The sequence below is a fragment of the Sminthopsis crassicaudata genome, chromosome 2, assembly GCF_048593235.1.
Source record: "Sminthopsis crassicaudata isolate SCR6 chromosome 2, ASM4859323v1, whole genome shotgun sequence".
NCBI lineage: Eukaryota > Metazoa > Chordata > Mammalia > Dasyuromorphia > Dasyuridae > Sminthopsis > Sminthopsis crassicaudata.
In genome coordinates this window covers 552,711,494-553,288,209 of record NC_133618.1, presented here as the reverse complement: position 1 = coordinate 553,288,209, position 576,716 = coordinate 552,711,494, and the positions used below count along the sequence as shown (strand labels likewise).

Sequence of the window (576,716 nt, the reverse complement as noted above, 5' to 3'; positions counted from 1 at the left end):
TGGTTTTAATTATCATAGTAAAGTGAAAAAAGCCCAAAATCCAATTCCAGTTTTGCCAATAACTAGCTCTATGATCTTAGGAAAGTTATTGAACATTTCTGACTATCAGTCTCCTTATGAGCAAAATGAGAAGGTTGTATGAAATCATCTCTCTTAAGGTGGATGCTGGCTCTAGAATTCTATAATTCTGAGGATATACAGACGCTAGCTGTAGTATTCTGGCATTTTACCTCTATCTGCCCTAGTTTCCTCAGCTGTAAAATAGGGATATAGCACATAAGATAATAGCACTTATCAAATGAAATAATATTTGTAAAAAAATAAAAGAAATTAAAAGCACTTGGGGGGGAATAAGCATTTCTACAACACCTACTATGTGCCAGATACTGCTGTGTTTTACAAATGTCTCATTTGATTCTCACACTGACCTGAGAAGTAGATGCTATTATTATCTCCATATTGTAGTTGGGAGAAACGAAGGCAGGGGTTAAATGACTAACTTAAGATCACATAATTAATAAGTGCCTGAGGATGAATTTGACCTCAGGCCAAGCACTCATCTGTTGCATTGCCTTGCTGCTTAATAGGGTACCTGGCACAAAACAGGTGCTTAAAATGTTTTTTTTTCTTTCTTTTTCATTGTTATAAAGATTGTCAAATAGAGACACTTAAATAAATTTCTCTAATAAATAAATTAGTTACAAATAACATAAATTATGAATATATAAGTGCTTGTAAAATGTTTAGATATCAAGAAATAATTGGTTCTCAGATAAAATCATTTTGAAATTTTTTATATTGTTACTTGTTTAAAAAAATTATTTGAATAGTAGAGAATGTAGAAGCACATTTTAGCCCATTTGTTATCTGATTTATCACAGGGAGTCAGAATAAGTTAGGATGCTCATTATTGTATGAGAGCTTACAACTCCTTAGGTAGGTACTTGAGACTTCTCAAACTGAGGAACAGTTGTCCAAACTGCTGAGTTAGCCATCTCCTTCACAATCAACATTGGAAATCTTGGTATTTGGATTCCGGAAAATCTCAGTGAATACTAATAAATATTGCCTCTGGTCCTGAACCCAGAAAAGTCCCTCAGTTCTATTTTCTGGGACTGTCCCTATCATGCCTTAGAGGCCTGGCAGCTAAAAGAGAAGGTATCTGGTGGGGAGACATTTTCAACTGTTTTCCACAGTACAGTGTGAACTTGGTGGTGTTTATATAACTTGTGCCCTTCAAAGAGGATTATCTGATACACTGAATCTTTGACTATATTGGAGGGGGAGTGAGGGATGTCTCCTGGGGGAGAGAGGGAGCATGTGATCTGTCATATGATTGTGTTCTAAGTTTGCACCAGCTCATTTACAGTAATGCTGAGGGCATCTAATCAGAATTGGCTATTACTCATCCCTGAATGACATCTGAGATGAGCAATAGCTCAAATACTAGAAAATAGCAATTGGGATGATGATATAGACAAATAAAAAGATGTCCAACAACACTGATTTCTTTGGTCAGGATTGTGTTGGTTTGGTGGGTGTGTATGTGTTTTGCTGAATCAAGGAAACCTTCGGCAGAAATGACAGGGAGCTTTGTGCCCTGAGCCTCCACTGGGCTAGAGACTGGAGGCAAAGAATCCAGAAGTTGTTTATGTGGTGCTGATGAGCACGTGTTTGGCTACTCAATGGCTATTTGTGGCCTAGTTTCTGTTCAGTGTTCCCCTAACTCCTCTCCTGATTTAACTAGCATATGTAATCAGTATATTAATTATTCTTCACAAATACCCAAGAAAAGTCAGGATCTCTGAGATCCAAATTAATAAATCAGTCAACAATAATACCCCAAGACTATTGCAGTGGAAAGGGACCTACCTTCTGTTATGATTTAGTTTAAGTATCCCTCTAGCATGAAGGCTATCCTGATCCCTCCAGGTTCTAGTGCCCCCAAATTATTTTGTTTTTATTGATATTTGTATATACTGTTGCCTCTCATAGAACAGAAGCTCCATAAAGGCATGGATTGTAAGGTTCATTTTGATCTTCATACTTCTCAAAGTACCTGGTACACAGTAGACCTGATTGCTTTAAAACTGCTTATTGAGAGCAGAACCAGGTCATTATACACAGCAACAGCAATGTTATACGATGATCCTTTCTGGTGGACATGACTCTTTCCAACAGTGAGATGATCCAAGCAAGTTCCAATGATCTTGTGAAGAAGAGAGCCATCTACACCCAGAGAGAAGACTGTGGGAACTGAGTGTGGATCACAACACAGCATTTTCACTCTTTTTGTTGTTGTTCGCTTGCATTTTGTTTTCTTACTCATTTTTCTCCCTTTTTGATTGGACTTTTCTTGTGCAGCAAGATAATTGTATAAATATGTTTATATATATTGGATTTAACATATATTTTAACATGTATAATATAACATATACTGGATTACTTGCCATCTGGGGGAGGAGTTGGGGGAAGGAGGGGAATATTTGGAACACAGGATTTTGCAAGGGTCAGTGTTGAAAATTATCCATGCATACGTTTTGAAAGTAAAAAACTTTAATAAAAAATGCTCATTGATTGTTTGATCTTAAGGATGGATAGTGTCTACAATGTATTTTATAATGTTTTAAGTCTCAGTAGAGGATCAAAACCATGGTCCCTACTCTCAAGGAACTTAGAGACAGAAATAAAACTAATCCATGTGAAATGAAGAACATGCAAGGGGCGGCATGTGGTACAGTAGAATAATATACAACAAGTATAAGTAAAGGACGTGGGGGTTCATATTCTGACTCTATAATCTACTATTATAGATCTTAGCAAGACACTTCATTGCCCTAGGCAGTCTAAAAAATGAGGAGACTGAACAAGATTACCTTATGATCCCTCCTATATCGTTTTATGTTTTATTCTTCCAAGGTAATAGTTCTCAAACTTTTTGGTTTCACAACTCTTTTACACTCTTAAAAATTACTTACAACCCCACTCTCCAGAGAGCTTTTGCTTATGCATATTAGATCTATTGATATTTATCATATTACAAATTTAAATGTTTGGCATTATGAAATAGTATTTTCCACAAGAATTTCTTAAAAGTGTCCCAAGGATACTTTGAAAACCGCTATTCTAAGGAATACTAGAAGATTTCACTTTTTCATCAGTAAAAAAGGTTGGGATGTCAAGGATTTAAGTAGAATCCACGCTTTTTGAGGAAGAGACTGATTTGTTTTTGTCTTTTATGTATATATGGCAAAGTAGATATAATACCAGGTTTGGAATCTGGAATATTCATTCATCTTCCTGAGTTTAAATCTGGCCAGACATTATTGTCTGTGTGACCCTAGGCAAGGCACTTAACCTTTTTTGCCTCAATTTCTTCATCTGTAAAATGAGCTGGAGAAGAAAATGGCAAACCACTGCAGTATTTCTGCCAAGAAAAATCCCAAGTGCGGTCATGAAGAGTCAACTGCACAACATACCTAATACCCAACAGAGAGGTGGTGCTTACTGTGACAATGATAAAAACCCAAAATCACTTAAAGAAACTTGTTTTCTAAGTTCCCAAAACCACATTTGGGCACAGAGACACCACACACGCCCACGAGAAGTCAGAGTATCTCAACAGTAACAAGCACACCCTATAAGTAATTTCCTCAATCAAAGGAAAACAATTGAAAGAAGAAAGGAAGTTGTTGGCCCTTGCAAGTAGGAAAGAGAAAGGTGAGTGGGAACCTTGCTTTGTTTACCTGGTGTAAAGCCTTGTAACATATAGTTGCCTAGAGATAAAAGATTTTCTGCGGGGACTTTCCCAATATGATTTTGCTTGCATCAATTAAGTAAGTCCTAATGAGACAGAATTGCAGTTTAGAGATATATGCATCATCTCACCAGGTGAGTTTTAAATACATTCTGACCAGGTTTAAGAGTAAGACTCTTGAAAATTTAATCTATTTTAAAAATGCATATACTTGCCACAAATTGCTTTGAAGAAGATTGGTGTGCTGATTGCATGCTGAGGTAATTATCCTGTATCACCACTTAGGGAACAAGATTTTTTTGATAAAGAGTACTGTGTCAGTCTTTGTTAATGACTTGGGGAGGGGGAGGGGTGAATTAGATTCAACAGAGGCTGCATTAGTTCTCTTGCCTCCCATTATATGAACTCTTCCCTCCAAGAATCTGAAGGTGAACAAGCTGGTTGAGACTTCTAGCTCTCTCTGGGTGTCAACATTCTCTTGTAAAACTCCAGTTTTATAGATTGAAACGTTCTGGGGTTTTGTTGTTTTTTCTTGTTAAAATCATGCAGTCTAGAAGTCTGGGTCAAACATGAAGAATGACTGATGCTTACACAAAACATCTAGCCTTCTTTGACTTTACTTTCTGTCCCAAAGGTGGGGTGCTGCCATCCACTTAGAAGCTTCGGCTGCACCTTGGCCCAGAGAGGTCAAAGGGTCACACAGGTAATTAGTTCCAGGTCAGAATTTAAACATGTATTCCTGACCCCAAAGCTAGCATGTCCTCTGATGCACCATGTTGTTCCCATGTTCTTTTTCATCCCCTTCATTTCTGACAGCTATTTTTCTTCATTATTTGCTGGGCCAAAGGTTTCAAAGGACTTAGGTAGGGCTCTTTGATTAGTTTCTGTTTTTCTCCCACCTGAATCTGTATTAGAAGCAGAGCTTTATCAGGTATATCTTCCTTTCTTAGAGTCCATTGTAAATAAAACTGCCATAGGTTGGGAACTCACTACCTCTTGGGTCAGAATAATTGCATTCTCCTGCCCTGTAGGTGAAATAAAGACCTTTCCAAGTGAAGCCACAGGCATTTCATCATAGGGAGACCTAGGGCAGAACAGGGTAAAGAACTATCTTTAAGGGCAAACCATTCTGAAAAACTTTCCCACAGAAACTTTTAAAGGATTTTGAAGAAATATTTATGATATTCTATTAGCCGAGGGTTAAGCCAGAGAAAAAGTAAGAGGAAAGGGTGAGAAGACATCTTTATGTTGTTTTTCCTTGTTCTTTCTCCAGCTGAGTGTGCTGTCTCAGAAGACTCCATTTTTAAAAAGATCCAGTCCTAGTTATGTGGTCATCACAGTGTGACAGTGGATTATACCCATAGTCAGTAGACTGGATTCAAATCTCTCCTCAAACACAAATTGTGTGATCCTGGGCAAGACTCCTAGCATCTAGGAATCTCAGTTTACATATTTGTAAAGGAAAAAAATAATAATATGTGCGTGCACTACTTGTCTTGTAGGATTGTTGGGAGAAAACTGCTTAACAAACCTTTAAGTCTTACATACGTGTAAATTATTATTATGTCTTCCTAGAAACCAATCTCTAAGTAGTAGGAATATTGGGAAAGGGACTCAATAGTTGCAACTGTTCTCTGAGAATTCTAATTTCTTGTCCAACTTACTGACAAAATTGGGATATTCAGTGTGACATAGTAGATTGAATGTTGGTTATGGAGTCAAAAAGATCTGTTTGCTTTGTTCTGAGCCTGCTTTCCTCTTCTATAAATGAACAAAAAAAAAAAAAAAAGAGGAAAAAAATAGCTATCTCACAGGGTTGTTGTGTAATTTAAATGAGATTGAGATTATGCATAGAAGGCATTTGCAAACTTTTGAATACCTCAATATGAGAAATTATATTCTCCTGCAAATGAATCTTGACAGAATGGCAGTGGAGGAAAGAAGTATGGGATTCTAGATTTGGAGCCCAGATGCTCTTCTAACATATTGATAAAATTGGGGCTTATGACTCCTTCCCAAAACTGGAAGAATAATATATATTTATTCAATAATTTGAGAACCTTGAAATGTTATATATCTGAGCAAAGAGTTACTAGATCTTGAGAACAAAGTAACAACTTTAGAAGATGACATTTTTGACACCTGTTATTTTTATATATTGACTCAGGGTCATTTTAGGGTGACTTAATGGTGGCTGAGAAGATCCATACAATTTAGGATGTTCTTTCTGGATCTTTTCCCCCTTAACTGTTTCCAACAGACACAATTATTTTTTCTCCCCAACCAAATTGTAATTTCCTGGAAAGCAGGGTTTGTCTTCAACTTCTCTTGTAGTCCCAATGGCATCAAGAATTGTGTTAGGCATGCAGTATGAGCTCAAAAAATACTTTTCAGTTGAATGATTAGAACTCACTTTCAGTAGGTGTTTCCTTAAATTAGAACGGCTCATTTACAGAATATTCTGTGGTCAATCAGTCATAACTCACTTTGAAGTCACCTCCAACAATTTCTGCTCTTAAACAAATACTGAGCAATCAGCAATAAATTAAGTCATGTTTTGGCATGAACTTCAAGATTGGTTTCATATCACCTTCTTCTGGTGGCTTTTTCACCTGTAAAGGAAACTTCAAGCATTCTTTCCCACATATCTCCATGTCTTTCCTCCCACTGAAAGGAAAGAAATTGTTTTAAGAACTTAACTATCTCCCCTGAATCAAACTTAAGTTCTTCCTGGGAGTGGTCACTCAAGGAGTCATCTGCTATCTGCCAAAAAGTGAACTGTACACCTCAGGGGAGGGATATACAAGCCCACAGGAACCCCCAACAGGTGTTTTTCTTCCCTTGTAGAGACATATTGGGAAAATTGGAAAGGAAGTGGTGAGACATTGTAATTATCACCTATAATTTTTATTCCATAATTTTCTGCAAGACTGGGATATTCACATGGATTATTATTTATATCAGTCCTATGTTCTTGGGTCAGCTTGGCAACATCAGTGAACTGGGGTGGAAGTAAAAAGTCCTGGTGTGATAGCCACACGTTGTTCTGTCTTTTGCAGGAGAGAGGATAAAACAGCTGACATCTGTTTAGGGCGTGGGAATCCCACTACACTAAGAGTCTCAGATAAAGTAAACCAAAACATTTCATTAAAATTCATTTCCTTTTCTCACATCTTACTGAAAACAGGAAAATATTTCAACCTTGGCATAGGCACTGAATTATTCATTTTAAAAAATCCAAATCCTAAGTGTATGCCGTTTCTCTCTATTCCCTGTTTTTGTAATCTCTTTCCCCCTAAAACTGATGCTGAGGGCTCTTTCTTACTGCTATCAGTGCCAGTTAGATGTGGGACTCTATTAATTGTGTTAACAGACTAGACTAGCTGGCAAATAATAGAAAACAAAGGATTATGTAAATAATCAGGTAAACAGGAAAAAATAGTCTGGTGATCTTGTCTACCTAGGTAAGAACTGGCTCAGAAATAAATTGAGGAGAAATGGGTGGAAAGCCCTTAAAATTGGCAAGTAATATTAGGAAGCAGCCAAAAAGAACCATGCAGAAGATAGATAGGGAAGGAGTCTATATCGTTTATAAGGTGAATAATTCCTACCCAGAAGTCTGATCATTTCTTCTCATGTCACTTTATATCAGTTTACACAAGTCTTTCCATGTTTCTCTGAGACTATCATTTCTTATGGCAAAATAGTTTCCATTATATTAATATATCATACTTAGTTCAATCATTCCTCAATTGATGGGTGCTGTCTTATTTTTCTGTTCTTTGCTGCTACAAAAAGAGCTGCTATAAATATTGTTCTTCAGTTCTACCTTAATGTTCATTTTAATAAAGCATGATCATCTAAAATAGAAATAGGAATGAACATATAACTTGATTTGCCCCACATCCAGAGCCCTCCTATAGCTGTCTAGATTGTCAAGTATAGTTACTTAGGGTCAGAAAAGCCTTCTTTCTCCAGTTCTCACTGCTATTCATTCAGGGCCATGCTTAGAACCTCCCCTGAAGGTAAATGGCCTATTTGCTTGTGAAGCTTCTTAGTACTGAGTATTCTTCTGGTTGGTTAGGTAAAGCATGTGTTTTCTCTATCTCCTTGATGTTTGCAGATAGGTTTAATTTTTTCCATTTTATTTTTCCTTTATATTCCTCAATCAAGAAATTTATTTTATTTGGTCATCTGGGAAAATGGAGAAGTTAAATGTGAACTATGGTGCTACCACATACTATCTATTGTGATCCAGAGGGAATTGTTTATTTGTTCTGGGTCTGTTGCAAAAGGATGGAGCCAGATGAACTGAAAGCCCCTTTCAGCTCCAGATTCGAGTCTATGATCTCAAAGTACTTCAGCAAGAATTGTTAAGCTTTATTGCTATAGCATACCCAGGACCAGCAAATAAAAACCTAAGAATTGTCCAGTCCATTGGAAAGAAACAATTAATTAGGATATCCAGAGACAAAAATAATATCTACATAAGTGAAGTGAAGTTAAGCATAGAGAACATTTTCTGTTTTACTCAAATACATAAAGAAAATGTATTAGCCCAATTACCTAGTGTAGCTCTATACTGACGGAGTTGTTGGAGAACATTTCTCTAAGATCCAATTTAATTTTGACTGCATGGAGACCAAATTTATTGGGCTTCTTCACTGAGGAAAGGTCACCCACAGCTTCCCAAATACCAACCCCCAAGTCTTATTTTCAGTCTTCATCGCCCTTGATATTTTTAGATGCTCTCGGTTTTTCTGCTATCTTTTCTGACTTTTTCTCCTCAGTTTTGTTCTTCCCATGCCATAAGCATGTCCTCACACCCCCGAGACTGTCTTTAACTGTTTTCTCTTAATGAGTTCTCTGCCTTAGCAAGCTTATGTACTCTCATGGTTTCAACATCTTTATTTAGAGATCTATGTATCCATCTAGATGTCTCAGCCCCATATTTTAAATTGTCAATAGAACATCCATTCTAATCCAAAAAACATTATGAGAGATGACATGGTATAAAGACAAGACATCGACTTTGGAGAAAAGAAAATCTAGGTTTAAATTCCACTTAAGATGCTTACTAGCTTTGTGACTGGGCAAAAATCACCTAACTCCTTTATGCTTCAGTTTCCTTATATGTTAAAGAAAACGTTTTAATTGATGGTCTTCATGATTTGTTCTAGATCTAAATGTACTACATACAAGTCATTGTATATATGGGGATATAAAGAACAAAAAGCAATCCCTGTCCTGGAAGAGTTCACATTCTTCTTGAGAGCAGAGGGAGAGGAGGTAAAATGCATATTAACCAATTTGATTATTGGAGAAAGAAAAATATAACTAAAAAGATAACACCAAGAAAGGCATAGCAAGGGATATGACCCAGAAGATGAGCTTTAAAGGAAGCTGGAGATTCTAAGAAATAGGAGTGAGGAGATAATACATGCTAGATATTGGGGAGACAGCCTATGAAAAAGTATAGAGGCAAAAGAGAGAATGCCAAATTTGGGTAATAGCAAGAGGGCCAGTTGGGCAACTGGGTGCCATAGTAGATAGATGACAGGGCTGGAGTCAGGAAAATTCATCTTGGATAGTGCTGGTTGTGGTTGTAATGGTGACTGTTGTTGTTGTTTTTCTTTTTTCTTTTTTAGTTTTGTTTCCTCTCATTTTAAATTCTATTTTGTATTCTTCTACAAATTCTTTCTGTGCAGGTAGCTATTTAACTTTACAATTTGGGGTAGAAGAGGCTACTGTTCTCCTCTGAAGATAAATCCCAGTTTTTCCCTGTTCCCATTTCAATTTTCTATGGTTGTGTTCACTGTCTGCTGTCTAGAAGGTGAAGGTTCCTGTGATTTGGACTGAGACTCCAGCAGAGCCCAATTAGTCCCCAGGTCCCCTATTTACTGTTTCTACAGAGGTAGCCTGGATGTATTTACACTTCATACCAGTTAAACCCCATTCTGGAATCTTCAGGTCTTCTTGCATTGTCCCAAAAGGACCCCTATTCTGTCCCAAGTCTTATTTGTTTTTTACTGGTCTATGCTCACTCTGAGGTGCAGATTTGTTCTGTTTGTGAAGGAAATCTGGCTAGTTTAAAATTTTCTGGCTTACTCTGTCATCTTCCCAGAATCTATCCTCCAGGAAGACTCATCTTGAGTTCCAATCTGGTCTCAGACACTTACTATCTGAGTGACACAAGGTAAGTCACTTAACCCTGTTTGCCTCAGGTTCCTCATCTATAAAATGAGCTGGAAAAGGAAATGGCAAACTCCTCTAATATATTTGCCAAGGATATCCCTAAAAGAATTACAAAGAGTCAGATGTGACTGAAAAACAACTGAACAACAAACTATAACAAAGTAGAAGAATAATGTAAAATAAGATTAGAAAGGTAAAGGTAAATTGGAGTCATATTAAATCTGAAGATTTTTGCATATAGAAGTTTAATGGATAATGTAGTAAATTTAATTTGAAACAGATTGAATTCAAGAGGCGTATAGGATATAAAGTTGGAAATATTCAAAAGGAGATTAGTGATATGGATCTAAGGTATGGGATATAGTAGGGACAAAAATAGATAAATTATAGATAGATAATTAGATGAATAGATAGATAATTAAATAGATAGATTATCTGCATAGAAATGATAAATGAACTCATGAAAACTGATGAGAAAAAGATTGTAGAGGAAGAAGAGTAGAGAGCCCAGGATAGAATCTTGGGAGAACACCCATAGCTAGGGAGAGGGGATATGGATGTCTATCAAAGAAGGCTAAGAGGGAATAGCACATAGGTAGGAGAAGCAGGAAAAAGGAGTGTCACAACAAACCACAAAAAAGAGAGTGCCTTGTATGAAAATGTGGTCATCAGTGTCAAAGGCTACAGAGAGGTCAAGATGTTTGAAGATGGAAAAAAGACATTTGGATTTTTCTTCCACTATCTTCAAATAAGCATGTTCAAAACTAAACACATTTCTTCCAATACTTCAAATGAAACACATATCATCTCTTCAAAATCTGTCTCTTTTAATTTTCCTCTTTCTGTTGATGGCATCTAGTTACACAGATTTTAAAGTACAGAGTAATCCTCGACTCTTAATATATATATATATATATATATATATATGTTTTATTAATCACTTACTAACCCAAAACAAAGATAAAAATGATAGTCGCTATACTAAAGGAATTTAATATTTATTAAGGACAAGTCTAGTAAATATAAGTATAGGAAAAAACACAATATAGATAATATATTATGTTATGTATATGTAATATAAATTAGTTAATTTATTAGTTAATGTCAGTTTAAGGAAGAAATAGTAAGTGGGAAAATCAGAGAAAATGTCATATAAGATGTGGTGAATAAGCTAAGCTTTGAAGAAAATAAGACTTTTTAAGAGGCAGAGATAAGGAGGGAGTACATTCCAGGAGTAGAGAGACACATGTTCAAAAATATGGAGATGGAAGATGGAATATCATGCATGAAAAAACAGCAAGAAAGGCAGTTCAACTGACCTCTATCACTTGCTAAGTCGAATCAATCCTTTCCTAATAATCTTTGTCACATCTACCTCCTCTTCTCCACTACCATTGTGACCATTTTTTGCCATTCTAGTCTTGATGAATATGCAATATGATTATCAATGATCTGGAATGGATCCCAAATGCATCTCCTCTTTAATATCTTTCTTTTCCTTCAAGGATTAGACCAAGTACTAGTCATTCTATGAAATGTTCTCTGATTTCTCCATCCCACCCTTCAAATAGAAGGGACAGTTTCCTCCTTGAATTTGTTGTGCTATTAATTCTCTTTGGCCACTCATATAAACTTTATCAACACCTAAATTGTAATACAGTTGTTTGTGTAAATATTCTATATCCTTATATATGTGTCATTCCTACTTGTTATGATTACTAAGTGAGAACTGAGGTTTTCTGGACAATTACAAGGTGAGAACTCAGGTTGACTTGATAGAGGGGGCAAGCTCATTGGCTGGGGTGGTTCTTCCCAGAAGCCCTTGCATTATCCCACGCCCATTCTCTGGGAGGATAAAAAGAGACAGCAATGGGCGCAGAGAGCAGATCGGCCTGGAGAAGGATAAGAGCTGGAGGAGATTCAGAGCCAGGATTCAAGAAGGAAGACTCTCTGCATTACATCAGGCCTGACGGGGCTCTCTGCAGGAAGGGAAGTCACTTCTAAGGACAAGAGTTAACAGCAACTGCCTGGAGACAACGGTTCGTTACAGGAAGAAGAATCTGTCTGAGAGATTTGAGTAGACACAGCAGATCTCTTCCCAGAGAGTGATCCGGCAGCTTCTGGAGACGATAGCTCGCTACAATTGGCGTCCCAACGTGGGGCAAGGACTTTTACTTATCCTGACCAGAGGAGCTAGACCAGACCTTTGCAATTTGGCGCCCGAACAGGGACAGACACAGTCCTGATTCCAGTGGAAAAGCTTCCAATCTAGATCTCAGTCTCTCTGACCCAGAACCGTGAGTAACGAGGAAACTTTGTTAAAGATTAAGTGAGCGTGCTAATAGATAAATAAGGAACTTAACTTGTTAAGGGCTAAACCAGCAATCTCTTATAGTGAAATGGGGCAAACACCTTCTGTTCAAGGAAAATGTTTAGAGAGCATCATCAAGGTTATGAAAAGCCAAGGCTTGATTATAATTTTAGAGGAGATTACTGAACTTTTAAGAACTGTGAAGGTCATATGTCCTTCTTTTTCTCTGGAAGAAGAATTGGATCCAGATGAATGGGAATTAGTAGGAAAGCAATTAGGTGAACACTACAATTCCAGGCCAAACTCAATTTCCAAAGATACAATTCATATATACAATGTAATCCAATTGGCTTTAAACAATGTTATTCTAAAGGAAGAGATGAAGGAGCAAAATGGGGAGGTGTCAACTAAACTAGGTGAAAAGGATGAATCAGATAACAATGAAGTTAAGTACAATTCTGAGCAACAGCAACAGGAGCACCTCCCATCTCCTCCCTCAATTAACCCTTCATGGGTGGAGCAAGAAGGAGGAGAGGAAGAGGCAGAAACACAAACAGAATTGCCTGTGAAGCAGCCTAAGCCTATGACAAGATTAGAAAAAGCATTGGTTAAAGCTAAGAGAGAAGGACAGGATATAAGTGATTTTATACATGCATATCCTGTGATTGAAAATATTGATTCTGTAGGTCATAAAATGAGAAGATATGCACCTTTAGATTTGAATAAAATTAAGGATTTGAAAAAAGGTTGTACCCTTTATGGGACTACATCAGCTTATGTCAAAATGTTACTAGATGGTTTGTCTTATGAAGTCCTAACCCCGAATGATTGGAAATCCATAGCAAGGATATGCCTGGAACCTGGAGAAAATTTATTATGGCTTTCAGAATTTCATGAATTATGTAAAATTCAAGTCAGATGCAATTTGGAAATAGGAGTTAACACACAATTCACTTTTGAGCACTTAGCTGGTGAAGGTCAGTATGGAGAGAATTCGGAACAGATTAATTATACCATGACAATATATGAACAAATTGCTAAGGCTGCAATAAAAGCTTGGGGTGTCCTCCCTGGACAGAAAGATCGTGGAGAGGCTTTCACTAAAATACAGCAAGGTCCCAATGAACCTTTTGCAGATTTTGTGGGACGTTTGCAAACTGCTGTCAAAAGAACTATTGGAGAAAATTCAGCTACAGAAATAATGACCAGACATCTGGCTAAGGAAAATGCCAATGAGATTTGCAAAAGAATTATATGGGGATTAGACAAAGATGCTCCTTTAGAGGAGATCATAAGACGCTGTGCTACAGTGGGAACAAATGCTTTTTACACCCGGACAATGATGAATGTGGAAAGACAGGGTCCCTCCTGGCAAGGGCCTTCTAGAGAAACTCGGCGATGTTTTCAATGTGGAAAAATTGGACATCTAAGAGCTCAGTGTAGGTATGGAGATACAGTGAGGAAACAGGGTGAGAGAAGACCTAAAACCCCATGTCCAAAATGCAACAGAGGACTCCATTGGGCATCAGAGTGTAGAATAATTCAGGGAAATGGGATGAGGAGCCCAGGTCCAGGGCCCCAGGCAAAAAAGACTTGGGGCATGATGGCAGCTGATGTTACACCCAAAGAGCCTTTAGAAGGCCAGGACTCTGATTTGATCAACCAGCAGAAAAGCAATCACATGGCAGAAAGGGATTACTTAATAAGTGAACCAAAAGGTAATCAGATTGCAAAAATGGATTACACTTGGGGAGAATACAGGCCTTTTAAACCAACATGGCTGTGTCCAGTGCAAACAATTCCAATGTAATTGCCAGATGATGAGAAGAGATTTAGAAAGTGGTAAATAGAAGGTAATAATTAGATAGGTTAACTGCCTGGGAGAGAGGGTTTGCTTGTATTTCTTCAGCAGGAGAAGGAATCAGATGGGTGCCAACGAGTCATATTCGCCTTGTCCACCAGAGAGAGACAGAAAAAGAGAAAGACCTCAAAATAAAGGAGAAGATCTAAGAAACATCTGACACTGAAAGAGCATGGATAATAAGAAGACTGTTAAAGAACTTTAAAAACCAGCAGGAATCATTGGACTTCCTCACACAAGATGAGAATAATGGACAATGGACTTATGGACATTTATAAATTTTCAATTTATGATTATTTGATTATGTTATATACTTCTAGCATGCGTTATGTTACTATGTTACTATATGCTTATGTAATTTATGTAATTATCTGTAATACTTCCCATATTGATGGATTTATGTTTCAAGGTCATTTATGTAATTATCTGTAATACTTCCCATATTGATGGATTTATGTTTCAAGGTCATGACTGTCCTATGTTCTAAATCAAAAGAAAGGGGGAGATGTTATGATTACTAAGTGAGAACTGAGGTTTTCTGGACAATTACAAGGTGAGAACTCAGGTTGACTTGATAGAGGGGGCAAGCTCATTGGCTGGGGTGGTTCTTCCCAGAAGCCCTTGCATTATCCCACGCCCATTCTCTGGGAGGATAAAAAGAGACAGCAATGGGCGCAGAGAGCAGATCGGCCTGGAGAAGGATAAGAGCTGGAGGAGATTCAGAGCCAGGATTCAAGAAGGAAGACTCTCTGCATTACATCAGGCCTGACGGGGCTCTCTGCAGGAAGGGAAGTCACTTCTAAGGACAAGAGTTAACAGCAACTGCCTGGGGACAACGGTTCATTTACAGGAAGAAGAATCTGTCTGAGAGATTTGAGTAGACACAGCAGATCTCTTCCCAGAGAGCGATCCGGCAGCTTCTAGAGACGACAGCTCGCTACACCTACTCCCTCTCCACTTTGTATCCTGAGGCAAAATGACACTTATAGAGAACTGGTCTCAAAGATAGAAAGACTTGGTAAGGGAATTGAGGCGATTAGGACAGCAAGTGGTTAATTGTGGAAATTGAGTGAACCACATTGACTCCATCTTGTGACTCAGTTCTGGAGCTAGTTCAGTTCCCTTTCTCTTATTCAATTATGGTCTAATCCATAGAAATTCATGTCTTGTGAGAAAACTTTATTCGATTGTGGGAATTAGGAAAAAACCTTATTGCATTATTTGAACCTTGGCTTGTGTGGCTGCAAAATTAGACTACCCCTACGTGCTATTTAGAGATCCTTAACTAAGGATTTAAGTTATGATGACCAAAAACTTAATCAGATCCAAAGGCTGATATGAGGAGTTTTCTCACATTTGTACATTTCAAGCAACCCATATGCCTTATCTGAAAACTGGCTCCATACTGATCAATAAATTATTGTTTCCATGTTCTTTTGCTTACTCACAGACACTTGGGGAAGAGTGGGAAATCTCCTTTTCTGATTTCAAGGAATCATACCTGTTCACTATCTCTTTCCTAAAGTGGAAAGTGTTTCATCTTTCCTCCAATTAGAAATCATAAAAATCTAATGTATTATTTTCTTTTAATTAATTTGTCTTATTTGATTGTTTTTAATCTACAAAATCTGTCCCCCCTGTATTTATAGTTCAGCCTTAAACTAAGAAAAGGGGCTGATCCTTATTTGTTGGGTAAATGCTATGCATTGCTTAATAAATTGATATATACAGAATATTAAACCTTTGTTTCCTCATTTCATCTGTTATCCACCATCTTTTCACCTGCTGAACAAAAGTTCAAGTCACACTGTCGGGTCTGGTTCCAGTTAAGTCACTTAATCTCTCAGTACCAGTGGTGTCAAACTCAAATAGAGACAGGGACCACTAAACCACATATAAGGATCAAAATGACTTAGAAAACCACATTTTGATATTATCTGTGTTCTATTTTGTTTTTGGTAAAATATTTCCTAGTTATACTTTAATCTCATTCAGGCTACTCTTGGAAGTGTTGTGGGCCACGTAGGCTACAAGTTTAACACTTAAACACAAGTGTAAGTTTCACACCAGTGAAATCATAAATTTAATCTCAATCTATGTTCTCTCATATCTTTAATATCTAATAACACCTTGTACATACTAGATTCTTAATAAATATTTGTTGAATGGCATTGAGTAGTTTCCCAGGATTAGGAGTTTTATTTCATTGATCTAACTAGTGATTCAGAAGTTTTTGGAAGAAGCAGACCCCTTCACTTTTTTAGTGTTATTGATCCCTTTTTTAAATGTCAAAGTGATAATCATGTACAAATTCACTTAATTTTCCTTTAAACAAAGAACAGTTTAGTAAAACTCAATGACAAAATGAAGTAAGAAAAGATATATAGCCATCAAGGGTACCAGTGGGAAAAAATGTGAAAAAAGGTTGCATAATAATACCAAATTTCATATTTTTGCAAAATGGTTTTCATAAAAACAATCTGGTACTTGTTAAGAAATAGAGTGGTGGATCAGTAGAATATATACAATACATAGTAATAAGTATCCATAGTATATTATCATAGTAATACTTGGCTTGATAAACCCAAAGATCTAAGATTTGGGGACAAAAGCTAACTATCTGATAAAAATTGCTGCTAGGAAAAGTGGAAAATATTTTGGCAGAAGTTATATATAGATCAATATCTTATACCATATGTCAAGGCAAGACGAAAATGGGTACATGGTTTAGACACCAAGGGTTATATCATAAGAAAAGTACAGGAGCATAAAAATTTTACTTATTAGATCTATGGATAAGGGAAGAATTTATGATCAAATTAAAGATAGAGGATATCAGGAAGGGAAATGGATAATTTTGCTTACATTAAATTAAAAATGTTTTCATGAACTAAACAAATGCAGCCAAGATTAAAAGGAAAACAAGAAACTGGGGGGAGGAAGGGAATTTATAGTAAAAAAATTTTTAAAAGGCATCATTTCTCAAATACATAGGGAACAGTTTTATATATACATATATATATCATTCCTCAATTGATAAATGATTAAATGATATGAACAAGCAATTTCCAGAAGAAATCAAAGCTATCTATAGTCATAAAACCCCTCTAAGTCACTATTGATTAGAGAAATGCAAATTAATAATTCTAAGTACCACTTCATAGCTATCATATTGGCTAACACGACAGAAAAGGAAAATTACATGTTGGTGAGGATGTGGGAAAATTGGGACACTAATGCACTCTTGGTGGAATTGTGAATTGATCCAACCATTCTAGAAGACAATTTGTAACATCTAAAGTGCTATAAAACTGTGCATACTCATTGAACCAGCAATATCACTGTTAGGTCTGTATCCCAAAGAGATTTTTAAAAAGTGGAGGACAACCTATATATACAAAAATATTTATATCTTTTTGTGGTGACAAAGAATTGGAAATCGAGAGGATGCACATCATTTGGGGAATGACTAAACATATATGATTGTGGTAGAATACTACTGTGTTACAAGAAATTGTGCTACAAAAAAACTAGTTTCAGAAAAACCTGGAAAGACTTATATGAATTAATACAAAGTGAAATGAACTGAACCAGAAAATCATTGTACACAGTACAACAATATTGTGCAATAATCATTTGTGCGTGGCTTAGCTATTCTTATCAATAATCTAAGACAGTTCTGAAGGACTCCTGATAGAAAATGCTATTCATCTCCAAAGAAAAAACTGATTAACTGATTGCAGATTGAAATACATTTTTTCTCTTTTCCCTATTTTCCTTGCTTTAAAAAAAACCTGGCTAATGTGTAATTTCATTTTGCCTTATTTCACATGTATTACTGACATCACATTGTTGTGTTTGTTGTTGTTCATCCTTCATTTTCAAAGAGGACCAATGACATCACAGGTGATATCTTGACTTACATGTGAATCAGATCTGTTAGACAAAGTTACACAAAGCCTCCTAGAGTCATCAAAGTCCATTAGCAAGACAAAAGTCAAGATTGCTGGCAATTGCTCAGGATGTAGCAGATGACCTTGGTGTCTTTGATGTCTGACCAAATTCTTAAGCTCTCCAGGGTGCCTGCTTCAGCTGCCTTCCTGGCTTTTGAAACAAATTGTTCTCCCTTGCCCACTCTACAGGTGAAAATCTTCATATGCTGGGGGCAGATATCCCCCTAACCAGGAAGCCAGTTGGTTACCCTCTATCTGGTTTAGCCCGTTTACCAAGATGGTTTTTACCAGGGTGTGACTACTATGCATGCTACAGCTTCTTGGAACCACACATGAGATTTGAATGACAGATGGACACCAAAGATGGATGAGCATCCTTGAGAAGGGTATGACAAGCCCTCATTCCAAAAGTGCTAGTGCTCCTTGAATACCCCCACATACTCCATATCACATTACTTGTCTTCTCAGTATATTAGAAAGGGGTGGAAGAGAGGGACTCAATATTTTTTTTAAAATGAATGTTAAAAAAAAATTTAAAACATATATATGTATATATATATATGTGTGTGTGTATATATAAATATATATATATATGTGTGTGTGTGTGTGTGTGTGTGTGTGTGTGTGTGTGTGTGTATGCAGCCTTCTGCTCACCTAGTTTTCACTTCTGTATATTGAGAATGGAAATAAGCTTTATCATTTCCATCATCAAAAATATTGGTGCTAATGAAATTTTTTGGTCTTTGACCACCTGTCAATTAATCAATCAATGAATATTTATTAAATATCTACTGCATGGCAGCTATTATGTTAGGCAATTGAGCATTTGAAGTAAAAAATGCAATCATTCCTGATCTCAAGGGTCTTAAGATCCATTTCAATGAAGGAAAATAATAGCTACACAAGTAAGTAAATCAACATCCATTATTTCTATACAAAGATGTCTTCCATTTTCCCTGACCATTTAATTTTAATTGACTTTTTTGCTTCACAATTATTTTGTGAAGTTTTACAAATTTTTTGATAATTTATTTGAGAAAATAATGCAAACACATATAAGTAAATAAGAATAGATATCAAAAGAAATACAAATTAATTTGGGTGACAGAAAGAAGCACTAGCTAGAAGCTAGGGAGATTTGAAGAGGCCTAATGTAAGTAGTGATCACTGAGCTGATCAATAAAAGAGACTAAAAGATGAGTAGTATTTCAGGCATGGTGCAAGACCAAGGAGAAGCAAGTAGGGCAATTTGGCTGGACAATGGAGAATGTGAAGGAGAATAATGTGAAATAAACCTGGAAAGGTCAGGTTGCCAAGGATTTTAAAAGCCTAATGAAGGACTTCCTATTTTATTGAGAAGCAATGCTACTTATGCTCTATGATAGGGATTCTTAACCTGGATCTTGTGAATTTGTTTTTATTTTAATAACTATATTGCAATTTCATTAGTGTCCCTTTATAATCTTTTATGTTTCATTTTATGTATGTAAAAACATCCTGAGAAGGGATCTAGCTTTACCACCCTGTCAAAAGAGTCCATGATATTAAAAAGATTAAGAATTCCATTTTAAAGAATATCTCTTTGGACTACAGATCAGAGAAATGAGCATTAAAACAACTCTGAGGTGCCACCTCACACTTATCAGAGTGGCTAATATGACAGGAAAGGAAAATGATAAATGTTGGAAAAGATGTAGGAAAATTGGAATTGTTGCACAACTGCACTGTTGGTGAAATTGTGAACTGATCCAACCATTCTGGGGAGCAATTTGGAACTATGCCTAAAGAATTATAAAACTGTACATACCCTTTGATCCAGCAGTACCACTGCCAAAGAGATCTTCTAAAAGAGAAAAGGATCCACATTTACAATCTGTGATATATGAATGTAATGGAACATTATTGTGTTATAAGAAATGACAAGAAAGATGATTTCAGAAAAACCTAGAAAAAAAATGAAAAAACTTCTAAATATTAGTGATTTGCAAATCACTGATTGCAAATAAGAACAATACTTGAAAGGATTAGGCAGACAATCATATTTTATGAACCCCAATCCCCACATGTGGTCTAACAAAGGAGTATTTTCTGATTCAAGAATGAACGATTGGGGAGTAGTATTGATTATTGGGGGGAGAATCAGGGAACACTTTATGTTAGAAGTGGAATGTGATTGAAATTTTGAAGAAAAGGAAGGATTACAAGAGGGAGAGATGAGGAGGGGAAACATCCCAAGCATGGGAATAACTTATGCCAAATACCAAAGGTGAGAGATGGAAGGTACTTGAAGAACATAAAAGATTAATGGGAAGTAAGTGTGAAAAGATCCAAAGTGGAGCTAGATTATAAAATGCTTTAAATGCCAAACTGAGGAGTCTATATTTTATTCTAGAGGAAACAGGTAGTCACTGACTCTTCTTGAGAGCAGGAGTGACCTGGGCTTTAAGGATATTGATTTGGCAGCCATTTAGATCAGTAGTTCTCAAATTTTTGTTCTCAGTATCTTTATCCTATTAAAAATTATTGAGATCTGTCCAAAGAGTTTTTATGTGAGTAATATGTACAGATATTTACCATATTAGAAACAAAAACTAATTTTGAATTTGTTGGCCCTCTGAAAGAGCTTCAGTATTCTCTGGACCACACTTTGAGAACCGCTGAATTAGATAATGGTCTAGAGAGGAGAGAGACTGGAGTTCAGGGAACACAATTAGGAGGTGAAGAGTATGTAATAAAACAAAAGGAGAAACCAGCAATAACAGATAATAACCTGTGTCCTTTATTTCTTCCCTAAATTGAACATAAAGAATGAATGAAGGTTAAAAAAAAAGAAGTGGAGATAGAGAAGAGGCAAAAGCCTGGTAAACGGACTGAGACAAACTACAGTCTGTGCCAAGGATATTATCATGGCATATGAAAATATGAACCATAACATGCACTTTAGGGGCAGTTACTTACCTTACAAATAATAATAATAGCTGATGCTTATGTCGAAATTTAATGTTTGCAAACATCATGACCCACTTGATCCTTAACCACAGTCTTGAGGGGTTTGTATTCCATTTTACAGAAGACAAAACTGAGGCTCTAGAGAAGCAAAGTGACTTGCCTATATATATTCACACAGCTGGTGAATATCAGAAATAGGATTTCAACTTAGGGGCTTTCTGACTTCAAGTCTGGTTCTTCCAAAATCCATACAGTCCCTTTAAATAGTGAGCTCTCCTACTGTAGAGAGTGTAAAATTCTTTCCATAAAAATTCAGGGCACCACTTTTTCAGAAACAAACACATCTATTGCATAAAATAAGGTACATATGGATTCAACAAAAGTCAGACCAAAGCTTCCACCTGGCTTTAAAAGAAAATCCAGACAAATGCTGAAAGCATTTGTCTGTGGCAACATGACCCTGAAACTTGATTATGGTCATGGGTATTGTTCATATATCCAGATCCAGTCCTTAAAATCTCCCAGTCCCTTTGATTTAGCCACAGAAGGGCTTGGAAAGGACCCCTGGAGTTAACAGCCTGGGATTGAATGAGCATTGCATCCAGGAACAGCCATGTCTGGGTATGTGATGAACATTTTATTCCACACAGGCAACTGCTACAATTTTTTATTCTCTGAGTTGCCTGCACTGAGCAGACATTAAGTCTGGAGAATTCTAACTCTCCTTACCATGTGGGAGTATTCCTGACCCAAGAAAGATGAAAGGAATGGGGGAAATTATTTGATTTCTTCATACTCCCTTGATTCTTTCCCAGAACCATGAATGTGAAGTCTTAGGGAGGGCTAGAGAAGTCACGCCTTCTTTTAAATCACTGCCCAAAGTTTTGCTTCTCCAAAAAACTTTCCCCAGCTTGATTCAAGATACTAATTAAATTTGTAATTCAATTCCTCATTCATCCCACCACATTCAGGGATTTTATTCATTTTTTACATTATGCTGAATATGTTTTGGTCTATATTATTTTTTCCTCTGTCCTGTTTTCCCTTCTCTTTCCACCATCCACTAACTCCTAACTCTTCTTGCACAAGCTCCTAACACCCACAATCTGAGAGTGTTTAAGACATTCTTTGACAGTCAACAAACATTTATTAAATGTGTACTATGAATCATACTCTCTGAATACAAACACAATAGGTGAAACAGTCTATTCTCAAGGGGCTTACCTTCTAAGAAACAAGACAACAAGAATGTGTACAGAGTATCCCAAAAGCTATTCTGCATTAAGGCTTTTGGAATACCCTGAATGAGTGGATACAAAATAAATATGAAGAGAGGAAGTATAAATAAATACAATTCTTTTAGAGAGACTGGCTTTCCTTGGAATAATGAAAAATAAAATTAGATAGTAGGGATCTACTTTTGGACATTGGTAGAAATAATAGACCTGTGAAATGGTATCATTATCATCAGAGGAGCTTTATCCATAGATGGGATGGGGAAGCTAATGATATAGTATAATTTGAGGGATGTCAGATAATCTTTTATACTACTCAGATATTTCCCTTATCTGAAATTTCCATTATTATAGAACTTGCCTGACTTGTATTGCCAATGATATCTTGTGTGGAAGAAGTATCATAAAGCTATTATCTGGAAAACAAATGATTGGATAAGGAGAAAAAAGTAAGTCAGAGAGAGCTAACTCCAATTGAGCACCAATCTGTACCAACCAAACTACAATAACACAAGCTTTTTGTGCCATATTTTAGCAGCTCCAACATTTCTGCCAAAAGAAGGTGATTGAGTAGTTCCAGGTGGAAGGCAAGGGGAACCAAGTGAAGTACCCCCGACTAGAACTTCTTACTTGAAGTGACTCCCTAGCTTAAATGTGATTTTTTTTAAGCCTTGCCTCACATTTTCTTTTGTTTCTGTGTCAGGATAAAAATTCATATTTCTATGTGTAGGATTGTGTGATTTTGCTTCTTTGACTTCTCCCTTTTATGTTCTCTTTTCCTTGATATCTTTTCCCCTTGCAAAAACAAGCCTCCTCTCTTGTCCCATTTATGCTAAATAATATATTTTAGACTTTTCAGGACTTGTCAAATTTGGCTATTGTTTTCCATTAATTCATAGCAATTTCTTGAATTGTCTTTCTTAATGCATTTTAAAGTAATTTTTTTCAATAAACAAAAATCTATTTTCTTTCTCTTCCACCTCCTTTAATTCACTGGGAAAAAAGAAGAAAATCCTATAACAAATTCCTGTATTGACAATATCCAAAAATATGTTTCATTCTATACCCTGAGTATACCGCCTCTCAGTCAGCACAGCCATAAAATTAAAAAACAAACTCTAGAGGAAGGCTTCTAATATATTAAATATCCTCAATGGAGGCATATAGGAAGGTATGCAAGAGAAGGGAATAAGAATTTTATTAAGCATATACAATGTTCCAGTCACTGTGCTAAGGGATTTATAAATGTTACCTCATTTGATCCTCACAACAACACTGGGAGGAAAGTGCTATCAAAACCCCCACTTTAATTGGGCAAAATGATGTAGAAGTTAAGTGATTTGCCCAGGATCATACAGTTAATAAATATCTGAGACTGAATTTGAATTCAGGTCTTCTTGATTCCAGATAATCTGTCCAGTGAGCTACCTTGCTGTCTATGCATAGATAAGAACCCTTCTAATTAGTTTTTTCTCCATCCAGTCTTTCCCCATTATGAGCTACCCTCCATATAGCCGCTAAAATTATGTTCTTAAAATGTAGATCGGCATATCATTACTTGGCTCAGGGTACACCATAGATATGGGGTTTGGCCTTATAGAAATAACTTTGGGCAGTAGTTTACTGTTATCTTAGATCAGAACGGGGAGGAAGGATAACCTGCGTTATCTTCTTATACCTTAGTTTACTCCATGAACTGAACTCTATTATTCAATAATGATGACCTCCTTGCATTTCCTCCAATAGGACACCATCTTTTATCACAATTCCTAGAATGGCATTTTCCTAATGCCTGAAATGCTTTGACCCCTTACCTATACATCTTAATTTTCTTGACTTTCTGCAAAGCTTAGTTCAAAACATGATTTTTATACCAGACTTTTCCTGGTCTCCCAAAGCTGTTAATGTTTTCCATTTTCAGATTACATTCTACTTTCTCTGTATATATATATCAAGTATGCACCTAGTTATTTATATGTCATTTCCCCCATTAGGATGCATGTTCCTTGAGGGCAGAAACTTATATGTTTTGCCTTTTTTTCTATCCATAGTTCTTAGGTCAGTGCCTGGCACTAGCATACACTTAATAAATGTTTGACTGATGTTTAAAGTCAGGTTCCATTGTATTACTTAATACTCCTATCACAAAATGCTGGAGAATGATAGAAAACAAATATAGCTATGAGAGTCAAGGGGAGCCCCAGCCAAGATTGTGAAGTTGACCTTTGAATAATAAATGCATGGCCTTCCATAAAGAGGTATGGGACTTTGGGTGTATAGAAATGCATATACTATCAGCTATGGAGGATGTGCCAGTTGTTGTTTTTTTTTGCTTGTTTGTTTGTTTTTAATTAAACTGTTTAGAGCTCCCTAAGGTGAGGGAACCTTCAGTCATCTCTTTCTGGCTTTCTGACCTCATCTTGGTACTTTGTGTCCTCTTGCCACAGATAATTGGAATTGAGTTCTTACTTCCATGATAGTCTCACGGGAAGGGTTTGGACCCACTTCTGAGACTTATCTGGGGAAGATGAATGGATCAGATCACCTGATCAGTCAGAAATAATGCTGCCTGTACCATCTGGACAGGTGAACCGAGTCTCCCCCCCCCCCCCCCCCCCGCTAGTAACAACAAAAATTAGTCTAGATGGATTATTACAGTCATACCTTGAAGGACTAAAATTCTAACTGATCCCTAGTACACTGTTATGAATGCTAGGTGTGGGAAATACTCTTTCTCACATTTAAAAAAAAAAAACACAAACAAACCAGGATTTGTGGTCAGAAGTGCTAAGGTCAACTTCCAGTTCAGCTCTATCTATGTGACCTTGACCAAGGGCCTTAACCTTTATATATCAATTTCCTTATCTTTCAAAATGAATAAATTAGGCTAGAAGACTTCCAGTTCTAAATCTATGTTCCTAGCCATAGGGAGAACGTTCTCATCCTATAATCAAATATATATTTTTTCAGTTAGTGATGAACAGTAGGTGTTAGGGACATGTTCTCTCCTTGCAAAAATCCAAATTACCCATTACACATAACCATTGCAAGAACAAAGTCACAAGGGGTTAAGAAAGAATGCTAGCAAGAGCAAAGGCATATATCATTAAATAAAAATGTGACCATCCATGATTACAAGTGTTGCTGTCCCTCATGTAACAAGCACAAACACCATACTTTCATTAACCCTGGGCTTACTTGAATAGCCACTTGTCTAACTGAATTCCCAGTGATTTTGTAAAGGCTAGCCTTAATGAAAAAGGCAGGGCCACCTACCTCGAACTTTTCTCTATGACTTATTCTTCAGCAGTGCTCAAGTGTAAATAAACTTGTTTACCACCATCAGAAAGGCGATGTTAATGAAGCCTTATTTGTTTTTTTACCACAATCACTAGTAATTGGTGCGCTGTTGAACTGACTGAGGAGGGAAAAGAGAGAATGCATTTATATTAGAAAGTTTCAGCATTGATGTCACATGCCAAAGTTGGTCCAGTCAATATTCTCTTTTTTCTTTGATTGTGCGTCCTTGGGACAGAAAAACCTTGTTTTTCTGACTGATGTGGTAACCAAAATTACAATGTGCACAAGAAAAAAAAAGCCAACAGAAGACATTGATGAATGTACTAAGGAGCTTAACCTCACTGACCAGTATTTGTCGGTTCTTATAAAGTGAATGAATGAATAAGAAAAACATCTGCCTCCTTAATTATTACTTAGAATCATAGATTTAGGAGTAGAAGGAACTTAAGAAGATATCCAGCTCAATCCTTTTCTTTGACAGATGAAGAAACCGAGTCTCAGAGAGATGAATGGCTTGTTTAGGGTCACATAGAGAAAAAGTGGCAGAACTAATTTTGATGCATATTTAGTCCTTTAAAAATTATACCTCACTGGGTTCTTTTGATTTATGAACGATAACAATTATAGAGAACATTGAAGTTAGAATTGCTGCATCCCAAAGCAGTTCTTAAAATTAAAAATTAACTCATTGTGATTATTGTTTAAAGAAGAAGAAGGAAGAGAGAAAGAGGAAGAGAAAGAAGTAAAGTCCATCATAGTCAAGAAATCTTAGTTCTAATATTGTGGCCTCAGACAAATCTCTTCTCTCAGTGCTTCAATTTTTAGAGAATGAAAATTAGATGCTCTACAGGTTCCCTTTCAGTTCTAAAATTTTAGAATTCTTTCATAATAATAGCTTATATTCATAGGAAAGTGTTTTGCAATTTCAAAGTACTTCCCTATATGTGATTTCATTAGATTATAGACACTATGTTGAAATTGTATCCAGGAAACTATGATTAAGAAAAATGAAGCTTTTTTAAATTTTAAATTTTTTATTAAAGCTTTTTATTTTCAAAACATATGCAAAGATAATTTTTCCACATTAACCCTTACAAAACTTTGTGTTCCAATTTTCCCTCCTTCCCCCAGCCCCTCCCCTAGATGGGCAAGTAATCCAATATATGTTAAACATGGTAAAAATATATGTAAATACAATATAGGTATACATATTTATACAATTATCTTGCTGCACAAGAAAAAATCAAAAAGGAAAAATGAGAAAGAAAATAAAATTCAAGCAAACAACAACAAAAGAAATGAAAATGCTATGTTATGATCCACATTCAGTTCCCTGAGTGAAAGAATGTAAATGGCTCTCATCATCACAAGATTATTGGAATTGCCCTGAATCATCTCATTGTTGAGAAGAATCACATCCATCAGAATACATCCTCGTATAGTATTGATGTTGCTGTGTACAATGATCTACTGGTTCTGCTCATTTCACTCAGCATCAGTTCATGTAAGTCTCTCCAAGCCTCTCTGAAATCATTCTGCTGATCATTTCTTACAGAGCAATAATATTCCATTATATTCACATAGTATAACTTATTCAGTCATTCTCCAATTGATGGGCATTCATTTAGGTTCCAGTTTCTTGCCACTACAAAGAGGGCTGCCACATTTTTTGCACATGTGGGTCCCTTTCCCTTCTTTAAGATCTCTTTGGGATATAATCCCAGTAGTAGCACTGCTGGATCAAAGGGTATGCACAGTTTGATAACTTTTTAAGCATAATTCCAAACTGCTCTCCAGAATGGTTGGATTTGTTCACAGCTCCACCAACAATGTATCAGTGTCCCAATTTTCCCACATCCCCTCCAGCATTTGTCATTATCTATTCCTGTCATCTTAGACAATCTGAGAGGTGTATAGTGGTATCTCAGAGTTGTCTTAATTTTCATTTCTCTTATCAATAGTGATTTAGAGCATCTTTTCATATGACTAGAAATGGCTTTAACTTCTTCATCAGAAAATTATCTGTTCATAGCCTTTGACCATTTATCAATTGGAGAATGGCTTTAATTCTTACAAATTTGAGTTAAATTTCTATATATTTTAGAAATGAGGCCTTTATCAGAGCCCTTGAATGTAATTTTCCCCAATTTATTGATTCCTTTCCACCCTTGTCTTCATTAGTTTATTTTGTACAAAAACTTTTTAACTTAATATAATCAGAATTATCTATTTTGTGTTCAATAATGAGCTTTAGTTCTTCTTTGGTCACAAATTCTTCCTTCTCCACAGATCTGAGAGGCAAACTATTTTATGTTCTTTTAATTTGTTTATCATATAATTCTTTATGTCTAGATCATGAATCCATTTCAACCTTTTCTTGGTATAAGGTGTTATGTGTGGGTCAATGCCTAGTTTCTGCCATACTAGTTTCCAATTTTCCCAGCCTTTTTTGACAAATAGTGAGTTCTTATCCCAAGATTACTATAGTCTTTGACTATTTTGTCCTGTAAACCAAACCTATTCCATTGATCAACTGCTCTATTTCTTAGCCTGTACCATCTCCAGATTTAGCTAAACGAAATCTCAAATGACAATCTGTCACAATTGGGTAAAACCTTTCTGGCATGGTAAGACCTAGCAGAGTTTTCCTATCTTTGGTATAGCCTCTGAGAATCCAAGATCACCTAAACTTTTGGAATGGCATGCCAGTAGAGAGGAAAGCTCAAACACTGTTTAAATGATAACTACAGGGAGTTAGGGAAAATGAAATGGAGCCAAAAGGAAGCCACATGAATATTATTGTTCTATAAGAAATGATGAGCAAGCTGATTTGAGAAAAGCTTGGAAAAACTTACATGAACTGATGCTATGTGGAGTGAGCAGAACCATGAGAACACTGAGTATAGCAATAACAAGATTATGTGCTGATCAGCTCTGCTAGACTTGGCTCTTTTTAGTAATGAAGTAATTCAAGTCAGTTCTACCAGATTTGTGATGGAAAGAGCCATCCCCATCCAGAGGAAAAAAGTATGGAAACTGAAAGTGGATCAAAGCATAATATTTTCACCTTTTGTTATTGTTTGTTTGCTTGTTTTTTTTTCTTTCTAATGTTTTCCCCCTTTTGATCTGAGTTGTGCAGCATGCTGAATATGGAAATATGTCTAGAAAAATTGTATATGCTTAACCTATATCAAATTGTTTGCTATCTATAGGAGAGGGAAAGGAGGAAGGAGAAAAAATTGAAATACAAGGTTTTTGCAAAGGTTAATGTTGAAAACTATCTTTGCATGTATTTGAAAACTTAAAAAACTATTAAAAATAAAATAAAATAGGGGCAGCTAGGTAGCATAGTGGATAGAGCACCAGCCCTGAAGTCAGGAGGACCTAAGTTCAAATGTGGCCTCAGACACGTAACATTTCCTGGCTGTGTGACCCTAGGCAAGTCACTTAACCCCAATTGCCTCAGCAATAAAATAAAATGGACAATAACAGCTGACATTTGGAAATCATGTAACTTCACAATAAACAGAAAACATAACAATAAAATGCTATTTTGTTAGGATACCAAAAACAAAACAAAAGAACAACAAAGGAAGCTACATCTAAACAAAATCAGTGGAAAAGAAGATTAGGGAAAGAGAAAATGACACTAAGAAATTAGTTAAGAAGAAGGGAGACAGGGATAAAGATAAGATTTGTGATTTCAATGTACAGAACTCCCAGATGGAGAAATTCTATCTTTGAAGGTAAACACATTCTTTGCAATTTACAGTATTAGTGAATTGCCTAAGATACTCAGATATAAAGTAACTTACCCATAGTCACAATCAGGATTTGCCCAAGGTAGGATTTGAATTGGGTCTTCTTGATTCTAAAACCAATTCTGTAGATTTTAGGAAGAATATTTTCTTATTGGGATTAATAGGATTTTATTCTTTTATGGAGGACATGCATGATTTAAATCTGAATGAAAGGGTTGAATATTAAGGACATTTGTCAAATTGACTATATTAATTTATCAATCAGTAAGTATCACTATGGTACAACTAGATGGCAAAATACATACAGCACCAAATCTGGAATCAACTTCAGACAACTACTAGCTATGTGACCTTGTATAAGTCACTTAATCCTGTTTGTCTCAATTTTCTCATCTGGTAAAATAAATGGTAAATCACTCCTGTATCTTTGTAAGAAAACCCCAAATGGGGTCATGAAGGTTTGAAAACAGCTGAAAATGACTGAACAAATGTGCCAGGAACCGTGCTAGGTTCTGAGAATAAAAAGCCACATTATCTGACATCATTTTATCCCCTCATGTAGCAACTGATAAATAAATATTACATGTTGACAGTTAAAATTAGGTTAGAGTAAAAGATCACACATTGTTGGCTAGAATATTGGAAAGTGACTTCTTTTCCAGGCTTGTGATGATATTTAGGGCAGTTTGGACTCTTTTGCTTTTCAGGATTCTGTAAGAAATCCATCATTTAAGTACATAGTGTTGAGAGGGAGCAAATGGAATTATTTCACGATTTCCACAGGACAAAGCTACCTATTGCTCAATGAGCACCATTAGGCTCGGCAAGTACAAACCTGTTTAGTGACTCTGTGGATAGGTTCAGTAGCCTAATAGGTTGTAGAGGAGGTACTGGCCATAAATTTTACTGGAGACAGGAATCTTTGAAAACCAAAAGGTGGGTGTGGGATTGCTATGAGGAGACGCTAAATAGCATGTCTATCTTGAATAAATAAGAACTCATTAGCCTGAATGGCCTAATGTCTGGGTCTTCTAAGTCATGAAAGAGGTGACATCCAGTTCAAAAAGCTTTAGTAAAATTTTACTGGCTCTGACCTGTTTCTGTACATTTGGTGAAATTTAAGCCTCCCTACCGTTGTTTAGGTGTGCATATATTCACCATTGCAGATGTCCTGTTTATTGGTGATAATATGTACAGTGGTAACTATGTGACAGCAATCTTATTTTAAGAAAGACTTTGAGCAAGTAAGTTATTTTTGCTATTATAAATATCCAAATAAGTTATGAAAGACATATGAAGACAGACACTATCTGCATTTGTACCTATTTGTGTTTAATGGTAACCATCTCTTGAGAGGGAAGGGGAAAAAAAGAAAATAAATTTACATAACTTTATTGTATATTTAAAAGGAATAGCAATTTATATATTATAGATTTGCATTTCATGTATAATCATTTTAAAAATTATACTGTTATGGAAATACTTGTTTTATTCCATAAATTAAAAATGAAACAAAGTTAAGGTTAAAGAAAAATCCCAAGTATACTATTCTATCATGGAGTCTCTCATGTTTAGGCTAAAAGATCTTAGGAGAAGGGTTTGACATATAAGAACAAAAGCAGATTAAACTGAAGTTTTAGTCTAGTAGTAATGATACACTGATGTTGAGGTATCACCAAGTGTCTCTGCATTGAATATGATTCCCACATAAAGAGATCTGAGCACAATAGGTCCAATTAAGGAAGGCACTAAACTTGCCCTGGGAATTTTATTGCTTTTCATAGTCGTGACCCATGTATACAGTAGGTGTTCAGTAAATATTTGTTGAATGGATGAAACTATGACTATTCTAGAAGACAATAATCAAATCCTTGGGATTATTTGAACATATTTCTCTGTGCATGATTCACCACTATCTCTAGCTTCCATGTCAAGTTAACTTCTTACATTCCCAAGTTGAAAAGCCATTTAACAGATGGTGGCTGACACCTTTCTCAGCAATCCTGGAAACCCACCATGGAATGGAATCAAGAAGGGTGTCAAAAATGCACTTTAGAAAAGAAACTGAGAATGGACTATCAGAGGATGGAAAAGAGAAGAAAACTGCTATATTATGGACTGATGAAATCTAACACAAACCCCAAGACTGAGAAGATACATAGGACTGAGAATATATGTTGAGAAGGGTTACATAGGGTGTAGGGAGGAATAATCTATTTCCTTAATGATGATAGAACCAAACTACTATGAGAAAGTGTACTTCTAAAATTGTAAATACTAACTTTTCATGACAAGCTTATTATCATATATTCACTTAATGAGAGTAAATAAAAGCTAGGGTAGGAGTCAGGAAAACCTGGGTTCATGTTTCATTTACTAGCTTAACTAGGTGATCCTGGGAAAGTCATTTAACCTCAGCACTCTAGGCACCTGTCAAAAACTAAAAAGTTGCAGAGAGGGTGCTGGCTTCCCTTGGTAGAAGGAATTTCAAAATCTTGGTTCAGAATAGAAAAACCAAAGTTTAGTTTTAATGACTCCACAATTTTGCCCAGGGCAAGCCCTAAATGACTGAATTGTAGACAGAAAGCTGAAACCCCTGATTACAGGTATACCTAATGGTGTGGCTCATACTTGGCCCCTAGCAACATTTGTCCAACAACTTTGTTGGACTTGATTACTAAACTATAGTCACATTTCCTGACTCAGAGACTTTAAGTGGTACTGTGGCAAGTACATCATTAAATTTAAAAGAAAAAAAACCACCTAGAATTCACTAAGACAAAGTGGAAGACTGGATCAGTTATTTCAATCAAAATGACATAAGCTATCATTCAGATGACTGTTTGAGTTATGGTTGTCATTCTCTTTGGTAACTACTCAATAATGCTCATTCCCTATAGTTTTTGGAAACACCTTGAACTACAACTATAGATCAGGGTATAGAAAACCAGGGTGTTTACCCTCGGTACTATACTTTCTTATGTTGCTTGTAAAGCTATGGGAACTAATGATGGGAGGCAGGTAGGAATGCTCCAGTAAGAGAGTGGCTATCTAGCTGGTACTTTGACATAGCAGAATTATAATTTGAACTCAGGTGGAAAGAGAAGAAGGAGAGGGAATAAACATTTATTAAATGTGCCCAACACTTCTTTTTGAACTTTGTAAATGTTATCTCATTTGACCTTCACACCCACCCTAGGAGGTGGATGATGCAATTATCCCCTTTTTATACTAGACACTTATGCAGAAAGAGGTTAAGTGACAGGATCATACAACTAGTAAATATTTGAGAATGGCTATGAACTCATGTTTTTCTGATTTCAGGTTCAGTTCTCTGTCTACCCCATCCACCTAGCTGCCTCACTATAGATACAAATCACACAAAATGAGAAACTCTTTTAATTAGTTTTCCTATATCCAATCTTTTCCCTCTATTATTTATTCTCCACACAGTTGCTAAAATTTTATTCCTAAAATGCAATTCTGACCATATCCTTATTTATCTCAAGGTATAGCATAGACACGGCTTGGCCATGTAGACATAACCTTTGGGCAGAAGTTTATTGTTACACTACTTTGGAAAAAAAAAAAAAGAATATAATTTTGCATTATCTTCTTATACCTTAGTCCTCTCCAAGAACTGAACTCTGCAATTCAATAATGATGGCCCACTTGCATTTACTTCAACAAGATATCATCATCCTTATATATCTTTAATATAATGTAGCTCCTTTCTTTGTTCTATCTCAACTTCTGTCATGGGTTACGTGGAGAGCTTGTGTCACTCTTCCTATTTAGGGTGACAAATATCTAACCTCCAAATTTATAGCTCTTTCAAGTTCCTAGAAATATTTGACCATTTATCCCCCCAAATTACTACTTACTTATCTGAAACTGGCAAGGAAGTCTAGGGTGTCCCCCAACTCCTGACTCCTACCTGGTAATTAATTCTCATTGAGCATTAGGAGGGATAGTTAAATAAACACAGATTTACCTATGGTGGGATAGTTGGAACTTTGCCACAGGGTACAAAATTTAGAGGACACTCACAGCACTTATAGTTCTTCATCATAATTAGAAGTGACATAGCATCTAGTCATCAAGAACAATTAATTAAAATAAGGATCTACCAAAATGCTAGTAGGGATGAGCTATTTCCTCCTTTCTTCTCCCTTCCTTTATCCTTACTCATCTGCCTCAACTGAGGGTGTTCTTTAGACTCTTGCTCTAGGTGTGTGGTCTTTACCCCAAACAATAATTCCTAGATAAGGTTCTGTACCCCAAATTGTCAACAATAAGAACTCAAGGGGCAGCTAAGTGGTGCAGTGGATAGACCACCAACCATGAAGTTAAGAAGACCTGAGTTCAAATCAGATCTCAGACACTTAATGCTTTCTGTGCAAGTCACTTAACCCTAATTGCCTCAGCTGAAAAACAAAACAAAACAAAAAAACCAATAATAACTCAATCATGGTTGAAATGTTAAAGAATCCATCTTCTTGTTAAGCCTTCAGTTAGCTTGAGAAGGGAAAAGGAAAGAATTCCAAGTTCTCAACTTTTTTTTCAAGTTAAACAGGGCAACAACAGAAAAGGCAGCTAACCACATTCTATACCTTCATAAAGTCTCTCTGGCATGAAGCATGGGGACCTAGAATTCTGGAATGTAAAAGCAAATAACAGTCAGGGGCAATCCTAACCTCATATTGATAGCCTTGACTTCTCTAGTTAATGTGACACATTTTGAAAGGACTGATACATATTTGAAGGACTTGTGTCAGGAAGTCCTCATTTTTGCATCATACTGAGCAAATCTAAGAACAAGCATAACATGAGAAAACCACAAAGCATCAAGCAAGTCATAAGTCTTGTGCAAGATTCCTTACTATTATGGTTTATTAAATTGTTCCCATTGTAGAGCTGATTATAGCTAATACAACAATGAATGAAAGTAATAATGTAGAAAGATATTCTCATATACATTCCCCATGAAATATATAACAAGATAAATAAATCCTCCACAAGATAAACAAAATACTTTTGGGAAAGGAATTAAATTTATTTTATTTTGTGCTTCCAAAATTTTTTTCTTGGAAGAATAATTTTTTCATTTCTTGGGTTTAATTTTTTTATACAATCATTTTTGGAGGGGGGTGAAATTAGCAACATTAAGTCCAAGGTAAGCATGAATCTCTTAACTCTTTTTTTTAAGTTGGCAATAATTGTGTCACTTGGAAAATGAGTTTCTTTCCAGATGAAGAAACTTGAAACATGTCTTGTGTGTGAAAATTATTGGTACACTTTCAGAGAACAGATGGAACAATGAGAGGGGGTGGAAGAGGATGTTGTATCACTGTGTGGGTTGCACAGTCGAACAAAAAGGCTGCCTTAAACACACTGAAAATAGAAAATAAAAGTTTACCATGGCATTCTGCTTGGGAAGACATTCTTCTGGAACAATTTAGAGTGTAACAGGTATGTTCATAAAATGCTAGAGAGAAGAGCTCTTTGGAAGTATCTCCAATATATCTCTTGGGCAGAGCCAGGGCAAAACACCTATATACCCTGAGCAATACTTGACAATTATGCCCTCATCCTTACCCTCAATGAAAGAATGAACACTGTTTAACCTCTTTGGGGAGCAACTCAATTCAATCTAAAGAAAGAACAATAGTAGCAGGACAACATCACAGTTATATAGATAGACACAATATCAAGTCTTAAAATAAATGTTTATGTGGCCAGAGAGTAGAATTTTCTTTTTTCTTTTTTTTAAAATTAAATTAATTTTTTTATTTTTATTTTTTTTAGAATTTTCTTTTTCAACGCATACATGCATATATAAAGCAATTGTCCTTTACTTTCTCCCCTTGAGGGATGCAGCCCCTAGTCCCAGATTTTGGGACTAATCGTTCACCCCCTACTTGTGATTGTATCTTAGAACTAAAGCCCAAAAGAGCCCCAGAAGTCATCAAGTCAAACGCCTTTGTTTTGTGAACAAGGAAACTGAGATGCAGAAAGATTAAATGGCTTAAGGATACAGAGGTAGTAACCATCGAGCCTCAATCTGAACCCTAGTTTTCTGACTCCTAATCTAGCACAGTATTATATGCCAAAAAAATCTGCCTGGAAGCATCTTAGATCAGAAGAATCTCATGCTATATCTAGGGCGTTTGGCTTCAATTTGTCTGAGAACTTCCAACAATTTTCTACATTAATCCTTTGGGGCCCCTGACCAATGGTTGGGCTATTCATATTATGTGGATAATAGATAGTTATCCTGAACAGATACTCACAGGATGTAACCAAAAAGAAAAAAGAAAAGAAAAAAAAAAGAATTGGCAGATTTGATATAGAGATTTTGTGGGACAATATGGATTAATATCACATGTGATGAAGAGAGGAATAGATTGCTATTCTCCAGTGAAAGGAATATTCACATCAATGATGCCATAAATCCATAGTTGATAAAAATGCAAAAAAAAAAAAAAAAAACATATTTCACCCTAGATCACAAGATTTACTTCGTGTCATCTCAGTGACTCTTCTACCTCCTCCCATCCCCCCAAAAGCAACTATTCTTTACATTTACATTAGTGGCCAGCCCTCATGTTCTGTAAAGAACTAGAATAAACCAGAATTAACTTGACTCACACTTTCATCTTGTCTCCTAGTTTTTAAAATTCATATTAAATCAGCATCTAAAAAGTCACTGGAAGATTTTTTCTAAAAATAATTTTGAAAAGTTTTATTGCTAAAACAATTAACTGGATTATTTCTATCCCCTGCCTTAGTTAGCCCCCCAGACCCCTCTCCAAAACCTGGAATCATTTGTTTACCCATTCTTGCTATATGAACAGGTGCCATTTTCCAAAGATTTAATAAGCATCGCCACCTACTGGTGTGAGACTGAATCCCTAACTTGGTGTTCTGAGGAAACAATTGTACTGCTGTGATGACTAAATGCTGCAGGCATTTGAGGATAACCTTTCCTTCCCCTTTCTTTCCAATACCAAATAAGGGGGCTCTCCCCTCTCTCTTCTGCTGGGCCTCTGGGGGTTAGGCCAAGAGGAGTGGAAAGGAGAGAGCTCAGAAGATGTGTGTATAAATACATATTCAGGGCTCACAGAACTGATGAATAAATAGTAAGAAGCAGGGAAACTGGTTTCCAGGATCCCCCACCTCCTCTCAGCAGTCTCCGGGAGGCACAGGAATCTCTACAGGGGAAAACCTTCCATCAGACTCCTTTTAGCCTGTTGAAAGCTGTGAAAGAGCCAAAACTGAGCCTATAGCCCACCTCTTCTGGGTTGTTTTGGTGCCTTTTTTCCACCAAGGAGAAAAAAAAAAAAAAAAAACTTTTGCAGATCACCACAGCCAGAAAAATCCATCTCTCCTGTGGACTCCTTTGAAACTGATTGTATCAATAATTTGGCAGTTATCCTATAATATATATGGTCACTATTGATGTAGATACCTATCTAGTGGAGAAAGTGCCAAACCTGGAATCAGGAAAATTTGAATTTAAATCCATATTCAGATATTTCCTAGCTATGGGACCTGGACAACTCATCTGAGCTCTCTTTGTCTCAGTTTTCTCATCTTTTAAATAGAGATAATACATAATAGCACCTGCCATCTAGGATTGTTGTGAAGATCAAAAGAGATAATATTTGTAAAGTGTTTTGCAAACTTTAAAGCATTATATAAATGTGAGCTAATATTATTATCCTCAATTAGGCTATCATGTAAGTTCCTAGAAAAGTAGCCACTGAAGTTAGTTGCTGAAAATCATTCATTGGGGTTCAGGAAGAAAAACAGTAGAATGTCTAGTAAAAATACAAGAACAATTTGAGTTTCATTAATATTATATAAACTTACACATATACATATTCACTTTTTTTTACTGTTAATGACCATTTGTCATGTACAGTGTGACATGATTTTAAGAAAAAAGTGAGAATTCTTTAAGGCAGAGAGTTTGACAGTGGTCATTTTCTCATTTACTTTCAGCCTTTTGGAATCTATTACAATTTACTTGTGTTCAGTTAAGTAGATTTATGGATTGTATGATGTAGTTTTAACTAAGCCAAATCTTATGTAATAGAAAAATAGCTCAAGAGATTCCTGCAAAGAAACCATTGATTGAAAGTGGCATTGAAAGGAGAACATAAATGAATAATAAGAAAAAGACAGAATGGGCCCATTTACTCCTAAGGTTTTAACCAAGTTCAAAACAAAGATGTTATCAAAAAATTCAAAATCATCAGATTTACCTTTACTATTATTAATGGTGAACCTCACCCTATCTGCATAATGTTCTTTGATAACATTAGTTTATAGTTGTATAAAGCCGTCACAATAATCAAAACATTTTAAAATGAGGCTATAATTGATTTTTAAAATGACATGTCCTTTATCTGTACACTGAAAAAAGTAGAAGGTCAGGTTTACTAACTTAGAAATCTTCCAAGTGAAGAGTTTAAGACTATTTCTTAAAAAAATAAGCATGTAACCTCTTCCAATTAGATTGCCAGAAAAACTGTTTGAAATTGAGGGTTTGTTGACCCTCAGGATGATTTCAGAAACGCCTGGAGAGACTTACATGAACTGATGCTGAGTGAAATGAGCAGAACCAGGAGATCATTATACACTTCAACAACAATACCATATGATGATCAGTTCTAATGGACGTGGCCCTCTTCAACAATGAGATGAACCAAATCAGTACCATTTGTTCAATGAAGAGAACCAACTACACCTATGGAAAGAACTATGGGAAATGAGTGTGAACCACTACATAGCATTTCCACTCCCTCTGCTTTTGTCTACTTGCATTTTTTATTTCCTTCTCAGGTTATTTTTATCTTATTTCTAAGTTCCATTTTTCTTGTGCAGCAAAATAACTGTATGGATATGCATGCATATATTGTATTTAACATATTTAACATGTGTTGGGCTACCCGCCATCTGGGGGGGTGAGGGTAAGGAGGGGAAAAGTTGGAACAGAAGGTTTTGCAAGGGTCAATGCTGAAAAATTACCCATGCATATATCTTGTAAATAAAAAGCTATAATAAAAAACAGAAATTTAGGATTTGTTAGCTGTATAACACTGGACAAGTCACTTAACCCCTCAATTTTCTTATCTCTAAATTGAGAGATTGGACTACAAAACCTCTGAGGTCCTTTCCACCACTAAATATATGATCCTATAAATATCAAAGAAAATTGATTTTTACTTGGATCTCAAAAAAAAACAAACAAACAAACCTTTTGCCTAATTGATGCAAAGGACTGAAAACTAAGTATCAGGATTTGGTAAGCATAGCAAATGATGCGTTTCTCCCCATTCAGATCCACATTTCTTTGTGAAATACTTTTTAACAATTGTCAGACCCTAAAACCATATACTAAAGTTAGAATAGACCTTCAAATGGCTATGTCACAAAATTTAAACCAAGATTTTAAGAAGTAATGGAGTATATTCATTCATGCACATATATAAATATTATATTTTGATAAGAACAAAACAAGGCTTTTGTATAAATTGATGAATAAAATAAAACTATTTTTAAAATATTACTTCATTTTTAAGCTCATCTTAAATTAAGTAGGTAACAGTAGATGAAGCACTTACCTTGAAGCCTAGAAAACCCAAATTCAAATTCTACCAGAGAAATCTTGATCCTGGAAGTTCATTCAACCTCTGGACTCCTTATTCTAGAAAGGATTTATTACTCCTACAGCCTCTTCCAGTAATTGAGAGGTTCCTACCAAACCTCCATTTTTAAGATCAAAATGGAAAAATCATTTATTTATTTATTTATTTTTAGAATAATGGCTTTTTATTTTTCAAAGTATATGCAAAAATAGTCATCAACATTCATCCTTACAAAACTTTGTGCAGATATCCATTTTTAAAAAGAAGACTTCTTCCTTTCTTCATTCCTTTCTAAGCTATAGCCCTGATTCTTTGATCTACCTTTGACAATGCCAATAACTACCTTCCCTACCAATTCCTCCAATCTTCATATTTCATCTTTTCAGCTTTTCTTTATTATGTTGTCTTCTCTCATTAGCCTGGTATTGCCTTTCTGCTTATATTTGTATTCCCAGAATCTAGCAAAGTGGTGGTATATAAGCTCCTAATAATAAATACTTGTTGGCTTGACCAGCTGTAACACCTGGCAAGTCACAGTTTCTCTTAGCTTTAATATCTCCATCAGCAAATAATACCTATCTCATATAGCTTTTGTGAAGATCATATTAAATAATATATACAAAGCACATTGCAAACCTTACAGTACTACAAAAATCAATATTATTATATAATGTTAGTTATTATTATCCTATAATTCATTAGTATAATAGTACATGTATATAATTTGGAAATAAATATACACAGTATTTGTTGAGGTTATATATTTAAAATTTTTTAATGATGAGGAATTGTGAAGAAAAAAGTTTAAAGACTACTATCCTTGAGGATGAGAACCCTGTGTTATATTTCTTTGAATCTCTTTCAGTACAGATCTTGTACTGAATGTCTGTTGATTGATTGATTGCTTAATCAATTCTACCAATATCTGACCAGGGAATCCAGGCTCTACTCTGAAACTACAAATAATTCAATTCACTTTTCTTTTGCCTCAGTTGTAAAACGAAAAACTAGAACTTTGACATTGCAGAGTTCTAGCCTGTCAATCAAGAAACATATATTAATTACCTACTATGTGCCTGGAACTATGCTAGTCGGTCCATTGATTGGTTGGTTGGTTATTGTCCTTCATTCTGGAAGAGGACCAAAATGACATCACTACATTAGAGTCAAGTTATAGAGTATCCAACTGTGGCTGATCAGAACAATATGAGCTCGGAATGCTTTGCCATAAGTTGGACACAAATAATCCCTATGGACATTTGTGGTAGACTCTCTAACTTTGTGCATCTAACATTTCTTCTGAGCTAATTCAGTTCTGCTTTGCTCATGGAGCACAGCATCTTTTCTAATGAAGGCACACTTTGGTGGGTGGTTCTGTGCCAGTGTCTCCCATGTCACACAATCAATTCTAAAGTGCCTGGCACTGTGCTAGTCACCAGGAATACGATCACTAGCAAATCAATACAGTCAATTCCACTAATACACACCTGTTTTGTCTCCTTATCTTTTCTGAATTGGGCATTCTGCTAGATGATCAAAGAAAGACGTATTGGAGCTTTCTAGAGAAACTTTGTTAGCCATATGAAGTAACAAACCAACACTGAGATAATATGAGCCAAGCATTTTTTAGGTGTCAGAGAATTCTAGATTTCAAAGAGAACTCCAAAGGCCACTAAATTCCAGCGTATGAAGGAATCCCCTCTATAATACACCCAAGAATTGACTCTGTCCTGTGCTGAAGAGAGAGCATGGTATAGTAGATAGACCACTGACATTTAACTCAGGGAGATGGATTCAAATTCTGCCTCTTTAGTTCTATGACACTGGATAAAACAATCTCTCTGGGTCTCAGTTTCTATATGAGAGAGTTGGACCTGTTGATCTCTTAGGTCTCTCCCCCTTCTGAATCTGTGATCTCATGATCTCTAGGGAGGGAGAACTATTACCTCCCAAACTGGTTCAGTCTGTACAAGGGTCATCAGTCCTGTTCAAATCCATAAGAAAACAATGAGAGCTATTTAAAAGAAGTGAGATTGTTGACTTTGGGATAAATTAGGATTGTTGACATGGGATAAATAAAACTCTGTGATCTATATAACCTTAAGAAAATCACTTAATCCTACTGTGAGCCTCAGTCTCTTCAACTGTAAAAGGAGAAAGTTGGACTAGGGTATCTCCAAGGTCCTTTCTGCTTTCAAATCTATGATCCTAAATAATATGAGGTCATGATCTACCAAATACATTGTTTCTCTTATTCTCAAGCTAATGCCATTAAATGTAATCTATTCATTCCAAAGTAATGTATCTACGTAAACTTTATAACTAAGCATCAGAAAGACTTCATTGTGAAAAAAACATTTGCCAGCTTCCTAGCTGTCTTAGTCAGAAAACTTCACCATGCTCTCATTTTTATGTATTTTCTTTTTTCCATTAGAAGGACAGGGACTATTTCTTTTTGTTTGTGTTTATATTCCTGACTCATAGTAAGCACTCCATAAATGTTTCTGGATTCTTAGTCAAATGTTGGAAGAAATTATGATGTTGGATTAAATCATAGATGATACTCTTGAGAGATTTTGGAGATTGTTTGTGTATTTTACAATGATAGTTTCCTCAATCCACCTAGCTCCTCTTAAAGTCAGTGGAGAAGGATGATCTGAAAAGAATGAGGGACTTTGTTTAGAAAATGAACCTTAAAAGAAGTCACTATCCAGAAAGGTCAAGGATCAAGGTGTGTATGCATTGGGTGAGAGGAGTGAGGAGAAGAGAAATGAAACGAGGAGATCAGGGAGAACTGGGAGAAGAAAGAGGATACTTGTACTGATGGTTTCGTTATCATCCTTGTGACTTTACTGGTTTCTTTGTTTGGTTTAACATGTTCCTCTTGGGCCCCCAGCAGCTGGCTCTTATTTGCTGAAGGGCTGACACATTGCTTAGGTATACAGAGAGCAATGTTTACTTACCCACATCAACCCTGCCTCTTTTGTGACTTCACACAATGAGCTCTAGTTCTTTCCTTTCCCTTAGAAAGAATATCTACTGCCATACATTTTCCATCATGTTATTATTGTTGCAGTAATTCATAATACTATTAAAATTTTATAGTTAATTTAACCTTTCATATTGGGCATCTCAATGTGCTTGAAGATTTAAAAGTATAATCCTAGGTAATCAATAGGAGGAAAATGGAAAGGACCATAGCCAAAGAACAAACCATTGGAAAGCAGCAGCAAATAGAAGTCTATGTAGCCTGTGCTTTGTTTCCAGGAGAAATAATAGGCTCACCCTCTCTCTGATTCCCTACTATGCTCCTCCCTTCTACCCCGCCCCTTCATCCTCTAGTTGTCCAGAGCTTTAGTCCAAGTTCCATTCACAATATCCAGGCTCCAGCCCACGCCAGCATTGCCTGCCAGGAGCAGCGGCAGGATTTGCCCAGAGCTACTTCCACCCCCAATCCTTTACACAATCCCCTTCTGCAAGCTCTGGGACTTAATCTTTCCACTTCCTGGGAGATAAGGGGCCAATACAACTTGCTAGCAAGCCAAATAGTACAAGTTGACCCCAGCTCCTTTTCATCCAAGCTGCCATTGAGCCAGCAGGAACCTTGTGGCGGGACTTCAGCTGCAGGTGCATCTAGACTTCTGTTTTTACTCATGCTGTTGGCAGCAGACCCTTAAAGGGGAAGCTGTCATAATTAAAAGCTAAGGCAATGATCATTTAGACTGGAAGCTCATCTTACCTGCTAGCCCAATCAAAACCAAGTGAGTTCTAATGAAATCAAAGAACTATTCTTCTTAGTAGCACTTTGAACTGTAATTTTCAGCCTCTGAAAACCTCTGGTAAGTTCTGTTAGTTTGTTCAAATGGATTGAGCAAAAAGACTGGTGAGGTCAAAGTTATGGCTCATCTAGAGCTTTATTCTATCACAACCACTGACTACATCCTTCACCCCTGACAATTAAGTCTTGACTAGTTTGTAATATATAACAAAAAGAGCTGGACTAAGGGATGTCATCAGGGACACATTAATGTGTGCCCTTGATCACTAGGTGAGTTAGCAAAAAAGATTTTGAATAGAAAGATTGTACCTTGCTGCTGATAGGTCCATAATTTTTGCATATAAAGGATATTCTCTCTCTCTCTCTCTCTCTCTCTCTCTCTCTCTCTCTCTCTCTCTCTCTCTCTCTCTCTCTATCTATCTATCTATTTATCTATCTCCACCATGCCATACTGCATCTCAGCATATGCCAGCTCTGGACAGCTCACCTTCTTAGGGTCTAAGCAACTCTCTAGTGGTAGAATAGTCGTGCACTCATAAAGGGAATTTCCAACACCAATAAAAAGACAAGCCCAGTCAAAACAACACAGGGTAAATGTGTGTAAATCTATCCATATGTGTATATACTGAAATACTCCAATGAAACCAATGTGGATGTAGCTTCCAATGGCTGATGCAGATCATAACCCATCTAGCCTGCCTATCCTATGTGACTCCTATTGTATGTCTTCCTATGAATTCAGCATGGAGGGGTGATGTCCATAAAGCCACTGGAAGACTTCCTTGTTTCTCCTGATATCATGGATAAGAGTGGAATACACTTACAATCCAACCTTACTCTCACTTTCCTGATTAGCCCATCCTTTTTGAGCATGTATGTCTCTGATAATACCCTTTAGTCTGATTCTTCTTAGAAGTTCTTTGTTATATATTATAATCTCACATCTTTTATGTTCTCCATTACTTTCTATGTGATATTCAAGTTAGTTCTCTCTAGATCGACTGTTCTATGGTTCTCAGGCATTCCACATCATCAGTTGAATATTAATATTAAAATGTATAGAATTTTGTTTTTGAAAGAAGTTTGTGATGATTAAATGAGTGTTGTAAACTTCCCAAAGGTAATTCAGCCTGCTATATTCTTTTCTGCATAATTATGGGCCCAATTTGTCCATTTCTGCACATATCAGGTATCTCAAGAGTCTTAGAACACTTTTAAGCTTTAATAGCTTATTGAATAGAATTATTAGGTATTGAAGAATAAATGGTAATTAGGTAGCTTAGTGGCAGTCAGAAAGACTCATCTTCCTGATTTCAAATTTGGCCTCAGACACTAATTAGTTATGTGACCCTAGACAACTGCTTAACTCAGTTTGCCTCAGTATTCTCATCTGTGAAATGAGCTAGAAAAGGAAATGGCAAAATATTCCAATATCTTTAAGGGAAAAAAATAGCCTAGATGAGATCATGAAGAGCCAGACAGAATTAAGTAAGAAAAAGTGATAACTAAAACAGTTTAAAACTGCTAGAAAACTTTTGGGACATCCTTTATACGCAGTGGTCCTCAAACTTTTTAAATAGGGGGCCAGTTCACTGTCCCTCAGACTGTTGGAGGGCCGGATTATAGTAAAAACAAAACCTCACACTCTGTCTCCGTCTCTCAGCCCATTTGCCATAACCCGGTGGGCCGCATAAAGTCCTCAGTGGGCTGCATCTGGCTCGCGGGCCATAGTTTGAGAACCCCTGCTTTATAGATTGTCATTCTAACTGATTTGCTTAATTTAAACAATAAACATTCTTCATGCATTTAATATTTCCTGAGTGAATGTCCCTCCAGGACATTCTATAGCATTCTATAGCATTACTCTTCAAGGTGTAATCTGCAAACACGCATCCAGAGTATCTCACCATACATATGGATTCCCTCTTAGATATAGCTATGAGTCTCCTCCATGACAGTAGTTAGCACTTTTGGGGAGGCTATGCAATCCCCCTACCAGGTTTTATACTTGTCCTGCAAATTATGATAATTGAACAAGACTATCTCGATTGTTACATATTTTACAGTTTTGATGATGAGAGAATCCTTGGCAGAAAAGAACCTGTAAGCTGATATTTTTGCTTTACTGAGTTAAATATTATTGCTGTTTTAATTATATATAATATTCTCTATTATTTAACATACTATATATGTTTGAGTACATATAATATGCTACTTGCATAGTACCTTGCACTTTTTACTTCTTTTAGTCAATTGTGTGATGATCAGGTTGTGATTCACTATGGAATATCCTTTGTAAAATGGATGTGTCCATATGTAATTTCATCAAAAAAAGGAAATCTCTACTGTCGCAACTCAACAAATCACTGGTAATATATAGTGCTATCGAGATACCTGAAGTATTGTACTATTAAATCATCTGTCCCAACTATTGTGTTTCACATATGGCATAGGTTCAAAAATATCTATATCATATATATCTATAGAAATATCTATTATACATAGTATGTATGTAAATATATATATATATATATACACACACACACATATATAGGGCAACTTCCTGAGTTCAAATCTTGCCTCAAACCCTAACTAGCTGTATGATCCTGGATAGTCACTGTTGTCTGTTTCCTCAATTGTAAAATGATTCAGAGAAAAAAAAATGGCATATCATTCCAATATCTTTGCCAAGAAAGCCCTAAATGGGGTCAAACATGACTGAAATGACTGAACAACATAATATACATACATGTATATTTTTGTATTATTATTATTATGTGCATTATTATATATAACAAGTGCACAAATATACAAGTATATGTATGTGTACATATATATTTATAGGAATGTATGCATGTATATTTGTGCATTTGTTATATATAATTCTGAAGGCTGTAGTGTAAAACCATTTTTTCAGTGCTAAAGAGAGATCAGCAAATTTTTCTTGTCACTTCTCTATATAAAATTTTCCCTTCCTCAAGTAATTACATGATTATAAAAACAAGATTATTCTTCTGGTTCTGAATACTAGAATAATAACTCAATTCCATATAGCTTATATAGTTACAAAATATTTGGCATACATTATCTAATTTGTTCTTCATAATAACTCTCCAAGACTGGTAGCAGGGATATTATTATCCCTGTTTTACTGATGAGGAAACTACCTTTCTTACAGAGAGATTGAGACTTAGCCAACATCCCAGTTTGCCTCATCTTCTGATTCTTAAACCTCTGCTCTGGCTGTAGGACCAAATTCATAGGATGAATGAATGGAATGTTTACTATGGAGCAAGCTCTGTGTCAAGCAAGGAGATACAGTTCCTATTTTCAAGAGGCTCACAGTCTCATTAGGGGAGACAACACACATAAGATCTTAGATTTAGATCCAAAAAAGACTTCAGGGATCATCTAATCCACCCTTTTACAGATGAAGAAACTGGGACCCAAAGAATTTAATAATTTGCTCAAGGTCACAAAAATCAGAGGCATTAGTAGTAGAGTTTGAACTTGGGTAATAGATATTCAGATTCCCCCCCCCCCCAGCTTATATGAATTGTTCTGGGGGGAAAATCACCCTTGGGATTCTAATTGAAAGCTTTTACTAGGCAACATATTTTAAAGTTGTACTAAATTCTATATGGATCATAGGATTTGGCGCTGTAGGATACCTTTTTATTGTTATGTAGTTGTTTCAATCTTTTCTGATTCTTTGTGACCCCATTGGGGGTTTTCTTGGCAAAGATACTGGAGTGGTTTGCCATTTCTTTCTCCAACTCATTTAACAGATAAGGAACTAAGGCAAACGTGGTTGAGTGACTTGCCTGGTGTTATATAGTTAATAAATGTCTGAGACTGGATTCGAATTTAGATCTTCCTGACTCCAGGCTCAGAGCTGGAGATCTTCTAATACATCCTCCTCCAGTTTTACAGATAAGGGAACTCACTCAGACTATATGACTTGTCCAGGATCATACAGGCACAGTAAGAGTTAAGGTCCCCCCCGCCCTGGGATTAAGTGACTTGCCCAGGGTCACACAGGTAGGAAGTGTTAAGTGTCTGAGACCAGATTTGAACTCAGGTCCTCCTGAATTTAGGGCTGGTGCTCTATCCACTGTGCCACCTAGCTGCCCCAAGAGTTAAGATTTAAAATCAAGTCTTCATGCTTAAAAGTTAGTGCCCACACTGACGCTATTTTTGGATGCGATTTTGAACAATGGTTTTGAAAAAGGTCCTTTTTCTTAAGGTTTTCATTTATCATTATCTCTTTTTTTTTTCTGCCCCTCCTTTATTGTCAAAAACAAAACAAAGAAAAAAACAAACATGTTATTCCTGTGCTATTTCCTAGGCAATTAGGAAGTACAGTAGATAGAGCACTGGATCTGAAGTCAAAAAGACTCATCTTCCTGAATTCAAATCTGACCTCAGACTCTTACTAGTTGTGTGACCTTGGACAAGTCATTCTACCCTATTTGTCTCAGTTTCCTCATCTGTAAAATGAGCTAGAAAAATAAATGGCAAACCACTCTATTATCTTCACCAAGAAAATCCCAAATATGATCATGAAAAGTTAGACAAAATTGAAATGATGTAACAACTTTTAAAAGGCCCTTTATTCTTTAGATTTTTTAAGTTATCATTATCCTTCTCTTTTTCTGCCCGCTCCTTATTATTAAAAACATATTTTTCAAAGAGGGAGATAATAAATATTAGAGGAACAGAGGATAATCTACCTCTCAGACTTGTGGAGGAGGAAGGAATTTATGACCAGAGGAGAACTAGAGATCATTATTGATCACAAAATAGAAGATTTTGATTACATCTAAAAAGTTTCTGTACAAATAATACTAATGCAAACAAGATTAGAAGGGAAGTAACAAATTGGGAAAATATTTTTAAAAACAAAGGTTCTGACAAAGGTCTCATTTCCAAAATATATAGAGAACTGACCATAGTTTATAAGAAACCAAACCATTCTCCAATTGATAAATGGTCAAAGGATATGAACAGACAATTCTCAGAGGAAGAAATTGAAACTATATCCACTCACATGAAAGAGTGTTCCAAATCACTACTGATCAGAGAAATGCAAATTAAGACCACTCTGAGATACCACTACACACCTGTCAGATTGGCTAAGATGACAGGAACAAATAATGACAAATGTTGGAGGGGATGTGGGGAAACTGGGACACTAATACATTGCTGGTGGAGTTGTGAAAGAATCCAGCCATTCTGGAGAGCAATCTGGAATTGTGCCCAAAAGGTTATCGGACTGTGCATACCCTTTGACCCAGCAGCGCTACTGCTGGGATTATATCCCAAAGAAATACTAAAGAGCGGAAAGAGACATATATGTGCCAAAATGTTTGTGGCAGCTCTTTTTGTTGTAGCTGGAAACTGGAGGATGAGTGGATGTCCATCAGTTGGAGAGTGGTTGGGTAAATTGTGGTATATGAAGGTTATGGAATATTATTGCTCAGTAAGAAATGACCAGCAGGAGGAATACAGAGAGGGTTGGAGAGACTTAAATCAACTGATGCTGAGTGAAATGAGCAGAACCAGAAGATCACTGTATACTTCAACAACAATGCTGTATGAGGATGTATTCTGATGGAAGTGGAAATCTTCAACATAAAGAAGAATCCAACTCACTTCCAGTTGATCAATGATGGACAGAGGTAGATACACCCAGAGAAGAAACACTGGGAGGGGAATGTAAATTGTTAGCACTAATATCTGTCTGCCCAGGTTGCATGTACCTTTGGATTCTAATGTTTATTGTGCAACAAGAAAATGATATTCACACACATGTATTGTACTTAGACTATATTGTAACACATGTAAAATGTATGGTATTGCCTGTCGTCGGGGGGAGGGAATAAGGGAGGGGGGGTAATTTGGAAAAATGAATACAAGGGATAATATTATAAAATATATATATATATATATATAATAAAAAAAATTAAAAAAAAAAAAAAAACATATTTTTCCTGCAATAATTTATGTATTGCACTGTGCTAGGCACCATATAAGAAATTTACACTTTTCAGTTATTAGAATTGAGAAATCAATGAAAGTAAACTAATATTAATCTAGCAATCTTTTGATAAATCCACATAAAAAAGATAAATTGCAGTTGGCAACCTACTTATATGAAGAACCTATTTTAGTAGTGTGCATATCACTGTGAAATATTTGGAGTCACCTTTTCCGAAACTTATTTTCTACATTCAGCTCTTCCCAGAAAATGGAAATATTCCAGCATATGATAATATAGGATAGCGTAAGTGTATTTTGCCTTTCATCTGGAGTAGCTGAAAGAACTTTGGAAATGCTAATGATTTAAGAAACATGTGAAGAAGCTATTATTATACCCGATAGAGATTGAGAGAGTCTAAATCACAAAAAGGGATTTGCCTGGCATTACCTCCTAAGTCCATGGCAGCCGATTTTCAAACTCCACTTTTTCAAATGATCTCTTTCTCTCCTTGCCTAGAATTTCTGTGTGTCCCCCTTCTAGTTCCATATACCTCACCTGGGATGGGTAGTAGTATAAAGAGAGACAGTAATACTGCATGTCATACACAACCTAGAAAGTTTGTACACTAACACCTCAGTGTCCCTGTCTTTATTTAGCTGCAGAGAGGCAGGGAAAGTCAATCATAAAAGTGACAATGGAGAAAGTGATAAGAGACTTTACACAGATATAAGATCAATAAATGTTGTTGACTATTGATAAGAGGAAATTGAAGAGGAAAAGAGATCTGTCCAGAGCTACTGTGTGATAACCCTAATGTACTGCCTTCTGTCTCATAATTACCTCTGTTCTCCCAAGTCCAGCCAGGTTCTCTGGGAACTTCTGAGTCAGGTCCAGACAAATCCCAGGGGAAAGGTCATAATTTCATCCTGGCACTTAACTTTTGAAGTAGCCCTGCCCCAAACTACAGAGTGCACTTGGAGATGATCCCTTAGATTTTACTATCATTGTAACATAGAAAGAAGCCAAGTAACAAATGGAGATTCCATTTCCTCCTTCTCCACCCTCCCCCCCTACTTATATTGGGGATTTTGCTCACTGTAGGTATCTGTAAAGGTGAAGAAGTCAGGACAATTACAAATGCCAGGATATCTCCTGTGTGTGTGTGTGTGTGTGTGTGTGTGTGTTGGGCACATAGTTGTATGGGAGGTTCAGGAAAGCCATATCAATCAGCCAAAGATATTCATTAAACACTTGCTTTGTGCCAAGCACTGCACTAGTCACTGGAGTCGAAGATATTATTATTATTATTATTTATTATTATTTTTTTTTAAGGCTGGGGTTAAGTGACTTGCCCAGGGTCACACAGCTAGGAAGTGTTAAGTGTCTGAGACCAAATTTGAACTCGGGTCTTCCTGAATTCAGGGTTGGTGCTCTATCCACTGCGCCACCTAGCTGCCCTGAGTCATAGATATTAAAATGAAGCAACTATTCTCAAAGAGTTTAAAGTCCATCAGCAGGAGATAACATGGGCATATAATATGGGTATATACTGAATAAGTATATTAAAAAGTACAAAATAAATATAGGGTAGTTAAGTAAAAGGTAATTAGTAAAGGAGAGCTCTGATCTTTTGCCTTTCTAAAGATGCTTTGAAACCCTTATATCTAGTTACTTCTTCTTATGTAATTCTTCATGACCTCAGCGGTTTGCCATTTCCTTCTCCAGATCACTTTATAGATGAGGAAACTGAGGCAAACAGGATAAAATGACTTTCTCAGAGTCACACAGTTAGGAACTGTCTAAGGCCAAATTTTCTTATAAAGCTTTTTACTTTCAAAATATATACAGGGATAATTTGACACCATTGACTCTTGCATAGCCTTGTGATTCAGATTTTCTCCACCTTTCCCCTACCTTCTCCCCTAGATGGCAAACAATTCAATATATGTTAAACATGTTAAAATATATGTTAAATCTAATATATGTAAATATATTTATACAATTCTCTTGCTGCACAAGAGAAATCAGATAAAAAAAAGTAAATGAGTAAGAAAACAAAATGCAAGTGAACAACAACAAAAAGAGTGAGGATATTATGTTGTGATTTCCATTCAGTGCCTACAATTTTCTCTCTGGGTGTAGATGGCTCTCTTCATCACAAGCTCATTGGAACTGGCCTGAATCATCTCATTGTTGTAAAGAGACATGTTCATCAGAATTGATCATCATATAATACTGATGTTGTCATGTACAATGATATCCTGTTCTGCTCATTTCACTTAGCATCAATTCGTAGCCTTTCTAAAATCATCCCTGATCATTTCATATATCATAACTTATTCAGCCATTCTCCAACTGATGGGTATCCCCTCAGGTTCCAGTTTTTTGTCATTACGAAAAGAGCTGTGAGTCCAGATCTGAACTCATGAAACTGCACCTTCTTGATTCCAAGCCCAGTGCTTTAACCCTTGTACCACCTAGCTACCTATGTATCCACTAATTAAAGATTAGTGAGGTTGTGAACCAATGTTGATTTATCCCAACATGCTGTTTCTTTCCTCTCTCCGATCCTCCTTTCTCTTCTCTTATTTTTTGGGGGAGAGAGGGAAGGGGAAACACAGTAAGGTGGGTCATAGTTATTTAGATTTCACTGAAACTGAAATCTGTATCTGCCTCCTAAATTTCTAGATTGCCTCCTAAAACCAAATGAAACTTGTAGAGCCCTATTTGACATGGTTATCAGATTGACCTACGTTATTAATATTTGTAATATGATCATATCTGTATCTTCTTTTTTTTTGTTTCTGGCATGAATAAATGAAATTTTATGCTATTCCATTTAATATCTTAAAATTTCTCCCCAAAGGTCTGCTTTTTCACATAACCTTGGCATAGAGGTGAACCTAGGATCTCGAGAGATATGGCAACAATGATATAAGCCCTAGTAGATCCGAATTCAAGGGCCAGATTGGCTAAGTTGAGAGAGACTCATTACTACAGGCTTACCACCAGGAGATAAATCTTTTTTTTTTTTTTTTTTTCTTTTTGGCTCCAAGTCATAAAACTGTTTCTTGTTGCAATTCAATCTGCTTTTTGGCACAGAGAGTACCCACGGTGATAAAGTTACAGATCCTTGGAATACTGACGTATTTCAAAACAAATCTTTGAAGTTAGAAGACTTAAATGAGTGCTCCCCCTTTTACCTCTTTTGCATTTACATTACATTTACTTTTCTGTATACTGGTTGTTTGATCCACCAATAGAATGAGCTCTTTGAGAAAAGGTTCAGTTTTTGCTTTTGTCTCTGTACCTTCGGGATAGCTATATGGAACAGTGAAGTCTAGAAAATTCATATTCTTGAATTCAAATCTAACCTCAGACATTTACTAGCTGTGTGACCCTGAACAAGTCACTTAACCTGTTTTCCTCAGTTTCCTCATCTATTAAATAAACTGAAGAAGGGGGGAGGAGAAGAGGCAAGGCACTGCAGTATCTTTATCAAGAAAGCCCCAAATGGGGGTCACAAAAAGCTAGATAAGACTAAAAAATACCTGAACAAACAACAACCCTACCTTTAGCTCTTAGCACAGTGCCTGACATGTATGAAGGGGATTCCTAATAAATGTTTGTTGATTTAAATTGAATTTCAATTTGTCAAAAACAAGTCCTGGTTTCTCTACTAAAACGGGTAACCTGGATCAAGCAGGATAGGTGGTCACAGATTGGAAAAAAAAAAGGCTAAGAAAGTCTATTTTGTGGCAAAGGTAACTTCAGTTTCCTTATTTTCAGTTCCCTGCCTTAAGAAATGGACAGTCTTTAAGGAGTCTGCCCATTTCTCTGTGGAGTTGGAGTTCTTTGTTCTATGAAATATAAATAGGTCTTTAAGAGGTCTTTAAGTGATTACAGGAAATCCGCATACGGTTCTTTAATGAATCAATGAATCAACATGGCATGACCAAGGAGTGTGGGGGTTGTCCTTTATTTTGAGTTCAGAGGAGAAAAAAAAATTGCACCAACGTCCTTGTTTTTCTAGAAGAATCACACACTTCTGAAGGCGGTGGGGAAGAAGGAAGAAAAAGCCCTCCTCCTTAAAAAAAAAAATCTAAGACTTTTCTTCTTCATCTCTCTAGTTACTATCCACTATTAAAAGAAAAACAACCAGAGTTTATAAATAGTAAGTGTATAAATATTGTACCCGAGGATTATTTACTACAGCAGCCCCAGACAGTTGGACTGTTAATTAAGAGATTTCCAAAGAGGCTATTTCCATTTTCCCCTTGTAGGTGATACAGTGGAGGGCGGGGCATTTCCACAGTTTTAACTTGATGTAATTTGAATCTAAGAAAAGAAACAAGCATAGGAAGGAACTAACAACAGTCACAACAGTGTGTTGACTTGTGTGTAATCCTATGGATCTGTCGTCTGCAAACTCAAATTAAAAAAAAAAAAAAAAAAAAAGAAAGAAAAAGACAAGAACTTCTCCCTAAATTGATCATGTCTGCAAACTACAGACTGTGACGGGTGGGAACCAAACAAAAGCTCTCTGCTCAGATCTGTTCCGTTCAATTTTGCAAGGTTTTCTACATGCCTCTGTGGTCCAGCTGCCAAAAAGAGTTATGTAAAGAGAGACGGAGGCAGTTGTGTGTGTGTGTAAAACCCTCCATCTAGAGGCCAACAGAGCAATTGCAAAAATATCTCCATCAAACGTGCTCCCTCCTCCCTTCTCTTTTCCTCCCTCCTTTCCTTCCTCTCTCCCTTCAATCCCCTCTTCCTCAGTTTCAAAGCTGTTCTGGAGGATTGCGCCTGAACTCATATGACCAAAACAATCTATTGTATAAAAGCACCAACCATGCTGACAATTACATGGCAGCTATTTACATTCAATTCCTTATCTGATTCCCAAACCAACCCCATGAAGACAGAAACTGTTACATCCCTGTTTTAGAGAGAAGAAAACTGGAATTTAGAATAAGAATAAAGTGACTAGCTCATGGTCACAGAGCTAGTGAGGGTCAAAATCACCTTGACTCAAGTCTAAGACTATTTCTTCTACTCCATTATTTCAGGCATGTCCGACTCTTCTTGATCCCAGTAGGGTTTTCTTGGCAAAGACACTGGAGGGGTTTGCCATTTTCTTCTCCAGCTCATTTTACAGATGAGAAAACGGAAGCAAATAATGCTAAGTGACTTACCCAGAGTTAAACAGCTAGTAAATGTCTAAAGCCACATTTGAACTCAGGTCTTCCTGACTTCAGGCTCTGGTGCTCTATCCATTGTGCCACATAGCAGCCTCTACTACTCCATGCTACCTTTCCAATACATGGTGGAAGACTGGATAGTGAAAAAACTTCCTTCAGCTTGGTGCAAGTTAAACCATAAAAGTTATTATTAATTCTCTCTTTTTTTTTAAAGTAAATGTATTAAATAACTTTCTGCATACATTTAGCCTAAAGGAACATAGTAAAATTGCCTTTTAAATGAACAAGAGAATTTCCCATTAATAATATAACAGAATTTGTTGTTATGATCATTTAGGAAATTAATGTTATACATATCTTTGAGAGTTCAATTAAATAGCTTTGTTGACAGCAAGATTTTTTTTTTTAGTAAGCAAGACACTGTGCTAGGCATAATTGGGTGATTAATGAATCATGGTCTTACCATGTATTTATTTCATTCTCCATTTTTATTTTGTAAAGCTATTTAAATTAGTAAAGTGACAAGATTTTGGATTAATTCTGGATTAATGCAGATAAATGTAACACTGTCCTCCGATATCTAAAGGAGATGACTTTATCAGATTCCAAATATATTAGTTATTCCTTCAGTCACTGTGGAAGAGTAAGAAAAGTGACTCTGCCACTTACTATTCATGTGGGTCTTTGGACAGACAACTTTTGCTATTTCTTTTAGCCTCAGTTTGCTCATCCACAAAATGGGAACAATAATTGTTGTACTATCATCTCCACACTATTGTTTTGAGAATGAACTTAGATGTTTGCAAAGATCTCTATGAATTAAGCTATAGTTATTGTTATCTTGTGTTTTTTTTTTCCTTTTTATTTGGTGGGTTTGTAAACCTGCAATTTGGCATTGGCCTTGTAATATTTACGCTAGTATTTGCAAATTTAGTTTGTTATTGTAATTATAGACTCTATTCTTTCATAGCATAGTTCCCATAATTTCTTTCTCCACATTTAATTGCATGGCACTACCTTCCTTTTTCATTTCCCATTTAACTGTTTCATTGCTATTTCATCACAGCAGCACTAAACAGGAAGACTGAAGCTATCATGATATTTTAAGATTTTAGAGAATTTACAGTAGTAAGCTTTAGACAAATCTTGATTTTGTGACTAAAGAAGTATTTTGTCCCTCACAGTTGGAATATTAGGTATAGCTTATAAATTTTTGATTACTAGAATTGGAAGAAAACAAAGTATTAAACAATAGTCATCATATATGGAAAATCAATTTTGTCTTTCCATCTTTTGTGACTATTTATAGTTTCTACTACTTCCAAAAGAAAAGATGGAATCATTCAGACTATGATTCAAAGTATTTCCTGATATAGTCAAATGTCTACTACTTTCATGGATATATTCATTTTAGGGTGATTCAAAGTATTTCCTGATATAGTCAAATGTCTACTACTTTCATGGATATATTCATTTTAGGGAAGATCTATTTTCCTTTCTTTTGGAGGCTTCTTTTCTATGACTCCGTTTTTCCCTCCCTGTCAGTTGCTATATTCTCTGGAAATACAAAATAATTTTAATACAAGCAAATAAAATACAATGGTCATCACAAATGTTACAAAATGAGGAATTTCAAAACTAAATATATTAATTACTTGTTTTCAATGTAAGAAAAGAATTATTAATGATTAGAGCTGGAAAAAGGGTAAATGGATTCTTTTGGGAAATAGTGGCTTCTTCATTGGAGGATTTCAAGTAAAGGTTGGATGATCACTTATTGGAAATGCTAATAGAGGAATCTATTTTCAGGTGTGTGTTGGACTCTATGATCTACTAACCTGAAAGAGGTCTTTCTGAACTGATATTCTATAAATATAAATTTGTATAGGATAACATTGACTTAGACTTACAAGTTTATTGATTATTTCCAATTCAAATTATATATAGCTGGTTTGTACATAGTAATTTGTATGTTGTCTCTTCCATTATAACGACCAAAAGCTCTCCAAATGCAGAAACAAACTTTTTGTTTGTGCCCCCAGTACTTAGCACAGGGTATAGAACATAGTAGGCACTTAATAAATGCTTGTTGGCTATCTCTATTGATGTTCTCTTCATGAGCTCTCCTCACCTAGACTTGACTGTAGTCTCAATTTTTAACAATGTGCTGGAATGCATGTAAATTTAGGCCTAATTATATTGTCTTTTTTCACAAAATAAGAGAGCCAGAAATAAACCTATTACTTTTCTATAGCTATGATCTTTATTGTGAAGAGTAATGTGGGTTCCACTGGAAAAAGCTCATTACTTAGGATTCAAGAGATCTCATTTGTACTTCCATTACACCCTGACTCATTCTGACTCACTCTGTTACATTGAGCAAGTTGTTCAACCTCTAAATGGTTCAATTTTCCTGCCTGTGACATGTGGATAACATTTGCTTCCTTCCTTCCCGACAGTTATGTTGGAAGGATAAATAAGATGCCATACTACTACCACTATATATTTATATTAAACATCACTTTTCTTCTCTAGAACTCAACATTTTAATTATCATGAATTTATCCAATACAATCCAATAAACATTTACTAAATATCTCTCCTATATACAGGATTTTGTATTAAGTACTGGGATCATAAAGGCAAAACAAAAATATCTGTCCTCAGGGAATTTATATTTCAAATAATTAGTAAACATTTATTAAGTGCCTACAGGCATTGTCCTAAGTTCTGGGGATACAAAAAGAGGTAAAAGACAGTACCTGCCCTCAGAAGCTTACAATCTAATGAGGGAGACAACATGTAAGCAAATATATGCAAAGTAAGATATGTATTGAATAAATAGAGATTAATTAAAAGAGGAATGACACTGGAATTAAGAAGAGCAAAGGAAAACTTCTGGTAGAAGGCAGAATTTTAGTTGGGACCAAAAGGAAACCAGGGAAATCAGTAGTCACAGTGGAAGAGGGAGAGTATTCCAGGCATGGGTAACAGTCAAAGAAAATATCCAGAGCTGAGAAATGGAATGCCTTGTTAGGGGAATAGTAAGGAAGCCTGTGTAACTAAATAGAAGAACACATGAATCAATAAACATGTATAAGTGCCTACTAGATGCCAGAAACTATGTTAAAGAGATATAGCATATAAATAGAAAAGCAAGCTAATTTGAGGAGGGAAAAAGCATAGTTCACTAGTGATAGTACTATTAACTGTTTCCTCCCATAGGAGATAGTCTATGCATTGAGCATTGAAGCACATTTGGGGATTTATAAACCAAAGAAGAAGAGGAGAGAACATTCTAGGAGTATGAGATAGTGGTGCAGAGTGGTGTGGAAAATAGAATAATGTATTGTAGAGGGTCACAGATAGTGGGGGAACTTTTGAATAAACTCCTCTTTTGACCATCTTGGAGAGTTTCATCCCTTCACTCCTCCCCCATGATCAGGATTCAGGGTAGTATCGAAATCCTCCGAGAGCAGGTCCAGACAATAAATCACAAACTGTGAAAAGTAGACTAGAACTAGGTGCTGAAAGAGCCTAAGTGAAAAACATTTATTTATATCAAATTTCTTTTTAGAGGGGAAAATCTCATATATTATTTATATACCACCTGATAGTCAGAAGCCTTACCTAATAAACATGGGGCTAAGAGATGCCAGCCCCATTCTTTTTTCCATAATTCTTGCCTGACATCTGCTCCCTATAGGCAAATTACTTAATCTCTCTTAGCTTCAGTTTCTTCATCTATAAAATGGGAATAATAACAACTGGAGAACCTATCTTGAGGAGTTTTTGTGAGACTCAAAAAGATCATAAAGGAGTGCTTGGCAAAATTTAAAGTGCTATGTGAATAGCAGTTATTATTAAATTAGGCTTACTGCTTTCTGGGCATCCAGAGGCCAGAGTGGATAGAATACTGGTCCTGGAGTCAGAAAGACTCATTTTCCTAATTCAGATCTGGCCTCAGACACTTACTAGCTGTGTGACCCTGGGCAAGTCACTTACCCCAGTTTGCCTCAGTTTCCTCATCTGTAAAATGAACTGGAGAAGGAAATGGCAAACCACTTCAGGGTCTTTGCCTAAAAAATCCCAATTTGGGTCACAAATACTTAGATGTAATTTTGCACAAAAATCACAATAAATTGCTTCAGCCAACCACATGTTCACTTAGAAATCCTATTGATTCTACAAGACTTTCTCTTCAGCTGTCTAGAATGTGAAGCATGTAAATATTTCTCTAGAATTTTCTGTGAGGGATGAGAGGGACTTGCTCCCTCTTCCAACTCAGAATTTATGGCAGCTTGGAATAAATGTGTTGGGATCCTGGATCTCTGCTTGTCTCTTTGTTTCTTTTTCTGAGAAGAGATTCTGAGTATTGATCCTGAGAGATGAATTTTTGAGGAATGGTTAGCTCAGGAATTCAGTTATTTCTGATTTTCTCCAATCAGTGTCATATGAACATTGGAAAAGGTCTCCTAGAGCTATTAAGAGGCACTTTAGAAAGTGACTGTGGACATAAGGAAGAACCCAGTCTCTATCTGGCCAGGTTTGCCAGGAGACATTTACCTTAAGGAAACAGCTCAGAAGATGTAGTGCTAAGGGAGAAGGTGAAATGTTTATTCACCAGTTCCACAAAATCATTTCATATTTTGATGCTTCAGGTATCATTCTCTAACTGTCTGAAGTTGCTAAATCACTACTTCATGTTTCAATCTTTATTAACATACCCATATGAGTTGTTTGTATTTTAAGTATTCTTTAGTGGTTCTGGAGTAGGGGTATAAAAATCTAGAGAATTAGAGAGAAGAGACTGCACTTTTAGGGGTCATTTTCCCCTGGACTGGGTCTGGTCTACCTATATATGGGCCCAGAGAAAAGATCAAATATCATAGTCCTTGTGGACTCAGGAGCACTTTTGTTGTTCAATATTTTAGTCATGTCCACTCTTTGTAACCCCATTTGGGATTTTCTATGTAGAAATGCTGGAGTGATTTGCCATTTCCTTTCCAGTTCATTTGACAGATGAGGGAACTGAAGCAAAGAGGATTGAGTGACTTGGCCTGGATCACATAGCTAATAAGTATTTGAAGTCAGAGTTGAAATCAGGAAGATGAGTCTTCCTGACTTCAGACCCAGCACTCTATCTACTGCACCACCTTGCTTTTCTCAGTAGCACTTTGGATTATTACATTTCCATATTGGAATTTATTACTGATGCCTATAGCAAGGATTCCATGGGCAGCTTTTCCAAATACCTTTTTGACCTTTATTTCTTTCCAACCTATTAATTCATTATTGGAATACTAGCCTTCTTAGTCCATGGCATTCTCATATAGCTCATAAACTTAAGTGGTGATCCATATATTTGTATTTTTTAAAACAGAAAATAATGTCTTATTCTGTAAAATGTCTTCTTTAATCTATACTCACTAGGTCATCCAATCATCTGGTCTATTCTTTAGCATGTTTCAGTATTTCTCTTAAGGTGACTAAGCATATTGCCATCTCTATTTCTTTTATTGCACTGCCTTGTGTTCTGCTGGGATTTCCCTGTGCTGATGGGCTTCCTGCAAGACATGCTCTAAGTATCATTTCACAAAACTCATTTTGTTCATGCGGCAACTTGGGGGGGGGAGGCTATGTGTAGAAGTTTGCTTCTCATTTTTATTTATTACTAAAATAATATATAATGAAAATGAATACGCTTTTGACTATTGTAGTTTTCTAATTTATTTGGCATCCTACAGTTTCATTTTTGAAACTGAGAATGTAGCAATGATTAAATGATTGTTTGAGCTTCTTATTAAAAATGGCATTTTAATTTAAAATTATAGTTGAATTTTTTTTTCATAATAGTGGCTGGAGATATAGGGATAGCTAATTTAGATCCAAAAGGCAGCTATTCAGTCCTGAGTAATGAATGGTTTGAATAGCTTACCTGTAACTATAGGTGACCACCCTTGTTCAAGTAACTCCTTTTCAAATTCCTAAGTTAGTAAGCACTCTACTTTACCTAGCAATTTATAAAAGCTTTGATGTGCCAGATGCAATCACAAAGGTAAAATCCCCATTTTTCAGGGCTCTGTGTTTTCAGTAAAAGAAATATGTTTATACATTTGTATAATTTTTGTTTATTCACCACAATTTCTGACACATCTGCTTCTATATATGGTAAAATTATGTTTCAAGGCCACATAAGCCTAGATTGTATATGAAGGGACTATCTCTAAAGCAAGGCTATGATTATTTTTAAAAACTAAATGACCTCAAACAGAAAATCTGGAACCAGGGAATGGTTAGCTTCTCATCTTTTCACCAATTAAAATGTTAGGAAGTCCAAATCAAAAATGGAGAGACACAAGATTCAGAGATAATGGTTCAGAAGGAAGTATAAAAAGAAAAGTAGGGGAAGGTTCAGCTTGCACTGCTTTTAATTGGTGCCATGTGTGGGCATGCAACTGAAGTGGTATGTCCCTGAGGCATTGAACTAGGACATATTAAAGGACCAAAGTTAGCCTTCTGCTTCACTCTTCATGGGACTAACTGGCAGGAGTGTGTTGGTAAATGTTTTAACAATCAACTCTCTGGGAAAAAAGTATTCAACACAATTTTAACACACATTATTAGTACTTTCTCAAGTGTAGACAACCAAAATAATAATAAATCAAGCCCTAATTTGTAGCATTTTCTGATTTCTGAAAAGCAAATGCTCATGATGAAAATTTAACAATAAGCTTGTGCATCCAGCTGGGCTGATTTCCAACACACCTCTGCTCTGCAAATATCACTAAATAAAAGTAAAGGCTGGGGTATGTGTGTCATCCCTCCACCCTGAGTCCCCAAAGTGGGAGGGACTGATCCCTCTATCTTTGCTGACAGAGTTTAACATAAAGCTTCTCAAGCCCAAGGTGCCATAACCTAGGCTTTCATTACTCCCAAACTTGGCTAGGACAAGGGAAGAGAACAAGAACAAAAAGCTAAACTAGATGAATTATAATGTCACTTCAAATTTCACATCTTATGATTCTATGATGAATTCTAGAGATGAAACCAGAGGATTTAAAGCTACAGACTGAATGAAAATTACTTTTATGGGATTCAAAAACTTTTTTGCTTCAATTTCTTAATTAAGGGATGAAGAATCCCCACATTTACCATGCAAGATACCAGCAAGATAGCATTCCTGAGACCAGGAGTGTTTTGGGAAATGTTTGAAAACCGGTTTACTAAGGGGGGAAAGTATACATGATACACTTTTGAATTTAACCTGCATTATTGACATTTTCTCCATCACTTTCTTAAGCCTAGAAATCAACAAATCAATAAATCAGAGCTTGATTTATAATTTGCTAATTTCTGAGGTACAAATACTCAGAATGAATTGACTCTAACCCCTGCTTAGGGCCCACCTTATGCATGGAGGGGAAGTGATGAGAAATAGTCTTTCTGAATATTACCAGTCCACTATACCAAATAACCTCTCTTATCTTTGATACATTCTAGCTGTTGACAATCAAAATCCAAGATTTTAAGTTCCTACTAGGTATTGCTCCAAATTAGCAAAAAGTTTCCTCATTTGGATTCATGTTGGAAAATGCTATCCACAACAGATAAAGAACAGATGTAAATCAAAACATACTTTTTTCACTCACTTTTGTGTATGTGTATGTTTCCTTTTGGTCTATTTCTTCTTTCACAATGTGACAAATATGGAAATATATTTACATGATTGCACATATATAATCTGTATCAAATTGCTTGCCATTTTAAGAAGAGAGGAAGTGAGAGAGAGAGAGAAAACTTTGGAACTCAAAATGAATGCTAAAAATTATCTTTACATACAATTGCAAAATAAAATAAAATACGATTAGAATTTTTTTTCCTAACTTGGAGTTTGCTTTATCAATAAAATAACAAGACTGGTAAAAGAGAATTTTTAAATTAATTTAATAGCTTAGACAGATAGTATGTGTTCATACAGCTATTTAATGGCCAAATCATAATAAGCACCCGGTTTTCCAGTATCCAGTGCTCATCTGGTTAACTTTGTAGACTCATATAAAATCCTTAGAGAACTGTAAATTTTCTGGCTACCTATATATATGTATATGTATATATATATATATATATATATATATATATATATATATATATCAGGGTTAGGTTTTTCCTTTTTTTGTTGTTTTTCTTTCTTTCTAGGATCATGTTCTACTGGATGAAAAGACATACACAAGATTAATTCTCTTTGCAAGTTTAGAATTCACAAAGTCAAGTAATAATTTATATATAGGTCAGGTTACCAATGGATCAGGAACAAACCTCTTACCCTCTCATCCAAGCTGACTTCATCATAGTCCAATGTCCTCTCTTGATTTCTGAGTAGTGTGTTTTTGCCTATATCAAGATCCTCTCCCCAAACTCTCCCAATTAGTGTCCTGACCAGGAATATTTTCAAAAGTATTTAACAACCATCTCAAACAAATCTAGCTCAAAAGAAAGATTTCCTCACTTTAACCAACAGCTCTCTGAAAAAGTTTACAGTGACATTTTAAGGTTTAATCTGCATTAATATTTCCTTCATCACTTATTTCTAGACAATTAACAAAACAATTAATCAATCCCTGATTTTTTAAAAAGTGTTTTCTTTTTCCAAGGTAAAAATGCTTACATTGAAAATTTAACCATTGACCATCTTGAGTCACTTTGAGCTGGCTGCAACACACCTCTAGTCCTGAGTTTAGCAAACCTCTGGGGAGGAGTTACTCACATTACTGGAGACTGCTTCCTATCACATCCTGGGTAAATGAATAAGCAGAAAAAACCACGTGAGGAGATCAAGTTTGATCTTTCTACCCAGATCCAATAAAGTATTCAGATTTTTTTCAGAGGAAATATTATCTGTCTCCTCTCTTCCCTACCCCCAATCTGTATTTGTAAAAGTTTAATTTTTTCTTCATTCTATTAGATGTGATCAGTCTTTCCAACCTTTGGGGACTTTCATGGTTCAAGACTAAAATCTGTGCTATTTCTTCAGTCTTTGTGTTATCTCCAAATTTTACAATCTGTGATATCTATATAAGAGTCCTGGGGGAAGATAAGTGGGATGTGCCAAGATGGGCCCCCAAAAGTTCTTAGAGCATGTACAATATCTGCCTGCTGCCAAGCCACATGAAGGCCTGGTGAGTCTGTTTTAGGAAATTTGTGACTTCTCCTCCCTAATTCAGAGCTTGAGCAAATATTTTCTAACTTCTCAGTAATAAAAATCCTTCTGGCCTTTGAACTAGAAATACTATATTTTGCATACTAGATTTGATAGAAAAAAGCTGACTCCCTCTTTGCTCTGTTTTGTTTGTTTTGAGGTAGGAGATGGAAGAAATGTTGTGAATTTCTGGGTAAGGGGAAAGGTGGAGGGAAGCTGCCTTATCTCCTCATTTAGGTTGTCCTTAAGCAATCAATCAATTAGAATTTATTAGATACTGTGTCTGCCACTATGTTTAAAAAAAAAAAAAAAGAAGTTGAAAAAACCTCCCTAGATCTCAAGAAGCTCATAGTCTAAAGGGAGCCATTCATCTACATATCATTCCAAAAGGAATATGGAAAGTGAAAATTACTGAACTGAAATAAATCACCCTAAGGCAACATGGAGGGATTTATGGAGAAGGAAGGTTTCAGCAACATTGTTAGAAATTTAGGAAATCATTCTCTTCTTTCCTGTTGAAGGTGATAAGACTATGGTTTGGAGGTAACAGAATTGAGGGTTTGAGGAAACCAAAGAGAAGGAGCTTTTATCGCTCCCTAAACTAAAGGTTTTAAGATCTCTGTAGCATTGTAACCTAAAAGAGCACTGTAACACTCCAAGGGAAGAGAGCCCAGTATCCTCTCGGACTAGTCATTGTTGGTTAAAGGTCATTGTTTTGTTAAAAGAGGAAAAAAAACAAACAAACAAACAACATAACTACTCATTGAAGAGTGAACCTTGGAGACCAGCAGATTAGCCCATCCAGAAGAGACTTTATATCCAATGAAGAAAGAGCCCAAGAGTTGAACAAACTGCCCCACTCCTGTTCAGTCTAGCAGTAGTGAAACATAGAGATGAGTCATCATAGTCCTTAAGTAACTTTCTTGACCCAATTAAGTAGTAGATTGGCCTATCCAGCTGAGACACTGTATCCTAGGCAAATCAGTCAGTTACAAACATTTATTACGTGCTTACTATGTGCCTGGCACTGTACCAAGCATTTTTCAAATAATATCTCATTTGAATTTCACAGCAGCCTTGGGAATTAGGTGCTATCGTTATCCCCATTTTATAGCTGAAACTGAAGCAGAGTTCCCCTGGATTATGTCACTAGTTTCTGAAGATGGCCTTTCTGACTCCGGCCCAGATTTCTATTCACTCTCACTTAGTTGATTTCAGGAGGAACAAGACCCACTGAAGTCGATTCCCTAATTGCAGAGAGCCCTTCAGAGAATCAGCCCACCAGCCCCATCTGAACAGCAGAGTGACTGAGAAAACTTGAAAGGAGAAAGGATATTTATCAGCTATAGTTTCTAAATTGGGAGTCATCCAAACAGTGAATGTCCAGGACCCCTATATATGCTTGGACAACAGTGGCAGGGTGAAAGGAAATTCCAGGTGGGTGAGGATGAGTGTTAGACTTACTCTCAACACCTGCTGACCTTGAGTTCCTGGAATTAGCAATATATGACCATGTCTTGAGGCCCTAAAACTTTGTCTGTCTATTCCATACACTGAAGGGTAAACATGTAGTGGTTCTTAATTTCTTGTCTATCTCTTAGGGAGCCCTTAAGATAGCTGTTGTCACAAGTTATTTTCCCTATACCCTCTTAATTTTGCAATGTGTGACAAAGTCCTGAAAGCCCTCCCCTAGTTATATCTCTGTCAAAATGGCATGTAGTAATATAATAGCATAATATATAACTCTTTACTTTTCATGGACTGTATAGATGTACCAAATAGATCTGTAGCAGATAGGCATTTAATAAAGGCTTGTTTCTTTCTCATTCCTCCTAGGACTGGTCTGTTTATAAATCTATTCTCCACCTAACTTTCCATATTCATGTGTCCTGACAAGTTCAAAGTGTATTACAAATAGGGGAGGGGGGGGGAGATGTTATTGAAATAAAGAGAAGATCAAAACTGTGCATGCATTTTCCCTAGTTTACAAATCTGTGTTGATTCTCTCTCTCTCTCTCTCTCTCTCTCTCTCTCTCTCTCTCTCTCTCTCTCTCTCTCTCTCTCTCTCTCTCTCTCTCTCTCTCTCTCTCTCTCTTTTTTTTTTTTTACCATATGCCCCAGGATCATAGCATGTCTCACACTGGAACTCCTCTGCAACCTCCTTGCCCTGCTCCCAAACCTCTCCCTCTTGAAAAATGTTGCTGTACTACAGCTTGATGAGATGCCATGGATTTCCTTCAACCCTTTGGGAATATGATAAGCAGAAATATTCATAGAATTGGGAGGTGCAGGGCATAGAATTACTATCATTTGAAGCTATCAAAGGTGAAGTTGGGTAGGAATATTTTGCACATAAAACTTTGCCTTATATGTGGAACTCCCAGTACCCCACTTTTCTCTGTTTTCTGCACCTTTTGTGGGAAGGTGAAATTATGTCAAAATTTATCTCTTGGGTTCTTTTCCTAAAATATTCTCTCTCCACAGTTCCTTCCTCCTCTTTAGTGCTCGCTAACAACTTCCCCAATACACAGACATTCTAGCATATAATATCTTCATGTTCTCCTCACCCCAGTTAAATCTTTTTCTCCAGAAAGGAATCAATAAATGTACTTACACTAAGGTGTAAATAACTAATAAGGTTTTAAGTGCTACCCATCCCAAGAGAATTTACATTTTATTTATTTATTTGTTTATTTATTTATTTATTTATTTATTTATTTAATTAATTAATTTTTTGAGGCTGAGGATAAGTGACTTGCCCACGGTCACACAGCTAGGAAGTGCTAAGTGCCTGAGACCAGATTTGAACTCTGGTCTTCCTGAATTCAGGGCTGGTGCTCTATTCACTGTGCCACCTAGCTGCCCCAAAATTTACATTTTAACAGAAGATTAAACCTTCTAACACCCCAAATTCATACTCCCTACTATTAATGGTAGAATGGAATGATTCCAACCCCAGGCAAAATTAAGGCTGGGAGTGAATCCATTAACAATCAAACTTACTTTCTGTAGAGTTAATACATAGTTATGTCTCAAAAAATTCAATGCTAATATTTTTAAAGACATGTAAATACTGTTGTGATTTTTAAAAATTGAATACAGATTCACTTAGAAGCCTGAATTCATAGTAGCTAGTCATTATGATGTATTTTCTCAATCAATGAAACCTAATAGTACAATCAGTTTAATGTGAAGGGCCTAAAAATTTATGGGGAGAGCTTCTAAAAAGGAATACATATAAAAATAAAAAGGAGTGCTTTTTTCAGTCAGATTCCACATTTGAGAAAGGGGAAAAATTCAACCATCCCCTCATATCTACTCTGTTATCAAGTCCTGTTCATTCTACCATAGTAACATTTCTCCCTTATATCTCTTTCTCATCTTAAAACAGCCACTATCCTGGTGCAGCCTCTCATCAACCTTTACCACTTTGAACCTGGACTATTCCAATTACTTTCTTGTCTTTCCCTTTCTCAAATCTCACCATATTTTGGCCCATTCTCCATTCCATTCATCCTCCCAATGTTATTTTCCTAAAGAGCAAGTCTGACCATGTCAATCTTCTCCCGCCTTCTCACTCAAACTCTGGTGATTATTATCTCCATAATCAAAGTATACAATCCTAAGGATTCAGAGCACTTCATAACCTGCTCCTTTCCTCCCAGTCATCTTACAACTTAAACTCCCCTACCACATACTCTGTGATTCAGTGACAATGGTTTCCTGATTATGGAACAAGACATACCGTTTCTGGATCTTGACAGGCATTTTCACTGATTATCCCGTGTCTGGAATTCTCTAGCTCCTCATCGCCCCCTCCTGGCTTCTATAGCTCCTTTCAGTCCTCACTAAAATTACACTTTCCACTAGAATTCTTTCCTTATTCCTCTTAAATCTAGTACTTTCTCTCTATTGATTGTTTTTAATTTATTCTTGATATATCTTGCATAGTTATAGTTGTTTGCATGTTGCCTCCTTAGGAGGTAAACTCCTTGAGCTGTTTTGGTTTTACTTAGCACAATATCAGGAACACAATAAGCATTTAATTAATACTTGTTAACTAGAGTTGATTTGAAACAGGGAATTTATCTAGCTATTATTTATTGATTATTTTTTTTAAAGATAGAGCAATGACATATGCTAATCTGTGACATAGCTACCTAGGAAATTTTTGTCCTGATTTGGGAAATGAAACAGCGCACATGAGCTCCAATCAAGAGCTTATCTAACTGCACAGTAACCTGAGTGGCTTTTGAACATCTGGACTTAATCTATTTTGTACTCAGAAATAAACAAAAACAGCAGGAGTTCTTTATAAATTTGGGAATATAGACTAAACAGATCCTTCCCTATTTAGGTTGTCATCTATATTGCTCCCTTTTTCTCTCTCTGATAACAGAGACCTCATATGACTCTGGCTCTGATTGAAAAACACTGTTACAATAGGAAAAATTCTGGACTTGGAGTCAGAAGCTGGGTTAGAGACCCAGTAAAAGGTTCTTCTGGTTCTTTGACCTGAGGAAAGTAGTTTTATCTCCCAGATCCATTAAAAGGAATAGCACTGCTACCCAAACAGAATTTTGGGGGAACAAATAAGATGATGATTTCCTTAAAATATTTTTAAGTGTTGTCAATTATAAAGTGATCCTAAATTTTATCATTTTTTCCTCTGGCCTTTTCCTTGTCTCTCCTATCTCTTCTGATCCCCTCTTTCCCTTTTTCTTTAAGTATATTTTGGCCTAGAGGTAGACAAGATAGGCAGCCATCTAGAATATAACAATTAGGGGAGCAATGAGGGACATTAGTGTCAAATTGCATCAATATTTATATTATTAATATCAGAAAAATCTCTTGATGTCAGGTAAGTATTCATTTTGTGATGTCAATTGAATATTACAGTGAGGATTCTAATGATTAGTTACACATGAGGAGGACTGGGACAGAGCATTTAAACCTTACCTATTGATATACAAATGCCCTGTCCAAGATTTGTATTTAATATTTATGCACTGGAGAAAAGGATTTAGGACTTCATTGAAAAGATTTCTTGGATCAGTGGACCAAAAAGTAAACAGTATAAAAAGATTCTCTGTTTACTTCCTCCTGGCCAACCCAACAGAAATACATAGGATGATCTTGAGGATGAGAATTTGATGAGGATGTTTCCAGATACTCATAGACCTACTATGGTGCAAAAATATATGTACATATTATACTAACTCCAATTTATTTGTTTAGATATTGAAAATTCTCTGATCTTCAAGAAATACTCATTGAAATTCAGATTAAAAAAGAGGTGATAAAACCTAATGTCATGTTGAATGTAACTAGTACCCACATCTCTCAGTTTTATATTAGTAATAATACAACTCGCACTGATATCGTGTTTTAAGGTTTATAAAGTATTTTACATACTTAATCTCATTTGGGCTTTACAACAACCTTGTAGACTAGGTATTGCTATTCCCATTTTACAGATGCGAGAATTGAGGCTAAAGAGGTTAAAGAAGCTAGTAAACGTCTGAGGCAGGATTTGAATTTGTAACTTCCTCACTTCTAGTCTAGTATTTTATATGCTATACCACAGCTGCCTAATAATGTTGAATTTTTATTATTTTCTCTCAGAGCCAAAAGATAATAGTGACTCAATGGTATCAATTTGGCTCTCTCATTAAGAGTTGGCTTTCTTTGCCAAGAGAGGTGGCAGTTATTGTTCAGTCATTTTCAGTCAGGTCCGAATCTTCATGATTCCATTTGGGGTTTTCTTGGCAAAAATACTGGAATGGTTTGCCATTTCCTTCTCAGCTCATTTTACAGATAAGGAAATTAAGGCAAATGGGGTTAAGTGATTTTCTCAGATTCTTACAGCTAGTTAATGTTTGAGACTAGACTTGAACTCAGGAAGATGAGTCTCTATTCACTGTGCCACTTAGCAGGTGAGAGGGCATATGCCTATAATAAGTCCTGATACTGAGGAAGCTGAAAACTGGTGGAGGGTTTTGAGATCAAGAGTTCTGGGTTGACACAGAGTTGAAGTTGAATGGATGTCAGGACTCAGCACTAATATGATCAACTTCTAAGATAGGATGGAGCTATCAGGTCAGAAATGTAACAGGGAAAAGCTACTGTGTCATATGGCAGTTGTATTAGGCCAGTAAGTGACAACTGAATTCACTTTCAGCCTAGGTAAATTTTGGGAGGCATGGAGTACATAGTATTGAGACACAGGAGTCTGGATGGTGAGTAAGATGGAGCTGTAATACATGAATTGCTCTCCTTCCCTCCTTCATCCAGTTTCTTTGAGTTTCAGCCATACATCTTTGCCATATAGGGAAGTCAAGTTAAACCAAATAACAGACTGCCAAGTAGTCCAGGGGAAACAGATTTCAGGAATTGAGAGAATTGAACTGTGGCATTTTCTACAACCTCTGAGAAAGACTTTCTAGCAGTCATTGGGGACAGAGGCAAGTAAATCTGCAGATAGAGCTCTGGCTCAGAAAGGAAGAGTTCTCTGCCTGAGTTTAAATCTGGCCTAAGAAACTTATAAGCTGTGTGACTTTAGGCAAGTCAATTAACCCCGTTTGCCTCAGTTTCCTCATATGTAAAATGAGCTGGACAAGTTAAATGGCTAGGAGCACCTCATCCTCTAAACATCTGCCAAGAATTGCATTCCTAGCTACAAAAAGCCGAGAATGGCAGCAGGAGAGATGGATTGATCTAGGAGCTAGAGCTGACTCTCAGAAACCAATGAATAGAATCTAGATCTAGTAAAGAGCCAAAGTTTTTGAAAATCTTGGCAGCTACTATAAATGCTGGGAGACAATGATGTCAGCAAAGTTCACTAACAATTCTAGATAGTTAATTTCTCCAATTACTTTGTTCATTAGTCTTTGAAAAGTATCTGGTGCCCTTGACATACTTTGGGGCATTTGCTTAAACTGGCAAGATCTATCTGGACAGATGAAAGCAGTTTTCTTATACCCAAAGCATAATGTACTAGTCCACATTAATACTTTTGCTCAAAATTTGGTAATCAAAATACGTTCATATCTTTCCATTTTCTTGGGTACCACCATGATGGGTGATGTATAAGAATTGCTAGATTCCCTAATGATATTTCTTTGAAATGGTTTCTGAGATCTTTCATCACAAATTGAGGAATCTTCCCAGATCTTTCTCTGAATGGTTGGGAATCAGTGAACTGATTTTTGTGAAACGTACCTCAAGCACATCCGTTATTCAATGTATGCAATGAGAACACATCTGTGCTCTTATTGAGGTGAGCCACAACCTATCATTCTACTTTTTTATTATTGGGGAGTCCCCAAAGTCTAATACCTTGGGATGCAGTGCAGAGGTCTAATAGTTAGAATAACTATAGTATGCCCTGGACTCTCTTGTTTTTATTCTCTTACTATGGTCAAAGTGTACAGGTATTGAATCCTAGCTTGTATCTAATAGTATCTTATTAGAATTTTAAAAAGATTAGAATAAGTTTTAATTAGTGAGGATATGCCAAGGAGTATTAGAGGATTTTGAGATACTGAGCCAAAAGTTTCACTTTTCTTGAAACTAATAACTTTCTTGGGAAATTTCAAGCTTACCTGGATATGTCCAGCATGATTACTCTTTGTCACACAAACTACCAAGTCCAAATCCCAAGTAGACTTTAAAGGTATTTTGTCCAGATATAATAGAAACAGATTGGAAAATTATGGTAACTTGAGATGCATGGTTCATGATAGCATTGTGGTTCAACTTCTCAATGTTACTATAACTTCTGTATGAGATCCTTTAAGTCTAAGTAGAATACATCCATAAAAATTGATTATTAGATCAATTTGACTGTCTGTGGGTCAGAAGTGACCTTCCCTTGACCCACTCCAGTGTTTTTTTAAGAAAATGGAAATTTGAAGATGACTCCAAGTGACAGGTTTTATCAGCACTCCTCCCTATATTTATCCTGTTTTCAAGAGTTTATAGTGTCTGATACCCAGAGGGGGGCCAAACAGAAAACCCTTTTCTTAATTCCTTTCGTAACTTGTGGGAATACATGCTGTGGGGCTGTTTTCAGGCATCCCAAAGAACATGAGGCTAAGGGGAAAGAGATTTGGAGAGGACTGGGTGAACTGAAGCACTACACTTGTGGCATGCTTTATGGGGTTTTGGCAGTTCTATTTTATCATGTTTAATAAACCATGGGCCCAAAAAGAAGTTTATTACTTGTGAATCATCAATACAGAAAGTTGACAGAGAGCAGGAAATTTCCCAGATGTAGGATTGGAGCTAGAGCCATAGAAATTTACATATTTTAATAATCTTAAACCATATTTTATATCATATCCTAGATTCATGAAGGACCTGGGTCAATGAGAGTTTCCCTTTGCCCAGATCTTTGAAGCAGCTGGACTTGTTAGGGTTGGGTTGCTTGCGTGAGGAGAGATTTTGTGTTTGTGATAAATCTGACAAAAACACCAGGCTAACTGATGGAGCTGCTCGCCACCTGGTGGACAAAACTATAAATTACACAACCTTGTTTGTTAATAGTATGGTGAAACCCCATCTGCTTGTAAGCCTTCAGGAAATGAGCCATGTGTGAACTGCAATTGTTCCTGTAGAAATTAAAATATCACCTAGTATTCCCACTAAGTGCACATGCAATTTATCTCAAATGTTATACTTAGCAGGATTAATTTGAAGGGTAACTCACGGATACCTTAATACTTCCATGGATCTATGAACTCATATTTCCTCTCTTGTTGGTAGTCTCTCCATTGGTGCAGACTGCATCAATACAACTTCAGTTCTTTGGAGATTGTGCTATTTTCAAATAATTCAAAAGGCTTATTCAAGAGCATATGTTGTTGACAAAATGATGTTTTGTGTCAGAGATAGCTTAGAATTCCTAAAATCACTATATAATTTACCAGATGAAATTCAATTCATCTTCATCTCTCAAATCAATTTTGGGTCTAGATCATTGTCTATACTTGTCACACATGCAAACACACACACACACACACACACACACACACACACACACACTATCCAACTATGCATAATCTAAAGGAAAAAGTATTTTCCATTTATGAGCTAAATGTCAGTAAAGTACTTGTGAACTGCAATTGCAAACTTAAGCTAGCTTCCGTGTGCGGGACTTCTCTTGAGTAATCATCTCTATAGATTATTTCCCTAACCCAACAAAATTCCCTATGAGCAACAAAATCTTTTTGTCTTTTTGTCTCTCCATTGGTTTTCCAATATCCTACAAGCATCAAAATCCCAAAGCATTAATGCAAAGCAGATTTACTAAAGGTATGGAAGTAACAGGGAAAGGATTCATGTCTAAATACCTTTCCCAAAGTACTATAGTTGTAAACTTGGTTTCTCTTTTTATCTGGGATTCAATCAGTCTTTGTAAAACTTACTTCAACAATGAGTGAAGTTCTGGAAGTAAGAGATGAGTTAAGTGATTTGGTAAAGGGCTGCCCCTAAGAATCACCATTCATTTGACTCCCTTCCAAGATATGTAATGCCTTCCTGAATGTCTCACTCTTGTAGCAATTATTCTTGGCTACCGTCTAACACCATTTTTCCTGGTATGCTGTGTGAGTAAATAGAAATTTCATTTTAGAAGCTGAAGTCAGAAAGAATAACTGGACTAGAACGAGTACACACAGAGGAAATCTGTGCTGGAGGCTACACAATCTTGAAAGGATTAAGTGATCCTTTTACAACATAACTGTATCTCAGGGAGAAAATGATATCAAAGGAATGGAATCACAGATGATATTACTATCCATAAAAGGCCATTGTGGGAACATCAATAATAGCCTATCTATGCCTCCTTTCACATCTTTACAAAACCTTTATGAACAAAGAAATAATTAACAATATATCTGTATATAATAAAATACACGCTATATGGATACAATGAATGTTTGTTGATTGACTGAGAGTTATATTTCTAAATAAGTGATACTTAAAAAAAAGGGAGAGGGTCTTGGCCTGAGATTTTGCTGGCATTCCTGGGTGAAAGAATTTTCTTATCCAGGATAAGTTGACATAGTCTCTGCACTTATATCCAGTGAGAATTATAGAAAGTTTAACTGTTACTGTGTTTAGAACCAAAAAGTCACCATGTTTCAAAGTTGGGACTTGAAGGCAGGTCATCGTAGATCTGAGGCTTGTTCTTTGTTCACTCTATCAGGCCACCTTACATCTATTAGTGCAAAAAAGCAGCAAATTGGAGTTGGGCCAAAATAATAATGTTTGCCTACTTCTCAATTTTGGATTATCAGAAAAGGGATGCATGACTAAAGATAAAAGATTTCTGAAGAAAAGTTCTCAAAATTAAAAAATAAAGAGGATTGTCTCACAAATACGAATAGGAGAGCTATCATAGAGTAGGGGTCAGAAGAATAAATTCCAGTCACAACTCTGCCAATAATTATTTGGATGATCTGGGAAAAATCGTTAACTTATCTGGGCCTCATTTTCTTACCTATAAAATGGGTAAAATATCTTCTCCATTCACAAAATTATTGTGAGAATGCAATGAGATAACATAAAAAGATAGAGTACTTTGTAAATTATAAAGTGTATAAAAATTTAAGTTATTATTATGCAGAATAAAGTTATTATTTAAGTTATTATTATGCAGAATAAAGATATCATCGGATTCTTTGTCCTCTATCAATTCATCTTACTTTGGAAGAGATTGTATTCCATGGATTATGTGTGGGGGTGAGTCTGCAGAGGTCATCCTATCTAGGAAACTTACAGGAAATCTGTGCTCATCTCTGAAGGATTTGTGGCTTTGGGATGGTACAACACATGCTTGAGAAGTTCCTTGGTCCTTCACTCCTGATGGGTGAAGGCAGAGGAGACTTTGTCTAAATTTCATTAGACAGGGCTGGTTACTGAACCAGAAGGAATGGCCCACTTAGTCACTATGTCTTAAAAAGTACTGACTCTATCCTCTCCCATCCTTTGATTCTACAGGACTAGGAACACACTATGACACAAGGATAGGAGGCTGACTATCTTTCCACTCCAGATGTATGTAGAATGATTGTAAAAACATAGTAACCAAGGCATATATCTCGAATGGGTGGATTTGAAACTGGATCTTGGAGCCCCAGCTGCCTCTTTTGTCTTTCTTTGTCTGACTTGGTGACCAAGGAATGATCCTAGATGAACATCTCCAGCTTTGGAGGCCCTCTTGTTAGGTTGAAAGATTGAAAAAATCCTTAGTTTTTGCAGGTATTTTTTCTTCATTTACTATAGCATTTCTAGGAGGAGAAGACAACTAGTTAGAGGATGTGCTCAAAATTTGGGCTGACTTTTCAGAAACGTAAAACTGATAGGAACTGTTTGAATAGGACAGGGCCAAGGTGAAATATAACTGTTTATTTGAAAATCTCCAAAACCTCTTCACATTTGGGTAAGCCCTGACCACTTGGGAGACTATACAGTAATGTTATAATTATAAATTATTGTTTCTTTGTTTTAAATGTTTGTGACTATTGGCCTTGAGTTTGTGTTTTTTAATTATCTTTTCTGTAGATAAAAATTTTTTAAAGTCCTATATCTTTGTATATTGAATATCTTTCTACTCCCTTTCATTTTGGGAGGATCTTATATATCCCTCAAAATCTAAGGTTTAAGTCATTTCTTCCAGAGCTTGAGTGTAGAGATGTATGGAGCCACAAAGTACTGTGTAGGAGAGCCTGAACTACCTTCTATATGATTAGGATTCCAAACTGAATCCAAAACCTGAGAAAGGACCCTTAGAATTAGAGAGGGTGTAATGTTCTGGCTAGTTTTCTGGAAGCCCTTCTGACAGGCCTTGGATAGACACTATGAGAATGGTCAGAAATAGAGTCTAGAGTCTTTATTTTGGCCCAGTCTTGATCTTAGTGGTAGAGTGAAGGAGGCAGGAAAGCCACGAGGAGGATGGTCAAAAAAATTTCCAGTCCCCTCAGCCCTTAAATATCTCAGTATGATTACATCATTATAGCACACTAAATATATGTGAACTAGAGAACCATTATCTCATCAATTCCACTGAATTAACAAAAACACCTTGTTGTAAGTATCCTTGTTTCAAGTATATTTCTCCAGAGTTCAGGTCCTCTACAGGAGGGCAAAGCAACTCAGCTTGGGCTGAGCAATAGTTATTTTTGCATTAGGAGAAACAAGAAGGAACCCAAAGGGAAAGTTTGGACTTTCGATTTTAAAAAGCATTCATTAAACTTTTACTACGTATCAGGCACTGGGAATACAAAATTGTTGTTTGTCTTTCATTTTCAAAGAGGACCAATGACATCACAGGGTGATATCTTGACTTGTGTACAGAATGGATTTAAATGATGCAGGGTTACATGAAGTCATCAACCTCACTCCTACTTCCAGAGTCTTCAAAATCCAGTAGCAAGATAAAGTCTGAACAATTGGCTATGGCCATCTCTATCATGTCTGACCAAACTCAGAATGTTCCATGGTGCCTGTTTAGGCCCATCCTCATAGCTATTGGAACAAATTGTTCTCATTACCCCATTCCTCCAGAAGTCTTCACTACTTAGGACACACATACCCCTAAATCACTAAGAGTTCAATTTTTGTCAGTTATACTCAACCTGTTAGTTCATTTGCCAAAATTGTTTTACTTGAGTGGCTATTGTATGTACTATAGCTTCTTGGAGCCATGGATGAGAATTGGGTGACCAGGTATCAGATAAGCAGCCCTAGAAAGGACTCAGCAAGCTCTCACACCACAAGTGCTAGTCCTTCTTACACACCCCACACACTTCAGGAATACAAAATACAAGCAAAAAGAAAGATCATTCTTTCCCTCAAAGAGTTTACATGTTTATTGGGAAAGAAGGAGGAAGGGAAGCAGAAAAAAGAAAAGGAAGCTGAAAAGTGCAGGCAACATAGAAAAGTCTGGAAAGTCAGAGCTGAGACATGTTAGAAGCAAGGTTGTCATGGGTCTTTCCTTAAATGAAGGTTCCAGGAAAGAACTCACCAATCAGAGGAGATTATAGGGGTAGAAGCATCTCCAACCTGTGAAGACAGTCAGAGTAGAAGTAGAAAATTACTCTGGGGAGTGAGGGACTGGGTTGTCCTAGAAAGAGGCAAGACAAACAAAGAAGTAGGCAAAGGGGGAAAGAACGGGGAAAATGAGAAAAGATGGTAGTTAAAGAGAGGGAAGAGAGATAGCTCAAATGACTGGAATTGCAGATGAATACTATACTACACATGGAAGCTTTAAATATAAGCTTTAAAAGTTAGAGAACTTTCCCCTAAAAATAACTATACAGAGTTAGATAGAATAGAATAGTGTGGTGGGAGGAAAGAGATTGCTGTCAAAAGAGCAACTTGATTTTTACAGAATACTGCTTGAGTATGTAATGTCCATCCACACTTAACCATAGGTAGGACACTTAGTCTCTTATGGAAGGAGGTTGTCAGGTGGTTTAGGTAGGAAAATTTTCTCTACTTTCTAAACTGGGGCTATTTGTTTCATAATAATGTCCTTTGGAAATGAAAATGAAATCTTAAGTATTGTGATGTCACAATGTTTCCAAGAGTTTCTTTGGACCAACTTGGACTGGGATGTAACAAAGTGACACTATCCCATGGATTTTTAGATCAGAAAAGGAGTTCAATAGGAATCAGACATCAGGTATCATAAAATTGGGAAGTAGAAAAGTAGGGCTTTGAGAATAAGTTGGAAACAACTCTTCTTAACAGACGTAAACAAAGGCACAAGACTTTCTCCCACTTTGAGGTTGCCTGTGGGAAGTATATAAAAACCTGGCAAAGTTGGGTATCTAGGCTTGTGTTCTTATAAACACCTACTTCTTACCACCTATACTACCTTCAGCAAGTTTTATGGGCCTCAGTTTCCTCATTTATGAAATAAGAAAGTGATACTTCTAAAATTGTGTCTAGCTCTGAAGCTATCATATAATAAGAACAATTATTATACTGATGATGAGACTTTATGTAGAACTTTAAGGTTTGCATAGTACTTCACAAAAATTATCTCATTTTATCTTTAGAACAATTTTGAGAGGTAGATGCTATTGTTAGATGAGGAAACTAGAACAGACTGATTTAGAGACTTGATCAGGATCATACAGATAGTGATTATCTGAGGTAAGATATGAACTAATGATTTCCTGATTCCATGTCCAGTGTTTAATGCACTTGGCCATCTGATTGCACATAATATTACTCTTAAGTTTAATTTTACCTTAAATATTTTGATCTTATTAAATGGCTCTTATACAATGTAGAAACTGCTTTGCTGAAAGGAGGCAAAGAAAAATAGGTGAGAATTTTTCAGGTCAGACATTGATGCTCTAGGATCTTACCAGAGAGGCTTATCCTGTGCTGTATATGTCCCTAGAAAAATGTGGGTATTGAATAGTGTTATAAACCACCTGAAGTCTTAGAAACAGAAGACACCAAAGGCCAGGATAATAATAATGAACTCTGTATTCAAGATCAACAATAGCTTATATCCTTGATAATACCTTCTGGTCTGGTTCTGTGCAGTCAGGGACTGTAAGACCCTAATGACAAATGTTCATGGGATCTTATGTCAGCTTGTAAAAAGTAATATTAATGGACATGAACTATCATTCTAAGTACTAATCATATCTCATTAAATTCTCATAAATATTCTGGTAAGAAAGACAGTATGTATTAATATTAATATTTTATAGATAAAGAACCTAGGATTCAGAGAAGCTAAATGAGTTTCTTAAGAAAACGTAGTCATTAAATAGCCAAGTAAGAACTCAAATCCAAGCCTGTCTGAGGACAACTCCAGAGTTCTTTCTAATATGTACATTGTATTTTGGGATTAGCCATAAAAAGTATCAGGAAAATAGAAAAGGAAGCTTGGGTAATTGAATGAGAAAGGAAGAAAAGTTGTAGAAAATGATTTAAGTTTATGTCAGATGCCTTCTTCTAGTTTTGGAAGATCCAAAAAACTATGGCTAAGATCAAGTTAAGGTTTTGGAACAACTAAAAAAAATAGTTTAGGAAAAATAGAGGGACCAGGAACAGTCACTTGTACTGGTAGTTTGCTCTGATATGTTCATCTCAAAGTAGAATGCCTATAGTAGGAAAGATAATCAATCCTTACAAATTTAGGTAAAACTGATTCTTTGTAACACTGCAGACATAAAAGCAAAGGAAATAAAAGAAAGGAGTCAAGTGGGATCTTGCAAGAAAAAAAAAAAAAAAAGGACAGCTGTAGTCTAGTCCAGAGGTATTTTTCAATATCTTCAAGTTATTGTGCTTTGCTAGGACTTTACCTATCTAGTAAGGGAATTGGTAAAGCAAGTTTTATATGCCATACCCATGTTGTTAAAAGTGACTTTATGTCTATACCATGAGAATTAATTATAGATCTGTACCATAGGTTCAGTGAAAGCTGCATCTCTAATAGTATGTTTTAGGATTATTACTTCCTTTTTCAGGTATGCTTGTTAAGGAGATTAAGGAATTTCAATGTTGTAGTTTTGTTCACAAAAAGTAGCATAAGTGAAAAGAACCTCTAATGCTACTGAAGCACAATGGTACAATGGTTGGGATAGGAAAAAGATCTGGACTTTTTATTTTGTTGGTAAAGGAAATTCCTAGTTGAGGACATTGCCTCTACTAATTCAGATTGATACTTCTGTAACTAATAGTCTTTTTTTAAAATTCAATTTATTTTAATTTTAGTTCAAAATTCTTTCCATCTTTTAACCTTCCTTTCCATTGAAAAGGCAAGAAAAACAAAATCCAAAATAAATCTGTATAGTCATGCAAAACAAATTCGCTCTTTACCTATATATACCTATATATAAAGAAGGAAAAAAGAGAAGGAAAGGAAGGGAAGGAGGGATCAAGGAAGGAAAGAAGAAAGGAAGAAAGAGAAGGAAAGAAAAAGAAAATAAAAAATAAGGAAAAAGAAAAAAAATTATGCTTCAATCTCCACTTTGCTGTTCCATAAATTATTCTCATAGTTCTACTTCCATCAGTTTGTATCAGTTCATAAAAATCTTTCCATATTTCTTTGAAACCATTACTTTGAAATTTTCTTAGAGCAGAATAGTATCTCATTTCATTCATCATAACTTATAGTTTTAAAGCATCACCTAGAACACTGAAAAGTAAATAGATTAGTCCAGGATTATCTGTCAAGCTTATATTTGAACTCAGACCTTCCTAGATGAGAGTCAATCAACTAACATTTATTAACCACTATTATTATTATATTAATCCACTAGCATGTATTATGTTTATGCCAGACACTATGCTAAACATTGGGCACAAATTTCAAAACAAAAGACAAAAAAAATAATCTTTTCTCTGAAAAGTTTGCAGTCTAATGTTAGAGACAATATGCAAACAACTGGCTGCACCCAAGGTATATATAAAATAAACTGGGGGTAATCTCCGAGAAAAGGAACTAAGATTAAGGAGCACTAGAAATGTTTCTTGCAGAAAGTAAGACTTTATCTGAGACTTAAAAGAAATCAGGTAAGCTAAGTGATGAACCTGAGGGGGATTCTTCTATGAATAGAGGACAGAGTTGAGAAATGTAGTGCCTTGTTTAAGAAACAGCAAAGAAATAATACCACTAGATCACAAAGTACATGGAAGAGATGTAAAGTATAAGAGATTAAAAAGTGGTCAGATTATGAAGGTCTTTGAAAGCCCAGAACAGAATTTAATATTTTATTCTGGAGAGGATAGGGAGCCATTGGAGCTTATTGAGTAGGGGAGTGATATAATCAGATTTGTGTTTTAAGAAGATGGATTTGACAAATGAGTGGAGTATGGATTAAAATAGAAAGAAGCTTGAGGTAGATGTGCAACCAGCAGATTATTGCAGTAATCCAGCATTGAATGAAGAGAGCCTGTTATCAGGAGAGTGGCACTGTTTAAGGCGAATAGGAGGGCATACATGAGAGATACTATAATGGTAACAACAGGACTTGATCACTGACTGGATACAGGGAGTTGTAAGAGAGTGAAGCTTCAAGGCTAATAACTAGGTTGCAAGTCTGGAGCACTAAAAAATGGAGGTTCACTGGACAGTAAAAGAGAATTTAGGAAGAGAGGAAGCTTTAGGGAAAGGTTTTGAACATGTTGAATTTAAGATGTCTATGGGACACCTAATTGGAGAATGTTGAAAAGGCAGTTGGAGAGGTGAGAGAAATCAGAAGTTAGGGCTATAAAAGTAGCTCTGAGAATCAGCAGCATAGAGATGGTGGTTGAAACCCTGGGAGCCTATGAAATTACCAAGTTCAATAAAGTACAAAGGCAGAAGAAGGCCCTGGAGAAACAGAGAGAGAAAACTAGGAGAGCAGTGACATGAAAATCAAGAAAGAAGAGACTATCAAGAAGAAAGGTATGATAGTGTTAGGGGCTGTATAGAGGTCAAGAAAGATAAAGCTTGAGAAAAATCCCTTAGATTTGGCAATTAGATCATTAGTGACTTAAGGGAGAGCAGTGCTTTGGTTGAATGAGGAGGTCAGAAGCTAGACTGAGTAGTTAAGGAAGAGAGGAAAGGAAGGTTCTCTCTGGTCCCTACTCTTCAGATGGTATAGGTACGAGAGCACTAAATCTGTATTCAAGAATCTGTTTGAATCTTGGTTCTGCTACTTGCTCTTCCTGATTCTGAGGTACAGAACTGGAATCATTAAATCTAGCTTTGGAGACAAACTCATTTAGGGAGATGGAATGGTTGTTTTTGGTGTGTTGATGTGTCTCCAACAGAAGGCCAGTTTCCCTGTGCCCCCAAACCCTTTCACTCTCTACTATTTAGTAGAGTTTTGTTCTGGATTGAAACCTGTTCCCTTGTTTACAGATGTTAGAGATAAAAGTTCAGAACTGGGGTTCGTAGTCTCCGAGGTGGGCCATTCCCGCAGAGGGCGCTGTTTGGCTATAGTGGTCCGGGTTCGTCCCAAGCTGCTATTGGATGGAGACCCTGGCCAAGGAGACGGCTCCCTGCCAGCTCCTCGCCGAACCCCACCCAGTCTTCCGTTATGTCATGTTGCTTTGCCAGTCTCTGTCCCAGAGTCGGTAGACTCCGGAGCTGCAGGATCGTCATCTCCGCTGCAGGGGAGAAGTGGAGGGAGAGGTCAAGGCTTGGACAGGAGGGGGACAGTTTTCATCCCGAAATTCTACCACCCCCCAAAAAATAAACGAAGCCACGATGCTGCACTGGAGGCTGTTAGGGGGAGATGAGAAAGCTCAGCTTCAGGAACTCAACGCCCGCCTCTACGAGTATGTGTCCCGGGTGCGGCAGCTGGAGCAGGAAAACCAGCAGCTCCTGGACGAGCTGCATAACCGGAGAGGGGAGGAGGACTGGTGGGAAGCATGGCAGGGTCGCTACCAGGCGGAGGTGAGCAGCTTGAGGCGACAGCTGGAGGAGCTTAGCTGGGACAAGTCCCTAGCCGAGGGGGAACGGGACAGCCTGTGGCACGAGCTGCAGGAGCTGCGCAGGCTGAGCGGGGAAGTGCGTGCGGTCCGAGGCCAGTTGGACGCCGAGCTGGGCGCGCAGCGGCAGCAACTGAAGGAGGCCCTGGGCGCCCGGGCCGCTCTGGAAGCGCTGCTGGGCCGCCTGCAGGATGAGCACCAGCGCCTGCAGGAGGGGCACGCGCGGGACGTGCGGGAGCTGCGGGCGCAGGTGTCCACCTTCTCTCTGCGATTCCGCGCGCGCCAGCCGCCCCGGGAACCCCAGCTCAATCTGCAGGAGGTGCACGACAGCTACGCCCTCCTGATGTCCGAGTCCTGGCAGGAAACTTTCCAATTGTACCAGGACAAGGTGCGCGAGCTGGAGGAGAAGGTGAGGCTGGGGCAGGAGAGTCGGAAGGAGGCAGAGGAGGAGAAGCGGCTTTGCCAGCTAGAAGTGGAGTCCCTGTACCGAGAGGCCCAAGAATTGGACCAGCTGCGCCAGAGGCTGGAGGAAGAGCTCCTGAGGTTGAAGGAAAAATACGACCTGGAGATGGAAGAGAACCAGGTGTGTAATAAAAATTCACAGTGATACGTGCTTCAAGGCGTACAAAGTGTCTTATCCGCAAACACTTTGTGAGGAGGGCATGTAACTCCTTCTTACAGATGAGTAAATAGAGGTGCACAAAGGTTAAGTGATCCCACAACTAGGAAATGTCCATCAGAAATGGGTTTCAGATCGCTTGAAACCCACCTCCTGCATTTTCCACTAAATCACACTACTTGAATTGTGTTTTTTGGGAACGGTTTAGGGATAACATCTCTGTTTTTGAGGTTCTTCTCCATCTCCATTTCAGCATGGAAAACCAAGCCTTCCCCCACAATAGTCCAAGAGTCGGTGACTTTTCCAGCCACCCTGGGGCGGGGTTAATGTACCTAAGGTTCTGTGGAGTGAAGCTTTCCTTTACTTTCCTCAGAGTACTTTGAGGAGTTTTGTGTCAAGGGAAAAGTGTAGTAATCTCCTTATCTGTTATCAAAGGGTATTATTTTAGTGGCAAAACTGCCCATTCACTAGGGAACGTTCGTATCAAGGAAGGATCCCAGAGAAAACCAAATTAGGGGCAAATATTGGGAAGTTGATCCGCCCTTGCACGCATGTCTGTGTTTGGAGGTGGAGAAAGAAGGAAGGTATGAGAAACTGCACTGGGCAATGACCCCAGGCATTTCCATCCAGCAAGTGGGGGTTGGGCTCTCCCTGCTGTGTCAGGGTCGGTTTTTGGAGTCATGAATCCTTTCAGATCTTTGTAAGAAAAAACATTTGGCTCTTCACTTTGGCCATATATAGTGAATAATTCTCTCCTTTGTTCTTGGAAGTGACAGGAATGGCAGGAATAGGTGATAATCAGATATAATATTGGATAATGTTACAAAGTTAAATCAGATTTTACTTCCTCCCCATAATTCTAAAGAATCATGTTAAATAAAGATTCAATGTGACATTTTACTTATTCTACCCCTTGCATTGGATTAATATAAAGTTAATATCTAGAAAAAGCAAAATCCATACTTTCTTAAAAATAAATAATGACTCTTGGAGTTGTGTACTATGTAGCTTAGGTTGTGCAGCTGACTCCATCAGACTTTATTGGAAATAATTCTAATTGTGCAGTGGTTCTCTGAAGTGATAATTTAAAGATTATGTAACTGCATACTTTATGAGGTCAGTTTGCAGTGAACTGTGCTGTTTTGATTGTGGTTTTTTAGGTAAGGCAAAAATAAAACTTTGAATATTTTGAGGAGACAGGAGACCTAGGATCCTTTCCTGAAACATTAGCTTGATACCAGCTTCATCATTTTGGGCAAAGCAGCCAATTTCTTTGTCTTAGTATCTCTCTTTCTAGAGTGGAGAGAACAATACTTTCTTTCCCTACTAATCTCAAAGAACTCTTGTGAATAAATAATAAACATGAAATGCTTCACATGTAAGTATAATCTACATTTTTTCACATACTGAGATTAGCCTCCCTGAAAAACATTTTAGATTTTTTTTTTAACAGTTTTGTCTCTAGTCTGGTGTCAATCAAATAACAGATATTTATTGAGCATCTTTCATGTGCCCAATGATGTGATGTGATCTCTGGGGCATACAGAAGTTTAATAAAGGATACCTCCTCAGTTTGGAATCTAGTTGAGGACCCTATCCCAAACTTTCAATATAATGAATTAGACAACCATTAAGAATCAGATTATGATGCTGTTTTCTAAAACAAATCCTTTGTTGCCTAAGACCTTCTTAGTGAAAACACTTTTGTCATAAAGCTGATATGACAAAACCTTGATTAATAGGAATGCTGACCAGTTGGATTTTCTACTTGTTATTGTTATCCAGAAAATCCTGTATGCATAAAATAGAAAATCTTTCCAAAATGTATTAATCCACTTAGTTGTGTTGAGTAAGTTGGTTGATTAAAGGTATTGAAGTATGTCTGGAAATCTTCCTGATCAGTTTTCTTGAATGTATCAGTATACCTGCATTAGTGAATATGAACACAAATCTCATTTGTGTGCTGTTAGCATTTTTGCAATGCTTATCAACAGCAAAATGCTGAATCAATCAGTACTTTTAAAAGGGAGTTAATTCTTTTTGGATTACCACAACATGATCTGTATAGAATAGACCCAAGATTTTCCACTCTCCCTTTTTGTTTTTCTGGTCTGGCCTTTAAATTTCTGTGAAAAACAAGAGGGGGATGGTGTTTAGAGGATGAGAAAGCATGAAAAATCCCCACAGAGTGTCCTTTCTTTACTCTCATGAATTGGAGTGATGTAATTTGACAAATTGAAGAGAAGATTTTCAGTTAGGAAGGAATCTTAGAAATCTCTAAACCAAAGCCCTAATTTTAAAAAAAATTCCTATCTTCATTCATTTATGGCCTGCTTGACTTGTTAACTAATGATCCTACCCTTATTTGGGGATAATATTTCAATATTGCAATAAAAAGAGAGAAATATATAGAATAAATTTTGAAAAAAGATGTTATTTGAATTCAGAAAAAGGACTGATAAATAGAAGTATGTATAAAATAATTATGTTTATATGTATTTATGCACATCCCAACACTCCTATTTATGTCTAATGAAAGCATTTCTAGGGCAAGAAGGGGCAGAAGGGGAAAAAAAAAGAAATATTCATGATAATTTTGTTGTTGATTTGAAAGGAATAGCAAGTTATGCATAGTAGATCTGCAGTTTCATGTGCAATCATCTTTTTATTATACTGTGTTATGGAAATGCATGTTTTAATCCACAAATTAAAAATACAATATATTTTTTTAAAAAAGAAAGAGGTATATAGAATCATAGAAACTGGACTCAAATCCCAGCTCTGCCCTTTATTAGTTGTATGGCTAGGCAAATCATTTAATCCCTTTGGGTGGGTCTCATTTTCCTCATTGGTAAAATAAAGTGGTTTGATTAGATGAGAGATGTAAGGCTGTGATTAAAATAGATTCTCAGTTAAACAGTATGGTGTTATATGAATTAAGAGACACAAAAACTACTTATCTAATTATCATTATTGAGATTTATTTTTGAATTTGTGATAGTAAATTGTCATTCTGTTTTGAGGATCAATTTAGCAAGCTTCTTTTATTAGTAACTATAGCATCATAGAAAAGCAAACCTAATTCTAATCTTTAACAAGTGTCTGATTTAGTACAAATATAAGTGATTAAAAGAGTAATTTTATGTCATTTAGAATTAAAACAATTATTTTTTTTTAATTTTTAAAGGAAAGTATTGAATGCCAAATGAATTTATTTCTGTTTATGAAATTTTACCCTTGTTATTCTTTTCTGAGTAGAAATTCAATTTAAGATTCTTTAAGAAGCATAATATCATTAAATGCCTAAAATGAAACTATTGTACATTTGCATTAAAAACAACAACTTTGAAAAATTCAAGAGCTGTTTTCAGTTTTCAGGAATATTAACTTGTATAATTAAATCTTTTAAATTTAATTTTAACCACTTACTAAATATATTACCTAGCCTGGGACTTTAAAATGTGATAAGATTTGTAGTATATATATATATATATATATATATATTTTTTTTTTAGTGTTTATAACTGAGGAATAGCATTTTTTTTGTATTTTAAGAAACCAAAAAATATTAATTTAGATTTGGAAGTTTGTTAAAAATTTTAACCTTTTAGAAATATTTTTAAAGGTTTTTAATACTTTCAAAAGTTGATTCTTTAATCTCTAAATTCTCATCTGGACTCTATCCTTTGGGTTTTGATCAACTAATTAAATTCATTTCTTTAGTTTACTAGAAAAAATAATATTAAATAAAAGCATAATATTGACAGAAAATTGCTGCATATTCAATAATATCTAACATTTAATCCAATTGAAATGTACTTTATTTTAGATTTTTATTTCAGCCTTATTAATGTACAAAACACATATTACACATATTAATTCACATAAGCACAAATTTGTATGTGTATATGATGTCATATTCAAAATCAGGCTGGAATGCACCTTTAATAAATTCTACTAGTTTTGTCTCACATAGTGACTTATATTTGTCAGAATGAGTTTTTGATTCAACAAAACTTTTTCCCCCAATGTAAAAGCCCTTCTTTCTGTTTAGAGAGTAATTGACTTCCTGGAAGATGAAAAGCAGAATTTGACCATGACCCTTACAGATCGACTTAAAGACTACCAGGAACTATTACATGTGAAAACAGGCCTAAATCTTGAAGTTGCAACTTACCGGTAAGGAAAAATAGTGTTATATTTTTTTCTTGGAAGATAGAAACATGAAATCCTTCTAAATGTTTTTCTACCTATGAAAATATTATTGTTATTATCATTGCCATATTTTGAAAGGTACAAAACATCTCTTTGAATTTCAAAGCCATAGCTGCAGAGTCAAAATGAAACAATGCCAAGTAAATTATTCAATGGATTTACTATCATTCCTATTGGAAAATTGGTTTGTTAGGTACTCTGCTTTGTTGCAACTCTGAATATTTGACTTAAACTTATCTTTAGAGTGTACACAAGGCAATTATTTTGGAATCCTAAACAGATGTCTTCAATTTAGAATATTAAAAAATGAATGGAAAATTGTGGAATCTTAGTTTTCTTTTCTTCCTGAGAAGTAAATCCTAAGGACACAGAGCGTGGTTAGAAGGAAGAACTCTTTCCTATTTTGTGTGTGTGATTACGAATCAGAGAGAAAAAAAGGAAGAGGCAGGATATGTTGGCTAGGAAGTTGTCCCCAGAGCCTGGAAAACCTGTATTCAAATAGTGGAAATACTGGCTTTGTGAACCTGGGGAAGCTGCTTAATCTCTTAATGTCCTAAACAACTCTCTTAAGACTGCTAATTGCAGCAAGCATGCAAATGTGAATTAGTGGGAATTTCATGAAATCACAAGTCTAATTCTATTCTATTCTTTCCCTTTCTCTCTTTCATTCCCTTTCTCTGTCTTTCTCTTTCTCCTTACCTCCCCCTTCCTATCTTTCCCTCCCCACCCCCCCATAATAATAGGCTTTTTTGTTTGTTTTTTTCCTGAGGCTGGGGTTAAGTGACTTGCCCAGAGTCACACAGCTAAGAAGTGTTAAGTGTCTGAGGTCACATTTGAACTCAAGTCCTTCTGACTTCAAGCCTGGTGCTCTACCCACTGCACTACCTAGTAGCCCCACAATAATAGGTTTTTATTTTTCAACATATATGCAAAGATAGTTTCCAACATTCACCCTTGCAAAATCTTTTGTTCCATATTTTCCCTCCTCGCCCCCACCCTGCCCCAACAGAAAATAATCCAAAATAGGTTAAACATGTGCAATTCCTCTAATCCTATTTCTACATTTTTCATATTGCACAAGAAAAATCAGATCACAAAGGGGAAAAAAGAGAAAGAAAAAAACAAGCAAGCAAACAACAACAAAAAAAGGTGAAAATACTATGTTGTGATCCAAATTCAGTCCCCATAGTCCTTTTTCTGGGTGCGGGTGGTTCTTTCCATCACAAGTCTGTTGGAATTGACCTGAATCACCCCAAGTTCACCACAATTGGTCATTGTACATAATCTTGTTGCTGAGTCTTGACTTTACTCATTTCTCTTAGCATCAATTTATGTAACTTTCTCCAGGTCTTTCTAATATTAGCCTGCTCATCATTTCTTGGAGCAGTAGTATTCCATGATATTCATATATCATAACTTATTCAGCCATTCTCCAACCGATGGGCATCCTCTAAATTTCCAGTTCCTTGCAATTACAAAAAGGGCTGCTACAGACATTTTTGTACATGTGGGTCCTTTCCTTTTTTTTATCATCTCTTTGGGTTATAGACCCAGTAATAAAGGATAAAAGGGTATGCACAGTTTGATAGCCCTTTGGGCATACTTCCTAATTACTTTCCAGAATGGTTGAATCAATTCACAACTCCACCAACAATGTATCAGTGTCCCAGTTTTCCCACATCCCCTTCATCATTTACCATAATCTTTTCCTATCAATTTAGCCAATCTGAAAGGTGTGAAGTTCTAGTTCTCCCCACCCCCACCCCCACTCCCCCATCTCCCACCAATTAAGAGTCAAAAGAGTTGGCTTCTAAATGTATTCAACAATAATAATGATAAATTTGAGAAGTCAGGATGGGACTCTAGACGTATGCACACTATATATGTTGCACACATATTGCACTAATGTATAATGAGCTTGTGCAATGTAGATATGATTAGGTAAATACCTAATGATGAGGTTTGTACCTCAATAAATTAGGATTAATTAATGTCTAGTGGCAGGATTGGGGTACAGGTAGTCAAACGGAGCTCCCCTGCAACCCCTTAGGATTCCGCACAAGGATACACAGTTAAATCAGGTCTAGTGGTAGCGAGAGTCCCCTGTAAGTGAATTTACAGAACCGAAAACCTAGATTGATAAAAAGAGGTTTATTGTAGGGTTTGGAAGTAAGATTAAAGTCTGGTTAGTGAAAGGCATTAGATAGAAAAGGAAATACACCATAAGTGGTGGGACAGAGAGTCTGCAAAGCATGGTTGCCTGGCATGTTTCAACTCTGCCAAGGGATGATTCCACCTTGGCTCTTTTATTTACTTGAAGGAGCCTAGGGCAGTGCCAAATTCTTGGCCGGCTTTTCAGATAAGGAAGAAATTGTTTTTGGGGAAACCTGAACAGATAGTTGGGGGTTGAGAAAATCCAAGCCAGCTCAGATTGGGTGGGGCTGGGTACAAGCCCAAACTGGCTCAGATACTGATCTCTCCCCATGGAACACAAAAGGGTGGTTTTGACCAGATCTTGTAATCAAAGGTCAGTCCCAAAGGAAGTTGTAGATCAGACAAGAATTTTAAAGGGGCTATTGTCCCCATCAAATATACTTTTTTTCTGGATGTTTGAAGGATCATAGGTAGAGCTAGTGTTGAGAGATTTTGATAGAGCTTTCAGGCCTCATAGAGGAAAATCAGAGAATCCTGGGTTCCTTTAACATTAGAAAGTGAGTAGCTATAAGCTTCCATTTGATTGATGTGACAGAGGTTACCCCCCTACTATAAAAAGGCATAGTTATACTCTATGGCTCATTTACCTGACCCAGATGAAACATAAAAATGTCAATATGGCACTCCTCAATGATAGTCCTAATTGTTCTTGTAAGCAACACAAACTTGAAAGGAGTCTTACAGAACAGGTCTTATTTACATGGTAAAGGATATAGGAATCCCATCCAGTCAGAATTTTTTTTTTACCCCTTCTGTGGAGGAAGAAAGGATATACTTAATTCTAAAGATGTGTAAAGTCCCTCTAACTTAGTATGGCCTTCAATAAGGGGGGAGAGGTTGCATTGTTCATTTGTTCACTTCTTAGAGCCAAAGTTTTTTCTGATATTATATTTCTTTTATGTCTCTGGAGCCAAAATGTTATTGGTCTACTTTTTAAAAAAAACCTCTATACACACAGGATTCTTCAAACACTGCTTTCTATTGTCCTCAATTAAGTTTCTGTTTCTCACTGCTACCTTAATTAAGGTGAATCTGCCCTATTTATCTCTTTTCTCCCAGTGTTTAAGTAATATGTCCTACCATCAATACCTTCCATGTAATCTTAGAGAGCTTTGAAGAGGAGTAAGCCAGCTCCCTTTTAATTTTTTTTTCCACTAATCTTCTCCCAGGGCAACTGTTCTGAGTTGTGTAAATTATTCTCAGGACTGCTTTGAGTAAGTACTGGAAAAGGACAGGGCACAAATAGCCCTACTCTTGAGAATTGGTAAAGATTCATTCCCCCACTACATACAGATGATAAAGCCAAAGGTACAGAGGCATGAAGTGACTAGTTCAGGGTCATCTCTATTTACTGATAGAGGCAGCAATGGAATCAAAACCTGTGAAGTACAAATGCTGTTCATTGTTTCCTTCCACACTACTTTATTAATCTTACTTAATATTTTGATTATTGAAGTCTGTTTGGTTGCTAAGATATTTATAAAAGGCAAGATTAATTTTAAAATTTTTATTTAGTTGAGTTGAAAATGTATAGCTTTGGTCTCTTTCCTATTTCCTTCTTTGAGAAAGACTTCCAAGTTAAGCTTTAATCAATTCTTTCCTTTTAGTAAATTGAGATGCTAAGTTGTAATTTTGGTCATCTTTATGAGCTCTTATATAGATGAATCAGGATGGAGAATTGTTCCTTGAGGCATAATAGTCTACATATAAGCCATGGGGTTTTCAAAAAAGGAAATTGTTCAAGATGACCCAGAGTAGAGATGTTGCTATGACTTTATCGAATCTACAACTTCATAGCTTTACTGTGGTTGACTTCTAAAGTGAAATGTTACTAGTGCATAACTCTTTTATTAGAGACTGTAATGCCAGATATCCTTTAGAGGATTTTTTCATTCTCTTTACCTGCAGCTTCTATTCAGGAGATCTGGCAAGATGTATATGTATGGTACTATGCCACTCTCTACCCAGTATACTGAGACTGAATTCTCACTTGCCAATATGCAGTTCACAACATTACAGAACAAAGTTGTTTTTTTTTTTTTAAATAAAACCAAAATCCTTAGTGAAACTTAATCCCAAAGTTATGTGTAAATTTTCTAAATTATTTACAGTCCTAAAGCATGTGTTTCTGCCTTCCTTTAAATTGTCTCTTGGTTTATTCTTTGCTGTTGATTTAGAATGAGGGCTTTGGATATTTTTCTTTCTAATTTTCTGACTTTCCTTATAGTATTTCTATACTTAACATGGTTACTTGTCTGTCCTATTAGTTGATTAATCCAGGAAAATGACAGTTTTGAGTATTCTCCCATCTTTCTGGGCCCTTTCTCTGTACAAAGTGAACACAAAACCCTCCAGAGTCCTCTTCCTCTTCACTATTTGTTTCTATTATCCCTTTTGGTTCTTCTATCCCTCTCTCTTTCACTTCACCAATCTCTCCTAATTACCAGCCCCATCCATTGTCACACACATTTTAGGGCAAACCTCTTTCATGATCTTTATATTAAAAGAGAGAATGAATGGGGAAAATGTGTAGCACTTCCTACAGAGCTTTAAAATAACTTGTGCCTTTTTTGCATCAGGCAGCCCTGGTAGTGAGATGAAAATATGAGAGAAAACAAGAAGTGTAAAACTGTTTTTCCTTTATTTTGAAGCATTGTATTTTCAAAAACTCTTTGGAGTTGAATAGTTAGAACAGAATTGCTCATTTTTAAAGTAAGATAATGAGTTAATTGGTAAAATTTCAAAAGATCGACTACATTTTCACTTGCATTATTTGATGAAGATTTGATGTGACATAATGTTCATTGGGCAAGGCATCTTATTTTACTGATGTATTTCACTACAAATGTCACTACATACAATATATTTCCTAGGTCTTTGGGCTATTTATTTCCTTCTATTGAGACTATTGAGACTATACAGGTAATATTTACAAGGGCTCTAGAGTCTGGAGGCCATCAGCTATGCTATTTTTGAAGTAATTTATCATTAGCCACTGTTGAGAAAACAACAAGCAGCTGACACAGGATGCAGTTTGTTTCTTTTAGTATTGATGATCTTTCATAACTCAATTATTGTTCTAACTGCTCTCTCATAAATAAATTAGGAAGCCATCAGCATTTTCAGGGAAATGAATGATTGATATAATTGGTTGTACATTCTTTTTTTTTCTATGTGGTTTTCAAAAGGGAGATCTAATTTCCATACCTAAGAGCCAGGTACAAACATAAGCCTACTTATCTATATGCCATCACTCTCCTCAGGAGTATTGGCCCTCACTAAGTGTTCCATAGTTACAGCTTAAGATAGAGAACACTGATATAGAACCAGGTAATGACTTTAGACAAATGAACACAAATTAAATAGTAATGGGTTGCTATTATACCTAAGTAAAGGACTAAAGGCATTTAAAATGATTTATGTGTTGATGATAAGTCCCTATTTTCACTCGTGATTACCTGATTTTAGTATATCTTCCCCCACCCCTCCATTTTATATTGCTTTCTGGAATTCAAAATGGTTAAGGAAAAAATAACATCAGCCTAGAAAGTAGATACTGTCCTGATCTGTCATTAAATTGCTCCAGGATCTGGGAGTTTACTAAAACTAAAAAAAAAAAGAATAGATGGATATTTAAGATTTGTGCAAAGTCCATTTAGTATAATTCTAACTGAGGTTTTTAGGTTTTTTTCTCATTTTTCAAGATGGCACTTGTTCTTCAGAAATCTTGATTCACAATCCCTCTGCAATGTGTTTAAAATGTGACATTTCTGGGTTGTTGTTGTTGTTGTTGTTGTTGTTGTTGTTGTTGTTGTTGTTTAGCTCTGCTTCATAAAGAACAGGGTTGATACAGGTAAGATTTAGCTCAGTGAATTCTAAGTCTTGCTATTCCCATAGGCCCAACTCTTTAATATTCTTGACATTTACTGATAATGAGACTACAATCTTTTTTCTTTCATGATTTCATTCTAATTTGCCCATTGTGGCAACTTTACCTAAAATGCCTACTTGAAAGTTCCTCTCCTGCTAAAAATGTCGGTGATAAACAATATCTTCAAGAAAATCTTTTTCACTAATACAGTGTATTTCAGACTTTGTCATAAATCTAAATTCTGGATCTTGTAGCAAAACTTGGCAAAGAGTTGACCCTTCAGTCCACTAGTGCCAGGTTTCTTATTATTTTTCTGGGGGGCACTTTGAAGAAAGAAGAGAGAAAAGATATAAAATCATTCAGTTATGGATCTCCAGTCATTTTTAAGGTTAGGAGTAGCCAGATTTCTCTGCATATCATTCCTGAGGGAGGTTTTGTTGTTGTTAATTAAAAGGATAATTGTGTTCTAATTTCAAACTCACATCTTTTATCTACATTAAACAATTGAGAAAATGATTCAGAATCATATGACTCAGAGGATGGGTGTATCTTTTTATTTGGAGCTTATTCATAAAGACACATACAATACAATTTAATTTATCTAGGAGTCAGCCTTATAGCAAGTTCTAGTATAAAATAATGTAAAAGATATTGTACTTGGAGTTGGCGGACCTAAGTTCAATTTCCATTTCTTCTCTTTATTACTTGGGTGATCTTAGACAAAGCCATTGAATATTCTCTCTTAGTTTCTTTATCTGTAAAATAAGATGGATTAGGCTAGATGATTTTCTTTTCTTTTTTCTTTACCCTGCTTGCTTATCTCCCTTTCCTCTCCCCCTCCCCAACATTATCCCCCACTTAATACTTTACTTTTTCCAACTACACATAAAGATAGTTTTCAAATTCACTTTTATAAGATTTTGAGTTCCAATTTTTTCTCCTTTTTCCCTTTCCATGCCTCCCCAAAACAGCAAGCAATCTGATATAGGTTATACATGTACAATCATATTAAACATACTTCCACATTTGTCATGTTGTGAAAGAATTAGAACAAAAGGGAAAAACCATGAAAAGAAAAAAACAAAAAACAAAAAAATGAAAATCATATGCTTTGATATTTATTAGACTCCAAAGTTCCTTCTCTGGAGGGACAGCATTTTTCCATCATAAGTCTTTTTTGGAATTGCCTTGGATCATAAGTCTATCAAAGCTGATCATTAAACAACATTGCTTTTACTGTGTATAGTTTGCTCTTGGTTCTACTAACTTCACTCAGCATCACTTCATGTAAGTCTTTCCAAATTTTTCTGAAATTAGCCTGGTCATCAATTTTTATTAGTCTGGATGATTTCTAAAGTCCATTCCAGTTCTTCAATTCAGTGGTATTGGCCTATCTTTATGTATATCCTATCAAATATTTTAATTAGAAAAGAGTTTTTAAAATACTCCCTAACATATTTGGGAATATTAGTATGTTTTTTTCTGAATTGTCTTGTTCTTCTGAGATGTATTTTTAAACTTTTATCTATTTTCATTTCCTTTGGAGTTTATTGGTGAAGTATTTATCATTTGGTTTAGTAGACCCTGCCAAATTCCAATTATCTTGGAGGCATTTAACACTTTCCTCAACTTCCATTAAGACCTAAATATAACTGCATTTAATCCTCTTCTCTCTAGGAACTATCTTTTCCCAAGATATCTTGGGATTTATAGGCTACATTTTTTCCTTAACAACCATGTCTTAAACCCAAATCACTCTGGTTCTCATTGACTAACTAATAACAAGTCCCAGTCCAAGGTGCAGTTGTTTGGAATGGTTCAGAGTAAGTGTAAATAGCAATTGTTTCTATTTTGGCCAGAAATTGTGAGAATCTTCCCCTCCCAGGTTGATTTCTTTCTTTTTTTTTTGACCAGGTAAGAGAGACTATTCTTTGCTTTTTTTCTTATCTAGCCCAAATCAATGAATGGGCACTGTCTCAGTGAAATTGAAATCTGAGAAAGATCTTAATTTAAGAATGCCAAAATCTTCTACTACCTTCAGGACCATTTCTAATCATCCTGATAATCTATATCTCTCAACTGACCCAGTTGGCTCCAGAGGAGAGAGTGAGGCTGGTGACTTTGCATAGTCCTCCCTTGCTTAAAATGAATTCATTTGAATGTCATGATTCTCTTTGAGAAGGAAGGACAAATAACAACCATAATCATTTAAATAAAGTGATAATCTGGAGTTTTGTTTTTGTTTTTATTTTTGCTAACCAAACGTTACTTGGTAGAATATATAGAATGACTCAGAAACATTTCTCCTTCTCCTCTTTGAATATAAGATATAAGAACATAAGAGTTTAAACATATTTTTAACCTTGTATAACATTTCATTACACTACTCAGCTGAATGGATTAGCAAATGATACAAGATGGCAAATGGGCAGAAGATACTTAATGTTAAACAGAAGATTATAAAGTGGCTGGTTTTATACTAAAGATAAGGAAATTTCAGAAATAATCTATGCCAATTTTATTTTACAGATTAGGAAATTAAGTTTTAAAGGAAGTTATATAATTTATTCAATATTACTCAGCTAGTTAAGAACAGAAAAAAAGAATATCCAAGTAAACTTTTAGGATAAATTCAATGGAGATGTGGTTAAGAAATAAAGACTGCTAAGATTTATGTGGAAAAATTGAAAAGCCAGAGGCTTTTCACCCACAGGTGAAAACTCACTCATTTTCATCTAAGTATACCTATATTTAAATTATCAGAGGGGTCCTACTTAGGTTCAGTGAGTCTTAGAGAGATGCTGAAGAATTATAATTTTAGAATTAGAAGGAACATCAGATTCTAGTTCAACATTCTCATCTTTTAGGTGAGGAAACTGAGACCAAGAGAGACTGAATGATTTATCAAAGACTACACGATGAGTAGCAGAGTCAAAACTAGAACTTTACCTACTTACAGATCTCTTGACTCCCAGGTCAAAATTTTACCACTATCACTAACCAATAATAATAGCCATTTTAAATGAATCTGTATCAAAGGAAGGAATCCCTGGAGAGTCTTTTGAAGAATGGAAGAAATGTAGGACATGACATTAGGAAACTGTACTAAAAAATAATTGAAAACAGCTTATAGAAATGCAAATATTATCAATACTGATGTATGATAGTTTATTGAATAGAACATTGAAATAATCAGAATGTACTTGTGGCTTTAAGAACATATCTTTTATTTGTTTGAAAGCCAGAAAAAAGTATTGAAATTTGTTTATTCTTCCTAGCTCAAGTCAGAACTTATAGTCTATAAGGTTTTTAAGGGTCCTAAGTATTTTTAATCTTGACTATAGAAATGTGGTTAATTACTTATTGGCAGATAATGGGATATGCATCATAAAGCACATTTTACAGATTCATTTAGCCAAATAAAAACATATTATTCGTCTATTAATAACTACTTTATGCAGTTAAGTAAAAAAAAAAAAACCCTAAACATTTAGTGCCAATTATATAGATGATACTGAAGTAAGTACTATATGTATGCTATATTATAGTAGCATACTGTGTATACTGTGGCACAGAGATAAGTTTGAAATAAGAGTCTCTGTATTAAAGGAATATATAGCATGATTGAAGAAACAAGAAAGTAACAATTCAAAATTTAAATAGCAATTAAAAACAATCATTGATATTTATGTAGCCTTTTACATTTTGAAAGTACTTTACATATATTCTCTCATTTGATCCAAACATCAACCTTATGAGAGAGATAATATAAATATCATTCTTTGCATTTTATATATGATTAAGCTAAAGTTCAGCACAACTAAGGAATTTGCCCTGAGTTAGTGGATAATAGATAAAATATCACAAAGGTAGTACATAATTAATTGCCAGATTAACAGTACAGATAGTTGTTACAGGAATTATTTTTATCTTTTTCAGAAATTATTTTATGGAGGCATTGGGATTTGACTTAGTTGTCTCTAAAAAAGGATTTAAACAGGTAGAAAGAAGGAGGAAGGGCTTAAGAAAAAATGGTATGAGAAAAATGGGGAGTTGGAAGCATAAGGCACATTTGGGAAAACAGAGAATAAAGATGATTTTAGAAGAGGTTTTAAAGGAAATGGAAATAAGTCTGAAAAGGTAGATTAAGGGTAGAGAGTAAAAACCTTTGAATTCCAGATTGAGTGCTTTGTTTATGCTGTCATTAATAAGAAATTATTGTTTTGCTTTTTGTTTTGGTGGGTGTAGGAGAAATTTGAACCAAGGAGACTAGTTGATAAGAATGTAAAGGCCTAAGACTAAGAGCAAATAAGGGAAAAGGATATATTTATAAAATAAAAACTGAAGAAAAAGAACTACAAATTTTGTAATAATCTAGTAAAGATATAATGTTCACATTGCAAATTCATGTCATATAGAAAAATAACTACTCTCTCTTGTAATGTGAGACCACAGTATGGTTAGTAGAGCACCTATCACAGTAAATGCCCTATATTTAGCAGACCAACAGTTTCAAGCTGGGATTACTTAAACCTTACTTAGGATTCTTGTGGACTATATATTGACTTAGAACATCACAGATTAATATTATCTATTTTCTATTGTATTTTTGCTAATTTTGTTAAATATCTCCCAATTATTTGGACTCTTTTAGTGCTAAATCTTTGATCCTAAATCAAAGAGACTGATGCAGCCTCAAAAGATTTGAAGGTTGAACATAAAAAATCTTCATGATTCACCTTGAAAGATATTCATATGCTATTTACAACCCAGGAGGGTCATAAAATAAGGCTCTTAAAATTGTGCCTAATACAGGAAAATCTATATCATTTTTGGTTTACAGATTAGGTTACAAACCATTTATTGATTTTTTTTTTTTTTTTTAGTTTTCTGAAAACTTCTAAAGCTTTCTGCTTTCTGCTCCTGCTTTTATAACCTATGGAAAACAGTTTTGATCGGAGGGGTAAATTGATTTAATGTCTGGTTTAGATTTTTCAAATTTAAAAAAATTTTTCTAAATAAAAGATCTATGAGAGACAATTTGGTATTTATTTACATTTTTATCATCTCTTTTCAGTTACCCCATTGTCTTTCAGTACTACCCTAATATCTTGGAATTAGAATTTAAACTTTTATCAACTTTTACTTTTCACCTGAATAAAATCTTAAGAAAGATATTATTTTCCACTTTGGGTTTATTATGTATAGATAAAGCCACAGAAGACATTTTTAATTTAATATTTAAAAGAGGTTTTTTTCAAAATATATTAAACCTGAGATTAATAGTATCTGCTAGATAGAAAATTTGCAAAGTGTTATATTTTTAAATATGTATAATTGAAAAATAGACAAATATAACTCTAATCATCTAAAAATAGTTTCAGATGTAGGTACCTACATTCTTGTTCTGGTAATTTTACTGCATAAATGGTTTAACTAACCTCTAGTTTATTAGAATAATTACTAGAAACACCCATTCATTAACTATCCTAGTTAATTCCAGTGTATTACTGGAATTCTCTCCCTTCCTGTCTCTCTCCTTTTCTCTCTCTCTCTCCCTCTCCTACCTCTCTCCTCTTCTTTTTCACTCTCCCCATCCATAAAACCATCTATGCACATGTATATCTGTATCTTCATATTTATACTTTTTCAGGGAAGAAAATAATTTGAAACTTTTACTTTTTCTTCCATGATATTTGCTTTTTAAAGGCTTATATTTACCATATTAGGTTTTGGAAGTTGTTTAATACAAATTTCTAGAGAAAACAGATAAGAAGACAGAATACCATTATCTCATGAGAAAAAAAAAAACATAAACATATACTTAGAACTAGCAATCAGAATAGAGTTTTTATTTATTCTTCAGATTATCTGTGATCTCTTCAATATAGATATTCCCATTGTAAGTGCAGATTGCAGGCTATTCATGCTTTCTGTATAATTTTTATGTTGTGCAATTCTACTCTGTGTTCTACACATTCTGCACAGAAGAGGCATTCAAGTTTTAGCTTTTTCTTAGTTTTTTTTTTTTTAATTTTGTGGCTACAAGTTCATCATTCTTGCTGTCCCTTACTTTAAATACAAAGTAAGCTCCCCACCTTTCCTGATAAAACAATTTTTTAATGATACCTCTAATACCATTTCTCATTTTTAGCTAGTCATTAGAAACATGAACTAGCCTACTTGTACCTACACATCTCTCCATCACCTACTGGGTAAACTACAACTTGTATCCATTGGGTATTATAAAATTTGAAAACATATAGAGTTCCTGAGGGAATGCTTTTTTTTTTTTTTTTTTTTTTTTTTTTTTTTGATTTTCAGAAATATTGGCCTGTGAGCCAATGAATGACTTGGGTAAAAAAATAGGAAAATAGATGCAGTATGTAATCTAGACTATTCTCCCAATGAGTTCTTGGCCCAATTCATTCTCCATCTGCAATGCCTGTCCCAGCTATAAATACTGCTTTACTAACTCACTGAATGTGCTATCCTATTGTGAATTGAAATATGGTAAATAAGCATATTTCACCCAATTAGTTTTTTCCACATGGATTATTGGTCTAAACAATTTTGAACAACCATAGATTTTATTGATGAGGCTCTATAATATTCTAGATCTTAGTGAAATTATAGCCTAAAATCAATTTTAAAAAATTCTAAATAAATCTTAAAAAAATAGGAAGTGCTCATTGTGATTAGATCACCCCTCTTTCATTTGGACTTTGCTTAAAACATCTTCTGTTTTGTTCTTTGGTGATTGTCTCCACATTTTATTTCAGCAGTTAACAATAAGGAGAAATATATTTCTATTTTATATTTCACATGTTCAAAATCAGAGATTAGTTGAAAAGAAATGCTTCTGGGGTTGCATTTATCAAGGAATCGTGTATAATCAGAATAAAAATAAGCAATGGCTTCTAGTCCTGTATTGCCCCCTAATATTTCTTCATTGATGATGGCAATGTTAAGTCTTGTACAGTTTAGCAATGACAGCTATCACTTATACAATGTGATACAATGCTTTAAAGCATGCAAACTTCTTTATGTATATTTGCTTTGAAACCTCACAACAACCCTAAAAGGTGGGTACTATAGGCATTATTATTCTCATTTTATAGATCAGGAAACAAGAATCAGAGAAGGTGATTGATTTGTCTATAGTATCATGAGGAGAAGAATTTGAATTCAGGTCTTCTTCATTACACATTTAGCTCTCTATCCTACATTTAGACTAGTTGGCTTTTTAGGGTCCTTCCAATTCTGAGATTTTCTTATTTTGATTCTTCCATTTATTCTAGGATCTTTATTGCTTTGAGATCCCTCAACAATGAAATGAGGGGATAAGAAGGATCTGATTTTTAAGAGTCTATTCCATTTATGTGACTCTCTGAAACTATTACTATCTAATTTATATTTCTACAGTGCCTCATGCTTTTAGATATAAAAATTCAACATAGATCACATGACCCTGGCAGATTCCACTTTAGGAAAGCTTATTTTATTGCTCTATTCTAATTCTGTCTTTGACCATGACATTCAAAGTTGGGGGAGGGAGTTCTTTTCCTATTAATTTTCTATGGTAATATATATTCAGAAAGAGAGCAACAACTTATATAGGTGGCACAATGGATGAAGCACTGAGCCTGAAGTCAGGAAGACTTGAATTCAGTTCCAATCTCAGATATTTACTAGTTGTATGAGTTTAGGCAAGTCACTGAATCTCTGTTTGCTTCGGTTTCTTCATATGCAAGATGGGGATAATAATAGCACTTATCTCCCAGAATTACTGTAAGGAACAAATGAGATTATAATTGTATCTGGCATATAGTAAGCATGATATTAATGTTAATTATTATTTATTAGTGAGCTATGGATCTGTTAAACTATTAAAACTTGGAGGTTGGGGGCCTTATTGCTGATCACTTTCTAATTTATGTAAGAATTCATAGCCCTTATCAATAAATCAAGAGAATTTATTTTCCTGCTGATTTTTATTTTTTTTGCTAAAGAGGCTATAAACTCTTGGTGTTTCATGAAATGACTATTGCTAATTGGAGATTCTGTGAATTGGCATTGCTAAAATCCTCATTGCCTAGTTATTGGCTATTGTGATGTTTAAAGGCCTCATTTCTAAAATATATAGAGAATCAACTCAGATTTATAAGAATTAAAGCCATTCTCCAGTTGATATAAATGTTCAAAGGATATGAGCAGACAATTTTCAGATGAAGAAATTAAAACTATAATCAATGAAAAAAATGCTCTAAATCACTATTGATCAGAGAAATGCAAATTGACAGCTCTGAGGTACCATTATATATCTCTCAGATTGGCTAAGATGACAGGAAAAAATAATGATGAATATTGGAGGGAATGTGGAAAAATTGGGATACTAATACATTATTAGTAAAGTTGTAAACTGATTCAATCATTCTGGAGAGCAATTTGGAACTATTCCCAAAGGACTATCAAACTTTGCATACCCTTTGATCCAGCAATGTCTCTATTAGACCTGTATCCCAAAGAGATCATAAAAAAGGGAAAAGGACCTATGTATGCAAAAATGTTTGTGGCAACCCTTTTTGTAGTGTCAAGAAATTGGAAACTGAGTAGATATCAGTCAGTTGGAAAATGGCTGAATAAGTTATGGTATATGAATGTTATGGAATATTATTGTTCTATAAGAAATAATCAGCAAGATAATTTCAGAAAGCTCTGGGGAGACTTACATGAATTGATGCTAAGTTAAGTGAGTAGAACCAAGAAAATGTTGTACACAGCATGGATAATATATGAAAATAAAACGCTTTAATTTAAAAAAAAAGGAGGTAAAGAGGTAATTTTGGTTACTGGAATCAGGACACTTGAACTCAGATCTTGCCTCAGACACTTATTGGCTGTGTGGTTCCAGGCAAATCTCTAAAGTTTTGTGATGCTCAGTTTTGTTGTATATTAGTATAGCAACTCCCTCAAAAGGTTTTTTTTACAGGAACCAAATGGAGTAAGGGGAAAAGTACTTTGCAAACCTTAAAATGCTCTAAAGATGCTAAGTATTATGAGTGTAAAAAACAACAGTAACCAAAATTTGTTAAGAGTCTACTATTTTCAAGGCATTGAGGAAACAGCCTTCAAGCAGCCATCTAGAGAATAAGTATCATATGTAGTTATTATGTGACAAGGTGCAACTGAAGGATTTGCACAGTGCCATAGGAATTATGAAGAAGGCAAGGTCAAAGTCACTTTTACTGGAAGAAATCAGGGAAAGCTTTCTAGAGGAAGTGGCAGCTAAGTTGGGCCTTGAATAAAAAGGATTTCTTCAGGTAGAAATGTAGGAGTGGATTCTAGAAATAGCTTTTAGATTGGCAGCTCTAGCCACTTGGCTTGACAATGCAGGTTATTTAATTCCTCCCTTACTTTGCACTGAATGGTAGCATCTCCTGGGAATTACACTTTGGGAGTTGCTATCTATACTCTGCTCCAAAATAAATTATTCTCCTTACTGTGTTGACATTAGGGAAGTTTTGTGTTCCAGGTCATACTATGGACTACCCAAGATTGTGGTCCCAAAGAGCACTGAAGAAATATGAAAGAAATAACTTTTTTGTTAAAAGGTCAACAGCAACTTAAACCCTTTAGGGCATGTATCAGTACTAGGGAATCGTAGAATTGGAAGCAATCTCTAAGGTCCTCTAACCCATCTCATACCTGATGCTGGAATCCTTCATGGAAGTTAGAATAACTTGACATTTATGACCTTCTAATCAAGACATTAACTGAGAATTAGAGAGGGCATAATGACATTAATTTGGGGGATATGACTTTTTTTTGCTAAGGTTATTTTTTTAAGTTCATAGGTTTTAAAAAGGAGTTTTTAAAGTAGAACATTTTGTGTAATTACCCTAAATCAATTAAAATCTATCAATATCTAAGTAAAGTTTTTTAAAGATCTTTTGTACCTACTAATTTTTTATATTTTGAACTTTCTAGATGGCTTACAGCTATCTTCTGGAATGACAGACAAATATTTGTGGATATAGAATGTATCTTCTAACAAGAATCTTCTCTTCTACATATTGCCCATGATTAGCCTTTCATATTCTCCTTTTCCCAGATTAGGGAGTGTCCAGAAAGCTAGTATTTACAGTGTATAATCAGGATTTCTGTAAGTTTTCCAAACCAATCCTTGAATAGTTCAAAAGATCAAAATTAAGCAACAAAAGGCACTCTTTACCCTTACTGTGGTATATTCCTAATCCTTCCTGACAAGTTGAGAGAGTGAGTCTGAAATAGAACTTGGCTACCATCCCTGGATCTCAGTGTCAGGCCTCTGTGTACTATTTAGGGCAACACTCATTTTGCTGATATGTTATAAAAGAGCATATCTTTTCTGATGAAAATCTTTAACTTGAAAGGATGTCTTATAATGCTGATGTGGCTATTTTCACAGTGAATAAAACTATGTACATTTAGAAACTTGTATGCGGCATTGTCTAGATTTATATATAAGAGGTTGACCAAAAAACCCATCTTTTCAGTTTCATTTACTAGTTTTATATAAAGATTTGAAAACATAAAACCATTCTATTAAGTCTATCTTCTTGTGACAGGGTATTTAAAGATGATACATATGTGTATGTATAGGTATATATATATATGTATATATATATTATATGTGTGTGTGCGTTTTATATATATATATATGTATATATATTACACACACATACATACATATTTATATGTTTTGTATATAATCCCCTTGTTTTTCCACTAGCTTCTCTATAGAACTATCCTTATAGCATATTTTTCCAAATATTTATTCCATGAAAAATACAAATAGCATGTATTTCCTTTGAGTTTTTTCTTCCTTTTTTCCTCTCCTAGTGCTCATTATTTTACTTTAAAATGATATCTGTTATTTGTAAGGTAAAATCATATTTAAATAAATGGAAATAAATTGTATAACATCTCATACAACAGTGAGTCATTTTTCCAATCTGGGTTTTTAGGGATCTCTGTTTTCTAGTATAGCTCATTTTCAGTAGTCATTTTGTCAGCTTTAAGCTGGCCATGATCCCTGGTGCCCTTTGCCATATTCAATGTATTTCTTGGAACTTACTTTTAATGACTTCATACGTTGCTCTAGCAACTGCACAACTATTTGTCATCACAGCAGTCAAATATCCTCAGTCAAATTCTCCATTTTCCTGATTTACATCCTTCAATTAAGTGATGAAAAATTACCCTTCTCTTAGTTTTTTTAGGGTCCTGTATCAGACAGTGAAAAGCCTAAGAGGAGGCTTTTTATGTATATGGAAGTATCCAGGAGTAGTGATGGAGGTTGGGATGGGAAGAGACAGACAGAAAAAAGGGAGAATAATGACAGAATATTTTCCCCAGTTCACTCCTCCACTTTTTCCTCTGCTTTCATAAAATCATATCTCTTAAAGGGAGAGGCTTTAATTTAGAATTATATTTCTGCAGAATATATACTAGAATTTAAAAGAACATTCATTCAAGAAAATGACTGTAGTTTATGACAGTCCCATAGTATAGCCGTGCAGCTCAGAGGACAATTATAACAATAGCTGACATTAATGTTGTACTTACTCTGTGCCAGTCAATGTGCACAGTGCTTTACAATTATTATCTTATTTGATCCTCCCAACCTGGATAGGTAGGTGCAATAGCACATATTATAATATAATATATAATGTGATATAATATAAGACAATAATAATTGTCTTAATTTTACAGATGAGAAAACTGGCACAGAGAGTTAAGTGATTTGATAAAGTTCACACAGCTAGTAAGTATCTTGGGTTGCATTTGAACCCTGGTCTCTGCCTCCCAACATTCTATTCACTGCATCCCCAGTTGCCCTAAAAACTAGCTATGTGCTCAAAGATTTTATCTTGTTCAGTCATTCAGTTGTGTCCAACTCTTCTTGACTCCATTCTAGAACTGACCTCATCTTCAGTCATAACAAAGGAAAGGTACAGAGAATCCAATATCCTACTATGTTTATTATTTGTTAGCTATGATGATAAATTATATTTGGTAGAACAAAATGCAACATTAAGTACAACAAAATGTTTCCTATACATAGATACACATATATACATACACATGAACATATCACAACAATACAAGATTTCTGGAAAGATTCACAACACAAGAAATTTTATTTAGCCTTCCAAATAAAAATGTCAAGAGAAGCATAAAAAGAGAGATATGTACTTGCCAAGGGTGTTCACCATTTTGAAGGAAGTTCAATACTAATACTAATACTACTAATACAAATGGGCAATTAGAGAATGGTTTATATTCTTGTAAATTTGACTCAATTTTCCACATATTTGAGAAATAAGGCTTTATCAGAAATACTTGGTATAAAAATTGTTTCCCGGCTTTCTACTTTCCTTTTTTTTAATTTATTTTTTTATTATAGCTTTTTACTTACAAGACATATGCATGGGTAATTTTTCAGCACTGACCCTTGTAAAATCTTCTGTTCCAACTTTTCCTCTCCTTTCCCCCATCCTCTCCCCTAGATGGCAGACAATCCAATGTATGTTTAATATGTTAAAATATATTTTAAATATAATATATGTATACGTATTTATATAGTTATCTTGCTACACAAGAAAAATCGGATTTAGAAAAAAGGTAAAAATAATCTGAGAAGGAAAACAAAAATGCAAGCCGACAATAACAGAAGGAGTGGAAATGCTATGTTGTGGTCCACACTCATTTCCCATAATTCTTTCACTGGGTGTAGCTGGTTCTCTTCATTACTGAACAATTGGAACTGATTTGGTTCATCTCATTTTTGAAGAGAGCCATGTCCATCAGAATTGATCCTTATACAGTATTGTTGTTGCCTTGTATAATGATCTCCTGGTACTGCTCATTTCACTTAGCATTAGTTCATGTAAGTCTCTCTAGGCCTTTCTGAAATTACCCTGATGATCATTTCTTACAGAACAATAATTTTCCATAACATTCATATACCACAATTTATTCAGCCATTTTCCAGTTGATGGGCATCCATTCAATTTCCAGTTTCTAGCCACTATGTAAAGGGCTGTCACAAACATTTTTACACATGTGAGTTCCTTTCCCTTCTTTAGAATCTCTTTGGGATATAAATCCAGTAGTAACACTGCTAGATCAAAGGGTATGTATGCATAGTTTGATAACTTTTTAGACATAATTCCAAATTGCTTTCCAGAATGGTTGGATTCGTTCACAATTCCACCAACAACTCTACTTTCCTTTAATCATTGTATTTGTTTGTACAAAAGCTTTTTAATTTAATAAAATTAAATTTATCTTTCTTTTGGGGGGGTAATGCTTGCTATCTCTTGTTTGGTCATGAATTCATTACCTTCTCATAGATTTGATAAGTGGTCTATTCCTTGTTCTTCTAATTTGATTACATTGTCACTATAAATCATGTGCCCATTGGCACATAGTGTGAGATACTGGTCTATACCTAATTTATATCCTATTATTTTCTCCAGCAGTTTTTGTCAAATAGTGAGTTCTTATCACAAAAACTGGGCCTTTTAATTTATCCAGTGCTAAGTTACTATAGTTATTGACTACAGTGTCTTGCGGACCAAATCTATTCCACTGATCCACCACTCTATTTCTTCCTGTAATTCATTTGACATTTCCTTTAAAAATCTGGATACTACATCACTTGGTGCATATGTATTTAATATAGATATTTCTTTGTCATCTACCTTTTAGCAAGCTATAGTTTACTTTCTTATCTTTCTGAATTAGATCTATTTTTGCTTTTGCTTTGTCTGAAATTTGGATTGCTATGCTTTTTTTTTTTTTTTTTTTAACTTCAGTTGAAGTACAGTAGATTCTGCTCTGTTATATTATCTCATTCTCTGCTCTGTCTCTCTCTTTCTCCTCAACCTCTTTTTTTCTCTTTCTCTCTTTTTTCTCTCCCTCTCTCTCTTTTCTCTTTTAAGAGTGTTTGTTATAAGCAAAATATTGTAGGATTCCGGCTTTTGATCTACTCTTCTAATTGCTTCTATTTTATAGGAGAGTTCATCCTATTCATATTCACAATTCTGATTATTATCTTTGTGTTTCCCTCCATTTAATTCTTCTTCCTGTTTGTCCTCTCTCTCTCTCTCTCTCTCTCTCTCTCTCTCTCTCTCTCTCTCTCTCTCTCCTTTCCCTCTTTTCCCTCCCTCACCAGTGTTTTTGATTCTGTATGCCAGCCCCCCAAAACTGCTCTCCCCTTCTGTCAGTCCCCTTCCATCCATCAGCCTTTATTTAAATCTCTTCCTCTCCTACTTCCCTGCTAGGTAATATATTTTTTATTTTCAACTAATTATGTATATTTATTCCATCTTTGAATCAATATTGATGAGAGTGAGATTCAAGCAATGCTCTTCATCTACTCTGTCGTCTCCCCCTCCATTGTAATAGGTCCTTTCACTTCTCTGCATGTGAAATAATTTATACCATTCTACCACTTCCTTCTTCTGCACACAATATACTTCTCTTTTCTTATCCCTTAATTTTTTTATGTCATTCTGTTAAATTCATATTACACCTGTACTTTCAGTCTAATTCAGACTATAGTTCTTCTGACTCTACTATAAGTGATACCGTTTTTAAGAATTACAAGCATCATCTTCCCATGTAAGCATGTAAATAGTTAAGCTCTATTGAATCCCTTATGCTTCTTTTCCATTTTTACTGTTTATGTTTTTCTTTGGTCTTGATAATGGAGGTCAAATTTTTGGTTTAGTTCTGTTTTTCTCCTTGTGAAAGGTTGAAATCTTTCTATTTCATTGGATGACCTCTCCCCTCTTCCCTGCTTTATGGTGCTTAATTTTGCTGTGTAAGTGATTCTTGGATGTAGTCCTAGTTCCTTCTAGAATATCATGTTCCATGACCTCCAATCTTTTAATTGTGCAGCTGACAAATACTGTGTAATCCTAATTTGTGATTCCCCAGTATTTGAATAGTATCTTTTTGACCATTTGTGGTATTTTCTCCCCTGATCTGATAACTCTGAAATTTAGCTATAATTTTCATCAGAGTATTTATTATATCTCCTTCCCAAGATGATTAATGGATTCTTTCAATGCTTATTTTGCCCTCAGATTCCAGGACATTAGGTCAGTTTTTCTTGATAATTTCTTGAAAGATGCTATCCAGGTTCTTCTTTTGCTTATGGCTTTCAGGTAGTCCAGTGATTCTGATATTGTTTCTTCTGGATCTGTTTTTCAAGACAGTTGTTTTTTCCATGAAGGATTTGATGTTTTCTTTCATGTTTTCATTCCACTGAATTTGTTTGATTCATTCTTGATGTCTCATAGAGTCATTAACTTCCAATTTCCCAATTCTAACTTTTAAGGTGTTGTTTTCCTCAATTAACTTTTGTATTTTCATTTCCATTTGGCCAATTCTACTTTTTAAGCAGTTTTTCAAGCTGCTAAGACTTTCTTTTTTCATAATTTTCTTGCATCACTCCTTTTCTTTTCCAAATTTTTCTTCTACTTCTCTTGGATGATTTTTAAGCTCCATTTTGAGCTCTTCTATGAATGATTTCTGGGCTTGAGACCACTTCCCATATTTATTTGGGCTTTTGTCCATAGATGTTTTGACATTTTCTGAGTTTGTCTTAGTTTTCCCTATCATCATAATACTTTCTATGGTCAGATTCTATGGTCAGTTGTTGTATTTTGACCCTTTTTTGGTCTTTTTCCTTTCTTTTAAATTTGACTTCTGCTTTCAGGATAGAAGGAGTACAGTCTGAGGCTTCTTGTGCAGTGGCTACAGGTTCAGGTTGTTTTCATGGTGTTGGTTTTATGTTATATGAAGGACCATATATATAGAGGACTCTTATGTCTAGTGCTGCACTGAGGGAGTAGCAGGGTAATGGTGGTTGATGCTGCTGGACCTTGTAGGTGTCTGACAATTTCCTTGTACTGAGCTGGAGTCCTTTGGTGATGTCTGGTGTGTGCTGAGGTCTGGTGGGATATTTCTGTGTTTTCCTGAAGCTACACTGAAAGATGTGGTGGTCTGGCCTCTAGAGGATGCCTGTTTGCCTAGGGCTACACTAGGCAAACAGTAGTTCTTGGAGCTAGAGTTTGCTGCTCCCCTGTGCCAAGGCCAGGAGTCCTAAATGGTGTTTACCAGCTCCACCACACTGGGGCTTAGGATATCCTACTGATTTTCTGAAGTGAGGTTTGCTGTCAGCTCACTAGGAAACCTCCTATTCTGGGCTTCACCTCTCCTTACCTAAGTGAGATGGACCCCCTCTGTCAATCTTACAAATTTATGAGGCTAAAAGATTGTTTCACCCCATTTCCTTGCTCGTTCTGCCATTCTAGATCTATTTTAGAGCACTGTTTTATGATTTCCTGAAAGTGAACATGGAAGAGTTATTGTGATTCACTGCTTACTCTGCCATGTTGGCTCCCAGAAATCCCAGGATCATTGAAATTGAATGCCAGATTTTCTATTCAATTCTGATCTTTTCATCAGGAATGCTTGAAAATCCTCTATTTCATTAAATATTTATTTTTCCACTTAAAGTATTATGTTTAGTTATGCTGGATACATTATTATTGGTTGTAATCCCAACTTTTTAACCTTCTGGAATATAATATTTCAAGCTCTTTAACATGGTAAGTGCTAAACTTTATATGATCTTGATGGTGGTTCCATAGTATTTGAATAGTTTCTTTCTGATAGATTGAAACATTTTCTCTTTGATCTGAGAGCTCTGGAATTTGGCTGTAATATTCCCAGAAGTTTTATTTATTTATTTATTTTAGTTTCTTTCAGGTGATGATTAATGGACTCTCAATTTCTATTTTACCCTCTAGTCCTAGGATAGTAGAGTAATTTTCCTTGGGAATTTCTTGAAATATGATTTCTAGGCTTTTTCTTTGATTATGGCTTTTAGGTAGTCTAATAATTGTTAAATTTTCTTTCCTCAATATATTTTTCAGGTTAGCTGTTTTTCTTATGAGGTATTTCATATTTTCTTTTATTTTTTAATTCTTTTGACTTTATTTTATTGTTTCTTGATCCCTTATTAAGTCATTAGGTTCCACTTATTCAACTCTAATTTGCAAGGAATTATTTTCTTCAGTGAGCTTTTGTAACTCTTTCTTTTTACAATATGGCCATTGTTGTTTTTAAAGGTATTATTTTCTTATTTTATGCCTTTTACCAATCTGTTAATTATCTTTTCAAAGTTCTCTTCCTTTGCTTTCATTTCTTTTACCTAATTTTGCTTGTAGCACTCTTTTTGATTCTTGATGGGTTGTTCAATTCAAAACTTTCTTTGAGGCTTTGCTTATAAGTATTTGGAATTCATTGTTTTCTTTTGAGTTTGTGTCTTGCTCCTTGTTTCCATATTAGCTTTTTAATGTTCATGTTCTTTTTTATTGTTTGTTCATTTTTTTTCATGCTATTTCTTTATTTTGAACTTTGTATTTGAATTGGACTCTGTTTCTGGCAGAAGAGGAGCACTGTCTCAAGCTTCAGGCTTTTTCCTCACTGCTGTTTTCATTTGATTCTGGGGATTTGGAAGCTTCTGGTGCTTCCAAAACAGTGTGATCTGGGGAGAGGTATGATCCCAGCCACACATTGACCCTTAGCCAGGAAGGGCTGCTAATTCCTTGGTCTTCTTGACTACAGATTCAGCACTCTATCCATTGAGTCACCTGGCTGCCTTGTCTTCCTTTTGTTGTTGTTCAGTTAATTAAATTGTATTCAATTGTGTTTTCTTGGCAAAGATATTGGAATGGTTTACCATTTCCTTTTCTCAGGTGAGGGAACTGAGGCAAATGGGGTTAAGTAACTTGTCCAGGGTCACACTGCTAGTAAGTGTCTGAGGCTGGTTCCTGATTCCAGGAACTGTAGCACTACCTAGCTGCCTCCTTCCTTTAAAGTCCCAATTAAAATCCCACCTTCTACAGGAAGTGTTTCTTAACCCCTCTTGATTCTAGTGTCTTCTCCCTTTTAATTATTTGTTATTTATCCTGAATATAGTTTTTCCCCTCCCCAGTCATTTTTTCAGTCTCTTCTAGATCCCATTTGAGATTTTCTTGGCAAAAATACTGGAGTGATTTCCATTTTGTTCTTCAGATCATTTTATAGGTGAAGAAACTAAGCCACCATAGTTAAGTGACTTGTCCAGGATCACACAGCTAATAAATGTCTAAGACTGGCATTCTATCCACTCTGCAGCCTAGATGCTTTGTATATATTCGTTGGCTTGTTTTCTTCCCCATTATATTATAAGCTATATTGTGAAAGCAAAAACTGTCTTTAGCTTCTTTTGTATCTTCAAGGCTTAGCACAGTTATCTGGCACATAGTAGTCAATTAATAAATGTTTATTGATTAATTACATTTGTGAAATGTGTTTGACTTAAGTGTATTGACATTTCCTTTTCAATGCCATGATACAAGTTTGAAAGAGCATGAAGATTTTTTGATGGACCTAAATGAAGCAATCCAGGTTGGAAAATGGAGCAAATCAAGACTCCAGTATTTTTCAGAGTGGGACCACATCTGTACTTTCTGCCTGTGTGAGAGAGGGAGTTTTTTAAAAAGACTTTATAGAACCTTGCTCTATACAAGAAAGCTAAAAATAAAATTTGGCTTACATCTTAGGAAAAGCATTGCAGTAAAAGTGAGCAGAGGGCTAGCTTTGGAGTCAGAAAACCTTGGTTCAAGGCCTGCCCTGAAGTGTATCAGCTCTCTGACATTGCAAATTATTGATAAATTCCTTATCTGCATCAACAGAGGGAGATTTTAGATTGCCAAACATCTGGGGAATCATAGCTCCAGATGTCCTACACACACACACACACACACACACACACTCACTCACTCCTCTCCTGAAAATACAAAACAGAGCTAGTAGTTTTATTAAGTAATTATCTTGTTTTGTTGTCAAGTATAATCCTTTGCACAATTATGAAGATATTGAAAATACTGATTGAAGCTGGTTAAGTACCCATGGGAAACAAAAGATACACAATTCATATGCATTTGTGAAATTCAGTAACATTATCTCTTATTGATTAGGAGTAATAACTTAAATAAACCAGAGATGTCAGTTCAAACAAATTTTGCTTGTAGCACTCTTTTTGACTCTTGATGAATTTATGTTCAATTCAAAACTTTCTTTGAGGCTTTGCTTGTAATTGTTTGAACTTCATTGTTTTCTTCTGAGTTTGTGTCTTGCTCCCTGTTTCCATATTATCTTTTTAATGTTTTTAATGTTCAGGTTCTTGAAATACCACAACATCCACAAAGTCTTTCTTTGATTCTGTAGTTAGTGACAATCCTTTCTCCCTGAGACTTTAAATTGCACTCTAACTTATGTACCTATGTTTTATATTGATTAATTTTTGCATGTATCACATTCTTCTAATAAATTGTAAGATTTTTAGGGTAAGAATTCTACATTTATACCTTACCAGAGCCTAGTATGATTCTCTGAATGTAATATACACTTAATAAATTGCTAACAATAATATGTGACTCAAAGAAATGAATTTATTTAAACATCTATTTTCTCGCCAAAGATCTCTTAAACTCTGTTATACATACATACATACATACATACATGTATATGTACATACACATATACAAATTAGTTTATTCTGAATTCTGATATAATATATGTCAGAGATTGTAATCATCTTTCTTCTTTCTTCCTTTTTTATTCTCTTTCCGGGTTCCCTTCTTCTTTCTTTGCCTTTCATTCTTTATTCCCTCCTGGAATTTTCCTTTAACTTAGGGGATACAACATGTAAAGGAATACATTTTTTAAAAAGGCTAAAGGAAAGAGTGAGCACTGACAACTCCAGGGAAGAGGGAAGGAAAGTTTTTCATAGGAAGTGGTACTAAGATGAAACTTGAAGGAAAGTAAGGATTGTAAGAAACAGTAATGAAGAGGGGGAATACTTTACAGACAGACAGCCTCTGGAAAAGCACAGGAGCTAAAAGATGGCATACCAAGCCTGAGGAATGTCTGATATCACTGGAACATATAGTGCCTGAAGAGGTATAATATGAAGTAAGTCTGATCAATACTAGAGCCATATTGTGAACAACTTTAATTTGCTAAGCTGAATGAAGTATTTATATTTTATTTAGAGATATTAGGGAGCCAGTGAAAATTCTTGAGAACAGATGAATACAGAGAAAACTGTACTTTGACTTATTTTGCCAGTTTTGTGGAGCTAACAGGTAAGGAGAAGAAATAGACTAGAATCAGGGAAAACAATTAGGAGGCTATTGCATGTGCTTGAACTAGAGTGGCAACTGTTTTAGTAGTGAGAAAGGAACAGATACAAGAGATATTGTAGAAGTTGGTGAGCTTTGCCAGTGACTGGATATAGTGAATGCCCTTCCTCTGATAGCATTTCAAAGTAACATTTTATCAATAAGGAAAAAATTTAAATAATTTTCTATTACAAATATGGAATTGTTCATAATCAGCAATCTTATTTGATTTTGAATGTTAAAAGTGTGTATCTCTTACCATGATGTCACTTCATATCAAACTTGCCTTTAGCCAGACAGTGATTATTTGATATCTAATGTTACAAAGGAATAAAATTTTTAAAAAGCATTCAAATAAAAAACTTTGGGATTCCTAAAATGTAACTCTTTGCATGGTGTCATGCATTTAGACATTAAATCTGTAAAACCATGACTGAATTGGACAATTGGCCAAATGGAAAATGATGAATTAATCAGCAGTAGATGTAAATTCTTGTTCTTTTGATAATAAATTGAATTTTTTTCTTTACAGAGCCTTATTGGAAGGAGAAAGTAATCCAGAAATATTAATGTGGACTGAACACGTACAGAATGTTCCACGAGGTATTAAACAAAAATTTTACTTTTTCTTTTAAATAAGATTTTCTGTTATATACTGTTCATTTATAATTAGATTAGTAATTATTTGGAATGCTACTGAAAGGGATAAAATACAAAATTCAACTAAAATGTATTGTATTTATACCATGATGCAGTGGATAAAAGGCTGCCTCTTGGACTCAGGAAGACTATGTTCAAGTCCTCCCTTTGACACATATATGCTGAGTGCTCCTGGGCAATTTACTTAATTCTTATAACACCCTAAGTAATGCTCTTTATGTATAATGGAGAAGATAGATATCTGCATCAGTACAAAGAATTTCCTTATAAAAAGTTCCCTATGTCAACTTACAAGTCCAACTCCCCCCCAAAAATGTGTCTATATTGTTCTAGGGGATGGGCATACAAAATTGAAAGAAAATAAACACAGTCCCTGTCTTCAGTGAGCTTATAATCTAATAGAGAAGGTAAAGGATGTATATAAAGACATGTTACATTATTAAATACAATGAAAGCGAAGGAGAGAGCCAGACAAAATACTTTTAAAAACTGTTAAGAGCTAAAATTTCTGGAAAACTAAATAATAGCCATTTTAAGTGCTACAACTTTTTTTTTTATTTCATAATGTTTTGATTTCTATTTTTTCTAGAATGTCTTATAGAGGTCATCTCTTTTAGTTGTCATAAATAAAGATTATAGCCATTGCTTGATCATTTTGCTTCTAAAATGACTAAGTATAGTATAGCTATTAGCAAAAAGCTTCACTAGTCTTTTCCTTCCTGAAGGACACTTACATGGGACATAATACTCAGTGTTTCATAGATTCCCACTGTATTCACTCCTGCAATCAGTAATAATGAATTCTATTTGAACCCATTCAACACCTGCATACATATGTGGCATTCTTTTTATGTGATTGTTCCTGAACTTTTCATAAATGTGCCTCTTTAACCATTCCTTGAAAAATATTCCAAGAACAATAAAAGTGTAATAGGTTACAATGTTAAGGATTTAGGCTTCTTGTTAGATCAAATATTTTTTAAATAAAGGAACTCTCAGGGATAAAAATGCAAAGAGATTAAGAAAATTTAAGAAATCCTCAATGTAGTTAATTTTGAGGAGACAAAGTTTTTGAAAACTATTACTAAGAAGAAAACATTAACTGATATCATTCAGTGTGATTTAGATGGGATTTTTAATTTAGTAATTGCTTTATGTATTTTGCAAATATAAAGATTTTTCCAATTTAAATGATTGTGATGACTATCAAAAAGGACAAAATATTCATTTCAATTATTAAATGCTTGCTTTGACCAAGGCATTGACCTAGGAATTGGATACAAAGATGAAAATAATCCTTGACTTTAGAGTTTATGTTTTAGCATCTATCTTGTTAAAATGAACACTAAAGATTTTATAATCCAGTAGGGAAAATACAAATAATTTTAATCCAATAGAATTTCATGAGGGTAAAAACAGTTTAGACTAAGTATTATAGCACATTAAGAAGAGAAAAATCATTTTTATCTAGGGAAATAAAAAATAGTTTTAGGGAGAAAGCTGAACTGACTATGCTCTTTTCCCATAAAAAAAGAAATAAAAGAAAAGGAGGTAATGTACATGCTAGTACTGTGTGAGTGCACAGAGATGCAATTTGGCTGGAATGAAAAATCAAATTAAATAGATTAGAGAAAAGTCAGTTGAAGTCAGTAAGTGGGACCTCAAATGCTAGGCTAAATAGTTTGCATTGTATCCAAGTAAGTAAAGGGAAGTCACTGGTTTTTAAGCAGCTGAATGAAATAAGCAGACATGTACATTAGGAAGATAATTTTGGTAGTTCTGTGAAGGAGAGGTTGTATAGAGTGGATATCAAATTCTGGACTCCTTAGTCTCACTAAAAGAGAATTTAGAGAGAAAAGATTAAAGAAAATTTTTTTCTAGAGATTTTCTGTTAGAATTCTGTTAGAATACAAAGATGATCAAGCAAAGGACTCATCAGGTCACAGGAAAACCAGATTACGGTTAGGGAAGCTGAAGCAGAAAGGTTTTAACACAGTGAGAATCAATATTTTTAAATGTTGGAGACTGTCAAGGAGGATGAGGTCTGAGAACAGGGCATGGGATTTGACAATTAAGAATATAATGTGGACAAACCCAAAGATACCAACATTAGGGATAAAAATTCACTATTTGGAAAAAACTGTTGGGAAAACTGGAAATTAGTATGGCAGAAATTAGATATGGATCCACACTTAACACCATATACCAAGATAAGATCAAAATGGGTCCATGATTTAGGCATAAAGAATGAGATAATAAATAGATTAGAGAAACAGAAAATAGTCTACCTCTTAGACCTGTGGAGGAGGAAGGAATTTATGACCAGAGGAGAACTAGAGATCATTATTGATCACAAAATAGAAGATTTTGATTACATCAAACTAAAAAGTTTCTGTACAAACAATAGTAATGCAAACAAGATTAGAAGGGAAATAACAAATTGGGAAAATATTTTTAAAGTTAAAGGTTCTGACAAAGGTCTCACTTCCAAAATATATAGAGAACTGACCCTAATTTATAAGAATTCAAACCATTCTCCAATTGATAAATGGTCAAAGGATATGAACAGACAATTCTCAGATGATGAAATTGAAACTATATTCACTCATATGAAAGAGTGTTCCAAATCACTACTGATCAGAGAAATGCAAATTAAGACATCTCTGAGATACCACTACACACCTGTCAGATTGGCTAAGATGACAGGAACAAATAATGATGAATGTTGGAGGGGATGTGGGAAAATTGGGACACTGATACATTGTTGGTGGAGTTGTGAAAGAATCCAGCCATTCTGGAGAGCAATTTGGAACTATGCCCAAAAAGTTCTCAAACTGTGCATACCCTTTGACCCAGCATTGCTGTTATTGGGCTTATATCCCAAAGAAATACTAAAGAGCAGAAAGGGACCTGTATATGCCAAAATGTTTGTGGTAGCTTTTTTGTAGTAGCTAGAAACTGGAAAATGAACGCATGTCCATCAATTGGAGAATGGTTGGGTAAGTTATGGTATATGAAGGTTATGAAATATTATTGCTCTGTAAGAAATGACCAGCAGGAGGAATACAGAGAGGCTTGGAGAGACTTACATCAACTGATGCTGAGTGAAATGAATAGAACCAGAAGATCTCTATACACTTCAATGTTGTATGAAGATGTATTCTGATGGAAGTGGATATCTTCAACATAAAGAAGATCCAACTCACTTCCAGTTGATCAATGATGGACAGAAACAACTACACCCAGAGAAGGAACACTGGGAAGTGAATGTAAATTGTTACTGTAATGTAACTGTCTTTCTATCCAGGTTACTTATACCTTCAGAATCCAATACTTAAAGTGCAACAAGAAAATGTTATTTACATACATATATTGTATCTGGGTTATATTGTAACATATGTAAAATGTATGAGATTGCCTGTCATCTGGGGGGAGGGAGTGGAGGGAGGGAGGGATAATTTGGAAAAATGAATACAAGGGATAATATTATATAAAAAAATTACTCATGCATATATACTGTGGGAAAAAATTCTAAATAAAATTTAAAAAAAAGAATATAATGTGATACAAAGAAAATAATTTCAGCAAGAGTGATAGGGATGGAAGCTAGATTTCAGCGAGTTGAATAGAGTGGATAGTGAGGTGGTAGAAACAGAACATAGATCATGCTTTCCAGAATTCTTGAGGTAAACTGGGGAACATAAATAATATAATGTATCCTAAGAAGTATGTGAAATTTTATTTTTAAAAGATAGTTGTGATCTGAACAAGTTCATAGGCAAAAGAAAAAGAAACTAAAAATGAAAGAAAGGGGCCAATTGATTTTAAATCAATGGGATCGAAGGTACAACTGGAGTTACATATTTGAATTGACTAGGAGGAGAGCAGCATTGCCTTCTGAGTTTGGAAATATGAAGAAAGTGGGTGAGGACATTTATTCTCAAAATTAAAGAAAAGGAATTTTGAGATTCATCTGAATTATGGATGATGCGCTTCTATGCATATATTTATTGGCTTTTATGTTGACATAGGTAACAGATATTTATTTGGACCAACGATGGTCCAATTCTATGAAAAACAGATACAAAAAATTATTCCAGGGAGTATGTGAAACACTTTCAATATGATGAATGTGGGAAAGACCATAGGCAGAGGGGATATCTTATTATTACACATCAGAAAATCGGACTGCATTTTGTTGTTGTGAATTACTTCATTCAGTACTCAGAGTGAAATGAAATAAAAACGAAATTAAAACTAAAGATATTGAAGAGTTGATTATATCAATTCAATTACTGTTACCTTTTAGCTATTAAAGTACAAAGCTTCACAGGAGGCAATGGAATTTCTGAAATTAAAAATATTTGTTCTCATTCAGTGATGATACTAATGATTACTATATCCATAGGCACATGTGACTGAAACTCTGTAGTTTGTGCGTGTGTGTGTGTGTGTGTGTGTGTGTGTGTGAGAGAGAGAGAGAGAGAGAGAGAGAGAGAGAGAGAGAGAGAGAGAGAGAGAAAGAGAGAGAGAGAGAGAGAAGAGAGAAGAGAGAAAGAGAGAGAGAGAGAGAGAGAGAGAGAAGAGAGAAGAGAGAGAGAAGAGAGTAAAGAGAGAGAGAGAGAGAAGAGAGAGAGAGAAGAGAGAGAGAGAAGAGAAAGAGGAGAGAGATGATGAGAAGTGAGAGAGAGAGATGAGAAGTGAGAGGGAGAGAGAGAGAGAGAGAGTGAGAGGAGAGAGTACGAGATGAGAGAGAGAGAGAGAGAGAGCTGAGTAGCGATACCTGAGTTAAATTAAAAGCTTGGTTTTATTTATGAGCATGCAATTTGTTCAATAACACAGATGAGTTACTCAATGTTGCAACAGAAACACCATCTAGTTTGGTTTAAAACTTTTGGATTATATCTTTCCTGTGCTGGGATTTTCCAAATTCTTCTGAATTTACTATATGTTCTTCTTTCACAAAATGTCCCCTTCACGTCAAGAAGTTAGACTTCTTAGTCTATATTAGTGATATATTCTTTTTTATTATGAACTATCATTACCTGGTAGAACAAGATTGAGAATCTCTTGGCAAAGGATTGATCTTGTCAAATAGATTTCCATCTGCATATTTAATTGTAACATTTGGAAATTTAGTTATTAACTTTATCATAATTTATCAAAAATTTGTCTTAAGTTCTTTTTAGAAATATGAAAATGTATAATGCCACTTAAATGATTGGGTATCTAATGGTACCTCCTATCAATAAAAACTGTTGTTTTCCCTCTAATTAAACTAAATGTAAACAAAATGTACTAAATTAGGAAAAGTTGATGTAAATTATGAAAACTGTCCCATATTGTTGATGTTTCTTTTGCATTTGCACATAGTTGGGGTTTTTTAATATTTGTTGATTTAATGAATATATATAGTAATTCAAAAGAAACATCTTTTTTAAATTAATTCATTCAGATTAACTATGACATAAAGACTAAAAAAGTAGTCATTTTCAATCGTGGAAAAATTATAGGAAATGTCACTTTTGGGTGGGTGTTGTTTCTTTATCCTTGTTCCTTAAAAGAATTAACTATTTTCATTTAAAACACTTTGAACACACACACACAAACACACCCCATGCCTAGCTTATCTGGATTTCTTTTTTTCCCCCCCTTGTTAGCAATGGTTTTGTTTTGAGGTTTATCACACCTGGAAAATGCTGTTATGTTTTTCCTTATGCAGATTCTAAGATCCACAAATAATTGTTTCACTTTTTGCTATTATAGTAAGTGAATCTTAAAAGAACAAGATTGAGGAAAGGCACTTTTTCACAGTAAAATTATTTATAATTTTGAGTTTAATATAACAGTTCAGTAGTATTGTTATTATGAGGTATTAGCTGGAATTTAGAAATGTTTGAATTTGATGCAAGTTGTTTAATTTTCCCTTCTCCTCAGTGGAATAGAGTATATGTAACTAGAGAAAAGAAAGTAATGTGATTATAGAATATCTTGAGGGTAACTATGGACTCCAAAGGAATTCTTCTAAGGCCCATGTTTAGTTTTATTTAATTTAGTCAAAATTGGCACATTAGTATGAGACTTCACTTCCATTTGCCAATTTCAATAATAAAATTGCACAAGTCTTGGAATTTCTAGGTCGTTTTGTAGTTGAGTTATTATTGTCTAGAAAGCGTCCATATATATAGGAACAACTAAATAAGTAGCCTTATTTTCCCAGTCTAGATAAAGGATAGTATCGCTAATTGTAGAGGACCTTAGATATTGGGCAACTCTGAGAAAAGTATACTTGAAGCAAAAATACTTACATCAATGGAATTGATGAGATAATGGTTCTTTAGTTTACTTATACTTAATACTTAGCAAGGTGATGTAAAGGTTCTGTAGTTCAAACATATTCAGTGTGCTGTAGTGATGTAATTGTACTAAGTAAGGTATGTAAGAGCTGAGAGGACTGGAAATGAGACATTCCATCTTTGACCATCCTTTTGGTGGCTCTCCTCCCTCTTGCACTCCTCCACTAAGATCAAGACTGGGTCAGACTGTGACAGACACAGACTGTGAAGGAGACAGACTGTGAAGGAAACAATAAAGACTTTATACTCTATTCCTGCCTATCCTTATAGTTACTATCCTGCTGAGATCAAGGCCTGTTCAGAAGTCCTCCAGAAAGCTAGCCTGGACATTGCACCTAATGTTTCAGTTAGGCAGACCAAAAATGTATACATCTTCTCATACTGGTTGTAAGTGAATATATTTATGAAGTTTGTATATTCAGTAAATTCTGTAGTTAGATCATCTTATTGTAAATATTTGTCTCTGTCCTTGAAATACTTAACCAGACTATATAGCATTATACTGATTTTTTTGGTGTTATATTACTTTTAAGATAAATGGTGCTATGACTATAATAATTTTAGTGCATTTCTGCTTAATTTTTTGCAGACATCAGGAATACATCATGTCAGTATAACAATTCAGTATTACAGAGAGAAAACAAACGGAATATATTCTCCAGGGAGAAAATAACTCCATCAGATAAAAACATCTCAATACCATATACAAATCGATCATCATTCTTTGGACCACAGGCTACAATAGTAACTGGAAGTGCTCCAAGAAAAGATTTCCTGTGTTCAGGCTATTCTTCCTCTTCCAGTCTTAGACAAGAAACCTCATATGAAAGAACTTCAAAAGATCATAGCAAAGTCAGAATGGTTCCTACAACACATGGCCTTTTGAGAAGCATAGAACCTCAGGTGAAAGTGACTCCTGAGAGACAAAAAACAGAAAGTAGAAGTAGTATCACCACATATTTAACTAAAGAATCAACACGTGCTCAAAGACCAAGCCAACAACATAAAGATGTAAGGATGAGTACAACTGCAAGCACTCGATCACATGAAATGAGTGTTCTTGAGGGAAAGAAAACAGAGCAGAGAATGTCTATGGAGGAGAGAAAACAGAAAATAGAACCCACTAAACCAAGACAAGAGGAGAAAATGTTTGACTCTAAAGAAAAGGCTTCTGAAGAAAGAAATTTAAGATGGGAAGAAATGACTAAATTAGATAAGGAAGCAAGAGAAAGGGAAGGCATGCAGTTGAAGGGAAAGGCTAAAGGAGGTGAATCAAGCATAGCAACAACTAGAATATTTGGAGAAAAAAAAGAAATACAGATACCTGTTAGCTTTGAGGGGCAAGGGCATAGAAAAATACTGGAAGATGACAAAGTAGAATTATCAGTAAAAGATATACAAACATTTCAAAAGAAGGGTGCTGGAGATAGTAAAACTAAGTGGACAGATGAGAGAAAGTTGAAGTTTAAGATAGATACCGGTGATGCTGTTGACTCCACAAAAGATGACTCCACAAGAAAAACTGTAGCAGAAAACATTGTTTCCAGCATTCTTCAGCAATTTGTGCAACCTTCTGACTTGGAGACATCTGCTGGTGCTTCTCTGGATACAAAAGTCACTTACATGGAGAGGAAAGAACTTCCTGGTGATGCAGGGGCAAAAACTGAAATTATTGTGGAGTCTAAATTGCTTGAAGAGATAGATGTTTCAGATGAAGATAGCTTAAAGCAGTTCTTAAGCAAGGGTGCTAAGGAAATAGAGATTAAAGGAAAATCAGCAGAAAGCATGATAGGGGATATAATAAGTCTTGGCCTGAAAGGAAGAGAAGGAAAAGCAAAAGTTGTTAATGTTGAGATTGTTGAAGAACCACTAGGATATGTAACTGATGAGAAGGTTGACTTTTCAACGCCATTTGAGGTAGAGGAAGTTGATGACTCTCTAGGTTTTGAGAGGCATTACAGTGATGAGGAAGGTAATGAAGAAACAAGTATTGCCTTCTCAGGTAATCAACTTAAAAAGACAAAGCAACCTCATCAGATCATAACTCACTTTGAGGAAGTAATTGAAGCAGGTGATACTGAAGGAGAGCAGAGATACTTTGTTTCTACTCCAGATGAATACTCAGGGGGTTATGACAAAGATGAAGATTCTGTGTATGGGCAAATTCATGTTGAGGAAGAATCTACCATCAAATATTCTTGGCAAGATGAAGTTTCACAGAGCACAGAAAAAAGGAGAAAGAGAAACAATTTTCCTGGAGATGAATTCTCAAGTACATCAGAAATCTTTTCTCCAGAGGAGGATATGGACTCTAGCCACCAGAAGGAACACCTAAAAGATGATGAATTACATGCTGAATCCATTGTCATAGAAAAAGAAATTAAAATACCCCATGAATTCCAGACCTCAATTAAGGAACTCTCCTCCAAAGATCCCAAACATCAGCTGGTAGAGACAATTGGTCAGCTGGAAGGGAGTCTCCCTGAAAGTGTGAGAGAAGAGCTATCTATCCTAACTAAGGAGAATCAGGGGGATGCTGGCAATATTTCAGTTAAAAAGTTTGAGAAAACCACTGATGGTGGATCAGTCACAATCATTGCTGAAGTGAATCTCTCACAAACCCTTGATGCAAATCAGCTTGATGTGGAACTAAGTAAAGATGACTCTAGCAAAGTAGAGAAAATATTACAGTCGGCAGCTCTAGATAGTTTTGAAAAACGCCAACCTCAGGAACCTGAAAGTCCAGATAATAAAAAGGGTGTAAAAGTTTCTGGGTCCAGTATTAAATCCAAGCGTTGGGCCAGTAGAGAAATGTACACTTCATCTAGTGAGCAAGATGGTGGCAGAGGAGAACATTATGCTGCTGAACACGTTTTTTGCCAAGGTCCAGTTTCTGCAACTATGGAAATTAGCAGCTCCAGAGATTTTGCTCAATCACATGTCTTAGAAGACATAAACCAGTCTGTAAGGCATATTAAAACAGGTCCCACTGAAATTCAGAGAACAGAACAAATCTTTTATGAAGGACCCACTTCAGAAGTGGTAGAGGTAAGTGTGGAAGAACAACTTAATCAGGTAGAGGGCTCCAAAAGTACCAGTATGTGTGTGAGACATTCTGAGATATTGAGTTTTAAAGAAAATCAATTGACTGAAAAAATCATTTCTAGAGCTCTTCCTTCTCTCTATGTCTCAAGAGGTGGGTGGTATAGAAAGTCTTAGTCAGAAAGAGTTTTCCAAAGATACTAACAACTCCTTAGGGCCATTTTTATTAGGTTCCAAACAATTTCATACTAATTAGGAAGTTATTTTAAATGGGTCCATTTCTGAAGCAGGTAAATTTGAAGGAACTAGAAATTATTCCCAGACAGAAGGATCAGTAGCACTAAGAGTTCTTTGGGTCTCCTTAAATTAGACCCCAAGAAATATGTTCTAAACAGATAAGATTGCTTTCAATGTCTCTCTCTCTGACAAAATGAAATTCAGCCTCAATAGAGATAATTCTCACACAGATCATCAGATCAGGCACATTTATTAGAATTAGTTCACAAGAGTTTTAGACAATTGAACACATAATTTGCCATGGACTAATTTCTCATCATATGGAACTTCGTGAATCTGGAGGCATTTTTTAAAATACAACTGATTCCTCAGACACAAACAGATCCATAAAAAATTACAAATTAGGTCAAAAAGAGGTTCTTTTGTCTGAGAAGAATACCTTCCAAAAGTTTGTCTCTCAATCTCCGAAGGAAGGTATAGCAAGAGACATATCAGAAGAATGTCAGGTGTTAGCAGATCTTTCAGGAACATTCAGCTAGGCCCATAGAAACTTAAACCACTGGAGAAATTATCCTCCATGGGCCCATTTCAAAAACTTTTACAGTGACTGGTTCAGGTGATATCTTTGAGTCAGAAGGGTTAGCAGAGAACAGCCAGTCTACACAACATAGTACACTGGGGCCCAAAGAAATTTCATTTACTTTTCAGATGGATGTGACTAACAGAGAAGAGACCCTCAGCATGGCTAAAGGAACCCGAGAAACTACAACATTTTTTCCCACAAGGAAAGAAGCAAAAGTTCACATTGTGTCTGATGATGGTGACTGGAAAGATAATGAAAGCAAAAAGGAGAGAGAAGCAAGTATAAGTTTTCAGGTTTCTGCTGATCAAGATAACCAGGCTCATGGTGAACAAATCACACAGAAAACTATGTTTGATAAAACAGTAATGTTGCAGAGAATGGTAGACCAAAGGTCAGTGGTTTCTGATGAAAAGAAAATTGCTCTTCTCTATCTAGATAAGAAGGAAGAGGAGGAGGAGGAGGAGAATGATGGGCATTGGTTTTGAAAATTCAAATAGATTGAGTTTTAATAGCATCTTACACAGTATTAACCAACACACTGATAATTTTCCGAATTTTCCAATTTACCAGTTGGGATAACTGATCCTAAAGCCTTTTTGTTGCATAAATTAGTTCAAGAAGAAAGCTTGAAACATTTTAAATTTACTTCATGGGTCCCTTCTTAGAGGAGTCATGAATATGTAACAATTTTGAAATTTTGAGAATTTTGAAAATTTACTATTTATTTCTTTACTCTTTTAGAGTTTTTGAACTATTACCCGAGATAGTTTATCAGTTTTGTCCTTGGCCAGGGAAATGTCAGACTTTATTTAAATGAAAAGTTCTTGTCTGTAAGATGCTTAAGAGTAACTTTATTAAAATAACACTTAAGGGTTAATCAATCTGCATGTGCTAATAGCATAAACTAGCATTCAAGGGAAGAATAGACAATTAGCTTGAATCTATTTACAAGAGACACCATTGCACTTTTAGATTTAGAGCAGTTTACAAAATAAATATATATATATACATAACTATAAATTGCTGTTGAGTTCAATATTTTCAGGAAAACAGTTAATTTGCCATAAAAGGAAAATTCTTTGAACCAACAGATTTCAATTTTTCTTACTTCAGAAATGTCATGTTTATTTATAGAGATACCAACTAAATATCCTATTACAATATTTTAATCAGTAAGCCTAATCTGTTTTGTGAAACATTACGGAATTAAAAAAAATAGAAATGTGTATAGATTGTAGAAGTCTTATTTTCAAGTTATAGTATAAGGGGTGTTCAGGGAGCATAAAGACAGTCAAGATGTTCATTTTGTAGTTTTGTGCTGCCAGTTCCATCATAACCCTAGCATAGAAAAAGCTCAGTTCAAATCATATTATACTTAAACTTCTCTACTTTTCTGAAGTTCATAGCTCCTTATATTCAACACCAACAAATATTTACTAAGTATTTACTTTGGGCAAGGGCAGGGAAGACAGATGAACAAAACATGGTCCCTGTACTCAAAACGTTTATAATCTACTCAATTAATTCAGTTTATCAAACACATACTAGACATATAAGAAGTACAAAGATAATGCTGATATAATTGGGGAGTATAAATGCCTGTAACACAAGGAAATATAACAAAGTGTTAAAAAGTAGCATCGTACCACAAAAAGTGCACTAGATTTGTAGGTGGAAGGCCAGATTTCAATTCTTCATTCTATTAAGTAGTTACTAAGTGATCTTCAAGAAGAGATGTAACTTCTGTAAATTTCAGTTTTATCATCTATCAAAAAATGTACCACCTGAAAAGATTTTTGTGAGGAAAAGACTTTGAAGAAGAATGTTCTAAATAAATGTAAGTTATTACTATTATTTTTATAGAAGTAAGTTTGAGATACAATCAAATGACATCAATAACATTAACCTAAAATATATGTGATATGGATTTAGAATGCAACATCTCATATAATAGGATATAATACCAATGTGGATACTAACATGGAAACCAAACATTAAGTGAAAGATCTACAGTATATTTATGAAAAGCAAAATATTATACCTTAAAGAAATGACAGTTAAATGACAAACCCCTTTTAGCACCATTATTCAGGTCTTTTTCTTTTCAATAAAGATATATCCTTGGTAGAAATTTTGTACTTTGAAAATAAATAGTAATTATAAAATTTTTCAGGAAAGTAAATAACTTATGTCTGTCAGAAAAAAACATGGGGGAGGAGATTTGGTGGGGAAGGAGTTGGCATCAGCTCTTGGATCACAATGCAGTATAAATTCACTGATGAATGATACAGTAGGATTGAAAATATTCCATGCTACATACTTCAGAGGTGTATATGTGTACAGATAATATACAGTGGGGATAAATATGTTAATTGCTAAGTTTCTATTGGATCAACTTTTGTCATATGCTCTAATGATTTGATTTTAAAGCTATCTTTAAAGTGTATCTCATAAAATAATGTCTTCAGCAGCACACATTGTAACATATCAAAAAAAATCAATATTTTAAGCAAGGAATTGGATTATTTTTTTCTTCATGTTTCCTGTGCCTTTTGCAATGGAACCATATAACTGTTGGATAGGAGTAGGATATTAGGAATAAAGTAGGTAACTTCAACTTCAGTGCCAAACCATCTTGATTTTTGGTTGATAATGGATTTCAGATTAGATTTACCAACCTCAAACATTTTAATCTAAAACATGTATAATTGAAGAAATCATACTTTTAATCACTCCTTAAGGTTTCCTTTCAGAATTATTTTTGGGCAGTTGAAACAGATATGATTTTTTTTTTTTTTTTTTTTTTTTTGTGTGTGTGATTTTTTTTTTATTTTATTTTATAATTATAACATTTTTTGACAGTACATATGCATGGGTAATTTTTTACAACATTATCCCTTGCACTTACTTCTATTCAGATTTTTTCCCTTCCTCCCCCAAACCCCTCCCCCAGATGGCAAGCAGTCTTATATATGTTAAATATATTACAGTATAATTTAGATACAATATATGTGTGTAGAACCGAATTTTTTGTTGCACAGGAAGAATTGGATTCAGAAGGTAAAAATAACAGTTTACATTCATTTCCCAGTGTTCCTTTTCTGGATGTAGCTGGTTCTTTCCATCATTAATCAATTGGAATTGGAGTAGCTCTTCTCTATGTTGAAGAAATCCACTTCCATCAGCATACATCCTCGTACAGTATCATTGTTGAAGTGTATAATGATCTTCTGGTTCTGCTCGTTTCACTCAGCATCAGTTGATGTAAGTCTCTCCAAGCCTCTCTATATTTCTCCTGTTGGTCATTTCTTATAGAACAATAATATTCCATAACATTCATATACCATAGTTTACCCAACCATTCTCCAATTGATGGACATCCATTCATCTTCCAGCTTCTAGCCACTATGAAAAGGGCTGCCACAAACATTTTGGCACATACAGGACCCTTTCCCTTCTCTAGTAGTTCCTTGGGGTATAAGCCCAGTAGTAGTATGGCTGGGTCAAAGGGTATGCACATTTTGATAACTTTTTGGGCATAATTCCAGATTGCTCTCCAGAATGGTTGGATTCTTTCACAACTCCACCAACAATGCATCAGTGTCCCAGTTTTCCCACAGCCCCTCCAACATTCATCGTTATTTGTTCCTGTCATCTTAGCCAATCTGACAGGTGTGTAATGATACCTCAGAGTTGTCTTAATTTGCATTTCTCTGATCAATAGTGATTTGGAACACTCTTTCATATGAGTGGAAATAGTTTTAATTTCATCATCTGAAAATTGTCTGAAACAGATATGATTTATGAAGTTATTTATCCTAATCTGCATATTATGGGGAGTTACACAGTAAATGGAGTCTAGCTTTTTTTCCCTATTTTTTTGATAGCCCTTTCTGTGTAAACACAGAGAAAAGGTGAGTAATTTGAATTGTAATGTTTTATTGAATTTTTTTCCCCTTTGGCACAGAATCATAGGATTTAGGGCTAACAAAAATCTTAGAGACCATCAAGTTCAAACTCTTTATTTGATAGATGATAAAAATGAGGCTCAGGAAAGTCAGATGACTAGCCGGATGTACCAGGTGATAAAACAGTAACAGAGCTGTAATTAGGAGCAGAAGCTGGAGCCCCTAACTTCAAATCTAGTGCACTTTCCATTTTTACCACACTTTCTGTTGTGTGCCCAAGAATTCAAGACAACAGAGCTCACTATTCTAGAATCAATCCTCTGTTTCAAAGTATTATTTCAAAAGTTCATCAGAATTTTAATTGCAATTTATACTATTTATGTAATCAAATGTTGGTCAGGGTTCTTCATAAAATATCCATCATGACAGTCTGTTTTATTGCTAGAAGAAATCATTTTTGCCTTAAGAGTTTTTTTTTTTTAACTTAGCTGACCATCTTCAAAGTATATATTTATTTTTAAAATGACGTGGACACATTTATTGTTTTCCAAAGCTAACTTTAAAAACCTATTATTCTTGAAGTTGAAATGCATTTTTCAAAGAAGTGAGAATACTCTTAGACAGTGGTAGGGTTAGTAATTTATAGATAAAACATGAAATGTTACTGTTATTTTGCCTTATTACCTAGGGACACTTCATGCCTGTTTTAATTGCATGACTATATAACACAACAGCTTGATCTAGCCAACACAAACAATACAAACTTAGTTTATTCAAAAGAACAGTCAATTTCATTACACACACACACACACACACACACACACACACACACACACACACACACACACAAATGAGTCAAGCCGACACTTTTACAGTGTTTAGACAAAACATACTGACTTATTGAACTTTTCACTTTTCAACAGATTTACTGATACTATAAAGACATAACCTATGATTATTTGAAGTGTAATATTTAAAGAAAAATAAAATCTCTGAAGAGCATATTTAGAAACTGTTTTGAAGATTAGCAGTTATTATGAGTCCTCTATCTCTCTTCCAATATCAGAAGACCCTGGATTGAGGTACAGAAAAACACATCAAAAGTGATGAACTATATAAATAAAAATTCAGTATTAAACAGTAAAAGAACTCATTAGATCCCAAATTAGAATGAGAGGTCATTCACATTGATATCAGAGAGAATGCTTTTCAGTTTTGTGTTCTTATTGCTACTTAAACTGTAATTAAAGTAATTTACTAAGCACATGTGGTCATGTAAATGTTCTTACTGCAGCAAATATTCACAGTTTGGGTGAAAGGTATGTAGAGGGATTTCCAATGTCTTAAATACATTCAAAATTGATAGTATATACACGATAAACACAAAATGATAGTATTTTTAGTCACAACTTGTTACTCAGAACTTCAGAATCTGTCAAATGGGGTGAATTTCAAAAAGTCACTAACATGAAATTTCAGAATGAAGTGTAATATAGTTTCTAAACTTTTCAGAAGAAAGTGCAGATAGAATGCTTGTTTCACCTAGAATCACTGTAAAAAAAAAAAAAAAAAAAAAAAAAGGTCACAGTCATTCCATAAAGAAAGGGCTTAAGCAGATGGGGTGTCATAGATAGAAAGCCAAGCTTGGAATTAGGACAGTCTAGGGTCAAGTGCTGCCTCAGACACATCCATATTGGCCGTGGGAGCTGTGGAATGGTGATGATAGTGGTGGATGAAATCATTTAACCTCTATGCCTTCAGGAAAATCTTTAAGAACTGAATGGATGCTGATATGAATGTAGAGTTTCCTCTTTGGGAGTTCCCAGCAATCTGATCTTTAAAACAAAACAACTTTACACTTGTATATCTACATTCTTTTTTCAGTATTAGTACCTAAAAAAGAAGTCAGATTCTCCTCTTAGGAGCTCCATGTGAGCTCCATGAAGACTTAGAATTTAGGGAGCAGTGGGCACTGACAGGGAAGAAACCTTTCTGTTCACATAAAAACAAATATATTAAGAATTTTCTTCCATGAGGACTCAAAAGAAGTTCTGATAAGACAATTCAGATTTCACATTTTTATTTAATCCCAACATCAATTTTTAAATAGCCTACAACTATACTATATATTTAATCACCTAGACAAATAATTTTTTGAGAAATTGTAGGGATTTATATGTTTTGTTTTTCCAACAGCAATGGAAGTCCTTTAAGAAGTTGGATTCTGGCTTCTATTGCATGTACTCGAATCATTTGATTATCCAGTTCTCTTAAATTATAAAAAATTTTATGTTACTTAAGATTGGTTGAGATGTTGCAAGTGTACAAAGAGAAGTGCATACTTGAAACCTGCTAAGTACATTTGCAAGACTTGTTTAACAAATTGTCCATTATTGAAGATATCCAGGTCCCTTTCTTGCCCCAAGGCAATTCTTTTTCTACAGTTGTAGGTGATGGGAAAATGCCAATTATCTGCTTAGTCAAAGTAGAATATTTTTCCCCTTAAATGTCCATTTACCACAAAAGAATTTTCCTTTCCCTGAATAATTACTTTTAATTTTCAGCTTATATTTATCAGTTGATACCTAGGTATGTGTCTGCCAGAATGAATAAAGGATTTAAATTGTGGACTATAATCCTTGGTACTTCATTTGGAATTCTAAGTTTTTCTCCATCTGTCCCTATCATTAGAAGAGATAGAGTAATAGTCATGATGTTGTGAACATTACCTTAATTAGATTGTTAGTTCATTGTCAAGACTGCTCTGAGAAACTAGGTTATCTCAATTGATGACAACAATGATAATCATAAAATCTATAAAAATGTAAGCTTTGAAATTTTTTCCTATTATCAACTATATTTGGGTGTCAATAGTCAACTATGCACAGAATTCAGTTAATGTCATTTTACAGTTACCTTTTCTGTTAACTTGCTTGTTTTTGTTGAATGATAACAGAATAGGGGATAGGATATATCTATTTAGTAGCAAAGCTACTGATGAAAACATTTTCACTGCTCAAATAAATATATACTACAGAGGTTGGCTAAAATAGAATCAGAGAATTTGAAAGTCAAAAAGTAATAAACTAATATTCTTACATAAAATCTTTGGTTCCTGAACTTAGATCTGCATTAGCAACACCAGTTTCTCTGACACAGTTCTGGATTAGCAACTATGAATGATTATCTAATAAAGATTAGTACTAAAAGAATAATTACAGCATCATAGAGGTTTATTACTGGAGGCTTTTTTTCTTTCAAGATAATAGAAAAAGTTTATACAACTCAGGATATGCATGTAAGTTGCATTTCTGTAATTTTTAAAATGCAGCATGCATCTTACTAGTATTTTGTATTCTTATTTTTTTCACTACCTTCCTCATATGTCTATTACTAAAGAAAATAAATTTGTATGTTTCTGTTTTTCTCAGTCCTGTGCAGTACTTGAAACTAAAAGGGAGAAAATTTCACTTGTCTTGTTAGTCTGATCAACATCTAAAAATCTTACCAATCCTGACTTCTGATGCAAAGAAGGAAGGGAAAAGTAACATCAGTAGAATCTAATTACTGGAAGAGGTCTAGGAAACATCCAAATACATTTTTTTTTGTGAGAGGGAAAGGGTGGGTAAAGGCCCAATGGAGATTTTCTGGGATTAGAGAAATCTTTCCAAAGCTCTGTGTAGAGCATTTTATTTTTTCCTTGAAGTAGAAGTGAGAGGGAGAAGGAAAATCTAGACAAAAAAGACACGAGAATAGTAGAAACAAAGCTAGGAAAGCAGAACTGAAGAATCATCACATGAAAAGGATATATAGAATGATGGGAGGGATGAGAAAAATTGTTGCAGGAATGAGCTATTTTGCAAAGTACTGTTATCATGAAAGTGTTCAGAGTATAGATGACAAGTAGATTGAAAAAGGAGTTCATAAGATTAAGGTTGATGAGATGAAGTCAGTTCTGTTTCCATTTAGAATTTTAATAATATAGAAGAAATTGAAAAGAATTAGAATACAGGGATACATTCTTTAAAAGTCCACATTCCAGTATTGAACCAAGGTGAGAGAGACACAGAGACAGAGAGAGAAATAAACCATTACAATTATGCAAATAGGAATTTTAAGAAAAAGAATTTGCTATCTCCAGTGTTTCTTTCTGAATTTTATCCCATAAAAGGAGTAATAGTACAAAATCCAGATATAGTTTGAACTAGAAATAAGAAGTTCTAGAGTTGGTTCAGATTTTATTCTAAGATTGAGCTAGATAGGACTAGATCTTAAAAACCTCTACCCACCAACACTGACTCAATCTCTGTATGGTCTTCTAAACAAAGACTGGTTGAGCTACAATTTTCATTGACATTCTGGCCCCTCAAAGCAAGCCTTTCTTGAAGACTTTCAAATTTGTTCTTGGTATTTTCTTTCTCCCCCTCACCAATCCTTTTGTCTTTTTCTTCCTCTCCACCTTCCTCAAAATGATGAATCAAAAGTTGGCTACTCTGGATGAGGGGAGAGATAATAAAAGTCCACTTCAAAAACACATGACAAATTGGGGGAAAAGGGGGAACTTTTGTTTCTATTGTCTCTCTTCTACTTGTACATTCTTTTTCTAGGAAAACCTCTTCTCTTTTATTTCTTCCCCTTATTTCTTGGTGATATGGTAATGAATTCTAGAGAATCTTCTTCTTCTTCTTCGAGCCAATTACATCATTGTCATAGGATTTAGGGGAGAAAAACCTACCTACCTACCAATGATTCTTCTTTATTTCTAATTTCTACGGAATGGAAAAACATAGAAAATAAATGTTTCTGCCATTACTACTTGCTGTAGACAAGAAAAAGGCAGATTGAAAATTAACAGAGTTTCTGCAGACATCTTAAAGTTATAAAGAGTCCTCCAGGTATCTAATTCCTGGGGAAAAGGCAATGGTTTCTCAAAGTATCCTGGGGCTTTAAAAAGCATATGAAATAATTGCTAACTAACTACTGGATATCTCTCCTAAAGGACAGTAAGTATTAAAGTCCCTAAAATGGTATGTAGGGAAAAAGATACATAACTATAGTGTTGTGTGCCATTATCTTTCATGCTTCCTGGCTAGCAAAGCCAGGAGAATCCAGTGAGAAGTATACTACTGCAGACCAACTTAATGAGGCAGGGGAATCCATGCAGTTTGACTCCATATTAAAACTTGAGTCAAATAGAAGTTCTAATGTATCACCTGAAAATTGAGTCTTTTTTTCATTGTTACAAAAACATCTCCAGGTCTTCTAAAACAAACATGGTATAAGTTTAAGGGCAGGCATTTATTAAAGGGAAACACACACACATGCACATTCCTATAGTGGTAGTTTGAAGTTCTTTTTTTTTTTATTAGCATTTCATTCTCAGTCATTATTGATTTCTTCTAAAAAAGCTTTTTACTGTGTTTTATTACTCAAAATCCAACTCCAAACCTGTACAAGAAGCTAATGTGTTCAATCAGATGAACCACATAAATGGCTATAGCTTAATGCTCAAAACATTTTATTACTTTGGCAGTTTTGAATGTTGAAAGAATTTCCATCAAAAACAACAACAAAAAACAAAAAACAAAACTGAAGTGGTTCCAAGTCTTAAAAACACCAAACTATCCTAAGATAGTCAATTGTAAAAACATGATCCCTGGGCAATTCACTATGTCACTGTTTCCTGTCAGTACTTGTTACAGCAATGAGGCCATTTTTAAAGTACTCTTGCTGCACAGTGCTGTACACATAGTAGGCACTTAATAAATGGACATTGGATTATATTTTACTCTTCACTCTTCTAGTTGGAGAGTGCATACATGGCACCTAAAACATAAACAATGGGTTGTATGGCAAAATCAAATCACACTGGGGAAGGTAAGAAATATCAGTCATGTATATTTGTCTTAGTCCCTCCTAATATGGTATGTTGTGGAAAAGCAGCACAAAATGGTGGTCTTGCTTTATTAGATTGTTTTTGTCTTGTTATATCCTCTGGAATCCTGAAAAAGAGAAGAGAGAATGGGTAAGCATGAGTCTTTTCAAAATACAGTCTTTATTATTTACAAGATTTATTTAATACTATCTTCAATTACTGGATTTGCTTTTCTTGAAGCTGCCAAAGCTATATTTAAATAAGGTGATACAGAAGGTACGATGTAAATAAGCCAAGAACATGACAAACTAGTATAAACACACATTCTCTAATTTTTCAAGTTGCCTTTAATTTATCTGAGGTGATATCCAATTATTGATCAAATTTTAAACGACAGGTTCTTGAATGAAGTGGTTCACAAAGTTTGTTTTCAAGATTTAATGTAATATCTCTGAGGCCTTACTGTTACCATCTCTACTGCAGAAAAAGAACTTCAGACTGAATTCATTGTAATACCATATACTGACTCCTTTGTTTCCTATATTTCTTTTATAAGTGTTAAGGCTCTTTTAGTCTGATTTATTACTTTTGCTGAAGAGAATGTTTTGCTATTCACAGATAGAAACTGCTCTTTCATTCAGTGTGTAAGAAAAGATGGTGAATAAAGTCAGAAAGTAGATTAGGACTAGGTGATAAGCTGTTAAAATTTCCTTATTCCATCTCCAAAGCTCCCCATGAAGCCTTAAAATCTAAAGAGAAGCTGAGGACATTCAAGAGTGTTCTCTGCATAATCCCTTGACTTATTAGCATGTTAATCTATGTTACTGACCTGAAGAAAGTCTATTGTGTTCTTATGATGTCATTTAAAGCAAAGAGCTAATTTTTTTTTTTAGATTAAATATGAGAAAAGATATGTCTGAGATTTCAAAAGATCTGATCCTGCATAACTTGTAGGTAAGTAACAAATTCAAGGAACTTTTCAAAACAAAAAGTTGTTCATTTCCACAGGACTTTTTATAATCCACCTTCTCTGAAATTCTCAGTTAGCTGTAAAGGGCTGAAATTCTGAATAGGTGCACTGAAATCAGATAACTAAGCACTTAAGGCTAATTACCTATTGGACAATACTCTATTAGCATATGTTTGGAAAAATAGTCCTTCTCACTATTCTGTTCAGGTTTCATCTTTTGGTGTATACAGATAATTGTAGGAGGGATTCGGGGGTGGAGTAAAACAAGCCAGAGTCACTTTGAAAGAGGACAAAGAGAAGGGAGGTGGATCAGTGGAAATCGTGAGGTAGTTTGTGGATCCCCTTCACTTCTCCCCCATAAAGACCAAAGACTTTTGCTGATCCTGACTCTGGCTGATCCTGAGGTCAACAGGGAGCTAATTTGGACTTCACAGTTAACATAATAGAACTATCAAAGAAGCAACATTGAGGACAACTCAAACTTACTTTGATAATGAGTCAAGAATCTGTTGGGTGGCTATTGTCCTTTTATCTTGAGATCCATATAAAAGAATCTGAATTTGAAGACACTGCAAAATAAACCATTTACCATTTAAATATGGAAATATAACTAAAAAAAAAAATCTGTAGGCCCACAACTCTTTCATATAGCCGTCATATCTCTAAATTCACAACCTGGAATACTTCCAACATATCTCCTGGAAATTTGGAAAACAGGAATCTATGCATAAAAAAATTAAAAAGCACCATTTAAAGAAACAATATATCATCATAGACAAAGTATCTGGACTTAGGATATCCAGGTTTAGATATAAATTCTGCCACTCAGTAGCTATTGAGTCTTGGATAATCAGTTATTTTCTTTATATATATATATATATATATATATATATATATAAGTTTTTTTTTCTTCAAAATACATGCAAAGATAGTTTTCAACATTTACTCTTTTTTTTTTCAACATTTACTCTTACAAAACCTTGTGTTCTACATTTTTATCCCTTCCCTCCACTCCCCACCACAGAGCAAGTAATGTAATACATGTCAAATATGAATCATTTAACTTCTTTAGAAACTCAGTTTCTAAATTTTAAAATGAAGATACTACATTTACTTCACATGGTTGATCTAAGGATCAAATAAAATCATGTAAAGCAATTTTAAACTCTAATATGCCAAATATATATATAAGGTAAAGTTACTTGGAAGGCAGGTTGGTACAATGAGATTATTCAGAGGATTTAGGTACAAATCTCAGCTTTGCCCTGTAAAACCTGAAATCTTTTTAAAGCCACTTGACTTGTTTAGGTCTCAGTTTCTTCATCTATAAAAATGAGAGTGTTAAGTTCCTGCTGGTTAAATCTATGATTCTATTTATCGATCAGAATGACTTATTGTTTTTCTTAAGGTTAGGCATTTGCTAAAAGAAAAAACTTATCTTTAATAAAACTATAAAATAGAATTAATATTCTCTTTCTATTCTTGTTAATGTATATTTGTCCCTATTTATAATTGGTATGCTGACTGATCTTGTGCTTTTTTCTCTTGACATTATTTATGATAGCTAATACTTATATAACATTTTAAGGTTTGCAAAGTGCTTTAAAGCTATTATCTTATTTAATATCTTATCTCTATTTCAATGAAGAAATGAATAACTTTTAAATTTAAAAAAAATTCATAGCAATAGATAGTTTTGTCATTGACCACTTATTAGCTGAAAAAAAGCTATATAGTTCTCCCTAGAATTTATTTAATTTCAGTTTAAATGAACACCCACAACCTTTTAGCAGAAATTTAGTATGAAATCTTTTCATTTTTTTAAAATCAAGAATAATTTTGTAACATCTAGGACTTATATTTTATTATAAAAGAATGTTAGATATGTAAAATAAGAGCAATAATAACACCAACTCCATAGGATCAAATGTGTTAAGAGGATCAAATGAGTTAACATGGATAAAGCTCTTTGAACACTTTAAAGCACCATATAAATGCTATTATTGTTATCTGGAAAATAAAAAAATATAAGTAATCATAAAATCAAGATCATTCATTTTGCAGATAAGAAAACTGAGGCCTGGAACCTGAAATTACGTTTTTAAGGATTTTTAGAATTATATGTTAATTGTTATATAGGAAATTGAAATTTTTAATAATATGGGAGTGAATTATCCATTTGTAAATTACCTGGCCCCTAACTTGTTTTTTCTGTTCCCTGCAATAGCCATTTTAATATTAGTATTCCTAAGTATTTGGACACAGAAAAGGAAAGTGAAATTTAAATCAATTTATAAACATTTTGTCAGCTTTACTTGGAGAAAAAAAAAGGGATGGAAAAAGGGTTAATGTTAACAGCTAAAACAATATTTGGGAACTAACTGTAGATCTTATTTATTTATTCTATCTGTGCCAGCCATTTTTATATGTTCAAGATAATTATACAACAATCACCAAAATGTGTGTCTTTATAGGCTCAATCCTCTGGAAGTTTTGTTTAGACTTGATAAGACTCCAAGAATGCAGTTGTTTAAAGCTCATACTTTGCAAAGAAACAAATATGGTTAAAAAAAAAAAAAAAGAAAAAAGAAAAGAAAAAAGGTATTTTTAAAAACTTTTAAAAGTCATACTATCTTTGCAAAAATGATTGGTCTTTGAGAATTTATAGCTAAAGGATAGCTTTCATCAGGAAATGTCCCTTTGAGCTTATGTCTGGTTGCTATTGTCCTCTACTAACTGCCTAATATTCATTCCTAGGCTGAAGGAATATGTCTTCACTTGGCAGCAGGTTAATGACTAAACATAATGCTATGGCCTTGGAAATAACAAAAATTATTTATTAATTTAGAAAAACAGAGAAGAATCTTGCATTTCTTTGTATCCAAAAAATCCGGACACTTCCTACCAAAATAGACTTTATTTCCTTTTTTTTTTTTTTTTTTTTTAAATTAACAAAATACCTCCATTCAGTTTTTAAAAATCAGGTTTAATTTTAAATATACATTGTTTTCTATATTTACAAATTGAAGAGAACTTCTAATGTAGTTCATTTTGAGAAGGGTTGATATTAGCATTATTTTGTGTTAATTCATTCATCATAGCATTAAAATTTTACTTAACAAATGCTCAGATCAAATACTACTTCCTGAGGCCTTTTCTGAGCCCCCCCCCCCCGAAAATCACCTCCCTAATCTTGTTTGTTATGTTTTATACACACACACACACACATATTATATATATATATATGTCTCTGTGTACAAAGACATACATATATGCAGATACAAATATAAGTTTAAGAGTGGGGTGTTTTTTTGGTTTGTTTTTGCCTTTTATATTTCAGTAGCTAGCACAGTATTTGGCTTCGTAGCAAATTCACCATACACTTCCTTTTTTTTTTTTTTTTTTCTCCTGAGGAAACTGGGGTCAAGCGACTTGCTCAGGATCACACAGCTAGGAAGTGTTAAGTGTCTGAACTTAGGTCCTTATGACTTGAAGACTGGTGCTCTATCTACTACCCACTTAGGTGCCCCTCACCATATACTTCCATAAAAAACAATAAAATGCTTGACAGCATCTTATTTCATTTAATGATTATTATATGATTTAATGATTAATAAATCATTAATTTAATGATGATTAAAATCATCATTAGACTAACTCTTGATTCTTTGACAGTGTTGGTGTTTAAAGTTGATAATTGTTTCCTTACTATCTCTATTGCTCAAAGTCAAAAGGAGAACTAAAATAGGTTGTATAATATAGGGGGAGCATCAAAAAGCAATGCACACACAACATCTCTTTTCTGTAGATCTTTGCCCAGGGAGATAAATGTTGCTGTTAATTATTATTTTGTATCTTTGGCAACAATTTAGCTCTATCTTAAAATGATGCCAGATTAGAAACTAAAATAAATTGATAATATATAATCAAAGTTCAAATTGTGATTACTACTGTCAATATTGTCACATTAAAGAAGACAAGATAGATAATCTTTCCATTAATCCAATAGAATTAGTTAAGAGAAGGCATTATTTTTGTTTTTATTTATCAAAGGTTTAGCCTCATAACTGGCACACAGTAGGCACCTTAATAAATGGCTGCTTAAGAGGAAGTAATGATTTTTTTTTTGGTGGTTGTTGTTGAGGCTATTGGGTTAAGTGACTAGCCTAGGGTCACACAACTAGGGAGAATGTTAAGTGTCTGAGGCAGGATTTGAACTCAGGCTATTCTTACTTCAGGACATGTGTTCTCTAGACTGTGCCACCTAGCTGCCTGTGAAGGAATAATTAAATGTATGTAATAGTTGTTTTTCACACCAAATAACATTATTGACCTGATGAGGGAATGTTTTAAATGCCTAGAGTCTAGCTGGACAATGTTTTACTGCCATAATTTCATTTCTCCTGAGTTTGAGTAAAATGTATTTCTAATTTACTTTAAAAATACAGAAAGTGACAGACAAAATGAGCAGATTACCAGAAATCTTGATGTTTAGACGTTCCATACTTCTAATTACTTGCATTCTCTGCTCTCCAAATCCTTCCTACCAAGGATTCAAATGATAACCCTTCTTTGGATTTAGTAACACAAAGTGAATTTCTCACTTTGGTTTGAAGCTGATACAGAATTGGAATGAAAAGAATACAGATGGATTTAAAATGTTGCTAAGTTTTTTTAAATTTATCTGCTGTGAAATAAATGTGTCAATTCACTTATGTTTACATTCTATGCCATAAAAATCAAGCATTTAAAAATTAAATTATTCAATAAGTATTTAGAAATTGCTATATGTAACATGTGCTGAGGAGATGAAGACATGAGTAAAGTATTGCTGCTCTTAAGGAGATTAATATTCTAATGAGAGAGACAACATACACTTATGTAGATTTCTATAAAACACACCCAAAACAATGTTACTAGTGTAGAGAGGAAAAGGAAAGCATTAGAAGTTAGGGGATCCAATATAGGTCTCAGGTAGAAAGAGGCACTTTTGCAGTCTTTGAAAAAACAAAACAAAACAGGAGTTCCAAGAAGCAGCAATGAGAGAATTCCAGGCATGGAAGAATATTTGGTACAAAACCATGGAGAAGGAAAATGGCATATTATAGGTAAAAACATGTAGATCAACATAATAAGATTATAGAATGTGTGGAGAGAAGTAATGTGTAATATGATGGAAAGCCTCAAGGTATTAAGTAAGAAATAGGAGTTTAAGTTTGATTATAGAAAGAAGGAGTCACTGGAATTTATTGTGTGTGTGTATGAGAGGGGGTGACATGATCAGATCTTTTAGGAAAATCACTCTGTTGATTTTAAGAAGTCATTGCAATAGGTCTAGAAAAAAGTGATTATTGCTTGTAATAGGATTGGCTATGAGAGTGAGCAGGTAGAAGTTAATATACGTGAGAGATATTGTGGAGGTAAAAACTATAAGATTTATCAGTTGACTCAATATGTGGAGTAAAAGATTAAAGAGTCAAGGACAGATGATGCTACATTTGTGAATCCAGGGAATTTAAAAGTGATACCCTTAAGAAAGCTAGGGATATTTAGAAGAGAGCAGAGATTGGGAAGAAAATTCCTGTTCTGCACATATGGGGTCTGAGCAGCTTATCAGGCATCCAATTCCAAATGTCCAGTAGGTAATTTGTGATGTGGAACTGCATCTCAGAAGAAAGACTAAGGTTGGAAATAAAGATCTGGGAATCTTCTGCATAAAGATGATAATTAAAATCTATGAGAATTAAGAGGTAATCAAATAAAAGAATAAAAAAAGAAAAAGGCAGCCTCAGACAGAGCTTTAGGGTAGACCCACAGTTTAGAGGCATAACATGGATGATAATCCAATAAGGGAACCTGAGAAGAAAGATAAATGGGAAGAGAACCAGGAGGGAGAAGTTATGAAAACATAACGAAGTATCTAGGAGGAAGAAGTGCCAACTGTGTCAATGTATCAAAGAAGTAAGGAAGGATGAGACTTGAGGAAAAGCTATTTGATTTGGCAATTAAGATAAGTGGTAAGAGTATTTTCAGTTTGGTGAAGTGGTTAGCTTTAGAAGAGAGTGAGAAGAGAAGAAGTAGAAATAAATGAGTACAAATAGTTTGACTGAGAAAAGGAGGAAAGATAAAGGATAACAGCCAACAGAATGGTGAGGCCATTAAGGATGGGGGAAACTTGGATAGTCAAGCAGGGAAGGAACTATTATATAGGGAAATACTAGTCGAGCAATATGCTGAAGAAAGGAAGAGATTGAACCAAAGGTTACATGCAAAGGAGTTTATCTTGGTTAGAAAGACCACATCTTCAAAAGAAACTGAAGTAGGGGCAGCTAGGTGGGCGCAGTGAATAGATTACCTGTCAGGAGGACCTGGATTCAAATTTGATATCAGATATTTAACACTTCCTAGGCAAGTCATTTAATCCCAAATGCCTCAGCAAAAAGCAAATTAAAAAAAAAAAAAACAAACACTGAAGTAAAGAAAGAGATAATAAGGGATGATGTCAAGAGTGGCAGAGAAGGAACTTGTGACAAATGGCTTTGATTTTTTCAGACTGGGGAACGGAATACTAAGTTGTGGTGTCAAATTCAAATATACATGATATCAGCAGATTACATATTGACTTGGAAAACCACAAATTAATATATATGTTGAACTGTATTGATATTTATTTTGTTATTTTGTTTGTATGTTTTAATTTGATTCCCAGCTACAGGTTTACTTGAAGTTCTCTGGGAATTTGACATCTCTATTGTGGGAGACTTAAGAAGGAAAAAGCAGATTATTAAAGGAAATTAGTTTTGTTACAAGGAGAATTTCAGTGAAGATAGGGGAGACACTGGAAACTTTTTACTTGTGAGCTAACTGAACTGCAAAAATATGCAGTGGCTTGTTTGGGTTGCTATTGGGCCAGTTATATTTTCCTAACATGCATGCCCATTGCTTTATGTTTAGTTTTTGTTTTTCTTTCCTGAGTGTATATTCATCCCTTACCTTTATTGAACATCACTCTATTTTGGTTGATGAAGATCATTCATCTATGAACTTAATGTTTATAGATGGACATAGGTGTTCAAAATTATTTTGGCATAATCTGGATAATCTGTATAAAAGTACATTTCTGTTCTTCAATGATAACTGATATTTATATCATAACTGTTATAACTGATAAGTACTTTTGGACCCCCTGAGCACCCACCAAACAGCATAGCATAGAGGATAAACATGAGGTAGAAACAAGATCACTGGATGGCAACAGATGAGATCTGAGCTTAAATTTCTACTAAGCTGTGACTTGGGTATTTAACATATTTGGGTTTAAATTCGCTCATCTATAAAATGATGGTTTTAGATATGGGTTAATGAAGAAATGAGTAAATACATGCAGTAGTTGGTTTTCCCACCAAATGTTACCTAAGGAATGTTTTAAATGTCTATGGCAATGTTAGACAAGAAATGAAAAAATAATTCATTTTAAAATGTTGTACTGCCATAATTTCATTTCTTCTGAGTTTAAGGAAAATATATTTCCATTTTACTTTAAAAACATGGAAAGGAACTGAAGCAAAATAAGCAGAGACCCACAGAAATCTTGATGTTTGGCTGATCCATAACAATTTCACAGTTCTAATACTTCTAAAGGGGGTTAGATTTGGTGATCTCTACAGCACTTTGCAGTTCTGACAGTTTATTAAATCTAAATCACACCATGATTTCAAATTTTCTTTATTAATGTGTTTTGGCCTTGCAGATCTATCTGTTGTTCTTAGTCAGGTTTGCCAATTTTTTCTAGATACACATAGAAGCACCTTAGAAACAAATTATGGGGGCAGCTAGGTGGCACAGTGGATAGAGCACCAGCCTTGAATTCAGGAGGACCCGAGTTCAAATTTGGTCTCAAACTTAACATTTCCTAGCTGTGTGACCCTGGGCAAGTCACTTAACCCCAGCCTCAAAAAAAAAAAAAGAAACAAACAAACAAATTATGGTGTGCAGTAACTTTTTGTTCCTGTATTTCAGTATGGTTCAATAGCTGCTATCTGAGGGAATTCCTTTTCTCTTTTGAAATAGATGAAATCAGTCCTTTTGTGGGCAGGCTCAGAAAACTATCACTTAAATACTCACTGCTACAGATATGTAGAGGTTCTATTTTTCTGTAGTAATAAGTGAAAAAGTATCAACCTAGGTCTCTCAAGTTTCCTTCTCTATATATTTGAAAATAATTTACATTAGATATGTGTAGACCATCAGAGTCTTTGGGTAAGTTTTATTCAAGAGTGTAAAATAAATGATATACCAAAGAGGTAATTAAGACTCGAAGGAATATACTGAGTGAATTATAACTAAAATGTAGCAGCAGAGTTAATAAAATAGGTTGAGAGGAATTCTGAATTTCAGACACAGACACTAGTTAAAGAATTTCTCCCTGCTTTGTTTATAGGATTATATAGCTTTGAGTTTATTGAAGGAGACTATAAAATAGTAATTTTATTGTTTGGTGAATTTTTTTTAGTATTACTTTAATCAGGCAATGGATTAAATCCTATTAAATTTACAATTATATAGAATTAATAATAATTAATTTCACAAGAGACCGGGAGATAACAGAAGATAGAAGGGTCTGGTATGCTATGCACCATGTGATCATGAAGAGTCAATAATGACTGAATAACTGAAAAACAAAAAATTTCACAATTAATGTTAATGTTTCACATCAATTTCCCTTCTTTACTCACTCTTTTCCTAGTTCTTACAGAGCACCAAAAATGCCATTATCCATGGGTTTGCCCATTTCAAAGCCCATTATAAACAGAATTCTTTTAACACCTTTCTTTAGTAGTAGCCACTGTAAGACTGCTTATGAATTCTTTTTGAATGTTGTCATCTACCTGTTTGAGAAGAAAAACTAGGCTTTTAAGGTGGGAAAAATATTTTGATTTTGAGCACCAAATTCTCTTTGGAGGCCAACAAAATCCCTGTATTTTCATTACAGGCAGATAAATGACCCTGTATGCTATTTAGTAATTTAATCCCACCTTCTGCTTTGTTTCCTGGTCTGCTTTTCATATCATGCTTTAGACCATTCAACACAAGAATACATCTGGAAAAGCTACAATTATGTGGAATCCAGGCTATTAAGCTGGATACAGGAAATGCAGCTGCTGTTGTGATACAAATAGCAGAAAATCTGGTAACTTTAAGAGCTGTTGGCTTTACACAACCCAAATGCTAAATGTGGCATTTGAAAAAGTTCCCATTTAGCAACAGATGTAACAGATCCTACTTTAAGTAATCACTTGTGTCCTGCATATATTCACTGATGAGCCAGCCACTGGCCTTAGATTAAGTAAAATGATCATTTATACATGTATGTGTATATACAAATAGACATCTATGTGTATATATGTGTATGTACACATATATATGCACAATACACAAAACAAAGATATGTTTCAGTATTTCTTTAATTTTGGTAAACTGCTAAATAAGCTTATGTCTTTTTTTCCATTCACAATGTTGAAACGATATATAGTTCATATTTATATAATAATTTTTATCATTAATATAATTTTAATTATAAATTAAATAAAAAGCTGCTATTTTTCATTTGTTCTATGGATCATTAAATTTAAGAATTACTTAAAATTGAATTGATCTTTAGCTTCTAGAAACCAGTAATGAATATAAATATAAATATACATGACTCCTTCCCTTGTACTTTATCTATCCTTTAAGACTAAATCTTAAATGGAAGTAGTGAGGGTGGTGCAGTGGAAAGGGCATAAGGCCTGGAATCAGAAGATTTAGGTTCAAATCCCACTTCTGTTGCTGCTTAATTTGGGGCAAGTCTTGTAATTTAACTATGCAGCAATTTCCTTATCTGAAAAAGTGTGTATGTTTGTGGAGAGGGGTATGGTCAGACTATGAAGCCTCCAAAGTCTTTTATCCTATATATTTACTCCTGAATTCTGATACTTAAAGATAGTGCATAATTACTCCATAGTGCCTCTTCTATTTCCTTCCTTATTCATGAAGACAGATTTATTTGCAAAGCCCAGGTCAGGTGATAAAAGAGTGATAACCAAAGAAATAGGAAATGATAGGTAGCTTACTGTCTTTTCAAGCTAAGAAGTAGATACATGTTGATTTGTTCAGATCAAAAGTGATGATCAGCTTACCAAAATAAACTTTTTCATATTCCTAAACTTCACCCTCCACTTTTCAACCCACCCTCTCAGAGACCTCCACCCCCAACAAATGTTGAGGGAGGAGTGAGTAGGCATTTGCCTTGACTTATTATTAGGTTTACCTTCTTAAATTTCTTGTATGCCATGTTCTGGTCTCCATGTGCCAGGTCTGCTTTTCCAAGGAGACAGTAAGTCTTAGCTACTTCAGGACTGACATCCCCAAATGTTGCTATTTTGGCATCTAACGATTCCTTCAGTATTTGAGCTGCTCTCTATAAAAGGAATAAAAAGCTATTTTGTTGGAAAGGTTCAGAAGTTGCATTGACTGTTAAAGAATTATGTAAATGAGGTTTATTTTTACACTTCAAAAGAAGCCTTATTATGGTCATCTAAACAAGAGACAAAAACCCACATCTCCATTGAGTATGTGATTTAGGACTTTAGGATGAGATAACTCCACAAAGAGAATGAAGCCACACAATTAGAAGGAAAGCCCATTTTGAGATTTCATTTGTTCATTTATGTTGAGTAGTAATATTTTTAGTTGAAGGAACTTCTTCCATTCACATAGGAAAAAACAATAATTAAGCCATCTTTCTAATTTGGATGATTTTACAAAATCTAGGATGCATTCCAGAATTTTTTCTCATAAATAATTTCAGATATTAAAAGTAAACAAAAAATCATAACATGACACTTTAAGTGATCTGATTTATTAGAATATTTTAATCCCAGTTATAGAATTTAAAAAACTAGAGTTGGTCAGAAATTAATGAAATAATGCTTTCCAATCTAATCTCTGTAGTCATTCACTCCAAATGCTTTCCAATCTAATCTCTGTAGTCATTCACTCCAAGTCCCACTTCTGCTAGGAAAAAACATTCAAACTCTCTCTCTCTCTCTCTCTCTCTCTCTCTCTCTCTCTCTCTCTCTCTCTCTCTCTCTCTCTCTCACACACACACACACACACACACACACACACACACTCCTTAATTTCAAATAAGTTGCATGGGTTCAGAAATATAGACAGAATTTTTTTTTCTGAGATGTACTATATGTGTGATTTCATTTGAGTAAAAAGCTTCAGCTATAGAATGTTTTCTTCCAAGAAATATCAGCCCTATCCAACATACATTATTAAAAGGGCCTTATTTCAGAGATTTAAAGGCCTGTTGATATATAAAACAAATCATTTAATACTCTTAATAATATCAGAAATTTCTGCTAAAATAATGAAATAACTTTTTAAGAAAAAGATTATGTTTGAGTTCATTTTTTTTCAGTTGTTCTTAGATTTGTCAGCTATTTTGCTTGCCTGATGCTATATCACATATTTGAGGGAAATGAATGGAACTACAGGGAAAGAGTGCTATCTGCAAATATTTCCAAAGGAAATGACTAATTGGCTATATATGGCCAATGAAGGGAACAGAGTTTAAGAGTCCTGTTTTCAAATGATTATATTCTTAGCTTTTGAGTCACACAAAGTAGGAAAAAACTGAATAAATTTTTTAATTGACTAACTGCATGCACTTAGTGAAGAATGACTTGATAGGTGCTTTGCATTTGTTTTTCATCCGTTGTTCTCAAAGAGGACCAATAACATCACGAGAGTGATGACTTGTCTATGAGATGGATTTAAATGAGACAAAGCTGAGCAAAGTCATCAACTTCACTTTTTTCTTCAGAGTTATCAGACTCCAGTGGCAAGATAAAAGTCAAGGTGACCAGCAATGGCCTTGCTCCTTGCACTTAGTCAAGAATACAAAGAAGCTTAAAATAATCTATGTCCTTAAATGCCTTGCAATCTCACTAGGTAGGTAAGTAGAAAAAGTTAAATAATAAAAAAAAATGTTATAAGTAAAACATAACAAAAGAGGAATATATCTTAATTTATGATTAGCTGCCAAATGAATTTTAGAATCAACAAGTGCTTTAGGAGTTTGGAGGAAATTAGAATCGTAATAAGGGTGGGGCTTGTTGGAAGATGTGGAAAGAGCAGACAGCATTTTCACTCTTCCTACAGCATGAATTTATTACCTAGTTATCAAGAATATTAGTTAAAACAGGAATCAAGCAGATGCCCTGTTTCTGTAAGCCAACTACCAATTTTACTGCACATGAATTTTTTCATAGCTTATACTTCAGGGCAGAACATGAATTGTCCCTCTCCCCCCATATACTGTTTCTAGTGTGTTATGATCTTCGCCCCTTCACCCCCATCCTCCCTACTTGTCCATATTCAGCGGAATTTGTCAGGGATAACAAAATTCCTAGTTAAGGATTTACAGGAAGGGAATTTTTTTTTTCTGGGATGATCAGGAAGCATTTCATAAAAGAAGTGAAACTACACTGAATCTTTAAAGATTTGGATAGAGGGAAATGGAGAAAGCATTCTAAATGGTCAAGCCCAATGGGTAAAGCAATATGAATGAAAGAAAAGGTTTATGTAGAAAAGTTGTGGGAAGAAAATTTGGAAAAGTATATTGGTGATAGATTATAGAGGCTTTAAATATAAGACTAAAAGAACTGATTCTATACAATTGCCTGCAAGGTACCAGTCAAAGATTTTGAGCAGAAGAATGATACAGTGAAATTAAAAATTTGAAATCTTATGGCAGTGTTTACATAAAGATGAAAGATTTTAAATCTTTTATCTGCAGGATAATTCTGAAATGTGAGGGATAAAGAGTTCCAAATGGTTTATCTACAAAATTATCTTCAATATCTATTTGAATATGTAGCAAAATTTTAGGCCACAAACTATTAAAAAGGATGAGATATCAGCACAACATAGTCACTAGAAAGAACAGATTCTATTCTGGAGACTGATCAAAAAGATATATGTATAATCTGGGTTAGATTTCATGGTGCAATGATCAGTGTAGACAGGCCTATTTTTCAAGTCTTCATTTGATAAAGACCAGTAACATAGATAATCCAAAAGAGCAGAATATGTAAAATTAATTTATATTTCACTTTGGAGAGGCAGCTAAGTGGTGCGGTGGATAGAGCACCAGCCCTGAATTCAGGAGGACCCGAGTTCAAATCTGGTCTCAGACACTTAATACTTCCTAGCTGTGTGACCCTGGGCAAGTCACTTAACCCTAGCCTCAGGGAAAAAAAAAAAAAGAAAGAAAATATATTTCACTTTGGAATGAATCTGGGGGCAGAAATTTTATTTCCCTAGACATACATTAGTAGTTCTTCAAGCAATACAATACTGTTTGAAAATGAGCTCCTCTTTCTCAAATTTGTACATATATACATGCACACATGCATATACACAGAGACTCAGACTTATTGGAAGGCATAGGCAACTCAAAAATTAGACAAAGTGGCAAAGAAAGCCAGCTTGGGAATAACAAATTATCATAGAAAATCTAGATTTGTTTTCGTTTTAAAATAAAAATGTAACATAATATGGATTTCTGGAAGTTGCTAAATTTTAGGGATTATGGTCAGCTGGTTCCCTATACATATTCATAATTAATAAAGAAAAATTATGAATGTTTGCTTCATTGAAATCTTTCTTTCTTTCTTGTTAAGTGACTTGCCCAGGGTCACACAGCTTGGAAGTGATAAGTGTCTGAGATCACATTTGAACTCAGGTCCTTCTGACTTCAGGGCTGGTACTCTATCTACTGCACCACCTAGCTGCCTAGCTGACAAAGCACAATCATGTAGTTGATTGGTAAGATTCAGTGAATCAGAACTTCTACTCTCTTGTGATTTCTGATGAATGTAATTCCCTCTGTTATTCTAAACAAAGAAGGTTCTTTTTTCATACTATTAAGTACTATCAACAAACCACAATTACAACTTGAGTCCTAGAATCAAAAGAGATTCCATTATTAATTTACCCATCAAAGTCTCATATTTTCAGATTGCTATTCTTACAAATATTTCTAACCATTCTGAAACAATCCTTTGAAGATCAAGTTGATTTCCCATTGTAAATATCAGTACTTAAAACCTCTGATTGGAAATTTTTTAATCTTATTGCAAAATGTCTTACCTTTAGCTTACCAGTAGTACGAAGAAAATGGCAAAATTCATCTTGAACTGCAAAATATTTGTCATTGGCTATTCCTCTGGCTTTCTTAAGGATAGTCATACTCTCTTGAAAATATTGCTCTGCCACATCTACAAAAAAAAAAAAAAAATCATCAAAAAACCCCCGAAGACTGCTCCCAAATTTGAAAAGAAAAGAAAAGAAAACAAACAAACAAACAACCCAATAGAATTAGATGTTTTTGGTACTGATGATCTAGATGAAAATTAGTAAAGAAGCCCACCAATGAAATGAAGAGATGGAATGAGGCCTGTGACAATTACTTTTTATGTATGGGTCACTGGTAAAGAGACTATTTGTAAGTCTTGGACTACCTATATATATGTGTTAAAACAAAATCAAATCTTTTATCTAGAAAATAGAATATAATCATAATTATATCATGTTCATGATGATGGCCCTAAGGATTCAAGCATGAATATAATCAAGTTCTTCTCTTTGACACTAAATACCAACTGCTCTATGGAAATTAAATAACTATCATTTGTTTATTGTGTGGTAAAGTAGAAAGAACATTTGGATAAGAATTAGAAGACCAGCATTTGAATCTTGGTTCTGCCACCATATAGCTGTATGACTATCATAATTCACTTTATATATTTCATCCTCAGTTACTTAATCTAGCATAATTCTTATATTGCTTGGCTAATGGGAACTAAATTGTGAATTATCTTCACCATCATCATTTGTCTATAACATTGACAACTACAACCCATCAGATGCAGAAAATTATTACACATATTTTTCTATGTGCCATTTTGAATGTTTGGTAATGGTTTTCCAGAGGGAAGGTGAGCTTGTTATAAGGTTCTACCTTTGTCTGGCAGAATCTGTTCCATGAAATTAAGTGCACTGTAGGCTGCAAGTGGCCAGAAAAACCTTTAAACTTCTTTTACATGGTGTCCAAGATGGGATATTTCCAATTTTAAAAAGCTGATCTTGAATCATCAGCAATTTGATATGGACCTCTGCAGAAGGTTAGATCATTTTCTAAAATATAGGATAGTGAATCAGTCTGTAAATCTGAAATTAGCATCCAGAAGGGCACAGGTGCTTGAACTGCCTCCCAGAGTCATCATGCTTTCCATGTTTTCATTCCAATTACATTTATAACTAGTAGGTATTTAGGAAAAATAACTGCAAGAAAAGTTTGTGGAGTTCTTTCTTTCCTTTCCTATGTAATTATTTTCAAGTAAAGAAAACTGAAGCTTGCAAATTAAAGTGAAGCAAATGTTTTTGTTTTCGTTTTCATTTTTTTTTTTAGTTTTGTTGGGGGTCAGAGGAAGATCAGGGAAAGGTTTGATGAAAATAAAGGAAAGAAGATAAAACTCCCATTTTGCTTTTCTTTATTAAGAACAATGATGTTTTTGCAAGAAAAGATGAAACAAAAAAATTATAAATGAAGTTAACTATATATTGGAAATGAGGATAACAGAGAAGGAGCCCCAAAGCTGCACTCATTCATGTCTACAACATATTAAAACTGAGAAAAAGAAATTTAGAGTATAGTAGGGAGTCTATGGAAAATTTATGAAAAAGGCAAGAGAAAGAAATTGTACAGCCTAAGAAAGCATGAAATAGGGAGTAACGTGCTCAAAATGGGTACCTACGTGGTACAGTAGATAGAGCACCAGTTCTGGAGTCAGGAAGGCCTGAGTTCAAATCCAGCCTTAGATACTTATTAGTATCAGATACAAATGAGATTATAAATTTATAAAAGTATTTTCAAATGGGAGATGGTAAGAGATCATCAAGTCATTTTCACACTGTTCTAATCCTAAAAGATTCAAAGAGAAAAGGGAAAGTGAGTTCCTGCTCTCAAGGAGTTTACAATCTAATGGGGGAAGATAACATAAAAAAGGAAGCTGTAAAGCAGGATGGGTGTAAGATGTTATCTGACATGATGGTATGCTGAAAAAGTCAGTGAAGTCCCAAAATAGGTCAGCTAGGTAAAAAATGAGATGTTCTGAGCTGGGATCCCTCCTTAACTAGCAATTTTGGAGTTCATGATTCTACCCTTCACGCAAAGAGATAGGAGGTGATTATAGAGTAACAACACTGATGAGATCTTGATGAATATCCTGAGAAGCTTTTCCCAATAATAAGTTTCCTGAGGCATGGCCAAAAAGTCAGAGAATTCCCAAAGTCAGTCAGCCAGGTGAGAAATGAGATGGTCTGAGCTGAGTTTCCTTTTTAAATGGAGACTTTGGAGCTAATGGCTCTATCCTCCCACAGAAGGTGGTTGATAAGGTGGAATAACCAAGCTGATATCAGGTGAACTATACTCTAGAATACTGAACAATTTTATAACCATGATTGCTGAACCACTATCTATGTTTATTAAAAAGTAATTTTAAAAAATGCCTGGGAATAGAAAACTATGGAAGAAAGTAGTTTCTTTATACTATGAGTTTACAAGCTCAGTTTCAATTTCTGGCAATGATAAAAATCATTAGTAAAGAGGTAGGGAGAGTTTAGACAGGGAAGAAGTGAATGAATGGCTGATTAATGAAAAATTATTTGTTAAGCACTTAGTTGCTAGGTATTGCGACAACACTGACAGTTCTTATTGCTACTCATATCAAAACTTCCTTCTACAGACTCTCCTCACTCATATATAATGGAATGGGCAGTTTATTGTCACATCCCTTCCAGAAGTTATGGTATCATTGATTTGATTACTATTTTCAAAGCAAGAGATAGTGAGTCAGAGAAATGGAGTAGTTAGAAATAGAAATATGTCTGAGGTGGAGCAGGGCACCTTGGCATGATGTCCAGGACGAAGTTAATGGTCATGGCCATGTCTCCTCCATACACAAAAAAATACTTACTGTTGATTATACTAATTATACATGATGATTATCATTCCATATCTCTTCTACTTTTTTTTTTTAAAGCAAAACTTCATGAGAAGGCTATCTATAAAGGTGCCTCAACTTCCTTAGTTCTCATTCCCTTCACAACTCTTCACAATCTAGCTTCTGAACTTATAATTCTAATAAAACAGTTCTCTTCAGAGTTATCAATGATTTCTTAATTGTCAAATCCAATTTACTTTTCTCAGTCTCCATCCTACTTAATCTTTTTGTAGTGTTTAATACAGTCATTCACTCTCTTCTCCTTGAGAATTTTCTCTCTAGATTTTCAGGATACTACTCTCTTCTAGTTCTCTTACCTGTCAGACTGTTCCTAAGTCTCCTTTGCTGAATATTCATCCAGGTCTTTCTCTTTAATAGTAGGAGTCCTAAAGGGCTCTTTTGAGCCCTCTTTTATTCTTCTACACTATTTCACATAATGATGCCATTAGTTCCAAAGGAATTAATTATCTCCATGCTGATGATTCTCAACTCTGCTTATCCAGGCTAATCTCTTTGCTGACCTTTAGTCTTCTATCTCTACCTGCTTATCTGGTATCTGAACTGGATGTCCTATAGTCATGTTTAAACTAATCAGGAATTCATTCATTTCTGCCCTTCAAACACTCCTTATTACTATGGAGTATAATACTGTCTTCCTAATCCCCAGGCTTGCAATATATATTATCCTTTATTTCTCACTATCTCTCATATCCAATCCATTGCCAAGGTCTGCCAGTTTCACCTTTATAACATCTCTTAAATATGCCTCTGACACCATCACCATTGTGGTGCAGATCTTCATTTTCTCATGCCTGGACTATTGCAATAGCCTGCTAGTGGGTCTGCTTGCCTCGTCTTTTCTCAAGTCTCTAATCAAATTCTCCATTCATCTACCAAAATGATTTTCCTAAAGTATATATTTAACTATGTAACATCTTTATTCAATAAATTCCACTGGTTCCAAGATTTGGCATTCAAAGTTTCTTTATGACTCCCTTTCAAGCTTCTTATACCATGTAGTCTATGACATGGATCTTGTTTCTGTTCCTCATGTCTCATCTTCAAACATTTTTCCTGCATGATCTTCTCATATCTACCTCCTTTTGTCCATAGCTTCCTGCAAATACTAGCGAAAATCTCACATTCCACAAGAAGTCTTTCCTAATCCCTCTTAATTTTAGTACTTATGCTGTGTATAGCTTGTTTGTATATATTTGTTTGCATATTGTCTTCATTCAACTGTGAACTCTTTGAGGGTATGTACTATCTTTTGTTTATCTTTATAAAACCAGCACATAGCACATAGTAGGTGCTTAATCAGTACTTAGTGATTTACTCTGAAATGGCATAGGTTCATCAATAAAAGAACATGCTAGATAAATGTCATTTAATTTTCTAACAGTTATTAGGCTAATAAAAAATACCTTAGCTAGAGTGCATGTATTTAGCATGGCATATGACCAGGTTTTTCATATATCACTGAAACTGAGATAAAGAGATATGGACAAAGTGGTTATTAAAAAACAAAAACAAAAACAAAACAACAACAACAACAAAAAAAACTGGTTGACTGACAGAATTTAAAGAGTGATGTTTAATGGATATTCCCCTGGAGGGAGAAGTCCAAGGGAAGACCTCTGAGCAAATCCTTGGCACTTTTATTAAACATTTTTGTCAATGTCTTAAATGAAACAGACAATTGAAACTGCCAATTTTATTAGATTGAAAATGATTTTAGAAAATTTGATTTGATAAATATCTGTAACTCTTAGATTAACACAATGTTTAATTGTAGCACATTTTAGAAAGAACATTGATAAACTAGAGCTCATCAGCAGAGAAACCAGAGTAATGATGAGAGTAGAAACTCTGCCCCAGATTCTCAAAAGAAGAGGATAAAATTCAGGAGGAAGTAGACTTCAAATATTTGGAGACCCATCATAGAGAAGAACTAGACTTGTTTTGACCCTTAGTTGCAGAAGTAGGAATAAACAAGTAGAGATTGTAAAGGCACTCATTTCAGTACAGCTTAAGAACTATCTTCTAAAAGAGAAATGTGAAAGTAGAACAAGGTTTCTTAAAAGAATAGTGAATTCCCCATTGCTGGAATTCTTCAAGTAAAGGTTAGATGACCACTTTGGAGGGAGAAGAGGGATGTTGTATAGGAAATTACTATTTAGATATGGGTTGCACTAAGAGACCTTTATTTATTTATGTCTTCCAACTCTTGAGGATCAGATTTTAAAAAATTAGGCCCACTTCAGCAACTACAGGTTGTAAATTAGGCCTAGTTTTTGCAGGGTGATGGTAATACCATCCCATTTTAAAGTATACTTATGGGGTTTCATCTGAGATTTCAAACCTACTTAATTCCTTCAGGGGATTTAAGGGACTCTGCTATGCATGGACATATATAGACAAAGTAAAGAATTGTTTCATTGAAGAAGTATTTAGGTATGATTACAATTTGGCAGATCTCTGGTCAGGTGGCTTTCAATTAAAATAAATCCCAGTAACAGTGCTCATTTTCCTGGGGTTATCCTAAGGCAATCTAAGACAGGGAAAAAATAGAACAATGGGGATAGTTTTAATTAAAAGAGAACCCTTCATGTAAAATTTACAATCATCTTTTGTAATTGTCATGAAAGTAATCTCTATACTATTCTAAATGAAAAACTATTAAGAATACTTGGGGAATTAAGATAGAAAATCATATCCTAGTATGGCATTAACCCAAGTAAATATCAGGCAACAGGAAAACGGACAAGTTGTACTTTATGTAAAGGTCCCTCATATAGGGCTGTTCTGATAGCTGTAGAGAAGCAGATTTCAATTTAACATTAGGGAAATCTTCCTAACAATTAAAAATGTTCAAAAGTTTAACTGATTCCCTTGGGAATTTGAGGGAAGTAGTAGGATTTTTGCTTAGGTATTGGTTGGGACCTCAATGACCTCTATGGTCTTTTCAAATTCTGAGAGGACTTGCGGTGGCAGCCTCAGAAGGAGCTGGTAAAACCAAAGCTGGGAATGAGCCCTAAATACTGCCTCCTTATAAATATAAAATCAGTAAATTGTGGAGCTGGAAACTACCTATTCCAGAAAGCTGGCATTAAATCTCATTTAATTTTTGTATTTTCCCTACTGCCTATTATAGCATTCTCCTAAGAGCAGAAGCTTAAAAAATGTTTTGTCAAGTATGCTCTAATCAGTCAGAACAGGAAACAAACAAAAATACCATTTTTCTGAGGTAGAAATGGGTCTTCTAATTAACAGTGTTGATCAATTTTTATGGTATTTTCAAAGATATAAAACTAAATGCTTTTTGCTCTTCTTCACCAATCAGGCTTTACCAACACTTGATATTTTTATTCATAGAACTTTCTTAAATTAATGCCATTCCACTTTGATTCTGTTTTACTTTATAATTCTCTAATCATTCATTGCTGAAGTTTACATCAAGTTATTTCTTATTTTTTGATACTCTGGTTCGTAACTATTCTCATTTCTTACATCTATGTTTTGAATGTCTAACTATGTGAATTTCTTGAATTCAAGTATCTCATTTTCTAATATAATATGAAACAAAGACAAAATGTGTATTTACATCTGGGGATTAGATGGGTAGTAGTAATGGTTATAACGATAACCTTTTCTCTATAATGAAGGCAGAATTTACAGGTGAGGTGCTCAAATATTTCAGGGATAGCAATAAGCTTTTAAACTAACAATAATAACAATAATATTAACTAACATTTATATAGTGCTTACTGTGTTTCAAGTACTGTGCTAAATATTTTACAATTATTACCTCATTTGATCCTTATAACAATCCTGAGAAGTAAATGCTACTGCTTTTACCATTTTACAGAGGTAAAATAGAAGTAAGAAGAGGCTAAGTGACTTGTTAAGGATCACACAGCTAGTAAATATTTAAGGTCACATTTGAACTCAGGTCTTTCTGACAACTGGACCAGTCTTCTAGCCACTGTACCACAAAGCTCTCTCTATTTACTAAAAGTGACTTGTAATCAACTTTCTAAACAATATCTGAGCAAAAAAAAAATTGCTTAATGTCAACCTGAAAGAAGGTATTATACTTAGCTCTGACTTTGTATGAATACATAATAGATTGACTTAACCAGTTTTTAGATGACAGAGCTAAAAGGAATAATTAATACAATGGACAAGCAGTATAGTCTAGTCAAAGTCCCACTAGGTTTGGAGTCAGATGGTCTGAGTTTAAATCACAGCTCTTCTCCTTAATTATTTGTGTAACTTTGGGCAACTCACATTATCTTTCTGGGTTTTCAGTTTCCTAATCTGTAAAATAACAGAAGTGGTTTTGAGTCATCTCTAGAGATCATTTCGATTCTAAACATACGATTTATGTGAATGTCTAGTTGATAACTAACAGAAATCACAGTAACTATATATATAGTTTACAAAATGAGGTTGTTGGTCTTGCTGATATTCAAGATCTTTTATATCTCTATAGGGCTATTATTCTATTTTTTTAATAGGCTGGAAAGATGGGCACAAATTCTGTTCAATTCATCAAGCATGTATTATGTGCTATGCACTGAGAATACAAAAGAAACTAAATGAAATAAACAAAGAATTTAATAGGGATAAACACTATAAAACAGCATGGGAGAGACCAAGCTTGACAGAACTGCACGTGAAAAAACAAACAAAATTATACACAACAAACCCATAGGCTTTTTAAATTTATCTCAAACTCAATATGAACCAAAAATGTGCAATGGCTACCTAAAAACCTAACCCTTTGAAGGATTTGGATAGAAGGCTGAAAGCCTGTCATGCTGGCTAGCAATACTTTATAAAGTGCTTGTAGTTTGGAAAGAATTTGATTTGCAGTAAGAGGAAACACTTCCAAATAAGGTTGACTGTGAATAGTGTTGTTTAGTTCTCAGAAGGTTTATATTGAAATGTACTTGGCCTCAAAACTATTTATTTTAATAGCCTTTGTGAGAAAAGTTATAAACATAAGGCAAATGTCTTGAATCCTTCACAGTGTTGGTTAGATATGTTAATACAAAATTTGACAAGGGTGGCTCTGGGAAGCCAGCCAACCTCAGGTTAGTATCCTACTGAAAGACAGAATTGGGCCTTACACTAAATCCTTATACAATCAAAAACCCCTACAGCACTTTTGCCTGCAAAAGGAATGAAAAGTAAGCCTTAAAAAAAAAAAAAAAAAATTGGATTGAGTTCAAAGCCTTAGACATTTTTGAGTTTGGGGGCAAGTACTGTACTTTCAAAAAAACATTTAATAAGAGGGTGGGAGGGGAATGGGCCTGGAAGGGCTCATTGAAAAATTGAAATTATCTCATTAAAAAAAATCAATTTTAGGGGGCAGCTAGGTGGTATAGTGGATAGAGCACCAGCCCTTAAGTTAGGAGGACCTGAGTTCAAATTTGACCTCAGACACTTAACACATCCGAGCTGTGTGACTTTGGGCAAGTCATTTAACCCTGATTGCCTCAGCAAAAAAAAAATAATAATAATAATAATAATAAAATTAAAATTAAAAAAAAAAAAACATTTTAACCATGTAAGGTTCAATTAGCACAGTTTTCTTTCAAGACAAATCAAAAGAAGTATTAACAAAGGGGAAAACTCATTAAATACTTCAATGTAAATTTTCTCAAGAGTTCAGAAGAATATTCTGCTTTACTTTATTTACTACAAGGAGGATTGGCAGAAAATTCCAGGATGGAATCTACAAAAATACCTTAAGTCAAAGAAAGGAGATTTTTAAAATGCTATTGCAGATAGTTATTTTTAGGCTATTTTTTCTCTTTATGGGCTAACATTAAAGAGACAACTTCATGTAATAGGATAGAGGGCAGTTCTCTGAGTCAGGATGATCTTGGTTCAAACCCTTCCTTTGAAACATACTAACTGCTACAATTCACTTTGACCTTCCGTTGCCCAAGGCAACTTTCTAAGATTCTTAATATGTAAAAAGTTGTTCTGTTATTGATGGAGATTAGATTGCTCATAGCTATTATGGGCCAGAACTCTGAACTTGAAACAAAGGATTCTTATAATGTGCTAAGTCAGTGGAATAGACAGAGACAATGGTTATCTAGTTTAGCATGGGTATGATTGACTTAATCTTACCAAAAAAAAAAAAAAAAAAAAAAAAAGATTTCCTAATGATATAATGATTGGTTTATACTCAGTGTGGAGCATATAAGCAGGGACTGAGAGCCACAGAAGAGAAGCTTTCAGAGGGCAGAGAAGACAGGAGGGAGCTCAAGCTCTTGGAACCAAGGACAGACATTCATTCAATCTTCAGTCAGGCTACTGGTGGCAGGCTCTCCTCCTGCATTTCTCCAGTGAGATCAAGGCTGGTTTGAAAGGTTCTCCAGAAAGCTGCCCAGCCCCAGGAAGGAAATAATAAAGAAGCTGGACTATAAGAAAGCTAATCCGGCCCAGGAAAGAAGAAAAGACTTTGAAAGAGATAATAAAGGATTTGGACTTTAACCCCTGGCTGTTTTTGTGGTGATTACTGAACTGAAATGAAGGCTGCTCCCAGAGACCTCCAGGAAACTGAACCAGAGACTTTACACATAGTCAGTTTTTTTATATTGATGAAATATAATTCACCCTAATTAAAAAAAAAAGTTTATATTTTAATTTCTGGACAGTAAAAAAAAAAAAAAAAAATCTAAATTCACCAAATTCCATTTCCCCTGCTATGAAGCTAAAAAGATGGAACTGAACACAGTGTTCCCAACATAGTCTAAATTGTCACCTTTCTAAAACATGATATGTCAGTACTTCAAATTTATGTGTCTTGTAGTCAAGGATAAAATTGACTTTTTTGGCTGTCAGAGTTCTTAGATAGACATATATAGGAAAGACTTTATCTATATCTAATCAACTCATATTCACAGACCAGGGAGAAGATGAAAGGGAAGAAAATAAACATTTATAAAGCATTTACTATGTGTCACATACTGTATTAAGTGCTTTTTTTACAAATCTTGCTTCAGTTGAGCCTCACAACACTTTGAAGTAGGTACTATTATTATCATCTTTTTATAGATGAGGAAACTGAGACAAACAGAGATTAAGTAATTTGCTACTAAATGTTCAAGGCCACATTTGAACTCAGATCTTTCTAATTCCAGGCCTATCACCCTATCTGCTATATTACCAGCTGCTTTATAAGTTGATTTTATGAAATCTAGGTCTCAAAAAAGTTTGCCAGCATATCAAGTTTTGACAGCCCTTCTACTACCTTCAGAACTATGATAGATCTAGCCTATAGGTAATATAGACTTCCTAGACTTACACTTCTATTTGAACAAGTATTTGGACTTGACCTTATCTCTTTTAGGTTTTAGGCCTATGATAATTTAAAAAGCTCTCTTTTACACATCTGTCACAAGGACTGAATGTTAAAGAGTAAAAAACTTAAGAGCTGGAAGGAATCGCTTTGTTTAAACCCTTCATTTTTCAGAGGAAAATACTAAGAATCATAAAGGTTCATTGACTTGCCCAAAGTCATACACAATGTTAGAACCAAGATTCAAATTTACACCCTTTAATTCCAGATCCAGGAGATGTGTTGTGCTACATGATAATACCAAAGAAAACATGTATGATAGGGATAAACAGGCTACAACCATTACCAGTGATAATCAGTGTGACAAGAAAGATATGGCTGAAAATAGAGATTATGGATAGAAGGCTGGAAAAAGAGATGATATCCATTTATTTAGTGAGAGTAATACTAAATGAACAGCTAGTACTGAGCTGTAACTATGAATTTATTGATTAGTCAATAAATAGGCATTTTAAAAATCCTTACTTATGTACTACACACTGTACTAAGGAAGGAGAATATAAAGAAAGTAAAAACATGGCCCTGCCCTTAAGAAGCTCACATTCTAATGAGTGAGGCAATGTGTAAACGTTTTACTTTGTAAGATATATACAGGGGGAAAAAAAGATCTAATACAGTATAAATGAGAGATAGTTTCAAGAAGAAGGGAGAAGCAATGGAAGGAGCTGAGAATATTAGGCCTCTAATAGCTAACATTAATGTTGTGCTTGATGAATTATAAGATATTTTATATCATCTCCTTTATATATATTATTATCACAACAACCCTGGGAGGTAGCTGTTATTATTAATTCAATTTCAGATGAGAAAAATAATTCAGATAGAGGATAAATGACTTATCTAAGATCACAAAGCTACTAAGTGAGGCAGGGCTCAATTTTAGGTTTTCTTTACTCCAAGTATATAACCCTTTTCCCCACAAGTCCACCCAAAATAAAAGACTGGATATTTTACTTTTTCAGGATTTATGTGAAACATTACAATAAAGAAAAATCCTTGGGTCGTGTGTTAGAGGACTAGAGTTCGAATTCTGTTTCTTACATCTGTGTGACGCAGGGAATGCCATTTCATCTCTCTCTGGGTCTCAGTTTCTTTGTCTATAACTTTAAAGAGCTGGGTCAAATGGTTTAAAGCCCTTCCAACTATGATCCTAAGAACAAGAATCACTTTGGTGAGAAGGCAAGGATAGATTTGTTTTCACAGTTGGAGAGAAAGTAACAAAACCAAAGATCCATTGACATATCTTTAATTGTTTAATAAAAAGCCCTTTGTTTTGTTTTGTTTGTTCCTTTTTACTAACCCAAAGAAATTCAGGAATCAGAACAAGTAGAAATCTTTTGATTTCAGTGATCTAAATATTATATTAGAATCACATGGCTGGGCCATCACCTGTTTAGGGTGATTTGGATTCTTGTCTTCCTTCCTACTTGCTCCTTGAGGAAGGCTAACAGTGGTCTTAATTCTGGAGCTCATGGAATAGAAAAACTTGGCATAAGACCCAAAAGACAAGAAAAATTAAGAATGAATGCTGGCTCAGACACTTTTTTGTGAGTTTTGTGACCCTGGACATATCATTTAATTTCCTCATCTCTGGCCCTTTTTCTCTAGTTTTAGGATCTGAAGTCTACTCTTGTTAAGAATCTCTGCCTTAACCTTATCTTAGTCACTGTCCTAACTTTTCCTTTGCCCCAAGATTTCTAGACATTTATTTGGATTTTCTAACACCTGTGATTAACCAGTCAACAATAATTTATTTAGATGATATATTTATATAATATAAAATACAATATGATTTATATAATTGATTTTATATACACATACATTCATATATTTTGATTGGTGTTTCATGATTTTCCTTACCCTAATCCCTTTCCTTCCTTTTTTAATTTAAAATTTTTTGAATACTGGAATATATCCCAATAAGTAAGTGTACCATTGAAATTCACCCTCAATATCATTATGGGTAACTTGCTATACTCATATCTTCCTCCCATGATCAAATTCAAGAATTCTAAAAGTATAATACTCTTATCATCCATAAGATTGGGTAAAAATCAAAAGAAATATGTCACAAGGAGCTTTTTTTCACCCATGATATTTTGGAACTATAATGGTACGTCATAACTGAAAGCTTAATTCTTTGGGGAATTTTGAGGCCAGGATTTCAATAGGCAAGAAAGGAGCTATCTGCTAGGTCAACTGCAGCTGTGCCAACAACACAATGATCTTTAAAAATAGATCCCTTTAGCATGAAAGCAAATTCCTCATAAGTTCAACACTGAGCACAGTTTCTGGGAAGTTCTAAGGGTTGTCTCTCTTAACTCTTCCAGAAGATTAACTCCTACTTAAAAGGAAAAGAATTGGGTAAAGAGAGAATACATAGGGATACAAATCAAAAGCCTCCAGAGTGCCCAGATAAAGAACAGAATGTCATTGACAGAAATACTAAACGAACCAATAAGAAGACTCACAGAAATATGCACTATTCAACTGCACTGCAGCCGAGTTTTGCCTTCTATTCAACTCATTTAAAGATCAATTTGGGAAACTGCATTATATAGAGAAATATGCAACTTGCATGTGCCCTTTATATTTTTAACAGTTTCTCACCATTGTGCTCAGGTCTTGAAGAGGCAAAGGCTGCCTGGGCAATAGAGAGTGCTGAGTCTGCTTCTTCTTCTGCAGAAAGATTTTGATTCTGGATGATGAGATGTGCCTGTCACCATGAACAAAGGGAACAGTTATGTTTATATGAAATAAACTGTAAAAGATGTGACAGTCCTTGCAGAGATAAACAAAAAGCCAAGAATCTTAAGATAATACATTCAGTATTAAAAGGAACTTTGAGCTTTCCTAGGACTACCTTATTATTTTACAGATAAGGAAATAGGTTCAAAGGAGTGAAACAAATTGGTCAATCTCATCTTTTAAGTGCCAGTGGTGGAATTGAACCTAAATCTTTCCCAAGTCCAAATCCAATTCTTTCCCTCTATACTACAATTACCATCCTGCTTCTTTATTTTGAAGACCTACTGTGTGTAGTATACTGTACTTGGCTCTACAGATGATACAAAGAAATGCAAAATAATAATTATAATAACAAACTTTTATTACTTTAAAGTTTTCCAAGTACTTTACATATATTATCTACTTTGAACTTGATAATCTCATTTTATGGGTAACAAGACTTAGAATCCTTAAGAGACTTGTTGATCATTACATAATCAATAAATGTCTGAGACAGAGTTTGAAATCAGATCTCATTTTGAATCTAATACTCTATCAAATCAGACATGGTGTCTTAGGTTTTGTCCTCAAAGAACTTAATAATGTAGCTGAGAAAAAAAGCAAAGTTAAATTCAGTTAAATTAAATTAAATTAGTTACTCTAGTAAAGACTAGAGTTGAAAATAATTTAAGGTAACAATACAAGAGATGTCACAGGAGTAAATGACTAATGGTCAACTGAATAGGTAATCAATAAAATTACTGGAATAAATTCAAAGGAATGAGAATATAAAAGGACTAACTAGCTCATTTGGTAGAAAGATAGTGAAAAAGAACCTCGCTAGTCCAAGTTAGATAATTAAAATGAGCAGAGTAATGGTGAATGGTGATTTAAAAAATAATAATAATAATAGTTTTTATTTACCAAATATATGCATGGGTAATTTTACAACATTGACAATTGCCAAACCTTTTGTTCTAATTTTTCCCCTCCTTACCCCCCCCAGATGGCAGGTTGACCAATACATGTTAAATATGTTAAAGTATAAATTAAATACAATATATGTAGACATGTCCAAACAGTTGTTTTGCTGTATAAAAAGAATCGGACTTTGAAATAGTGTACAATTAGTCTGTGAAGGAAATCCAAAATGCAGACAGACAAAAATAGAGGGATTGGGAATTCTATGTAGTGGTTCATGGTCATCTTTCAGAGTTCTTTTGCTGGGTGTAGTTGGTTCAGTTCAATTCTGCTCTATTGGAACTGATTTGGTTTATCTCATTGTTGTAAATGGCCACATCCATCAGAATTGATCATCGTATAGCATTGTTGTTGAAGTATATAATGATCTCCTGGTCCTGCTCATTTCACTCAGCATCAATTCATGTAAGTCTCTCCAGGCCTTTCTGAAATCATCCTGTTGGTCATTTCTTATAGAACAATAATATTCCATAATATTCATATACCACAATTTATTCAGCCATTTTCCAGTTGATGGGCATCCACTTAAGTTTCCAGTGTCTGGCCACTACAAAGAGGGCTGCCACAAATACATGAATGGTGATTTTTACATATAAAAAGTGGTTTAAAAATGAAAAACAGTAAGATAACATTAACAGAGAGTAGGCTTCCAAGTCAGGAAGAGTAGGATTCAAGTTCTACATTTGGAACATATTACATATGGGAATGGAGAGAATGACTTAACCTCTTGGTATCCCAAACAACTATTTTAAGTTCCAGTTTTGCAGAGTAGGGACAAATTTACATAAGTTGAGTTAGTTTTCTTGCTAGGAAGTTCTAGTTTATACCAATGCTATTACAATTTTGGTTTCTCATATGGTTATTGAATTATGAAGACTAATGCCTTTATGACCACAAATATGTATTTTTAAGATTGGTGCAAGCCAAGACATCACCAGGAATGTCACTGATCTTTGAAAATGAAGGTTGATGTTTAACAAATATTGGATTAATTGCCATCTAGGGAAGGGACTGGGGGAAAGGGGGAAAATAGGAGCACAAGGTTTTGCAAGGATTAATATCTAAGAATTATCCATGCAAATGTTTTGAAAAATAAAAAATTGTAATAAAAAAAAAGAAAATGAAGGATGAACAATATTTCAATGAATAAGGTAAGGGAAGCAATTTGTGACTCTGGAACATAGGGTTTTCAGATTTAAGCTGGGAGGTATTTTAGAGATCATCTACTTCTCTTTTTTTATAGGCAAGTAATCTGGAGCCCAGAGAAATTATGTGATTTGTCCAAGAATATATGAGCAAAATGTAAAAGAACTGGGATTTAAACTCAAGTCTTCTAATTCCAAATACAGTTTTCCTTGCTACACTTGTGTTTTCTCATTTTAACTGATTGATTTAAAATCCATCGATTTCACTACATTGCTGGCATAACTACTGTGTTTCACTCAGTTAAGCCAACTATTCCAGATTGTCAGAAATATAAAGCCAGAGTTAGTAATAGTGTGTAAATGAGCTTAAAACCTCTAAAATTAAAAGTCTTTAGTAATAATAGCTAACATTTGTTTAATTCTTTAATATTTATGTATTACATGTACATGTATACATATATATATGTTATATTTGGTTCTTTGCAAATATTAAAGAATTAAATAAATAAATGTTTTATGTATATATAATCCTACCAACAACATTGGAAAGTAAGTTGCTATTATCTCTACTTGACATTCTCACTTAAGTAAAGAACCATTAAGTAACTTCTTTAAGATCACTAGGCTAGTAAGTATCTAATGAAGAATGAGAACATAGGTTTTTCTGACTCCAAATCTCCCATCAAACTTCCACCTCCTCCCCCACAAAATGCTAAAAGTGGATTTTATATGGTATGCTAGACATAGTAGGCATTCATAATCTGGTGATATAACATAAATACATTAGATACCTTTAGATTAATTTATTATTTTATATAATAGGAACTGAACTAAATAGATAACTTCAAGGACCCCCAAATTAGTTACGGGGATTTACTTGACCTTAAAAGGCGAGTCTTCGGAAAATAATTTTGAAATTCCTGACTGACACTAAACATTTTCAAGGGGCAAAATAAACTTTCGTTACCCAATGTCAAAATATAATTTGCTACTCATTTGGGAAAATAAAAACTACTTTAAGAAAGAATGAAAAATTTGGAGCAAATTAACTGAATTTTATTTGAGTTGTACTTTTATCCTCAGAATGTCTTCAGGAAAGATTTTTGTTTGAGTAACAAATATCATTTTTATAGCACAATGTAAAGATTTGTACAGTTAGTCATTTTTTAAAAAATGTGTAACATGCAATACTTATGTCCTCTGATCTCCACAAAGGTATAAGTTGGGGTCTCATATCTCTTAATTACAATCCTGCTTGATCTTTATAATTTTATTACTTTCACTTTTGATCTTTTTGGTATGTAGTTATTCTTTCCAGTTTCATTGTTGTAGTTACTGGGAGTATTGTTTTCTTGGCTGTTCATTTCACTCTGGATCAGTTCACATAGATCTTTTCATGTTTTTCAAAATTCATCACATTCATTTCTTATAGAATATTCCATTACATTCATGAACCCCAATTTATTTAGCCATTCTTCAAGTGATGTGTATCTACTCTGTTTACAATACTTTACTCTTTTCAGCAATACAGTGATCTAAAACAATTCTAATATATTTGTTGTGGAAAATGTCATCCATATTCAGAGAAAGAACTATGGAGACTAAATTCATTGAAGCATACTATATTCAGATTTTCTTCTTTCTTATGGTTTTTCCCTTTTGTTCTGATTCTTCTTCCACAAAATGAGAAATGTGAAAACATGCTTAAAATGATTATACGTGTATAATCTATATTAGATTGCTGGCTAACTTGGGGAAAGGAGGAATAGGAAGAGGAAGAAAATTTAGAATTTTAAATCTTTCAAAAATGAATATTGAAAATGATCTTTACCTGTAACTGGAAAAAATATTAAGGGAAGAAAAAATTTAAAAATAATTCCCTCAATACTTTGCTATCATAAAAGGGCTGTTATAAATATTTTGGTGACTTTCATATCAACAGCTGCCTTAGAGTACAAGCTCAGTAATAAAGTCTCTGGTTTGAGGAACACAGACATTTTAGCCACTTAATGGCTAAATAAACAAATTGGAATTCCAATTTGCATTCACAAAATGGTTGTAGCATTTACAGTGTGATATGAATGCTCAAAGCTGTTTTGATTTATATTTGTCTTATTATTAATGACTTGGAGGATTCCTTCATTTGGTTTAGAATATTTTACAATTCTTTTGAGAACTTTTTATTCATATCCTTTGACCAGTTATCTATTGTGAAATGGGTAATTGTGTGTGTGTGTAAAAATAAAAACTGTTAATATATATAAAACCTTAATTAGAGAAGTCTGACACAAAGGTTTTTATTTGCTTGACTACTTCCCTTCTTAGTCTAAGTACATTAATGTTGTATGTGTAGAAGTTTGTAATTGCCTCTATCTCTTGTTTGGTTAAAAATGTATCTCCTACCCATAGCTTTGAGAAGTGTACAATCTGTTTCTTTTTTTTAATTTTTTAATACCGTGATCTTTAATATTAAGATCACTTAAAATATATTGTGCAATGTGGCATAAGGTTTTGGTCTAATTTTTGCCAGACTGCTTTTCCAGTTTTCCTAGAAGTTTTTAATCAAATAAGGAGTTTTTCCCTAGGTAATCTGTTTCCATTTTATCACATACTGACTGGCTCATTGAGTTACATTACTTCTCATTCTCTCTTGTCTAGTCCATTTAATTAAACTAGGCCTTTATTTTTAAACATAACAGATTAAGTTAAGATTGCTGCTTTATAATATGGTTTGAGATCTAGAAGTGCTATTTTCCCTTTATCTCTATTTCTTTTCATATCTCCCTTGATAATCTAGGTCTTTTGTCTTTCCAAATGAATTATTATTTTATCAAGTTCTACAAAGTCTCCCTTTAGTCATTTGATTGGTATAGAATTAAAAGTGCAATTTTGGAAGTAGTGTAATTTTTATTATATTGGCACAGATTTGCACAGTCTGAATACTCCTCTAGCTATTTAAGTTATTCTTTATTTAAGGAGCATTTTGTAATTGAATTTACATAAGTCTTTTGTGTGCTTTGGTAGATTGATTCCAAGATATTTCATACATTTTATAGTTCTTTTCCCTTTCTATTTTTGCTTCATGGGTTTTGTAATTATTATATAGAAATGCTATTAATATTTGGGGATTTATTTTGTACCCTGAAACTTTGCTGAAGCTATTGTTTTAATTTGCATTTTGATGATTCCCTAGGACAAAAAGGACAAGTTTTTACCTATACTTTGTATCTCAATTCAGCATTCTGCTGTTTGTTGAACTGTGGGAATAAATTGAATACACACATTTCAAAGACTCAGAATGTTTTCCAAGCATTTGAAGTGATAAAATCCAAGCTAAAAATATTTTTCTATTTCATTTCCCTCTAATATGTTTCAAGAACATGGATATGCTTCTACTGACATTGCTGTTAAATATATACACTAATATTCTGTAAGAAAAATTTTATGTAAAAACAATTTAATCAAATCGCTTGCATTAAAATCAGGAAATAAAGTTTTTCAACAATAACTCTGAACTTTAATCTGAACTTTTAATGTTTTCTAAAACATAGCAAATGATTATATCAAATATGCTAATGTAGTTATCACATCAAATCGGTTATTGATTAAACCTTAGTATTGCCAATCACCAGATTAGGGAAACACTAGAAGTCCTTATTTTTGTTATTGTTATTATTTACATTCATAAAATATAAGAGCATGAGATGCTGAAAATATTAATTTATAGTACAAGTATAATCAATCACTCAATAAGTAGAAATAGGATGGAAGTTTAAAAATCCTACAATGAGATTATATATTCTTTAAAAAATAAAAAATGAGGGGCAGCTAGGTGGCACAGTGGATAGAGCACCAGCCTTGAATTCAGGAGGACCCGAGTTCAAATCTGATCTCAGACACTTAACACTTCCTAGCTGTGTGACCATAGGCAAGTCACTTAACCCCAGCCTCAGTAAAAAATAAATAAATAAATAAAAAATGGATACTGTTTTAGTGCACTACTTAGTCTCATAAAAGAACGGAAATACTCTCTTTGTTCACATGACAGTGTTGAATGGTTTGTGATTGCAACTAATGTGAATAATTTTTAATATTAATGTAACAATGAGTTAATGGAAATGAGTTTTCAAGTTGAATTTTCAAAGACTAATCTGTGTGGGTATCTGTGATGATTGCAGATATGATTATTGGTATTTTTTTTGATTGCTATTACTATCCCTCTAACTATACACCTTCACCTCCCATTATTTGGGTTTTCGATAACCTATTTATATTTCTCAGATATCATCTTGAGATATGTGTTAAACTTAGGATTCAAAATTTCTATTTTTAAATTGCATGTTGCAATTTTAAATATTTGATAGAATCCTATGGGGTTTTTTGCATTTTTACATATAAAGATAGTTTTCTAATTCAACATTTGTTTTTGTAAGATTGTGAATTCCAAATATTTTTCTCTCTTGTCTCTGCTCCCCCCTTCCCAAGGCAGCAAGCAGTCTGATAAAGGTTCTACATGTACAATCATATTAAATATATTTCCATATTAGTCATATTGTGAAAGACAAAATAGAACAAAAGGGAAAAACTGCAAGAAACAAAAAACAAATAAAAAAGGTGAAAATAATATGTTTTGATCTGCATTCAGATTCCATAGTTCTCCATATGTGGATGGCATTTTCTATCATTAGTCTTTTGGAATTGTCTTGGATCACTGTATTTCTAAGAAGAAATAATATAGTTGATCATCACATAATGCTGCCATTATCGTATACAATGTTCTCTTAGTTCTGCTCATTTTACTTATCAGCAGTGCATATAAGTCTTTCCAGGTTCTTCTGAAATTTTCCTGCTCATCATTTCTTATAGAACAATAGTATTCCATTACATTAATACACTACAACTTGTTCAGTTATTTCCCAATTGATGGTTATCTCTTCAATTTCCAATTCTTTACCACCACAAAAAGAGCTACTACAAACATTTTTGTACATGTGGGTCCTTTCCCCCTTTTTAATGATCTTTTTGAGATATAGATCTAGTAGTGATATTACTGGTTAAAGGTCTGCTCTTTGGGCATAAGAACTCTATGATTTTGCTGTAGTTCAAACTTTAGCATTATGCTATTATTGGTTGAGGGAATTGGAGATGGCAAGACTTCTTTGAGCCATGCTATCTCTCTTCATATATTTGAAAGACTGTCATATGGAATAGAAACTATTAGGCATTTTCCTCTAGGATCCAGAAAACACAACTAAGAGCAATGGGCAAAAGTTACAGAAAAGAAAGTACATTTGAGCTACATTTGAAAACACTCTAAAAATAGCCCTTCAAAGAAAAGGATTTCCCATTGCATCCCATCCCATCTTCTACTTGAAGATGAAGTAGAAGCTGTATAAATACACATGTGGGCTTTGTTGTAATGGATATTTTTGCTTCAGGCATTGTTTGTTCTAATTCTGTAAAGGTCCTAACTCTGTAGGGTGCTCCCCAATGAGCAAAATATGTGTACTAATACTGATTGGTAACAATCTGCAATTAAGGCTAGAGCCTTAATACTTTTGCCTATGGCACTGACACGTTAAGTGATTAAGTAATGAGTTACCATTAGTATGTATTTATATTTCTGTGTTACTGAAATCAACTTATTGACTTCAAAATCTGTTTCCTCTCTGCTATACCATGCTACTCTCCATTTGCTTATATTATTGTTAAAATAGGCTCCTGCATCTTAGTCACCTATGAACTTAGTCATGATTTATAAAAGGTAATTCATGGGAAATATTTTTCAATTTATAAGATGACTTAAAAATAAACTTCTAGAATACAATCCTTAGCAAATCAGGGATCACCTGCATGATATTAATCTCTAAGAATATAGAAGTATACCAGTATTATGTCATATCTCACATTTATACAAGATAAGTAAAAGTAAGATATCATATCAATTTTATATATGGAACCATAAAAATACAATCAGGTCAGTTAATTGTTTAATGTTCCAGTATATCTAGTCAAATCCAAGCATGTATGTGCCTATTATTTATAAGGTAGTGAGGCTACAAAGAAAAAACAAAACAAAACACAGACTCTGCTTTCAAAGAGCTTATAAGAAGTGTTGCTTTGGCTTTTTGAAATCAGATATGTGTGTCAAAAGTGAAAACACTTTGAAAATTGAGTCTAAATAGTGATGTCATACTGAAGGTTAGACTTCAAGTAAATTCACATAAACTCCTGAAGGAATATTCAACAGCCTGCTTATTTTAAGATGCAAAAGCATTCAATAAACATTTAGCAGATGTCTACTAAACTGCTATGCAACAACTGTTATGATAAATCCTTGAGAAATTTCATTATCAACATAAAGCAAATAAAATCTTCTGTAACTAAGATGTAACTCTTGATAAGTATTTATCCCTTCATATCTGTAATAATACCAAGGAACTTAATTTATATTGGAATATATGTCACAAATCATTCAACTTTATTGTTAAGGAAGGAACCTAACAAATCAACCACAAAAAATAAAATTTTGAAAATTATACTTAGAATGATTTCTGTAAAAATGCATTCTATAAGTTCTTTATATTTTCAGAACCTGGAATAATACCTTCCTTAAAGGAAATGCTAAATAAATGTTTGTTGAATTTAAACCATAAAGTTATAGAGCTTCGGGACATTTCTATAACATACATATTATAACTTCAAATTATATATTGAAACAACATATTAATTCAGTCCTTGAAAAAAGATTTTTTATATATAGCAGTAGGCAATCAGGTCCAATCTTTCAAATTTAAATTTCCCAAATGTTTTTCTATTTATTATTTAGAAAGACTAAAGAGAACAATCTTATAATTTAGTAGTAATCAATGACTGATTTTAGTTAGTCTAAAAGATTATGTTCAACAACCTAGGTGTTACTTATTTTTGCTTTCCCATAGTTGAATTTGTGTCTTTAGGGGGAAACAAATTACAGCCAAAGAGAGGAAAAACTATCATTTAAATCCATCTACACAGATGCAAACTCACTTCTCTTTTGAAAAGTATCATTAAGTTAAAATATCTCTGGATTAATAGAAGCTTTAGAGGAGTAATGAAGAAGTAGGAAGGAAGTAGGAAGGAAAGAATAGTTGGAAATAAATCAAGAAGGAAACATAAGAGAAATTTTGAACAGAAGATTTTGGAGATATCTATATTAAGGTTATATACTTATAATAATGGGCTTTTGGAAGAACATACTTATTGAAAATTCCTGATTACTTAAATTGTGACAAATCACCACCAATAAAACAACTTCCCATAGCAATCTGACTTACATGGGGAATCATAAAAAGAGAGGGTTGCTTGCCAATGGAAGCTTTATTATTTTGCAATTAAGTGGGCTATGAGAGAACTATTTTGTTGGGAGGTCAAGATACCAAATTATGTTGTGTAAATAAAACTACTTTTTCTACTGATTATTAAGGAGGTTAGAGTGTCTGGGGACTTAAGAGTTATGGCAGAAATTGAGGTCATCATCATGATTAACTAGCTTAATTTGTAGCTTCACTCTCACTGCAGGTTAAGCTGAATGCTTTTCAAACTTATCCTGGCAATAATTAGCTGGAAGCTAGCTCTGATGTACAAGGAAAGGTCATTTTACAATCCAGTCACTGTTACATTCCCTCTCCCTTCTATTCCTTGTAGGGAAACCTTCCATGAAACAACTTGAGGCTAGAGGAATGAAGTTGTCCACTTCCTAATTGAGTAAAGAGAGAAAGCTGGAAACCTTCTGTCCAATTAAATGAAATCACCCAAAGAAAAGCAATGGTGTGCAGAAGACATTCTAAAAGCAGAATAAGAATAAAAACCAAAGCAGATTTCCTCTGTAGGAAAATCTGAGACAGAACCCAAGGAAAATGTTCCTAAATTTCACATATATCTTTGCTGATGGGATAGTAAGATAACTTCCCTTTATTAAAAAAAAAGTTAGCATCAAAAATAAGACATTTTAGAGGCTTGTCTTTTCTCTCTTAAAATAAACAAAAAGCACAACTATGTTCTGTCTTGTTTCTAGCTTTGAGATTTTAGGGGGATATTCAGGAAAGCAAAATATTTTGGATTTGAATCTAGGTTCAGTTCATCAATCTCCTCAGAATCCATGGCCAACTTAGATCTCTTACCTAGTCACCTCAGAAACATAAAGTGCTCATTATCCCCCACAATATTCCACTTACATGATCTTATTCTCTGTTCATTCTAGCTCACCTTTGCCTTACCTGTCCTCACCACAATCCAGGACTTCCTCAAGCCATAAACTATTTTCTGAATTAACTTTCTCTGCTTTCCCATTTAGATCCATTCAATTCCATTCTTTCCTTTCCTCTCAAATTCTTTGCCTCCATCTCCTGATCTTTGACAAACTCTAACTAAAGATTATAGCCACTCAGGTAACTGGGTCCTCATTGCAGCAAAGCAATGGTTTTTAATCCTTTTTAATTCCAAGTGTCACTCCCTACAGAGGCTATTTTAAACTCTATCTTCTTTCCCTAAACCTCCTACTTCCCCTATCTTCTGAGCTAAGGACTCATTTAATATTTTGTCTTAACAAATAGAGACCATTTCCCATGAGCTCCATCTTTCCCAATTTTTGACATCTCAAAAATCCCATATCATTCCCCACTATATTTTTCTTTTACTCCAGGCTCTTCTTCAAGACAGGTGCCTCTTCATTTAGCCTTGATACCATCCCTCTTCCATTTTTTGCAGCAGATTGCTTCTTCAATAATTCTCCTCCTCTGATCTTCAGTTTCTATCATTCTACTCATTCCTTCCCTGTTGCTGATAAACATGTTTAAATCTTCATTATCTTTTGGGGGGAACTTCACCAGATTCTCCTATCCCTTGATGTTCTTTTTATCTCTTTTCCTTTTTGCAGACAAACTCCTATAAATATCTGCCTACCTTCACTGCCTCTATTTCCTTTCCTTTTATTTATTTCTTAAAGTGATATGAATAACTTTATTATTCAAAAGTAATTTAAAATTACCAATGATATCCTCATTGCCAAATTTGACAATATATTCTCAATCCTCATTCTTCCATCTTTCTTCTACCAGTTTCTTATTCTGAACCTGCTAAGGAAGGAAGGAAATAATATTCCATTGTGCTTCCCTGTAATATTTTTCTCTAAAATGTAATCTTCTCTTGTTGGGGTTTCTTAGGGTCTCTGGAGGCAGCTTTAGTTTCAGTTCAGTAATCACCCCAAATGCAACCAGGTATTAAAAGTCCGAATCCTTTATTGTCTCTTTCCAAGTCTCCTTTCCTGCAGCCCAGTTAGCTTGTCTTGGTTCTGAGAGCTTGAGCTCTGGCTTCTGAATCTCCCAGACTGAATCCTGGTTGAGGCTCTTAGCTTATATATGCTCTCTTAAAGGTGTGAATCTTGTGGAACTATAGTAAGTACTAAGTACATGTACTGAACTAGAGAACTGTTAAGCACTATGTTAAACAATCATTGTCTCATCAATTCCACTGATTAGCACTTGGTTTCAAGTTCTGGCCCATAACACTTCCCTCCCACAACTCCACTTCCATCAGTTACCTCTCTTGAACCTGCTCCTGAGAGAGTACCTATCACTTTTCTATAGCCTACAACGATGAACAAAATATCTCACCTCACCAAATTCTTCCCCAACACATTGAGTCTGAATCCCAACTTGTCATTACTCATACACTTGATTTCTGTTCTCCTATCTTGCTCTCTCATTGCCATCTCCCTCAATCTAACTCTCCCAAAATTCCATTCTAAAGCCAACTACTATACTCTTTGCAATGCCTTCTCTATGGATAACAAACCTGGTTCCATCTTAAACTTTTCCCTTTCTCATTCCTTCCATCTTGCATTCACTAAGACCTGACAACTCTTCTAATGATACAGTTTTCCTGATCACCTTTTTTGTACTTTTATTCATAACCCCTGACTCACTGGTCAAAGTGGGACTTGGACTATTTCTTGCTCCCCATAACCACTTCCAGGATCTCCAACTCTATCACTCAGTAACCTCTCCTTCTTTGAAATTCATTCAATCCATATTTACTATCCAAATATGGTAATTCTCCTAAACAAATTTAGTGCCTTGCTCACAGGCTTTCTTTTTTTATCCAACTCCTGCTGTAATACTTACAAACTTTGAAATACGTACTGATATTCCTTCAAACATTCTAACCTTCCAGTTCTTCAATTTACTCATTTCCCTTTACCTACCCTACTACTTTACCTCAGCTACTTGAAAAGACAGTTATATCCTAAATCTTGCCATCAACCAGAAGTGTTCTACTTTCATATTCACAAACTCTGAAATTCTCTTATCTCATCATAAATGGTTGTCATCCCATTTTTCTTTCTACTTTGTAACTTTCAAACTTATCAGTCAGTGAAATAAATATTTATCAAGTCACTGTTCTGTTCCAAGGCTGTGTTAAGCACAATATAGAGAATACAAAAAAGATGCAAAAGTCAGTATTTTCCCTCTAAATGCTCATAATCTAATGGGGAAGGCAACAAGCAAAGAAGATATACAAACAAGCTATATTCAGGGGGGAAAATGGGAAAAATCAATGGGATTTTAGCTGAAGCTTGCAGTAGGCCAAGGATATCAGGAGGTGGAGATGAAGCAAGATTGCATTATAGGCATGGAAGATATCCAGGGAAAATGTTTGGAGCTGAAATATGGTATGCTTTTGTGTGAGGAATATAAAGGAGGCCAGTATAACAGTATAACATCCCAATTGAGGATGGGGAGAAGTAGGTTGTAAGAATACTATTAAATGGGAAGAGAAGGATTTTATGAAGAGTTTTGAATGCCAAACAAAAGATTTTGTAATTTGATCCTGTAGGTAGTAGACAGCACTGAGATTTATTGAGTAGTTAGTAGACATGGTTGGATCTGTACTTTAGAAAAACCACTCTGATAGTTGAATGGAGGATGAAATGGAGTGGGAAGAGATTTAAGTCTTTCCAATACTTTACATCTTACTTCCTTTTCACAAATTATACAATTTAGTGATACCGACCTACTCACTTTTACTTCACATTCCTTCTACTTTTCAGATCCAGGTATTTTCACTGATTGTTTCCTGTGCCTGGAATGCTTCTCCTACTCATTTCTGTTCCCTAGTGTCTCTGACTTTCTGAAAATCACAGCTAAAATCCCATCTTCAAAAGGAAGCTTTTCTAACTGCTCTTAATTCTAGTGCCTTGCTTTTGTAGATTATTTACTATTTATCTTGTATATAGCTTATTTGTAATCTATGTTTGCATGTTGTTTCCTCTATTAGATCGTTAGCACCTTGAGAGCAAGGACTAGTGTCTCCCCCTCCCCCAACTTTTCTTTGTATTTCCAGCTCTTTTCATAGTACCCGGAACACAGTAAGTGTTCTCTCATTCCCAAAGCCATCAAATTGATTTTTCTTAAGCATAGCTTGACCATACCACTCTCTTTCATATAACACTAGATAAGGCCTCTAGAGATAAACTCCTTGGTTTGTTTTTAAGTCCCCCAGAATCTGGTTCTATCCTTTATTATATATTATCCCCTTTCCCCTGTTCTCATTATGACATGATATGTCATTTTGGGGACTGATACTAACTATCTTCCCTGCCTAGTATGTAATCTCTCTTCACCTGACTGCTGAAATTCCTTGCCTTCTTTAAGACTAAGGTCAAATATCACACCTAAATTAAGCCTTTCATGATCCCCCAGCTGTATCCAAATTAGCCTTGTATTTGTTTTGTACTATGTATGTGTGTGTGTGTGTATGTGTCTCTCTGTGTATGTATGTGTATGTACATGTTGTCCTTTCCATTAGAATTTAAGTTCCTTTGGGGTTAGGTCTGTTTCTTTTTCATCTTTGCATCACTAGGGCTGAACACAGAGCCTGGCACAAATGAGTACTTAATAAATGTTAATTAATCAACTGATGATAATAAGCATATGCATATGGAATCAAAGAACTACCAAAACTCTATGAGATTACTATGTACCACTACATAGAATTCCCAATCCCTCTATTTTTGTCTGCCTGCATTTTTTATTTCTTTCACTGGCTAATTGTACACAATTTCAAAGTCTGATGCTTTTTGTACAGCAAAATAACTGTATGGACATGTATACATATATTGTATTTAACTTATACTTTAACATATTTAACATGTATTGGTCAATCTGCCATCTGGGGGAAGGAAGGGAAAAGTTGGAACAAAAGGTTTTATAATTGTCAATGCTGAAAAATTGCCCATGAACATATCTTGTAAATAAAAAGCTATAATAAAAAAATAAATAAAAATAAATAAATAAAATAAAATTCTTATACCACAAAAAAAAAAAAAAAGTGTCTTCCCAATCACTAGGATGTACATATACCCTTTGATTTGGTAGATCTATATCCCAAAAAGATGAAAGAAAGAGGAAAAGTATCTGTGTGTATACATTTGTGTAGTAGCTCTTTTGTTATTGCAAACAACTATTAAGTCAGGAGTGCCTATTTACTGAGAACTGGATGAACAAATTATTATATAAGAATATAATGTACTCTGCATATAAATTAAATAAATAAAGTGACAATAAACAGTCTTGTATTCCTTTCCCAATCTTAGGCAGCATATATGTTGCTCAGGAAATAAGATGATCTTTTATTCTCATCTCTTTGAGGACTTGCCACATTTTGCTGTGATTCACATAGTCAAGGGCTTTAATGTGGTCAACGAAACAGAAATAACTATTTTTCTGGATCTCCCTTGTTTTCTCCAAAATCCAGCAAATGTGGGCAATTTGGTCTCTAGTTCTTTTGCCTCTTCAAAAACCAATCTTGTTCTTCTCTTAAATATATATTAACATATAGCTCAAGTCTAGCTTGCAGAACTTAAGCACGGCATTGCTGGCATATGAAGTGAGCACAATTGTTCCGTAATTTGAACATTTCTTGACATTGCCCTTCTTTAGAACTTTTTCCAACCTAGCCACTGTTGAGTTTTCCAAATTTGTTGGTATAGTCAGGACAGCTCTTTAACAGCATCATATTTTAGGATCTTAATTAGCTCATCTGGAATTCTATCACCCCCACTAGCATCACTGTTAGCAATGCTTCATAAAGTCCTCTAGACTTCATTGTCTAGGATGTATAGCTCTAGATCAGTAAACTTATCACTATGACTATCTTGATATTAAAATTTTTCTTGTACAGTTATATGCATTCTTGCTAGCTCTTCTTAATGTCTTTTCCAGATGTTACACCATGACAATCTGGATTGGCAGACATTTAAATAAGTGGGTTAAAATTAATTTCATCTTCTCCCCATTAATTCCTCATTGGGAGATCAGGAGTATTACTCAGGTGAAAAGATGCAGAGCTATAGTAAACTAGAGCTCACCTCAGAAATTAATTTGAATTTAAGTTAAGTTGATGGTGGTTGAAGTTACAAAGATACAAGAGTATGAAATAGAATTGAGTTTAGGAGTGGAGGCAATTACAACACAAAAGCTTGGCCTTTAGGCAAGTTTCTCTGGAATATAGATAAAGATTTAAGTTAGAAAAGTAAGGAGTTTGGACTTAAAAGACTTAAGAGAGTATTAAACCCATGTTAGCTAAAGTTCAAAATAGAATTAAAATCCATTTTACATTTTACATTTGACATACTGAAGAATTATGACAATGCAATGATGAAATTCCAGAACTGATGATGAACTTTGTTCTCTATCTTTTAGTAGAGCAATGACTGAAGCAGAATAAGAATACATTTTTAGAGATGGATAATTTGGGAATTTGTTTTACTTGACTATGCACATTGTTTTTCTTTTTTTATATTAAATTGTAAAGGAAGTTGGGTAGAACAGAAGGCTATCAAAAGGTTGTCAAAAAAAACCCCATCATTATACATTTTTTAATGCAGAGACAGAAGGAAAACCAGAAGGAAATACAAACAAGCAAGACAGGTTTGAAAATCATGTCTTGAATTTATTATATACTTAAAAGAAAAAGCAAATTATATGTAATATTCAGTTTCATATGCAATCCTCTTTTCTGTTCTATTTTATATTTGAAAATGCTCTACTTTTTGGTGTTTGGTAGATTCAGCATTTTAAAAATAAATTTAAAATGTTAAAAAACATTCTGTTATAAAGAGTCAGACTTATTTGTATTGGAAAGGACTTCAAGTCATCTAGTCTCACCCTTTCATTTAAAAATTAGGAAACTCAGGGCTAGAGAGGTTAAATGATTTTCCGAAAAGCAGGCATATTATAAATGCCAGAGCCAGGATATGAATAAAGGTTCGGAGGCTATAGATCTAAGTAATCAATTATTAAATAAGTATTTATTTAATGCTACAGTCAGGTACTATGTATGCTAAGTCCTGAGGAAACCAAAGCAAAAGTAAGATACTCTCTGCTCTTACAAAACTTACATTCTAATACAGGACACAGCATATGCATATGTGCATAAGTATATTCATAACATCTATGGAATAAATACAGGGTATTTGGGGAATGAACTAGCACTTGATTAGGAAAGACTACAATAGAAAGTGCCATTTAAACTCAATCTTGAAGGAAATCAGTAGTTCTAAGAGGCAGAGCTGAGAAGGGAAAGCACATTGTAATCATGGAGGATAGCCTGTGTAAAGTTATGGAGAGAGAAGACATGCATTATAGATACAGAGGAAGGATCGGTTGAGTATAGTCAGATCATGAAGATGTTCCACAATGTGGAACAAACCTAGAAAGGTAGGAAAGAGCCAGGTTATGATGAGATTTAAATGACAATTTGAGGAACTGATATATTTAATTACAGGAATAATAGAGAGGCCTTTTGTTGAATAGAGGAAAGAAAAAGTGCATGACATCACTGGATTTTAGGAATATCACTTTGGCAGCAGTGTGAAGAAGGAATTAGAGTGGGAAGAAATCAGAGACAAGAACAATTAGAAGGTTATTGCTTTAGCTTCCTATGAGAAATAAAGAGCTTTTGAAGTCTTTCCACTGTATTCCACATATGTGAACTTAGGAAAGTTTCTTAACTTTTCTGTTTTCTCATTTATTAAATTTGAAGATTAGACTAGAAACTTAATCCTATGATTTTCTACTAAGATATTGAAAAGTATATCAAATAATATACATCAAGAGAAAAATTAAAATGAAAGGATGCCAATTTGGATGATAAATTCATGTAGAACCTTAGAATTTTAAGAGATGGAAAGAATCTTGTAGATAATTTAGTATAAATTCCTTATAATACAAATAGAAAATAGAAATCTAGAGAACTAAAGCATCTAATGTTATGGGCCAGAACTCTGAACTTGAAACAAAGGATTCTTACAAGGTGCTCAGTGGAATTGATAGAGACAATAGTTATCTAATTTAGTATGGTTCAGTATGATAGATTTAATCTTACAAATAATGGTTTCCGGGTGATATAATGATTGGTTTATACTCAGTGTAGAGGATATAAGCTAGAAGCCTCAGCCAGGTAGATTCAGAGATTCACAGAGCCAGAGAAGACAAGTGGACAGAAAGCTGGAAGCTGCATACTACTTTGGTGGCAAGCTCTCCTCCTTCCCTTCTCCACTGAAACCAAGACTCCAGAAGGCCCCCAGAAAACTAGCTGAGCCTCAATTGAAGAACATAGGACTTTGAAGGAGACAATAAAAGATTTGGACTTTTACACCTGGCTTCACTTGTGGTGATTACTGAATTGAAATGAAGGCTGCTCCCAGAGAACACTATAATCTAAGATCTAGAAACCTAGGTCTCATGACTTCCTTCCTACTGCTTTACTAAACCATGGTACCTTTCATTTATCTGGTAGAGTACTTTTAAGTGCCATCCAAATTTGGGCATTTGCGAAAAAAAAAAAAATTTTTTTTAAATAGCCATGCTGAGAGATTTTAGGGAAAGTACTAGAGGAGGCTTAGATATCAGTTTCCAAACTGTTATATCATTATGAGTATTTTATCAATATTTGTAGAGAAAAAATAATTTTCTTATAGGATGAATTCCAGAACTCCTCAGCATTTTTAGCATGGAAGGTAGGCTAACCCCTAATTCCCTCAGAAGCCACAAATCTCTGCCCTGATACCCTGGAATCATCTGGACAGGCAGTGGAAATTTCTCTTAGGCCTATGCCAGGCTACAAAGAATGCCCTTTACTCTCTTATGAAATCTATTTTCACTGGTCACAAGCTAGGAGAAATTATTAGGCACGATTATCAGACATGCCCAAGGTCTGATATTTTGTGCTGAAGTGACTTCTGAAAATGCCATTAAACTGTCCTTTCTAAAACCTATACAGTGAAGGGATATTTGATAGGAAAAGACTGGCAAAGACACTTTACACATATGCCTCTTGTAAGGGATTAAGCTATTCTCTTTATATCAAAGTCCTGCTTTTTGACAAGGGATTGTTCTCAGATCCTTATTAAGAAAGGGTTGGATATCTCAGTTAGTCTGGTGAGATTCTCCTTTCTGAAAATTGCTTTTGTATTAAATATAATTTCAGCTCCCTAAAGTAATCTCCTTCATGAGGATCTTGGGTACTCTCTTTGCTTAGCGCCCCACTTTTAATCATCATATCAACCTTAAGTGGGTCTTTTGTCTTTAAATAGGTTTTGTTAAAAGGACTTTTGGTGAAGGTCTCTGGAAACTGAAATCTCTGGATCCCCAGATCCACCTCCCACCCTTTTTCCTCTTAATTGTTACTTCTGGGTTTTCTTTACCAACTGAGTGCAAGGTCAGATAATGATAATGAGTATAAGAGATAATGTAGTCTCTATTAAAATATACCCAGCCTAACTAACTCTTTAAAGAAATCTGCTCTGCCTGGTATATTATATCTTCAGGGAAGGTAGAGAACATTGCCCAAGAATGAGATTCTACCTCTAAGAGCTTTCTCTCTGTAATTCTCCCTGACTCAACTTTTTGGCCGAACTACAGGCTATAAGATAAGCTTCCTCTAAACATTTTGAAGATCCTAACAAAAGAAATGCTTCCAAATGGAGACCCCCTTTTCTGTCCCTAACATCTCTACTTATTAGATTTGTTTTCTTCTAGGTTTGGTATATTCACCTTAAAATTATTAGCACCAAACAACTATAACTGCCAGCTTCATAGATCTGACTCAGAATTCACTGGTAAACTCACTTTAATCAGCTCTTGACCCACACCTCAAGCTCAGCACTCTCTAAACCATCAGGTCAGGACCCTATAAGCTCTGTGGATTTGGTCTCTAAAATTTCAGCATCAATCTGATAGATCCCCATTTGTTCAGAAACCCCCAACCCAATTTTCAAAAAATTAACAAATTAAGAGTTGGGAAATGATGAGATCCTGAGTAGTTGGGTATGGTTGGCAGAGGATATTGAGGGAGGAGGAAGAAGGATAAAAAGAACAATATTCTTTGATGTGCATTTAATAAAATGCACATTGACTCAGAGACTGGAATCCTTTTTAAAAAGAAGGAACCACATTGTGCCTATATATATATATATATATATATATATGTATGAATTTATTTAATACACATAAATTATATAATATAAATATATACATATATACATATATATATATATATATATATATATATATATATATATATATATATATATATATATATATATATATATATATATATATATATATATATATGTTTCTAACAAAAATTGTAGCCTTACTAAGTGTTAATAATCAGAGTTCATGTTTACAACACACTTCTTGTATTTTTTTTAACAGAATATTCCTTGAGGACAGGGATTGCTTTGGTATTGTTATTATGTTTGTTTGGGCCTAGCTTAGTGTTTTACACATGATAGAGGTTTTAAAAATAAATATTTGTTGAAATGAATCGTATTTAAAATGTCTTTCTCCAAAAGGCCTTGTAAATTTTGGAAATTTTGCTATTTAAAAGCTTATTGAATTTGATCATAAAGTGTAGTAAAGGTGAGAATGAGACTTTGGGAATTAATTTGGGATCATCCCTTGAAGATTTAAAAGATAGGAGGAAAAGATAGTCAATGTGTAGCAAAAAGAATAGTTCTCTCTTCCACATCATGACTTTCCAAGTTGTGGTTTCTATATATTATGGGTTGACTTAAGAAATTAAATAGGAATTGTGGGGAAGTTTTGCAGAAGCCGCAGATGACACAAAGCTTATATCTAAATACTTAACTCAATTTTACAATAAAATACTGTAAACATCCCATAAAACAAAAAGAAAAAATTAAGACTTCTTATCTGGTAGGAAGAGAGGGCCAAAATATTTTACCTGGATTTTCCAGATCACAGGAGCACTGCATTGCACCCCTAGCCCCTGCAATATGGAAGGGATAACTGTACTGACAATGGCAGAATATGTAGGGTATGACAAACTTTTGCAGTATTCTATGGGTGGTCACTACCAGTCATTTCATATACCAAATGAAATAGCTGGACCTATTATTCTTGTTATCACAAATTTTTAATTGAACATAAAATTATCAGAGAAATACATTTTTATTTTAAAACATCATTTAATGAGAATTCAAAGACATGAAGGAATGTTGTGATGAAAAATATTCTTAAAAATCTTAACTCTAAGAATAGAATTCAACTTATGGAGGGGAATAACTATAGATGAACATGACTATTAATGTTCCAAGTTAATGTGCAAAAGAATATCTAGCAAATGTAATTTATAATTTAAATTTCATATTTATTATGATGTAAAATAATATGGAACTTTTATGCCTTAATCTTAATACTTAATCTCTAAAAATGTTCTAAGCAAGCAGAAAAATTTCCCATCTTTTACTAAATATGTAGGGATTCAAATCAATTTAATTAAATTATATTTATCAATTGCATATATTTTGCAGATAACTGGGCAAAACATTCCAAGCGTAACTTTCTTCAACTATAAAATGAAAGGACTGGACTAGAAGATCCATCCATTCCAGTTCTAAAATGTTATGAATTTAATTATTCCTAACATGATGTGATGATAAAATTATATATGTTTTAAACTCCATTGTAATTCAGTAATCATGTCTTGAGAATCTCCTTGGTACAAAGTGACATGCTAGGAACAGCTACTCTGTATAATTCTTTGTAAACTTTTATGGTGGTATAGTGGATGAATTTGAATTTTAAGGTAGGAGTCAAAAAGAACTAAATTGGTATTCCACCTGGGATACTTCTGACTTGTGCTGACCATAGCTTCTTGAGTCATAGTTTTTTTTATCTATGAAATAATGTTCATTTCACATAAAGAACTATGATGAGAAACAAATGAGATATTGTATGGAAAGTTTTGTAAATCTCAAAGTGCTATTCAAATGTCAACTTTGGGCATTATAATTACTTTAACTACTATGCTTAAGATATATACTTGACAGTAATTTGTGCTCTTTACCTGTAGAAGATGGTCAACTGCTGAATTATAATTTCCCAGAATCTGTTCAACATCTGCCATTTCCGTCAATACTGGGATACAGTCTTGACTATTTTTACCTTTACTACTCTCAGTATAGTTCAGAGATTCTTCATAATAGGACAGAGCTTCTTCTGATTTCTTTTGGATCTGGTACAACCTAAAAAAGTTCAAAGTAATAAATTGTTTATTAAAATGAAAAACACTCTAAAGAATTTTTTGAAAAAAGGCTGTATAGTGGTGGGCTAAGTTTTCAAAAGTTAATGTGACACTGTGGAAACATTTCCAGAATTACTCATAATGAGAAGCTGTCATGTCAGAATACATTTCTAAATACAGTAATACCATATCCTGCATGGCTATAATAAAGCATTACAAATTTACTTTTCAAAATTTTCAAGGACAATTAGTAACTTTTTTTCCGTAAAGAATTTGTAATGGCACAGAATTTATCTTGATTTGTTCTTACAACAGATCTTTTACTAAAACAGAAAGCTTTAAAATGGGTAATTGAATCATGCATAAAGTAATATAATGTAATAAAGTAATGAATGTATTGAATTAAAATTTCTGGTTCAATTTAATCACTCATCATTTATAGTATGATTATTCTAAAATTTCAAAACAGTTGACCAGTTTTAGTGAAATTTAGTATCTAACTTACTAAAAAGTTTTAAGGTAAACTTTTAATTTGTGGCTCAGTTAGCCAACTTGAAATAAAATACTAAATGGAAACACCATTTGTAATCTTACAAATATTTCATTTAAAATTGATGTATTCGAAGCTAGTAATAAAACTAATTGAAGGATATGGTTCAATTGACCACTAGACTTAAAATTATACAGCTTAATAAGGGATATCCAGACTCTGGGTTTCTTATCTTCCATAGCAAACCTGAGAACAATGTTTAAAATTAGTGTTTTTGACAGTTTTCTAAGGAAGAAAAAGAGTTTTTAATTTGAGGTTTATGAACTTGTTTTGCTAAAAAGAAAAATTTAATAATTATAATTCAATATAACTAATTTCCTTTGTAATCCTATGTACTTTATGCTTTTAGTCAATAAACATTTGTTAAGCACTTATATTACATATTAGGAACTGTGCTAAGTAGTAAAGAAAAGAGGCAAAAGACAGTTTCCATCCTCAAAAAATTCACAAACTAATGGGGAAGACCATAAACAAGTAAATATACACAAACAAGCTATTCGAAGTATAAGCAGAAAATAATTAATGGAGACAAGGTACTAGAATTAAGAGGGATTGGGAAAGGTTTCCTGTAAAAAATAGGATTTATGATGGGGCTTGAAGGAAGCCAGGGAAGCCAGGGAAGTCAGGAGACAGAGATGAAGAAAAACATTCCAGGCCTGAAGGATAGCCCGAGAAAATTCCCAGAGCTAAGAGATTAAATAGAACAGCAAAGGGGACAGAATTATTGGATCAAAGTATTATTCTTTGAAAGGGATCCATAGGTTTTACTAAATTGCCAAAGAGGCCCATGAGACAAAAATATTAAGAATCCCTTAACTTAGAATCTCTGCACATTTCATTTTAATCTTTTAAGCCTTTTTTCCTTAGATTTATAATTTCAGAAGGCATTGTAATGTATTGTGTTTTGTGGGCTAAAAATTAATGGCTCAATTCAATTAAACTCACTACATAGTTATTAGATATCAATTGTGTTCAGGGCAGAATGCCAGGCTTTGAAGATACACATTAAAAAATGAAATAGTCACTGCTTTTTCCAAGAAGTTTACCATGAGATATTTATAAGAGGATACCTAAAAGCAGGATAGACAGCATTAACTTATTGGGGAGCAGACTTTACAGATGTGGCTCTGGACTAAATCTTGATGGACTTTAAAATGTGTAGATGAGATGACCAAGATGAGGCTGATGGAAATGAGACCAGAGTAGATCTCAGGCACAGAGGATGGCTAGGAAGAGTGTGCAGAGGTGAGAGATGGCATATTCAATTCACTTAATAATTTGGAGTCCAGCTTGCATAGCTAACAATATGTGAAAGAGTATAGTATAAAATATGATTGCAAAGATAGGCTGGATCTGGATTATGAAAGATTTTTAATGTTTGGCTGGGAAGTTTCTATTTTGTTCATTAAATTGCTAATAGATAAAACTTCAAGTAATTCATAAAGAAAAAGCCTATGATTTCAAAAATGAGTTTTTTGATTTGTAATGTTCCTACATAAGTTAAGTCAAAAGGAATTGAATTATTCCCTGAATATTTCAGGGAAAGATAAAAAATTAATTTCCCCCTCTTCTTGTGTCTATATAGATTTTGCAAAGGGAGTAACCACATAAATGAATAGTTCTTTTGTTTCCAATGCTCTCTGTATAAGTCACAGAATACTAGTAACACAAATATAAATAACAAAATGATTTTATTTGGGTAATTATATTTTTTAAAATTAAAGAAGTAATAAAAGCTCAAATCCTTGAATACAAAAAAAGGGGAGAGGAAACGTATTTTTTAAAAGCCATAAAAATACAACATTGGCTGATTTACAGATCGGAATTTCTCCTTTTTTTAAGACAAGAGACTACAGAGAAGTGTAATTAGAAATTGGAATGCCAGATCACATAGTAATCAAGTAATGGTCAACCTCATGTTCAACTAAATTAGTCAACTGATAAATAATTACTAATTGATAAACACCAATAATAATAACTAATTAATAAATGATCAAAGGATATAAAGAGGCAGTTTTAGATAAAGAATTTAAAACATTTATATCATATGAAAAAATGCTCTAAATTGATCAGAGTAATGCAAATCAAAACATCCTTGAGATTATCATTTTACATCTATCAAATACTTGAAGGGAAAAGTGACAAATGTTGGAGGGGATATGAAAAAATTGGGGCATTAATTTATTGTCGGTGGAATTGTAAACTGATCTAAACATTTTGAAGAGCAATCTGGAATTGTGTCCAAAGAATTATTAAACTGCCTACACCCTTTGACCCAGTAATACCAATACTAGATCTATATCCAAAGATGATGAGGGGGAAAGGAAAAAAAAAACCTTTACAGATTCTAAAATATTTACAAACATTCTCTTTGTGGTGGCAAAGAACTGGAAATTGAGTGGATGCTAATTGATTGGGAAGTGGTTAAACAAATTGTGATATATGATTGTGATAGAATACTACTGTGCTATATATAAAAATGATAAGCCTGATGATCTTAGAAAAATATGGATTAACTTGTGCAAATTAATGAAGAGCAAAATGAGTAGAGCCAAGAGAGAGTATAGCAGTATATACAATAACATTATATATATATATATATATATATATATATATATATATATATATATATATATATATATATATATATATATATATATATATACAGTAACAGAAATACTGTTTTAAAAACAACTTTGAGCAAATAAGTAATTTTCATTATAAATACCCAAATTAACTATAAAGGGTATATTAAAGAAGATGCTTTCTACCTTCTGAGAAAGAACTGATATACAGAAGTAAATAAAGAATGCTTTTACATACACACACACACATATTTGTGTCCAATGGTAGCCATCTCTAAAGTGAAGGGAGAAGAATAAAAAAGGGGAAAAAAAGCCAAAATTTACATGACAAACTTATGTTTTTAAAAAGAAGAGCAAGTTGCATATAATAAATTTGCAGTTTCATGTGCAATCAATTTTGTTATATTGCTTGTTTTATTCCATAATGTTTTTAAAAAGTAAACTACTCTGTAAATCAAGAATCCCTGGTTTGGTATATAGGAATTCTCTCTATTAATGCAGATAACTCATCTATAAATTTAATGTATGGAGAATTGTTTCATGCTCAAAGAAACTTAAGTTAGCTATTTCATCTTTCAAGTGTCAGAAGTAGTACTTGAACCTAAATAAAGCTTCCTTACTTAAAAGTCTATTCTGTTACCTACTATCCCATGCTTCTTTTCAAGTTAACCCAAATGAGTTATAAATGTATCTGCTAACTTAGAATGATCCTTCAAATATATGACTCTTCCTTTCATACACACACTTACAGTAAAGAAAGATACATCTGACCAAACATTCTTGCAATGGTTCACAAAATACCTATTTTGATCTGGAGGCATTTCTAAGCAAAACTAGCTCCATAATAGATCTCCTAGTCGTGTTGTATGCTTATACTTTTTGTTTTAAATAAATAATAGACATTGTAATTTTTTTAAACCATTAAAAATTCTTTATTGTTACAACATATTATGAAAATCACAACACATTCAGCTTTTTTTTCTCAAGAATGTTACAATCTGCTTGGTACAGAAGTTAGAATAGGAAAGTAGGCAAGCCCTTAAAAACCAGATGCTGTAAGTCTCAGGCAATGGGATGTTAGTTTCTGTGACAGTAGGTAGGATGTGATGGATGGCTTTGTTAACTACTTCCTTGAGGCATTCCATTCTTAACAGTATGAGTAGATGATTCCTAATGACTTCATCTCCAAGCCTGAAGTCAAAAGGATCTACTCTTCTGCTGTAGAGATGCAGGCAGTTTTCAGTGGCTCTGGGACTGGCTGTTACTTATTAGATAAAACTACCCAGACTTCTGGTTTTTCTTGCAATCTTCCCCTTGAAGCAATATTGTACAGCAGAGTGGAATGAGTGCACGACCTGGGTTCAAATCCTGCCTTGCTACTTACTAGTTGTAGAACCACAGGCAACTCACTTAAATCTTTCTAGATTCTGTATCCTCTTTTGAGAGGTTCCTCTAGTTCTAAGTTCTCATGATCGCTGTTTGTTCAGGTGATAAGACAGGGAGAGAAAAGAGAATTCCTATCTACTCTGTTCTTGTTCTATGTGCATCCATTAGAAGTTCTGGAAAGAGTTTGGTGGGAAGGCTGAAACACCTAAAATGAGGGGTTAGGAATCACACATGGACCGTAGGATCTAAGGCTGTTCTTCCTAACAGCTATGGCTAATTGAATTAGTTGCTGAGGCATGGATCAACTCAATCACAGAGCTGGGGGAGATGGCAAAGGTCATTTTATAGCTAAGGGAAACGGGCTGCAGGAAGTAAGTGATAATCCTGAAGAGTTCATTTTCCTGGTAAAGACCAAAATGGAGCTCCATTCCACCACTGCTAAATATACTTATTACAGGAAAAATGTTTAAAAAGGATATGAGCTGGGGATAATTTAGAGGATGATCAAGTTTGTGAAGGATGCTAATCCAAGACATATATGCATTAAAGTGACCAGACATATTTACCCCGAAGAGCAAAAACCTTGGGGTTTGAGGGTAGGAAACATAATAGAAATCTTAAAGATTATTGTGTAGAACAGTAATAAGACTTGTTCTTGGTCTCAGAGGGTAGAACCGGGGCAAAGGGTTACAAGGAGACCAATTTAGACTCTAGTCAGGAAAACTGTTTAACCCTCAGAGCTGACCATAAGTAGAATGACTTTCCTTGGGAGGTCATGAGTTACTCACCACTGAAGGTCCCCAAGTAGAGGCCAGATGGCTACTTTATCTATTTATTTATTTATTTTGAGGTTGGGGTTAAGTGACTTGCCCAGGGTCACACAGCTAGGAAGTGTTAAGTGTCTGAGACCAGATTTGAACTCGGGTCCTCCTGAATTCAGGGCTGGTGCTCTACCCACTGTGCCACCTAGCTGCCCCCAGATGGCTACTTTAGCAAAGTATGTTGAAATAGGGATCTTTTTTAAAGTAAGGGATGAATCAGAACAATCACCAAAGGTCCCCTTACAACTGGAAAATCCTATGATTTTCTACAAAATCCAACCAGTCATCTGATTCCTTGGCTCAAAGAAAAGTATCACTTTAAGTACTGCATCACACTTCAGTGGTACAGTGAAAACAGCTGCTCTCTGTAGTCAGAGATCTTAGATTCAAATCATCTGCGACTAAGCTCACAACCATAGATACATCACTTATCCCCTCAAGCCTCCATTCCTTCACCTGTGGAATGAAGGAGCTGGATGGGGCAGCCTCAGAGATCCTATCTGGCTCTAGATCAATGGTTCTGTCACTGAGCAGGAGATGAGGAGGTGGAAGGATTTAGTTCTCAGTCAGGCAAAGATTCCCTTTGTAGATCAGGGGACAAGCCTCCCCTATTGGCTAATCTGCACACCACAAGGCATCTTAGGTTTAAAACCAATTATCCACGAAATGGCATGTGATATCTGACTTATTTCCACAAAAGAGAAGCTGGTGTCTTGAGGATCATAGTTGTAGGGATCATAATAATATGCTTATGGAGAAAAAGACTCAAATTCATGACTGTGCCAAGGTGATTACAGACAAATAATAACAATATTTTTTTTTAATCAGAATCCATCTCCAAATCTCTGCTGCCAGATTATCTTATCCAAATGCCTGTCTAAAAGGAAAATTCAGGCTCTAAGGCACATTCCACCCCAAGTTCCACAGAGGCAAAAGTTCAATTTCATCCTACCCTTATCAGAGATGAGATTAAAACAATGTTAGGTATTTTTTCCTCTATTTTTTTTGGAGGAGGGAGGGAGGAGAGATTGTAGGGGAAATGTTAAGAACCATCGTTAGAAAGTTCTTCTGCTAGAATCTCTGCTCCTGCTCATTTCAAATGGAGAATAAAGTCAAACATCAGATCCAATGCCTAATATAAAAATAGGAACTATGTAAACAGTATGAAGGAATTCCCATCCCATTTCAGAAGCAGATTAGTGTTATGGCAGGGAGAATATAGCAGCTAAATTTTACAGACAATAAACTAAGGCAAGCAGAAATTAAGTTACTAGTCAAGTCACAAAGCTAATAAATGTCTGAGACTAGATTTAAACTCTGGTCTTTCTGAGCCCAAGTCCAACATTCTACTGAACTATCTAGTTGCCCTGGGACGACAGAAACACTTGAAGCTGGATCTTTTTAGTTTTGAAGTTGATTACTATACAGTGCTCCCTCTATGAAAACACTACATTAAGAATTACAATGACTCCTCACTTCCTTATCAATGCTATTGTGAGGATTAGCAAACCTTAAAACACTAAACGTTAGACATTTTTTATCAGCATTATCATCACTACATCATTTTCATCATCCCCAGTGCTTAATCTGGGGTTTCTCATGAAAGATATGTTAGGCATAGAGGACAGTGAGTCTTTAAGTCAGGAAGATCTAGGTTTGAATCCTGATTTTGATACCAACTGGCTGGGTAACCCTGGGCAAGTTATTTAATCTCTTGATGCCTTAGGCAATTTTTATTAATATTTTAAAACCATCAGCACAAAACTTGATTAAAAGTGCTATATGTAGACATGACCAGTAAGATAGCAGATTAGATATTTTTTCTGATCCCTACAACCTCTCAAACATTTTCAAAAAATAAATTATGCACCAAATATAAAGCAACTTCATCTATTTTTATGTTTTAGGACACCCAGAATTCAAAAGAAAGTTAAAACTCCCCTTCTTTAAAAACCAAACAAAAAATAAAACAACAAAAAAAGCTCATGAATCAATGCTCACTAACTTAATTATTTAGTACCCCTTTCCTGTCTCCCATACTACCCACAGTGAAGGTGTATTAGCAGACCCAAGGACCTAATACAAAATTGAATCTGGCACTCCAGCCCTCCTCCCTCTTTCTAGGAGTTGTGGGTTGCAAAAGTCAACTCAGCCACAACAGCCAGTAGAGTTACTCCATGTACTAGTGGCATAATTCTATGGATTATCAATGCTGGGTCAGAGAACTGAGAAGCAGAGGAAATGGGGACAGAATATCAGGATGTGATATCATTGTGTGTACACCTGGGTATACACTAAACCAGAAGGAAAGAACTCAGGATCTAACAAGGGCCATTTCTTTTTATATAAAAATCACTTAGGGCAGAGATTGGCCAGTGAACCATGAATTGTCCAGTATGACAGGAGACAGGGATGCTTTGGATCCAGCCCCAAAGGAAGCCACCATTAGAGGAGAGAGACTTTAGAAAGCAAACAATAAGGGAAAATAAGGCTAGAGAAATTTGTGACCAAAAATCTCAGGAAGAAGAAAACTCAAAGACCTTGAACATAAACAGACAAATCAAAAGGGAAAACATTAAGAATAGGAAGAAATATAGCCTCCAGATGCAGTAAAAAAAAAATTCAGGTAATTATGAATAAAAATATTGTAGAACAAAGGAAAATGATTTTGAGACAACAGACACATGGGACCCAAGGAGAACATGGAGTCATAATATGCTGTTCCTGAGTAGTTCAAAAGAGAAATCAAAATTACAAAAGCAGAATTATTGCTTGCACATCAAAAATAATGGGCAGAATTGAAAAACATGAATCAATGATAGTAAGTCTCACAAAAGAAACAATACAATATAAATACAAGAAATTAAGGATAACCTAAAAAAAGAAAACCAAAAACTAATGACATTTAACATAAAATTATGCTCATTATACAAGTAAAACATATTGATCTTGAAGACAGAACATATAAAGACAACCTAAGGATAACAGGTCTCCCAGAGAAGCATGAAAGGATAAAAGCCTCAACATCATAATGCAAGAAATAATACAATTGGGAAAAATGCCTAGAATTTCTAAACAAAACAAAACAAAAAAGAAACATTAACTGAAAGAATTCATAGATCATCTCCAGAAAAAATCCAAGGTTCCAAGACACACAGCAGTTAAATTTAACTAGTCAATTCAGAAATGAGTTCCACAAGCAATCAAGAGAAAGACTTTCAAATACAAAGGGAAAGAAAATTAAAACAATACAAAACAATTCTTCGTCCATTAAAAACCATGGAAGGGAATGAAATGTGTTCCAAAAGGCAGTGTATAAATCTGAGCTTAACCATAGATGAAAAAAAGATGAACGAACATTCAATAAGAAAGATGTATTTGAAAAAAAATTTACAAGAAAAATTGAACTGAAGAGATTATTTGTTTTTTGAAACGAGAAATACAGGATTAAATAAATGTAGCAGGCAAGAACAGCAATAGAATGACAATAGAGAGACCAGCAAGAAACTTCTTTCTAAATGTACATACAAGGAGACAAAAAGGAAGGCAGAAGTATGATGGAGATAATAGTGAAGAGGTGGGCCTGGAACATTATGGACAGAATCTACTGAAAACCTGTCTACAACTTTTTTCCTTATTTGTTTTGTTGTTGTTGTAGAACTATATTACAATATGGGGAGACACAAGAGGGGAGAAAATCAGGGGGATAAAGAGGAATATGTGATGTGCTGGGGTCAAAATGAGGGCAAGCAATGAGAGGAAAGTGACCCTTCTTGTCTCAGAAAGAGAAGAATCTGCAGAACAGATTCGGATTAGGAGGCAGAAAGTGGATTGAAAAGATGGGGGGGGGGGGCTGGGGAGAAGGAAGGAGGTTGATCTTTGGTGATGGAAGGGAATTCCACTGATAAGTGCTCCTATGGGTGAAGACATATGGTTTGTGAAGGAAAATGGGCATATTGACGTGGGTGAAGACTGGGGGAATTTAGTTTCTGAAAAGTCCATTAACTCTACCTTGCAGGTAAGAGAGTCACATTTCCTGACAGCAACTGAAAGAGTAGAAAGTATAGACACAGTGAGGATATTTTGAAGCAAATGAAGAAAAGGGGGTAACCAGTGAATAATATGTCTCAGTAGTGGGCTGCATAACTAGGGATATGATCCAGGAGGAGCTCTACAATGGGGTAGTATCTTTTAAGACACATACCATAAACCGGGATTGTTCTGGGAGTGAGATATAATGGAAAAGGGGAATCTGTGAAACAAACAATAGCAGAAAGTGCCCAGAGGGGAGAGCCTAGAATGGGTACCTTGGGTCTTTTTATAGGAGTCATGAACTAGAAAATGTGGACCTAGAATAGATAGAAAGAGAAGAAGGATAATGAAGAGAAAAAGAAAATTTGTTTTTGTAAAGAGATACAAAAAAGTAAAATTAAAAAAAAAACTAATAGGAATAGTTGAAGGAGAGGATGAGGGGGAAATCTACTTGACCAAGAAGAAAAAAGAGAGGAAGAACTATATAATCAAATAAAAGCAAGCAAAATTCAAAAGGAAAGGAGTGACAAATAAGAGGGCATTAGGGATCAGGGAAAGAGAGAAAGTGGGAACAGAGTTACCTTAAAAAAAAAATTAAAATAAAGTAAGTTAAGTAATATAGTACTGTGTTTACACCAAAAGAGGGGAAAGTAATCATTTGAAAAGAAAAAACAAAATTAGAAATAAAGGAAAATATAAACCTGACTCACAACTTTAAATAAAATGGATTAAATAATCAAATAAGATTTTCTAAAAAGAGTGAGTTTGAATAATAGAGTAAAGCCCTTTTTTTATAAAACACATTTAAAAATAAATTTATACATAAAATAAAACTAAAGGGATGAGGAAAAAATTCAATCAAGTGAATTAAAAAAAAAAAAAAGCAGGGGTTGCAATCATGTAGTGTAACAAACCCAAACCACACATTCAAAAAATGAAGAGACAAATAATATGAAACTACATTATGCTGAAAGTGAAGATAACAAATGCCAGTAATAAACTTACACTCTTCAAATACTTTAGTATCCAAATTCATAAAGGAAACATTATTTGAGATACAAGAACACATAAAGAGAAATAACAGTAACAGCAGAATTTAATGTCTCTCTCAGTTTTGGATTAGACTAACAGAGATAAATAAAAAGGAAAACATGAAACTAAACAAACTGCTAGAGAAACAAGTTAAAGGACTTATGGTGTCTTTAAAATGAGATTGCAAATTAACATACTTATTTCTCAACACCTATGGACTTTTACAAAAAGTATCATGTACTAGGGCACAGAAATACTGCAAAAAATGTAACAAAAAATAGTTAATACATCCTTCATTTACCAAAATGCAATAAAAATAAGAATTGGTTGAAAGACCACACACTTTTACACACACACACAGAAATATACACACAAATGGAGGTTTACAAACGAAATTCTAAATAATAAGGTTAAAGACCAAATTACAAAAACAATTAATAACTATGTAAAAGAAAATTTAAAAGATGAAACAACATACCCAAAATTTTAGGATACAGATAATCTTCAGGAAAAAAATTATGTCCTTACAAATATACATTAACAAAATAGAGAGTATTAATGAATTGACTATACATTTTAAAAAAGTATAAAATCAACAAGTAAACAAACCTAAATTTAAAATAAGCAGAAAATGGTAGATTATTAACAGTTAGAGGGGAAATAGATAAATTGAAAACAAAAACATCCCCAAAGGTGACTTAAAAAACCCCAAAAAACCTAAAAGCTAGTTCTTTGGGAAAAAAACAAAAACAAAACAGTAAAACTGAAGAATCTTTTGCTAATCTGACTAAAAAAAAAAATGAGGGCAGAAAATGAAATCAGCAAATTAGCAAATGAGCAATGCAAAATTATAGCAAAAATTACAACAAAATAAAAAGGGTAATCAAAACAGATGCATAGTTATATGTTAACAAAACTGAGAACACAAAAGAAAGAAATATCTTTTAAGTAACATATTTTATAATAAAATGAATTTTTAATAAATAATAATAAAAATAAATAATTTAACTTCTCAAAAAGAAGTAGTTCTAGATATAAAGTAAATATCAAAGGAAAAAATCTCCTAGTACTGATGATATTACAGAGGAATTCTATCAAACTTTTACAGAACAGCTAGTACCCATAGTTCAAAAATTATTCTCAAAAACTGAGAAAGAAAGCACCTTAACAAGTATTTGGAAACAAAGTATACGTCCATCACTTGGAGAATAGCTAAACAAACTGTGGCTCAGGAATGTAATGGAATATTACTGTGTTATAAGAAATAATATAATAAACAGAGAAAATGAAAAGCATATGACCTAGTGCAGAGTGAAGTAAACAGAGCACAGAAAACAAAATATACAGTTACTCCAACAACATAACTGGAAAAAACTACATATGAAAAAAATCAAAAGTGAATGTAACAAAATTATAAAGATCAATTAGGACTTGAATGAAGAGATTTGAGGACACCCCAACCAAATGTCTTATGGAAACAAGAGGTCTACAAATATAATATATATTGTATAGGTTTTCAAACTTTTTAAATAAATCGATCAGTTCTGCTTACTTTTTTTCCTCTCTAAAAATACTTTTTAGATGGGATGGCTCTGTGAATGGGGAAATTTAAGTTAAGTCAGGAGGACCTAAGTTCAAATATGATCTTAGCCACTTAATATACTTCCTAGCTATGTGACCCTGGGCAAGTCACTTAAGCCCAATTGCCTCAATCAATAAATAAATGTGTACTGAGGTTCTTTCGATGGACAAATCTTTTCTATAAATATCACATATTAATTTGAACAGATAAGCATGCTTTCAGATGAAAAGAGAAAATGACAATTTTCATTTATCACTTCAGTTAAGATAGAGGGGACAAAGGATACCAAAAAATAAACAATAAAATAAAAACTTTCATTCTGCTTACTAATTAAAGTAAATCAATAATTAGGGAAACTTTTAGTTATAACATGTAAGAAATATAAACTGGATTTGGAAACTGTTGAGCTCTAGAAAATAGATTTTGTTAGTTCATTTTTCCAGTATTCTAATTAGCAAAGAATTCCTGACTTGAGAAATGAAACCAAAACTTCTTATACACACAAGTGGCTATGAAATGTAAAATTATATGATGCACATAAGTAATGCTCAAAGAAGAATTCTTCATTTCTATTGACTAAGTTTCCAAGTCTTAATTTTCTATCTTAATCTTTTTTTTTTAAGACATTAAATTTATATGTGAGACAAACTTAAAGAAAGAAGCATGTTTTTCCAGTTGTTTGAGTACACCTTGGGACAGTTCCTCTGACTATAACGTTGAACAACAAATTGAATTTAAAAGTCATGAGTGCAAGACTACATTCATGCAATAGCTATTTACAAATTAGTCACCAACAAAATGCTTCATCTGACTAAGGTCACTTTTTAATTTGTAATTTCAGTGGCTGGAATTACATAATACTGGAACATAGTCCATGTTTAATAAATACTTTGCTTTTTAATTAAAATTTTAATTTCTAATGTTACATAAGTTTTATATGTTTTTTCCATTAAATAACTTAGATTTTTAAACTTTTTTATTATTTACCTTTAAAAAAATACATGTTTTGCTGATGTTCTTCTAGTTAACACTGATGTCACTTCTGAATGAATTCTCCTTTCCTCTACCCCTATTGAGCATTCCTTTGTAACAAAGAAGTATAGTTAATTAAAACAAATCAATACATTTGCCATGTTTGGTAACATATATCTCATTCACATAGCCTAAGTATTTTGGAAGCAACAAATTTCATAATTATTTTATTTAATATATGAAGAACCGGCTGAAATATTAGTAAATGCAAAAACAAAAGGAATTTCTTTATATAAAACAACTTGAAATATTAATAAATGCCCATAAGTGAAATGTAAATGTATATAGCAAAAGCATACTTGAGAAGACTGGTGTGCTAGGAACAAAGTAGTATAGGTAAAGGGAAAGCTCTCTTTTTGTCAAAATCACCCTCATTCACATAGTAAATATTTATTAAATAGATATTATGGGTCAGACACTACTAGATAAACAAAAATAAAACAGTCTCTGACTTCATTGAGCTTACATTAATTCTACTGGGGATACAAAACTGTAAGCATATATTCCATGAATAGAAAAATGCAACATAAAATTTTTAACCTGAATTTAGCATATTGTCAAAAAGTCAAGTAGTTAAATGAAATAATTGCCAGGTATAAATAAAATATGATTTATATGATTTCCTGTTGTGCCTGCCCTAAATTAAGGGACTTTTACTCAATTTTTTTTTTTTATATCACACAAAAGTTTCACAAAGCTTTACTTTCATTTCCAGAATACATTATATCTAGGAAAAAATTTAATATGTTTTTTTCAGGTTCTTAGGATATCTCTAGTAAGTATATAAAAGTTGGGATGATAAGGTAACATATTTTATTATCACCTATTGATGTGATATCAGTTTGAATAACTTGAAATATACTGTTTAACTTTCATAGAGAAATCTTTCATTGCTATCATTCTGTAACAAGGTTCTAGAATTAGTAGAACTTCTAGAAACAGAAACATTAAGATGTTACCAGCTATTGTTTTTATGTCTCTCAACCAAAACACAATAATTAATTTTTAAAAAATTTAAATAGGCATGGAAAATATGAATGTTCTAGGTTTCAAAAGACTGAATGTTAGAATTAGTTGTTCAGTGTATAGCAGGAAATCAATAAAGGAAATTTGATTTCTAACTTAATCAATAGAAAATGCCTTATAACCACTGAATTTCATTTTATTTACTAAGTAAAATTGGGCGGTACTTTCCCTTAACATCCCCATGGTACATGTATAAGCCTACAGTGTTCATAATGTATTTGGGTAGCTCTCATAAACATGCTTAAACAGATGAGAAGATAAAGATTTCTTGAACAACAGAGAACTGCAGTATGGTGAGCCCAAATTTTAAAGACAAACATATTTTATTGAATGAAAATATAGCTGAAGTAGCTCTAAAGAGCATGGAATAAGATGCTATCTTCAAATAAACCACAAAAAATAATATGGCAGTGGCAGATTTGTTTCACTATGCAACAAACAAATATTTATTGATCTGTGATAAATTCAGTAATTAAGCTTCATCACTGATCTAATGACAAAAGTAGAATTTTTTTAAAAAAGAACCTTAGAAATGTGTGAAAAGACTTTAATATAAGAATAAAAGGAAAGGTGTTTTATAGGATTTTCACTGATAGTGAAGCAACAGAATCAAATAAATTAGAAATAGAAACAAGTGAAATCTTTGTATGGTGCAAATAAGAAAGTAATTAAAAATTGACCCCTTTCTATCATCCAGTTATGTTAATGAAAGACAAGTTTTGCTTTAAGTCTGATTTAGTGAAAATGGCTTTGAGACTTTCTTCTGTATTAACAGAAAAAAAATGATCATTAATTAAACCATAGTCCTACTTTGCATAATGCACATCTAAACATTTCCAAAATCTTATCTTATACTTATCTTTACTCTTTAAATTTTCTCTTCTTCCTCACTTCTCCATTTTTATTAAAAGCACCACCAGGCTCATTTTTCACTTTTCCTTCTCCAAATTATTTGATATCCAATCAGTCACTAAATCCTATCAATTTTATCATTGAGGATATTTCTTAAATTAGTCACTTCCTTACATTCCTACTGCTACAACTAAAGTTGTAAAGTTCAGATCCTTATTACATTTCAGATAGACTACTGTGTTACTTTCTAAATGGCATTCTTATTTCCAATTTCTCCCATTTTACACTCACCTTTTTGTGACCTCTTGGACCTGCAGATTGTGCTGAGAAACACTTAATCTTTTTTTAGCTCTGGGCCCAAGAGGCCCTAAGGTCCTGACTAATGAGTGCTTCAAGTATGGGTTATTATATTAAGCCAGCTGCTGCAGTCATTTTCAACTTTATATCTTTTCCTTCTTACCATTGTGCAAGGTAACCTATGCATACCTTGTTGCTCCCTTTCCAGTTCTGAAATCATCATCCAATCAACTTTACCACAACTATTAGAAAGGATGTGTCAATTTACACTTCCCCTTGGATTCATTCTTTGTCCTTATACTTTTCAAATAAGAATGTCCCTCCTCCTCCATTGTTTGTCCATATATAATACTTGTCTTAATTAAACTATAAGCGCCACAAGAGCAGATACTGTCTTTGTTTATGTTTTTTGAGATCTCAGCACTTAGCAAAGTGGCTCTGATAATTTTAGGTGAGAATATAGAAAGGAGATAGTAAGAATTCAGAAATTTAAAGGCAGATTTAGGACTAGTGATTGGACAAGTTTAGGGACATAAAAAGAGTATTTGTTGGATAAAATATTATTGGGAAAAATTTCTAGAATATCTTAAATTTTTAATAAAAAGATTAAATCTTTTTGAAAGAAGATTTAAGGGAGCCAAGATGGCACAGAGTATGCATACATCTTTCTGAGCTCTCCTTTACCCTCAAACTAATTTTTTACATAACTCAGCCTCAGAATTAGTGCTTGACTATCAAACCCCACAAATATTAGGAGTACAACACATTACCAATAGAAGACAATCTCGAAATTTGCCAGAAAAGGTCTGTTTTTGCTTGCCCATGGGGACGGAATGGGGCTAGGCCAGGCACAGACTCAAGCAGGTAGGCAGTAAGAGTGATGTGGGTTAAGATTCCTTTCTGATTCCCAACCCCCATGAATTCCAATGGGAGATATCTGGGCTGTCCCAGCCCCCATTCTAATGATCTGCTCAGGTTTCCCAACCCCCACCCCAAGAAGAAACAGCTTCCTCCTTATCTAAAAACCCATAGAATTCTATTCAAATTCTAACCCTGGCAGAGCAGACTGGAGGAGGGCAGGGTGTGCTCTTCACTAGCTGAAAATTTGCAGGGAGAATTTTACCTCATTGTCAACTGCTCTGCCCTGGCAGCAAGCCAGCAGATCAACAAAAACTATAAACACAAAAGGTAAACACTATAACCCTAAAATGCTAGAGTATCTTGAGACCTGGTAACACGCACCCAGCACCAGAAAGGACTCAGCACGATTCAGTGTGCAACCGCTGATCCCAGTGCAGAGGCTGATCTCAGAGCAGCTACTGCTGTCCCACTGCTGCTTCACTGTTAGTTACTTCCTATAGTCTGTAGAGAAAGCTCCGTAACCCCACATTGCCCCCAAAACAGATTGCAGCTTTTTTTTGTTGTTGTTAAAATGAGTAAAAAGGCAAAGGAGGCTCTAACTATAGATAGCTTCTATAGTGAAAGAGAGATTTCAAACCTAGAAGAGACTAAAAACAGTTTGTCTCCAGATGAAAACCCAAAGGTAGATATAATCTGGTCCCCACTACATAAGGCTCTCACAGAAGAAATTAAAAAGGCTCTTAAAAGAGAGCTAGAAGAAAAATGGAGAAAGGAAAGGGAAGCTTTGCAAGAAGGTCTGGATAAGACATGTAACTCATTAAAAGATAAAGTGGAAAAAGAAAACAACTCCCTGAAAAACAGAATTAGTGAATTAGAAAAATAAAATAACGTCTTAAAAAATAAAATTGGTGAAATGGAAAAACATTCCATAGAACAAAACAACTCATTTAAAAACTCAAATTCCATAGAACAAAAAAACTCATTTAAAAACTCAAAAAGTAAATGAAGAAAATAATTCATTAAAAATCAGAATTGAACAAATGGAAATGAATGACTTGAGAAGACACCAAGAATCAGTCAAGCTAAACCAAAAAAATGAAAAAAATAGAAAAAAATGTTAAATATCTACTTGTAAAAACAACAGACCTGGAAAATAGATTTAAGAGAGACAATCTGAGAATTATTGGACTCCTTGAAAATCAGAATGAAAAAAAGAGCAAGAGAACTGCCCAGATGTTATAGAAACATAAGGTAAAATAGACATTGAAAGAATTCATTGATCATCTACTGAAAAAGATCCCCAAAACAAAACTCCAAGAAATGTTGTGGCTAAATTCCAGAACTATCAAATCAAGGAAAAAATACTATAATAGCCAGAAAAAAAAAACACAATTTAAATACAGAGGAGTACCAATAAGGATTACTCAGGATCTAGCAGCATCCACATTAAAGGATTGAAGGGCCTGGAATCTAATATTCTGTAAGGCAAAGAACTTAGTATGTAGCTAAGAATATCTTACCCAGCCAAACTGAGCATTTTCTTCCAGGGAAGAAGATGGGCATTCAGTGAAATAGGTGAATTCCATTTATTTCTGATAAAAAAAATCAGAGGTCAACAAAAAGTCTGACTTCCAAATAGAGGACTCAAGAGAAGCATAAAAAGGTAAAAAGAACTTTTGAGAACTGTATTTCTGTTATGAGCATACAAAAAGAGTACATGTATAATTTGGTTTTACTGTTATAATATAAAAAAAGATCTAGAGGTGGAAAGGAAATTGTACCTGAAAAAGGGAAAAGCAAAGGTACTACATCTCATGAAGAGTCAAGGGAAACCTATTATATCTGAGGGAAAGAAGGGAAGTGGATGAACATAGTGTGAATCTTACTCTCATCAGAATTGGCTCAAAGAAAAAATATTAGACATATTTGATTTACAAAGAAACTTCTCCCACCTCATTGAAAAGTGGGAGGGAAAAAGTGAAAAATGAAGGAGTAAGCTTAATAGAAGGGAATACAGAAATTTTAAGGGAAAGGTTTAAGAAAAGAGGAGGGACTCTAAGTAAGGTTGGGAAGGTGACCCTAAAGAGGGAGGGCTAAGTGAAGAATGTGTACTCCTTTCTGTCTCCATTTATTTTTCTCCAAAGATCTATCATATCTAACTTTTCTAGTGTTCTATGTACCTCTTTAACTTCTTTCTTATTTATTTTGTGGTTTGATTTATCTAGTTCTGAGAGTGAAAGGTTGAGATCTCTCACTATTTCTTCTTACAGCTCTCTTAACTTCTCCTTTAGGAATTTAGATGCTATACCACTTGGTGCATATATGTTTAGTATTGATATTGCTTCATTATCTATGCTACCCTTTAGCCAAGATATAGTGCCCTTCCTTGTCTCTTTTAATTAGATCAATTTTTGCTTTTCCTTGATCTGAGATTAGGATGGCTACCCTTGCTTTTTTTATTTCACCTGAAGCATAGTAGATTCTGTTCCAGCCTTTTACCTTTACTCTGTATGTATCGCCCTGCTTCAATTGTGTTTCCTGTAAACAACATATTGTAGAATTCTAACTTTTAATCCAGTCTGCTACCTGCCTCCGCTTCACGGGGGAGTTTACCCCATTCACATTTATGGTTAAAATTACTAATTCTGTATTTCTATTTTGTTAACCCCAGATTATGCTTTTCTCTTTCCTTTCCCTGTTACCCTCCTCCCCAGTATTAAACTTATGAGCACCACTTGCTTCATGCAGCCCTCCCTCTTTAGGATCCCTCTCTCTCCCTTAGAGTTCCTCCCCTTTTCTTTTTTTTTTAATTTTTTAAAATTAATTTTTATAATTATAACATTTTCTTTGACAGTACATATTCACAGGTAATTTTTTTTTTTTACAACATTATCCCTTGTACTCCCTTCTGTTCCAAATTTTTCCCCTCCTTCCGTCCATCCCCTCCCCTAGATGGCAGGCATTCCCATACATATTAAATATCTTATAGTATATCCTAGTCCTCCCCTTTTCTTAAATCTTTCCCTTAGAATTTCTGTATTCCCTTCTATTTAGCTTACTCCTTCCCTTTTCACTTTTCCCCTCCCACTTTTCAATGAGGTGGGAGAAGTTTCTTTGTAAAGAGATGAAAAAGAGATTAAAGGAATTAGGGTAGGTAATGAGGAAACCAAATTATCACTTTTCACAGATGATATGATAATATATCTAGAGAACCCCATCGATTCTACTAAAAAGTTATTAGAAATAATCTACACATTTAGCAAGGTTGCAGGATACAAAATAAATCCACATAAATCATCAGCATTTTTATACATCACTTATAAAATCCAACATCAAGAGATATAAAGAGAAATTCCATTTAAAATAACTGTTGATAGTATAAAATAATTGGGAATCTATCTGCCAAAGGAAAGTTAGGAACTATATGAGCAAAACTATAAAATACTTTCCACACAAATAAAGTCAGATCTAAACAATTGCAAAAAATATCAAATGCTCTTGGATAGGTTGAGTGAATATAATAAAGATGACAATACTACCTAAACTAACCTATTTATTTAATGCCATACCAATCAGAATCCCAAAAAACTAATGACTGAGAAAAAATAGGAACAAAATTCATCTGGAAGAACAAAAGGTCAAGACTTTCAAGGGAACTAATGAAAAAAAAATCAAATGAAGGTGGCCTAGCTGTACCAGATCTAAAACTATATTATAAAGCAGCAGTTACTAAAACCATTTGGTATTGGCTAAGAAATAGACTAGTTGAGCATTATAGGTTAGGTTCACAGGACAAAATATTCAATAACTATAGCAATCTAGTGTTTGACAAACCCAAAGACCCCAACTTTTGGGATAGGAATTCACTATTTGACAAAAACTGTTGGGAAAATTGGAAATTAGTATGGCAGAAACTAAGCATTGACCCACATTTAACACCACACACCAAGATAAGGTCAAAATGGGTTCATGATGTAGGCATAAAGAATGAGATTATAAATAAATTAGAAGAACATAGGATAATTTACTTCTCAGATCTGTGGAGGAGGAAGAAATTTGTGACCAAAGAAGAACTAGAGATTATTACTGGCACAAAATAGAAAATTTTGATTATATCAAGTTAAAAAGCTTTTGTACAAATAAAACTAATACAGACAAGGTTAGAAGGGAAGCAATACACAAAACATTTTTATAGTTAAAGATTCTGATAAAAGCTCATTTCCAAAATATATAGAGAATTGACTCTAATTTATAAGAAATCAAGCTATTTTCCAATTGAAAAATGGTCAAAGGATATGAAAAGACAATTTTCAGATGATGAAATTGAAACTATTTCTTCTCATATGAGAAGGTATTCTAAATCATTATTGATCAGAGAAATGCAAATTAAGACAACTCTGAGATACCACTATATATGTTAGATTGGCTAAGATGATAGGAAAAGATAATGCTGAATGTTGAAGGGGATGCGGGAAAACTGAGACACTGATGCATTGTTGGTGGAGTTGTGAACAGATCCAACCATTCTGGAAAGCAATTTGGAACTGTACTCAAAAAGTAATCAAACTGTGCATACCCTTTGATCCAGAAGTGTTACTACTGGGTTTATATCCCAAAGAGATATTAAAGAAGGGGAAGGGACCCGTATGTGCAAAAATGTTTGTGGCAGCCCTTGTCATAGTGACTAGAAACTGGAAATTGAATGGATGCCCATCAACTGGAAAATGGCTGAGTAAATTGTGGTATATGAAAGTTATGGAATATTATTGTTCTATGAGAAATGTCCAGCAGGATGATTACAGAATGATTTTTCTTGTTCAACAAGATAACTGTATAAATATGTATACATATATTGTATTTAACATATACTTTAACATGTTTGACATGTATGGGACTGCCTGCCATCTAGGGAAGGGGGTAGAGGAAAGAAGGGGAAAAGTTGGAACGGAAGTTTTTGCAAGGATCAGTGTTGAAAAATTACTCATATATATGTTTGTCAATAAAAAGATCTAATAATAAAATTAAATTAAAAAAAAAAAAGATTTAAGAAGGGCACCTAGATGGTGCAGTGGATAGAACTCCAGCCCTTAAGTCAGGAGGACCTGATTTTAAATGGAGCCTGAGACACTTAACATTTCCTAATTGTGTGACTTTGGGCAAGTTTCTTAACCCCAAATGCCTCAACAACAACAAAAGATTTAAGAAAGATTAAACTCTTCCTAAAACTAAGGCACAAAAAAACCATTATTTTGTATCTTTGGAAAAGCTCCAAAAAAGTGTCAAAAGCCATTATCTTAACAGTCAACACAATGTCGACAAGTAGAATACTGCAATCCCACAAAATGGTGTTCTTTTCTAATTTTTTTCTATTCCTCCTAATAGCCAAGACTGAACGAAAGAGAAATGCTTCTCTTCATCTCCTTCTTTTCTAGGGTTTCTTGTCTTTACAAGTTTTGTAAATTAGTATCTATGTAATGTTATAAAACTCTTTCTCTTACAGCTCTCATGAGAAAGGAAGGTGGACAAACCTTTTGCATTTAATTTTTTTTTTTCTTGTAAAATAGGGTTACTTACTTTTAACTCAAGTTTCTAATGTATAGATAGGTAAACTATTATTTTTGTGTATTATGTATCTATGCATGTGTGCATATACACATAGGGTATCATACCCTTACCTACAGATTCTTTTAAAAACATTTTTTTTTCTCTTTTGCACCTCTGAACTCTCCCAAAATATTTTGGAGTTTACTGGCTAGATTTCTTTGATTTTAACCGACCATCAGTAGGTTCTATGCCAAGCCCCATTTGGTCATTACTTGGGTCTCGATTGACTCAGATTGAATGTAAATAACAATCGTCTCTGCTTTGGCCAGAAATTCTGAGGGTCTTCCTTTCCCAGATTCATTCATTCGTTTACTTATTTAGATTTTTTTTGGACTAGGTCAAAGAGGAGAGTCTTTAGTCATAACTACTATCTAATCTTAATCACTGAATTGGTACAGCCTCTGTCAAACTGAGACCTGTTAAAGATTTTAGCTTAAAAAGGCCAAGACCTCCCATCTAATCCAGGGTCATCTTCAGTTGCCTGGATCAATATCTTGCCATTGGACCCAGATATCTCTGAAGGGGAAAGTGAGTTAGGTGCTTTTGTATAACCCTCCTCTTAAATCCAATTCACTTGCATGTCATGGCATCACACATCCCTGATATTATGGTCTTCTTTCAGAACAAAGGACAAACAACAACAGCAACATATACATATGTGTGTATATGTTTATGTGTATATATATATATATATACACAAATATATGCATAAGTATATATACATGCTTTTTTTTACATAACATACAAATACATACCCATATAATCATGGTTAAAAAAATATCATTACTTAGTAACCAATCTTTTGGATATTAGGATGAGCTTCCCTGCATTTTGGACCTCTGATTCCAGTAGTCCATTCCCTGGTAATGTACTTAGGGCATATTCAACTTAACAAGACTAGACCTCCTACTAGTGATTATAAGATCCCAAGTTTATCCACATTGTATAAAATAAATATAATTATTTTACAGGAATAAATTTCCATTTATCAAATCAATTTGTGAAATATTTTCTATGTGCCAGGCACTCTTCTATGCAGTTGGTATAAGAAGAAGAACTGGATCTGTTATTTCATTGTTATTAGAAACTCCCAGATGATGAGCAGTGTAGAAAGACATAGTGAAATATCAAATAGAAAGCTGACCTTGGAGTAAAGCACTGAGAATACAAAAATAAAAATGAAATAATCCTGTCATAATATGCAATAACAAGATAAGTAAATACAAGACAATTTGAAGAGCAAGATTAAGTTTCTCATTTTCCCATTTGGTAGGGATATTTTACAATTTTCTAACTAGATTGTTTTTCTTGTTAACGCCAGCAAAAGGCCCTACCTGATAATAATGCTCTTTGCTTTTGTGATAAGTGACATCAATACAAAGTCTATATTCATGTTTTAGGAAATATTTTTGATTATCATACTTATAGATGCAACATGGTATAGTGGATAGAGTTGATCTCAGAACCAAGAAGACTTGTATTCAAGTTTTCCTTCTGCCCCATGCTGGCTAAATAACAAGCGTCTTAACCTCTCAATGAGGTAACTCTCTAAAACTATAGAATGAAGAATTAACTGAGGTTCATTGATAGAGTTTCCTCATCCAAGAATTTCCTTTATTAATGAAATAACATGTCTAGGCCTTTTTTCTTTGGAAATTATAAAAGAGAAGTATCAACTGAGAGGAGTCTTGAAAGACATCAAGGAGGAACCTTGAAGAAATGATTTCTTAAAGTCATATTATGAGTGCTGTATAGATAGAGGAGTTGTTTGCAAGAATACAGAGAAAGAGATACAATGTTGAGTTCAGGAAATAATTAGAATTTCAGATCAGCAAGAATATGGAATGGATGGGGGGAGAGGGAAGAAAGGGAGAAAGGGGAAAGTCTGTAACAGTTAGCTGGAACTAGATTGTGAAGGACTTTAAATGTCAGGCTAAGGAGTTTGCATTTTATCCTTACAATTTTCTTATCAGGAGTAATATGGCCAGACCTCACACTCTTAAAAATATTATGTGAGTAGGTAAGTGGAAAAGGGATTAAAAGCAAAAAGACTTTAAACACAGATAATATGGAAAGGTATTAATAGTATCTAAATAAGTGAGGATAAGAACCTATCCTAGGTAATACTTGTTGAGATTATACAATGAGATGGATGTAAGAAATGTAGAGGTAGGAATGATATCACTTGGTATCTAATTTGATATAAATAGGCAAGGGAAAAGGAAGAAGTGTTCCAAAATTATAAACTTGGGTCATGGGGAGGAGGATAATGCACTTAGGAGAAATAGGAAAGTTTGGAGGAAAAACCTATGAAGGTAGGAGAATGATGAAGTCTCTCTTGAGTTCCAGATGTTTTTGGAAAGCTCAGGTAGAGCTTTTCAAAAGGGAGCCACATTCAACAATGTTACTCAGAATAAAAAAAAATAAAAAATATCTATAAAGATTTGTATGACTATTTTGTTATATATTAATAACAATGGAGCCACTATATTTAGATTCTAATATCATAGTCTCTGATGTGCTGCATAAGAAAATAGAAAGAGTATGAAAGAAAGCAAAGATGAGAAAAGTTAGACTAGATCAAATATATACAGAGGAAGACCAAACTGGATATGATACAGTTTTGATTGTGCTAAGGGATTAATTCTCAATAAGTTAACAAATACTTAATACATGCATTAATTATATCTACCAGGCACTGTGCTAGACACTGAGGATACATATAGAAAAATGAGATAATCCCTGCCCCTCAAGGAGTTTACATTCTATTGTATGTTTGAAAGAAATTGGTATACAAATGCTTTCAAAAAATCATAGACACTGATAGTGAAAAAATTTCTAAATAAGATTCAAAATTTCTGACCCATCTACCCATTTTCCCAACTCTATAAAATCTTTGAAAAAAAGCTGTACACTGAGGACTTCTTTGAAGAAAGCTTATGAAAGGGAAAGGTAGGCTTTAGCAGATGATATTCTATGGCAGGACACATATGGATAATTACAAAATTGACTGGAAGTACAAAGAATGCATTGTCCTGATGGGGTTATTATTTTACTAAAAAAAAAAAAATTGTTTGATTCAGTAGTGACAAAAATGCTACTTGAAATGTATCTGGACAAATTCTCTCTTTCTTTCTCACACACACATATATGTTCACATACACACACATATACTTGTTAACATCATATAAGATTCCTTAAAAAGTTTAAGATTTTTCCCCCCAAAGAATTAAAATCGAAAACTACTTAAAAAAACAATAGAGAGGCACATGACAAGCCTAAAAAATTTCATTAGTATGATATAGGTAAATTATACAATCTTTACAATTAAAAAACAGTGGAGAAGTGTTGCCAAGAACATCATTAAAGAGCCAGTCACATAGTGAATAAGGGATAACTAAAGCATAGTACTATGATTTCCATTATTAAAAAATTATTTCTAATGTTAAAGATCTGAAGAACAAAGAAAGAAGAAATTATTTTTTATGTACAAAAATATTTATGGCAGTTCTTGTAGTGGTGGCAAAATCCCCTCCAAAAACCTGGACATTAAGAGGAAGTTCAACAACTGAGGAATGATTAAGTTACAGTACATGAATATGATGGAATACTATTATATAAGAAATGAGCAAACATATTATTCCAAAAAAGCACAGAAAAGATTTATATGAAGTAGTGCAGAATGAAGTTAAATAGATATAGAACAATAATTCATAAAAACAAAACTATTTTGAAGTACTGGCTTTTTTTTTTTTTTTTTAAGCAGAATGAGAGCTACATTTTTGCACATAGCCATTGGGAAATTTGTTTTACTTAGCTATGTATATTTGTTATAAGAAATTTGCTTTTTTTTTTCTTTTCTTTCTTTTTTTTTTTTTTCCATTGAGCTATGGGATGGGAGGAAGAAAAAAATAGATTTCTTTTAATTAAAAAAATAGATTGGAGTTGAGAAACTAAGGTTGCTATCTTATTAGTTTTACTTAACTTTTTTTTTTACTTTGTAATAAACTGGGAGTAATTCTTAAATGTCTGTAACAGATAAACATGTTATAACAAAAACAAAAGTATTGAGAGAAAAACCCTCCAGTATGTAGGATGGGCGCCTTGTGGGAGATTTACAAGTTATGCATAAGAATTATTCAAGATGAGGAGTCACACATGGGTTGTAATCTGCATTATGGAAAAATACACATATTAGTGAGATTACAAATATATCAAAGTATTGAAATATAGGGGAGATAACAAAGTTACCTAAAAATGGAATAGGTTGACTATGGAAGTAATAAATTCCATAAAAGTAGAGATCTTCAAGGAAAGACTAAATTATTACTTATTAGATAGAAAGGTGATTTATTCTTCACATATAGATTTGACTATCCCCTACAACTTTTCTAATCTAATAATGATTCTAATTACATGGTCTTCTTAGACAGTAAGAAGCAAAAATAATATCTGGTCTTCACAACAGAGGGCACCAGAGAAAAATAAATTTGATTAAAAAAAATTCAAAAGTATTTGCTGTTACCAGATATCCCAAGGTACTAAAAAACACAAATTTTTATATCCAGTTTCCTAGACTAGCCTTAAAAGTAAAATCTTTTTAAATTCTGAGAGACAAATTATTAATTTACTAAAGATGTTTGAAGAAAACAAGAAAGTGACTTCAAAAAAATCAAACGTACTTAAGAGTTAAAACACAAGATAAGTACCATTCAAAGGGTATAATGAATAACCTTTAAATATTTCTAATAATAAATGACAGACTAATGGTACAAGGGCCATCAACAATTTTATAATGTGAAATATGAAAGTATTCTAAAATAGGAATTGTTTTGGGAGGCTGAGTCAAGATGACAGTAAAGAAGGAAGATATATAATCTAGCCCTATCAACAAATCCTCCAAGCAGATCTAGAAAACATATCAGACAGAATACTGATTAGGATATTCAAGAAAAAATAATATTGAGTCATTATTCCAGCCCAGCTTAACACAGGGAAATAGAAAGCCTGGAAAAACTGGGGATAAAAACTAGACAAGACTGGCCCCACATAGCATTTCGGTATAGGGAGAAAGTGTGCACCAGATCAAGAAGAGGTCCAAAATACACTCTAGAGAGGCCTAAACTTGCATAGAACACAGGAATAGATGCTAAGTGGCAGCTTTATTGTTTACTACCAAATTCCAGGAGACAGATCTAAGATGGACTGAGAATGGGACCTATGCCTTTACAATTCCAATAAGCAATCTTAGTGGAAAGTATCATCTACATCTAGCAAGAGAACTATGGATAATGAACATGGGATCAAAGCATAGTATTTTCACTTTTATTGTTGTGGTAGTTGCTTTTTTTTTTTTTTCTTCCCTTTCTTGTGTTTTTCCCTTTTGATCTGATTTTGTGTGTGTATGTGTGTGTGTGCAGCATGATGAATATGAAAATATGTTTAGAAGAATTATACATGTTTAATCCATTGCTTGCTGTCTTGGGGAGAGAAGAGGGAGAAAAAATTTAGGTTTTACAAAGGTGAATATTGAAAACTATCTTTGTATGTATTTGGAAAAATAAAATACTTTAAAAATTTTAAAAAGTAAAAAAAAGAAAAGAAATCATAGGCCCCATGGTGGATATCAAACACAGGATAAATTCAGAGGCAAACATCACCTAGGTTCCTCTAATCTCAAGTTTGGATCAGAGTAACCAAAGCAGAAGAAATAGACTAGTTGATCAATGGCATAGGTTAGGTTCACAGGGCAAGATAGTGAATAAAAATAGCAATCTAGTGTTTGACAAACCCAAAGATCCCAAATTTTGGGATAAGAATTCATTATTTGACAAAAACTGCTGGGAAAACTGGAAATTAGTATGGCAGAAACTAGGCATGGACCCACATTTAACACCACATACTAAGATTAGATCAAAATGGGTCCAAGATTTAGGCAAAAAGAACGAAATCATAAATAAATTGGAGGAACATGGGATGGTTTACCTCTCAGACTTGTGGAGGAGGAAGGAGTTTGTGTCCTAGGGAGAACTAGAGACCATTATTGATCACAAAATAAAAAATTTTGATTACATCAAACTAAAAAGTTTCTGCACAAACAAAACTAATGCAAACAAGATTAGAAGGGAAGTAACAAATTGGGAAAACATTTTTACAGTTAAAGGTTCTGATAAAGGCCTCATCTCCAAAATATACAGAGAATTGACTTTAATTTATAAGAAATCAAGCCATTCTCCAATTGATAAATGGTCAAAGGATATGAACAGACAATTCTCAGATGATGAAATTAAAACTATTTCCACTCATATGAAAGAGTATTCCAAATCACTATTGATCAGAGAAATGCAAATTAAGACAACTCTGAGATATCATTACACACCTGTCAGATTGGCTAAGATGACAGGAACAAATAACAATGAATGTTGGAGGGGCTGTGGGAAAACTGGGACAATGATGCATTGTTGGTGGAGTTGTGAAAGAATCCAACCATTCTGGAGAGCAATCTGGAATTATGCCCAAAAAGTTATCAAAATGTGCATACCCTTTGACCCAGCCATACTACTACTGGGCTTATATCCCAAGGAAATACTGAAGAAGGGAAAGGGACCTGCATGTGCCAAAATGTTTGTGGCAGCCCTTTTCATAGTGGCTAGAAGCTGGAAGATGAATGGATGTCCATCAATTGGAGAATGGTTGGGTAAATTATGGTATATGAATGTTATGGAATATTATTGTTCCGTAAGAAATGACCAACAGGAGAAATACAGAGAGGCTTGGAGAGACTTACATCAACTGATGCTAAGTGAAACGAGCAGAACCAGAAGATCATTATACACTTCAACAATGATACTGTACGAGGATGTATTCTGATGGAAGTGGATATCTTCAACATAGAGAAGAGCTAATCCAATTCCAATTGATCAATGATGGACAGAATCAGCTATATCCAGAAAAGGAACACTGGGAAATGAGTGTAAACTGTTATTTTTACCTTCTGAATCCAATTCTTCCTGTGCAACAAGAAATTCGGTTCTACACACATATATTATATCTAGAATATATTGTAATATATTTAACATGTATAAGACTGCCTGCCATCTGGGGGAGGGGGTTGGGGGAGAAAGGGAAAAAATATGAACAGAAGTAAGTGCAAGGGATAATGTTAAAAAATTACCCATGCATATGTACTGTCAAAAAAAAGTTATAATTATAAAATGAAATAAAAATTAAATAAACAATTATAAAAAATAAATAAATAAAAATAAATTTAAAAAAAAAAAAAAAGAGTAACCAAAGCAGGAATTTAAGAAGAAAATAAAGTATTTTCTGTCACTGTGAACCAGTAGAACTGTCAACTTGGCTGACAGTAGCTGAACTGAGCAGTATTCTGCTAGAATTTCAACTGTTCTAAGTCTATAAACCTCTTGTTCAAACTCAAATCCAAATTAGGAATATGCAGAACTCAGACTAGGAAGGTTCAGACTTTGCTCAGGTCAACTTTAGGAGAAACAAAAGCTTACAGGTCTCTGAACTGTCCCTGAATATCATACTTCAAGAAAGCAACAGCAGGACTTACCTAGACATTCTCATTGAAAATATGCAGAACCAAGCCCTAACATCAGGTCTGAAGAAGTATGCTAGAAGAATATGTAGAGAAAAAAATAATTCTACTATAAGGAGTCATTATTGAGACAGAAAGGCTCAAGACACAAAGGAAAAGATAATGGCTTCAAAATATCTAAGAGCAAAATCTCAGAAAAAAATTTGAGAACAAGTTCAACTAGATTTCGGTGGGGGAAGAGGGGTAGGAAAGGATGAATAGTTTGTAAAAACAGTTAAATATATTTTTATAAATGAAAAGAGTACAAAATGAAAAAAATGGAAAAGTAGTAAGCGTAAAGGAAGAAAGAATTGGAAAGGAATTAACAACTAAGGAAAAGAAGTACAACAAATTCCTTGAAAATTTGGATGGCCATATATATATATATATATATATATATATATATATATATATATATATATTGTATTTAATTTATACTTTAACATATTTAACATGTATTGGTCAATCTGCCATCTCGGAGAGAGGGAAGGAGAGGAAAAATTAGAAGAAAAGGTTTGGCAATTGTCAGTGCTGTGAAATTACCCATGCATATATCTGGTGAATAAGAACTATGAAAGAAAGAAAGAAAGAAAGAAAAAGGAAGGAAGGAAGGAAGGAAGGAAGGAAGGAAGGAAGGAAGGAAGGAAGGAAGGAAGGAAGGAAGGAAGGAAGGAAGGAAGGAAGGAAGGAAGGAAGGAAGGAAGGAAGGAAGGAAGGAAGGAAGGAAGGAAGGAAGGAAGGAAGGAAGGAAGGAAGGAAGGAAGGAAGGAAGGAAGGAAGGAAGGAAGGAAGGAAGGAAGGAAGGAAGGAAGGAAGGAAGGAAGGAAGGAAGGAAGGAAGGAAGGAAGGAAGGAAGGAAGGAAGGAAGGAAGGAAGGAAGGAAGGAAGGAAGGAAGGAAGGAAGGAAGGAAGGAAGGAAGGAGGGAAGGAAGGCCAATTAGAAAGACAACTCCATGAGACAACAAGAAATATTAAAGCAATGTTAAGTCTGGAAGAACAGAAGAAAATGTAAAGTATCACATAGCAAAAACAGCTAATTTATAAAGAGAAGAGATAATTAAAGAATCATTGGATTACTTGAAAGTCATGACCAAAAATTTAAAAAGCCTAGATATCATATTTTAATAATAAAGGAAATTGCCTATGTCTTTTAGAATCAGAAGACACAATATTAATAGAAAAATTTCACAAGTTATCTCCTAAAAAAAAAAAAAAAAACAAAATGAAAGCAACAATAAAAAAGTAAAATCCAGATATTCCAGATTTGATAGCAAGCAGTCAGAAAGAATTAAAGTATCAAAGAGTCACAAACAAGATCACTCATTATTTTGCAACAACCACTTCAAATGACTGATATTGAAATATAATGTTTCAGAAGTCAAAGCAAATTGGTTTAAGATCAAGAATAACTTACTCAATAATACACCCAGCACAAATAACATTCACCCTATCGGGTAAAAAAAAAAAAATGGATCTTTAATAGAAAGAGGACTTTTAAAGATTCATGATAAAAACATCAGAGCTGCACTAAAATTTTAAAGTATAATCACAGAAGTAAAGAGAAACATAAAAGGGTAAACATGAGCAAGCAAACATGAGACTCAAACAAGAATAAACTCTTTATATTCTATTTTTTGGGGGAAAACATGTGTCCCCTCAGAACCCTATCACCATCAGAAGTTACAGAGTTTAATTACACCTGAGAGTGGTTCTATTGTGTTTTGATGATCTTAAAAGAAGACTAGAAATGAAGAAAGGGAAAATATACTAGGAGGAGAAAAGAGAAGGATAGAAGAAATTATCTGACATAATTGGAATATACAAGTACAAACCTATACAATGAGGAAGGAAGAAAAGTTAACAGATGACACTTGAACCCCCCTTTCATTTAAATTGGTCAAAAAATAGTACACTAATGATTACAGATATGTGTTTCACTGAAAAGGGAAACACAAAGGAAAGGAAAAGTATGAAGAGGGGGGAAAAGGGAGGGTTAAGGGAAGGATTAGTTTTAAGTGAGATTAAGAGAGGGGTTAGAATTAAGGAAAAAAATTATAACGAAGAATGCACATAAATATTTAAAATGGCTTTTTGCAACAACAAAGAATTGGAAAGTAGGGGTGTCCATCATTTGGAGGACAACTGAACAAATTATGGCATATAAATATAAATGTGATGAAATGCAATTGTGCTATGAGAAATGATGGAGTCAATTTCAGAAAAAATCTGTGAAAAACTTGTATAAATTGACGCAAAATGAAGTGAGCAGAACCAAAGAAGAGATTATGCCATACCAAAAATAAATGTAAAGACAAATGACTGTGACTTATGAATTTTTATTAGCCCATCGACCAATCATAATTTCTTTTTTTTTTTAATTGAAAACCATTTTTTTATTATAGCTTTTTATTTACAAGATATATGTATGGCTAATTTTTCAGCATTGACAATTGTAAAACCTTTTGTTCCAACTTTTCTCCTTCTCCCCACCCTTTCCCCCAGATGGCAGGTTGACCAATATGTGTTAAATATGTTAAAGTATAAATTAAATACAATATACATATACATGTCCAAACAGTTATTTTGCTGTACAAAAAGAATCGGATTTTGAAATAGTATACAATTAGCCTGTGAAGGAAATCAAAAATGCAGGCAGACAAAATTAGAGGGATTGAGAATTCTATGTAGTGGTTCATAGTCATCTCCCAGAGTTCTTTTCCTGGGTATAGCAGGTTCAGTTCATTACTGCTCTATTGGAACTGATTTGGTTCATCTCATTGTTGAAGAGGGCTATGTAGACCAATCATAATTTCAAAGGACTCATGATTTATCTACCTTTCTGAGACTCAAAATACAGTCCGAGACCTTTTTTTTTGGACACAGTCAACATAACGTTTTACTTGACTTGTTACATATATATATATAAATATTTACACATAAGAGTTTTGTTTTGGGTGAAGGAAGAAAAGCAGGAGGAAGAGAAAGAAAGCTGATTTATTAAAAAAAATTTTGTTTATTGAAATATTTATTATTGGGGACAGGTAGGTGGCACGGTGGATAGAGCACCAGCCCTGAATTCAGGAGGATCCAAGTTCAAATCTGGTCTCAGACACTTAACACTTCCTATTTGTGTGACCCTGGGCAAGTCACTTAACCCCAGTCTCAGAAAAAAAAAAAAAAGAAATCTTTATTGTTTATTGAAAAAAATTTAATGAAAAAACAGCAGAACTGTTTCAATGCAGTATTTTTGCCCTAAAATTCTATGGACCATAATTTAAAAACGCAGAACAACAACAAAAACTGAAAAAAAGTAAGGGGGCAAAAAATCTAAGGTTTGTTTTTTCCCCCTCTACTTTTCTCAGTAGTTTACTGGGTTGAATTCTGAAAACAAACAACAACAATAAAAATTCTACTCAGGAAAAAAATACAGGTCCATGACCAAGAAATATAGATGCCTCAGATTTGTTCTCTGATGCTTATAATGATTTATATAACTGACAAAGCAGAATCGAAAGAAGGGAAAACAAATGAAGGATTATATTAAAGCACAGGGGAATAACTGTAAACTTTTGTTGAATTGGATGGTAATTTAGTTATGTATTTATTTTATTCATCTAAAACTTTGCAGAAGTTTTCAGAGGAAGAAATGTAAGTCATCAAAACAAATTTTAAAATGTTCTAAATCACAAATATAAAATTAGAGAAAACCAAATTAAAATAATTCTGAAATACCACCTTATACCCATCAGATTGGCAGAGCTGAAAAAAAATGACAAATGACAAATGTGGGAAGGACTATGGGCAAACAAGTACATTAATGTACTGTTCCTACAGCTATGAACTGGTCCTATCATTTGCAGGACCAATGCAATTTAAACCTTGCCTCCAAAGCTATTAAACTGTATAACCTTTAACTCAGCAATATTACTACTAGGTCTATACCCTAAAAAGATCCAAGAAAGAGGAAGAAGATCTATATGCAGCTTTTTTCACTGTGGCAAAGTATCGGGAGCCAAGAGTATGACCTTCAATTAGGGAGTGGTTGAATAAGTTTTATATATATATATATATATATATATATATATATATATATATATATATATATATATATATATATATATATATATGTGTGTGTGTGTGTGTGTGTGTGTGTGTGTGTGTGTGTGTGTGTAGCAGAATGCTATTATAATAGGATTTTAGAAAAACCTTGGAAGATTTGTGTGAACTGATACAAAATGAAGCTGAATCAATATAATAATTTATATATTATCTGCACCTAAAAGACAAAATATTTTAAAAGAACTTAAATTAATACAATGGAACAAATTGTAGTTGCAGAAGACTCACAATAAAATAAGATATTCATATCCAGATAGAGAGATGATGGACTCAAGAATGAAGAATGAATAAAGTATATTTTGTGGGGACATGGCCTATGAATTGTAAAAATTTATTTAGCTTGATTACATAATTTGTCACTTTTTTTTTCTTTTCTTGATTTTCCCCCCAATGGGTGAAGGAGGTAGAGATAAGAGGAAGAGAATTTAGAAGTGAAAATTAAATTTAAAAAAATTATTCTGAGAGGAGGTCTGTAGACTTTACTAGATTGCTAGAGGGACACATTTGGCAAAAATAGTTAAGAACCTCTGAACTACATCCAGCCATCAATAAAGAGACAAAGTAAACTTAATAAAAACCTTTACTTAAGAAAATCTGAGTTCAAAGCTAACCATAGACATTTTAAAGTTGTATGATCTTGGCCAAGCCATTTAACTACTTGTCTCTGAATTTTCTCATCTGTAAAATGGGGATAATAATAAGTACTTTCTAAAATTGTTGTAAGGATCAAATGAAATAGTAATTACAAAGCATTTAAGTCCTGTGTCTAATACATAGTTAATGCTATATAAATTTTTATCATTATTTTTCCACAGGAACCAAAAAATAAATTTCAGCTCAATTTAAAGAATAACTTTAGCTGAAAGGCTCCAATTTTAGTCCTGAAATCATTGAACATTTAGTAATTTCCCATATAAGAATACCAGGAGCACCATCTGGTGTCAATTCTAAGTATTATTGGTTATGAAACTGATATAGGATATACCCAGAAAATAAACTTGACAAATTTGCTTGGAATTTAGTAGTCAGATAAATTTTTAAGGAAAGTGAAACAAAAAGGGGAAGAAAAAAACAAAAGACAGCATGTTGTCACTGGACATTTATTATCAGTCTTAGATCAAAGATATGGGATTATCATGAGTGATTAAAAAAAAGTCATGAAGTATCTGCAAAAGGTTTAAGAAGTGAAATTTTTAAGGAAAGTGAAACAAAAAGGGGAAGAAAAAACAAAAGATAGCATGTTATTACTGGATATTTATTATCAGTCTTAGATCAAAGATATGGGATTATCATGAGTGATAAAAAAAAAGTCATTAAGTATCTACAAAAGCTTTAAGAAGTGAATTGAACATATATACTTAAAATATTTTCTTTGGTGGTAATTAGCAGGAAAAAAACTCCACGTGGATTCTCACTAATATCTCTATTAAGTGCCACAGAATTCTTTGCTACAATAGCAAAACTTGAAATTGGATGATGAGTATATTTAAAGGCCTTGTCTAGAATTGCCCTGAAAATAATGGGCACAACTATGACAGAAGATAAGAAGTGACTGGATTGGCAATGAGGGAAATGATAACTGGCTTCCTATCTCACCCAAGTATAAATATATCTGACACCAAACAACTACTAAATGACCTTCTTCTAAGGCACAGATCTTTAAGTAATATCTATCCTTTTTGGATTAAAAAAATGTGAAAAAATGATACAACTTAGATGTATACTATCACAATTTAAGAAATTATAAGAAAATCAATATAATTCCCTAAAAGAAACTAAACTTGGAATGTTGAAAAACATAAGTATTTCAATTGCCAATGGATATTTGGATACAAAGTAGATCTTAAATATATTTTAAGGAAATGATCAAAACTATCTGGTATAGGCTAAGAAATAAAAAAGGTAGATCAATGCAACAGAGTAGAGATACAATTTATAGCAACAAATAAAAATAGTAGCTTTGTATATGACAAGTGTAAAGACTTAAGATTATGGAAGGTGAATTCATCATTTGATAAAAATTCTTGAGAAAACTAGAAAGCAGTATGTATGGCACAAATGAGGTTTAGACTAGTATCTTATATCATTTACCAAGATAAGGTCAAAATGAATACACGACATAGATATAAATAGAAATATTGCAAGAAAAATTGGAATAACATGGAACATATTACTTATCAGACTTATGGATAAATGAACAATTTATGAATAAACAAGAAATAGAGAGCAGAGTGAGGTATAAAATAGATAATTTCTATTTCATTAAGTTTAAAAAGGTTTGTACAAATAAAACAAATGTAGTCATGATCAGAAAGAAAGCCAAAAAATTGGGGAAAATGTTATATATAGTTTCTCAGATAAAAGTCTCGTATCTCAAATATATAAAGAACTATGTCAAATCTATAATAACACAAGGCTTTCCCCAACTGATAAATGGTCAAAGGATATGAATAGGAAATTTTTAGATTTGAAATAAAAACAATTTATTGTATGAAAAAAATACCCTAAATCATTATTGATTAGAGAAATACAAATTAAAACAACCTTGAGATACCATTTTATGCCTATGAGATTGGCTAAAATAATTGAAGGAGAAAGCAACAAATATTGGAGGAGATATAAAAAAATTAGGACACTAACTCATTTTTGGTGGAACTGATTCTAACATTCTGGAGAGAAATCTGGAATTATACCCAGAGAGTTATTACTCCCATACCCTTTGATCCACCAAAGCTGCTACTAGATCTATTTCTAAAGATGATTAGGGAAAAAAGAAAAGGATCTGTAGGTTCTAAAGTATTTATAACAGCTCTCTGTGGTGGCAAAGAACTGAATTATGGGAAGGTTCATCAAATGGGGAAAAGGCTGAAGTTGTGGTATATAATCATAATGTAACACTACCATGCCATAAGAAATATGCTGATCTCAATGATCTTAGAAAAACATAGATGGAGTTGTGCAAAACAAAGAAGAATAAAAAGAGCAATAACACAATAATAGCAATATTGTTTTAAGAACTTTGAGCAAATAAGTCATTTTAACAACTATAAATACCCCAATTAACTATAAAAGATTTATGAAGAAAGATGCTACCTGTATTTAGAGCAAGAGTTGATAAAACAGAATTATGTTAGAATTGTTTTACATATACTTACATATTTGTGTCTAATGGAAACTATCTTGGGCACAGTGAGGGAGAGAGAAAAAAGAGAAAAACTCTGAAATTTATGCCATAATTTTATTAAGTATTTAAAAGGAATAGCAAATTGTACCTAATAGTTGATTTGCAGTTTCATGCAATCATCCTTTTTTAGTATATCATCTTTTTAAATTATATTATATCATGGAAATGCTTCTTTTATTCCACAAATTAAAAATAAATAAGCAAACAGAAGAATTCCCTTCTCCTTTTCCTCCCTGGGCATCCTTTTCTAAATAGAGAAATGAGTTATTTTGAATTACAATTCCTTGATCTTCAATATATGCCTCACTTATTTCCAATTATGCCTCACTCATCACCAAGCTGTTTGAGTTTTTCTATGTTGATAAGAAAATAGGTCAAAGATAATCCCTGCTCTCAAGAAACAATCTAATAGGAGACAATATTCAAACAACTATGTACAAACAAGACATGTATACAGGATAATTGAATATAATTAACAAATGGAAGATACTGAAATTGAGGGGAATTGGGAAAGGCTTCATGTAAGTGAGATTTAGGCTAGAACTTGCAAAAAGCCAGAGAAGTGAAGAGGTAGAAATGAAGAGGGAGAACATTCTAGGCATTAGGGCAGCCAATGATAGAGAATGGGAAGAAGTGTTTTATTTGAGGAACAGCAAGGAAACCAGAGTCACTTGATTGCTTAGTACATGGTAGGGGGGTGAGGAGGTGGAAGTGAAGGGTAATGTATAAAAAGAATGAAAAGATCAGGACTAGGTTTTGACTTTGAATGACAAATAGAGGATTTTATAAAAGGTGATAAGGAGTCTTTAGAATTTACTGAATGAGGGAGGAATGGGTAGAAAGTAGAGGTTAGTGATTGAATTAGACCTGCACTTAAAGAAGATTATTTTAATAGCTGTATGCAAGATGAACTGGAGTGGGAAGCCTTGTGGCAGAGAAAACCACCAGATTATTATTTCTACAGTATAGGTGTATGGTTTTAAGGGCCTATACCAGAGAGGTAACCATGCTAAAGAAAAGGGGGCATAAACTAGAGATGTTACAAAGGTAAAATCAGAAGACGTTAGCAATAGTTTGGATATTGGGGGAGTAATTGAGAGTATGTAGGAGTCAATGTGAAACCTTATACCTATGCTGTAAAGCTGGATAACTGGGACTATGATGGCATCCTCATCAATAATACAAAAGTTAGGCAGAATTGAGAGTTAGGGAAACATAATGAGTTCAGTTTGGGGCACTGAACTTAAGATGTCCACAAAAATCCAGTTTGAGATATTCAATAGACAGCAGGAGATGTAAAACTTAAGGTTAGTAGAGATAACTGAATCTACAGGAGCTGATTAGATCACCAAGTAAAATGGTATACAAGAAGAAAAGAGGACCAGGTGGGATATGGTATACCTATGATTAGCAAGAGTGAACTGGTAAAGATCCAGTATAGAATACTGAGGAATGGTCAGAATGATGGGAGAATCAGAAGAGACTAGTGTCATTGAAAATCTAGGGCAAACAGAATTATCAAATCAAAGTTATCAAGTTATGGAAGAAAAGATTTGAGTGAATGATGGGGTCAGAGAATTAGAAGTGAAAGAGAGGAAGATAAGTGGAGGCAGTTAATGTAGAAGCAAGTCAGAAATATGATGAGAACATGATGAGCATGGAGTCACGTAGGAAGTCATTAATCAGAGGCAGGGTTTCATTACTAATATTTTACTTTTTAAAAATGTCATTTTTAATTTAAAAGGAGCCTAAAGTGAGATAGACACTTTCTATGGAATCACATATGTTAATGATTTTCTGACTCCTCATCTCAAAGGAAAGAAATGGAGAAGATATAGACCACCTTCTGGAGAGTGAAGGAGTTAAAAGAAGCAGGGGAAAAGTAGGTCACAAGAGGAAATGGAGGAAAAAGATAAGTGACAGAAGAGAAAAGTAAAAAGAGCACTGTAGTGGATTCTATACCATATAATTCAATATTTCAAAGACTTGTGATTTTAGAAGTGTGCAGACATTCTCCTCTGACACAGACCATAACTTAATACATAATTTTCAAGAATTACTATGAACAAAAAAATTCATCACTTTTTGGTCAACTAGGTTATGTTTCTTCTAACATAAGCAAGCCAGGCCTCAAACAAATATGCAGTCCATCTCTGGACCCATACTTAAGAGCTTGACAAAACTGTCCAAAATCATATTCTTCTGGCATAGTCTTTAAGAATTCAATGTCACTACAATACTAGGAAGTGAAAGACAACTAGTGCAAAGGCACAGAGGCATGAAATGATATATTTTTATGAGGAATTGTAAGCAGTCTAGAACATAAGAGTGCCTGTTGCTGAAACAAAGAAAATATATGAAAGAGAGCAAAATGTAAGACTAAAATGCTAGGAAGGGAAGCAGGTTACAAAGAGTTTTCGATGCCAAGGTTTTTTTCTATCTGGTTTTATTTTTATTTTGAAAGTAGATAATAGGGAATTGCCAGAGATCACCAAGCAAAGAGGTGACATGGTGAGACCTAAGCTTTAAAATAATCCTCTTAGGATAATCTACCTCTCAGACTTGTGGAGGAGGAAGGAATTTATGACCAGAGGAGAACTAGAGATCATTATTGATCACAAAATAGAAGATTTTGATTACATCAAACTAAAAAGTTTCTGTACAAATAATACTAATGCAAACAAGATTAGAAGGGAAGTAACAAATTGGGAAAATATTTTTAAAAACAAAGGTTCTGACAAAGGTCTCATTTCCAAAATATATAGAGAACTGACCATAATTTATAAGAAACCGAACCATTCTCCAATTGATAAATGGTCAAAGGATATGAACAGACAATTCTCAGAGGGAGAAATTGAAACTATATCCACTCACATGAAAGAGTGTTCCAAATCACTACTGATCAGAGAAATGCAAATTAAGACCACTCTGAGATACCACTACACACCTGTCAGATTGGCTAAGATGACAGGAACAAATAATGATAAATGTTGGAGGGGATGTGGGGAAATTGGGACACTAATACATTGCTGGTGGAGTTGCGAAAGAATCCAGCCATTCTGGAGAGCAATCTGGAATTATGCCCAAAAAGTTATCAAACTGTGCATACCCTTTGACCCAGCAGCGCTACTACTGGGATTATATCCCAAAGAAATACTAAAGAGCAGAAAGAGACATATATGTGCCAAAATGTTTGTGGCAGCTCTTTTTGTTGTAGCTAGAAACTGGAAGATGAATGGATGTCCATCAGTTGGAGAATGGTTGGGTAAATTGTGGTATATGAAGGTTATGGAATATTATTGCTCTGTAAGAAATGACCAGCAGGAGGAATACAGAGAGGCCTGGAGAGACTTAAATCAACTGATGCTGAGTGAAATGAGCAGAACCAGAAGATCACTGTACACTTCAACAACAATACTGTATGAGGATGTATTCTGATGGAAGTGGAAATCTTCAACATAAAGAAGATCCAACTCACTTCCAGTTGATCAATGATGGACAGAGGTAGCTACACCCAGAGAAGAAACACTGGGAAGTGAATGTAAATTGTTAGCACTAATATCTGCCTGCCCAGGTTGCATGTACCTTCGGATTCTAATGTTTATTGTGCAACAAGAAAATGGTATTTACACACATGTATTGTACCTAAACTATATTGTAACACATGTAAAATGTATGGGATTGCCTGTCATCGGGGGGAGGGAATAGAGGGAGGGGCGGTAAATAAAAAAAAATAAATAAATAAAATAAAATAAAATAATCCTCTTAGTAGTTGAGTCCAGGATGAAATGGAATTAGAGGAGACTTGAGGCAGAGAACTCAATTATGTGGCCACTGCAGTTCTCTAGGATGGAGATAATGAGGGACTAATCAGGACTGCGGCTGTATGAACGATGGAACATAAAGAACAATGATAAGGGAACATGTGAAAATAGAAATGACAAGGCAGAAGATGATGGGAAAAAGGTGCCTATTTCATGTTAGTTTTGGCAAAGTTTTTTCATCTGAAATCAGTATGCAAGAGGAAATAGTGGGGGAAGGTATCTCAATGATGAGATAATGAATAGGGCAGAAAGGGGAATTCTCTGGGAACTGCAGTTGAAAGGAATCAATTTAATAATCCTCATGGAAAAAACAAATGACTGAAGAAAGAACACTGCCCAAACTACCATATATAAATGAATGGGTAGCCTATTAAATTTCTTTCTATCTTTAAATATCTTGGGTGTATATGTATTTCCAAAAGGACATCACTTGAACACAGAATAGTATGGAGATGAATGGACTGGATCAAATCTAGGAAAATGTATCGACTCCAAGCTGTTCTCTACTTCTAATATCCATATTTTTAACATCATTATTCTTTTGGTGATATTATATGGCTATGAATCATGGCACACTTTAATATTGAAAAACAAAACAGAAAATGTAAGTTTTCTAGGACTTTTTCTTAAAATATAGAGAAGAAAGGGAGATAGAGGAGATGGTAAAGTTATGGAAAGAGTATGATTCTAGGGATGATAGTAAAAGAGGAACGGGTGCACATCTGAGAAAGTGAATGCAGGAAGGTTTTTAGCTGTCAATTTCCTGAAGTATTTAGGCACATCAAAATATTCTCTTGATACTGGTGATTAAGTAGGTGTGGCAGAAGAAACTAGCCTCTGTGTGTATGAATCTTTGTGTCAAGAAGAAAACTGTAGTTTGGGAATCAATGCAGTGTAGTAAAAATGAAATGACAAGAGAGAACATAGTGTGATTGTCATTCAGAGAGACGTATAATGGAGTACTGGGAAGTCCTGATGATTTATGGAATAAACCATTAAGGTTACACTAGATGTCTGGGTCTAGAACTAACCTAGAAATCTAGACTAGAGGGAGTGAGCTCTTGATTGGTGCAGTGTGGAGAGGAGAAAAAGTGAGGAGACTGACTTACCTTGTCTGTGCATTAAACCCTAACTAACTGTGTATACAATGAGTCCTAGTTTCCTTCCACACTGTGATAATAATTTGGAGGAAGCCCATTCAGTTTCAATATATCTGGATGACATGACTGCTGAGTCTCCTGTAATCTTTATACAGGAAGAAAAAATGCCTAGGAAATACAAACAGACCAAGAACTTGGGGTATGAGTGAAATCAGAACCAACAGTATGACTGCCAATGAATATAGATATGAATAGCCATAACAATGTCTATGAAAGTGGGAATAGTGATAAGCCTGAGTAAGGTGCTACATCTAATTTGTTTGTTTCATGTGATCCCTGATTAGCTCTAACTTCTGGAACACATTACTCAAGTATAGTCATGCACTTCTACATAAAAGATAGAAATAACATAATGAGACATAATGATATCACACCACCAAACTCAGGTACAAAATTAAGCAAGGGTCAGCTAACTATGGCCCATGAATCTAATCTGGTACCTCTTTTTCACAGTACCAGGAACTAAGAATGTTTTTTTAAAAAAACATTTTTATCAAAGGATATGAACAGACAATTTTCAGATGATGAAATTAAAACTATTTCCACTCATATGAAAGAGTGTTCCAAATCACTATTGATCAGAGAAATGCAAATTAAGACAACTCTGAGGTATCATTACACACCTGTCAGATTGGCTAAGATGACAGGAACAAATAACGATGAATGTTGGAGGGGCTGTGGGAAAACTGGGACACTGATGCATTGTTGGTGGAGTTGTGAAAGAATCCAACCATTCTGGAGAGCAATCTGGAATTATGCCCAAAAAGTTATCAAAATGTGCATACCCTTTGACCCAGCCATACTACTACTGGGCTTATACCCCAAGGAACTACTAGAGAAGGGAAAGGGTCCTGTATGTGCCAAAATGTTTGTGGCAGCCCTTTTCATAGTGGCTAGAAGCTGGAAGATGAATGGATGTCCATCAATTGGAGAATGGTTGGGTAAACTATGGTATATGAATGTTATGGAATATTATTGTTCTATAAGAAATGACCAACAGGAGAAATATAGAGAGGCTTGGAGAGACTTACATCAACTGATGCTGAGTGAAACGAGCAGAACCAGAAGATCATTATACACTTCAACAATGATACTGTACGAGGATGTATGCTGATGGAAGTGGATTTCTTCAACATAGAGAAGAGCTAATCCAATTCCAATTGATTAATGATGGAAAGAACCAGCTACATCCAGAAAAGGAACAATGGGAAATGAATGTAAACTGTTATTTTTACCTTCTGAATCCAATTCTTCCTGTGCAACAAAAAATTCGGTTCTACACACATATATTGTATCTAAATTATACTGTAATATATTTAACATATATAAGACTGCTTGCCATCTGGGGGAGGGGTTTGGGGGAGGAAGGGAAAAAATCTGAATAGAAGTAAGTGCAAGGGATAATGTTGTAAAAAATTACCCATGCATATGTACTGTCAAAAAATGTTATAATTATAAAATAAAATAAAAATAAATATAAAAAAAAAAAAAAGGTTAAAAAAAAAAATAAAAAAAATAAAAAAACATTTTTAAATGAAAAAGACTCCATTTATTTAAAAATGTAAAAATCATTCTTAACTTGAAAGCTGTATAAAATAAGCAAAGGGGCTAGATTTGGTCCTTAGACCATAGTCTGACTCCTGGTTTAGAGTATCATTGGGGAAGGAAAACAGGAGAAGCAAATCTGATTATCAGATTATGAAGTGGATATTTTCTTTATTTGTGGGGACGTCAAAAACATTTCTTGCTCCTTTGACAATGAGATGTATGGTCATTCAATTCCACAAGTACTTATTAAGTGCCTACTATGTGCTATCCATTTCTAAACATTTTATCATATGAGGATGAAATAGAGAAGATGGGGGGAGATGGAGAAATAGAGAAGATGGAGGGAGGTAGAAGAGAGGCTTTATACAAGGATAAATTTTGAGAGTCTAAAGAATGCCTATTAATTAATGAAACTCTGGGATTAGATTTACAATGTACTTCCTCTTTCACTGCTTGAATATGGCACTGAGTGCAAGAATAATCTTGTAAGAAAGCATCTACTTTATGAAGATAAATATTGCTGAGACCTTAAGCATCATAGCTATGATAATCCAAATTCAAAACTTACTGTGCAAAAGTCAACTTGATCTTGGCTTGAATTTCTATCCATTCTTCCTTTAAAAGTTTTCCATGGTCTAATAGCTCCTTTGAAAGTCTCTCAGCTTTTGTTAAATTTTGTGAGGCTTCCTTTAATCTGAATTGTGCTAAGGATAATTTTGTATTCAGTTATTTATTCTTGAACCCCAATCCCCAGGACCCTGGCTCCTAGATCTTTATGTACCATTGTATGAATCATCTCAATTAGATGGTCTTGAAAATTAAATATACACACTGTGAACAGGGACTCCAATTACAAAGAAGACGAAGAAAAAGGATACTTCTCAAGCGCCATTAGAGCTCTCCCCAAAGTATGAAAAAGGTCAATTGAGCATCTGAAAACATGTATGCTTTCTTCAGAGGAAGGCAAAAAGGAACTGGCGATGAGAATTTCTCTAGCTTTTTCTGCATGTTGTTTTGCTTGTAATGATAGTCCTGTGAATACATACACATACACAAAGAGTAGTTTAAGTTATTCTTTCATATCAATGAGCTAGAGCGCGCATTTGTGAATGATTTGTGAATGGAATGTTGTTTCTTTCCCATATTATCAAGTTTCACTTAGTAATACATTCTGAGAAGCAGCGTTGAGTATCCCAGAATGTAGCACAGCTGAGCAGGTTCAGGCAACAATTTCAGTGTAATTTATCTGAAAATAGTTTCATGACTAGAAAAGGGAAACATGTTTCTTTAAGTATTCAAGTAAAATTCTACTAAAGAAGAATATATATTTCTTAAAATAAGGTAATAAAAACAAGCTAGAATTGAATGTCTTTTATTTCTCTCCATAATTAGAGTTATGAAGTATACAAGTTATTAGAAAATAAATGATGCATTTAAAGGCTATAGCATTCTAGACAACAAATTGGATGTAAATTCACTCATATATAATTTCTTGGTAAAGTTTTACAAAGTAATCATGTCTAATCATTCTTTCCTCCACCCTCCTCAGAAACCCTGTTTCTCCATCTCTAAAAGGGATCTCTATCACCAAGAGGTTTTTGTGAGGCATTAAAAAATGTGAATCATCTGAAAGACATATTTCTTACATTGTAATAGGTACATATAGCATAGACTAGCAGCTAAAATGCTACCACTAAATGCCTGGAATTTATATCTCAAGTTTCTTCTACTGACTCATTTTATAATATTATAGTGACAATGTTATGAAGATGACAATAAAGAATCCATTAAAATCAAGAGAAATAGCCAGGATTTCTATGAGTCATGTTTTCAATGATCTCTGAGCTTTGTGTTCTTAATTACACAGAATTATACCTCTAGTCTCCAGAAAGCTGTCAAAACATGAAGTTAATTGTAACCCATGTCTAGAATACAAGAAAAGTATTTTTCAGAAGCCAAAAGAAAAAAAAAACATTATTATTATAGTGATTCTTATAGACCTTTAACTTTTGTATAAAGCCTATTTACCAGTCAAGCAAAAAATATTTTAATGAGAACCCCTCTGTGTTGTTTTATGCTAGATTCAGTGAAAGAGACAAAAAAAAATATATAAGTGACAGGAAGTGCCCTCAAAGAGTTTATAATCTAGTTATAAAAGGCAAGAATACGAAAGCTAGAAAATAATATAAGAAAATATATAATCAGGCATTAAATGAAATTGTGATGATTGTAAAAGGAACAGTAGTCATATTAAAAATTCACATCACACCTAATGAATTTATTTTCTCCTAAAAATGTTATTTTAAAGATTATGGAAAAAATAACTAGAGCTGAACTTCTTACCTTTTCATTCCTAAATCTTCATTTTCTCCTTATACTATATACTCTTTCTTAAATTTCTTTGAAATGTCATTTCAATGTGTACTAAGAAAATAGTCAACATTTAAATTTGAGATAACTCAAATCCATATTCAACTAATTATGTTCAAGACAATAATTTTGTAGAAGGGACAGAAATTAGTTAACCAGCCGTCTGTAAAGCTCACCTTTCAGCTGCAGGTATCCTCGAGCCAAGTTAACATGTGCTTTTGCTAGTTTCCAATGATGGTCTCCATAACAAATTCTTGTTAGTGCCACTCCACGTACCAGCTCTCTTATTGCTTGTTTATCCTATCAGAGAGAATGCACACACACTTTATATACACACACACACACACACACACACACACATATATACCTATTTAGTTATTTAAAAAATCTCAACTCTCCATACACAAAAGTCCTTCATAGTCCTTTTAATCTGGCTGTGTTTGCTTAACCTTTTTTGGATCATGGACCCTTTTGTCACTCTGGTGAAGTCTACAGAGTACTTATCAGAATAATATGTATAATATTATATAATAATATAATATAATAAAATGTATAAAATACAGAGGATTAAGGAAATTTATTAAGTTTAAATAAAGATTTAATTTTGTCCCATCTAAATTCATAGATCTCTGAAATCTTTCTATAGACACTATGGTGAGAGAGAAGGGTATCTGTGAACCCCAGATTAAAAAAAAAACAAAAAAAAACTTCATGTCATGAAAGTTTTTGCAATATAAGAAATTTCACATGGCATCCTATTGCATATGGTTTCAAATAAAGAACTGTTTTTGAAGTTAGTAATGACAGAAAAGGCACGCTGTAATGTGTCATTGTAACAAAAAAATCACTGGGATTATAGTTGAGGAGGCAGCTAGGTGGCACAGTGAATAGAACACCAGCCCTCAAGTCAGGAAGACCTGAGTTCAAATATATCTCAAATACTAACACTTCCTAGCTGTATGACCCTGGGCAAGTCACTTAATCTCAATTGCCTCAGGGGGAAAAATAGAGACTGTAGTTGAGATAAGAATTTTCTGGTTATGGTACAAACAGTTTGCTTTCTATAACTTTTGTAAAGAATTTTTAAAAATTTTTCTCCAAATATTTTCTATAATAGACTATTGTCTAATATAGATTTCTGAGGAAAAAAAAGCTACAAATGTGAAAAAGAATGGAAACACAGTAATAAAAAAAGTCATTTCTGAGCTTTAGCTACTTCCTCAGTTCTTGTTTTTCTCCATTATTTGGCTAATGTAGATGAGTTAGAGATTTTTATAGATTCTTATTAGTAAATATCAACTATCTTTTTAAGATTTAAGAGTGGGCATAGCGATGGACAGTTAAGTATAATAATTTGGAGACTTAGAACCTTTGATACTAGTAAACAAACAAGATCAGCAGGACCAAAAATCAACATTATAAGAGGAAGAAGATACTTTTTATTTGCTGGATGTCATGGAGATAATGTGTCTGAAAGCTTCTGGTCTTTTAACTGAGTCCATTCTAAGCACTTTCCTTAATGCCTTAATGCATTTCAAGATTCAAATGACTTCTCAGTCATTTCAGGATTATGGTCTATCACAGCAATAGACTAGCAAGGCAGTGTTTGACAGAAACTAAAGAGGGGTTTTAGACTAGTCACTGAAAGAAAGCTAAAGTAGGAGTCAATTGTGAGAGAAATAGGGGCTAAGGCAGAACTGTTGAGGGGTAAAAGAGAATATATTAATATATATGCTATCAGAATTGCAACAGTGCATCGAGTACCTTTTAAGCAAAGTTTGAAAACGTTTCTGTATGCTACTTACTGCATACCAGAGCCATTGTGCTTTCGTTGTGGCAAATTACAATTTAATTTACCATAAAACAAATATCTATATGCTATAAAAACCAGAATTTTATAAATATAAGTAATGTTAAAAACTATCCCTTATTATGTCCCTTTGTATGTTGCACCTTGTCTATTTATTCTTAATTCTAGCTATGGAGGGTATAGAGAGAACATGGACTTAGACGCCAAGTGGCTTCATGAGCCAGCTAGCTTAATCCTCTACAAATGAGAAAACTGAAGCCAAAGAGGTTAAATGGATGGCCTAAGATTACACTGGTAATATTTAAGGAAGGACCTAAACCCAGCTTAGTGTATGATATAGGAACACTCAACTTTCCAATATACATTCAAGAGTTGAGTACAAAATTTTGCCTTGAATCTAACCTTGTTCCTCTATACCAAATCAGTCTCATGGCCTATGTAAACTGTTAAGGCCAGAAAAGTTATTGGTAGGGCTGGAATGCAGAGCAAGAAAGAACAGAGATCTACGTTTATAAAATGTTTCCTAAGCTTTAACCTGTGGTGAGGAAGAAATTGTGATCATGTATGGAGCTTTCAGGAATAATGGCAGACCAAACAAGAGGATAACAAGTGAGTAAAGAAAGACTAGAATAAGCATTGGGGGCGAGTTAAGTTATAAAAAGGTTCAAATATTTCTTATAGTGTTAAGTTTGTATTTAGTGTATCCCTAATAAAGGCTTCTAAAAGCATGAAAATGATAATACACATCAGAAGTTGAGAACTCTAATCATGCTTCTTACTATAAGAAACTTGACAAAGACATAGAAAGACTTTACCAGAACTATGTTCCCTGCTTTATCTTCTAATGTAACCCCATTTTTTTTTTTTTAGTTGTAGGGGCTTTTGTGACAACTGGACAAAAGTAGTTATTGAATCTTAAAAACTTAGAAGCTGACCCTAATGAACACGGAGGCAAATGTGGTACAGAAAATACTGATTTGTAGGCAGAAAATCTTAGTTCAAATTTCAGTTGCAACAATGTGTAGACTTTAGACAAATCACTCAAACTTTCTAAGCAGCTTTTATTTCATTTGTAAAGTAGGTATAATAGCACCAACTTTACAAGATTATTGTGAGGTTCAAATTATTTATATATATATATATATATGCTTTGTGAATTTTAAAGCACTTATATAAATCTTATTATTATCTTAGATTCCCTTACTAACTCATTATCTGTTGAGTCAATGCAATTTGAAATGGAAAGCAAATACTTTCTTAAAAATAAACTGTGCATTAAAGAGTTATCTTACTTGGTGAATGCTGAAATGAAACTTTGCTTTTTGTTCACACTCCAGAAGTTTCTGTTTAGGAGGTCCTAATAGGATTAATAGGCAGTTCATTTTGAATCTGTCTAGGTCTTGTTCGGAGGACATCATTGATTTCATTTAGGTGACTGGAATTTTGAGTTTCTTGATCTTCTTGCATTTTCTGTTATCTGTCTTCTAATTTTGAATTTTACAAAAACATTCAAAGTAAAAAAAAATTACTCACCAAATTACTTTTAGAAATAAAGAGTAGAGCACGTACAAATTTCACTAAGGCAGGTATTACAATAAATAGATGCTATTAAATTCATATGTAATGGTCACACAGAACATGATCACCCACTTTCTTGCTGGTCTTGATTTGTTATACTACTTTCAACCTTACCTTATAGGCTTAAACAAAAATGCCTTTTCATATCATTAAAATATTCTTCAAGCTTGTTTTGCCTTTTAGAATTTTTTAATGAAAAGTTCAAATACTTAGGCTGCCACAGAAGTCAAAGGCTTTTTCTATGCCTGTCAAATCACTATCAAGTTCATTTGTACTTTAGAAAAAATGAATAATGGAGTCAATAAACATTCCTCATTCATTCAATAAATCTTTCTTGATCACCTACTACGTTCAAAGAATTGTGTAGGAGACACAAAGATCAATATAATACTTGCTCACTAAGTGCTTAATAAGCTATTAGGGAAGAGAGATATATATATAGGGAATCACAGGATTTCAGAATTAGATGGTTATCTAGTTCAACATGTACCTAATTTATCCAATCACTTCAAAGGCACTATGATAGATTAGACAGAAAACTGAATTTATATTCAGAAGACCCAGGTTCAGTCCCTGCTTCTATTCCTCTCAATTTTGGGCAAATCAGATTAGAAAATTGATACTACAGTGTAGAGGGCTTTGAATGCCAAATTAAGGATTATGAATTTTGATTAATGATCAGTATAATACTATTTAAGATAAAGAGTGATGGGGTCACTAAGTGATGTTTTAAGAAAATTGGTATGGTTATTATTCAAAGAATATAATACAGGAAGAAGAGATTGGAAACAATAAAAAAAATTTAGGAAACTATTGCCATAGTGCAAGTGTGAGATACTCAGTAATAAGTGATAGTAAAAACATTAAAAAAAAATTTTGTGCTTTTTGAGTGCTTTACAAAGTGCTCTTTCCATAACAGTTCTGTGCAACAGAAAATGAAAGCATTATTATCCCCATTATACTTATGGGGAAATTGAGGCTGAGAGAGGCTAACTGCCATCTCAAACTCATGGAACTGTTGGAGAGGGTAGAACGGAGAGTTGTCTGGTATTTCTAGGGTTGCAAGAGATCCCAGAAACCACATATTTAATCCCTAGCCCCATGTTTCATAGGTAAAAAAACAGGAGTTCCCAGGCAAACATTAGGTATAGCAAGTAACTCCAAGTCTTTTTTTTTCAGAAGTAGGGATCTTTCTCCTCCATGTTGCTGCCTCCCAGGTTTTCAGACTTGAGCCCTAGTATAGTACCTTGGACAGAACAGGTACTTAATAAATGTTTGTTGAATTAAACTAAACTGCAAAGGATCATATGAAAAAGGAATGTATAGAACTAGGTAAGTGCTTAAATGTATAGGATTAGGGAAATGAAGAATCCACCAGATCTTTCCTAGGTTTCTACCTCCCCAGGGAATATCTTGGAATGCTATATTTGAATTTCAGGGAGTTTTTTGACAAAAAACTCTTCCAATGGTTAAGAAGGACACTTAGGTCTATGTTTAGAGCCGGATTTGAATTTTAGCTTTGCCCTTCAACTTAACTTCGAAAAGGCTTAATGGGAACTGAGCCCAAGTTTGACTTAAAGTGTAATAGCAACTCACAAATTATAAAAAACAAAGCAAAACCAAAGAAAAACCACCCTACTTTAAAAATTAAACATTTAAAACACATAAGAATAAAAAAGATATTAAAATGTTCTCCCAAGATTGCCAGATCAAGAATTCATAGAAGTAACCAGGAGGTAAGGGGAGATTAAGAAAAGACCTTCTGTCAAGGGAGAAAAGAGTCACAGGGGACTTTGATTCAACTCAATTTATGAGAATTTATAAAGTTCTAGATATGTGCAAGGCATTGTGTAACCACTGTTCCAGGCACTGGAGATCATCTTTGCCCTCAAGGAGCTTGCATTCTTCTGGAGAGGTGGAAAGGAGGGAAAATACACAGAGAAATACAAATCTAGACAAAATAAATACAAAGTAATTGGGGAAAGTACTAAACAATAGGCAATCAGGAAAGGCCTCAGATAAGAGGTGACACTAAAGCCAAGATTTGAAGAAAGCAAGGATTTACAAGAGTTGGAGTTGAACGCGGAAAGGATTGTAATATCACAGGAAAAGAAAAGCAATGGTGCCACTTTGACTGGAACTAAGGATTTCTGGGATGGAGCAAAGGAATAGTTTGGAAAAAAAGATTAAAGCCGGTTTGGAAGGCCAAACGTAAGATTTTTGTATTTTATTCTAGGGTCAATAGGAAATCACTTCTTCAGCAGGGGAAAGACAAGAAGATAAAGACCCTAATTAGGAAGGAATTAAAATATTTACATATAGTAATATGTAAAAGGCAAAGGGAACCTAAATTAGGGTGATGGCTATCAAATACAAAAGATGTGGAAGTAGAATCAAAAATACTTAAGTGACTATATTTGGAAGATGAAAAAGAGGGAAAGAGGAATACGATTCAATTTACAAACCTGAATAACTGGAAATTCCGCAGATGGAGTTTCATTTACTTACTTTAAAGCCTTAAAGGTCTTTTTCAAGCTACTCTTTGAAGCAAGTAATTTTAAGGATGCTATAGGTTTAGTTTGAATGGTTCTAAGATGCTTTTCCAGAGCAGGTTTTGACAAGGGAATGATGGGGCCTACAGGTTGAAGGGAAGGGAAGCAGAGGGAACAATGTGAATAAAGGGTCAAATTAATTAGGTCTAAGATCTGAAAAGAAATATTTATTATTTTATAATTTTTCCTTTAACTGGAGTATTAGTCTACAATTCGAACAAGAGTACCTCATTACGAAATCAATCTTCTTGAAGTATGAGAGCTTCTTCTTTACTGAGATATCAGCAATATCATTATACTGGACCAAAAAAACCTTATATTGTAATTCTATGGGAAAGGAAGAAGGAAATTTATATTAAACATAAAAGGAAATTTACCTGTCTATTCATCTTGATAAAGATATTTTAACTTTATTATATATTTTTCTCATTAGTATTTATTTTTTTCAAATACATGTAAAGATCATTTACAACATTCATTTTTGTAAAACTTTGTATTTCAAATTTTTCTTTCTCTCTCACTTCTCTCCCCAACACAGCAAAGAATCTGATATAGTTTAAATATACGCTATCTAAAGGTGTTATTAAAAAAATAAAAATAAAATTCTTTCTTTTCAATGTTAAAACAGGAAGGAAGGTGCTTTTGAATTTTTTTTAATGATGCATCAAGATTTATTTTATTCAACCAAGAATTTATTAGAAGTATCTGTTTTTTTAAACATTAAAACATGTAAAGGTTTATAATATCATTCAATAAGCTGCCATGTTCTACAGTTGCAATAACTTATAATGGGTTTCTCCTGGTTTCTAGGTTTTCCTTTCCAACCCACCCTGTATATTTCTGCAGGTTAAAACAGTTGAAATCTGTTATCATTATGTAATTCCTTTAAAAAAAAAAAAAAAAAAGAAAGAAAGAAAGAAAGAAAGAAAGAAAGAAAGAAAGAAAGAAAGAAAGAAAGAAAGAAAGAAAGAAAGAAAGAAAGAAAGAAAGAAAGAAAGAAAGAAAGAAAGAAAGAAAGAAAGAAAGAAAGAAAGAAAGAAAGAAGAGAAAAGACCAGCCCCTCTTAACCCACTCAAAACAAAAAACCCACCTTGAACAGCTTGCCATTGCCTTAGAGAATAAAATCCCAAATCTTCATTCAGCTTGGCATTCAAGACTCTTCACAGCCTGAGCCCTGTCCACTAATTCACAACATGAAGAGCTCTTCACTCCAGCCAGTTGTCTTTAATACCACTAAAGCACACTTTGACTCATAGTCTTTCTTCTCTCTTCTAATCCTATCCTGCCACCACTTCCCTCACCATCACCTAATCTGAAATGCCCTCCATCTTCCTCTCCATCTCTTTAAATCCTACCCATTCATCAAGCCCCAGTTTATTTTCTAAACCAATTAATGTTTTTTTTTTTTTCTGAGCATTTCAGTTTGTGTTAATCTTTTCCTCCCCTGACCTGTATAGTACTGAACTACCCTGCTATATTATTATTTAAATGTTTTATGTGTATCAATTGGACCATAAGCACTGGAAAAGAAGGCTTGTGCCTAATCTTTATTTTGCATCCCTTTGGACCTAGTATAGTTCTAAGAAGGCATTAGACATCCAATAAAAATTTCTAGAGTGAATGTATGTGAAATGTTTTAAATATAGCATTATCCTAGGAGTTATAAATTGGTTCAAGAAATAGGCTTATCTTTTAATAATCATAGTTTTTGATATTGAAAAGTTAGTTATAACTTTCCAACTGTAAATCTGCTTCTGTCCTCTCACTGGTTTTCTTTTCAGCTATTTGGAAGATTTGTTCTTGCATTTACATAATGCCAGCCAAAATCACAGGAGAAAAACAAGAACAAGTAAAAACATGGAATTAAAGATTAAAAAAAAAAAAAAAAAAAAAAAAGGCCACACAATTTCAGAACTTAAGTCTTATTCTTACATTCATTTCTATGTTTTATAAATTTGTAACAATGCATATTATAAATATACTTCCTATTTATTTGGAATATACTTCACAGAAGTATCCCTTTTATTTTGTATGTGCGTATATAGATATAAATATAGATATAAATAATGTGACTGAATATTAGCAAGTTCAAACGAAAATAGTACGGTAAGGTGGTCAAAGATAATCACTCTTAAAATTTACAAAATTGCTTTAGATACAATATTTCCTACTCCATTCCCATTCCCACACTTGAATGTAAAGAGAAATTTGTACCTTCATAAAAACTTGTTACTTGATTTCCTTTGACTTCAGTCCTTTAACAATTCACTCACTTTGGCTTTTGTCGGATAGTGGTTACAGTTACTTCTTTAGAGAGAAATCCTGATAAATTCAAGAAACAGGCGATTTTGCTGTAAATGCCATTATCAACTTACATTGGATTCGGAGAAACTGCTCCAATTCACTGTGAGAAAAATTGCACAGTTGTCTATTTACGGTTTTCCAAGCCACTTCAATTAGTGTTTTCTTATTTTATACTTCTTTATATAGATTAATGTCCACGAAAATGACTAAAATTCAAAGAGCTTAAAACTAAATTAAGACAACCATTTCCCGGAAAAGAAACTTGTTATTTTACAAACCTGGATCAGGGGAGTGATTGATGCAGCTTTAGCCAATAAAGAACAAAAGATCCGGGATACCCTTTTCAGTCACAGTTTGCGACCCAATCCTTGGGATCCTAAGGCGGGAATTTTAAAAGGGGGAGGGAGGGTTGACTTTCTCTTTTCCTAGACCTCTCCTTAAAGCTAAATCCCATCATTTGAAAAAATTAACTCCTTTTATAAGTTTAAAAGTTAGTTACCAAAAATATGTTAGATGCTTTGTAAATATCTGATATTCTATTATGTAGCATTGTAAATCGAGATACATGCCACAAGAGCATCGATTTAAAACTGGAACAGCATTTCTATTTCCCCTTCCCCCACTTTTTAAAGTCCTAGACTTTGAGGCACAGAGATATTGACCTGCTCTGCTCACATTGTAAGGGAGGAGGCAGGGTTTTGAACTTAGTTCCTCTGACTTTGGATCCAGCATTTTTCCACTAAAGAAACCTTGAGTTGTTACTATGACTTATTATAAATCTAAACAGAAGTAATACCATACTTTGATTAGCCAATGCCAGTGATTAATTGTGGTCAGTTTTAAGAAGTAAATTTCAAATAATTTATTTTTATTATGTTCATGTATCTAGATAGCTTTGCTATACACATTTTGAAAGAAAAATGCTTTTGCCCCCATCAGATTTTTAATAACAGAAAAATGAGCCTTAATGCTTTGTTCTCTTAAAACTTTGAACTCCCTCTCACATCCCAGGAAAAGCGAAAGTTTTACTAACAATCATATTTATCTATCAGTATTGAGGCACTTTTCTTTATATCGAAGAATCTCAAAGTAGCAGAAAGCAGTGGATTAGAACCAGTCTATGGGTTAATCTCTGTAAAGCAATTTATAATTTTGTGTCTTTTGAACAAATCTCTTGATCTACGGGGGATTTTCTTTTCCTCCAATGTTAAATGGGCATAATTTTTTATGCCTCTAGATTGTTCTTGAGACTTAAATGATTTAATGTATATAAAGTTCTTATAATACTTTATGCAAATATAAACATTGTTATTCTATTCTAACCTACGGCAAATTAAGTTCTTGGAGATAGGGTTGTTCAGAGTACTAAACTCAGGTTCAAATGCCATCTGTGTGCCAATATGTGATGGATAAATCACTTGTCCTTCCAGGACGTTTCCTCTGATTATTAAGAGAGAATTAGATTAGATGGCCCCCTGTTTCCAATCTGTGACCCTCTGTTAGATCAGTGAACATTATAGAATAGCTCATGTTTTATAAGTCCAGGAGAGGTTCCTAAATATCCTTGGTCCTCAAAACTACTCTTTCAATTAGGTCACCTGCGAAGTATTATTCTCATTTTACGTGTGTCAGAACCGAGGCTTCAAGAAATAAAGCAGCTTGGCTAAGGTCACCCAACTATGAATTTGCTTTGCAGAATTCTGACTTCAAGTTGTGCTTTTTCTATTCTAAGTTTTCTGCAGAGAAATGCTGCATTTAACATTCACCGACAACTTTCTAGGATCAAGATAGGACTGGACATGCAATCTCATTCATCTATGTTAGAATTCCTTGGATGAGAAAAAACCCCTGACTAACTTGGTGCCGTGAGGTGCCCTGGATCACAGAGCCAACATATATCAAAGGCACGACTTGAATCCAGGCCTTCTAGGTTCCCTAACCGGTGCTACAAATGAACACTTATATAACGCCTACTGTGTGCCAGGCGCTCACTGTACTAAGCACTTTACGGCTATGGCTCCTCACAGGGAAGCTAGGTGGCTCAAGGCACAACATACCAAGCCTGGGGAAAAGAAAAATCACCTTCCTGAATTCAAATGTAATCTCTGACACTAGCTGTGTGACCGTGGGCAGTCCCTTCACCCTGTTTGCCTCGGTTTCTTCATCTGTAAAATGAGCTGGAGAAAGAAATGTCAAACCACTGCAATATCATAGCCAAGAAAATCCCAAATGGAGTGGCGGAAGAGTCGCACACCACAGCTGGGCGGGCTGTGAGCCTTTCCCTCCTCCGGGTGGGGGTCAGGGAGGGCCGGCAGCTGGTGAGTTAATAGCCACCTATTCCCAAAATCTGCCTGTCGGTTGAGCCCTGCCCAAACTCTCAGGCTTATCAGAGGGACAGGAACCTCTGATTACCGGGGTAATGGGGGAGCAGGAAGGTAACCCAGAAAAGACCGCAACCCCTAGGACAGAAAAAGACAAAGACAACAACGGGGCGGGGCCGAGGCTGAAGCGTCGAGCGCTTGTCTGTGAGCAGATACCGCGAGAACTAGTGCGTCTCGCTCTCGCGAGGCTTCCTTCCTTTTCCAGCCCCGCCTCCTCCCGCCTAGCTCCCCGCCCCGACTCCACCCCCCTCCCCTTTCCTTTCCTTCCCTCCCCCCCCCCTCCGGGCGCGGATCCGGGGGGCGTGAATCAATCGGAGCTGGGGCCCCCACCGCCCCTTCCCCGTCCCCGTCCCCGCCCCAGCCCACACGGCTCCGCCCCTTCCCCTCCCCGCCTCCCTAGCTGAGGGGAGCTCTGCCTCGTCTCGGGGAGAGCCTGGGGCCGTGGGCTCCGGCCAGGAGTGGATGTGAGTATCTCCTCCTCCTCCTCCTCCTCTTCCTCCCCGTCTTCCTCGTCGTCGTCGTCGTCGTCGTCGTCCTCCTCCTCCTCCTTGTCTTCGTTTCCGCGCCCCGATCTCGGCTCCGCCGCCCCCAGTCCGGACCTCCGCCTCTGCCTGTCGGGTCTGCCCTCTGAGGCACCGGGGCTCCCGGTCCCAGTCGGCCCCAGTCGGCCCCAGTTCCCAAGTGTCTCCCAGCGAGCCTGCGCCCTCACAGGGACTGACTGGAAAGATTCGTTTCCAGGTCCCGTCTGTCATGACCTCACCCGGCCGGGCCTCGTCGGCTGCTGCCCTCTACCCCATCCCCGCAGTATCCCCGAACCCCCGTTTCCCCTCCTGCACCCCGGCTTCCGTCCGGGTTTCCCCCTCCCCGGAGGCGCCCAGCCAGCTCGCTGCGGGACTGTCATGTGAAGAGGTGTGTGTGTGTGTGTGGTCCCAGGCTGACCCCCTGGAATTGGTCGGCTTATTTAGGGTGCTAATTTGAAGACTGTCTGTGAAGGCGCGCGCGCGCGCGCACATGTGTGTGTGTGTGTGTGTGTGTGTGTGTGTGTGTGTGTGTGTGTGTGAGACCATTTACACACAGAGACACATGCTGACGACCCGGAGTTGTTCACTAGTTGTAGCACTGCTAATTTTAGAGACTGTGTATGTATGTGTGTAAACAGTTAGACACAGGCTGACACCCCTGCAGTTGGTTGACTAGTTGTAGTAGTGCTAATTAAGAATTAGGACTGTCCATGATGGCGTGTGTGTGTGTGTGTGTGTGTGTGTGTGTGTGTGTGTGTGTGTGTGTGTGTGTGTGTGTAAAATCATACACATACTGACATCCTGGAGTTGGTTATATCGGTGCTAATCAGAGGGCTCTGTTGGGAAGTTGTGTGTATAAATTGTCACATAAATACTGATATCCCTGGAGTTGGTCAGCTAGTGTAGAGAGACGATATATAGGATTGTCACAAGCATGCGTGGCTGGGTGTGAGATGTGTGTGAGAAGGTGCCCATTTTGACACCTCTTTTCCTGAACGGAGAATCTGGAGTGGGTTTGCTAGTGCAGTCATGCTAATTAAGAGGGGTGATAATCTTAAGGTCTCTGGTGTGAAGCTTCTTTCTAGGGAAGGGAACTCCTTTCTGAGGACCAGTGAGTGGTCCAACAAACTTTTTAAATAGGGGCCAGTTCACTGTCCCTCAGACTGCTGGAGGGCGGGACTATAGTAAAAACAAAAACTCACACTCTGTCTCCGCCCCTCAGCCCATTTGCCAGAACAGGCGAGCTGCATAAACTCAGCAGGCGGTAGTTTGAGATCCCTTGATCTAGGCAAAATAAAATGATCTTTTCCCTTTTTTAGGAGATAACTAGGTCTCACACTGGATAAAGTCTAAAGTCAGAAAGACCTGAATTCAAATTCAGCTTCATATTTCAGATCCAGACACTAAACTGTGTGATCCTGGACAAGTCCCTTAACTTCTTTCTGTCTCATTTCCATCAAAATGGAGATAATAATGGCATGTAACTGACAGAGTTGTTATAAGGATCAAATGGTAGACACTCAGTAAATAAATGCTTATTCCCTTCCTTTTCCCCTTTAAAATTGGGATTAAGGATAAGGTGAAAGGTTAAAAAGAACATTCATTAAAATGTCAAGGTTTTGATTTTTTTTTTTAAAGGATACATTTCACAGGATGGAGATCTAGACCTTATTCAAGCCTTTAATTTTATAGATAAATCAGGCAGCAGCCATTTAAATGCTTACTGTGTTCCAAAGTATGCTAAGAAGTGGAGAAACAAAGGCAAAAGTTTCTGTTTTCAGTAGCTTATATTCGAATTAAAGAGACAACAGTAAGATACAAACAAGATATATGTGGATGGAAGGTATTCTGAGAAGGAAAGGCACAATGAGGAAATTGAGACCCAGAGATTTTAAATGATTTGTCCATGGTCACCTTATTAGTATGCATCAAAAACAAGATTTGAGCCTTTTTTTTTTTTTTTGGCTCCATATCTAGCTGTCATCACCTAAAATGAGATATTTATCTCATTCTTAGTTCCCTGGTAAAAACTGCTGAAAAACAGGAATTAATTAAAAACTCATAGTATTTTAGAACTGTTTGATAAACTAGTCCTCCTATCCTGGCCCCCACATTTTAAATATGAGAAAAGTGTTGGTCACATTCTAGATGTACAGTGAAAACAGGAACATTATAGCTTTTTCTAAAAATTGCCTTCAAATTATTAGAAAACTTAAATTTGTTTATCACATAGCCCTATTTTTTTGATTCTGAAATGACTAGCAGATTCAGGGGAAAATGACTAATTTATCTTGTCCTCAGAGACTTGGTGTCAAATCATATTTCTTAGTATGTTCATGGCATGAATACCTTCTATAATTTTCTCATCATATTTGACCTCATTTTCAAATTTAAAAATTTGATATTTCTATTCAAATCAATCAATAAACAGCTATGTGCCAGATATGTGCATTCCTATGTGCATTCCACTTTAAAACACACACATACACATACACACACACACTCTCCACAATGAAACACATTCAGAAGACACACTACTTGAAAACCAACTGGATTTTCATAATGTGGACTATAGCCTGTACGTGATCAGTACTAGTATTTATTTATCATTAATAAGAACATTTTTAGGCTTTTTAGTGCATTCTTATGTTGTGCCCTTAAGCATATTTCAGTGTAGCCATATATGAAAGTAAAAACTGGTAAAGTGAATGTTTGAGGTGTATTTTTTTAAATATATAAACAAAAGTTATATAATGCCTTTGAATGCTACAGAATTATAGAAACAGAAATAAATGTTATTAGTATTGTATGATTGTATTTTTTCCTTTAATCACTTTTAAATCTACTGATATGACTACTTTATTATTGTAAACTTTTTTTTTTGCTGAGGCAGTTGATGTTAAGTGACTTGCCCAGGGTCACATAGCTAGGAAGTGTTAAATGTCTGAAGTCAAATTTGAATTCAGGTCCTCCTAACTTCAGGACTGATGCTCTATCTACTTCTACCTAGCTGCCCCAATTGTAAAATCTTAGAACTTTAATTGGGAATACTTATTATAGGCACATTGTTACATGTTATTTTTGAGAGTCAGGAACCTAGGTTCTAGTCTCTGTTCTGCTTTTAACTTGTAGGACCTTGGGCAAGTCTTGTACCAATTGGTTCCTGTTGAATAACAAACATTTAACTATCTTCTATGTCTTAAGAGTTCGTGGACACAAACTATTGGGGAGGTAGAAAAAGAATAAATACACAAATGCACAGAAGAAAGATAAGTACAAGGAAAAGGCCCAGGCAAAATGTTGTGAGTAATTTTATGTGAGATAGCACTTTTTTTTAAGAAAGGAGAGAAAAGGATTAGGAAAAGTTTAATGGAGAGATGGTATTATGAGATAGACTTTAAAAAATAGGAAGGACTTAAATAGAAGGAAATAGTGAAGAGAATTTGTTCCAGGCATAATGAACTAAACAGCTGCAAAGATAGGAAATGACAGAAATTAGAATGAACAGCAGAAAGTAGTTCAGTTTTACTGGAACTTAAGACTATCCAAAAGGAAATTGTATGATATAAAACTGAATAGGGCTAGATTGTAGGCCTTGAATGGCAGTCAAGAATTTAAATTTTATTTAATAGATGTTAGGGACTAACTGAAGGTTATAATTTAGCAGTGCATTAGACAATTACTTGACATTCATGTGAAAGACCGATTAGAAAGGGGAAACTTGGAGGCAGAAAGGCCATTTAAACATCTTTTAACAGCAGTATGGGGAGAAGAAATGAAAACCTGAACTACAGGTGTTTTAGTGAGAGTTGAATGGCCTGATATTGATTCCAGTAAATTGTGTTTAAAAAACAACAACAACAACAAAAAACAAAAAAACAGAGGGTCTTTGAGAAGGAGCATATCCTCCTGGCTAGTCTTTTCTAAGGCAAATCACCACACACACACACACACACACACACACACACACACACACACACACACACACACACACACACACAACACCCATTGATAGCTAGATTCCCATTCAAATTCAGGCTTAAAAAGCCTTCAAAGTAATTTCATTCAATTGGGGGAACCTGCTCTGGCGGGCCCCCCCCCCCATCTGCTCTTAAAATAGGTTTCTGTTCACTCATTCTTTGCAGAATGTCCAAAGTAGTATACTTTGCCTCTTTGGCATAACTGCCAGGACTCCTGCCCTCTGTGAAAACATTCTCTTCAGTGTTAACACCTCTGTTTATCTCTGTGCCAAGATTTCTCTGCTAGGACTTTGTCACTGGGGAAGTCAGTCTTTCTAGCAAAAGCTGACTTCTGCAGTGCCAACCATAAACTTCCTTTGCTAGTCTAATATTTCGGGTTCATGAATTATTTCACATTGAACTTGACCAAAGAGAGGTTCCCACAACTCTCTAAACTGCCACTAACCTCATCAATATGAGTGAGACATTGCAAAGATAGAAATAACAGCACTTTGCATAGTTGGTTGGATGAGTGTGGATGAGAGAAGAAAAAAGTTACTTCAGGGTTATTAAATTGGAAAGATAGAATATTTAATTAATAGAAATAGACAAGTTAGGAGGAATTATTGTTATTAAGTTTTTGAAGAGAAGAGTGAATTTAGTTTTAGGCAAGTTGAAATTGAGGGTGGACTAGAACAGAGAGATTTGAGACAGAGAAACCCCAAGTGTAAGTTATTACAGTAGTCCAGAGGTGGGCTGATAAAGGGCTGTACTAGAGTGATGGCTTTGTTTGAGGAGAGAGAAGGATTTTTATGTGACAATATTGAGAAGAACTTGGAAACTGATTAGTTATAGAAGACGAGAGAATAAGGAGTCAAGGTTAACACTTAGGTTGTGATCAAAAAGACATTGGTACTCTTGACAGTAATTGGAAAGTTAGGAAGAAGGGAAGATTTGGAGAAAAAAAAATGAGTTCAATTTTTGACATATTGAGTTTGAACAGGAATAGTAAGTTGAATGTCTCTAGAAGACAGGTGGACATGTAAGATTGATAGTTTAGGAGGTTACAGCTAGATGAGCACATCTGGGAATCCTTAGCATAGAGAGGTTATTGAAGCTGATAAGATCACAAGATAAAATAGTATATAGAGCTCCAAGTCAGAGTGGTAGGGATACCCATAATTAAACAGGTGTGACCTAGATGAAAATGCAGTAATGGGACAAGTAGGAGAATTATTTCAGGTGCATCTCCGTTCAACAAGCAATTGGAAATACAGCACTGAATATAATGGTATTGGTTAGATTTGATTTGGAAGTCATCTGTACAGAAATGTTCATTAAAAGACTCAACTATATCTGTGAATCTCTGGAGATTATGTAAAAATCTGTCATCTCCTCAGATTCCTTTTTTTAAAGATCATAACCTATCCATATCCACCTATCCTATGCAATGCTTATTGATCTCCTCCCAGAAATTCATCACAGGGGGACCATCTAAATACTGGATGCCTTCCTTACTTCATGAGGGTACCAGTGGACTATTTGGATGGCCAACTTCTCATTACTTACATACCACATGCCTATCCCATTTTCTCTTTCTATTCTAAAGTTTCTTGATGCCTTTTACTTATGTTTTTCCATGAAGTTTTTTATTGTACTTTATATATAATTGCTTCAGAAAACTTCAAATAAACCATTCTATAATCTTAAGTGGTTAGGACTTTTTTTGACTCTATTTGGAATGGTTTTTTGCTGGTAATTCAAATAACAATATAAAGTAGCAGTAGGCAGTAAGATTTGAGGATGAAGTAGAAAGATTTACAAATGTAAGGAAGAAAGGTCTGACACTTCACTCCCTTCTGACTTGAAACTTATTGTATTCTTTGTATGTATATTTTGCAGGTCCTTGAGTGTTTATGGAGTTACATAAATGAAAGTATGTGATAGAATATAAGGAGGTAGCTGAAGCCCAAGGAAGTCAAATGGTGTTCTAACTTTACAAAGCTAGTCAGTAGAGGTAGTTTATGGTGAAGGATTAGAACTTTGATCTTCTGTCTCCTAGTGCAGTATCCTTCTGTTTATTTAAATAAAAATAAGCAAACTAAACTGCAATTCTGAGGATATTTGCTTTGCTCATTTTTAAGAATCCTCAAAATTAAGTAAAAGGGAAAATAAAAAGTAAATTACAACAACTAGATAGTTCTTGGGAAGTAAAAAAACATAAGTGCCATGAATAATTGATTACCTCCTATAGTTTATTATGTTTTAGACATATTGAAGGAGCTTTTTTGAAAAAAAGGAGTGGAATTTGCTGATTTAATTTTGCTAAGTTTCCTTTACACACACACACACACACACACACACACACACACACACACACACACACAGATATAATGTTTGAACCTTTCAAAAAAGATATTCTACATATTTTATTAACCAAAAAACCTTTCTCCAACTGCATTAAATATACTAATTTTCTTTTGGTTAAGCTGTGACTTTATAAAACTATTTTTGTGTGTGTGTGTGTACACATGAAAAGTACATCTTTTAGTAAATTTTAGAGTTTGCAAAAGTTTTGGATAGGATAATTGTTAGTTTTAAATTTTTTAGCGTCATTATGTCCTAAATTGTATATGTCACTTTATATATTAATTTGTATGATGATGTATTATAAATATTTATAAGAGATCAACTATAATTTAAACATTTTCTTGCTTTCTCTTTAGATCGTATTTTACAAGATGTAGTGCTGTAATGTGGCTGATGGGACAGGTTCAGTCATGGCATCAGAACTTTGTAAGACAATCTCTGTGGCGAAGCTGGAAAAGCACAAGAATTTGTTCTTAAATTACAGGAATCTACACCATTTTCCAATGGAATTACTGAAAGATGAGGGCCTGCAGTACTTGGAAAGACTCTATATGAAAAGAAACTCCCTAACAACCTTGGTATGAAAAGCACATGACAGTATTATATTTTAAAATATTTCCTCAGAAATTAATGCTGACCAAAATCAGAGAGTTGTATTCTAAGGATTTTTATAAAGAAATTTATTTCATAATGTACATGGGTAATACAGATATTTAATTCACAACATTTTCTTAGTTTCTAAGATTGGTATATGTTGTCTCATTGTTTCCTTATGAATCATTCCATTCTGTACAAATTATTCCATTCAACAAATTATTTATTTGGAAATTGAATCTTCACATCCTGTTATCTGTTTGCCCTCCTATTTGTGGAGAGACTGTCTTGACACATGGTTAATTTATGTTAATAATTAAGGTAATATGTTTAGATACTAATAGTGACCTGAAAATGTCCCCATCATTTGATAATGAGAAAAGAGAACTGACTATGTATTCCAAGCTAAGTCAGTTAATCTCCAAGGGCCCTGAGCAACTCTTTAAAATTATAAGTTAAAGAATAGGGGAAATGTGGTAATTACAAGTTCTCTATACCAGTGAAATCACAGGTCCTTCCCATTCCCTTTACTTCCTTCCTATCCTTACTGTCTCAAGAAATGGACATTTATGAATCTTTTATTTGCAGGACTTGCTGTATTATTAGTAGCATTACATTTTTAGCAAGTGTTATTTTGAGTTCTGGTATTAGTCATTTTAGTCTTGTGAATTAACTTTTCTATCCTTATGTTTGAGCTTTTTCATAATTTATGTTAAACGTAACAAACATTTATTAAATACTTATATGCTGAACATTTGTCTTGGAGAAGTCATAAAGAGAAATAAAGTTATTGGAGTTTAAATATTCTAATAAGAGAATATAACATAACAAATAAATGTAATACAAAATAGATTATATAAGTGAGTGCATGTGAAATCTGTGGATGAAAAGGTCATTTCTGACTAGGATGATCAAGGTAGTCTTCATTAATGAGGAAACATTTGGACTGAATTTTGAACACTAGAATTTCAGTAGACAAATTGGAGAAAGGACATTTTAGGCATAAAGAGGGCGTGGGCAAAGGCCTGGAATTACTGATGTGGGAGGTGTAAAGATCGGATGAGTAATCTAATTTAGAGACATTACTTACAGGGAGATATTTTGGAATAAGTTTGGAAAAGTAACAGTGATCTCAGATATAAAAAGAATTCATACAAATGCCATGTTACAAACAATTTTAGCCTGACAATCTTATGTTGAAGTGTTTATTGTGAGAAATGAAATATGAGCCTTACATTATAGAATTTTTATTACTATAAAGCTAACAAACATTTAATAAATATTATGGAGTTCTGTGTTTGTTGGTGGAGGAAATAAAAAGATTTAGAGAAGGTAATATTTGCCTTCAAGAAGCTTATAATATAATAGAAAGTTGTCATCAATAATGATGGGGTCAGAGAAGAAAAAAGTGTTATGACATTAGTCTTTTAGGAGAATTGATGTAAAAAATGATGTAAAAAGCCTTCCCTTCTTCTAAAAAATTATTTCCTTCATCCTTCTATCCTGTGTAGTTACTCTCTTTCTTCTCCTTCACTGTTAAATTTCTTGAAAAAATTGTTTATGCCACACTTCATCACTGTCTGGTGTTCAGTGCTTCCATACTTTTCAATTGAAGCTAGTTTCTTCAAGGGAATCTTTTTTTTTTTTTTTTTTTTTTTTTTCCTGTTAGTCCCCATCCTCGAACTTTTTCAGATTTTCACATTGTTACCCTCTATTTGATGCTCTTCTCTCCTTTCTTGGCTTCAGGACTCCTGGTTCTTCTATTTCTCTATTTTCTCTTTCTCCTTCATCTGAGTATGTATACTGTAAGATGAAAGCAAATGGAGAGATGGAAGATGCATGATAGTAAGGTCACTGATACCTAGGGTTGAGGTTCTAGAAAGGCCTGGAGGGAATGAGATCAAGGGTATGGGGTGGAGGTATTAACTTTAAGGAGCAGTTGGAATATCTTTTCTGTTACCAAAATAAGGAAAAAAGAAAGCCAAGAAAGTCTGAGAAATAAAAGATGGCCACTAAAGGAATTCATGTTAAATGTCTATATTTGTAGGAAGATAGTAGGGCAAGTTATTTACTTTAAATGTAGGAATAAAGTAGTGTTTGATTGTAAAAGGAAAAATTTTTAAAGTATGGAGTAATTTCTGTGGGAAATTAGAAAAATCCATAAGAGCAGAGTAAGAAGTATTTTGAGAAGCAATTAGGGCCTAGCTAAAATCATTTATTATGAATTTGCAGCAGGAGAAATCAAGTCAACTTGATGGGCAGAAGAACAAGGGATTGCAAGGGAGTATATAATAGAAATGAAAATAACAAATACTTAAGGTTCTGGATTAGTACTAATAATGTTAACCAGCATTTATATTGCCCTTTAAAGTTTTCAAAGCACTTCACATATATTATTTCATTTGATCCTCACAACAGCCTTATGAGATAGGTGCTCTTATTATCCCCATTTTACATAAGAGGAAACTGAAGAGAAGATTTAAATCATTTTCCTAGGATTATTTAGAAGCCATCTGAGGAAGGGTTTGAATCAGGTCTTTAACATCATCTTTCTATCTACTATCCACAGTGGCTTCCATTATTCAAGTGAAGCTGGAAAAGGCTTTGGATGGTCAGGAAGTCAGAGGTAAAGATAAGGATGAAAAGTAGATTTGGTGTGAATAAAAGTTTTAGGAGACATAAACTAAATGTAGTATGGGAAACAGTAGTTATCTTGAAATTGATAAAATTGCCAGAAAGTAATGCCGTTTAAGATCTGGCTTTGTCAATGGGTTCCTAAAGTGAAGGAGGAAAAGAGAAAAAAATCCTTGGAATTGAGAAATTGTGCTGTCAGGTTTTCAAGAGAACTTCCAAAGTGAATATATGAGTTTTGGAGTATGGTAAGGGGGATTGAGATGGAGTAGATGTGAGCCAAGTATTCAGGTTGTTTAAAAAGTCAAAAAAATGACCGTGAAGGTTGGAAAATGACGAGTATGGAGTGTGATACAAATTGATTGTGTAAATCTTCAGTCAGTCAAATCAATAAACATTAACTATTTATTTTGTTCAAACATTGTGCTGGGTACTTGGATTACAAAGACAATGAGATAGGCCCTTATGAAATTTCCATTTTCTTGGAGGAGACAATATGTATATATATAAATATATTTAAAAGTAATTTGAGGAAAGGGAAATCTCAACAACTGGGAGAATCAGCAGTGGCCTCATGGAGGTATATATGGATTGTAAAAGTTGAAAATGAGTAGTGAGTACATTCTGGGCATAGGTCAGAAAAAATGGATAGCATGTGTAAAAGTAGATAGATGAGGAATTGATTATTATTATTAATTATTATTATGAGCAATAGCAAGAAGGTCAGTTTACCTGGACTGTAAAATGTAGGTATGAGATTATTGTTTAATAAGGCTGGAAAAGTCAAGTCAGTGAGCATTTTTAAAGAACTTACTATGTGCAAAGCACTTTGCTAAATGCTAGAGATGCAAAGAAGAAAACTACTTTGGAGTCAAATTATGGATGGCTTTACATGTGAGACAGAAGAATTGTATATGAGGAACAAAAAGCCATTAGAGTTTATTATGTATAGGAGTGACATGATCTGACCTTGCTTTAGGAAAATCATGGGCAGCTATACAGAGGATGGATTGGAAAGGAGATGGATTGGAGTAGTAGTCTTGGCTGAAGTAACATGAAGTCAAGACATCATCTACTCATCTACCATCTTGTCCAGTTTTGATTTAACAGAGGAGAAAACTGAGATCCTGAGAGTTGAATTGATGAATTAATTTAAGTAGCTGGAATTCAAAAGAAGATCCTTGCCTCCAAATTCAATGCATCTTCCATCCCACTATACATAGATGATACGTATTGGAGTAAAAAGTTTTACATTACCTTAAAAATGCTGTGTGCTTGGAGAAAGTTGAGATACTGCATTCTTTTCTATAGTATTCTGAGGATGACAGGAAACCTTTAGTGGAAGTAACAGGTGGTGGTGATTAATAATCAGCTTTTATAGAGTGGTTTAAGGTTTGCACTGCAGATCGGTTTGATCCTCACAACCCTTTGAGACAGGACAAACTTGGATCTTCTAACCCTAGGACTAGCATTGCCTTTATACTGCCACCCAGCCAGCTAATTCAGTTCTACCAAAAGACTAAAGCAAATGACTTGGTAAAGACAAGAGACCTTAATTTTCCTGGTAAGAGACCCTGATCTTCCTCATCTTCCTAGACCATGTCTCTGCCTCAATTCTAATACAGTAATATAATTGAATATAAAATTATTGTTTAGCTCCTGAGGATTTAATAGTATAATTAATACCCCATAGTTATAATATCCATGTAGTTCTTTTAGACACTTAAAGCTATTTGTAACATGACAGGAAAGAGAAAACTGCAATATTTTTCCTTTTGTTGCTTAAGTTGTGGAAAATTTAGACCAGCAGTATGCTTTATAGTTTGGATAGTTTTCTTCTTGTGTATGACTTGATAACTTAATATGAAGTTTAGTGGAAATGAATATGACAACAACAGGTCTGTCAACTGATTCCCACTATGATGAAATGTAGACACCTGGAAATAAAAACTTTACAAGGAGTTGTAGGACATATTTAAATGTTGTAGATTTTTTTTGAGAGAAACATACCCAATATAATCATTAAGAACTTCATTTTAAAAGCTTATGATAATGTAGCATGTTTTTAGCATTCCTCTTTTGTCCAGAATTTTACAAAAATGACTTATTTTGTTATCCCTTCCATAAACAGGCTATTTTTATGCATATTGAATGACTGACTGTTGAGTAAATTGTAATAGGATATTCTTTTTTCAGTTATGGATTGAAGTAGATGGCTACGAAGGGCTTTTACTCTGGAAGTCCATGATTCTATGATCTCCAACAGACCTTTTAGGTGTTTAGGTTTTAATGAAACCTAAGATCCAAAATACTCACATGTCAATGGATGAATTTTCAAGAATTTAGGTATTTGGAGTAGATTCTTCAAAGAATCTCATAGAAACAAAAATCAAAAAATTTTAAATATTGTATGTCTTTAATGAAATTTATTTATTTACATAATAAGAATTTACTCATGTACTTTGCCCTACCGTGTTTGCCTCATTAAATATCCTGTGTTACTAATTCACTGGTGTCCTGTGAAGTAATTTCTCTATTTTCCTGGCCTTGAAAAGCAGTCAGAAGGTTCCTTTCAAGCTGGTAATAGTTGGTTAGTACTAATATCGGTAGCACCTACTTCACAAGGGTATTATGAGATCCAAGTGAGATTATGTATATTAAGGTTAAATAAACCTTAAAAGTGCTGTGTAAATTTGAATTATTATTTTAATTATTACATAGCCCTTTTACTATCTCCAGGGACCCTTTAAATATGTTATTAGTTTTCTTAAAGATATCTTCAGTCAAACAGTGAAGAGATGTAATTTTCTGTTTGCCTAGTTTGCAGAAATTTTACAAAATGATCACTTTACTCGCTATTTCTGATGTACTTTATTATTGTTGTTGTTAAAATAGGAAATATTGCAGTTAATTCAATCCTTTTTTTCATAACTTAGACTTTCACATTACTTGTATTTCCCATAGACATAAAGAATCAAAATGAGTAATGTTACTTATTTTGGAAATAACATTTGGTTGGTAATTTAAAAAAACAAAAAATTGAGAAAGGTACATTTTAGGAGTCAACAGCTTGTTCAACTTTTTTGTTTTAATATGGAAATGGAAAAATAACATTAATAAATGATGTGTCCCCACTATATTAAAAAAAAAAGCCAGGTTTTGTGAAATGTGAACTTCTCACACATTACTTTTTGATCTTAGATTTTTATTTTAGAGTCTGAAATGGTCTTGATGCTTTTTAAAGTCTCAGTTACTTTGGTATGTCATGGGATTTATGATTTTGTTGATTGCTGCCTTTTCCATCATTGTAGATTCCAGTCACTACTCAATTAACAGATGGTTTTTCAGAGTTTCTGTGTTTGAAAAATTAAACCATTTAAACTGATCACTGTCTTCTCCAAATTTAGCTAGGCTAGCCTGCTAGTAGGAGAATGAAACAGCTATCAGGTCTGTACTTGAACCTTTACCACTAGAAATTATATTTAATTTATATACCTGTAAACTTAGGATAGCTTTTATGATTTGGTGAGTCATTAAAAGAAGACTTTAATAAAGGTCTTGATTTGTAATAAATTTATAACATTTGGTGCTCCTTTTTATTAATAGCTGTTAATAAATGCTGTTCTACAGCATTTAGTAGAACATCTACTAAGGTAGAACATTTAGTAACCATAATTATAATATATTTACCTGCCCTCTTTTACATTAAGAAAATTTTGCTAGCTCTGTTTGAAATTTTCCAATCCTATAGAATTTTAAGGGATCTGGTATAGTACTTCATTTACACTGCTCTTATGTTTTAACATTTTATATTATAATTATTTGTATATATATGTCCCTGCTAGATTGTGAATTCCATAAGGGAAGGGACTTTATTTTAATATATCTATCTTTTCCAGCACCATTACAATCCTCTATATATGGTAAGTGCTCAGTAAATAATGAAAAGATGTTGAAGAACTTCTGGACATTTTAAAAGTCCAGGCTTTTACTTTTATATACATGGAACCAGGAGTGAGACAGTAGATAGAATAATTTGTCCTTGGTAATATAATTACTACATGGCAGAGAGAGAATTGAAATCCATTTTTTTTTTTTTTTTACTGTAAAGAAAGTGCCATTTCTACTATAATACTATGATACATAATTCATTATGAATACTATTAGGAAAATGAGGTAATTATTTTAGGGTTTAGAAAGCAGTTTGATTTTACTCTCTAGAGTTTAGAGAAAGTGATTTAATTTCTCACTCTTATCTGTTTCAATGATTTTTGCCTTTCTTGAAGACCTGTTTTGAATCAACAATGAGAACAGAATTTAGAATCTTAACATTCTTTAGTATAATTTTCTATAAGTGGGATTTTTTTTTCTCTTTTGTTTGGAAAGGAAACAACTCTGAAGTGTAATTTGATCCTGACATCAGGATTTCCTAATCTCAGATATGTCAGATTGTTGTAAATATGATGTTCTTGTTCCAGAACTTCAGCATTTAGCTTGTTCTTGTTTTCTTTTCTCTTTTAACAAATTATTGCTTATTAGTTTTTAAAGTTTTTATGTCAAAAGTATAACTCTTCCAAATTTTATTTCCTTATTGGGGATAGAACAAAACCTTAATTTAAAAAAAAAAAAAAAGCACTTAATTATGCATATAATTTGACTACACCATCTGGAAAGTATTCCTCCCAGTAAGAACTCTTTATTTTTAATTCTTGATATAGTCAACTGAATTTAATATTGTCACAACTACTTAAAAGTTACTATGAATTCTTGTATCTATTAGGATTTTTTGAAGTTTATTACTGTCATACTTTGTTTTGAGAACTTCAAAACAAAATTTAAATTAAATTACTTGGGTCAAAATTAGAATGATTAGAACATTATTGAAAGGCATCATGATGAAAAAAGTGTTAAGTTTAAAATTAGGAGAGACTGGAATCATTATACTACCTTTGATGTTAATAAGGACTGGGCAAGTCAATTAGTTCTTCTGACCTTCAGTTTTCTTATTCATAAAACAAAGATATCCATATTGCATCTAGAGAAATAGGAATTTGTAATAGGGATATTCTATATGTAGTATCTATAATTTTTAATGTAAAAATTTCTATTGTTGTTTTTTTAAAAAACAAAATTGCCAAGAGGATCAAATGAAATAATGTATGTAAAATGCTTAGTAAAAAATAAAATATGAATGTTAGCTATTTTCACATTTGTAATCTAGCACTTTATTTTTACCTATAAAGTCATAATTACAAAGAATTCTATCAACCAAGTAGTTTACAGTAGGTGATTTTAGTAACTTTTATTGAAATACTTTAAAATATATAAGTAGCAAAAGAAGCAGTGTGGATATTTCCTCCATACTCGCTGTTTCTATTGTAAAGAACTTGAGAGCAATAATGTAAAGTGTCAGCAGGTGGCAGCCACAGCTTAGCCTACTTGGCTTCTTATGTGTGTTGCATTCTTGGCATATAGGCTAGTAGGTTAAAAAAAATTAAAGCAATAAAGTAAATAAAATTACATTTAATTCAAATCAATAAACTGATCTTTTAAAAATAGAATTCCACTCTGCTTAACTGCATAGCAAGTAACCATTCTGCTAGGAAACGTGTCATGTCAGACCAATACCCTTTAAGACAGTTATTGGCAAATGTACATCAATGAAGGGTGTTTCCACACTTAGATTATTCAATGCTAATGAAATTAAAAGTCTTCAGGACAAAATGGTAAAACACTTAGGAAAAAATAACAGTTTTCAGAAATTCAATAGCCAACTAAAAAAGGTCAGTGGCCTCTGAATTGTCCAGATATTTGATTCATGTAGCCACAGTACTTGAAAGTATATCCTTATCAGAAGGTAAGAAATAGGTGACAAATATACACTTTTTTCCTTGCCATGCACATTTTTCCTTTTTGATTGACCTAAGACCTAATTTTTTTATGACTCTTGTATTCACTTTTCTCAAATGCTTCAAATTTTCCTAAAGCCATTAGTAAATCTAAATGCATAAATTGCAACAAACAATACACACACACACACACACATACATGCAATGTGAGAAGAAATGGAAAAATATTCTGTAGAATTAGATAAAATGAATAATAGTGTTAGTGTCTGAGAAACTAATTGTCACAAAATTTTAGTTTGTATGTTGACAGCAAAGAGAATTTCCTGAAAAGCATTGGTTGTTTTAAGGTAAGAAAGACATGGATTCAGGTTTTTTCTCTGGAACATACTTAATTGCATAATTTTTGGAAAGTAAAGTCAACCTTTTAGTATCCTTAATACACCCTTTAAGACAGTTATTTGTAAATGTACATCAATGAAGGGCGTTTCCACACTTGGATTATCCAGTGCTAATGAAATTAAAATTCTTCAGGACAAAGTGGTAAAACACTTGGGAAAAAATAACAGTTTTCAGAAATTCAGAACTTCCTTCAGCTTTCAGAAAGCTCTAGAACAAAAAATCTGCACTTCATTCGCTAACACTACCACTTTAGTATAATGCCTTGAGTTTAGCATAATTCATTGTAGGTAGTGTAAGTACTTAGTGTTTGTTGAATTAAGAATCATCTGAGTTATCATCATTAACAAGAGTGAGATATCTATGACTGTCCCCAATAACAAATTCTAATTTATATCTTTTTAAAATATTGGACTGATCATTTAATTTATTCCAAAATCTCATTAAGTAAATATGTAAACAAGCAATCCACTCAGCTCAGACTGAAGCTTCTGAGTCATGAAAAGCTAATCTAGAAAAACCTAATGCACCTGCCTTCTTAAATAAGTGAAATATAGTTACAATGTGAATAATACAACTTTAATTCTCTGATACCACTTTTGATTAACTCTAAATATTATGTTTATCATTGACATAGTTAATTTGGAGGGGGGGACATGATTAAAGAGCCAAGGGGCCATTTAAATCTTAGATTTGCCCTAAAAATCTCTCCACTCTGTTATTATTGTTGCTTTCAGTAATTGAACAAATTATAATAAATCCTTGACAACTACTTTTGAACAGATAACTAGCTGCATATGTCTTTTCTCCTTGGCTTAGAAATTCATCTCTTCTCCATCTTCATTTGTGAATGTACAAAGAAATCTCCTGTGATTCTACTATTTAGTTGATAGAATTTTGTTTAATCCATTGTAACCATGGTGGGAATGAAGAACTTATTTCTATACTATACCCATTTTATTAATTATGTTTTAAATAACCATATCTGAGAATCCAATTATAGAACTCCAACTCTTATTAGATTGCTTGCAGCAATTTTTTCAACCCTAAAGGATATGAGATAATTATCCAAAAGCTTCTGTATTTTGATGACTATTCTTTGGAAGTTTATGTCCATAAGAAGACATTCAAAAGATTGTGAACAGTTTTGCTGTTTTAGAAGATTGCTATAAAATAACAATGATCTTAAGAAAATATAAGATTATATTTTAACCTACATCAAGAAAATTATAAACAGGAAAAAATGTTCTTTTATTCAGCAAACCAAAAGTGATAGGTATTCATTGGTGTGTTCAAATATAAATTTAAATTATATCAACTTAAGCAAATTTTTTTATGGGGGCAAGTTGTATTACCAACTTCCAGTGGTATTCAATTTGCTTTGATTGTAGTTACTCAGATACACTTTTGTAATTGCTCGCAGGTCAGTCAGTCAGCAAGCATTTTAAAAGTATATATACCAGACACCATGCCAAACACTGAAGATACAAGAAAAGGCAAAAATTTTTTACCCTGCTGGGGAGAAAACATGTAAACAACTATGTACATGTTATACCTATACCTATACATACATACACACACACAAAGACATATATATTTTATACACACAAATGTATAATGAGAAGGGGGGGAGAGAGGGAGGAGAAAAAAGTGTGAGAGAGGGATGGAGGAGAAAAAAGAGAGAGAGAAGGAAGAAGAGAGGGAGGGAGTGAGTGAGAAAGAGAGGGAAAGGGAAGGAGAGAGAGAGAGAGGGGGAAGAGAAAGGGAAAGGGGGAAAGAGAGAGAGAGAGAGAGAGAGAGAGAGAGAGAGAGAGAGAGAGAGAGAGAGAGAGAGAGAGAGAGAGAGAGAGAGAGAGAGAGAGAGAGAGAGAGAGAAAGAAAGAGAGAGAGAGAGAGAGAGCGCGCACAGATGGAAAATAATCTCAAGGGGAAGATATTAGCATGGGTTAGGGTTGGAAGGAGAAGAAAGGTCATGCATCTTGCTTTCCTAGGTAGGATATGATGAGTTTTTAAGGAAGTCATAAAATTTTATCATTCTGTCTTTACCTCTGATTTAAGAACTTCTAAATTTGCTCTTTATCCTCATCATGATCTTCTATCCTTCAGCTTTTCAGACAATTTTCAGACCACCATCTATACTACGTACATTCTTATTTCAACTCTTTGGAGAAATCTCAACCTTATATTACTCCTGCCATCTCCTTCCTTTGCTTCTCTTCACATGCTAGTACTAGAGGAAATCACAAAATCTTTCTAATAACTCTGATTAACATCACATAACCTAAATTGAGCCTCATTGTAGCAAGGCAATTTTTCTACAGCTTCCTAATCAATTTGCTTTCCCACTTAAGCATGGCAGCTGTTTCAAACTGTCTTGTCTCTCCCTCAGCCTATTTCCCTCTCCCCCAAAAACTTTTCCCAACCCTTTTATCTGAGGATCTTATGCTTCCACTGAAATTGTAACCATTCTCAAGTATGCTTCATCATCTTTCTTCCTCCTCATTATTACATTATTCAAATGTCTTTTTGTTAAGGCAGACTCCTCGATATGTATCCTTTATCTTATCCTTCCTACCTTCATCAAATTGCCTTTTAAAATCTTCTCTATTTTTTAATTTTTTTTATATCAACTCTTCCTTAGTGCCTACAAATAATATTCATGTTTTCTTCAGCCATAAAAACAAAAGCAAAAATTATTTTATTTTATCTAGCCATCTTATCATGCATGCTGTCTATCTCTCTATCTCTCTATCTATATATCTTTGCTGACTGAAATTGAGAAAGCTATCTATACTTAGTACCTCTACTTCCTTTCTACTCCTGGTCATGAATTCTCTGCAGTCTGACTTCTGACTTGCTAATTTATTTGAAAATACATTCTCCAACATTATTACTAACTTCTTAGTAACCAAATATGTCTGTTTCCTAAGGACTGTTTCCTTAGTGTCTCTGTAATCTTGTGATACTGTTTTCTCCTGGTACTCCTATCACATCACCCTTCTCATTCTCCTTTGTTGTATATTTTTCCAGATTGTGTTCATTGTGAGGGTTCCCTAAGATTCTGTCCTGTTCTTTCTTTTCTTCTCCCTATGTGTCATCAGATCCTTTAGGTTCAGTTATCATCTCTACCAATATTCCTAGATTGTGTATTTAGCTAAGTCAACTGACTTTTGGACATTTTGAATCATATGTCCCTTAGGCATCTCAAATTGAGCTTGTTCATAACAGAACTTATTAGCTTGCTTTGTAATCTTTTCCTTTTCCCAAATTTCAATATATCATTATAGAGAGTATCACCTATTTCTCCAGTACCCATGCCTACAACTACTGTCATCCTTCACTCCTTTAAAACACCTACATACTTATCTCACATATCCAAATTTTTCTCAAGTATGGTTGTTTTTAGCTTCACATCTCCTTATATGTGTTATTTTCATTGCCTCATGCAGGAACAATTGAAATAGCCTTCTGCTTGGTTTCCATACCTCAGGTCATTTTGCATTTTAATTCACTATTCACTCAGCTGCCCAAATAATTTTTCTAAAATACAGGTGTTATCATATCACTTTCCTATTCAATAAATGTGAATGGTTCCCTATTCTCTTCAGGATCAAATATATATCCTATTCAGTAAATATAAATGGCTCCCTATTCTTTTCAGGATCAAATATAAAGGCCTTACCCACCTCAGCCCCACATTAAAAAATCTCCCTTTCCATATATTCTATGATTCAGTTACAGCAGCCCACGTGTGGCATGGCACTTCACCTTCCTACTCCATGCTTTCTTACTCTCTTCATACTGGAATGTTGCCAATCCTCGTCTCTAGTTTTCTTGGTTTTCTTTAAAACAACCCAGATCCTCCCTTCTTCCAGAGGCCTTTCCCCATTTGTGCTTCTCCCTATCCCCAAACAATACTTCCTTCTGAGATTACCTGCCATACATGTTGTAAATAACTTATATGTACATGGTTCTTTTGCATATTATCTCATTAGAATGTGTACCCTTTTCTTTGTATCTCTAGGACTTAGCACAATGCCTGATATAGTAAGAACTGAATAAATGTTTGTTGATTTCTATCATAGTTTTATAAAATAGAGATAATGTCTACCTCTCTTGGCTGACATATTATATAAGTGATTTGATTTATATATATATATATGTATATATATATATAAAGCACTCTGCCAGTCTTGAAAAGTGCTATCTAAAAGGCAGTAGTTATTACAGTGAATTTGTTACCTATATATTGTACATTGAAAAATAGGTGGGAACATTAAAAATGAAGTATTTCCATTAGTAAAAAAATATGGCTCTTCCCATAATATATTTTTATTGAATGAGGTTAGCAGGTTTTTCTGTATTTCAAAAGAATATTACATTGTCTGATTCAGATTATGACCTTCCCATATTTAGGGATGCAGTGCATACTGTACTATACTTGGAAATCAAGAAGACTTATTTAAACCTTGCCACATGCTGTGTGACCACGTATAAGACATTTAACTTTTTGAGCTCTAGTTTCTCTAGCTATAAAATAGGTATAATGGTATCTGTTGTCCCATTTCATAGGGTAGTTTAAGTAAGAGTGGCTCAAATGAGATAGCACGTAAAAAGTTTCACTAACTTTAACATATCACATAAATTTCAGTCAGTTTGCAAGCATTTCAAGCCATATTCAAAATATAACTGATTATCTTATTTCTCCTCCAGATTTCCTAAAGTTATTCCTCCCCCCACCCCCACCCATTCAAGCTTACTTGCGTTGAGAATTCAAAGGTAATTTCCAGGTATCCAAATTCAAAACTTTGGAGATATTCTTAGGGTTTTCCTTGCTTTTTTTCCCTGCATAGTCAATTAATAACCACATCTAACTAAAACATTTCTGGTTACATTCTTCCTATTCACACATCTTCTACTCTAGTTCAAATACTTAATCACTTTATTGCTTGTACTATTGCAGTACCTTCCTAATTTAGGTTTCTGTGGTTCCTGTGTGTGTGTTTTTTTCTGTAAATCATCTACCACAACTGCCATATTAATATTCCTGAAGCAATTATGGGACTATGTCAAGTCTTCATTCATAACTACATGAACTTTTCCAGAAATATAGTATTGCTCTTTTGAAAATTTTATATAACACTCCAACAGGGTTAGTTGCTGTTCCCTGATTAACATCTGCCTTTGCACTTCTGTACCCCACATATGGAATATACTTTTCATCTTTGTATTTTAGAAGTTCCTAACATCTTCAAGATTCAAGCTCAGCTACCATTTCCAACACTAAAGTTTACTGATTTTCCTTATTAATGCTTTAACCTTTCAATTATCTTATCTGTATGTGGTTTCTTTGTATATGATTTATGGACTTAGTCAAATGTAAGATTCTTGAAGGAAAGATCAGTTCATTATTTATGAGAGTATTTCAATATCTAGTGTTTGTGTACTGTTTTTACATAACTGCAATGTAGTAGAAATGTAACTGCAAACATGTAGATAGTTAGAAGAAATACTGTAATCCTGTGGAATGGGGGATATAAATCACTTAGAAAAGTAGCAATCGAGATGACAAGAAAGAATAATGACAAATGTTAGAAGGGATATGGGAAAACTGGGAAACTAATAATACATTATTGGTGGAGTTGTGAACTGATCCAACCATTCTAGAAAGCAATTTGGAACTATGCCCAAAGGGCTATTAAACCGTGTATACCTTTTGATCCATCAGCGTCTCTACTGGGTCAGTATCCTAAAGAAATCATAAAAAAGGAAAAAGGACCCACATGTATAAAAATGTTTCTAACAGCTCTTTTTGTAGTGGTAAGGAAGTAGAGTGGCTGCCCATCAGTTGAGGAATGCCCTCAATAAGTTATGATATTTGAATGTAATGGATTATTATTGTTCTATAAAAAATGATCAGCAGGATGATTTCATAAAGGCCTGGAGAGACCTGCATTAACCAATGCTAAGTGAAATAAGTAGTATCAAGAGAACAAGATTATGTGATGATCAGTGGTGAGGCTCTTTTTAACAATGAGGTGATTCAGGTTAATTCCAATGGACTTGTGATGGAAAGAGCTCTCTGCATCTAGAGGGAGGGCTGTGGGGACTGAATGTGAATCACAACATAGTATTTTCATTTTTTTTCAGTGGTTGTTTTTCTTTCTTTTTTCTTTCTCATTTCCCTCCCTTTTGATCTTATTTTTCTTATGCAGCATGATAAATATGGAAATGGGTTTAGAAAAATTGCACATGCTTAACCCATATTGGATTACTTGCTGTCCAAGGGAAGGGGGGAGATGTAGTGGGAAGGAGAAAAAATTTGGAACAGCAGGTTTTGCAAGGGTGAATTTTGAAAACTCTCTTTGCATTCATTTTGAAAAGTAAAAAACTATTATTAAAAAAAGAAAAAAGAAAAGTAGCAATCAGGTTGAAGAAGCCTTGATAATATGTGAATATTTGTGGAAGATCTTTGAAACAAACTATAAAATAGTTTTAAAAAATTATGACTTGCTATTTTTCTAAACATTGCTTCATGCTTTCTTTCTAATCTTGTTGTCTTTCATACCCTTTCTCTGGTCTGGAATGCTGTCTGTCTCTCATCAATATGCAGTTACACAACCCATGATATACAACCCATTTGAAGGGATTGTTTCTGCCTCTGAATGAATTCTTATAGTTTGTATGTACCTAAAATTGTACCACGCTTAAATACCTAAACTAGGTTGTAAAGTCCTTGAGTTCAGGAAATGTAAAATTTTTTCTGCCCCAGATCCAAATGTATAATAATTTCTTTAAATTTTAATTTGAGTTTGTTGAATTCAAATCTCCATCAGTACCTTATACCATTCTAGAAGCTTAATATTTATTTAATTGAACCCAAGTGAATAAGTGAAACAACAAATGGTAACAGTAACTATAGTTACAAACCAAAAAATTATTTTCACAAAAACGCCATATGAAAAGGACTTTTGGAAATGTGTTTATCTTTTTAGTCAAATTTCATATATTGATAATTACACTATGCTGTAAAAGTTTCATTCTTGACAAAACATAGTGTGTGAATTTAATAAAACTTTAGCATCTTGAGCAATCATAATTAATTTTCTAAAATATGTTTATTATTTTGATATTTGTATGGTAGCATACATTTATGATAACTAGAAATTTTATGTGCTTTTTCCTTGAATTAAAAATAGTAAAGTCTGATTTTTTTTCAGCCAGAAGATCTTGCTCAGAAGCTCCCAAACCTTGTGGAATTGTAAGTGTTAACTTTCTTTTAAAAAAAAATAATTAAAATATAAATAGTTATAAGTTAATTTTAATAATAGGATTATCACTTTAATTATTTTAATTATTTAGTTTTTTGACATCTAGTTCTGATAGACCTTAAAATAAATGCCCTTTTCAAATGTATTTTCTTTGTTTAACCATAGACTCATAAAATTTGGCTTCTAAAAGAATCTTGAGGTTCCCTATGGCTTAGAGAAGGTAGGTATTATTTCTAGGGCAATGTATCTCTTAGAGTATCCTCTCCATTTTTGTTATATAACCTAAATTGGGACCTTATTTTTTGCTCCTCCAATCTACTCTATTTTTATTGATGTTGATGTATTTTCTTCTCTCCTTTCTCCTAAAATCTGCAGAGTTGAAGCAGATATTCTAGTTTCCCATGCATTGAGAAGATTATTACCATCCATTATGAATTCCCTCCATTCTACCTCCATTTTTCAAAACTTCTCAGCATCCTTATAACCCTTTCTTCTCCTTCTTCATGATTATAAAACGAAATAAGCTTATACTATACTAGGTTACCTTTATCTCTATCCTTGATTCCATTTTTATCTGACTCCTCCAGGACCTAGCTTCAGCCAATATATTTTCAATCACTGGTTCCTTCTTAACCTACTATAAATATGTTCAGGATACTAAGTCTTCAAAAATAAACCAAAAAAGCCTTTTGTTTCACCTTACTAGCTCTTTTTTCTAACACATTTTTATCTTGCCCATTACTGCTGAATTTCTTGAAACTAATATCTGTATTTAATGCTTCCACATTTTCACTATCTCTAACCCCTTTCATACTGGCTTTTGTTTCTACATTGAATTTAATTAATTACAATTTTAGATTTTGAGTTGGAGGAGATCTTAAATGTCATTTAATCCAAGAGTTCTCAACCTGGAGTCTGTGGACCCTACCAATTGTAGATTTTAGGATTGTCTTTGAACTTGGATGGGGAAAATTTTCAAGTTTTATTTTCAGTAATCATTATTGAAGGAAATTTAATATTTCCCTCAGTTTTTAAGAAGCATTATTCTGAAAAAAAGAGTTTGTGGTCTTGACAAGACTGCCAAAAAATTCTAGGATCCAAAAAATGATTTAAGAACCCCTGATTTAATTTGGCTCCTTCAAATTAATTTATGTTGTAATTGAGAGGGCAAATGACTTGCCCACATATAGGTTACTGCAAATAGCAGAGTTGTGATTCAGAATCATGGATTTTTATTAAATCAAAGCTTCATCTTCTCTCCTCAGATTCAGTCTTGTCTCACTGACTGCCTGTTCTACATCACCACATCTCCAACTTTAAAAAAAAAAAAAAAAAAAAAGGGAGAGAGAACTTATTTCTTCAGCTTCAAACCTCCTCCTCCTCCTGACATTCTGTTTCTATTAAGTGAGCCACTATCATTTCAGTAACATAGATTTGTAACTTTGGAGTTATCCTTGAATCTTCACTCTCAGTCTCCAGATCATTCAGTTGCCACATCTTGTAGATTCTATCTCCATAGTGTTTCTCATATCTGTCACTTTCTTTCCACCTACATGGTCACATATTAAAAAAAAAAAAAAAAAAAAAAAAAGATAGGAAATAGGTGGGGAGAAAGTTTGGCTCACCCTGTTGTTCACTTTGTAGGTTTTGGAGCCTTTTCTCTTAGAAATAGGTGCTGGCTTTCATGGCCTTGCCTGGACTCTGAGAAACTTTCCTAGAGCCCAGGGCCTCATTCCTCCATGAAGATAGCCGTTACCTCATAAGGGGCTTCATAGCAAAACAAAGAACAAAGGTGTCATTGAGTGTGTCCATGACCTAATTTTCTGATTTAACTCTTAATCATCTTGATATACTCTGCAGTCTCAACTATACTATATACTATAGTTGTTAAAATTCACTTTGTACTTTTTGTACTTGGGAGGTGTTTTACTTAAGAGTGACTAAAAGCAATACTATGGGGCCAGAATTAGACCTAGCACATAGTCATATTGAGGAATATTTAGGTTGAGGAGATTATATTTTATTCTAGAGTCAATAGGAAACTACTGAAGATTTTTTTGGGTTGGGGAATGACATAGTTTGATCTTTTGTTGGCAAATCTGTGTAAAAAGGATTATTGAGAGAAGCATGTAGATTTGTTAGGAAGCTAAGACAATAGTCCAGTCAAAAAGTTATGAAGGCTGAAACTTTAGTGAATTTGTGAATGAAGAGATGTTTTTTTTAGAAATGTTAAAAGAAGTAGAATCAACAAAAGTTAACAACTATTTGGGAATGGAGAATGGGAATGAAGAAAGAAAGTCAAGACTAATTCTAACATTGTTTACCTTGGCATCTGAAAGAATGATGGTACATTCAATAGAAGTAGAGAAATTTGGAGAGATGGATTTGGGATAGTGGTGAAATAATGAGTTCCATTTATCCATTATTATTCCATTTATTTATTCATTTATGTTGTCATGTTTAATTTGAAATATTACTTTACCTATTTTATTCCCTCCCATTCTTTAATCCTTTAATGCCCAAGTCAGATATTCTGTTTTTTCTTGAAGTCCTTCTCTGCTTCTCTTATTTTTCTCTTAAATATTCCTCCTCCTCATCTCAAATAAATCCCCAACACAGAAGTCCCCACACAAAAGTGCTACACAATTGCTTAATACATTTAATATGCAATTTAAAACATTAATTACCTAGATTTGTGTCTTATCCTAAATCATATAAACTCCATAAAGGAAATGACTATTTCCATTTCAGATTGATCTTAGGCAAATCATTTCACTTATCTTTGCCTCAACTTCCTCTTTTGTAAATGAAAGAATTTGACTAATTAAACTTTAAGGTTCCTTCCAACTATATAATATTTGATCCAAAAAACAACTCTGAAAACAAAAAACCAAAACTTTTTTTTTAAAATTCCCAGTACTTAATATAGTAATATTCGTAATTACTTAATAAATGTTTGTAAAAGAAGATCAAGGATTGTCTGGTTTAAACTTTGTATCTTTCCTAGTGTCTAGCATAGGACTCTACATCCAGTGTGAGTCTAATAAATGTTGATTGAATGAATAAACAAATTGACGTTTCCCCCTGAAGTGTGGCATAATGTTTCCTTTGTCAATTGATTTGGTTGCCTTTTTATAGCCATAATACTATAATATTTATGGTACTGACTTTTAATTTAACAGATTTCAACAAATTCAATTCAGTAAGCAACTATAATACAAAATATAATTGACAAATTCAATCAAAATTGAATTTATTGGGTTTTATAGTATTGAGCAACAAAATTTTATATTTCCCAAAATTATAATGCTGAGATTGGATAAATGCAACATCACCATAAAGCATTCTCATAATTACAGTTTTTAAATAGATAGATAGATATAGATATAATTATGGACATGGAAGAAAATAATGTAAAGTATAAAATAAAAACTTTTTAACAATCTAATAACATTGTTTTAGTTGACTTACTGGATAAAACTATCCATTTATATATCTTCCAATTTGGGCATTCCATGTTGATTATATTCAGAAATCACAGATTTGGTATGTAGAAACTTTCTTTTTCCTTTTTTTTTCCCCACTGATCTAAATGAGATTCTCTCTTATTCTGTGCTGATTTTTTTTATTGCCTTCTTGGCTGTTTAATTCTATATGAACTCTTTGTGGTTTTAGTGTAGGACCTTGAAATGCTCTTTTATGAATAATTGAGGCAACCTAAATGTTAAACTTGCACTTTTCTAGGCAAGTTCATGGCTTCATAGTTCCAATATCCTAGGCATCTCTACTCTCTGTCCCTGAAAAGATGGAAAAACTTCTATAAATATGTTGCCATTTCTAATACCTAGGCTGCTTTTCCTGTTACTTATTAGTTCTTATTGAGAACCCTGACTTAGAATATATGACTATTATATAGTTACATAACTATTAACTATTATTAAAATTACTATCTTGTCTATAGTGCCTAGGTAATTGCAAAACCCTCTAGTTTTTCTATATGCTATTAAAGATTCAGAGATAATTGGTTTCAGATCTGGATCAGTTAGGGCCTTCCAAAAGTTTGGTTATTCTCTGAAACTTTTCATTTCTAATGTTTATCATGGTTCTTTTCCAGTGTCCAGCCGAACCTCAAGAATTCTTTGTTAGCTTTTAATCAACTTCATATCTATGCTATGCTGGTTCAGACTCTCATGCATGACTAATTGGAGAAGCAATGTAGCCCAGGGTTTAGAGACTAACTTCAAGTCAGAAAGACTGAGATTTGTGACCCTGGACAAGTCAATAATCTTTTAATGCCTCTGGTAATTCTCTGACCATAGTTGTAGAGAAGGTACTAAGCTATGTGGATAGGAGAAATTTCTTCACTAGAAGATCTCTTCCTCAGTGAAATTGCAGGACAGCGTCATGAATAATAATTCTGGAAACTTTTCTTCTTGTACTGGTTTAATAGCTCACTTTCTTGTGTCTGTCTGCATGTATACATATATGTACATTGACGTGTAAATATACAGCTTTCTTATCTCAGGCTTTTCTCTTTTCAAATCTTGTCTCATATGTCCTATTTATGTTTTTATTTCTCTTTTCCCCTCTATTTCTCCTATTCCTTCCTTATCTCTTAGCATATCATTTTTTAAAATGGACTAATCTTTCATATTTAAATATATAATCCATAGTGCCCAAATTAAATGTTCTTTTTAAAAAAATTTCTTTTCATTTTGTTAAATGTTTCCCAATAACATACAATAAAAAATTTTAACAATCATTTAAAAAAAATTTTAAGTTCTAAATTCTCTCCCTCCCTCCTGCTTCTCTTCCCTTCCTGAAAATTCAAGCAATTTGACTTCTCTTATAGTTGTGAGGTCATGCAAAATATATTTTCCTATTAGCCATGTTGAGAAAAAAAAACACAAACAGTTTAAAATTTTTTAAAAAAAGTTTTAAAAGCTGACTTTCATTCTGCAATCAGAGTTTATTAGTTCTCCCTCTGGAGGAAGATAGCATTTTTCATCATGGGTCTTTTGGAATTTTCTTTAGGCATAGTTCCAAATAGTTTACCAGAATGGTTGGGCTAGTTCACAATTTTAACATTAATATATTAGTATACCCATTTTTCCACATTCCCTACAGCATATTGTTGTTTTCCTTTTCTATCATGTTAGTTGATCTGATGGGTATGAGGTAATAACTCAGATCTGTTTTAATTTGCCTTTCTCTAATCCTTATATTTAGTCCCTTTTCTATCTTCTTAATGCTTCCATTCATCTTTTCTAATCAGTCTGTGGAATAAGTCCTAGGAGAAGGTCCTTTTCTTTCTATTCTTATACTTTCTTCTGTCTGTAAGGGCCATACAGCTTTCATGACTTTTCTTGAGTTGGGAATTGAGGAAGAAGAAGGAAGGAAACAAGCATTTATTAAGCACCTTCTATATTCCAGACACTGTGCTAAGTGCTTGACAAATATCTCATTTGATCCATACAACAATCCTGGAAGGTTGTGGCCAGTATATTACCACTATTTTATAGTTGAGGAAACTGAGGCAGACTGACTCCCAGTCAGTCCCAGAATCATACAATTAGTAAATGCCTGAGGCCAGATTTGAACTTTGGTCTTCCTAACTCTAGACTGAGCTCTCTGTCCATTGTACTATGGTTTCCTGCCGAGTGGAAATTCCAGGAAGAAAACACTAGATTTATATCTTATCTTTGTCATCTCTGCTTTTCAGGGTCTCCATAGCCTCCTCAATAAATGACCACTCTTGGTTGAGCAAATTCATTGTCTTATCCCTGTTAAGGGGTACAAGGGAAATTTGGGGAGAGTGGGGGGACAGAAAAGCTACCACAGTTGAAGCCTATCAAGCTGTATAGGCTAGTTTTGAGATGAGCAATGGCAGGGTGATTAGGATAAATGAGACCTTTATATAGCTTAGCCCTCTGCTCTTATTTGAGAAGGCTTTACATTGTATGAAGACATTTTTTTTTTTCCTTCTTGATGCAATTTTTAATTACTGAATATTTGGAACATGTCATATTTTTTTTAAAGTTATAGAATGATAGAATTATTCTGAGAGCTACTTTCTCTGCCATCTTGTTTGTCAGATCAGTATTCTGTTTTTATAGGACTTTAAAAATTTCTTATTAGCCATGATGTATACTGATGTTTGATTAAAAAAAGAGCCAAGACTTAGGTTCTTACTAAGTGCTAATGAGATAATGAGATATTAGGTTCTTACTAAGAACTAAGGTTCTATTTTGTTGGTTTTTGGAACTGGGGCCATGATTAAGAGGGACGGCCGGGGGCATTCGTATTGTGCCGCTAGAGGTGAAATTCTTGGACGGACGCAACTTGGACCAAGGAGTTCAGGGGCTCGCACGAAAGCCACCCGTGGTGCAATGAAGGAGAAGGCCGGCTTCTGCCAACCAAGGTGGGATTCCGAGGCCTCGGTCCTTCTTCCCGTCCTGCTGAGGGTGCACCACCAGCCAGTCTCGCTGGACCCGCCGGGGAGGTTGGGCATGAGTGTACGTGTTAGGACCCGAAAGATGGTGAACTATGCCTGGGCAGGGCGAAGCCAGAGGAAACTCTGGTGGAGGTCCGTAGTGGTCCTGATGTGCAAATCGGTCGTCTGACCTGGGTATAGGGGCAAAAGACTAATCGAACCATCTAGTAGCTGGTTCCCTCCAGAGCTGCTCTCTTTATCCTCCCAGAGAATGGGTGTGGGATAATGCAAGGGCTTCTGGGAAGAATTTTTGTCAAGTACCGATTTAGCACTTAGTAAGAACCTAATATTTCATTATCTCATTAGCATTTAGTAAGAACCTAACACCAAATAACAACTCTGTTTCTCTGAAACATTTGAAATGTTTCTTCAGTGTATAATTCTCATAATTCAAAAGCCTTAAAGATGCATTCAAATGAATAATCATACTAATGGCTTACTATACTTAAAATGTACTTTTTATTTAATTTATTTTATAATCTTTGTCTTAACTCAGTCAATACATATTTATTATTATTTTGGATCATTACTGTGATCCAAACTCTAACTTTAAAAGGTTATAAATCTTCACTTTAACTTTAAAAATTATAGTACCAACTCTTTAGAAACATATACTCTAATAGTTGAAACAAAATATAAATTACTAAGACATAAAATAAATATTCAGAGCAGATGAAAGTAATCTGAAAGAGGAAGGCATTAAAAACTATATGGGGAGAAAGATTTTTTTGTAGAAGTGGGAATTGAGTTGACTCTTAAAAGACTTTAGGGAAATTAAGAGATAGAAATGATGGAACAGAGGCTTGGAATATAACCAGTATAAAACTGCAGAGATGAGAGACAGATTGTTTTGTGCTATGAGCTATAAGTGGACCAGTTTAGCTAGAATGTAAAATGTATGAAGGAAAATGATTTATAAGAAGGTTAGAAAAGTAAGATGAAGCCAGGTTACTATATGAACACAATCATAAAGCACTCTTCAATAAAAGAAAAACATCTAAATAATTAGAGAAGTAGGCTGAGCAAATATAGTAAAAATGATAACACTAACTATTAATTTACTTATTCAGTGCCATATCAAACTACCAAAGAATTATCTTTTTACAATTAGAAAAATGATAAAATTTATTTGGAGAAATAAAAGATCAAAAGTATGTAGGGAATTAATGTGCCAAATCTCAAGCTGTAATACAAAACTGTAATTGTCCAAAGTTTTTTGTGTTAAGAAAAACAGAAATTAATCAGTGAAATAAATATAAAGAAACAAATAAACACGATAATCTAATGTGTGATAAACATAAAACTCCCAGCTTTAAGGGCAAAAATTCACTGTTAGGCAAAATTATTTGGAAACTGAAAAGTAGTCAAGTAGAAACTAGAAGACCAAGATCTCACACCTATACCAAGATAAATTCAAAAAAGTACATGATAAAGGGTGATATCATAAGCTAATTATTGGAATATAGAAGAAATTACCTGTAAGATTTATAGATTGGAGAAGAGTTTATCAGTAATAAAAGAAATAGGGAAATTCATGGGAGGCAAAATGGAGAATTCTGGTTATGCAAAATTTAAAAATTTTTGTACAAATAAAACCAGTGCATCTAAAATGAAAAGAAATACTGGAAATGGGGGAGGGGGATTGTCATTTTATTTAACAAAGATCTCATTTCTAAAATGTACATGGGACTGAGCCAAATTTACAAAAATTAAACCAGTTCCCAATTTATAAATGATCCAAGTTTATGAAATGGGCAGTTTTCAGAAGAAAAAATTAAAACTAACAGTAGCCATATTTAGAAATGCTCTGAAATCATTAATGATTAGAGAAATTCAATTAAAAATAATTGAATTTCCACCTCACACACTTTTAGATTTGTTAAGATGATAAACAAAAAGGAAACATGACAAATGCTGGAGGAAATCTTAGAAAATAATGAAAAATGAGTATCAGCAGATTTGTGAACTAGTTCAATCATTCTGGAAGGCAATCTGTAGCTATATCTAAAATGCTATTAAAAACTGAGCATACCCTTTGACTCAACTGATACTATTCCCAGGTCTGCACATAAAAAGTTCAAAAAGAGAGGAAAATGACCCATATGAATGAAAATATTTATAACATCTTTTTTTGTGGTAGCAAAGAATTGAAATCTGTGGAGATATCTATCAACTGGGGAATAGCTGAACAAGTTATGGTATATGAATGTGATAGAATACTATAGTGTTGTAAGAAATGATGAATGGGATGGTTTCAGAATTGGGAAGAACTGGTGCATAGTGAAGTAAGTAAACTTACTTCAGGAGAACAATTACACAGTAATAATAATATTGTAAATATAATAAATTCTGAAAGACTAGAAATTCTGATCAATACAATGATTAATCATAGTTTCAAAGGACTTATGGTGAAATGTATTATCCACCTCCAAATAGAAAGCTTGATGGACTAAGTGTAGATTGTAAATACATTTTTTTCTCTTTCTTATTTTTTTGCTTTTTTTTTTAAAAAACATGGATAATGCATAACTATTTATATTTATAACTTTAGCTTTTCTTGCCTTCTCAATGAGTGAGAGGAGGAAGAGGGAAGGAAAGAATTTAGAACTAAAATACAGATAGAAAATTTGAATTTAGAATTGGAAAAAAAAAGTCAAGTTATGAAAATCTTTAAATACCAAATAGGACTTTATATTTGATCCTAGAAGTGATGAGAGTCACTTAGATGTCCTATAGTAGATGTGGCCAGAACAATCCTTTAGAAGATAGACTGGAGTGATAAAAGATTTAAGAGAGATCATCCAGACAACTACTGTAGTAGTTGAGGTGAGAGATGATAATAGCTTAAGCAAGAGTTGTGTGACTGGAGAGAAGATGGCTATAAGACGTGTTGTATCCAGAAATTCTTAAGAACTTAAAATTTTCACATTTTGAAAACACCAAAGTTGCCAATTTGGATTTAAGTGATGTTTGTAAAAAGGAGAAGGGAGATAATGTTATGTTTATAACATGCTAAGTTTAAGATGCCTATAAGACATCCAGCAGTTAGAGATTCATAGCTGTAGGGCAGGGGAAAGATAATAGGTTAGATATATAAAAAAGAATCCTGTGCATAAAATGGTCATTGAAACTGTGGGAGATAATAAAGATTCCCTAAATGTGATAGTATAGAGTAAAAAGGGAAATTGGTCCAGAATAGATAAAGCCTTGGTGGTTATCCATGATTAGATAGTGTAAATGAAGAAGGAGCCAGTAAAGGAGCATGAGAAGTCATCAGAATTAGAAAGGACCCCAAAACCAAAGGTTTTCATTGGGAAATTTCAGTTGAATGATAAGGTAAGAAACTACCTTACAGAATATTTAGAAATCAGTGAAAGAAAATGAAGGGGAGGCATCAACTGTACATTGTAGATGATTTTCTTAAGTTTAGCAATGAATGTGAGGAAAGGTATGGAAGATATTTGGTGGAAATTTTTTAATCAAGTAAAGATTTGTTGAGATTGGGAGTGGTATTATCTGTAAACATCACGGAATGATGCATTAGATAAGGAGAAATTAAATAAGGAGATAAGCATTAGACCAAGAGCAGATGAGAGAAGGTAGGGATTATAGTGGAGCATTTTGCTTAAGAGTCAGAAAGGGATGAGCTAAGAGAGGATGAAATAGTAAAGAAGATGTAGAAATGAGGAAAAGGGGAAAAGAGGGAGCTCTCAAAATAAGTCCCCAATTTTTTTCAGTAAAGCATGAGGCTGTGGAGAAGAGGTAGTACTGTAAGATGCTTGAAGAAATCATGGAGAAGAGGAAGTGCTGTAAGATGTTTGAAGAGAGAGAAGGGTTGAAACAGCCATTGTGGACGGGATAGCAAAACTGTTAGAAAGGAATAGAATATTTGCCCAGCTGTTATCAGAGCCCAGATGAGATCATATAACATAAATCTGCACTTTTCAGAACTTCCTCCAGCTCTGTTTGCTGGGATACAAATAGGAGAAAAGTTGGAAAATTGTTGGAAGTAATCTAGGATAGCAATGGTCAAGATGTGATGGTCAGTAAAAAAAAAAAAAAGGAATCAAGGATGGAGGAAAATACAGAGTTGAGTTGGTTAATCAAGGTATTGAGACAGGGATAGAAAAATAGCTTAGTCAAGTGTTGGGATGAATGCCTAGGAAAGAACTGAGAGTTAAGTCATGGTATATGAATGTTGTGGAATACCATTGTTCTATAAGAAACAATCAGCAGGATGATTTTAGAGAGACTGAACTGATGCTAAGTGAAATGAGCAAAAGCAGGAAAGCATTATACACAACAAAATGATATGATGATCAATTCTGATGGATGTGACTTTCCAACAGTGAGATGATTGAGGCAAGTTCCAATGATCTTGTGATGAAGAGAGCCATCTACACCCAGAGAGAGGACTGTGGGAACTGAGTATGGATCACAACACAGCATTTTCACTCTTTGTTATTGTTTGCTTGCATTTTGGTTTTGGTTTTTTTTTTTTTTTCATTTTTCCCTTTTTGATCTGATTTTTCTTGTGCAGCAAGATTATTGCATAAATATGTATACATATATTGGACTTAACATATTTTAACATTTTAAAAAAAGAACTGAGAAGTAGAGGGAATGGATGTCATTATTAGGATAAAGAGCAAGATTAGAGGGTTGTAAGGCATAGGAAAAGTTAGAATGATTTAAAAAATGAACAAATGAAGGAATTATAAATGAAGGCAGTTCATAAATAGAGAAATTAAATACTTGTGGATAATGGAATGGTGAAGATTGTAGCCATCTGTTTATGTAGCTAAAGTAGAACAGAGAAAATATGGATTTTTTTGATATGATGGACCTCATGTAAACAAAACAGACATAAAAATAGCCAACTATTTTCTCAACTGTATAAAACCATTCTTTTGCTCCTCATTTTTCATTTAGATTTCATTTAGTTCTTTGTCCCAAATAATGTCTAAGTTTATTGAAAAGAGGCAGAAAATTCTGCTGGATATTATAAAAGATCGAAAATGTTGCACACACACCAAAAAAGTTGATGCTAGAGATATATCTTTATTTTGGAACTAGAAACTTGGCAGACCGATATGATTTTTATTAATTAACTAGACAATAGTTTCTTAAAAAAATTTTTTTTAATGGTTAGATGTGAAGGCATTATTTGAGGGGAAAATAGATGTAAATGGAAAGAGGTAGCATCACATAGTAAATATGATGTCGAATTTACAGGTAAGACCTGCTCTCAGATTTTGCCACTGACACTCAACTATTTGCCCCTGCATCATTCATTCAGTTTAGACTTCAGTTTTAAGTAGCACTCTAGGATTTAACACAAATTTCCGTCTGTATTTATGCTTATTAGTCCCCTTATGGGCACTTTTCTCCTTTATCCTCAAAGGAAATCAAGATTCTTTTAGCATTTGTGAAAGTGAAGATGAAATTACAATAATACAATTAGACTGAAAATAAGTATTTTTCTAGTATTTACTGGGAAAATGAAAATTATTTGTTTAAAAAGCGAGTAGAAACAAAACCATATAAATGAGAACCACATAGTTAACCAAATCAGTTTATATTTTTAAATTAATTCTGTACATGTTCTCTTATGTTAATCTATTCCATAAATATCAATTATTAAATAGCCTTGTATGAAAGACTCTGTGATGTTCAAATGATAGTAATTGTGTTTATTTACCACCAGAGTGTGCTAAAGATACTTAGCTGTAAAGTTGTTCCTCTCCTTAGAGCTGACGACTCATCAACATATTTAAAACTTAGAAAATAAAAATTTAGTTTCTTGTTTATTAAAGCTTATTTCATAGACATAAAATTACATTCTAGAGGGGTTTGCTATTTCTGAGGTTACTATTAGTTAGAAACAAATTTTACTTTTGCCATTTATTGTCCACATCTTGCAACTACTTAGACATACTAGACATCCTTTCATTATATATTCTGTGCTTACGTTATGATTTCATTATGTACAGGTATGTCCTTGAAAATTCATATAAATCTAGTTTTTGTAAACTGATCATTTTTTATGACTAGGGAAACTAAACCATTTGATGGATTCTAATATAAAATGAAGCATCATCACTTGCTTCTCCCCAATTTATTTATTCTGTAGGCTCCTCATTTTTGTAAAAGATCTTTGGTATGTTAAAGTATGCCAGTATGCCAATATACCAACACTAAGTTGCTATGATAGCAAACAATTGTAGTGCTGGTGAATAATATTTAATGTGATCAGCAGTAGACACAACTTACTAGGAAATTTGGGTTTCTGACAGTACCATAGTTTAAATGGAATGTGAAAATGGATTCAATGGTGATTCCAAGTTTTGTTGTAATTAGTGATAATCTGATAAGAGTTATATAATAAAACCTGATCTCTATTTAATAAATTTCTAGGTCAACATTAAGCCAATTGATGATTTAGCAAAATAATAAAGAAAACCAGTTATAATTGTGTTTTCTTTTTTTACCCAGGTACCTTCATTCAAATAATATAGTTGTTGTACCTGAAGGTAAGTTCCTTTGCAGTTTTGCAATGCATACAATCTAGTACTGATTTTGCTTCCTAAAATGGGGATTTTTTTTTTGTTTTGTTTTCAGAAGCTTATTGCAGAACCCCTAAAGGAGTTTACTACAGCTTTCTTACTACGTTCTTATGTGGACTAAATTTATCACCTTTCTATTAAAATTACACCTAAGTGCTGTGATTTTCCTATCTAATTTCAGAAGAAGAAAAAAACTAAATAAATCCTTTTATTAGTAGATCTTTATCCTAAGTCCCAACCTTTCCCTGTGTTGATTATTACTTAATACTTTTGTTTGGTTATATTCATCATTTTTAACCTTAAATCTTCCTCATTTGTTTTAGATTTTATATAATTTATTCCAAATTAGGTCCCAAATGCAAATAAATGACCTTTTGTATTTTCTTGTATCTGAATTTTCTCATTTTTAATTTTTGTTCCTTCTCTTCAGATTATATTTTGAGTTTGTGAGTGTACACTTCTATAATGTTTTGTTAAACCTATGGTTTTACTACCTTACAATCAACTTAGACATGGATATTAATTTTAAAGTATTTTAATAGAACACTCTTATTAATGTCTGAATATGGTTAAAATCTTTTTTTTTTTTTTTTATTGGTTTTGTGTCATTTAAGCTATTGGTTCCCTTGTAAAGCTCCAGTGTCTGGATCTGAGTGACAATGCTTTGGAAATTGTTTGCCCAGAGATTGGTCGTCTAAGGTCCTTACGTCATCTTCGATTAGCTAATAACCAACTAAAATTCTTACCTCCAGGTGAGTCACAATCTAAGACTTGTCAATGATAACATTATAGTTTGAGATCCTTAAAAATCCATTTTTGCATATGTGCTTACATATATACACAATTATCTTTTTATTTGAAGATAAAACTTCTAAAGGGGATTACTAAGGAATATGGTTAACATGACTAATAGCACTTTCTTTCCTGAAAATATGTACAAGTGTTTAATATGGAACTACAAGCCGTATTTGTGCTTTGCAAAAATTATTTATCATGACTTTAATGATATAGAAAAGGATGGCATTTTCTTCCAGTTATCTTATTGAGAAATTGATGTTAAAAATAATACCAGATATTGTGTATATATATATATATATCTCCCAAACCCACATATAATTTTTTGCAAATATATGTATGTATATATGTAGTTGCTTAATAAACCTTAATTGTATTGATCTGTTTGCTCATGTTGACCTAATCAAATTTATATCAAGAGCTTGTGGCAAAAATTAAAATAAAAATCTGGAGTTAATAACAATATTTACTAAGCATTTAAGTTGTGATGCATCTGTATAAAGCCCTAAAATCCAAAATTATATATAGAAATATTTCTTTATGATGTTTTTAAACATCTTCAAAAGGTGATACAAATGCATAACTATAAAAGTTGTCCAGACATTTTAAGAAAATGATTGGCCTTGACCTTTAGGTCATGCAAATCTTGTTATAAAAATGACAATCATTTTAATAAAAAAAATTTTAAAGAAATTATTTCAAAATTCTCACTTTGATAGCTTGTTTTTAAAAATCAATACAATAAATAAAAGTCTAATACAAAATAGGAATTTGGAATGGAATTTAATAACTAAATTTTATCATAGCTGCTATCTAGGAATTCAGTAAAGTGAATTTATTTTTAAAGATTATGGGAAAAATCTCTATTTAAATCTTTGGGGGAGACGTTCATAACAATTTAGTATGAAATTTATCCAAGATAGCAATATTTATATAATCAGAGTACCAATAATAATAATACTATTTTTAGAGGTTTAAGGGTTCACCTCTAAGATCTCTCTTGTTTTGTACTGTCTACCCCCATTTTTGCTTGTTTCCAAAAAGGGACATGCAAAATAGAATATATTATCTGATATTTCTATGACAAACCATGTTTTTAGAACTTTTATTCCAATATGTTAAATTATTTCAACTATGCTTTTTCTATCAAATGCTGTTTTAGAATGTTATATTAAAAAGTACACTGTATATTGTGAATGTTTTTTTCTTTTGATTTATTTAACCACAATGTTGGAATTTGAACCCTAACTTCATAAAGAATTTACGTTTACTTAGAATTTTAAGTATATTTTGACACTAATATATTAAAAATAAGGTAACTAGTTTTGTGATTAAGTCCTTTTAACACATTTTCAGCATGCTAGTTTTTTTCTCTTATTGAACAATCCTGCTCAACCCTGCAAATAAAACATGTTGTTTTAAATTATGCTTAGGTTCTCATCTACTCTTCATCCTACCAACTCTTTCTTAGTGTTTTCATTAGCTGCTATAGGCTCAATTTTCATTTCTGTGCAGATGACTCCAAATTCCATGCTTAATGTTTTTAGACCAGACTTTTTTTTTTTTTTTTTTTTTTTTTTTTTGCCAAGACCTAGAGAATATTTTTATCTCTATGTACCACTGGTATCTCAAACTCAATATATCCAAAACAAAACAGCTTCTTAAACCTATCCTTTCTCCAAACTAACCTATTTCTGTTGAGGTTTCCAAAATCTTTCAGTCTTCCAGATTCACAAACCTGAAGGTCATCCTTTTTCTTTAATTCTCAGATCCAATCAATTGACAAATTTTATCAATTCTACTTGCTTGATATATTACATATTCATTCTGTTCTTGCCACTCATATGACCACGACTTTTATTCAAGCTTTTATTACCCTTTATATAGATGTATTGTCTTCAAATTTTTTTATTTCTCACCTATTTTTATTTCTCAGTAAAATTTTTTGAACATGCTTTTATATGTATAAGTTCACTTTTAAATGATATATGCATAGCATTATATTAATACTCACATACTTTATAAAATGTAGGTAAGAAAATAGACGTTTTAAAAGAATGAGATAAGATTAAAATAATATTTGATCCTAAAGTCAGTCAGATAGCACCAGTGCTTATTGAGTTGAGTAGTGACTTGGTCAGACTTGTCTTTTAGGAAAATCATTTTTGCATCTCTGTGGAGAATCATTTGAAAAACAATTTTCAAACCAAATATGAGGCTATTGTAATAGTTCAGAAAGAAGGTCATTATTAATGTGATGGCACTATAAATTTAAAGAAAAGGCAGCAAAGATGTGTAATGTGAGGTAGGAAACAAAATTTGTCAACTGATTATGTGTGTATGTGTATATGTGTGTGTGTGTGTATGATTATGTATATGTGTGTGTGTGTGGATAGATAGATAGATAGATAGATAGATAGATAGATAGATAGATAGATAGATGTATATATGTGTATGGGGGAGTGTGGAAGCTGGGAGTGGGTATGTGTAGTATTAGGAAGAGTGAGAAGTCATGGATGATACTGAGATTTTGAACCTTGGTGACTGGAGGAATGGTAGTACACTTAATAGTAATAGCATAGCTTGGAAGAAAGGCAGATTTTGTGGGGATGGTAATGTAATGAGATCTGTGATCTTGTATAACCCATATCTTTTCTTATACTACTAATACAGTCTCATCCAAAATGAAAATACACCTCCCAAAAATAATTTAATCATAGTCATTGCCCCAAAGTCACATAGAACTGAGAATCTAGGATTTTAAGAGCTTTCTCAGAGAGAGAGCTATCCCAGAAAGGATAAAAGTAGCAGCATTTGTGTTGGAAAGAAGCCTTACAATTGGCTACTATGGCAAATATGGGTTGTAGATCATCATTCTACTTTGTTGATTAATTAATCATAAGTCCCTTGGTGTCTGGCCATTGCTTCCCAGGTCATAGATACTATTCACGCACTACTTTCTAGTAAACCTGGCTTACTAGTTCATTTCCAAAATAAACATTCTATTTCCTATCTCCATACCTTACATAAATAGTCACCTTTCTACTTCTCTTCTCTCCCCTACTAGTTTAGAATGTAATTTTATTTTATCTTCATGTCTTAGAATCTCTAGATTTTATAAAGGTTATTACTTTCTACAAGAAATCTTTCCTGACCTCTCCAGTTATTTATACTTTATCCCTGCCAAAATGATCTTGTGTTTACTTAGCTCCATAAATGTTATAAACCCTTGATAGAATGTAATCATCTTAAAGATAAGACATGTTTGGGGATTTTTTTTTTTTTTTTTGGTATCTCCCATACCTAGCACTCTGTTTTGTACATAGTAGGCTCTTAATAATTCTTGTTCAATTGAATTGAATAATATAGTTAAGATTAATATGTATATTGAGATAATAGAATTGTAATCAGCTTTTTGAAAACTTAAACACAATAGAAAAAAATTAATAGACAATATACTATATTCAACTTTTTTATATTTAAGAATTTGAAAGAAGAGAAATAGAAGAAGTGGGTATTAGCAGTTCTTTATGAGGGCATAAATAATTAAGCTTAGAGAATATTAAGTTTCTTCATCAATGTCTGGCTTTTATTTTGCATTTTGAGTCACTTTAAAAATTCACAGGTTATTAATAATGATGTTTTAGGATATGAAAGGATCTAAACATATAACATGTCTAGTTAGTGACTGAGTAATAAAATCATAGAACTTCTGAGACCTTTTAGTCCAACCTTCTTTGCAAGAAGGAAATAGAGATCCAAGGAGATGCTTCTTTGTTCTCTTATTATTCTGTTTACTTAAATACATTTCCTCTCTCTTATGCCTCTTCTTTGTATCTTTTGTTATGACCTGAGACTCAAAAAACTTAGTTTCCAGTCTTTACTGTGTTACTTCTTAGCTATGTGATTGAGTCACTTAACTTTTCAAGACTCAGTTTTCTCACCAGCAAAATAGGGATAGTAATCTTTGTATTATATATCTCACAAGTTTTTAAATAGAATAAGCTCAATGTAAATCTTAAAATACTATAGAAATATAAGGTCACAGTTTTGTGACTTTATTGCTTCATTTCAACAAACATTGTTGTTGAGTCAGAGTCATTTCAGTTGTGTCCAATTCCTCATGACCCCATTTGGGATTTTCTTGGCAAAGTTCCTGGAATGATTTGTCATTTCTTTCAATGGCTCATTTTACAGATGAGACTTAATCTTAATCCAGGGTTAAGTCACTTGCCCAGGGTCCCACACCTAGTAAATATCTGAATCCAGATTTCAACTCAAAAATTAATCCTCCTGACTCAGGCCTGACATTCTATCCACTGGACCACCTCACTACCCTTTCAGCAAATGTTAAGGGAGCATTCCTGCCCAAGATACTGCTAACTAGGAGTACAAAAAAAACACCAAGGCATTAAGTAGCAGAGCTTGGTATTAAGTTCCAGGTTTCCTGATTTTAATTCCATAATTTTTCATACTAAAAATTTGTGGCTTTCTATCACACTGTGATTTCAGTGAGCAGTGAACATTGGTAAATACCCTTAAAATACTTTATGGTGTTCTCCATTATTATTAGAGATATGTAGAAAGCATCCCAATAGTAGGCTCAGGTGTTTGTAGAGAGTGAATCAGATAATTGAGAATCTTAAGATCATATCTTTTGTGAATCAGTCAGAAACCAAAGAACTGTAAATGTTTAGCCTAAAAAGTGAGGACTTAGGGGGAACATGATGATTATCTTCACTCAATAAAGAAGAGAATATGAGGGGAAAATATTAAAATTACTGAAAATCTCAGGAGAAAGAAATCTTATTGAAAAAGCAATTTATAATTTGTGTGGCAGAAATAATTGACAAATTTTTAAAAAGAAAACAAATCCATGTTGACAAATTTAAACACAGCAACAAAAGAGAAAAATGGGTTGGGAATATAAATTCATGAAAGTAGAGGACAGTCTAAAAGAAGAAAAGCAAAAAGCAGTGATGTTAAAAGAAAATCCTGATCTCTGTGAAAGCAGAACATAATTATCTCAGAAATAGGATGCATAGAGACAACTTTAGGCCTCTCTAAAATAGTATTATAATTAAATTTTATAATTTCAGTGAGAAACAACAAATTCTGAAAGCATCCAGCTATAAAAGAAAAGAAGATCAAATAACAGAAGTCTGTTTTTCATTCACAAGAAAATGCAGGAAAAAAAATGGAATAATGCACTGAAAAGCAAAAAGAGTTCAAGACATAGTCTCTGATGACATACCCTGCAAATCTTTGCCTAATATTCAGTGGGAAAAAAGACTTACTTTTAATTTTTAAAAAGAGATATTTGAAATATTCCTACAAAGAAACCCAAATTGACTGATTACTTTGCAAATTATCTAAATGATAGAAATACAAAAAAGTAGAAAATCCAAGGAAGGCATAAATAACGGAATAAATTAACCGGAAGGGAGAGGTGGGGAACTATCAATAAAAAGACTTCTGTAGACTTAAAAACAAAACTAGCAAAACAATAACAAAAATAATAGTCCCATTAAGAGATTTTTTTCTAAAAGTACTCAGAGATAAGGGTAAAAGGATAATTTAAATGAAAGAATTGAGGGTGAAGGAACAGGCCTGAAACACCATGGACTAAACTTCATAATTCTCTACCTTCAATATGAAGAATCCATGTTTTTGTCTGTTTGTAGGACTAAAATGCAGAATGAAAGAATACTTAAAAGAGGACAGAGAAGATACTAGATAAAAGATAATATTTAATAATAGTTTAATAGTGTTGATGGTAAACAAAGAAGGGAATATAATTTCTTTTTTTTTATAGCTGTTTATTTATAAAACATATGCATGGATGGTTTTTCAACATTGACCCTTGCAAAACCTTCTGTTCCAATTTTTCCCCTTCGTCCTCTCACCCCCTCTCCTAGATGGCAGGTAGTCCAATACATGTAAAATATGTTAAATACAATATATGTATACATATTTATACAGTTGTCTTGCTGCACAAGAAAAAATCTGATTTAGAAAGAAGGTAAAAATAACCTGAGAAGGAAAACAAAAAGACAAGCAAACAATAACAGAAGGAATGGAAATACTATGTTGTGGTCCATACTCATTTCCCATAGTTCCTTCACTGGGTGTAGCTGGTTCTCTTCATTACTGAACAATTGGAACTGATTTAGATTATCTCATTGTTGACGAGAGCCACTTCCATCAGATTTGATCTGATCATATAGTATTGTTGTTGAAGTGTATAATGATCTCCTGGTTCTGCTCATTTCACTTAGCATCAGTTCATCTAAGTCTCTCCAGGCATCTCTGAAATCATCCTGCTGGTCATTTCTTATAGAACAATAATATTCCATAACATTCATATGCCACAATTCAACCATTCTCCACTTGATGGGCATCCATTCAATTTCCAGTATCTAGCCACAACAAAAAAGGCTGCCACAACGTTTTTGCACATCTGGGTCCGTTTACCTTTTTAAAGATCTCTTTGGGATATAAGCCTAGTAGTAACACTACTGGATCAAAGGGTATGCACAGTTTGATAACTTTTTGAGCATAGTTCCAAATTGCTCTCCAGAATGGTCGGATTCATTCACAATTCCACCAACAATATATCAGGGTCCCAGTTTTCCCACGTCCCCTGCAACATTCATCCATTATCTTTTCCTGTCATTTTAGCCAATCTGACAGGTGTATAGTGGTATCTCATAATTGTCTTAATTTGTATTCCTCTGATCACTAATGATTTGGAGCATCTTTTCATATGGCTAGAAATAGTTTCAATTTCTTCATCTGAAAATTATCTGTTCATATCCTTTGACCACTTATCAATTGGAGAATGGCTTGATTTCTTATAAATTAGAGTTAGTTCTCTATATATTTTAGAAATAAGCCTTTATCAGAACCTTTGGCTGTAAAAATGTTTTCCTAGTTTATTGTTTCCCTTCTAATCTCGTCTGCATTAGTTTTGTTTGTACAAAACCTTTTTAACTTAATATAATCAAAATTTTCTATTTTGTGATCGATAATGATCTCTAGTTCTTCTTTGGTCACAAATTCCTTCTTTCTCCACAGGTATGAGAGGTAAACTATCCTGTGTTCTTCTAATTTATTTATAATCTCATTCTTTATGCCTAGACTTATCTTGGTGTACAGTGTTAAGTGTGGGTCAATGCCAAGTTTCTGCCATACTAATTTCCAATTTTCCCAGCAGTTTTTGTCAAACAGTGAGTTCTTATCCCAAAAGCGGGGTCTTTGGGTCTGTCAAGCACTAGATTTTTAACATTGTTGACTATTTTGTCCTTTGAACCTAACCTAGGGAATATAATTTCTATAGAAAGAGTATAAGGAGGTTAGGTGAAGTAATAAAGATAGGAATCAAAATGGAAAAAAGAAAAGACATTTTGATTCTGTTGTAGAAGGGGGTTCAACTGCAGAATGCTTCCATAGTGAAAGAGAGAAAGTTTGTGTAGGAAGAAGAAGGGCACTTTATAGTGAATATTTGGTTCTTAGAACATTATCTCTGAAAAAATGTTTTGCTTCCATAGGCAGCATTTGACTCAGAGGAAAGGGAATCAAAATTCTGGGAAAAAAAGGGAAACTATAAGAATAGGAAGTAATGGATGTAAAAGATTTCATGGCAAATGGGGGAAAATAGTCATGGGGAGGATAGAGTGTAGCAATAAATTTTATAATTAGGGAAACAGGAAAATGTCTATTATAGGATAATACTTCTTTATTTTCTATTTCTTGTAAGAATTTATTATTCTAGATAATTTTCAGATGAAGAAATTAACATTACATCTAGTCATATGAAAAGGTGCTCTAATTAGTGTTGATCAGAGAAATGCAAATTAAGACAACTCTGAGGTATTACTACATACCTCTTAGATTGGCTAAGAAAATAAGAAAAGAAAATGATAAATGTTGGAGATGTAGGAAAACTGGCACACATACATTGTTAGTGGAGTTGTGAACTGATCCAAATATTCTGGAGAGCAATATGGAACAATGCTCAAAGAGCTCTAAACTCTGCATACCCTTAAATGCAGCAGTGTAAAGTCCGGGCTAGCTTCCTGGAAGCCTCAGGAACAGCCAGAGTCAGGAAAAATTAAAGTCCTTGGTCTTCAGAGGGAGAAATGAAGGAGACAGACAAACTCCTGGAGTCCAAAGTCACTAACCTCTCTCCTCCTCTTCCTGTGGCTAAGTGAAGTCTGACTTGTTTCACCCCACCCTCTAATCCTAACTCTAAATACACCAAACACTGAATAAGCACCAAACAGTGAGAAGGGCCATTTTTCCAAACATATGCTAATAGAGTCAATTAGCCTTAAGGGCTCAGTTGTCTGATTCAATACATACATAGTATGTAGATTATGATTACTTGCTGAGTAAAATAAAATAGAAAATCAACATTTTCACACTATTTGTTGACAAAATATTTTCTTCCAGTTATTTCTTTTCCATTTCCCCCCATAAATACTCGTTTCATTGACAAACTTCTTTTAACTGTTTCATATCTTCCAGGAATTAAGTTTGTGGTCTAACAATGTTTTTCTCTCAGACTTTGCTTGTAGGTATTTGGGAATTATTCTTTTCTACGTTTGCGTCTTGAGCTTTTTTGCCATCATAATAGTTCTTTATGGTGATTTTTTAAACTCATTTTTCCAGCCTACTTTCTGAATTCAAACTTTGTGTTATGACTAGACTTTGCCAGATTTCCAGAAAGAAGGTGTGGGTTGATCTGCTTTCCTCAGATATTTGGCTATTGTTTTATTTCAGGATTACAGTTAAAGGCTTGGAACATGTAAGCTTTCAGTGCTGCCCAAATAGTCTAATTCACTACAAAGTCTGATTGGTGTCCTTGGTCTGAGCTGTACAACTTTTTTGCCTAGATTTTGATCTGAACATTAGTACACAGCTAAATAGTTTTGCTGAATTAGAGTGACAAAACTGTAGGCTTCCCTTTAGTTCTTCTTTACTCTAAGATCCTTGCCATGCTCATTCCTTTATAGGCTGTGCTAAATGCTGATGCTGAGATTCTGCTCTGTGCCTAGAATCTGAATCAACCTGCTGCTGCTACAGGTTTCTGAACTTGCTCTTTTCTTGGTGTACCCTCATTACTTCCCTTTCCAAGTTCAGGCCCCCTTCTCAATATACCCTGACTTTGTGACCCAGATCTGTGCATGGGTGACAGAGTTACTGGTTGGCACCTATTTCCATCACAATGTCCAAGATGCTTTGAAGGGGCCCTGGCTTCTATCTGCTCTGCATGCTGCAAGGTTCTATATACAACATAGTATATTTCTGGCCTAATCTTGTTCTTAGGATCTATAGACATGTGCGCTGTCTTCCTATGCTCACCTAACTTTCTTTCCCTATGACTTTTTCTAAATTTTCCTATAAGGATTTTCTCTGGGATATTGGAGATTTTTTTTTGTATGGGGGGAGGGAAGGATTCATTAGCCTTCTTTCTGCTTGCCACTTTGGCTTTACCTGCAAGGAACTTGCATTCCAGTAGAATCTCGGCACATAGATATGGGGTGACAAAAGATATTGTGAGCTGGAAAATTACATGGATTTTGAGTAGATTGAAATACTTTTTGCAGGAGGAGTGATAGAGTTAATTTAATTATTGTTTAATAACCGAAAAGATGGAGGGAAGTACTCTTGTCATAACATGTTAGATGGGAAGAAGATAATCAAGGAGAAGATGATCAAATGAGGGAGGAAGAAGATAAATTCCATTTTGGACATACTGAATTTAATGTGAGCAACATATTTAGGTAGAAATGTTTAGTAGGCTGTTTGGGATTATATTATTTCAGAGAAGAGAATGATGTTGAAAGCTCAGGTATAAATTGGGGAGAAAGAAGGATAACCTGGGAGTCTCCTTCTTCTCTTTCACTATAAAACCTTAAAATACGTAGATAAATGTTCATTTCTATTAAATAGAAGTCATTTTGCCTCTTGTGACCCTAAGTTAATAATATTTAGTAATTTGATTTTAGAAGGTGTTTTATTAAAATTCTGTTAATCACTTAAAGTGATACCAAATGTGTTTGGAAAAAAAACAAACAAACAAACAAAAAAAAACAACCTATCCATTTGACAATACACATAAAGACACAAGTGAACACAATATGTACCAAAAGAAAAAAGAGAACTTGTGTTTCTTAAATGAAAAATCAGTACATCAATTAATCAATTAGTAAGTATTTATTGTTTACTAGGTGAAAGTCATTGTAATAAATGCTGGGGTTACAAAAAAAAGGCAAATTTTTAATTTTAACTTTAATGAGCTGCTTCTAATTGGGGAGACAACATGTAAAAGAAAATTGTTTATTCAAGATATATGCAGTGTAAATAGTAGATAATCTTAAAGAATGTACTCATCGGGAGATACTATAAAAATCTGCTGAAGATGGGATTTGAGCTGAATTTTAAAGGAAGCCAGGGAAGATAAGAAGGGATAGACAGGAGAGAGAACCTTCCAGACACAGTATAAAAAATGGGGTGTTATGTTGGAGGAACATCAAGAAAATCAATATATCTGGATACATACATATATACATACATACATACATATCTATATATACATATAGATACAGATATGACAGTAAAGTCTAAGAAAACTGAAAAGGTAAAAAGGGTTCAGATTGTGAAGAAATTTAAATCCCCAACAAAAGATTTTATTTTTGAATCTGAAGTTTATTGAGTAGGAGAATGCCATGGTCCTACCTATGCATTTTTTCTAATGCCTTTTATTTTTCAAAATACATGCAGAGATAAGTTTTCAATATTCTTCCTTGCAAAACCTTGTGTTCCATATTTTCCCTCCCTCCCCCTCCCCCTTTCCCTAGACAGTAAGTAATCCAATATAGATTAAACATGTGCAATTCTTCTAAACCTATTTCCATATTTATCATGCTACACCAAAAAAAAAAAAAGTATATCAAAAAGGAAAAAAAAATGAGAGAGGAAAAAACAAGCAAGCAAACAACAAAAGCAACAGCAACCAAAAAGGTTAAAAAATGTTGTGATCCACATTCAGTTCCCATAATCCTCTCTCTGGATGTAAATGACTCTCACCATCACAAGTCTATGGAATTGGTCCAAATCATCTCATAGTTGAAAAGAGCCATATCCATCACAGTTGATCATCAAATAATCTTGTTGCTGGGTACAATGTTCTTTTGGTCCTATTTATTTCACTTAGCATCAATTTATGTAAGTCTCTCTGAAGTCATCCTGCTGATAGTCTCTTTATAGAACAATAACATAATATAATATTCATATAACATAACTTATTCAGCCATTCTCAAGCTGATGGGTGTCCATTCAGTTTCCAGTTCCTTGCCATTACAAAAAGGGTTGCTGCAACATTTTTTGGCACATGTGGGTCTTTTTCCGTTTTTTTATGATCACTTTTGGATACAGACCCACTTGAATCATGCTGGATCAAAGGATATGCAATGTTTGATTGCTCTTTGGACATAATTTCAATTGCTCTCCAGAATGGTTGGATCAGTTCACAACTATACCAATAATTTATTAGTTTTTACTAATCTTCTCATATGTCCTCCAGCATTCATCATCATCTTTTCCTGTCAGCCAATCTGGGAGGTCACACCTATACTTTTGAAAAATCACTTTGGCAGCTGAGTGGAGAATATATTTCAGCTGGGAGAGATAACAGCAAGAACTACCAAAAGACTAATGTAGTAGTTTGGAAGTGAGATCATAGGGGTATGCACCACATAGGGGTATGTACTGTGTAGGGGTATTGGCTAGGTGAATGCAGAGAATTGGAGACATTTTGCAAGAGACATTATGAAGATAGAAACTTGACAACAAATTGAATATGCAGAGTAAAAACGAGTGAGCAATCAGTGATAAAATAAAGGCAGTGAATCATGGGTGATTAAGAGAATTCTGGTGCCCTTAAAAGAAATGGAGAAGTTAAGAAGAGGGGAAAGTTTATTGGAAAAGATATAAGAATTCTCTTTTGTGCATGCTTAATATGAGACTATACAGTATATCCAGTGTGAAATGTCTAAAAGACAGTGAGTGATATGAGACTATAGCTTAGCAGAGAGAATAGTATTGCATTGGTAAATTTGGGAATCCTATGCTTAGGGATGACAGTTGAACTCATGTGAATGATGAAATCAATAAGAAATAATATAAAGAAAAAAGTAGAAAGAGCCTAGGAAAGAGATTATTAGTTGTGATCTGAATGAAGATCTAGCTGAGGTAACTGAATAGGAGTGATCAGACAATAAGAAGAATAAGGAATATCACTAGGTAAATACTCATTTGTCTCAGAATGAAATACACAGATGTTGCTGTATTGTGAATTTTTGAATTACAAGAAGACCCTTTTTGATGATTTATAGGCCATATTGTACACCATTTATAATGGAAAGTATTTTGTTCCTTCCTCTACACCCTCCCCTCGATGACAGGCAATCCCATACATTTTACATGTGTTACAGTATAACATAGATATAATATATGTGTGTAAATCCAATTTTCTTGTTGCAAGTTAAGTATTGGATTCCGAAGGTATAAGTAACCTGGGTAGATAGACAGTAGTGCTAATATTTTACATTCACTTCCCAGATTATGCTTTTTTTCCCTTGACCCCCCTGAACCTCTTCCCCCATATTTAATTTATAGACCCCACTTGTGATACGTAGCCCTCCCTTTTTAGTATCCCTCCCCCCTCCTTCCAAGTCCCTTCCCTTTTCTTGTACCCTTCCCTTATTCCCCTTTTCCTTTTTCATTTTCCTCTCCCCCCTTTTAATCAGGTGAGTCTCTGAAAAACAAATATGTCAATTATTTACTCTTTGAGCCTACTCTGATGAGAGTAAGATTCACACAATGTTTCTCCCCCTCTCTAAATTCCCTCAGATGTGATAGATTTTCTATGCCTCTTCCTGGGATGTAGTTTCCCTTTATCACTCCTTCCCCTTTTTCTGATACTACTCCCTTCCCTTTACTACTCCCCTTTTTTTATATCAGTAAAATCAAATTATCCATGCAGACTTTCTGTATATCCACAACAGAGATACAGTTCTCAAGAGTTCTTTTTACCTTTTTCTGTTTCTCTTCAGTCTTGTGGATGTAGATCAAATTTTTTGTTTAAGTCTGGTTTTTTTCTTAGAAACAAATGGAATTCCTCTGTTTCATTAAATGACCATCTTCTTCCATGGAAGAAAATGCTAAACTTAGCTGGGTAGTTTATTCTTGGTTGCAATCCTTGATCTTTTGCCTTTCGGAATATCAGGTTCCAGGCCCTTCGATCTTTTAATGTGGAGGCAGCCATATCTTGAGTGACCCTTATTGTGGCACCTTGATATTTGAATTGTTTTTTTCTAGCTGCCTTTTTTAGGGTCTTTTTCAGAAGGTGTTCGATGAATTCTTTCTACGCCTATTTTCCCTTCTGTTTCTATTATCTCTGGACAGTTCTCCTTGATGATTTCCTGTAAAATAGAATCTAGGCTCTTTTTTTGATCATAGTTTTTGGGAAGTCCAATGATCCTTAGATTATCTCTCCTAGACCTATTTTCCAGGTCTATAGATTTTCCCAGTAAGTATTTAACATTATTCTCCAGCTTTTTATTTTGTTTTGTTTTGTTTTGTTTGACTGATTCTTGGGTTCTCAATGAATCATTCATTTCTATTTGTTCTGTCCTTATTTTTAATGAGTTATTTTCTTCATTCACATTTTTTAGTTCTTTTTGTATATGCCCAATTGAGTTTTTAAATGAATTATTTTGCTCTATTGAATTTTTCCATTTCCCTAATTTTTTAAAGAGAGTTATTTTCTTTTTCCAATTCAGAAATCCTATTTTCTTGAGACTTTTTTTATCTTTTCCGATTCAGAAATCCTACTTTCTTGAGAATTTTTTATCTTTTCCAATTCAGAAATCCTACTTTCCTGTGATTTTTTTAATCTTTTCTAATTCACAAATTTTGTTTCCCTGCATCTCCTATGAATTCTTTATTTTTTCCAACTCAAATTTCAGGACGTTGTTATTCTCTATCATAGCTTCTCTTTCCTTTTCCCATTTTTCTTCAAACTCTCTTAACTTTTTAATAGTCTCTTCTAGGAGAGAGTTATGTGCTGGGAGACAGATATCGTTCCCCTTTAGGCTGTTATCTGCTGACTCTCTGCTGTTCACAGAGGTTGGATACCCGCTCTTTCTCTATATAGAAGGTATCAATAGTTCTCTTCAGCTTTTTACTCATTGTTAAAAATCTGTTGGGGTCTGCCCTTGGGGTAAGAAGTTTATTTATTTATTTATTTACCAGCTTCCTCCCAGACTGTATGGATGCAGTGGCTCCTGTGCCTGAGCTAAGAGAGAGCTCTGGGAGGGAGTTCCCCTGCCCCTCCCTGGAAATGCCTCAGAGGTGATATGCTGTGCTGTGAGGGTTGCCCAGTGAAGGACCTTGCTGTGTGGCCTAGCGACTGCCCTGAGGTTTAAGACTGAACAGTAAAAGCGACACAAAGCCCAGCCAATGCGTCCCGTGGGGCGTGGATGTCAGCAGCTGGCGTGAAAAGCCCCTGCACTCAAACTGGAAGTGTCTGCCTGGAAACCGAGGTCCCTATTTCAAAGGTTCCGCTTCTCTGGGAATTCTGGGGCTGCTAGAGTTCCACAGCCTCAGGCTAAGCCTGGCACTATGTGGATTAGATATTGCCTCGGGCTGTCCCCCCCACCCCCCGCTGTTTAGGCTCTTAACTATCCCTGTGAATCCCTGGACAGCAGAAGGCGGCTTCACAGCCCTGCGGAGATCTATTAGGTCACTTCCAGATTGGGGTGGTTGTAGGATCTGGCTTTATATTTTAAAGTGTCTTGATTTCTCTTCTGAACTGCTGTTTTATAAGCAGAGAAGAGCTAATAGCCTGTGTCAGATTCCTCTATCTCAGTGGCTTCTCTGATCCCAGAGTTCTCCCCAGCCCGATCGGCACAGTGTGCTAGCAACCAGTCCAACCCTGTCTGTGCTGGCCTTTTTTTCCCCTCCCCTTGGAACCACCCTTTTCTGTTGAAATTCCAGATTTTTTTCAGCTGGTAAGTTGTGCTTCTAATCCTTGTGGTTAAGTCCAATGTTATTTTTGAAGCTGATTTAACTAATTGGTAATGAGGGAAAAACGGAGCTTACAAATTCACGTGTATCTTCTCTGCCATCTTGGCTCTGCCCCTTAACATGTTTAACATATATAGAATTGCTTGCCACAAGGGGAGGAGGTGGGGGAAAGGAAGAGAAAATCTGAAACACAAGGCTATTCAAAGATCAATGTCAAATAAACCAACTACAAAACATTTAGTATAAATAAATGTGAACAGTAGTTTAAAAAATCAACTGTAGAAACATTTTAGGGAAACAAGGTTTTAGAATTCATGTGAAAAAAGATTTTTTTAAAGTTTTTTTTTTGGGGGGAGGGTTTAGGAGGGGGAAAATAAAAAAGATCGATCTATGATTTCCTATTCCTTTCTTGATGGGAAAAGTTTATAAAGATTCCTCAAACCAATGCATATCAGCAACTCTTCTATATATCCTAGTTGGTTTTGTTTTGTTTTGTTTTGTTTTTGTTTTAAAGTTGCTGAGGGTATTGAGAGGTTAAATGGCTTGCCCTGGGTGTATTTGTAAAAACAAAGACTTAAATTTAGATCTTGATTCCACAAGATCATGATCATGCTGATTTTTTTGGCTGTAGTAATTTTAAAAAACTAAAAATCATAATATCCAGAGTCAAGGTGTTATTGCTATGATTGATATGGTATTCTGTCCTTGTCAGATCACATATGAAGTATTGTGTCTTAGTTGTATATCCTATTTTAGCAAGAATATTGAAGGATTATAGCACATTCAAAAACAAGTGATGAGAGTTAGGGATGGGATTAAAAAGTTTATTTTCAATTGATTATATCAGTTAAAAAACCTGGGATAATTAAGCAAGAGAAGAAAAAGTTGAGTAGGAACACAATAACTATAGGTTTTTGAAGTGCTGTCTTGAATTACATTTATTTTACAGAATTAAAAGGGCAGAACTAAGAACACTGGGTGGAAATCATAGAAAGTTAGTGCATGATATAAGAAAAATTCTCTAACAATTAGAGCCATCTGAACTTGGAATAGATTGCATTCCAAAATAGCAAATTCCCCAATACTTCTTTAAGCAGAGGCTAGGAGTAGAGGTATTATACACCCTTTGCTTAATATATTGTAGAGAGAATTTTCTACTCAGTTCCTTTTACTTCAAAATCCATTATTTCTGTAAAAACTAAAAACTGCAATAGAGCAGTAATAAACCAACCAGCTACACCCAGTGAAACAACACTAGGAGATGACTATGAACCACTACATGGAATTCCCAATCCTTCTATTTTTGTCCACTTGCATTTTTTATTTCCTTCACAGGCTAATTGTACACTATTTCAAAGTCTGATTCTTTTTGTACAGCAAAACAACTGTTTGGACATGTTTACATATATTTTATACTTTAACATATTTAACATGTATTGGTCAACCTGCCATCTGGAGGAGAAGAAGGGGGAAAATTAGAACAAAAGGTTTGGCAATTGTCCATGCTGTAAAATTACCCATGCATATCTCTGGTAAATAAAAACTATTTTTAAAAAAACACTAAAAACTAAAAACTGCTATAACAAGATATTCATTAGAATTTTGCTCTGAGAAAGAATTAAAATAAATATGATACTTTGAAGTCAGGTATTAAGTTGATTGCATCTGATATAAGCATCATTGAAATAACTTTATAATAGATTCAAATTGTCAATTGTAAAGCAAATTTTAGTTTTAGATCCTATTATAATATATTTCTAAAATACCTTAGGGAATGTTTAATGATTACCACTGTCTCTTTTTTTGCTAGGCAATTTGATTTGCTAAGAGCAAGTAAAATTTTTAGACTGGAAAATTACATATTTTTCTTCTCTTTTTATTTTATTTGTTATTTTAAATTGTCATAAAATATGAGAGATTTATTTAGTTTTTATATAAATCATTGTGTACTTCTGAGCCATTCAGAGTTTTTGCAGTCAAGATTCCTTTAATGCCCTTCTTAGTTTTTTCTAAAAAGCATTTTACATAAAGAATTTCAATTAAAATTTCACAAAATGTGGCATATAATTGCTTCCCTCTCCTAACTCCAGGTAAAGAAATAGCTTTCAACTGCTTAAAAAAAGACTCCAGAACTTTGGTATTCTAAAAAAACAGATAAATACTGACAGTAAATCTTAAATTATATTAATTTTCTTTCAATTTTGTAGTTATTTTTATCAAAAATATAACTTTGTTGTATAGTTTAGTTTTTCTTTGTTTTAATTTCATTTTTATTAATCTTTCTATTTGTTAGAATTGCTTGGTCACTCTAATTAGAAATTAAATATCATATAGTCTAATGAAGGAAAAATACAAACTAAGAATCTCAACTTTTTTCTATTCCAGTGTTGGCATAGGCATAGCTCAATCTGGTTTCCTAATTTAGAAACAGAAATAAAACTATGCACAACAGGGCAGGTTTGGTATTCCAGGCACCCATCCAAGGAGCGTAGTGTTTTTTTAAGTAAATGGACTTGTGTAGATTTGAAGAAAATGTAGATGAAGTTACATGAGTTTTGCTCTTTCCAAAGTCATAACTATTTAAAGGAATTTAGCCTTCCTGCTCCAACCAAAAGAAAGTCAGTTTTGATTAAAAACCAACAAACATAAACTGGTTCATTATTTCCTTTAATATTAGAATTCATGCTAATGTTTTAAGCATGTAAAGAATACATTCTCTTTTAGTAAACAGCATTTGAATAAGCATCAGTGTTCTCTTTAGGTGACTTGTTTAGATTTTGTATTTGTAGTATTTTAGATAATGGTCATGTGTAAAAGGAGTATCCATGAAATGCTTTTATACGTATTAAGTGTCAATAACATACATATACTCAACTAAATGTATTTAGGGGAAATTTTTCTTCCAGTTACCTTTGGACATAGACTTTTCCATCTGCTATCTTTCCTCATATTTCTCTCTTTTTTTTTTTTTTTTAACCATTATCTCTCTAATAGTGTCTCATTTAGTTTTAACCCAGTGCTCTATTCAGTACAGTTTGTTTAAAAACAAAAAACATAAACAAGGAAACAACATTTATCAAACCTGAGAGGCAGATCATCATAATAAATAGAGATCTGACTCCATGGTGAAGATCTTTGTTTAAGTCCAACTTCTGATACATATTCACTATGTGACCATGAACAAGTAACTGAATTTCTCAGTGTTCCAGGAAATCTTTTAAGACTGTTATTTGCACACACACACACACACACACACACACACACACACACACACACACACACACAGAGTTGTAGTCATTCATTCTTTTGATTTCTGTTATGGCATCACTAAGTACCTATTGGGCATTTCAAACTATTTCCTGAGATAACTAACTCAATATATACAAAAGAAAAGTCATTATTTTTTTCTTCCAAAACCCTCTCTCTCTCCAGGCTTACCTGTTTCTCTCAAGAGTGCCAATGATCTTTCAAGTAACCCAAGTTTGTAAACTCAGAATCTTCCTGGCTTTCTCATTCTTCCTCATTTCACATTTGCCTTGCCTCTTCTACCTCCATAGCATCTTTTATCCATCTTCTTTTCTTTTCTTTTCTTTTCTTTTCTTTTCTTTTCTTTTCTTTTCTTTTCTTTTCTTTTCTTTTCTTTTCTTTTCTTTTCTTTTCTTGAATAGCCCACGTTCAACTTCGCATTAACTTTCATCAGGAATATTGCTTAAGCCTCTTTTTGACTTTCATAGTAAGCATATTTTCTCTTAATGGTACTGTTTTTTGCTTTTTCCTTGACTTTGTGTTTGCATTCCTAATTTATTGTTCTTTTGCATCTTTGTTGAGACTTGTTTTTTTCTATTTTGAGTATTTTTGCTATAAATTCTATTCTTATGCTTCTTATTTCTCTTTTGAACCATTCAGGAATAACATAACAGAGTCCCATGTTTTCATCAAAATCCACAAGATCGTCTTGTTTTGTCAGGTGTTGAATCTTTTTTTTTTTTTTTGAAATATTTATTCATAAGATGTATGAACGTATTTTCTATATATGAAAGCCATATTTCTTTTTGCTGTTACAGGGTTTCCTGTTGATTCATCTGTCTATTCAAGGTCATTGAGCTTTCTTTCTGAAATCTTTGATAATTTCAGTCTCTTCCCCCCCCCACCTTGTTTTCTCTGTCATTCACTTTCTGACTCCCTTTCTGATTGTACCTTTCTTAGGAGATGGATCTCAGAGCATCACAATGAACAATTCACAGTTTACCAGCCTAAATCTCTGTCCCAACTGACTTGAGTAGTCAGAACTGATCCTAGTTGAATAATCTGCTTTTTCCCTTAGGCTTAATGGGGTGCCAAGTGCCATACAGCCTCTAGACACACACAGTATCCTGTTCTGGTGTCTTGTCCCATTCCCTCTATTCCTTAATTCTTTGTTCTAGCACAATCAGTTCAGAATTTTTCAATAGTAATGTCACAAGATTATGGCAGGCATTTGCTCCTGGGGGCTATGGCCTCCTTGTAGTCTGTCATAGTAAGGACACATTTCTGGAACTATGGCAATGTTTGAATGGTTCTGGAAATAGGAAGAGGGTACTAGGTCTGAGGGTGGGATTTGTTGTTGGCCTGTGTCATACCCTTGGATTTGCTAGTGCAGCCTACTGATAGCAATAGCTTGGAAGGGAGGGAAGGGATGCTGAGTGAGCTCAGAGTAAAGATGCATCAGTTTATAGGTTTGAGCTTTTTAATATCTTCTTTTGAGTTCTAGGTATTTTACATTATGGAAACAGCTGGTTATTTTACCTTTGGCACATCTCTGTTTTAGAGATAGTTGAGAGGTTATAGCATTCAGAAGAAATTGTAGTTTACCACTTATTTTTCTATGACCCAGGGGCTTACTATAACCTCTTAATTGGTATTCCTACCTTAAGTCTTGTTACATTTTCATTGTTCCTCACACATCTGCCAAAGTGATTTTTCTAATGCTTAAGTCTAGTCATGTCATTCTTCTGTTATTTTTAGGATCACATATGAATTCCTTGGGCATTTAAAGCCTTTTGCAGTATGACTCTAGCTTATATTTTCAGGCTTATTATACATTATACTCCTTCACATACAACTTTATGGTCCAAGGAAACCGTCTTTCTTGCTATTCTTCATATATGACATATAACTGTCTACACCATTAGTAAAGGCTCCTTATGCCTAGAATATAGTTATTTTCTTTAGTGAATTTTGGGGCCTCTTTTATCATTTGGCCAATTTTGTTTTTTAAGTTGTTATTTTTCCCCCTGTATTTTTGAGCCTCAATTTTCCAAGTTGTTAATTCTCTTTTAATAAAAATTTTTGCATCACAAGTTTTCCTCTACCATTCTCATTTCTTTAAAAAACATTTCTTCTAGGAATTCTCATTGAGCTTGTGTCCAATTGGTATTTTTCTTTGAAACTTGGCTCATAACTGCTTTCATGTTATTTTCTGAGTTTATATCTTGGTCTTCCTCATTACCTTAGTAGCTTTTTATGATTAATTTTTGTTGTTGTTGTTGTTTGATCTTTTTTTTTTTTTCATTCTGTTTCTTGACATTGAACTTTAAAATTCGGCTCTGCTCACCTGAAAGTGGGAAGGCATTGTTCCAAGTTTCAGGCTTTTTCATGCTGTTGTTTTCAGAGATAGTTTTCAAGGTCTGCAGGTTTCTAGTGCTTCCAAGCTCGTATGACTAGGAAAAGGTGTGGTCATCTTTGGCCTGTGCTCTGGGCTTTACCCAGAAAAGACCTCTGCTCCAACAAGCAATTGCAGTCACTAGTGCTCCCCTTGTCCCTGGGCTGTGACCATATCCCATAAGAGCTGGAATTCTTTTTTGCCTTGGAATTGGGATCAGGGCCCCCACTGCCTTCTAACAAATAAATGCTCCTCCACACTCTGATATTGTTACCTAGAACTGTGTGTAGGCAATATTAGTTCTTATACTGTGTCAGCTTAGAGTCCCTACTAATCTTTTTCTGATCCTCTTGCTATTTCTGGGCTGGGAGCTCGCAACACTGCTGCTGTCACTGTCACAATTATCTCTAACATCCACCAGTGCCATTCTGGATAGCTCTATCCCAGAGTCACAGGCTTCTTTTGCTAACCTCTTAAGTTTTGTTAGGTTAGAAAAATATCTTACTCTGACTTTTTGTTTCTCTGCTACTCCAGAATTTGATTTCAGGCATTATTTTATATTGTTTGGGGGTAGGAAATTGGAAGAATTTGACTAAGTTTCTACTTCTTCTCTTTCATCTTGGCTCCCAATAGTAATTTCATTAAAGAAAATTATAACAGTGAGATATCAAAAATTTTGCAATGTAGTTAAAGACACCATTTAGGGAAAATTTAGATTATACTAAATACCTTTATCAGAAAGAGAGAAAGAAAAAGAATTGGTGAATTCTTTGTGCAACTAAAAAAAACCTAGAAAAAAAGTTAAAAATATAGATTAAACACAAAAACAGAAAATTTGAAATTCAAAGAAGAGATTTGCAAAATTGAAAGGGAAAAACCCCAAAGAATTGAAAGATAAAACTGGGAATTTAAATCAACTTATAAAGTAGAGATGCCTTTAGCTAAGTGAGTTTTAGAAAGATAAAAAACAAGTTATATAAAAAATGAAATAGAATTCAGAACAAAGAAAGGATAATTTTATCCAACTATAACCCCTTCAAATCCATTTGATCTGCTAAATAATATTAGAATGAATTTTCTGATTTGCCCTTTTTATTTTTTTTCTAAATACCAGTCATTTCTCTTTTTGAATGATCATAAGATCATAGATTTAGAGTATAATGAACTTTCAAGGTCATTTAGTTCAGCCTCCTAATTTTTACCCATGAGGAAGTTTTGATTTCCGAAGTCTCAAACAAGTAGTGAGTTACAGAGCTAGGGTTCAAAAACCTAGTCCTTCTGACTCAAAGTACAAGAGTAACCTCTTTGAAAAGCAGTGCAAAAGAATGAAAAGTACTTTAGATTTGGTGCCTGGTCATAAGACTGGCCTTTAGTCTCCTTCCCTATGAAATATAACAAAGTTTAATTGCATACGAGCTAGGATTCTTTCCATCTCCAATGTTCAATCCTTCTAGAAAACATAAAATGACCACAGAACCTCATACTGAGTTCATGCATCTTTGAAGATTTTATAGGAAATATTTCAGGTATTAACTATTCTCTAAAATTTGGGAGAAAATAAAAAGTAGTATTTATAAAATTGGTTTCACTTGTTGAATGGATGGATGATTGTTTTATTAAACTTCAAGTTTAAATTATCGATATACAAATGTAGCCATAGTATTTGAAAGAAATGTAAATACATAACTGGGAAATTTTACTTATATCTAAAGTTTCTATATAAAATATCTCTATCTATCTATCTCTATAAAGAGATAGATAGATAGATAGATATCAGAATATAGTGAATATCAGAATGAGTGATCTATCCATACAAAACTGTGCACTATTCTCTGTTTGTCTGCTTACTAGTTTTTATGGTTATTTTTTTCCACAGTTCTGTGTCACTTCCTGCCTGTTGAAAGGCTTTTGAAAGCCTCTTTGTTAATGCAATACGATATTTCTTAGAGTACAACAAAAAGTTTATAACACCATGGCATATTGGCAGCAAAAAAGAGTATTACTACTTTGTAATACTATTTTGTAGGCCATAAATATTACTAGTTTGAAGATTTTTCTTTTCCCTAAAGAAATTTATTTTTGTATATAGACTTCTGTTTCACTAATACTGTTAGGCAAGTTTCTACAATACTTTTCTTTGGTAGAAAATGTATAAATGCTTTAACATAAAGGAGTATATGAACTCTATGGCAACATAGATTCATAACAAATATGTCTGTTAATTCTTTGTTTTTATTGTGTACTTCACCAATGAACTAAAATGTGTCATTAGGAAAACAAGATTGTGTTTTTATCCATGACTTAAAATTCTTAAATCTTTAAGGACCATAGTTTTATGCAATTGCAATCAAGAAAGTAAAATACACTCAAAGTTAGAACTTAATAGTTATCAAAGTAAAAAATAAGTTTAGTTTAGAATTCCAAAGTGTCTTATAAACTATTATATAATATTTAATAAATTTAGAAACTTTAATTTACTACCAATATTGGTTTAAAAAAAAAAAAGATTCATGGTGATTTTAGTAAGCTGCAACATTGTTACCAGTGAAGACTTGGCCTAAGAATTAGTGTGAAAGGCACTATATTATCAAGGACACTTCTAGAAAAGAAGTTCAACTTGTTACATAGAGAAAGAGATAATAAGTGACCACTCTCTACTAGCATACCAATATTTGGGAGAAAATAAAAAATAGTATTTAAAATTGGTTTCATAGATGATTGTTTTATGTTATAAAATATTAAAAGACCCAAGACAAACCTCCAGAGAATTGGGTATATTCTTCTATTTATAGAAGGACATAGATAAGAATTATGTAAACTAAAAAAGTATAAAGGAATACTCAGAAAAATGATAACAGTTGCTTCAAAGTATTGAAGAAAAGTAAATATAATGCATAACTTAGAAACAAACCACCAAGAGCAAAATTTCTCACACTAATATTAAAAAACAAATTTCTTATGTCATTGTGAGAAAAGATTTCAATTCAACAAATATCAACTGAGCAAAACTAAGATGGTGAATTGACTGACTAATACTGGACATTTTTAATATACTATACAAGGAATGGCAAATTTTACTCAGCATGCTAATTGCAAAAGTTATATTTTTCAACATCCACCATTTTGGTAAATGTATTAAGCTAATTTTCTCAAAGATTACAATTTTTCAAAAATGGAAATAATTCAAGAATTATTATCTATAATTGCTTAAAATGTTCAACAATTATAACCCATCTCTACCTTCATATTCTGTGTAAAACTTTCCTAGAAGCCTTCCTCTAGGTCTTGTTTTATTCATCATATGTACTAGTAGAAGATTTCTCTTTCTACCATGACAGCACCCCCCATTTTTTGAAGCATCAGTATCAATTCTCTTAATAATATCTTTGTTGCTGCTTGGTTTTGTTTCTTGTTTTACATAGATTAGCCTATATATGAAAACAATTCCATGGATGTGAAGAAAGGCAGGTATATAAACAATTCATAGTTATAAAACAGGGACAATCAATTAAAAGAAAGTTCAAGTTCTTCATAGCCTATGCAAGGTGAGATAGTCCCAAATTAAGTATAACAGCGGAAACATCACCACACTCAAAGTCTGGAGATCTAGGTTTAAATTCCAATTTGCCATATAACTTTGGGGAAATTATTTAACTTATGATCTGTAGATTCTTCATATGTAAGCTAAAAGTTTTTGATTAGATAATCCTTAAGATCTCTGCAGTCAGATACCACTGATTTTTGTTAAAATGTAGACATGGAGTGTATGGGTGTTTAGGGAAGACTAGTACTTCTGGTGTGAGACTGCTGAAACCATTTTCAGGGCTGCTTTTCACCTGTGTCATCTAACTCGTCCCTCAACTCTCCCCTGTGACTGCAAGAAGCTATAGCATACACTGTGGCTATATTCTGGTAAACTGTTTTGGAAGGTGCTCTAAACTAGGTTGAATGTAACCAACAGAGCTTAAACATATTGATGAATTGGGGGATAGCTACTCCAAGCATGTAAAGACTTCTCCCAGAGGTATGTGTAGAATATGCATAGTTATGAAGGCAGTTGAAGCAAGCATTGTGGAACACTTAGAACTAGAAATTGAAGATGCTAGGGACATCCACTGCAACTCGAACTGTCACCAGTCATCTTGACTCTTTTCTTGCTACTGGACTTTGATGACTCTGGAAGAAAGAGTAAATGACTTTTCTCAAAAATCTACCTCACTTAGATCTAGTTGCAAGTCAAAAAAAAAAAAAAAAACCAAAACATTTTATACCCATACTATTTTACCATTTTTCCCTACCTTAAGATTTGATACCAGTAGGTAAATAATGAAGTAGCAGGTACAGATGCACTGGGAGCTATAGTCACAACCCTCTGTATAAGTGGTCCAGGACATAAGGTCATTTCACTGGACTGAAGCAGGATTAGGATTTGACAGTTTTCTAGGTTTATGAACAGCCTTTTTTAAAGGATTGTACTGCTAGACTCCTAGCATGAGAATAGGGCTAAAGGGGTATCCTAAAAATTGTCTATTTTACCCAGCTCATCCATAGCCTGCTTTATAAGCAGATAGGGATCTTATCCTGTGGTTGAAATACAAAAAAAAAAAAAAAGTACAAAAATATTTGCAAAGATGATTCACTCACCAGTCACATGAGTGCATACATGCTTATGGACAGCACGAAAATAGAGGATGAATAGCTCTTGTGAAAGAACTTAGCAGGTACCACATTACAAAAGCAGCCCTTGTATGGGGCAGAACTCTGTACTTGAAACAAGGATTCTTACAACAAGGTGTTAACTCAGTGGAATTGATAAGATAATGGTTATCTAGTTTAGTATGGTGATTAATAGTTCTCTAGTTCAGTATGATTGATTTAATCTTATAACAAATAATGGTTCCCTAGTGATATAATAATTGGTTTATACTCAGTATACTGTAAATGATCTTATTATAATAGAGCATATAATAAAACTGGGACAAACTCAATTGGGGGGGGTGTCTCAGAAACACCCACCTTTGTGGTAGCTTAAGGCTGGAGCACAATCCCTTAGTCTCAGAGACAGATTCTCTCTACTGTGTGGTTGGCCTCCTTAATTTTCTCCACTGAGACCAAGCTAGCCCAGGCCCCAGACAAGGAGATGATAAAGAATTTGGACTTTAACACCTGGCTATTCTCATGGAGATTACTGAACTGAAATGAAGTCTGGTCCAGGGACCTCCAGAAAACCAACCAGAACACTACAAGCCCTGAGTGAAACAAGGTTGGCAAATGAAAGTCAGCTTACCAAAGTCAAAGATGGATATTTAGGGTTTTTCTGGCATGTACATAGTAATGAGAAGCACTATGAAGCTGGCGTAGATTTCACAATTAAAACTAATCTAGTCAGTAAGTTTATGTACCTCCCAAAAGGAGTAAATAACAGGCTCATGACAATGTTATTGCCACATCATCAGCCAGTATGCCCCCACCATGAAAAATCTTGAGAGATCAAGGAAAAAATTTTTATAAAACCCTTGAGACCCTCCTCTTCAATGTGCTAAAAGAGGACAGCTTTGTAATTGTGGGTGATTTTAATGCCAGAATAGGAACAAACTGTCAGATATGGCAAGGAGTCCTTGGGAGGAATGGAGTCAAAAATAGCAACAGCAGTAGTTACTTATTGCTGAAGACTTATACATCTCATGTCCTTCTCAACACCAATATTATCTTTCATTTACCTAAACACAATAAAGTTTTATGGATGTGTCCTCACAGCAAACACTGGCATTTTAATAGGCCATGTGATTGTAAGAAGAGATATAAAGGATGTGAAAGTAACAAAGGCAATGTATGGTACAAAGTGCTGAACAGATCATAGACTTATCCTCTCCAAGCTAAACATTCACATTTAACAAAATGGTGGCCCAAAGGCAAGAGTACTGATAAAAGATTTGTCAACAGATTAAAATGCTTCCTTATGCATGAACAGTTTACTGCTAACATGAAAGGAAAGCTGAGCCAACACATGGTTGAGCAGAAAAGGCATAGCTATCCTTCAGGGATTCAAAGATACTTTCATTTTCCATATTTATAAAGGAAAAACAAATGAATTATGTGATAATCACAGAGTAGGGAGTATCTCTCTCTTATTCATTGTTTGGGAGACAAGAAGTATTAGACTTCTTACCAAACCAAAAGTCTACAGAGCCATTGTATTGACCTCATTGTTGTATACCTGTGAGACTTGGGCAGTCTGCCTACATTATGCCAAGAAACTAAATTGCTTCCATTTGAATTGTCTTAGGAAGATTCTGTAGATCATTTGGCAAGATATGATACCAAACACTGAGCTTCTTTCTTGAGTTGAACTGCCAAGCATTCAAACATACTGCAGAAAGTGCAACACTACCACGCTGACAATTATAGCCATGTTGTCTAAATGTCAAATGTACATTTGCTTAAAAGACCATTTTATGGAGAACTAGCACAAAGTAACTCACAAGATAAGAAAAAGTGCTATGAGAACATTCTAAATGTCTCTCTGAAGAATTTTGCCATCAGTTGTGAGAAATGGGAACCCACTGGCTTGGCACAGGATTGCCCAGTATTATGTGCCCATATCAAAGATGGCTTTGTGTCCTGTGAGCAAACTAGAATTGTAGTAGTTCACAAAAAATATATGTGGCATATAGAGACATATCCACCTCAAATGTTCACATGCACTATTTGTAAATAGCCCAACCTGAGCTAAAACCTTCCAACCTCATATTGATCTGTTGGACACACTATGTATGTCTTGACCTCAACATAGTGATGTCATTATGGTTCTCTTTGAGCACACAACCAACCAGATCTATGGTGTGAGACTGAAGAATATGGTAAAGATAAATCTCAAGTTTCTAGTTTGTATAACTAGAAATATAATGGTGGTAGTCATTGAAAGAGATAAATTGGGAGAAGTTAAACGGCAGAGTATCAATTAGTTGAGCACATATTAAACCCTCATTATGTGGTAACATTCTGCTATGTTCTAAGGATACAAGAAGGAGAATGATGACAAGCTAAAAGGGCAGTTTTCAGCATATTGTGAAAGATTTTTAAAGCCAAAGGAATGTAAAGAAATCCTAGGGGAAATAGGGAGTCACTAAAGTTTATTGAGTGGTTGTAGAAAAGACAGGGGAAAGAAAAGACATATATTTGTGCCTAAAAAAATACCACTTTTCCATCTGTGAACTCTGAATTATGGAGATGTTGTAGACACAGAGGATAATTAATATGTGATCACAGTAGTCCAGATGAGAGGAAATAAGATGCTGAATTAAATTAATGGAGAAATCAACTCCCCCCCCCTGAGGCTGGGGTTAAGTGACTTGCCCAGGGTCACACAGCTAGGAAGTGTTAAGTGTCTGAGATCAGATTTGAACTCCAGGCCTCCTGAATTCAAGGCCAGTGCTCTATCCACTGCGCCACCTAACTGCCCCAACTTTTTTTTTTAAAGGAAACTTAAAAACATACAAAAATAGACACTGAAAAACAAAAAAGAGAAAACTTAAAAAGAACAATGCTGAATTGATAAATCCAACTAGGAACTGGGGGCTTTTAGACTATTGAAATAGAAAAGCCATTAGCTAATTTATTTTTTAAAAAATTAAATTACTAAAATAGAAAGGGGGAATTTACAACAGAAGAAAATAAAAGCAATTTTAAGAAATGATTACATCAGGTTCATTGTCAAAAAAAAAAAATCGCTGAAATGAGTGTAAAATGTTTGCTTTTTTGTTTTTCTTCCCAGGTTATTTTTACCTTCTGAATCCAATTCTTCCTTTGCAACAACCACCACCAAAAAAATTCGGTTCTGTACACATATACTATATCTAGGATATACTATAACATATTTAATATGTATGGGAATGCCTGCTATCTAGGGGAGGGGGTGGAGGGAAGGAGGGGAAAATTCAGAACAGAAGGGAGTGCAAGGGATAATGTTGTAAAAAATTACCCATGTATATGTACTGTCAAAAAAAATGTTATAATTATAAAATTAAAAAAACCCACTTATTACAATCAATTGGATGAATATTTATAAACATATAAAATATTGAGATTATTATAATAAGGAATAGATCATTTAAACCACCCATATCAAAAGCAAAAATTTTACAAGGTATAAATAAATGAACATTCAAGGAGAGAAAAATCTCAGGTTTCAAGTAGATTTACAAATGAATCCTACCAAAGATTTAAAGAATGATTAACTCTTATATTCCATAAACTGTTTGCAAAAATAGCGATAAAAGATACAATATCAGACTCTTCTGTGAGATAAAGTGAAATGAGCAGAAGCAGAAAAACTATAGGAAATTATAGACCAGTGTCATTAATGAATATATAAAAAACTAAATAATATCAGCAAAAAGGCAAAGCAATATCTTCTAAATGTTATGTTTACTATAATTGGATTGGATTCATACCAGGAATTTAGGCTCAACTTTAGGAAAATTTTTAATAGAAGAAACTATGTTATTATAAAAACACATAGTTATATCAATAGATGCAGGATAAACCTTTCACAAAAATGTCACATTCATTCATGATAATGACACTAAAAAACATAAGAAGCCCAAGAATTAGCATTATTTGCAATGAACTACTAGAGAAGTAGAGAGAGAAGTCTTCCCTTTAAAATTAGGGATAAAATATGGTTGTCCATTGTTATTCTTTTGACTTGATATCTAGAAATACTAAATAGAAGGGAAGAAAAAGAAATTTGGAGAATAATATAGGGAAAGGGAAAGCAACATTTAGCTTATTTTATACTGTTTTATTTATGATCCTAGAAATTCTTTATGATTTAATTGAAATATTTCAACAATGTAATGAAATATAAAATAAATTTAAATTATTTTTTAAAATGTATAACAAATAGAAGAGGATGCTACATTTTTTTAAAAAATCTACAAAATATGTGAAATATTTGGGAATCATTCAAAGGTCAGTCATGACTAAAACCATAAATACTTTAGAGAACTAAAGGAATACTTAAATAATTAAAAGATATTCAGTTTTCATGGTTGGCCCATAAAAATAATTAAAACAATGATAATGTCTAAATTAATTTTTAGATTAATGATTTTACCAATCAGATTAGGAGTTAAGTGGAGGAATTTAAGAAAAATCTCAGGAGGGAAAGAAAAGTAGGAGAGTAGAAATGAATAGACTTAAATTAATAGTCTTAAATCATACGAGTTAAAAAATAGCAAAGTAAATAAGTGGAATAGACTTAAGTAAGCAAGACCTTAGAATCACTGGATCCTAGTATTGTCATATTCAATAAATTCAATTTTTTTTGAGTAAAGATACCCTATTTAATGAAAACTGAAGAAAAGTAGACTGGAAGAAAGGGAACAATTTGTTCCACTAAAGCAGGTATTATGGAGTGTTTAAAGCTTGATCAGGAATTGAAGAAATCAAGGTTATATGTTCTAGCCCAGGCTATTTCTAGTCATCTTGGTTTTTATCTTGCCACTGGATATTGAGGACTCTGGAAGAGAGAGATTGAGGACAATGTACAAGTCTGTCTCGTTTAAATCTAATTTACAAACAAGCCAATATATCACCCTCATAATGTCATTGATCCTCTTTGAAAATGAAGAATGAACAACAATAATGTGTGTGTGTGTGTGTGTGTGTGTGTGTGTGTACACATATATTGTATAGACATTTTAGACTAAAGTTGTAATTTAATTGACTTAGGGAGTTCTTAATGAGAAAGTGCTTCTACCAACAGAGATTAGCACTTAAACTTATGTTAGAAGAGAGTTTTCAGGTCACTGAGATATGTTACCCTGGAGTACATTTATTGGCAGAAATTAGGTTTGGACAAACATCTTATGCCACATACCATAATAAAATTCAAAAGGATTGATAACTTTTGATAAAAGATCTCATCATTAGCATATTCAAAGGTTACCTTGCACAAATATGGCTATGGGAATAAATATGATCATAATTGACAAAATAGGCTATTTTGATTAAATGTGATTGAAAAGGTTTTGCAAAAACAAAAAAAAAAATGCAATTAGAATCAGAAGAGAAATGGTCAATTATCACAGAATTCTTGATAAGTATTCTGGTACTTGTGCTGCTGTTGCCCCCATTGCTGCAACTGCTGCTATTGCCTTCAAGGGTCACAGTTATATTGCTTCTATCAAGTTATACTCCTGACCTGCCTCTACCCCACTGTCCAGAGACCTTTCTTCTTTTCTTCGCAAATTATCCTGGGCTATAAAAATTACTTATTGTGACTTCTTCTCACAATGTTGAGCCACTTAGAATTTGTTTTGATATACTTTCTTACGGAGTTTAGAAGAAAATGTTGGGACAGCTTCAAAAAAAATGTTCACTTTATTTTACCATCTTTGATTTGATAGTTTCCCAGACATCAAAAGAAACATAATATTTTTATTTTTCAACATTATTTTATTTTTCCCCAGTTAAATGTCAAGAAAATTTTTGGTATTAATGTTTTATAATATTTTGAATTCCAAATTTTTCTCCCTCTCTTCTTCCCCTCCCTATGCCAAAAATGGGAAGCATTTTGATATAGTTTATAGATGTGCTATTATGTAAAATATGTCCATATTAGACATAGTTGTAAAAGAAGAAATAGACCAAAAGGTGAACAAATGGGAAAAATTAAAGTGAAAAAAGTATGCTTTGATCTGCATTCAGAGTCCATCAGTTTTTTATCTGGATATGGATAACATTTTCCTTTGTAAATTCTTTGTATTTGTTTTGCATCATTGTATTGGTGAGAAGAACTGAGTGATTCATAGCTGACCATCACACAATGTTGCTGATGCTATATACAATGTTTTCCTGTTTCTGCTTATTTCACTTTATATCAGTTTTTACAAGTCTTTACAGGTATTTCTGAAATTTGCCTGTACATCATTTCTTATTGCACAATAGCATTCATTTCCATTCATATACTACAGCTTGTTTAGTCATTCTCCAACTTATGGACATACCCTCAACTTCCAACATTTTGCCACCATGTAAAGGGCTGCTATAAATATTTTTACATATATAGGTCCTTTTTCATGATCTTTGGGATATAGACCTAGTACTGATACTGCTAGAACAAAAGGTATGCCCAGTTTAATTGACCTTGGTCATACATAATTCAAATTGCTCTCCAGAATGGTTGAATTAGTTTAAAACTCCACCATTAATGCATTAGTGTCCCATTTTTCCCACATCCTCTCCAATATTTGTCACTTTTCTTTTTTGTCATATTAGTATTTTGATAGATATGAAGTGGCACCTCGGAGTTGTTTTAATTTGCATTTCTATAATCAAAATTGGATTTAGACACCTTTTCATATACCTACTGATAGCTTTGATTTTATCTGAAAACTGTCCATATCCTTTGATCATTTATCAATTGAGAAATAGCTTGTATTCTTATAAATTTGGCTCAATTCACTATTTGAAAAATGAGACCTTTATCAGAGATACTTGCTATGCAGACTGCCAGATTTCTGGGTTTTTTTTTTTCTTTCTAATATTGATTGCATTGATTTTGTTTGTATAAAATTTTTTATTGAATATAATTGAAATGATCAGTTTTGCATTTCATAATAGTCTCTCTCATTTGGTCATGAATTCTTTCCTTTCCACACAGATTTGATTATGGTATCATCCTTTACACCTATATTACACAGTCATTTTGATCTTATCATAGTGTGATACTTAGTGTGAGATGTTGATCTCTTCCTATTGTAGTTTTCCCAGCAGTTTTTTGTCAAATAGTGAATTCTTATCCCCATAGCTGGAGTCTTTGAGTTTATTAAACACTAGGTAATAGTGGTCATTGATTATTGTGTCTTTATCCCCATATCTATTCTGTTGATTCATCACTCCATTGTTTAGCCAGTACCAAATAATTTTCATGATTTCTGCTTTATAATATAGTTTGAATCTGGTATTGTTAAGCCACCTTCCTTTGCATTTCTTTTTCATTAATTTCCATGATATTCTTGATCTATTTTTTTTCTTCCAGATGAATTTTGTTGTTATTTCTAATAGCTATACTGGATAATTTTTGGTACATTGATATGGAAATGAATAAATTAATTTAGGCAGAATGTAATTTTTATTATATTGGTTCAGCCTTCCCATAAACAATTGATATTCTTCCCATTGTTTAAATTTATCTTTATTTGCATGAAAAGTTTTTGTAATTGTGTTTATATTGTTTTGGGATTTGTTTTAACAATTAGACTCCTAAGTATTTTATGTTGTTTACAGTAAATTTAAATAGAATTTCTTTTTCTATCTCTTGCTACTGGATTTTGTGGCAATATATAGAAATGCTGTTGATTTATATGGGTTTATTTTGTATCCTACAACATTACTAAAGTTGTTAATAATTTCATGTGTTTTTTATTTTTAGGATTTTCTGTGTATACTATTATATCATTGGCAAAGAGTGATAGTTTTGTTTCCTCATTGCCTATTTTAATTAATTTCATTTCTTTTTCTTATTTTATTGGAATAGCTAACATTTCAAGTACATTATTAAGTAACAGAGGTGATAATGGGTATCCTTGCTTCACTCCTGAAATGCTTCTCATTTATCTCATTAAAGAGAATACTTGTTGATGGTTTTAGATAAATAGTACTTATTTTAAGCTAAGTTCCATTTATTCCTATTCTCTGTAGTGTTTTTAATAAGAATGGCTGCTGTGATTTGTTAGAGGCTTTTTCTGCATCTATTGAGATTATGTGGTTTCTATTGGTTTTGTTATTGATGTGATAAATTATGTGATAGTTTTCATTGAATCAGCACTGCATTTCTGGTATAAATCCCACCTAGTCATAGATTATGATCCTTGTGATAATGTTGTTGTAATCTCTTTGCCTAATATTTAAAATTTTTATATCAATATTCTTTAGGGAAATTAATCTATAATTTTTTTTCTGTTTTGTCTTTTCCTGCTTAGAATATTAGTACCTTAGCTGTGTCATAAAAAGAATTTGGTAGAACTCATTCACTTATTTTTCTAAATAATTTAAGGTAGTGTTAGAATTAATTGTTCTTTAAATGTTTGGTAGAATTCCTTGGTGAATCCATCTAGTTCTGGGAATTTTTTCTTAGGAAGTTCGTTGATTTATGGCTGCTGTGATTTGTTAGAGGCTTTTTCTGCATCTATTGAGATTATGTGGTTTCTGTTGGTTTTGTTATTGATGTGATAAATTATGTGATAGTTTTCATTGAATCAGCACTGCATTTCTGGTATAAATCCCACCTAGTCATAGATTATGATCCTTGTGATAATGTTGTTGTAATCTCTTTGCCTAATATTTAAAATTTTTATATCAATATTCTTTAGGGAAATTAGTCTATAATTTTTTTTCTGTTTTGTCTTTTCCTGCTTAGAATATTAGTACCTTAGCTGTGTCATAAAAAGAATTTGGTAGAACTCATTCACTTATTTTTCTAAATAATTTAAGGTAGTGTTAGAATTAATTGTTCTTTAAATGTTTGGTAGAATTCCTTGGTGAATCCATCTAGTTCTGGGAATTTTTTCTTAGGAAGTTCGTTGAATTTCTTATAATAGTTATATAGTTTCTATATTTCTGTTAATTTGGATGATTTTTATAGCGATTCCTCCATTTCATTTAGATTGTCAAACTTTTTGACATATAATTGGGCAAAATAACTCCTAACAATTTTTTAAATTTTCCTCTTCATTGATGATGAATTCACTCTTTTCATTTTTGATACTGGTAATTTGATTTTCTTCTTTTTTTTTTTAATCAAATAACCAATGGATTACCTATTTTATTGGATTTCTACATACACACACACACACACACACACACACACACACACACACACACACACACAAAAGCTGCTTCTAGTTTTATTTATTGTTCAATTCAATTACTCTCTCCTTCGATTTTCAGGATTTCCAATTTGTCATTTAATTGGGTATTTTTAATTTGTTCTTTTTCTAATTTTTTTTACTACCCTAGCTTTCTTTGCTTCAGTTGAAGCATAATAGATTCTGCTTCAGCCCCTTACCTTCACCTTGTGTGTATCTCTCTACCTCAGATGTGTTTCTTGTAAGCAACATATTGTAGAATTCTGTTTTTTAATCCATTTTACTATTTCCTTCCATTTTATGGATGACTTCACCCCATTCACATTTATAGTTATAACTGTGTATTTCCTCAATATTTTATTTTCCTCATTCAAGCCCTTCTCTCTCTTACTCCCCGCCTTTTCCTTCCTCACAAATGTTTTACTTCTGATCACTGCCTTCACCAATATACCCTCCCTTTTTATATCCCACCATGACCTTCTGTTATACTCATCGCTTTTTACTTATAGGATAAAAGAGATTTCTATATGTGTATGTTATTCCCTCTTTGAACCAATTTGATGAGAGTAAGGTTTAAGCTTTGTCCACTATCCCCACCCTCCATTTTCCCCCTAGCTGTTTCATACTTCTTTTATATGGGACAATTTATCCCATTAAATTTTCTCTTGTTGAAGTTTGGGGGGGGGGTGGAGCCAAGATGGCAGAGAAGACACACATGTCATTCTAAGCTCCTCTTATACCCTCACTACTAATTACCAGTCTCAGAAATAGTGCTTGACTGGTAAAATCCATGAATATTAGGAATACAACAAAATTACCAGCCGAAGACAATCTGGAAGATCTCCTGAGAAGGTTTGCCCTGATCGAAGGGAGCAGGCCAGCACAGAAAGAGAGGTAGAACACAGGGGATAGCACACTGAACAGAACAGGGCAGGGGCGGGTGGAGATTTTTGCAGAGAGGACTCTACCACAGGTTGGATGCTTTGCTTTGGTTGCAAAGCAGTAGATCAGCAGAGAAGTTACATAAAGGTAGATTGTACTCCAAAAATGCCAGAATCTAACAGAATCTGGCTACACCCACCCAGCACTGGAAGTGACTCAACACAGACCACAGTATAGCTGTGCAGCCACATTCTGCAGCTCAGGGCTTTTGCCCAGGGCAGCCACAAATCTGCACAGCAGGGAAAGCTCTGCCTGGGGCAGCCACAAATCTGCAGGGGAGAGGGGATCTGCTCAGGGGCAGCCCCAAATCTGCACAACAGAAAGGCTCTGCCCAGGGCAATAGAACTTCCACAATGTGCTTCCCAGGGCAGAGATACTTCCGTGAGGGGCTTTTTCCAGGGCACTTCCGCAACTCAGCTGCTCTTAGCATCCCATTTGCAGGACAGCTATTGTCCATGTATCTATTCCTGCTCTGCAGAGAAAGTTGGTAACCTCCTTGCCCTGAAGCAGACCCTAAGGACTTTTAAAAAAATGAGTAAAAAAGTTATGTGTAGGCTAACCATCCATAGCTTCTATACAGAAAGCAGGTTTTCAACCCCAAGGAGACTTAATAGCAGGCAGTTTCCAGACAAAACCTCAAAGGGGGATGTAAGCCCATCACACAAGGCTCTCCTAGAAGAAATTATAAAAGTTCTTAAAAGAGAGCTAGAAGAAAAATGGGGAGAGGAAAGAGAAGCTCTGCAGAAAAATATGGAAAAGGCATATAATTCATTTAAAGAAAAATTTGATAAAGTGGAAAAAGAAAACAACTTCCTGAAATGTGAATTGGAAAAGGTAAAGAACCCCCAGGGAAACAGAATTTGTGAACTGGAAAAGATAAAGAACTCCCAGGAAAGTAGGATTTGTGAATTGGAAAAAGAAAATAACTAAGTTTAAAAAAAAAAAAGCTAATGAAGAAAATATATCATTAAAAATTAGAACTGAACAAATAGAAATGATTTATTGAGACACCAAGAATCAACCAAGCAAAAGCAAAAAAAAAAAAAAGAAGAAGAAGAAAAAGAAAGAAAGAAAAAAATAGAAAAAATGTTAAATATCTTCTCAGAAAAACAACAGACCTGGAAAATAGATCAAGGAGACATAATCTGAGGATTCTTGGACTTTCTGAAAATTATGATGGAAAAAAAAGAGCCTAGACACTATTTTATAGGAAATCATCAAAGAGAACTGTCCAGATGTAATAGAATCAGAGGTAAAATAGGCATTGAAAGAATGCATTTCTGAATTCACTCAATTCACTTCTGAAAAAGACCCTAAAATAAAAACTCCAAGGAATGCTGTGGCTAAATTTCAGAACTATCAGACTAAGGGAAAAAATATTACAAGCAGCCAGAAAAAAATTCAAATACAGAGGAGCCACAATAAGGATCACTCAGAATCTAGCTGCTTCTACATTAAAGGATTGAAGGGCCTGGAATATGATGTTCCAAAAGGCAAAAGAACTTGGAATGCATCCAAGAATAAACTACCCAGCTAAAACGAGCATTTTCTTCCAGGAAAGAAGATGGACATTTAATGAAACAGGTGAATTCCATTTGTTTCTAATGAAAAAACCAGAGCTAAACAAAAAAATTTGACCTCCAACTATATGACTCAATAGAAGCAGAAAAAGGTAAAAAGAACTCTTAAGGACTATATTTCTATTAAGGACATACATAAAGAGTGGATGTGTAATTTGGTTTTACTGATGTAATATAAAATGGGAAGTAGAAATGGAAAGGGATACTATCAGAAAAAGGGAAAAGAGGAGATAAAAAGAGGGAAACTACATCCCATGAAGAGGCAAAGGAAACCTATCATATGTGAGGAAATTTAGGGATGGGGAAGAACATTGTATGAATCTTACTCTCATCAGATTTGGCTCAGAGAGAAAATAATTGACATATTTGGTTTACAGAGAAACTTCTCTCACCTCATTAAAAAGTGGGAGAGGAAAAGGGAAAAAGGAGTAATAAGGGAAAGAAGAAAGGGGAAGGGACTCAACAGGTGTGGGAGGGATTCTATAGAGGGAGAGCTGCATGAGGCAAGTGGTGCCCATATGTTTAATACTTGGGGAGGGGGGTAAAGAAGGCAAGAAAAAGAAAAGCATAATCTGCGGATAATAAGATGGCAGGAAATACATAATTAGTAATTTTAACCATAAATGTGAATGGGATGAACTCTCCCATAAAGTGGAGGTGGATAGAAGACTGAATCAAAAGCCAGAACCCTACAATATATTGTTTATAGGAAGCACATTTAAAGCAGGGAGATAAATACAGAGTAAAAGTAAAGTGCTGGAGTAGAGTCTATTATGCTTCAGGTGAAGTCTAAAAAAGCAGGGTAGCCATCCTTATCTCAGATCAAGCAAAAGAAAAAACTGATCTAATTAAAAGAGATAAGGAAGGAAACTATATCTTACTAAAGGGTAGCATAGACAATGAAGCAATATCAATAGTAAAAATATATGCACCAAGTGGTATAGCATCTAAATTCCTAAAGGAGAAGTTGAGAATGTCAAGAAGAAATAAGCAGCAAAGTTGCAGGACACAAAATAAATCCACATAAATCACTACCATTTTTTATACATCACCAACAAAATCCAACAGCAAGAGATACTAGGAGAAATTCAATTTAAAATAGCCATTGATAGTATAAAAAATTTGGGAATCTTCTCTGCCAAGGGAAAGTCAGTAATTATGCACACAAATAAAGTCATATCTAAACAACTGGAAAAATATCAAATGCTCTTGGATAGGTTGAGTGAATATAATAAAGATGAACAATACTACCTAAACTAACCTATTTATTTAATGCCATACCAATCAGACTCCCAAAAAACTAATGACTGAGAAAAAATAGGAACAAAATTCATCTGGAAGAACAAAAGGTCAAGATTTTCAAGGGAACTAATGAAAAAAAAATCAAATGAAGGTGGCCTAGATGTACCAGATCTAAAACTATATTATAAAGCAGTGGTTACCAATACCATTTGGTATTGGCTAAGAAATAAACTAGTTGATCAGTGGAATAGGTTAGGTTCACAGAACAAAATAGTCAATAACTTTAATGATCTAGTGTTTGACAAACTCAAAGATCCCAGTTTTGGGGATAAGAATTCACAGTTTGACACAAATTGTTAGAAAAATTGGAAATTAGTATGGCAGAAACTAGGCATTGACTCACACTTAACATCATACACCAAGATAAGATCAAAATAGATTCATGATCTAGGCATAAAGAATGAGATTATAAATAAATTAGAAGAATGTAGGATAGTTTACCTCTCAGACCTGTGAAGAAGGAAGGAATTTGTGACCCAAGAAGAACTAGACATCATTATTGATCAAAAAATAGAAAATTTTGATTATATCAAATTGAAAAGCTTTTGTACAAACAAAAATAATGCAGACAAGATTAGAAGGGAAGCAATAAACTGGGAAAACATTTTTATAATCAAAAGGTTCTGATAAAGGCCTCATTTCCAAAATATATAGAGAATTGACTTTATAAGAAATCAAGCCATTCTCCAATTGATAAATGGTCAAAGGATATGAACAGACAATTTTCAGATGAAGAAATTGAAACTGTTTCTAGCCATATGAAAAGATGCTCCAAGTCATTATTAATTAGAGAAATGCAAATTAAGACAACTCTGAGATACCACTACACACCTGTCAGATTGGCTAGGATGACAGAAAAAGATAATGCTGAATGTTGGAGGGGATGTGGAAAAAAAGGGACACTGATACATTGTTGGTGGAATTGTGAATACATCTAACCATTCTCGAGAGCAATTTGGAACTATTCCCCAAAAGTTATCAAACTGCATACCCTTTGATCCAGCAGTATTACCACTGGCTTTATATCCCAAAGAGATCTTAAAGAAGGGAAAGGGACCAGTATGTGCAAAAATGTTTATGACAGCACCCTTTGTGTGGAAACTGAGTGGATGCCCATCAGTTGGAGAATGGCTGAATAAACTGTGGTATATTAATGTTATGGCATATTATTGTTCTGTAACAAATGACCAACAGGGTGATTTCAGAAAGTCGTGGAGAGACTTACATTAACTAATGCTGAATGAAATGAGCAGGACCAAGAGATCATTATATACTTCAACAACAATACTATATGATGATCAATGCTGATGGACGTGGCTCTCTTCAACAATGAGATGAACCAAATCAGTACCATTTGTTCAATAATGAATGGAACCAGCTACACCCAGCAAAAGAACTTTGGGAAATGAGTGTGAACCACTACTAGCATTTTTTATTTCCTTCACAGGTTAAGTGTACGTTATTTCAAAGTCCAATTCTTCTTGTGCAACAAAGTAACTGTATGGATGTGTGTGTGTGTGTGTGTGTGTGTGTGTGTGTGTGTGTGTGTGTGCATATAGCTTGTGAATAAAAAGCTATAATAAAAATTTTTTTCTCCCTCCTTCTAGTGCAGTTTTATTTCTTACCATTTAATTTTGGGTAAAATCGCACCAAAGCAACCTTTTACCCACAGTTTCTGTCTTCATATACTGCTTCTAATTGCTCTTATACTAATAAAGTTGTTAAGGGTACAAATATTATCATTCCTTATAGAAATATAAATTTTTTAATTAAATTTCTTATGTTTTCTTTTTCTTCTTTCTTTTTTTACCTTTTACCCTTGAGTCTTGTATTTGGAGATCAAAATTTTTATTCGGCTCTGCTTTTTTACTTAGAAATGTTTGAAAGTCTTCTGATTCATTAAATATCCAATTCTTCTTCCCCCCCCCCAAAAAAAAAAAAAAAGATTATAGTCAGTTTTTCTGGGTAGATAATTCTTGGTTGTAATCCTAACTCCTTTATTTTCTGATATATTGTATTCCAAACCCTCTGGTTTTATTTTGTTTTGTTTTGATGTGGAAGCTTCCAAATCCTGTGTAATACTAACTGTAGCTCCACAATATTTGAATTTTCTTTTTGGCTGCTTGAAATACTTTTTCCTTGATCTTTGAGCTCTGGAATTTGGCTGTGATGTTCCTGGAGTTTTCTCTTTTAGATGGAGGTTGGTGGATTTTTTTTCAATTTTATTTTGCTTTCTGAGTTTAATATATCAGGACAGGTTTTTTTGGATAACTTCTTTTTTTATACTTAATGGTATTTTGCTTTTCCCCAATTATATGTTCCAACATTCATTGTTGTGAGATTTTGTGTTCCACATTTTTCTTCCCATCTCTTTTCCCACTTCCTAAGACAGCAAACAATATGACACAAGCTATAAATGTACAGTCATATTAAGTGTATTTCCATTTTATTCACACTGTGAAAGAAGAATTAGAACAAAAGGGAAAAACCATGAGAAAGAAAAAAAATAACCCCCCCCTTTTTTTTTTTTTTTCTGAGGCAATTGAGGTTAAATGACTTGCCTAGGGTCACACAGCTAGGAAGTGTTGTGTCTGAGGCCAGATTTGAACTTAGGTCCTCCTGACTTCAGGGGTTGTGTTCTATCCACTGCACCACTTAGCTGCCCCCCCCATTTTTAAAAAAGTGAAAATAGTATGCTTCAATCTACATTCAGACTTCATAATTCTTTCTTGGGATATAGATGGCATTTTCCATCAGTGATAATTTCTTTGAAAGTTGTTTTCCAAGATTTTTTCCCTTATTACGACTTTTAGGTAGTCCAGGATTATTATAATATTCCTCCTGGACCTATTTTCTAAGTTAGTTGTTTTTCTAAAGAGTTTTCTTCAGGTTTTTTTTTAACTTTTTTGATTTTGTTTTGTCATATCTTCATGTCTCATAGTCTCATACAGTCCATTTGTTCAATCCTGATTTTTAAGGAATTGGAAATTTTAAATTTTAATACAAGTATACATCTTGCCCTGTAATTCCCTTATTCCTTTAATTCTAGTGATTTCCTATTACCTATAGGATAAAATGTAAATTCTATTTGGCTTTGTGAATAAAGCAATTACAGGGCTAAATTTTCCCCCAGCTGCTTTATATAGAATTCTCTTTCTCACAATCTACAGTCCCTCCAACTGCTTTTTAAAAAAATTCTTTATACATGACACTCCATCTCCCACTTCTTGCCTTAATATACTTCTTTCTAATTTCTTGAATGCACTCTCTCTCCTCCTCTGTCTATTGTAATCTCTGGCTTTCTTTAAGACTGAGCTTAAGCTCCACCTTCTATGTGAAAACTCTCTTCGTTCCTTAGGTTCCTAGTATTCTCCTTCTCAAAACTACTTTATCTTTAAAAAAAAAATTCTATATGTGCACATAGTAATCACTTAAAAGTATACTGATTGATTTTCATTTGTACTAAGCATTAGATGTCCCTCATAAAAGTGACAAATACTTTATATGTGTATACTCCTTCCTATTTTATATCTTGTTTGTTGTTTAAAAATTAAAGTTTCATTGAACAAAGTTACCTATTTTATTTTTTTCAAGTAATTATATATGCTTTTTGTATATGTATGTTAGACTCATTGTAAGGACCTATTAACAAATAAAGCTATTCAATTGGCTGCTTCAGGAGAATAGAGAGCTTTCCCTCACTGGAAGTATTCAAGCAAAGCTTCATGAACATTTGTTTACATTGAAGAAGGTACATTTGATAGGTAGCTACTAACATCCCTTCCAACTCTCAAATTCTGTGTTATGTTTGCTTAGGGAGATTCTACTTACTCTTCTGATGTGTAGCATCAGATATAAGATATTAGAATCCAAATACTGTTTCTATTGCCAGTGACAAGAAAAATAAGTATTAAAAATCTTGATGTCGCTTTTTCAAATTTTAATTTTTGTTGCCTTCATAGGTTTGTTCTTGAATTCGTTTAGGATGATCTGGCTTAAATGAATCTCACTATTTCTCACTTGTTTCATTACTTGTTTGGTTAACATGCACTCTCTCTCTCTCTCTCTCTCTCTCTCTCTCTCTCTCTCTCTCTCTCTCTCTCTCTCTCTCTCTCTCTCTTTCTCTCTCTGTTTCTCTTTCTCTCCCTCCCTCTTTCCTTCCCTCTCTCTTCCCTTCCTCCCTCTTTCTCTCTCTCTCCTTTGCTTTTGTGTTCAATTCAATTCAGCAAATATTTAAATGCCTAAAATGCTAAGCACTATGCTAGATATTGAGGATACAGAGACAAAGAAATCATTCCTTCTCTTAAAAAGCTATATTTTTATTGAATTATAAATTTTAAGTAATATTTCCATAGGGAAATGATTTTATGATAAATGAAGTTGAAGTTAATTGTTAATATCTCATCATTTATTCACATGATCTTTGCTATTTAAATATTATTTCAAAGAGGTTTTATTTTCAATAATCAAACAATATTCATTTTTTACCTTGAACTAGATTAGAATATTGTTATAAATTGGAACCATAGCTTTAAAAATTTTTATTTATATTGACTACATTCTGTATATGATTACCAAAGAAGGTAAAATGCATATATTTTATGATTTTGTTTTGCTTCTTTTAATTCCTTTGAAGCTTGTATAAATCATTATTTTTATTGAAATATTGATTTTCCCTTGAATTACATGCATATATATTTATATATACATATATATTTGTGTGTATCTAGATAAGTGCATCATAACAGCATGGTGTGGTAGAAAAATACTAAAATTATAGTTGAGAAATATTATAGTTGAGAAAATATAGTTGAGAAATTATAATATTCCAAAAAAAGTTTACTAATTATCATTAAAAGAGATAATAAAACCCAAACCATTGAAGTATAATTACTTTAAAAACAAATACAATATAGAGTAAAATGTCAAAGTCTATTAATAGAGGTATAGTAGTATTTTGGTAGATGACCATACTGGTACTTTGTGAGAAAGATGGCATTTGAATTGTATCTGGAAAGATAGAAAATGTATAAATAAAGCTCACTTGAGCGGTGGGAAGAAGGGTCTCTTGGTAAAAGAAACAAGATAAGCAAAAACATAGAGACTAGAAATCATGGGCATGTTTGAAGAACAGCAGCTAGACATAAGAAATATAAGGAGAGTACTGCAAAAATGGGGTTGGAAAAGTATTACAAACATAAATTGCTTTTTTTGTTCTTAAAGCTCTTTACCATCTGGCCCAAATTGATCCTTCCAGCCTCATTATATCTTTCATTCCTTTGTTCCCTATTTGTTGGAATACACAAGAGAGCTGTGGGAATACACAGGAGCCACCCAACAGTGGCTGCTGGAGATCCAACCCAGAATGGATCTCCTCTTGTGAGGGGATAATAGAAACACATAGTAATATAACACAGGCTAGTAGTGATGTATTAAACAACATGAATCAACATGAGGAATTATACATGTCCACAAGTCCTAGAAATAATTCAAAATCAATCTATTTTCCATTTCTTCATGTGTCAGGGAATCCAATGATTCCTGCAAGTTTTGAAGTCCTGTATCAGTCCTATTATCAGCCATACTCTTTCAGTGTCAGATGTTTCTTAGGTCTTTTCCTTCTTTTGAGATTTTTTTCTCTTTTTCTGTCTCTCTCTGATGGACAAGGACAATATGGGTCATTGGTACACATCTGATTCCTTTTCCATCTGTAGAGATATAAGCAAACCCTCTCCCCCAAGCAGTTAACTCATCTAATCTCTTCTGTTCACCACTTTCTGGTCTCCTCATCATCTGGCAATTATATTGGAGCTGCTTGCACTGGACACTACCCTTCTGTCAGGTTATAAAACCTATATTCTCCCCGGTTGCAATTAATTTCTTCCATCAGATTGCTTTTCAGCTGATTGATCATATAAAAGTATTGAACTTCTAAAGATTCTCTGGGTGTAACCTCCGCTGCTATCATGCTCTACCTGTTTTTTGCCTGAGATCCTGGAGCTGGGCCCCCCCTCTTGTTTCCCTGAGTCAATTTACAGTCTGATGCCCAATGGAAGCCTTTGTAGCATTTTGGACATGGGGTTTTGGGTCTTGTTCTTTCACCTTGTCTTCTCATTCTATCTCTATGCCAACATTGAGCTTTCAGATGCCCCACTTTACCACATTGAAAGCATTGACAAGTCTAGTTTCTCTGGAAGTCCCTTGCCAATAGGGACCCTGGCTTCCCATGTTCTTCATCATAGCCTAGGTATAAAAGGCATTTGTGCCCACTGTGGCACAGCATCTTATGATCTCCTCTAAAGGAGCATCTTTGTGTAGTCCCAGTATAATTCTTCTACAAACCTCATTAGCATTTTCTTTAACAAGTTGTTTTATCATTATTGCTGTTGCTGCATTTTCACCAATAGTTCTATGACAGCTGTTTGCACAAAAATCAGCAAAGGGCTCATTTTGACCTTGCTCTGTTTTCGTGAAGGCTTCCCCTTGATCTTGTTTTCCTGGGAGGGTGTCCCATGCTTTGATAGCAGCAGCAGCAATTTGTTCATATACTATCAAAAGGTAATTAATGTGTGCTAAAGTGTCTGCATATTGACCTGTACCTGCTAGTTGGTCAAAGGTGACTGCTATATTAACTCCAGTTTGCCTGTTTCATTGGTCTTGTATTCTAAATAATTCACTGTACTCCAAAAGCCACAAGTTTTGTCCAGGTTCTAAACATGTCCTTGTTATAGATGTCCAATCACTAGGGGTTAAAATTTTATAGCCAAATCCCCTAATACCATCTTTTGTTAAGACGATGTATCCCCATAAAGAGTGCAACCCTTTTTCACATCTTTGATAATCTACAGATGAAAAGGAATGTATCTTCTCCTTTCTTTACCTGAAGAGTCAAACTTGAATAATAGGGTTTGCTTCTATTCTTAAATCAGATATATCCTTTCCTTTTTTTAGCTTTAACTAATGTTTTTTGTGAGCTTCTCATAGGGGGTGAAAAAAACTGTTTCATGGGCTGATTGTGTCACTGCCCCTCCCCCTCTCCTCCTTCACTCTCCACCCATGAAGGGCTAATTGAGGGGGGTAGGTCAGGGGATGGGGAATTCCCTAATGGCTCCTGCTGTGAAGCATTGTGCTTATTAACTCCTTTCTTGTCTAATCCTTCATGTTTTTTGGCTGTTTTATCAGTACCTTCCCCCTCCTGCTCTTTCGTCTTTTGCCTTATTCTAATACTTATGTAATTCCTTAAAGCCAATTGTATTAAGTAATATCTTTAGAATGTTTCTTGAGGAATTAAATCAGGACCATTATCACCATAATATTCACTTAGTTGCTCTCTTATTAGTTTTCACTTTTCTGGCTCTAATTCTTCTTCCTTAGAGAACCAAGGGGATGTGCATTCTAATGTTTCTAAGAATCCACCAATCTGCTCCCAAGTTGCAATCAAACCTTGGCTTTTTATTAGCTTAACTATGCACTCTACACACTTTCTTTGGGGCGGGGAAGGCTCTTTTCTAAGCATTTGTCCTATTTCAGCTGAAATACTAGTTTAGCTGTCATTCGAACTATTGGTGAAAATGCAGCAACAGGAATAATGATAAAACAACTTGCTAGAGAAAATGCTAATGAGGTTTGTAGAAGAATTATACTAAGACTACACAAAAGATGCTCCTTTAGAGGAGATCATAAGATGCTGTGCCATAGTAGGCACAAATGCCTTTTATACTTAGGCTATGATGCAGAACATGGGACCTACTCATGAAACTCTGATTTCCATCTTCATATGTTTGTACTGGATAGAAGATAACCAGTATAAACATATGAAGATGGAGATTGGAATTTCATGAGTAGAATGTATTCCCTCCTCACTTCTGTCTCAGAGAATCCATCATTTCCTTCAAAACTCAGCCCAAGCATCATTTTCTATATAAAGTTATTCCTGACCCACCAAACTATTAGTCATATTTACTTTTTTATTTATTCTCTATATACTGTGTATGTGAATGTTTTCTCACCTGGTTGAATGTAAGCTTTTGGAGAATAGGAACTGTTTAATTTTTTTTTTTACTTTTTATTCCCAAGACCTATCATAATGTCTGATATATAATAAATGCTTGTTGCTATTCTTAAATGTAAGTTGGGGCCATATTATGGTGGATCTTACATGTCAAATGAATGAATATATTCACTATGTGATAAGGAATCATCAAAAATCATTGAGATATTAGTGAGTTGTTTGCTTGGGGAAGTTGAGAAGGATGGATTTGAAAATCAGATGTACTTTAGGAAGATTATTCTGGCAGCAGTATATAATGTGGATATTATCATGTAAACAGTTAAACTATCTAATTTCAGGTAGTAACAGTGGTGATAGAAAGCAATATATTAACTGCAGAGACATTGTACTATGAGATATAGAATTTAATATTTGTTTTGATATTAGATATGGGGAAAAATGATCAAAATTGACCCTTCAAATTTCAAAGTTTGGGTGTCTGAAAGATTACTAATGTCATAAATGGAATTGAAGAGGAGAAAAAATAGGTTTGCAAATAAGATAAGTTTGATTTTTAACATGTTGGGTTTAGGGTTTCCAAAGATCTAGATATACTAGTGAAACTATGTGAAACATAGTGAAACTATGCTTAGATTATTATATAAAGCTACGTGAAATGTACATTGAGCTAGTCTATCAGTATGTATATCTTGAATGAATACTGAAATTATACAGAATTAAATAGGAGGAAGGGAGCAGACTGAATTGGATGTAGGGAACTTTATATCACTTTCTGTGACTCCAATCTGTTATCTGAAACAAACACATTTTTAAACCATTGTTCTTCTGGTGGTACAAAACACCTTAGTCTCTGAACAGTCAGAATTGTGACTTATCCAAAGAGAAATGTCCAAATTTGTGGTGGGCATAAGTAGCCTACAACAGATAACAATAATAATTTGCTGTAAGAAATAATGTAATAATAGCTAATATTTCTGTAGTACTCTAAAGTTTGCAAAGTTTGCATTTGAGTCTCACAACTTGTGTCAGGTTATACAGATATTATTGTCTCCATTACAGATAATAACTATGAGAGATAACAATTTGAAACAAGATTGGTCTTGACTCCAAGTCTACCATTCTTACCCATTTTGTTACACTACTTCCTGTAAAAGATATTATCCGGAAGTAGATACAAAAGGAGGTGAGCTAACTAGCCAGAATAAGAAATAATAAATTACCTTCTATTTGCCCTGTATGTATCTGTATGTATGGGTTTGGGGTTTATTTGTTTTGCATATTGTCTCTTCCATTAGAATGTAAGCTTGAGATCAGAGACCATATTTTTGCCTTTCTTTCTATCCCTACCACTGAGCATAGGGCTTTTCACATAGTAAATGCTTAATAGGTGCTTATTAGCTGATTAATAGTTCAAGTTCTGCACTGGAACCTTCAGAATTTAAAGATTTAGTGGAAGACCTTTTATATTTCACTGTTTAGTCATGTCTATGTTCCTATTTGTTGTTTCTATGTCACTCTCTTTCCATCTCATCTGCTACCTTCTTTTTTTGCCTTCAGTTTTTCCCAACATTAAGGTCTTTTCCAATGAGCCCTATTTTCTCATTATTGAAGCTTCAGCTTCAATATTTTACCTTGCAGCGAATAAATAGCCTAAATTAATTTCTTTAAATATTGAGAGAATTTGATCTTCTTGTCCAAGGGCCTCTCAAAAGTCTTTCTTGGCTCCATAGTTCAAAAAAATCACTTCTGTAATCCTAGACATGGACCCACACTTAACACCATACACTAAGATAAGACCAAAATAGGTTCATGATTTAGGCATAAAGAAAGAGCTTAAAGAACGAGCTTATATATATATATATATATATATTAGAAGAACATAGGATAGTTTACCTCTCAGACTTGTGGAGGAGGAAGTGACCAAAGAAGAACTAGAGATCATTATTGATCAAAAAATAGGAAATTTTGATTATATCAAGTTAAAAAGCTTTTGTACAAACAAAACTAATGCAGACAAGATAGAAGGGAAACAATAAACTGAGAAAACATTTTTACAGTTAAAGGTTCTGATAAAGGCCTCATTTCTAAAATATATAGAGAATTAACTTTAATTTATAAGAAATCAAGCCATTCTCCAATTTTTAAATGGTCAAAGGATATGAACAAACAGTTTTCAGATGATGAAATTGAAACTATTTATACTCATATGAAAAGATGCTCCAAATCACTATTGATCAGAGAAATGCAAATTAAGACAACTCTGAGATACCATTACACACCTGTCAGATTAGCTAGGATGACAGAAAAAGATAATGCTGAATGTTGAAGGGGATGTGGGAAAACTTGGACACTGATGCATTATTTGTGGAGTTGTGAACAAATCCAACCATTCTGGAGAGCAATCTGGAACTGTGTTCAAAAAGTTATCAAACTGTGCATACCCATTAACCCAGCAGTGTTCCTACTGGGCATATATCTCAAAGAGCTATTAAAGAAGGGAAAAGGACTTGTATGTGGAAAAATGTTTGTGACAGCCCTTTTTATAGTGGCTAGAAACTGGAAATTGAATGGATGTCCATCAATTGGAGAATGGCTGAGTAAGTTATGGTATATAAATGTTATGAAATACTATTGTTCTATAAGAAATGACCAGCAGGATGAATTCTGAGAGGCTTGGAGAGATTGACATGATCTGATGCTAAGTGAAATGAGCAGAACCAGGAGATATATTATACATATTATATATACATTGTTCAACAACAATACTATATGAGGATCAATTCTGATGGAAGTGGCTATCTTCAGCAATGAGAGTATCCAATTCAGTTCCAATTGATCAGTGATGAACAGAACCAGCTATACCCAGCAAAAGAATACTGGGAAGCGAGTGTGGACTGCTTGCATTTTTGTATTTCTTCCTAAGTTATTTTTATCTTTTAAATCTGATTTTTCTTGTGCAACAAGAAAACTGTATAAATATATACACTATATTGTATTTAAGATATACCTTAACATGTTTAACATATCTAGGGGAGGGAGTGGAGGGAAGGAATGGAAAAGTTGGAACAGAAGTGTTTGCAAAGATCAATGTTGAAAAATTACCCATGCATATATTCTGTCATTTAAAAGCTATAATAAAAAAAATCACTTCTGAAATGATCAGTTTTTCTTATTGTTCAACTCTCATAGCTGTACATTTCTATGAAAAAAACAACAACAACATAGTTTTGACTAGATGGACCTTTGTCAGAAAGAAATTATTTCTGCTTTCTTTTCTTTTTTTCCCTTTTCTTTCTGGAGGCGATTGAGGTTGTGACTTACCCAAGATCACCCAGCTAGTGTTTAAGACCCAATTTGAATTCGTCTTCCTGACTCTAGGACCTAATGCTTTATCTACTGTGCCACCTAGTTGCTCATTTCTTCTTTTTAGTGTATTGTCCAGATTTGCCATAACTTTTATTCTAAGGATCAAGTATCTTTTAATTTCATGGCTGCAGTCACTGTCTGCAGTGATTTTTGAGCCTAAGAATATAAAATCTTATACTGCTTCCATTTCTTCTTCCTCTGCTTACCAGGAAGTTATGGGACAAATTGCTAAGATCTTAGGTTTCTGTTTGCTTGTTTTTTTTTTTTTTGTTTGTTTGTTTTTGTTTTTGTTTTTGTTGTTGTTGTTGTTGTTTAATTTCAAGCCAGCTTTTATACACTCCTCCAATCCAGTGGTGATTGTTGAATGTTCTAAATTTGCTGGTATATTGAGTATAGCACTTTAACAGAATTATCTTTTGGGATTTTAAATAGCTCCTGTTTGACCACATCCAGCTTAGCTTGATTCATGGATCTTATATTGCAGGTGCCTATACAATATTGATTTTTACAGCATCAAGATTTTTCTTTCATCATAGGATGGATTCATAGCTGAGCTTCCTTTTGTGGCCCAGCCACTTAATTATTCCTGGAGATACTTGTAGTTGTCCTCCACTCTTCCCCAGTAACATATTAAACCTCTTTTGAATCAAAGGGTTCATCTTCCAATGAAATTTCCCCACCTTTTTTTTTTTTTTTACTTAACAATATTTTATTTTTCCAATTACAGGTAAAGATAGTTTTCAACATTCATTTGGGTAAAATTTTGAGTTCCAAAATTTTCTCCCTTCCTTCTATCCTTCTTCCCTCCCCATGATAGCAAGTAATCTTATATAGATTATACATGTACAATCACTTTAAACATATTTCCATGTTAGTCATGTTTTGAAAGAAAAATCAGAATAAAAGGGAAAAATCACAAGAAAGAAAAAAACAAAACAGAAAAGGTGAAGATACTATGCTTCAATCCGCATTTACTCTCTATAGATGACTTTCTGAATGCTGATGGCATTTTCCATCTAAAGTCTATTGGAATTGTCTTGGATTACTGTGTCTTTTATAATTTTAGAACTATCCATGGGGTATTCTTGGTAAAGATACAAGAGTGATTTGAATTTCCTTTTTCAGTGGATCATCTATTGTCATCACCTTCCACTAAGACATATCTATTTTAGGTAATCTTGTGCAACATAGTTCACATTTTCATAAGTAGAAAACTTTAAAATTTAAATAAAAAATTTGTATCATCTCATCCTTATCTGAATCAGATCACTTTAATTGGAGTAAGTAACAGCTCTTCAGCGGGCACCGTATAAGTAGTCTGCATGTTCAAAGAAACTAGAAGCAAAATACAAGAAATTAGAGAAATAATGAAAGAATTTTTTCATGGGAAAAAAACTTTAGTAGAATGTTTCATAAACTTAGATAGAACTTTTCAAACTTCTGAACTTTAATTCCATAAAAAGAAGTAATGCTGCCGCTCCAAGAAGTATTTTAACCCCTGGGCTTTGGTGGGTATGTGATTTTGGCTGATCTTTAATGGTTTTCTAAAAGTACACTCTGTAGAACTTCACATAAATTCTCAGACTTATGCTTTTTGTGTGCTTCACTGTGTACCCTGGCTAAATGCTAAGAATTCAAGATCAACCCCCTTTGGAATAGATACAGATAAGAGCATCAGGTCTTCTTGTCTCCTATAGTATTACTATACTACTTTCTTCCCTTTTCTTCCATCCTTAACATCTTTGACTTTTTATAAACAGTTTAATTCTTGTTCTTAAATGTTGTTAATTTCTTTTTTACATGTGAAATCATGTAAAATATATTTTTATATTAGCTTCATAATAAAAAAATCAAAAAGCAAGAAAATTATACTTCAGTTTACACCTGGAGTTCATAAGTTCTCTTTCTCTCTGGAGGTAGATAGCATTTTTTTTTCATCATGAGGCCTTTGGAATTGTCTTGAATCATTATACTGAACTACTGAACCGCATAGCCAAGTCTCACAATTCACCATTGTTATAATATTGCTATTACTGTGCACAATGAATCTCCTAATTTTACTTACTTCACTTCGTATCAGTTCTTAGATGGAAAAGCTAATTCTAGTAAACCATCCTCAGTAACCAAAGTTATGTCATTGTCAGAAACAGTTTTATCTTTCTTTATCAAGAGCATTTGTAGCATCAGTATCAGAACTAGCACCTAATTTTGTGTGGTCACTATAAATAGGAGCTAACCAGCTTAGCTTGGATGTAGAGAAATCTCTTCAAGATGATGTTAATTGATAACTATACAATTGCCTTTTTTCTACTTTTCTATCAAAACCCTTGTTTTTAAAGGCTGAAAGTCTCACAATACTTTTCAAAATATTGTGTTCTTCTGTTCAATTTAATTCAAGTGTTACAAATTGACATTTGTGTTATGAATAGTTCTTCAAAGTGGGCTGATTTTTAAAATTTAGGTATTAATAAGTCAACTTTTGGACAGAACTGAAAATAAACTCATAATCACATTTATTTGCAAAAAACCCCAAATATTTGGGAATCCATCTACCAAAGAAAAGTCAAGAATTATATGAACAAAATTACAAGGCACTTGCCACAAGAATAAAGTCAGATTTTTTAAAAAACCAAATAACAATAGAGGTGGTACTGCTACAGGGATAGAGCCAACTAAAAATATATATCCCTTTATATGTAATAAATTGAGAGGCCAAAAATCGAGCATTTTAAATGTGAGAAAAGAAGAATGGAGGAGATAAGATTTATAGACCAAAATTTGAAATTTAAGTATTGGAATTTGAGTTTTTTTGCTTCTTTGCCAGTTTTTCTTACCACCGAGTGCCTGGGAATTAAAAATGTGAAAGCTGTTTTTAGCGAGACCGGAAAAAGCTAGTGTTTGAAAATAGCAAGACCTGTTATTGACTATATGTGGTCATTGGTTTGGCATGGTGCGGGTGGCTTCCTTCCTCTCCCCTTTTAAATCTTTTGCTAACTTAGTGTATACCACCAAGTTTATTGACTAGTACTTGCTGTTTTCTTTTAAAATTGTTATTCCTAAGATATTTTTATGCTATTGTCTTGCCAATTATATAGTAAATTATAATGCGACAATAATTAAATCATTTTCAACCTTAAGTATTCAAATATAGAAATTATTAATTTTTTAGCATAAAAATTCAGTTTAATCTCAATGAACTTTTCCTTCTAGGGAAATAGAAACTGTAAGCTTATGGAATACTTTTTTTATGCTCTTATAAAGATGAAGAACTAATTTATTTTAGTATTTCTCAAACTAAAAAAAAATAACATTTCTTTCTCTTCTTTATTTCAGAGAGTAAAATTTTAAAACCATTTCTTTTTTCTGAATACTTTATCTTTTGCAATTTATTTATAATTATATTTTTCTATATTTGCATATTATATTCAAATTACAAAAAGTATTATAAATCTTAGAACAGTGTTTATTCAATGATACTGAAATAATTAAACAAATATTGAATACCTATAATACATCGTAAGATATAATACACATGCTGAATATGTTGTTAAAAAAATACAAATAAAACATTTTTTTTTAAAATTCAGTAACTGCTATTCTCTTACCTTCATTCTCAGGTAAGCTTAGTGAGTGGTAGGCTAAAGTATATAATTGAATCTATAATGAATTTTATTAGAGATAAATATGAAGATATACATTGTTTCAAAAAAATAATTTCACAAGCACAGGGTGGACCAATCGTGATTGTATAATAGACTATCTAAAAAAAGATCCAGGGGATTTTAGTGTACTTCATGTTCAAAATGAGACATCACTGGTTTGGAGCTTTTAAAAAATACTAATGCAACTGTCTTGCATGCATTAGGGGAGATTTCTGATAGGGAAGATCTCTGTATCTTGCCCTGGCTAGCTATATCTTCTTCATTTGTAGACCACACAGTTAAAAAAGGATGATAATAAGCTAGAATGTGTCCAGAAGAGGGAAACCAAAATTGTGAAGGGCCTTCAGTTGATAAACTATGTTGAAGAAACCAGGAATGTAATTTATTGTGAAGAAGAAAAGATCAGAGGGAGTGAGTTTGAAGAAAAATCTTCACTTAAAGGCTTGTCATGTGAAAGATAAATTAAATTTACTTTGCTTGCTTGAAGAGGATAGACTAAAATAAAGTGTGGGAGATTAATTTAGGCTTGATATCAAGAAAATTTTCCTAATACTTATAGTTATCCAAATGAGAATAAGTTACCCAGAATTTACTGGGTTGTCCCTCAGAGACTGTCTCCAATGGCTATTAGTTTGGGATATTTTAATGGAGATTCTGTTCATATATGGATTGGACCAGATGGCTACTGAAGTCTGTTCAAATTCTAAAATGTTGTGATTCTGTGAGAACCTTTATAGTGTTATTTTGCTTTCCAAAAGTAATTACTATGAATTTTTACCATAAGTTCTACTTTTTACCATAATCATCTACTTTTTTTAGTCACATATATTATTTTTGGTAATTGGTTTACTATGGATTACCACTTGCAAAAAGTAAACATCTTCCCTCTCCCTTAAAAGACCCTATAATGGATATGGAGATTATTTTCATGAAGACTTTATATAGTTAGAGACTTATGGTGTGTTCTCTTAATGTTTTCTTAATGACCTTTGTTAATAAACAATAAGGTCTGAAGTTATATACATTATTCTTCTTTCTTCAGATGCCATCAACACTTTTGAAACTGTGTCCTCACCAACAGAGTCCTTCTCTGTGTGTGCTTGGTCTTTTCTATCATTTTTCCTGTCTTTCTTTTCTTTACTGTCATTCTCACTTCTTCCATGAACAGGACTGGGAATGTGATGTTCTAAATGTGGGAGTTCTACTGCCTATTTTGGTTTTTTAAAAAAGTTTGTTATTATTAAAAATCTTTGCAAATCTTTTCTTCATTTGTTTGTTGTTCTCCTTCCAAATCATCCTTAAATGCCCTTAAGATTACTTTGCTAAATTGAGTCTCAAAGCTTTCTTTGAACTAGTTTTTTTTTTCTACTACTACTTTCTGTTTTAAGAGACAACAAGAACAACAGAGGGTTTTTTCTGTCATACCCATCAAAATGGGTGAAACTTAGAATATTCTTTGTGCTCATTTTAAATCTGACTTTAAACTTAGGCTAGCACCCACTGCTTTCGTGGAAATGACCATTTTATATTTTAAATTTACTTTTAGATTTCCCTGGAATGATCTATGGAATACCCTTCCCAGCACTCATACAATCAGTTAGCATTCTTAAACTTTTTGCCTTGAAATTACTTTTCCATTGTGAAAATTTTTTTATTAAAAGCATTCCCTAGGCTTATCACTAATAGCATCTAACTTTTTGGGAGAAATTCAAATAATAAATGTATTTTGGATAATATATTATGATTCCTAACTTTTGACAAAATTATTGATCCTTTGTGGGTAATTTTCTGCCTTGAATATTTGTTTTTGCATCTCTCTAATTAGAACTTCATGTCCAAGATGCATAAAGTAACAGAAATATAGGGCTTCCTAAAAGTTTTAGTGCAATTTTAAACTAAGACTTAAAACTTGTGAGATACCTAGTATGTGACCAAAAGCCATCTTGTGAATTTCAAAAGATACAAGTGAACTGTTTTCAAAAGAATAATTGTCAACAGTAAGCAATCATATCAAAGATTTCTCCAAGTCATTAATAAGTACAAATCATAGTATCTCTGAAAATACATCTCATGCCCAACTTTCTGACAAAGATGACAAAAAAAGGAAATAATGTTAATTAATGAAGAATTGTGGAAAGACAGACATACTAATAAAATGTCAGTGGTCATATAAATTGATCTAACCATTCTGAAAATCAAGTTGGAATTATTATAAGCAAGTAATTAATATTTCCATAATTTTGATCCAGTGATCCCACTGCTAGATCATATGCCAAGAACTGCAAAAATAGAAAGTTCTCATATACAACAAAATATTTTAGCAGCAATTTTTTGGTAGCAAAGGATTGGAAACAAAATAGATACCCTTCAAAAGAGAATGGATAAGCAAATTATATAATATGAGTGTAATGGAAGAAACAGTAAATATGAAGAATACAGTGAAGCAAGGGAAGATTTTTGGAGTGATACAAAATGAAATAATAGCCAGGAAAAAAGTATATAAAATAATTATAACAATGGAAATAGAGAAAAAAGAAATAACAAAATTAAAATTGACTGCTCATTAAATATAATGATCAACTTTAGCCTTGGAGAAAAGAAAAATTACTTCCCTCCTTTCTTTGCAGAGCTATGAGAGTATGGCTGTAGATCATTGTATATATGGTCAAACTCAATTTTTATATTATTTTGTTTTGCTAAACTGCTCCCCTACCACCACTGCTCTCCATAGACAGGAAGACAGTTATACTTGTAAAAGGAAGGCGATATAAAAACAAAAGTAACAATAGCTATTCCAAAATTTTCTGCCCTGTAGTTTCCCAAAAATTTTCTCTCCAAAAAAATTTACCACTTTTTAAAACATTTTTTCTAGTTCTTCAGTTTCATTCAATTCTTCTTTAAAAGGTTCGTATCTCATTGCTTCACTAATGTGAAAACTCAGAAATAATATTCTTCAATCAATTTTAGCTTTATCAGTCCTTGCAAATTTAATTTTCAGGTTCAGATTAAAAAAATGTTCATCATTCTTCCCTATTATCTTGGCAACATTTTTCACTTAATACATACTTGTAGTTAGAAATTTTTTACTGGCCTAATTAATATCTTACCATGTTTTCCTTACTTGGAATTAGTTCTTTCCTTTAAAGACATATTAAATGAACTGGGTCCCTCCCCCCCTCCCATTTATCAAAACAAAACAAAAAAAAAAAAAAACACAAAACATTATTTGTTAAGGCAAGGTTGCAATCCTAATCTAAGCACTGTTACTTTCAATTCTTAGTTTTGTCAAGAATTTTTTTACTATCCTGCTTATAAGTTTCACATTATAAAGATATTTTAATATATCCTTTTAGTCCAAAAGCTAAAGGTTCAACTTAATTTTTAATAGATTATGATTGTTAACATTATTTAGCTCTGAAATTAGTATCTAAAAGCAGAAACATTACTTCAAATTGGGCAACACCACTTTGTTGCCTTGTCTCTCTAAACCTTGTCATTGAAATATAAATCATTAGATTCATCTTTCAAATTTCTGGTACTTTTGATATATGTAGTTATTATACATAGAATATACATATTAGGGGCAGCTAGATGGTATAGTGGATAAAGCACTGTCCCTGAAATCAGACCTCAACCTCAAACCTTAACATTTCCTAGCAGTGTGAACCTGGGCGGGTCACTTAACTCCAGTTGCCTCAGCAAAAGAGAGAGACACAGACAGACAGAGACAGAGAAAAGAAGAATAAGGAGAATACAGAATAAGAAGACGATGACTTAGAAGACAATGATGACAATTAAGAAGATGGTGATGATGATGATGATTATGACTGATTTAGCTAATGAACAATTTGAACATGTGTGTTTAAGTTTGAATGTATATGTTTAGCAGAAAGAGCAAACTATTGTTATATGTATTTTCTCCCATTAACATGTAATACATGTTAATCAGGATCATGGAATAAATATTTATTGATTACTGATAATTAGAGTTGTTAAATGATCTTTTTGTTATTTATAAGAAGTGCATATGGCATAAGATGAAGTCTGTGGGAATTTAAGTAATGTACAGCAACAACTATAAAGTACAAGACACATGAAAACAGTATTATAAACAATAAAGATTGATAAAGCACCCGTCCTGAAGTCAGAAGGACCTGAGTTCAAATGTGGTCTCACATTTGGTCTCACATAACTTAACATTTCCTAGCTGTGTGATCCTGGGGAAGTCACTTAACCCCAGTTGCCTCAGAAAAAAAAAAAAAAAAGAAAAGAAACAATAAAGATATTTATCAAATGATCACCAATAAATTCAGAGGCTTCTCATTGTATATTTTCCTTTTCTGCCCCGCCAAACCATACTTTATACCATTTCATTTTCCAAAATATGCATTAAAATCCATATCACTCCATGACAGTGAGTAGTAGGGAAATTTCATTTGCATTTTGGTTCTCACAAAACCCCAGAAAACTTCCACAGACAAACATATGTTGAACAGTGTAGTTTAGCTCCATTCTTTTCTGTAAGATTTTACAAACAAGTTATTCTTTTTTACCAGTATTTCCCTTGGCCACCATATATCTACATTTGGCAACTAAAATAGTACTTTTTGACAAGTGAAGGATGAAAGCAAGCTACTGAAGGAGGTGCTACATTGCCAGAATCGATCTGAAGCTGTGCCTTGCCATCTTCAAAGAGACCTACAGTCACAACATTTTAATAACATGCCACAGAACATGGTATAAATCTTGAGGTTTGAGCAGAAAAAAACTGTAAAATCACTTTGAAAGATTTCTTATTCATGCTTATGCCACCAAGAATAATAAAACTTTCTCTATTTCATACTGGCTGCTACTGAGAAAGGACCATATTTGTTGAGTTGTGTTTTGGATTCTTAGAAGGTAGAGAAGACTTGGAAACTCACTACCATTATTTTGAGATGAGTTAAAGAAATCTTTTTCTTTAGCTTATAGCCTCAGGTCAGAAAAAACTTAGGAACACGCAATAGTATATGAGTACTCTAAATTAGATGTCAAGAACTCCAGCCAAAGAATTGAGGCCTTTTTGAAATCTTTGAATCCTTGGGAAAAAATAATATAGCAGAAAAGTAGAATGTCATCTTCCTTATTCTCCCTTTACATGTTTTAGGTAGGTAAAAGACTGAAAATGTTCTAGTCTAGAAGATAGCTCTGGAGAATGGTCTAGGTCCTACAAAGACAATGTATCATAACTACCTGTTATCATAGTATAGGTAGTTGAGCTCCTTTATGATTTGAAGAACAGGAAAAATAGAGCAGGGCTTCTTAAACTTTTTCCACTCACAGCTCTTTTTCTCTTGATAAAATTTTACATAGCCTTGGGCATATAAGTATATTAAATAGGTATACAATTCAAACATTTACTTATAACAAATCATAATTTCATGACCTTCATTAAATAACCCCATATTGGGTCCCAACCAACAATTTAAGAAGCTTTGCAATAGAGAATCAACCAAGCAGCTCTAAGAATAACTTGTCTACCAGTTGTAAAGACTTTTGGACTCAGACAAATGACCAATATGGAGAATATCTGGATCACAATTCAGATGTTGCAGAAATTACATCTTCATCTTTTCTTGTCCATCAAGCAAGACTAGCCCAGCATAGTAAATATCTTTGTCCTTGGCTTAATGCTGAATTTGATTAGAGAATATATATCTGATCAAGAGTGGAAAAGGCAGCATTGAAAATTCCTATGCTCAATTTAGGCCATCTATGAGATTGGTACTGCAAGCCAGGGGATCTCAGGATATTATGGTTTCAGAACTAATGTCCATATTATATGTCCATATTATATGGTTTGAAATGGTATTGACTTATGAGGCTCCAAGAGCAATGAAAGAATAGGCAGACAATAAACATTGATGGAGTACATATAATGTGCCTATGTAACTTCAGTCTGTAATATGAATAAAATTCCAGGTTTGGAATGCAGTAGATAACAGTGCTATGTATATTATGTATGGCATTTGGCCTTTGTATTTTGATTACATTAGGTACTTTTCTTCTATAATTTAGGTATTACCTGTGACCTAATCTACATATTTTACTTTGTTGTATTGTGCTTTGTGATTTGTAAATTTATTCAGCGGCAACTTTAATATATAGTATAGCTATGTATATTATGTGTCATCATTCCCCTAATTCACATGGATGATCTATGGCATGCAACTTTGATAAGGATATTATATATGATCTATTTGCATATATGCTTCATATTTAGTAGATTAGTAAATGTTTATTTTGATATGTACTTATAAGCTGTCAATATGGCATGTAACATGAAATGGAAGGCTGAGGCATGTGAGAATAAGAGTGCGTAGAAAGATACAGGAGGAAGGAATTTTTTTCTATGTGGAATGGTAGCTCTGAATTACTGGAATTTGAAGAAGAGGATTTAAGAGTTTGCCTACCCTAGGATTCAATTTAGTTCAGCTAGCATTTTTAAATTTCTCTTAATGTGTTAGGCACTATGCTAGTAATACAAAGCCAAAAAGTAAAGCAGTTATTACCCTCAATGTGTTTACAGTCTATTGAAATAGATAGCATGTACATTAACAAACATATCTAAATAAATATGTAGGAGTTTTATGGGGAGTTAGGTATTAACTGCTGAGAAATTGTAAAAGATTTTAATGTTAGAAAACAAGTAATATTTAGGGCCCCTAGGTTATAATACTCAGGTTGAGAAACCCCTTTTTAACCTCTTCCCAAGATGAGAAGAGAATGGAGTATTAAGTATTTATTATGTACCAGGCACTGTGTTAAATGTTTTACATATATTATCATTTGATCCATACATTCAGAAATTAGTTAAACTAAGTGCACATGGAGCAAGTGCTCAGCACGCCATCTCTTTATTTCCCAGAAGCACAAGTTCTTCTCTGCCATAAGCCTTTTGAACCCAGTGATTGGTAAAGTGCTTAATAAATATTTATTGATTATTTAATTGATTAATTCACCCCCTGAGGCTTGAATTTCAGATGAATGTGAGTTTTCTTTTGATTTAGGTTGTCTTACTTTTCACTATCCAAAATCTATTTCTTGTTTTTGATTTTTAGACTCTTAACAGATATCTTTTTTTGTTCCACACTTAAATCGCTTAGATAGAATATATATACATTTGACTATGGTGCCCTAACAAGGATATTTCAGCCAATTATTGTCATACATAGATATATATATATAGATATATAGATATATATCTATATATATATATATAGAGAGAGATGTGTATATTCATATACCTATACACACACATAGTGTCTGTGTGTATGTGTATATATAAACATGTATTTTATAGCCTTGAATTTGTGATTTATTACAAAATGACCCTACTTTTAAAATATTTAATTTTATCTACTTTATAATCACTTGATTTTATTTATTTCTTCAAATATTCTCTCTCTAGTTTTGATAATCACTATTTGTCCACTATATTATACATAAAATTTAACTTAAACTATAGAACAAAAACTTTAGTTCTTTCTCTACCTAAACTGCCAAACATTTAAACTGTACTGCAGAGAGCAAAATTTAGTTGAGTTGGACATGATGAATGCCAAAGTTATGCTTGCCTAAAAGACTATTTTATGGAGAATTCACATAAGGTAAACATTCACTTAGCAGTCAGAAAAAGCAATACAAATGATGTAAGGCAGAAATTCTTTTTTTTAAATTTCTTATTTTTTTAAAGCTTTTTAATTTTTAAAACATATGCATGGCTAATTTTTCAACATTCACCCTTACAAAACCTTGTGTTCCAATTTTCCTCCTCTTCCCCCCCCCCACTGATGGCAAATAATCCAATATAAGTTAAACATGGTAAAAAATTTGTTAAGTCCAATATGTTACACATATTTATACAATATCTTGCTGCACAAGAAAAATCAAATCAAAAAGAAAAGAAAAAAATGAAAAAGAAAATAACAACAATAAAAGCAAACAACAAAAAGAGTGAAAATGCCATTTTGTGATCCACACTCAGTTCCCACAGTCCTCTCTCGGCATGTAGATGGCTCTCTTTATCACAAGATCGTTGGAACTGGTTTGGATCATCTCATTGTTGAAAAGAGCCACATCCACCAGAATTGATCATTGTATAGTCTTGCTATATATAATGCTCTCCTGGTTCTGCACATTTCACTTAGCATCAGTTCATATAAGGATATGCAGTTTAATAACTTTTTGGGTATAGTTCCAAATTGCTCTCCAGGATGTCTGGATCCATTCACAATTCCACCAACAATGTATTAGTGTTCCACTTTTCCCACATCCCCTCCAACATTTGTCATTATCTTTTCTTGTTATCTTAGCCAATCTGACAGGTGTGCAGTGGTATCTTAGAGTTGTTTTAATTTGCATTTCTCTGATCAGTAGTGATTTAAAGCACCAAAAAGGAAAATTTTAAAGAAAACAGAACAAAACATTATCACGTGCCCAGAAGAATATCAGGGAGGACTCAAAATTTGTAACAATTAAAGTTCAAAAAAGCATATATAATAATAGTGTATATATATATATATATATATATATATATATATATATATATAGTCAATTTTTGCTTCCTTATAGGTTATTCTTTTGTTCTCAGTTGTGCACTTTCAAACTTTTTTCCCCTTTCATTCCCTCCCCTACTTCTCCCAAACAGACTACAGTTAAATATGGGTATATGTGTATGAGTGTGTGCATATACACAGAAATATGCACTTCTATTTGCATATAAACATGCACACACACATATATATACACACACATCAATATCAATGCTAATATGGCTGATATATAATATAGATTTCTCTCTTGATTGAATCTTTAAGTTTGATTTTGTCTAAGATCAATGATTATCAACCCCACTTCCCTTCATCTTTATCCCTTTCCCATTAATCTATATAACTTGTCCCCTCTATACTCTATCTTATCCTATTCCCTCCCCGCCATTTCTTTCATATTTAACCTATTCATAATAATGTGAGTAGGTTTTCAGATCCACCATCCCTCCCCCCCCCCATGCCTTTTTTATGTTAAATTTTCTATCAAGTTCATGTTTGGTTGAGACAATGTCCTGAAAATTGAACCTGACCCTGGGGTCTTTCTTCAGCACTATCCTGATTGTCTTAGGAGGACTCTCCCTATTCTGCCCCAAGTCTTATTTGTTTTTCACTGGACTATGTTCATCTTGGAATACAATTGATTTTATTTGTGGGGGGAATCTGAAGAGCTTGGAATGTTCTGACCATTCCACCATCTTCCCCAAACCAGAATTCTTAATCAGCTCATCCTCTCTGAGACTGTCTTCATTAGCATATCGTTAGACAATTTTGGGACCTGGTCAGTTCGACGTGGCTCCTCCTTGATCTTTCCCTGACCTCTCCCTAATTCCTCTCTTTTCTTCCCCTTACACCTAGATCCCACCTTTTATTCCTCCCTTCTTTCCTGAGAGCTTAAAAATTGTGGTTTGCTACACAAGGATGCTTTTCTTTTTATTTTCAAAATATATGCATAGACAGTTTTCAACATTCACTCTTACAAAATCTTGTTCAGATGGTTTTTTCTTCCTCCCTTTCCCCCATCCCCTCCCCTACATGGCAAGTAATCCTATATATGCTAAACATATGCAATTCCTCTATACATATTTCACAAGGACACTTTCAAGGTCTCTCTGAAGAACTTTAGAATTGAGATCATGAATGGGAGACACTGGCACAGGAATGAGCAGCATAGCATGCCCTTATTAAAGAAGGTGCTGTGCTCAAAAGAAATATGAGTTATGAACATTTGGAGAATCCGCCTCAAATGTTCACATGGACTATTTGTTATCTACTTTGTGGCATAGGATTCTGAGTTTGTATTGATCTAATAACTCATAGTTGGCCAGACTGTAATTTGACTCTAATAAAGAAGTGTCATTTTGTTTCTCTTTGAGAACAAAGAACAGCACCCAACAAACCAGAGCAAAAACTAAATAGCCAAACTTTTTTTATAACAAAGAAAACTTTCTGCATATTAAAACTTATTATTTCTTTTACTTTGAGGGCAATAATTCAATGTTTACGTTTTATGTCTTTACTTTTGTATATCACTCTTGACTTTTGATAATAAATGTTTATTTTTTGCCTTTTTTAGATGGGGTGCTTTTAATTTGACATTTGAAAGTATATTTGAAAATATGTCATGGCAAAGAATAAATTTGTAAAAATAATATTAGCATGATTATTAGTTATACCAGATGTCCCCTAAATTTTTAGTGAATAAAGTTTTAAGCTACTAAAGGAAGACTTTGAATTACAATAATCTACTATTACATGAATTGGGTGATAAATTAAGATAAAGTGAACTTCAAAAAATCAAAGAGTTCTAATTATGTCAACAAAGAGAATGATTAAATACTAATTCTGTTACCAAGAAAGTAAATATTAGCATTCAATTATATGATAATTGAGTTATTAAGGATGGGTATATATATATATATATATATGTATATATATATATATATATATATATATATATATATATATATATATGTATATGTATATATATGCCTGCAATAGAAAAATCTCACAAGAAACAGTAGACTTTCCTTGAAAATGTTCAGCCATTAATGAATCTGCGTTGATCTTGTCATGATTTGATTTAAGACTGCACATATTTGTATTCAAGGAAGCCCCTCTTAAAGATAGTAAATATATCCAAAATGGTCAAATTATATTCACTAACTTATTAACACAGAAATATAAATAAATCAGCCAAAAAAAAAAAAGGAAGTGAATCACGGACTGGAGGGGTGACCACATTATGGTCAGAAATATTTCAAATGTTTGATATCATTTATGCTGATAACTCTCTTCCATAACTTAGGTGATCTTAGAAGAATGCCTTAGAACTTAGAGGCAGTTTCTTGAAAATGACCAATTGTGACTCTGTAATATAATTTTATTGCCTTATATAATTTTATTCTTTAGCACTAGATTTATTGCTATTGGATATTTAACAATTGTCCCTCACACTAAAATTTCTTATGCAATGTCCTTTCTACTTATCAAAACCAAACCTAGAACAAAAAGGTAGTTATCCTACATTTTATTTTCTAGATACCTAATTCTAATATCTCTTTATGTTTATATTGAGGATATGGTTAAGCACAAGATAGTAGGTGTAGCTAGGTGACAAAGTGGATAGAATTCTAGGCCTGGAGTTAGAATGAACTCAACTCATTGTGCAACCCTGAATAAGTCATAAAACCTCTATTTGCCACAAATTTCCTCATTTTTAAAATGGTGGGATTGTGGAGACCACTGAAATAATAATTATGAAGCACTTGTCACATTGTCTGGCAAATAGTGATATATAAATAGTTATTATTGTTATCATCATCATCACTTTGTCTCATAGACTCTTTTGGCAATATGGTAAGGCCTTTGAAAACCTTTTCATAAAAAAAGTTTTATAAGTTAAAATATCTAGGATTACAAAAAAAGTCCTATTATAATAAATATCTTTTTTTTTTTTTTTTTTTTTTTTTTTTAGAAAAGGGTTCACTGACCCTAGCTTTTAAACCCTTGCAAATCTAAACCAGTCAGTCCATATTCAAGCTGTGTTTTTCTTTGACTTTTAGATTCCTTTGTTTCTTAAAGGAATATTTTGGTGATTAGGAAAAATGAAAGGAGTTTCTCCAAAGTATCTAATTGTGTCTATTGAGATTAGCTTAATGTAGTCCTACTTTTTGTGCTGCTTCTCATTTGTCATTTACCATTTACCTGCTTTCATATTTATCTCATGTCCTATCTTTCCACCTCGATTATAAACTCTGTAAGAGTATGGATGGTATCTTCATACTTCTTTAGATTGCTAGCATCTCAGTAATTGTTGAAGATCATGCCTTCTAACTGCAGATATCCTTTAGGGTTCTATCCTAGTCCCTTTTCTTTTTTTCTTACAATACTGCTTCATTTTGTAACCTCATTAGCTCCCATGAATTTAATTACTATCTCTTTGCTGATGATTCTCAAATCTTACCTTTCTCTCTTTGTTGATCTCCAATCTTACATCTTAAGCTTTGACATCTTCAATTAGACGTCTAGTAGACATTTTAAACCCAGTATGTCCAGAACAGAATTTAGTGTCTTTTTTTCCTAAACCTTTCCTATCTCCTGCCCTCCCTATTACTGTAAAGGGCAACACCATCATCCCAGTCCTTTGGGTTCCCAACTTTAGAGTCTTACTGTATTCTTCCTTATCTCTCACCTTACTCCTCCCCCACTTTGCCTGCCAGTTTAATCTTTGCAATATCTCTCTAAAGTGCCCCCTTCTTGCCTCTGACAATGCTGCTGTTCTGGTGAAGACCCTCATTATCTCATGCTTGGTTTATTGAATTGCTTACTAGTGGATCTTCTTGCCTCTAACCTCTTCCCTACTCTATTCCATCCTTCATTTAGCCAGGTCATTACCTCTGGCTGTCCCCCATGCCTAGAATATTTGTACTTTACTCTTGACTACTGATCTCTTCAGTTTGTTTTAAGTCCCAGCCAAAACCTTACCCTTTACACGCAGCTTTCCCCAACCATTTTTAATTCTAGTGATTTCCTTTTGCTAATTATTTTCTATTTTGTATATAGTCTGCTTTATATATATATTTGTTTGCATGTTGTCTCACCTATTAGATTGTAAGCTCCTTGAGGTCAAAGACTGTCTTTTGCTGTTTTTGTATCCCCCATGCTTAGCCCAGTGCCTAACATATAGTAAGTGCTTAGGAAGTGGTTATTGACTAACTTATTAATAATCGCCTACCTTTAAATAGTCTCTCATCAAATAACATAGTGAAAAATTATTAGCTTTGATCACAAAAGCAGGATTATTGCCTTAAAATTTTGTTAGGCAATTAAAGGCTTAGAATTACTTCACTAACTTCACTAAAGTTTCCTGAAAGGCAAATTTAAACATTTATTGAGCACTTTTTATAGGCAGAGTCCTTGGATTGATATAAAGATTATCCCTGAGAAGAGAGACAGTGTCCTGAAATTTGGAAAGTAAACTACATCCTCCACACAAACATGAAGTAACATTATATTTAGTTATCTAAAAAGTAAAATATAAGGTAATTATCTTTTTTGATCTTGTTTTAGCTTTGATAGATAAAGAAGAGCATTGGAAGATAATTTTGGTGTTAAATACAATAATTGAAAATCTTATAAACAAAATAGACTTAACTAATGATGGTGACTAATATGCATATTAGGCAAGTTCCACAGAGTCACAATTGGCTTTCGAGAAACTTCCTTAAATTTTTCTCCTTAATTTTTTGGTCATAGATCTTCTAAGTCATGGAATAAATGATATCCAACTGAATTTTCCCCTTGTTTTCTCTCATCGTAACCAATTAGAAAATTAGATGATAATCCAACCAGAATGAGTTCTGTCAGTAAAATGCATTGATTTGCCTAGTTGGAGAGGGGTGTTTTTGATTGCTATATGGGTGAACTAACTTAACGCAAGAAAAACTTTTCACTGTCTAAGAATGCATTCCTTACATTATCCAATCAGCCATTTTGAGAAAAAGTTGTTGATCACAACAGGTATTGGGCAAGAGAATTTGAATTGCTCAAAACCTATTACCACTAATAGAGAAACAATTAAAAATATGTCAATGACTAGCTGTTGTTCATTATAGGTTTATCTGCTATATATTTACTTCTCTTCCTGAACTTAAATAGGGAGTTAAAAGGACATATTTATGAGTTGCAATTTGAGACAGCCAAACAATGTGACCCCTATACAAAACAAACAAACAAAAAAAAACCAAAAAACAAACTTATATCCTCCATCTCTTAGTTAATTTTACTCACTATATATTCTGTCACCTTGCCATTATCATCATAGGTACATAATTATATTTTTAAAAATTTCTTCCTATATAGTTTAATTGACATGTATAATTAACATGTCTTAATTAACAGTAAATAATTATCACACAATTACAAGCAGTAGATATCAGACTATCTGGACCATTTAAAATCCTTCCTTCTTTTAGCTCTAATCCTAGTAGTTATTCTTAAATGATGAGAAAGAAACTAAAATTGCCACAGCACAATTCTAGCTCTATTTCATTGCCTTTGAATTTTCAACTTCCCCTTTTGTTTCACCCCAGCACCTAAAAACTATTATTGAATTGTAGCAATCTAGTTTAGAAAAGCTATCCAAGTTGATTGTTTCAGAAGTATTTGCATTTCCCCTAAAATTATGTGCTTTTTAATAATTGATAGCTTTGTTAACTTTATTGCCTCTTATTATTGAATCAACTTAATTTTCATTTGTTTATTGTGCTTGTGGAAATGAAATTAATTAGAATGCTATCTTATATTAATTTTAATTCTAGAAGTTGGAGATTTAAAGGAGCTGCAGACGCTAGACATTTCTACCAATCGTTTACTAACTTTACCGGAGAGGCTTCATATGTGCCTTTCTCTGCAGTACCTAACTGTGGATCGAAATCATTTATGGTGTGTACCTCGTCATCTTTGCCAACTTCCTAGCCTCAATGAACTCTCCATGGCTGGAAATCGTCTTGCATTTTTGCCACTTGGTAAGTAATTCCATTTGTCAATTAAAATTTTATTAAAAATATTTCACTGTCTACATACAGAGTAAAGGTAAAAGGCTAGAGCAGAAACTATTATGCTTCAGTTGAAGTAAAAAATATAGGAGTAGTGATCCTGATCTCAGATAAAGCAAAAGCAAATAATCTAACTAAAAGAGATAAGGAAATTACATCTTGCTAAAGTATACCAAAAATGATGAAGTAATATCAATACTAAACATTATATGCACCAAGTGATATAGCATCCAAGTTCCTAGAGGAGAAGTTAAGAGAACTATAAGAAGAAATAGACAGAAAAACTATACTAGTGGGGGATCTTAACCTTGCTCTATCAGAACTAGATAAATCACAAAAATAAATAATAAAGAAGTTAAGGGGGTAAATAGAATTTTAGAAAAGTTAGATATGATAAGCCTTTGGAGAAAATTGAATGGTGACAGAAAGGAATATACATGTAATCTATACAAAAATTGACCATGTATCAGAGAATAAAAACCTCAGAATCAAATGCAGAAAGGCAGAAATAGTAAATGCATCTTTTTAAGATCATGATGCAATAAAATTACCTGTAATAAGGGGGAAAGTAAACCAAATATTAATTTGATCCTAAAGAATGAAGGGGTAAAACAACAAACCATAGACATAATTGATAATTTCATCCAAGAGAATGACTAATGAGACAACATACCAAAATTTATGGAATGGAGCTAAAGCAGTTCTTAGGGGAAGTTTTATATCTATAGATACTTACTTGCATAAAATAGAGAAAGAGAAGATCAATGAGTTGGGTGTGCAACTAAAAAAAGCTAGAAAAGAAATTGAAAACTCCAATTAAATTACAGATTTGAAATTCTGGAAATAAAAAGGGAGATTAAAAATATTTCTTTATCTAGGTGAAAGAAGTTTATTCTTTGTTTTCTTTAAACACATTTAAATCAGTTTTTATAGTATTCAGTATAGCACTATTGTTTAACCAAGAAAGTTTATTTTAGGTCCTAAAACTTCCACTTTTACTCTGGAAATATTCTTTTTATACCCAGAAGGCAGTTATCCAAATATTCCTATTTTTTATTTTAAAAATATTTTCATATTGAAGTTTGAAATATGTGATGAGATATATGCATTCTGAAAGTAAAATTAAAATATTAACAGTTGTAGTAGTAGCTCATATATATAATGAGACTCAGGGTGGCATAATATTTAGAATATTGTCCTCAGAGCCAGGAAAACCAGGGTTCAAGTTCAACTTCTGAAACACATATAGAGAGATGGAGATAGAAACTGAGAGAGTTAAAATTAGAATTTCCTCATCTGGGAGGGCATCAATGAAATCATATGCCTTGATGTAGTTCATCTTTCATTTTTTAAGAGGACCTATGACATCACAATAGTGATGTTCTAACTGAGTGAATGGGATTTAAGCGGAAAAACTACACCAAGTCACCAGCCTCATTCTTTCCTTCAGAGTCATCAATCATAGTCTACTTCCTATATGTTAAGACTGGTTTTAGGTGTGCTAGTCTTTTAAATGGCTGAGGAGGCTATTGAGTTTCCTTGCTTTCTGAAGCATAAAGGGTCAAAGCCAAGAAATGTTAGTATCCAAAAGCTTTCTGAGTTTCTACCACCTTCTGGGAATGTAGTGTTCTGGTTGGTTTTCTGGAGGTCTCTGGACCAGCCTTCATTTCAGCAAAGTAATTAATCACCATGAGAGTAGCCAGGGATAAAGTCCACATTCTTTATTATCACCTTCAAAGTTTTGTGTCCTTGCCTGGGGCTTGGCTAGCTTTCTGGAGGTCCTCCAGAATGTGTCTTGGTTTCTGTGGAGGAAACAGGAGAACCACCAAGATGGTCTCTGTCTTGAAGTCTGTCTCAGTTTGGGAGCTTGTGCTCCAGCTTCCAGCCACCACGAAGGTGGGAGATGCAATGAATGTCTCTCCTTGAGGTTGAGCTTGAGCTCCTGCCTTCAGTCCTCTGTCTTCTCTGAGTCTAACCCTGGCTGAGTTTGTCTCAGTTTATATGCTCTATTATAATTAGATTATTTACAGTATACTGAGTATAAGTCAATCATTATATTATTAGGGAACCATTATTTGTTGTAAGATTAAATCAGTCATATTGAACTAGAGAACTTTAATCACCATGCTAAACTAGCTAACCATTGTCTTATCAATTTCACTGAATTAACACCTTGTAAGAATCCTTGTTTCAAGTATAGAGTTCTGGCCCGTTACATGGGAATGACTTACTGACCTAATATGGCTGATCAACATGAGGAGTTGTAGAAGAAAATAGCAGTATTTTGAGTTAATATCCTTTTAAAACTGGTTCTTTCAATCTCTTATCAATAGAATTGTTTTAATGCATTTCATAATTGAAAAATACTTTAATTGCATTTTAATATCCAAACCTGAATCACTGGGCTGAGTTTGAACTTATTCAAAATGCTCTGTTCCTATCATATTTATATAACACTTTATGATTTATAAAGATTTTAACTTTTACATAAACTTGTGAAGTAACAAAGGTACTACCAGAACATGACTCCTCTTTTTATACAAAGAAAAAAATCAAAGATCTGAGAGACCCTTATAATTTAACCTAGTTTACAAAACTCATGTTAACCCATTTATTTGAATCCAACTCCAGTATTGAGAAAGGATTTGGTTTATGTTTTAAAAAAAAAATGGACATTAATGAGAATTTGGCTTTCAACTAGAGAAATAAATTCCTTTTAGAGCACTATAAAATGCCAAGGTATTATAATCAATGATAGAGCCAAACTAAAAACTATAGCATTTTTAAAGACTTCTGCAATTGGCATCTCATAGGGCAGGTATACATAAGCCCATGCTCAGACATTCCAAAGTCATATGCAAAGAGGAGATTGTCTTCATACTTAGGAATGCAAGTTTGAGTAGTCATATTGTTTTCAGGTTTCCTTAGTCATATATTTCCCCTTAATACTAGGAATGAACCTGTGAAGTATTGGAAATTTCTTTCAGATGCACAGTGTTCATACTGATACCTACTTCAAGTTTTTATTGGGATTATTTAGCCCCCATTTAGCCCCACACTTTGGCTGCTATGATCATTCTTTTTATCTGTTGATGAAGGTATACCTGCCAGAAGCTACTGCTTTCTCATACTTGCAATCCCAAATATGCTCACAGTCTTCACCTTAGCCAAATGCTCTCATTTATTTCTTTACCTCTTATAGAGCACTATATAAGTCATGCTAGGATTGATTTCTCTCTAAATATAATATGTATAAAAGCTGTGAGCCTAAGACAAAGAACAGTGTTACCAATGTTTTTTCTTGATTCTGTTGCTTTCAATCTCTTCTTCATTTCCCCAAAGTGGCAGCTACAAAACTCCTCTTCTAAAGCCTCCCATACCACACCCTACTAATTCTTCTCAAAAGAAAATCTTGCCTCATACTTTCCTATCAAAATAGAAGAAAAGCCATTTACTTTATGGACAAGTAAACAAAGAGATGGAGTGTTTTATTTTTGTTCCATCAAAGAGGGCAGTGTCATGGAATCAAAATGTATGTGATTGGGAATAAAGTATAAGAAGACTGGAAAGGTAGGAAGGAACTAAGTTATTAAGAGTTTTAACTGCCAAGCACGATTTTGTATTTGATTTTGGAGACAATAGAGAGACATTGGATGTGGTTAGATCTGTACTTTAGGACAATTACTTTGGTAACTGAATGAAGGATAGGCTGGAGTTGGAAGGAAAGTGAAGCATCTGGAATTACTAGTGGGATGTTGCATTATTCCAGGCATGAGGTGATAAAGGTCTGCACCATTGCAGAATCATGGAAGAAAAGAGGCCATATTTTAGAGATGTTGTAAATGTGAAGTAAATAGGCCTTGAGAATGGTTAGAGGTGAAAAAAAGTAGTCTAGGATGTCCCCCTGGGATGTAAGCCCAAAGGACTGGGAACATGGTGTTGTCTTCAAGAGTTACAGGAGTGTTTGAAGGGGGGAAGGGTTTAAGGATAAAGAAAGCATTATAATGAGTTCAGTTTGAACTTAAGATATGTATTGGACATCCAGTTCAAGATGTCTGAAAAGCAATTGAAGTTGTGGTAAATAGAGAGCAGAGAGCAGGACTGGTTAATGGGGTAGTAGATTTGAGAATCATCAGAATAGAGAACCTAAATAAACTGAGGAATTGGCATGTTCACCAAATGAAATAATATAGAAATAGAAGAGAACAGGGCCTTATGGAACACTTCTGGGTAGAAAGCCTGAAATGGATATATATTCTGCAAAAGAGACTGAGAAGGAGCAATCTAATAGGTAAGAGAAGAACCAGAAGAAAGTGATGTTCCAAAAACACAGAGAAAAAAGAGTTTCAAGAAGAGAATGATCAAGAGTGTCAAAAACCATTGGATTTTGAGAGGTCTCTCTGTACGCTTCCATCCCAACATTCCCAGTTCTGGAACCATAATGAAAATCCTTTTTGCTAGTGCTTCCTGAAAAAGGGGTGTCATTATTTTCCTATATAGTTCTTATAATTGTTTCTGTAACTTTCCAAATCAATCATCCCCTCCCTGGCATGTTTTATCTTCAATATAAGTACCTTGAGGAAGGATTCCAAGCTCTCTAGATTTCCCTCACATTCAGGACACATTCACACCTCAGAGTGAACATAAACTGGTGAAAAACAAAGAAGACTTGAGGCAGAACAGGGGTCCTCCTGGGATAAAACAAGCTAGCTCTGCAGAAACAGCAAGTAAGGAACCCTGAAGCTAGCTGGGTTTGGAGTCTCAGCCAGAAGAACAGGAAGTTGAATTTCCCAGGTCATGAGAGGAGTCGAGATCTGAATCTGAGACAACCTTTACTGCTTAGGAATATTAGGCCCAGTTATGCTGCAGAGGCCATGGGTGAGAACAGGGTTCAACTTCAGAAAAGGAGAATGAAGTAAGAAAAAAACAACCACTTATAAAAAAAAAAAAAAAGGCTCTTCTACCTCAAAGAGTAATGTTAAATGGCTACCTGCCCGGGAAAAATTTATAGAAGAACTCATAAAAGACTTTAAAAATCAAATAAGAGAGACTGAGGAAAACCATCCAAGAAAACAAGAAGAATTATGAAAAAAAATTAATCAACCAAAAGAAGAGATAAAGAGTCTTAAAGAAGAAAATAATTCTTTAAAAATTAGAATTGATCAAGGGGAAATTGGGAAAGCTATAAGAGACCAAAAAATAATAAAAGAAAATATAATGTGAACATATAGTACAAAATGTAAAACACAAGAAAAACAATAGATCTGGAGAACAGATTAAAAAGAAAAATATATAAAAATTGAACTACCTGAAAGCTATAACCAGAAAAAGAACCTTGACTCAATAATACAAGAAATAATTGATGAAATTTTCTTAGAGATCAGTAGGAGGATTTTAGAAAGGCCTAGAAAAAGTTCCATGAACTGATGCTAAATGAAATGAGCAGAACCAAGATTTCAATGTACATGGCAACAGCAAGATTATATGATGATCAATTCTGATGGATGTGGCTCTTTTCAACAATGAGATGATTCAGGCCAGTTACAATGATCTTGTGGTGATGAGAATCATCTACACCTCAAGAGAGAACTGTGGGAACGGAGTGTGGATCACAATATAGCATTCTAACTTTTTTTTTATTGTTGTTTGCTTGAATTTTATTTTCTTTCTCATTTTTTACAAAGAAATTTTTGATCTGATTCTTCTTGTATAGCAAGATAATTATATAAATACATGTGCCTATATTAGATTTACATATGTTTTTACCATGTTTAATATATTACATGCCATCTAGGAGAGGGAGTGGGGGGGGAATTAGAATACAAGGTATAGATAGCAAGGATCAATGGTGAAAAATTATCCTTGTCTGTTTTGGAAAAGAAAAAAAAGCTTCAATAAAAAAGGTAATAAATAAATAAATGTAACTGGAGAAAAATAGAAATATTAAATTTTTTAAAAAGAAAGTTGTTTTAGAACAGGTGGAAAAAGTAGAAATAGAAAAAAATTCACCAATTGCCACCTCAAAGAATCCTTTGTGGAAAATATATAGTAATATTACAGCCAAATTTCAAAACCCCTAGATCAAAAAGGAAATTTTATAAGAATTAAAAATAAAATTATATATACAGAAGGACTTCAACAAGGATCAGGCGTAGAAATTATTAGGGAAAAAAAAGCAGGACTAGTAATCATTGATCTTACACAAAATCAGATTTTAAAATCTACATTATATGTCAGCCATATTAATAATGTTTTAGATGCATGTTTACTGTGAGTAAATCCATATGTGTGTGTGTGTGTATGTGTATCAGTGCTTAATTATAGCCTGCTTGCAGGAAGGGGTAATGAAAGAGGGGAAAAAAGAATAAAGTTAAAAGTTTACAATGGAGAACAAAAGAATAATCTATAAGGAAGTAAAGGAAATATGGTCACTCATGAATATAATTTCTTCTATTATTATATATGCTTACTTGAAATGGAAATTTATTGTTTTGGATTTTGAATCCTCCCTAAGGTTCTGCTAAGCACATGGCAATGTTTTGTTGTTTTGTTTTTTTTATTTTCCTTTTCTGTCTTTTTATTTTTTTTATTTTTTTCTTATTTTGTATTTAGTTCAATAAATAAATTTTAAAAAAAAGAAATATGAACTCCTTGATGGAAAGTATTTTCATATGTGTATCCTGAGACAGCACAGTGCTTAATAAATGATTTTTTACTGATTTCTATATTCAACTCTAATTACTTTTTCCTAATCCTCAGTCTTCCATCTCTAGAATTTGATGATATCAGTCATCTGCATCTTCTAAATACCTAATTTGGGGGGAAGGGGTTGAGTCTGTTGGGGTTAAGTGACTTGAATCGGGTCACACAGATTTATTAAGTGTCTGAGATAGGTTTGAAGTCCTGATTTCAGGGCTCATGTTCTATCCCCAGGGCCATCTGCCCCAATATCTAAAATTTTGATGACACTGCTCACTTTTGTTTCTTTCTTATCTGACTGATCCTTCTCAGTCTCATTTGCTTGATCAACACAACCTCTCAATATGGGTTTAACTCAAAAACTCTTTTTTCTATATATTTGAACTTCCCTATTTCTGTTGAGGACACCACCTTCCTTCACACATCTAATGTCTGAAATCAGATTTAAACACAAAAATGAGCTTTTCTGATTCCATGCCCAGTGTTCTATCTGTTGCCTCACCTATCTGTCTATAGCTTTTGATTTGCCCTATTTCTCATCCTTTTTATCCCAACTCTTGCTTACACCTAACAATGACTTAGGAATTTTTCCCAAAATTTTTAGTATCCTTATTTCAGCTGGTTACAGGTCAGAGGTATCAAACTATATTGGTTATTATGCTTTCTTCTAGCCTGTCTGCAGATAGCCCTGCAATCTGTAGCCTGTAAATCTCTGCTACTTACCATCCACATACAAAGATAGAGACTTATCATAGTAATAACAGGTGTTACTTGAATGCTGTAGAACTATTCTGTAGGAATTGTTTTGCCCTACAAGATATTTTGAGAGGCCTAGGCTGCTGTTTATAGTCACCTGTAGTTTAATGATGTTTTAGTGTGGCTATTTTGCATGAAGGTGGTTCAGAATATAAGAAACCTAATTCCTAATATGGCAGGATCCTTCCTTTTCAGCAGGGAATAAAATCTACAGAATAGTTATCCTCATATTCCTTGAAGCCCTCTGCAGCTATAGTGATATATTGTTAGACTTGGAAGAAGGAAGTCTTGGTTCAAATCCTACCCCAAAAATATGTTATGGACTGAGAAAAATCACTTAATTCCTCTCTTAATATTTCTGTCTTTCTTAAAGGAAAATAATCATAATAAAACCTATTTCACAGGGTTCTTCTGAGAATCAAGTGAGATGTCTATAAAGTTCTTTGCAAAGTCCAAAACTTTTTTATAAATATGAACAATTATTATTGCTATTTAGCTGGATATGACAAGGGTTAGTAGTAGAACCACCAATGAAATATCCATATGATAGCTAACATTCTATGTCTTTTCACCCTTTCTCATCTAAATTCATTGAAGAAGTTATTTATAGTGGATACCTCTGCTTCCTGGCTTCTCACTGTCTTCTAAACATTCACCTAACTTAGTATCTCATCTTTCAATTGAAACTGCTCTTGCCAAAGTTACCAGTCAATGATCTTTTAATTTCAAAATCTAATGAACTGTTCTCAGTCCTCATCCTTCTTATTCTTTCCATAGCTTTTGATATTCTGATCATATTTTTCTCTTTTCTCTTGCTTCTTCATTACATTTCTCTTTTCTAATTCTTTTATTTCTGTGACCATTTCTTCCCAGTCTCCTTTAATCTATGTTTACTAAAAATATATGAACACCAAGGTTTTGTCCTGGATCTTCTCTTTTCTCATTATATGATCTCACTCGGTGATCCTGTCAGCTTCCATAGGTTCACTTGCCATATTTACATATGTGATTCATTGATTTATATAGAGAGATATCTACACATACATATATAACAATATATATCAAGACCTCTATTGATAAAATAGATATGAATGGAGGGAGATATGTGAATATGAATGAGAGAGCCAGAGAAAAAGAAAGGATATATATATGTATATATATATATATCTGGTCCTTATCTCTTCTGACTTTCAGGCCTACATTACCAGTTTCCTTTCAGGCAAAATTCAAATCCCTCTAAATCATTCCCTCTTAAATCCTCCCCTCCTCTCAGCTTCACTGTTTGTTAAAAGCACCACTATCCTCTCACCTACATTTGGAAACTTGATTATTCCCAATTTTTCACCCTTACTCCATTCCTCATTCTAGCTTACCACATAAATGAAATCCATTGCCAGATATTGTATTTTCTCTCTTTACAATATCCCTTATATACACAATCTTTTCTCTACTTATATAGTAACTTCTCTAGTTTAGGCCCTCCCTACCTCTTACCTAGACTTTTTATTGCAATAAATTGGTCTTGCCACTCCAGGGCATATGTCATTCAGTTGCCAAAGTTATTTTTTAATGTATAGGCAAATCTGACTTTCTCTATTCAGTTAATGCCAAATATAAAGTCTTCTGTTTTAAATTTAAGGCTTGACATAATGGGACCCTTTCCTACCTTTCCTATCTTCTTAGTCCTTACTCCCTTCCATATACCCTATTATCCAGCTACACAATTCTTGTTGTTCCTCATATACAGCACACCATTTCCAATTCTACATATTTCATTGGGTGTTTCTTATACTTGATATGCTCATCCTCTTCACCAATGTTTTCGGTATCTCTTAATTCCTTCAAACACTACCTTCTGCAAAAGGGCTTTCTTTCCCTACTGCTAGTGTTTTCCTTCTTGAGATTATCTTCCATCTATTATTTATATATCCTGTGCATACCTAGTTATTTATATTTTCTCGTTAAGAATGTTAATTTTTGAGGGAAGAAATTGTTTTTTGCTTTTCTTTGTATTTTAGGCATGTAGCTCATAGTAAGCACTTAATGAATGCTTTGGGTTTTTGAGTTTTGGCTGAGTGACTGATATACTTGGATTCCTGAAGCAAATATTGTAGATTCCTCCAAAAAAAAAAAAAAAAAAAAAAAAAAAAAGGTATTAAGTTGCCATCCCCTTCTTGAACTTATTAAATTGGTTGATATTATAAGGGCCAACATGGATTGGCCACTGATACTGATTCCTGTAGAGAGCTAAAACTCTGGAGAAATATACTTGAAACAAGGTGTTAACTCAGTGATAAGATAATGGTTCTCTAGTTCATATACATACTTAGGTACTTAGCATGGTGATGTAATGGTTCTCTAAGTTTACACATAATCAGTATGCTGTAATGATGCAATTACAATAAGGTATATAAGGGCTAACAAGGACTGGAAGATAGACATTCTATCTTTGATCATCCTCGTGGTGGCTCTCCTGCCTTCTGCACGAAGGGAGACTGGCAGACTGGCAGAATGCTGGAAAAGACTGGTTCAGACTGGGAGACTGAAGGAGACAATAAAGACTTTGGACTTAATTCCTGATGTTCCCATGGTGATTAATCTGCTGAGACCAAGGCTGGTCCCAAGGCCCTCCAGAAAGCTAGCCTGGATATTACAGATTCCTTTCTAAAACTCAACCTTAGTAAAGAATTGGAATGGAATGTAAAACACAGATACTGTCCTGAAGTTCTAGGAGAGCACATTGCTGCATATATCAGAGCTGAGTTAGAAAGACAAACATGGTTTCTTTTCCCATCTGTACTTGTTTTCATATGTTTTAAATCCATAAATTGGAACTTGTTTGGTCTTTAGAGATATTTCTATTCTCTTTTAGGAACAGATATCTGCTTTGGTCATTTGTCAGACATAACAAAGGAAAACAAGTTAGGGTTTCAAATTTATGAGTTCTTAACTATTAAAATTAATTAAATTCAATTTAAGTCTTAATTATCTGTAAATTAAGTGTATCAAACTTTAAAAATCTGCTTTTATAATAATGACTTAGTTGTGTTTTATTTTTTTAAGATCCTATAGCATTTCAGAGCACATTTTTGTTTATAGTGGTTAAAGACTTTATCAGATTGCTTGCTATTTTAGGGAAAGGGGAGGAAAAGGAAATAGGAAGAAAATTCTAACAAAAATGAATGTTGAAAACTATCTTTATGTGTAATATAAAATATTATAAAAATAAATATTATATATAACTATAAAAATTATAAAAAATAAAATAAGGTGGTTAAAGATAAATTCTTGCAAAATCATATGCAAGCCATACCCTGTAGTGAATATTTGTAATCCCTGCAACTGGGGAGGATTCAGATGGAGCTAGTGAGCCACCAGGCTAACTAAAAAAAGATGAATCAGCCTAGATTGAAAACAGAGCAGGTCACAGCCAATTACTAGTAGGATCAGACCCTTGCATTTCCAGTCTGGCTGAGATACTTCTTTTTAACCTAAAAGAATTTTGTGAGAGATATTTAAAAGGTTGTTTGTTTGTTTGTTTTTTAAGATTTTGGAAATTTGCTGTAAATTATTCTTAATTTGGTAAGAAGAAATGGGACTTGGAGAGTGTTTTATTCCCAGTGAATGAACCAATGCTTCCAACCTTTAAAATGTTTCTTGTCACTATTACTAATAGTTATGTGATATTCAGCTTTTACTTTATTTAAACTAGAATTAGAATTGATTGTATTATTATGAATATTATGTAAATTATTTTTGTCCATTGCATTGTATGATATGGTACTTTGGCTATATGTTCCATTCACTTTTTAATTTTTTATTTGAAAATGAATCTTAGAATGGTCCCTGTGTGATAAACAAAGGTTTTAGTCTGTCTAGTAGCTAGTATCCATGTTTGCTTTCCCAATATGGTGAAAAGAGCATCAGCACAGATACACAAGATCTTTTTGTTCCATCTTCAGCCATGTGGAATACATATGCCAATACCTTGAGGTTTAAAAAAATTAAAATGGAGTTTATTCAGGAATCATAGTTTTTGCTCATTTCTTAAAAAAAAAAATTCTTTGATCTGAGTCTGAAAGAAGGAAAGTGTAAATGTTTTAGACAGAATCCAAGACTAGCAGAAGCCACATGAAAAAGTTCTTTGTAGGATTAGCAGCCTTGCAGATGGACAACTTCCTGTCTTTATAAAGTTCACATGCCTAGTATTTTTCTTAATAGGGCTTTTAAAAATGTTACATGGTATCAGAACATAAAAAAATAATTGAAGGGAAAAATAAACTGTCTTAAAGTTGTTACCTGTTTTATGATGCTTTAAATTTTTTTTTAATTTAAATTAGTAAATGAATAGCCTATTCCAAAGTTAATTATGGTGACCAGAGTTTTAGGTTTTAAAAATATAAAAATATCTCATAGATTTTTCATATATGAAATGCTATTGTTTGCCAGTAGTATCAGATTGTACATTTGATTCTGTCAATTAAATGATGTCTGACAATTGCATTGACAAACAACATTATAACTAAACTAGCTTCATAATGAGACTATCTCAAAAATAATCACTACTAACCACCTATAATTAATTCTAGTCTATCTAGCAAATTGTGCTCAATTAGCTTGAATAGAATTTTCAGAACAACCAAAAATCCTAGGCTATAGTAGCTTCCCTATACTGATAGAAAGAAAGTACAAAGAAGAGAAGCATTGATGTTTTGAAAGATAAAATTGTAATCTAACCCTGACTTGTGTTTAGTGTGCCTAAGAATATAGTCATATTGTGTATTGTGATCCAGATAAGAAAAGTCAATAGATATTTAAATCACTATAAAACATTTATAAAATTCCCTTCATAATGATATTAACTAATGTATATTTTCTCTAAGGTTTGCAAAGCACTTTATATATTTTGCTATTGTTCAGTCATTTCAATCATGTCCCATTCTTTATGACTATTTGGGGTTTTCTTGGCAGCCATACCAAAGTGGTTTGCTGTTTTCTTTTCCAGCTCATTTTACAGATAAGAAAATTGAGGTAAACAGGATTAAGGGATTTGCCCAAGGTCACACAACTAGTAAGTGTCTGAGGCCAGATTTTAACTCACCTAGAGGTCTTCCTGATTTCAGGCCTAGCCCTGTATTATGAGATTTCCTGTTTTTATATGTGTGTGTGTGTGTGTGTGTGTGTGTGTGTGTGTGTGTGTGTGTGTGTGTGTGTGTGTACTAATATATCTATTTTACAGGTGGAAAAACTGAGACTGAAAGAGTTTAAAATGTCTGAAACAGGATTTCTGAGGTCTTCTTGATTCCAAATCCAGCACTCTATTACACCAGAAATGTCAAACACAACCTGTGGGTGCCAGCACTGCCTACAACATTCCTTAGTGCAGCCTGAAACAAAATGAAATGCAATTGGAAAATATTTAACAAAATAAATAAAAAATAGTTATTATTAATATATGTTTTTCTAAGTCAACATGCACCCATAAGGATCCTTTTACCTGGTTTAGTGTCCCATATTTCTATTTGAGTTTCATACCACTACATCTTAGTATACTAAGATGTGAACACAGAGGATTTCAGATAGAATATTAATTATGAAGAAATATAGAAATGAAAAAATAATTGCAAAAGTTCTTATATTGTAGTATTGTATATAGCAAAATAGATAGGGGCAGCTAGTTGGTGCAATGGATAGTTTACCAGCCTTGAAATCAGGAGGATCTGAGTTCAAATTTTGCCTCAGACACTTAATATGTGCTAATTGTGTAACCCTGGGCAAGTCATTTAACCCCAACTGCCTCACCACAAAAGCAAACAAACAAAAATGATAACCAAAAAGGTCATCTAGCCCAGCTTTTACACAAATAATGTATTTTTCCTATAATATCTTCATCGAATCTTCAACATCTACTTGAAGACATGTCTTTATTATAAATTAAATTTCCTTTGAGCTAGTTCATCTTTAAACAATTACTTGTTAGGAAACTTCTGTCTATCAAACCAAAATCTACCCCCTGTTACTTCTACTCAGTTTTCTCCTACAGAGGCAAATAAAACAAATCTTATCCCTCTCTCAAATAGCACTTTAAATATTTCAAGAATGCTTTCACATCAGGTCATATCTTTTCATTTTCAGGGTAAACATTCTTCATTTTTTTCATCCTCTTAAGGTTATTTTTAGCTTGATCACTATATTCAATGAAGATGTTATAGGGATTAGCATTAGTATCCCAATTTTTAAACAACCGCTTAAAATTTATCATTTTCATTTTCTGTCATATTAGTCAATCTGATGGTGTGAGTTGGTACCTCAGTGGTGTTTTAATTTGTATTTCTCTAATCAGTACTCATTTAGAGCATTTTTATATGATTATAGATTGTTTTTATTTCTTCTTTTTAAAGCTGTTTATAATCTTTGACATTTTATCATTCAGAGAATAATTTAACTTCTTATAAATTTGACCTAGCTCTCTTTATATTTGATAAATGAGACTTTTATCAGAGACAGTGTTGCTGCAAAAATTTAATGCATTCCTTCTAATCTTGCTTTTTGTGTGTGAAAAGATATTTAAATTTGATATAATAAAAATTATCCATTTTATATTTCAAAATGCTTTCTATTTTCATATGGCTAGAAATAGTTTCATTTTCTTCATCTGAAAATTGTCTGTTCATATCCTTTGACCATTCATCAATTGGAGAATGGCTTGATTTCTTATAAAGTTGAGTCAATTCTCTATATATTTTGAAATGAGACCTTTATCAGAATCTTTGACTGTAAAAATGTTTTTCTAGTTGATTGCTTCCCTTCTAATCTTGTCTGCATTAGTTTTGTTTGTGCAAAAACTTTTTAACTTGATATAATCAAAATGTTCTATTTTGTGATCAATAATGATCTCTAGTTCTTCTTTGGTCACAAATTCTTTACTCCTCCACAGGTCTGAGAGGTAAACTATCCTGTGTTCTTCTCATTTATTTATAATATCATTCTTTATGCTAGGTCATTACCCATTTTGACCATACCTTGGTATATGGTGTTAGGTGTGGGTCAATGCCTAGTTTCTGCCATGCTAGTTTTCAATTTTCCCAGCAGTTTTTGTCAAATAGTGAATTCTTACCCCAAAAGCTAGGGTTTGGGGTTTCTCAAACACTAGATTGCTATAGTTATTAACTATTTTGTCTTGTTGATCTCTTCAACAAAGAGATGAACCAAATCAGTTCCATTTGTTCAATAATGAATAGAACCAGCTACACCCAGTGAAAGAACTCTGGGAAATGAGTGTGAACCACACAGTTTTGTCAAATATTGAATTCTTGTCCTAGAAGCTGAGGTCCTTGGATTTGTCAAATACCAGATAACTATTATTATTTACTACCTCTTTATGGTCTATCTAATCTATTCCCAGATCCACCACTCTGTTTCTTTGTCAATCAGATAGTTTTGATAATTGTCACTTTATAATATAGTTTGAGATCTGGTAGGGCTAGGCTACTTTCCCTTGTGTTTTTTTTTTTAATTAATTCCTTTGATATTTTGGTCTTCCAAATGAATCTTAACATTTCTCTTCTAGTTCTATAAAATAATTTTTGGTAGTTTGATTAGTATAATATTGAATGAATAAATTAATTTATGTAGAATTGTGATTTTTATTATATTGGCTTGGGCTACTCATGGGCAGTAGATATTTTTCCAATTGTTTAGATTTGACTTTATTTGTGTGAAAAGTGTTTTATAATTGTGTTCACGTAGTTCTTGGGTTTGTCTTAGCAGATAGACTTTCAAATATTTTATTTTGTTTACAGTTATATAAAAATTAATTTCTCTCCAAATTAAGATAACTCTGAGGTATTAGAGGTATCTCAACTCTCAGGTAACACACCTCTCAGACTGGCCAAGATGACAGGAAAAGATAATGATAAATATTTGAGAAAATGTGGGAAAATTGGGTCAATAATATATTGTTGGTGGAGTTGTGAACTGATCTACCCATTCTGGAGAACAATTTGGAACTATGTCCCAAAGGCTATCAAAATGTGCATACTCTTTGATCCAGCAGTGTTTCTAGTAGGCTTATATCCCAAAGAGATCATAAAAAAGGAAAAGGAATTCACATGTGCAAATATATTTGTAGCAGTCCTTTTTGTGATGGCAAGGAACTAGATACTGAATGGATAGAGAATGACTCAATAAGTTATGGTATATGAATGTTATGGAATATTATTGTTCTATAAGAAATGATCAGCAGAACGAAGCAGCAAAGAAAGACTTTGAGAGACTTACATGAACTGTTGCTAAGTAAAGTGAGTAAAACCAAGAGAACATTGTACTCAGCAATAACAAAATTATGTAACAATCAATTCTGATGGGCGTGGCTCTTTTCAACAATTAGGTGATTCAGACCAATTCCAATAGACTTGTGATGGAGAGATACATCTGGAAGCAGAATGAGGACTGTGGGGACTGAATGTGAATCCCAGCAATAGTATTTTCACTTTTTTTGTTATTGTTTGCTTGATTTTTGTTTTCTTTCTCATTTTTTTCCTTTTTGATCTGATTTTTTTTGTGTAGCAAGAATTACATATATTTAACATGTATTGAATTACTATCTAGAGGGGGTGGAGGGAAGAGGAGAGAAATATTTGGAACACAAGGTTTTGCAAGGGTGAATATTAAACTATTTTTACATACATTTTGAAAATAAAAAACTATTATTTAAAAATAATAAAATATTATTATTTAAAAATAATAAAAATGAATTTCTCCTATTTCTTGCAGCTGAGCTTTGTTGGCAATCTCTAAAAATGTTGATGATTTATGTAGGTTTGTTTTATATTCTGCAACTCTTCTAAAGTTAATAATTCTAACTAGTATTTTAATTGATTTCCTAGGATTCTCTAAGTGTACCATCATATTATCTGCAGAGTGATAGTTTTGTTTTCTCATTGCTTATGCTAATTCCTTTGATTTCTCTTCCTTATTTTATTGCTATAACTAATATTTGTAGTACAGTATTGAATAATAGTGGTGATGGCATCATCTTTTATTAAATTCCTGATCTTATTGAAAAGCTTCTAGCTTATCTCCATTAAAGATGTTTGTGGGTAGTTCCAGATAGATACTACTTATCATTTTAAGGAAAGCTTCATTTATTTCTATATTCTCTACAGTTTTTAATAGAAATTGATGTTGTATTTTGTCAAAAGCTTTTTCAGTGATTTCCATTGTTATTGGTAGAGTCAATTATAGTAATAATTTTTCTAATATTGAACAAGCTTTGCATACCTGGTGTAAATTCTCCTTATTTAGTATGTAACCTTGGTGATATATTGGTATAATCTCCTTGCTAGTATTTTATTTAAACTTTCTGCATAAATGTTCATTAGGAAAATTGGTCCAAAGGTTTCTTCTCTGTTCTTGCTGTTCCTAGTTTAGGTATCAAAACCATGTTTGTGTCACAAAGATAATGTGGTAAAATTATTTCTTCATCTATTTTCCAAATAGTTTATATGATATTGAGAGTAATTATTCCTTAAATGTTTGATAAAATTCACTTGTGAATCCATCAAGCCCAGGAGATTTTTTTCTTAAGTTATTAGTTGATAGTTTGTTCAATTTATTTTTTCTAATATAGAATTATTTAAATATTTTATTTCCTCATCTTTTAATCTGAGCACTTTACATTATTGTAAATATTCATCCATTTCATTTAGATTGTCAAATTATTATACATTTGGGCAAAAATAACTCCCAATTATTGCTTTAATTTGTTCTTCATTGGTAGTAAATTTAGCCTTTTCATTTTTGATACTGGCAGTTTGATGAGTTTTTTTTTAATCAAATTCACCAGTTATTGATCTATTTTATTGATTTTTAATATTAATTTTATTTATTAGTTCAATCATTTTCTTGCTTTCAGTAATCTTTCCTTTGATTTTCAGGATTTTCAATTTAGTATTTAGTTGGGAATTAGTTTGCTCTTTTTCTAGGTTTTTTTTGTTGTTGTTGTTTTGTTTTGTAATTCCATGCCCAATTCATTGATTTGATCTTTTCCTAGTTTATTCATGTAAGAATTAGAGATTTTGATTTCCCCTAAGTAATGCTTTGGCTGCATCTCATAAGTTTTGGTATATTGTCTCATTGTTTTCATTCTCTTCAATGAAATTAATGATTGTTTCAATTATATTTTGTTTGACCCATTCATTCTTTAGAATCAGATTATTTAGCTTCTAATTCATTTTAATCTATCTTTGTGTGGCACTTTATTAAATGTAATTTTATTGCATCATGATCTGAAAAGGATGCATTTAACATTTTTGCCTTTCTGCAATCGATTATGATATTTTAATGCCTAATATATGGTTAATTTTGGGGTAGGTCCACTGAGAAAAAGTATATTCCTTTCTATCCCCATTCAGTTTTCTCCAGAGTTCTATCATATATAACTTTTCTAAAAATCCATTCACTTCCTTTACTTCTTTCTTTGTTTATTTTGTGGTTAGATTCTGGTTCTGAGATGAAAAAGTTGAGATTACCCACTAGAATAGTTTTAATGTCTATTTCCTTCTGTAACACTTAATTTTTTCCTTTAGAAATTTGGATACTGAAAACTGAGAAAGAAAACTATAGACCAATCTCCTTAATGAATATTGATGCTAAAATTTTAAATAAGATATTAGCAAAAAGACTTCAGAAAATCATTCCCAGAATAATACATTATGATCAAGTAGGATTTATATCAGGAATGCAGGGCTGGTTTAATATTAGGAAAACTATTAATATAATTGACCATATTAATAAACAAATTAATAAAAACCATATGATCATCTCAATAGATGCAGAAAAAGCATTTGATGAAATAAAACATCCATTCCTACTAAAAACGCTCGAGAGTATAGGAATAAATGGACTATTCCTTAGAATAGTCAGGAGCATATATTTAAGACCGTCAGTAAGCATAATATATAATGGAGATAAACTGGAACCTTTCCCAGTAAGATCAGGACTGAAACAATGTTACCTACTATCATCATTACTATTCAATATTGTATTAGAAATGCTAGCCTCCGCAATAAGAGTCGAGAAAGAGATTAAAGGAATAAGAGTAGGTAATGAGGAAATCAAACTGTCACTCTTTGCAAATGATATGATGGTATACTTAGAAAACCCCAGAGATTCTAATAAAAAGTTATTAGAAATAATTCACAACTTTAGCAAAGTTGCTGGATTCAAAATAAATCCACGTAAATCCTCAGCATTTTTATACATCAGCAACAAAATGCAACTGCAAGCGATACAAAGAGAAATTCCATTCAAAACAAATGTTGAGAGTATAAAATATTTGGGAATCCATCTACCAAAGAAAAGTCAGGAATTATATGAGCAAAATTACAAAACACTTGCCACAAAAATAAAGTCAGATTTAAATAATTGGAAAGACATTCAGTGCTTGTGGATAGGCCAAGTGAATATAATAAAGATGACAGCTCCCCAAACTAATCTGTTTATTAGTGCTATACCAATCAGACTCCCAAGAAACTATTTTAATGACCTAGGGAAAATAACAACAAAATTCATATGGAAGAATAAAAGGTCGAGAATTTCAATGGAATTAATGAAAAAAAAAAAAAGTCAGATGAAGGTGGTCTAGAGTACCTGATCTAAAGCTATGTTATAAAGCAGCAGTCACCAAAACCATTTGGTATTGGCTAAGAAATAGACCAGTCAATCAGTGGAACAGATTAGATACACAGGACAAAATAGGATACAACTATAGCAATCTAGTGTTTGACAAACCCAAAGATACCAACATTTGGGATAAAAATTCATTATTTGGAAAAAACTATTGGGAAAACTGGAAATTAGTATGGCAGAAATTAGACATGGACCTACACTTAACACCATATACCAAGATACGATCAAAATGGGTCCATGATTTAGGCATAAAGAATGAGATCATAAATAGATTAGAGGAACAGAGGATAGTCTACCTCTCAGACCTGTGGAGGAGGAAGGAATTTATGACCATAGGAGAACTAGAGATCATTATTAATCACAAAATAGAAGATTTTGATTACATCAAATTAAAAAGCTTCTGTATAAACAAAACTAATGCAAACAAGATTAGAAGGGAAGTAACAAATTGGGAAAATATTTTTACAGTTAAAGGTTCTGATAAAGGCCTCATTTCCAAAATATATAGAGAATTGATCCTAATTTATAAGAAATCAAACCATTCTCCAATTAATAAATGGTCATAGGATATGAATAGACAATTTTCAGATGATGAAATTGAAACTATGTCCACTCATATGAAAGTGTTCCAAATCACTACTGATCAGAGAAATGAAAATTAAGACAACTCTGAGATACTACTACACACCTGTCAGATTGACTAAGATGCCAGGAACAAATAATGAAGAATGTTGGAGGGGATGTGGGAAAACTGGGACACTAATGCATTGTTGGTGGAGTTGTGAAAGGATCCAGTCATTCTGGAGAGCAATTTGGAACTATGCCCAAAAAGTTATCAAACTGTGCATACCCTTTGATCCAGCAGTGCTACTACTGGGCTTATATCCCAAAGAAATACTGAGGAGGGGAAAGAGACCTGTGTGTGCCAAAATGTTTGTAGCAGCTCTTTTCGTAGTGGCTAGAAACTGGAAAATGAATGGATGTCAATCAATTGGAGAATGGTTGGGTAAATTATGGTATATGAATGTTATGGAATATTATTGCTCTGTAAGAAATGACCAGCAGGATGAATACAGAGAGGTTTGGAGAGACTTACATGAACTGATGCTGAGTGAAATGAGCAGAACCAGAAGATCACTATACACTTCAACAACAATACTGTATGAGGACGTATTCTGATGGAAGTGGATATCTTCAACATAAAGAAGATCCAACTCACTTCCAGTTGATCAGTGATGGACAGAAACAGCTACATCCAGAGAAAGAACACTGGGAATTGAATGTAAACTATTAGCACTACTGTCTTTCTACCCAGGTTACTTATACCTTCGGAATCCAATTCTTAACGTGCAACAAGAAAATTGGATTTACACACATATATTGTACCTAGGTTATACTGTAACACATTTAATATGTATGGGATTGCCTGTTATCTAGGCAAGGGAGCAGAGGAAGGGAGGGGAAAATTTGGAAAAATGAATACAAGGGATAATTCTATAAAAAAAATTACTCATGCATATGTACTGTCAAAAAAATTTATAATTATAAAATTAATTTTAAAAAAATAAATTTGGATACTTTACCATTTGGTGTATATATGTTAATATTGATATTATTTCATTACTTATGGTATCTTTTAGCAAGACATAATTTCTTTCTCTGTCTCTTTTAATTAAATCTGTTTTTACTTTTGCTTTCTCTGAGATCATGATTATTATTCCTGCTTATTTTTTTTAATATATATTCTGGTCCAGCCTTTTACCTTTACTCTTTGTGTATGTCTCTACTTCAGATGTGTTTCTTATAAACAACATGTTGTAAGATGCTATTTTGGTTTCTTTTTTTTTAATCTACTCTGCTACTTCTCTTTAATGGGTGATTTCATCCCATTGACATTCACAGTTATGATTACTATGTATTTCCTTCTATCCTGTTTTTTCCACCTGTTTATACTTCTTTCTCTTTCCTTTCATTCTGTCCCTCCTTACCAATATTTTACTTCTGACCATTTCTTCCCTCAATCTGCCCTCCCTTCAATTAGCCCCCCCCCAATTTGTGTCCCTTTTCTTTCTTACTTCCCTATAAGGTAAGATAGACTTCTATATCCAACAAAGTATACATGTTATTATCTGAGCCAGATATGATGCAAAATAAGATTCAATTAATGCTTACCTTATTCTTCTTTCCCTCCACCATAATTGATCTTTCACATCTCTTCATGTTATATAATTTACTGTGTTCTGTCTCTTCCTTTAGTGCAGTTTTTTCTCACCCCTTAATTTATTTTATCTCATCAGCGTCAACTTATGCCCACACCCTCTGTCTAAATATACTAACTGTCCTAATAGAGATAGAGTCCTTAAGTATTATTTTTTCATGTCAGGATAGAAACAGTTTAATATTATTAAACATGTTTGTTTTTCTTTCATGTTTACCTTTTTTATACTTCTCTGGAGTCTAATGTTTGAAATTTGAATTTTTTGTTTTGCTCTGGTCACTTCATCAGGAATGTTTTAAAGGCCCCTATTTCATTGAGTATCCATTTTTCCCTTGAAAGATTATGCTCAGTTTTGTTGGGTGGTTCCTTTTTAGTTGAATTCCAAACTCCTTTGTATACTGGAATAAGCTTTCTGCTCTTTTAAAGTAGAAGCTACTATCATTGTGGTGGCCAGAAACTGGAAACTACATGGATGCCCATCAATTGGAGATTGGCTGAATAAATTGTGGTATATGAATATTATGGAATATAATTGTTCTGTAAGAAATGGCCAACAGGATGATTTCAGAAAGGCTTGGAGACACTTATATGAACTGATGCTGAATGAAATGAGCAGGACCAGGAGATCATTGTATACTCTTCAACAACAATACTATATGATGATCAATTCTGATGGATGTGGCCATTTTCAACAATGAGATGAACCAAATCAGTTCCAATAGAACAATAATGAACTGAACCAACTACACCCAGCAAAAGAACTCTGGGAGATGACTTTGAACCACTACATAGAATTCCCAATCCCTCTATTTTTGCCTGCCTGCATTTTGGATTTCTTTAACAGGCTAATTGTACACTATTTCAAAGTCCGATTCTTTTTGTACAGCAAAACAATTGTTTGGACATGTATACACATATTGTATTTAATTTATACTTTAACATATTTAACATGTATTAGTCAACCTGCCATCTTGGGGGGGGGGGAGGAGGGGAAAAATTAGAACAAAAGGTTTGGCAATTGTCAATGTTGTAAATTACCCATGCATATATCTGGTAAATAAAAACTATTAAAATAAAAATAAATAAAGTAGAAGCTACTAAATCCTACCTAATCCTGGCTGTGATTCCTGATTTATTTCTTTTTGAATGTTTTCAGTATTTTTTCTTTGATTTGGCAGTTCTGGAATTTGGCTATAATATTCCTGGGAGCTTTCATTTTGGTATCAATTTTAGGAGGTAATCAGTAGATTGTTTCAATTACTATTTCACCCTTGGTTCTAAAATATGAGAACAGTTTTCCTTGAAAATTTCTTGAAAGATGTTATCCATGCTCTTTTTTTTTTCCTTAACCATGGCTTTCAAGTACACTAATTCTTAAATTATCTCTCATAGATTTATTTTCCAAGTCAGTAAATTTTACATTTTCTTGGCTTCCACTTACCCAGTTGTAATTTTTTTTTCCTGAGACAATTGGAGTTAAGTGGCTTGTCTAGGGTCACACAGCTAGGAAGTGTTAAGTATCTGAGACCAGATTTGAACTCAGGTCCTCATGACTTCAGGGGCAGCTAGGTGACACAGTGGATAGAGCACTAGCCCTGAAGTCAGGAGAACCTGAGTTCAAATTTGGTCTCAGACACTTAATACTTCCTAGTTGTGTGACCCTAGGCAAGTTACTTAACCCCAATTGCCTCAGCAAAAATAAACAAACAAATAAATAAGCAATTAAATAAATAAATGAAAAGAAATTACTTTATTCATTGAACTGTCGTATTTCTTTTCCATTTGGCCAATTTTGTTTTTTAAAGAGATGTTTTCTTCATTGAATTTTTGTACATCTTATCCCACTTTTTTGTGTTTCCTTTATCAAATTGTTAACTTCTTTTTTATAATACACTTGTATAAATCTTATTTTTTTTCCTATCTCTCTTATTTGATCTTTAAAATCCCTTTTGGGCCTGAGAACTATTTCTATTTCTCTTTGAGGCTTCACAGTGTTTTGGCATTGTTATCCTCTCCTGAGTTTATGTTTTGATTTTCCCTGTCACCATAGTAACTTTCTATGGTCAGGATTATTTATTTTTTTTGTTTGTTTTTCTCATTTTTCAAAGTCTGTTTCTTGACTTTTAAAATTAAACTCTGTTTCTGGGTTATAGGGGGCACTTCCCCAAGCTGCTTTTTTTAAATTTATTTTTTAAAATTCTCAATAGTATTTTATTTTTCCAAATGCACATATTAATTTTTCCATATCCCCTCCCTCCAACTTTTGTCATTCTCCTTTTCTTCCATATTAGCCAATCTAATTGATGTGAATGAGTACTTCAAAATTGTTTCAATGTGCATTTCTCCAATCATTTTTTAATATGGCTATATATAGCTTTGATTATTTCATCTGAAAGCTTTATATCGATTGACTATCAACTGGGGAATAGCTCTTATTTTTACAAATTTGACTCATTTCTCTGTACTTTTGAGAAATGAGACCTTTATCATAGAAACTTGCCTCAAAATTTTTTTTCACAGTTATGATTGCTAACTTATTTTCCTCATACTATGTCTCTCCTGTTTATTCTATTCTTTCTTGCCTTTCACCCTGTCCCTCCTCAAAAGTGTTTTGTATTGACTAATACCTCCACACTTTCCCCCTTTTCATATTTTTAAGATTTCCATTTTTGAGGGGTAAATTTTGAGAAGTAAATATATATTTTCAAACCACACTACTATTAACCAAAGGTAACAATTCCACAAAATATGGGTAGTAATTTGATTTGTTACAAAAGAAAGAAACATGCATGTGGGAACTTCTTATGACAAAAATCCCACCCTGTAGACCAGGGGTGCTCAAACTACGGCCCTCGAGCCAGATGCAGTGAGCTGAGGATGTTTATGAGGCCCACTGGGTTATGGCAAATGAGCTGAGGGGCGGAGACAGAGTGTGAGTTTTTGTTTTTACTATAGTCTGCCCCTCCCACAGTCTGAGGGACAGTGAACTGGCCCCCTATTTAAAAATTTTGAGGACCACTGCTGTAGACAATGACTTGTATATTGATGGGGTGCCACAAAAAAGAGAGGTCACACAAAATCTCATTAGCTTTTTTGGCTCCTGTATCACCCAGTCAATCTGCAGTAGACTAAAAATCTTTAGGTATTTTTCAGATAAATTGCTTTCTACCTACACCATTTCTAATATTGTATTATGAAACTGATTATTTTAATCTATATATGAGATTTTGCTTTAGACACATTAACTTTCATCTAAGATTTGGCCCACTAATCTAAGTTCTCAAAGTCATTTTGAATCCTAAATCCATTATCTGTAATCTCTCTCTCCCAGATTTCTGCCATCTGCAAATTTTATGTCTACATTTTTTAAACTACGTGATAAAACTATGAAGTAATAGAGGACTAAGGACAGATCTCTTGGCACTCTACTAGAAATAATCTTTCAAGATGACATCATACCTTATTAATGACTTTGGATCCTGCCATTCAACCAGTTCCAAAACCACTAAACAGTATTATTTACTTAACCCACCCCTCTTCATCTAGTCCAACATGACATTTTTAATGAAGCCATGCTGGTATTTCATCATGCATTGCTTCTTTTTCTAGATATTCATTAACTATTTAGAATTTTGCCCAGAATCATTATCAGACTTAGATTATATAATCCATTCACTTAAGAAACAATAATGTACATAGTAAGTACAACAAAGAAAACAGAACCCCAGTAGAATCTTTTATCTATCCTATCCTTTTTGAACAAAATAAATCCTTTTAGCATCATATTCCAATTTTATGTCCTTAAGTTTTCATATGGTTTTTATATTTCATATGGTTTTATTATTGTCAATGGCACAAAAAAGGGAGTGATAAAAAAGGACACTGGATTAGGAAGTCAGGAAAGATCTACTTTCCAGTTTTATTTTTGACAGGTATTAGCTTTGTGATCAAGGACAATTCATTTAACCTTTTTGAGCATCAGTTGCCTTGCCTAAAAAAAAATGTTCATAAGATATATGTAAAATACTTTGCAAACCTTAAAGTAATTTATTATTATTATTATTGGTAGAATATAAACTGTTTGAGGGTAGATAGAGTCTTTCATTTTTATCTTTGCGTCCTTAATGTCTAAGTCGGTTCCTTTCATAATCTGGAATAAAGGTACATTTTAATAGCATTTACTCAGTTTTGTATTAAATCTTATTTGGTATTTGTCTTTTGTCATTAAAAGAGAAAAATAATGACAGCATTTAGAGGCCTTACCATTTAGTCCAAGTCTCCTGTTTACAGAAACTCACAAAGGTTATAGGACTTGCTCAGGGTCTTGCTCTATGTAAATGACAGGACCAGGATTCAGGATCATAGATTGGAAGGGAGAAGGGGACATGAAGGCCTTCTAATATGGCACCTTTGTTTTATATAGGAAGAAACAGAAAAATGTTAGTATAATATGCACAAAACTACATAAGTCATAAGGGGCACAGTGGGAGATGATTGCAATTATTCTGACTCTAAGTCTAGTATTCTTTTCACTATTCCTTCCTAAGGAAAGTCTAGATCCAGTCTTCCTTTCATCACACTAGAGATACCACTCTTATCATATCTTTTTTTGGCTCAGATTTAGGTCGATCTCGAGAACTACAATATGTATATGTGGATAACAACATTCACCTGAAAGGCCTGCCTTCCTATTTGTATAATAAGGTCATCGGTTGCAGTGGGTAAGATTAATTTCATATTTTATATGATAATTTAGCTTTTATGGGTAATTTTGTTTCTGCTTTATTAATCAATAAATGTATAACTCCAAAAATCTCTGCTATTGATAAATATGATGAGATGTTTTTCATCAGTATAATAAAAGATAGTTAAAAACAAACAAACAAAAAAGAATAGAATTTCATATGTAAACATTTTATAGTATTAAACATTTGGCTTAGATGTTAGCCTATTTAGAATATCTCCTGGACAAAAGAAAATAATTTCAGATTACCACAAATTCACAAACTCACTGAATTTAGAAAATCCAGCATGAATTTATAATTTTCTTCCTGTGCAATACTGCAGAGTATCTTTACAACAATCGATAGTATATTGTCTAGTACCATATGTGCTGGAACCATTTTAAAATTAACATGTCTAATATTGCCCCAATACAGAACTTCATTCTAAGAAGCCAGAATGATCATCAGCTAGCTACCTAGGATCAAAATTAGTGCCTTTTGGTAAAACAACAAAAAAAGTGTATTGCTAATCAGGTTTGGGGAAAAAAAATTTCTTCAATCTTGGCACTGAAGGAAAAATCAACAATGTCCATACTTGATTCTATTAACTTTAGTTCCTCTCACATGCATACCATAGTGGTCTTACTATCATCTATTCAAGTCTGAACAAGCCATTTATTCCTCACTTGATCAGTGTGTATGACTAACCTACAATTTAAATCTCCCAAAATACTAGATATTGTGTAAATAGGGAAGTATGAGAAAGTCTTTTTGAAGAGGTAGGTTAGATATTTGTATTTAAATATTGTATGTTAGATGGGAATTTCATGTTATGTGTTGTCCATTTGTATAGCAACTATGTGAGTGTTATCTTTATTTTTGTGCTAGAAATTAAGGACATGGAAAAATAGCATAGTTCAAATTTGTCAATTTACCCAAAGCTAATATAATGTTAGTAAGTGAAACAAAGAATTTTTAGAATCTTGATTTCAGAATATGGTTCAAAAATACAGAATTACCTAATTCATAATTAGACACAAGTTAATTGCAAATGGTTGATTTGGAATGTATTACTTTTGTAGTATGTTTTCTATTTTTAAAAAATTGTAGTACATTATATTAATTTTTTATTATTTTTATGTTATAATATTGACTAGAAATTAAAATGTTAGAGCATTTGCATAATATAAAAATAGATAATGAAATTGATCATCTAAAGATCATTTTTCCAGTTGTCTGTTTATATAAAGAAAGAATATAAGCATCTATTTTTTTTACATGGAAAATAAACAATTGTAATTGTTGGATTTTAGAAAATGTCTTGCTTAAGTGAATTTTATATATTAAATTTTTATCATTCCAACATATCTTTATATTCTTGATGTAATAAACCCTATAGTTTCTTGAGAGTTATGTTAGCAAAATATGAGCTCTGGTAGGGATTTTACAGCTAGAAAGTCTTCAACTGTCAACTCAACAATTTGCCTTTTGTCCAAGGAGAAGGTAGCCCAAATAGAAAGGTTTGTCATCAGGTTCGGTGTGTGGTAATTATTTTTTGTTATTTAACTACAGCCAATTCTCAGAAACTACATATTAAATTATAAAGGAGCTGTGATCTATGCCAGAGAAGGAGTATACTGAAAAAGTGGATTCTGGAAATATTTTAAAAGTTTATTATCCTCATAAACAATATACTCATGTAGCACTTTACAATTTACAAAATGTATTATGTGTAGTCTGTAAGCTTATTTAATGATCTTAACAACCCATAAGGGGGGGTAATATGTCATTATCTTCATTTTATAAGTCAGAAAACTGAGAATTTAAAAAATGTTGTTGTTGTTCATGATTAGACCATTAATAATTGGCAGAGTTAAGACACAATCTAGTTCTGACATCTAATTCATTTTTCTTCTGTTATACCACAGCAGTTTACACGACAACATAAATATATTACTAACAGAAAACATAAAAATTTCATAGAAGAAAATAACTAATTGTGTAAATATACTAGGCACCTACATCCTCTTTAATGCACTAAATAATGATTACAGGATCATAGACTTAGAGGTCGAAGGGACCTTCAAGGTCATCAAATTTAACTTTTATTTTACAGGAATTAAACTTAGGCAGTAGCATGCTAGTAAGTGCTTGGCAACTACCTCTGGAAATGGATTCAGGAGACATGTTTTAGTTTAATTTGTATTGTTCACATTTTCCCAATTACTTTTTAAAGTCTGGACAATTAAGAAAACAACTGATTTATTGTCATTGCTACTTTCCAATGTGTAAAAATTTAATGGTCAATTCTCACAAGCCATTATGAACTGGCTAAATCTAAATCTTCTTGATTCCCACTCTCTTATCCAGCTAGCCAATAAGAATATCTTTAAATAAATCTTTGAATACAATAATTGATGAAAGGAGGGAGATAAAGGATGGTGGGGCACAAAGGGTGAGACTATAGGAGTAGAATGTTTCCTGATTTACCTAAGGTTATGGCAGGGTTTCAGAGGGACTATGAACTGTATGGGGGGAAAAGCATTAAATCTTTATTTTCACTAAAATCTAACTAAAATTTGACATTTCCTTTAGTTATGAATATAAGCAACAAAACATTATTCTGAAAGGGGATCCAAAACATTATCAGACTTCCAAAGAGATCCATGGCAAACAAAAAGATTAAATACTCCAGGACTAGACAATTTATTATATTCCCTTCTAGTTCTATGATTCTGTGGTACTATCCATGTACTCTCTTGTAAAATTTGCTTTATTTTATATCATGCTTTTTAGTAATAAAGTACTTTTAAATATAAATGATTTCTGTTTTAAATAATTTTTCAATAAATGTTCCACATTCACTCCCAACAGTAATATTAGTAGCAGCTCTATCCCCATTGAAGTAGTGAATTAAAATGCTTTTTTTAGTAGCCAGATGATGCATGATATTTTTACAATTTTTCTTTGGCATTTGGTTCAGAACCTGAGTTTTAATTCAGAGACCATTGCATAGCAGAAATTTATATTGAAATATATGAGGTGTTTCAAAGCATAAATATTCCTTAGGATTTATTTTTATTTTTAAATTAATTTGTTTCTCCCACTGAAGGAAAACAACAAAAAATAAAGCCCCTAGTTGAATAATACAGGAAAACAAATTCCCACCTTGGGCGGGTCTGAAAATTTATATCTTCTTCTGCATTTTAAGCTTCTCTTTGCATCTGTCAAGAGGTAAATGGCATGTTTCATCTTCATTCCTTTGGACTTGTGACAGTCAGAATTTTGAAATCTTTAACCATCTACTCTCTCTTTCCCCTTCTCCCCTCTTCTCCTAATTTCTCTCTCTCTCTCTCTCTCTCTCTCTCTCTCTCTCTCTCTCTCTCTCTCTCTCTCTAACCAATTGGCCCTTTCCCCCCTCTTTTCCCATATTATGTTTGTTTCTTTTCTTATAGTTCTTTACATATATATGTGTGTATACACATATATATGTATATATCCCTCTTTAGGATAAAAATTCTAAAAAAATTCTTCTTAAATTAATAACTCATATATCATATATGTATATATATTTTGATCTCATATCTGATGCAGCTCACAACTCAACTCCTCCTTCTCATCCTCTATGTCATCTGTCCCTTCAGCAAGTTTTTCATTTTGCTTAAAGACTGAAATTGACTAAAATAATGTCTTCCCTTTTACTTAAGTATTTTTACATTAGTTCATTTGGTTCTATTATCGATGTCAGACATTAAAATTAAGTAGTCAACCATGAGATAATGCTACTGTTTTCCTCTTTGTCATTTTTTTTTCAATTTAAGAGATAATGAGAGTCAGTCAGGTATAGTGAATAGAAAGTTTAGTCTAGGAGATAAAAAGACCTGGGTTCAGGACCAGCTTTTTGACACACTGTGGAACAAAAATTATGTAGCATTTCAGTGTCCTAGACAACTATGTAAGACTAGCAGTTAAGAAAAGTTGTTGAGCTACATTTATAGAAGGAGTTTCCAATTCCAATGAAATCCAGATCTTGTCCTTTTCTCTCTCCCTAAAAGGGAACTTTAGGGGTAACATGTCTCTCTTAACTTCCTCCTGCCATATCACCCAGAACATCCCAGAATCCATCCCAGATAGCCAGACTGGGAACCACTTGGGGAGCATCCTTCTCTTGGTCTTCCTTCTTTTTTTCCTTTGGCTTATGTTGTCCCACAGTTCATCCCGAATAGCTGGTTTCTGGGAAGACGCATCAGCACATGGACATACTGTCCTTTTGCTTTTTTTCCGGGAAGAAGTACCATAAGTCATCTGAGTTCCTTGATTTAATATGGGTGACCTGGAAATTATCAGATCTATTCAGGTGAGATAGAGGATCACTAAGCTTTACTATCTGCACTGCCATTGTGTCATAAGGTTCTCAGGGCTTCATTATGTTCCCCAAATCTATGTTTTATTGGATACTTTCTCCATTATTTTCTGACCTACTTACCACAGAGCCCTCAGAATTTCTAAAACTTTCTATTCTGCAGCTGAACTTTTTGTCTAATGTGTGTCTTCCACAAGAGTGAGAGTGTCAAACAAACTGTCTTGCTTTTTTTTCTAGTTTTCCCCTATGTTTAGCACAGTGGTTGGTACAGAATATGTGTTTAATACATGTTTTTTTTTAATCATTTGTGAAAGATCATATCTTCTCTCTGATTTCCGAAACAATTGTAGCTAAATCTTGATTCTTTAGAAAGTATTGATACTTTTTAAATTATCTAAGCTCTTTGCTTCTCCTTTTTAAAACTATTTTAAAATTATTTCTTTTTTTGGACAGGAAAATCTAATTTTATTTATATGATCAGTAAATTGAACTTTTTAAAAGTTTTTTTTAATTAATTTTTATAATTATAATATTTTTTGACAGTACATATGCATAGGTAATTTTTTTTTACAACATTATCCCTTGTACTCCCTTCTGTTCCGAATTTTTCTCCTCCTTCCCTCTACCCCCTACCTTAGATGGCAGGCATTCCCATACATATTAAATATTTTATAGTATATCCTAAGTACAATATATATGTACAGAACCAAATTTTGTGGTTGTTGTTGTTGCAAAGGAAGAATTGTATTCGGAAACTAAAAATAATCTGGGGAAAAAAACAAACAAACAAACAAAAAATGCTCACAGTTTACACTCATTTCCCAGTGTTCCTTTCTGCTAAGAAGATGGTGTCTACTATATCCCTGAGAATTTAGACAAGCTTAGGCACATTAAGTTAGAAAAAGCTTCACAAAATACTTAAACTTTTGGAGTAGCAAGAAAGGGTTGTGTCTTAAAAGGATAAAAAAAAAAGTAAAGTGAAAAATTACAACATTCAAAAAAGGATCAACACATCAGCCTTTAAATGTAGTAGACCTCTGGTACAATAAAATGCTTATCAAAAAGTTAATATAAATGTATTAAACAGAAAGGGGAAGTTTTAGGAATTTAACCAGGGACAAGTATGCTAACTACCAGTCTACCAAAGCCTTAGATTCTGACAAGTTAGGACAGCCAGTGTTTATGCTGAGTATGTTGTACCTCTAAGCTATGTTTATTTCTATAAAGATACTGTTGTCAGGGAAGACCAAAGAAAAATGTATCCAACCAAATAACTTGGATTAATGTAAAGAAGTATCAAGCCCTGCTTTTGGTCTATGATTATATTGGAGTGAAGGGAAAAAAAAACCACCACAGTATTTTAACATTTTCAGCCTCTTAAAATGATTAAAAAGTTTCCTTAACTACATTAACACAAAGAAGTACTAAGGAAAATGACTTTATCACTTAGTTATCAAGAATAATTAGTTGCAATAATTGCCAGGTGGCTCATTTGGGGAAAGGGGGAGTTAACCTAGCTTTGCTGAACCCAGGAATCTTAGCCCATAAGAAATTCTGTTTCACTCTGTGATGCAGTGCACACCTTTATCCAGGTTGCCATCTGTGTTGCTCTGGTATCATGTCCTAGATATGTTTTACCTCAACACACTAAAATTCCTAGTCATCTCTTTGAATATTTCACTTTTTATCACTTCTACCTATCACACTCTTTCAAGACTCATTGCACATTCCATCTTTTCCATAAACTTTTGTCTCTGCTTTAGATCACTTAGATTCCCTACAGCATTATAATTTATACTAGACAATTTGGTCTTGTATGGTTTGCTCATTTCATGTGTTTTACTTTGATTTCCCAACTAGATATTAAGGTCCGAACAGGCAGACATCATGTTACATATTTAGGTTGAGTACAGTATATATCTATAAATCAGTTTTTAGCCCAGTAGATTTCCTTGCATGGCCAAATAAAAAATGAAGTAGTAAAATACTGGGATACCAGCAAAAATGTCTATGTTGCAGCTTAGTCAACTAGACTTAGATTCCATAGGGAACATAAAATGAACTAAATATTTAAGAGTTACAAGTACTTTGTTGTTGATTTAATAAAATGGGTATTTTAGGGGAAAAATGATCTGTCAGAAGGAAACAAATGCTTTCAAATTTTCTGAGAAAATGGCAAAGACCAATAGAGTTTTTTGGGGAAAATGTGTACTGTATTACATATACCTAATATATCATTGGAGCCATTGAAAAACAGAAAACAAAATTAGGGAACATGGCTCACAAAAGTATGTATTGTGGCTAACATGGGCACCATTTTGATTTAAAACATTACAGTTTTAGGAATAAAAGATTATTAAATAGGCATATGATAAAAGAAAATAATCAAAAGGCAAGGAGGCAGCTCTAATGTAGATCCAAAAACAGGAAAGAATATGTGGAACAGATGGCGTTTCCAAAATCCTTCAGTCCTAATGGTAGCAATAAACAGATCTATGTTTGACTGAGGCCAAAATCATTTCTGTTAACTATTATTTAATCTGAACAGCAATATACTCCTGTTTCCTTGAATTTTTCCAATGAAAATGATTCTGTTTTTCCAATTTATTTTACATTTAGGTTTTATGAGGGAAGGAAAACATACTTTCATATCTCTGAAGGCTATATTTATAACAAAAATCCAGAAAAGCAAGAAGCTTAAAAAAGAAAAAAAACCAAGTGTCTGATGAAATAAGAAAGCATCTCCAAAGCAATGTACAAAAACCTGTGAGAAACCAGAGACCTTAAGAACACATTTATGAGAAAGAAAGAAGTACCAATGAGAACAGATTCAGAGGGCAATTAATATATAAGATTCACCTATTTCCTTCTCTAAATTCATAAGAAGGGATGGAGGAGTACTTTGAATTCATTTTATATATAGTCATATATGTACATGCTATATCCTCTATTAGCATGTAAATTCTTTGAGAATACTGTTTTACTTTTAACATTTTATTCATAGCACTTAGCACAGTGGCTTGTATATAACAAGCTTTTAATAAATGTGTGTTAATTCTTAATAGCAGAATCCTATTGAGGTTCCATAAACTGGAATGTTTGGGCAATTTATCAATATTGCTAGGAATACATCAAACATTCTCAAAAACATGTGATACGTATAGCTTTGTCTTTTTTGTAAATAAATATTGGTATCTTTTATTTTTACAAAAATTAAATTTCCTGAAGTATGCTTCCCCTTCACTCCTTCTACAGAAGAACTCCTTACGTTTTCTTTTTAAGAAAAAGGAAAAAAAATCAATAAAACAAATCAACATTGAAAAAATGAACAACATATGCAATATCCCACACTTTTGCAAGCAAGCAATGAGAATTTATTAAGCACCCTACTACATGCTAAGTTCTATGATAAGTGCTGTCGATACAAAGAAGGCTGGGGGGAGTCCTGCTCTCATGGAGGTCATCTTTTAAGAGAGACAAAATGCAAACAGCTATATGCAAACAAGATCTTCATGTGGAAAGCATTATGATTAAGGAGAGCTAGGAAATGGTTCTTACAGAGATGAGACTTTAGCTGAGACTTAAAGAAAGAATAGACAAATGGGAGTTCCAGGAAGTAAGAATGCATCATAGAGCAGTGGTCTTCAAACTTTTTAAATAGGGGGCCAGTTCACTGTCCCTCAGACTGTTGGAGGGCTGGACTATAGTAAAAACAAAAACTCCCACTCTGTCTCTGCCTTTCAGCCCATTTGCCGTAACCTGGCGGTCTGCATCTGGCCCACGGGCCATAGTTTGAGAACCCCTAGTAATGTGTTTCATGTGTGAAGAATATGGGAGTTAAAAGAGAAAATGAGGAGTCAGGGATGACACTTTGTGAGCCTAGATAAATGGAAAGAAGGCAGTACTCTTGTTGGACAAAAAGGGAGTTTTTAAGTGAGAAGAATTTGGAAGGAAAGATAATGAGTTCAGTTTAGAACATGTTGAGTTTGAGATGTTCATTAATGAGATAGATATACAAGCCTGAAAGTTTGGGCTGGATAAACAGATCTGAGAATCAACTACAAAGAGATAATTGAACACATAGGAAATAATTTCTATCATCAAATAGAAAGCAAAGAGGGAGAAGAAGGCTCAGATCCTTGTGGGCCACCTATATTTTGGGGCATGACTTAGAGAAAGCCCCAGCAAAGGAGCCTTAGGAATCAGACAAGTAGGAAGAGAACTAAGAAAGAGCAATGTCACAAACCCAAGAAATAGAGTATTAAAAAGAGGATGATTTACAGTATCATAGGCTGCAGAGAGACCAAGAAGGATGAGAACTGAGAAAACACCATTAGATTTTTTTTAGTTAAGAACGCATTGGTAACTTTGGAAAGAAAAGTTCAATTGAAAGAGCAGACAGAAATCAGATTAATGAAAGTTGAGAGTAAGAAGGTAGGAAGTAGAAATACCTCTTGTGGATGGGTCTTCTTAAATAATTTACCCAAGAAAAGGAAGAGAAGACATTAAGGATGATAATTATTGTGGATGGGTGAATCAAATGAAGGGGTTGGGGTTTTTTTTTGTTTGTTTGTTTGTTTTTTGAGAATGGAAGAGACTTGGGTTTATTTGTAAGAAGTAGAGAAGCAAACAGTATATAGGGAGATTAGTGAGAAAGATATTACAGAAGGCTTTTAGATAAGATTGGAGGAAGTGAGATAACTTATGTATGCAGAGAGATTTGTCAACTCTCCTACCACAACTAGTGAATTAGGAATGATGATTGAAAGTATAATTGATGCTGAGAAGGTTGGCCAGGTAAATTGTGTCATCAGGAAGGAGTCAGATCTCAGGGAGATTAAAAAAAAAAAATGCAAGTGAGAAAGGAAAAGACTTGACTGAAAGAAGTATTCTTAACTGTAGCAGAGGCATTCCTGAGAATATAGTAGAAAGTATGGGAAGATTGGAGTGGGAAGTGAAGTCATATAGTAGAGCTGGAAAATGGGAATTAGGGAGCAGACAGAGAGATATAGAGAACAGGATTTATATAAGAATAGCCATAGAATAATAGAATAATAGAATAAAATAATAATAGAGAATATAATGAACTCGGGGTGGGGAATACTGATCACTGAGAAATGAGTTTCTGTTTTTTATCATATGGAGTTAGATGCTGGGCCTTCTCCTGTGTTGATATCCTAAGTTGAATTTTCCCAAGGCATTAGGCAATGGTTATTGTTTATCCTTCATTCATGAAGCAAACTATGATCAGGGATGTGATGCTATTATATACAAGTAATTTAAGTGAGTGAGAGAATGAGAGAATGATAATATATGTGTGTATATATATTTGACAAGGTAAAAAAGGCCATTCTCTGCCACATTTCTTGTCTACCTTTGATCACTTGATTGGGCTTTGCCTCACTCAATCTTAGATTAGGTTATGCTATATATAGTTGGATAGGAGGAGAAACATACCACCCAGGGACAAGGTAACTATTATGGAATTGTGGGAGACCTAAAAGGCAAGGAATTGCAGTGGAATGAATGGCTCTGACAGAAACCTTCTAGCTTCTAGGCAAGGATTGTGAAGGGTTTAGAAACCACTGAGAAGAGAGAAACTGTAAATAGTCTTCTCAAGGAGTTTAACTAAGAACAGAAAGAGCCATAATTCAGGACACCGCCAACAGTGATAGTTGGATTAAATAAAGTTGGGTTTCCCCCCAAGGATTGAGAAGACATGACCATGTTGTTAAGCAGAAAATAGGGAGAGATTGAACATTAGAAAGAAATTAGGTATATGATGGAGATGAAAAGAAATTGGATCATTGTAAATGTTTGTATATGTAGAGTGGTTTGCATTGGAGAGAGAGGGGGGGGAGGGAAGGAGAGAGGGGGGGGAGGGAAGGGAGAGAGAGAGAGAGAGAGAGAGAGAGAGAGAGAGAGAGAGAGAGAGAGAGAGAGAGAGAGAGAGAGAGAGAGAGAGAGAGAGAGAGAAGGAGAGAGAGATTTTTTTTTCATGTAAGACAGAGGTAAGGAGATTAGTGGAGGGGATGGCATCTGAGTGATGTGTGATAAGGAAAGGAAAAGAAGGTCTCAGTTAATGACCTCAATTTTCTCAATGAAATGTGAGGCAAAGTTCTTAGCAAAAAGCATTGGGGAAGAGGAAGCCATAGAGAATTTGGGGAAGTTTTGTGAAGTTTGAAAAAGTATGAGGCAATGTCCTTAGCAGCAACAGTAGTTCAGGAAGCCCATCACTTTTCACCTAGACTTATTTCAGTAACTTTCTAATTCCTCTCCTTGCCTAAAATCTTTTCTCACTCCAATCTAATCTCTACTCAGCTACCAACTTGAGTTTTATTGAGCACAAATCTTCCCTCTCTTTCCCACTTATTAAACTCCAATGGTTTCTTTATACCTCCAGGATCAAATATAAAATCATCTATTACTAATTTAAAGCTTTTCATAACTCAATCTCTTCCTACTTTTTCAGTCTTCCTATATTTTAGTCTTTACGCATCAATAATGTTGACATGCTAGCTTACTTGCTTTTCTTGGCACAAGTTACTCTGTCTCCCTTTTCTATGCCTTTATCCTAGCTGTCCTACATTCCTAGGCTCTTCTTCCTCATTTTGGCTACTTAATTTCCCTAGTTTTCTTCAAGGCTAAGCTCAAAGTTCATCATCTACATGAAGCCCTTCCTAGTACTCCCAGCTGCTAAATCTTTCCCTTTTCAGTTTACTTTGCATCTACTTTCTATAAATGTTTTATAAACCTATTGGTGTCTATGTTGTGTCCCCCATTAGATTAGAAGCTTGCCACCAGAAACTGTTTTTGCTTCTCTACCTGTTAACACACTGCTGCTTGACATGTAGTAAGTATATAATAAATGCTTGCTGCCCAACAGATTGACTGACAAATTGGTAGAAGAAAAGTGAGCTGACTGGATTACTTTCAAGAAAGGACCTCAATGGCTGGTATTTTATCCTGCCAGGTAATCTTCAGAATCTTCCTAAAACAATTCAAATGGAAGCGATTCAGTTTCCTGGCATAGCACTGGGAGATTTCAAAGGAATACAACAATGAGGTCAACACAGCAGCTCTAGACCTTCAATTTGGTGGTCAATCTAATACCTCTCCTCTCCCACACTTTTCTTCAGAACCAGCTACTTTCAAAAAAATTATGTAAGCTTTAAAATATAACCAACAAGGAACTTTAAATGACAGGAGTAAAAAGGTATTATGAAGGAGATATTTGCTTAGAAAAGAAGATGGGCTGTTCAGAGGACAAAAACAAGAGATGATATAAGTGAACACTCAATGTGCCACTGCTGCCCTTGTTCAATTAGGAGAACATAAGAACAATCTCCAGTGTGTTAGGTGGACACCGGATGGCAAGTTTTTGATATAGTATGAGTGAAACCTACAAGATGGGCAATCATGGATAGGTCAAAATTCTGCATAATTAGAAACCAGTGAGTTTATCTACCTTCTAACACTGAATATTAAATGAGAGAATATATAGAAAGCATTTCGTAACCTTTAAAGCAGTATGTAAATGTTAACTATTATTCAAAATACTTTGATAGGTTGCAGTTTTGACTAAGTACAAATCCAGAAGTTGGGCTTCTAGTATGCCTCCCATATTACTTATACATATGCTCTTCTTTTGAAATAGTGATTAGCATAAGCATTATTTCAAGATATTCTCAATTGTAATGTGTTGTAAAAGTATTTACATTTTTATTGGTTGCCAGCTATACTGCTAATACTACTGTAGTTTGTGTTCTCTACCCATTTTTTTAAGAAAATGCTAAATTTTTGCTAGAAGTTAATGGAAATATTATTTTTTCATCTAAGTTCACAGATCCTCTGAAGTCTACCCATCCCTCCCTGCCTTGGGGCTCCATAGAGCTCAAGTAAAATTTCTTGATCTGTCTAAAAAATTCTGAAGATTCAACTAAAACTTAATTGAAACAATGGTTTCAGCAAAATTTCAGGGGAAAAATCATGAATTATCAGCATTTAAATATATATTACCAACTGTATATTATCACAAAACCCAGCAATAACAGAAAAATCAAAGTCACAACAGAATGTATAAAATACTTGAGCATCTACTAAGACACATAGATATACAATATGGATATTACTTCAAAACACTTAGCAAAAATAAATATAGATCTAAAGAATTGGTTAAATATTGATTGCTGTTATTATGTCATAATAACATACTTCTTTCCTAAATGAATTGCTCTTCTACCTAATTGGTCTTCCTAGTGCCTGGTACATAAAGGGTACTTAATAATGCTTATTGATAATTTGATTGCTTCCAATAGACAATGTTTTATCTGTTCCTAGTAGACTATAAACTTGAGTCTGGAGATCACATATTATGCATCTTTATATACCCCAAAATGTTTATTAGAATAGTATCTTTCAAATGGTCAGTACTCAAAAACTTGTCAGATTAAATGAGTGGCAAAGATAAGCTCTACTTAATAGTGGGATGACTTCTCTAGTCTGTCAGATTTTTCCTATAGAAAATTCCTAAAATGTAATTTATGTAGGATTGTTGTATTGTATTGTTGGTCTCTGGACCAACTTTCTCATGAAGAACTAAAATCTAATCTTTAAAAGGGTTGTATGAGATTACACTCTAGTAGGTTCATATCTGGGCCTGTGGCCCAAGTCTTCTGAATAACAATCCAATATGTTCTTTCTTCCATTGCCCACTTCTGGCTAAGGGAAGCTTTTATCTAATTTTGTGTTCTGTAAAGAACCAAGATATTATTAGCACATAATATTTGTCTAAAGAAGAAGAACATGAAAATGTAAATGAAAACAATATTAAAAGACATCTGAACTTAGATTGCATGTAATGACCAGTCTTGGTCCTGGAGAAGAAATGATGAAACCTTTCCTAATACAGAGGCAGGAGACTGCAGGTATAAAATTATGCATATGCTGTCAGACTTAGCCACATTTTCCTTTACTGTTTTTTCTTGTTACAAGGGAACATTCTGGAAGACCTAAAGCATATCAGTAAAAAACTTATAAGTGTAATAAATAAAAGATGTCAACTAAACTTTAAAAAATGAAAACGGTTGTGGTATTTTGTCCATTCTAATAATCTTAGACAAATAACAACAATAATAAAATTAGGTATTAGCTTTCCAATTAAAGAACACTAACCCATGGTGCCATGACTAAATTAGGGTCAACAAGGGATAGAAATTATTTTTATTTATTTTATTTATATATTTATTTTATATTTTATTTATTTTATTAACTTACAAAATTACTTTTTGTAAAGGATTCACTGAAAGTCAGTGGAGATATCTAGTGCTATTTAAAGTCACTTTTTTTGTAAATTCATTCATAGTAAGTCAAGATCCTGGAAGCTTTGATTTTATTCATTTTTACTCCTCTGTTTTTCTTTTTCATCATCATTATTTTAGTTGGGGAGCAGTGTATTAAAAAGAAAACAATTGAACAAATAAAAGCAAAATGTAGATCCTCTTAAGCTTAGTGGTCCAAAACAGAATCTAATATTTGTATACAACTGTTACTGAAAATATCCAGATATTTTATAAAATTGATGTTTACTTAATCAAACATCTGATAAATTTATATTTTCATTTTCAGATCTTTTATTAAGAAAATCAGGTTAGCATCTGATCATTTTGAAAAATTAACCACTCAAAGCAAAGCTCATTAATTTTAAATATATATATATATTTGTTTATTGAATTTTATTGACATTTTAAAAAATTAGTGCTAACAGTTTTGTGAATGTCTTATTTCTCTGCAGCTGTGGCTCTCCCATTCAAGTTTCAGAGGTGAAGCTGCTTTCATTCTCATCAGGGCAATTAACTGTTTTCCTCCCAGCGGAAGTTAAGTCTATAGGGACAGAAACTGATCATGTCCTGCCTTTGCAAGAATTAGCCATGAGAAGTCTGTATAACACCTACTACAAGTTAATAAAAGGTATATTGGATTTTTTAAAATGTTCTTATATGAGGGAAAAAAAGTTTTTGTTTCAATTACTATTTTAATGCACAATGTAGGAAAAAAGTTTGTCTTCTGATGATCCTTTCAACTCTAATTGCAGACACAGATAGCAGTCCTATAAATGTCATCTCATAAAAATTTGACTAGCAAAGGAAATTGGAAACATTTGTATTTACTTCCCAGGAAAAGATTTGGGTTGTCCATTGACTTAAATGGAAAAAGAATAATTTTCAGTTGGAAAATAAATTGAAAAGAGCATATTTGTTAAGACAAAATTGAATACTTCTTCCAACAGTGCTTGCTCCTAGCTGCAAAGTGGAAGTCTTGGTATTCATAAAGAAAAATTATTAAGAGCCATTGGCTGTTTCAGAACAGTATGACAACTGAGATGTTTTAGTTCTTCCCCAATTGAAAATCATTGTTGAAAACTGGCCTGTGGCTTTTCTAGTTTTAAAGCATGCACATGAGATACACCTGTTCAACTGTAGGAATTCATGCTTTGGAAAATATTTGTCAGTGTTTGGATTTTATAGTATTTGTGGGAAAGATACCCAGGATTCCTTCAGATAACAACAGGGAGGAAAATAGTTCAAAAGCAGGTCTTTTGAAACTACTAATTTGCTTTTATAGTATAAAAAAGATTATGGCACATACATTCATAGTTCATTGACTAATACAATATAGATCTAAATTGTTTTTAAAACGTAAAATGATTTAACTATGATGAAATTACAGTTTGCTAAGTGATTCTTATGGAATCCTTATCCATAGAGAAAATATGAAGAAAATATCTAAGGATTTAATGGTTTTTGGTTTGGTTTTTTTTTAAACAAATCCACATATGTTTTAGATTTTATTTGATAATAGTGATCCATTTAAAATTTTCATTTTTTGTAAAATTTCATCAGCCTTTAGGTGCATCTTTTAAAATCCATTTCATAAAACCCAAATCAACATTACAAGTACCATCTTTAATTAATGACAACTTGTGGGAAAATTTGAGGATAGTCTGACTGAAAAAATTTTTGCTTTCTTTATAATATTCCAATCTTTTCTATTAAAAATAAATATAATGCGGGTTCATTTTTTAAATTTGTATTAAGTATACAATAGCCTTAGAGAACTTGATAAATCATTGTTCAATACCATCATTTTTTCTCTCCTTTTTTTTCTGACTCTTTTAGAAATCTTCAGTACTTTCTCCTGATGAATTCATGTCTAGAAATGCTTCTGTTTGTTTTTATTATTTCTGGTTGCTCTAATAAGTGTGGTTTGTGTTTTTAATCTTTCTGTTAAAAATATAGAAATAACTTCCTTTTCCAAATAATGCCACTTTTAAAATCTAAAATAAAAACATCAGTAGCAGACAACAAAAAGGGTAAACATTTTACCTTTAACTTGAACATATTTGATTCTTAAGAAAAGCATGATTTCAAAAAACTGATTTTGATTTAAATTGTTCTTTTATTTTACTTATATGGTTTTATCTTATCTTACAGATTTGAACTTCCTATCTCCAATCTCATTACCCAAAAGTCTCCTGGAACTGCTACACTGCCCTCTGGGACATTGTCACCGTTGTAGTGAGCCAATGTTTACTATTGTCTACCCAAAGCTTTTTCCCCTGAGAGAGACACCAATGGCAGGGCTGCACCAGGGGTAATTATACTAAAAAGTACATTGAGATTTCAACCTTATACAGGAGGCAAATAAAAGGAAAAATTTATGTAGAATAAAAGAATGTTCTTTAACTTATCCTTAAAACTCCACACTATCCTAAGTAAAATGTGGACATTTTTAATATTTGCTCGAATAGTATTATTAGCTCATTTTTCTGTAATATACTGAAAATTTTTCAGTATATTGATATTTAAACTAGATTATTCTTTATGTTTTTTTCTTACTCATCTTTCATGTTCATAATAGCCTCTAGGCAGTAAGTGATGCCAAGAAAAAAAAATAAGTTATATAAGATAGCTAACCCAGCCCTTTGGGGTGGTAGATATTACTAACCAATGAATATGTGGATCATTAGATAATCCACACCCTGGAATTTAGGGGGGGGGGCTAAAAGGTGTTGGTTTTTTTGTTTTCCATTTTACCTCTTTATCCCTTCATTAAGTAACTTGAAATTTGATGTATGTTCACTGAAGAAAAGTGCAGAGATTTTAAAAAATAAAATATTTTATTAACAATAATAATTTTAATATGAAAATTTTTACATATTTTTTAAATTACATGCAAAAAAGTTTAACTTTCAGTTTTTAAATTTTGAGTTGCAAATTCTTTCTCTCCCTACCTTCCCTTCCTCTTGCCCAAGATGGCAAGTTAGGTATAGATTATATATATGCAGTCAAGATGTGATAATTTTTTAAACTTTCTTTTCTTTTTCTTTTTCTCTTCTCTTCTTTTCTTTTCTTTTTTTTTTTTTTTGGCTGAGGCATTTGGGGTTAAATGACTTGCCCAGGGTCACACAGCTAGGAAGTGTTAAATGTCTGAGGTCAAATTTGAACTCAGGTCCTCATGACTTCAGGGCTGGTGCTCTATCCACTATGCCACCTACCTGTCCCTTTAACTTTCATTAATGTGATACCTTAAGCTTATGAATTTTATGGATTTATAATACTTAATTAACTGCTTTCATACTTCTAGAAAACTTGAATTTAAATTGTCTCATTTCAAAACTTTTATGATCATCATTTTAATGTAATTCAAATATTTATAAGCATCTATGATCTCATTAATGTGGATATTTATTCCATATATATACATGTTGTCACCCACCCATACATTTCTTGATTGTTCTTGCATTAGCCTAGGCTATGTTTTTAGATATAGCATATAACTGAAAATTGCTTTATTAAGGAAGTCTACAGACATCACCATGTGAATTTTTTTGTTTAATTAGCTTAAAGTGCATGTACATTTATATCTTTCTTATATTTAGTTCAAATATTTGTCAAATACGTACATTCTAAAATGGAACATAATGGGATCACATCATACTCACAATTAATTTATTATATGTTCATGGGAAAAAAAGAGAGAAATAAATAATATGGATAATTCAATCCATGAATCATCAAGCATTGATTAAGCATTTGTTGTGTGTCAGACACTGTGCTGGGCACTGAGGATACAAAGAAAAGTAAAACAGACCTTGTCCCTGCTGGAGAAACCACAGCTACATAAATATGTATATTTAGACATAATATATAAAAGATCATTTGAAGGGAGTCCAGACATGGGATGAAGGGAGAGGTACAGCTTGGGTAAAGTCACAAAGACAAGAGAGTGTTGTGTATTTGGAACGGAAAAGTCAGTTTGCCCAGACCATAGAGTATAGGAATAGGAGTAATTTATAATCAGAGTGGAGCCAGCTTGTGAAGGGATTTAATGCCAAAAGAGAGGAATTTGTATTTGATTCTAGAGGAAATTGGGAGCTACTGGAGTATTTTGAGCAGAGAACCTTTGTTTGGGGACTAACACCTTGTCAGTATGCTAGACAGATGGTAGAGGGCAAACACTTGAAACAGGAGGACCAGTAAGGAAGCTACTGAAATAAGAACTGATGAGGACCTAAACTAGGCTAGCTGCTGTGCTAAGAGAGAGAAAAGGAATTGGACATGAGTTGCCCTGTAAGTAGAATTTATAAGATTTGGAACTAATTGAATATGTAAGATGAAGGAGAACTGGGAGTTAAAGATGTCTTCAAGGTTGAATATCTGAATGACTGAAAAACTGGTGGTGTCCTGAACAAAAGTAGAGAGATTTGGAAGAGGGAGGCTATGAGCAGGATCTAGGCAAATATAATGAGTTCTTTTATCGACATGGGGAGTTTGAAGTACTTATCAAATGTCTATTTCAAACTGTCCAGTTGGGAAGTGCTTAACCTACTATGTGCCAGGTATAGTGCTAAGTGTTTCACAAACATTATTTCATTTGATCCTCAAAATAGCCTTGAGAAGTAGGTACTATTATTATACCCATTTATGATTTAAGAAACTGAGGCAGATAGAGGTTAAATGATTGCTCCAATGTCACATAGCTAGGTATGTTTCTGAACCTGGTGAGTATACCAGGAATAAAAGAGGACAGAATGAGGGATGATTTGGGGGAAAATATTATGAAGGGGGTTGCTTTATAAGTAATTAGTTTATATATTCTTAGTAAAGCATTAGGCGAATGTCTTTGCTGAGGGTTTAGTAACAGTTTGAGAAGTCCCTGAATGTATAAATGCCATATGCTTTCTAGCTCTCCTAGTAGTCATCTACCTCCCCACCAGTGGAAATTTTGTTATTCTGAATTCCCTACTCACCCCTATAAGCAGCTCTCAGCTTCAGGCAGGGAAAGGGAAGAAAGGAGAAAAGAGGTGATAATAGCACTTAAAGGGTGGGTACAGGTACCTCATCTAGCTTCAATTTTCAGTCCATCCCCTTAGGGCCCAGCTTCTTAAAATGTGGTTTACAACTTCATATGGGATCTCATAACTGAATGTGGAGCCACAGAATTATGATTAATAATGTATGCCTGTTTTATAGACCTATATACTTGGGCCAAATAAAAATTTCTTGAACAAAAAGTACAAAAAGTTTAAGAAGTCCTGCCATAGGGAAATCCTTATCCTAGTGAAATGTGCTTCCAAGCTATATCTTAGAGGATGTTGGAGACTGATATATACTGTGCATAATTTGACCTTTTTATAATAATTGTCATCATTTTTATATTAATTAGCATGCTATATTATGATGATATCTTTATCAGGGACTATATTATCTCCAAGGTCTTTTCTCAGATTAAAAGTCAATTCTATGAACTATAGGGGCATTCTAAAGTTGTTTTTCCTAACCAAAATTTAGTCACAGCATATTGTTTTAAAATTCTTAGAATAATCTTAATGTCTCTACCTAGGTATTTCTTGTCATTTTTTCTTGATGTCAGTATGCTATTTTATAGGTGTTCTTCCCTGTTCCTTTCTAATTTGCACTTAATCTGACTGTGGTCTAGGAAGCCACATGACCAAGTTTGATATAATTGTGTGTAAAGCAGTGTGATTAGCTCCACCTAACTGGAAACTATAAGTAAAATGTATAAACTATATGACCTCTATCCTTCCAAATCAGGATCATGAGCTGTATTTTTAATTGCTAAGGTTTCTAGATAATGAAGTTCCAGATAAAAAAGAAATTAATATAAGTATTGATCAGAAAATATCGTGCAATATTTCCATAGGCACTAACAAGATACTTCTTTATTAAAAATGTTTCAATTATGCTATAGTTTGTTATGAAAAAGATACAATCTCAGTTCATGAGAATGATTAGGAAATATGTGAATGGTGTTTATTATCCTGCTCCTTTCAACTTGTTTTTTTTTTTTAAGATCTTGCCTTTATCAGAAGTTAGCACATTAGAGCTGTGGTGATCCTTTCTTATTAATATGAAATTGGAATTATGAAATACAAATAGTTATTCAAATAAATAATAATCAAGGTAGTCCAGGAGAAGCTAGATAGAAAAAAATTACTACTTATTTTTAAAATGGATTTTCCAAAGTACTTTTCCCATAGTAATCAATTTTTTAAAAGGGAGAGACCTCTAGTATGAAATCACGTTTCTGTTCTTTATGGTGAGATAGTTGAGGAAAAACCCAACATTCTTTCGTTCTGCAAAAGTCAATCACATTTACTTATCTGTCTACTAAGGTGAAAAATACATTCTCCTAAAACCAGTAAGCAGTTGAATCCTGGAAGGTCAGGTGCAGTTTTTTTGTAATCTAAGATTATAGATTTAATAGTAATAATCCAGCAAAAATAACCATTTGCTACATAGCACTTAAAATGGTGACATTTTAATGAATTCCACCAGCATTGCCCATTTTGTAGCAGGAAAGCTGTAGGTGTCAAGGTGCAAAGTAACTTGCCTAAGGCCACATGATGAGTTAATGGCTAGGATAGGATTTAAAATTGAGAGTTTGTGGCTTTCATCTCAGTCCACTAGCCATGTTTCTTCCCATGTTGCCATGGAGATTGTAATAAAAGAATTCACTACAATTTCTAACATGGTCATTTAGAGTACTTTCTTTTGTAATTAAAAACCAAATGCTTGTCTTTAAATCTATAATGTCTTACTGCTGAAAATAAAATCAATTGTATTGCTATGTCATATGCTATAAGAGATTTTGATAAGATTCATTTTTAAAATCACTATCATTTGTGTTGTATATCATAGAATAATACATTAGATCACCCAATATCTAAATAAATGTTGAAAGCTGGCATTTAAGGTTCCTCCACACATCCCCAAAAAGACATTATTTCAAAATACTAAATTGTAGAAAATTGTTGACTGATTAAATTTAACAGAAAGATCTATGAAGCAAAAATAATAATAATAATAATCACATATATAAACACTTGTCACTATCTTAGCTGACCAAACATCATTTAATGTCCACAGCAGAGGATAACAATTAGCTACTTAATGCATTTAACTATTTTGGACTCCATTCCTGAAACCAATGTTCATTTGTTTCCAAGTAAAGAACTTGTAATTTGAAACTCCCAAATGAAAATGAATTTGGTATTTTGTGTGTTTTAATTATACAAGTCTTATTTCACAATAGAAGACTAAGTTAAACAAGCTCACCTTCTGTGAGCTAGCACTTTTGACTGAGGCAAAGGGTGTTAAATAAATATCGTTAAGACTAAGCATATACTCAACCCTAATTTTGAAGCCATTTATTTGATTTTGAATTTAGCCATTTCATATACTTCCAAGTGTCTACAAATATAAACATAGTATTTAAATGCCCAAAATGATAGTGACATGAGCTGATTATTTAATTGAGGTTTATTTGCAGTCAAATAGTCCAGTATAATGATGTTCTTGCATAATTTATAATGATTTATCTATAGAACTTTGTTGTTGTGTTTACACTGCTTATCTATTTTTAGGGACAAAAAAATTATAAATAGAAAATTTTACAAGACATACATCTTCAGGTAAATCAACTATGATGTTGAAAAGTAAGAGAACTCATTAAAAATATAAACAAAAAGTTGTCACTAATAATTTTATTTAAATGGTATAAACATAGAAAAACAAAATATTTTCCCCAAACTAAAAACAGGTAGAAGGATACATAAGTGTTCTTAAATAGTGTTTTTAAAGCACTTTATGCTTTATTTTTACCTATACTTATTTTCCCAAATACATTACTCTTCATTTCTAGTGAATGAACTTACTCACAAACACATACATGTGTGTATCACTTGTAATTAAGTCTCAGATTCTCATAAGTCATTTATATCACTTTGTCTATAACATAAATTTGACTTTTCAAGAAATTGTTGCTTTTTAAAAAGAAAATTATTACCTGAGTTTGCTATATTACCTACATACTGTTTTGCAGCTAATTAAATCAAATTGAATCATAAATGTTCTTTCTTTGCTTGTTTGAATATATGTATATATAGATGTACATTAACCAGGAATAATATCTTTTTTGTTTTTAATTACTCAATGTGTTTGCAAAAATCCACATTTCTTATTTTCACGAAATCTAGTCTGTGCCAATCACATTCAGTTAATAATGGTTCTAGAAAATGTTCTTAAATTTGTATGGAGTTGAAGTGCTTTTTCCCCTCCTTGTCCCACCACTATTGTTAAGATAGTTATGTATAATCCACAAATTTTATGAGATTTGCTTCACACTATTTTTGTTTCCCTGTATTCTTTATGACAGGATTTATTTTTTTTTAAACACACATGTCACATGTCACACAGCTGCCATAATGCTTATAGAGTTATCCAGGGCTTTCCCATCAAAACTATTCTTTTCAGTAACTGAACAATGGGTGCCCTTGTAGCAGTATATATTGTTATAAGATCAAGAGTAACAAAATAATCTAAAGATCCTACTTGAAAGAAAAATCTACAAAGTTTGGGGGCTTATTAGTACAAAAATAGAACCATAACAATTTTCTGAAAAGGATGATTATCCTATGAACACTGGGCTTTTAGTGAAAGAAAATCCTACCTCTTTTTATATTTGGATTCTTTTGCTTAGAGATTCTCTTTTTTAAAAAAATCAAGGGTAGAGGTGTGAAATGTGTCCCTTCTGTGAAATGATTTACAATTTGCATAATTATCTTAGAAGAAAGAAAAGAAGGTTTAGCTAGCTGAATCCCAAAAATGTAGTTGGCATTTCAGACCAATTTGTTTGAGATTTATTTCATTCGTATATGATTTGATATAAACTTATCCTTATAAATTAATCCAAGAATAGTAAATGTGGGGACTTTGTTACTTATAATTAATGACCTAATGTAGAATAATTCTGAAGTCGTGACAGCCTATACAAAGTACTAAAAAACAAGTTTATGTAATAATACCAAAGTCTTGTTATTACTGGTTAAAGCCATTTCAAATAGCAATGTTAAAAGAAGAAAAATAGAATTCATTCTATTTGTTTCACTCAAGCAGATATATAATCTTTCCAAAGATACTTTGCTGAATCTCGTGCTGAGTCTCTGCAGTAGATACTTTTCTGATTATAAGCAATGTGAGTTTATGAAATAAAAACAAGTTCCAAAGCCTAAATTTGGTCAGAAGCCAAAAAATCTACATAAATGTTATTTTGGAAATGCTTTCTTAGGAAAGCTGTATGACTTGTAAAGAAAGCAGTGTTCAACTTGTTCTTCGTTAGACATTCTGATTATCAGAGTTTCAGCTTAAGCAGATTGTATATGGATTGTAGATCTTTTTTCAAATTGGTCCTATTATTTTTTATTATCTAAGTCTGAAGTTTTGGTTAAATTTTATTGTGAGAATAGCTTGGTTGTGTTTATTAGTTATAATGACATTTTTGAAGTATGCAATAAAACTTAAAACCCTCGATTAATTTGAAATTAAAGTAAATTGGTGACTAACTGAAAATACTTCTAGTAGGGTCTGCCTAATATATAGAAGAGTTGAGTCTGTTTCCTTGCTTGAATTGGTACTTCACTTCCATTAATGTAGCCTAAAATATAAGGGTACATTTTAAATGTAAAAAAGATGAGAAATAAGACTATTATTAGGAATTTGTTTAAAAAAGAAAGAAAGAAAGAAAATTCTTAAATATTTTCTGTATTTCTTATGGTCTGTTCATATTAATCTCCATTTCTCATATGTAAATCACTGTTATAATTCTTAGTATTAATTCATTTTTCTACCCTAGGAAGTAAACCATAATGAACATAATTTAATCTGTATTGATTGAGGATTTGAGTTTTCATTGATAACTTAAAGTCATAGGAGCAAATTAGACTATTAGAGAAAAGACTATAGAGAGAAAAGAGAAGAGAGCCAAGAATGAAGAATGAAGTCTTGGAAATAAGCAGATGGGGGGGCCATCAATCAGGCAAGAAAGGAAAAGAACCATGAGAAATAGTCAACAAATCCAAGGCAAGAAAAAAGATTAATGAGAGTGAAGGGTTGTTTTTTATTTTGTTTGTAATAAGATAGGACATAACTTTTAAAGTTAACTAATAAAAGGTCAATCTCTCAGGCCCCTACTAGAGCCTAATTTTATTTTAGATACAGATCTAAAAAAGCTTAATTATCTTGTTTTCCCACCAACAACAGATTGAAGCAGCATATTGAAGAATATTAGCAGTAGAAGGATTTTAGGGGCCTCTAGTCTATTGATCAGCAAAGTGTGGCCTGTGAGCCCAATTCAGGCCAAGACCTGTTTTTATGACTGGCAAGCCAAAAATAGTTATTTAGTTCTTTTACTGCATAAAGACAGGCAGTAGACCAGATTCAGCCTATGGGCTATAATTGTCTTCTGCTCTAGGCTATCAAATCATTGTACAAAAATTAAAATGTAATATTTACAACTATTATTATGTACCTACTAAGTTCACGGCACAGTGTAAGATGCTTAGCATGCAAAATCAAAATATTCTACCCTCTAGAAACTTGAATTCTTAAAAAAAATTTTAGAAGAAAAAGAAACTAGCATTCTGTTGTACAGATATACAGTTTTAAAAGATAAATATATTTATGAAATAATGATGGAGCTTAAAGAGCATACTAGATAAAAGATGATTGCAATGTATGAAGTAGTTAAAGATACTTTTAGTTCAGAGGATAAGGGAAAGCTGCAAAAAGGGTTAGAGCTATTTCCTTCAGATTTTAAAATGTGCCCTTATAATCTTAGGCTATATTAATAGAAATGAAGTACCAGTTCAAGCAAGGAAATAGACTCAACTGTTCTATACATTAATCAGACCCTACTAGAAATATTTTCAGTTAGTCACCAAGTATTTCTTAAGTACTATGCTAAACTTTATGGAAACAAACAACCAACCAAAAAAAGGTAAAAACAAACCTCCTGACTTCAAGGAATTCATATTCTAATGGAAGAAACAACAAGAAAACTTTATATATACAAGCTATAGATAATGAAAATGAAAAGTAATCTCAGAGAGGAGGAAGGGGGATGTGAAAAGCCTCTCTAGAAAGTTGAATTTGAGCTGTCTTAAATTAGCTAGATCAGAATAGTGAGGAGAGAAGGCTTTGTAGCCTTGGGGGACAGCTCAGCAAAAGGCAGGGAGTTGGGAGATGGAGTGCCATATGAGAGGCCTAGCAAGAAGACCTGTATCAATGAAGAATGGAGTCTAGGGAGGTGAGTAAAGGGTAAGAAGATTGAAAAGGAAGGAAGGGTCCATATTGAGAAAGGCTTTAAAAATCAAACAGAGGATTTTATATCTAAACTTGGATGTTATAGGGAGCCATTGGAATGTATTAAGGAGGTAATGACTTGGTCAGACCTGTGCTTTTGGAATATCATTTTAGCAACTAAATGGAAGATGGACTAGAATTAGAAGAGATTTGAAGCAGGGAAATCAACTAGCAGGTTTTTTAAATAGCCCAGACAGTAGGTTGATGATAGGGTGTGTTTAGAGAGAAGGGGCTATATGCAAGAGATGTTGTTAAAGTATAAATGAAAACACTTAATAATATACTAGGATATATGGGATGACTATAAGTGAGGGGTCAAGAATAACATCATGGGTAAGCCTGAGTGACTGAAAGAATGGTGGTACCTAGACAGGAATAAGTAAATTAGAAAGATTGGGGGGAGGGGGGGATTTCTGGTCTTGACTGTGCATCATCTAATAGGCATTAGGCTGATCCAAAGTCCTGGGCATGAATTAAGGAGAATATTAACAAACTAGAAGACAACTAGGAGTAGTTTTCTGGAAAACGTGTTATAAGAAACAGATGACAAAATTGAAGAAATATGGAAGAGGGAATAGACTTAATCACTAAAACTAGTACCAATGGATGAAAGAAAGAAAGATTTTGACTGGTATAAGAAAAACTTTCCAACAGTTAGAACTGTCCAACAATGAAATGAGCATTATTATAGAAACAAGTTTACCTGTCACTGAGAACCTTCAAGAAATTGTATGTTTAATTCTCAAATGCTGTATAAGAGATTCATGCCTTTTATGAAAAGCTGAGGCAGATGATTTGTTAGGTCCCTTTCTGTTGTTCAAAAGAATCTGTGATTCATTCCTTTTAAATGTTACGGGACCTCTAAAGTTGATTTAAAAAATATCAAGCATTATAAAGTTTAAAAATACTTTATTCAAACATAATTTAGAAAATACCTGTCATGTGAATTCAATTCAACAAGCATTTTTAAGCATATATCTCTTTGTGCAGAGCATTTTAGTGGTCCTAGATAATTTGAGGTCAGAGATAGCACTAATATCTAAAAGTGTTCTAAACCCTCAGTCTTTTAATTTTTTTTAATGTTGACAGCTGTATTTCAATTAAATTGATTTCCTTCATAATTGTAAGTTTTCATTTTGTGCATTTACAAACATTATTCTGAGATGGAGGTCCCTATGTTCCACAAGGGAAGTTAAAAACACGAAAAGTTAAAAAACTCCTTATCTAGAAAAATAAGGCTCAGCCTTAAAGGAAAAATTTAGGGAGGGAGAATACAAGTTAAAATGCTACATTATACACATTAACCTCACTGCTGCTTTTTCTATTGTATCTCAAAATGGCATTATTCTTCAAAAGAAGTCTGTCATGTGATAAAGCCTTCAATTCTTGTCTTTCTTTTATTTTTCCCTCTGAGGCAATTGGGGTTAAGAGACTTGCCCAGGGTCACATAGCTAGGAAGTGTTAAGTGTCTAGGACCAAATTTGAACTCAGGTCCTCCTGACTTCAGGGCTGGTGGTCTATCTAACTAGCCACCCCTCTAATTCCTTTCAAAGGAAGTTAGAATATACAAAAGAGACTGACCATCTCTGAACTGTTAACTACTCATCAAAAAATTACTAATAACGACAACAAAAAAATCCTCAACTAACTGCTGTTGTTTTATGGGGGAAATGCATTTTTTCTTTAAATGCCTCACCTTATATTTTAACAATGAACAAAAATGTTTGTAATGTGAGAAAACTAATTTATTCTATCATCAATTTACACATTTTCTCTTTTCTGTTTTTTTCTTTCAGGAGGACAACTGTGAGTTTTGTAGCTTACTGCTGCTCCACCCAGTGTCTTCAGACTTTTGACCTACTGAGTTGATAAACACTAAAAACTACTCAGGAGTATTGCCAGCTTAAAGCTGTATTAGACTGCATATCCCATTGGATACTGGAATACTGTTTATGTGCCAAAGCAGCAGAAGTGCCCAGTCAGGAACACTAATAGGCACTTAAATCTTACCCTATCAAATTTGGATGAACTGCAGAAATCTTTTGGAAATGTAATGATCGAGCTTTAGAGGTAGAATGCATTCAACCCTCCCCCAAGTTGGAATATAATCCAAAAAAATTTAAGGAGCTTTGGTCTCCAGTGTTTTTCTTTTTATGTGAGTGTGTCTTTTATGTAAGCTATTTAAGTTTGATGCGTCTCCCTGAATGTAATTTAAAGCAAGTTCCAGTTCCCTGAAGAACTGCAATTTGATAATATAATGAAATTAACATTTAAACACACATACTTCCAGTGATATGCCTGATCTTCTCTTCTCTATGTTTCCCCAGAGAAAAACTGCCATGATTCCCTCAAATAGTAACTTTGTCAGTGTCCCTCAGCTCTTTCTTATCACATTTTAAAGAATCTCTCTGCCTCATTAAGAAATGGGTTTGTGGTGAGGCCTACACAAATAGCCTGCTTCTCAGGTTAGGCTCCTCTGAAAGCTCACCAAGGAACCAATCATTTAGACTGTAGAAAGTCATGACTTTGTTTTTAATTGTGCAAGTTTATTAATAAGAGCCTTAAGCTTGCCTTTTTTTGTGGTAGAAGTTCTTGGTAGAGAAAATGCTGATAATAAATGTATGTTTTAATGTTAGAAAACAGTTTATTTGCATATAAAATATTCTTAGAATACTGGATGAGCTTCCTAGAGAGTTTTGAGGAATCTTTGAGTCTTAAAAGCATTAGATCCCACAATCTCTAGATTTAAACTTTTTAATGAACTGTGAAAGGAAAAGATGGCCATACAAATAACATGGCATTCAATGATCTTTTTTTGTGTGGTTCATGGTTAAATTTGATCAGTTTGGCTTGTTTTTGTTACATGGGAGTAACAGGCTTCAACCTATATATAACTTTTTCTAATAATTTAAAACTAAAAATATGTGCAGTATGATTTTCTATATTGTCCTATAGAATATATTTTAATATATTTTAAATGTTTACACATATCTGTGTTTTTAAAACACCACAGGGAAAGTACAAAGATCTGCAATTTGATATTGCAGAAAGATTATTAACTGGTAACCCTTGAGAATATATCTTGGCTACAGGAAAAGTCCTCTTATACCACACATCTCTGTTCTTCTTTGGAAAGTGTGGTGGCATTTTAAAACTGTCTTTGCTGCCAGATGTGCATTTTGATTACTGTAAAAAGTATTTTATTCTGCAGTTTTCAAAAGGCATAAATGGAAGGTCAGATTTTAAGTACTAACTATAGGTACTTACATTTGAATGGCCATCTTCATTTTCAAAGTATCTAGGAGCTTTAGATTTTATTTGGTTTATGAAATTTTATTAATTGCCCTATATTTGAAATGCTAGGCTTTAACAGTGCTGAAATCCTACACAGTTACTGACAAATGTGTGATCTTTTCACAATAACACCACCTGCTCTTCAGAAAGCACTTTGGAATGGTGAAGGCAAAAAGAAGCCTGACATGTGTGTTCCAACTTTATTTGCACTATTCTTACTTTCCTTTTCCTTTTCATAACTTGGTCTTTTCAGGTTTGGTATTTCAAAAGCATAGAGTAGAGTAGATCTGAAGATCAGTACTGAAACTAAGGCAGGTGCCCTGGACACTTCTTCAGGAACAATTGAGACTGTGGATGTAACCTGTTACATGTACATATGTTAGTGGGTGAAAAATATGGCGTGATACTTCACAAATGTGATTCAGGCTTTGGTGGCTGGTGCCATGTGTCTAAGTGACTATAGATATATTGCAGCATAATATTTTTTTTCACAACCATATGTCAGGAGCTAAGTAGCTTTGAAGTAGAGATTTGTGTCTATGAAATATGCTATCCTGATATTCAAAATCAAGTTAAATTTAAAGATCCATTATTAACATTGGTTTAATTAGAAAATAATAACAAAGTACCCAATAGCCATACAACCTTCCTGCATCTAAATGTAGAATGTACTGGCCCTTGAAAGCTAGGCAAGATGCCTAACAGACCAATCCTTGTGGAATTTGAACTTTTAATCACTGAAATAGATGCAAAGTTTAATTTGTGAAAAATGAGTGTAATAAATTGATTTCCTTAGTGCTGTTGGGTATTAAATTTAATGCTAGATTCCCTGTTTATTTTTTCCTATTCTAGAAATAATATTACATCCTGGGGAATAGTGTCTTCCATACTAAATTTTAGAACTGTGTCCAATACAGTACAAAGAAAAACAAATTCATGTACATATTTTAGATTTTGTTTTCTTGGATGAGAGTTCAATACAGATTGGAAAATTTTTTAAAATAAGAAAAGAAACTTTATGTGATAGCTAACAATAGCCTAGTGAAAAGCAGGGCACTAAGATTTTTATTCAAATGACTTGTCCATCAGTGATCAAAAGTGGTTTAAAAAAATGTTTGAAACAAGATCTCTATAATGCCCTGTTGTTTTTAAAGGGGGCTAGTGGCCTTCTGTTGATTTCCCTAAGGAAGTTTATTTGAGGATCATCAATTCCCAGACAAAAATTCAGTTGTTCAGCCATAATACAAATTAAATATCAGTCTTTAAAGATAAAACATATTTTTGACCATTCTTATAAAAGTTCTAAAAACTCTAAAAGAGTTTGATACACTAAAGATATGCTCTGATTAATTGTATCTAAAACTCCAATATCTTATCTCTAACCTATATCAATTATCTTTAGTTGGGCATCTGTGGTAAACTTAACTTTTGTTTGACAAAAAAGTACTTCATGATAGTTTGTCTGACTGGTGCAATACATACCTCTAGTATTTCAAGATAAGCATATTGATCAGATTATGGGCTACTGTAGCATATCATTCTTTGGGGAGGAAGGGGGAGGAAATGCATTCATCTTATATTGTTCTGAATTTAAAACAATAATAAAATAATGCTACTGAAACTTTCAAAGCTAGTTTTTAATTATCAACAGGAAATTCAGGTTTATGCTTCCTTGATTGAAAATCAGGCATTCTTCTATTATGAAAAAACATAAATCATAATGCATTACTTGGTAGTAATTGAAGTATCTTTTTCTAGATGATTTATGCATAAGAATTCTTAACTAGAGTAACACTAGCCCAACTTAATATGATTAAGCATTAAAATGTAAATTACTGTGATAGATTTGTAAATACACTCTCTTCAAGACATCTTGTTTTGAGAATATTTCTATACAAAAACCTGACTACTTCATTTTTTCATTATCTTAGAGCTTTTAGTTTATTCTAACTTAACCGCTAAGGAGGCCTCCTTAAATACTTGCTGGAAATTCCAAGAATAAAATACTTTATTTTCTTCTCTGAAGTGATGGATTTTTTAAAGTTACATTTTTTAAAATAGCTTTGTATTTCTTTGAGAATTACAATATTCTCACTCTTCCAATGCAGAAACAAGTTTACCATTTTATTAGCTGATATGTACTTAAAGGTGACATGATAAAATGGCCAAGTGAGAATTCTCCTTGGCAAGGAAAAGAAACTTATTTTATTTCTGAGGAAACCTATTTTATTATTATCTCTAGAAGCAGGATAGCGTGTTCCCTTAGGCTTTGTATATAATACAACTAAACAGTACTAGTGCATATAACTACAATACAGCCTACTATAAACTAAAATGCTTGGAGATGATTAGTAACATTTTTATATGCAATTAAGGATTGGACTTGCAAGGATTTAAGATATTTTCTTCTTCCACTCACCTTACCACAGAGGCCTGAATTATCACTACTTTCACTATTTGCATTACAAAATATCAGGTTCAAACTGACTTACACAATAAATTTTAAGAACCTTTAATAACCCAGGATTTTTAATTTTTGTATAATAAATGTATTTTCTAAGAGCACATTTTGAAAGGCATTATGACATTCATTTATAGTGTATACATTTATTTCTGGAACACATTAACTGTATCCTTTTTTTGTTGACTCCCCAAGCTGCTACTATGCTAAATAACTATTGAGCTTGACCCCTGTGACTGCTTAGAAGTGTAAATGTATTTCTTCTTCATTGTCTTAACCAAAAACATTTTGTAAAATGAAAAAAAAAAAAAAAAGCTGTACTAGATGTTTAAATTAAAGCTAATGATGCAACTTATTGTTCATGTTTGTTAATAAACTGTTTGGGTAGTTCATCTTTCGATAAAAAACCAAAAGCAAAGGAACCAAAAACATGAAAGGAATTATTGTTTCTGTGGTTTTTAAACTAAAGTACTTTAGATGAACTGATATCATGTACTGTCCTTACTGGTTAAATACCAGGTCCAGGCCAATACAGTAATTTAGAAAAAAACAAAACAAAACAAACAAACAAAAAAAAAACAAAAAAACCATGATTTAATCACTCCATTCCTTCACCAAACAGTTGCAATTCAACTAGAAACTCCCAAATATTAGCATAAAAACATGTGGAAAAAAATGAAATATCTAAAGGGGTAGTGTGTGGTTCAGAAATGATGAGTCACCATTTAATTAAAAAAAAGCTGAAGAGATCTCTAGAAGCAAAGCAAAGTTTATTATACATTCCCACAAGAAGGCGGTCCCACTTGTCCAGCAGACAATGGAAGGGAGGAAGCACCTCCTGTGGGCAGGGTTAACACTTTAATCCCTAACACAAATACCCCCTCCCACCACTGACCCCTCATCCTCATTGGCTGAGGGTCTCACATTCTAAATGAGGGAACTACCCAAGAAATTGAACTTGACCAATAAGTACATTTATTTGATTGAAATAGGGAGAAAGGATAGCAGGAAGGGGACTCAAGTATGCCCTTGACTCAATCCTCAAAATCCTTCAGACCTACTCAAACTCTGAAGTAGATGAAGCCTTACTGGATTTTCACAATTGTCTTGAAAGATCTTACCTCATCTTGTTCAGTAGGGAAAGGTCTGTAACTATGTTGTTGGTCAGTCCAGTCATGTCTGACTCTTCATAATCCCATTTGTGGTTTTCTTAGCAAATATACTAGAATGCTTTGTCATTTTCTTCATTTTATAGATGAGGAAACTGAGGCAAATGGGGTTAAATTACTTGCACAAAATCATCTAGCTAGTAGAGATTGGGTGTTCTGTGCAAACTCTTGCCACTTAGTCCTCCAGTCATAAATGTATAAGACCTCTATGTAAGGGGTACTCAGTCTTAACTGTGTTCCAGGTTTTGCACATAAGGTTTTTTTACCCTTGGATCATGGAATCATGGTTCTAGAGGGGAAAGGGAGGAACTTTAGAAGTCATTGAGTCCCAGCCCCCTCAAAGGAGAACTGAATATTAAAGATGTAAAGTGACTTGCCCATGGTTACACAACTACTGTCTGATCTGGATTTGAACCCAGATCTTTACAGAAAACAAAGCTTGGTAGGAAAGGATTGTGAAATGTTACATTCTTTGGACAATCATCTTAGTTTCAAATGTTTCATTTGTTTTATCAAGAAGTCCAAAATATTTTCACATAAATATCATCAATATTTCTCCAAAATCAACTACTTTATTTTAAAATGTATAATTGTTTAATGTATTTAACCAAACAAGGTTGTTTTTATCAATTAATTATGATTCTTACTACTTTCACTATTTTTAATATCAAAAACTATTAAATATCTAATTGTGTATAGATTATTAAGTGAGGTAACTAATTAATTAATTATATCTTTCTTGGTTCTCCAGAATTCTGCTCATAGACCAAAATGTATGTCTTGATTTTAATACTAGAGATCAAGATTTAAATATTACATTCTAGTGTACTTCCCTCCCCACCTTTTCCATACTAATTGTTCAAAGCTTAATTAGTTAAAGAGGTTTTGTCCTTAAAAAAAAAAAAAAAAAAATCTCAAACCCCAGGTGGAACCAGTATAAGTGCTATTAATTTCAGCTTTTTCAGGTCACATACTAATGACATGGGACTCCATGTTTTGAGAATATAGTAAATAATTTGAAAATCATTTTGTTAAAGCTGTTAAAAATATTCCATCTCTGGATTTTTAAAAACACTTTTCTGAATTTTGATTTCATGGGGTTTTTGCTCACATCACTTCCATGAGATTGATTTATTCCATAGGAAATCCTAAGGATTTCCTTGTCTCCTGTTGCCAATTTATCTGGGGAAGGCAGATGGGAGAGTAATTTTTTCCCTAGCAATTGAATCACTACTACTATTAGAAATTCAAATTACCAATTTGGCTCTTTTCAACTAGAGAACAATCTTAAACAACTTGATGCTTTTATTTGGTGTCAGTTTCACTGTGAAATCTTACAGTGCTATAATTAGATTTAAATTTTATATTTGTGTACTGACCAAGACACTATAGTGTATAAAGTACTGGAACCCATCTAATCCTCAGTGAATGTCCTGCAAACCTGCATCTTATTAAAACAGAAAAGAAAAAAAATTGCACTTTAGATAAATGAACTTTTGTTAAGTGTTAGTAAATTAATAATGTGGACAATAGCCAAAAAATTAATAGCAGAGATGTTTTTCAGGAATCTTTGCAAAATTAAGATATGGAATTTTTCAGTTTTAGCTAAAACAATTATGGAAAAATCTGAGGTTTTTACTCCACTTGACAAGAAATTATTACCACAGACTAAGATTAGCAGTAAACAAAAGATTTAATCTCAAATGCAGATGAGCAAATTCTACCCATTTGGGAGTTCTCTGGCTCATTTCCAAATGGCTAAGAAATTTTCTTTATGTAAAAAGTAAAGGAAGTAGGAGAGAGGAAATAAAATGTTTCATTTTTTTAAACCCACTTAGAATTTATTTAGAGGGAAGGCAATATATAAACCCCAAGTAGAGATCATACTTACTATATTTACTTTTTAATCTTGCATGCTGTTTTTCTTTCAATTTTCTCCTTAACACTAGAAATTAAGATTTGACAATCATGTAAAAAAGAAACATTCTAAACTGGTCAGTTTGATTGCATTCCCAAGGTCTCTGTAATTTATGCAAACCTGCCTTCTTTCTGAAACTTAAAATGGAAGTCACAAACCTTCATTTGACTTTGCTGATGCCAGTACAACATAACTGATAGAAGAATTTTGTTTCCATAGGCAGAGAGGTTGGTGGTAGGCAATATATCTTGATTGATAATGGTAGTGATGATTCTGCTGAGGAAATGATGACTATTGATTCGGTACTTAGAAAACCTATAGAGAAAGGAAACCAATTTCTGTTTACACTGTAGCATGCTAAATGAGTATATCAAGGTTAAGAGAATGCCTTAGGGCATTGAGGATCATCAAGCAAGTCTTAATTGAATGAGATAATATGCAGTTTCTGTAGAAATGCTGTTTGACTTTACAAGTAGTCTCTGTATTTGATGTATTAATAGAAAAACAGGAAAAAATAGTGAAGTCACATTAATGGTAAACATACAAAGCTAGGATAAAAAGGAAACAGAATTTGATAGCATAAGTAGCAAAAAAAAAAAAAAAAAAATCAGATTTTTTTTCTTTTTAAACTAATCTTTACCACCACCAGCAGCACCTTGGCTGATGTGTCTGGCAAGATGTTTGAACAAATTGCCTTACTTTAAATCATTTCTATCTTTTCACATATCTTTTATTTGGATCATATTGGTGAATTTGTTCTTATAATACCTATTTTGGAGGATGTGAAAAACCTTTAAAAAATACCTCAAGGTTATTGATACTTTATAGGAATTAAGGAATCCTTTGGACCAAATCTGGATTATGAGGCATATCCAAATACATGTCTGTTAAGGTAAATAACCTTACTAGAAATTACCATGAATTGTGTATGTTTTTTATAATGGACATCTTAACCTGGTTTGGTAATAAATAGTCACAGTCTACAAACTATATTTTCCATATATCACATTAGACAAAGTCTACTTTTTACTTAAGTTAATTCTTCCTACATTTTAACAGAAAGATTTTGCTATACACTGTTTCCTCAAAAGCAGTAGAATTTTATTTGGACACTTTGAAATGTTTCCCAGATTTCTTAGAATCTAAAATTCTAATCCGAAATTGTGTTCTTTGATATATCCTTTATGTTTATGATAAATTTCTGCAATACTCTTAATGCTTTTGTTAAAACCATTTTCTTTTTGACCTTCTCTTTTTTAATGATAGTTTAGATAAAAGATTGTAGATGGTAGAATATTAAACCTGAAGAGATTTTTAAAGAGTATTTCATCTAATTTCATTTTACCAATAAGGAAACAAACCCAAAGAGGTTATGTCCATGAAGTTCATTCAACTATAGTAAGAACCACAAGAACCCAAATAAAAAAATCTGAAATGTTTACCTATTCATCCTTCAAAAGGGTCAAAAAAAAAAAAAACCTCATATGGAAAAGGAAAAGTAATATGAAGGGAAAATCAAATATCCATTAGAGATAAAAAGTTGATATTAAATTTTCCCCCCAGTTGTTCTTACCTGATACTTTCATGCTTGTGCATTCTACTCTAGTTAGATTTTGCCCTATATAGAAAATCAGGTATATTTAGACACATGTATCTGCTCCACAGAATAATCACTTCAATGCTAAAAATATACTTCTGCTACTAACTCAATTAAAAATATGCAACAGGAAGTCTTCATTAAGGTCTCTAGGTTGATAAAATTCAACTTCCAAACAATGTGCTATTCTTAGGAACCACATTCCAAACACAAGAAATAACTGACAATCTCAGTTGACAGCTTTTCTAAGCACCTACTGTGTACCCAACACTGAGAAAATCATGCAGAATTACTAAATTTTTGTTTCAGAAAATTTTATGAATATGATGGTAGCATGGGGATGAAGAAACTGTGTGGTATTAAGAAAGGAAAAACTTCAAATCTTAGCTTCAATGTAGTAAGAGCTAAATTGACATAAGTCCAAATTCCTTAAGGAAATTTGGGACCTGTTGCAACCATCTTACACCACCTTTCTTTGATGATGGTGATGGATGATAATTTTTAATTTTTCAGCACCTGGTGCCCAGTGCCTGCAGGCCTCATGGCAGGATAACAAAAAAATAACTAAAACATCATTTACAGAATGGCAACATGTCCCAGGAAACCACAGAAAGTAGCAGAGTGAGAATCATTCAACTTCTCCAGAGGCCATAAATAGTAGAATAGAACTATATATGAATTGGGCCCACACAAAATAATAAAAATCAGTATTCTGAATTCAAGTGTGGTTGAGGTGGGCTTTGGAGAAATATCTACACAAGAGGCCATGTGATTATAGTCACACTCATTAAGTCATTGAAAGAAAAACTAAATTTTTTTTCAGCTTAATCTTCACATTTATTCAATGCTTTTAACTCTTCAAAGCACCTTTACATATAGTTTCACTTGGACCTTTATATCAAGCTTTTGAAGTAGATAATCCTACAGGTAGTATTTTTGATAGTTAAGAAAACTGAGGCAATATGACCATGTATCTCTCCTGTTTAAGAAGCTCCAGAGACAGACTTATCTCCAATATAAATGACACAAGGGTTTGGTTGGCAGTGAAAGCCCTTAATCTCATTCTGGCCTAGCTCTCCAGGTATTATTGTACATTACTCCTCTTTACAGAGTTTTTTCTAGCCAAACTGACCTGCTTGTTATTCCTCACAGATAACACTCCAGTTCTATTTTTGTGCCCGTCTTCTCTTAAAATCCCTCATTTAATTTCAGGTCAGCTCAAACATTATTGATGCTTTCCCTCTTCTATCTACCCCTTTGCCCCCTCAGATTCTTGCCCCCCCTAAGATTTCCTTGTCCTTAATTTTTTTTTTGTTTTTGCTTATCTGTCTTATCTGTCCATCTATCGATATTTTTTCTCCTCCAGCAAAATGGAAGCTCTTTGGGGACAGTACTATTATATTTCCTTTTGCTATTATACCCAGGTTAAGCACAATTCCTCTGTTACAAAGCAGATATCAGTGAACACTTAACTTCTTGAATGAATTTTAATGTTGCATTAGAGAAGATCCTGGATTTAGATTTGATCCTAGGTCTGAATTGGTTCATTCCTGATTCCACTATCTATGTGACCTTATTTAAGTATTTTACCTGCTCTGGATCTCAATTTCTCAACTGTCAAATAAAAAGTTGGACTAAATCACGCAATAAACATTTATTAAGTAAGTGCCCATTATGTGCCAGGCATGGTGTTAAGCACTGGAGATGCAAAGCAACCTATAGACAAGTTAAATAAGAATGAACAGAGGGAAAACATTAAAATTAAGAGTTAGGAAAGGCCAGTTGTAGGTGAAATTTTTGAGACTTAAAGAAACCCAGGAAGCTGCAGAGGGAGAGTATTCTAGACATACAAGATAGCCAGAGAGAATATCCGGAGTTGAGACATAAAGTATCTTATTTGTGGAACAGCCAGAAGGCTGATGTCCTGTCCAGATTTAAATTATTATCCTATTGATGTTTAGGCCGTTGGCCAAGATCACTCAGCAAGTTAGTATCAGAGCTTACACTAAAACCACTATACCACAATGCTGTATAATTAAAGGCATTGATTGTGCAGACTGTTGCAGAGATGAACCACAAAAAGATAAGATTCGGTAAACATTACATGCCTACTGAACACTGTGATAAGTGCTGGAGGAGAAACAAAAGTTTGTATAACTGTCCTCATACTGTTTACAATCTAAAATCATAAATATACTATGTAACTATAATAGCTGTGTGAAGTTTCATTTGGTCTCTAGTAGATTCAAGTCATGAATAGATATTTTACAACTGCTGGCCTCATAGCACCATATAAACAATGTAATATGTACAATGTTACATATGTGTATTGTGCGTGTGTGTCTATATGTGTATAGTTGACTCTAATTCTGGAACTGGACTCGGGAACAGCACATGACAATCTACACTATAATGCAGTGATTAAGAGTCAACTAAGATTTAGAAATGTTTTGAGCTCCAAAGAGGAACATTCTCTTACCATTCAGACTCCATTGCACAAGAAGAGATTATGAAGGGCTATTAGGATTTCATGGTCTCTGGGTTTCCCTGAGATCTACCTGTAAATCACTTGGTTCAATGAAAGGAGCGATGACTTTGGATTCAAAGGACTTGAGTTCATAATCCTGGCTCAAGTCACTTGGCTTCCCCAACCCTCAATTTCCTCATCTGTAAAATGAGAGGATTGGGGGTAGTATTCGATTTAAATGGCCACTTAAAGTCCCATTTACTTCTAACTCTATCTTTTAATGAAGAAACAGGAGGAAATGGATATGATCTACTTAGTTCAACTTTATCAATTAAGATATATTTCAAGTACCCACATTTGGCTTTTTTGCTTTCAAATAGAGTATCAGTAAAGGCAATCAGTTGATATCAACAATTAGGAAAAACAGTACTAATCAGGTAGACAGCAAGAAAAAAGACATTTATTAAGCATTTACTAAGTGTCTAGAACCTTACTAACTCATAGAAATAAAAATAATACAAAGACAGTCCCTGATCTCAAGGAACTTACATTTTAATGGAAGAAGACTATATACATAAAAAAGGACAGATCTGTGAAGAGTGGAGTAAGAAGAGGAACAAGGAACAAAATAATAAATTCTGAAGAAGCAGAAACACAACTGTGTGGGGAATGAAGTCTGGTTCACCAAGGCTGTCCCTAAAGTGGAGGGTCCCAGAAGAACTCACCAATGGGAGAAAAAAATAGCTCAGGAGACATGGATGTTCCAGAGTAAAAACTCCAAGCATTGAAGGAAAATACAGGATGCATTGCAGGTGAATTATGGTGGGGAAGTGTTGCAATACGGGAGCCACCTTATAATGGCTGCTGGATGTTATGGGAGCCCCCTGCCAGTGGCTGCTGGGGATCCAACTCAAACCAGCAGAATGGATCCCTTCATGTGAGAGGATGATGATGATGATACAAGGAGACTGGGAAGAAGTTGCTGTTCTCTGACCTCACCACTGAGAAGCTGTTGCATTATCTGATCTCTCTCCTTTTCCCTCTGCCTCCAAGTTATTTCATTCCCAGTCTGAAACACCTATGTCAACAAAGACTGCCCTGAAACTCCTTCAGATGTTATGATCCACAGCTGTGGAGACTCTCGAAGAATTGGCCTGCCCCTTCAAGTAGGTATGGTCCTTAACAATTCCCTATTTTTTGTTTTATGGATTATTTCCCAAGTTTGTGCATTTGCTGTTATCCGAGTCCACACACTGAAGAAAGCAAACAACACCTCTGGATGGTTGTAAAGTGAAATACTATTGCAGGTGTTGATCTTGTAAGATGTCATGGAGGCAAACTTTCAATCGGAGAAGAGGACTATGGTCAGAACAGGCATTTAAGTCATCAGTCTCCTGGCTCAGCCCTTTGATGTGTTGGCTCATTTACTTACCCCTGCTAAAAAACGTCTTATCAGATCTCTTCTCCCTTTCCTTCCCCACAGGTTGCTGAAGGAACTCTGGGAGGATCCTATTTACCCACAGCTCTCGGATGCTGTTGCTTCTTTGTTTCTTGTGATTCTTGTGTCCCATGTTTGGGTGCCATATGTTGTGAATACAGGAGCCACCTGCTAGTGGCTGCTGGAAGTCTAACTGAGACCTGTAGAATGGATCTCTTCATGTGAGAGTATGATAATGATAAAAGGAGACTGACAGGCAGTTGCTGTTCTCTGACCTCTCTCTTCTTCCCTCTGCCTCCAACTTACTTCATTCCCGGTCCACAAGCAACAACTATGTCATAAGGCAACTACTGCAGACGTTCATAGTTGTGGAGGCTTTCAGAGAATTGACCTGCCCCTTCACCTAGACATGGTCCTTAACAGGGAAGTCCAGGGGAGTTGGAAAATTGGCTGAGAAGAGAATGAAAGACAAATGACGAGAGAAATTTTGGTGATGACAATTTTAAAATAGAGTTTGGTAAATGTTGAATATTTTAACAAAGATACCCCTTTAAATGATCTCTTGCAGAAATAATTATATATGACAGGTGGGAAACAAAGGGCAACAGTGTTTGTCAGTAGAAAACAAAGTATGATGAATCAATCAAGCATTTATTAACCACTCATTATATGCTAGGCAAAATATTGGTGGTATAAAATGCTATAGAATTCTGATTAAAACTGAAAGCTCCAGAAGCAAAATTGTGCTATCTACCTATTCCCTAGCACTTATAATAATAATTCAAATATCCTTTTCCTTTACTACTTGAACAAAGATTCTTTGTTGAGGTTAAATTAAAGAGAAGGGAATTGTATACATTACTATATATGTATATATTATATATATCCAATATATAAACCTAATATAAACATATATACATTTATGCATAGTCTTAAAACCTTGTTTGAAAACTCCAAGTGTGTTATCTCCCATTGGCCTTGACCTCTTATTCCAACCAGGTCTTTCTGAGCACTATTTAGTCTGCATTTTTATATTTTAATGTTTATTTGTTTTACACATTGAATAAATAAGTACACTGAAATTTATCTGGATTATAAATGAAAATGCTTTACAGATTTTCATCAGCCTGAATAGATAATAAATAACTTACTTTTATAGGGTTTCAGACTTTTCAATTATTTTACAAACACTATCAAGTTACTTTATCTATAAAAAGGGGGCATTGTATTGCATGATTTCTCAAGTGCCTTCTAGTTTTAAATCCTACAATCTCATTTGCTATTCATATACTATATATTAGTACAACTATTATTATTCCCATTTTTATAAATGATGAAGTGAAGAAAATTAGTGATGGAGCTAGGATTAAAGCTGAGGTCTTCAGATTCCACATCCAATGCACTCTTCATTGCCTCTCTCAAAAATTTAGCTAGAAAGCATCTTTATGAGATTACTTTGGTCTAAGTTATATAACAATGAGCAAAGACATTTAGTTATCCAGAATTAAAAATACTCCTATCTTGTTTCCAAGGCCACTAAGTGGTGCAGTGGATAGAGTACTGGGTCTGGAGTCAAAAGACTCATCTTTGTGAGTCTAGCCTCAGACATTTAATAGCAGTGTGACTCTGGACAAGTCACTTAACCCTGTTTGCCTCAATTTCCTCGCCAATAAAATGAACTGGAGAAGGAATGGCAAACCTCTCCATTATCTCTATTAAGAAAACTCCAAATGGGGTCATGGAGAGTTAGACATAACTGAACAATTGACTTAATATCAACAAACTTAGTTTCTAAAATTATGTGAGAGATTCATTATAACATTTCAAAGCTCAGAGACTTTAAAATCCTCTGGTTCAACACTCTCATTTTGTAGACAAGGAACTCATGACCTAAAAAAGTTAAATTGCCAAATCAAAAGTTGCTTGGTTCTTAAGCAGCTACAATGTACGGGATTTGAAGTCAGGAAAATGAGTTCAAATGCAGCTTCATAAGTCATTATATCTCTCTCTGCTTTCCTAATCTATAAAATGGGAATAATGGTAATATTTACCTCCTGGAATGAGATAATACTTATAAATTGCTCTGAAAACCATAAACTGCCATTTAAATGTTAGCAATTATTATTATTATTTAGTTGAAGGACTACAATCTCATCTTCAAACTCGTAATACCATTTTTCTAATAGGACTCTAATTAATTCAATGAGCATATTATTAAAATTAGCATAATTTTTGGAAGATTTAAATTTAGGTGTCATCAGGTTTATAATTTTATTGTAGAAAATGGACAAAACCAAACATTCATCTGTATGCTAATTTGGATGCTCTCAATTGGTCTTATCTCAGATCCTTCCAGGCCTGATCATCTTGTTCATTCTGACTTGAATCTTCTTTGTTTACAGTTTAAAAGAACAAAAGATCAAGAGTCAGAAGGTATGAATTTGAAGTCTGCTTTACTCGCTCCCTAGACATGCGTGCATGTGTGAGCCCACACATTCGCGCACATGCACATTCCCCCTTGCTGGTTCTGTGATCTTAAGTAAGCAATATATTTTCTGAGCCTTAGTTTCTTCATCTATAAAATAGGAATCACATTTCTGCTACTAACTTCAGAGGAGGAGGGATTAATGAGAACTAAATAAAATAAGGTAGATAAGGCATTTGAAACCATAAAGTCATTACTCTCTTCACTGTCTTATTTCAGTTTCATGATAAAGTGACAATCAACAAGTATTTATTAAACATCTGCTATGTCCAGCATTGTATCAATCTCTGTAGAGCATGTAAAGAAGAAACAGTCTTTTGGGAAGGAAGGAAAAAACATTAAGTGATTTTTTATGTGCCAAGTACTATGCTAAGTCTTTAGAAACATTATCTCACTTTGATTCTATCAACAACCCTAGGAGGTAGATGCTATTATCCCTATTTTACAGATGAAGAAATTGAGATTGAGAGAAGTCATAGTTAATAAATGTCTGAGGCAGAATTTGAACTGGGATCTTCCCTGACACTATGATCAGTGCTAAGTGCTCAATGATGTGGTTCAGACTAAGTGCTAGAACAGTTCAAAGAGAGATAACAGGGAATTGTTGCTTTTGAGCTAAAGGGATATCCGAAGTTATGAGATCCAGCCATTTTACATATAAAGGAATTGAAGTCCACATAGTCATTTACCCAAATCAGCCATTAGGACATAAAACAGCTGGACCAATAATTGAAACTCAGGTGTTCTGTTTCCAATCCAATCAATTTGTGTTAAAATACCCTTGGGAACTCCTTCCAGAGTAAGCTATGCTTGAGCTAAGCTGATAAGAAGATTGCTTAAAGTCTTTCATCCCCAAACCCCTGGTATGTCATAATTAAGGTCATAGTTAGCCTCCCATTTACCAGAAAGTAAGTTCATGCTTTGTCCTTTAGGATATAGAAGAGACATTAAAATTTGCTAATCTAAGGCCCACTTTTATCTACTGGTTTCTGAAATTCCTATGAAAAAGAAAGTTAGCAGTTCATTGAAGGGATTTTTAAAACTACACCAGGTAAATTTGGCCAATAGATAGAGCCCCTGGCATGGAATCAGGAAGACCTTAGTTCAGTTTGGTTTTAGACACTAAAAACTAGCTGGGTGACCCTGGGCAAGTCACTTAACCCTGTTTGTCTCAGTTTCCTCATCTGTACAATGAGCTGGAGAAGGAAACAAAAAATCACTTCACTATTTCTGCCAAGAAAACTCCAAATGAGGTCACTAAGAATTAGATGTGCCTGAAATGATCCACAAAATAAATGCAAAGAAATATAAGGGAGCAATGTTGCAGAGAGGACTGCACTGGTAGTGCCAAGTTTGTAAGATGGGATCCTTCTTATTAAAGCTGTATCTTTGCACTCTCATCATTCTATATGTGCAGTATGACATCAATACTTGGGAAAAGTCCTTGTCTTTTGACAGAGGCAGCTTGGAAGTGCTATTGATAGAGCACTAAACCTAGAGTCAGAAAGACCTCAGTTCAAATACACTGTTGACCAAACAATCACTTGTCCAGAAGTCCCAGATGTCTGCTGTCCATGTTTACTCCTGTACTTGAATGACTCTCAAGTTTAATGCATCATTTCAGCTTTTGTGTATGCCTGTCATGTCCCCTTTCAGGACCCCTTTCTTTCTCTCCTTGAAGGACCAGTTTTTTGGGATTCTTGCAAGGCTCTGTCTATAATCAAAAAGCCACAAGAGCACTTTTAGCATACACAAATGTGTGTATGATGAGTTTAGTGTTGGGGTCAGTTGAATGATTCTTTATTTCCCCCCTCAACCAGTCTTATCCCCACTCCCCAAACATATTTGCATTTGAGATTGAAAATGTTAAGTATAGTCCATCAGAGGAGAGGTTTTCAGGCCTAAATGACATCATCAGCTTTACTCAGACTATAATGATGATCGCCCTGACAATGCTACCAAATGACCTTTTTATTGCTTGGAATAGACATGTCATCAGTCTGGGACTGTAGTGACTTGTTCCTCATCATAATTCTCTCCAGTTGCACAATGGAAACTGCTTTACTATCATTTTAGCATATCTCTAATCTCTGCACATGGAAAACATCACAGAGAACATCTGTCTGTAAGATAGAGGAGATTCTACCCCTTCACCCTCCTGATAAGCAGGGCTCCCATCTTTCCTGGGAACATTTCTGGAAGAGGTTCATGGCAAATGCGCCACAAATCCTGCATGAGGCTGGAGCTGGCAGAATTCACCCATTCAGATGCCTCCTGGTGTCTGCTGCCCACGACAGGTGCGGGTTGGTGTTTTCCGCGCTTCATTTCCCACATCACAGGCCTCTCTTCACTTCAGGCTGTTTTGCTTCAGTGAGTCAAACTTACCTGAGAAAGTTTTCATCAAATAACTTAATGCTTCAGGTGAAAAACCACAGTGACTTTATAAATCAGAGCCAAGGATTTCTGTAAGTCTTTCAAAATCAGAGCAATCAAGTGAAAGAAATACTTCTCTCCCCCTCCCCATAAATCAGATCACAAGAAAGGACGAGATGTGAGACCTTGCTTGACAGGACACATAAAGGTTTTGGTGCATGGTTTTTACAAGAAGCTCACCACAGGGGAATACCACTTGGCAACTGAAATAATTCATGGTTCTTTCCTGACTTTGAGCCACAAATCCCCCTTCCCTTCCTCAGTTCTACACCCGTACGCTCAACCCTTGGCAGGTGGGAAAATGATTCAAGGTCAATGAGTGGGGTCACTTCCCTAACCAACATTTCCCCTCCTTTGACAAACCAATCATCTCTGTGAGCATGCAAATAGGGTAGTCATAAGATACAAATCCTTCCTGCTGAGAGTATTACAGTCCCATCAGCACTTTCAAGTCCGGAAAGCTTTGGCCTCCTCCCTGCTCTCAGTCCAGGGGTCTGTGGTCTCTTTCTCTTCCCTTTTCTCCTGCTCCCTCCCTCTGACCCTCAAAGGTACAGACCAATGAGATCTTTGAACCCCAGCAGGCCAGGAAGAAAACACCCACAAGGAGTGACCACATTGTGGAGGTTCATTTCAAGAAGACCACAATTCCTGCCCAGCTGCCTAACCATGTGAGCACTAGAGAAGCGCATGAACCCTAGAGAATTGGTAAATAAAATTTTTAAGACACTAATTCCCTTTTCTTCATCCTCCCTCTTTCTCTTCTTGTTCCTACAAGCCAAATAGGACTCTAGCTGAAGGGCTTCTAGAGGAAGATCAAAGAATCTTAGAATGAGAAGAGCTAAAAGGGATCTTAGAGGCTTTCTAAGTCCGACTGCTTATTTTATAGATGAAGAAAATAAAACTCCAAAAGTTTATGACTTTTCCCCAAAGTCATACAGATAGTAAGTGGTAGAATTCAGATCCCAGCACTTTTTCCACTGTTACGCAAGTGTCATGCTACTCATCTATAAAAAGACTTTTAGATCCAAAAAGCCTTTACAAATTTCTCCCTTTCCAACAACAACAGCAAAATGTAGAAGGGAAGAGTCTGCATTAATGTCCAGATACCTCAATTGAATCACTAAATCAGTAATATGAACGAGGTGCTAAGGAATTTTCCTACCATCCCCCTCCAAAATGAGTAAGTCATTTATCAGTTTGAAAGAGCTGTAGGATTTGGGCCATAGGATAAGGCTAGTGATTACAGATAAGAAACATCTTGTGAATGGTGAGAATCAGACATACCTCTAGGTCTATAGATAAGAATAGCTAGGAGTCCAGAAGAGAGTAACACATTTGTAAAGTGCTCTAGTTTTTGAAGTTTTGGAATTTTGAATTAGTCTAAGTTCCCTGAGAAAGAATTGATCATTTTCCCTCACCCATTGACCTTAACCATCAAAGAAAATGGATTGACAGATAATTGGGATCAGGTGAGAATGGTAATAATAATAAACAATAATTAATAGTGGCATTTACATAGTATTTTTAGGGTCTGCAAAGTACTTGTATATTTTTTTAATCATCACAACAATTCTCCCCATTTTATAAGTGAGGAAACTGAGACAGATTGAGGTAAATGTATTTGTCCTGTTAGTAAGGTCATATTTGAACTCAAAATCTTCCTGATTCCAGGCCCAAACCTCTATCTATCCTTCTGGAATAATGTATCCTTCTGAGAGCAGTGGCATATTGAGGACAAATGGATTCGGAAAGACAGTCATCTGAGGAGATTGGCTGATTTTAGGAACATGACACTAGGAAAGAAAAAATGCCAGTCATGAACTCAGAAAAGGACTTCATACTATAAGACTTCAAGAATTATGAGTTATTCCTTTGATAAGTGTGTATCCTACATATGTTCCTCACTATCATGGAATCATGTACATTTGTGGGAAAGTATTTTTTGATACCATATTTCCTTACTACACTGTCTTAATGAATTCTGTAGCGAGCTGTCGTCTCCAGAAGCTGCCGGATCGCTCTCTGGGAAGAGATCTGCTGTGTCTCCTCAAATCTCTCAGACAGATTCTTCTTCCTGTAGCGAACCGTTGTCTCCAGGTAGTTGCTGTTAACTCTTGTCCAGAGAAGTGACTTCCCTTCCTGCAGAGAGCTGCGTCAAGCAAGATGTAATGCAGAGTCTTCTTCTATCTCTGGGTGTCCTCTCTTTTATTCTCCCAGAGAATGGGCGTGGGATAATGCAAGGGCTTCTGGGAAGAACCACTTCAGCCAATGAGCTTGCTCCTTCTATCAAGTCAACCTGAGTTCTCACCTTGTAATTGTCCAACCTGAATTCTCACCTTGTCACTATCCAGACAACCTGAGTTCTCACCTAGTAATCCTAACAGAATTCCTTTGCTTAAAAAAAAATACAACAAAAATATGTCCTGCTTTATTGTTGATGAGAAGCATATCTATTGGAACTGGTAAGCAACTTTACTAGAAATACAAATCCTCCTGGTTATCCTTAGAACTCTGAAACTATTCATAGTCAGCTACCCTTTGGGTACTCCAAATCTTGAGTAAAAAAATAGGAGGAATAATTTACACCAACAACCCTTGAAATTATAATTGCTTAGGGATAGAGCTATAAGAAGTTCAAAGAGGGAAATGGAATAACAATTCTCATTAATGCTGCCTTTCACCTTCAAATGAAAATGAGCCCCATTAAATGAATTGGATTAAGTCATCACTTCTTGCAGATTTGTCAACCTAGTTTAAAGGTGTGTTAGAGACCTTCCAAATTCCTTGACTATGTGAATATGTGAAACTGCTTGTGATATGAAAAATTTATCTTATTTTGTAGCCTATTATGTAAGCACTATTGAGTCAAGTCTGGTCAAAGAAATCTTCAACTATTCTCTCTTCCCCATTTTCTAAGTTTTGTTGATTCTACTCTTGCAATATCTCTCCCATCTTACTTTCTCGTTTTATTCCTATAGAGTCTCATAATCTGTTCCTGGAACCAATTCAGTTTCTTCCTAAAGGTCTCTCTGTCTTCAGTCCTTTCACTTTTCAATCCTTCCAAATAGCCTAAAACACATGGCTGCTCAAAAAGTTCCAGTGGCTCCCTGGTGCCACTAGGATTTAAAACAAAAAAAGAACTGTTGTGTGGCACTTAAAACTCTTCACAATCTGGTCTCACTCTATCTTTGTAGATTTATTGAAAATGACTCTTCACCTAGACCTTGTCACTAGATCGGGAATCAAGAGACTTGGGCTCTAGCCTTAGCTCTGTGGGTGAGCTTAAGCAATCTACTTAACTCTCCATCCTTTGTTTTCTTAATAGGTTTCCCCAAGGCTGTCACAATAGCAGATGTTTAATAAATGCTTGTTGATTAAATGCTAAACCATTGTCAATGACATTTAAAAGAATGTGGAGAACAAAAGAGCATTGGAAGAATAAAGAACAAATATTGACCCAATTTTCAAAAAAAGAAAAGAGAATAGAAAATGTATACTTGCGAGTTTAGTACTGATACCTAAAATATTCATTTTTAAATAGGCTGAATCTATTAGGATGAAATTTTAATATGAATAAATGTAAGATTCTTTGGTTCAAGAAATCTTTATAATACTAAATAGGGAGACATGGTAATCAATTTACCTGAAAAAGAATAGGGGATTTAGTGGACTTCAACCTCAATAATGTGATTGTTATTGTTCAGTCATTTCAGTAATTTATTCTTTGTGATCCCATTTGGGGTTTTCTTGGCAAAGATAATGGAATGGTTTACCATTTCCTTCTCCATCGTTTTATAGACGAGGAAACTAAGGCAAACAGAACTAAGCAATTTTTTCAGGATCACATAGCTAGTGTCTCAGACTGCTTTATGAATGTATGTCTTCCTAACTCTAGATCAGTGTTCTATCCACTGCACCATCTATCTCTCCTAATAATCATATAATGGCCGAAATAAAAGCTAATCTAATATTAAGCTTCATTAGTAGTAGAACTTCCAGGAAAAGGGTGGCAATAGTTCTATTATAGTATCCGCTATAAAGACCACAAAAGGAATATTGTTCATTTCTGGATGTCACATTATAGAAAGATATTGACAAGTTGGACAGAAAAGGGAAATGGAGAGTAGAGGGATGGGAGGAGGGGAGGAGATTTCTAAAGTCTAGAAAGTCTATTACAAGACAGGATAGGACTATGAGGATTGGGGTGGTTTTTTGGTTGTTGGGTGTTTTTTTTTTTTTTTTGAGGGGGTTAGGGGAAAGAATAATCCCAAAAGCCCAGAAGAACTGAGATGTAATAGGATGACTACAAAGCAGATGGCACATTCATGTAGTGGGGGTTCTTTGGAGGAAATGAGTCAGAACTAGATGGTCACTGCCAGGCTCTTCTAACTCTGAAACTCTATATTTCTATGATTTGACTTTGGAGTTTTCACACACAGAAGAGGGGGATGGAGCAAGACAATGAAAAGAAACAATAAGCAGATGCTCAGCAAGAGTAATTCTGAGGAGTGATATCAGCAGGAGGGGCCAAAAGTCAGAAAAAGAGTTTACCTTCACATTGGTTAATACTATCCCTAAATAAACTAGTGATTTATATTCTTTTAAAAATTCATGTGAATATGTACAGGCAAATGTACATGACTATGTTGACTTTTAATGTATGTTAGTGTACTAAGTTAGATTAGAGAAAGTACTCTCTTACAAAGTCTATTTTGGTCATTTGAGGACCTAAAGGAAGTTTCATAAAAGAAGCAGACAAACCACTAAATGCTTAAAACAACACCTAAAACAAACAAACAAACAATGCATTTTAATTCTCACAAGAAAAGGCTTAAGTGTTGGGAATATGGGGAGATGGGCTGTCACTTCCAAACCATGACTTGCATGAAAGCCTCCTCCTTAGGGCCAGAGAAAGAGTAAAACAAAATAATATGAACAAGGACTGCAATTCTTTTTTTTTTTTTAATTCTACCCACACACTTAAGAGTATTTTATTTTTTTCCAATTACAGGTAAATAAAATTTTTAACATTCACTTAGTATGAGATTTTGAGTTTTATTTTTTTTTCTCTTACTCCTTTCTCCTCCCCACCATGGCAAGCAATCTGATATACATTATAAATGGACAATCATGTTAAATATATTTATACATTAGTCATTTTTTTGTGAAAGAAGAATAAGAACAAGAGGGAAAAGCAACAAGAAAGAAAAGAAACAAAAAAAAGGTGAAAATATTATATTTCAATGTGCAGTCACACATAGTTCTTTCTCTGGTTAGCATTTTCCATCATGAGTCTTTTGGAGTTATATTAGATCATTGTATTGCTGAGAAGAATTAAGTCTATCAAAATTAATCATTACATACTATTGCTGTTACTTTGTACAGTGTTCTCCTGGTTTTGATCACTTCACTCAGCATCAGTTCATGAAAGTCTTTCCAAGATTTTTGAAAATCCTCCTATTCATCATTTCTTATAGAACAATAGTATTCCATTATAATCATATACTATGATTTATTCACCCGTTCCCCAAATGATGATCATCCTCTGAATTTCTAGTTCTTTGCTACTACAAAAAAAAAAAAAGCTACTATGAACATTTTTGTACACATGTTCCATTTTTTATGATTTACTTGGGATATAGACCTAGTGATAGTATTGCTGGATCAAAAGATATGTACAGTTTTATAGCCTTTTGGGCACAATTCCAAATTGCTATCCAGAGTGGTTGGATCAATTTTGCAATTCTATCAACAACGTATTAGTGTTCAAATTTCCTATATCCTCTCCAACATTTGTCATTTTCCTTTCATGTTATATTAGCCCATCTGATAGATATGAAGTGGTTGCTCAGAGTTGTTTTAATCTCTAATCAATAATGATTTAGAGTATGTTTTCCATATAATTATAATTAGCTTTGATTTCTTCATCTGAAAATTGCCTGCTCATATCCTTTGGCCATTTGTCAATTGAGAAATGACTTGTAGTCTTATAAATTTGAAATATTTTAGAAATGAGGTCTGGGAAGACAGAGTTCCAACATTTTGGCACCCCACTGCTGGAACTCTGTCTTCCCAGAAATCAGCCTCACTAAAAGTCTTTATTCTTGATCTTTTATGGTCAAGGTCAGGGGGTTAGGTCTAACAACCTCACACACACCTTCTTCCCTCAAATGCCAGGAGAGACTGACTCAGCGTCCTCATCTCAATTTCCTCTTCCTCCTCCTATTCCTCCCACACACATCACTTCTCCCTCTTTGTCCCACCAATCAAGTCAGCACAGAACAGCTGGGGAGGGTCAACCTTCAAACAAGTTAATAGGGAACTGTCCAATTGGCAATTAGTCTCACGTGCTTCATTATCCAACTGCATTGCTCAGTTCAAGCCCTTTACACCTTTGGTCATTTGTCAATTGAGAAATGACTTGTAGTCTTATAAATTTGAAATATTTTAGAAATGAGGTCTTTATCAGAAACACTGGCTGTAAAAATTGTTTCCCAGATTTCTGTTTCCCTTCCAATCTTGGTTGCCTTGAGTTTGTTTTCATAAATTTAAAAAAAAAAAAAAAAAAAAAAAAAAAAAAAAAACCTTTTTAATTTAATTTTTTTTAAATTATGCATTTTATATTTCATAATGTTCTTATCTAACTATTCCTTGCTCTCCTAAATTGTTTATGGTATCACCTTTTATGTCTAAATCATGTGGCCATTTTGATCTTATCTTGATCTAAAGATGTAAGATATTGGAAAGTTCTTAATGGACTTCAGGAAGGGCAAGATTCTTGTCCAATATCTGTTTGGTTTCTCTTCTCTGATGTCCTGGGAAAGGACAGACTTGAAACTGCCTGATGAGTCCCCAACTGTACAGTTCTGTGGCATGTAAATTTCCAGAAAAGGGAAATGGGGAGTTGGGGGAAGGGGAGGAGATTTCTAAAGTGTAGGAGACCTGTTACAAGACAGGAAAGGACTAAAATAACTATGAGGGTTGTTTGGTTTAAATTTTTTTGGGGGGGATAATCACAAAAGTCTAGAAAAACTGAGAAAAAATGCCTTTTCTTACTCTATAAAGGGACCAAGTTAAAAATATCAGTTTCATTGTCAGCATAAATTTTCATGAAATGCTAGATTCAAGGTTTCGATTGTGTATTTCATTTAAAACTAATATTAACTGATCCATCGTTTTATGCCTGTCCAGTATAAGATAAGGTTAACTACCAAGATTAATTGGGATAAAATGGACAAAGTTCATATGTCAGGAAAAATGTTTATGCAAAGAATTTCTTACCACAAAGGGAAAAGATGGCATTTTTCTATATTTTATTATTATTGTTATATTATTATATTTTCTGTATTTCTAGTTTTTACATATTTTATATATGTTACATATTTTCTACATGTCAATATTCTACATATCTCCATTTTATATTTAAAAATTTTAAATGTTGTTGATTAGAATTCTTTTTAGACACAATTTGATTGCATGTGGGATAAATTGGGTTTTGATATTCTACTATGGCCTACTTTATAATGATCAAATTTAAATTATATCACAGGTACATTAGATGAATGGCCATTAATGAGAAAAGGAGTCCCTGGCTATGCAAATGTAGCATATGTTGAAATTTAATGCTTATCCTTTATCAAGTATTTCTGGCTGCAGTTTCTGTTAAATTATCTACGAATGATTTGGTTAGAGAATGGAATAATGGGTGAAGTTGTAACTTCTGCTGATGGGAAGGGAGTGAAATTTTATATCAATATATTAAAGAAATATAATGGGTAAAGACTGAGATAGCACTTGAGCCTCATCCTTGAACATATAGAGATTTATTATTGTTCTTATTATTTTGTTCTTTAATGGGGACATATTGAACAATGAAAGTGAAGGAAATATAGTGAAGAAAGATAAAGATCTAGGACTTGGACTGCATGGAGAAAAGTGATCAGTTTCCTTTAAAATTATCTGCTTCATGGCATAGGTAAGACTTCTCTTCAGCCAATGATACTAGAGAAAAGGTTTAAGATAAAAAATGGTGCAGTGGTTAAAGCACTAGTCCTGAAGTCAGGAGGACCTGGAGTTCAAATTTGACCTCAGACACATATCACTTAACACTTAACTTGCTTTGTAACCCTGGGCCAAGTCACTTAACCCCATTGTTTTGCAAATCAAATAAAAAAATACTTTTTGGTTTGAAGAATTGAGTCACCCAGGATATGGTTGTTTTTAGTTTTAGCAAGATCTTTTTAATACTATATAGTCAATAGATATTTATTAAGTATGGACTACATGCCAGGTACAGAACTAATCATTGTGGATCCAATAAAAGGCAAAATACAAGCAAAAGCTATTGCCTGTATTGTGTGTGTGTATATATATACACACAGTCCTTGCTCTCAGAAATTAATGGGGAGACACTAATGAAATATGTATAAATTTTTATATGTATAAAAAAAAGGCTATGTACAGGATACATTGGAGGCTGTTAATAGAGGGAAGGCTCTAACATTTCTTTTTCTTTTGCTGAGACAATTGGGATTAAGTGACTTGCCTGGTCACACAGCTGGGAGGTATTAAGTGTATGAGATCAGACTTGGACTCAGGTGCTCCTGACTTCAGGAGCTCTACCCACTGCGTGCCCACCTAGCTGCCCCGGGGAAGGCTCTAATATTAAAGGAACCTGGAGAAGTCTTTCTGTAGAAGGGATTTTATCTGGAATTTGAAGGGAAATAGCTAAGCCCTGGATATGGAGATGAGGAGGGAAAAACTTCTAATTGTGGTTGGGAGATGGAGTGTCTTCACTGAGGAACTGCAAGGCCAGTGTTATGGGACTGAGGAGTATATGGTAGTTTGGAAGGCATAAGAAAACTAGACATGTAGAAAAAGACCAAGTTAGAAAGGGCCTTGAATGACAAAATATTTTATATTTCATTCTGATGTCAAGAGGGAGCCACTGGAATTTTTGAAAAGGGGAGTAATGTGATTAGAACTGCTTTTTATGAAGTTTGATTTAAAAGCTGAGTTAAAGATGGACTAGAGTCAGGAGAGACTGGAGGTAAGGAAACCAACCAAAAGGATCTAGACTGGAGTAGACTATGAGAAATGGTAGAAAGGTAAAATTGACAAGACTTGGCAACAGATTGAATATGGGAGAATAAGACTGTGAGAATGAAGATTACATCTAGATTTCATCCTGTGTGCAGGGTATCATTGTCCAGCAGGTTTGCTACTCTGATATCTCAATTTAAAATGATTTTTTTCCTCAACTCATCACTTTGATTTATTTCAGGGCTTAACACTTATAATTTCAGAGCTGGAATTCAAACCCAAATTTGAATTTGGAAGAAAAGATAAGTTCAGATTTGTATATGTTTTTAAGATGTCTACAAGAGTTCCAGTTTGAGATGTCTAAATGATGCAGAGCACAACCTAGCCATGCCCTTTTCTTCTGTATGGTTCTTTCTTGTGAACGGAAATACATCTTCCACAGTGAAGCTGCCCCTTGTGCTGGGTACTTTTGTCCAGCTCTCTTGATATTGCTTGGATACTAGTAGTGTGCATCAAGGATCCCTCGCTTTTCCCATATGATTAGCCTACCTCCTTTTCAAATTATACAACTTGATAATGAACAAATGAGAAAAAAAAATCTTAAATATGGACATTGCAAAATCCTGGAGACATCGTCTATGCTTTTTCTCTTGGACAATTCTTAGTTGTTATTATGTTGCAACCTAGACAAATCACCTGTTGGATGATGTACAATAATTTTTCTAGTTCACATTTATATAATGTGTTTGAGTTTACAAAATGCTTTGCTCAAACCTCAGTAAGATAGATCAAATATGCATTTATTTACTCCCTCTCACAACTCCCTTTCACATCTAAAGAGGCACAGAGAAATCAAGTGGTTCCCCCTCTCATGACAGATATTTGTTAATATAAGAACAGAAATTGTTAATGGCAAATGTAATATTACTTGTCACTCCCTTTATGATCTTAGTGATGTCAGAATTTCAATAATGTTGAATTGAATGACATTCTAAATCCCTCTATCTGGGATTTTACCTTATAAAGGAACTTAGGTTGGGCCACATCTCAGTTCCTGATGTCCTTCCCTCCTTCCTTTGGCATTTGTGGCATGAAGGGCAAAACAGCAAGAATGAAATGGTTTTCTTGCCCATATAAAGGTTATTGGAATCTCATGACCAGGTCTTACTATCTCATTATTACCTCCTTACCTATATCCTTCTATTCACTCTCCTCATAAAACTATAAAAAACTTTTTCACAGGTCTCTTTGATTGGGAAATCCACTAGACATGCCCAGGGTGGCAGGTTTACCACTCTGTTATCTCAATTAAAATAATTTTATTCCTGAACTCATGACTTTGATTTATTTCAGGACTTGACACTTGTAACATCAGAGCTGGAATCTCTACTAATTCTAAACTTGGTGAGATACTCGTGTCATCCAATATCCCATGATCTTTCCTAGTAACCCAACTTCCATTGTCATTTCTCATTGATATCTTGCTTACTAAAAATTTAATCCTTAGAATATTAAAAGTAACTTGTTCTACAAGAAATTTATCTGTTTACTTGTCCTGGAAGTTCTGGTCCCAGATCACTTGGAGAATTCACAAATGGTTTTCCTTTGAATCCTCCAACCAGGGACAATGGGTTCATGGATATTTACCACTAAATCCTTTTTCATTTAATGTTGCTTTAAAATTTAAATCAGGATTTGATTAATCAGGATAAAGGCTCTGGTTAAAGAATTAACCAGAGCTAGGTCTAGGGTGTCCTTCAAGTAACATAAAGCCCCGAATACTGAGAGCTGTCATCCAAAAGACGTAGTTACCTGCTTTACAATATGTACACTAAAAGCACAGCCTTCTGACCTTTCTACTAGTCATTTTTCCTGTTCTCTGCCTCAAATTAAAAAAAAAAAACCTTCCATGAAGCTCTGGAGGATTGTTTCAAAATTCTTCATTGTTTGAGGTTCAGATTGCTTGAGCTTAATGGTTCTGACTCTAATGAGAGCCACACTATCAATGGGTTAGTAAAACCTAAATAATTGTAATGTCCCTGTGATTACTTCACATAGCTTTTACCTCCTAAGGGCTCAGTCAGAGTGGTGTCCAAAATGTTTTAATCAGCCCAGCCATTGCCTGGTATCACAGCTCCCTCACAAGCAGAGCTCAGCACAAATTGGCAACAGTCAATATGAACAGGCTTTAGGGAAACAGCCCATTGAATCACAAGGAACAAATCTATCTTTTCCTAATAAGGAAGAAGGAAGAGAAGCAGATTACATAGGTTTTCTGACTGTTTAGCTGACCTACTAACAGACAAAACTATGGCTAGAGTTAGACCACCAGAGCCCCAAACTCAGAGGACACAAAACTCAGCAGCATGACAATAATTGACCTTAAAAAAGCAAAATATTTGGTGAAGACTAAAAACTACTAGATGGTCCCCCTTGCCTTTTTTCAAGGGGCCAAGTGAATTCCTCACTGACCTGCCCTGTCCTCTTGTTCCCCTCTATCAGCCTATCTCAATTGCAATAGCTTAAGGGGCACCCAGGGTCTTTATCTCTCCTTAGTCAACTAATTTTTTATTTTAAAATTGAGATCTAAGAATGGAAAGATGCCAAAGTTGTAGGGGGAAAAATCTTGTTATTTAAAAAAAAATAAATAAAAAGGTGGCCAAGCGTAATGACTGTGGCCAATCCATATGTCAATTCTATAATCTATACAAAATCTTTATGAGTCATCTATATGCAAATTGAGGTATCATCAGTGAAGGTACTAGTAAAAACAAGCAGGCTTTCAGAAATTTCATTAAAATGGAACATCTTTACAATCTCATATTTGGCTGAAAATTGTAGAGAATATGATTAACAGAAAGCACTACCTTAGAGGTTCTTTCTCATTTGACAAAAACATTTAAAAAACATTTGTATCTTGGAAGATACAACAATAGAAATAATCTCATTCAGTAACCATCTGATAATAAATGTTAGACAAGATATAAAATGAGGAGATAATTGCTCACTAAAATAGTCCACAATAGTCTGTCATGGTGGAACTTGGAGAAGGAATAAGGATGTCATCAAAGAACTATGTGACAGAAAGAAAAGCTGGGCAGTCACGTGGAAAGAGCATTGGTTGGTTGGTTGATCATTGTTCTTCCTTCTCAAAGAGGTCCAAAATGACTTTATTTTGTTAGAGTCAAGTTACAGTGTATCTGACTGTGGCTGATCAGATTAGTATGAGTTTGGAATACTCTCCCACAGGTCAGGAACAAATTGTCTATATGAGTATTTTGTGTGGGTTTTCTAAATTTGTGTGTCCTGTATTTCTTTTGAGCTGGTTCAATTTTGCTTTGCTCATAAAGCACAGCACTTTCTCTCATAAGGGCATGTCACTCTGGGTAGTCCTGTGCCAGTCTATGACATGTGTCCCATGTCACACAATCAATTCCAAAAGTTTTTAAGAGAGTTTTTGAAAGTGTGACAGTGTCTGTCTGGATAAAATGAGAAAGGCCTCTAGCATATAGGATGGACACCATATAAATAATTTTTAGGAGAATATGGAACAGGATGGATAGGCATAGAATGGGTTTCAGTGTATGTTACTAGAGAAACCCACAACTTGGTGAGATCTCAGACACATTTGAGTATTTGAGAGATTTACAATAAAAACAAAAACTTTATTATTGTCTAACTTGTGGTATATATATATTTTGGAGGGCCTTCAATCATAACTGCAAAATGTCTAGTCATCCCTGCTTACTTGGACAGTCTTAATTTTTCTTAATTTTTAACCTTTAAGATAATTACCTCCAAGATGTGAGAAGACCTTACTTAATCCTAAATAGGATCTGTTTAAGGAATTAATCCCCATAAATGATCACAGCTGTATAACCAATCTTACCAAGTTACACATAATCTATTATGTACTTACTATATGACCAGAATGTCATATTCACCATGGGGAAATGGAAAGATAGGAAAAAGCATAGTCCTTACCCTTAAGGAATTAATCATCACATTTTAAGGAGAGACAAAATGAAAACACATGAAACAATTCTACCAGAGTCAGACCATCTGGATTCAAATTTTAGCTTTGCTATTTTACTATGTTTTATTATCTTTGTGGAATATTTAATCTTTCTGGTATTATCTATAAAATGAACAGGTTGTATTAAATGATCAGGAGTTCTGTGACTCCATGAAAGTATTATTGTGTTTGGTGCCAAAAGACTTGGGTTTGGATCCCAGCTGTTACCTACAAACTTGTATAATCTTTGTAAGATATTTTACCTTTCTGGGTCCCAACTTTTTCATCTCTAAAAAGAGAATATCTCAAAAGTCCTTTCTAGTCATAACCTAACTACATGGTTCTTATAACATTCAAGATCAGTGTTTAAAGGAATGGTTAAGTGAGGTTTTATGGAAAAGGTGTACTTTAAGTCAGATGAGAAAAGACATGTAGTATTTAAATAGAGAAAGAACAAAGGAAAGAAAGAAAGACAAAAGAAAGAGAGAGAATAGAGAGAAAGAGAAAGAAAAAAGACAAAAGAAAGAAAGAGAGAAAGAGAGAGAATAGAGAGAGAGAAGGAGAAAGAAAGAAAGAGAGAGAGAAAAAAGAAAGAAAAAGAAAGAGAAAGAAGGCATTCTAAGCAATGGAATCAGAATGACCAAGGTTGCAGAGTTAATAAGCATATGGGCGTGTTGGAAAAATCAGCTTGACCAAAGTAGAGCATTCATGCTGATATATTTTTTCCTTGTTCAAATAGTAGAAAATACAGTTAGAAAGATAGCCAAAGTTAGGTTTTCATTTACTAGGTAACAGGAAGAGTATTACAGATTCCTGAACTGGGGGAGAATGTGGCTCACTTTATATTAAAATTTATCTTTTAGAAGTGTGCAGGATGGATAAAAGAGGAGAAGATATTGGCAGAAGAAAATGAATTATCTCAACTAGCTGGTGATGATCTGATTATTTCATCATCATGTTTGGCAAATAAGTGCTTAATAAATATTCCAGCCTTTTTCTCACTTTCCTTGGTCTTTCTCTCACAGTACCTGTTTTTTTTTCTATTTGTCTCTGTCTCTTTCTTTTTATAACCTCTCATTCCACTTCAATATCAATGGTATGAGTAAAAGTTCCAAACAAGAAGTCTAGAATTCTCCCTAATGAATAATAGAAATATTTTCATTGTATCAGAATTTTTTTTGCATTTTTGTTTCCAGCATGGCAAATCTAGTCAAGGATCTGTGGATACTATTACTGAGACTTACTGTCACCGGTGACTTTTAAGGTCTATTTTGTTCCTTCATTTTTCTAGGGCTAAGTGTGGACCAGTTTCTTCTTTGCTAAGTTCACCTGATAAAATGTTTGTTCATTGATTGGCTGACTATGATTCTGTAAAAGAAGAAAAAACTGAAACAAAAGAAAATACTTTAAAAGTATCAATTTCATATATTAATCAAGTGAGCAACAAATACAAGCCACATACTAGAGAACGGAGCAGTTCTTAGGTAGACATAGTTGCCCTCAGCACCATTTGCAAACTAGAGTGCTTCTGAGCATTTGGGTCAGCCTAGAATATGGTTCATGTACTTCAAAGCACTTTTAATGTTTCTCCAGAATGTCAGAGTATGCCTCTTGCCACAATGATACAAGCATAATTTCAAGTGTGCCTATTATACAAAGCTCTCTAGCTTGTGCCCCTAGTTAGAGAAACTTTGAGAACATCCGTATTTGGCTTCCAAAAATCTCTCTGATTCATGCTCCCATGCAGAGAAACTCTAAGAACATCAGTAACTGGCTTTTTTTGCTTCTAAATAAAGGACCTTTAGCTTCTTCTATCAGCACTCAAGCTAATAAAAGCATTCCACAACAAAATACAGAAAGGACTTATACTTGAACCTGTAAAAAAAATCAGGAAAACTCTTCTACTTCTTCCAGGAAGCTATATAGCCTTCCAGCTTATACTGTTCTCTCTTTCTTAGATAACACAACCACAGGACTCACTTATCAATAAAAGCCACACTCCGTATTGTGGCTATGTAACTCATCTTCCCTTGCTTATGGGCCTATGGTGCCACGAGTCCTCGTGGCAATCACCCTTACCCCCCTTTTTGTTGCTCTGTTGTATTGTAGTTTGGTGTTCTTTCCTTCTGGGGATCAGACTCACGTATGTCTCAGTGTTTCCATCTTGAACTCATTTCTGTCCAGGAGCCACTTAGATGCAGTATAATTCATAGTCTACTTCTTTGTATGGCTCAGCATTTTCATCAGCCTTGCCATTGCCTCTAGGTCCCCTTTTGGGGGCCCATGTGGTTCCTCTGTATTGTTCTCTGAGAGTCTCCCAAGTATGAGAAGGATAGGGACTTACCCAACTTCTCTCAGCCATGCAAATTATAACCAGAATTTCTCACAAATGCCATAAAAGAAAAATTCAGCCAGTGGGAGAGCCTCGTTGGCCACATTTGCCTGCCTTCCATCTAGGCTCTCCTATTTTTTGAGTGAAATTGATAGGGAGCCTGAAACACACTTTCCAAGTCAAGGACTATAGTGAAGCAAATCCCAGCCTTGACCACCATGTCTGCTCTCTCTGGGCATTCATAACCTGAAGCACAATTTCTGAGCAGTTGGCATCCTAGGCACTAAAACAGAGGTTCTTAACTCCAGGGGCCTCTGGCTAGTCAGGTGGCGGGTGCTGATGAGTAAGTGCTACAAAAAAAGGACTTCTTCTTCTGTGTGTGTGTATTTGCCACCAGAGATTTGAATACACATTAAAATGCTCCAAAATGAATATTTGAAAAATGTAGCTTATTCCTGGTTATTTACCCAGGCAACAACTTTGTTATCCTCCTTATTTGCTTGGGCAGAGGCATCACAAGATCATTCATTTTTCTGTTTTGTTTTTGTGGCAGCAAGAAAAATCAGGTGGGATGGGGTGGTATTGGCTTGCTTCACCTCCTCACCCACTGAAAAGTTTTGGGCACTGGAGGCTTAAGCATTATAAGGGTAGTCCTGAACCTCACGGCCAATTTTTTCTTAGTCATTGTAGCAAGCTGTGTGTGTGTGTGTGTGTGTGTGTGTGTGTGTGTGTGTGTGTGTGTGTGCCATCTACTGAATGGAACACAGGTGGCCAGGGCCTCCAGGGTTAACCTCATTCGGTATCACTTCTTTAAAAAGTCTCTTGGGCTGTCAGCAGTGCTCCCCCAAACTCTAGTTGTTTCCTGCAGGTCTTTCTCTGTGTGTTGTGCTGTGGCAGATGCAATTCCTACTCTGCTTAAAGCTTCATGTGTTCTCTGTTTTTAATGGCTCAAGAAAGCCTTTACAGATTTATTTAGGGGAAATTTTGAAGAGAAAACACTTAAATTTTCATCTCTCTTTTATGAAAGCCCAATAACTAGGAGGATCGAGAAAGACTCCTTCATCCATGTTGGCCCCAGATGGCATTATAAGGTTGTTTTCCCACTTGTCTTTTTTTTTTTCCAGGCTGATGGGTGTCCTCTGGGTGTAAAGCAGATCAAGGATAGAGATTCCTCCTGGAAATGTAATGTTGAGCCTGGAGTTGATAGCTGCCCAATTAAACATGGTGTGTACAATTGCTATCTATTCATCTTTGTGAAAACTTTCCAAGTAGAATCTAGAAGCCAGATCCCATTTAACTAGTGCTGTTCATATTTGTTCTATCCTCTACACAGGGCAGCTTCACAGAGAGAGGGTCACTTTTCTCTCTGGGCCCAGTTCTAGGTGGTTTCTAAAAAACATTTTTTATTTTTCTTTTAATTGTAGGAAGTATGGGATCTTGATTAAGTAACATAGTCTGAATTGTCTTTTGGAGAAAAATGGAAAACTCTGGATCTTTGCATGAGTCTCTGTAGGTTGTCAAAATCCTCTGAATAATGGTTTATCTAAGTTAGTGGTTAATGATCAGAGATGCAAAACTATTCATAATTGTTTTGATGTTCTTTTTTCTAATTCATCCTGATTCTGTTTTCCTCTTCCTTGTCCTTAAAAAGCATATGTATTATTATCAAGAATCTCTATTTAGTTCACCATTGCTTGAGCCTGTTCTGGGGCAGAGACCAATATGAATGCCACAACAGCAGTCTTTAGTGCCAGCATTTGGAGAGGGTCCAAGAATAGTTTCCTCAGCCTCTGGCCAGCAAGACCAGACATGTAGCTATGGCCCTGCCCTGTTTAAGGTGTGGGCATGCCAGGCTCCCGGCACCAGAGGACAGTCCTGGAATTTTTGTTCTTGTAACTTTTAGATCTTGGGTGTGTATGTGGGGGAGGGAACGAGAGGAGGAAGGCTAGAAGAGAGTGGCAAAGGAAGAGATAGGGAGAGGAGGCATGCTGAGAATGAAAAGCACTGTTGCTAGATGCTTCCTGAGTGGCAGGGAGGGGTTTGAACCATGGCATTTGCTTTGAGAGACTTGCTTGGGCGGCACTGACCCAAGAGTGTGTCCGTACTTCCGCAAAGGGCCTGATGGAGAACATGGTGGGCGTATGGAAAAGTTAATGAGGTTTGCAGACAACTCTGGTTGGATCCCAGTATGACTCACCTGCCAGCCTTCCAATGCAGGCCTGTGGCCAACCACACAGTCCAATCCACAAAGATAGGAGCGAGGTTCTAATGCACACTGGGGACATCAAAGATTTGGTCAGACCTGGGACCCCCGATCTTTCCCTCTTGTCCCAAAAAGAAGATGGAAGCATGGGCTTCTTTGGAACCTGTCTTCAGAGATCTCTGACAACTGTCCTGGTTCAGGCATCAGCAAGCCAAAGATGGGGCACAAAGCAACTTTTGGCCATTCAGTTACTGCTACCACATTTCCTTCACCACCACTTTTCCAAGTCACTAACTACAGTTCTCCTGATGTCCCCACCCACTTGTCTGCCAATCACCACCACCGAATGCTTCTTCCCCCAAAACACACCCTAGAGTGAGCCTGGTTGCTTTCCCACTAAAAGCCGCCTCCCATAGAGGTCAAGAAATTGGCACACCGCTTGTGAAAAGTCGCCAACCCCATCAAGTTTGCCAGCCAAAGCTCAGCAACAACTGGCATGAACTATCATTTGTGTTCAACCTTGTCCTCTACCTCAAATCACACTGACGGATGTCATGTTGTCTACTTTTGAATTAGGTCATGGCTTCTATTTTATCTTGGGTATCTCTTCTATCTTTTTCTGTAAGAGACTTGAATCGAACGCTGATAGATGAAAGAGTCTTAGAATAGCATTTCAAACCCTTATTTAACCTGGGTCTCATTTTGCAGATGAGGAAACTAAGGTTTCCAAAGGCTAAATGGCTTATCTATTAACCTACCAAAAGTCACTAGCAGAATTGGGATCTGAATAAAAAGCTACTAATCCTAATCCAGTGCTTTCTCACCTGAAGATACCACCTTCTTTATCTTGGTCTGATGTTTAGGCTTTGTTTATTTATTTGTTTTACACAGTTATTTGAGTATATGTACAAACAAGATCTTAATGGATTTCTTTTGATTATGTTGATAATAAAAGCCTATAAAGGTCACTTAATACATGTACATTCTCTCCCATGTAATAAATGAAGATCACTCATGGGTTTAAAATTAAGTTCTAGCAGTACTGGGGTCTTTAAATTTGATTGGATTATGAGCCAAGAAGAATCTAGGATTCCCTTCAATTGATGTTAGCATTTCTATGCCCCTTGTTTTTCTATACTTTCTTGTTCCCTTCTCTACACTTTGGCAAAGTCTCCTTTACTGAAGACCTATAGAATCCAAGAGTTCACAGAAACCATCTAGCTCAAACCAATTTTGACTAAAAATTCCTTCTACAACAAATCTGATAGGTTGTCAACAAATCTCTGCTTGAAGGTTTCCAGGGAGGAGTAATGCAAGGCAGCCCATTTCACTTTTGCATAGTTCTAATCAGGGATATGCTGATAAATGTTTAACAATCAGTTTTCCAGAAGGGAAAAAAAAAAAAAAAGTATTCCTAAAACATATTTGGTGTCTTTGTTAACTTTAACTTACATTATTAACATTTTCTACATCACTTTATTAAGTCGAAACAATCCACAGAACAATAAATCAAGTCATAATTTATGGTGTTTACCAATTTCCAAGGTGTGAATGATCATATTGAAAACTTAATCATTGGATTTCCTAAGCTATATGAGCTGATTCCAGCACATCCACGGTTTTAATTGCAGTAGAGTATTTCCCCCAACAAATCTAAGTCTGCCTTTTTGCAATTTCTTGTCAGTAGTGCTGGTTCTGCCTTCTGGAGCCAAAGAGAATAAGTTGAATCCTTCTACGTCAAAAGTTTTTCTCAAACTTAAAAACTGCTCTGATCTTTCCCCTAAGTCTTCTCTGATGACTTGGAAATGAATATTTCCAGTTCTTCAGTCAGTTCTTATATATCCCCCTCACTGTTTTTGTTCCTCTTTTCAGGATACATTCTAGCTTGTAAATGTCCTTCCTGAAATATGGTGCCCTGAAAGGGAGACAGCTACAGATTTGGTCTGACTAGGACAGAGCACAATAGACCTATCACTTCTACTCATTCTGGATGGACACTGTGCTTCTCTTTACATGACCTAGTATAGCACTAGTTTTTTTTGGCTGACATTTCACTTTCATATAGTGATTCATACTGAGATGTCAGTCTGTTAAAATCCCCAGATCTTTTGCAGATGAACTGTTGCCTAGCCATAGCTCTCCTATCTTGTACTTTTGAAGTTGTTTTTTTGTTTTTTGTTTTTTGTTTTTTAAAGGATAGTACTTTACCTTTGTCCTATGGAATTTCATCTTATTATTCTAGAACACTGGACTGGAGCTATAAAGATTTTTTTTTTTTTTTGGCAAAGCAACAAGCACTTATTATATTCCTTTTTATATTATATATTTATATTACCCTTTTATACTCCAGGCACTGTGCTAAGTACTGAACATATAAAAGAAAGATAGTCCTGCAAGGAGCTTATATTCTAAGGTGGGTGGGGGGGAAGCTCCATATAAATAAGAGCTAAAAAAAAAAAAAGGAGAAAGGTATGAAAGGTAGAGATGAAGAAACACAGCTGGGAGGGTAATGAAGCATGATCAGCCTGGGGTCATCCCCAAATGGATGTCTTGGAAGGATCCCAACAACGGGAGAAGGAGTCTGGCATGGCAGAGGAATGGAAACTCAAGCATGACAAGGCAACTGAGTCATGGTGGCAAAGCCAGAAAACTCAGTAGCAAAGCTAGAAGGGGAACAATTGTCATCCAACATGGTAATGGTTATCCTTCTTAGTTTTGTATCATCAGATAGTATAACAAACATAGCTTTTATGATTATATCCGAATCATGGATAAAAAATATCATGGAGCTAAGGGTGGATCTTAAGGCACACCATTAGAGACATCCCTTTAAGTTGAGATAGACCTATTAGTGATTCTTCTATAGTATCTGTGCAAATCCAGCTAAGTGTAGATTCTATCCTCTAGTACTTATATCTTGTCCACAAGGATAAATTCACATACTTTTAAAAAATGCTTTGTTAAAATCCAAGCACATTAAGACTTGTAACATTCTCTTGATCTGTTAGTCTGTGTCCTTTCTCTACTTCTGATCCAAAAGGCAAAGTCCAAGCCCTAGGACCCTGGGCTTCTAAATTGCTAACAATCCACTATATCTTATACAGACCAAGACTTGCAACACAAGTTCCTGCTAGCTCCAAATCATGCAGCTGTGGACTTAGTTTTCTCTCCTTATCCCTTCCAATGCTAGCTCTGAGAGCAGTATTCAAATTAACACTAGTATATGAGCATGTTCCTGGAAAAAGCATATCCTTTAAGTGACTTATGACTCTAATAACCTTTTGCTCTGACTTCACTGACCACAACTCTTCCATATGCGTTAACTTCTATTAGCAGAATATAAACTCATTAAGGGTAGGTATCATCTTGTATGCTTGCATTTATATCCCTGGTATTTTATACAGTGCCTAGCATATAATAAGTGCCTAATATTTGTTTTTCATTCATTCATTGATCCAGACATTCATTCTAGTTACTCTGTCACAACGGTTTCTTTTAAACACTATAATTTCTGTCCATGTCTTCAGAAATTCTTTTATAAGAGCTGTCCATTATCCCTCTTGAGCCAGCTTCCCCTGCAGAATATTAGGTCATTGAATTCGTCCTACCCTTTTTCTGAATCCTTAGGAAAACACTCTCTAAAAAGATAGAGGGCATGCTAGATTATATTGGGCTTTCCTTTTTTCTCTTTTTCTATCAGAAACTCAATGATGCAGTGATGGAGTGGTCATTTGCTGCCTATGTTCCTATTATTTCAACTTCAATAACCAATTCTTCCTTGGTCAGAATCAAATCTTGACTAAGAGACTACACTGCCCAGAAATATCTAGTCTTCCCTCTCCTTTGTGTTTCCTCTTAGCCCTCAAGCAAGAAAGACTTTTCTAAATAGCACGGCCCTGGGGGGAAGTTAAAACCTTGTTACTTTAGATGGCAGCATTGGCTGAAGCCTCAAGTGACCAGGACACTGTGTGCTATACTCATCCAGCCTAATACAAACCTTAATTGACTAGGAACTGATGGTCTTCATTCTTTCTCTCTGACCTAATTTTAAGGATCCCTGGAATCTTTGGGGCTTGAGAGCCACAGCAATCCTCAGGAATCAGTGCCAAGCCAGAGAAGTGTTTACTCTAACCCAAGGTTGGATTATAGTCCAGTCATAAGTGAGTCAGCTAGTTGGCAGAGTGCATGAAATAGTCTGGGAGCTGGAAAGATTTGAATTCAAATCCTTCCTTAGCTATTTCCTAGCTATGTGACTAATCTCTTTGGAGATTAGTTTCCTCCTCTGTAGAAGGAAGGAATTGGATTCTATGGTCTTTATAATCCCCCCCAGTTCTAAGTCTATGATCCTATGATTCACCCTGCAGGGTTCAGGACCAGGGACAGTCCTGAAACTATGAAGTTTTTTGGAATGATTTGAAGAATACTGAAAAGTCTTATATTACCCAGTGCTTGTGATACCCTGGCAGCTGTCAATCTGTCAATACTGTAATACTGATAGTTAGGTGATGCAGAGGCCTGGAGTTCAAACATGGCTTCAACTAATTATTAACTGTGTGACCCTGGGCAAATCACTTAACTGAAGTCTACCTCAGTTTCCTCATTTGTAAAATGGGGATAATAAAATAGCACAACCTCCCTGACTTGTTGTGAGGATCAAATGAGATAAGAGTTGTAAAGTACTTAGCAGTGCCCAGCATGTAATTAAGTACTATATAAATGGTTGGCACCCGTACTTAGCATGTAGTGAATTTTACATACATGTAAGTTATTAATATTATCTTATTACCTATTATATTTGATACAAGAGTCCCTCCTCTGATATAAGGCCTTGTCTCCAGAAAAGTCTGCCAAAATGCAAATTTGTTATGTGGATGCCCTGACACATTGATTCATTAACAATTATCTATCTATTACTACTATTGGTGTTTATCAATTACCTACCAAAAAATAGGACTTTGAGGTAATGGGATGGAAGATGAGCAAAGTGATGAGAGGAAAAAGTGATATTCAGTGACTACCACAGCCCAATTTTATCTTGCACAAGTGCCTTATAAGAAAACCCATTTCTGGTGAAAGAAATTTATTTATTATTGCTAAATTGATCTCAACTTGCTGGGTTTCTGCTCTTTATAAATTGGTTTTCTGCTTCCTATCTACTAAGGAGTTGTATTTAGAAAACTTCTCTTTAACAATGGCAAGCTAATAGATTTTTCATCTACAGTTGAGATTATGCACTATCTCACCTGTTATTGTCATTGTTTGTCCACTACCATGACATCAAGGAGATGATGCCATAACATGCAAGTGAATTGGATTTAAGTGAGGGAGGACTGTGCAAAGTCAATTGGCTCACTTTATCCTCGCAGAGCCATCTGGGTCCAGTGACCGGATATAGAGCAGGCTGCCTGGAAATGGCCCCGAGGCAGTGAGAGACTTTGTCTTTTTTAAGCTAAAGTCTTTGACAGGTCTCAATTTAACTGAAGCCACAACCATTCAGTGATTAAAGCTTGATAGCAATGGAGGCAAAGAATGGCCTTTCACTAGTCAAAAAGGAAAGAAAAGAATAAATTATAGCAGGGAAAATCCTTCAGTATTTCTAGCCAAAACTGAAGTGATTGCTATTTACATTCACTCTGAGTCTATGGGGACCCAAACAGTGATCACCTTGGGATCTAGCCAGGGAATTATTATTGGCAAATCAATGAAAGTCAGAGTGGTTTGGGTGTAAGACATGATCCTTAAGGAAAAAATATAGCCAGAAAACCCCTAGATATCTGGGGTGGGTTCAGTGATTTAAAAAAAAAAAAAGTTGTTAAGAGCATCCACAGATAAGAGTATGATATTCTATGTAAAACAGAGGGAAGTAGAAGGAAAGGGGAGAAAGGAGAAAGGGAAAAGGAAAGCAAAAGAAAGAAGGAGTTTCCCAAACTAGGTAAGAGTAATTGACAAAAGTCAGCCAGAATACCCCAGGCCAAGATTATTTATTCTTGCGAATAATTAAGGACTAATAAAGAATGTGTGGACAGCTAGGTGACAGTGGCTAAAGCAAAGGGCTTGGGTTCAAAAAGACTCATCTTCCTGTGTTCAAAACAATCCTCAGATAGTTGCTGTGTGATCTTGGGGAAATTGCTTAGCCCTCTTTGGCTCAATTTCCTCATCTGTAAAATGATGAGTTGGAGAAGGAAATGGCAAACCACTTTAATACCTTTGCCAAGAAAACCCAAATGGAAGAGTTGAATGTGACTGAAAAATGACTCAACAACAAGACATGGACACTTCCTCTGCTCACAAATTTTGCACATAAAATATCTCCCCCCCTTTTTTTTTCTATTTGTATGAGAGCCTTTCAAGACCAACTCCACTTTTACTTCTGCCTCACAGAAGTACCTGACTTCCCAGCTCTCACTGACCACTTTCTTCTCCGAATTCTCACGGCTGTTGGGAGTCTGGCGGAACCTAAGGGGTCGAACCCGCATTCATAGGGGCTAGATTTTTCTAGGTATAGGTAGAGTTGAGGTAATCAAAAGGCAATGAGAGCTACGATTGTTGCTAGGGCAGAGCTGATCAGGAAAGTTAGAATTAGGTTAATTATTTTTCTCTAGTTTTACCCAGAACTTAATGATTGGAAATCAGTAGTATTAATTATACTACAAAAATACAAGCCTCATTTACTCATTTAGTTCTTTGTATGATTTTGTACTATTTGTTATTTATAACTTTATATGCATGTCTTCAGTCAATCCTTAAAGAAATTAATTCAGACTATTCATTGGAAGGTCTAATACTAAAACTGAAATTTAAATACTTTGGTCACATAATTGGAAGCCGGGACTCATTGAAAAAGAGTACATACATCTCTAGTAATCCATGTTTTAGAAAACTTGAATGTATGATTGAAATGAGATGTACATATAAAGATATAAACACAAATTGGCATCTGGGATAAAGGGTATCACTGATAGGGAAGATATGTGAAAATGCAAAGCAACCACCACCACCACCAAATCCTGAGACTTGTCTTGTTCAGTGGGATGGACAGAGGCTCATAACAGCACAAACTATGACTGGGACTATTTCTTCACAAACCATCGGGCAGTATATCATTGGAGACCTGGGTCAAGTGTGGGCTGTCCCTGAGGGTGGGCTGAGGTGAGCATCAAGCTCTTGCAGGGCCAATTGTATGTCCCTTTATAGCCTCAAGTATAAGAACCTTTAATTCTCCCAGCTTCAAGGAGCATTGCCAATTTGAAGTCAGTCCTCAGAATAAGCCATTTTTGGATGTGGCTACCATCCCTTGGTTATAAAATTAACTTGATATGTAAGGGAAAGCAGGACAAACAACTGGTTGGAAATGATACAAGAACCTTAGTCCTCCCTAGGCCCTCATTTCAGGAGAGTGTCTTTTGGCTTAAGAAATCCTTTTGGCCTTAGCAGAGAGAAAAGAAAAAAAAACACAACAAAATTTAAACCTTGTGTGGGTGTCCACTATTTCCTGAGAGAGCTACACCCATCCACCACCTCAAGCCACAAAACTGTACCATTCAGAACTAACTCCCTAAGCCCCTCTGCCCTCTAAGCCATCCCATAAAAGAAAGACCCAGAGGTGACCATTCCTTGGTCAGAATCAGCTCTGGATTAGGAGACCAGACAGGTTAGAAACATCTAGTCCTTCCTTGTGGATTTAGACCCTTTGTCCCTCAAACAAGAGAGGCTTTTCTAAATGGCAAGCCCCTGGAGAGAAGCAAAGGCCAACTACTTTTTCATAGCAATATTTGCTGAAAGCTCAAATGACCAAACTATACTTACTTAACCAGCTCCACATAAATGTTAATTAACAAGGAGCTAATTATCTTCATTCTTTTTCTCTGACCCAAACCCAGGGATCCACATCCCACTGTATTCCTGAGGGATCAATGCCAATCCTTATGGATGTATGCTCTAAGCTTAGACTGGCTCCCATTCTAAGTACCCTTCAGTCCAGTAAAGAAGTCACTTATGCAATCTATCCATAAAGTAAATAGAGAACACAAAGCATAATGAAAGAGCATTGCTTTTGGAGCTGAGACAAAGATTCAAATCCTGCTTTTGTCACTCGCTATCTGTGTAACCTGAGAAATCATTTCAAATCTCTGTGTTGCAATCAAAAGGAAAGCTTGAAATAGAAAATCTCTAAGATGCTTCCAAATCCTATAGTTCTATGAAACTGGTTTTCTAAGTGATATTATTTTTGTGATAATTCATGGGATTCAGCTAAAATGGGAAAATAGGAGAAAAATATTTTAAGAAATAAAACTTTTGTGCCTAAAATTCATTTTCAGTTTGCAAAGGTTAACTTTGGACACTTTGAATGGACCTCAGGTAGGCTGGTTTAACAATCACTCAACAAGCTTCCCTATAGGGATTTATAACATGGGCCAAGCCTGTCACCAGGCTCTATGGGATGCTGTATCTTGGCAACACCTCATGTAATAGGGATACAACAGAGCTAATGCAGCATGAAATGTTCTTTTTGGAACCAGCCAATCCAGACTGTGTTTCATAATATCATTTATACTGAAAAGTGGTGGATAGCTTCACTGCCTTTTATTGCTAGCCTTCCTTCTTGATACAGCACAGCCAGGGATAGCAAAGCAGCATGAGACCTGGAATCTCTGTTCCTTTCAACAGTTTCCTTTGGCTAAGAGGGCTTAATGCTTCCCCTTCACACCCTGTCCCCTTTTCAGAGGGTCTCTTTTCTAATGAGGAAATGGAGTTAGGATGCCTATGGAACCAAATGTGTAACTGGAGATAGGAATCTCCAGATTGATCATATAGCATCTCTTATTAATGCCAGCAGATCCTCCACAAGTCAATTAGTTATACGTATGTATTTATTTAAATATAAATAGTTAATGGTGTATGCATAAGTGGACATGCAGGTGTACATATTTGTATATTTACATATATGTGTTTATAGATATAGATAAATATAGAATTATAAATAGACATATTCAGAACATCCAGATTTATATAAGAAAAAAAGAATCTATAGTCACACTATCCAGATTCTATATTATATCCTTAACTCTGAAAAGGCAAAATTGATTTAAAGATGTGTCATTTTGGTTGAAGCAATGAGCATTTGCCCACTAAACATTAGATGAGCAGCCCTTTTTGAATTTTTTCCAAGGGAAAGGAAACAATTTAGTATACCTTAAGCATAAGGACCTTGGAGCAATGTCGTCTACAAAGGAGATAAAGCAAAATAGTTACATTCAGTCGTGGAGTATTACTTTCCCATCTCCACAGTTGTACAGGAGAGAGGGATCATTAGGAAGTAGCCTCAGGGTATGTCAGCAGTAGTTTGGGAGTCCAACTTGGAAGTATAAACTTGGTAGATAGACAAAGAGTCAGGAGTTGTGGTCAGAGTATGAGCTGGGTGAGATCAGAGTGAGATTAGAGTAAGAGAATCAGAATGGGTAAAGTGTGAGCACTGAACTGAATAGAACAGGGAAGTGAGAACATGTTCCATGGAAGGGATAAAACTGTGTGTAATCTTGAGCTGTTGGTAATGTGTACTTCTAGTGAAGTAATAACTAAAGACTTTAAGATCAGATCTCCCTTCAATTCAGCAAATATTCAGCACTTATAATTTGGGGGCCTTAAAGATATAAAGATAGGAATCACCAAAAGTTTCTGTTTTCAAGTCTTCAAGCAGCTTACATTCTACTTGGAGATATATAAATACATGAGTGAATACAGTATGAATATCTGAGGTTTTCTTGAATTCTGTTTCAAAAGGAAAGTAGGAGTATAGAGTGGGGAAGGGGACTATGTGACTTAGAGCACTGAGAATTCCCAGCAATTAAAATCTCAGAAAACCAATTTTCTTAGAAACTGCCTAATAGAGGAATATCTAGACTTTTTGAGTAGGTTTTTTGTTGTTTAGTGATTACTCAGTTGTTTCTGATTCTTTGTGACCCCATTTGGAGCAGAGATACTAGACTGGTTTGTCATTTCCATCTCCAGTTCATTTTACAGATGAGGACACTGAGGCAAACAGGATTAAGTGACTTGCTCAGAATCACACAGTTAGTAAGCCTTTGAGATCAGATTTGAAATCAAGAAGATGAATCTTTCTGATTCTAGATCTGGCATTCTATCTACTTCACTACTCAGTTGTCCATTTTTGACCCTACTTAAATATCAAAGTGAGGACTCTGATAGTTGTACCATTATAGAATTACTTAGTGACAAAACACATGATGATCAAATACTATGTTATTTTGTGTTTTATTAATCTTATCAGCAATTACATTTATTTGAAAAAATGACAATATGCAAATATGAGACGTTTATTCAGTCTGTAGAAAGTACATTTCCTTATTTATTCTACCTAATCATTCAGCAATTTAATGAGTATGTGTACAGAATCACAGGCCTCTCACAATGGCTACACGAAATCCATGAATCTATGGTCCAGAGATCAAGAAACAATGGCCAAGTAGCACCTTATATTTATATTTGTACATTGGTTGTTGATATTCTTTTAAGGTTTATGTTACACATATATTTTACCTGTATGGCAATTTATATTCTTTCAAAACACTCTTATATTGAACAAGTTCTTAAAATAATCTTATGAAGGTATGAAGCCAACCCTCTTTCACAGACGAGGAAACTGGGATCCAGAGAGAGTAGATGTATGGACAACTTTCACCTTTTATATCTAGCTTTTGAAAGGTCCTTTCTGATTTGATGTCTTAGGACAGAATATATATAGAACAAATATTAGAACCTCAGCCCCCAGACTTGGTCCAGTATTTTTCCTACTACTATGTGATGTCAGGAGTATTTTTAGAAACTGCTTTATTGTGATTGTATCACCCAAAGTTGCTTTTGGAGAACTTCAAGAAACAGTCCTACTTGACTAATGAAAAGATCACTGCCATTATTTTATAGATTTACATAGAAGTCTCTATGGGTTGCAGGGCTGGGCAAAAGGTAATAGTGAAATGAGACCAGAAATGGACCAGAGTTTGTGAGCTTAAATCCCAGTGAATTTGCCATAGTAAGAAGACTGCCAAGAGCAACAAAGGTTTTTCTTTCCTGAAGCCACCAAAAAAAAAAAAAAAAAAAAAAAAAAAAAAAAAAAAAAAAAACCTGGTCCTGGCAGCTGAGGGAAACAGGGCTTAACATTATAACACTGAACTGTGAAGGGCAAACCCAGCAATTAGCAGAGGAGAAATGGAGAGAAGAGGCAGGCACAATGGAAAACCCGTTAAAACACAAGACATAATTGCAGGGTGTGTCAAATATAGGGCCCAATTCTAGGAGGGAGGTACATTTTCAAATGGTAACTACCTATGTGTTAGTGTATAATCCCTGAGACAGCTCTGGAGGAGGATAGGGGAGGAGTTTCCTGATGGATGAACCTAAAAGGTTCATTTCAGAGGTTCATTTCAGGCTCAGAGAAGCCTTCTCCCCAACCCCACAGTTCTCTGAAGGCAGCAAATCAAGACTGGGAATGTCTTTTACACAGCTGACCTTGGTTTTTCTTCTGTTCTGGAAAAGAAAAGATCCTTTCGACCAGCCCCAAAGCTAAAAGATCTCTCCAACTATTCAGCTCAGCCAGGTTGGTGTCTCCAGTGGAGAAGACTGGACTGAGTTGCCAATTCCTCCAAGCAGCCTCCAATGTTTAGATTTTCCCTTGGTTTATATTCTCTGTTTGGCATTGAGGAACTAAGACTCTCCTTACAGGGAGGTCACCAGCATCCCTTCCCTTCTCCCTACCCCACACACTCCCCAAAACAGTTGGTCTAAGTGTGTCAGGGGATCTAGAGATTATATTCAGATTAATGAACATTCTTTGAGCTAAAGGAGATGTCTGAAGGCCAGTGGGTATTTGACTTATTGGACCACTCTGGTGTAGGGAGCAAGGAAGGGATCCCATAAAGCTTTGCTTTTATTTTCCCCATGATTTGCATGGAGCCAGAGAATAACAGAGCTAGAAGGGATGGCCTTGGCAATTATAAAATCAATTAAATTTTTCTCTTTCTTTCTTTTTCTTTCTTTTCTTTCTTTCTTTCTTTCTTTCTTTCTTTCTTTCTTTCTTTCTTTCTTTCTTTCTTTCTTTCTTTCTTTCTTTCTTTCTTTCTTTCTTAGTAGCTTTTTAATTTCAAAATACATTCAAAGACAGTTTCCAACATATATCCTTACAAAACCTCATGTTCCAAATTTTTCTTTTTCTTTCTCTTTTTTCTTTCTTTTTCTTTCTTCTTTCTCTTTCTTTTTTCTTAAGTAGTAGCTTTTTATTTTCAGAATACATGCAAAGACAGTTTCCAACATATATCCTTACAAAACCTCATGTTCCAAATTTTTCTCTTTCTTTCTTTCTTTCTTTCTTCCTTCCTTCCTTCCTTCCTTCCTTCCTTCCTTCTTTTCTTTCTTTCTTTCTTTCTTTCTTTCTTTCTTTCTTTCTTTCTTTCTTTCTTTCTTTCTTTCTTTCTTTCTTTCTTTCTTTCTTTCTTTCTTTCTTTCTTTCTTTCTCTTTCTTTCTTTTTCTTTTCTTTCTTTCTCTTTTTTTTCTTAAGTAGTAGCTTTTTATTTTCAGAATACATGCAAAGACAGTTTCCAACATTTATCCTTACAAAACCTCATGTTCCAAATTTTTTTCTCTCCCTTCCCTCCACTCCACACTCCTCCTCTAGACAGCAAGCAATCCAATATATGTACTGTTCTGCTATACATATTTCCACATTCATCATGATGCACAAGAAAAGGGGAAAAAAATCCAAACCAAACAACAGCATAAAAAGGGGGAGTAAAAATCCTATGTGGTGATTCACCTTCAATTCCTGTAGTCCTATTTCTGGACCCAGATGGCTCACTCCATCACAAATCTATTGGAATTGACCTGAATCACCTCGCCTTTATTTTTCAAACAAGAAAATAGGCTCAAAGGTGGCCAAATGAAATGCCCAAGATCACAAGGCTTATTTTGGGTCCTTCCATTTTTAGTAATAGGGACCACCCCACTGATGTATCCATACACAGGATTGCATGTGGCAGCATGATATGGTCAAAGGAGCTACTGAATGTGAAATTGGAAAATTAGGTCAAAGTCATAGCTTAGTCATTTTTTTTGCTCTCTAATCTGAGCAAAAAAAATCAATCAAGACAATTCTTTTTCTCACTCAGGTTGGGAAATTCATTTACAGATAGGCTGTCTGGGATAGTGGGATGTCATTTGGTCCAAGAGTCAGGAAAGGAGACCTGTATTTGTTTCTGTTACACCCCCTAACTTGTCACATTATCATGGACAAATCATATCATTATCATTCCTGTGAGACTTAATGTCTTCAATTCTATTAGATTATTACTATAGGGCTGAAATTCCATAATTCTTTCATTTATTCAATCAACAATTTTGTGTTATCATTTTGCACAATCTAACAAGTATTTCTTAAGGCTCTACTAAGTGCAAGGCACTGAAAGGAAAGACATAAAAATTCACAGAAGGTTCTGTGGGGGGAAAAAAAAGGAAAGGAGAGGGACAGCTTTCAATTTTCACTTGTTTGGGTAGATGTGGCCAGTATTCAGGACCTCTTTGTTCCAGTCAGGTTTGAGTTCAGCAAAATGAAGATTCTCTGAAGTAAAAATCTGGGAAAACCATTCTACAGCTGTCCTTCATGTCCCCAAAGATGTGGGTATGTGTGTGTGTGTGTGTGTGTGTGTGTGTGTGTGTGTGTGTGTGTGTGTATAGTGTAGTGTAAGTTCAAAACATTTTAAATGTGTTCTAAAAGAAAATAAATTTCTATGCAAGTTCTTGAGGTTTAAATGTGGACCTTCTCAAGGGCTTACAGTCAATCAGTGAGCATTTATTAAGTGCCTTCCTGCTATGTGACACACACACACACACACACACACACACACACACACACACACTGCTTAATGCTAGGGATATGAAAACAAAATACAATAGTAACAATTCTTGCCTTCAGGAAGCTTATATTCTATTAGAATCTAATAGGAAATAGAAGATGTACACAAGTAAAAACAGTATACCAATATATGATAAATGTATTAAAAACACAAAAACTTCTTCAAGTTCTAGAGATGTATATCAGGAGATACTATTTTGTAGGGTGTCTGCAAAAGACTCTAGATCCCTTAGATGGAGTTCATTCCTTCCTGGAATTAAAATCTCTCCTACCTAGAGAGGAAACCTCATTGTTCTCAGTAACATCACTCAGGTTCATGCCATCTGGGAGAGGGGATGGGGGGAAGGAGGGGGAAAATTTGAACAAAAGGTTTGGCAATTGTCCATGCTGTAAAATTACCCATGCATATAACTTGTAAATAAAAAGCTATAATGTATATATATATATATATATATATATATATATATATATATTTTTTTTAATCACTCAGGTTCAGATAATCTGTCTCTCTCTGTCTCCCTGTCTCTTTCTGTCTGTCTGTCTCTCTTTGTGTCTGTCTGTATCTCTTTGTCTGTCTCTCTCTTCCTCTTTCTTGGTCTCTATCTCTGTCTGTCTCTCTCTTTCTCCTTCTCTGATCACTCCACTCCCTATTCCTGGAACACTATCCATCTTCTGCTCTTACTATTGACTACATTTAAGTCCCAACTGAAATCTCATCCTTTAATTCTAATGCTTTCCTTCTATTAACTATTTTCTATTTATTCAGCATATAGTTTGCTTTATAAATATTTGTTTGTATGCTCTCTTCCCTGTTAGTTTATAAGTTCCTTAAGAGCAGGGACTGCCTTTTGTTTCTTCTTAGACCCCTACTTAGTACAGTGCCTGGCACACAGCTGGTGCTTAATGAAGGTGGATTGATTGATTCACTGTATCTGTTTCATCTCTTTGTCTCCATCTCTCTTTTTATTTCTGTCTCTTTCATTCTCTTTCTAGTTTTTATTATCACTATATTTTGGTTTCTTTGTAATCCTATGCATTCTGTTTTATTCTGAGAAAGGGTCCATACGTTTCTCTAGACTGCCAAAGGAATCTAAGATACCAAAAAAAAAGTTAAGAACTCTTGCTTTGAATTTAACCTTTATTATCCCTATTCTTTATTTGGGATGTTATATGTCCAAAGAAATGTTAACCCTTTTCCTTAAAATATTTAACACCCCACACCAACCCCTTTTTGGTTTTAACTATCACTTTAAGAGTCTTTGGTCTAGGAATTGTTTTTAAAGCAGCTGGGAATAATAACTAGCTCTTAATACTGAGATCCTGGGAATTTTGCCTGAGTCATCCTGGGCCTCCTCAGTCTACCTGGATTGTGATGGTTAATGTAGCAATTAAAATCTCTCCCTGACTGGGAGCTTTTTATATGTTGCCCATAGGGCAGAGATTTGAGAGCTCTGATTTGTCATAAGGTTTGTATGAATTTTTTATTTTATTTTAGGAATCAAAATGCTAACCAGCTGTATAGGTCATTTTATGCCTCTCCACTAAAAAATGTTGAAAAGAGGATGGCAGGGTCAGCTTGTTACCTTTGGGGCCAGGGAAGGCAGCTACAGAATGATTTTCCCAGACTTTTACTGCAGGGAAGAAAGCAGAGAATCTTCATTATGCTCCTGAACTCAAACCTGGCCAGAACAAAGAGGTCCTGGATCCAGGCCACATTTGCCCAAACAAGTAAAAGTTGAAAGGCCTTCCTCCCCACCCCCATCCCCCACACCATCCTCTAAGAATGTCTGAAATAATGAAAAGGATGTAAGTGGGGAAAGGTTACCAAAAAAAGAAAGAAAGAAAGAAAAAAAAAGCAGCCTTTGAGGATGAAAGGCTGAATTCTGTCATTTCATTGAAAAAGCACTTTTCCGTTTGTTCTTGGGCAGAGTTTAAAGGAGTGTGAAATATTGTCATTTTGAAATTATTTCATTTTAAACATTTACTTTGGGAGTTTCTTTCCATTTTGTGCTTTTTCTTCTTGTACCATGTCCCTTACATAAAAGGCTGGTGAGCTTGAGCAGAAAGAGGGAGGTCATTCCATGAGCTGCTGGTTTGTTAGTTGGCCTTTGATTTTCCTAAGCAGCAGTAGGGTTCCTTTTCTTATCATGTAAGGGCTGTTTCACTTCTTCTAGACCAATCTTGCACCATCACAGCTACTTATGAGCTATTCTCAGATTTTTCCCTTGAATAATTCCTCCAACAAAAAACAATCTCTGTTAAGTTGTTCAAGCTGCCCATACCAAACTAAAAAGGATGAAAGAACTCTTTGAAGACTTTTTCCTATACCAAAAAAAAAAAAAAATCCCCTACTGATACTGAAAAAACTTTTCTGGAAATAACTCTGAGGTATGGGAATGCATTCACAAATTATTACAATGACATTTTTTTTTAATAATGAGAAAGCTTTGATTGTTGAATAGAAGAAGTAAGGCTTTCCTTCAGCCATAAATATGTATTTGGAACCGGCTATGCACAAAGCACAGTAGGTGGGGTTAAAGCCTCTAGATGAGGGTCAAAGTTTAGATAAGATAGTCCCTGCCTTCCTAAAACTTATAGTTTAGTATAGTTTAGAATAAAGCATTGACATTTATGTTGTTTTCAGTCATGTCATGGCCCCATGTGGGGTTTTCTTGTCACAGATACTATAGTGGTTTGCCATCTCATTCTCCAACTCATTTTACAGATGAGGAAATTGAGGCAAATAGGGTTAAGTGACTTGCCCAGAGTCAAACAGTTAGTATCAGAGGTCAGATTTGAACTCATATAATATCTTCCTGACCCCAGACTGGGCACTCTGTCTAGTGCACTACCTACCTACTAATATTGATATTGACAACAAATATTATGTTGGTATGAAACAAAGTACTCTCTGAGGCATTCATGAAAATCAGTAGCCAGAAGGGAATCCGGAAAGGAATGAGAGACTGACTTTTTTAGAGAACTTCTATAACATATTTATAGTTTATTCCAATCAGAAGATAGTATCTGGCAGAAGATGTTGCATATGGGAGTTGACTTTGTCACAATTAAACTTTTGATTTTCCACGAAAAAAAAGTAACGAGATCATCCAGAAGACATATGTCCAGTCACATATGTTCTTGTCTTTCCTTATCATTTGTCTTACCTTCTAGCCAGGACAATGATAGATGAGAAAGAAGGAACCCCAAAGCACCTAAGGCATGGGGGAACTGTCCTGGCAGTGAACCTTCTAATGGGAAGTGGATCTAAAACAGACAGAGTTGTAGGAGAAGAGCTTTGGGTCATCTAAATACTCTTCACTGCACAAAATAACTGATGGCCCTGTCATCAGAAAGTGACTACAGGATCTTTATATAGCCATGGAAAAGAGCATCAGATAGAAAAGTTGAAACCAAAGGTATCATAAGGGGAAATTTGGTAGCTCTGAGGACTCCATATATAGGTTGAGCCCAGGATAGTTCCAGAGAATAAAAAATCTTATGTTTGACCTTTCAAAAATGAGTCATTTTGAACAGGCCTTGTGTTGTACAGGTGGTCCTTTAGTCTTTGGACTGAAGTTCCAAGGATGGCTGTGAGTCTGAAACAGAGCTCCCTGGCTGCCTGAATAACTAGACCAGCTCCTTAAAATAAACTAGCCTCTTCATTGAATGTGTCTGGTATTTCTGGCTTCCTCAAATGAAACCCTTGTATTATACTCTGCAAACTAGTCTTCTCCAATACTCAGAATTCATAGAACTGGAAGAGATCTCAAGAGATTAGCTAGTCCAGCCCCTTGCCTTCTGCCCTACCCTACCAGACAAATAAATTCAGCAGCTTAAAAGTGTTAGATGCTACATTCATTCCTCTCTGTCCTCAAGAAAGTGAATCATTTGTAAGTATTATATCACTTCCTCCTCAGATATAAATCAATATTTAACTTCAGGGCACTGCTACTGGATCAGTGAGTGCTATTGATTTTACTTTGTACCGTTTTAAATTTGGCAACATCACACCAATTGGTGGTGCTAGTGGAAACGGTCATGGACTCCAGAATTAGTATTTGTTCCAGAGATACTTCTAAATTCACTTATCCTTGCCTTGGAGACCTGAGTAAGAAATCAGCAGCTTCTTGAGGTCATTCAAAACTGTAAAATTTATTGGTTGTTCAATGTAGGAGCCATTGGTAGGTACTATCTTGGAGGCATTTGCCCCAAAAGTGTCAGTTACCATCTGCAATCAATATCACAAACAAGGAAATGTTTTGCTTTTGGGTTTTTGATTTACAAGGATGAGTTGATTGGTAAACAAGATGTCACATCATGTTGGTATCTCTGACATGCTATGTTCCCACTGACAATTCTAAGTTTTAAAGATATCTTGGGATTGAGATAAGGAAGGAATATTATATAGTCTAGCAATTCTCAGTGTGTGATCTGGGGATATCTGAGGGATGCCTCAGATCCTTTCAAGGGGCTTACAAAGTCAAAGTTATTTTCATAATAAGAGAAAAAAGTTTTAATTGTAAGATAATCTTTTCTGTGGTGGGAGGAAATATTTTTTAAACAAAAACCTTTAAAATATGAAAACCTAAATCGTTAGAAATTATTTTAGATAATCTTGAACTTTTAAAGTTTTATTATACTGTTGAAACCCAGGAAGGTCAAGGATTGGACAAACATGTGAGTTTAAATTAAAACACAACCTTAAAGCACCATTGAAGGTTTATCTTTAATATTTTTTGTCAACATTTTCCCTTTCTCATAACCCTTCTTTAGTATTATTATGTCTCTCTGAAAGTTGAGTGGCTAAAACAAGCTCAGACAATAAGTTAGCAGAATTCACTTCAGCTAACTAGTTAGAAGTCATTTGGAAATAATGTCAGACACATATATTGTATCTAGGTTATATTGTAACACATGTAAAATGTATGGGATTACCTGCCATGGTGGGGGGGGAGGGAGTGGAGGGAGGGAGGGGATAATTTGGAAAAATGAATAAAAAAAAAAAAAAGAAAATAATGTCAGAAGATCTACACAATCCCTACATTTCAGAATCATAAGATTATAGATTTAGAATATACCTCAAACCCATTCCTGAGAAAACAATTAAGCACTATTTTGTTTGTGAGGTATCCTGGACAATGAATGATTGAACAGTGATTAAAACTGGTAGGAGTGGTTGGAAAGGGAGGAGGGGAGGAGGAAAAAATTTGTATTACCAGAAAAAAAGGGGTAGCAGATTGTTATTTTTTAAATTAATTTTGTTTTTTGTTTTTTTTAAAGGTTCCTACTCAACTATTCATAAGTAGGTGAGCCCAATGGAGAAGAGATAAAGAAACGCAATCTCGAGGAATGGACTTGTCATTCTCTATGCTTAAAGTCTAAACATAAAATCACAGACCTAATGTGAGAAAAGACCGCAAAAGAAATCTAGTTTGCCCCCCTCATTTTACAGATGAGAAAACAGAGGGAGAGAGTGTCAGAATCAGGAACTGAAGCCATGCTCTCCAGCTCTCCAGACTGTACTCTTTCCAGTGATCCAGGCTTCCTCTTTAGATTTAGGTCCTGTAACATGATAGAAAATGTATGCTTACCCATTTTAAGAGGCAATTCTTTTTTTTTTTTTTTTTTTTTAAGATTAAGGATCTTTTTTTTTATCAAAGCTTTTTATTTTCAAAACATATTTATGGGATAATTTTTCAATATTGATCCTTGCAAAGTCTTGTGTTCCAAATGTCCCCCCCTTCCCCACACTCTTTCCCTTAGATGGCAAGTAATAATGTATGTTAAACATGTTAAAAATAAATGTTAAATCCAATATAAGTATATATATTTATACAAATATCATGCTGCACAAGAAAAATCAGATCAAAAAAGAAAAAAATAAGAAAGAAAACAAAATGCAAGCAAACAACAAAAAGATTGAAAATACCATGTTGTGATCCATACTTAGTTCCGAGAGTCCTCTCTCTGGGTGTAGATGGCTTTCTTCATCACAAGATCATTGGAACTGGCCTGAATCATCTCATTGTTGAAAAGAGAGGCAATTCATTTTGAAACCAATTCATTTGGACCCAAGATAGCTTTGGAAAAACTGGAATACATGTATAGGTTATAAGCAGAAACATCAGGCATTTATATTTTTATTCGGCCTGTAAGGATCTGGTCATTGAAACTTTGTGAGCAAAGTGGGTATCCGTTAGAAGTAATACAACAAACCTGAAATTCTTTGTCAGTAGCTTAGAATCATATCAAGTCATTGAGGTGTAACAATTTTTAATGTACATAAAATTTAACAGTGCACATATCAAAAAGTAAATGAACGTAAACTCAAGACTATAACTTGTTTCCTGTATCTTCTCTCCCTACTTTTATTGATGAATAAGGACATCTGAAGTAGGGGGCAGAAGATTCACAACTGTGATTTGGTGCTAGAAAAGTACTCCTTATGTGGAAACTTCCTCTATCAGAGATGGTTGGTAATTGGAAGATGAATTATTTTCTATTAGAGTTGCTCATGGGGCACTGAGATGTTAAACAGTCCCCCTGCTAATATATGTGTCCCAAGCAGAATCTGGAGCTACATTTTTCTTACTCCATGGCCAGTCCTCTAACTACTATACCATGCTGGCTCTTGGAAACTTTTATATCGTTTCAATTAGAATACATATTATAGTCTGCTCTTCTCACTCAATATTATCTCCAATAAACATTTCTTATATTAACATGAGGTCATGTCTTTTTTTTTTTTTTTTACTTACAATGGAAAAATATTTGTCCTACTATTATCCTCCATAATCCAGGCATCTGTGAAGCTCTGTTAACTGAGAGAGTTCTCCCAGTGTTATTTGAGAACAAAAAAGAATGTAAAATATGTCAGCTGAAAACAGCTGACTAGTGGTTCAAATGTTTCAACCTTCATTTGCTCAGCATGCAAAGATAAAAAAAATAATAAATGGTCTAATTTGCCCCTCTTTCAGTTCAGAGGCAGAACAAACTGAGAAACTAAGCTGCTAGTTTCTTAAATCCTTCCAGTCTCAGAAGACCCTGCCTACATGTTACTTGCACATCTATCTCTGCATGGTACTTAGCTGCTGGGGACAGAGATTAATCAAAATATGTAAAATGGAGCAAAGCAAATATCAGGTTTTCCTTTTCTACCATCAGGAACCTCCAGAGACTATTCATAAAATAATTGTGTAGGTAAGATGTTGGTTCATCAGAAACAAACATTGGCATGAAACTCTACCTAATCCTTGCAGAGGATCCTTTTATTATAATCTTATTATAAAGATGCTGTGTGCACAGAGTAGATCCTCAACAATTTAATGGTGTTGCAAAGAATGGAAATGGTTTCCACACTTAGGATGATGCTGAGAAGTCCTACTTCAAGCCAACCGGGGTTAATCATAGAAAACCATACATTCCAGGTGATGAGACTGTTTGGAGGAGTAAATACTTTTTAAAATGTATGTGTGCATACTTTGAGGATGCAAAGTATACAGATGTGAAGAAGTAAAAATGCTAGGACTGTTTGCAAGGCAAAATGAGCTCATAAAATGAGCATTTAAGTTTCCTTAAAGGCTGTGCTTATACTTCCATTGGAGACACTTAACTCTTTCTTCCTCAGTTATTTCCATTTTTTTCCTTTGACTCTTTGTACATTTTTATTAGCATTCCACTTCTGGTTGCTTTTCACAGATACATTTTTATTTACATGCAAATTACAGCAAGCAGCTTGCCTGTAAATACCACACTAATTATTAAAACTTCTATGGCTCATCAGGATTCTGAATTCTAATTGGCTACACGATTGCCCATAATGCACAATAGCCTGATTTGGAGCCATACAAATTTCTGAATCTACATAATAAAAGCAAGCCAGAGAGTAGGTAAATGTACACCTATTTTACATGTGTCTTCAAGGTCAAATAATCTCCTTTTTGCTCCTATCTTGTAAATCTACATATTCATAGAAACCTCTGTACAATTAATGAGTTGGAAGATTAAATGGTTGCAGATTAAGAACAAACCCTACTGTTCTAATTAGAGTGAAAGTTACTTAGTCAATCAGATTAGAATTCCAAATTCAAACTAACTAACACATAAGCATAACAATGGAAAAATATCAACCACAGGCTCCTAACTCTTCATAATGGGGAAAAGAACAATGAACCAAGATGGCTCTCCCCAATGCTAATTCTCCCCTAATGAGCTTACTGTGATAAAACGCAATCAGTGATTGGTAAGTGTAAAGAGAGAGAATAGAATTATAGTTTTGGAGCATAAATTTTCAACTCACCCTGCTCTTTTTATTATTACAAAGAGTTGGAAATGCAATGACTAAAAAAAAATGATGACATATGAATGTAACAGTGTTGAAGTTGAGAAGTGGGGCCCCAAGTCCTAGATTGGTGTCACGAGGTGTCTCAAAAGAATTTGCAGACTTGAACCCATCTCCTAATCAAGGAGCAAAATTTTATTGAAAGTAATGTGATGCCATTACTGAGAGGACTGAATTGTAAGGGAATTCAGTAAAGAAACTGAAGCAAGGAGATACACTTATACAACTTTCAGTCATAGATATGTTAATTCTATGCCCCAAGAATAAGGCTAGGAAGTAAGCTCCAAATGAATTAAGGGGGTTCTCCAAAATCTGATTATCACTGACCAGATTATCAATTAGCAATAAATTAAGAAGTAGTCTTATTCACTATTGTCTCAGGAGTTTGATCTATGGGAGTTTCTTGAGACTAGAAACTATCTGGCTAAGGAGTGGTCAGAATCAAATAGATTGGGAGTTTCTTGAAGCAGACTCCAAGGCCAGAAGACCCAGGACCACTGACCTATTAGAACACCCAAAGTCAGGGGACCCCAAAATCACATTATATCAACAGGACATTATAGTGCCGGAAAAAGTGACAAATACGACTCAGAGAAACATGGACTTAAATGAAAGTTTTTGTGTGCTGTTAGCTGAAGATAGACATGACTAGATCAATGCAGAAGGAAGAGTAGTTTGCAAAGAATATAAAGATGGAAGAAAGGAGAAAATAAAAAATGACTCTGCTATAATAATCTAGGAAGTTAATAATGAGGGCCATGTTAAGGTAATGACAGTGAGAGTGGAGAAGAATGGTATCAACAATGATTGGTATGAGGAAAGAAATCATCAGAATAGCAATAGAAAAAAAAATGAGGCTGAAAAAGACATCAGTTTTAGATATATTGAATTTGAGATTTTGGTAGGATAACCAGGTGGAGATATCAGAGCTAGGAATATCACTTTGGAAGTAATCTAGTAAAAAGGAATTGAGTGAACAAAGAAAAGATAACCATGGACAGATCCTTGAGAAACATTCTCTATAAGAGGTCAGGACAAAAAGCCAGGAAAAGATTTTGAGAAATTATAGAGAGGAAGAACAAGGAGAATCTTAGTAGCCAAGGAAATAGAGAATATTGAGTAGTAGGCCTCTTCCTGCACTTTCAAATACTGAAGAGAATTCAAAATAAGGATTGGACATTTTCCATTCAATTTAAAAGGGAACAATTTAAATTGAAGGGCAAAAATGGGAGGTGGATTTTGAGAGACTGAGGAAAAATGGGTGGTGAGGAAGTAGAGGGCATAGATAATTTTGTCCAAAAATTTAAAGCATAGTAGTTATGTAGGGTTAAGGGATCATGGATAGGCTTTTGTTACTAGTCAGTTCTTCTACAGTGCAATATATGTTCCAAAAAATCACTAATTAGGCCCATAATGATGGAAAAACTAAAGATGTATGAAAGGGGTGATATAACTAAAGAAAGCTCCTGAAAGAGACAGGAAATACAGGATTAAGAGTATATGTAGAATCCAAGGACATTAATTATTAGGGAAAGGAGTCCCTATTTGACAAATATATACAAATTTGACTCATGCAAAATTGAGCAATAAAAACCATAGAACTCACTTAAAGGAAAAATGAGGTTAGGGCATAACACTCAAAAACTTTGTTGGAGATAAATTTTTTAAAAAGATGGGAACGTTTTAAAAATGATAACAGTTTATATATGTATATTTAAATAACAGAGAAATACATAAATTGGCAGTGTCTCTAGGCCTTGGGCTGCTGCTCTGTCTGCACCTGGGTTCTGTCAAGGCCTTGGCTGAACAATTAGACTACATGAGTGAGGACCTTATCTGCCCATAGCTGCCACTGCACCAGAAAACATGCAAACAACATGGTACTTTATCTTGAAACAGTTTTTTAAAATAATTCTTGCTGTTTCTTTTAGAAGAAATTGTACATGTGCAAACTTGAAATTCACATTATGTTTAAATTGTTCCCTAATATATCAATCATATTAGAATAATTTTTTCAAATATAACTTTCAAAATTTTCAAAATAAGTGTTATAGCATGATTGACTACTGGAGAGAACTACAAATTATATTTATAGGTTGATGGAAAAGTGCCAGTATTAATGGAAAGACTGCAGATATATTAGAGAGGGGATAGAACTGGTGCAAGTTCGTGAGAAAGGAAATAATGGGGATAAGGATTTGACAAAAACTATTTGACAAAAATTGCTGGGAAAATGAAGAAGTAGTCTAGCATAATAGGTTTAGATCAATAACTTATACCATATGACATAATTTGCTCCAAATGGATATGTGACCTAAATATGTAAGAACACATTATAAAATAGGAAAATAGAGATACCTTTCATAATTATGGTGGGGGCTGGAGGTAGAACCTGGTCAGAGTGGTCAGAAAAGATAAAATGGACAATTTCAACTGACTTTGAAAAGGTTTTGCAGAGGCAAAACTAATACAGTTAGGCTCAAATACCACTTATGACACATATTGGCAGTGTGGCCCTGGGAAAATAATTTAATCTATAAATTTTCTTGGCAACTCTCTAAGACTATAAGTTGCAAAATAAAGGTGCTGACCTGTACTGTCAGAATTTTCTTACTTGAAAATTCCATATATGAATGAAAAATAGTAATAGTAATAATAAACATTTACCTAAGTGCTTGATATGTGCCAGGCACTGTATTAAGTACATTACAGTTATCTCATTTGATTCTCATAAAAACACTGGGAAGTAGATGGTGTTATTATCTTCCTTTATAAGTGAAAAAACAAAGATTGAATGATTTACCCAGAGTCATACAGTTTTTCTGAGGTCACATTGGAACTCAGATCTTCCTGACTTCAGCACTGGAACTCTATTCACTGTGCAACTTAATGAATAAAATTGCACATCCCGTCCCTATCAGGGGATTAGAATTAGAATTAGTTGGGGAATATGGGAAAATTTTGTAGATAATTTCTCTAATGGGCCTATATCTAAAATATGTAGGAAAGTGATGCAAATATATAAGAATAAGAATCATTCCGCCAAGGGATTTGGCAATTTTAATTGAATTTTCAATTGTCAATAAGTGACAATTTTCAAATGAAGAAATATGCAAGTTATCCACAAACATATGAAAAAATGCTCTAAACTACTAATAATAAAAGAAATGAAAATAAAAACAATTCTGAGATGTACCCTCAATCTCATCAGACAAGCAAAAAGATACAAAATGGTAATTATTGGTCTATCTGTGTGAGGACAGGATGCTAATTCATTCTCTTTAACAAAACTGTGAATTGGTAACCATTTTTAAAAGTAATCTATAGGTATAACCAAGTAGTCGTTGCCTTTGATCCAGCAATGTTACCATGAGACATATCCCCAAAATATCAGACAGAGAGAAAGACCTCAGAAACAATTGTTTTGTCATTTGAAAATTGGTTGCTTGTATCTTTTTACCACTTATCCATTAAGGGAATGACTTTTATTTTTATGTATTTACTTCACTTCCCTATATATTTTGGATATCAGCTCATCAGAGAAATTATAAAGTCCTCCCATCTTCTCCCAACTGTTTCCTTGTAGTCCTATGATAGGGACTGAATGTGCAATTTTATTCATTAAGTGGCACAGTGGATAGAGAGCCAAGCTTTTATTGAAGCAGAGTTGAAAACAAAGTATGTGCTAACCAATTGATGAATGGTTAAAATAAATGGTAGTGGGGCAGCTAAGTGGCCCAGTGGAAAAAGTAACAGCCCTGAAATCAGGAGGACCGGAGTTCAAATCTAATTTCAGACACTTAACACTTCCTAGCTGTGTGACCTTGGGTAAGTCACTTAACCCCAATTGCCTCCGAAAAAAAATACATAAACAGACAAACAATTAATTAAATAATTAAATGAAAAGTTTTTTTTTAAATGATGGCAGATGAGTGTAATGGAATATTATTGTGTCATAAAAAGCAATGAATATGACTGAGTCAGAGAAACACGGGGAAGGCTTGAATGAACTAGTTAGTGCTGAATGAAATGAGCAGAATCCAAACAATTTGCATGATGGTCACAATCACACAGAAGGAAAAAACATTGAGAGAACATAGAACTCTGATCCATTATTAAAGTACTCAGTGTCTAAATCGTAGCTTCAGAGGGCTGATGATGAAACATGTTACCTATTTTTGGAAGAAAGATATCTTAGTAAAAGTACAGAATTAGACATTTCAGATGTAACCTATGTATTGATTTATTTGCTATAAAGAAAGACTTCTGTGGGGGAGGTGAGCTAATTGATAGTGATCAGACCAAAAATTATAGATCAATAAAGGATCTATAAAATACACAGAAGGAAACCAAAAGAAGTTCAGAATGGGAATATAAACTGGGTGATTTTATTACTACCACATCAAATTTAATATGTACTTTAAAAAAAGGAAACTATGAATTTATGGTTTCACATAAATCTTTTGTTTTTTGAATGCTGAAAGTCATATTTATTAATTTTTATTAATGATTTATTAATAATTAATTGTTAAGTTCATGAAAAAAAGCGATTTTTTTCAAAAAGTACAAATAGAAGGATTAACTTTAGTGAACAATATAAGGATACCTCTTCTGTGACCAGTGGAAAAGAGGATAGAGTAGGTAATAAGAAAGAAAAATTTTAGAGAATGAGGGAAGGTGACTGAGGGAGATCACATTTAATAGTCTCAGTCTAAAAAGGTGAGGTAGGTGTATACCATTTGCTGTAAGAATAGAAGTTAGGAATGCAGGTAGAGCAAAGGAGGAAACTGTTCAATGAGCATCTATTAAGTATCCATGATGGATGAAGTTCTATGTTAGCTCCTCTCAGGGATACAAATAAATGTCAGATTATTGTTGTTCATCCTTCATTCTTAAATAGTTCTAATGGCATCTGGAGGGTGAAGTCTTGACTTGCAAGTAAATTGGATTTAAATGAGGCAGAGCTGTGCAGAGTCATCAGGATCCAGTGGCAAGACAGATCCAGATGACTGGTGATGGTCCCAGATGCAGTGGGAGATTTTGGCCTTTTTAAACTAAGTTCTTTCTCAGGTATCAAATTTGTCTGAGGCAACGCCTATAAGGATTTCTGAAAATCTTAGTGCAGTTAGAAGCTATTAAATATTTTTACTGTTTTTGTGTGATCATGTGTGACTCTTCATGGTCCCATTTGGGGCTTTCTTGGCAAAGATGTTAGAATTGTTTGCCATTTCCATCTTTCGTCCATTTTATAGATGAAAAAACTGATGCAAATAGTGTTAATGAATTTGCTCAGGGTTACAAAGCTTGTAAGTATCAGATCGTATTTGAATTCAGATCTTCCTCATTCCAGACCCAGCACTCTATACACGGGCTATCTAGCTGCCCAAAGCAATCATAGAAAGCTACCAAAGATCCAAACTGCACTAAGACTTTGGGGGCAAGCTTCTTGGAAAGACAAAACATAAACAAGCAAAAAGAGCCAACAAAATGTAATGGAAAGAGCACTGGCCTAGGAAACAGGAAACCTAAATTCTCCTGTTAACTCAGCCACTTTCTAGCTCTATAATACATGTTTCAGCTTCCTGGATTCAGATGGGAAGAAGGGGAAGTACATTCTGGGTGGAGGATGCAGACTGAGCTGAGGCAAACTGGCAAGAATGAGCAAAGGGGATCTTGGAGTTATAGATAGCAATCTTGTATTTGTATTCCAACACCTAGCACGGCTAAAGCCAGTTTCATTCAAGCTCAGTCTTTCCATCTATTCTCATTCATGTCTATTATTATTAATACCTAATCTTTTCACCTTTGCTGCATTTTAAAATTATTCTCAGAAGCCTGCTTTAGGTGTGGGGTCTGAACCCCATCTCTGCTGAGGCTGATGAGTCTCTTTATGCCTCAGTAGTTCCTTCCCCTCCCACAGTGAAAATGGAAATCATGCCATTGGCCATCTACCGACCTCACCCGAGATGAGAGATTAATGAGATCATGTCTGTAAAAGTTCTTGAAGCCCTAGGGAGAAAAGGGCTATTAAAATACAAAGTGTTATTAGGATTTTACAAGTGGTGCTTGGCACAATCTTGTTTGTCTGTGTGCCTCGGGCTTCCACCCATCTGGTTGGAGCAGAGCTGCCCTTACCTGCCACCTCCCAGGTAAACCATGCCATTAGCCACTGCAGCCCCTTTGAGACATCTGTCTTGGGAAAAGACATGTTCAAAGTCCTGAAAAGACCCTCTTTCAGTCCTGGGAGCCACGGGGCAATCGAGTGGCAAAAATTTTAAATGGATGACTTTAAGTTCATCAGTTGGGAGTAACTCAGATCTTTGGCCGAAAAACTGAGTGATTTGATGTCCATGTGTCAAGCATTAATCAGTACTTATTGAACCCACCATCTGCCCTTCCTCCAATAGAGGTGTGTAAGGAATCCTGCGATCATAGTTCTAGAAAACAACATAATGCCTAGTCTCAGATCCTCGTTTTACAGATGGGAGAGTGAGACCAGACTTGCCTAAGGTCGAATAGGTAATAAATCCCTTAAAGGAAGTAATACTTAACGTCCCTACCCTGGGATTGGACTAATGTTGCCATTTGTCAAGGTAGTAGGTTGATTTTTTTTCCTCCCCCTGGAGGGAAATTTCCACTAGCATGTTAACTTTAATCACTACTTCATGTCACCTCAAAGGGAGGTGGGACCTCCTGAAACTGAAATCCAGTTTTTCTTCTGACTGTAGGCCCTTTCTTGGTGGCTGCATGCTCAATGTAGCCCTTTCTCTCTCCCTTCATTAATTCTGGGGGAGGAGGGCAATGTTCTCAGATACTCTCCACTGGGATTGAGACTATAGGTTCAGCTATCTAGAGTCCGAGGTGTAAGAGGGAAGGAAGGAAGGAACACATCACTTTGGAGTGATAAGTGGGACACAGTACAAAGCATGCTAGGTAGCATACAGGATGGGTTTGAAATGACAGGAGCCCACTGCATTTTCCTTCCATAACTTTTTCCTTATGTCTTGTTTAACCCCAGGTTATCCCTCACGCTCACCCCCTCATCCTGCCAGCCTGACAGAATGTGGCCTTTGGGGGCTGTCAACCGCAAAGCCGACTTCCTGCTGTTCTTCACACCTGTTACTCCCACAGTTGTTGTGTGAGCCTCTGTAGGCTTTGACAGGCCTGTCAAGACTTCCAAATGGATGTCTCTGTTAAATGCCTGATTGCAGGAATGACCCCCCTCAAACTGCAGTTGAGCATTTGTCCAGCTTTGATCTCCTGAGGGATTCAAATCACTCAAATATTTTGTTTCAAAATGAGAAATAGCAAAATGAAAAGATGTTTTCAGTAACAAGTCATGGTTGATAGAGAGCTTCTCTGGGGGGGTAGGAAGACCTCAGTTCAAAAATTGCCTCAGTCATATATTGACCCTTCATAAGTCACTAACCTGTCAGGGCTATCTAGGCAGCTCTCTAAAACTAAAAGTTCTAAGAAAATGTGCTAGCTTGATTGATGAGGGAGATGCCTAATCTGGAAGAATTCTAAACCAGAGCAATTAGAAATCTAGGCCCTAGCCCCCCCAGTCTTGATGATGTCAAATGTTATCCTATATAAATAAACCCTACAGATAGACATCTGTACATCGTGACTAATTTTAAACTCATATCTTGTAACCCTTAACCTGTTGGTTAATAACCATGATATTGATAGTAGTGATAGAATAAGCTATTAACCACCACTTTCTGATATAGCTCCAGGTCAGGGAAATCTGAGGACTGCCAAAGCCATTAAGTGAGTACCACCTTCACCTCTTTCCAAGGAAAGACGGCCCTGTCACAGTCTATTCAAATTTAAAAACTCTTTGTTGGGAATCAATAGATAATAAAGCAGTTATGCCATCTTTCTAGTACTTTGGAGAAATCCCTTTCTTCACTCTTCATATCATAGAGTCATTCATTATATTCTCAAGAATATGAAAGCTGCACAGAGCTTTCAAGATCATCTAAAACTGAAATCCTCCATCTGGATTCTGTGAATTAAATATCTGGATTCTGTGAATTAAATATGTAGTAGATAGAAATATTTTAATATAGTTGGCTTAATTTTAATCTGATTGGTTTCATGTTAATATAATTAGTCTAATTTTGTAATCCTAGGTGTTTTATTTTGCAAATTAAAAACTATTACTCTGAGAAGGGGTCCATGGGTATCACTAGGTTGCCAAAAGTTCCCTAATTTTAAAAAATGGTTAAGAACTTCCAGTCTGGACTAATTCTAGCCTTCAGGCACCTCTACCATTAAGGTCTGTTCTTTTCTTTTATAGAACCTTTAGGAATAGAGATTCACAATTCCCCTAAGTAGTTCATTGCAGTTTTCTCATGTTGATAAAAGACAGAAAATTTTGTCTTCTGTAACAATATCAATCTCTCCTGCTTTAATCTATGCTTATTTCCTCTGGTTCAATCTCCCACAAACATGGGGAACAGTTGATCAGCATACCCCAAATTTAAAAAAACAAATTCTCCATATACTTGAAGGTAGCACAAGCCTTCTTTTCTCCAGCATCAACAAACCCAACTCCTTTAGCCTCTTCTCAGATAAAACCTATTTTGCTGTCCCTTTAATCCTCTCTGTGACTTTGAACCAGACATCAAATTTGCTGAGAAATTTTCTCAAGTTAAAGGGATATGAAAGAGAACTTGTTAGCATCTGGAGATGCAGAAGGGATATATCTGCCCAGTGACACACTTGGAAAACCACAGAGATGGACTCCTAGGGGCCCTTCATTTAAAAATCATCTTCACAAATGTATTCACTTGAGGAAGGAAAGTACTTATTAACTGAAATTTTGTTTTAATGAGGAAAATTGGAAGAAGTTAACTTTAAAAAAAATACCCACCCTACATTTTAAACTGTTTTCCTGTGATGGTGAAATGTCTCTGTGACAATGTTCAGTTCACTTAGCTGAGAATGTGCCTGCTGAGGAGCTCTGATCATAGGTGACCTAGATTCCTGTTCTCAGAAGTCCTGTGCTCTTTGCGGCCCTCCTTGCACCTAAATGAGTTGAATCTAATCATTCTTGGCTTTTTCCTCCCAGCCATGGGACACTTTGATTTTTCCATAGCTCTTTCAATATGTTAACCTTTTCTCCCTTCATTCCTCTTTTGGCAGGCACTGGGAGAAGGCTGAAGGGGCCATTTTCTAGACAAGATGGAGGGGGGTGAGGAAAGTATCAGTGATCAAAGCAGATTGCCATTTAATTTGTGAAAAATTATTTGGCTGCATGAAACCTTGATGTAAGTATTTCTTGGGGGGTGGGGTGGGGTAAGGAGGTAAAAGGTGTGACAAAGATCTCTTGAGACAGAGTTTACTAATGTTCCTGAAGTGTATTTCCCCCTAAAGAGTGTGAAACTTGAGGGGGTTGTTTGCTGCTGTGGTTACTCATGTCAGCTTCACACCAAAGACTGGACCCTGAGCAGCGTTCAATATGCTGCAAGCCTGGACCCTCTCCTGCTCCCATCCCCCTCATCCTCCTAGATCTGTCCCTGTTCCTACTTTGAGCATTTACAATTACCTCCAAACACTATTTTAAAGAGGAGGTGTGGGTGAGTAGGAATGCATTTTGATTATTTAGCATTTAGAGTTGTTTAGGTTTGCCAAGAGTTTTGCCTTTTGTTCGTTTTCCTGCACAGACCCTTATGAGTTCAGTTAATAGTATTATCTCTACTTTACAGGAGAGGAAATGCTGACACAGAAAAACCAAGTGACTGGGCAGACCAAGGTCAGGCAGGCAGGCAAAAGTATTTAGTGAGGGCCCACTGTGTGTAGAGTGCTACCCCTGCTATTTGTGTTAGACAGAGTTGGAGGAGGAGTAGAAATATGGCATAAAAGAAATAAAAGAGGTGTAGAGTCTATACAGGGGAAGAAAGAAATTGGGAAGGAGAGCTATTCTGCTGCATCAGGGTTAACGCCTCACATCTGGAGAATCCTGTTTACTTTTCTACTATAGATTCATTATTATCTTTGATTCTCCCTTTCACATTATATCCCCCTTTTACAGAAACTGAGGCCCAAGATGTAAATCAACTGGCTTGGGACTATACAACTTAGTCCCAACTATTTAAGTATAAGTATATAACTTATTTTTTATTTTTGTTCAATTGTGTCCAACTCCTCACAGCCCTATCCTTAGAATTTTCTCAACAAAATACTGGAGTGGGTTTCCATTTCCTTCTCCAGTGGGTTAAGATAAACTGAAGTTAAATAGTTAAGTGGTCTGAGACTGCATTTGAATTCAAGTCAACCTGATTCCTAGCCCCAGTGCTCTATTCACTGAATAACCTAGGCAAACAGAAATTAAGTGATTTGCCTAAAATGACACAGCTACTCAGTGTTTGAGGCTCAATTTGAAGTTGTCTTCCTGAATCAGATACAGTATTTTATCCACCAAATCATCTAGCTGCCCCATATTATTGCATACTATATGTTTTGTTTTGTAGCATAATGGTAATTATATAATAATAATAATAATAGAGGTAGTAAACATTGATGTAGCACTTACCATATGCCAGGCACTGTGCTAAGTGCTTTACAATGATTACTTCATTTAATCCTCATAACAACTTTGTGAGATTGGGTTAATATTATTGTTAATCCCATTTTACAGATAAGGAAACTGAGGCAAGCAGTGGGTGACTTGTCCAGGGTCACATAGCTAGTAGGTATCTGAGGCTGTATATGAACTCATATCTTTCTGACTCTGGGCCTGGCATTTCATCCACTCTGCTATCTGGCAGAAGACATGAGTTCAAAATCTGCCTCTGATGTTTACTATCTGTGTAATGGGATGGGAATCTTGAACTAACTTCTAAAAAGGGTGAGAATTGGGTGGGCAGAATCAAATGGAGAAGCCATTGTAGGTGGGAGAGAGGATATTCCAGTTGCAGCTCGAAAGAATTGGTGAGCTTGTCAGGAACAGGGTCTCTGCTATTTTTCCAACATTTTCAATTTGTCCCGACTCTTGGTGATCTTATTCAGGGTTTTCTTGGCAAAGGTTTTCTTGGTTTGCCTTTTCCTACTTTAAATTTAAATTTAATATACTTTAGATTCTAGTTACCATTGAGGAAGAAGGAAGGGATAAGTGCTTATATAACACTACATTAAAGGTACTGTGTTAAGTTCTTTTTTCAAATATTATTTCAGTTGATCCTCACAACAACTCTGCATGGTAGGACCCATATCCTCATTTTATAGTAAAGGAAACTGCATTAAACAGGTTAAGTGGCTTACCGGAGTCATATAGTTAGTAAGGTCTTCCCAACTTTAAGATGTCAGGAACAGCAGGGATACCTCTGCTTCCAGCCAAATGTGGGCTCCTTTCTAATCTCTCATTTTTTTTTGTAGGGCTAAGAATAGCAGAATTGCCTACTCTTCCAAGATGCTCATAAAAAAAATCATCCTAAGCCTTCCTGTTATATGTGTTAGTAGAGTCTCTTTCAAGCCATGGAAAATCCAGGCCTTGCTGAACATCGCTCACACTTGCTCATGTACTCATTCACAGCCTCTCCCTGTTCTGTACCCCTGTCCACTCCCTCCCGGTTGGAGCTCATCACCTGGCAGCAGCTGTCCAACCAGATAGTCTACTCCATGACAAGCTGGCAGGACAGCAGAAGGATGGAGCCCGAGTTTATTGGACTCATCTGTTGTATGGGCAGATCACTTAGACAACTGGGAGCTGATTGGCAGGTAGGCCCTTCAGAATCAGGCTTAGCACAAATACTTTCTTCAAGGGTGTAGGAAAAATGACTTAGGAGAATGTGGAGAGGCCACTATATTTAAAGACTGTTATAGAGATTGAGACTTTTAAAAAGCCCTTCTAATGAGGTCCTCTGGTCCTGTTGATTATATCCACCTGTTTCCCTAAGGATTAAGGGATCTTTTTGAGTTCTTCAGAATGGCATTGCATATGCTTTAACAATTGCAGTCAGTAGAAATGGAGAATACCTTTCACACCAGAATCTCTTCACATAAAAAGGTTAGAAACTGCAATATCAAAGCCTCTTCCACGCCATCCCTCAGAAGTGCTAAGCCTATGTTGAATTTAATTTGTCTGATTCAGTCAGAGAAGGCTTTGCTTCGTGGGGAGTGAGAGGGGGGAGGCGGTTGGGAATCTTTTATTTCCTTTAAACAAACCCCATTTTTCAACACAGAATCTTAATGTTGGACTCAGCAAATCCCCTCAGTTGTTCTTCCTTGTGTTCTGCATCTGTTCTCATCTTTGCTTCCAATCTCTCTGCCAGGCAACTCCAATGATACCTGGCACACAGACTAATTAGGACAGAAACGCTCCAAACTTGAGACTGGGGTCCTCTCCCACTGTGTGAGGCGAGCCCAGGCGGTGAGGGTGGAGTCCTCCTGTGAAGCTCAGGGCTGACTGGCTACTGTATCCTCAGGGCTCTTGTAGCTTGGCTTGGGTTGGTAGCACATGGCTCTCCTCCTCTGCCACTTTGTGTCTGCTGATTATTCCTCCTCCAGAAGGAGATAAACCTGCTTAGAGACATCCACTCAAAGGAGTTTGTTTTCTTTGGTAACAGATACTTAGCCAAACAGAACACAGAAGTCTGAATTGCAAGCATTTGTTTTCCTAGAACTAGGCTCCCAGCCCCAAGCCATGCTTTTCACTCAAATGTAGTTTCCTTCCCTGGTGTTAGAGCTGGGGCGACTCCTTTGTCTTGTGATCCAGGGCTCTGCTGCCATGCTGGCGTTCTATTCGTCACATTTGGCTGATAGGCCATTAGTTACTTAGGGCTGAGGGAACTTACCAGAGATAATGTTCTGCTTGGTGACCAGGACTAAGAGAACAGAGAGATTCTCATGGAGGGAGAGATTAACAAAAGGTCACATACCACTAGTCAAACTTCCATTATGCAATGAGGATAAGGGAAAGGAGGTCTGCTTCTCATAAAGGAAGAAATTTTAGATTTAGGCAAGAGCTGAAACTAGGTTGGGACAGCAGGGATTTTGCCAAAAGGAGAAAGATTAAAAAGAGGCTGATAGCATTTTCATGGAGATAATTTCTCCCCTATCCCCAACAGGCTGATAGCAGTGGTGGTCCTCTCTAGCCTCATCCACCCTCCCTCCCTTGATGGCCTTACACTGGCCTCATGCACTGGTGTCCATGTTCCCCTTTTCAGAAGCAACATACTCCCCCTTCTTTGGTATCCCTACCAGGCAGCATCACAAGTGATTCTCCCTTTGCCTTACCCCACCATACACCTTATCCTCGGTGAAAGTTTTGCTAGTTATAGCTATGGGTTTGGAAGAACTTTTTAAGCTGTATTCCTAAACATCAGCCATGTCTAACCCAAATAGAATTGGGGCCATTAATTTGTAGATAAGTATCCCTACATGTAGCATATTGAGTTAGTTTTAAAGTGTGATATTTTCTATATTTTTATTATGTTTTTACTTAGTTAATATGAGAAATGGATGGGCATTTGGTTTCCATAAATTATGAAAATTAAATTGGAGAAATGAAGCTTGAATTGGAAGGCACCCACAAATATATCAGAGAATAATCAAAGGTGGAAGTTATTTTCCCCCAAAAGAATGTAAGCTCCTTGGGGGCAGGGACTGACTTTTATAATTAAAAAAAGGGGTGGTGGTCTGAGATTTGAAAAGAATCTTTAACTTTCTGCCCTTGACCCTCCTCTGTTACCTTTCCCCTTCTACAATATAAGCTCCATTGGGACATGGACTGACTATGAAATGGGGTGAAGATTGATGCTGGTAACTTCTCTAACATCCAGTTAATGGAGAATCAGGGGAAAGACTTGTGTTTTAGGAGAGGAAATAAAATACTGCCTTTGGAGTTTCAGAGGTGTATCTATTCATCAAGGCACCCATTCTTATAAGAATATAAAGTAAGTCTTTCCTGGGGCAGCTAGATGGTACAGTGGACAGAGCACAGCCCTGAAGTCAGGGGGACTGAGTTCAAATCTGATCTCAGACAATACTTCTAAGCTATGTGACCCTGGGCAACTCACTTAACCCTAACTGCCTCCACAAATAAATAAATAAATAAATCTTTCCTGTATCAGTGACTCAGTGGAGTTCTTGGTATAATAGTTTGTTTCTTACAGTTAATATTTCCCAATTATACTATACTCTTGTTTGTGGGTGTCTAGAGCCCACAGCAACATGTTTAACCCATCTGTAATGCACCATTATGCCTGAGGAGCTTTTATCAATCTATTGAAATGAAAGTGACAAAGAATGCTGGTTCTTGGTTTTTCACATAGAAAAGGAATCAGAAGACTTGAGTGGAAATCCTATTTTAGGTATGTGAACCAGAGCAAGTCTTTTACATTTTTTAGCCTTAGTTTTCTTTTTTATCTGTAAAATGGGATAATAGAACCTACCATCCAGAATGGTTGTGAAGATGAAATGAGATACTATATGTAAAACAGTTTTTAAACTTTAAATGCCATATAAATGTTAGCTCATATCTTCATATATCTATAGGCATGTGTTGTGACTTTTTTTTTTTTCCAATTTTTGATAACCAGAGGCCTGCTTTTTCTTCTGTCCTCTTGGTGTTGACAACACTATTTGGGAGATAGAAGGAAAATAGTCTCAGGGACATTGGGAGAAGAAATTATTCTGGACTGGTACTGAAAACATCAGCACATTCTGAACAATGGCCCCCTATTGGAATCAAGAGTGGGGTGTAGATTCACTCCATAATGAATAACAAGAGCAATGAGTGGCAAACCCTCCTTGCAGCTGTGGAAGTGGCAAAGGGGAAGAAGTTGCTTGGGCTCAGGGTCCCTTGGCAGCAATGGAACTCTGGAAGTCGCAATTACCTGCCTCTTCCTTTAATTTCATGTTGAAAAGCCACAGGTGATGGAAAAAGAAATTGGTCCCTATGGGCAGAATGCCTTTCTGATATACATTTATTAGGGCGCTTCTGAGGATGCCTCGAGCTAAATGTGATTCTGCTGCTGGGAGATGTTAAGATTCACATGAGGGGCCAGAGTGACCTAGGAGGGAAGAAAAGCCCTTCCTTTAAAGTTCAGAGCATATATACTCTGTTTTCTCTCCCCACTCCTCTGACCCGTCTAGCTATACCTTTCCTCCTCCTCTTTTTCTTAACCCTTCTTTTCTCTACAGGAGAATGTTTAGAAAAAGGATAGAGATAGAAAAAGGATAGAGAAATATTTGTATAGATAACACCTCACTTATATAATTGGAGTGTTTCAGAACAATTACTTTAGTGTAAATAAAATGTTTGTGAAGTCAAATCCTAAGTAATATACACTTCATATTTGAAAGAATTCTTTGGATGAATCCTTTTTACAAAACAAAGAATGCTCCACAATTTACCTTTTATGTAATGCTATAATATATTCTTTCTTCTCTTTCCAAATCGTCATATCCAGGTAAAATGGCAAGAACATATAATAAATCTAAAAATAAGAGCAATATGATTAAAACAGTAGGTTTTTTTTAACAGTCTGATGCTATTGCTTGAAATACAAATTATGAGAAAATTTCAAGTAATAAAAAAATCAAGTGTGGAGGGAAAGGGGGAGCATTTTCAAAAAATGCTGGTAGATGAGCTCTGTTGTCAAGTTGCTATGGATAGTGGTAATAATGATAGCTAAGATTTATATAGTATTTACCAAGGGCCAGGAAGGGCTGAATAGGGATGGGAGCTAAATAATTCTCCAGACTAAGTGGATTCCTTCAAATGATCCACATATAGCAAGATCCCAAGGTCCTTTGGATACTTTGGATACACCCTCCTTTGGATACTCTTATTCATGTCCTTACTAAAATATGGCATTCAACCCAGTATTCCAAAGAAGGTTTGAGTAAGGTAGCCTTCCAAGACTATCACATCCCTATTGTTAGGCACTATTAATCAACAATAATCAATTAACAATGTACCCAGACACTCTATATGCTGAAGCTACAAACACAACAACAAAAATAGTCCCTACCCTCGAAGAACTTACATTCCAATGAAGAAGAGGATGTATTATATATATGGTCTATTAAAAGAAGCCAAAGCAGAAACAAGATGATATTGATGGGAAGAGAAGGAAGGAGATTGAGGAAAGGTTTCATTTAGAAGATGACTCAAGCTAAAAAACAAACAAACAAACAAACAAAAAACAACAAAAAAACAGGGATTACAGGAGGCATGAGAAGGGAGAGCCTTTCAGGAATGGAGAACAGCCTTTTAAAGGCATGAGGAGAGGGAGCATTGTATATGAGGAACAATAATTTGCCAGGTTGGTTGGACCAGAGAGTATATGGAGGAGAGTACTGTATAAGACTGAAAAAGTAGGATGGCACTGTGTTATGAAGAACTTTAAATGCCTAATATAGAAGGTGATGTTCTCTCAACATCTCTACTTGGTCAACAATGTGGTTTAATGAGTAGGTATGGTGAGAGAGTTAGTCCTGAACTTTAGGAAAATCATTTTCAGTCAACAAGCATTTATTAAGTGATTACTACATACCAGATACTGTAGTAAGCACTGGGGGCATAAAGAAAGGCACAGAGTTAGTCCCTGATCTTAAAGATTTCATATTCTAATGGAGGAGACAACATTTAAATAATCATGTTGCAAAAAAAGGATATAGATATAGATATATATGTACATATATAGTAAATGGAAGTTAATCTCAGAAGTTAAGATACTGTAATGGAAAGGAGTAGAATTGAAGAGACCAGGAAAGATTTCCTGTAGAAAGTAGGATTTGTGCTGAATCTTAAAGGAAAGGAGAAAATCTAGGAGGCAGAGGCAAGGAGGGAAGGCATTCCAGGTCATAAGGCATGAATCTCAACACGATATTATAAAACAGCCAAATATATGAATTCAAAATTCTGATAGCATTATGATATTATGATGAAACCATGCTGGCTCTTTCTGATCATCATTTCCCCTTCTAAATATTCACGAATCATTTCTTTAATAAGATGTTTTAGAATTTTTTTCACAAAACCAAAATCAGACTCTTTTCTCTTTCCTTTTTTTTTTTGAAATCAGGGCAACATTCTCAAATATCTCCCAATGTCCATGACAGTAATCACATCTGCCACTTCTTTCAGTACTCTGGGATGTAGTTCATCTGAGTCTGATGACTTAAACTTGATGAGTTAGGTGCTTTCTTATTATCTCCTTACTTATCTTAAGTATCAGCTTCCTATTAGCCATTTTTGTCAAAATCCTTCTCCCTGTCAGAGAAAACAGAATCTAAAAAGATCCATAGTACTTGGCATCAGAGGACAGAATGAGGAGTAATGAATAAGTGATTGTTACAAAGAGGCATATTTAGGCTTGATTAAAGGAAAAACTTGCAAACTATTAAAGAACAAAATGGAAGAAGCTTCCTTGTGAAGTAATGACTTTGTTCTCCTTGGAGATCTTCTAATAAGTGTTAGATGATCACTTATTGAATGCTGCAGAAGGGAGTTTTATTTAGACTGGACCTCTGAGGTTCTTCCAACTTTGAGCTTCTGGGATTCTGTAAGAATCTCATTCCTGGTCCTAGCTGAAATGAAAGTGTTAAACATGAAGAGCATTTATCAAAAAAAAAAAATTAAGCCCCTATCAAAATTAAACAGGCATCACTCTTACTATGATAACTGAACCCATTCCATGTCTAGGAATACTTCAAGGACTAACACAACACTTTTGTAAGTCATCTATGGAGACTGCTTTTGTAGTGCTAATCAGTGAAAGTCTAATGATTGAAATACCATACATTGACCTTGAATTCACTTGCAAGGTTTACATTTATTTGGTTGTCTTCCAAATTAAGAGAGAGAATTCCAAGTTAGTTGGGTTTTTCCTATTACCTTTCTCTCCATTTACTTAACAATTCAAAGAGTACATTTTATTTGTAACTATCTTGATAAAATTTCCTTCCTCTTCTGAATTTTGAGTTTTGTTCAACACAAAAATAACAGACTTTTGTTGTTGTTTATCTCCTCCCCGGTACTATAAAATGGAAATAGAGGCAAAAAATGTATTATTCAGAACTAAATCTAATCCTGGTACAAGTATTGTATTTTTTCCCTCATTCCATGGATGCCTCTTCACTTCTGAAGATCCAGTTATCTCTTAATATGTAGTAATGACTATTTACATCTATATAGCACTTTGAGATCCCTGTGAAATAGATAGTGTAAAATGAGCTTCAGAGAAAAAATATCCAAATAAAATATAAGTGTGTTAGAAGCAATATTTGAATTCAGGTTTTTCCCTGAATTCTAGTTTTCTTTACTGTGCTGTAGGCAAATCAAGAATGCTGTTCTCTCCTAGGGTTAGTGGCCTGCATTTACATACCTGCTGTAAAGTCTTAATTATACTGGCTTTTTCAGAAGGCCTCCCGTAGGTCCTTAATGTATTTAAAAAAAAAAAAAAAAAAAAAAAAAAAAGCTTTAAATGTGGCATGGTAGAAACAGCACTGATTTTGAGTCAGAGGACTTGAATTCTAATTGCAGCTCTGAACAAATTTGGTTAACTTCTTTGGGTCTCTATTTCTTAATTTGTAAAATAAGAAAATTGGATTACATGATCTCTAAGATTCCTTGCGGCTCTAAATGCTAATAATTACTTTTTGTAGCCAATAGGGACCTCTTAGAAAAAGTTCCTGCCTTACATATGTTTATAATCTGAGATTCTTTTATTGACACTTAGAAAATAAACGCTTATGTAATTGGGCTCCTAGCTTTTGAAAGGAAGAGGTTCAAAAATGAAGAAAAAACATGAAAAACCCAAGTTTATTGATGCTAATCTTACTGCCCAAGTAAGGATGCTCACTAACAACGCAAATGTCCTCCTGTTCCCTATTGCAGAGCAGATAATACCAGCTTCTCAAATTGACATTATTTTCTTTAATTTGTTCCTGGAAGGTAATGAAAAAAAGCACTGAATTTGGAGTCTTGAGACCAAGATTTGAATCTTATCTCTGATACCATGTGATTATTATCCTCACCTGTAAAATGTAAATACTATTTGTTTTACCTCTTCACAGTGATATTCTGAGGAACATATTTTGCAAATGTTAAAATGCTATATAGATGATATCAATTGTTATTCATGTTATTATTAATGAAATAGGCATTTTTCCAGGAAAATTACCATATTTTGGAGGAAGTAGTCACACCTCTGTAAGATCTAGCTGCCACAGAGCACTTTATTTTTAATAGTGTTTTGGAGATTTCATTTCACTTAAGTCTTATTTCTCTGACCTTTTTCTCCATCACTTCAGAAATTCTGTAGCAAATCTTCTACCTCCTCATTCTGTGAAGGAGGATTATTGGACAAAAATGTATTTCTTGGCTGTATTGGTAAGTAGTATTGTGATCTTAAATACTTGATCACCTCTAAGGTTGCTTTTCACTTTAATATTCTGCATTTAAGTATCTAATTTCTTTTTGTGATTAAGTATATGATCAAAATGGACCTCAAAAATCATCTAGATCTGTGTGTGTGTGTGTGTGTGTGTGTGTGTGTGTGTGTGTGTGTGTGTGTGTTTTATTCTATCTATTTTGTAATCTGGTGAATCAGGTTTAATGATCATCAGGGTCAATTTTAAGTTTTACCTGCATTTATCATCATGTAAAAAGAAAAAATTGACCATTTGGTCATTTAGGAAGGATTTTAATTATGGCCAACAGTGATGATGAATGTTCTTAGATGTAAGTGAAAGCCCTGAATAGTAATGTGTTCATAGAAAACAAAAATGATATTAAATGAAAACAATTCTGAGATAAAAAAAAATACTTGATCATCTCCAAATACTCTATAATCATGAGAAAATGAGAATTCGGCAGTGGTGATCCACAAATGTATTTTCTTTCTTTTGGTATAAAATAAATAAATTCTGCAGAGAATGAAAAAGTGGTGGATAAAATGTACTTCTACCTTGTCCAGTAGTTCTGTTTCTTGAGGTAGATAACTCAAATTTGAGTTCCCCTGATCTGCCTTTAGCCAGCTATAGGTCTTAAAGCAGGTCTTTGCTGTGGCTCAGTTTCTTCATCTTTAAATGAGAAATAGTTCCCTCCTTTCCCAAATTCCCTAATGCGAATGGAGTGATCTTCACAGCAATTCTCCCTAATAATCTTCTTCTTACAACCAACAGGATGATTTCAGAGAGACCTGGAGAGACTTACATGAACTGATGTTAAATGAAATGAGCAGAACTAGTTAATCATTGTACACAGCAACAACAAGATTATATGATGATCAATTCTGATGGACATGGCTCTCTTCAACAATGAGATGATTCAAACAAGTTCCAATTGTTCAGTGATGAAGAAAGCCATCTATACCCAGAGAGAGGCCTGTGGGAACTGAGTATGGTTCACCACATAGCATTTTCACTCTTTTTGTTGTTGTTTGCTTGTATTTTATTTTCCTTATCTCTCTCTCTCTCTCTTTTGTTTTTACTAGTTTGATTTGATTTTTCTTGTGCAGCATGACAATTGTATAAATATGTTTGCATATATTGGGTTTAATATATATTTCTACCATGTTTAACATATATTGGACTACTTGCCATCTAGGGGAGGGTGTGGGGGAAAGGGGAAAATTAGAACACAAGATTTTGCAAGGGCTAATGTTGTAGAATTGTCCATGCATATGTTTTGAAAAATAAAAAGCTTTAATAAACAAACAAACAAAAAAACCCAATCTTCTTTTTGTATAAAGTACTTAGAAGTCTATTTAATCAAAACACACAGAAAAACCATATGTATATCACTACAGAATACTCATAGAAATAAAAGACAGATCTAAATAATGAGAATAATAATTGCTCATGGATGGGCCAAGCCAATATCAAACTAAATTAATGGATGTATTTATTGCCTAACAATCCTCTCCTGCCACTTGTTTCCCCGAAGTGTGCCTGGCTCTGATTTTCAGCAGCTTATCCTTGATACAGAGACAGCTGTTTCTTCTGAAGGAGACCCCTTGACCCACTCTCAGAAACTATAAGCAGCTGGGATCAGCCTGAGCCTTCTTGCAGCTGGCCTCTGGATCAGAATTAAGGGTATCTAAGCCAGCAGGTGGTAAGGTTCCTTTCTTTGGGCAAAGCCCAGAGCTCTGTTCTGGTCAGGGAAACCCCAGTTGGTTGACCTTTTGAGCATGGGGAGAGATCTGCCTATTTATTTAGTCAGTTGTCTGAAGAGTTTTTCAGGCAGAAGGGGACAGGCATTTCATTAATATCTAATCATCCAAGTGGGTTTTCATTGGTTTTTAAATCATCATTTTCAGCAGTACTACAAAATAATAATGCTAATAGCTCAATATTAGGGTGTCTTCCTTGCTAGGTCTGAAAATATTCTTATGGACACCTGTTTCTATTTTGGAAACTCAAGTGACAAAAGAACATGGGTCTCAAGCTCATGCTGCTGTGTCATTAAGCTTCCCTCCATGTCTCTTGGTAGAACCAGAAGTATAACTGGTTTTCTTTGTGAATTTTCAGAAAAAAGCCAGCCCTTCTAGATGAGGAAATCACAGTTTCACCCATGAGAGAAACACATGACATAAGTGTCTGGGTCCTAGTTATGTATCTTTCTGAAATGTTGGTACCCCTTCCCTCTGGGCTCTACCTGTCTGTCCTAAAGATGTAGAATCTAGGTCACTCACTCAGTTACTTCCCTCCTCCTGTTTTCCAAGAAGTTCAGAATTATTCCCTGGGTTTTTCCCCCCTCTATCAAAGTAAAGGGAGGCAAGAAGGGTGGAGGGAATGGTTTCGGTGGAGCACACTCCCTGTCTATTGCAGCAGAGTGTTTCATTTTTCAGCCAATGTAATTTGTGAGATACAAAATGAATTTAGTAAAAATAAAAAGCCCCAACAACCTTGGAAAAAGCACAAAGTACACCTCACACACCCTCTGCAAAGGCCTCCTTCAGGTCTCCATTAATCATCCTAGACAAAAGAGATTTAATCTGAGACTAGTCAATTTGGAGAGAACATTTATCGAGGGTAAACATTTGGCTGATGGCAACAGGGAAAAAGCATATGCAGCTGACTGTACTACTTTCCTGCCAGGACCGACTTTGGGGGCTCTCTTCTTTTACAAGGTCTACGTACTGTAGCTCTGTCTGAGTCATGCTGTAGATGAAATTACAGCAGTTCATGCACATGATGAATCAGAAAACTGGATCAAGAAAAATATTTGGACAAGCTTTTCTTATATAGAGTACAGCAGAAATGGGCTGAATGGCAAACAGAAGATCCACAGCAGCGATCAACAATCCAAAAGGACAGGAGCTGTCTTCTTCATCAAATAATTAGCTCATGTGTGGTTAAAGATAAGTTTAACTCAAGAAAGCTCCTTTGACATTTCCTCCAGAGTGAACCGCAGGGAAACAGGACCTATTCTGAAACTGAGTTGCTAATGGGGCAATGTGAGATACTTGTGGAAGGATGGTTAAGTAGTATTACATTAGACTTCCTTTCTGCTGGAGACAGTAGTGGGAAGAAGTAATGGGCTCTCCCCTTAATTCTTCTTCCTTAAATTCTTGTATTTACAAGTGGTCTAGGCAGCATGGGATATTCCAGGTGAGAGCCCCTCACCTTCTGACAGTGCCCAGCTATAGGATGACATAGAGGTCAAGGGAATTCATTGTGTGCAAATGGAAAAGCCAAGAGTCCTGTTATTGGCAATAGTATTGCTACTATTTATCATCATCATTATTAAATATTTTTATATATACATACATATATATATACTTACATATATATGTATATATTTATATACACATACATATATATACATATATATTATACATATATATATATATTTTTTTTACTATTTTATAAGTTTTAGAATTGCTGAAAGCAGTTAGTATATTTTGAGCTTTTTTGGTTTTGTTTTGTTCTTCAGGGTATTAGCATTATATGTAACATATATATTTAATCCTTATGAATATTATATTTTAGTTTATACAAATGAAATAAGAAAAATGATATATCATAACAATTTGTAAACAATGCACAGTAATTTATTAAAATTTTTCTTCCCACTAATATGATAAAATCCATTAACAGGTTTCAGTCCAACTTCATCTCTGATTCCCACTTACATCCAGTAATTCAAAGTTTGTAGCTTGAAGTTGACAGTTCTATATCTCCCAAAGTCAGGTTCCCCTTGAAAAACTCGTGATGCAGAAAACACCAGGCTTGGAAGTCACATAAACTGGATTTCAATGCAAAATTCTGCTCAAGTGCCACTTTCTATATGAAACCTTTCTTTACCCACATGGAAGATAGTGACTTCACCCCATAAAACTGCCTGGTATTTACTTTGTATGTAATTATATGGGTACAGATTGTCTCCTTCAACAGACTATAAATTCCTTGAAGGCAAATTTTATTTTGTCTTCATACACCCAGTGATAAGCACAATAACTGGTGCATACTAGGTGATTAATAATGCTGGTTGATTAATTGATTGCTTCTGTGTCACTTCGAAAAAAATTCACTTTTCCCCTCCTTAGGCCTCAGAGATTTGGTTAAATTATTTCCAAGTTTCATTTAGCTCTAAATGCTATGGTTAGTTGACTAGATAACCTTCCATCAAAGCTGTCTTGTTTCATAAAGAGAAACTAAAAATGACTTTCCTGCATGTTTATAACCAGAGGGTAAAGCCATCCAGGCATATAAGAACACACTGAGCAGCCCAATTATTCCTGGGGGCACAGATCACATCTAAACCTGTCCCAGAAGAGAAATCTGTACCCAATTTAATTTGCTCCAGTTAGTTCAAAGCCCTGGCTAGTTCTGGTGAAACTATTTGACTTGGATCTTGGGCTAAACTTTACTTAGCATTTTAGACTTGTGTTTTACCATTCAATCCTTGTAGGTTCCAGCGTTCCCTACCAAGTTCCCTACTTCTTCCTCTTAAAAAGAATAAGAAATTCAGGCAGTATTTTATTTACATGAGAAAATTAAGTTACACAGGACAAGGAATATAGTTGTTCAGAATATGATATATTCTGTCCAGTGAATAACTATATGGCTCTCAACTTTAAAATATGCTTAGAGATAAGCTATATACACATATCCTTCTCTAGCCCTATACTATCTCCTCAAATCTCCCTAGATTTTCACTTTACACTCCTTTACTCCCCTCCTTCTTGTATTCTGACCCAAAGATGCTAATATCCTTACTGTTCCTCAAACAAGAAACTCCATCTCCCCTCAGACAAGATGCTCCAAATCCAGGCATTTTCATTAGCTGTCCTCCATGTTCGGAATTCTTTCTCTCCTTATCTTTGTCTCCTGGCTTCCTCCATGTCCCAGCTAAATCCCACTGTCTACAGGAAGACTTTCTAGCTTTTCTTAATTCTCTAGTGGCTTCTCTCTATTGATTGTTTTGAATTTATATCACATATAGTTTGTGTATAATTATTTATATATACCATCAGGTCATAAGTTTCTCAGAAGCCAGGACTGTTTCCCTTCCTTTGTATCCCCAGTGCTTAGTATATGTGAATATTTAGTAATGGACTGGTCCCTTGGCCCCATGACTTCTGCCATTATGTCTAATCTAGAGCAGGAGCTGCTAGTTTTCTTATTTATGGTCTACCAAAGGGAGGTTCCTCTGCCTATGAAAGTCGGAAGCTCTGCCTAGGCAATGTATTAACAAGTCTGACCCATACCCTTGCCTAATCAAAAATGACTGCTCCTTCTGCACAGATCTAGGTCATTATTCAATTATGCTTATGCTATATAGTCACCCAAATATCAGTTCAATTCAACAAACATTTATTGTATCCATTGTGTTTGAGGCATTTGCAAAAATATGGAGTTATAAAGACCAAAATAAAAAATATCCTTTTCAAAGAGCTTACATTCATTCTACTGAGGGGAAACAACATACACACAAATAAATATAAAGCATATTCAAATTAATACAAAGTAATTTTAAGAAGTATCAGTGAGGGCTTAATGAAGGGAACATGTTTAATGTATTCATCTTCCTTGTCACTAATTCCTCTCCTAAACTTCACAAGAATACTATTTTCTTACAAAATATTCTCCTGATCCTATTTCCTTCCTAATATAGTAAAGGAGCCTGTGCTATCATTGGAACATGACAATAGTCACATATTTTTTAGGAAGTCTTTGTACCTACATGAATGAGATATGTAGTTAGAATTAAGCAAATGACTTCAACAGGTATTATACCTCCCACCTCCCATTTATCAGTTACTTTTTTTTCTCTTCATCCCATTTATCCATTTTCTGTCTTCTGTTCTTCATCTTTAGTATGAATTTAGCAATTCTTCTTTTCCAGAGTATGCATATCATGTCAATCCAACAAGAAAAAAAAAAACAAAACAGATATATAAGGAACAAATCAAAAAATGAAAGTATGGCCAAAGCTAGTCATAAAAAATTATCAGCATGTTTGTTTAATACTCTAATTTAATAGTCAAACAATAAATCACTAGATAAGTACATATTCATGGGTGCACTTGAAGAAGGGGTGTGGCCGAGGATAGACAAGAGTGGGGAGGAAGAAGATTAAAAAAAGGAGAGAAATTCTCTCTTCTGGACCTTAAAATTAAATTTGAAAGCCTGAACAGACTCTCATACAAAAAATTAGGGAATAATTATGAACAATCAACAAAAGAAGAAAGTTGTGTTTTTGTTTTACAAATATTTGTAGAACTATTTCTAGAAGGGCAGCAAGGAAAGAAAATTAAAGTGAAAGAAAGAATATAGTGCTATAAGGGAAGAAAAAATATTTTCTTCTCACAATGACTGAGTCTTTTCAGTGGTACTTATTAAGATTGACCTGAAAATAATTTCTTCTTTTATTTGGAATGGTGTCAGAAAGAAGTTGGACTCCCTTATACTCCTTACCTTATAAAAATAGTCAAATGTATCTTCTGAAGGTCCTTTCTTGTGCATTCAGCGTCTCCATGTCTGTTAGGCTTTAGAGGGTGAAAATTTGCCAGGCTACAGCTAGACTTTTAGAGCAAAAGACCTTAGACATAGCGGTGGTCCAAAGGGTTTGGGGTCATTATTCTTATTTTAAATGCCTAGGGTAAGTCTTTATAATTGCCTTTCTTTTTGGTCTTCATAACTTATAGAATGAGGTAGAATTTGTTTCATCAATAGTATAAATTATAGAAGACTACTCAAAATTTTTGAGACTAAAGCCCTGTGAAGACAATTGACCAATAAGCATTAAATGGAAGACATATTGTATTACATAAAGTATATAAGGGAACAACATCAGCAAAAATATGGAGCAAGGGTAAATATGTAGTATGTCTATGGTGGGGATGTAATAAGGAAAATAGAGGAAAATTTGAAGACATATTTGAATCCACACATTTTTTTGCCCTTTAAACATGGAAAGTATCTGAATCTGTCATCTGATTTGAAAGTTCTATTCAAACCCAGTGAACCATTATCACCTATGACTTTTTGATGATCTTGATATAGTTTTTCAATAACCATGATATGTTGTGATGTTTTAATAATGTATATTCAATGATATCTCCAATTAAAATAACCTAGATTTTGAAATACTTTCAGGCTCATGAACTCTCCTTTTTTCTCTTTCTCCACTGCATTTTTTAAGGAAAAGATTTTGAACATTTCTTGACATAAAGGACATGCAGTATCAACATATTTTTCCTAAAGCAGAAAAGAGAGAGTGAGCATTTGTAAATGGTTTGAACAGTTTGTGAGGCTTGCAACTTGCCAGCTAGATGGGCATAGCTGTCGGCAGTTAATACAACATGTACGTGTGGCGAAATGCCCAATAAAGAAATCTGAAACAGCTTTCCACCCCAAGCTTCTGCATGCAAGGTTACACCCAGCTCAGAATAAAATGTAACTTATGTAGCCAAGGAATGTAAGCTTTGAATTATGGGGACCAAATAATGCTTGGAAGAGCAAAGAATTCCCTTGTCCTTGATCATGGATATAAGAGAACTGTTAGAAATTCAGAGTGTCTCAAAGTAAAGCATTTTGAACTTGATTTCACATATGTTCATTGATGGTTTCAAGGTTTATTCCAGGTGAACTCATGATTAAATGGAAGGAATTCTAGCATCTCTGAGATTGAAACATTCAAGATACACTAGTGGGAGACACTTAGGCATTGTGGGTGGAATTGTGTTGGAGAGTTCTGATCCAATCATTATATGGAGAGCAATTTGTAACTATGCTCAAAGGGCTATAAAACCATGCATATCTTTTGACCCAACAATACCACTGCTAAGTCTCTATCCCAAAGACATAAAAAAAAAAAAAGAGGAAAGGATTTATTCATACAAAAATATTTATAGCAGCTCTTTTTGTGGTGGCTAAAAATTGGAAATCAAAGGAATGCCCATCAATTGGGAATTAGTTAAACAAGTTGTGGTAGATGATTATAAAGGAATATTATGGTGCTATAAGAAATGACAAAGAGTGATTTCAGAAAAACCTGGAAAGACTTACATGAACTGATGCATAGAGAACAAAAACAGAACATTGTCCTCAGTAACAGTGATATTGTTCAATCAAAAATGGCAAATACTTAGCTACTCTCAGCAATACAATGATCTGACAACTCCAAAGGAGTAATGATGAAGCACAATATCTATTTCTAGGAAAACAAATGATATTTATTGACTACAGACCAAAGTATGCTATTTTTCACTTTTTCTTTCTTTTTGCAAAGTCTTCTTAATACAAAATGACTTACATAAAAATGATAAATTGCACATATGTAATTGTTTACCATCTCAAGGAGGAATAAGGAGAGGAAAGAGGAAAGGATAGAAGTTGGAACTCAAAACTTTAAATAAAATGTTTTGTTAAAAAAGAATGCCCCAATGGCCAACGTAATTTCAAATAGACTTATGGGAATTGTGTGCTTAGAAATCTATAAATGAATGGGGGAAATGAAGAACAGTGATATTAAGTGACATGCCCAAAGCCACACAACTAGTTATTGGCAAAGTTGAGACCAGTTTGGTTTTAAGTCAAGGAGGATTTAACACTTAGCATCTATATATTAGACAAGCCATTGAAATTCTGTGCTCTCTTGTAAAAGGGATGGAGTTGGACTAGATTAGTAAAGAAAATAACAAATTTACATTATCTGTGTTGGGATGTGTTATCTTCTTATTTTATTAAACACTTCCCAATTGCATTTTAATCTAATTCTGACTGCATTAGGGAATTTTGTGGGTTACTAATAGCCAGTGAGTTTGACATCTTTGGACGAGAAGAGATTCAACTGCAGATCTATAAAATAATTTATCTGTGTAATCACCTGTCACCATCAACTGTCTAATCATCTGGTGTAGTGCCTTTATATATTATACACAGATGGTAAATGTTTGCAGAATAAAATTCAATTCAATTATTCTCATGAGAGAAATTAAGAAAATGGGACAGTTCACAAGGTACAGACTTAATTGAAATAACTATGAAAGAGGTGTGGGATTGTTTCTGACATCTCTAAAAAGAAAGGGGATGGCAGTGGCTTCATTCTAAACCATTTCAAACACATCTGGGATGTGATCTTTTATTCTTTTTCTTTTTTTGTAGGTACTTTGTTTTTACTTTGGTTAAATTGATCTGGAGTGTTTTCCTTTGAGAGCTTTCTAAAGTATAGAGCCATAATCACTAATATCTGGGAGGTGAAGACAAGAGATGATAACAGAGACATTTTAGTGCTTTAGATGAAAGGAATGTCAAGCAGGAGTTAATTTTTTAAAAAAAGAGCAATAATCATGAACTGAGTAGTCAGCAGCTAAAATGGTTCAAAGTGAAGGATGAGCATGATGGCCATTAGGAATAGAAAAATTAACTCAGAAGAAGCCAGAATGCTCAGGCTGAGTAAGGAGAGATATGACAGTTGTAATGGAGACAACTGAGGGCAAATGCATTATTTATGAAAAGATTGGGTTTGAAGTTAACAAAAAAGTTATTAGGAGGGAAAGTGGTTTCAAAAGCATCCGTTTATGCTGAAAACACACACACACACACACACACACACACACACAAAATATGCTTTAGATTGCACTGTGATTTATAACTGAGATATGCAGCACAGTGCAGTTAGGGGGTGTGAGTGAGAGTAAGTCAAGTGGATAGTTAGAAGCAGAGATGCAAATGTGAATGTAAGGGGAAGGGGGAAGCATAATCATTGGGCAAAGGCATAGAAATTTTTGAGGCTATTGTATGGTGATTCTGTCTCTGAGGTATATGTCCCTAAGAGATCTGACCTAAAGTCACACAGCTCCTTAGCTTCAAAGTCCATATCACCCTGAAGAATCCTCTAAAAACTCTGTTCCTTTGCTCAATTATTGTACATTTTAATGCAAAATTATAGAAGACAAAGATTTTTAAACTGTTTTTTTGGAGTTGGCTGTTTTGAATCATAACAAAAACAAATGAAATAGGAAATAAAAATTGATAGTGGAATGGCAGATTCAGAACAGGCCATTCTGGCCTCTTCTTTCCAAAGCTGTTCAAATGTTAAACTTAAAACTCAACAAGCAGAGGGGTGTGTGTGTGTGTGTGTGTGTGTGTGTGTGTGTGTGTTCTATCTAATTGAACTTCTGGAAGGAGAGGTATCTAGAGGCTAGCAGAGGATATTGGGGTTTGTAGTTTTCGAAGGTGTGGCATTCTCCTGCCCTGGGAAAGACTAGAAATCTGTTATAGGATATGAACTAGAGGATAGTTTCTGTTGTAGTAAGAGATTTTAAAATTGTTATATTAAAAAAAAAAAAAAACAGGCCTGGGTGGATACAAATGCATAGTTAGGCAAGTGACCAGGATGGAGAAAATTTGCATTAAAGAAATTTTGGGATTCATAGAGTAGCCGGCATTTTTGTCCATTAGGTAGAAAGGATAGGCAAGATCGTGGTAATCAGAATGTGAGACATGGACTATCCCCTGGCTAAGAATCCAGGAAGCTGGTGAAATCTTCTAATGTTCCCTTTGGCCTTCTCTCTTTCTACATAAAAGGATTAAATCCAGGCCAGAGCCAGAGCCAGAATCATTATACAGAACCCTCAGTCTCCTTTTCCTTTACCTGATGATTTGGCTCCTTCCTTGCCTTATATCCCCCCATCCTGCATCTCTCTCATTCAACCATCTTCTTGACTAGTTGCTATCTCTCTCATCCTCAAACTGCATTGTACTATACAACTCAGCATCAAAAAACATATCTTTTCAAATTATTTGCTGATTTAAATAATATTTAAAAACCAACTTTCTTTAAAGATAAAATCAAACTCAATTTTTTTTAGCATTCATTTTTTAGAAGTTTTTAAGTTGCAAATTTTTCTTTTTCCCTGTCTCCCCTCCCCTCTTCCTAAAATGGTAGGCAATTTGATATAGTTTATATATGTGCAATTATGTAAAACACATTTCCATATTAGTCACAGTTGTAAAAGAAGAAACAGATCAAAAGAAAAAAAAAAACTGTGAAAAAGATAAAAGTGAAAAAAGTGTGATTCCATTTAAAGTCCATCAGTTCTTTATCTGGATGTAGATAGCACTTTCTATCATGAGTCCTTTGCATTTGTCTTGGATCATTATGTTGGTGAGAAGAGCTAAGACATTCATAGTTGATCATCATACAATGTTGTTGATACTGTATAATGTTTTCCTGGTTCTGCTCATTTTACTTTGCATCAGTTTGTACAAGTCTTTCCAGGTTTTTCTGAAATCTGCCTGCTCATAATGCAATTGTTTTTTATTCATGTAAGTCTTTAATTGCTAAGAGAGGGAAAATTGGATAAAGTGGTTAGCTTAATTGCATATTTAAACTGGTTAGAGAGCTACGCTGGGTAAACATTAGATTTTTCCCATCTAAAGGTTTGACAAGCTTTATGAATGTGAAAGCATATTATGGTGATGATTTTTAAAAAATTAATACTTTGTATTCTTTACTCCCTCTAAATAATGAAGAAAGGAATCCACATGGGATCTAGGCCATTGTTCTTAAGTTAATGATGTTCATGTAAACTCCTCTCTAATCTTAGGTCCATCTAGACTAATGGTGTCACATACAAACATAAAGGAATCCTTGCAGGCTGTATATTGACATAGGAAAATACAACATTGTTTATGTTACTTTGTTATTATTTATTTTGTTAACCATTTCCCCATTACATTTTAATCTGGTTTGTTGCTTTCAGGAATTTTGCCAGTCAGTTTCAGCATGTGGGTTGCAAGGTTAACACCTCTGATATAGATGATATGATTACACTTTGTTTTGTACAATGCTATTGTAGTAATTTTGAATCACACCATTGGCAAAGGGAGTTCCTGGTGAGATAACTCCTTGTACCAATGCAGATCAGCATGTTCCGAAGGCTGGCCAGTCCTGCTGTGCATGCCCTTTTCACCTAATACAGCCAGGGTTCATCCACATCATTTTTCTCTATTCCTGCCACTATTAATCTGTGCATCTGTGTCCATTCTTGCCTGCTTTTTTTTGCATAGCATTTTACAATTTTACTATTGTGATAGAAACTTCACCCTTCAGCTCAAACCTTGCAATAGATCTTCAGCTTCTCCAATGGTATGAAAAGGCTCTCCAAAACTACAAGTATCTTTGCAACTTAAAGTCTTGGCAAAATAACTCAGCAAACAAAGAGAAGAATTAATTTGCCCAGGGTCACACTGACAGTCTGAATCACAAACAGGCTGGTCCTCTGTCAAGAAACTTTCTCCACTCTGAAATACTGCTACTCACAGTTCCAATAATTCTTAAAAAAAAAAAGTATCTGGAAATTAAATTGTGTTTTTCCTATACACACACACACACACACACACACACACACACACACACACACACACACACACACATGGAGATATATATATATATATATATATATATATATATACATATATATATATATATATAAAATTTAAAAAGAAGCAATATTTTGTTTTCTGATTGATTTACAGATAAAAATTTAAAAATAGTGTTCTTCAATCTGCATTTGGAATCTATCAATTCTTTTTACTTCCATTTCTAGTTTTTCCATCAAGGAACATCCCCAGAGCCACTATTTAAAACAGTCTTGATACAAATCCTTTGTAACTCATCCATTTTTATAACTTAGATTTCAGGATACTCAATTTCCTTACAGTGAGGTATCCCCTTACTTTTTAAAAGACTAGGTTTTTCTATTTTGCCCAGACTGGAAGTAAGGTACAAGAAGTACTCATGAGATTCCACTCTCAATGGCACAGTTTTGATTTGTTCTTTTTATGACCTGGGACACTTTGCTCCTCCTTGGATAACTGCTGTTCCCTATCTCTGGTAGGGGCTCACTACATTTATGCCCAATGCAGTGTGGACACCCAGTTGGCTTAGCCTATTGCAGCTCCAAAGTTCAAGAGATCTGTGAGTATCAGCCTCCCAGCATAGAAGGGATTAGAGTTATGTGTCACCTTACTTGAGATCCTTTTTAAAAATACTCTGAGCATACATATGTGTACCTTCCCATTCAGATCAAACTCTTTTTTTTTTGATCATATATAAAGTAAATAATTGATCATACTATGCAATCTTTGCTTCCTCCCGACCGACCGACCTCCCTCCCTCCCTCCCGACCTCCCTCCCTTCCTCCCTCCCTTCCTTCCTTCCTCCCTCCCTCCTTCCCTCCCTTCCTTCCTTCCTTCCTTCCTTCCTCGGTCTTTCTATCTCTCTCTGTCTTTCTGCTCACTATAATATAATCTTAGAAAATTGTCTGAGGGCCTTCAGGGTTTAAATGCTTTTCTAAGGGTTACACAGCCAGTATATAGCAGAAGTAAGACTTAAATGCTGGTTTTTCTTACTCCAATACAGGCCATCTATCCCTTCCAGGGCTTCTTAAACTTTTATTACTTGTGACTCCTTTTTGCTGAAAAATCTTTGTGGCCCTGGAAATATAGGTATATAAAATGTTTACAAACAAACATTTACTGTTAATAAATCTTATTTTTTGCAACCTCCATGTTCAACCTTACAGTGCTTCTCTTCCTGCTCTACAAAGCTTAATTAAAATATTTGAGGGACATGGAATAGAGAATTGCATTAGTTTTATCTTGAATGTCCTTTTGATAAATTTTTAACTAAGATTCCACTAGGACCTAGATCTCTTCAGAGGTAGGCAGTACTATGTAAGGTACTTAAAAAAAAAAAAAAAATCTTTAGCTGAAACAGAAATGATCAGGCTTTCACAGCACATAACCCATACCCAGAGACATTGAAGGGATTTTGTGTGTGTGTGTATGGTGTGAAAAACTCAGTGCATAATTGAGAAGGCCAACTTAAATTCTGATCTACTTCCAATTTTTTGCTTTGTTGAGTACTGAACTCAGTTATCCTTGTTACCAGATGAAACTCATCATCGTTTAATTCAATCTGCTTTCCTGCCAAAGATTACTCAGGAACTTCTCTAATATTGCTTCCAGAAATAGATGTCGGAGGCTAATGACTCTGACCCATGCACATGAGCAGAGCAGTCAAAATCTTATGATCATTAGCATTCACTTTGCAAAGGCACAGAATTCAGGGTCTTTGACAATCATTTTGGAGAGTAGGAAGCAGTTTTCAGAGAAAGTAGATACAATGTCTCCTGGAAAAGAGGGGAAACTCATTATTATTGTTGCTATTACTTTGAATATTGTCCCTCAAAATAAGTGTCTAGTGATACCTTTAGTGTCTAGGATACCTTAGAAGTGCAGATTGATTAATGTATCTGGCTTTTCTAAGCAAAGTTAAACAGAATAGAGACCTGCCTCATAGGAGCTTATTTAATTCTAGGTTATGAAAAAAAAAAAAGCACATGGAATAGAGGCAGTATGTTACTCACTGAGAACTGCATCACACATTGAGACTAGAGCCTTTGGATAATTAAATACATATATATTCACATAAGGATTTAGCTCCAACAGGAGGACATCTTGAAGTTTCTACAATAAGAACAGTATGTACAATTTGAAGGAGGGACTCATTCAAGGACATGGTAATTTTAGTAAGGATTCATTTAAAATTTCTTAGAAAATGGAAGCAGAGGAAATGCATCTAGACATTTGAGTATGGAGGGGCCTGCACTATCTATGGAAGAATCTAACTAAATCAGAAACTGATTATGGACCCATTGTGAGTTCTGGTGGTTCTTAAGTCCATAGATCTGTTTTAATGCATTCCTCAGTGAACTATAAACAGTCGCTATCTATTGGAAGGAAGGTTAGTTTGTCTGGCCCGCAATAAAACCTGTGTACCCAGCGATGTGCGACAGTCATCTTCCATTTGAGCTGAAAAACTTGGAAACTGAACAAATGCTATGAATCAGGGCTTAGTTTATAGTTTAGTTGATTATCTAGATTTAAGTAAATGATGGAGAAAATTTTAACAGTGAAGATTAAATTTAAAAGGATGTTTTCCATGATTTTTTTGAAAGCTGATTGTTAAATATTTGACAGCACATGATAGAATGTGCACCCAAATAATTGGATTCATAAGATCATAGGGTTTTAACCATTAGTTTTAACTTAGTTTCTTTCTTGATAGTAAGATATGTTTCTTCCTAGAGGAAAAGTTCTAAGCCCTATTACATGTGCTTCTTTGATGAAGTAATTTGTTATTATTTTGGGTAGCATGATACATCCAAGCCTCAATTGCTTGCTATCCTCATTTCTTATTTTTGGAACCCCCAGATCCCTCTAAGGTTCAGCTTAAAAGTTCACCTGCTTTAAGAGGCCTTTCCTTATCTCCACATTTGATGATATCCCCCACTTCCTATCACAAAACAACTTCTGGCTACAAATGTTAAGCAAACACAGGTTCATAGAATTAGAACTAGAAGGTATCTTAGACACTATCTAGCTCTATCCTCTCATTTTATATATGAAGAAACAGGCCTAGAGAATTGCTCAAAGACACAGAGGTGGTAAATGACAGAGTCAAAACTTGAATTCAGTTCCTCTGATGCTATAGTTAGTGCTCTTTTCATTCTCCCTCACAACTTTTCTTAATTCAATCTGCTTTCCTGCCAAAGATTCCTAGGGAATCCTAGGGAAAAGCAACAAGTCTACAACAGAAATAAAGTCCCAAGTACAACTTCATTTGTTTTGGAAATAGAGCTGGCCTTATATCTTATACCGTCATATTTTTGTCATATTCTGTACCATAAGCTAGCTTCAATAAGGATGTTTCAAAGAATCTCCCTATAATCTTTTTTTAAAAAAAATTTATTTATCCATTCATTTATTTTATTATAGCTTTTTATTTACAAGATATATGCATGTATAATTTTTCAGTATTAACCCTTGCAAAACCCTCTTTTTCAACTTTTCCCCTCCTTGCCCCCTTAGATGGCAGACCCATACATGTTAAATATGTTAAATATATGTTAAATACAACATATGTATACATATCCATACAGTTACTTAGACATAAGGTAAAAATAACCTGAGAAGGAAATAAAAAATGCAGGCGGACAAAAACAGAGGGAGTGGAGATGCTATGTAGTGATTCACACCCATTTACTAGAGTTCTTTTGCTGGGTATAGCTGGTTCTGTTCATTGTTGAACAAATGGAACTGCTTTGGTTCAACTCATTGTTGGAGAGGACCTCGTCTATCAGAATTGATCATCATATAGTATTGTTGTTGAAGTACACAATGATCTCCTGGTTCTGCTCATTTCACTCAGCATCAGTTTGTAAGTCTCTCCAGGCCTTTCTGAAATCATCCTGCTGGTCATTTCTTACAGAACAATAATATTCCATAACATTCATATACCATATACCAGCCATTCTCCAAGTGATGTCTCCCTAGAGTCTTTCAGTTTAAAGAATATATTCCTTAAGCTTCTAACAGTTTAATCATTAATGTTTTTTGAGGTTGCTGATAGGGTTAGCATGGAAATCAATAGGTTAATTTTTTTTTCTCCCATGAATTGAAGCAAATTCTTCTGTCCTTTCTGTCATGGCCTTTTTCTACTTCTTAAACCTTTAAATTGAAATCCTGAGTAGATTTCATGCTACATGGTGTTTACGTGCCTCAGTCCAGCTCGAGCCCATACTCGTGCATAAGCACAATTTCCTTATTGGTGTAACTGCTGCTTCCTCTGACTGAAAACAAAACAGCCACATCAACTCTGATTGTCATGAGGAGCTTTTAAAGGAGATGTCAGTTGCACTTAACACACAGTTGGGGCCACAATAAAAGCTGGATAAGTGCCTGAGCTATTCAGCTGGAAATTACATCTTGCAAAGGAACCTAAATGTCAAGCTCCCCAGTCCTCAACACAGCATAGCCAAAAAGTATTGCAGTTCTCTTTTTGCCATGACTCTTCTGTATTTTCCAATGAATGGAACTATAATTCCCTTCACAATAAATCAAGTTAGAAAATGTACTATCCATGACATTGTAAGGCACTGAAAAAGATGCTTAAATAGAATAACAAGTAAACAAGACTCAAAAAAAGCCACACATCTGTAGCTAATTTTGAGGGAGTAACATTGGATAATTATTGATAAGCATGTATTCAGTATCAAGGTAAATTATTTGGGGCTCTTTAAATTTCACTAATAAAAACCTTCCTCTTAAAAGTCAATTTTAATTCTTCAAGTCACTTACTAGTCACCCCCCAAAAAAAATCAGTATGTTTATGAGTGTTTATGAAAGTAAAAAGATAGTTACTTATTGCATATTAATGACCATTAGCTGTATGTCATTTCACTCTTAATTACATAAACACTGTGATTTATGCTGCTATTACCTCTGAAGGGCAAGATATCACTCATGATATAGATTTCTGGATAATTCAATAGATTGGAACATAAACACTAATGTTAAAACTACTCAAATAACACTAGTTTTGGTCTGGTACAGTCTGTCAAGTTAATAAGAACTTAAGAACCAGAAGTTGAGGGTTGGGGTTGAAGGGGTGGAGAAAAATACAAATGCAACATCAGAAAAGGAATTTGGATTCTATCCTTCAGAGGGGCTGAGGGAAAATCCTTTACAGAACTGGGAAGTCAGTGAAGTTTGTCTCTGGCACCCCTAGCCTCCCAGATGTGCTCTTTTTTTCCCCTCTGCCTTCAATGGGTACCTTCTCACCTTCCAGTTAGCTCTTTCCCTGGTCTCAAAAAGGCATCAAAATGTTTCTCTCTAAAATACAAATACTAATAACTGATAATTAATATGGCACTTTATGTGCATTACCTCATTTAGTCTGTCCAACAACTTCCCCAAGCAAATAATAGCAATAGTATTAGGATTATGAAACTGAAATTTCACTGATACAAACAACTGCTGACTGAATAAATTCCCTCCACCAACCAATACATTCTCTGTTTAAAGAATTACCTGGAATACTAAGACATGACTTGTCCAGGGTCACACAGCTAGTACAAGTCAGAGATAGACTTTGACTCCATATCTCCCTAGCTCCAAGGCTGGCTTTCCCCACTATGTAATGTTGCCTCAGTTATTACTCTAATCCCAATTTTACAAATGAGGCTCAATGAGGTGAGGTACCTTGTCCTTTGTCAAAGAGATGGCAAGTGATGGAAGGAAGACTCAGACCTAGTTCTTTCCTGAATCTATGTGTTGGGTGATTTCCTCTACACCAAAGCTATTGAAAACCAAAGCAGAAGACAATGAGTCCATCCCCTCTTGTTTTGATTTATAAGAAAACGGAAAGTTTGATAAATCAAGTGATTTGTGTGAAATCACAGAACTAATATGTAAGAGTCAGTATTTGAAAAGTCCTTTGATTCCAGAGTGGGCTTTCTACTGTATCACATTTTATTTTATTTGTTTTTGAAACAACTGATTGTTTTTAATATTAGGAAAGGAGAATGGTAAATCTGTATTACATTTTAAAAGGAACCAAATCTTAAGCTAAAGGAATGAAGCAGAGTTTGAACAAATAAGGAGTTTTAGGGTAGCCATAGCACCTCCTCCCTGTTGAGGAACAGAGAGTTTCCTCCACACAATAGGTCCAACCTAGTAAGTTAAGAAAAGTGAACAAAAGCCCACGACCCTGTCATCTTGCTTGTTATTGTCTTAGGATATTTCAATATCACACACACACACACACACACACACACACACACACACACACACACAAGCTTTTGCAAAAATCTGGGAAGTAGATTGAATATGGCTTATAAAAATACATTCCTGTGTGATCAGCACATACACAGCCCTACAGATAACTTTACAATAATGACAACAATGAAATTATAGCCTGAAACTGATGCAGCAGACATTCTTTTCCCCCAACACACTTCATTAGTATACTATTTGGCTTATAATAATACTTATTTATCAGGCTCCTGAAGCACATCCATTCCCAGAGGCTGCTGTTGGTAAGTAAATGAGTGAGTCAGATTGGACTACACTGAATCCTCCTGTTCAGAAGTGATACCAGGACATGGAGTTCCAGTGGAATTAGCTCAAAATTAATTTAACTACACTGGCTTATTATTAGATTTAATTATAAATGAAATTATTCACCAGAGACTTTTTTACTTGGGTAAACAATCACCTCTGAGTTGGAATGGAACTTGGAATCTTTTTTTTTTCCATTTCCGTGTCTCTCCTCAGATTTTCATGAAATTACTGCCAAGAATAAAAAAGAATTGGGGAAATTCTCTCTTTATGAAATATTGTTGACTCTTTTCTCTCCCTTTCTCAGGTACATTGGCTTTGAATGAAAGGGGCTGTGTCTGTGTGGTGCAGACACTCCCCTCCCCATTTTGTCTACGCGATTGCATCTTTGATACTCTGAGACATAAGCCCTTCTTGAAGTAACATGTGCTCTAGAGAGTGCATCTGCTCTGCCTGCAGGAAGGAGCCTCCCTGCTCTGCCAGGCCCTGGTATAAAGCCCACAATTAATACATCATCTAAAAAAAACTCCATAGTGTTCTACAAAAGCAATGGAAAATCCCAAGAGCTCCTACAAATAACTTGACTTTTCTTGAAATTAAAAAGTTCATGATATAACATTTGGGCATGAAAGGGGACAGTCTCCTTGAGGATCTTTTAAGAAATACTAGGATAACTCAGCCACATGGTAGTGCCTCTATAGTGCCTCTATAGCCACATAGATCCATTTTACTTAGGTCTATGTTAGAAAAATCAAATGACTCTGCTAGCCAAAATGTGAAATCAATTTATAATTATTCTGAATAATTTAGGTGTTTTGACTTATTCATTCATTGGACACACATTTCCGAGCACCTGTTAAATTTAAAGCCCTGAGAGCCTCTGTTTATCTGTTTATAGTGAGGATGTCAGTGTCACTATGTTCAGGGTTATTCATGTCAGTGGGGCTAGTGTTGTTAAATATACTTATGGAGACTGTCAACAGTGCTGAAACATGCTGAGAATTTTAATTTGGCACAGAAACTTTCCTTAAACCCATAATTATATTCCTGGAGTTAGTAACAATGTATGGATAATTCAAAGGAAGAAAGTGAGATCAGATTTATTTTGCTATCTGAAAAGTATAGACAATATCGAGAGAAAATGTAAGCTTAAAAATTCTGTGTGGGCTACACCAATTATAAATTTTTTACCAAGTATACTATAAATGGAAAGTTTAGTAGAAATTTTAATAACCTAATAAGGTTCTAGAGCTCAAAAGTGTCATTTTCTCTTTTGTGCTTTAACAACAACATTTTATTGCTTTTTACACTTCTAGAAGGCAGGCAGGTTTTGTTATGCACATCTTAAACAGCAGTACCTGTTTAAACAGTAGCAATGGGAGAGGTGAAGGAAATTGCCCAGAGTTACAGAGTATGGCTGCATATAACATCAAATGCACACATCATCAAATGCATACATTACTTCAGCCCACACTCAAAGCTAATTCAACTAATTCAAAAGCAGCTAGATGGTGTAGCAGTTAGAATGCTAGATTTCAGTCAAGAAGACTTGAGTTTCAGTCTCTCATACCAAGTCACTTAACCTTGTTCAACCTCAGTTTCTTCAACTGTGAAATGGGTTGTGAGAATCAAGAGACATAACATGTAAAATGCTTTTCAAATCTTAAATTGCTATATAAATGGCAGTGATCATTTTACATATATATACACACATATTATATTTTTATATCTATGTATAGTATGTGCATAACACTGTGCTAGGTGATTGATGATACAGAGACAAAAAAGAAATTCAAGCACTTTACAATTTAGTAGGAGGATCCAGTGATAAGTATCCACAGATATAACAACAACAACAACAGATAAATAAATATAAAGTAATTCAAAGGGCGCTGTAGGAAGAGCACTTACATTAGGAAAGGATTTGTGTAGGAGATGTCACCTGGGCTGATTTTTGAAGTGAGCTGGAGATTCCAAGAGGCAAAAGTGAGGAAGATGTGGGTTACAGATGACGGAATGAAAAATCAGCAAGAAGGGAAATGGAATATTTTCATGAGGAAAATAAGTAGGTGAATTTGTCTAAAAACTTGAATTTATAGGGAACTAATATTCAGGTTTGAAAAAGTGTTTTATGCATGTTATCTCAATTGATCCTCACAATGGCGCTGTGAAATAGGTGCTAGGAGCATCCTCATTTTATAGATAAAAAACCCGAGGCTGAGGTTGAGTGACTTGCCCAGAATCACAAAACTATTAAGTCAATACTTGAACTCAGGTCCTCTCTATCCAATTTGCCATGTTTCTGCCCAGAGAATGAATGTATTAATATAGAATATATGTGAAAGAATGCATAACATGAAATAAATCTGAAAATATAGGCTAGAACTAGATTGTGAAGGGCTTTAAATCCTGATTTAGGTCAAAGAAAGACTTTTTCGTTTTATCGTAGGGGCAATAAGGAGTCATTAAAATTACTTGAGTAGAGTTGTAGCATGATTGGAACACCCTTTACCTAAATAGATAACAGTTCTTCTTGTTTTCAAAATCATCAAAACAATGTTCAAAATCTGAATTTATCCTAGATACCTTTTTATGGGTTCCTTGTTTTATTTGGCAAAATAATAATTCACATTGGTAGGAAGCATTAAGGTATTATGAATGGGTAGTACCAATTTTATTATTCTCATTTCACAAATGAGAAAATCGAGGCAAAGGTTAAAAAGCCACACAACTGAGTGATATCAGAGATCAGTCTTGATTCCAAATCTAGTATTCTTTCTTTTTGCCATATAGATAGTGAGGCTGATTTTTTATACCTTTATTCTGACCTATGATTTTATTGATATAGATAGTTTCTGGTGAAAAAACTCTATCAACATAGCAACTGTTGTATGATTTTTGATCTCAGAGAGTTGCCTTGGCACTGAGAAAACTTAAGTGATTTTCCCAGAGTCTTACAGAGACAATACTTGACTGCAAATCTTTCTGATTCCAAGTCTGGCCTTTGATTCCCTCTAAAAGAGTGCTAAAGGGCTAAGAGATTCTCTGAACTGGAGAAAGTTCTATTTGATCATTTAATAATAGTAAATAAATGTGCTTGAACACGTGGCACGCTCTCATAGATGATTGTGTAAATGTATGTATGTACGTGTGTATGATATATAGTATGTATCATTAAGCTAAGTTGTGAGCAACAAGGTTGACTCTAAAGCTCAGGTCTGGCTTGCTAAGCAAATTTGGTTTGTTAATCTAAAGGAGGGCTTTTTAAACTTTTTCTATTTGTGGTCCCTTTTTACATGATACATTTTTATGTGACTCTGGATATGAGTATACAAATCAAATATTTGTTGATAAGAAATCATAATTTTGTGACCCTTGCATTCAGTCATGCAGTCATAACCCATGGTTTAAGAAGCTTTGCGATAGTCAACTGTGTTGTTCCTAACTTAGCTGCATGATAATAAAAGTCCAAAGGTAATGTAAAAACACATATGTGCACTAATGTAATAGTTCTATGTTGGGATATTTCACAGTAATATCCCATGATATATCAAACTTAAATATTATTTATGCCCAGTTCAAGCTCTTTCAGCCCAAACCCTTGCCTGAATCTTGGAAGGAGAAAGTTCCAATTAGGAGGTCTTAACTCCTTCCTACCTTCCAAATCATGATTATTCCTTTCCGTTAAACTGAGTAGTCTGAGCCATGCTGGGGTCTTCCTCATATATATCAAGTATAGCCCCTGCCCTGTGCCAGAAAGTAAATATATCATCAGAGGTGAAAAGCCCCCATAAAACCAGACCAAGAAAAACCTTCAGATAAACCTTGGCTGCTTCAGCATAAATGACTTCAATCAGTTCTTCTGAAAGACTTGAACTTTTGCTATTTTGTTTCAGTTCCCAACTTTGTCTACTAGATTCCCTAGCTACCACCTCATAATACTCAGACTTTGAACTATGGATTTTTCTGTGTGTGATTTCAATGTGATTATGGCTTTATGGTAATCATGAAAGATCCAGTATGACCTCACGATTGGTTCCTAACAATGATATGCTGAAGCCAGCACTTACACAGGCTCTTAAGAACACAATAATAAATTTTTAGTATAAGTATATATTCCTCAGAAATCAGCAAATACTACACACTAGCACTTTATTTATCATTTTTAATTGTCTAGACATTAGAGATAGAAAAAAGTTAATGCAAATTAAATTTGAAAGTGCCACTCATGAACACTCTCCCACCTACTCCCAACCTCACAACAAAGCCAGCTGTAAAACATTTACCAGCATATCCCTGCCTAAAGCCTATCTGTGCCTATCTGTATATTGGTGGCTCAAAACTAAGGCTGTCTAATTCAAGGTTCTCACCTGAAATATTTGATTGATAAAGTTCATATGTAACACATAACAATTTACTTAACAGCTCACAATACATTTAGCAAGCATTTATTAAGTTCTGACTAAGGAGTAGACACTGTGTCAAATGAAATACAAAGACATAAATGGACAAAAATCCATACCTTCAAATAGCCTATAGTACAGGCCATCACTTACCAATGGCTGAGGTTCTCCTTCATTCTCTGAGAAAAATCTACTGCTCATTTCATAAGGCATTTCCATAGCTCATCCATTATTAATACTTCTGCAAAAATTACTTTGTATGTGTGAAGTTATAAAAGTAAACACATTTTATCTATCAATCTATCCATTCATCCACCCATCTATCTATCATCTATTTATCCATCTAGCCATCCATACATCTATTCATCCATCTATCCATCTATCTGGAGTATTTATTTACTTTCTCTTTTTACAAGTTGTTTATTCCCAGTATAATGTAAATTATGTAAAGGTAAGGACTATTTTTCTTTCTGCCTTTGTTTCCCCATCACTCAGCACAATTCTTGGCACATAGACACTTAATAAATTGGTTTGAATTAAATGTAAATTTTATCATTCAACCTTACTGGGTAAACCTTATTTAGATACCTAAAGAACCTCTAATTTCCTTTGCTTGAATATCTAAAAGCCTTTCTCAGAATCACAGAGCTTATAATATGAATGTCAAGATTTGAATCTAAGTCTTCCAACACTCTCTTAAACCAAATTACTTCTCTGAACTTTGCTAGTGATAATGTATTTGTAAAGTCACTTGAGAGTAGGAAAATTATTTCAAAATAATTGTATTTAGAAATATCCATGATGATTTCAGAGAGGCCTGGAGAGACTTACATGAACTGATGCTGAGTGAAATGAGCAGGACCAGGAGATCATTGTACATGGCAACAAGAAGACAATATGATGATCAATTTGGATGGATGTGGCTCTCTTCAACATTGCGATGATTCAAACCAGTTCCACTTGTGCAATGATGAAGAGAACTATCTATACCCAGAGAGAGAACCATGGGAAGTGTGAACAATATAGCATTCTCACTCTCTCTGTTGTTACTTGCTTGCATTTTTTCTCACTTTTTCTTTTTCTTCCTTCTTGATCTGATTTTTCTTGCACAACCTGATAACTGTTTAAATATGTATATACATATTGGATCTAACATGTATTTCAACATATTTAACATGTATTGGATTACCTGCCAGATAGGAGAGGGGGGGTGGAGAGAAGAAGGGGAAAATTTGCCACAAAAGGTTATGCAAAGATCAATGTTGGAAAAATTACCCATGTTTTGTAAATATAAAGCTTTAATAATGATAATAAATTGTGTTCTTTTTGGTGGTGTGTTTTTAAAAAGCAATTAGTAAAATAACCAATGATAATTTTAATTTTCACACTAACACACTTGTTAGAACCCAATAAATTTAGGCAATGACAGTTAAGTTGACTTATAACAGCATTCCTGCTTAAAACCCTAACTGAAAACCATTCTAGGTCTATAAAGCAAGTATAGAGGCAAAGAGGAGATTGAAATTTGTCCATTACTGAACAGATAAAGGTTGTGTCCCAGTTAGTGTGGGTAAGAGGCAGCATCTTTACTCGATGTATTATTCTGAGTTCAATAGTATAATGGTAACATGGGTTAAAATTTCAATTACCTAAGCACCTTTCTAAATAGAAATTAAACTTGTTTTTTAACCTTAAATAATATTTTGAAGAGATTTAGAAAACAATAGTTAATGCATTGGATAGAACCCCATTTAGTTTAATGCATTGGACAGAATCCATTAGAATTAGATGATACCCTGGTCAGTTTGCCATCAAAACTGTATGGACAAAGTTTCCATTTGTGGTGGTCACTTAAAAAAAAAAAGTTCATTTTGGCTTTCCGTTGCTTTTTTGTGCTCTATTTATTACTTAGAATTTTAGTAAGATTTCTGAAAAACTGCTTTTGAGTTTTCCAAATATAAAGTTTAAAACAAACAAACACCTAAAATGCAAACATATTAAAAACTACAAATTTTCCATTTCTGGATTTCTCCATTAAGAAGAAGGTTTTGTGATGGTGCCCTAAAACAATTCAAAACATTTCAAAACAAAATATTTTTACTATTCCTTTGGGGAAAGAAATCCTAAATTTATAATCTAATCATTTATATTGGGGTTTTAAATTTTTTTTACATTTTTCATCTTTAAAATATTTTAAAGTTGTATAATTTAAAATACCTTGTCCTATTGAATATGACATTTTTACATATAGTTGTGGTGAAATGATCAAATATTTTGGAAAGAGAAAATATGGTTCTATGAAGAAAAATATTAGACTTCTAATAACTTTTCTCTAAGATCTATTCAGGCTGCTTACTTTTCATATGTTAGATGTCAAATTATAATATACATATGTACACACAGCTTCTATAAATATACACACACATTACTCATTTCTAAAAGAGGCAAATGTGTGCTGGGAAAATATTGGAACAATGAAGTTCCTGAGAGAAGCTTATTTTTTCAAGTTATTAAAAAAAGGTGGCAAGCCTTCAGGAGGATATGAAAAGTTAGAGCTGTCTGAAGGAAACTCTTGAATATGGTTAGCATTGCTGCCAAAGAATCTCAACTATGTTATGTCAGAATGTTTAATTGCAAGCTACTACTTTAATGAATGGAAAGATAGGGCAACTATTGGGAAGCTTCTGCAGCCCCAGAGAGCAGCAACCTTGGAACACAAATTCAAAAAATTAAGTGAGTTAAGACTCACAGATGATAAGTTATTCCATTATGTGACTTATCATTTAATAATATTTTTTAATCAGGTGTCCTAAAAAAAAAAGAAATTAGGGATGGGATGGGGGAGACAGAGCAATGAGTAGAGGAATAGGCACAGATTCCCCTGTTGCACACACTTCAGGAAAGGATTGATAATGGCGAAGTAAACTTCTTTTCTTCTACTTGAAAAGGTGTGCACAGAAATGAAGCTTCAGAGTAAGAAGAATTAAATGCCATCCCAGCATTAAATAATTTATTTCCCTTCCTTCCCATGCAGCTTTTTTGAAGCATGGCATTACTATTTTTATCAGTTCTCTCCAACCCAGCTGTTGCTTCATGTTAACATGCAGAAAGGTGTGAAAATCCCAGCAGAGGCGCGTGAATCCCAGAGAGACCTGTATTCTGTCATTCTGAGTACATATAAAATATCTCCAGCTTTGCTAGGATATGGGTCAGTAATGAAGCATTCATGAAGGCAATGAGAATATGTTTGACATTTAAATGATTGGAAGCAAAGGGTCAAATTTGTGCTCTCTCTCTGTCTCTCTGTCTCTCTCTTTCCTTCTCTTTGTCTCTGTCTCTGTTTCTCTTTCTCTTATTCTTCTCTCTTCTCCTCTCTTCTCTTCTTCCCCTCCCTTTCTATCTCCCCTCCACTCCCTCCCTCTCTCCTCTCCTTTCCTCTTCTCTCTCTCTCTCTCTCTCTCTCTCTCTCTCTCTCTCTCTCTCTCTCTCTCTCTCTCTCTCTCTCTCCTTTCTCTCTCTCTCCTTCTCTTTGTCTGTCTCTGTCTCTGTTTCTCTCTCTTCTTCTTCTCTCCTCTCTTCTCCTCTTCTTCCCTTCCCTTCTATCTCCCCTCCCCTCCCTTCCCCTCTCCCCTTTCCTCTTCTCTCTCTCTCTCTCTCTCTCTCTCTCTCTCTCTCTCTCTCTCTCTCTCTCTCTCTCTCTCTCTCTCTCTCTCTCTCTCTCTCTTCTGTTTCTTTCTCTCTTTCCTTCCCTTCTTTTTTCCCTCCTCTAGAATAAAAAGTACAAATAAATAAAATTGAAAATGCAACAAATGACAATTGATGATAGACTTTGTATCTGCTTAACAATGTATGAAACAGTAAGCATAGCATTTTGCTGACAGTTCCTCCTAACACTGTATCTTGTAGGAGTTGCTCAGGAGGATTACAGAGTCCAAGTAAAAAGCAAGCTGCCTTAATGTACCCATTGCTATTTTCCTATTTGAAATTTTGACTTGTAATTTTAACCCCTCTTTCTTTGATTTCCTCTGTGAAAATAACAACATTCTGAATAAGGTTGTGAGTAGAAAAAAATACCGCAGAAATCTTAGGAGATTTATAAATATAGCTAAAATTATAGGACTGTTTTCCTATGGGTTGGTAAATTATGGAGGACTAACTGGAGAGGCTTAGTTCTCAGAACTTGAGCCAGGTGTAAAAAATGGCCAGTTTTACTTCTGACCATACATTCCACAACTACCTTTCAAATGAATAGAAATACAAATGTCAAGGAACCTAATTCTCTAGAACTTATGACTCTTCTGCATGACTATACAGCATATCCTGACTAGTGTAAATAAAGAAGCCTGTGAAGTAGTCTCCTACATTAAATTTTATGCTATTCTGTGTTATAATTGTGTAAAATATAATAACTGGTCTCAGCTCCAGGGAAATAGGCAGTATGAATTCAAATAATGTGATTGCTTCACAGGATTCATTATTAGCACTAATTGGGTACTTCACATACTTTTGAAAGCCAAACCCAAGGAAGGGAACTGCTTTGGTTTGTTCTTAGTTTTCATAAAATTGGAACAATTAATAAAATATATATTATTTTCTATTGAGTGCACAGGTATGCTGGAACTAGCTTGCAGTTCTGGCTCTCCAGAACCAATTGCTAAATTTTTGATGTGACCATTTAAACTTCAGGAATTAGCAAATGCAAATCAGTATGATTTATTGTTTTGTTAATTGTCTAGACTAAAAAAGTGATGGAGAAGTTGTTAATAAAGATTAAACTTAAACATGTGATTTATAATTTCATAGAGCTAGTTATTAATCATTTACTAGCACATCCCTGATTGGTTGCCTCACAAACTTTTATAGATCCACTTTTTTTTTTGGATGTCCACAAGATCCCCATGGGACATTATTTGGCATAGACATCTTCCTATTATTGTAGACTGGAGAAAATGAGACTTAGCTAAATTAAATGACATGAGCAAATTATAGAATTTAATAAGCAATATAATAAATAATCTTGTCAAAAATTTTAATCCTACTTAGATTCTGATTCTTCACAGTCTTTTCCTTGAAATACTTTAAGAATATAAATAATATCTGATTAAAAACACCACAGTAGAAGTTGGGATACCCAAGTACCAGGCCAGTGCTATTGTGAGTAAGTTTTGTGACTTCAGGCAAGTCATTTAATCCTCTCCTCTGGGTCTTAGTTTTATTATTTGTAAAATGAATGTGTTGAGCTAAATGATCTTTAACTTTAACATTCTATTATGTTTGTCTGATTCTAATTCTATAATCGAACATTCCTTCATTAATTGTTGAAATCAAATATCACCAAGGTGAATCATTTTATAAATCATAAGGAGATTCACATTAGTGATACAAATAGTTTGTATCGTAAATAGTTTCTTATTAACATGCTGAAAAATGAATTTTTTTCGGGGCAGCATAGTAAAAGAAAGTCGACTGAATTCAATTCACAAATAATATATTATCAGTCAGATTGTAAACATCAAGTTTGAAGTGCAAGCTTTTATGTCCTAAAAAAAAAAATCTTTATTATGCCCAGTGTTTTGAATGTATGACCCTAATCAATTCACTGATTCTTTTTTTTCCAGATATAAAACATGGTATTTCATTTCATTCTCAATTCCATTTTCCCCCAGTTGTGACTTTCCTGATTTTCTTCTTTTGTGTATGTTCAAGTTTTTTCATCTTCAGTAGCAGAGGAAAAGAAAATCTTTACTTTCTAATGAAAAAAAACTTCCAGATTCAAAGGTTCTACAAAAGAGTCACTTCTGTCTTCATCCTAGTTTGGTAGTGAAATATTTATTGTCTCCAAAGAAGGTTGTGTTGTCTTGCTTTTTTTCTTGTCTTTCCATTAGGGGACTTTTAAAAAATCCTTTTCTTACTATCTTCTACTTGTTCCATTTTATTTCAAAAAATCTGTACTATTCATTTCCTAATTTCAAGGTTTCTAAAATTTTTCTAATTGCTTAAATGACTCTATACCTGATAAATATTTGTTTAAATTGTATATATTTTGAATAGAGACTGTTGTTTTTAGTTTTCTACCAGTACAAATATCCATTTGAAGTAATGATCAAAGGTGCATTTAGTTGGAGGAATAAACATGGCAATATGAAATAAAAATAATAAAAGTAATAATGGCCTTCCATCCTTACTCTGCCATTGCTAGATTTTCATCCTAAAAATATCTTTGGCAAGAAAAAAAGGACCTACCTATGTAAAATATTCATAGCTATTCTATTTTTAATTTTGAGAATAGGAGCAACCTATAGGTCTAATAATTTTTAAATGGATGAACAAATTACTGCATGATAATGCAATGAAATATTATGATGCTGTTTAAAAAACAATAATTATGGAATTATGGGAAGAAGGCACAAACATTTTGGAGAACAAGGTAGCACTTAGTAAGAATTTAATGAATGTTTGTTAATAAACTATATGAAACAAAGAAAGGAAGAATATTTCTCTTAATGAAGGAAAGAGAAAGAAAAGGAAAGAAGAATGACAGAAATTAAGAAAATGAGGAGAGAAGAAAGGAAGAGATAGAAAAGAGAAAGAACAATAAATAGAAGGGAAAATGGAACAAAAAGGAAGACAAGGGAGAAAGGAAGGAAAAAAGATGCAGAAGAAAATAAAGAAAAAATAATGTTAGCAGAATTTTAGACAGACCTGGAGTGAGACCCAAACAGAAGAAAAAACATTGTTGTTGTTATCTGTCCATTCATTTGATTCTGCCTTGTTAAATGCCAAGATTTATTTGAAAATTTTATTTATTTTTTTTGTTTATTTTATTATTTGTTTTTGTAGATGGTTACTAATATAGCAACTATGTGCTCCCCTCTTCAATAGTACTCTAGTATTAAGATATTGTGTGGGTGTGGGTGAATAGCCTCTCAAAAACATTGCTCATAAACTACACCATACATGTTCATTTTACCAGCCAACGAAAGGACACTTTAGGGAAAACCAAAAGTAATTTCATTAAATAGCATAGAAAGATGTCACAAGAAGGATTTTTCTGTCTCTGTCTCTATCTGTGTGTCTTTCTTTCTTTCTCTTTTGTCTCTCTCTCTCTATTCACCCCCCCCATGCACACTTTCTACTAGTTAATCTATAAATCCAGGTATGTATATCTCTATAGATTTGTGATCTTATCAATGTAGCTAATTCCTTCACTGACATAGATTATAATCTATTTGCCTCTTCTCATTCCGTATCATTTCTATGTTTCCCCCTGAATCATTCAGAAAACATAAACAAAACAGTCTAGAGGTCTTACTTCAATTATTTTAATATTTGGTGAATACCAGTATATCCTATACATTGACTGTCTTTTTTCACTTTTACTCCATTGTAGCTCACCCTGTTTTCTAGACATACATATTCTTAAAAATCATTTTGTTATTACACATATTCAAACTACCATTAATAGGAATAGCCCACTTAAACTCATCATGGATCTTTTCATATCCCTTTTGAATCGTCTGCACAGATCAGAGATTTAGAACCAGAAGGGAATTTAGATGCCATGAAGTGCAACCCATTTATTTTATAGATGAAGAGAATGAGGATGAGAAAAGTTAAGGGACTTGCCCAAGATTACATAATAAATATTCCCAGTGTTCTCTCCATTAAAGCATCTCTTCTGAGATGTTGTTGTTCCATAATTTGCTGCCTTAAGTCATTAGAAAAATATTGGCATTAAAAATTTTTATAGTAATAAGTAAGCAGCATAGAAAATCTCAGCTAGTTTCCCAAATGTGACCTATCCCAATTTTGTCCTATTCAATTCTGGGATCAGCTCATCCCATCCATACAATACCTAATTAAGATAAGTGTAATGATGGACTAACTCAATGGGCTATCCATCCAACTGCAGGTTACAATCTTGATAATATACATTGTTCATTCTCTTGGGTTTTTGTTTATGCTTTTGTATCTGGTTTATAACCCAATTTATTATGAGTAATCATAGCTCTCCTTAGGGAAGCCCCCAAGAGAAGTAAAAATTTTAAACAGAGAGGAACCTAGATACTGAAAATATATAAAATGAGAAGATATATGCTTGCCAATGGTGTTTACTAGTGTCATGAGTCCACTGTGCAAAGTCCAGATAGAAAAAAGAGACCTTTTTATGATAAGGATCTTTAAATATTACTATTTACAGATGACATTATGTTGATTGCAATCACTTCACTAAATCACATCAATGCCAAATAACAAAGAGGTAATAAAGTATTTCTATTTCTCTTAAATATAATAATATATAATATAATATAATAATAACAAAAGTTTATGATAGCCTTTCCTAAATAAATTGGGAAATAAACTATCTAAAAGGAATGGAAAAAATCCTAACCCAGATGCTCCTTTAGACATGCTCATAAATTTTTTTTGATATCTTCTCTAGTCTTAGAACATGATTTCTAGGAACTGTTCTTTATAATTTAGACATTAGTGCCTTAAAGAAGGACCATTACCTCTTCCACCAGCATATCTAATCATTTCCTAGTTTTGCCAGTCTTATCTCCACATCATATTTATTCCCTCCTCTTCTCTCTAATCATACAGCTATCATTCTGGTTCAAAACATTAGATAGGGGATAGTGCACCAGCCCTGAAGTGAGAACCACCTGAGTTCAAATTTGGTTTCAGATACTTAACACTGCCTAGTTGTGTGACCCTGGGCAAGTCACATAACTTCAATTGCCTCAGCAAAAACAAAAGAAATAAACAAACAAACAAACAAAAAACAAAAAACATCATTACGTCTTGCCTCCATTATTGAAACAATCTTACAATTAGACTTCTTTCTCCAAATTATTCTCCCTACAGTTGCTTAAATGAATTTTTTTAAACAGAAGTCCATTTCACTCCTCTGATCTAAATAAAGCATTCAATGGTTCCTGTTGGATATAGGATAAAACACAAACTTTTCATTTTGTCATTAAAAGGAAGCCATGTTTGATCTCATTCTTCTCTTAACTTGCCCTAGTCTATATATCTTTGTCTTCACTTGTCCCATTGCCACTCTTCCTAAAATGGTTGTCCTAGGGAAGGATTCACTATTTTTGGAAGAACCCCAGACATGCTTCATTTCACTCTCACCTGTATTTGAAGGGCCATGCTGTGGAGAAAGGATTAACTTGGTCTCTTATTCCCAGAGGGCAAACAGGCTCAAGAAGTGAAAGTGAGAAAAGACAAATTCAGGCTTGTTCTCAGGAAATGGAATAGCCTGCTCTTTAGTTAGTTTAGGTGGTTAGTTCCCTTGCCTTAAGTCTATAAGCAGAGGCTAGACAGTTATTTGTCAGGTATGCTATAAGAAGAGTTCCATTTGTGTATGGAATGATTAAATGGCTGCTGAGGTGTTTCCCAATGCTCAAATTCTGTGGTTCTATCATAGATTTCCAAGTTTAGGGCACATCTCTCCCTCTTCATGGATACTCTATTCTCTCCAAAATGAAATGCTTACGGTAGGAAGGGAATTTAGCATTTCAACTCCTATTTCCATATGTTCTCACAGCTTTAAGACTCAGCCCCGTTACCACCTCCTGTTCAAAACTCTTCCTTGCTCCCCTTTTCAAATGATCTTCTATTTACTTATCTGTTTTATGTTAAATCCTTCAGTAGACTGTAATTTACACGAGGGAGGGACTTTTTATTTCTAATTTGTCTTTGTGTGCCCAGTGCACGGCACAGAACCTTGTATATAGTAGAAGTTTAATAAACATTTGTTTAATTGAAGGACTAAAGGAAATTCTCTTAATATAAGATTTTTATGTCTGCAATTACTGAAGTATAAGTACTTAGGTTCCAAGTAATTACAGATGCAAATAATGGGCCTAAAGCTATCATATTAACACTTAAGAAATAGATTGGGGTATGGTCGTTAATTGAGTTCATTATGTTCAGTCCACACTAATTATCGAGTGCTTAATAGTGCTAAATATGGGAGGAGGATTTAAAAGTAGTTACATTCCCTGCCCTCAAGGAATCTCAGGCTAGTTAAAAGGCAACACCCATACACACAAATTTGACTTAACACTTAAAGAAAAGGTTTGAATTAATATAGTACAAATTAAATTCGCAAAAAACACAAATAAACAAACAAACAAAAAACAAACAAACAACTGAAAGCATGTATACTAAAGGAATAATCAAGGTAGGGCAAGTTTCAGGAAGAGACAATTGGGATTATTATGAGAAAGTGATATAGAGCAAGAGAGAAGCAAGTATGCTTGTGATATTTCTTGAATGTTTTCAGTGTATATATAATCTGAAAGTAGAATGTTTCTCAAGGAAAATGATATGGGAGTCATTTGGGATTGTTTCAAGAAAATATCTTTTTCTGTTCTGTTCTATTCATTTTTCTTAGTAAATACTTAGTAAAAAATTGGATCATTGTGAGGGTCAGTCTACTTTTGTCTTTTTAAAATATTTAAGAAATAAATTCAGAACACTTAAGAGATAAAGAATAGGTTGACTTCAATTAATATTTTATACATTTGTTCACATAAAAGTACAACAAAAGCCTTTAGAGTTGTCCATCAGCCCAGCAGGTATAGAGAAGCATATCCTAACCTTCTCTTGTGTGCACTTTCTATGTTACAGTCACAATGGCCTAGCATCAGGAAGAAAGTTGGAGGCTAAATAAGGAAAATATGAAACCTAGATATTGAAAAGATTTGACAAGAAAAGTAAAAATTTTAAACAGAGAGGAAAAAAACATTCTGAAGATGCAGCCAGCATCATTTAAGGAGTCAGATAGCCTCAGGTTACAACAGAGACTTCTCACCTATAGTCTATATCTATATTTAATTTATTACTTTGATTTGTTGCTAACTGGATAGACTAGAGACTTTTAGGATTAAATGGTTATCTGTCATTTTTCAATATAAGGACTGGCCTAGATATAATCCAACTTAAAATATACACACATAAACAAAACAACAACTAACCTCCAGTCACAATGGAGTACAAGTTTATATTAAGAAAGGCTAATAAATATTTAAATCAATATACACTAAAAATGCAAAATTTCTCAGTTTTTTCATAGGTTTTCTTTATTTTATACATCATCTCAGTAATTATATCAGTTAACAAGTAAAGATATTTTGGTAGCAGTTTTACTTGTTCTGCCTCTTGGTCTGTTTCTGTTTTGTTGTCTCTGTTATTATCTCTCAAAAAGATTACCAAAGAGAGCCTAGCAGTTGAATAATGACTTTCAAAAGAAGGCTGAATCTCTTAATCTTTATGGAACAATGTTAGATTAATTGGCAGCTGAGTAATTTATTAAATCTTTTATACCTCAAAATATAGTTTAAATTTTTAAAATATATTTCAAAAACCCACCATAAAACAAAAATGCAACATAAAATGCTATTTTGAGGAAAAACTAGGAGATTAATTTGTGAGTAATTAGAAAAAGAGATAATGTTCTATTAAGGAAAAATCAAAATTTGTATTGCCCTTTAGAGATTAAACCAATTCTGAGGGAATTCAATGTAACAATGTCTGCAAGGTTATCTAATGTATGGATAAAATGTGATGCAAATAGCCAAATGTGTTTACAATTCTCTAACTGTTCAATAATATTCATTCAACATTGCTGACATTTCTTGGCAAGTACAAACATGAAAAAAAATTGGAATGCTGAATTTCAAAGTTCAAATTCAAGATTTGTTTTTGTGAATTGTGAAATCAATGCGCCAGCAGCTCTGTCTCTTAAGAGATCCTAATCACTGGAATATTTAAACAGTTTCTAAAAATCAAGGTTTTTTTTCTTAAAATTTATGGCCATTTTCCAAAGTGGTGTATTAAAAATATTTGTACAATTGAAGTGCAGTCAGTTGATTAGAATATTCTGTCAACACTGTAGATACATCTGTTCCTTTGGCAATCTGATTTCAGGTCCTTAAAAATTTCTCAAAAATATAAAGGGATAATGATGAATTAATTCATATAGTGAGTTCAATATATTTTCATTTCTTTCATTGTGAAAAGTAGTATGTAGCTCATATAGACTATATACTATTCTACAAATTTATAAAAAGCAACAAAAAAAAATAGGGCTTGGTCTGAAGTTCAGTAAATCTGAGAGTTGCTAATGAAAGAAGAGGAAAAAAGAGATAAGAAAAGTGGGAGGAAAGCAGGATGAAGGGAAGGAAGTAGAAAGGAATAGAAGGAAGCAAGAAAAAGAGGAAAGTAGAAAGTCCATAAACTTACATATTTTAAAAACCAAGGAAAGAGGGAAAGAACAAACATCATGACAGTTTGTCAATTCAATTGATTTCCTTCATAAATGATGTCCATTGCAGCTTTCATGTGCTCATTGAACTTCCAAATTGTTATCCTTATAGATTTGTATATTATATAATTTATCCTACTAGTTTTTGAAAAGGACCCTGATATGTTGTAATTATAATAATAATGATTTGCCTTTGATTATCCTTTAAAAAGGAGAGATTAAAAAACAAAACACATAAATTTGTGCAGAATCTGAGTCAGAAGGAGTATCAGAAGTCATCTAAACTTAACTTAAACTGAACCAGAACTTCATCTACAAAATACTTGAAAAGTGGACTTCTAGTCTTCATTTTAGACTTCCAGTATAAGGAACACACCACCTCCTTGGGCTGCCTATTTCACTTTTGAAAACTATTCTAAGAAATGTTTTTCTAATTATTATCAAGTCTAAACTTGACTTTTTGGAACTCCACTGATTCCTCCTGAAGTAGAAGGAATCAAATCCCTTTCTATATGACATCTCTTCAAATGCATATTTGAAGACAGCTTTCACACCTAAGTCTTCTACTCTCTGGTTTCTTCCATCAGTACTGCTATGGAATGATTTCACTCTTTGCCATCCTGATTTCTGTCATCTGGATACTCTTTAGATAATTCATATTCTTCCTAAAATGTGGAGTCCAGAGCAAAACACAATATTCCAAATGTGGTCTTACTAGGGCAGAACATAGGGAGAACTATAATTTTGCTAGTGCTGGAAATAGGCCATTCTTTGAGCATCTCACTAGCTTGTCTGGAAGCCATATCATTCTCCTACTGACCTTCATGTCATTTAAACTTTGCAGATCTTTTTCAGATGAACTGCATCATACCACAATCAACCTCATCTTGTTTTTGTGGGGTTGTTTAGTTTTGTTTTATCTTTTTTGGTTTGGATCTGATTCTGTTGGTGTATGGAATTCTCCCTTAAGGAAACTCCCATTACCAAAGCAGCTGAAAAACTATTAAGAAACTTAGAGTTATATAAAGAGCATTGAGAGGTAAAGGGTCTTTTTCCAGAATCACAAAATCAATATATATTAGAGGTAGCCCCTTAAAACCATGTTCTGATTCTGAGGTCCTTTTTTTTTTTTTTAAATCTTTATTAGATTTTGCCTGTTGTTCTAACCTGTTGACAACTATATGAATCCTAACTCTATCATGTGATGGGTTAATCATCCTTCCTTTTCTAGATATTTACCATTCCCTTTTGTAGTTTTGTATTAAATTCTTATGAGAAATCAAATTCTAGCTCACTGACAATGAGTAAAGCTCTACTATCTTCTCTTTTTTGAAAACTTCAAATTATAGTAGTCTACTATTTGATAAAACCAAAGACTCCAACTTCACGATAAAAACTCATTATTTGACAAAAATTGCTGGAAAAACTGGAAAATAATATGGTAGAAAGTAGGCATTAAACCAACACCTAACACCCGATACCAACATAAGGTCAAAATGGATTCATTGCTTTAGACATAAAGAGTGACACTATAAGCAAAGTAGGAGCAAATTTCTGGGATAGTCTACCTCTCAGATCTGCTGATAAGAAAGGAATTTGTGGCCAAATAAGAACTAGAGAACATCATGAAATGCAAAATGCATAATTTTGATTATATTAAATTAAAAAGGTTTTGTACAGACAAAACCGATGCAGCTAAGATTAGAAGGGAAGCAGGAAACTGGGAAAAAATTTTACATCCAAGGATTCTGATAAAGGTCTCATTTCTAAAATATAAAGAGAATTGACTCAAATTTATAAAAAAATACAAGCCATTCCCCAAATGATAAATGGTCAGAGGATAGGAATGAGCAATTTTCAGGCAAATTAAAGCCATTTTTAGTCATATGAAAAAATGCTACAAATCACTATTGATTAGAGAAATGCAAATTAAGACAACTCTGAGATATCACTACACACTTCTCAGATTGGCTAATAATTGACAAAAAAAGATAATGGCAAATGTTGGAGGGAATGTGGGAAAAGTGGGACACTAATAATTTTTGGTGGAGTTGTGAACTAATTCAGCTATTCTGGAGAGCAATTTGGAACTATGACCAAAGGGCTATCAGCTTGTGCATACCCTTTGATCCAACAGTGCCTCTAGTGGGTCTGTATTCCAAAAAGAGCATAAAAAGGGAAAAGGACTCCCATTTGCAAAAAAATGTTTGTAGCAGCCCTTTTTATAGTGACAAGGAACTAGAAATTGGGTGTATGCCCATCAGTTGGAGAATGGCTGAAAAAGTTATGGTATATGAATTTTATGGAATATTATTGTTTTGTAAGAAACAAAAGGAAGAATAATTTCAGAAAGGCCTGGAGAGACTTGCATGAAACTGATGCTAAGTGAAGTGAACAGAACCAAGAAAACATAGTGAACAACAACAACAAAATTATGTGATGATCAACTGTGATGGATTTGGATCTTTTTAGCAATTAGATGATTCAGACCAGTTCCAGATGGAGAGAGCCATCTGTATCTAGAGGGGGAAATATGGGGATTGAAGGTGAATCACAACATAGTATTTTCACCTTTTTTGTTGTTTGCTTGCTTTCTCCCCTCATTTCCCTCCTTTTTGATCTGATTTTTCTTGTGCATCATGATAAATGTGGAAATATGTTTAGAATAATTGCATATACTTAACAACTAAATTGGATTGCTTGCTGTTTAGGGGAGAAGAGTAGGGGAGGGGAGAGAGAGAGATTTGGAACAATAGGGTTTCGCAGGGTTGAGTGTTGAGAACTATTTTCGTATATTTTGAAAATATCTGTTAATAAAAAAAGAAATATATGTTTATGTAATAAATAATGTTTGAGAGCATATTTGATCATGAGCTAAAATATCTTATCATCCTAACTTTTCACATCATTCAAATTTGTAAGTTATGTTATATTAAGTTGGGTTATTAAAAAAAAAGGTAATTTATTCTTAACACTGAACAAAAAACAATTTTTTTTATATAAACAAGATAGGTGGGTGGGGTGGGATTCAAACCAAGAGTATAATCATCTATCACTTGGTAATAAACATTACATTAAAAAAAAAAAGAAAATTTCAGACTTTTGCTCTTCTCAATTCATATAGTATCTTTCTAATTCTCTCTCTATTTTTTTTTCATTTACCATGATACTCCAAAGATCAGTAACACTGACTCATCAATCATGAGTAAAAGTGATATAAGATGGACTTACAACAAGGGCTGGTGGCTTGAATTTATCAAAAACTGCCAGATATTCTCTTTGTTCTACCCTGACTGTCAACTCCATTGCAATCTTCCCCATTCCTATTCTTTTTTTTTTAATTAAAGCTTTTTATTTATAAAACATATGCATGGGTAATTTTTTCAACCCTTGCAAGCCTTGTGTTCCAAATTATCCGCTCCTTCACCCTCCCCTCTCCCCTAAACAACAGGTAGCCTAATATATGTTAAATATGTTAAAATATATGTTAAATTCAATATATGTATACATATTTGTACAGTTATTTTGCTACACAAGAAAAATTGGATCAAGAAGGAAAAAAAAAAACTGGGAAAGAAAACAAAATGCAAGCAAACAAAAACTGAAAGAGTGAGAATGCTATGCTGTGTTCCATACTCGGTTCCCATGGTCCTCTCTATGGGTACAGATGGCTCTCTTCATTCCTGAACAATTGGAATTGGTTTGAATCATAACACGTCCATCAGAATTGATCATCATATAATCTAGTTGTTGCCATATACAATGATCTTCTGGTTCTGCTCATTTCACTCAACATCAGTTCATTTTAGTCTCCCCAGGCCTCTCTGAAATCATCCTGATGGTTGTTTCTTACAGAACAATAATATTCCATAATCTTTATATACCATAATTTATTCAGCCTTCTCCAATTGATGGGCATTCACTCAGTTTATAGTTTCTAGCCACTAAAAAAGGGGCTGCCACAAACATTTTTGCACATGTGGGTCCCTTTCCTTCCTTTAAGATCTCTTTGGGATATAAGCCCAGTAGAAACACTGATGGGTCGAATAGTATTCACAGTTTGTTTCCCCCCATTCTTTCCCATCCAAATATTTTTCCTTGTGGAAGGAAAAAAGATCCTAAATATGGAATAATATGAATAAGCCAGTTCTACTTTCTTGCCATTGTCCATTTTCAGTATGCTACCTCGGGATGGAGTTCCATCCTTTCTTCAAGTTTCTTCTTTTCCCAAAAATAATCTTTAAAAATGTTTAGTCCATTCTGAGGTTTATTACTCTTAACACTATTCTTAATGGAATCATGCCATGGATAGATGCTTGTTTCTTACCTTGATTATCTCAAAGAGGGATATAGGCTGGATTAATATCTAAAGAATTTAGGACAAAAGAAGCACTATCTTTTATTGTTCCTAAAGTTGGGGTATTTCATAACTTACAGTTGCCACCTCAGTGCCTTTCTACAAAATGCTGTTAACACAAAATAGTGATAGTAAATAGCACATAAGCCCATTTATTCAAGAAATACAATTAAAAAAATAAAATAAGTTATCCCCAGGTTAGAACATAACTTTGAGTTGTTGTTTAATCATTTCAGTTGTGTCTGACTCTTTGTGACTCCTTGGGGTTTTCTTGGTGAAGATACTGGAGTGATTTGCCATTTCCTTTTCCAGCTCATTTTACAGATGAGGAATTGAGACAGAGTTAAGTGACTTGCGCAAGGTCATACAGCTAGTGTTTAAGATCAGATTTGAACTCATGAAAATAAGTCCTCCTGATTCTAAACCCAGTGCTTATTCACTGAGTCATCTAGATGCAATGAATATATAAGAGTACAACTCAATAGTTCAACTCAAGGCAAGAAAATCTCAGAGCAACCCACGAGAAAGTCCATTTTCAGCAGAGTCTAGAATTCAAAACAAATACAGGGACATATTGGGGCAACTTCCCACATATCAGCCATTCCAAAATCTTTCTTCCACTCCTGCTATAACTCTTTTCTCCATGTTTTTCTTCCAAAGAGTATCTGGAGCCAATTTAACAATTTCAAGTCACAGAAATACACATTTTCCCTCCCTTAAAAAAACCTCAAGAAAAATTTAAAAAGAGAGAGAATATGCTTCAGTTTATATTCAGACACAGCCAGTTCTTTTTGAAGGTATGAATAAGATTTTTCATCATAAATCCTTCAGACTAGTAGTGGATCATTGTATTGCTAAAATAGCAAAGTCATTCACAACTGATCATCTCAAAATATTGCTATTACTTTGTACACAGTACATCTCATTTTGCTTGAGTTCATGGAGGATTTTCTGAGAGCATCCTGCCATTATTGTTCCCATAGAACAATAATATTCCATCATAATCAAATATCATAGTTTATGCAACCATTCCCCAATTGATGGTCATTCCCTCTGTTTCCAATTTTTTTGACCTGAAAAGATAGCTGCTATATATATACATACATACATATATATATATATATATATATGTGTGTGTGTGTGTGTGTGTGTGTGTGTGTATAATATAGGTCCTTTTTCTTTTTTTAAAAATATCTTTTGGGATTCATGCCTAGAAGTGATATTATTAAGTCAAAAGATATGCATGATTTTATAGCCCTTTGGATATAGTTAATATCTTTTAATCATTTGTCAATTGGGGCATGACTTTAATTTTTTTTTATAAATTCGACTCCATTCCCTATATGTTTAAGAAACTTATCAGAGAAACTTGCTTTAAAATTATTTGTAGCGAGCTGTTGTCTCTAGAAGCTGCCGGATCACTCTCTGGGAAGAGATCTGCTGTGTCAACTCAAATATCTCAGACAGATTCTTCTTCCTGTAACGAACCGTTGTCTCCAGGCAGTTGCTGTTAACTCTTGTCCAGAGAAGTGACTTCCCTTCCTGCAGAGAGCCCGGTCAAGCCTGATGCAATGCAGAGTCTTCTTCTATCTCTGGGTGTCCTCTCTTTTATTCTCCCAGAGAATGGGCGTGGGATAATGCAAGGGCTTCTGGAAGAACCACTTCAGCCAATGAGCTTGCTCCTTCTATCAAGTCAACCTGAGTTCTCACCTTGTAATTGTCCAACCTGAATTCTCACCTTGTCACTATCCAGACAACCTGAGTTCTCACCTAGTAATCCTAACAATTATTTTAAAGTTTCAATTGATAACTGTATTTTCCCCCATTTATTCTCTTCAAAAGTGTCTCTCTCAAAAGTGTCCCACCCCCAATATATAAATAAAAGCTAATAACTTTATAAGAAATCAAGATAAGTAAAGCAAAATCAAAATAAAGAAAAATAGGAAAATGTGAAATACTGAAAAAACAACTAACCTGGAAAATAGATAACTTAAAAAATTATTGGTCTAACTGAAAGTCATGATTAAAAAAAAAGAGTTTGAACATCATCTTTAAATAAATTATCAAAGAAAACTATCAATATTCTGTTATGTAACAGATTGCTATCAAGTCTTGTTTCAGCTGAATAGCTTCTGAATTTTGGTTTTCTCTGACTTTGGAAAGAAGTGGAACAAGATTAAATCTAGTTGCCTGTTCATGGATCAGCTAATGGAAATTTGCTACAGGAATATGGTGAACGGTAAGAGAAATAGTACTAAATTATTCTTAAAAGACTGAGAGAATGTTTAGTGTAATCCTCCTTATCTCCCCCTCTCTTCTATCACCCTGCCCTCTTCCTATATCCTCTTCACTTCCTCTTTTCCTACAGGATAAGATTTCTATATTCATATTGAATGTGTATATTATTTCCTATTTGAGTCAATTCTAATGAGAATAAGGTTCACTCATTCACTCTTATCCTTCTTCCCCATGCATACTAAAAGCTTCTTCTTGCTTCTTTTATGTCAGATAATTTGTGCCATTCCATCTCTCCTTTTTCCTTTTTCCCAGTACCTTCTTCTTTCCTTTTTCCCAGTACCTTCCTCTAACCCCTTAATTTTTTTTTTTTAGATATTATCCCTTCATATTCAACTCACACCTGTGCCCTTTGACTATATGTACTTTTTCTAACTGCCATAATAATGAGAAAGTTCTAATGAGTTGTAAGTATCATCTTCCCACATAGGAATGTAAACAGATAAATCTTATCAAATCCCTTATGACATCATTTTCTTGATTACCTCCTTATGTTTCTCCTGAGTCCTGTATTTGAAAATCAAATTTTCCATTCAGCTCTTGTGTTGTTTTCATCATGAATGCTTGAAAATCCTCTATTTCATTGAATAGCCACTTTTTCCCCCTGAAGGATCACATTTAGTTTTGCTGGATAAGTGATTCTTAGTTGTGAGGCCAGCTCTACAACTTCATGGAATACCATATTCCAAGCACTCCAGTTTTTCAATGTAGAAGCTGATACATTTTGTGTTATCCTGACTAGCTCCACTATACTTGAATTGTTTCTTTCTGGATGCAATGTAATATTTTCTCCCTAACCTGGGAGTTATAGAATTTAGCTATAATATTCCCTTTTGCACCACTCTCAATTGTCTTCTTAATTTTTCTCCATTTCTTTACTTAATTTTCAAAATTCCTTTTGAGCTTCTCCATGGTCTGAACCGAATTTTTATTTTTCTTGAAAACTTTGGATATAGGAGCTTTGACTATCTTTTTTTTGAGTTTGTGTTTTGATCTTACTTGCATATATTCTTATTGTCTGCTACTTTTTCTAGCCTATTACTCACTTTTAATTTCTTTGCTAAAGTAGGGTTCTGTTTCCAGGGTGGAAGGTGCACTGTCCCAAACTTTGGGGATTTTGTGCAGCTGTTTTCAGAGATCCTTCTAGGGAACTGACCATGAATACTCTTTTCTGTCCTGAAACTGTTAGGAGTGTTCCTGCAACAGAATCCTTCCTCAGTAATAGTAAAGAGAATTCCTGTGTTCTGAGGCCTTTGGAAGCTGCCATCACCACCACTGTCCATGCTTACTCTTGGTGTGCTGGTTTCCCAAGGCCTTCTCACTCTACTAACAACCTTTCCTGCTGACCTTTCAAGTCATTGTTGGTGTCTCTAGACTGAGAGATCTGGAAATTATTTGTGTACTGATTCAGAAGTCACTAGGCCTGTTCTTGTTTTGCTAGCACTGGGGCTAGCAAATGAGTTGTTCTGAGACTGTACCTGGACTCCCACCCTGATGCTGCTGACCTTTCCTGCTGACCTTCTGAGTTGTCTTCAAATGGCAAATTGTTCTATTTTATGTAGAACTTATTCTGATGCTCTAAAATTTGTTTAGAGTCATTATTTAAAAGTATTTGGAGTAGTTTGGGAGAAAGCACGGGGAGTTCTTGCCTTTACTTTCTACACTCAGCCATTTTACCTATGTTCATTACCGGATGATTATTTTCTACTAACCATAAAGATATTGGCACTCTTTATTTATTGTTTGGTGCTTGAGCAGGCATAATTGGCACTGCCCTGAGCCTCCTAGAGTCTAGAGGATGAGACAATTTCAAGCTCTAATCCTATAGGAAATTCCCTTGAAAGGGGAAGGACCAGAAAACCATCAATAGGTCATTATATATATTGTTGGTGAAACTGTGAATGGATCCAGCCATTCTGGAGAGCAGTTTGGAATTATGCTCAAAAAGTTATCAAACTGTGCATACCCTTTGATCCAGCCAGTGTTAATACTGGGCTTATATCCCAAAGAAATCTTAAAGGAGAGAAAGGGACCCACATGTGCAAAAATGTTTGTGGCAGCCCTTTTTGTAGTGACAAGAAACTGGAAACTGAGTGGACGCCCATCAACTGGAGAATGGCTAAATAAGTTATGGTATATGAATGTCATGGAATATTATTGTTCGGTAAGAAAGGACCAAAGGGCTGGAGAGACTTATATGAACTGATGCTGAGTGAAGTGAGTAGAACCAGGAGAACATTATACATGACAACAATAAGATTATATGATGATCATTTCTGATGGACGTGACTCTTTCCAACAATGAGATGATTGATGCCAGTTCCAATGATCTTGTGATGAAGAGAGCCATTTAGACCCAGAGAGAGAACTGTAGGAATTAAATGTAGATCATAACATACTATTTGAACCCTTTTTGTTGTTGTTCGTTTGCATTTTGTTTTACTCATTTACTTTCCTTTCTAATCTGATTTTTCTTGTGTAGCAAGAGAATAATGTAAATATATTTACACATTAAAAAATAGGTCATTATAAAGGAAAAGACTAAAATTACCAAAGGTTTCAGAAGGGATAAACCTTAAATAAAGATCTTGAATATATACCAATAGGAAAAATAAGAAAACAGAAGGGACTGTTCAAAGCTTCTTAAATTGTGGGTTGTGACTCCATGGGGTCACATGACTGAATCTGGAAGTCATGAAATTATAATTTATTATTAGTAAATGGCTGGTCTTTATATTTATTTTATATGCTTATATATCCAAGTCACATAAAAATTTCTCAGGTGAAAAGGGGTCTTGAGTGGAAAAAGTTTAAGAAGCTCTGACCTAAATGAGTACAGATATCTATGAAAAAATATTTCAAGACAATAATAGAACATTAATCAACACATGATGAAGTACAGGACTCTATTGATTCCCAAAAGAATCACAGAAGGATATTCCTGAATGGCTTAAAAGAGAACTAATAATTGTGAAAGAAGAATTTATACCTTGTACAATAGAAATAATTAGTAAAATAGAAAAATGAATCCAAAAAAATTTCACCAAAGACTATTTGAGAATGTGAAAAACATAGAAATGAAGGACAAAAAAGAGAAAATGACAATTTTTTTTAAAAAAGCATGTCCTCTATATAATCAAAATATATTGATTCCTTATGGTATAATCAATTTAGGTAATGTAAGTTTCCTAGAAGACAAGTCAAAAAGCCTGAATACCATAATGCAAGAAATTATTAAAGAAATCTGCCCAGAATTTCTTAACAGAGAAAATAAAGTGTCAATTGAAAAAAAAAATCCATATATCACCTTCAGAAAAAAAAAATCATACTGCAGGTTCCAAGACACATAATGACCAAACTTAACAATTGCAAAGACAAACAACAAATTCTGCAAGTGACCAGGAAAAATGCCCTCAGATATAAAGGAAAGGAAATTCAGATAACAGAAGATTATTCTGTATGCATTAGAAACCAAAGAAGGAAATGCAATAAAGATGCTGAAGAGCAAAGAAGATAAAGAAGGAAGTTAAGGTAAGAAACTCTGAAAAACTAACCTAACTACAAAAAAAGATGGACATTCAATAAAAAAAGAGCTTTTCAAAGCATTCTTAGAAAGAAAACCAGTTATGAACACATTATATGTTTTAAAAATACCCCCAGACATTGGAAATAAAAGAAAGGTAAGCAAATATAGAAAAGGGGGCAACCCCCTAAAGTAACAAGAGAGAAATTGAGATTTAAAAAAAAATGAATGTTAGGGGCAGCTAGATGGTGCAATGGATAGAGTATTGACTCTCAAATCAGGAGGACCTCAGTTCAAATGTAGCCTTAGGCATTTAACACTTGCCCAGGGTCAAGCCATTTAACCCCAACTGCCTTGCAAAAAAAATGTTAAAAATTGGAAAAAGTTTGAAAATAATTGAAAAAAATAAAATAAAATAAAAAAATAAAAAATAAAAATAAAATAAAAAAAATAAAATAGTCAAAAGATAAAGATGAAGAACTTGGAAAAAATAAACTAACTGAAGAGGTAAATATTGTGTTTGAAAAAGAAAAGAGGAAAAATCATAAATTGAGAGAAAAAATGAGACAAATAGAGGAAAATAAAAACCTTGTTCTCATAACTTTAAATGAGCATAGATTAAACAATCCAATAAAATGAAAAAATGTTGCAAAGTGAATAAGAAAACAACCCTCCCCCACAGTGTGCTGCTTGTAAAATGCACACTTAAAAATAAACTCATATAGAGAATAAAAATGAAGGGCTGGGGGGGGGGGAATATACTGTTTCAGATGAATTCTGAAAAGCAAGAATTTTAATTATTCTATCAGATAAAGCAAAACATTCAAAACATAAAAAAGTATAAACATACATGTTTCTAATGTCATAGCCTCTCTTTCTTCTCCTTCTCCTTCTCCTTCTCCTTCTCCTTCTCCTTCTCCTTCTCCTTCTCCTTCTCCTTCTCCTTCTCCTTCTCCTTCTCCTCCTTCTCCTCCTCTCTCCTCCTCCTCCTCCTCCTCCTCCTCCTCCTCCTCCTCCTCCTCCTCCTCCTCCTCCTCCTCCTCCTCCTCCTCCTCCTCCTCCTCCTCCTTCTCCTCCTCCTCCTCCTCCTCCTCCTTCCCTCCTTCCCCTCCTTCCCCTCCTTCCCCTCCTTCCCCTCCTTCTTCTTCTTCTTCTTCTTCTTCTTCTTCTTCTTCTTCTTCTTCTTCTTCTTCTTCTTCTTCTTCTTCTTCTTCTTCTTCTTCTTCTTCTTCTTCTTCTTCTTCTTCTTCTTCTTCTTCTTCTTCTTCTTCTTCTTCTTCTTCTTCTTCTTCTTCTTCTTCTTCTTCTTCTTCTTCTTCTTCTTCTTCTTCTTCTTCTTCTTCTTCTTCTTCTTCTTCTTCTTCGCAATTGGGGTTAAGTGACTTGCCCAGAGTCATACATCTAGGAAGTCTGAGGTCAAATTTGAACTCAAGTACTCTTGACTTCAGGACTGGCGCTCTATCCACTGTGCAACTTAGCTGCCCCTAGCTTCTAAATTCTTAAAGGAAAAATTAATTGAATTACAAAGAGACATAGATAATAATACAATAATAGCAGGGGATTTTAATGTTCTTCCCTGTTTTCTATGTCTAACAGAAGATAAAGAAAAGAGAAAGTATAGAACTAAACAAATTGTTGGAGCAACTAGAGCCAAAAGACTTGTGACATATTCTAAATGGGACTGCTAAAGAATGAATATATGTATTCCTCAGCGGTAACAGAACTTTTGCAAAAAGTGATCACATAGTAGGGCAGAGAGATATTGCAAACAAAAAACTGAAATAGTAAACATATATTTTACACATCATAATGCAATAAAAATAGTAATCAGTTCAGGAAAGTACAAACAAAAGTTATAGATCTAAATGATTATTTAACCATGAAATCTTAAATAATGAGTAGGACAAAGAACAAAATCATTAAATATTTAATAACTGTGTGAATAAAAATTATATTGATGAAACAACATACCAGTTTTTCTATGTAGTTAATGTAACCTCAAGAGAAAAAGCGTATTTCTACAAACAAAAATTGACAGAGACCAAGAAAATATTGATGAACTAAATAGTACTAAAAGATTAGAAAGCCAAGAAATAAATCTAAAATAGGGACAAAAATAAAAAATATTTTGAAGAGAAGAAATATAAACTAGAAACCAAAGACAATAGAAATTATAAATACAATTAAATGCTAGTTATTTGAAAAGATAATAAAATTTATAAACTTTTAGTCAATCTTCTTTAAAAGAATGGAGTAGAACATCAAATGGACAAAATAGCAAATGAATAAGATGGAATCGGAATAAGGAAAATTTTTTAAAATTATCAGAATTTGCTATGCATGGTTATATTAAAACTGAGAACATAAAAGAAATAAAAAAGTATCTTCAAAAATATAAAATACTCAACTAAGAGAAGATCAAATCAAGATCTTAAATAATCCAGTCTCTGAAATGATATTTAGTAAATTTGAAATTTTGTATTCAAATTACCAAATTTGGAATTTTGGTAGTTTGAATTTTTAAAAATCCGGTCTAGTGTATACACAAAAGAATTTTTTTGACAAAACTTGTAAAGAATAGTTAGTAGCAGTGCTACATAAATTCTCAAAATTGAGAAATAAACCACTCTACCAGATTCCTTTTATGAAGTAAATGTAGTCAAAAAAATATAAAGCACTGGAGAACTATAGACTACTTTCATTAATGAACATTTTTTCAAAAATTTTAAATAAAATCCTGTCATATCTATTCATTCCAGAATTCATTCTTAATGACCAAGTTAGATTTATATCAGAGATGCAAGGATAGTCACATGATTATTTTAGGAGATGCAGAAAAAGCCCATGACAAAGTACCATTCTCATTTATGCTAAAAACCTTATATAAGCATAAGAAGACTTTAAGTCAAAAAAGTATTCATCTAAAACCCAAAGTAATCATATACAATGGAGGTACACCAGAAATTTTCATATTAAATATAGGTGTGAAATAAGATTGTCTATTATTCCCACAATTATGTTAGTTCTGAAGTTGCTACTAATACCAATGTGTTAAAAAGATAAAGAGGAGATAAAACCTTTCCTGTATGCTGACCAAATGATGATCTACTTAAAAAATCTTAGGGAATCAGAAAAATACTTAAGACGATAACTTTAGAAAAGTTGAAGAGTTCAAAATAAGCCCTCCTTCCCCAATTAATAATATTTTCATATAGTAATAACAAAATTCAAAAGTAGAAAGAGAAATCCCAAATAACTACAAAATGCATAAAATGTATAGGGATCAACACACCAAAATTCACAAAATACTTCTATAAATTTAATTACAAAGTACTCTTTAAAAAATAAAACAACAACAAAAAAAATAAAAACTTAAACAGCTAGAGGAACATTTAATTTTCATTGCCAATATAATAAAAATGGCAATACTATCAAAATTAATTTATAGCACTAATGTTGTAGCAGTCAGATTGTCAAAAGGACACTTCGCATAACTTAATAAAATAATAAGATTTGTTTAGAAAAATAAAGGATCTATAATTTTAAGGGAAATAATGAAAAGAAGTAAATAAGAAAGGGGAATAGTACTTCCAGACTTCGATCTATATTTTGTAAGATATCTACTATGAAAACCAGTTGACATTGATTAAAAATAGAGAATGGACAGACTAGACAAAAGAGAATAAAAAATAACAGCATTGTTTGATAAACTAGGAATCATAAATTATTTAGGAAACAAATTCCTAATTGATTAAAAAGTACTGGAAAAGCTGGAGAATAATCTGCCAGAAATTAAGCATGGATTAACATTTATACTGTATTCCACAATACTTTCTAAATAGATAAATAACCTTAATATTTAAGATCATACTATTAATAAAATTAGAAAAGAAGCAGATTATATACTATAATAGCTATAGGTAAAAGATGTATTATTAATCAAAGAAGGGCAATTACAAAAGATAAAATAGATAACTTTTATTACATAAAACTGAAAAACTTCTGCATGCACAAAATGAATACATTTATTTTTAAGAAGGGAAGTGATCGAATGGGGAAGATATTTTTTGTATCAAATTCCCTTGAAAGTTTGATATCCAAGATATAAAAAATATGATCAATAATTAAAAACAGTCACTTTCCCTTGGTATAGTATAAAACTTAAAAGTAGAAGGATGATGGTATTAAAGACCTGATGCATCTGTTTCTTCACATTTTCACTCAATTAAGAATCATTTTGCCACAGTGACATTCTTTTTCTACCCACCAAAAGGAACTCCTACCCTGGATTGTAAAAATGTTTTTTATTTTTATATGTACTAGGTTGTTATTACAAACTGTGTTTATTTAATCTAGCTGGGTAAGTTACCACAGTAGGACAGACACTGCATGTGCATTATACTTATGTGGTGAAGGCTAAATCTTTCCTGATCCAACTTGACCAGAGAGGAAACCACCCAGAAAAGCTAGTTGCAGTAATTAAGAGTAAATGTAGGTACCACCTTCTATCTAATCTATGTGTCCTTCCTTTCCTTTCCTCCTTTTTGGTTTTGCTTCACAGATTTGACTGAACAAAACAAAGTTCTTCATCCAATATGTCAGACTTGTTAAATTTCATGAATAATTCTGTCTCCTTCCTATTTAAAATTTCAGATTAGCATCTTTCCACTGACACTATCACCCTCCTAAATTTAGATTTTTTTCAAGTTGTTACTTATTTAAATCTAACTTACTGTGAATATATTCCCTACATCCTCGAAGAGGAGTTAGGTCTTTTAGCTTCTAGTTAAAGTTTTGCCATTTTCACTCTGCAATATGGTATAATTGTTGCTGACCAATAAGGTAGATACAACAACTAAGTATAGAAAGTCATGTGGATGACAAACTTGGGGAATCATCTGAGGTATTAAAACTCTAAACTTCCTAGTTAACTATTTCATTGAGACCCTCTTTTCCATCACTTTTGTTTCACAAACTAGGAACCTGAGATCCAGAGAGGTGAAGGATTTATAGGGAAAAAAGTGAGAAAAAAGCAACCTTGATGGGACAGGTACGAATGCTCCATGAAAAGAAAATTTCCTGGTAGGCTCCAGGTTGCTCAAACTCCTTTCTTACTCCAGATATCTATGAGATAACTGACTCTTTGCCTTTTCTCATTCTGACCCTGATGCAACATCATGTGTAACAGACAAATTAGGTAGTACTGCTTATTTTAGGCTCCACTCACACTTTAAACACAAACACCCTACTGAATATACTGTTCTGTTCCTTCTAGTTTGTCCCAACTAGAAATTCCCTGTAATTTTTGTAGTTCCCCCCATATTCTCTTAATGTCATTAGTCATATCCTCCTTCCCATTTCTGTCTCAAATATACACCAATTATGCTGAAGCAGAATTCATTTCAGAATTCCATGAGAACCACAGTGACATGAATTCACAACACTGTAGATGGAAACGGAAAAGGTTTTGATCAGTAGTTGGCACTGATCCCTGTGAGTCATTATGAAAACACTGCCCTAGTATACTGTTGAGAAGTACTGACCATTCCATCTATCAAATGAAATCTTGACCCCTTTGAATTCCTTCAAGTGTAGAAGAAAGGCAGAGAATTTTTATTTTTTATTTTTTGCTTAGAGGTAAAGCTAAATTAGAATATGGATTATTTTAATCTCCCATTTTGTATTTTAATGTTATTAAAAGAAAATTATAGAATTTTATAGTTAGAAGGAGCCTTGGAGATCTTTTAATGTCACTTCCTCTTCTTCCCCACCCCCACTTATGTATACATGAGAAAACTAATTTCTGGAGTAATTTCTTGTTTCAAGACATACCATCATAGAAGCAGAACCAGAACCTGGGCTTTTTGACTCCAGCAGTAGTCCAGACAGTCTTCAGTCTGTCATTAATATCTCTCTTCCTTTTCTCAGCCAAACTGATCAAAAAAGCAACTTAATGTCTCTACTTCTTTTCCTCTTATTATTGAGTTTATATCATCTGTCTTCTGACCTCACTCAGGAACCAGAATGTGGAGCCTAAAATCAAGAAGACCTAAATTCAAATCCAGCTTTATAAATCTAATAACTGTATGAACTAGGAAATTTGCTTACTCTCTATTAACCTCAGTTTATTTATCTGTAAAATTGTCATAATTATAGCACCTATTTCTCATGGTTATTATAAGGATTAAATAAGATAATATTTGTAAAGGAAAGCACTTAGCACAGTGCTTAGCACACAGTATTTACTATATAAATACTAGCTATTACTATTAATAATAGTTCTCATCTGTTTACACCAAAGTTATTGCCCCATCCTAACAAATCCAATATTATTTTGTTAGTCATTGTTCCCTGAAGGAGATTATATTCTAGTAAAAAAAAATAGTATATACAGTAGAGTGATGACCAAGGAGGGACATGATAAAGAGATTGAATTAGGGTAGTGATTGTATGGATGGAGAAAAGGGATCAGACATGAGAAATGTTGGAGAATTAGAAATGACAATTTCTGGGAAGTGATTGAGTAAATGGACTAACAGTGAATGTCAAGGATAATGCTGAGTTTCAACAGAAATAGGCAAGTTTATAAAAGATGGATTTGGAGGAATAGAAAATGATTTTTGCTTGGGATATATTGACTCTGAGGTATCAATGGAACATCTAGTTTGAAATATTTAATAAGCAGCTGAGATGAAAGGCTGGTATAGGAAAGAGACTAGAGCTGGATATATAGATTTGAAAGTCATATATACAAAGAAAATAATTAGCACATGGAAACCAATGGGGGTACCAAATGTGACAATATAGGGAGAGAAGAAAAGGGAGCAGGTAGAGCCTTGGGACACACACACACACACACACACACACACACACACACACACACATTTACATATCCTTTCCACCATCCAAGAATAAAATACCTCTCCCTGGTCATCACTCCAATAATTAGGAAGTAAGTCATTTTTCACTGTCCCTCATCACTCTCTCTAATCCATCTTCCACATAGTTAAAAAAAATATTCTCAAAGAACAGGTCTGACTATGTTACTATTCTCCCAAATAAACTCAGAGGCTCCCTATTACCAGTAGGCTCAAATATAATCTCTTCATTCTAGGCTTTTAAATTCTTTCACAATCTGGCCTCAATTTCCCTTCATACTATAGGTCAGCTAAACTAGTTTTCTTATGGTTTCTCCAACAGTGTGTCATCTCTGTGCCTTTATACTCACTGCCCTCTGACCAGGAATAGGCTCTATCCTTTCTTATGTCTCTGAGTCTCTTGTTCTCTTCAAGCCTTATCTCAAGTGCCACAGTCTACATAAAGACTTTCCTATTCTCTCCAGCTGTCAATGCCTTCCTTTAAAAGTGAAAAAATGGTCTTATGGCTATTTCTTATATTCCTGTATAAATGCATGTTGTCTGATTGGCTAGCTTCAAAGTGCCCCCTAGAATGATTTCATTATTCCATATTCTCAGCGCCAAGTGTGATGGTTGGAACATACTGGGTGCTTTAATGAATGCTTGTAGTTTGCAAATTATTATTGTTACATTGAGCCAAAATCATATTTAAAATTTTTTTTCAAATGGTTCTTTTGTCCTCTAGTATCAAATAAAATAACTCTAATCCTTTTTCCACATGAAAGCTCTTCAACTAGTTAAAGACTTAAACCATGGCACTCCTTGTAAATCTTTTTTTTCTCTTTCTTTCACTAAATATTCCTACTACACATTACTAGTATTTTCACCATCTCAATTCTCTTCAGGAATATAACTGCATTAAGGAAGTATTTTACATTTCAAGTAGATTTAGAAAAATTATTTTTTTTTTAAATTTTTTTATTATATATATATATATTTTATAATATTATCCCTTGTATTCATTTTTCCAAATTACCCCCCCTCCCTTATTTCCTCCCCCCGACGACAGGCAATACCATACATTTTACATGTGTTACAATATAGTCTAAGTACAATACATGTGTGTGAATATCATTTTCTTGTTGCACAATAAACATTAGAATCCGAAGGTACATGCAACCTGGGCAGACAGATATTAGTGCTAACAATTTACATTCCCCTCCCAGTGTTTCTTCTCTGGGTGTATCTACCTCTGTCCATCATTGATCAACTGGAAGTGAGTTGGATCTTCTTTATGTTGAAGATTTCCACTTCCATCAGAATACATCCCCATACAGTATTGTTGTTGAAGTGTATAGTGATCTTCTGGTTCTATTCATTTCACTCAGCATCAGTTGATGATTTAGAAAAATTATGAAAAGTATAATTAATAATAGAATAATACCTTTTAGGACAAATAGATGATTACCCAAATCTTCAAAGGTATACTTTATTAAACAGATAAATTCTCCCCACTCCAATTTAGTCTAAATTCAAATGAAATAGATATTGAAATCATAAAATCAGAATCTTGAAGTTTCATAGGATCATAGATTTAAAGTTGGATATGACTTAAAGGTCATCTGTCCAAATTCATTATTTTTCAGATGAGGAAACTGAGGCTCAGAAAGGCTATATTTCTTGCCTAAGGATATATATTTGCAGTAGGGCAGAGGACTTCAGTATTCAGCATTCTGACCCACATTGCCTCCAGTGGGAAGGGAATCTTTTATGCTCATATAGTCCAATCCTTACCTAATTCATCCCTGTATCACATCATCAGAGAGGAGTTATACCACTTCAGCTTAAAGTCTTCCAGGAAGAAAGAAATCACTATTTTCCAAGAAATCTCATTCTACTTTTATACAAGCCCAACCGTTATGTTTTTCTTTATAGATTTGTATTTTGTATTACTATTAATTACCATATAAATTTGCATAATTTATTTTTTAGAGATAGTTTTAAAATTTAATATTAACATAGGGAATTGAATAATGTGGTAATATTCTGGAAGTGAACTGTTAATATCTGATGCAGCTGGGAGCATAATTTCCTCTTTAATGTACTATGAAGCTATCACTGGACAATCATAATCTCTTATGGAAGTAGTAGCTATTGGGAGCAGCATGGTGCAGTGAAAAAAGCACCCAAAAGGTCTAGATTCTAATACCAGATAAGTCATTAATCAACTGTGTGACTTTGGACAAGTCATTTAACCCATGGTTCCTTATTTACAAAATGCCATTTTCTAGATCTAAAATTCCACATAACATAAAAAGGATTATATTTATGTGCAGTATTTTGACTATATAATCCCCTATGAACTATTCTCCTGTTTGCAAAAGCTCTAATGCATTGCTTCATTGTCATGAGTCCTTCAAAGTTGTGCCAATTGTCTTTCTCTGGCAAATTTTCTCAAGGTAGAAAGGTTTCAAGTATAAGGCCTTGATGGATTATATGTCTACTGCCTGAGGATCAGCTCCATTAAGTTTAGAAAACTCACTTTGTAGGCTGTCCACAGACAATGAATGTTTTTGTTACAGCTACTCTCATAGCAAGACTGCCTGTTAAATTATGGTGGGGTTTCTGTCTGTGTTGGTAGGAATTCCCCTACTATTGAAAATACAGAAAAAAATGATAGTGGGCACCAAAAGTTGGTGTTCGGTCATGTGGAGAATTCATAATGGCTATTCTCTTTGCAAAAGGTAGATTTATTTACAGAAGAGGTTACAGACAAAATGAAGGGATCATAATAGACATAGGAATGGTAAATATGAAATAGAGTTGGGAGATCATATGAAAGACAAGTTCCTCAGAGGAACTGGAAATTACCTAATAGAAAGGGAGCACCCCATGTGATTGGGGCATGCCCTTAACTGGAAGCCTAAATCCTGAAAAGGATTTAGCACCTTAAAAGAGTTAGTTAGCTGTAAACTGGGATTGAGAAGCATAGTGAAGTTAGGAGAAATACCATGTGGCATGGGAGTGGGTAAGGAAAATTAAAGATACCAAGTGGCAGAGTGCTGTGGTGGACCAATCCAAATGAGGGTAACAGCAAAGCCATAAGCCAAAAATTGTTTTATAGGGAAATTTTAGGTTCAAGGTCTGGACATAATTTGAATTTCAGACTGGATTACCTTTAGAGGGTGGGACCAAGGAACTAAACTGATCTCCATTATCTGAACTTTCTTCCTGCTTGCCTAAGAGATTAGTTTTTATCAATTCCTCTGCTAACCACATCTAACATTGAAAACCTTATCAATAACCTCTGAAGACAATTCTCTAAAAAGATAAATTCCAGAAAAAGTACCAACTTGCTATGGTATAGAGAGAATTTAATCATGTCAACAAAATGGCAGGACTGGTATCTATCCTCTTCTAAAGAAACAAAACAAAACATTCCTTTCTCATTGTAGGGGGGAACAACAAAATAAAAAGCAAAGGAACATCTCATTTAGTATCTTATCTTGATCTGATCTCAAATAAATAGCTTTCTCTCTCCTCTTTCCCACACTCAGTGCCACACATTCCTCAAATAAAAACAGAAAAGAAAAATTTCAAATATACCTTTGCCTTACATTCAAATTTTCAGAAAAACTGATAGGAAATGATCTCTAATAGATTATTCTTTATCTTTATATTAACTACATCTATCTTTGTACCTGGCATAATTTAAATAAACACATTAAGTAAACATAGTAAGTAAAATTAGGTTAATGAAAAGGTTTATTGTTTAATTGGTTGGTCATCAGCTCATAGATTTAGGAATGGAAGGGACCTTAGAGGTCATCTAGTCTAACTTTTTTCATTTTATGGGTGAGAAAACTGAGGCTGAGAGAAGTTCAAAGATTTGCACAAATTAAACAAGGAATAAATGGCACATCTAGCATTCAAAATCTGGTCTTTTTATTCCAATCTAAATCTTCCACCACTGTAATATTTGGGACACTCTTTGTGAAAGGCCTATAATGGAGAGATCTAATTTTTTCCTAAATTATTAACAAAAATAAACTTGGAAATTGCAATGGATGAGCATTGCCAAAATTTGAAACAACAGCAGTTTAAGTGTATGGTTGGTGGAGGTGGGGCTGGTGATGGTGTGGTTGAGGATGGTGTAAAATGGTATGCTAAGGGCTATCACTTACACCAGTATGGTTAATTATTTTATTTCAGTAATATAACTTTTTGTGGAAGTATTTTGCCTTTTAAGTAGTTTAAGAATTTAAATGAAAAATTTCAAACTTTTTAGGGTAGAGGGGACAGGCAAATAGATTTATATTCAAATCCACTATCACAATCATTACTGAATATATTTAGTATGGAGATATCCATCTATAAAGAAAAATTACAATTGAGAATAACCAATCTAAATAAATTCCTCTTCTGTGAAACATTAAGGGTCTCATGGACTACATAAATAAAAACCTGCTTTATAAGATGACATGTTCAAAAACCACAGAAATAAATTTCTCAGTGCAATAAAATATCATTTACTTTAGATTAAAAGCACCAGAAAAATAATTTTCTAATTAATAATATTTGGATTATCCAATATTTTATTAAAAAACAATAATACCAATTATATGGTAACCAGCAGATTCTTTAAATTACATACTATTTGACTAAACAATATATAGATTGACTAACCTCTAAATTTTACCTGATATAGCTAGAATGAGGTTTTATTGCATAAACATTAGCTTATTTTTGAACAGTGATTTTCTAAGAAATTTCAGATGAAGTTATCAGATAATAAACCCACATAAAAACTATCTCAGGCAAAAAAAAGTGCTTTAGTTTCAAATAGATGATATTCTTTAAAGAATAAGGAAGAAATATGAATGCAAAAATTGGAGCAAGAGGCTAAGTTATAGACAAGGCAAAGATGGTTGGTTTGTTGATCAGAGAACTTATAATTCACTTATGAAATTTCAGGATGTAGACACAGTTAACAGAGAAAATGAAGTTACTTGGTCCTTTCAGACTTAAAAGTGGTCATATTTACCAGTTGTAAAGAGCATCAAAATTTGAGTAGCTTATACTCTTATAAATTTAATGATGTAAAAACTCATAATGGCCCATTTGTACCTTGTAATGGATTCAGAACTTTGTTATTTTGATGAGCCAGTATAAAGGAAATATAATCAATAATTATACAAAGTATTTATTAAGCCTTTAGAATATACTTTTTTGTTCTTAAAAGGTATGAAGAAAATCAACCAATTTGATGGAAATTTTGAATGGCTGGCCACTGTTGGGGGTAGCTAGTTTAGGTCGTTAACAGGTCTCAGTTTAATTGAAGTCAACCCATTAGGTGATTAGGACTAGGCAGCAATTGCATCCAGGGCCATATCTAGTCATCCTGATCTATATCTGGCCACTGGACCCAGATAGCTCTGGAGGAGAAAGTGAGGCAGGTGACCTTGCTCCCTTATTTAAATCCAGTTCACTTTCATATCATGGCCTCATCTCCTGATGTCCAATTCAAAAATAAAGAACAAATAACAACAACAATAACGCATTTCCTTCCTCCAGCACTTCTCTCTCTTCTTCCCAATAGCATGTTGCTTTGGAGCAATTTGCCTAGTAGAAAGAGGAGTCACAGTACATAGTAGAAAGCAAAGCCAAGAAACACCACTGTGACATCCACTTAAGCTGTGGAGGGATTCCAATAGAGCAAACTTCAAAGGGCCACCACAAGAAGGAAAAAGACTTCAGGGTCCTGTAATGCTGGAGGTATGAATTGTCTTGGCTGTTTAAGTTCTTTAAGCATGTATACCTCTGCATTTGTGGACTCTCAGGGCCCACTTTCCCCACTGATGCTTGTATATTTGTGAGAGAGCAGATAAAAATTTTGTGGGGAAGATATATTGCTACTCTTTTAGCATGGCACTTCAGGAAATGCCTTTGTTTTCATCTAACTGTATCAACCAGTTGATTATTAAAAGTGAATTTATCATTCCTGATTGAGAGCTATAGTTTTTTTTTTTAGAATTTTTTCCCCACAGTATATATGCATGAGTAATTTTTTTATAATATTATCCCTTGTATTCATTTTTCCAAATTATTCCCCCCCTCCCTCCACACCCTCCCCCTCAATGACAGGCAATCCCATACATTTTACATATGTTACAATATAACCTGGATACAATATATGTGTGTAAATACCATTTTCTTGTTGCACATTAAGTATTCGATTCCGAAGGTATAAGTAACCTGGGTAGATAGACAGTAGTGCTAACAATTTACATTCACTTCCCAGTGTTCCTTCTCTGGGTGTAGTTATTTCTGTCCATCATTGATCAACTGGAAGTGAGTTGGATCTTCTTTATGTTGAAGATATCCACTTCCATCAGAATACATCTTCATACAACATTGAAGTGTACAGAAATCTTCTGGTTCTATTCATTTCACTCAGCATCAGTTGATATAAGTGAGAGCTATAGTTTTAAAAGTGTAGACCTACCATGTACCTGAAATAGTGGTTCCCCAAAGAATACACTGAAGAATTATAAGTAGGGGATAGAAGAAGTTATTCTAGAAAAGAGCACTAGAACAGAGTAAAAAGAAGGGGACAGGAAATAGGGCTTGTTATTTATTTATACACTTATTAGAAACTGTATAATTCATATTTTTAGATGATATTTTGGTTTTGGTGCTCTATTTGGACATGATTTCAGAAGTAAGTCCTATGTAATATGCTCTTCCTCTTAAAATAAACTGGTTTTACATTTAAAATATTTATTGAAAATTAGGATGATCTTAATAACAACATGTCTCCCTTTTCATTGCTGTATTTAATAGGATAGAACCTCTAGAAATAAAGAAATATCTGTATATGGATGGCTCAGTGGTAGCAAAGAAGTATTTCCATACAGGGTGTTTTGTGTACATGCAAAACATTCACCAAATATAAATAATTCCTGGGGTTACAGCCCAGCTAAATGCTGGTCTAAAAACTCTAGGACTAGTATCATTAATCACAATTACTCACAACACTTGTTAAGCCTTATGTTTAGCAGCTGAAAGACCAAGATGTCAATTTTTGGTGTTTAAAGTAGCTTATATGTGACAACTGTTATCTACTGCTTGCCTTTGTGCTTTGATTCAGCAGCAGCTGTGACCTGCAGGTGAGACTCCTGTGGGTTAACTGATCAACCTCCCTGCCTTTTTAGATGCCATAGTCTTTAGACTTTTTTTTTTTTGCATAAAGCATATTAGAATTTATAACAAGTATTTTGACAATGCAGCACCTGCTTAGGGTCCCCACACACAAAATCATCAGGGCAACATAGGGCACCTACTGGAAGCCAAGCACTGTCTTGTGGGGAGTCTATAGTCATTAGTTAGAAATTGCCACCTAGGAAGTATTTATTCTTCAGGCATCTACCACTACTTCATGACAAATTTTATTAAATATTGTTTTACTCCCGCTGTTATTACTTTCAAATTCATTAAAGGTAATTCAGAGGATAATGGGGCAAATGGCAACAAAAGATGTATATTTGTTTATTCAAATAAATAATGCTTTGTTTTTCTATGTGAAAGACTATTCTAGGCCCAATGGTGGATGTCACAATGTATAAAACAATCTCTGGTCAAACTTAAAAGAGAGACATGTATGCAAATAACTGTAAGTATGTACCAGCATGTTTCTTCTAAGTAACAGACAAAAAATGATCTAAGAAAGGAATGATTTCTAAACGCTCTCTTGTACATAGTTTCTTAAATGTTATGCTTTCCTTGCTTAATTCTTGTTCTTTTATTAGTTGTAACAAAAAGGAGAGGTTTGATAAATGCCCATTACTAGAATTGTAGAATTTAAGAAATGAAATGGGGTTTCAGTGGCCATCTGGTACAAATCAGACCTATTAGAACATATTCTGCAGGCTCTCCCAGCCTCTGCTTGAAGACCTTCAGTGAAAGAGAACCCACTGCTTTTAGAGGCAGCCCAATCCATTTATGGATAGCTCTAATTGTTTGAAAGTATTTCCCTACATAATTCCTGAATTTTCCTCCTCGACACATTTGTTGATTTGAATGGGTTGCCATAGAGGCAACTGCTACAGTCAGTTTTCTCAACATCTTTCTGGAGTTAACTTCAGAAGAACTAGTGGTAAGATTCCCGGAAAAGCCATTTTCCTTATTCTCTCCTTTACCTATTCCTTTTCCTTTACCTTTTATGGTGTCAGATAAGACATGCCTTAGATAAAATTATAAATTGTTAGTTTTCAAAGCTCTGATTAATTACCCCCCTTCTCCTCAAGGTTTGGTTTCCTTCCAGCTGTGTCTAGGGCCACCACTATGGTAAGCCTTACCAAAGTGAACTCATCTCAAGCATCATTTCTTTTTTATGATTTTACTATTTCCTTGTTCTCTTCCTTTCTAGGGAGAAGTTTAACTGTCATACTCTATCTACTAGGTGGCACAGTGCATAGAGTCCTAGGACTGGAGTCAGGAAGACCTGAATTCAAATTGAACCTCACTACTGACATAGTGACTAGCAAATCACTTTATTTCTATTTGCCCAAGTTTCCTTCCTGAAAAATGGGGATAATAATAGCACCTGAACTCCCAGGGTTGTTGTGAGGATACATTGAGATAATTATAAAGCATTTAGTGTAGGACCTAGCACAGAGTAAACATTATATAGATGCTAGGTTTTTATTATTATCATCATTATTTTTGTGCTTTATAAGGTGATACATAAATGATCTCATACATATATCTATATATCTGCTAATACTGATTAATAAGAAAAAGCAAGACTTTATCTTCCCCTATAACATATGTGAAAGGAAGATGAGGATTTTGTTGTGAGGGAAGGAATAATAACAGAATACTCTCTGTGCTTCTCCCCACCCACCCAACCAGTATTTTTGTGCTTCCTTAAGCTTTTTTTCAAATCATCAAAATATTTATTCTTGGCAGTTCATTATGAGAATCAAAAGATTTAACAAAAAGCAGTTTGCTTATTTATCCTTAGTCACAAAAAGCCGTGGTACTATATTCCTTCTGTAGAGATAAATACCTCACATCAGGTGTCTAAGTGGTCTCTTTGGCACCTTATATGTAGAATTGGGATAAAAGTGCAAAAGGTGGATCAAAGAACTTAATAAATAGCCTCAGGGCACATGCTCTGGAGGACTAACACTAAGAAAATAACATTTGTTTGAGGATTGAGGTCCAAGTAGTTTGAAGCTAAAAGAATATTAAACCACAATTCCCAGGCAGATAGCACCAAGAGAAATGATCAGAAACAAACAAACAAAAAAACAAAAAAAAATAGAAAAAAGAAGTTGAAGAATTTTGGGGAATTGATGATAACGTTAAGGCTTCCAGGAGAGTGAAGATTGGAGATGGAACTAGAGATATCTTATCGACCAGCAGAGATAGAATTGGATCCAGTGAATTTTCAGATATGTTCATGTAGTAACAAAAGGTAGTTTTCCTTCTAAGGAAGTACAGATATAATATCATTTCTCAACTGATACAGAAGTTTTGGGGGAGAGTGGAAAAAGGAATTGTTTTCCATAGGTTTATGAGGAATTAAGGAAAACTGTGGTTAGTTTTCTATTAATTGCATTTTGTTGCTATTATTCAACTAAAAACTTATTATTTATCTTCTGTTCATTTGCCTGGTCTTTTAGTAGAGCCTGTATTCTCTGGTATCTCCACAGCAATTATTTCAAAAATTTTTTGTTCTCTCCAAAAAACAACTTTTAGCACCTTTTTTCTGCCACTTTTCCTCTTAACAGAGAATCTCACCTTAGACTTTATTGAGAAAAGAGGTTATGCAAAGCTACCTCTTCTCCCCTACTCTATATTTACAAATCCCTCTTTAAAATCTCTCATTTTTTATTCCTTTGCTCCAGTCTGTGATGAAAGATGACCTTTCTCCATGACAAAACTTATCCTTTCACTTTTAATCCTCTCCTGACTCCTCTGGGAGCTTATCCCTTTGATCATTCTTTCTTTTTATCTCATATAGTTAATTTTTCCTTATCCATTGGTTATCTTGCCTCATACAAACAAAGCTAAATCTTTTTAACTTTAGAAAACCTTCACTTGTCCCTACTATTCCTGCAAGCTATCATCTTATAATTCTCTTCTCTTTTGATCAACCTCCTGTAATCTAGTTTGTGAATCCACAATTTAACTGTAAATGTTTCTTAAAGGTTACTGACAATCTCTTAATTGACAAATCCAATGGTCTTTTCCAAATCATTTAACTTGGCTGCAGTTTTTGATACTGTTTATTAACCCTTCCTCTAGAGATTATCCCTTCTCATTGCTTACATGACACTATTCTTTCTTTTGTTTTCTACTTTGTTAAAGTATTTTCTTCCTATTTATTAATAATGAGAATCCCCTAAAATTGTTTTAAGCCCTCTTCTCCTTTTAACATTCTCTACATTGATGATCCCATTAGCTTTCATGGACTTAATTATCTTCTTCATGCAGATATGTTCTAAATTTCTGTGTCCATTACTGATTGATTCCCTAAATTCCAGTTCTACATTACCAATTTCAGTCAGCTTTTCCTAAATATTCCATATATATCTCAAACTCAATATATTATTGAAAAGAATTTATAATTTTTCCCAAATTCATATCTTCCCTAAATTTCCTTATTTCTGTTGAGAGTATTACCACCATTCCAATTACTTAGATCATAATTTTGGATTCATCTTTGGTGTCTTTATATTCTCCAACATACATTGTCACTTTTAATACTCCCAAAGATCCAGTCAATTATCATTATGATTCTATCTCAATAATTTCTCTCATATTTGTTTCCTTCTATCCACTCTCTTAGTTCAGGTCCTCATCATATTTTGTGTGGGATTACTGCAACAGTCTTAATTGGTCTTCTAGTCTTCCCCCTCTTCAGTCCATCTTTTTACAGCTGCCAAATTTAAAATTTTTAAACATAACATGTAAGCTGAGGAATATGCCTATTTTTTTATTCCCAGTCAAAAATCTCCAGAGGTTTAATTATTATATGTAACTTCTATAAATTCTATTCAAGTTCTTAACTTTTTTCATATTTATATTTTGTTAGATTTATCTAGTCTTGAAAGGGGAATATTGAGGACCAAATAATTGTGTTTTTGTTATCTATTTCATTCTATAATTTTTATTCATTTTTCTTCAAGTATCAAGATTCTATTCTATTGGGTGTGCATAACTAAATATTAATAGTAATTCATTACCTAGAATGTCTTAGAAGCATGTTATTTCCCTGTTTATCTCTTTTAACTATGTCTGTTTCATTGTCGCCTTTTCTGGGAACATAACTGCTACTTCTGCTTTTTGAAATCTACTGAAGCATAACAATTTTTGCTCTAGTTCCTCATTTTAATTCTGTATGAATGTTTCAAATTTATTTTTTGTAAATAATATAGTCTTGGATTCTGCTTCTTAATCCTTTCAGCTATCCTATTTCATTTTATAGGTGAATTTATCCCATTCAAATTCACTATTATGATTGTTAATGGTGTATTTCTCTCCATCATAATCTCTTAAACTTTTTACTATTATCTTCCCATCTCCCACTTTAAAAAAAATGGGAAGGGAAATAAAAAAGATGAAATCTGATAAACATTAGTAATCTATGATCGGAGTGCCTTATTTCTGTTCCTCTTTTCTTTACTAAACTAATATTCTGAATTCTAGTTCTGTTACTTTTTTTCTCTTTTTAATTAGTTTTTATGATCATACCTCCAAAGTTAAAGTTTGTTTTTGCCTCACAAGATTTATTCTTCCTCATTTATCCCTTTCCATTCAAATCCTTACTAATTTTAATGAATTTCTATGCTAACTTTATGTATTTGTTCAACTCTCCTTTGTCTCCTTCACATAAGATTATTGATTACTCACTTCTGCTACTCCTTATATATACTTCTCATGAATCCTATTTATATGACATAGTAAATTCTTCTCTTGATAATTTCTTCTCTAATATGTTCCTCCTCCTGCCTTTCTTTTTACTGTTAAAGCCAACAAAGCAGAAAAGCACAATAAAATCCACAATCAGAGTTCTCTATTGGTCTTATCTAACTTCCATAAACATTAGTATTAGATATTCATATTCTGAAAGAACACTTACCTTCACTTTGTTCCTACTCCTTCTTTCTTCCAGAGCTACTATTCTACCAATAATTTCATATTGCATAACTTGCTTTGTTTATTGCAGGCACTCAGAGTATTTCTATCTAAACCATTTTTCTACTTATAATTATTGTGGGTTTACTTTCTTTGGTCATCTTTTGACTCATTATACATCTTTATTGTGATTTTATTGCATACCTTTATTTTTTTTCTTATGTTTACTAATATGTCCAACCTCAGTTTCTGGTTGTAATCTTGTACCAAAGTCAGGCTTTTCCCTTTCTTGTTCTCTTTGATTGGCTAGTTAGGTCCTATTTGATCTCGTAGGTGATTTCCTGCATCTTTGCTGCTTATTTCCATCTCTTCCATTATATGTGATCTCAGATTATTCAAGTCTTCACAGACTTCTGGGCCCTAGAGATTCCTGACCAAGGTGCTATGATTTTCTGGTCTCCCAGAGGTGTCTCTAGTTGGAATGCTGATGTCTTCTTGGTCAAGAATGCTTACACTCTTTTAGTCCTTCTGTGGCTTCCCTGAGTAGCACTTTGAATTTTTAAACCCCAGATTACAGTATTGCTGTAGTCTGCAGGCCTGTTTACCTGCACTTATTCATGCACAAAAGGTTTCTGGTTGTTCTAGACTAGATGAAAGATCTTGCTACAATTTATTTAGTATTTAATCTAATGCTCTTTTTAGATCTTTGATGGCATAAATATGGAAGAGGTAGACTCCTTTGTGACTTTTCACATTATCATATTTACTGGATGAAGTTCCATTTTCTTTTCTAGTCTTATTTCATAATATTAACTTTCATGCATTCTACCTTTTATTCAGATTCTGGCTACTGATTCTCCACATAAACTATTGCATTTCCTGACTTCATGACTTTATATAATTGGTGCCCTTAAACTTGTAATTTATTCTTTCCACTTCTAACTCATTGAACAGTCCACTTCTTTCAAAGCCCATATGAGACTATTTTTTTTATCTTCCCCAGTTCTTAATGCCCATACTCTTGAAATTAATTGTTATTATTTTTTATGTATTTTGTATTTACTTTTCATCTGTATAACTCTTACATTTTCCCAGGAAAATAAAAGTTCCTTGAGAGTAGAGATTGTTTTGTTTTTGTTTCTATACCTATAATATTCAGAATGTAGTCATTGCTCAATAAATAGAAATTGGAATACTATTCTTGTTGGGGGCTTGTTACATTTATGTTTCTTTTCCACCATTTCAAAGTTAACCATAGTATGGAGATGTTTAGGATGGTATGGGAGATTCCCAATCCTTGATATAAGCATTTTAAAAATGATCTGAAGGAGATAACCTTTGTTGTCAAACTGTGGAGCATAACTTTAGTGGTGGAAATTCCAAGCTATTTTTAGATATGTTTTAGAATTGTCAAAATCCTGAATTATACTATCTAGCTTGGCCTTGGTCACAGATTTTATTCTATCCTGATCCTCCCTAGTTGCTAGTGCCTCCTCTCAAACACACACACACACACACACACACACACACACACACACACATGCATGCACATGTGTGAGCTCATGCATACGCACATAAACAATATTTTATTTATATATATAAATTATGTACATATACACATTATATATTATAAGAATTTTATATTTTGTCACATATAATATATGAAATATATATAATATCATGTACATATGTGCATGTATGTGTTTGTGTTGTCTCTTCAAATGGATATAAATTCCTTAGGAGGAGAAAGTTTCCATTTTGTTTGTTTGTATCTTTGTGACCTAGCACAATGCTTAACTCATAGTAGATGAATAATGAAATGTTTGTTGATTAATTATGGTGTGTAGCCAATTAATTTTACTAAGATATAGATTGAATCTCTTTCTCTGACCAGCCATCTTTCAATTACAAATCACTGCAAACCCATCACAACCAAAGAAAAATAATATGATTACAATAAATAATAATAATACATGCTCAACTAATAATAAATCAATAGTATATATACTTCCTACATGTAAATGGGAGAACTTTTAAACATGTTGATTTGGTTTGATTATAATTTTTTTACAATTTTCTTGTTTACCATTTAGTTCTATAAGTTGTCTTGCTCTCTTTTTCATTATGTTGTTTTACATTCAGTTCTAATTCAGATTTTAAACATTAAAACATTACAAGATATCTGATTAAAACTAGTAAATTAAAATCAGGGGAAAGCTCAGGGCAAAAGAGATGCTATATATCCCAAATTAATTCAACTTAATTTTACTTCAGGCTTAACAAGTACATTGGTGATTGGAGTGGAGAAAGGCATTTTGTCTTTACTTACCCCAGAGCATCTGGAGTTAATATCAACAAAAGCAAGCATAATTTTTTAAAACTCTCTCTCTTTTTTTTTTTTTTATAAAGTTTTAAAAGTCAACATGCAAATGCTATTTCTGACTCTGGGTAACCACAAATGACATGTAAACTTATGAGTCCCAAACTATGTTGCCCTTCCTTAAGTTTACTCTGTACAACATTTGAAAGCTTCATAATTGTGCAGAGTGGCTAGAAAGCAATGAAAGTAAAAATCAATTGTCACATTTCAAACCAATTGGTAATTCCAATAGATTGTGATGGTAAAAGCCATCTCTATCAGAGAGAGAACTAGGGAGACTGTGGATCAAAGCATTGTATTTTTACCTTTTTGTTGTTCTTTGTTTGCTTGTTTGTTTTTTTTCTCACTTTATCCCCTTTGACTAGATTTTTCTTGCACAACATGGAAAATATGGAAATATGTTTAAAAGAATTGCATGTTTAACCTATATTGCATAGTTTGCTTTCAAGAGGAAAGGAGAAAAGGGAGAGAGGGAGAAAAAATTAGAACACAAGTTTTTGCAAACAAAAATGTTGCATGTATTTGGTAAAATAAAAAGCTTTATTACAAAATGAAAAAAATATAAAAAATTAAAAACACATTGCTGCTTGATATATATGTATATCTTCAGATTTTATCATTTACAAATGATTTTTTTCTTCAGATTGTTTTCCATTTAGTATTGAATTAATGTATTGTCTAGAAAGTAGAAACTGTTTCCTTCTAGTGATTCCTGGAGGATTAAGTACCTTTCTGTTGGGACACTATCAGTCTTTATTCTTAAAATAGGTTGTCTGAAGAGGACCTACTGATAACTCAATTTTTCAGAGTTTTGGAGACTGGCAAAGGGAGTTATAATGGATGGAGTCAGATTCTGAAGTTCTGCTTCCTGGCTGTCTGAATTTGACTTATTTAAGTTGTGGCAATTCCATAGGTATATAAGCCCTCTGTATAAATATATGTTGTATGTCACTATACAATAAAACATAGATAGAATTGTTGCTATCATAGAAACTGCTACAAGGGAGAATTTACAGAAAAATTTATATTTTGCTTAATTGCTTAATATATGTGTAAGAATGAGGACTTAGATATGACACAATCATGTTTTAAGAATTTGTAAAGAAGACTTTGTATTCCCTTCAATCAGTTCTTTCACGAGGTTTTAAACTCTTTGAGTCAAGAAAGGAAAAATGGTAATTGGTTAGCTAAATAAGGTAACCAAGCCAATGAGAGCTTTAAGTAAGTAACTGGAGGAATTTCAGTAGTTAGATCAGCATTAGGCCAGTCAAACAATGAACAACTAACTTTAAGCTTAGGAATGCTTTGAGAAGGCAAACCCTCATACCTGTATCATAGAGCAGGAAAGGAGTTAAGAGAGTAAATCCAAAGAGGTGGAGATGGTATTCTCTACCACTACAAGGGCAGTAGACCATGCTATTGAAGAGACTGGACCACTAGGAGAAAAATACATATGTCCAGGAGCAGAAAAAAGATATTTTGAGGACAAACTTGAACAGACACAAATAAATATGTGTGTAGAAAAACAGTCATTCAAGGCAGGAAATAGCTTTTTGGGCTATGACCTTTTTTGGGGTATCAGAGAAGAATGCCTCCTATGGACCCAATAAAATATTTTCCAGTAACCAGGAGTTGTATTACTCCTTTACACAATATTTTTTACCCATGTATGTTACTACCATTGTATTTTAAGTGTGTGTCCATTGTCCTCACAGGTTCTGTATGTATTTGTGGGAAAGTGTGTCTCAGACTTAGGGGGAAGAATGTTTTTGTAACTACAATTCTTGCTATTTGATCTTAGTGAATCCCTTTTCTAACACCCAATGGTCTGGCTGACTATTAATGGAAGCACACTCTTAGGATTTACATGAGCAACAGTACTAGAAAGCTAGCTCCTCAGAGAAGTTGTTACACAGGTATTTAAAACTATGATCACCAATGTTTCATATTATTGCATATCTATATTGCAAAGACAGTAACATGTTTTTCTCTTAATTTTTTTTTCTGAAATTTTGATCTAATCTCAGTTTAAACAGATTTTACATTGCTGTTTCAGGCAAAAGAATTACATTAGTGTCCATGATACTAGGTGATCCTTAATTTTTTTTCTAATTCTGAATCTATGATTCTATGATTTAATACTAGATCTAGTTCATTATTTAATTATAGGTGTTTGTCCAAAATAATCATGTTAATGGATTAATTCCACATTTGTCCATTTAGTTACATGTCATAATTGGTCAGTTGTTTACACACACACACACACCACACATACACACATATTTGCTTTGTAGATTTCTCTCCTATTATATATTTAAAGGGGTTTTATAGTATTTTGAAGGGAGGAAGCATAGTGTTTTAAAAAGAACTCTGGGTTTGGAACAAGAGAACCTGTACCAGTTCTAGTTCTGTTACTTCTTTATTACTTGGAAACAAATCAGTTAATTTCCGTAGATGCCAATTTCCTTACCTATAAAATGAAGGAATTGGAGTATATGCTCTCTAAGGTCCCTTCCAATTCTAAATTCTACAGTTATAAGACTAATTTCTGCCGTGATGTTTATAACTTAATGTACTACCTCTCCTAATATATGCATTTTAAACAAGATTCTGAAAATAGATTGGTTTACCAGAAAAGAATCACCCAGTAATACTTAAATATCAATCATCAGCCAATGGAGGGAAGGGCTTTCCTGAGTCAGTGCAAAATATGGGTGTTGGGATATTTATTTTACCTTTAAATAAGGTGGGACCTACAAAGCAAACTTAGATACCGAGAGGTTCTAATTGGAAAGTTTCATAGACTTGGTTCTTTATTTATTTTTGGGAGGATGGGTTGTGGTCGGGGGAGTTTGCAGTATTTGGCCTGGCTGTTTAAAAAAAAAATTATGAAGCAGGAACAAAAGTCATTGCTAAGTGACAAAGAAGGAAAACTCCAAACAAAAAAAAAATAGACAAAAAGCCAGAATTTAAATAAGAAATAATGGTGACAAATTTGTGAAATCTGAAAGTTAAAATGTTATCAGTCACAATTTATATGGATGGAAGTTTAAAGAAAGAAAAAACTAGGAAGTCTCAGTCTTTGATGTGGGGTGAATGCAACTTGTAAATATGGCTTTTAGCAAAAGAAAATATGTATCACAGTGAAATGAGAATTATGGTAGCATAAAAGAAATTTGAAGACCCATTTAAAGCTTATGTAAAAATACCAGATGTCAAAGATTCGATTTTTTATAGTTTTAAAATTATTTAGTCCTTTTTTATTGATTTTTCACATCTATGAATATATGCTGAATATGGGCAATCTTTCTTTTATTGTCTTCTCTTAGAACTTGATTTCAGCCTATTCATCATCAGACATTCAAGAATAAAAATCCATGTGATATTCAAATAAGAAATAGAAAACACTATTTACAATGTCTGAAAAGAATATGATAGTCAATGTTAGGTATTCTACATGTATACAAGTTACTTTTGTTGATTACAAAACAGCAGTTCGGCAGACAGAACATAAGCATAGAGTAATTAGTTATATTTTGGTATTTCATGCAGTCTCCTCAACATTTTCATTACTCAATTAATTTCATTTATTTGTTAAATTCAGTCAATTTATTCATCTTGCCTTTTCTAATTCTTATTTTCTTATGCTATGTTTTAACTTTGAACAAATTAGTCAAAGTTTTAATTTTATTTTAAAGTTTTCATTTAATTTTACAAAAAAATCTCCCATAAATATCAAAATCATTTAAGATACCTTGAAAGATAGTATAACAGAAATGATCTTATTCAATGACCCTCAGTCTATGGGATGATAGACAGAAGGAAGAAAGGAAGAGAACAAACACACACACACACACACACACACACACACACACACACACACACACACATGCCAGGCACATTGCTAAGTATCCCAACAACAACGCTGCAAGGAAGATGCTATTATTTCCCTTTACAGGTGAGGAAACTGAGACAAATAGAGATTAAATGACTTGTCCAGGGTGATATTACAGCAAAGAAATGTGTCATGCCAGATTTGAATTCATTTAAGTACCCTAAACATTACTTTAGTGTCCTTGTGATTTAAGAAGGAATAGAAAAAGGAACCTAGCCTGCTGAATGTACTCCTTGTGTCAAACTTAAGGGAGGAATGGATATGAGTTGCTCATGAGGATGGGAAGGCATGGATAGGTTTTGATCTGCATTGTTAGAGGGCATATCCAAATTGTTAAAGTAGATAAATGCTCCATTTATGTATTAAAATTATTGTTTTAGTAAATGTACTAGGATGAAAATCAGGATAACATCACTACCTCAAAACTGCAGTATATTCAAAGGGCCATAGAAAGATTCATAATAGTCAAAGCCAGATACAGTATTACTTTTGTTTGAGAAGTGACAAAAAAAATCAAAGGATATATTGGAAGAGATAATATAAATGAACAACTTAAATAGAATATTAATACCTTTAAAATATTAAAAGAACCAGACAGAGAAAGGCATCCAATATAGTTGATGAATTCTCTTTAGAGAATTTGGTGGAGGACATAGATGAAAACTACAGTTCACAGTTTCTTATACAATCCTCTTTCTTGTTCTTTGAATATTGAAATGGTTGTATTTGTAAGTTAAACAATTTTTTAAAAAATGCTTGGAAGGAAAAGAATTACATAGCATGATAAGGTAGGGAGGAATTTGAATTTGCACTGGATGAGGGAGTTCCCACACTGAGATAATAGACTTAACAAGCATCAAAATGTAATTGTGATCTACCTTGGTGGAGGGAATACTCACAATGATGAATCCTTTCATCAAATTGTAACAATATTATATACTAATCATTTCAATTATTGTAATATTCTCATTTGCATTGTATCATTCAATGGTTTAATAAATTCTAATATACTAAAATGCCAAGTCCTAATACTTGTAAATAGTCACAAGTGCATATACAGACATACTAATGTTGTTAAAATTTTAATTCAGAGGACAATACTCTCTAATACATTACATTTTAGCTGTATATGAATTATATATTTCAAAATGTGCATTTTTTATTTTCTAAAATATTCACAACTGGTTGGGAAGGGAGAGACCTGTATGTGCAAAAATGTTTGTGGCAGCCCTCTTTGTAGTGACCAGAAACTGGAAACTTGAGTGGATACCCATCAATTGGAGAATGGCTGAATAAATTGTGGTAAATATTGTGGAATATTATTGTTCTGATTTCAGAGAGGCCTGGAGAGACTTACATGAATTGATGCTGAGTGAAATGAGCAGGACCAGGAGATCATTATATACTTCAACAGCAATACTATATGATGATCAATTCTGATGGATGTGGCTCTCTTCAACAATGAGATGAACCAATCAGTTCCAGTAGAGCAATAATGGATTGAACCAGCTACACTCAGTGAAAGAACTCTAGGAAATGAGTATGAACCACTGCATAGAATTCCTCTATTTTTGTCCACCTGAATTTTTGATTTCTTTCACAGGTTAATTGTACACTATTTCAAAGCCCGATTCTTTTTATACAGCAAAATAACTGTGTGGACATGTATTCATATATTGTATTTAACATATATTTTTAACATATTTAACATGTATTGGGTCAACCTGCTATCTGGGGGAGGGGGTGGGGGGAAGGAGGGGAAAAATTGGAACAAAAGGTTTTGCAATTGTCAATGCTGAAAAATTACCCATGCATATATCTTGTAAATAAAAAGCTATAATTTAAAAAAAAAAAAGGAACGGGACTTTTGGGACTAAATAGATGGCTTTGTATCTAGTTCATAACAATTGTATTTGGTGCCACGTTTTGTTATTTCCATATTACATTTGCCAAACTTTGGGTATATTCTTTTTCCTCAAATAGGAACATGGATTCTCACTTTTTTGACTCTGGATGTAATAGGTCAGACTTGCCTTTTCTTCCCTGGAATCAGACCATTACACTATTACCTACTCAATTCAAAATTTCTGGATAAAGGTGGTTACCTTCTCCCCTGTACCTACTTTACAATTCTGAAGTCTTTCCCACGATAATATAAGCTCCTTGTGGGTAGGGCTGTCTAGTTAGTTTGTATTTTCTCTCCAAATCCTCAGTGCAGTACCTGGCATATAATAAACACTTAATATTCATTCATTCATTTCTATTTTTCTTTAACATATTGAATTTTATATTGCACATAATAATAGGAGCATTGTGTGATGAAAGCTTTGATAGATAGTTTTCCTCATTAATGCAATGATAAAAGACAATTCCAAAAAATCCATGATGGAAAAAGCAATTCACATCCAGAGAAAAAAAATATGGAGTCTGAATGCAGAGTAAAGCATATTATTTCCCCTTTTTTTTTTCTTTCTTGTGGATTTTCCTTTGATAACATTACTAATGTGGAAATATGGTTAATATTATTGTACACGTATAAACTATATCAGATTGCTTACTGTCTTGGGGGGAGAAAGAGAGGGAAAAGATACGAAACTCAAAACTTATAAAAGTAAACACTGAAAATTATCTTTACATATATTTGGTAAAATTAAAATACTATTAAAAATAAATAAAATTGAGGACACAAAAAAAAGTTCTAAACCAGGGTCATAAAATTTTAGATTTAAAACTTGAAGGGGCCTCAGATGCCATTTATCTAGTGCAATCTCCTCATTCTACAAATAAGGAAACTGAAGTCAAAAAAAGTCAAGTCATTTTCTCCAAAGTTATATAAGCTGTAATTGTTAGACATGAGATTTGAAACCAGGTCATCTGGTTTCAAAGCCAGTGTTCTTTCTACTATATCATCCTTGTAACGTGCTGTTGTCTCCAGAAGCTGCCAATCTCTCTCTGGGAGGAGATCTGCTGTGTCAACTCAAATCTCTCGGACAGATTCTTTTTCCTGTAGAGAACCGTTGTCTCCAGACAGTTGCCGTTAACTCTCGTCAAGAGAAGTGATTTCCCTTCCTGCAGAGAGCTGCCTCAAGTCTGGTCTAGAGAAGAGACTCACTTTTTTTTTTTTTCTTTTTTTTTTTTTTCAGAGCTGCCCTCTTTTATCCTCACAGAGAATGGGCATGGGATAATGCAAGGGCTTCTGGGAAGAATTATTTCAACTTGCTCCTCCTAAGCATGCAACCTCTTCCCCAGGAAAGGCCGGAACTAGAAAATTGTCAAGTACCGACTTAGCACTTAGTAAGAACCTAATAACTCATTATCTCATTAGCACTTAGTAAGAACCTAACACATCCTGACTTAAGATTTTCTTTGTGTCTATGAAATTGATTTAAAATCTTTATTTTTTTACAACTGTTTTCACATTTGGAGAAACAACATGGAATCATGGTTAGGACACAGGACTTAAGTGTTAGAAAGACTTGGCTTCCAATGCAGTCTCAGACATTTAAGAATTGTGTGACCCTGTGCAAATTGTTTGGCATTCACAGACTTGAGTTTCCTCATTGTAAAATGAAAGGTTTGTACACAGTGGCACAATTTTAGGAGTTTAAAGTTAACAATCTATAGAAATAGCTCATTGAAGTCTGTTGATTTCCAAAACAGTGCTCTCTTTCCCAATATGGCTCTATAGTATTTTGCCACTTAGAAAACATTAGTATGAGATGGACAGATAATGTCATAGAAACAATGAACATGAACCTGGACAGACTTTGAGGTCTATCCATAGGATAGAAGGGTTTGACATGCTATAAACCATGGGTCGTATCCATGGGATATGATTAAATGACTAATCACTGAACAATAACAAAGCACTATAGTGGTAGTGCAAGAATTTATTTATTTATTTATTATTAATTTTTTAGTTAAAAAGTTTTTAAAATTAATTTTATAATTATAATTTTGTGATAGTACATATGCATGGGTAATTTTTTTTACAACATTATCTCTTGTATTCATTTTTTCAAATTTTCCCCTCTCTCCCTCTACTCCCTCCCCTAGATGACAGGCAATCCCATACATATTAAATGTGTTACAGTATATACTACATACAATATATGTGTGTAAAACCAAATTTCTTGTTAGTGCAAGTATTTAGATTCCTATTTTATAAAGTGAAGAAATGAAATCTCATTGCAGAGAAGTGACATGATTATGTCAAAGGGATTTAAAGTTAGGTATTTTATAATTTTCTGTAATCCAAAATTCTTTTTTTAAAAAAGTTTAATAGTATTTTGTTTTTCCAATTATGTGTAAAGATAGTTTTCAACATAGACAATGTTTTGTAAGATTTTGAATTTCAATTTTTTCCTTTTCTTTTCCCCTTCTCCTCCCCGAGAGTAAACAATCTGATATAGGTTATACATGCACAATCATTTTAAACATATTTCCATATTAGTCATATTGTGAAAGAAAAATCAGAACAAAAGGGAAAAACCACAAAAAAGAAAAAGCAACCTCCCCCCCCCAAATGAAAATAGTATGCTTTAATCCAAATTCAGTCTCCATAGTTCTCTTTCTGGATGCAGATGACTTTCTATCCCAAGTTATTGGAATTATCTTTAATTTGCTGAGAAGAGCCAAGTCCATTACAGTTGATCATCACATAATCTTTCTGTTACTGTATACAATCTTCTCTTTATTCTGCTCACTTCAGTTAGCATCAGTTCATGTCTTTCTAAGCTTTTTAGCTTGCTCATCATTTCTTTTTTTTCCCTTTTTAAAAAATAGTATTTTATTTCTCTACATGAAAAGATAATTCTCAAAACTGGCCTCTAGGATTTTAAAAATTATATTGTTTATTTTTTAATACTCATTGTTTTATGAATCATGTTGGGAGAGAAAAATCAGAGCAAAAGGGAAAAACCATGGGAGAGATTAAAAAAAAAAAAACCCAGGAAAAAAAAGTGAACATAGCATATATTGATTTACATTCAGTCTCCTTAGATCTTTTTCTGGATGTAGATGTCCAAAGTCTATTGGAATTACTTCAAATCACTAAACTGTTGAGCAGAACCAAGTCTTTTATAGTTGGTCATTGTACATTCTTGCTGTTATTCTTGGTTCTGGTTGTTTTGTTGAGCATCAGTTCATGTAAATCTTTCTAAGTTTTTCTATAATCAGCTTGTTCATTATTTTTATAAAATAACATTCCATTACTTTCATGTATCACAGCTTGTTCAGCCATTCCCCAATTGATGGTCATCTACTCCTTTTCCAATTCTTTGCTAGCACAAAAAAGAGTTGATGCAAATATTTTGCACATGTGGGTCCTTTTCCTTCTTTTATGATTTCTTTGGAATATAAACCCAGTACTATGCCAGATTGCTCTTTAGAATGGCAGAATCAGTTCACAACTCCACTCAATGCATGCATTAGAGTGATCCAAAATTCTTAGATTCACTTTTGTTTCTGCTTCTAATTCTTCTGTAACAAGATAACTACAGAACCACAGAATATCAAAGCCAGGAAGGATTTTGATGATAACCAAGTCCAATATCTTCATTAAATATATAAAGAAAAAAAATTGAGACTAAGAACAGTGTAGAACAGTGAAAAGAATGGTGCATCTTAGGTCAGAAGACTTGGATTCAAAGACTTGTGTGACAATTTTACAATTTTCCAAACTTCTTTGCACATTCCTTTTCTCATTTATAAAACATGGGACTTGGACTAGATCTTCTCTGCAGTCTTCCTTGACCTATAAATTAATTCCCCAAAGTCACAAAATAAGTGACAGCACGAGTCAGGATTTCCCATTGGAAATTCAGTGTTGTTCCACGTGAACCTGATGCCCGTGTGTGGATTTGAAGTAAGAAACAGAGGTTCCTCCAGGACAATGCAAAGATCCCCTTCAATTTTTACTTAAATTCATTGCAATGCCTCTCAGAGTTCCCTCCTTACCCTTTGTGGCTCATGCAATCCAAATGCAGAATCTTTTCAGCTGCTGGGCAGGTTTTGGCAGGATTTGTGATGGGGTGGAACAGCGTTCCAGTTTTTTTGGAGAGCTTTAATTTCACTCTACTTCTGAGTTAAAGAAAACTACTTTGGAACATCTTGTTTTATTTCTCTCAGTCCTTTGTTTTCCTCTTTTCCTTTTTGTGGGGGTTTAGCAAATCACCTCTGTATCATCCCTCCCTTCTCCAACCAAGCTCCTACTTTTTTTGGCTAAAAATGTCATTTCTTCCATTATAGTGGAGTCACAGAATTATGTCCAAAGTGGTTTGGAAAGGAGAGAAAAAAATATTTTCACATTAATTTCTGATTATTTTAAATGTTAAGGAGTACTATTTTAAGCACTTGTTTTGAACTAAGGAGTTCTTTTATTCAGCACTGCACACAACTCCTTTAAGTTAAATGTTTATTTTTCCATTACATATGTTTATATGTATGCCTTACTTGTCTCCCACTTGTTTTTCCCTGTTACATTAGCAGTATACAGGTCTTCTACAGCATTCACTTTGTGATTCTCCAGTGCAGCTTCTTGTAGAGGCTCAATAAATGTAGACTGAATGAAGTTAATTCTCCTCCCCCTTCTTCCTCCTCAAAGAAAAACCCTAATTCCAGCGTTAGAATTTATTTTCACACCTACGTATGGAATTAAAATTTATTAAAATTTAGCTTATTGTGTTCGATCAGGTTATTCCAGAGGTGGTGCTTTCATAAACAGAAATAGCCCGTGATTGTAAGTGGCTTTCTTGGCTGAAGAAATGATAAGAACAAGATTAAGTATGTTAAGGAATAGGTCCAAGATCTTTTGATTTTTTTTTTTTTTTTGGATGGGGAAAGAGATAAAGACCGTTTTTGTAGTTGTCCCGACATCTTCCCAAAGGAAAGCTATTCTATAGAGCGTTCCTCCCCAAGCGCATGGAGCGAGGTTGGGCTCAGTTAAAGCCAGCTAAGGACATCCTTAACCATTTTTCCCTCCTGGACTGGAGGGTTTTCTCTTCACACCAGAAGTGGACAGAGCCAGCACAGAACGCACTTCTCCAGAAGTGGCGGCTCGGTTTTTATTTTTATTTTTTTTCTTCCGCGGCTGGTGTGGCTTTGGTGCGGCAGGGATTTCCATTGTGTTTGTTTAGAGCGTCGGACCCGCGACGAGGCACGTCCCGTGATTACAGGTGCTGGACAAATAACAATAAACTAGCGCCGGGGAAGTGCGGCGAGATCCGGAGCGAGATAGAAAAAGTGTGCTGGCGGGCTGGGCGGCTACTGGGCGAGGCGGGGCCGGGGGTGGGGCTGTGGGGAGGGAAAAGCCGGGAGAGAAGTGTGGCTACTCCGGCCCGAGACTACCGGGAAGGAGATCGAGTCTCCAAAATAAGGGCAGAAGGAAGCAAAAAGGAGATATCCTTAAGTGCTCCAAAAGGCACGGTGAAGTACTCACGCCTTAGGCACGACTCGCTACGCGGCTGCCTGACGCATGCGTTCCAGGTCCGTCCCCACCCCCATCGCCATCCCCTCCTGCCAGGCACCCCACCAGCCTCGGTCCAGATCCGGGGTCGCTCAGACTGGAGCATCTCCAGCTTCCCTAGGGAGCCCCGCCCTCCATCGGCCTTTATTGGTGGATGACTCCGCTTGCGCGCAGTGATTTGAGTTTTTTTTTTTTTTTTTTTTTTTGTCCCTGCAGTCGCCGGTTTTGCTCCGGGTGATTTGGTCCGAGTAAGGGGGTGGGAGAAGCCGAAGGCAGAGGTGGGGAGACAGGAGGAGAGGGGGGAGGAGGGTGCGCCTCTAAAGGGCCGCAGAGACTGCCCGTGGGCCCCACCCCTGGAGGCGTCCGAACGAGCATCAAGTGACCAATATCCCTTCCAGAGGAACACCATCCTTCAGAGGAAAGCCAAGCTCCAGACCATTCCCCCGGCGCCAAACCGCCGTCATCTCCTTCCTGTGCGGGGTGATCCGTCTTTTCTCCCACCCGGAAAAATATAGTCCGTGGTTCATGCCCCAGTGAAATGCCCCTTGGTCCTAAATGCACTGATTAAGTTCCGTCTAACTTCATTGTCATCTTCAGCACCGGCTCCACTAGGTTCGAACGGAAGGGGAAGAGAGCCGCGGAAAGGAAGCTTATCCACTGGGGGGCGAGAGGGAAGGGAAAAGAGAAAAAAGGCGTAGGGACACTGAGGTAGAAGATCGAACAGCGCACGCGCCCGGAGAGAGGAAGAAGTTCCGGTCTGGCTGGGGCCCTGTCTCCTAAAAATAGCCTCCGTGTTGGGATTCATCCGCTGATGTCCCAGTGAGTCCCAGGCTGAAGGAGGAGGAGGCTTCGGGCAGTGCTGTGTATGTGTGTGAGAGTGTGTGTGAGAGTGTGTGCATATGTGTGCAAAGCAGCCCTTCGGGGGGATACGGTGAGTTCTAACCTGGCTCGTATCCAGACTTGGGTAACGGAGTGGAAGGGGGAAAGGGGTTAGGGGACGGCGTCTCCGTCTCCGTGAAGTGGCCGGGCTAGGAGACTGGGAGGCTGGGTGTGGGTATATTGGGGTCGTGAGGTGACGGGCCGTGTGATAAAGCGTAGTCGGGCGGCTGTGGTTCAGTTGAAGGGAGTGATCTGAAGCGGCTGCTATTCCCTGGACTGATGTGGCATTGACCTGGTGGGAGGGGGTCGATTGGCTGCGGGGTCACGCTAATGAGATCTTTGTGGGAGTGGGGGGGTACTGGGGAGGTGTTAGGGATGTGGAGGGGCGCGCTGGGGCCTCGGGGCTCACAGTCCCCAAGGTGAGGGTCGTTGAGAGGAGGTACCCTGAGGAGGTGGGGTGGGAGGTGAGAGGTGTCACGGTGCTGGGAGGCTCGGAGAAGCGTGAGCCTGGCTGTACTGTTAGCAGAAGGTGTAGGATTTTGTGTGTGCGCTCTTATTTGGAATGAAGTTAGGGTGTTTGTATATATGTATACACGTACACACACAGCGATATATGAAAGGCGGAATCTTTGAAATAAAGGATAGTCACTTTTGGCCAGGCGGTTACCGAAAAATTTCCGATGAACCCGCGGTATCCGTGCCCCTACCCAGTTTTTAAGGCGGGGGATTGTTGGGAGGCCGAGCAGTACCAGTTTGGCTTTGCAAATTAAGGTAGTGTCGAGTTTAGCGAAATTCTGAGGTTGAGCTTCCTGAGGCTGTTAGAAGATGCCATTGTCTTAATTGGGCCATTGGAAGTTTCAGCTACTTCTCATCCTGCCACTGAGGTTAGGAGACGCTTTGGACGTGTTGACCTGTAGTTTGCTGATAACGATTCCCTTAATGAGATCTCTAGTTTGGATCTTCTAAGGTTTTCTTTGTGAAAAGGGCTGAATTAGATTTATAGGTTAGTCATGTTACTTTTTGGTTTAGGAAGTTCTTGTGTGTTTATGGGGAGGGGAAGTAGAACAGGACTATATGCTAGCAGTGAGACTTTGCAAGTAATCTTTAAAATGCTCTGTGGCAGTAACAGTCAGTGTAAGATAGGAGGGTTTGAGAATGGGGGAAGGGGAGAAATGTAGTGGAAGACACCTGCTAATGTGGAACAGGGCTGTGTTTAACAGAGTTTAATAAGGACGGAGCAAGCTTGCATGGAGACTGCTTGCCTCTACTCTGTGGTTCAGTCAGTTTCAGTCCTATGGATGTGTTATGGATTATAGAAGCTTTTGAAATTGTGGTATTCAACAGCAAGTAAGACGATTAGCATTTTCAAAATTAAGCAGTTTTGCCTCTAATTGTTGTTGAAGTGGAAAGTCCACAGATTTAAATTGAGTTTTCTCATATTGTACAGTAGTGGCTGATAAGCTCCAGAAAAGTTCTAGGTATTTATCTTTATATCAGGATAAGGAAATGACATACTAATAAGAAATAGGGATTAGAGATATGTTAGAAAAAGACCCTACTATTATGTGTCTTTTTCCATTTTCTGTGGAATGCCTTTAAAACTTTTAGGATTTTACTATTATTTTTTAAATGTAACATTTATTACTTTGTAATTGGATTAGTATTAGTTTGTAGTTTTCTGACTACACTTAGGTATATCTTGAATAAAGATACTTTCTCTTTAAGAGTCCAGCTCTATTTGTTTTGTCATTTTAGTACTTAGCATTGTCAGTTTTAAAATCAGTTTCCATCATGACAGGTACATGAACAATTTGTAGGAAAAGGGAAGGGAACATTTTTTGAAGACATATAAAATGCTATTTATCTTAATGAGAATTTAATTTAGGAGATACAAGGTTAAAATTGCTATGACAATAACTTATTTTAAATAACAGCTATCTTTAAGTCTTTCAAGAGGTGACAATTTTGCTTTCAATATTGTGACAAATGGAATTCATGTTCATAGATCATAGTTTTAATACAGGAATTGGTTTTATATGTTACTGTACTCATAATTAGCTTAAATATTGCTTTTCTCACTGGAAGTGATAAAACAGAATACTTTCACAAAGGTTGTGATAATGATAATCATACATACTCATATTTCATAATATAATGATTTAAAAATACTCCATTTTACTTAACTTTAAGTTAATGCTTTCTACAAGATTCTTGTACTTTAGGAATTGTAGATACTGCAATTTTTTTGCAATCACTAAATTTTTTTTTACCAAATAAAAGTACATTTTTAAATTAGTGATTTTCCTTATGTTTTTATTTTCATATTATATCCATATTTAACTCTCAGGGTTTTATTCATAATGCTGAGGAAAGTTTAAACTATCTCCTAGTCCGTATTTCATAAAATTGAATTATACACCTGAAGAATAATGCCACATGACTTGAAAGTTGTAATTTGAATAATTTTATGCTGATAACAGTAGTATGGGATAAGAAATTTTAATTGTCTTATATTGTCTATAATTTAGGACAGGGGGATTGTCTTATGACCTATAGAGGTTTTAAAACTAATTTGTTTATATTGGTGGAGATCAAGGTATATTTAAAGAAAATTTAGATGTTTTTTAGTGTTTGAATTTTTTTCCAATCAGTTTTTCTTTTTTTTGCATAAGAAATTGAATTACTACTCCAAAGAATAAAAAATCTACTGACATATAACAAATGCTTTTCACAATCCTGAGAATCTATTAAATACTTATGAGTAAGGTGCTGTGCTAGGTGCTGAAAATGTTTTCATAGATATCATAGTTTCAAAGATGTTAAATAACAATTCCCATATTTGAGCAGTTTACATATTAATAAGGTAGAGTCACACACATATATAATACAGAGTATAATGTGATCTTGCTAGGAGAGTTTCAGACAAAAATGTATGAAAATTTAAGGAGGAAAATTTAAATTTTCAGTTGTGAGAGAGAAGAATAAAAGATTATTCTCTAGAGAACATAGTACTGAATCTAGTACCATGAAGAAAGGAATTGACTTAAGTGTAGATCTGCAAACCTCAAAGCACCATATGAGTTAGTTGTTATTAGTATTATGTAGAATTAAGGCATTCTGCCTTGCGAGTATGTGGAAGTGGAAAGATAGCAAGATAGGAAAAATAAAATTTGTTGTACAGTTGAGCTGAAATGTAGCCTGTATGAAAGGGAATTTTTTGAAGTAAAACTGTAGAAGGTATATTGGAGATTTTTCACTTCTCAAATACCAGACTAAAGTAGTTTGCTCTTTATCCTATAGGAATTGGGAGACATGAATATTTTTGAGCTTGAGAATTAAATGATTAGACTTGTGCATTATGAAGATGATTTTGATATGTGAAAGATGAACTAGCATGCTGATGAGATCAGAGGTAAAGAAAACAGGATGACATTGTTTCAAAGGGCTCAAAGAGGAAACAACAGAATTGTGGAAGTATAATTGATTAATTTGATCGTTGATTGGCTATTTGGAGTTATGGTGATGGAAAAATTAAGTCAGAGATGAGTGGAAGCTTTTGAATTTGGGTTAGTTGAAAGGTGGAGAGATCATCAACAAATAAGGAAATGCAGAGAAAGAGAAAAGGCTGCCACTTTTGAATACATTGAGTCTGAGGTATCTATGAAAATCCAGGTAGAGATATTCACCAGGCATTTAGAAATATAAGACTTGATAAATAGATATAGAAGAAATCTGTGTAAGGTATTTCAAACTGTGTGAATGGATGATTGCCATATACTTTCAGCTGAGATGTTGACATTTCCTTCTACATGATAGCATTCTAGTTCTTCACTTTCTCCAGTCTTATATCTTATTTTTTTTACTCCACCTTGGACATACATAACGATATGGCTTCAAATCTTTGATCCTACCATTAGTCCATTTCTCTGATTACAAATGTTTAAATTCCTCTGGCCAACTATACACTGCTGTTTAGATGGAATCATCTTTTCCCCTAATTCTTATCTAGTTAAACCTATTCATCATCCTCCCTGTAATCTCATCTTTCCACTCCTCAGGATTTAACCTGACTTTCACCTTTAATTTGGCCTAATTTTCCTCCCTTTTTGTGTAAATACTATAGTTAGTTTAATGTGTAGATATTATACTTAACTATTAACATTTCTTTGTCTTTAGTTCTTGAATTTCTTGTTCCCCAGTATCCTGTTCTTTGCCTAATATCAACTCTGTATTACTTCTACCATTTACTTTCCCTCTTCTTTATATGCTCCTTATGATAGAAGAAACCCCTGAATTGTTCTAATCCCACTACAAATTAATAATATCTAATATTAGCTGGATCCTCATTATAATAAGACAAATTTTCTCTAATTGTTTTTTATGCTATTTTCTAAAGCGTCTTTTCCAAAACTTCTCTTTTCAAATCTCTCATCTCTAGTACTTCATACTTTACTGAGAAAATAGGGATCTTTGTCAGCCAGTTTCTCTCTGTTTTTGTTTTTCTACAACTCAAAACTCATAATAACTCCACAATTCTTCATAGTCTCAGTTCTTTTACTGTAGACTCTGATGTGAGTGCCCCTTCTACTCACCAAGGCTAACCTTCCCATTTGTGTTTTTAATGATGTTTTTTCTCTAGTGGATTTCTTTCCAGATTATCCTTTTTCTCTTTATCTTCTTATCTACTGGCTTTTCCTGCTTCCTATACTTAGGCCTTGGTCTTTCCCCATACTTAAAAAAAAAATCTTTGCTGACTCTTAACATTTATTTAAGCTGTCTTTTTATTTCTCTTCTCTTTTTCACAACTAAGCTAGAAAAAAGAAACTCTACTCTTGTTGCCTCTATTTCCTTTCTTCTCACTTCTCCACACTTTGTAATCCTATTTTTGATCTCATACTGTTGTCTCCAAAGATACCAGTGACTCTTAATAGCTAACATTTGACCTGATTAGGCACTCTTTCTTCCAGGATACCCCTTTTTCCCTCTGTTTTCATGGTACTGCCCTATTTTGGCTCTCCTTTTATTTAATACTATACCTAATACCTCATAATAATAAAGGCTTAATAAAGGCTATTCATACTTAAGTGTCCTTTCCTGAATTATTCATTCCTGATCCTTAATTGTGGGTTTGCAGTGGTTCTCTATCCTGGTTCTCTCTCAGAGGTCTTTTTCTTTATAGTCTCTTTTTTTTTGTACCTCATTGGCTTCCCTATTGAGTTCCAATTTCACTTCACCAACTGCCTATGGAACATTTCAGATTGGTTGACTTATAAGTATATCAAATTCAATAGATCTGAAACAAAACACAAATATATTTTTCTTCCATACATACCCTTCCAGACTTCCCTATTCAGGGACTTTCTGTTAAGGGCACTACTATCCTTCCAAGTTACCTGTGTTTACAGACTATAAATGATACTTGATCCTTTACTCTTTCCTCACCTCACATAGCCAGACAGTTTCCATATCTTGTCAATTTTACTTTTATATTTTTTGCATCTATTCACTTCTTTTCTATTTATATGCCTATCACCATAGTTCAATTCTGCCTTATTGGATGTCTCCTAATTGGTTCCTTGCTTTAATTTATCTTCTCAACTCATCTGTCAAATTATATTTATATAGTACAAATGTAACTGAACTCTTCTCAGTGATCTCCTCTGGCTGTCTGTTGCCTCTAGGATCAATACACATTCTTTTGTTTTGCATTTAAAATCCTGGAGATCCTGATTCCAACTGGCCACTATAATCTAGCCAAATTGGCCAATTTGCTGTTCCTTACAGAGAACGTTTAAAAATATGTATATTTTATTTTTCCCCACAACTACATGCTTAAACAATTTTAAAACTTTAAAAAAAATTGAGTTCTAAATTCTATCCTTTTTTCCTTCCCTTTCTTCTTTTTGAAGACAGTTAATCAAATATAGGTTTTACATATATATGTACAATCATGTAAAATATTTTCATGTTAGTCATTTTGTACAAGAAGACTAATGATAGAAGAAAAATTAGAGAAAGAAAGTGGAAACTATCATACTTCAGTCTGTATTCAATCAATATTAGTTCTTTCCCTGGAGGTAAATAGTATGCTTCATTATTAGTCCTTTGGGATTGTCTTGGATTGTTGTATTATTGAAAATAGCCAAGTCATCCACAATTCTTCATTGAACAATATTGGTTTTTACTGTGTACAGTGTTCTCCTGATTCTGTTTACTATGCATCAGTTTATATATGTCTTTTCAGGTTTTTCTGAAATCATCCTAATTATTTCATATAGCACATTAATATTTTATTGCAATCCAATTCCTAGCCATCACAAAAAAAGCTGCTGTAAATATTTTTGTACAGATAGGTCTTTTTCCCTTTTTTGGATATCTTGGGGATATAGACCTAGCAGTGGTATTGCCAGATCAAAGGATATATAGCCCTTTGGGTATAGTTCCAAATTACACCCGGAGGGGACATTTTACCACCTGTCTCTTTGCACTTGCACAGGATGTTCCTCATCCTTATAATGTACTCTCTGCTTTTTAGTTTTTATTGATATTTGTTTATATATACCTACATTTTCTAACATATCTCTGATCTCTCCCTAGAGAGCCATCCTTTACCACAAGAATAAAAAAGGAGAAAACCAGTAATAGTTTTACTATTACTAATTATACAATTAATATACAATCAACTAGTCACTCATCATTAGTCCCCTGTCTCTTCAAAAATGTAGAGCTAGATACCTTTTCATGTCTCTCTTCTTTGGGGCCAACTGTGGTCATTTTATGTTAGGTTCTTACTAAGTGCTAATGAGATATTAGGTTTTTTCTAAGTGCTAAGTCGGTACTTAACAATTCTCTAGTTCTGGCCTTTACTGGGAGTTTTACTTGTGAACTCCTGGGGAGGAGCAAGTTCATTGATTGAAGTAATTTTCCCCAGAAGCCCTTGCGTTATCCCACGCCCATTCTCTGGGAGGATAAAAGAGGGCAGCACTCCAGAGATAGAGAGTCTTGTCTGGACCAGACTTAAGGCGGCTCTCCTGAGGAAGAAGTAGTCTCTCCTCTAGACCAGAGAGTGATCAGCAGTTTCTGGAGACGACAGCACGTTACATATTGGCGTCCACAACGTGGGGCAAGGACTTTTGCTTATCCTGACAAGGACTTATTCTAAGCCCTTCAGAGGAGCTAGACTGGACCATCGCAATTTTAATTTCATAGCATTCATTTTTGAGTTTTCTGTTTTTTTTTTTTTCTTTTAAGATAGTATATATTATTTTCCTGGTTCAACTTACTTCACTCTTCATTAGTCCATATAAGTATCCACATTCGTCTGTTTATTGATCATATTTATTATTTCTCAAAATACAGTACTGTTTTTTTATATTCTTGTACCACAGTATGTTTAACCAGTCCACAATCGATGGATCTGTACTTGATTTGCTGCCACAAAAAAAATATTGTCATAAATATTTTGATATAGATGAGATCACTTTAAAAATAATTTCCTTTGCAGTGGAATCTGTGTCAAAGATAAAAAGCATTTGTGACCTTTCTTTTTTTTTTTTTAAGCATACTTAGAAATGGTTGATCAATTCACAGTTCTACCAATAGTGTATTACTGAATTCATATTTCTATAGTTCCTCTGCAGTTAAGTATTCCCATCTTTTCCAGTTTGTGAGGTGTGAAATGAAACTTCAATGATTTAATTTATATTTTTCATTATTAGTGATATGGCATCTTGTCACCTAACATTTAAGAAGCACTTTCTGCATGCCAAGCACTATAGTAAAGGCCTGGGGATACAAAGAAAAGCGAAATAAAGCTCTCTTTTCTCAAGGAATTAATTCACAGTAAAATGCAGGAGACAACCCATAAACAACTATGCATACGCAATATTAAAAACAAGATCTCATAATACATTATATGGGGGAGTGGGATATATGAAGACTGGAAAAGTAGGAAGGAAGCAGATTAGGAAGGGCTTTGAAAGTTGAACAGAATTTTATGTTATGATGGTAAAATCATCAGGCCTTGACAACAGATTGGTTATGGAGAAGTATGAGAGGGAGGAATTAAGGTTGACACCTAGATTGTAACTAGGTACTGGGAAGGTGGTATCTTTCATGGTAAAAAGGAAGTTTGGAAGGAGTCTGGATTTTTTTTTATTTTTTATTTTGGAGGAAATAATGAGTTTAATTTTGGACATGTTGAGAGTACAGTATCTTTTGAGACATTGAGTTGAAGATATTCCCTTTTTGAGATTGGAGATCAGCAAAAAGTTTAAGGCTGGAGAAGTAGATTTGAGAATCTTCGTAGAAATGGTAATTGACTCTGGGAGCTGTTGATATCACCAAGTAAAATAGAATAGAAAAAGAAGACACAAGAGTCCAGGGCAAGAGCTCTATGAGACACCAATAGTTAATGGGTATGACTAGGATTGAGAGCCTCTAAAGGAGACTGAAGAGTGGGCAGACAGGTAGGAGAACTAAGAGAAAGCAGTGTTATGAAAACCTAGAGAAAAAAGAATATCAAAAAGAGGGTGATCAACAATGTGAAAGCTTGCCGAGAGATCAAGAAGAATGAGGTTTGAGAAAAAGTCATTCGATTCGACAATTAAGAGATCATGAATAATTTTGGAGAGAGCAGTCTGGATTGAATGATGAGGAAGGAAGCCAAACTGAAGATGAGAGGAAAGGAAATGGAGGAATTGATTGTATATACTCTTTTTAGAAGTAAGGTACAAAAGGCAGAAAAGAGAATATGGAATGCTGGTGAATGGGTGTTTTTTGAGGGGACATAGATGTTTTGAAAGGATGAAGGATTGAGTGAATTCTAATGACCTCTTTTAAGCGCCTTAATTTTTCAGTGAAATTTGAGAACAATCTCTCAGATAGTTATAGATATTTTGTAATTCTCTTTTTTGAGGACTGTCTATATATTTTGACACTTTTCTACTGTGTCTTTTGGTCTTGAATTTGTGTGGAATAGAGGGTACAATGGTTGACATGGAGTCAAGAAGATCTGAATCTAAATTCTGCCTCATATATTTATAAGCAATATAATCCTAGATAAATCACCCAACTACTCTGTGCCTCAGTTTACTCATCTATAAAATGAGATAATAGTATCTAATAGTATCACCCAAGATAACATGTGAAATATGTGAATGTATTTTGCAAATCACAAAATGCCATATAAATGTTACTTCTCAAAATATTAACTACTAGGCTATTATCAGAGATAACTTAACATAAAGGTTGCATTGTTCATCTTTACTTTTTAGAATCCTAAGTTTCCTTTAGAACTTAGTTTCAAGTACTACCTCCTATGTTAGGCCTTTACTGATTCCTAGTCCATCTTGTCTTACTCCAGCAGATCACCCTCTCATCCCTGATTCTTTTGAATCTTTTTCTGTCTACCAGATTTTTCTCTACTACCTATAAACATGTTTCTATCTTCCCAGTCTCAATCCCCCCTACCAAAACAAACAAACAAACAAACAAAAAAACCCAAACCCTTCTCATTTGATCCTGCTAGCTAGCATCCCATATCTTTTTTCTTTGTGACTATCCTTTTTTGAGAAGGAAATCTTTAACAGATGTCTTTACTTCCTTTCTTCTCACATTGTCTTTGCAATTTGGCTTTTAACCTAAACTGCTCTCTCCAAAATTAATAATGATCTCTTAATTGCCAAATCTAATGGCCCTTTTTCAAAGCTTATCCTTCTTGCACCTCTGCAGGCTTGTCAGCCTTTTCTTTTGGTAGTCTTTAGATTTTAATGACACTGTTCTTTGCTAGTTCTCCTTTTAACTTTCTTTTTAAGTCTCTTTTGCTGGCTCTTGATCCTTTCAGTCACTTATTATGGGTGTGACACAGGCCTTTCCCCTGGATGTACTTCTCCCTCAATACTATCTATACTAATTTGTCAGATCCCCTGATTTCAGAAATTACCTCTATATAGATGTCTCTCAAATTGATTTGATTGGCCCTAACCTTTTCTCCAGTTTCAGGCCTTCAATTGACTTTTTTAAAAGTAAAAGTTTTTATTTGATTTTTTTTAATCACCATAGTTTACCCTAGTTATCCCTCTTTCTTCTCCTCCCAGTGTCATCCCATATAATAAATAGTATTTTTAAAGACAACCAAAAGAAAAAAAAAAAAAAGAAAAGAAAAAAAGTAGGGAAAAATCAGTATAACTTATTAGCACATTGAAAAAGCATGAAAATATGTATAAAAATACTTATGGATATCTCACCTCTGCAAAGTGGTGGATTGAAAGTGTTTTCTCTTATCTCTTCTGTGGAGCCATTTTTAATTTTTCCATAATTTTATAACATTCAAATATTTGTGTGTATGTATATGATTGTGTGACTTTTTTTTTTCCATTTACATTGTTGTAGTTGTGCATGTTTTCTTGGTTCTGTTTACTTCTCTATCAGTTCATGTAGATCTTTCCATGCTTCTTTGTATTTATCACATTTATTATTTCTTACATGAATTCATGGACTTCAGTTTGTTTAGCCATTCTCCAATCTATGGGGAGCTACTTTGTTTCTGATTCATTGCTATTTAAAAAAAAATGCTGGAACATATATTTTAGTGTTTAAAGTTCTTTCTTCTTATGGAGCCATTGTGCTGATCTCATTAGTGTATGCCTGTGAAACCTGGAAATATACCAGCACCTTGCCAAGAAAATGAATTGCTTCCATTTGAATTGTCTAAGGAAGATTCTGAAGATCACCTGGCAGAATAAGATACTAGACTCTGAGATTCTTTCTTAGACTAAACTGCCATTCAAACTGTATTGCAGAGAGTGCAACTCCATTGGGTTGTCCACAGTATTGTAATGCCAAATATATACTTGCCAAAATGATTATTTTCTAGAGTATTCACACAGGGCAAGCACTCATTAAGTAGTCAGAAAAAGCAATACAAAGACACTCTAAAGGTATCTCTAAAGAATTTTGGAATTGATTGTATGATATGGGAGAGACTGGCATAGGACTGTTCAACATGGTGTCACTTTGTGCTCTGTGACCAAAGCATAATTAAATTAACTAAGAAGAAAATCAAGATGTGCAAAGTTCATCCTAAATGTTCATAGGTATCCAGCCTGTGGCAAAGCATTCCAAGCTCATGTTGGTCTGATCAGCCATAGTCGGACACACTAATTTGATTCTAATATAATGATGTCATTTTGGTCCTCTTTGAGAGTGAAGGACAACAACTAGTCTTATTTTCCATTTACGTTGTGAATAATTTCATTTTACTTCAATCTATGTTATATACCTTTGTCTTCTTGCATTCAATTCCTAAACTATGAAATAGAGGTTTAAGTTATATTTAATTCTTAATGTGATGACTTAAGTTCTTAAAACAAATAATTATGAAAGAAAAAAATTCTTAAGTTTGAGTAATACAGGATCTTGAAGTTAGGTGTGTTTGAGAAAATGTTCTGTAGTACTAATTTTATTTTCAGATTGTGTATGAAATGTTTAGTTATTTTCTAAAGCAGTTTTTGACTGTTTAAAACTATTTACATTAAAAAACATCAAAACCCCCTATTATCTGTGTAGGAAATAATTCTTAAATAAAAGCATTTTTACTAATTTATGAGTAAAAGAAACCATTTAGGGAGTAATTTAGAAAGTGGTAGGCAGAGTGTAGAATTTAAGGTGGCATTTGCAACCTAGTATTTACATATTAGGAATAAATAGAATTTTTAAAAGTTTTCTGAAGTTAGCTTCTGAATTTGAAATTTTCATTTTACTTTAGGTATGAAACAGAATGACTTTTAGTTGAGCAGCCTCAAATCAATCTTGCTATTTGGATAACAATTTTAAAGGTAGAGACAGAAATCTTAAGTATTGTGTGTTGTATTTGTTGACACCAGGGTTCAACAAACTTTTTACAAACTGATTTCTTTTGGTTATTTACAAGTGATATAATCTGAATCATGATTGTAATGAAAGTTTAATTTATTAAGTGTGTAAATCAGAGATTAAAATTAACGAGAAAATGTGATGGGGTAAGTTAGACATTTGAAGGAGGTTGTATAATTATAATCATTTCATTTCTGGTATAAATAAAACTATTAATTTAACATTACATACCAAATGAAATGATTCTTGTGAAAGACAAAAGAAATGTTTGTTCATTTTGATAATAGACAAAGTCACTCTTAGGAGCTCAGTATCCTTATCTGTAAAATGAGTAGTGTTAGTCTTTATTATATCTTAAAGTCCTTTCTACTATGAAAGTTTGTGAAATTATATGGATTTAGAATATCTTTTACCTATGAATGAATGCTAACCAATGCTATTCTGAGGGGCTAATTGTGGGGGGTGGGGTGGGGTGGGGACATTAAATACTGGAGAGTAGGAAACATTTCCAGACCTCCTGAATCCTTTTTCCTAGCTGACTAGGAAATTTGGAATTTGGGGAATGGTTTACATTTTTTTCCCCCAAAACCCCAGTGACTGTGGTTGGGAAATTGAGTAGGTAAACTTCTTAAACTTTTATTGAAAAACATTTTCTTTATAGGTGTTAGATCTTGCAATTTAGTTCCTACACTAGCCTATGAACGTGTGTGTAACTCAGAATTTGATATGAAGTACAGCACTAATTGTGAGAACCATGGACTTTTGTGAATTAGTCTCGAAACTTAAATCATTATGGTACCATTGGTTCTATAAGAAAATGAATTATAAAATAAAGAAAAAAAATTCGATTAAAATGACCTTTAGAATCTAACCCATTTGCAAATTGATCACGATTGGCATTTAGGTGATATTTCTCATTTATTATTCATTTGATATAAATGGGACATTAATGGAGTTTTTAGGAGTTTGGCTAAATGGTTGGGTCATACAATGAAGAGGTGGATTTAGGGTCTGCTGATTTGAGTTCAAATCCTGCTGCTTATGTATCTCTTGTAGACTTGGGCCAGTCACTTCTTTGAGTTTCACTTGTCCTATCTGTAAAACTACTGGATTGAGTTAGATTTCTTAAGATCCGAGCTGTTACTCTGGGGATTATAAGGAAGTTGAAACAATAATCATTATGCAAAAAGAACTTTATGCCATTTTAAGCTTCTTATGCAAACTTTGTTTCTTTAATTTCCTAAAAAGTAAAACTTACAATTAGGTGAAAATTTTACTTTTAATTTTTAATTTTTTTTTCCTTCCTTAATGTAGTTAATGTGTAACATACTCTTTCTGTTTTTCTTTCATTTTAATACTGGGCTAATTTCAACCACTATTTATTAAATATTTACATTTGAGATGAAATGTGCAGGACCAGATAAGGATAAGAAAAACCTAAGTTCAAGTTCTAATTAATATATAAATAAAACATTTAACTTTTCAGACCTCAGGCAAGTCTAAAACGGAGTCACAGAACAATTTTTAACCTTACTTCATAGAGGGAGGTTCTGATTATTACTAAGATCATAGCATTCAAAAACATGAAGGACATAGTGCTGTCAACACTGATGATAACTTAGATTTTTATAGTATTTAATGTTTGCAGAATGCTTTATATCCATTTATATTTCAGTCCAATAATGTTATGCAGTAAATGTTACCATTATCCCCATTTTGGAGATGAGACCATTAATATGAGAGGTTAAACATACCCAAGTTCCTCCAGCTAAGTGAGGTGGAATTTAGGTCTTCCTGACTGAAAGTCCATTCTTTTAAGTGTCTATCTCTTCACTAAGTGATTAAATCCTCCTTCTTAGGTATTTAGTATAGTTCTTTGAATATAGCATATGTGTAATAAATATTTGTAATATGTATTTATGGAAAAGGGTGTAAGTTATGTTTTTAGTCCTGTTTTCTTATATATAGGATCTGATGGTTGTATATGATTTAAAACCTCTTAAAAATTGGGGAAAATACACTTTTAAAATCAAAGCTGTATATAACATTTAACTAGTTAAAATTCATCAAAATGTTCAAGTTCTGACATTTTCATAATGTCAATCTTTGACTTCAAGATTGTCCTCTCTGGGCCTTTGTCTTCATCTTTTATAAATTTTGATGTTAAACGAGGTACCTTGAAGGATGTTTCTAATTATGACTCAGTGACTTTTACTTGTGATTTTTAAAATTTTGAGTAAAAGCGCCATAAAGTATGGTAGAAAAAGCACTCTATTATAGGAGATGAGATTTTGAGACCTAGTAGTCTTGTCATAATCATAGGGTAACTTTGGACAATTTTTTTTAACTTCCTTTAGATTTAGTTGCTTTTGCAGAATGGAAATAACTTCCATAAACATTAGACTAGACCAGATGATGAGATTTTGGTACTCTGAGTATTGGAAAATATAAATGAAAAGTTTGAAACAAAACAGCAGGACTTTTGGCTTAATTTGAAAAATATATTTCTCAAGATGAGGAGGATGGGAGAGAAATTAGGCTACTCCATCCTGGTTTTAAAAAAAATGTTAATCTTTAATAGAACATTGAAGTTTTGTTTCTGTGTTAAAAGAAAGTAGAACAGTCCAACAGCTAGAAAGTTATATTAGCTATATACTAGATAATTTATTTAAATAGTTCCAGTACTTAAAGTAAATATAAAATATGATAATAAAATTGTTATATTCTTTAAATATCAGCCAGTTTAAAACATTTATGTTAATTTTTCCAGAACTCTTAACTAGGTCTGCCTTTCAGTTAGAAGTGAAGAAGCTATGCTTCCCAGTTAAGAAATCTGTCCTATTAAATTTTATATCTTTGCTCACTTTCCTGATATATTAAATTTTACTAACATTTTTTAGAGAAACTAAGCATGCCATCTTTCAAATTTTTAAGATGTATTGCTGACACATGAACATAATTTTGCTGATCCACCATAATTACATAATGAGCTTTTCCATGTGATGTTGACAGGTTTATATAGATCCTTTTATTTTCTTATCTAGTCTTTTTTGTGACTAATGGTACAGGCAGACAGGACAGATCCTGGAGCTATAGGTAAGATAGGCTTGTGGAACATGCTGAATATTATTGTTGTTATAGGCATTAAGTTTCAATTTTGGCCAAATTAGTACAATACTATAACATTTTCAGAATAAACATATACACACATATATCTATAATTCATCATTTAAAAATAAACATTACATATGTTGTGCATCTGTATCAATCTATAGTTGATAAAGTACCTACTAGGTGTGAGGCACTGGGGATCTCCCCACTCTCCTAAGATTATCCTTTTAATCTCTTGGGAAAAGACTATACACCTAGAGAAGCTGAAAAGGGAGAAATGTCACCTGACCCTTTGTTAGAAAAGTCAGAGAAGTTCTAAAGCCATTCTGTCAGATAGGAAATGAGATTTGTACTGAATCCTCTTCTTAAATGGAGGTTTTGGAATTCAATACTTTCTTCAATAAGAAGGGCAGGTGTCCCATCAGCTGAAATTTCTACCTCCACAACATCTCTTCTGTCTTACTCCTTTTCTTCACTCACATGACCAATAATTTAATTTAGACCCTCATCACCTTTTGCCTAGATTAGTGCAAACTGACCCCAAAATAATTTTTCAAATTTAATTTTTATTTTTCAATTCTCTACTCAATGAGTAGGCAAAAACAATATGCCACCCATTATCCACAAGAAGTCATGTTCTCCCTCTTCCCCTGAGCAAAGTAAGAAAAATAAGGAAAGGAAAAAAAAATTCTGCACTGTTGAGTCATCAGTTCCCTATTTAATTAAAGATATCATTTTATAGCCTTAGTCTTTTGGAGTTGTGGTGGATCATTGTATTGATCAGAGTTGATACTCTTATAGAGTTGATTGTAAAAGTTTACCATATTGTTATTAATGTGTAGTTCTCCTAGTTCTTCCTTGACTTTGTACCAGCAATTTATGTCTTCCCACATTTTTCTGAAAATCCTTTTTTATCATTTGTCACAGAACAATGTTTTCCATCACATTTCTATACCATAACTTATTTAGCTATTCCCCAAATTATGAGCATCTCCTTCAGTTGCCAATTCAAAAAAAATTGCTGTAAATCTTTTTGTACATATAATTCCTTTTCTTCCTTTTTTAATCTTTTTGAAATGTAGTCTTAATGTTAATATTGATGGATCAAAGGATATGAACAATTTTATAGCCCTTTCAGCATAGGTGTAAATATTTCTAAATAACTATTTCCTATCCTCTTCCATATGTGAACTTTTTTAGTAAAACTTTTAATTTTATCTTTTAATATAAATGTTATAATTTTTCTTTTAAATTATATATTTAGCAGTTTTTTTTAAAACACAAATAACACATTTTAGAAGCCATAAATCATTATTTTAAAAATGAACAAAATCAAATTTCTGCTCAGTCAAAAATATAATTCATTTTTCAATTTCAATAATTTGTTTAAACTTGGCCCTCTTGAGAGCCACCTTATCTCTGCATGTAATAATCAGCTTTTTCAATTGGAATCCATATCTTTGCAAAGGTTTGGCAACAAACAACTATTAAAGATATGACTTTTAATGAAGTTAATGATTTTGATAATGATTTTTAATGGGTGATTTTTTTTTTATTGTCTACAAATATTTGCTGATGGATCATGCAATGAGTACAAGTGATATGTTCATTGCCATGCTTTGATTTTTGCTACAAATCCAACATTCTTGCTTTAGAATGTCTATATAGACTGCAGTATCATTTTTCTATCATAATCCTTCACTTAAAAAAATTCATCAGTTAGAATATATAGCTTCCCATCTTGTACACTCTTCTAAGGACCAACAAAACAGCAATTTGTCTTATATGCTTTCTTCATAAGCTTATCTTACATAAAGTAATAAATGTGCAATGTTAGAAATATCAATTGTTCATCTAACTAAATTGCAAACTGAGTTGCCTAACAATAAGCTGCTAGAATTGGTCATTGCTAATTACAAAAATTCTTTTGGAAACAGTACTTCTCCATACTTTTTCTCATGAACTATTTCTGACATTTTAATTGCAGTAAGTAACACAAGATCTTCTATTGTATAAGGCTTTTTAGCTTTTGCAATTAAAAAAGAAGTTTCATATGATAGAAATAAATATTTTTTGTTGACAGGAACGAGTTTCTCAAAACATTGTTTTTCTTTATTTGAAGATTTTAAAAGTTGTTCAAAATATTTGTTTGGTTTATTGCAATACGATGCTTGATATTAAGATGTTGCTTTAGCTGGTTTCATGCTCTCCATAGCCAAAACTTCATTACAAAGAGATTTTTCCATGCCTTCATCTTTAATAGAAGTAAATCCATATTGCAAAAATGATTCTACATATTTTTTTTTCTTGTCAGTATTTCAACCTGGTAGTGAAGACTGCTGTCTTGTCATTAGTATTTTTACCTCTTCTGTCTAAATTTACCTAGTTATTTACAACCAAAATAAAAAAAAAATTGCATGTAAAAATGGAAACAAATATTGCTAATAGTTTCTTAAATAGTAGCATTAATTTATGAAACTACATTTGTGCTTAATTTAAAATATTGATGTTTACACTTACATAAATATAAATAGTGATGATAGAGAAATATTAAAGAACTTTTGTCTTTACTTGTTGCAAATAAATACGTTTCTGTAAAAGAAGGAGCAATTTTAAAACTCAAAACATTCTAACACAATACAATCCAAAGATATACTAATTTGATATTTACATCCTAAGAAATGATGATAGGAAATATTAAAAGTCTTTATTTTCTGTAATCAAACTTATATTTTTATAAGAGCAGAAGCTTTTGTATGTAAATTAAAAACACTTATTCATAACAAACAATAGCCTCAAATCTGAACTGAGGTATTTTTGGCAGCATTCATTGATGTGTTGTGTGATGAATAGTCTGAAGTATACAAGTTGAGTATTCAAAAACAAGGCTGCAGTGAAATTGTGGAATGTAACATAGGCAAACCTTTCCAGAAACAACTCTGATTCATTACACATTTGATTTTGAATTAGTTTTTGATGTTCAGAAACCTTTTATTGTTGCCATAATCTTTTTTGCGAGTTATATTATGGGGTCACAACTCATAGTTTAAGAAGTTTTGGTATAGAGAAGAATGCCAGACCTGGAATCAAGAAGACTCATCTTCCTGAGTTCAAATCTGGTGTCAAATACTTAATACCAGTGTGATCGTGGGCAAATCACTTATTCCTGTTTACCTCATCTGTACAATGAGCTGGACAAGGAAATGGTAAACCATTCTAGTATCTTTGCCAAGAAAAGTCCAAATGGGGTCACAAAGAGACATTTCTGAAACAATTCAGCAACAATAGATGTGTTCCTTCTCACTGATGGCTTGTGGTTGTCCTTTCTTCTCAAAGAGGATCAAAATGACATCACTGTATTGAGTTGAATCACAATGTGTCCAACTGTGGTTGATCAGACCAATATATAAGCTTGGAATGCTCTTTCACAGATCAAACCTGTGTCCCTATGAATGTTTGAGGTGGATTCTTTAACTTAGTTCATCTTATGTTTTTTCTGAGCTAATTCAGTTCTGCTTTGCTCATGGAGCACAGCACCTTCTCTCCTATGCTAGTGTCTCCTGTGTCATAAAGTTCTTAAGAAACACCTTGATTTATCACTTTTTCTAATCATCTTGTGAGCCCTTGCCCTATGTGAGTTGTCTAGAAAATAGATTTTTTGGCAAATGTATATTTGGCATTAGAACAATGTGGCCAGCCCAGAAGAATTTTGCTCTCTGCAATAGAGTTTGAATGCTTGGCAGTTTGATCCAAGAAAGGACCTTAGTATCTGGTATTTTATCCTGCCAGGTGATCTTTAGAATCTTCCTAAGACAATTCAAATGGAAGCAGTTCAGTTTCCTGGCAAGAGGACTGGTATACTGTGAGGTTTCACAAGCATACAACAGTGCAGTTGGCACAATGACTTTATAGACTTTTCAGTTTGTAGGTCTGATACCTCTCCTCCCCCACAATTTTCTTTGAAGCCTCCCAAACACTGAGCTAGTTCTGGCAATGCATATGTCAACCTTGTTATCAATGTGTATATCCCTGGAAAGTGTATTTCCAAAGTAAATGACCTTATCCATAATATTCAGAATTTCTCCATTTTCTGTAACTGATGTTTCACATGTGGATGGTGTGGTGCTGGCTAATTGAATATGTTTTCTTGATGTTAATTATTAGGTCAAAGAGGATGCTTGTTTTGGTTATGGATTGGACAAGATGGCTTTCTGGGTCCTTTCTGATTCCAAGATTGTATAAGAATATAATGTAGTACTAGAGTTTGAAGAACCTTAAGTTATTTTGCCTTTCAATTCAAGAAACTAATTCATTTACTTTCTCAATTCTCACAAACAAGAAGTGTGAGCTGAAATGGAGGGGAGGGGAGAGTAACTTTGGGATGAAACTGTATTTCTTTGAATTGTCCAGACTAGCAATGCAGCAGCCACTTCACACTCCATGATCTTGATGCTGCTTAGCAGGGAAATTTCCGTCTGATTTCTTTCCCACCTGATTCATTTTGCTTTTCATTAAGCAGCCTGGAGGCTTGCTGTTCCAGACACCATATTGGTGCTGGATTAGAGTAGATCCTGGTTGACTTTTAGTCAGACTGCAGCTCAGAACTCTTAAGTACAAGGGATCCATAAGCCATATTCTCTCCTAGTAATAGGGATTACTTATATTTAGTTCCTTGTGCCTGGCTTTTAGCGGAAATTTGAACTGAGTTTTTCTCTCCAGAGCTTTCTAGTTTTTCTTCCATTGTACCTCATAGCGTGTGTAGCTGTCTTGAAATATTTGTTGAATGTCTTGTAAAAGAGGGATTACTCTTCTGCTTAATGTAAGGAGGAACTTCCTAATAATTAGATCTGTACAGAAATGGATGATTTGAGGAGGGGTAGTGAACTCCCCTTTACAGATAGATTAATGAAGTCTTTAAATGGGGATGGGATGACAATTTGTTCAAGATGTTTTAGATAGAATTCATGATTTGGACCAAATGGTCTTTGAGGTTTCTTTCAACTCTGATGCTGTGAAAAACATTATTAATACATCTCTCTCATCTTTCACATCATTATTTTACTTCAAAGCTGATTCTCAGCCCAACGAGAAGAGGTGTGGTATAAACATTATTTCCTACTATTCAGTGCAACATACTAACATTTTGAAAAAGAAGGATTAAGGCCTCTTGTGTAAGTGGATTCAGGCTCTCAAGCTCCTACATTTTTCTAGTCGTCTACTTTAACCATAGTTTTTAACTTTTTAAATGAAATGGTTGTTTGTCTCTCCTGATTTCTTTTTCATTTCTTTTTATTTTATTATTGACTGCCTCTTCTTGTGCTTTGCTTTCCTCATAATAGCTACACGATTCTAGTGTTCTAACAATTAAGCTAGCAGCAGTAAACTCCTTTTTCTTGTATTATGCCAGTGCAGAAAACTCTAGTTATGAGGAAAATAATCCACCAATGAGCTAAAGACACTTAGAAAGTTGACTAAAGGAGAACTTGACCAATTGAAGTGATATCACTTCATTCTGTTGGTGTGTTTATGTAGCTTCTGAGAAATCAGAGAAGTTTGAGAAATGTTCTTTAAAGCAAGTTTATTAACACAAAGGCTTAAAAAAAAAAGCCAAAATCTAAAATGCATACTAATGTGTCAAAGAGTCTCTCAATAACAGGGGCTTTTGAAGGCACAGTTTACTTTGTGTCAATCAGATCAAGATCTCTCTCATGCCTTCTAATTCTGTCCTTATGATTCTTAGAATATATGATAATAAAATATATAATTTATAAACTAGGGATTCAATTAGGTATATGTGTTAGGATAATGACATTCTGTGGAAAACAGCCCTGTGTTTGGAGCTAGACAAGTAGGGTTCAAATTCTTGCTTTATTACTTTTGTGACCTCAGTCAAGTCATTCAACCTCTCTGGCTTCAGTTTCTTCTTTTGTAAATTGAGGGTATTGGAATAGATGACTTTTGAGGTTGTTTCAGTATATAAGACTATGGAAATTTGAAAGTATGAAGTTAATGCTTATTTAATCTTGAAACTGCATCTTTTTTTGGGGGGGGGGAAACTGCCTCTTAATTTATGGGTTTTAAAAAAATTACATTATTATTTTGTCTTCTCCAGATTCTTTATTTTTGATTGTATAAATTGTAAGAAATTATCCAGTTGATAAATGATCAAAGAATATGAACAGACAATTTTCAAAGAAATTAAAGCCATTTCTAGTCATATGAAAAAGTGCTCTAAATCACTATTGATTAGAGAAATGCAAATTAAGACAACTCTGAGGTACTACTACATACCTTTCAGATTGGCTAATATGACAGGAACAAATAATGTTGAATGTTGGAGGAGATGTGGGAAAACTGGGACATTAATTAATACATTGTTGGTGGAGTTGTGAACTGATCCAGCCATTCTGGAGAGCAATTTGGAACTGTCCAAAGAGCTATCAAAACTGTGTATACCCTTTAATTCAGTAGTGTGTCTACTAGGCCTGTATCCCAAAGAGGTCATAAAAAAGAGAGAAGGACCTACATGTGCAAAAATGTTTGTAGCAACTCTTTTTGTAGTGGTAAGGAACTGGAAACAGTGAATGCTCATCAGTTGGGGAATGGCTGAATAAATTATGGTATATTAATGTTATGGAATATTATTGTCCAATAAGAAACAATCAGCAGGATGATTTCAGAAAGAGCTGGAGAGATTTACATGAACTGATGCTAAGCGAAGTGAATAGAATCAAGAGAACACTGTACACAGCACAACAAGGTTATGTGATGATCAATTCTGATGGACATGGCTCTTTTCAACAGTGAGGTTATTCAGGCCATGGCGTTCCAGTGGACTTATGTTGGAGAGCCATCTGCATCCAGGAAGATGACTATGGGAACTAAATGTGGATCGCAATATAATATTTTCACCTTTGTTATTGTTGTTTACTTGTTTTTTTCTGTCTCATTTTTTTCCTTTTTGATCCGATTTTTCTTGTGCATCATGATAAATGCAGAAATATGTTTAGAACAATTGCACATGTTTAACCTATATTAGATTGCTTGCTGTCTAGGGGAGGAGAGAGGGAAGGAGGAAGAAAGAAAAAATTGGAACACAAGCTTTTGCAGGGGTGAATATTGAAAACTGATACAAGGTTCCAAAGTATGGTTCTAAGAATATAATCAATAGACTATTTTGAAGGCATTGTGAAGAGTGATCACCAAACTTTTTGATCACATATCCATATTAGGTTAAAAAAAATAGCAAATACCTCAAGTTTTTTATTTATTATATACATATATTACTGTTCGCATAATGCTATGTACACTATTAAAACTTAGAAAATAGAAATTGAAAGAAAAATAATAATGAAATTATATTTTATATCAGACTCAGTAAGGAGTCATTGGAGTCAGTGAGTTAGAGGAAAGGAGTGAAGAGGTCAGAATTGCATTTTAAGCTATTTTGGCAACAGTTTGGAGGATAGATTAGAGAGAAAAAGAATTTGAGGCAGAGACATAATGAGAGCATGAACTAGATAATGACTTGCATC

General features: G+C 34.3%; 4 protein-coding genes and 1 long non-coding RNA gene across 8 annotated transcripts in view; 3 read left to right on the top strand and 2 right to left on the bottom strand.

Annotated features, from left to right (window-relative positions):
• The first annotated feature begins 81,210 nt into the window (after positions 1-81,210).
• SYNM (synemin) lies at positions 81,211-124,906 on the top strand. The gene is made up of 5 exons (XM_074295043.1): positions 81,211-82,172; positions 86,263-86,387; positions 113,335-113,405; positions 120,408-122,866; positions 123,806-124,906. Exons 1-5 carry the CDS (start codon positions 81,366-81,368, stop codon positions 124,163-124,165), a joined length of 3,822 nt encoding a protein of 1,273 aa, XP_074151144.1. The 5' UTR covers positions 81,211-81,365; the 3' UTR covers positions 124,166-124,906.
• An 8,018-nt stretch (positions 124,907-132,924) lies between these two features.
• TTC23 (tetratricopeptide repeat domain 23) lies at positions 132,925-237,361 on the bottom strand. The gene is given in 13 exon segments (XM_074295038.1): positions 132,925-133,590; positions 134,920-135,002; positions 144,743-144,892; positions 148,639-148,766; positions 161,545-161,650; positions 183,204-183,381; positions 227,044-227,169; positions 227,354-227,507; positions 229,022-229,145; positions 231,948-232,029; positions 232,031-232,139; positions 235,013-235,112; positions 237,000-237,361. Coding segments are annotated over 11 exon segments (1,338 nt in total). The 5' UTR covers positions 232,123-232,139; positions 235,013-235,112; positions 237,000-237,361; the 3' UTR covers positions 132,925-133,475.
• Positions 237,362-239,620: 2,259 nt separating this feature from the next.
• Positions 239,621-398,337, top strand: LRRC28 (leucine rich repeat containing 28). Of its 4 annotated transcripts, XM_074295040.1 has the most exons (11): positions 239,730-239,934; positions 246,677-246,898; positions 263,011-263,051; positions 263,227-263,281; positions 276,050-276,087; positions 276,735-276,872; positions 344,800-345,006; positions 371,019-371,121; positions 385,281-385,456; positions 386,980-387,139; positions 398,007-398,337. In XM_074295040.1, the coding sequence occupies exons 7-11, from the start codon at positions 344,877-344,879 to the stop codon at positions 398,077-398,079; spliced, it is 642 nt and encodes a 213-aa protein (XP_074151141.1). In that variant the 5' UTR covers positions 239,730-239,934; positions 246,677-246,898; positions 263,011-263,051; positions 263,227-263,281; positions 276,050-276,087; positions 276,735-276,872; positions 344,800-344,876; the 3' UTR covers positions 398,080-398,337. The 4 variants fall into 4 exon arrangements, with proteins under 4 accessions (XP_074151140.1, XP_074151141.1, XP_074151142.1 ...); XM_074295039.1 differs by lacking the exon at positions 263,227-263,281 and having other exon boundaries at positions 239,621-239,934; XM_074295041.1 differs by lacking the exons at positions 239,730-239,934; positions 263,011-263,051; positions 263,227-263,281 and having other exon boundaries at positions 246,765-246,898.
• On the bottom strand, positions 248,633-264,766 carry LOC141558195 (uncharacterized). Its single transcript, XR_012486986.1, has 3 exons — positions 264,687-264,766; positions 250,803-250,878; positions 248,633-248,717 (listed from the first exon to the last, which is right to left on the bottom strand). It is a non-coding gene; the product is annotated as an uncharacterized LOC141558195 (long non-coding RNA).
• Positions 398,338-554,110: 155,773 nt separating the features above from the next.
• Positions 554,111-576,716, top strand: part of MEF2A (myocyte enhancer factor 2A) — a 193,744-nt gene continuing 171,138 nt past the window's right edge. Inside the window, 1 exon segment of the mRNA XM_074295037.1 lies at positions 554,111-554,248. The gene's annotated coding sequence lies outside the window, so the exon portion shown is untranslated.

Bases quoted from the DNA above. Each gene is read 5' to 3' on its own strand.
- SYNM (XM_074295043.1), top strand. From the start codon at position 81,366: ATGCTGCACTGGAGGCTGTTAGGGGGAGATGAGAAAGCTCAGCTTCAG. The intron at 86,388-113,334 runs GTAAGGAAAAAT...TTTTCTTTACAG, and splicing joins CTTGAAGTTGCAACTTACCG to AGCCTTATTGGAAGGAGAAA. The intron at 122,867-123,805 runs GTAAGTGTGGAA...TTTACTTTTCAG, and splicing joins CCACTTCAGAAGTGGTAGAG to ATGGATGTGACTAACAGAGA.
- LRRC28 (XM_074295039.1), top strand. From the start codon at position 246,731: ATGGCATCAGAACTTTGTAAGACAATCTCTGTGGCGAAGCTGGAAAAG. The intron at 276,873-344,799 runs GTGAGTCACAAT...TTTTAATTCTAG, and splicing joins ACTAAAATTCTTACCTCCAG to AAGTTGGAGATTTAAAGGAG. The intron at 371,122-385,280 runs GTAAGATTAATT...ATTTCTCTGCAG, and splicing joins AAGGTCATCGGTTGCAGTGG to CTGTGGCTCTCCCATTCAAG.